At 46.2% G+C, this 514,483-nt stretch overlaps 1 protein-coding gene across 2 annotated transcripts; it reads right to left on the reverse strand.

Annotated features, from left to right (window-relative positions):
• Positions 1-200,750: 200,750 nt before the first annotated feature.
• On the reverse strand, positions 200,751-466,120 carry PHEX (phosphate regulating endopeptidase X-linked). 2 transcript variants are annotated; one of them, XM_088451595.1, is made up of 22 exons: positions 465,868-466,120; positions 438,016-438,081; positions 392,371-392,532; positions 386,993-387,079; positions 384,885-385,111; positions 382,028-382,096; positions 334,693-334,809; positions 332,542-332,625; positions 330,279-330,424; positions 324,256-324,349; positions 322,384-322,512; positions 308,246-308,347; positions 245,934-246,011; positions 243,529-243,632; positions 229,435-229,493; positions 227,650-227,704; positions 217,729-217,796; positions 211,688-211,818; positions 206,660-206,725; positions 205,521-205,625; positions 204,649-204,725; positions 200,751-203,392 (listed from the first exon to the last, which is right to left on the reverse strand). In XM_088451595.1, the coding sequence occupies exons 1-22, from the start codon at positions 465,989-465,991 to the stop codon at positions 203,290-203,292; spliced, it is 2,253 nt and encodes a 750-aa protein (XP_088307721.1). In that variant the 5' UTR covers positions 465,992-466,120; the 3' UTR covers positions 200,751-203,289. The 2 variants fall into 2 exon arrangements, with proteins under 2 accessions (XP_088307721.1, XP_088307723.1); XM_088451597.1 differs by lacking the exons at positions 392,371-392,532; positions 438,016-438,081; positions 465,868-466,120 and adding an exon at positions 388,473-388,594.
• Between the last annotated feature and the right edge of the window lie 48,363 nt (positions 466,121-514,483).

The raw sequence follows: 514,483 nt of genomic DNA on the forward strand, positions 1-514,483 counted from the left end.
TAATGGCGTCCCGTGCGCTGCAGTGAAGTCCCGCAGTACAAATCCAGCAGAGGGTGACTTTCAGAGAACACCTAATGGCATCCCGTGCCCTGTAGTGATGTCCCGGAGGACAAGTGCAGCAGAGGGTGACGTGCTGAGAACACCTAATTGCATCCCATGCCCTGAAGTGATTTCCTCATGACAAGTGCAGCAGAGGGTGACTTGATGAGAACAGCAAATGGCTTCCCATGCCCAGCAGTGATGCTCTACAGGAAAAGTGCAGCAGAGAGTGACTAGCTGGGAACACATAATAGCGTCCCGTGCCCTGTAGTGATGTCTCGGAGGAAAAGTGCAGCAGAGGGTTACTTGCTGGAAACACATAATGGTGTCCCATGCCCTGCCGTGATGTCCCTCAGGACAAGTGCAGCAGAGGGTGACATGCTGAGAACACCTGATGGCATCCCATGCCATGCAGTGATGTCCCACAGGACAAGTTCAGCAGAGGGTGACTTGCTGAGAACACGTAATGGCGTCCCGTGCGCTGCAGTGATGTCCCTCAGGACAAATGAGCAGAGGGTGACTAGCAGAGAACACCTAATGGTGTCCCGTGCCCTGCAGTAATGTCTCTCTGGACAAATGCAGCAGAGGGTGACTTGCGGAGAACACCTAATGGCGTCCCATGCCCTGCAGTGACGTCCCACAGGACAAGTGCAGCAGAGAGTGACTTGCTGAGAACACTTATTGGAGTCCCGTGCCCAGCAGAGTTATTCCACAGGACAAGTGCAGCAGAGGGTGACGTGCTGAGAACACCTAATTGCATCCCATGCCCTGAAGTGATGTCAGGACAATTGCAGCAGAGGGTGACATGCTGAGAACACCTAATGGCATCCCATGCCCTGCAGTGATGTCCAACAGGACAAGTTCAGCAGAGGGTGACTTGCTGAAAACAGCTACTGGCGTCCCATGCCCAGCAGTGTTGCTCCACAGGACAAGTGCAGCAGAGGGTGACTTACTGGGAATACATAATGGCATCCCGTGCCCTGTAGTGATGTCCCGGAGGACAAGTGCAGCAGAGGGTTACTTGCTGGGAACACATAATGGCGTCCCATGCCCTGCAGTGATGTCCAGCAGCACAAGTGCTGCAGACGGTGACGTGCTGAGAACACGTAATGGCAGTCAATGCCCTGCAGTGATGTCACTCAGGAATATTGCAGCAGCGGGTGACTTGCAGAGAACACCTAATGGCGTCCCGTGCCCTGCAGTGATGTGCCTCAGGACAAATGCGGCAGAGGGTGACATGCGGAGAACACCTAATGGCGTCCCATGCCCTGCAGAGATGTCCCACTGGACAAGTGCAGCAGAGAGTTACTTAAAGGGAACACCTAATTGCATCCCGTGCCGTGTAGTGACGTCCTGCAGGACACGTGCTGCAGAGGGTGACGTGCTTAGAACATCTAATGGCAGTCCATGCCCTACAGTGATGTCCCTCAGGAATATTGCAGCAGCGGGTGACTTGCAGAGAACACCTAATGGCCTCCCGTGCCCTGCAGTGATGTCCCACAGGACAAGTGCAGCAGAGGGTGCCTTGGGGAGAACACATAATGGCGTCCCATGCCCTGTAGTGATCTCCCGGAGGACAAGTGCAGCAGAGGGTTACTTGCGGAGAACACCTAATGGCGTCCCGTTCCCTGCAGTGATATCCCACAGAACAAGTGCAGCAGAGGGTGACTTACTGCAAACTCCTAATGGCGTCCCATGCCCTGTAGTGATGTCCCACAGGACAAGTTCAGCAGAGGGTGACATGCTGAGAACACCTAATGGCATCCCATGCCCTGCAGTGATGTCCTGGAGAAAATTGCAGCAGAGGGTGACATGCTGACATCACCTTATGGCATCCCATGCCCTGTAGTGTTGTCCCTCAGGACAAGTGCAGCAGAGGGTGACATGCTGAGAACACCTAATGGCATCCCATGCCATGCAGTGATGTCCCACAGGACAAGTTCAGCAGAGAGTGACTTGCTGAGAACACCTAATGGCGTCCTGTATGCTGCAGTGATGTCCCTTATGACAAGTGCAGCAGGGGGAGACTTGCAGAGAACACTTAATGGTGTCCCGTGCCCTAAAGTGATGTCACTCTTGACAAATGCAGCAGAGGGTGACTTGCGGAGAACATCTAATGGCTTCCCGTGCCCTGCAGTGATATCCCACAGGACAAGTGCAGCAGAGGGTGACTTGCTGCGAACACCTACTGGGTTCCGATGCCCTGTAGTGATGTCCCACAGGACAAGTGCAGCAGAGGGTGAAGTTCTGAGAACACCTAATGGTATCCCATGCCCTGCAGTGATGTCCCTCAGGACAAGTACAGCAGAGGGTGACATGCCGAGAACACCTAATGGCATCCCATGCCCTGCAGTGATGTCCCACATGACAAGTTCAGCAGAGGGTGACTTGCAGAGAACACCTAATGGCGTCCCGTGCCCTGCAGTGATGTCCCACAGGACAAGTGCAGCAGAGGGTGACTTGCTGCGAACACCTAATGGCGTCCCATGCCTTGTAGAGATGTTCCACAGGACAAATGCAGCAGAAGGTGACGTACTGAGAACACCTAATAGCATCCCATGCCATGCAGTCATGTCCCTCAGGACAAGTTCAGCAGAGGGTGACTTGCTGAGAACATCTAATGGCGTCCCGTGCGCTGCAGTGAAGTCCCGCAGTACAAATGCAGCAGAGGGTGACTTTCAGAGAACACCTAATGGCATCCCGTGCCCTGTAGTGATGTCCCGGAGGACAAGTGCAGCAGAGGGTGACGTGCTGAGAACACCTAATTGCATCCCATGCCCTGAAGTGATGTCCTCAGGACAAGTGCAGCAGAGGGTGACTTGATGAGAACAGCAAATGGCTTCCCATGCCCAGCAGTGATGCTCTACAGGAAAAGTGCAGCAGAGAGTGACTTGCTGGGAACACATAATGGCGTCCCGTGCCCTGTAGTGATGTCTCGGAGGACAAGTGCAGCAGAGGGTTACTTGCTGGAAACACATAATGGTGTCCCATGCCCTGCCGTGATGTCCCTCAGGACAAGTGCAGCAGAGGGTGACATGCTGAGAACACCTAATGGCATCCCATGCCATGCAGTGATGTCCCACAGGACAAGTTCAGCAGAGGGTGACTTGATGAGAACAGCAAATGGCTTCCCATGCCCAGCAGTGATGCTCTACAGGAAAAGTGCAGCAGAGAGTGACTTGCTGGGAACACATAATGGCGTCCCGTGCCCTGTAGTGATGTCTCGGAGGACAAGTGCAGCAGAGGGTTACTTGCTGGAAACACATAATGGCGTCCCATGCCCTGCCGTGATGTCTCTCAGGACAAGTGCAGCAGAGGGTGACAAGCTGAGAACACCTAATGGCATCCCATGCCATGCAGTGATGTCCCACAGGACAAGTTCAGCAGAGGGTGACTTGCTGAGAACACGTAATGGCGTCCCGTGCGCTGCAGTGATGTCCCTCAAGACAAATGAGCAGAGGGTGACTTGCAGAGAACACCTAATGGTGTCCCGTGCCCTGCAGTAATGTCACTCTGGACAAATGCAGCAGAGGGTGACTTGCGGAGAACACCTAATGGCGTCCCATGCCCTGCAGTGATGTCCCACAGGACAAGTGCAGCAGAGAGTGACGAGCTGAGAACACTTATTGGAGTCCAGTGCCCAGCAGAGTTATTCCACAAGACAAGTGGAGCAGAAGTTGACTTGCTGGGAACACCTAATGGTATCCCTTGCCCTGCCGTGATGTCCCGCAGGACAAGTGCAGCAGAGGGTGATTTGCTGAGAACTCCTAATGGCGTCCCGTGCCCTGCTGTGATGTCCCAAAGAACAAATGCAGCAGAGGGTGACTTTCAGAGAACACCTAATGGCGTCCCGTGCCCAGCATTGATGATCCACAGGACAAGTTCAGCAGAGGGTGACTTGCTGGGAACACCTAATGGAGTCCCGTGCCCTGTAGTGATGTCCTGGAGGAGAAGTGCAGCAGAGGGTTACTTGCTGAGAACACCTTCTGGTATCCCATGACCTGCAGTGATGTCCCACATGACAAGTGCTGCAGAGGGTGACATGCTGAGAACCTGTTATGGTGTACAGTTCTCTGCAGTGATGTCCCACTGGACAAGTGCACCTGAAGGTGATATGCTGAGTACACCTAATGGATTTTAATGACCAGTAGTGATGTACCACAGGACAAGTTCAGCAGAGGGTGACTTGCTGAGAACACCTCATGGTGTCCAGTGCCCAGCAGTGATGTCACTCTGGACAAATGCAGCAGAGGGTGACTTGCGGAGAACACCTAATGGCGTCCCGTTCCCTGCAGTGATATCCAACAGAACAAGTGCAGCAGAGGGTGACTTACTGCGAACTCCTAATGGCGTCCCATGCCCTGTAGTGATGTCCCACAGGACAAGTTCAGCAGAGGGTGACATGCTGAGAACACCTAATGGCATCCCATGCCCTGCAGTGATGTCCTGGAGAAAATTGCAGCAGAGGGTGACGTGCTGACATCACCTTATGGCATCCAATGCCCTGCAGTGATGTCCCTCAGGACAAGTGCAGCAGAGGGTGACATGCTGAGAACACCTAATGGCATCCCATGCCATGCAGTGATGTCCCACAGGACAAATTCAGCAGAGGGTGACTTGCTGAGAACACGTAATGGCATCCCGTGCGCTGCAGTGATGTCCCTCAGGACAAATGCAGCAGAGGGTGACTTGCAGAGAACACCTAATGGTGTCCCGTGCCCTACAGTAATGTCAATCTGGACAAATGCAGCAGTGGGTGACTTGCAGAGAACACCTAATGGCGTCCCATGCCCTGCAGTGATGTCCCACAGGATAAGTGCATCAGAGTGTGACGACCTGAGAACACCTATTGGAGTCCCGTGCCCAGCAGTGATGTGCATCAGGACAAATGCAGCAGAGGGTGACTTGCAGAGAAAACCTAATGGCGTCCCGTGCCCTGCAGAGTTATTCCACAGGACAAGTGGAGCAGAAGTTGACTTGCTGGGAACACCTAATGGTATCCCTTGCCCTGCCGTGATGTCCTGCAGGACAAGTGCAGCAGAGGGTGACGTGCTGAGAACACCTAATGGCATCCCATGCCCTGCAGTGATGTCCCGCAGGAAAAGTGCAGCAGATGGTGACATGCTGAAAACACCTAACGGCATCCCATGCCCTGCAGTGATATCCAACTTGACAAGTTCAGGAGAGGGTGACTTGCTGAGGACACCTAATGGCATCCCGTGCGCTGCACTTATATCCCACAGGACAAATGATTACTTAAAGTGAACACCTAATGGCGTCCCGTGCCCTGTAGTGATGTCCCTCAGGACAAATGCAGCAGAGCGTGACTTGCGGAGAACACCTAATGGCGTCCCATGCCCTGCAGTAATGTCCAGCTGGGCAAGTGCAGCAGAGGGATACTTAAGGGGAACACCTAATGGCGTCCCGTGCCCTGTAGTGATGTCCCGGAGGACAAATTCAACAGAGGGTGACTTGCTGAGAACACCTAATGGCGTCCCTTGCGGTGCAGTTATGTCCCTCAGGAATATTTCAGTAGATGGTGACTTGCAGAGAACACCTAATGGCATCCTGTGCCCTGCAGTGATGTCCCACAGGAGTAGTGCAGCAGAGGGTGACTTGCTGCGAACACCTAATGGCGTCCCGTTCCCTGTAGTGATATTCCACAGGACAAATACAGCAGAGGGTGACGTGCTGAGAACACCTAATGGCATCCCATGCCCTGCAGTGATGTCCCTCAGGAATATTGCAGCAGAGGGTGACTTGCAGAGAACAACTAATGGCGTCCCCTGCCCTGCTGCGATATCCCACAGGACAAGTTCAGAAGAGGGTCTTGCTGAGAACACCTAATGGCGTCCCGTGTGCTGCAGTGATGTCCCACAGGACAAGTTCAGCAGAGGGTGACTTGCTGAGAACACCTAATGGCGTCCTGTGCGCTGCATTGATGTCACTCAGTCAAATGCAGCAGAGGGAGACTTGCAGAGAACACGTAATGGTGTCCCGTGCCCTGCAGTGATGTCACTCTGGACAAATGCAGCAGAGGGTAACTTGCGGAGAACACCTAATGGCGTCCCGTGCCCTGCAGTGATAAGCCACAGGACAAGTGCAGCAGAGGGTGACTTGCTGCGAACACCTACTGGCGTCCCATGCCCTGTAGTGATGTCCAACAGGACAAGTGCAGCAGAGGGTGACGTTCTGAGAACACCTAATGGCATCCTATGCTCTGCAGTGATGTCCCTCAGGACAAGTTCAGCAGAGGGTGACTTGCTGAGAACACCTAATGGAGTCCCTTGCGCTGCAGTGATGTCCCTCAGGAATATTGCAGCAGAGGGTGACATGCTGAGAACACCTAATGGCGTCCCGTGAACTGCAGTGATGTCCCACTGGACTAGTGCAGCAGAGGGTGACTTGCTGCGAACACCTAATGGCGTCCCATGCCCTGTAGTGATGTTCCACAGGACAAATGCAGCAGAGGGTGACGTGCTGAGAACACCTAATGGCTTCCCATGCCCTGCAGTGATGTCCCACAGGACAAGTTCAGCAGAGGGTGACTTGCTGAGAACACCTAATGGCGTCCTGTGCGCTGCATTGATGTCATTCAGTCAAATGCAGCAGAGGGAGACTTGCAGAGAACACTTAATGGTGTCCCGTGCCCTGCAGTGATGTCACTCTGGACAAATGCAGAAGAGGGTGACTTGCGGAGAACACCTAATGGCGTCCCGTGCCCTGCAGTGATATGCCACAGGACAAGTGCAGCAGAGGGTGACTTGCTGCGAACACCTACTGGCGTCCCATGCCCTGTAGTGATGTCCCACAGGACAAGTGCAGCAGAGGGTGACGTTCTGAGAACACCTAATGGCATCCTATGCCCTGCAGTGATGTCCCTCAGGACAAGTTCAGCAGAGGGTGACTTACTGAGAACACCTAATGGCATCCTGTGCGCTGCATTGATGTCCCTCAGGACAAATGCAGTAGAGGGAGACTTGCAGAGAACACCTAATGGTTTCCCGTGCCCTGCAGTGATGTCACTCTGGACAAATGCAGCAGAGGGTGACTTGCTGCGAACACCTACTGGCGTCCCATGCCCTGTAGTAATTTCCCACAGGACAAGTGCAGCAGAGGGTAACTTGCAGTGAACACCTAATGGCATCCCATTCCCTGCAGTGTATTTCCACAGGACAAGTTCAGCAGAGGGTGACTTGCTGAGAACACCTAATGGTGTCCCGTGCCCTGTAGTGATGTCCCTCAGGACAAATGCAGCAGAGAATGACTTTCAGAGAACACCTAATGGCATCCCATGCCCAGCATTTATGATCCACAGTACAAGTGCAGCAGAGGGTGACTTGCGGTGAACTAAAAATGGCGTCCCATGCACTGTAGTGATCTCCCGGAGGACAAGTGCAGCAGAGGGTTACTTGTTGGGAACACATAATGGCGTCCCATGCCCTGCAGTGATGTCCCGCAGGACAAGTGCTGCAGAGGGTGATGTGCTGAGAACATCTAATGGCAGTCCATGCCCTACAGTGATGTCCCTCATGAATATTGCAGCAGCGGGTTACTTGCAGAGAACACCTAATGGCCTCCCATGCCCTGCAGTGATGTCCCGCAGGACAAGTTCAGCAGAGGGTGACTTGCTGAGAACACCTAATGGCATCCTGTGCCCTGCAGTGATGTCCCTCAAGACAAATGCAGCAGAGGGTGACTTGCGGAGAACACCTAATGGCGTCCCATACCCTTCAGTGATGTCCCACTGGAAAAGTGCAGCAGAGGGTTTCTTAAAAGGAAGACCTAATTGCATATCGTGCCCTGCAGTGTTGTTCCACAGGACAAGTTCAGCTGAGGGTGACTTGCTGAGAACACCTAATGGCGTCCCGTGCCCTGCAGTGATGTCCCAAAGAACAAATGCAGCAGAGGGTGACTTTCACAGAACACCTAATGGCGTCCCGTGCCCAGCAGTGATGATCCACAGGACAAGTGCAGCAGAGGGTGACTTGCAGTGAACACATAATGGAGTCCCATGCCCTGCAGAGATGTCCCGCAGGACAAATGCTGCAGAGGGTGACGTGCTGAGAACACCTAATGGCAGTCCATGCCCTGCAGTGATGTCCCTCAGGAATTTTGCAGCACAGGGTGACATGCTGAGAACACCTAATGGCATCCTGTGCACTGCATTGATGTCCCTCAGGACAAATGCAGCAGAGCGAGACTTGCAGAGAACACCTAATGGTTTCCCGTGCCCTGCAGTGATGTCACTCTGGACAAATGCAGCAGAGAGTGACTTGCGGAGAACATCTAATGGCGTCCCATGCCCTGCAGTGATATCCCACAGGACAAGTGAAGCAGAGGGTGACTTGCTGCGAACACCTACTGGCGTCCCATGCCCTGTAGTGATGTCCCACTGGACAAGTGCAGCAGAGGGTGACATTCTGAGAACACCTGATGGCATCCCATGCCCTGCAGGGATCTCCCTCAGGACAAGTGCAGCAGAGGGTGACATGTTGAGAACACCTAATGGCATCCCATGCCCTGCATTGATGTCCCACAGGACAAGTTCAGCAGAGGGTGACTTGCTGAAAACACCAAATGGCGTCCATTGCGCTGCAGTGATGTCCCTCAGGAATATTGCAGCAGCGGGTGACTTGCAGAGAACACCTAATGGCGTCCCGTGCCCTCCAGTGATGTCCCACAGGACAAGTTCAGCAGAGGGTGACTTGCTGAGAACACCTAATGGCGTCCCGAGCCCAGCAGTGATGTCCATCAGGACGAATGCGGCAGAGGGTGACTTTGCGGAGAACACCTAATGGCGTCCCTTTCCCTATAGTGATGTTCCACAGGATAAATGCCTGCAGAAGGTGACGTGCTGAGAACACCTAATGGCATCCCAAGCCATGCAGTGATGTCCCTCTGGACAAGTTAAGCAGAGGGTGACTTGCAGAGAACATCTAATGGCGTCCCATGCGCTGCAGTGAAGTCCCGCAGTACAAATGCAGCAGAGGGTGACTTTCAGAGAACACCTGATGGCGTCCCATGCCCAGCAGTGATGATCCACAGGATAAGTGCAGCAGAGGGTGACTTGCTGGGAACACCTAATGGTGTCCCGTGCCTTGTAGTGATGTCCCGGAGGACAAGTGCAGCAGAGGGTGATGTGCTGAGAACACCTAATTGCATCCCATGCCCTGAAGTGATGTCAGGACAATTGCAGCAGAGGGTGACTTGCTGAAAACAGCTAATGGCCTTCCATGCCCAGCAGTGATGCTCCACAGGACAAGTGCAGCAGAGGGTGACTTACTGGGAATACATAATGGCACCCCATGCCCTGTAGTGATGTCCCGGAGGACATGTGCAGCAGAGGGTTACTTGCTGGGAACACATAATGGCGTCCCATGCCCTGCAGTGATGTACCGCAGCACAAGTGCTGCAGACGGTGACGTGCTGAGAACACGTAATGGCAGTCAATGCCCTGCAGTGATGTCACTCAGGAATATTGCAGCAGCGGGTGACTTGTAGAGAACACCTAATGGTGTCCCGTGCCCTGCAGTGATGTGCCTCAGGACAAATGCGGCAGAGGGTGACATGCGGAGAACACCTAATGGCGTCCCATGCCCTGCAGAGATGTCCCACTGGACAAGTGCAGCAGAGAGTTACTTAAAGGGAACACCTAATTGCGTCCCGTGCCCTGCAGTGATGTCCCTCAGGACAAGTGCAGCAGAGGGTGCCTTGCGGAGAACACATAATGGCGTCCCATGCCCTGTAGTGATCTTCCGGAGGACAAGTGCAGCAGAGGGTTACTTGCTGGGAACACATAATGGCGTCCCATGCCCTGCAGAGATGTCCCACTGGACAAGTGCAGCAGAGAGTTAATTAAAGGGAACACCTAATGGCATCCCATGCCCTGCAGTGATGTCCCTCAGAACAAATGCAGCACAGGGTGACTTGCGGAGAACACCTAATGGCGTCCCATGCCCTGCAGTGATGTCCCACTGGAAAAGTGCAGCAGAGGGTTACTTAAAGGGAAGACCTATTTGCGTCCCGTGCCCTGCAGTGTTGTTCCACAGGACAAGTTCAGCAGAGGGTGACTTGCTGAGAACACCTAATGGCGTCCCGTGCCCTGCAGTGATGTCCCTAAGAACAAATGCAGCAGAGGGTGACTTTCAGAGAACACCTAATGGCGTCCCATGCCCAGCAGTGATGATCCACAGGACAAGTGCAGCAGAGGGTGACTTGCAGGGAACACCTAATGGAGTCCCGTGTCCTGTATTGATGTCCCGGAGGACAAGTGCAGCAGAGGGTTACTTGCTGGGAACACATAATGGCATCCCATGCCCTGCAGTGATGTCCAACAGGACAAGTGCTGCAGAGGGTGACGTGCTGAGAACACCTAATGGCAGTCCATGCCCCGCAGTGATGTCCCTCAGGAATATTGCAGCACAGGGTGACTTCCAGAGAACAATTAATGGCGTCCCGTGCCCTGCAGTGATGTCCCACAGGACAAGTTCAGCAGAGGGTGACTTGCTGAGAACACCTTATGGCGTCCCGTGTGCTGCAGTGATGTCCCACAGGACAAGTTCAGCAGAGGGTGACTTGCTGAGAACACCTAATGGCATCCTGTGCACTGCATTGATGTCCCTCAGGACAAGTGCAGCAGGGAGAGACTTGCAGAGAACACTTAATGGTGTCCCGTGCCCTAAAGTGATGTAACTCTGGACAAATGCAGCAGAGGGTGACTTGCGGAGAACATCTAATGGCTTCCCGTGCCCTGCAGTGATATCCCACAGGACAAGTGCAGCAGAGGGTGACTTGCTGCGAACACCTACTGGGGTCCGATGCCCTGTAGTGATGTCCCACAGGACAAGTGCAGCAGAGGGTGACGTTCTGAGAACACCTAATGGTATCCCATGCCCTACAGTGATGTCCCTCAGGACAAGTACAGCAGAGGGTGACATGCTGAGAACACCTAATGGCATCCCATGCCCAGCAGTGATGTCCCACAGGACAAGTTCAGCAGAGGGTGACTAGCTGAGAACACCTAATGGCGTCCCTTGCGCTGCAGTGATGTCCCTCAGGAATATTGCAGCAGAAGGTGACTTGCAGAGAACACCTAATGGCGTCCCGTGCCCTGCAGTGATGTCCCACAGGACAAGTGCAGCAGAGGGTGACTTGCTGCGAACACCTAATGGCGTCCCATGCCTTGTAGTGATGTTCCACAGGACAAATGCAGCAGAAGGTGACGTACTGAGATCACCTAATAGCATCCCATGCCATGCAGTTATGTCCTTCAGGACAAGTTCAGCAGAGGGTGACTTGCTGAGAACATCTAATGGCGTCCCATGCGCTGCAGTGAAGTCCCACAGTACAAAAGCAGCAGAGGGTGACTTTCAGAGAACACCTAATGGCATCCCGTGCCCTGTAGTGATGTCCCGGAGGACAAGTGCAGCAGAGAGTAACGTGCTGAGAACACCTAATTGCATCCCATGCCCTGAAGTGATGTCCTCAGGACAAGTGCAGCAAAGGGTGACATGTTGAGAACACCTAATGGCATCCCATGCCCTCCAGTGATGTCCAACAGGACAAGTTCAGCAGAGGGTGCCTTGATGAGAACAGCAAATGGCTTCCCATGCCAAGCAGTGATGCTCCACAGGCCAAGTGCAGCAGAGGGTGACTTGCTGGGAACACATAATGGCGTCCCGTGCCCTGTAGTGATGTCTCGGAGGACAAGTGCAGCAGAGGGTTACTTGCTGGGAACACATAATGGCGTCCCATGCCCTGCAGTGATGTCCCGCAGGACAAGTGAAGCAGAGGGTAATGTGCTGAGAACATCTAATGGCAGTCCATGCCCTGCAGTGATGTCCCTCAGGAATATTGCAGCAGCGGGTGACTTGCAGAGAACACCTAATGGCGTCCCGTGCCCTGAAGTGTTGTCCCACAGGACAAGTTCAGCAGAGGGTGACTTGCTGAGAACACCTAATGGCATCCCGTGCCCTGCAGCGATGTCCCTCAGGACAAATGCGGCAGAGGGAACCTTTTGCGGAGAACACGTAATTGGGTCCCATGCCCTATAGTTATGTTCCACAGGATAAATGCAGCAGAAGGTGACATGCTAAGAACACCTAATGGCATCCCATGCCATGCAGTGATGTCCCTCAGGACAAGTTCAGCAGAGGGTGACTTGCTGAGAACATCTAATGGCGTCCCGTTCGCTGCAGTGAAGACCTGCAGTACAAATGCAGCAGACGGTGACTTTCAGAGAACACCTGATGGCATCCCATGTCCAGCAGTGATGATCCACAGGATAAGTGCAGCAGAGGGTGACTTGCTGGGAACACCTAATGGCGTCCCGTGCCTTGTAGTGATGTTTCGGAGGACAAGTGCAGCAGAGGGTGACGTGCTGAGAACACCTAATTGCATCCCATGCCCTGAAGTGATTTCAGGACAATTGCAGCAGAAGGTGACATGCTGAGAACACCTGATGGCATCCCATGCCCTGCAGTGATGTCCAACAGGACAAGTTCAGCAGAGGATGACTTGCTGAAAACAGCTAATGGCTTCCCATGCCCAGCAGTGATGCTCCACAGGACAAGTGCAGCAGAGGGTGACTTACTGGGAATACATAATGGCGTCCCGTGCCCTATAGTGATGTCCCGTAGGACAAGTGCAGCAGAGGGTTACGTGCTGAGAACACCTAATGGCAGTCAATGCCCTACAGTGATGTCGCTCAGGAATATTGCAGCAGCGGGTGACTTGCAGAGAACACCTAATGGCGTCCCGTGCCCTGCAGGGATGTCCCACAGGACAAGTTCAGCAGAGGGTGACTTGCTGAGAACACCTAATGGCATCCCTTGCCCTGCAGTGATGTCCCACTGGACAAGTGCAGCAGAGAGTTACTTAAAGGGAACACCTAATTGCATCCCGTGCCGTGTAGTGACGTCCTGCAGGACACGTGATGCAGAGGGTGACGTGCTTAGAACATCTAATGGCAGTCAATGCCCTACAGTGATGTCCCTCAGGAATATAGCTGCAGCGGGTGACTTGCAGAGAACACCTAATGGCCTCCCGTGCCCTGCAGTGATGTCCCACAGGACAAGTGCAGCAGAGGGTGCCTTGCGGAGAACACATAATGGCGTCCCATGCCCTGTAGTTATCTCCCGGAGGACAAGTGCAGCAGAGGGTTACTTGCTGGGAACACATAATGGCATCCCATGCCCTGCAGTGATGTCCCGCAGGACACGTGCTGCAGACGGTGACGTGCTGAGAACATCTAATGGCAGTCCATGCCCTACAGTGATGTCCCTCAGGAATACTGCAGCAGCGGGTTACTTGCTGAGAACACCTAATGGCCTCCCGAGCCCTGCAGTGATGTCCCACAGGACAAATGCAGCAGAGGGTGACTTGCGGAGAACACCTAATGGCGTCCCATGCCCTGCAGTGATGTCCCACTGGAAAAGTGCAGCAGAGGGTTACTTAAAGGGAAGACCTAATTGCTTCCCATGCCCTGCAGTGTTGTTCCACAGGACAAGTTCAGCAGACGGTGACTTGCTGAGAACACCTAATGGCGTCCCATGCCCTGCAGTGATGTCCCACTGGAAAAGTGCAGCAGAGGGTTGCTTAAAGGGAAGAACTAATTGCTTCCTGTGCCCTGCAGTGTTGTTCCACAGGACAAGTTCAGCAGAGGGTGACTTTCAGAGAACACTTAATGGCATCCCGTGCCCAGCAGTGATGATCCACAGGACAATTGCAGCAGAGGGTGACTTGCCGGGAACACCTTATGGAGTCCCGTGCCCTGTAGTGATGTCCCGGAGGACAAGTGCAGCAGAGGGTTACTTGCTGGGAACACATAATGGCGTCCCATGCCCTGCAGTGATGTCCCGCAGGACAAATGCTGCAGAGGGTGACGTGCCGAGAACACCTAATGGCAGTCCATGCCCTGCAGTGATGTCCCACAGGACAAGTTCAGCAGAGGGTGACGTGCTGAGAACACCTAATGGTGTACTGTGCACTGCATTGATGTCCCTCTGGACAAATGCAGCAGAGGGAGACTTGCAGAGAACACCTAATGGTGTCCCGTGCCCTGCACTGATGTCACTCTGGACAAATGCAGCAGAGGGTGACTTGCAGAGAACATCTAATGGCATCCCATGCCCTGCAGTGATATCCCACAGGACAAGTGCAGCAGAGGGTGAATTGCTGCGAACACCTACTGGCGTCCCATGCCCTGTAGTGATGTCCCACAGGACAAGTGCAGCAGAGGGAGACATGCTGAGAACAGCTATTGGCATCCCATGCCCTGCAGTGATGTCCCACAGGACAAGTTCAGCAGTCGGTGACTTGCTGAGAACACCTAATGGCGTCTCTTGCGCTGCAGTGATGTCCCTCAGGAATTTTGCAGCAGCGGGTGACTTGCAGAGAACACCTAATGGCGTCCCGTGCCCTGAAGTGATGTCCCACAGGACAAGTTCAGCAGAGGGTGACTTGCTGAGAACACCTAATGGCATCCCGAGCCCTGCAGTGATGTCCCTCAGGACAAATGAGGCAGTGTGTGACTTGCGGAGAACACCTATTGGCGTCCCATGCCCTGCAGTGATGTCCCACAGGACAAGTTCAGCAGTGGGTGACTTGCTGAGAACACCTAATGGCGTCCCTTGTGCTGCAGTGATGTCCCTCAGGAATATTGCAGCAGAGGGTGACTTGCAGAGAACAACTAATGGCGTCCAGTGCCCTCCAGTGATGTCCCACAGGACAGGTTCAGCAGAGGGTGACTTGCTCAGAACACCTAATGGCATCCCGTGTGCTGCAGTGATGTTCCACAGGACAAGTTCAGCAGAGCGTGACTTCCTGAGAACACCTAATGGCGTCCTGTACGCTGAATTGATGTCCCTCATGACAAGTGCAGCAGGGGGAGACTTGCAGAGAACACTTAATGGTGTCCCGTGCCCTAAAGTGTTGTCACTCTGGACAAATGCAGCAGAGGGTGACTTGCGGAGAACATCTAATGGCTTCCCGTGCCCTGCAGTGATATCCCACAGGACAAGTGCAGCAGAGGGTGACTTGCTACGAACACCTACTGGGGTCCGATGCCCTGTAGTGATGTCCCACAGGACAAGTTCAGCAGAGGGTGACATGCTGAGAACACCTGATGGCATCCCATGCCATGCAGTGATGTCCCACAGGACAAGTTCAGCAGAGGGTGACTTGCTGAGAACACGTAATGGTGTCCCGTGCGCTGCAGTGATGTCCCTCAGGACAAATGAGCAGAGGGTGATTAGCAGAGAACACCTAATGGTGTCCCGTGCCCTGCAGTAATGTCACTCTGGACAAATGCAGCAGAGGGTGACTTGCGGAGAAAACCTAATGGCGTCCCATGCCCTGCAGTGATGTCCCACAGGACAAGTGCAGCAGAGAGTGACGAGCTGAGAACACTTAGTGGAGTCCCGTGCCCAGCAGAGTTATTCCACAGGACAAGTGGAGCAGAAGTTGACTTGCTGGGAACACCTAATGGTATCCCTTGCACTGCCGTGATGTCCCGCAGGACAAGTGCAGCAGAGGGTGATTTGCTGAGAACTCCTAATGGCGTCCCGTGCCCTGCAGTGATGTCCCAAAGAACAAATGCAGCAGAGGGTGACTTTCGGAGAACACCTAATGGCGTCCCGTGCCCAGCATTGATGATCCACAATACAAGTGCAGCAGAGGGTGACTTGCTGGGAACACCTAATGGAGTCCCGTGCCCTGTAGTGATGTCCCGGAGGACAAGTGCAGCAGACGGTTACTTGCTGAGAACACCTTCTGGTATCCCATGACCTGCAGTGATGTCCCACATGACAAGTGCTGCAGAGGGTGACATGCTGAGAACCTGTTATGGCGTACAGTTCTCTGCAGTGATGTCCCACTGGACAAGTGCACCTGAAGGTGATGTGCTGAGTACACCTAATGGATTTTAATGCCCAGTAGTGATGTACCACAGGACAAGTGCAGCAGAGGGTGACTTGTGGAGAACACCTCATAGTGTCCCGTGCCCTGCAGTGATGTCACTCTGGACAAATGCAGCAGAGGGTGACTTGCGGAGAACACCTAATGGCGTCCCGTTCCCTGCAGTGATATCCCACAGAACAAGTGCAGCAGAGGGTGACTTACTGCGAACTCCTAATGGCGTCCCATGCCCTGTAGTGATGTCCCACAGGACAAGTTCAGCAGAGGGTGACATGCTGAGAACACCTAATGGCATCCCATGCCCTGCAGTGATGTCCTGGAGAAAATTGCAGCAGAGGGTGACGTGCTGACATCACCTTATGGCATCCCATGCCATGCAGTGATGTCCCTCAGGACAAGTGCAGCAGAGGGTGACATGCTGAGAACACCTAATGGCATCCCATGCCATGCAGTGATGTCCCACAGGACAAGTTCAGCAGAGAGAGACTTGCTGAGAACACCTAATGGCGTCCTGTACGCTGCATTGATGTCCCTTATGACAAGTGCAGCAGGGGGAAACTTGCAGAGAACACTTAATGGTGTCCCGTGCCCTAAAGTGATGTCACTCTTGACAAATGCAGCAGAGGGTGACTTGTGGAGAACATCTAATGGCTTCCCGTGCCCTGCAGTGATATCCCACAGGACAAGTGCAGCAGAGGGTGACTTGCTGCGAACACCTACTGGGGTCCGATGCCCTGTAGTGATGTCCCACAGGACAAGTGCAGCAGAGAGTGAAGTTCTGAGAACACCTAATGGTATCCCATGCCCTGCAGTGATGTCCCTCAGGACAAGTACAGCAGAGGGTGACATGCCGAGAACACCTAATGGCATCCAATGCCCTGCAGTGATGTCCCACACGACAAGTTTAGCAGAGAGTGACTTGCAGAGAACACCTAATGGCGTCCCGTGCCCTGCAGTGATGTCCCCCAGGACAAGTGCAGCAGAGGGTGACTTGCTGCGACACCTAATGGCGTCCCATGCCTTGTAGAGATGTTCCACAGGACAAATGCAGCAGAAGGTGACGTACTGAGAACACCTAATAGAATCCCATGCCATGCAGTGATGTCCCTCAGGACAAGTTCAGCAGAGGGTGACTTGCTGAGAACATCTAATGGCGTCCCGTGTGCTGCAGTGAAGTCCCGCAGTACAAATGCAGCAGAGGGTGACTTTCAGAGAACACCTAATGGCATCCCGTGCCCTGTAGTGATGTCCCGGAGGACAAGTGCAGCAGAGGGTGATGTGCTGAGAACACCTAATTGCATCCCATGCCCTGAAGTGATGTCCTCAGGACAAGTGCAGCAGAGGGTGACTTGATGAGAACAGCAAATGGCTTCCCATGCCCAGCAGTGATGCTCTACAGGAAAAGTGCAGCAGAGAGTGACTTGCTGGGAACACATAATGGCGTCCCATGCCCTGTAGTGATGTCTCGGAGGACAAGTGCAGCAGAGGGTTACTTGCTGGAATCACATAATGGCGTCCCATGCCATGCCGTGATGTCCCTCAGGACAAGTGCAGCAGAGGGTGACATGCTGAGAACACCTAATGGCATCCCATGCCATGCAGTGATGTCCCACAGGACAAGTTCAGCAGAGGGTGACTTGCTGAGAACACGTAATGGCGTCCCGTGCGCTGCAGTGATGTCCCTCAAGACAAATGAGCAGAGGGTGACTTGCAGAGAACACCTAATGGTGTCCCGTGCCCTGCAGTAATGTCACTCTGGATAAATGCAGCAGAGGGTGACTTGCGGAGAACACCTAATGGCGTCCCATGCCCTGCAGTGATGTCCCACAGGACAAGTGCAGCAGAGAGTGACAAGCTGAGAACACTTATTGGAGTCCCGTGCCCAGCAGAGTTATTCCACAGGACAAGTGGAGCAGAAGTTGACTTGCTGGGAACACCTAATGGTATCCCATGCCCTGCAGTGATGTCCCTCAGGACAAGTACAGCAGAGGGTGACATGCCGAGAACACCTAATGGCATCCCATGCCCTGCAGTGATGTCCCACACGACAAGTTCAGCAGAGGGAGACTTGCAGAGAACACCTAATGGCGTCCCGTGCCCAGCAGTGATGTCCCACAGGACAAGTGCAGCAGAGGGTGACTTGCTGCGAACACCTAATGGCGTCCCATGCCTTGTAGAGATGTTCCACAGGACAAATGCAGCAAAAGGTGACGTACTGAGAACACCTAATAGCATCCCATGCCATGCAGTGATGTCCCTCAGGACAAGTTCAGCAGAGGGTGACTTGCTGAGAACATCTAATGGCGTCCCGTGCGCTGCAGTGAAGTCCCGCAGTACAAATGCAGCAAAGGGTGACTTTCAGAGAACACCTAATGGCATCCCGTGCCCTGTAGTGATGTCCCGGAGGACAAGTGCAGCAGAGGGTGACGTGCTGAGAACACCTAATTGCATCCCATGCCCTGAAGTGATGTCCTCAGGACAAGTGCAGCAGAGGGTGACTTGATGAGAACAGCAAATGGCTTCCCATGCCCAGCAGTGATGCTCTACAGGAAAAGTGCAGCAGAGAGTGACTTGCTGGGAACACATAATGGCGTCCCGTGCCCTGTAGTGATGTCTCGGAGGACAAGTGCAGCAGAGGGTTACTTGCTGGAAACACATAATGGCGTCCCATGCCCTGCCGTGATGTCCCTCAGGACAAGTGCAGCAGAGGGTGACATGCTGAGAACACCTAATGGCATCCCATGCCATGCAGTGATGTCCCACAGGACAAGTTCAGCAGAGGGTGACTTGCTGAGAACTCCTAATGGCGTCCCGTGCCCTGCAGTGATGTCCCAAAGAACAAATGCAGCAGAGGGTGACTTTCAGAGAACACCTAATGGCGTCCCGTTCCCAGCATTGATGATCCACAGGCCAAGTGCAGCAGAGGGTGACTTGCTGGGAACACCTAATGGAGTCCCGTGCCCTGTAGTGATGTCCCGGAGGACAAGTGCAGCAGAGGGTTACTTGCTGAGAACACCTTCTGGTATCCCATGACCTGCAGTGATGTCCCACATGACAAGTGCTGCAGAGGGTGACATGCTGAGAACCTGTTATGGCGTACAGTTCTCTGCAGTGATGTCCCACTGGACAAGTGCACCTGAAGGTGATGTGCTGAGTACACCTAATGGATTTTAATGCCCAGTAGTGATGTACCACAGGACAAGTTCAGCAGAGGGTGACTTGCTGAGAACACCTCATGGTGTCCCGTGCCCTGCAGTGATGTCACTCTGCACAAATGCAGCAGAGGGTGACTTGCGGAGAACACCTAATGGCGTCCCGTTCCCTGCAGTGATATCCCACAGAACAAGTGCAGCAGATGGTGACTTACTGCGAACTCCTAATGGCGTCCAATGCCCTGTAGTGATGTCCCACAGGACAAGTTCAGCAGAGGGTGACATGCTGAGAACACCTAATGGCATCCCATGCACTGCAGTGATGTCCTGGGGAAAATTGCAGCAGAGGGTGACGTGCTGACATCACCTTATGGCATCCCATGCCCTGCAGTGATGTCCATCAGGACAAGTGCAGCAGAGGGTGACATGTTGAGAACACCTAATGGCATCCCATGCCATGCAGTGATGTCCCACAGGACAAGTTCAGCAGAGAGTGACTTGCTGCGACACCTAATGGCGTCCCATGCCTTGTAGAGATGTTCCACAGGACAAATGCAGCAGAAGGTGACGTACTGAGAACACCTAATAGAATCCCATGCCATGCAGTGATGTCCCTCAGGACAAGTTCAGCAGAGGGTGACTTGCTGAGAACATCTAATGGCGTCCCGTGTGCTGCAGTGAAGTCCCGCAGTACAAATGCAGCAGAGGGTGACTTTCAGAGAACACCTAATGGCATCCCGTGCCCTGTAGTGATGTCCCGGAGGACAAGTGCAGCAGAGGGTGATGTGCTGAGAACACCTAATTGCATCCCATGCCCTGAAGTGATGTCCTCAGGACAAGTGCAGCAGAGGGTGACTTGATGAGAACAGCAAATGGCTTCCCATGCCCAGCAGTGATGCTCTACAGGAAAAGTGCAGCAGAGAGTGACTTGCTGGGAACACATAATGGCGTCCCATGCCCTGTAGTGATGTCTCGGAGGACAAGTGCAGCAGAGGGTTACTTGCTGGAATCACATAATGGCGTCCCATGCCATGCCGTGATGTCCCTCAGGACAAGTGCAGCAGAGGGTGACATGCTGAGAACACCTAATGGCATCCCATGCCATGCAGTGATGTCCCACAGGACAAGTTCAGCAGAGGGTGACTTGCTGAGAACACGTAATGGCGTCCCGTGCGCTGCAGTGATGTCCCTCAAGACAAATGAGCAGAGGGTGACTTGCAGAGAACACCTAATGGTGTCCCGTGCCCTGCAGTAATGTCACTCTGGACAAATGCAGCAGAGGGTGACTTGCGGAGAACACCTAATGGCGTCCCATGCCCTGCAGTGATGTCCCACAGGACAAGTGCAGCAGAGAGTGACAAGCTGAGAACACTTATTGGAGTCCCGTGCCCAGCAGAGTTATTCCACAGGACAAGTGGAGCAGAAGTTGACTTGCTGGGAACACCTAATGGTATCCCATGCCCTGCAGTGATGTCCCTCAGGACAAGTACAGCAGAGGGTGACATGCCGAGAACACCTAATGGCATCCCATGCCCTGCAGTGATGTCCCACACGACAAGTTCAGCAGAGGGAGACTTGCAGAGAACACCTAATGGCGTCCCGTGCCCAGCAGTGATGTCCCACAGGACAAGTGCAGCAGAGGGTGACTTGCTGCGAACACCTAATGGCGTCCCATGCCTTGTAGAGATGTTCCACAGGACAAATGCAGCAAAAGGTGACGTACTGAGAACACCTAATAGCATCCCATGCCATGCAGTGATGTCCCTCAGGACAAGTTCAGCAGAGGGTGACTTGCTGAGAACATCTAATGGCGTCCCGTGCGCTGCAGTGAAGTCCCGCAGTACAAATGCAGCAAAGGGTGACTTTCAGAGAACACCTAATGGCATCCCGTGCCCTGTAGTGATGTCCCGGAGGACAAGTGCAGCAGAGGGTGATGTGCTGAGAACACCTAATTGCATCCCATGCCCTGAAGTGATGTCCTCAGGACAAGTGCAGCAGAGGGTGACTTGATGAGAACAGCAAATGGCTTACCATGCCCAGCAGTGATGCTCTACAGGAAAAGTGCAGCAGAGAGTGACTTGCTGGGAACACATAATGGCGTCCCGTGCCCTGTAGTGATGTCTTGGAGGACAAGTGCAGCAGAGGGTTACTTGCTGGAAACACATAATGGCGTCCCATGCCCTGCCGTGATGTCCCTCAGGACAAGTGCAGCAGAGGGTGACATGCTGAGAACACCTAATGGCATCCCATGCCATGCAGTGATGTCCCACAGGACAAGTTCAGCAGAGGGTGACTTGCTGAGAACTCCTAATGGCGTCCCGTGCCCTGCAGTGATGTCCCAAAGAACAAATGCAGCAGAGGGTGACTTTCAGAGAACACCTAATGGCGTCCCGTTCCCAGCATTGATGATCCACAGGCCAAGTGCAGCAGAGGGTGACTTGCTGGGAACACCTAATGGAGTCCCGTGCCCTGTAGTGATGTCCCGGAGGACAAGTGCAGCAGACGGTTACTTGCTGAGAACACCTTCTGGTATCCCATGACCTGCAGTGATGTCCCACATGACAAGTGCTGCAGAGGGTGACATGCTGAGAACCTGTTATGGCGTACAGTTCTCTGCAGTGATGTCCCACTGGACAAGTGCACCTGAAGGTGATGTGCTGAGTACACCTAATGGATTTTAATGCCCAGTAGTGATGTACCACAGGACAAGTTCAGCAGAGGGTGACTTGCTGAGAACACCTCATGGTGTCCCGTGCCCTGCAGTGATGTCACTCTGCACAAATGCAGCAGAGGGTGACTTGCGGAGAACACCTAATGGCGTCCCGTTCCCTGCAGTGATATCCCACAGAACAAGTGCAGCAGATGGTGACTTACTGCGAACTCCTAATGGCGTCCAATGCCCTGTAGTGATGTCCCACAGGACAAGTTCAGCAGAGGGTGACATGCTGAGAACACCTAATGGCATCCCATGCACTGCAGTGATGTCCTGGGGAAAATTGCAGCAGAGGGTGACGTGCTGACATCACCTTATGGCATCCCATGCCCTGCAGTGATGTCCATCAGGACAAGTGCAGCAGAGGGTGACATGCTGAGAACACCTAATGGCATCCCATGCCATGCAGTGATGTCCCACAGGACAAGTTCAGCAGAGAGTGACTTGCTGAGAATACCTAATGGCGTCCTGTACGCTGCATTGATGTCCCTTATGACAAGTTCAGCAGAGGGTGACTTGCAGAGAACACCTAATGGCGTCCCGTGCCCTGCAGTGATGTACCACAGGACAAGTGCAGCAGAGGGTGACTTGCTGCGAACACCTAATGGCGTCCCATGCCTTGTAGAGATGTTCCACAGGACAAATGCAGCAGAAGGTGACATACTGAGAACACCTAATAGCATCCCATGCCATGCAGTGATGTCCCTCAGGACAAGTTCAGCAGAGGGTGACTTGCTGAGAACATCTAATGGCGTCCCGTGCGCTGCATTGAAGTCCCGCAGTACAAATGCAGCAGAGGGTGACTTTCAGAGAACACCTAATGGCATCCCGTGCCCTGAAGTGATGTCCTCAGGACAAGTGCAGCAGAGGGTGACTAGATGAGAACAGCAAATGGCTTCCCATGCCCAGCAGTGATGCTCTACAGGAAAAGTGCAGCAGAGAGTGACTTGCTGGGAACACATAATTGCGTCCCGTGCCCTGTAGTGATGTCTCGGAGGACAAGTGCAGCAGAGGGTTACTTGCTGGAAACACATAATGGCTTCCCATGCCCTGCCGTGATGTCCCTCAGGACAAGTGCTGCAGAGGGTGACATGCTGAGAACACCTAATGGCATCCCATGCCATGCAGTGATGTCCCACAGGACAAGTTCAGCAGAGGGTGACTTGCTGAGAACACGTAATGGCGTCCCGTGCGCTGCAGTGATGTCCCTCAAGACAAATGAGCAGAGGGTGACTTGCAGAGAACACCTAATGGTGTCCCGTGCCCTGCAGTAATGTCACTCTGGACAAATGCAGCAGAGGTTGACTTGCGGAGAACACCTAATGGCGTCCCATGCCCTGCAGTGATGTCCCACAGGACAAGTGCAGCAGAGAGTGACGAGCTGAGGACACTTATTGGAGTCCCATACCCAGCAGAGTTATTCCACAGGACAAGTGGAGCAGAAGTTGACTTGCTGGGAACACCTAATGGTATCCCTTGCCCTGCCGTGATGTCCCGCAGGACAAGTGCAGCAGAGGGTGATTTGCTGAGAACTCCTAATGGCGTCCCGTGCCCTGCTGTGATGTCCCAAAGAACAAATGCAGCAGAGGGTGACTTTCAGAGAACACCTAATGGCGTCCCGTGCCCAGCATTGATGATCCACAGGACAAGTTCAGCAGAGGGTGACTTGCTGGGAACACCTAATGGAGTCCCGTGCCCTGTAGTGATGTCCTGGAGGAGAAGTGCAGCAGAGGGTTACTTGCTGAGAACACCTTCTGGTATCCCATGACCTGCAGTGATGTCTCACATGACAAGTGCTGCAGAGGGTGACATGCTGAGAACTTGTAATGGCGTACAGTTCTCTGCAGTGATGTCCCACTGGACAAGTGCACCTGAAGGTGTTATGCTGAGTACACCTAATGGATTTTAATGACCAGTAGTGATGTACCACAGGACAAGTTCAGCAGAGGGTGACTTGCTGAGAACACCTCATGGTGTCCAGTGCCCAGCAGTGATGTCACTCTGGACAAATGCAGCAGAGGGTGACTTGCGGAGAACACCTAATGGCGTCCCGTTCCCTGCAGTGATATCCCACAGAACAAGTGCAGCAGAGGGTGACTTACTGCGAACTCCTAATGGCGTCCCATGCCCTGTAGTGATGTCCCACAGGACAAGTTCAGCAGAGGGTGACATGCTGAGAACACCTAATGGCATCACATGCCCTGCAGTGATGTCCTGGAGAAAATTGCAGCAGAGGGTGACGTGCTGACATCACCTTATGGCATCCCATGCCCTGCAGTGATGTCCCTCAGGACAAGTGCAGCAGAGGGTGACATGCTGAGAACACCTAATGGCATCCCATGCCATGCAGTGATGTCCCACAGGACAAGTTCAGCAGAGGGTGACTTGCTGAGAACACGTAATGGCGTCCCGTGCGCTGCAGTGATGTCCCTCAGGACAAATGCAGCAGAGGGTGACTTGCAGAGAACACCTAATGGTGTCCCGTGCCCTGCAGTAATGTCACTCTGGACAAATGCAGCAGTGGGTGACTTGCGGAGAACACCTAATGGCGTCCCATGCCCTGCAGTGATGTCCCACAGGATAAGTGCATCAGAGTGTGATGACCTGAGAACACCTATAGGAGTCCCGTTCCCAGCAGTGATGTGCCTCAGGGCAAATGCAGCAGAGGGTGACTTGCAGAGAAAACCTAATGGCGTCCCGTGCCCTGCAGAGTTATTCCACAGGACAAGTGGAGCAGAAGTTGACTTGCTGGGAACACCTAATGGTATCCCTTGCCCTGCCGTGATGTCTTGCAGGACAAGTGCAGCAGAGGGTGACGTGCTGAGAACACCTAATGGCATCCCATGCCCTGCAGTGATGTCCCGCAGGAAAAGTGCAGCAGAGGGTGACATGCTGAGAACACCTAATGGCATCCCATGCCCTGCAGTGATATCCAACAGGACAAGTTCAGGAGAGGGTGACTTGCTGAGGACACCTAATGGCATCCCGTGCACTGCACTTATATCCCACAGGACAAATGCTTCCTTAAAGGGAACACCTAATGGCGTCCCGTGCCCTGTAGTGATGTCCCTCAGGACAAATGCAGCAGAGGGTGACTTGCGGAGAACACCTAATTGGGTCCTGTACACTGCATTGATGTCCCTTATGACAAGTGCAGCAGGGGGAGATTTGCAGAGAACACTTAATGGTGTCCCGTGCCCTAAAGTGATGTCACTCTGGACAAATGCAGCAGAGGGATACTTAAGGGGAACACCTAATGGCGTCCCGTGCCCTGTAGTGATGTCTCGGTGGACAAGTGCAGCAGAGGGTGACTTGCTGAGAACACCTAATGGCATCCCATGCCATGCAGTGATGTCCCACAGGACAAGTTCAGCAGAGAGTGACTTGCTGAGAACACCTTATGGCGTCCTGTACACTGCATTGATGTCCCTTATGACAAGTGCAGCAGGGGGAGATTTGCAGAGAACACTTAATGGTGTCCCGTGCCCTAAAGTGATGTCACTCTGGACAAATGCAGCAGAGGGTGACTTGCGGAGAACATCTAATGGCTTCCCGTGCCCTGCAGTGATATCCCACAGGACAAGTGCAGCAGAGGGTGACTTGCTGCGAACACCTACTGGGGTCCGATGCCCTGTAGTGGTGTCCCACAGGACAAGTGCAGCAGAGGGTGAAGTTCTGAGAACACCTAATGGTATCCCATGCCCTGCAGTGATGTCCCTCAGGACAAGTACAGCAGAGGGTGACATGCCGAGAACACCTAATGGCATCCCATGCCCTGCAGTGATGTCCCACACGACAAGTTCAGCAGAGGGTGACTTGCAGAGAACACCTAATGGCGTCCCATGCCCTGCAGTGATGTCCCACAGGACAAGTGCAGCAGAGGGTGACTTGCTGCGAACACCTAATGGCGTCCCATGCCTTGTAGAGATGTTCCACAGGACAAATGCAGCAGAAGGTGACGTACTGAGAACACCTAATAGCATCCCATGCCATCCAGTGATGTCCCTCAGGACAAGTTCAGCAGAGGGTGACTTGCTGAGAACATCTAATGGCGTCCCGTGCGCTGCAGTGAAGTCCCGCAGTACAAATGCAGCAGAGGGTGACTTTCAGAGAACACCTAATGGCATCCCGTGCCCTGTAGTGATGTCCCGGAGGACAAGTGCAGCAGAGGGTGACGTGCTGAGAACACCTAATTGCATCCCATGCCCTGAAGTGATGTCCTCAGGACAAGTGCAGCAGAGGGTGACTTGATGAGAACAGCAAATGGCTTCCCATGCCCAGCAGTGATGCTCTACAGGAAAAGTGCAGCAGAGAGTGACTTGCTGGGAACACATAATGGCGTCCCGTGCCCTGTAGTGATGTCTCGGAGGACAAGTGCAGCAGAGGTTTACTTGCTGGAAACACATATTGGCGTCCCATGCCCTGCCGTGATGTCCCTCAGGACAAGTGCAGCAGAGGGTGACATGCTGAGAACACCTAATGGCATCCCATGCCATGCAGTGATGTTCCACAGGACAAGTTCAGCAGAGGGTGACTTGCTGAGAACACGTAATGGCGTCCCGTGCGCTGCAGTGATGTCCCTCAAGACAAATGAGCAGAGGGTGACTTGCAGAGAACACCTAATGGTGTCCCGTGCCCTGCAGTAATGTCACTCTGGACAAATGCAGCAGAGGGTGACTTGCGGAGAACACCTAATGGCGTCCCAAGCCCTGCAGTTATGTCCCACAGGACAAGTGCAGCAGAGAGTGACGAGCTGAGAACACTTATTGGAGTCCCGTGCCCAGCAGAGTTATTCCACAGGACAAGTGGAGCAGAAGTTGACTTGCTGGGAACACCTAATGGTATCCCTTGCCCTGCCGTGATGTCCCGCAGGACAAGTGCAGCAGAGGGTGATTTGCTGAGAACTCCTAATGGCGTCCCGTGCCCTGCTGTGATGTCCCAAAGAACAAATGCAGCAGAGGGTGACATTCAGAGAACACCTAATGGTGTCCCGTGCCCAGCATTGATGATCCACAGGACAAGTTCAGCAGAGGGTGACTTGCTGGGAACACCTAATGGAGTCCCGTGCCCTGTAGTGATGTCCTGGAGGACAAGTGCAGCAGAGGGTTACTTGCTGAGAACACCTTCTGGTATCCCATGACCTGCAGTGATGTCCCACATGACAAGTGCTGCAGAGGGTGACATGCTGAGAACCTGTTATGGCGTACAGTTCTCTGCAGTGATGTCCCACTGGACAAGTGCACCTGAAGGTGATATGCTGAGTACACCTAATGGATTTTAATGCCCAGTAGTGATGTACCACAGGACAAGTTCAGCAGAGGGTGACTTGCTGAGAACACCTCATGGTGTCCAGTGCCCAGCAGTGATGTCACTCTGGACAAATGCAGCAGAGGGTGACTTGCGGAGAACACCTAATGGCGTCCCGTTCCCTGCAGTGATATCCCACAGAACAAGTGCAGCAGAGGGTGACTTACTTTGAACTCCTAATGGCGTCCCGTGCCCTGTAGTGATGTCCCACAGGACAAGTTCAGCAGAGGGTGACATGCTGAGAACACCTAATGGCATCCCATGCCCTGCAGTGATGTCCTGGAGAAAATTGCAGCAGAGGGTGACGTGCTGACATCACCTTATGGCATCCCATGCCCTGCAGTGATGTCCCTCAGGACAAGTGCAGCAGAGGGTGACATGCTGAGAACACCTAATGGCATCCCATGCCATGCAGTGATGTCCCACAGGACAAGTTCAGCAGAGGGTGACTTGCTGAGAACACGTAATGGCGTCCCGTGCGCTGCAGTGATGTCCCTCAGGACAAATGCAGCAGAGGGTGACTTGCAGAGAACACCTAATGGTGTCCCGTGCCCTGCAGTAATGTCACTCTGGACAAATGCAGCAGTGGGTGACTTGCGGAGAACACCTAATGGCGTCCCATGCCCTGCAGTGATGTCCCACAGGATAAGTGCATCAGAGTGTGACGACCTGAGAACACCTATTGGAGTCCCGTGCCCAGCAGTGATGTGCCTCAGGACAAATGCAGCAGAGGGTGACTTGCAGAGAAAACCTAATGGCGTCCCGTGCCCTGCAGAGTTATTCCACAGGACAAGTGGAGCAGAAGTTGACTTGCTTGGAACACCTAATGGTATCCCTTGCTCTGCCGTGATGTCCTGCAGGACAAGTGCAGCAGAGGGTGACGTGCTGAGAACACCTAATGGCATCCCATGCCCTGCAGTGATGTCCCTCAGGAAAAGTGCAGCAGAGGGTGACATGCTGAGAACACCTAATGGCATCCCATGCCCTGCAGTGATATCCAACAGGACAAGTTCAGGAGAGGGTGACTTGCTGAGGACACCTAATGGCATCCCGTGCGCTGCACTTATATCCCACAGGACAAATGCTTACTTAAAGGGAACACCTAATGGCGTCCCGTGCCCTGTAGTGATGTCCCTCAGGACAAATGCAGCAGAGGGTGACTTGCGGAGATCACCTAATGGCGTCCCATGCCCTGCAGTAATGTCCAACTGGGCAAGTGCAGCAGAGGGATACTTAAGGGGAACACCTAATGGCGTCCCGTGCCCTGTAGTGATGTCTCGGTGGACAAGTGCAGCAGAGGGTTACTTGCTGGGAACACATAATGGCGTCCCATGCCCTGCAGTGATGTCCCGCAGGACAAGTGAAGCAGACGGTGACGTGCTGAGAACATCTAATGGCAGTCCACGCCCTGCAGTGATGTCCCTCAGGAATATTGCAGCAGCGGATGACTTGCAGAGAACACGTAATGGCATCCCGTGCCCTGCAGTGATGTCCCTCAGGACAAATGCGGCAGAGGGTGACTTGCGGAGACCACCTAATGGCGTCCCATGCCCTGCAGTGATATACCACTGGAAAAGTGCAGCAGAGGGTTACTTAAAGGGAAGACCTAATTGCGTCCCGTGCCCTGCAGTGTTGTTCCACAGGACAAGTTCAGCAGAGGGTGACTTGCTTAGAACACCTAATGGCGTCCCGGGCCCTGCAGTGATGTCCCAAAGAACAAATGCAGCAGAGGGTGACTTTCAGAGAACACCTAATGGCATCCCATGCCCTGCAGTGATGTCCCACAGGACAAGTTCAGCAGAGGGTGACTTGCTGAGAACACCTAATGGCGTCCCGTGCCCAGCAGTGATGATCCACAGGACAAGTGCAGCAGAGGGTGACTTGCTGGGAACACCTAATGGAGTCCCGTGCCCTGTAGTGATGTCCCGGAGGACAAGTGCAGCAGAGGGTTACTTCCTGGAAACACATAATGGCGTCCCATGCCCTGCAGTGATGTCCTGCAGGACAAGTGCAGCAGAGGGTGACGTGCTGAGAACACCTAATGGCAGTCCATACCCTGCAGTGATGTCCCTCAGGAATATTGCAGCACAGGGTGACGTGCAGAGAACAACTAATTGCGTCCCTTGCCCTGCAGTGATGTCCCACAGGACAAGTTCAGCAGAGGGTGACTTGCTGAGAACACCTAATGGAGTCCCATGTGCTGCAGTGATGTCCAACAGGACAAATGCAGCAGAGGGAGACTTGCATAGATCACCTAATGGTGTCCCGTGCCCTGCAGTGATGTCACTCTGGACAAATGCAGCAGAGGGTGACTTGCGGAGAAATCTAATGGCGTCCCATGCCCTGCAGTGATATCCCACATGAGAAGTGCAGCAGAGGGTGACTTGCTGAGGACACCTACTTGCGTCCCATGCCCTGTAGTGATGTCCCACAGGACAAGTGCAGCAGAGGGTGACGTTCTGAGAACACCTAATGGCATCCCATGCCCTGCAGTGATGTCCCTCAGGACAAGTGCAGCAGAGGGTGACTTGCTGAGAACACCTAATGGCATCCCTTGCGCTGCAGTGATGTCCCTCAGGAATATTGCAGCAGCGGGTGACTTGCAGAGAACACCTAATGGCGTCCCGTGCCCTGCAGTGATGTCCCACAGGACAAGTTCAGCAGAGGGTGACTTGGTGAGAACACCTAAGGCATCCCGTGCCCTGCAGTGATGTCCCTCAGGACAAATGCGGCAGATGGTGACTTGCGGAAAACACCTAATGGCGTCCCATGCCCTGCAGTGATGTCCCACTGGAAAAGTGCAGCAGAGGGTTAGATAAAGGGAAGACCTAATTGCGTCCTGTGCCCTGCAGTGTTGTTCCACAGGACAAGTTCAGCAGAGGGTGACAAGCTGAGAACACCTAATGGCATCCCTTGCCCTGCAGTGATGTCCCAAAGGACAAATGCAGCAGTGGGTGACTTTCAGAGAATACCTAATGGCGTCCCGTGCCCAGCAGTGATGATCCACAGGACAAGTGCAGCAGAGGGTGACTTGCTGGGAACACCTAATGGCGTCCCGTGCCCTGTAGTGATGTCCCGGAGGACAAGTGCAGCAGAGGGTTACTTGCGGAGAACACCTAATGGCATCCCATGTCCTGCAGTGATATCCCACAGAACAAGTGCAGCAGAGGGTGACTTACTGCGAACTCCTAATGGCGTCCCATGCCCTGTAGTGATGTCCCACAGGACAAGTGCAGCAGAGGGTGACATGCTGAGAACACCTAATGGCATCCCATGCCCTGCAGTGATGTCCCTCAGGACAAGTGCTGCAGAGGGTGACATGCTGAGAACACCTAATGGCATCCCATGCCCTGCAGTGATGTCCAACAGGACTAGTTCAGCAGAGGGTGACTTGCTGAGAACACCTAATGGCATCCTGTGCGCTTCAGTGATGTCCCACAGGACAAGTTCAGCAGAGGGTGACTTCCTGAGAACACCTAATGGCGTCCCGTGCCCTGTAGTGATGTCCCTCAGGACAAGTGCAGCAGAGGGTGACATGCTGAGAACAGCTAATGGCATCCCATGCCATGCAGTGATGTCCCACAGGACAAGTTCAGCAGAGGGTGACTTGCTGAGAACACGTAATGGCGTCCCGTGCGCTGCAGTGATGTCCCTCAGGACAAATGCAGCAGAGGGTGACTTCCAGAGAACACCTAATGGTGTCCCGTGCCCTGCAGTAATGTCACTCTGGACAAATGCAGCAGTGGGTGACTTGCGGAGAACACCTAATGGCGTCCCATGCACTGCAGTGATGTCCCACAGAATAAGTGCAGCAGAGTGTGACGACCTGAGAACACCTATTGGAGTCCCGTGCTCAGCAGTGATGTGCCTCAGGACAAGTTCAGCAGAGGGTGACTTGCTGAGAACACCTAAGGCATCCCGTGCCCTGCAGTGATGTCCCTCAGGACAAATGCGGCAGATGGTGACTTGCGGAGAACACCTAATGGCGTCCCATGCCCTGCAGTGATGTCCCACTGGAAAAGTGCAGCAGAGGGTTAGTTAAAGGGAAGACCTAATTGCGTCCCGAGCACTGCAGTGTTGTTCCACAGGACAATTTCATCAGAGGGTGACTTGCTGAGAACACCTAATGGCGTCCCTAGCCCTGCAGTGATGTCCCAAAGGACAAATGCAGCAGTGGGTGACTTTCAGAGAATACCTAATGGCGTCCCGTGCACAGCAGTGATGATCCACAGGACAAGTGCAGCAGAGGATGACTTGCTGGGAAAACCTAATGGCGTCCCGTGCCCTGTAGTGATGTCCCGGAGGACAAGTGCTGCAGAGGGTTACTTGCGGAGAACACCTAATGGCGTCCCATGCCCTGCAGTGATATCCCACAGAACAAGTGCAGCAGAGGGTGACTTACTGCGAACTCCTAATGGCGTCCCATGCCCTGTAGTGATGTCCCACAGGACAAGTGCAGCAGAGGTTGACATGCTGAGAACACCTAATGGCATCCCATGAACCTGCAGTTATGTCCCTCAGGACAAGTGCAGCAGAGGGTGACATGCTGAGAACACCTAATGGCATCCCATGCCCTGCAGTGATGTCCAACAGGACTAGTTCAGCAGAGGGTGACTTGCTGAGAACACCTAATGGCGTCCCGTGCCCTGTAGTGATGTCCTGGAGAAAATTGCAGTAGAGGGTGACGTGCTGACATCACATTATGGCATCCCATGCCCTACAGTGACGTCCCTCAGGACAAGTGCAGCAGAGGGTGACATGCTGAGAACACATAATGGCATCCCATGCCATGCAGTGATGTCCCACAGGACAAGTGCAGCAGAGGGTGACATGCTGAGAACACATAATGGCATCCCATGCCATGCAGTGATGTCCCTCAGGACAAATGCAGCAGAGGGTGACTTGCAGAGAACACCTAATGGTGTCCCGTGCCCTTCAGTAATGTCACTCTGGACAAATGCAGCAGTGGGTGACTTGCGGAGAACACCTAATGGCGTCCCATGCCCTGCAGTGATGTCCCACAGGATAAGTGCAGCAGAGTGTGATGACCTGAGAACACCTATTGGAGTCCCGTGCCCAGCAGTGATGTGCCTCAGGGCAAATGCAGCAGAGGGTGACTTGCGGAGAAAACCTAATGGCGTCCCGTGCCCTGCAAAGTTATTCCACAGGACAAGAGGAGCAGAAGTTGACTTGCTGGGAACACCTAATGGTATCCCTTGCCCTGCCGTGATGTCCTGCAGGACAAGTGCAGCAGAGGGTCACATGCTGAGAACACCTAAAGGCATTCTATGCCCTACAGTGATGTTCCACAGGACAAGTGCAGCAGAGGGTGACATGCTGAGAAGACATATTGGCTTTTAATGCCATGCAGTGATATCCCACAGGACAAGTTCTGCAGAGGGTGGCTTGCTGAGACAACCTAATGGTGTCCCGTGCACGGCAGTGATGTCACTCTGGACAAATGCAGCAGTGGGTGACTTGCAGAAAACACCTAATGGCGTCCTTTGCCCTGCTGTAATATCCCATAGGACAAGTGCAGCAGAGGGTGACTTTCAGAGATCTTAATGGCATCCCGTGCCCAGCTGTGATGATCCACAGGAGAAGTGCAGCAGAGGGATACTTAAAGTGAACACCTAATGGCGTCCCGTGCCCCGTAGTGATGTCCCAGAGGACAAGTGCAGCAGAGGGTGACTTGCTGGGAACACCTAATGGCGTCCCATGCCCAGCAGTGATGTCCCACAGGACAAGTACTGCAGAGGGTGACATGTTGAGTACACCTAATGGCATCCCATGCCCTGCAATGATGTCCCACAGAACAAGTTCAGCATAGGGTGACTAGCTGAGAACACCTAATGGCGTCCCGTGCCCTGCAGTGATGTCCCACAGGATAAGTGCAGCAGAGTGTGACGACCTGAGAACACCTATTGGAGTCCCGTGCTCAGCAATTATGTGACTCAGGACAAATGCAGCAGAGGGTGACTTGCGGAGAAAACCTAATGGCGTCCCGTGCCCTGCAGAGTTATCCCACAGGACAAGTTCAGCAGACGGTGACTTGCTGAGAACACCTAAGGCATCCCGTGCCCTGCAGTCATGTCCCTCAGGACAAATGCGGCAGATGGTGACTTGCGGAGAACACCTAATGGCGTCCCATGCCCTGCAGTGATGTCCCAATGGAAAAGTGCAGCAGAGGCTTAGTTAAAGGGAAGACCTAATTGCGTCCCGTGCCCTGCAGTGTTGTTCCACAGTACAATTTCAGCAGAGGGAGACTTGCTGAGAACACCTAATGGCATCCCTTGCCCTGCAGTGATGTCCCAAAGGACAAATGCAGCAGTGGGTGACTTTCAGAGAATACCTAATGGCATCCCGTGCCCAGCATTGATGATCCACAGGACAAGTGCAGCAGAGGGTGACTTGCTGGGAACACCTAATGGCGTCCCGTGCCCAGTAGTGATGTCCCGGAGGAAAAGTGCAGCAGAGGGTTACTTGGGGAGAACACCTAATGGCGTCCCATGCCCTGCAGTGATATCCCACAGAACAAGTGCAGCAGAGGGTGACTTACAGCGAACTCCTAATGGCGTCCCATGCCCTGTAGTGATGTCCCACAGGACAAGTGCAGCAGAGTTTGACATGCTGAGAACACCTAATGGCATCCCATGCCCTGCAGTGATGTCCCTCAGGACAAGTGCAGCAGAGGGTGACGTGCTGAGAACACCTAATGGCATCCCATGCCCTGCAGTGATGTCCAACAGGACTAGTTCAGCAGAGGGTGACTTGCTGAGAACACCTAATGGCTTTCTGTGCGCTTCAGTGATGTCCCACAGGACAAGTTCAGTAGAGGGTGACTTCCTGAGAACACCTAATGGCATCCAGTGCCCTGTAGTGATGTCCTGGAGAAAATTGCATCAGAGGGTGACGTGCTGACATCACATTATGGCATCCCATGCCCTGCAGTGATGTCCCTCAGGACAAGTGCAGCAGAGGGTGACATGCTGAGAACACATAATGGCATCCCATGCCATGCAGTGATGTCCCACAGGACAAGTTCAGCAGAGGGTGACTTGCTGAGAACACCTAATGGTGTCCCGTGCCCTTCAGTAATGTCACTCTGGACAAATGCAGCAGTGGGTGACTTGCGGAGAACACCTAATGGCGTCCCATGCCCTGCAGTGATGTCCCACAGCATAAGTGCAGCAGAGTGTGATGACCTGAGAACACCTATTGGAGTCCCATGCCCAGCAGTGATGTGCCTCAGGACAAATGCAGCAGAGGGTGACTTGCGGAAAACACCTAATGGCGTCCTGTGCCCTGCTGTAATATCCCATAGGACAAGTGCAGCAGAGGGTGACTTGCTGCGAACACCTAATGGCGTCCCATGCCCTGTAGTAAAGTCCCACAGGACAAATGCAGCAGAGGGTGACGTGCTGAGAATACATAATGGCATCCCATGCCCTGCAGTGATGTCCCTCAGGACAAGTGCAGCAGAGGGTGACATGCTGAGAACACCTAATGGCATCCCGTGCCCTGCAGTGATATCCAACAGGACAAGTTCAGGAGAGGGTGACTTTCAGAGATCCTAATGGCATCCCGTGCCCAGCTGTGATGATCCACAGGAGAAGTGCAGCAGAGGGATACTTAAAGTGAACACCTAATGGCGTCCTGTGCCCTGTAGTGATGTCCCAGAGGACAAGAGCAGCAGAGTGTGACTTGCTGTGAACACCTAATGGCGTCCCATGCCCTGCAGTGATGTCCCAAAGGACAAGTACTGCAGAGGGTGACATGTTGAGTACACCTAATGGCATCCCATGCCCTGCAGTGATGTCCCACAGGACAAGTTCAACAGAGAGTGACTTACTCAGAACACCTAATGGCGTCCCCTGCCCTGCAGTGATGTCCCTCGGGACAAGAACAGAATAGGGTAACTTGCGGATAATACTTAATGGCGTCCCATGCTCTGCAGTGATGTACCACAGGACAAATGCTGCAGATGGTGACTTGCTGAGAACACCTAATGGCATCCCATGCCCTGCAGTGATGTCCCACAGGACAAGTTCAGAAGAGGGTGACTTTCTGAGAACACCTAATGGCGTCCCGTGCGCTGCAGTGATGTCCCAAAGGATACGTGCAGCAGAGGGTGATGAGCTGAGAACACCTAATGGCGTCCCGCGCGCTGCAGTGATGTCCCTCAGGACAAATGCAGCAGAGGGTGACTTGCGGAGAACACCAAATGGCATCCCAGGCCCTGCAGTGATGTCCCGCTGGACAAGTGCAGCAGAGGTATATTTAAAGGGAACACCTAATGGCATCCAGTGCCCTGTAGTGATGTCCCAGAGGACAAGTGCAGCAGAGGGTAACTTGCTGGGAACACCTAATGGCATCCCATGCCCTGCAGTGATTTACCACAGGACATGTGCTGCAGAGGGTGAGATGCTGAGAACACCTAATGGCCTCCCATGCCCTAAAGTGATGTCCCACAGGGCAAGTGGTGCAGAGGGTGACATGCTGAGAACACCTAATGGCATCCCATGCCCTGCAGTGATGTCCCTCGGGACAAGTACAGAACAGGGTAACTTGCGGAGAACACCTAATGGCGTCCCGTGCCCTGCAGTGATGTTCAACTGGACAAGTGCAGCAGAGGATGACTTGCTGGGAACACCTAATGGCGTCCCGTGCCCTGCAGTGATATCCCACAGGACAAGTTCAGAAGAGGGGGACTTGCTGAGAACACCTAATGGCGTCCCGTGCGCTGCAGTAATGTCCCTCAGGACAAATGCAGCAGAGGGTGACTTGCGGAGAACACCAAATGGCATCCCATGCCCTGCAGTGATGTCCCGCTGGACAAGTGCAGAAGAGGTATATTTAAAGGGAACACCTAATGGCATCCAGTGCCCTGTAGTGATGTCCCAGAGGACAAGTGCAGCAGAGGGTAACTTGCTGGGAACACCTAATGGCATCCCATGCCCTGCAGTGATTTACCACAGGACATGTGCTGCAGAGGGTGAGATGCTGAGAACACCTAATGGCCTCCCATGCCCTAAAGTGATGTCCCACAGGGCAAGTGCTGCAGAGGGTGACATGCTGAGAACACCTAATGGCATCCCATGCCCTGCAATGATGTCCCAGAGGACAAGTTCAGAAGAGGGTGACTTGCTGAGAACACCTAATGGCATCCCGTGCGCTGCAGTGATGTCCCTCTGGACAACATCAGCAGAAGGTGAATTGCGGAGAACACATAATGGCATCCCATGCCCTGCAGTGATATCCCACTGGACAAGTGCAGCAGAGGGTTACTTGCAGAGAACACCTAATGGCATACCGTGCCCTGCAGTGATGTCCCACAGGGCAAGTGCAGCAGAGGGTGACATGCTGAGAACCTTTTATGGCGTACAGTTCTCTGCAGTGATGTCCCACTGGACAAGTGCAGCTGAGGGTGACCTGCTGAGTACACCTGATGGCTTTTAATGCCCTGCAATGATGTTCCTCAGGACAGGTTCAGCAGAGGGTGACTTGCTGAGAACACCTAATGGCGTCCCGTGCCCTGCAGTGATGTCCCGGAGGACAAGTACAGAACAGAGTAACTTGCGGAGAACACCTAATGGTGTCCCGTGCCCTGCAGTGATGTTCAACTGGACAAGTGCAGCAGAGGATGACTTGCTGGGAACACCTAATGGCGTCCCGTGCCCTGTAGTAATGTCCCAGAGGACAAGTGCAGCAGAGGGTGACTTGCTGGGAACACATAATGGCATCCCATGCCCTGCAGTGATGTCCCAAAGGATATGTGCAGCAGAGGGTGATGAGCTGAGAACACCTATTGGCGTCCCGTGCAGAGCAGTGATGTCCCACAGGACAAGTGGAGCAGAAATTGACTTGCTGGGAACACCTAATGGCATCCCATTCCATGCAGTGATGTCCCACAGGACAGGTTCAGCAGAGGGTGACTTGCTGAGAACAAATAATGGCATCCTGTGCGCTGCAGTGATGTCATTCAGGACAAATGTAGCAGAGGTTGACTTGCAGAGCACACCTAATGGTGTCCCGTGCCCTGCAGTGATGTCACTCTGGACAAATGCAGCAAAGGGTAACTTGCGGAGAACATCTAATGGTGTCCGGTGCCCTGCAGTGATATCCCACAGGACAAGTGCAGCAGAGGGTGACTTGCTGCGAACACCTAATGCTAATGGCGTCCCATGCCCTGTATTAATGTCCCACAGGAAATGTGCAGCAGAGGGTGATGTGCTGAGAATACCTAATGGCATTCCATGCCCTTTAGTGATGTCCCTCAGGACAAGTGCAGCAGAGGGTGACATGCTGAGTACACCTAATGGCTTTTAAAGCCCTGCAGTGATATCCCACAGGCCAGGTTCAGCAGAGGGTGACTTGCTGAGAACACCTAATGTCGTCCCATGCCCTGCAGTGATGTTCCTCTGGACATGTACAGAACAGGGTATCTTGCGGAGAACACCTAATGGCGTCCCGTGCCCTGCAGTGATGTTCCACTGGACAAGTGCAGCAGAGGGTGACTTGTTGGGAAGACCTAATTTCATCCCGTGCCCTGTAGTAATGTCCCAGAGGACAAGTGCAGCAAAGGGAGACTTGCTGGGAACACCTAATGGCGTCCCATGCCCTGCAGTGATATCCCACAGGATAAGTGCAGCAGAGGATGACGAGCTGAGAACACCTATTGGCGTCCCGTGCCCAGCAGTGATGTCCCTCAGGACAAATGCAGCAGAGGGTGACATGCTGGAAGCACCTAATGGCATCCAGTGCCCTGCAGTGATGTCCCACAGGACAAGTGGACCAGAAATTGACTTGCTGGGAACACCTAATAGCGTCCCTTGCCCTGCAGTGATGTCCCAACTGGACAAGTGCAGCAGAGGGATACTTAAAGTGAACACCTAATGGCGTCCCATGACCTGTAGTGATGTCCCAGAGGACAAGTGCAGCAGAGGGTGACTTGCTGGGAACACCTAATGGCGTCCCATGCCCTGCAGTTATGTACCACAGGAAAAGTCCTGCAGAGGGTGACATGCTGAGAACACCTAATGGCATCCCATGCCCTGCAGTGATGTTCCTCTGGACATGTACAGAACAGGGTATCTTGCGGAGAACACCTAATGGCGTCCCGTGCCCTGCAGTGATGTTCCACTGGACAAGTGCAGCAGAGGGTGACTTGTTGGGAAGACCTAATTTCATCCCGTGCCCTGTAGTGATGTCCCAGAGGACAAGTGCAGCAGAGGGTGACTTGCTGGGAACACCTAATGGCGTCCCATGCCCTGCAGTTATGTACCACAGGAAAAGTGCTGCAGAGGGTGACATGCTGAGAACACCTAATGGCATCCCATGCCCTAAAGTGATGTCCCACAGGGCAAGTACTGCAGAGGGTGACATGCTGAGAACACCTAATGGCATCCCATGCCTTGCAGTGATGTCCCACAGGACAAGTTCAGCAGAGGGTGACTTGCTGAGAACACCTAATGGCGTCCCGTACACTGCAGTAATGTCCCTCAGGACAAATGCAGCAGAGGGTGACTTGCGGAGAACACCTAATGGTATCCCGTGCCCTGCAGTGATATCCCACTGGACAAGTGCAGCAGAGGGTTACTTGCATAGAACACCTAATGGCGTCCCGTGCCCTGCAGTGATGTCCCACAGGGCAAGTGCAGCAGAGGGTGACATGCTGATAACCTTTTATGGCGTACAGTTCTCTGCAGTGATGTCCCACTGGACAAGTGCAGCTGAGGGTGACCTGCTGAGTACACCTAATGGCTTTTAATGCCCTGCAATGATGTTCCATAGGACAGGTTCAGCAGAGGGTGAATTGCTGAGAACACCTAATGGCGTCCCGTGCCCTGCAGTGATGTCCCTCGAGACAAGTACATAACAGAGTAACTTGCGGAGAAAACCTAATGGCGTCCCATGCCCTGCAGTGATGTTCCACTGGACAAGTGCAGCTGAGGATGAAATGCTGGGAACACCTAATGGCGTCCCTTGCCCTGTAGTTATGTCCCAGAGGACAAGTGCAGCAGAGGGAGACTTGCTGGTAACACCTAATGGCGTCCCATGCCCTGCAGTGATGTCCCACAGGGTAAGTGCAGCAGAGGGTGACGAGCTGAGAACACCTATTGGCGTCCCGTGCAGAGCAGTGGTGTCCCACAGGACAAGTGGAGCAGAAATTGACTTGGTGGATCACCTAATGGAGTAACTTACCCAGCAGTGATGTCCCGCAGGACAAGTGCACTAGAGAGTGACATGCTGAGAACACCTAATGGCAACCCATACCCTGCAGAGATGTCCCACAGGACAAGTGCAGCAGAGGGAGACTTGCTGGTAACACCTAATGGCGTCCCATGCCCTGCAGTGATGTCCCACAGGGTAAGTGCAGCAGAGGGTGACGAGCTGAGAACACCTATTGGCGTCCCGTGCAGAGCAGTGATGTCCCACAGGACAAGTGGAGCAGAAATTGACTTGGTGGATCACCTAATGGAGTAACTTACCCAGCAGTGATATCCCGCAGGACAAGTGCACTAGAGGGTGACTTGCTGAGAACAAATAATGGTGTCCTGTGCGCTGCAGTGATGTCATTCAGGACAAATGCAGCAGAGGGTGACATGCAGAGCACACCTAATGGTGTCCCGTACCCTACAGTGATGTCACTCTGGACAAATGCAGCAAAGGGCAACTTGCGGAGAACATCTAGTGGCGTCCCGTGCCCTGCAGTGATATCCCACAGGACAAGTGCAGCAGAGGGTGACATGCTGCGAACACCTAATGCTAATGGCGTCCCATGCCATGTATTAATGTCCTACAGGAAATGTGCAGCAGAGGGTGACATGCTGAGAACACCTAATGTGATCCCATGCCCTGTAGTGATGTCCCTCAGGACAAGTGCAGCAAAGGGTGACATGCTGAGAACATCTAATGGCATCCCATACCCTGCAGTGATGTCCCACAGGACAAGTTCAGCAGAGGTTGACCTGCTGAGAACACCTAATGGCGTCCTGTGCACTGCAGTGATATCCCTCAGGAATATTGCAGCAGAGGGTGACTTGCAGAGAACACCTAATGGCATCCCGTTTCCTGCAGTGATGATCCACAGGACAAGTGCAGCAGAGGGTGACTTGCTGGGAACACCTAATGGTGTCCCGTGCCCTGTAGTGATGTCCTGTAGGAAAAGTGCAGCAGAAGGTGACGTGCTGAGAACACCTAATGGCGTCCCATGCCCTGCAGTGATGTCCCGCAGGACAAGTGCATCAGAGGGTGACATGCTGAGAACACCTAATGGCATCCCATGCCCTGCAGTGATGTCCCGCATGACAAGTACAGCAGAGGGTGACATGCTGAGAACCTTTTATGGCATACAGTTCTCTGCAGTGATGTACAACTGGACAAGTGCACCTCAGGGTGGTGTGCTGTTTACACCTAATGGATTTTAATGCCCAGCAGTGATGTACCACAGGACAAGTTCAGCAGAGGGTGACTTGCTGAGAACACCTAGTGGTGTCCCGTGCCCTGAATTGATGTCCCTCTTGACAAATGCTGCAGAGGGTGACTTGCAGAGAACACCTAATGGCATCCCATGCCCTGCAGTGATGTCCCACTGGACAGGTGCAGCAGAGAGTTACTTAAAGGGAACACCTAATGGCATCCAATGCCCTGCAGTGATGTTCCACAGGACAAGTGCTGCAGATTGTGACATGCTGAGAACACCTAATGGCATCCCATGCCCTAAAGTGATGTCCCACAGGACAAGTGCAGCAGAGGGTGACATGCTGAGAACACCTAATGGCATCTCATACCCTAAAGTGATCAACCACAGGACAAGTGCAGCAGAGGGTGACATGCTGAGAACACCTAATGGCATCTCATACCCTAAAGTGATCAACCACAGGACAAGTGCAGCAGACGGTGACATGCTGAGATCCTTTTATGGCATACAGTTCTCTGCAGTGATGTCCCACTGGACAAGTGCAGCTGAGGGTGATGTGATGAGTACACCTAATGGCTTTTAAAGCCCTGCAGTGATGTCCCACAGGACAGGTTCAGCAGAGGGTTACTTGCTGAGAACACCTAATGTCGTCCCATGCCCTGCAGTGATGTCCCTCTGGACATGTACAGAACAGGGTATCTTGCGGACAACACCTATTGGCGTCCCATGCCCTGCAGTGATGTTCCACTGGACAAGTGCAGCAGAGGGTGTCTTGCTGGGAACACCTAATGGCATCCCGTGCCCTGTAGTAATGTCCCAGAGGACTAGTGCAGCAAAGGGTGACTTGCTGGTAACACCTAATGGCATCCCATGCCCTGCAGTGATGTCCCACAGGATAAGTGCAGCAGAGGATGATGAGCTGAGAACACCTATTGGCGTCCCGTGCCCAGCAGTGATGTCCCTCAGGAAAAATTCAGCAGAGGGTGACATGCTGGAAGCACCTAATGGCATCCAGTGCCCTGCAGTGATGTCCCACAGGACAAGTGGACCAGAAAATGACTTGCGGAGAACACCTAATGGCGTCCCAAGCCCTGCAGTGATGTCCTACTGGACAAGTGCAGCAGAGGGATAATTAAAGGGAACAGCTAAAGGTGTCCGGTGTCCTGTAGTGATGTCACAGAGGACAAATGCAGCAGAGGGTGACATGCTGAGAACACCTAATGGCATCCCATGCCCTGCAGTGATGTCCCACTGAGGGTGATGTGCTGAGTACACCTAATGGATTTTAATGCCCAGCAGTGATGTACCACAGGACAAGTTCAGCAGAGGGTGACTTGCTGGGAACACCTAATTGCATCCAGTCCCCAGCAGTGATGTCCCACAGGACTAGAGCTGCTGAGCGTGACGTGCTGAGAACACCTAATGTCATCCCATGCCCTGTAGTGATGTCCCTCAGGACAAGTGCAGCAAAGGGTGACATGCTGAGAACATCTAATGGCATCCCATACCCTGCAGTGATGTCCCACAGGACAAGTTCAGCAGAGGGTGACTTGCTGAGAACACCTAATGTCGTCCCATGCCCTGCAGTGATGTCCCTCTGGACATGTACAGAACAGGGTATCTTGCGGAGAACACCTAATGGCGTCCCATTCCCTGCAGTGATGTTCCACTGGACAAGTGCAGCAGAGGGTGTCTTGCTGGGAACACCTAATGGCATCCCGTGCCCTGTAGTAATGTCCCAGAGGACTAGTGCAGCAAAGGGTGACTTGCTGGGAACACCTAATGGCATCCCATGCCCTGCAGTGATGTCCCACAGGATAAGTGCAGCAGAGGATGATGAGCTGAGAACACCTATTGGCGTCCCGTGCCCAGCAGTGATGTCCCTCCAGACAAATTCAGCAGAGGGTGACATGCTGGAAGCACCTAATGGCATCCAGTGCCCTGCAGTGATGTCCCACAGGACAAGTGGACCAGAAATTGACTTGCGGAGAACACCTAATGGCGTCCCAAGCCCTGCAGTGATGTCCTACTGGACAAGTGCAGCAGAGGGATAATTAAAGGGAACAGCTAATGGTGTCCGGTGTCCTGTAGTGATGTCACAGAGGACAAATGCAGCAGAGGGTGACATGCTGAGAACACCTAATGGCATCCCATGCCCTGCAGTGATGTCCCACTGGACAGGTGCAGCAGAGAGTTACTTAAAGGGAACACCTAATGGCATCCAATGCCCTGCAGTGATGTTCCACAGGACAAGTGCTGCAGAGGGTGACATGCTGAGAACACCTAATGGCATCCCATGCCCTAAAGTAATGTCCCACAGGACAAGTGCAGCAGAGGGTGACATGCTGAGAACACCTAATGGCATCTCATACCCTAAAGTGATCAACCACAGGACAAGTGCAGCAGAGGGTGACATGCTGAGATCCTTTTATGGCGTACAGTTCTCTGCAGTGATGTCCCACTGGACTAGTGCAGCTGAGGGTGATGTGATGAGTACACCTAATGGCTTTTAAAGCCCTGCAGTGATGTCCCACAGGACAGGTTCAGCAGAGGGTGACTTGCTGAGAACACCTAATGTCGTCCCATGCCCTGCAGTGATGTCCCTCTGGACATGTACAGAACAGGGTATCTTGCGGACAACACCTATTGGCGTCCCATGCCCTGCAGTGATGTTCCACTGGACAAGTGCAGCAGAGGGTGTCTTGCTGGGAACACCTAATGGCATCCCGTGCCCTGTAGTAATGTCCCAGAGTACTAGTGCAGCAAAGGGTGACTTGCTGGTAACACCTAATGGCATCCCATGCCCTGCAGTGATGTCCCACAGGATAAGTGTAGCAGAGGATGATGAGCTGAGAACACCTATTGGCGTCCCGGGCCCAGCAGTGATGTCCCTCTGGACAAATTCAGCAGAGGGTGACATGCTGGAAGCACCTAATGGCATCCAGTGCCCTGCAGTGATGTCCCACAGGACAAGTGGACCAGAAATTGACTTGCGGAGAACACCTAATGGCGTCCCAAGCCCTGCAGTGATGTCCTACTGGACAAGTGCAGCAGAGGAATAATTAAAGGGAACAGCTAATGGTGTCCGGTGTCCTGTAGTGATGTCACAGAAGACAAATGCAGCAGAGGGTGACATGCTGAGAACACCTAATGGCATCCCATGCCCTGCAGTGATGTCCCACTGAGGGTGATGTGCTGAGTACACCTAATGGATTTTAATGCCCAGCAGTGATGTACCACAGGACAAGTTCAGCAGAGGGTGACTTGCTGGGAACACCTAATTGCATCCAGTCCCCAGCAGTGATGTCCCACAGGACTAGAGCTGCTGAGGGTGACGTGCTGAGAACACCTAATGTCATCCCATGCCCTGTAGTGATGTCCCTCAGGACAAGTGCAGCAAAGGGTGACATGCTGAGAACATCTAATGGCATCCCATACCCTGCAGTAATGTCCCACAGGACAAGTTCAGCAGAGGTTGACCTGCTGAGATCACCTAATGGCGTCCTGTGCACTGCAGTGATATCCCTCAGGAATATTGCAGCAGAGGGTGACTTGCAGAGAACACCTAATGGCATCCCGTTTCCTGCAGTGATGATCCACAGGACAAGTGCAGCAGAGGGTGACTTGATGGGAACACCTAATGGCGTCCTGTGCCCTGTAGTGATGTCCTGTAGGAAAAGTGCAGCAGAAGGTGACGTGCTGAGAACACCTAATGGCGTCCCATGCCCTGCAGTGATGTCCCGCAGGACAAGTGCATCAGAGGGTGACGTGCTGAGAACACCTAATGGCATCCCATGCCCTGCAGTGATGTCCCGCATGACAAGTACAGCAGAGGGTGACATGCTGAGAACCTTTTATGGCATACAGTTCTCTGCATTGATGTACCACTGGACAAGTGCACCTCAGGGTGATGTGCTGTTTACACCTAATGGATTTTAATGCCCAGCAGTGATGTACCACAGGACAATTTCAGCAGAGGGTGACTTGCTGAGAACACCTAGTGGTGTCCCGTGCCCTGAATTGATGTCCCTCTTGACAAATGCTGCAGAGGGTGACTTGCAGAGAACACCTAATGGCATCCCATGCCCTGCAGTTATGTCCCACTGGACAGGTGCAGCAGAGAATTACTTAAAGGGAACACCTAATGGCATCCAATGCCCTGCAGTGATGTTCCACAGGACAAGTGCTGCAGAGGGTGACATGCTGAGAACACCTAATGGCATCCCATGCCCTAAAGTGATGTCCCACAGGACAAGTGCAGCAGAGGGTGACATGCTGAGAACACCTAATGGCATCTCATACCCTAAAGTGATCAACCACAGGACAATTGCAGCAGAGGGTGACATGCTGAGATCCTTTTATGGCATACAGTTCTCTGCAGTGATGTCCCACTGGACAAGTGCAGCTGAGGGTGACGTGATGAGTACACCTAATGGCTTTTAAAGCCCTGCAGTGATGTCCCACAAGACAGGTTCAGCAGAGGGTGACTTGCTGAGAACACCTAATGTCGTCCCATGCCCTGCAGTGATGTCCCTCTGGACATGTACAGAACAGGGTATCTTGCGGAGAACACCTAATGGCGTCCCATTCCCTGCAGTGATGTTCCACTGGACAAGTGCAGCAGAGGGTGTCTTGCTGGGAACACCTAATGGCATCCCGTGCCCTGTAGTAATGTCCCAGAGGACTAGTGCAGCAAAGGGTGACTTGCTGGGAACACCTAATGGCATCCCATGCCCTGCAGTGATGTCCCACAGGATAAGTGCAGCAGAGGATGATGAGCTGAGAACACCTATTGGCATCCCGTGCCCAGCAGTGATGTCCCTCCGGACAAATTCAGCAGAGGGTGACATGCTGGAAGCACCTAATGGCATCCAGTGCCCTGCAGTGATGTCCCACAGGACAAGTGGACCAGAAATTGACTTGCGGAGAACACCTAATGGCGTCCCAAGCCCTGCAGTGATGTCCTACTGGACAAGTGCAGCAGAGGGATAATTAAAGGGAACAGCTAATGGTGTCCGGTGTCCTGTAGTGATGTCACAGAGGACAAATGCAGCAGAGGGTGACATGCTGAGAACACCTAATGGCATCCCATGCCCTGCAGTGATGTCCCACTGAGGGTGATGTGAGTACACCTAATGGATTTTAATGCCCAGCAGTGATGTACCACAGGACAAGTTCAGCAGAGGGTGACTTGCTGGGAACACCTAATTGCATCCAGTCCCCAGCAGTGATGTCCCACAGGACTAGAGCTGCTGAGGGTGACGTGCTGAGAACACCTAATGTCATCCCATGCCCTGTAGTGATGTCCCTCAGGACAAGTTCAGCAGAGGTTGACCTGCTGAGATCACCTAATGGCGTCCTGTGCACTGCAGTGATATCCCTCAGGAATATTGCAGCAGAGGGTGACTTGCAGAGAACACCTAATGGCATCCCGTTTCCTGCAGTGATGATCCACAGGACAAGTGCAGCAGAGGGTGACTTGATGGGAACACCTAATGGCGTCCCGTGCCCTGTAGTGATGTCCTGTAGGAAAAGTGCAGCAGAAGGTGACGTGCTGAGAACACCTAATGGCGTCCCATGCCCTGCAGTGATGTCCCGCAGGACAAGTGCATCAGAGGGTGACGTGCTGAGAACACCTAATGGCATCCCATGCCCTGCAGTGATGTCCCGCATGACAAGTACAGCAGAGGGTGACATGCTGAGAACCTTTTATGGCATACAGTTCTCTGCAGTGATGTACCACTGGACAAGTGCACCTCAGGGTGATGTGCTGTTTACACCTAATGGATTTTAATGCCCAGCAGTGATGTACCACAGGACAAGTTCAGCAGAGGGTGACTTGCTGAGAACACCTAGTGGTGTCCCGTGCCCTGAATTGATGTCCCTCTTGACAAATGCTGCAGAGGGTGACTTGCAGAGAACACCTAATGGCATCCCATGCCCTGCAGTGATGTCCCACTGGACAGGTGCAGCAGAGAGTTACTTAAAGGGAACACCTAATGGCATCCAATGCCCTGCAGTGATGTTCCACAGGACAAGTGCTGCAGAGGGTGACATGCTGAGAACACCTAATGGCATCCCATGCCCTAAAGTGATGTCCCACAGGACAAGTGCAGCAGAGGGTGACATGCTGAGAACATCTAATGGCATCTCATACCCTAAAGTGATCAACCACAGGACAAGTGCAGCAGAGGGTGACATGCTGAGATCCTTTTATGGCATACAGTTCTCTGCAGTGATGTCCCACTGGAAAAGTGCAGCTGAGGGTGACGTGATGAGTACACCTAATGGCTTTTAAAGCCCTGCAGTGATGTCCCACAAGACAGGTTCAGCAGAGGGTGACTTGCTGAGAACACCTAATGTCGTCCCATGCCCTGCAGTGATGTCCCTCTGGACATGTACAGAACAGGGTATCTTGCGGAGAACACCTAATGGTGTCCCATTCCCTGCAGTGATGTTCCACTGGACAAGTGCAGCAGAGGGTGTCTTGCTGGGAGCACCTAATGGCATCCCGTGCCCTGTAGTAATGTCCCAGAGGACTAGTGCAGCAAAGGGTGACTTGCTGGGAACACCTAATGGCATCCCATGCCCTGCAGTGATGTCCCACAGGATAAGTGCAGCAGAGGATGATGAGCTGAGAACACCTATTGGCGTCCCGTGCCCAGCAGTGATGTCCCTCCGGACAAATTCAGCAGAGGGTGACATGCTGTAAGCACCTAATGGCATCCAGTGCCCTGCAGTGATGTCCCACAGGACAAGTGGACCAGAAATTGACTTGCGGAGAACACCTAATGGCGTCCCAAGCCCTGCAGTGATGTCCTACTGGACAAGTGCAGCAGAGGGATAATTAAAGGGAACAGCTAATGGTGTCCGGTGTCCTGTAGTGATGTCACAGAGGACAAATGCAGCAGAGGGTGACATGCTGAGAACACCTAATGGCATCCCATGCCCTGCAGTGATGTCCCACTGGACAGGTGCAGCAGAGAGTTACTTAAAGGGAACACCTAATGGCATCCAATGCCCTGCAGTGATGTTCCACAGGACAAGTGCTGCAGAGGGTGACATGCTGAGAACACCTAATGGCATCCCATGCCCTAAAGTAATGTCCCACAGGACAAGTGCAGCAGAGGGTGACATGCTGAGAACACCTAATGGCATCTCATACCCTAAAGTGATCAACCACAGGACAAGTGCAGCAGAGGGTGACATGCTGAGATCCTTTTATGGCGTACAGTTCTCTGCAGTGATGTCCCACTGGACAAGTGCAGCTGAGGGTGATGTGATGAGTACACCTAATGGCATTTAAAGCCCTGCAGTGATGTCCCACAGGACAGGTTCAGCAGAGGGTGACTTGCTGAGAACACCTAATGTCGTCCCATGCCCTGCAGTGATGTCCCTCTGGACATGTACAGAACAGGGTATCTTGCGGACAACACCTATTGGCGTCCCATGCCCTGCAGTGATGTTCCACTGGACAAGTGCAGCAGAGGGTGTCTTGCTGGGAACACCTAATGGCATCCCGTGCCCTGTAGTAATGTCCCAGAGGACTAGTGCAGCAAAGGGTGACTTGCTGGTAACACCTAATGGCATCCCATGCCCTGCAGTGATGTCCCACAGGATAAGTGTAGCAGAGGATGATGAGCTGAGAACACCTATTGGCGTCCCGGGCCCAGCAGTGATGTCCCTCTGGACAAATTCAGCAGAGGGTGACATGCTGGAAGCACCTAATGGCATCCAGTGCCCTGCAGTGATGTCCCACAGGACAAGTGGACCAGAAATTGACTTGCGGAGAACACCTAATGGCGTCCCAAGCCCTGCAGTGATGTCCTACTGGACAAGTGCAGCAGAGGAATAATTAAAGGGAACAGCTAATGGTGTCCCGTGTCCTGTAGTGATGTCACAGAGGACAAATGCAGCAGAGGGTGACATGCTGAGAACACCTAATGGCATCCCATGCCCTGCAGTGATGTCCCACTGAGGGTGATATGCTGAGTACACCTAATGGATTTTAATGCCCAGCAGTGATGTACCACAGGACAAGTTCAGCAGAGGGTGACTTGCTGGGAACACCTAATTGCATCCAGTCCCCAGCAGTGATGTCCCACAGGACTAGAGCTGCTGAGGGTGACGTGCTGAGAACACCTAATGTCATCCCATGCCCTGTAGTGATGTCCCTCAGGACAAGTGCAGCAAAGGGTGACATGCTGAGAACATCTAATGGCATCCCATACCCTGCAGTAATGTCCCACTGGACAAGTTCAGCAGAGGTTGACCTGCTGAGATCACCTAATGGCGTCCTGTGCACTGCAGTGATATCCCTCAGGAATATTGCAGCAGAGGGTGACTTGCAGAGAACACCTAATGGCATCCCGTTTCCTGCAGTGATGATCCACAGGACAAGTGCAGCAGAGGGTGACTTGATGGGAACACCTAATGGCGTCCTGTGCCCTGTAGTGATGTCCTGTAGGAAAAGTGCAGCAGAAGGTGACGTGCTGAGAACACCTAATGGCGTCCCATGCCCTGCAGTGATGTCCCGCAGGACAAGTGCATCAGAGGGTGACGTGCTGAGAACACCTAATGGCATCCCATGCCCTGCAGTGATGTCCCGCATGACAAGTACAGCAGAGGGTGACATGCTGAGAACCTTTTATGGCATACAGTTCTCTGCATTGATGTACCACTGGACAAGTGCACCTCAGGGTGATGTGCTGTTTACACCTAATGGATTTTAATGCTCAGCAGTGATGTACCACAGGACAATTTCAGCAGAGGGTGACTTGCTGAGAACACCTAGTGGTGTCCCGTGCCCTGAATTGATGTCCCTCTTGACAAATGCTGCAGAGGGTGACTTGCAGAGAACACCTAATGGCATCCCATGCCCTGCAGTTATGTCCCACTGGACAGGTGCAGCAGAGAATTACTTAAAGGGAACACCTAATGGCATCCAATGCCCTGCAGTGATGTTCCACAGGACAAGTGCTGCAGAGGGTGACATGCTGAGAACACCTAATGGCATCCCATGCCCTAAAGTGATGTCCCACAGGACAAGTGCAGCAGAGGGTGACATGCTGAGAACACCTAATGGCATCTCATACCCTAAAGTGATCAACCACAGGACAATTGCAGCAGAGGGTGACATGCTGAGATCCTTTTATGGCATACAGTTCTCTGCAGTGATGTCCCACTGGACAAGTGCAGCTGAGGGTGACGTGATGAGTACACCTAATGGCTTTTAAAGCCCTGCAGTGATGTCCCACAAGACAGGTTCAGCAGAGGGTGACTTGCTGAGAACACCTAATGTCGTCCCATGCCCTGCAGTGATGTCCCTCTGGACATGTACAGAACAGGGTATCTTGCGGAGAACACCTAATGGCGTCCCATTCCCTGCAGTGATGTTCCACTGGACAAGTGCAGCAGAGGGTGTCTTGCTGGGAACACCTAATGGCATCCCGTGCCCTGTAGTAATGTCCCAGAGGACTAGTGCAGCAAAGGGTGACTTGCTGGGAACACCTAATGGCATCCCATGCCCTGCAGTGATGTCCCACAGGATAAGTGCAGCAGAGGATGATGAGCTGAGAACACCTATTGGCGTCCCGTGCCCAGCAGTGATGTCCCTCCGGACAAATTCAGCAGAGGGTGACATGCTGGAAGCACCTAATGGCATCCAGTGCCCTGCAGTGATGTCCCACAGGACAAGTGGACCAGAAATTGACTTGCGGAGAACACCTAATGGCGTCCCAAGCCCTGCAGTGATGTCCTACTGGACAAGTGCAGCAGAGGGATAATTAAAGGGAACAGCTAATGGTGTCCGGTGTCCTGTAGTGATGTCACAGAGGACAAATGCAGCAGAGGGTGACATGCTGAGAACACCTAATGGCATCCCATGCCCTGCAGTGATGTCCCACTGAGGGTGATGTGAGTACACCTAATGGATTTTAATGCCCAGCAGTGATGTACCACAGGACAAGTTCAGCAGAGGGTGACTTGCTGGGAACACCTAATTGCATCCAGTCCCCAGCAGTGATGTCCCACAGGACTAGAGCTGCTGAGGGTGACGTGCTGAGAACACCTAATGTCATCCCATGCCCTGTAGTGATGTCCCTCAGGACAAGTGCAGCAAAGGGTGACATGCTGAGAACATCTAATGGCATCCCATACCCTGCAGTGATGTCCCACAGGACAAGTTCAGCAGAGGTTGACCTGCTGAGATCACCTAATGGCGTCCTGTGCACTGCAGTGATATCCCTCAGGAATATTGCAGCAGAGGGTGACTTGCAGAGAACACCTAATGGCATCCCGTTTCCTGCAGTGATGATCCACAGGACAAGTGCAGCAGAGGGTGACTTGATGGGAACACCTAATGGCGTCCTGTGCCCTGTAGTGATGTCCTGTAGGAAAAGTGCAGCAGAAGGTGACGTGCTGAGAACACCTAATGGCGTCCCATGCCCTGCAGTGATGTCCCGCAGGACAAGTGCATCAGAGGGTGACGTGCTGAGAACACCTAATGGCATCCCATGCCCTGCAGTGATGTCCCGCATGACAAGTACAGCAGAGGGTGACATGCTGAGAACCTTTTATGGCATACAGTTCTCTGCATTGATGTACCACTGGACAAGTGCACCTCAGGGTGATGTGCTGTTTACACCTAATGGATTTTAATGCCCAGCAGTGATGTACCACAGGACAATTTCAGCAGAGGGTGACTTGCTGAGAACACCTAGTGGTGTCCCGTGCCCTGAATTGATGTCCCTCTTGACAAATGCTGCAGAGGGTGACTTGCAGAGAACACCTAATGGCATCCCATGCCCTGCAGTTATGTCCCACTGGACAGGTGCAGCAGAGAATTACTTAAAGGGAACACCTAATGGCATCCAATGCCCTGCAGTGATGTTCCACAGGACAAGTGCTGCAGAGGGTGACATGCTGAGAACACCTAATGGCATCCCATGCCCTAAAGTGATGTCCCACAGGACAAGTGCAGCAGAGGGTGACATGCTGAGAACACCTAATGGCATCTCATACCCTAAAGTGATCAACCACAGGACAATTGCAGCAGAGGGTGACATGCTGAGATCCTTTTATGGCATACAGTTCTCTGCAGTGATGTCCCACTGGACAAGTGCAGCTGAGGGTGACGTGATGAGTACACCTAATGGCTTTTAAAGCCCTGCAGTGATGTCCCACAAGACAGGTTCAGCAGAGGGTGACTTGCTGAGAACACCTAATGTCGTCCCATGCCCTGCAGTGATGTCCCTCTGGACATGTACAGAACAGGGTATCTTGCGGAGAACACCTAATGGCGTCCCATTCCCTGCAGTGATGTTCCACTGGACAAGTGCAGCAGAGGGTGTCTTGCTGGGAACACCTAATGGCATCCCGTGCCCTGTAGTAATGTCCCAGAGGACTAGTGCAGCAAAGGGTGACTTGCTGGGAACACCTAATGGCATCCCATGCCCTGCAGTGATGTCCCACAGGATAAGTGCAGCAGAGGATGATGAGCTGAGAACACCTATTGGCGTCCCGTGCCCAGCAGTGATGTCCCTCCGGACAAATTCAGCAGAGGGTGACATGCTGGAAGCACCTAATGGCATCCAGTGCCCTGCAGTGATGTCCCACAGGACAAGTGGACCAGAAATTGACTTGCGGAGAACACCTAATGGCGTCCCAAGCCCTGCAGTGATGTCCTACTGGACAAGTGCAGCAGAGGGATAATTAAAGGGAACAGCTAATGGTGTCCGGTGTCCTGTAGTGATGTCACAGAGGACAAATGCAGCAGAGGGTGACATGCTGAGAACACCTAATGGCATCCCATGCCCTGCAGTGATGTCCCACTGAGGGTGATGTGAGTACACCTAATGGATTTTAATGCCCAGCAGTGATGTACCACAGGACAAGTTCAGCAGAGGGTGACTTGCTGGGAACACCTAATTGCATCCAGTCCCCAGCAGTGATGTCCCACAGGACTAGAGCTGCTGAGGGTGACGTGCTGAGAACACCTAATGTCATCCCATGCCCTGTAGTGATGTCCCTCAGGACAAGTGCAGCAAAGGGTGACATGCTGAGAACATCTAATGGCATCCCATACCCTGCAGTGATGTCCCACAGGACAAGTTCAGCAGAGGTTGACCTGCTGAGATCACCTAATGGCGTCCTGTGCACTGCAGTGATATCCCTCAGGAATATTGCAGCAGAGGGTGACTTGCAGAGAACACCTAATGGCATCCCGTTTCCTGCAGTGATGATCCACAGGACAAGTGCAGCAGAGGGTGACTTGATGGGAACACCTAATGGCGTCCTGTGCCCTGTAGTGATGTCCTGTAGGAAAAGTGCAGCAGAAGGTGACGTGCTGAGAACACCTAATGGCGTCCCATGCCCTGCAGTGATGTCCCGCAGGACAAGTGCATCAGAGGGTGACGTGCTGAGAACACCTAATGGCATCCCATGCCCTGCAGTGATGTCCCGCATGACAAGTACAGCAGAGGGTGACATGCTGAGAACCTTTTATGGCATACAGTTCTCTGCAGTGATGTACCACTGGACAAGTGCACCTCAGGGTGATGTGCTGTTTACACCTAATGGATTTTAATGCCCAGCAGTGATGTACCACAGGACAAGTTCAGCAGAGGGTGACTTGCTGAGAACACCTAGTGGTGTCCCGTGCCCTGAATTGATGTCCCTCTTGACAAATGCTGCAGAGGGTGACTTGCAGAGAACACCTAATGGCATCCCATGCCCTGCAGTGATGTCCCACTGGACAGGTGCAGCAGAGAGTTACTTAAAGGGAACACCTAATGGCATCCAATGCCCTGCAGTGATGTTCCACAGGACAAGTGCTGCAGAGGGTGACATGCTGAGAACACCTAATGGCATCCCATGCCCTAAAGTGATGTCCCACAGGACAAGTGCAGCAGAGGGTGACATGCTGAGAACACCTAATGGCATCTCATACCCTAAAGTGATCAACCACAGGACAAGTGCAGCAGAGGGTGCCATGCTGAGATCCTTTTATGGCATACAGTTCTCTGCAGTGATGTCCCACTGGAAAAGTGCAGCTGAGGGTGACGTGATGAGTACACCTAATGGCTTTTAAAGCCCTGCAGTGATGTCCCACAAGACAGGTTCAGCAGAGGGTGACTTGCTGAGAACACCTAATGTCGTCCCATGCCCTGCAGTGATGTCCCTCTGGACATGTACAGAACAGGGTATCTTGCGGAGAACACCTAATGGCGTCCCATTCCCTGCAGTGATGTTCCACTGGACAAGTGCAGCAGAGGGTGTCTTGCTGGGAACACCTAATGGCATCCCGTGCCCTGTAGTAATGTCCCAGAGGACTAGTGCAGCAAAGGGTGACTTGCTGGGAACACCTAATGGCATCCCATGCCCTGCAGTGATGTCCCACAGGATAAGTGCAGCAGAGGATGATGAGCTGAGAACACCTATTGGCGTCCCGTGCCCAGCAGTGATGTCCCTCCGGACAAATTCAGCAGAGGGTGACATGCTGGAAGCACCTAATGGCATCCAGTGCCCTGCAGTGATGTCCCACAGGACAAGTGGACCAGAAATTGACTTGCGGAGAACACCTAATGGCGTCCCAAGCCCTGCAGTGATGTCCTACTGGACAAGTGCAGCAGAGGGATAATTAAAGGGAACAGCTAATGGTGTCCGGTGTCCTGTAGTGATGTCACAGAGGACAAATGCAGCAGAGGGTGACATGCTGAGAACACCTAATGGCATCCCATGCCCTGCAGTGATGTCCCACTGAGGGTGATGTGAGTACACCAAATGGATTTTAATGCCCAGCAGTGATGTACCACAGGACAAGTTCAGCAGAGGGTGACTTGCTGGGAACACCTAATTGCATCCAGTCCCCAGCAGTGATGTCCCACAGGACTAGAGCTGCTGAGGGTGACGTGCTGAGAACACCTAATGTCATCCCATGCCCTGTAGTGATGTCCCTCAGGACAAGTGCAGCAAAGGGTGACATGCTGAGAACATCTAATGGCATCCCATACCCTGCAGTGATGTCCCACAGGACAAGTTCAGCAGAGGTTGACCTGCTGAGATCACCTAATGGCGTCCTGTGCACTGCAGTGATATCCCTCAGGAATGTTGCAGCAGAGGGTGACTTGCAGAGAACACCTAATGGCATCCCGTTTCCTGCAGTGATGATCCACAGGACAAGTGCACCAGAGGGTGACTTGATGGGAACACCTAATGGCGTCCCGTGCCCTGTAGTGATGTCCTGTAGGAAAAGTGCATCAGAGGGTGACGTGCTGAGAACACCTAATGGCATCCCATGCCCTGCAGTGATGTCCCGCATGACAAGTACAGCAGAGGGTGACATGCTGAGAACCTTTTATGGCATACAGTTCTCTGCAGTGATGTACCACTGGACAAGTGCACCTCAGGGTGATGTGCTGTTTACACCTAATGGATTTTAATGCCCAGCAGTGATGTACCACAGGACAAGTTCAGCAGAGGGTGACTTGCTGAGAACACCTAGTGGTGTCCCGTGCCCTGAATTGATGTCCCTCTTGACAAATGCTGCAGAGGGTGACTTGCAGAGAACACCTAATGGCATCCCATGCCCTGCAGTGATGTCCCACTGGACAGGTGCAGCAGAGAGTTACTTAAAGGGAACACCTAATGGCATCCAATGCCCTGCAGTGATGTTCCACAGGACAAGTGCTGCAGAGGGTGACATGCTGAGAACACCTAATGGCATCCCATGCCCTAAAGTGATGTCCCACAGGACAAGTGCAGCAGAGGGTGACATGCTGAGAACACCTAATGGCATCTCATACCCTAAAGTGATCAACCACAGGACAAGTGCAGCAGAGGGTGACATGCTGAGATCCTTTTATGGCATACAGTTCTCTGCAGTGATGTCCCACTGGAAAAGTGCAGCTGAGGGTGACGTGATGAGTACACCTAATGGCTTTTACAGCCCTGCAGTGATGTCCCACAAGACAGGTTCAGCAGAGGGTGACTTGCTGAGAACACCTAATGTCGTCCCATGCCCTGCAGTGATGTCCCTCTGGACATGTACAGAACAGGGTATCTTGCGGAGAACACCTAATGGCGTCCCATGCCCTGCAGTGATGTTCCACTGGACAAGTGCAGCAGAGGGTGTCTTGCTGGGAACACCTAATGGCATCCCGTGCCCTGTAGTAATGTCCCAGAGGACTAGTGCAGCAAAGGGTGACTTGCTGGGAACACCTAATGGCATCCCATGCCCTGCAGTGATGTCCCACAGGATAAGTGCAGCAGAGGATGATGAGCTGAGAACACCTATTGGCATCCCGTGCCCAGCAGTGATGTCCCTCCAGACAAATTCAGCAGAGGGTGACATGCTGGAAGCACCTAATGGCATCCAGTGCCCTGCAGTGATGTCCCACAGGACAAGTGGACCAGAAATTGACTTGCGGAGAACACCTAATGGCGTCCCAAGCCCTGCAGTGATGTCCTACTGGACAAGTGCAGCAGAGGGATAATTAAAGGGAACACCTAATGGTGTCCGGTGCCCTGTAGTGATGTCACAGAGGACAAATGCAGCAGAGGGTGACATGCTGAGAACACCTAATGGCATCCCATGCCCTGCAGTGATGTCCCACTGAGGGTGATGTGCTGAGTACACCTAATGGATTTTAATGCCCAGCAGTGATGTACCACAGGACAAGTTCAGCAGAGGGTGACTTGCTGGGAACACCTAATTGCATCCAGTCCCCAGCAGTGATGTCCCACAGGACTAGAGCTGCTGAGGGTGACGTGCTGAGAACACCTAATGTCATCCCATGCCCTGTAGTGATGTCCCTCAGGACAAGTGCAGCAAAGGGTGACATGCTGAGAACATCTTATGGCATCCCATACCCTGCAGTGATGTCCCACAGGACAAGTTCAGCAGAGGTTGACCTGCTGAGATCACCTAATGGCGTCCTGTGCACTGCAGTGATATCCCTCAGGAATATTGCAGCAGAGGGTGACTTGCAGAGAACACCTAATGGCATCCCGTTTCCTGCAGTGATGATCCACAGGACAAGTGCAGCAGAGGGTGACTTGATGGGAACACCTAATGGCGTCCCGTGCCCTGTAGTGATGTCCTGTAGGAAAAGTGCAGCAGAAGGTGACGTGCTGAGAACACCTAATGGCGTCCCATGCCCTGCAGTGATGTCCCGCAGGACAAGTGCATCAGAGGGTGACGTGCTGAGAACACCTAATGGCATCCCATGCCCTGCAGTGATGTCCCGCATGACAAGTACAGCAGAGGGTGACATGCTGAGAACCTTTTATGGCATACAGTTCTCTGCAGTGATGTACCACTGGACAAGTGCACCTCAGGGTGATGTGCTGTTTACACCTAATGGATTTTAATGCCCAGCAGTGATGTACCACAGGACAAGTTCAGCAGAGGGTGACTTGCTGAGAACACCTAGTGGTGTCCCGTGCCCTGAATTGATGTCCCTCTTGACAAATGCTGCAGAGGGTGACTTGCAGAGAACACCTAATGGCATCCCATGCCCTGCAGTGATGTCCCACTGGACAGGTGCAGCAGAGAGTTACTTAAAGGGAACACCTAATGGCATCCAATGCCCTGCAGTGATGTTCCACAGGACAAGTGCTGCAGAGGGTGACATGCTGAGAACACCTAATGGCATCCCATGCCCTAAAGTGATGTCCCACAGGACAAGTGCAGCAGAGGGTGACATGCTGAGAACACCTAATGGCATCTCATACCCTAAAGTGATCAACCACAGGACAAGTGCAGCAGAGGGTGACATGCTGAGATCCTTTTATGGCATACAGTTCTCTGCAATGATGTCCCACTGGAAAAGTGCAGCTGAGGGTGACGTGATGAGTACACCTAATGGCTTTTAAAGCCCTGCAGTGATGTCCCACAAGACAGGTTCAGCAGAGGGTGACTTGCTGAGAACACCTAATGTCGTCCCATGCCCTGCAGTGATGTCCCTCTGGACATGTACAGAACAGGGTATCTTGCGAACACCTAATGGCGTCCCATGCCCTGCAGTGATGTTCCACTGGACAAGTGCAGCAGAGGGTGTCTTGCTGGGAACACCTAATGGCATCCCGTGCCCTGTAGTAATGTCCCAGAGGACTAGTGCAGCAAAGGGTGACTTGCTGGGAACACCTAATGGCATCCCATGCCCTGCAGTGATGTCCCACAGGATAAGTGCAGCAGAGGATGATGAGCTGAGAACACCTATTGGCGTCCCGTGCCCAGCAGTGATGTCCCTCCAGACAAATTCAGCAGAGGGCGACATGCTGGAAGCACCTAATGGCATCCAGTGCCCTGCAGTGATGTCCCACAGGACAAGTGGACCAGAAATTGACTTGCGGAGAACACCTAATGGCGTCCCAAGCCCTGCAGTGATGTCCTACTGGACAAGTGCAGCAGAGGGATAATTAAAGGGAACACCTAATGGTGTCCGGTGCCCTGTAGTGATGTCACAGAGGACAAATGCAGCAGAGGGTGACATGCTGAGAACACCCAATGGCATCCCATGCCCTGCAGTGATGTCCCACTGAGGGTGATGTGCTGAGTACACCTAATGGATTTTAATGCCCAGCAGTGATGTACAACAGGACAAGTTCAGCAGAGGGTGACTTGCTGGGAACACCTAATGGCATCCAGTCCCCAGCAGTGATGTCACACTGGACAAGAGCTGCTGAGGGTGACAGGCTGAGAACACCTAATGGCATCCCATACCCTAAAGTTATGTTCCACAGTACAAGTGCAGCAGAGGGTGACATGCTGAGAACACCTAATAGCATCCCATGCCCTGCAGTGATGTCCTACAGGACAAGTTCAGCAGAGAGTGACTTGCTGAGAACACCTAATGGCGTCCCATGCGGTGCAGTGATGTCCCTCTGGGCAAATGCAGCAGAGGGTGACTTCCGGAGAACACCTAATGGCATCCCATGCCCTGCAGTGATATCCCACTGGACTATTGCAGCAGAGGGTTACTTGCAGGGAATACCTAATGGCGTCCCGTACCCAGTAGTGATGTCCTAGAGTACAAGTGCAGCAGTGGGTGACTTGCTGGGAACACCTTATGGTGTCCCATGCCCTGCAGTGCTGTCCCACAGGACAAGTGCTGCAGAGGATGACATCCTGTGAACACCTAATTGAATCCCATGCCCTACAGTGATGTCCCACAGGATAAGTGCAGCAGAGGGTGACCAGCTGAGAACACCTATTTCCATCCTATGCCCAGCAGTGATGTCCCACAGGACAAATGCAGCAGAGGGTGACATTCAGAAAACACCTAATGGCGTCCGGTCCCCAGCAGTGATGAACCACAAGACAAGTGCAGCAGAGGGTGACTTGCTGAGATCACCTAATGACGTCCCGTGCCCTGAAGTAATGTCCCTCAGGACAAATACTGCAGAGGGTGACTTGCTGGGAATACCTAAAGGCGTCCCATGCCCTGGAGTGATGTACCACAGGACAAGTGCTGCAGAGAGTGACATGCTGTGGACACCAAATGGCATCCCATCCCTGCAGTGATGTCCCACAGGACAAGTTCAGCAGAGGGTGACTTGCTGAGAACAAATAATGGCGTACCGTGCGCTGCAGTGATGTCATTCATGACAAATGCAGCAGAGGGTGACTTGCAGAGAACACCTAATGGCGTCCCATGCCCTGCAGTGCTGTCCCACAGGACAAGTTCAGCAGAGGGTGACTTGCTGAGAACACCTAATGGCCTCCCGTGCGCTGCAGTGATGTCCCTCAGGAATATTGCAGCAGAGCGTGACTTGCTGAGAACACCTAATGGCTTCCCGTGCCCCGCAGTGATGGTCCACAGGACAAGTGCAGCAGAGGGTGATTTGCTGGAAAACACCTAATGGCGTCCCCTGCTCTGTAGTGATGTCCCGGTGGCAAAGTGCAGCACAGGGTGACATGCTGAGAACACCGAATGGCATCCCATTCCCTGCAGTGATGTCCCACATGACAAGTACAGCAGAGGGTGACATGCTGAGAACCTGTTATGGCGTACAGTTCTCTGCAGTGATGTCCCACTAGACAAGTGCACCTGAGGGTGATGTACTGAGTACACCTAATGGATTTTAATGCCCAGCAGTGATGTACCACAGGACAAGTTCAGCAGAGGGTGACTTTCTGAGAACACCTAATTTCGTCCCGTGCCCTGCAGTGATGTCCCTCAGGACAAATGCAGATGAGGGTGAAATGCTGAGAACACCTAATGGCATCCCATGCCCTAAAGTGATGTCCCACAGGAGAAGTGCCGCAGAGGGTGACATGCTGAGGTACTTTTATGGTGTACAGTTCTCTGCAGTGATGTCCCACTGGACAAGTGCAGCTGATGGTGATGTGCTATGTACACCTAATTGCATTTAATGCCCTGCAGTGATGTCCCACAGGACAAGTGCAGCAGAAGTTGACTTGCTGGGAACACCTAATGGCCTCGCATGCCCAGAAGACAAGTGCAAAAGAGGGTGACTTGCTGGGAAAACCAAATGACGTCCCATGCCCTGCAGTAATGTCCAACAGGACAAGTGCAGCAGAGGGTGACATGCTAAGAACACCTAATGGCGTCCCTTGCCCTGCAGTGATGTCTCACAGGACAAGTGCAACAGATGGTTGCTGGAAGCACCTAGTGGAGTGCAGTGCCCTGCAGTGATGTCCCACAGGACAAGTGGAGCAGAATTTGAATTGCTGGCAACAACTAATGGTGTCCCTTGCCCTGCAGTGATGTCCCGCAGGACAAGCACAGCACAGGATGACATGCTGAGAACACCTAATGGCATCCCATGCCCTGCAGTGATGTCCCACAGGACAAGTTCAGCAGAGGGTGACTTTCAGAGAACACCTAATGGCGTCCCGTGCCCAGCAGTGATGATCCACAGGACAAATGCAGCAGAGGGTGACATGCTGAGAACCTGTTATGGCGTAGAGTTCTCTGCAGTGATGTACAACTGGACAAGTGCACCTGAAGGTGACGTGCTGAGTACACCTAATGGATTTTAATGCCCAGTAGTGATGTACCACAGGACAAGTTCAGCAAAGGGTGACTTGAAGAGATCACCTAATGGCTTCACGTGCCCTGCTGTGATGTCCCTCAGGACAAATCCTGCAGAGGGTGACTTGCGGAGAAAACGGCTAATGGCACCCATTGCCCTGCAGTGATCTCCCACTGGACAAGTGCAGCAGAGGGTAACTTAAAGGGAACACCTAATGGCGTCCCGTGCCCTGTTGTAATGTCACAGAGGGCAAGTGCAGCAGAGGGTGACTTGCTGGGAATACCTAATGGCTTCCCATGCCCTGGAGTGATGTCCCACAGGACAAGTGCTGCAGAGGGTGACATGCTGAGAAAACCTAATAGCATCCCATGCCCTAAAGTGATGTCCCACAGGATGTGCAGCAGAGGGTGACATGTTGAGAACACCTAATGGCATCCCATGCCCTGCAGTGATGTCCAGGAGGACAAGTTCAGCAGAGCGTGACTTGCTGAGAACAAATAACGGCATCCCATGCAATGCAGTGATGTCCTTCAGGACAAATGCAGCAGAGGGTGACTTGCAGAGAACACCTAATGTTGTTCCATTCCCAGCAGTGATGTCCCACAGGACAAGAGCTGCTGAGGGTGACATGCTGAGAACACCTAATGGCATCCCATAAGCTAAAGTGATGTCCCAAAGGACAAGTGCAGCAGAGGGTGACATGCTGAGAACACCTAATAGCATCCCATGCCCTGCAGTGATGTCCCACAGGACAAGTTCAGCAGAGAGTGACTTGCTGAGAACACCTAATGGCGTCCCATGCGGTGCAGTGATGTCCCTCAGAGCAAATGCAGTAGAGGGTGACTTCCGGAGAACACCTAATGGCATCCCATGCCCTGCAGTGATGTCCCACTGGACTATTGCAGCAGAGGGTTAATTGCAGGGAACACCTAATGGCGTCCCGTGCCCTGTAGTGATGTCCTAGAGTACAAGTGCAGCAGTGGGTGACTAGCTGGGAACACCTTATGGCGTCCCATGCCCTGCAGTGCTGTCCCACAGGACAAGTGCTGCAGAGGGTGACATCCTGTGAACACCTAATTGAATCCCATGCCCTACAGTGATGTCCCACAGGATAAGTGCAGCAGAGAGTGATGAGCTGAGAACACCTATTTCCGTCCTATGCCCAGCAGTGATGTCCCACAGGACAAATGCAGCAGAGGGTGACATTCAGAAAACACCTAATGGCGTCCCATCCCCAGCAGTGATGAACCACAGGACAAGTGCAGCAGAGGGTGACTTGCTGAGATCACCTAATGACGTCCCGTGCCCTGAACTAATGTCCCTCAGGACAAATGCTGCAGAGGGTGACTTGCTGGGAATACCTAAAGGCGTCCCATGCCCTGGAGTGATGTCCCACAGGACAAGTGCTGCAGAGAGTGACATGCTGAGGACACCAAATGGCATCCCATCCCTGCAGTGATGTCCAACAGGATAAGTTCAGCAGAGGGTGACTTGCTGTGAACAAATAATGGCGTACCGTGCGCTGCAGTGATGTCATTCAGAACAAATGCAGCAGAGGGTGACTTGCTGAGAACAGCTAATGGCGTCCCTTGCCCTGCAGTGCTGTCACAGAGGACAAAATCAGCAGAGACTGACTTGCTGAGAACACCTAATGGCGTCCCGTGCGCTGCAGTGATGTCCCTCAGGAATATTGCAGCAGAGCGTGACTTGCTGAGAACACCTAATGGCTTCCCGTGCCCCGCAGTGATGATCCACAGGACAAGTGCAGCAGAGGGTGACTTGCTGGAAAACACCTAATGGCGTCCCCTGCTCTGTAGTGATGTCCCGGTGGCAAAGTGCAGCACAGGGTGACATGCTGAGAACACCGAATGGCATCCCATTCCCTGCAGTGATGTCCCACATGACAAGTACAGCAGAGGGTGACATGCTGAGAACCTGTTATGGCGTACAGTTCTCTGCAGTGATGTTCCACTAGACAAGTGCACCTGAGGGTGATGTACTGAGTACACCTAATGGATTTTAATGCCCAGCAGTGATGTACCACAGGACAAGTTCAGCAGAGGGTGACTTTCTGAGAACACCTAATTTTGTCCCGTGCCCTGCAGTGATGTCCCTCAGGACAAATGCAGATGAGGGTGAAATGCTGAGAACACCTAATGGCATCCCATGCCCTAAAGTGATGTCCCACAGGAGAAGTGCCGCAGAGGGTGATATGCTGAGATACTTTTATGGTGTACAGTTCTCTGCAGTGATGTCCCACTGGACAAGTGCAGCTGATTGTGATGTGCTATGTACACCTAATTGCATTTAATGCCCTGCAGTGATGTCCCACAGGACAAGTGCAGCAGAAGTTGACTTGCTGGGAACACCTAATTGCCTCGCGTGCCAAGAAGACAAGTGCAAAAGAGGGTGACTTGCTGGGAAAACCAAATGATGTCCCATGCCCTGCAGTGATGTCCAACAGGACAAGTGCAGCAGAGGGTGACATGCTAAGAACACCTAATGGCGTCCCTTGCCCTGCAGTGATGTCTCACAGGACAAGTGCAACAGACGGTTGCTGGAAGCACCTAGTGGCGTGCTGTGCCCTGCAGTGATGTCCCACAGGACAAGTGGACCAGAAATTGACTTTCGGAGAACACCTAATGGCGTCCAGGCCCTGCAGTGATGTCCTACTGGACAAGTGCAGCAGAGGGATAATTAAATGGAACAGCTAATGGTGTCCGGTGCCCTGTAGTGATGTCACAGAGGACAAATGCAGCAGAGGGTGACATGCTGAGAACACCTAATGGCATCCCATGCCCTACAGTGATGTCCCACTGAGGGTGATGTGCTGAGTACACCTAATGGATTTTAATGCCCAACAGTGATGTACCACAGGACAAGTTCAGCAGAGGGTGACTTGCTGGGAACACCTAATGGCATCAAGTCCCCAGCAGTGATGTCCCACAGGACAAGAGCTGCTGAGGGTGACGTGCTGAGAACACCTAATGTCATCCCATGCCCTGTAGTGATGTCCCTCAGGACAAGTGCAGCAAAGGGTGACATGCTGAGAACATCTAATGGCATCCCATACCCTGCAGTGATGTCCCACAGGACAAGTTCAGCAGAGGTTGACCTGCTGAGAACACCTAATGGCATCCTGTGCACTGCAGTGATATCCCTCAGGAATATTGCAGCAGAGGGTGACTTGCAGAGAACACCTAATGGCATCCCGTTTCCTGCAGTGATGATCCACAGGACAAGTGCAGCAGAGGGTGACTTGCTGGGAACACCTAATGGCGTCCCGTGCCCTGTAGTGATGTCCTGTAGGAAAAGTGCAGCAGAAGGTGACGTGCTGAGAACACCTAATGGCGTCCCATGCCCTGCAGTGAAGTCCCGCAGGACAAGTACATCAGAGGGTGACGTGCTGAGAACACCTAATGGCATCCCATGCCCTGCAGTGATGTCCCGCATGACAAGTACAGCAGAGGGTGACATGCTGAGAACCTTTTATGGCATACAGTTCTCTGCAGTGATGTACCACTGGACAAGTGCACCTCAGGGTGATGTGCTGTTTACACCTAATGGATTTTAATGCCCAGCAGTGATGTACCACAGGACAAGTTCAGCAGAGGGTGACTTGCTGAGAACACCTAGTGGTGTCCCGTGCCCTGAATTGATGTCCCTCTTAACAAATGCTGCAGAGGGTGACTTGCAGAGAACACCTAATGGCATCCCGTGCCCTGCAGTGATGTCCCACTGGACAGGTGCAGCAGAGAGTTACTTAAAGGGAACACCTAATGACATCCAATGCCCTGCAGTGATGTTCCACAGGACAAGTGCTGCAGAGGGTGACATGCTGAGAACACCTAATGGCATCCCATGCCCTAAAGTGATGTCCCACAGGACAAGTGCTGCAGAGGGTGACATGCTTAGAACTCCTAATGGCATCTCAAACCCTAAAGTGATCAACCACAGGACAAGTGCAGCAGAGGGTGACATGCTGAGATCCTTTTATGGCGTACAGTTCTCTGCAGTGATGTCCCACTGGACAAGTGCAGCTGAGGGTGACGTGATGAGTACACCTAATGGCTTTTAAAGCCCTGCAGTGATGTCCCACAGGACAGGTTCAGCAGAGGGTGACTTGCTGAGAACACCTAATGTCATCCCATGCCCTGCAGTGATGTCCCTCTGGACATGTGCAGAACAGGGTATCTTGTGGAGAACACCTAATGGCGTCCCATGCCCTGCAGTGATGTTCCACTGGACAAGTGCAGCAGAGGGTGTCTTGCTGGGAACACCTAATGGCATCCCGTGCCCTGTAGTAATGTCCCAGAGGACTAGTGCAGCAAAGGGTGACTTGCTGGGAACACCTAATGGCATCCCATGCCCTGCAGTGATGTCCCACAGGATAAGTGCAGCAGAGGATGATGAGCTGAGAACACCTATTGGCGTCCCGTGCCCAGCAGTGATGTCCCTCCAGACAAATTCAGCAGAGGGTGACATGCTGGAAGCACCTAATGGCATCCAGTGCCCTGCAGTGATGTCCCACAGGACAAGTGGACCAGAAATTGACTTGCGGAGAACACCTAATGGCGTACTAGCCCTGCAGTGATGTCCTACTGGACAAGTGCAGCAGAGGGATAATTAAAGGGAACACCTAATGGTGTCCGGTGCCCTGTAGTGATGTCACAGAGGACAAATGCAGCAGAGGGTGACATGCTGAGAACACCTAATGGCATCCCATGCCCTGCAGTGATGTCCCACTGAGGGTGATGTGCTGAGTACACCTAATGGATTTTAATGCCCAGCAGTGATGTACAACAGGACAAGTTCAGCAGAGGGTGACTTGCTGGGAACACCTAATGGCATCCAGTCCCCAGCAGTGATGTCACACTGGACAAGAGCTGCTGAGGGTGACAGGCTGAGAACACCTAATGGCATCCCATACCCTAAAGTTATGTCCCACAGTACAAGTGCAGCAGAGGGTGACATGCTGAGAACACCTAATAGCATCCCATGCCCTGCAGTGATGTCCTACAGGACAAGTTCAGCAGAGAGTGACTTGCTGAGAACACCTAATGGCGTCCCATGCGGTGCAGTGATGTCCCTCTGGGCAAATGCAGCAGAGGGTGACTTCCGGAGAACACCTAATGGCATCCCATGCCCTGCAGTGATATCCCACTGGACTATTGCAGCAGAGGGTTACTTGCAGGGAATACCTAATGGCGTCCCGTACCCAGTAGTGATGTCCTAGAGTACAAGTGCAGCAGTGGGTGACTTGCTGGGAACACCTTATGGTGTCCCATGCCCTGCAGTGCTGTCCCACAGGACAAGTGCTGCAGAGGATGACATCCTGTGAACACCTAATTGAATCCCATGCCCTACAGTGATGTCCCACAGGATAAGTGCAGCAGAGGGTGACCAGCTGAGAACACCTATTTCCGTCCTATGCCCAGCAGTGATGTCCCACAGGACAAATGCAGCAGAGGGTGATATTCAGAAAACACCTAATGGCGTCCCGTCCCCAGCAGTGATGAACCACAAGACAAGTGCAGCAGAGGGTGACTTGCTGAGATCACCTAATGACGTCCCGTGCCCTGAAGTAATGTCCCTCAGGACAAATACTGCAGAGGGTGACTTGCTGGGAATACCTAAAGGCGTCCCATGCCCTGGAGTGATGTACCACAGGACAAGTGCTGCAGAGAGTGACATGCTGTGGACACCAAATGGCATCCCATCCCTGCAGTGATGTCCCACAGGACAAGTTCAGCAGAGGGTGACTTGCTGAGAACAAATAATGGCGTACCGTGCGCTGCAGTGATGTCATTCAGGACAAATGCAGCAGAGGGTGACTTGCAGAGAACACCTAATGGCGTCCCATGCCCTGCAGTGCTGTCCCACAGGACAAGTTCAGCAGAGGGTGACTTGCTGAGAACACCTAATGGCCTCCCGTGCGCTGCAGTGATGTCCCTCAGGAATATTGCAGCAGAGCGTGACTTGCTGAGAACACCTAATGGCTTCCCGTGCCCCGCAGTGATGGTCCACAGGACAAGTGCAGCAGAGGGTGATTTGCTGGAAAACACCTAATGGCGTCCCCTGCTCTGTAGTGATGTCCCGGTGGCAAAGTGCAGCACAGGGTGACATGCTGAGAACACCGAATGGCATCCCATTCCCTGCAGTGATGTCCCACATGACAAGTACAGCAGAGGGTGACATGCTGAGAACCTGTTATGGCGTACAGTTCTCTGCAGTGATGTCCCACTAGACAAGTGCACCTGAGGGTGATGTACTGAGTACACCTAATGGATTTTAATGCCCAGCAGTGATGTACCACAGGACAAGTTCAGCAGAGGGTGACTTTCTGAGAACACCTAATTTCGTCCCGTGCCCTGCAGTGATGTCCCTCAGGACAAATGCAGATGAGGGTGAAATGCTGAGAACACCTAATGGCATCCCATGCCCTAAAGTGATGTCCCACAGGAGAAGTGCCGCAGAGGGTGACATGCTGAGGTACTTTTATGGTGTACAGTTCTCTGCAGTGATGTCCCACTGGACAAGTGCAGCTGATGGTGATGTGCTATGTACACCTAATTGCATTTAATGCCCTGCAGTGATGTCCCACAGGACAAGTGCAGCAGAAGTTGACTTGCTGGGAACACCTAATGGCCTCGCATGCCCAGAAGACAAGTGCAAAAGAGGGTGACTTGCTGGGAAAACCAAATGACGTCCCATGCCCTGCAGTGATGTCCAACAGGACAAGTGCAGCAGAGGGTGACATGCTAAGAACACCTAATGGCGTCCCTTGCCCTGCAGTGATGTCTCACAGGACAAGTGCAACAGACGGTTGCTGGAAGCACCTAGTGGAGTGCAGTGCCCTGCAGTGATGTCCCACAGGACAAGTGGAGCAGAATTTGAATTGCTGGCAACAACTAATGGCGTCCCTTGCCCTGCAGTGATGTCCCGCAGGACAAGCACAGCACAGGATGACATGCTGAGAACACCTAATGGCATCCCATGCCCTGCAGTGATGTCCCACAGGACAAGTTCAGCAGAGGGTGACTTTCAGAGAACACCTAATGGCGTCCCGTGCCCAGCAGTGATGATCCACAGGACAAATGCAGCAGAGGGTGACATGCTGAGAACCTGTTATGGCGTAGAGTTCTCTGCAGTGATGTACAACTGGACAAGTGCACCTGAAGGTGACGTGCTGAGTACACCTAATGGATTTTAATGCCCAGTAGTGATGTACCACAGGACAAGTTCAGCATAGGGTGACTTGAAGAGATCACCTAATGGCTTCACGTGCCCTGCTGTGATGTCCCTCAGGACAAATCCTGCAGAGGGTGACTTGCGGAGAAAACGGCTAATGGCACCCATTGCCCTGCAGTGATCTCCCACTGGACAAGTGCAGCAGAGGGAAACTTAAAGGGAACACCTAATGGCATCCCGTGCCCTGTTGTAATGTCACAGAGGGCAAGTGCAGCAGAGGGTGACTTGCTGGGAATACCTAATGGCTTCCCATGCCCTGGAGTGATGTCCCACAGGACAAGTGCTGCAGAGGGTGACATGCTGAGAAAACCTAATAGCATCCCATGCCCTAAAGTGATGTCCCACAGGATGTGCAGCAGAGGGTGACATGTTGAGAACACCTAATGGCATCCCATGCCCTGCAGTGATGTCCAGGAGGACAAGTTCAGCAGAACGTGACTTGCTGAGAACAAATAACGGCATCCCATGCGATGCAGTGATGACCTTCAGGACAAATGCAGCAGAGGGTGACTTGCAGAGAACACCTAATGTTGTTCCATTCCCAGCAGTGATGTCCCACAGGACAAGAGCTGCTGAGGGTGACATGCTGAGAACACCTAATGGCATCCCATAAGCTAAAGTGATGTCCCAAAGGACAAGTGCAGCAGAGGGTGACATGCTGAGAACACCTAATAGCATCCCATGCCCTGCAGTGATGTCCCACAGGACAAGTTCAGCAGAGAGTGACTTGCTGAGAACACCTAATGGCGTCCCATGCGGTGCAGTGATGTCCCTCAGGGCAAATGCAGCAGAGGGTGACTTCCGGAGAACACCTAATGGCATCCCATGCCCTGCAGTGATGTCCCACTGGACTATTGCAGCAGAGGGTTAATTGCAGGGAACACCTAATGGCGTCCCGTGCCCTGTAGTGATGTCCTAGAGTACAAGTGCAGCAGTGGGTGACTAGCTGGGAACACCTTATGGCGTCCCATGCCCTGCAGTGCTGTCCCACAGGACAAGTGCTGCAGAGGGTGACATCCTGTGAACACCTAATTGAATCCCATGCCCTAAAGTGATGTCCCACAGGATAAGTGCAGCAGAGAGTGATGAGCTGAGAACACCTATTTCCGTCCTATGCCCAGCAGTGATGTCCCACAGGACAAATGCAGCAGAGGGTGACATTCAGAAAACACCTAATGGCGTCCCGTCCCCAGCAGTGATGAACCACAGGACAAGTGCAGCAGAGGGTGACTTGCTGAGATCACCTAATGACGTCCCGTGCCCTGAACTAATGTCCCTCAGGACAAATGCTGCAGAGGGTGACTTGCTGGGAATACCTAAAGACGTCCCATGCCCTGGAGTGATGTCCCACAGGACAAGTGCTGCAGAGAGTGACATGCTGAGGACACCAAATGGCATCCCATCCCTGCAGTGATGTCCCACAGGATAAGTTCAGCAGAGGGTGACTTGCTGAGAACAAATAATGGCGTACCGTGCGCTGCAGTGATGTCATTCAGGACAAATGCAGCAGAGGGTGACTTGCTGAGAACACCTAATGGCGTCCCTTGCCCTGCAGTGCTGTCACAGAGGACAAGTTCAGCAGAGACTGACTTGCTGAGAACACCTAATGGCGTCCCGTGCGCTGCAGTGATGTCCCTCAGGAATATTGCAGCAGAGCGTGACTTGCTGAGAACACCTAATGGCTTCCCGTGCCCCGCAGTGATGATCCACAGGACAAGTGCAGCAGAGGGTGACTTGCTGGAAAACACCTAATGGCGTCCCCTGCTCTGTAGTGATGTCCCGGTGGCAAAGTGCAGCACAGGGTGACATGCTGAGAACACCGAATGGCATCCCATTCCCTGCAGTGATGTCCCACATGACAAGTACAGCAGAGGGTGACATGCTGAGAACCTGTTATGGCGTACAGTTCTCTGCAGTGATGTTCCACTAGACAAGTGCACCTGAGGGTGATGTACTGAGTACACCTAATGGATTTTAATGCCCAGCAGTGATGTACCACAGGACAAGTTCAGCAGAGGGTGACTTTCTGAGAACACCTAATTTCGTCCCGTGCCCTGCAGTGATGTCCCTCAGGACAAATGCAGATGAGGGTGAAATGCTGAGAACACCTAATGGCATCCCATGCCCTAAAGTGATGTCCCACAGGAGAAGTGCCGCAGAGGGTGACATGCTGAGATACTTTTATGGTGTACAGTTCTCTGCAGTGATGTCCCACTGGACAAGTGCAGCTGATGGTGATGTGCTATGTACACCTAATTGCATTTAATGCCCTGCAGTGATGTCCCACAGGACAAGTGCAGCAGAAGTTGACTTGCTGGGAACACCTAATGGCCTCGCGTGCCCAGAAGACAAGTGCAAAAGAGGGTGACTTGCTGGGAAAAACAAATGATGTCCCATGCCCTGCAGTGATGTCCAACAGGACAAGTGCAGCAGAGGGTGACATGCTAAGAACACCTAATGGCGTCCCTTGCCCTGCAGTGATGTCTCACAGGACAAGTGCAACAGACGGTTGCTGGAAGCACCTAGTGGCGTGCTGTGCCCTGCAGTGATGTCCCACAGGACAAGTGGACCAGAAATTGACTTTCGGAGAACACCTAATGGCGTCCAAGCCCTGCAGTGATGTCCTACTGGACAAGTGCAGCAGAGGGATAATTAAATGGAACAGATAATGGTGTCCGGTGCCCTGTAGTGATGTCACAGAGGACAAATGCAGCAGAGGGTGACATGCTGAGAACACCTAATGGCATCCCATGCCCTGCAGTGATGTCCCACTGAGGGTGATGTGCTGAGTACACCTAATGGATTTTAATGCCCAACAGTGATGTACCACAGGACAAGTTCAGCAGAGGGTGACTTGCTGGGAACACCTAATGGCATCAAGTCCCCAGCAGTGATGTCCCACAGGACAAGAGCTGCTGAGGGTGACGTGCTGAGAACACCTAATGTCATCCCATGCCCTGTAGTGATGTCCCTCAGGACAAGTGCAGCAAAGGGTGACATGCTGAGAACATCTAATGGCATCCCATACCCTGTAGTGATGTCCCACAGGACAAGTTCAGCAGAGGTTGACCTGCTGAGAACACCTAATGGCATCCTGTGCACTGCAGTGATATCCCTCAGGAATATTGCAGCAGAGGGTGACTTGCAGAGAACACCTAATGGCATCCCGTTTCCTGCAGTGATGATCCACAGGACAAGTGCAGCAGAGGGTGACTTGCTGGGAACACCTAATGGCGTCCCGTGCCCTGCAGTGATGTCCCACAGGACAAGTGGAGCAGAAATTGACTTGCTGGCAACAACTAATGGCGTCCCTTGCCCTGCAGTGATGTCCCTCAGGACAAGCGCAGCAGAGGATGACATGCTGAGAACACCTAATGGCATCCCATGCCCTGCAGTGATGTCCCACAGGACAAGTTCAGCAGAGGGTGACATGCTGAGAACCTGTTGTGGCGTAGAGTTCTCAGCAGTGATGTACAACTGGACAAGTGCACCTGAAGGTGACGTGCTGAGTACACCTAAAGGATTTTAATGCCCAGTAGTGATGTACCACAGGACAAGTTCTCCAAAGGGTGACTTGATGAGATCACCTAATGGCTTCACGTGCCCTGCAGTGATGTCCCTCAGGACAAATCCTGCAGAGGGTGACTTGCGGAGAAAACGGCTAATGGCACCCATTGCCCTGCAGTGATCTCCCACTGGACAAGTGCAGCAGAGGGTAACTTAAAGGGAACACCTAATGGCGTCCCGTGCCCTTTAGTAATGTCCCAGAGGGCAAGTGCAGCAGAGGGTGACTTGCTGGGAATACCTAATGGCTTCCCATGCCCTGGAGTGATGTCTCACAGGACAAGTGCTGCAGAGGGTGACATGCTGAGAAAACCTAATAGCATCCCATGCCCTAAAGTGATGTCCCACAGGACGTGCAGCAGAGGGTGACATGTTGAGAACACCTAATGGCATCCCATGCCCTGCAGGGATGTCCCAGAGGACAAGTTCAGCAGAGGTAGACTTGCTGAGAACAAATAATGGCGTCCCATACGATGCAGTGATGTCCTTCAGGACAAATGCAGCAGAGGGTGACTTGCAGAGAACACCTAATGTTGTTCCATTCCCAGCAGTGTTGTCACTCTGGACAAATGCAGCAAAGGGTGACTTGCGGAGAACACCTAATGGCATCCCGTGCCCTGCACTGATATCCCACAGGACAAGTGCAGCAGTTGGTGACTTGCTGCGATCACCTAATGGCGTCCCATGCCCTGTAGTGATGTCCCACAGGACAAGTTCAGCTAAGGGTGAATTGCTGAGAACACCTAATGGCTTCCCGTGCACTGCAGTGATGTCCCTCAGGAATATTGCAGCAGAGGGTGACTTGCAGAGAACAACTAATAGTATCCCGTGCCCTGCAGTGATGTCCCATAGGACAAATGCAGCAGAGGGTGACTTTCAGAGAACACCTAATGGCGTCCCATGCCCAGTAGTGAAGATCCACAGGACAAGTGCTGCAGAGGGTGACTTGCTGGAAACACCTAATGGCATCCCGTACCCTGTAGTGAAGTTCCGGAGGACAAGTGCAGCAGAGGGTGACATGCTGGGAACACCTAATGGCGTCCCATGCCCTGCAGTGATGTCCCACAGGACAAATGCAGCAGAGGGTGACTTTCAGAGAACACCTAATGGTGTCCCATGCCCAGCAGTGATGATCCACAGGACATGTGCAGCAGAGGGTGACTTGCTGGGAACACCTAATGGTGTCCCGTACCCGGTAGTGAAGTTCCGGAAGACAAGTGCAGCAGAAGGTGACTTGCTGGGAACACCTAATGGCGTCCCATGCCCTGCAGTGATGTCCCTCAGGACTAGTGCAGCAGAGGGTGACACACTGAGAACACTTAATTGCATCCCATGCCCTGCAGTGATGTCCCACATGACAAGTGCAGCAGAGGGTAACATGCTGAGAACCTGTTTTGTCGTTCAGTTCTCTACAGTGATGTCCCACTGGACAAGTGCACCTGAAGGTGACATGCTGAGAACACCTAATGGATTTTAATGCCCTGCAGTGATGTCCCACTTGACAAGTTCAGGAAAGGGTCAGGGGCGCCGAGAGGGGGGGAGCGGGTACAATTTACCCGTGCCCGGGCTTCCAGAGTGGCCCGACGGGGGCCCGGCGGAGGCCCGGGTGGAGCGCCGCCCCCCCTCCCTCCTCACTATCTCCCAGCACACAGTGTGTGCTGAGATGCAGTGGGAGATTGCTGTGGCTGCTGCTTCGCAGCCGCGAGCAATCTCCTGTGACTGAGGGGGGGGAGCGATCACACTGATCGCGCCTCACCTCGCTTTGCGCCGGGCTGAGGGGCTCGCAGCGCCCCCCTTCCCGGCGTGCAGCGCTACTTTTTTCAACTTTTTTATTTGAGGAGGCGTGGCCACACCTCCCACGATTAGGCCACGTTCACTCTTTACCGGGGCCCCGCAGCGGTCTCAATGTCACTGCAGAGGGTGACTTGCTGAGAACACCTAATGGCGTCCAGTGCGCTGCAGTGATGTCCCCCAGGAATATTGCAGCAGAGGGTGACTTGCAGAGAACACCTAATGGCGTCCCGTGCTCTGCAGTGATGATCCACAGGACAAATGCAGCAGAGGGTGACTTGCTGGGAACACGTAATGGCGTCCCGTGCCCTGTAGTGATGTCCCAGAGGAAAAGTGCAGCAGAGGGTGACGTTCTGAATACACCTAATGGCATCCCATGCCCTAAAGTGATGTCCCACAGGATGTGCAGCAGAGGGTGACATGTTGAGAACACCTAATGGCATCCCATGCCCTGCAGTGATGTCCAGGAGGACAAGTTCAGCAGAGCGTGACTTGCTGAGAACAAATAACGGCGTCCCATGCGATGCAGTGATGTCCTTCAGGACAAATGCAGCAGAGGGTGACTTGCAGAGAACACCTAATGTTGTTCCATTCCCAGCAGTGATGTCCCACAGGACAAGAGCTGCTGAGGGTGACATGCTGAGAACACCTAATGGCATCCCATACCCTAAAGTGATGTCCCACAGGACAAGTGCAGCAGAGGGTGACATGCTGAGCACACCTAATAGCATCCCATGCCCTGCAGTGATGTCCCACAGGACAAGTTCAGCAGAGAGTGACTTGCTGAGAACACCTAATGGCGTCCCATGCGGTGTAGTGATGTCCCTCAGGGCAAATGCAGCAGAGGGTGACTTCCGGAGAACACCTAATGGCATCCCTTGCCCTGCAGTGATGGCCCACTGGACTATTGCAGCAGAGGGTTAATTGCAGGGAACACCTAATGGCGTCCCGTGCCCTGTAGTGATGTCCTAGAGTGCAAGTGCAGCAGTGGGTGACTTGCTGGGAACACCTTATGGCGTCCCATGCCCTGCAGTGCTGTCCCACAGGACAAGTGCTGCAGAGGGTGACATCCTGTGAACACCTAATTGAATCCCATGCCCTACAGTGATGTCCAACAGCATAAGTGCAGCAGAGGGTGATGAGCTGAGAACACCTATTTCCGTCCTATGCCCAGCAGTGATGTCCCACAGGACAAATGCAGCAGAGGGTGACATGCTGAAAACACCTAATGGCGTCCCGTCCCCAGCAGTGATGAACCACAGGACAAGTGCAGCAGAGGGTGACTTGCTGAGATCACCTAATGACGTCCCATGCCCTGAACTAATGTCCCTCAGGACAAATGCTGCAGAGGGTGACTTGCTGGGAATACCTAAAGGCGTCCCATGCCCTGGACTGATGTCCCACAGGACAAGTGCTGCAGAGAGTGAAATGCTGAGGACACCAAATGGCATCCCATCCCTGCAGTGATGTCCCACAGGATAAGTTCAGCAGAGGGTGACTTGCTGAGAACAAATAATGGCGTACCGTGCGCTGCAGTGATGTCATTCAGGACAAATGCAGCAGAGGGTGACTTGCGGAGAACACCTAATGGCGTCCCTTGCCCTGCAATGCTGTCCCAGAGGACAAGTTCAGCAGAGGGTGACTTGCTGAGAACACCTAATGGCGTCCCGTGCGCTGCAGTGATGTCCCTCAGGAATATTGCAGCAGAGCGTGACTTGCTGAGAACACCTAATGGCTTCCCGTGCCTCGCAGTGATGATCCACAGGACAAGTGCAGCAGAGGGTGACTTGCTGGAAAACACCTAATGCCATCCCCTGCTCTGTAGTGATGTCCTGGTGGCAAAGTGCAGCACAGGGTGACATGCTGAGAACACCGAATGGCATCCCATTCCCTGCAGTGATGTCCCACATGACAAGTACAGCAGAGGGTGACATGCTGAGAACCTGTTATGGCGTACAGTTCTCTGCAGTGATGTCCCACTAGACAAGTGCACCTGAGGGTGATGTACTGAGTACACCTAAAGGATTTTAATGCCCAGCAGTGATGTACCACAGGTCAAGTTCAGCAGAGGGTGACTTTCAGAGAACACCTAATTTCGTCCCGTGCCCTGCAGTGATGTCCCTCAGGACAATTGCAGATGAGTGTGAAATGCTGAGAACACCTAATGGCATCCCATGCCCTAAAGTGATGTCCCACAGGACAAGTGCCGCAGAGGGTGACATGCTGAGATACTTTTATGGTGTACAGTTCTCTGCAGTGATGTCCCACTGGACAAGTGCAGCTGATGGTGACGTGCTATGTACACCTAATTGCATTTAATGCCCTGCAGTGATGTCCCACAGGACAAGTGCAGCAGAAGTTGACTTGCTGGGAACACCTAATGGCCTTGCATGCCCAGAAGACAAGTGCAAAAGAGGATGACTTGCTGGGAAAACCAAATGACGTCCCATGCCCTGCAGTGATGTTCCACAGGACAAGTGCTGCAGTGGGTGACATGCTGAGAACACCTAATGGCATTCCATGCCCTGCAGAGATGTCCAACAGGACAAGTGCAGCAGAGGGTGACATGCTAAGAACACCTAAAGGCGTCCCTTGCCCTGCAGTGAAGTCTCACAGGACAAGTGCAACAGACGGTTGCTGGAAGCACCTAGTGGCGTGCAGTGCCCTGCAGTGATGTCCCACAGGACAAGTGGAGCAGAAATTGACTTGCTGGCAACAACTAATGGCGTCCCTTGCCCTGCAGTGATGTCCCGCAGGACAAGCGCAGCAGAGGATGACATGCTGAGAACACCTAATGGCATCCCATGCCCTGCAGTGATGTCCCACAGGACAAGTTCAGCAGAGGGTGACTTTCAGAGAACACCTAATGGCGTCCCGTGCCCAGCAGTGATGATCCACAGGACAAATGCAGCAGAGGGTGACATGCTGAGAACCTGTTGTGGTGTAGAGTTCTCAGCAGTGATGTACAACTGGACAAGTGCACCTGAAGGTGACGTGCTGAGTACACCTAAAGGATTTTAATGCCCAGTAGTGATGTACAACAGGACAAGTTCAGCAAAGGGTGACTTGATGAGATCACCTAATGGCTTCACGTGCCCTGCAGTGATGTCCCTCAGGACAAATCCTGCAGAGGGTGACTTGCGGAGAAAATGGCTAATGGCACCCATTGCCCTGCAGTGATCTCCCACTGGACAAGTGCAGCAGAGGGTAACTTAAAGGGAACACCTAATGGCGTCCCGTGCCCTTTAGTAATGTCCCAGAGGGCAAGTGCAGCAGAGGGTGACTTGCTGGGAATACCTAATGGCTTCCCATGCCCTGGAGTGATGTCTCACAGGACAAGTGCTGCAGAGGGTGACATGCTGAGAAAACCTAATAGCATCCCATGCCCTAAAGTGATGTCCCACAGGACGTGCAGCAGAGGGTGACATGTTGAGAACACCTAATGGCATCCCATGCCCTGCAGGGATGTCCCAGAGGACAAGTTCAGCAGAGGGAGACTTGCTGAGAACAAATAATGGCATCCCATGCGATGCAGTGATGTCCTTCAGGACAAATGCAGCAGAGGGTGACTTGCAGAGAACACCTAATGTTGTTCCATTCCCAGCAGTGTTGTCACTCTGGACAAATGTAGCAAAGGGTGACTTGCGGAGAACACCTAATGGCATCCCGTGCCCTGCACTGATATCCCACAGGACAAGTGCAGCAGTTGGTGACTTGCTGCGATCACCTAATGGCGTCCCATGCCCTGTAGTGATGTCCCACAGGACAAGTTCAGCTAAGGGTGAATTGCTGAGAACACCTAATGGCTTCCCGTGCACTGCAGTGATGTCCCTCAGGAATATTGCAGGAGAGGGTGACTTGCAGAGAACAACTAATAGTATCCCGTGCCCTGCAGTGATGTCCCATAGGACAAATGCAGCAGAGGGTGACTTTCAGAGAACACCTAATGGCGTCCCATGCCCAGTAGTGAAGATCCACAGGACAAGTGCTGCAGAGGGTGACTTGCTGGAAACACCTAATGGCATCCCGTACCCTGTAGTGAAGTTCCGGAGGACATGTGCAGCAGAGGGTGACATGCTGGGAACACCTAATGGCGTCCCATGCCCTGCAGTGATGTCCCACAGGACAAATGCAGCAGAGGGTGACTTTCAGAGAACACCTAATGGTGTCCCATGCCCAGCAGTGATGATCCACAGGACATGTGCAGCAGAGGGTGACTTGCTGGGAACACCTAATGGTGTCCCGTACCCGGTAGTGAAGTTCCGGAAGACAAGTGCAGCAGAATGTGACTTGCTGGGAACACCTAATGGCGTCCCATGCCCTGCAGTGATGTCCCTCAGGACTAGTGCAGCAGAGGGTGACATGCTAAGAACACCTAATGGCGTCCCTTGCCCTGCAGTGATGTCTCACAGGACAAGTGCAACAGACGGTTGGTGGAAGCACCTAGTGGCGTGCTGTGCCCTGCAGTGATGTCCCACAGGACAAGTGGACCAGAAATTGACTTTCGGAGAACACCTAATGGCGTCCAAGCCCTGCAGTGATGTCCTACTGGACAAGTGCAGCAGAGGGATAATTAAATGGAACAGCTAATGGTGTCCGGTGCCCTGTAGTGATGTCACAGAGGACAAATGCAGCAGAGGGTGACATGCTGAGAACACCTAATGGCATCCCATGCCCTGCAGTGATGTCCCACTGAGGGTGATGTGCTGAGTACACCTAATGGATTTTAATGCCCAACAGTGATGTACCACAGGACAAGTTCAGCAGAGGGTGACTTGCTGGGAACACCTAATGGCATCAAGTCCCCAGCAGTGATGTCCCACAGGACAAGAGCTGCTGAGGGTGACGTGCTGAGAACACCTAATGTCATCCCATGCCCTGTAGTGATGTCCCTCAGGACAAGTGCAGCAAAGGGTGACATGCTGAGAACATCTAATGGCATCCCATACCCTGCAGTGATGTCCCACAGGACAAGTTCAGCAGAGGTTGACCTGCTGAGAACACCTAATGGCATCCTGTGCACTGCAGTGATATCCCTCAGGAATATTGCAGCAGAGGGTGACTTGCAGAGAACACCTAATGGCATCCTGTTTCCTGCAGTGATGATCCACAGGACAAGTGCAGCAGAGGGTGACTTGCTGGGAACACCTAATGGCGTCCCGTGCCCTGCAGTGATGTCCCACAGGACAAGTGGAGCAGAAATTGACTTGCTGGCAACAACTAATGGCGTCCCTTGCCCTGCAGTGATGTCCCGCAGGACAAGCGCAGCAGAGGATGACATGCTGAGAACACCTAATGGCATCCCATGCCCTGCAGTGATGTCCCACAGGACTAGTTCAGCAGAGGGTGACTTTCAGAGAACACCTAATGGCGTCCCGTGCCCAGCAGTGATGATCCACAGGACAAATGCAGCAGAGGGTGACATGCTGAGAACCTGTTGTGGCGTAGAGTTCTCAGCAGTGATGTACAACTGGACAAGTGCACCTGAAGGTGACGTGCTGAGTACACCTAAAGGATTTTAATGCCCAGTAGTGATGTACCACAGGACAAGTTCTGCAAAGGGTGACTTGATGAGATCACCTAATGGCTTCACGTGCCCTGCAGTGATGTCCCTCAGGACAAATCCTGCAGAGGGTGACTTGCGGAGAAAACGGCTAATGGCACCCATTGCCCTGCAGTGATCTCCCACTGGACAAGTGCAGCAGAGGGTAACTTAAAGGGAACACCTAATGGCGTCCCGTGCCCTTTAGTAATGTCCCAGAGGGCAAGTGCAGCAGAGGGTGACTTGCTGGGAATACCTAATGGCTTCCCATGCCCTGGAGTGATGTCTCACAGGACAAGTGCTGCAGAGGGTGACATGCTGAGAAAACCTAATAGCATCCCATGCCCTAAAGTGATGTCCCACAGGACGTGCAGCAGAGGGTGACATGTTGAGAACACCTAATGGCATCCCATGCCCTGCAGGGATGTCCCAGAGGACAAGTTCAGCAGAGGTAGACTTGCTGAGAACAAATAATGGCGTCCCATGCGATGCAGTGATGTCCTTCAGGACAAATGCAGCAGAGGGTGACTTGCAGAGAACACCTAATGTTGTTCCATTCCCAGCAGTGTTGTCACTCTGGACAAATGCAGCAAATGGTGACTTGCGGAGAACACCTAATGGCATCCCGTGCCCTGCACTGATATCCCACAGGACAAGTGCTGCAGTTGGTGACTTGCTGCGATCACCTAATGGCGTCCCATGCCCTGTAGTGATGTCCCACAGGACAAGTTCAGCTAAGGGTGAATTGCTGAGAACACCTAATGGCTTCCCGTGCACTGCAGTGATGTCCCTCAGGAATATTGCAGCAGAGGGTGACTTGCAGAGAACAACTAATAGTATCCCGTGCCCTGCAGTGATGTCCCATAGGACAAATGCAGCAGAGGGTGACTTTCAGAGAACACCTAATGGCGTCCCATGCCCAGTAGTGAAGATCCACAGGACAAGTACTGCAGAGGGTGACTTGCTGGAAACACCTAATGGCATCCCGTACCCTGTAGTGAAGTTCCGGAGGACAAGTGCAGCAGAGGGTGACATGCTGGGAACACCTAATGGTGTCCCATGCCCTGCAGTGATGTCCCACAGGACAAATGCAGCAGAGGGTGACTTTCAGAGAACACCTAATGGTGTCCCATGCCCAGCAGTGATGATCCACAGGACATGTGCAGCAGAGGGTGAGTTGCTGGGAACACCTAATGGTGTCCCGTACCCGGTAGTGAAGTTCCGGAAGACAAGTGCAGCAGAAGGTGACTTGCTGGGAACACCTAATGGCGTCCCATGCCCTGCAGTGATGTCCCTCAGGACTAGTGCAGCAGAGGGTGACACACTGAGAACACTTAATTGCATCCCATGCCCTGCAGTGATGTCCCACATGACAAGTGCAGCAGAGGGTAACATGCTGAGAACCTGTTTTGTCGTTCAGTTCTCTACAGTGATGTCCCACTGGACAAGTGCACCTGAAGGTGACGTGCTGAGAACACCTAATGGATTTTAATGCCCTGCAGTGATGTCCCACTTGACAAGTTCAGGAAAGGGACAGGGGCGCCGAGAGGGGGGGAGCGGGTACAATTTACCCGTGCCCGGGCTTCCAGAGTGGCCCGGCGGGGGCCCGGCGGAGGCCCGGGTGGAGCGCCGCCCCCCCTCCCTCCTCACTATCTCCCAGCACACAGTGTGTGCTGAGATGCAGTGGGAGATTGCTGTGGCTGCTGCTTCGCAGCCGCGAGCAATCTCCTGTGACTGAGGGGGGGGAGCGATCACACTGATCGCGCCTCACCTCGCTTTGCGCCGGGCTGAGGGGCTCGCAGCGCCCCCCTTCCCGGCGTGCAGCGCTACTTTTTTCAACTTTTTTATTTGAGGAGGCGTGGCCACACCTCCCACGATTAGGCCACGTTCACTCTTTACCGGGGCCCCGCAGCGGTCTCAATGTCCCTGCAGAGGGTGACTTGCTGAGAACACCTAATGGCGTCCAGTGCGCTGCAGTGATGTCCCCCAGGAATATTGCAGCAGAGGGTGACTTGCAGAGAACACCTAATGGCGTCCCGTGCTCTGCAGTGATGATCCACAGGACAAATGCAGCAGAGGGTGACTTGCTGGGAACACCTAATGGCGTCCCGTGCCCTGTAGTGATGTCCCAGAGGAAAAGTGCAGCAGAGGGTGACGTTCTGAATACACCTAATGGCATCCCATGCCCTAAAGTGATGTCCCACAGGATGTGCAGCAGAGGGTGACATGTTGAGAACACCTAATGGCATCCCATGCCCTGCAGTGATGTCCAGGAGGACAAGTTCAGCAGAGCGTGACTTGCTGAGAACAAATAACGGCGTGCCATGCGATGCAGTGATGTCCTTCAGGACAAATGCAGCAGAGGGTGACTTGCAGAGAACACCTAATGTTGTTCCATTCCCAGCAGTGATGTCCCACAGGACAAGAGCTGCTGAGGGTGACATGCTGAGAACACCTAATGGCATCCCATACCCTAAAGTGATGTCCCACAGGACAAGTGCAGCAGAGAGTGACATGCTGAGCACACCTAATAGCATCCCATGCCCTGCAGTGATGTCCCACAGGACAAGTTCAGCAGAGAGTGACTTGCTGAGAACACCTAATGGCGTCCCATGCAGTGCAGTGATGTCCGTCAGGGCAAATGCAGCAGAGGGTGACTTCCGGAGAACACCTAATGGCATCCCTTGCCCTGCAGTGATGGCCCACTGGACTATTGCAGCAGAGGGTTAATTGCAGGGAACACCTAATGGCGTCCCGTGCCCTGTAGTGATGTCCTAGAGTGCAAGTGCAGCAGTGGGTGACTTGCTGGGAACACCTTATGGCGTCCCATGCCCTGCAGTGCTGTCCCACAGGACAAGTGCTGCAGAGGGTGACATCCTGTGAACACCTAATTGAATCCCATGCCCTACAGTGATGTCCAACAGCATAAGTGCAGCAGAGGGTGATGAGCTGAGAACACCTATTTCCGTCCTATGCCCAGCAGTGATGTCCCACAGGACAAATGCAGCAGAGGGTGACATGCTGAAAACACCTAATGGCGTCCCGTCCCCAGCAGTGATGAACCACAGGACAAGTGCAGCAGAGGGTGACTTGCTGAGATCACCTAATTTCGTCCCGTGCCCTGCAGTGATGTCCCTCAGGACAATTGCAGATGAGTGTGAAATGCTGAGAACACCTAATGGCATCCCATGCCCTAAAGTGATGTCCCACAGGACAAGTGCCGCAGAGGGTGACATGCTGAGATACTTTTATGGCGTACAGTTCTCTGCAGTGATGTCCCACTGGACAAGTGCAGCTGATGGTGACGTGCTATGTACACCTAATTGCATTTAATGCCCTGCAGTGATGTCCCACAGGACAAGTGCAGCAGAAGTTGACTTGCTGGGAACACCTAATGGCCTTGCATGCCCAGAAGACAAGTGCAAAAGAGGATGACTTGCTGGGAAAACCAAATGACGTCCCATGCCCTGCATTGATGTTCCACAGGACAAGTGCTGCAGTGGGTGACATGCTGAGAACACCTAATGGCATTCCATGCCCTGCAGAGATGTCCAACAGGACAAGTGCAGCAGAGGGTGACATGCTAAGAACACCTAAAGGCATCCCTTGCCCTGCAGTGAAGTCTCACAGGACAAGTGCAACAGACGGTTGCTGGAAGCACCTAGTGGCGTGCAGTGCCCTGCAGTGATGTCCCACAGGACAAGTGGAGCAGAAATTGACTTGCTGGCAACAACTAATGGCGTCCCTTGCCCTGCAGTGATGTCCCGCAGGACAAGCGCAGCAGAGGATGACATGCTGAGAACACCTAATGGCATCCCATGCCCTGCAGTGATGTCCCACAGGACAAGTTCAGCAGAGGGTGACTTTCAGAGAACACCTAATGGCGTCCCGTGCCCAGCAGTGATGATCCACAGGACAAATGCAGCAGAGGGTGACATGCTGAGAACCTGTTGTGGCGTAGAGTTCTCAGCAGTGATGTACAACTGGACAAGTGCACCTGAAGGTGACGTGCTGAGTACACCTAAAGGATTTTAATGCCCAGTAGTGATGTACAACAGGACAAGTTCAGCAAAGGGTGACTTGATGAGATCACCTAATGGCTTCACGTGCCCTGCAGTGATGTCCCTCAGGACAAATCCTGCAGAGGGTGACTTGCGGAGAAAACGGCTAATGGCACCCATTGCCCTGCAGTGATCTCCCACTGGACAAGTGCAGCAGAGGGTAACTTAAAGGGAACACCTAATGGCGTCCCGTGCCCTTTAGTAATGTCCCAGAGGGCAAGTGCAGCAGAGGGTGACTTGCTGGGAATACCTAATGGCTTCCCATGCCCTGGAGTGATGTCTCACAGGACAAGTGCTGCAGAGGGTGACATGCTGAGAAAACCTAATAGCATCCCATGCCCTAAAGTGATGTCCCACAGGACGTGCAGCAGAGGGTGACATGTTGAGAACACCTAATGGCATCCAATGCCCTGCATGGATGTCCCAGAGGACAAGTTCAGCAGAGGGAGACTTGCTGAGAACAAATAATGGCATCCCATGCGATGCAGTGATGTCCTTCAGGACAAATGCAGCAGAGGGTGACTTGCAGAGAACACCTAATGTTGTTCCATTCCCAGCAGTGTTGTCACTCTGGACAAATGCAGCAAAGGGTGACTTGCGGAGAACACCTAATGGCATCCCGTGCCCTGCACTGATATCCCACAGGACAAGTGCAGCAGTTGGTGACTTGCTGCGATCACCTAATGGCGTCCCATGCCCTGTAGTGATGTCCCACAGGACAAGTTCAGCTAAGGGTGAATTGCTGAGAACACCTAATGGCTTCCCGTGCACTGCAGTGATGTCCCTCAGGAATATTGCAGGAGAGGGTGACTTGCAGAGAACAACTAATAGTATCCCGTGCCCTGCAGTGATGTCCCATAGGACAAATGCAGCAGAGGGTGACTTTCAGAGAACACCTAATGGCGTCCCATGCCCAGTAGTGAAGATCCACAGGACAAGTGCTGCAGAGGGTGACTTGCTGGAAACACCTAATGGCATCCCGTACCCTGTAGTGAAGTTCCGGAGGACAAGTGCAGCAGAGGGTGACATGCTGGGAACACCTAATGGCGTCCCATGCCCTGCAGTGATGTCCCACAGGACAAATGCAGCAGAGGGTGACTTTCAGAGAACACCTAATGGTGTCCCATGCCCAGCAGTGATGATCCACAGGACATGTGCAGCAGAGGGTGACTTGCTGGGAACACCTAATGGTGTCCCGTACCCGGTAGTGAAGTTCCCGAAGACAAGTGCAGCAGAATGTGACTTGCTGGGAACACCTAATGGCGTCCCATGCCCTGCAGTGATGTCCCTCAGGACTAGTGCAGCAGAGGGTGACACACTGAGAACACTTAATTGCATCCCATGCCCTGCAGTGATGTCCCACATGACAAGTGCAGCAGAGGGTAACATGCTGAGAACCTGTTTTGTCGTTCAGTTCTCTACAGTGATGTCCCACTGGACAAGTGCACCTGAAGGTGACGTGCTGAGAACACCTAATGGATTTTAATGCCCTGCAGTGATGTCCCACTTGACAAGTTCAGGAAAGGGTCAGGGGCGCCGAGAGGGGGGGAGCGGGTACAATTTACCCGTGCCCGGGCTTCCAGAGTGGCCCGGCGGGGGCCCGGCGGAGGCCCGGGTGGAGCACCGCCCCCCCTCCCTCCTCACTATCTCCCAGCACACAGTGTGTGCTGAGATGCAGTGGGAGATTGCTGTGGCTGCTGCTTCGCAGCCGCGAGCAATCTCCTGTGACTGAGGGGGGGAGCGATCACACTGATCGCGCCTCACCTCGCTTTGCGTCGGGCTGAGGGGCTCACAGCGCCCCCCTTCCCGGCGTGCAGCGCTACTTTTTTCAACTTTTTTATTTGAGGAGGCGTGGCCACACCTCCCGCGATTATGCCACGTTCACTCTTTACCGGGGCCCCACAGTGGTCTCAATGTCCCTGCAGAGGGTGACTTGCTGAGAACACCTAATGGCGTCCCGTGCGCTGCAGTGATGTCCCCCAGGAATATTGCAGCAGAGGGTGACTTGCAGAGAACACCTAATGGCGTCCCGTGCTCTGCAGTGATGATCCACAGGACAAATGCAGCAGAGGGTGACTTGCTGGGAACACCTAATGGCGTCCCGTGCCCTAAAGTGATGTCCCAGAGGAAAAGTGCAGCAGAGGGTGACATTCTGAATACACCTAATGGCATCCCATGCCCTGCAGTGATGTCCCGGAGGAAAAGTGCAGCAGAGGGTGACATTCTGCGAACACCTATTGCCATCCCTTGCCCTGCAGTGATGTCCCGCATGACAAGTACAGCAGAGGGTGACATTCTGAGAACCTTTTATGGCTGATGTCCCACTGGACAAGTGCACCTGAGGGTGATGTGCTGAGTACACCTAATGGATTTTAATGCCCTGCAGTGATGTCCCACTGGACAAGTACAGCAGAGAGTTACATGCAGGGAACACCTAATGGCGACCCGTTCCCTGTAGTGATGTCCTAGAGGACAAGTGCAGCAGAGGGTGACTTGCAGAGAACACCTAATGGAGTCCCATGCCCTGCAGTGATGTCCCACAGGACAAGTGCTGCAGAGGGTGACATGCTGAGAACACCTAATGGCATCAAATGCCCTAAAGTGATGTCCGACTGAACAAGTACAGCAGATGGTGACATGCTGAATACACCTAATGGCTTTTAATGCCCTGCAGTGATGTCCCACAGGACAACTTCAGCAGAGGATGACTTGCTGAGAACACCTAATGGTGTCCCTTGCACTGCAGTGATGTCACTCAGGACAAGAACAGAACAGGGTAACTTGCTGAGAACACCTAATGGCGTCCAGTGCCCTCCAATGATGTCCCACTGGACAAGTGCAGTAGAGGGTGAAATGCTGAGAACACCTAATGGCATCCCATGCCCTGCAGTGATGTCCCACATGACAAATGCAGCAGAGGGTGACTATCAGAGAACAGCTAATGGCGTCCCGTGCCCAGCAGTGATGATCCACAGGACAAGTGCAGCAGATAGTGACTTGCTGGGTACACCTAATGGCGTCCCGTACCATGTAGTGATGTCCCGGAGGACAAGTGCAGCAGAGGGTGACGTGCTGAGAACACCAAATGGCATACCATACCCTGCAGTGATGTCCCACATGACAAGTGCAGCAGAGGGAGACATGCTGAGAACCTTTTATGGCATACCGTTCTCTGCAGTGACATCCCACTGGACAAGTGCACCTGGAGGTGACGTGCTGAGTACACCTAATAGATTTTAATGCCCTGCAGTGAAGTCCCACAGCACAAGTTCAGCAGAGGGTGACTTTCTGAGAACACCTAATGGCGTCCCGTGCCCTGCAGTGATGTCCCTCAGGACAAATGCAGCAGAGGGTTTCTTGCAGGGAACACCTAATGGTGTCCCTTGCCCTGTAGTGAAGTCCTAGAGGACAAGTGCAGCAGAGGGTCACTTGCAGGGAACACCTAATGGCGTCCCGTGCCCTGTAGTGATGTCCCTCAGGAATATTGCAGCAGAGGGTGACTTTCAGAGAACACCTAGTGGCGTCCCAAGGCCTGCAGTGATGATCCACAAGACAAGTGCAGCAGAAGGTGACTTGCTGGGAACACCTAATGGCATCCCGTGCCCTGTAGTGATGTCCCGGTGGAAAAGTGCAGCAGAGGGTGACGTTCTGAGAACACCTAATGGCATCCCATGCCCTGCAGTGATGTACCACAGGTCAAGTTCAGCAGAGGGTGACTTTCTGAGAACACCTAATGGCATCCCGTGCCCTGCAGTGATGTCCCTCAGGACAAATGCAGCAGAGTGTGACATGCTGAGAACACCTAATGGCGTCCCATGCCCTGCAGTGATGTCCCACTGGACAAGTGCAGCAGAGGGTCACTTGCAGAGAACACCTAATGGCGTCCCGTGCCCTGTAGTGATGTTCTGGTGGACAAGTGCAGCAGAGGGTGACTTGCTGGGAACACCCAATGACATCCCATGCCCTGCAGTGATGTCCCACAGAACAAGTGCTGCAGAGGGTGACATGCTGAGGACACCTAATGGCATCCCATGCCCTAAAGTGATGTCCCACAGGACATCTGCACTAGAGGGTGACATGCCGAGAACCTTTTATGGCATACAGTTCTCTGCAGTGATGTCCCACTGGACAAGTGCAGCTGAGGGTGAAGTGCTGAGTACACCTAATGGCTTTTAATGCCCTGCAGTGATGTCCCACATGACAAGTTCAGCAGAGGGTGAATTGCTGCGAACACCTAATGGCGTCCCATGCCCTGTAGTGATGTCCCACAGAACAAGTGCAGCAGAGGGTGACGTGCTGAGAACACCTAATGGCATCCCATGCCCTATAGTGATGTCCCTCAGGACAAGTGCAGCAGAGGGTGACATGCTGAGAACACCTAATGGCATCCCATGCCCTGCAGTGATGTCACACAGGACAAGTTCAGCAGAGGATGACTTCCTGAGAACACCTAATGGCGTCCCGTGCGCTGCAGTGATGCAGGGCACGGGACGCCATAATGAATTTTGCAGCAGAGGGTGACTTGCAGAGAACATCTAATGACATCCCATGCGCTGCAGTGATGTCCCACATGACAAGTGCAGCAGAGGGTGACAGGCTGAGAACCTGTTATGGCGTACAGTTCTTTGCAGTGATGCACACTGGACAAGAGCACCTGAAGATGACGTGCTGAGTACACCTAATGGATTTTAATGCCCAGTATTGATGTACCACAGGCCAAATTCAGCAGAGGGTGACTTTCTGAGAACACCTAATGGCATCCCGTGCTCTGCAGTGATGTCCCTCAGGACAAATGCAGCAGAGAGTGACATGCTGAGAAGACCTAATGGAATCCCATACCCTAAAGTGATGTCCCACAGGACAAGTGCAGAAGAGGGTGACTTGCTGAGATCACCTAAAGGCGTCCTGTACGCTGCAGTGATGTCCTTTTGGACAATTTCAGTAAAGGGTGACTTGCGGAGAACACCTAATGGCGTCCCGTGACCTGTAGTGATGTCCCACAGGACAAGTGCAGCAGAGGGTGACTTGCTGAGAACACCTAAAGGCATCCCATGCCCTGCACTGATGTCCCTCAAGAAATACTGCAGCAGAGGGTGACTTGCAGAAAACATCTAATGGCGTCCCGTGCCCTGCAGTGATGATCCACAGGACAAGTGCAGCAGAGTGTGATGTGCTCAGAATACCTAAAAGATTTTAATGCCCAGCAGTGATGTACCACAGGACAAGTTCAGCAGAGGGTGACTTGCTGAGAACACCTAATGGTGTCCCGTGCCCTGCTTTGATGTCCCTCAGGACAAATGCTGCAGAGGGTGACTTGCAGAGAACACCTAATGGCGTCCCATGCCCTGCAGTGGTGTCCCACTGGACTAGTGCAGCAGAGGGTTACTTGCAGGGAACACCTAATGGCGTCCCATGCCCTGTAGTGATGTCCTAGAGGACAAGTGCAGCAGAGGGTTACTTGCTGGGAACACCTAATGGCGTCCCATGCCCTGCAGTGATATCCCACTGGACTAGTGCAGCAGAGGGTTACTTGCAGGGAACATCTAATGGCGTCCCATGCCCTGCAGTGATGTCCTAGAGGACAAGTTCAGCAGAGGGTGACTTGCTGAGAACACCTAATGGCGTCCCGTGAGCAGCAGTGATGTTCCTCAGGAATATTGCAGCAGAGGGTTAATTGCAGAGAACACCTTATGGCGTCCCTTCCCCTGCAGTGATGATCCACAGGACAAGTGCAGCAGAGGGTGACTTTCTGAGAACACCTAATGGCATCCCGTGCCCTGCAGTGATGTCCCGCATGACAAGTACAGCAGAGGGAGACATGCTGAGAACCTTTTATGGCATACAGTTCTCTGCAGTGATGTCCCACTGGACAAGTGCACCTGAGGTTGATGTGCTGAATACACCTAATGGATTTTAATGCCCAGCAGTGATGTACCATAGGACATATTCAGCAGAGGGTGACTTTCTGAGAAAACCTAATGGCGTCCCATACCCTGCATTGATGTCCCTCAGGACAAATGCAGCAGAGGGAAACTTGCAGAGAAGACCTAATGGCGTCCGTGCCCTGCAGTGTTGTTCCACAGGACAAGTGCAGCAGAGGGTGACTTTCTGGGAACACCTAATGGCATCCCTTGCCCTGTTGTCCCAATGGACAAGTGCAGCAGAGGGTGACTTGTTGGGAACACCTAATGGCATCCCATGCCCTGCAGTGATGTCCCACAGGACAAGTGCAGCAGAGGATGACATGCTAAGAATGCCTAATGTCGTCCCTTTCCCTGCAGTGATGTCTCACAGGACAAATGGAGCAGAAATTGACATGCTGGGAACACCTGCTGAGGTCCCTTGCCCTGCAGTGATGTCCCACAGGACATGTGCAGCAGAGGGAGACATGCTTAGAATACCTAATGGCATCCCATGCCCTGCAGTGATGTCCCACAGGACAAATGCAGCAGAGGGTGACTTTCAGAGAACACCTAATGGCGTCTCTTACCCAGCAGTGATGATCCACTGGACAAGTGCAGCAGAGGGTTACTTGCTGTGAACACCTAATGGCGTCTCATACCCTGTAGTGATGTCCCGGAGGACAAGTGCAGCAGAGGGTGACTTGCTGAGAACACCTAATGGCGTCCCGTGCCCTGCAGTGATGTTCCACAGTAAATGTGCACCAGAGGGTGACTTGGCAGGAACAACTAATGGCGTCCCATGCCCTGAAGTGATGTCCCACAGGACAAGTGCTGCAGAGGGTGACATGCTGAGAAAACCTAATAGCATCCCATGCCCTAAAGTGATGTCCCACAGGATGTGCAGCAGAGGGTGACATAATGAGAACACCTAATGGCATCCCATGCCCTGCAGTGATGTCCAGGAGGACAAGTTCAGCAGAGCTTGACTTGCTGAGAACAAATAACGGTGTCCCATGCGATGCAGTATTGTCCTTCAGGACAAATGCAGCAGAGGGTGACTTGCAGAGAACACCTAATGTTGTTCCATTCCCAGCAGTGATGTCCCACAGGACAAGAGCTGCTGAGGGTGACATGCTGAGAACACCTAATGGCATCCCATAACCTAAAGTGATGTCCCACAGGACAAGTGCAGCAGAGGGTGACATGCTGAGCACACCTAATAGCATCCCATGCCCTGCAGTGATGTCCCACAGGACAAGTTCAGCAGAGAGTGACTTGCAGAGAACACCTAATGGCATCCCATGCGGTGCAGTGATGTCCCTCAGGGCAAATGCAGCAGAGGGTGACTTCCGGAGAACACCTAATGGCATCCCTTGCCCTGCAGTGATGGCCCACTGGACTATTGCAGCAGAGGGTTAATTGCAGGGAACACCTAATGGCGTCCCGTGCCCTGTAGTGATGTCCTAGAGTACAAGTGCAGCAGTGGGTGACTTGCTGGGAACACCTTATGGCGTCCCATGCCCTGCAGTGCTGTCCCACAGGACAAGTGCTGCAGAGGGTGACATCCTGTGAACACCTAATTGAATCCCATGCCCTACAGTGATGTCCCACAGGATAAGTGCAGCAGAGGGTGATGAGCTGAGAACACCTATTTCCGTCCTATGCCCAGCAGTGATGTCCCACAGGACAAATGCAGCAGAGGGTGACATTCTGAAAACACCTAATGGCGTCCCGTCCCCAGCAGTGATGAACCACAGGACAAGTGCAGCAGAGGGTGACTTGCTGAGATCACCTAATGACGTCCCGTGCCCTGAACTAATGTCCCTCATGACAAATGCTGCAGAGGGTGACTTGCTGGGAATACCTAAAGGCGTCCCATGCCCTGGAGTGATGTCCCACAGGACAAGTGCTGCAGAGAGTGACATGCTGAGGACACCAAATGGCATCCCATCCCTGCAGTGATGTCCCACAGGATAAGTTCAGCAGAGGGTGACTTGCTGAGAACAAATAATGGCGTACCGTGCGCTGCAGTGATGTCATTCAGGACAAATGCAGCAGAGGGTGACTTGCGGAGAACACCTAATGGCGTCCCTTGCCCTGCAGTGCTGTCCCAGAGGACAAGTTCAGCAGAGGGTGACTTGCTGAGAACACCTAATGGCGTCCCGTGCACTGCAGTGATGTCCCTCAGGAATATTGCAGCAGAGCGTGACTTGCTGAGAACACCTAATGGCTTCCCGTGCCTCGCAGTGATGATCCACAGGACAAGTGCAGCAGAGGGTGACTTGCTGGAAAACATCTAATGGCATCCCCTGCTCTGTAGTGATGTCCCGGTGGCAAAGTGCAGCACAGGGTGATGTGCTGAGAACACCGAATGGCATCCCATTCCCTGCAGTGATGTCCCACATGACAAGTACAGCAGAGGGTGACATGCTGAGAACCTGTTATGGCGTACAGTTCTCTGCAGTGATGTCCCACTAGACAAGTGCACCTGAGGGTGATGTACTGAGTACACCTAAAGGATTTTAATGCCCAGCAGTGATGTACCACAGGACAAGTTCAGCAGAGGGTGACTTTCTGAGAACACCTAATTTCGTCCCGTGCCCTGCAGTGATGTCCCTCAGGACAATTGCAGATGAGGGTGAAATGCTGAGAACACCTAATGGCATCCCATGCCCTAAAGTGATGTCCCACAGGACAAGTGCCGCAGAGGGTGACATGCTGAGATACTTTTATGGTGTACAGTTCTCTGCAGTGATGTCCCACTGGACAAGTGCAGCTGATGGTGACGTGCTATGTACACCTAATTGCATTTAATGCCCTGCAGTGATGTCCCACAGGACAAGTGCAGCAGAAGTTGACTTGCTGGGAACACCTAATGGCCTTGCATGCCCAGAAGACAAGTGCAAAAGAGGATGACTTCCTGGGAAAACCAAATGACGTCCCATGCCCTGCAGTGATGTTCCACAGGACAAGTGCTGCAGTGGGTGACATGCTGAGAACACCTAATGGCATTCCATGCCCTGCAGAGATGTCCAACAGGACAAGTGCAGCAGAAGGTGACATGCTAAGAACACCTAAAGGCGTCCCTTGCCCTGCAGTGAAGTCTCACAGGACAAGTGCAACAGACGGTTGCTGGAAGCCCCTAGAGGCATGCAGTGCCCTGCAGTGATGTCCCACAGGACAAGTGGAGCAGAAATTGACTTGCTGGCAACAACTAATGGCGTCCCTTGCCCTGCAGTGATGTCCCGCAGGACAAGCACAGCAAAGGATGACATGCTGAGAACACCTAATGGCGTCCCATGCCCTGCAGTGATGTCCCACTGGACAAGTGCAGCAGAGGGTCACTTGCAGGGAACACCTAATGGCGTCCCGTGCCCTGTAGTGATGTCCAGGTGGACAAGTGCAGCAGAGGGTGACTTGCTGGGAACACCCAATGACATCCCATGCCCTGCAGTGATGTCCCACAGAACAAGTGCTGCAGAGGGTGACATGCTGAGGACACCTAATGGCATCCCATGCCCTAAAGTGATGTCCCACAGGACAACTGCACTAGAGGGTGACATGCCGAGAACCTTTTATGGAGTACAGTTCTCTGCAGTGATGTCCGACTGGACAAGTTCAGCAGAGGGTGACTTGCTGCGAACACCTAATGGCGTCCCATGCCCTGTAGTGATGTCCCACAGTACAAGTGCAGCAGAGGGTGACGTGCTGAGAACACCTAATGGCATCCCATGCCCTACAGTGATGTCCCTCAGGACAAGTGCAGCAGAGGGTGACATGCTGAGAACACCTAATGGCATCCCATGCCCTGCAGTGATGTCGCACAGGACAAGTTCAGCAGAGGATGACTTGCTGAGAACACCTAATGGCGTCCCGTGCGCTGCAGTGATGCAGCGCACGGGACGCCATAATGAATTTTGCAGCAGAGGGTGACTTGCAGAGAACATCTAATGACATCCCATGTGCTGCAGTGATGTCCCACATGACAAGTGCAGCAGAGGGTGACAGGCTGAGAACCTGTTATGGCATACAGTTCTTTGCAGTGATGCACACTGGACAAGAGCACCTGAAGATGACGTGCTGAGTACACCTAATGGATTTTAATGCCCAGTATTGATGTACCACAGGACAAATTCAGCAGAGGGTGACTTTCTGAGAACACCTAATGGCATCCCGTGCCCAGCAGTGATGTCCCTCAGGACAAATGCAGCAGAGTGACATGCTGAGAAGACCTAATGGAATCCCATACCCTAAAGTGATGTCCCACAGGACAAGTGCAGAAGAGGGTGACATGCTGAGAACACCTAATGGCATCCCATGCCCTGCAGTGATGTCCCACAGGACAAGTTCAGCACAGGGTGACTTGCTGAGATCACCTAAAGGCGTCCTGTACGCTGCAGTGATGTCCATTTGGACAATTTCAGTAAAGGGTGACTTGCGGAGAACACCTAATGGCGTCCCGTGACCTGTAGTGATGTCCCACAGGACAAGTGCAGCAGAGGGTGACTTGCTGAGAACACCTAAAGGTATCCCATGCCCTGCACTGATGTCCCTCAAGAAATACTGCAGCAGAGGGTGACTTGCAGAAAACACCTAATGGCGTCCCGTGCCCTGCAGTGATGATCCACAGGACAAGTGCAGCAGAGGGTGATGTGCTCAGAATACCTAAAAGATTTTAATGCCCAGCAGTGATGTACCACAGGACAAGTGCAGCAGAGGGTGACATGCTGAGAACACCTAATTGCATCCCATGCCCTGCAGTGATATCCCACAGGACAACTACAACAGAGGGTGACTTGCTGAGAACACCTAATGGCATCCCATGCCCTGCAATGATGTCCCACAGGACAAGTTCAGCAGAGGGTGACTTGCTGAGAACACCTAATGGTGTCCCGTGCCCTGCATTGATGTCCCTCAGGACAAATGCAGCAGAGGGAGTCTTGCAGAGAACACCTAATGGCGTCCCGTACCCTGCAGTGTTGTTCCACAGGACAACTACAACAGAGGGTGACTTGCTGAGAACACTTAATGGCATCCCATGCTCTGTAGTGATGTCTCACAGGACAAGTGGAGCAGAAATTGACATGCTGGGAACACCTAATGGCATCCCTTGCCTTACAGTGATGTCCCACAGGACAAATACAGCAGAGGGTGACTTTCAGATAACACCTAATGGCGTCTCTTGCCAAGCAGTGATGATGCACTGGACAAGTCCAGCAGAGGGTGACTTGCTGAGAACACCTAATGGCATCCCGTGCCCTGCAGTGATGTTCCACAGTAAATGTGCACCAGAGGGTGACTTGCCAGGAAGAACTAATGGCGTCCCATGCCCTGAAGTGATGTCCCACAGGACAAGTGCTGCAGAGGTTGAAATGCCAAGAACACCTAATGGCATCCCATTCCCTAAAGTGATGCCCCACAGGAAAAGTGCAGCATAGGGTTGGAACACCTACTGGCATCCCATGCCCTGCAGTGATGTGCCACAGGACAAGTGCAGCAGAGGGTGACAAGTTGTGAACACCTAATGGCATCCCTTGCCTTGCAGTGATGTCCTGCAGGACAAGTGCAGCAGAGAGTGACATGCTTAGAATACCTAATGGCATCCCATGCCCTGCAGTGATGTCCCACAGGACAAATGCAGCAGAGGGTGACTTTCAGAGAACACCTAATGGCGTCTCTTGCCCAGCAGTGATGATCCACTGGACAAGTGCAGCAGAGGGTGACTTGCTGAGAACACCTAATGCCGTCCGATACCCTGTAGTGATGTCCCGAAGGACAAGTGCAGCAGAGTGTGACTTGCTGAAAACACCTAATTGCATCCCATGCCCTGCAGTGATATCCCACAGGACAACTACAACAGAGGGTGACTTGCTGAGAACACCTAATGGCATCCCATGCCCTGCAATGATGTCCCACAGGACAAGTTCAGCAGAGGGTGACTTGCTGAGAACACCTAATGGTGTCCCGTGCCCTGCATTGATGTCCCTCAGGACAAATGCAGCAGAAGGAGTCTTGCAGAGAACACCTAATGGCGTCCCGAACCCTGCAGTGTTGTTCCACAGGACAACTACAACAGAGGGTGACTTGCTGAGAACACCTAATGGCATCCCATGCTCTGTAGTGATGTCTCACAGGACAAGTGGAGCAGAAATTGACATGCTGGGAACACCTAATGGCATCCCTTGCCTTACAGTGATGTCCCACAGGACAAATGCAGCAGAGGGTGACTTTCAGATAACACCTAATGGTGTCTCTTGCCAAGCAGTGATGATGCACTGGACAAGTGCAGCAGAGGGTGACTTGCTGGGAACTCCTAATGGCGTCCCATACCCTGTAGAGATGTCCCGAAGGACAAGTGCAGCAGAGGGTGACTTGCTGAGAACACCTAATGGCATCCCGTGCCCTGCAGTGATGTTCCACAGTAAATGTGCACCAGAGGGTGACTTGCCAGGAACAACTAATGGCGTCCCATGCCCTGAAGTGATGTCCCACAGGACAAGTGCTGCAGAGGGTGAAATGCCAAGAACACCTAATGGCATCCCATTCCCTAAAGTGATGCCCCACAGGAAAAGTGCAGCATAGGGTTGGAACACCTACTGGCATCCCATGCCCTGCAGTGATGTGCCACAGGACAAGTGCAGCAGAGGGTGACAAGTTGTGAACACCTAATGGCATCCCTTGCCTTGCAGTGATGTCCTGCAGGACAACTGCAGCAGAGAGTGACATGCTTAGAATACCTAATGGCATCCCATGCCCTGCAGTGATGTCCCACAGGACAAATGCAGCAGAGGGTGACTTTCAGAGAACACCTAATGGCGTCTCTTGCCCAGCAGTGATGATCCACAGGACAAGTGCAGCAGAGGGTGACTTGCTGAGAACACCTAATGGCGTCCGATACCCTGTAGTGATGTCCCGGAGGACAAGTGCAGCAGAGTGTGACTTGCTGAGAACACCTAATGGCGTCCCATGCCCTGCAGTGATGTCCCGTAGGACAAGTGCAACAGAGGCTGACGTGCTGAGAACACCTAATGGCATACCATGCCCTGCAGTGATGTCCCACATGACAAGTGCAGCAGAGGGTGACATGCTGAGAACTTTTATGGTGTACTGATCTCTGCAGTGACATCCCACTGGACAAGTGCACCTGGAGGTGACGTTCTGAGTACACCTAATGGATTTTAATGCCCTGCAGTGAAGTCCCACAGCACAAGTTCAGCAGAGGGTGACTTTCTGAGAACACGTAATGGCGTCCCGTACCCTGCAGTGATGTCACTCTGGACAAATGCAGCAGAGGGTTTCTTGCAGGGAACACCTAATGGCGTCCCGTACGCTGCAGTGATGTCCCTCAGGAATATTGCAGAAGAGGGTTACTTTCAGAGAACACCTAATGGCGTTCCGAGTTCTGCAGTGATGATCCACAGGACAAGTGCAGCAGAGGGTGACTTGCTGGGAACACCTAATGGCGTCCCGTGCCCTGTAGTGATGTCCCGGTGGAAAAGTGCAGCAGAGGGTGACATTCTGAGAACACCTAATGGCATCCTGTGCCCTGCAGTGATGTCCCTCAGGAAAAATGCAGCAGAGTGTGACTTGCAGAGAACACCTAATGCCATCCCATGCCCTGCAGTGATGTCCCACTGGACAAGTGCAGCAGAGGGTCACTTGCAGGGAACACCTAATGGCATCCCGTGCCCTGTAGTGATGTCCTGGTGGACAAGTGCAGCAGAGGGTGACTTGCTTGGAACACCTAATGACATCCCATGCCCTGCAGTGATGTCCCACAGGACAAGTGCTGCAGAGGGTGACATGCTGAGGACACCTAATGGCATCCCATGCCCTAAAGTGATGTCCCACAGGACAACTGCAGCAGAGGGTGACATGCCGAGAACCTTTTATGGCGTACAGTTCTCTGCAGTGATGTCCCACATGACAAGTTCAGCAGACGGTGACTTCCTGAGAACACCTAATGGCGTCCCATGCCCTACAGTGATGTCCCTCCGGAAAAGTACAGAACAGGGTTACTTGTGGAGAACACCTAATGGCATCCCTTGCCCTGCAGTGATGTCTCACAGGACAAGTGCAACAGAGGGTGACATGCTGGAAGCACCTAATGGCTTCCCATGCCAAGCAGTGATGTCCCACTGGACAAGTGCAGCAGAGGGTTACTTGCAGGGAACACCTAATGGCGTCCCGTGCTCTGTCGTGATCTCCAAGAGGAGAAGTGCAGCAGAGGGTGACATGCTGGGAACACCTAATGGCATCCCATGCCCTGCTGTGATGTTCCACAGGACAAGTGCTGCAGAGGTTGACGTGCTGAGAACACCTAATGGCATCCCATGCCCTAAAGTGATGTCCCACTGGACAAGTGCTGCAGAGGGTGACATGCTGAGAGCCTTTTATGGCATACAGTTCTCTGCAGTGATGTCCCACTGGACAAGTGCACCTGAGGGTGACGTGCCGAGTAGACCTAATGGCTTTTAATGCCCTGCAGTGATGTCCCACAGGACAAGTTCAGCAGAGGGTGACTTGCAGAGAACACCTAATGGCGTCCCATGCCCTGCAGTGATGTCCCACTGGACTAGTGCAGCAGAGGGTTTCTTGCAGGGAACACCTAATGGCGTCCCATGCCCTGTAGTGATGTCCTAGAGGAAAAGTGCAGCAGAACGTTACTTGCTGAGAACACCTAATGGCGTCCCGTGCCCTGCAGTGATGTCCCGCATGACAAGTACAGCAGAGGGAGACATGCTGATAACCTTTTATGGCGTACAGTTCTCTGCAGTGATGTCCCATTGGACAAGTGCACCTGAGGTTGATGTGCTGAGTAGACCTAATGGCTTTTAATGCCCTGCAGTGATGTCCCACAGGACAAGTTCAGCAGAGGGTGACTTGCAGAGAACACCTAATGGCGTCCCATGCCCTGCAGTGATGTCCCACTGGACTAGTGCAGCAGAGGGTTTCTTGCAGGGAACACCTAATGGCGTCCCATGCCCTGCAGTGATGTCCCGCAGGAAATGTGCAGCAGAGGGTGACATGCTTAGAATACCTAATGGCATCCCATGCCCTGCAGTGATGTCCCACAGGAGAAATGCAGCAGAGGGTGACTTTCAGAGAACACCTATTGGCGTCTCTTACCCAGCAGTGATGATCCACTGGACAAGTGCAGCAGGGGGTGACTAGCTGGGAACACCTAATGGCATCCCATACCCTGTAGTGATGTCCAGGAGGACAGGTGCAGCAGAGGGTGACTTGCTGAGAACCCCTATTGGCATCCCGTGCCCTGCAGTGATGTTCCACAGTAAAAGTGCACCAGAGGGTGACTTGCCGGGAACAACGAATGGCGTCCCATGCCCTGCAGTGATGTCCCACAGGACAAGTGCTGCAGAGGGTGACATGACGAGAACACCTAATGGCATCCCATGCCCTAAAGTGATGCCCCACAGGAAAAGTGCAGCAGAGGGTGGGAACATCTACTTGCATCCCATGCCCTGCAGTGATTTGCCACAGGACAAGTGCAGCAGAGGGTGACATGCTGTGAACACCTAATGGCGTCCCATGCCTTGCAGTGATGTCCTGCAGGACAAGTGCAGCAGAGGGTGACATGCTGAGAACACCTAATGGCATCCCATGCCCTGCAGTGGTATCCCACAGGACAACTACAACAGAGGGTGACCTGATGAGAACACCTAATGGCATCCCATGCCCTGCAGTGATATCCCACAGGACAACAACAACAGAGGGTGACTTGCTGAGAACACCTAATGGCATCCCATGCCCTGCAGTAATGTGCCACAGGACAAGTGCAGCAGAGGGTGGCATGCTGTGAACACGTAATGGCATCCCATGCCCTGCAGTGATGTCTCACAGGACAAGTGCAGCAGAGAGTGACATGCTTAGAATACCTAATGGCATCCCATGCCCTGCAGTGATGTCCCACAGGACAAAGGCAGCAGAGGGTGACTTTCAGAGAACACCTAATGGCGTCTCATGCCCAGCAGTGATGATCCACTGGACAAGTGCAGCAGAGGGTGACTTGCTGAGAACACCTAATGGTGTCCCATACCCTGTAGTGATGTCCCGGAGGACAGGTGCAGCAGAGGGTGACTTGCTGAGAACATCTAATGGCGTCCCATGCCCTGCAGTGATGTCCCGTAGGACAAGTGCAACAGAGGCTGACGTGCTGAGAACAACTAATGACAAGTGCAGCAGAGGCTGACATGCTGAGAACCTTTATGGAGTACATTTCTCTGCAGTGACATCCCACTGGACAAGTGCACCTGGAGGTGACGTTCTGAGTACACCTAATGGATTTTAATGCCCTGCAGTGAAGTCCCACAGCACAAGTTCAGCAGAGGGTGACTTTCTGAGAACACCTAATGGCGTCCCGTGCCCTGCAGTGATGTCCCTCAGGACAAAGGCAGCAGAGGGTTTCTTGCAGGGAACACCTAATAGCGTCCCTTGCCCTGTAATGAAGTCCTAGAGGACAAGTGCAGCAGAGGGTGACTTGCTGGGACACCTAATGGCGTCCCGTGCGCTGCAGTGATGTCCCTCAGGAATTTTGCAGCAGAGGGTGACTTTCAGAGAACACCTAATGGCGTCACGAGGCCTGCAGTGATGATCCACAGGACAAGTGCAGCAGAGGGTGACTTGCTGGGAACACCTAATTGCATCCCGTGCTCTGTAGTGATGTCCCTCTGGACAAATGCAGCAGAGTGTGACGTTCTGAGAACACCTAATGGCGTCCCATGCCCTGCAGTGATGTCCCACTGGACAAGTGCAGCAGAGGGTCACTTGCAGGGAACACCTAATGGCGTCCCGTGCCCTGTAGTGATGTCCTGGTGGGCAAGTGCAGCAGAGGGTGACTTGCTGGGAACACCTAATGACATCCCATGCCCTGCAGTGATGTCCCACACGACAAGTGCTGCAGAGGGTGACATGCTGAGGACACCTAATAGCATCCCATGCCCTGCAGTGATGTCTCACAGGACAACTGCAGCAGAGGGTGACATGCCGAGAACCTTTTATGGCGTACAGTTCTCTGCAGTGATGTCCCACTGGACAAGTGCAGCTGAGGGTGACGTGCTGAGTACATCTAATTGCTTTTAATGCCCTGTAGTGATGTCCCACATGACAAGTTCAGCAGAGGGTGACTTCCTGAGAACACCTAATGGCGTCCCATGCCCAGCAATGATGTCCCTCAGGAAAAGTACAGAACAGGGTAACTTGCGGAGAAAACCTAATGGCATCCCTTGCCCTGCAGTGATGTCTCACAGGAGAAGTGCAACAGAGGGTGACATGCTGGAAGCACCTAATGGAGTCCCATGCCCTGCAGTGATGTCCGACTGGACAAGTGCAGCAGAGGGTTATTTGCAGGGAACACCTAATGGCGTCCCGTGCTCTGTCGTGATGTCCTGGAGGACAAGTGCAGCAGAGGGTGACATGCTGGGAACACCTAATGGCATTCCATGCCCTGCTGTGATGTCCCACTGGACAAGTGCAGCAGAGGGTCATTTGCAGGGAACACCTAAAGGCATCCCGTGCCATGTAGTGATCTCCTGGTGGACAAGTGCAGCAGAGGGTGACTTGCTGGGAACACCTAATGACATCCCATGCCCTGCAGTGATATCCCAAAGGACAACTGCTGCAGAGGGTGACATGCTGAGGACACCTAATGGCATCCAATGCCCTAAAGTGATGTCCCACAGGACAACTGCAGCAGAGGGTGACATGCCGAGAACCTTTTATAGCGTACAGTTCTCTGCAGTGATGTCCCACTGGACAAGTGCAGCTGAGGGTGATGTGCTGAGTACACCTAATGGCTTTTAATGCCCTGCAGTGATGTCCCACATGACAAGTTCAGCAGAGGGTGACTTCCTGAGAACACCTAATGGCATCCCATGCCCTGCAGTGATGTCCCTCCGGAAAAGTACAGAACAGGGTTACTTGCGGAGAACACCTAATGGCATCCCTTGCCCTGCAGTGATGTCTCACAGGACAAGTGCAACAGAGGGTAACATGCTGGAAGCACCTAATGGCATCCCATGCCCTGCAGTGTTGTCCCACTGGACAAGTGCAGCAGAGGGTTACTTGCAGGGAACACCTAATGGCATCCCGTGCTCTGTCGTGATGTCCCAAAGGACAACTGCTGCAGAGGGTGACGTGCTGAGAACACCTAATGGCATCCCATGCCCTAAAGTGATGTCCCACAGGACAAGTGCTGTAGAGGGTGACATGCTGAGAACCTTTCATGGCGTACAGTTCTCTGCAGTGATGTCCCACTGGACAAGTGCACCTGAGGGTGACGTGCTGAGTAGACCTAATGGCTTTCAATGCCCTGCAGTGATGTCCCACAGGACAAGTTCAGCAGAGGGTGACTTGCTGAGAACACCAAATGGCGTCACGTGCACTGCAGTGATGTCCCTTAGGACAAATGCAGCAGAGGGTGACTTGCAGAGAAGACCTAATGGTGTCCCGTGCCCTGCAGTGATGTCACTCTGGACAAGTTCAGCAAAGGGTGACTTGCGGAGAACACCTAATGGCATCCCGTGCCCTGCAGTGATATCACACAGGACAAGTGCAGCAGAGGGTGACTTGCTGCGAACACCTAATGGCATCCCATGCCCTGTAGTGATGTCCCACAGTACAAGTGCAGCAGAGGGTGATGTGCTGAGAACACCTAATGGCATCCCATGCCCTGCAGTGAAGTCCCTCAGGACAAGTGCAGCAGAGGGTGACATGCTGAGAACACCTAATGGCATCCCATGCCCTGCAGTGATGTCCCACAGGACAAGTTCAGCAGAGGGTGACTTGCTGAGAACATCTAATGGCGTCCCGTGCGCTGCAGTGATGCAGTGCACGGGATGCCATTAGGAATATTGCAACACAGGGTGACTTGCAGAGAACACCTAATGACATCCCATGCCCTGCAGTGATGTCCCACATGACAAGTGCAGCAGAGGGTGACATGCTGAGAACCTGTTATGGCGTACAGTTCTTTGCAGTGATGTCCCACTGGACAAGTGCACCTGAAGATGACGTGCTGAGTACACCTAATGGATTTTAATGCCCTGTATTGATGTACCACAGGACAAATTCAGCAGAGGGTGACTTTCTGAGAACACCTAATGGCATCCCGTGCCCTGCAGTGATGACCCTCAGGACAAATGCAGCAGAGAGTGACATGCTGAGAAGACCTAATGGAATACCATGCCCTTAAGTGATGTCCAACAGGAAAAGTGCAGAAGAGGGTGACATGCTGAGAACACCTAATGGCATTCCATGCCCTGCAGTGATGTCCCACAGGACAAGTTCAGCAGAGGGTGACTTGCTGAGAACACCTAATGGCGTCCTGTACGCTGCAGTGATGTCCCTTTGGACAATTTCAGTAAAGTGTGACTTGCGGAGAACACCTAATGGTGTCCCGTGCCCTGTAGTGATGTCCCACAGGACAAGTGCAGCAGAGGATGACTTGCTGAGAACACCTAATGGCATCCCATGCCCTGCACTGATGTCCCTCAGGAATACTGCAGCAGAGGGTGACTTGCAGAAAACACCTAATGGTGTCCCGTGCCCTGCAGTGATGATCCACAGGGCAAGTGCAGCAGAGGGTGACTTGCTGAGAACACCTAATAGTGTCCCGTGCCCTGCTTTGATGTCCCTCTGGACAAATGCTGCAGAGGGTGACTTGCAGAATACACCTAATGGCGTCCCATGCCCTGCAGTGATGTCCCACTGGACTAGTGCAGCAGAGGGTTTCTTGCAGGGAACACCTAATGGCGTCCCATGCCCTGTAGTGATGTCCTAGAGGACAAGTGCAGCAGGGGGTGACTTGCTGGGAACGCCTTATGGTGTCCCGTGCCCTGCTTTGATGTCCCTCAGGACAAATGCTGCAGAGGGTGACTTGCAGAGAACAACTAATGGCGTCCCATGCCCTGCAGTGATGTCCCACTAGACTAGTGCAGCAGAGGGTTTCTTGCAGGCAACACCTAATGGCGTCCCATGCACTGTAGTGATGTCCTAGAGGACAAGTGCAGCAGAGGGTGACATGCTGGGAACACCTAATGGCGTCCCATGCCCTGCAGTGATGTCCCACTGGACTAGTGCAGCAGAGGGTTACTTGCTGAGAACACCTAATGGCGTACCGTGCCCTGCAGTGATGTCCCGCATGACAAGTACAGCAGAGGGAGACATGCTGAGAACCTTTTATGGTGTTCAGTTCTCTGCAGTGATGTCCCACTTGACAAGTGCACCTGAGGTTGAAGTGCTGAATACACCTAATGGATTTTAATCCCCAGCAGTGATGTACCACAGGACATGGTCATCAGAGGGTGACTTTCTGAGAAAACCTAATGGCATCCCGTGCCCTGCATTGATGTCCCTCAGGACAAATGCAGTAGAGGCAAACTTGCAGAGACTAGACCTAATGGCATCCGTGCCCTGCAGTGTTGTTCCACAGGACAAGTGCAGCAGAGAGTGACTTGCTGGGAACACCTAATGGCATCCCTTGCCCTGTTGTCCCAATGGACAAGTGCACCAGAGGGTGACTTGCTGGGAACACCTAATGGCATCCCATGCCCTGCAGTGATGTCCCACAGGACAAGTGCAGCAGAGGGTGACATGCTAAGAATGCCTAGTGGCATCCCTTACCCTGCAGTGATGTCTCACAGGTCAAATGGAGCAGAAATTGACATGCTGGGAACACCTACTGGCGTCCCTTGCCCAGCAGTGATGTCCCGCAGGACATGTGCAGCAGAGGGTGACATGCTTAGAATACCTAATGGCATCCCATGCCCTGCAGTGATGTACCATAGGACAAATGCAGCAGAGGGTGACTTTCAGAGAACACCTAATGGTGTCTTTTACCCAGCAGTGATGATCCACTGGACAAGTGCAGCAGAAGGTGACTTGCTGGGAACACCTAATGGCGTCCCATACCCTGTAGTGATGTCCCTGAGGACATGTGCAGCAGAGGGTGACTTGCTGAGAACACCTAATGGCGTCCCGTGCCCTGCAGTGATGTTCCACAGGACAAGTGCTGCAGAGGGTGACATGCCGAGAACACCTAATGGCATCCCATGCCCTAAAGTGATGCCCCACAGGAAAAGTGCAGCAGAGGGTGGGAACACCTACTGGCATCCCATGCCCTGCAGTGATGTGCCACAGGACAAGTGCAGCAGATGGTAACATGCTGTCAACACCTAATGGCGTCCCTTGCCTTGCAGTGATGTCCTGCAGGACAAGTGCAGCAGAGGGTGACATGCTGAGAACACCTAATGGCATCCCATGCCCTGCAGTGATATCCCACAGGACAACTACAACAAAGGGTGACCTGCTGAGAACACCTAATGGCATCCCATGCCCGGCAATGATGTCCCACAGGACAAGTTCAGCAGTGGTTGACTTGCTGAGAACACCTAATGGCATCCCGCGCCCTGCATTGATGTCCCTCAGGACAAATGCAGCAGAGGGAGACATGCAGAGAACACCTAATGGCGTCCCGTCCCCAGCAGTGTTGTTCCACAGGACAACTACAACAGAGGGTGACTTGCTGAGAACACCTAATGGCATGCCATGCTCTGCAGTGATGTCTCACAGGACAAGTGGAGCAGAAATTGACATGCTGGGAACACCTAATGGCGTCCCTTGCCTTGCAGTGATGTCCCGCAGGACATGTGCAGCAGAGGGTGACATGCTTAGAATACCTAATGGCATCCCATGCCCTGCAGTGATGTCCCACAGGACAAATGCAGCAGAGGGTGACTTTCAGAGAACACCTAATGGCATCTCTTACCCAGCAGTGATGATCCACTGGACAAGTGCAGCAGAGGGTGACTTGCTGGGAACACCTAATGGCGTCCCATACCCTGTAGTGATGTCCCGGAGGACAAGTGCAGCAGAGGGTGACTTGCTGAGAACACCTAATGGCGTCCCTTGCCCTGCAGTGATGTTCCACAGTAAATGTGCACCAGAGGGTGACTTGCCAAGAACAACTAATGGCGTCCCATGCCCTGCAGTGATGTCCCACAGGACAAGTGCTACAGAGGGTGACATGCCGAGAACAACTAATGGCATCCCATGCCCTAAAGTGATGCCCCACAGGAAAAGTGCAGCATAGGGTGGGAACACCTACTGGCATCCCATTCCCTGCAGTGATGTGCCAGAGGACAAGTGCAGCAGAGGGTGACATGCTGTGAACACCTAATGGCGTCCCTTGCCTTGCAGTGATGTCCTGCAGGACATGTGCAGCAGAGGGTGACATGCTGAGAACACCTAATGGCATCCCATGCCCTGCATTGATATCCCACAGGACAACTACAACAGAGGGTGACTTGCAGAGAACACCTAATGGCATGCCCTGCAGTAATGTGCCACAGGACAAGTGCAGCAGATGGTGGCATGCTGTGAACACCTAATGGCATCCCATGCTCTGCAGTGATGTCCCACAAGACAAGTGCAGCAGAGAGTGACATGCTTAGAATACCTAATGGCATCCCATGCCCTGCAGTGATGTCCCACAGGACAAATGCAGCAGAGGGTGACTTTCAGAGAACACCTAATGGCATCTCTTGCCCAGCAGTGATGATCCACTGGACAAGTGCAGCAGAGGGTGACTTGCTGAGAACACCTAATGGCGTCCCATACCCTGTAGTGATGTCCCAGAGGACAAGTGCAGCAGAGGGTGACCTGCTGAGAACACCTAATGGCGTCCCGTGCCCTGCAGTGATGTTCCACAGTAAAAGTGCAGCAGAGGGTGACTTGCAGGAACACCTAATGGCGTCCCATGCCCTGCAGTGATGTCCCACAGGACAAGTGCTGCAGAGAGTGACATGCTGAGAACATCTAATGGCATCCCATTCCCTAAAGTGTTGCCCCACAGGACAAGTGCAGCAGAGGGTGGGAACACCTAATGGCATCCCATGCCCTGCAGTGATGTCCTACAGGAAAAGTGCAGCAGAGGGTGACATGCTGAGAACACCTAATGGCATCCCATGCCCTGCAGTGATGTCCCACAGGACAAATTCAGCAGAGGGTGACTTGCTGAGAACACCTAATGGCATCCCGTACCCTGCAGTGATGTTCCACAGTAAAAGTGCAGCAGAGGGTGACTTGCTGGGAACACTTAATGGCATCCCATGCCCTGCAGTGATGTCCCACGGAACAACTGCTGCAGAGTTTGACATGCTGAGAACACCAAATGGCATCCCATACCCTAAAGTGATGACCCACAGAACAAGTGCAAAAGAGGGTGACATGCTGAGAACCGTTTTATGGTGTACAATTCTCTGCAGTGATGCCCCTCTGGACAAGTGCAGCTGAGGGTGAAGTGCTGAGTACACCTAAAGGCTTTTAATGGCCTGCAGTGATGTCCCACAGGACAAGTTCAGCAGAGGGTGACTTGCTGAGAACACCTAATGGCGTCCCGTGCGCTGCAGTGATGTCCCTCAGGAATATTGCAGCAGAGGGTGACTTGCAGAGAACACCTAATGGCATCCTATGCCCTGCAGTGATGATCCACAGGACAAGTGCAGTAGAGGGTGACTTGCTGAGAACACCTAATGGCATCCCGTGTTCTGCAGTGATGTCCCGCATGACAAGTACAGCAGAGGGAGTCATGCTGAGAACCTTTTATGGCATACAGTTCTCTGCAGTGATGTCCCACTGGACAAGTGCACCTGAGGTTGATGTGCTGAATACACCTAATGGATTTTAATACCCAGTTGTGATGCATCACAGGACATGTTCAGCAGAGGGTGACTTTCTGAGAACACCTAATGGCGTCCCGTGCCCTGCATTGATGTCCCTCAGGACAAATGCAGCAGAGGGAAACTTGCAGAGAACACCTTTTGGCGTCCGTGCCCTGCAGTGTTGTTCTACAGGACAAGTGCAGCAGTGGGTGACTTGCAGGGAACACCTAATGGCATCCCTTGCCCTGTTGTCCCAATGGACAAGAGCAGCAGAGGGTGACTTGCTGGGAACACCTCATGGCATCCCATGCCCTGCAGTGATGTCCCACAGGACAAGTGCAGCAGAGGGTGACATGCTAAGAACGCCTAATGGCATCCCTTACCCTGCAGTGATGTCTCACAGGGCAAATGGAGCAGAAATTGACATGCTGGGAACACCTACTGGCGTCCCTTGCCCTGCAGTGATGTCCCGCAGGAAATGTGCAGCAGAGGGTGACATGCTTAGAATACCTAATGGCATCCCATGCCCTGCAGTGATGTCCCACAGGACATATGCAGCAGAGGGTGACATGCTGAGAACACCTAATGGCATCTCTTGCCCAGCAGTGATGATCCACTGGACAAGTGCAGCAGAGGGTGACTTGCTGAGAACACCTAATGGCATCCCATACCCTGTAGTGATGTCCCGGAGGACAAGTGCAGCAGAGGGTGACTTGCTGAGAACGCCTAATGGCGTCCCGTGCCCTGCAGTGATGTTCCACAATAAAAGTGCAGCAGAGGGTGACTTGCAGGAACACCTAGTGGCGTCCCATGCCCTGCAGTGATGTCCCACAGGACAAGTGCTGCAGAGGGTGACATGCTGAGAACACCTAATGGCATCCCATTCCCTAAACTGTTGCCCCACAGGACAAGTGCAGCAGAGGGTGGGAACACCTAATGGCATCCCATGCCCTGCAGTGATGTCCTACAGGAAAAGTGCAGCAGAGGGTGACATGCTGAGAACACCTAATGGCATCCCATGCCCTGCAGTGATGTCCCACAGGACAAGTTCAGCAGAGGGTGACTTGCTGAGAACACCTAATGGCATCCCGTACCCTGCAGTGATGTTCCACAGTAAAAGTGCATCAGAGGGTGACTTGCTGGGAACACTTAATGGCATCCCATGCCCTGCAGTGATGTCCCACGGAACAAGTGCTGCAGAGTTTGACATGCTGAGAACACCTATTGGCATCCCATACCCTAAAGTGATGACCCACAGAACAAGTGCAAAAGAGGGTGACATGCTGAGAACCATTTTATGGTGTACAATTCTCTGCAGTGATGCCCCTCTGGACAAATGCAGCTGAGGGTGAAGTGCTGAGTACACCTAAAGGCTTTTAATGGCCTGTAGTGATGTCCCACAGGACAAGTTCAGCAGAGGGTGACTTGCTGAGAACACCTAATGGCGTCCCATGTGCTGCAGTGATGCCCCTCAGGAATATTGCAGCAGAGGGTGACTTGCAGAGAACACCTAATGGCATCCCATGCCCTGCAGTGATGATCCACAGGACAAGTGCAGTAGAGGGTGACTTGCTGAGAACACCTAATGGCATCCCGTGTTCTGCAGTGATGTCCCGCATGACAAGTACAGCAGAGGGAGTCATGCTGAGAACCTTTTATGGCATACAGTTCTCTGCAGTGATGTCCCACTGGACAAGTGCACCTGAGGTTGATGTGCTGAATACACCTAATGGATTTTAATACCCAGTAGTGATGTACCACAGGACATGTTCAGCAGAGGGTGACTTTCTGAGAACACCTAATGGCGTCCCGTGCCCTGCATTGATGTCCCTCAGAACAAATGCAGCAGAGGGAAACTTGCAGAGAACACCTATTGGCGTCCGTGCCCTGCAGTGTTGTTCCACAGGACAAGTGCAGCAGTGGGTGACTTGCTGGGAACACCTAATGGCATCCCTTGCCCTGTTGTCCCAATGGACAAGTGCAGCAGAGGGTGACTTGCTGGGAACACCTAATGGCATCCCATGCCCTGCAGTGATGTCCCACAGGACAAGTGCAGCAGAGGGTGACATGCTAAGAACGCCTAATGGCATCCCTTACCCTGCAGTGATGTCTCACAGGGCAAATGGAGCAGAAATTGACATGCTGGGAACACCTACTGGCGTCCCTTGCCCTGCAGTGATGTCCCGCAGGAAATGTGCAGCAGAGGGTGACATGCTTAGAATACCTAATGGCATCCCATGCCCTGCAGTGATGTCCCACAGGACATATGCAGCAGAGGGTGACTTTCAGAGAGCACCTAATGGCGTCTCTTACCCAGCAGTGATGATCCACTGGACAAGTGCAGCAGGGGGTGACTAGCTGGGAACACCTAATGGCATCCCATACCATGGAGTGATGTCCCGGAGGACAAGTGCAGCAGAGGGTGACTTGCTGAGAACACCTAATGGCGTCCCGTGCCCTGCAGTGATGTTCCACAGTAAAAGTGCACAAGAGGGTGACTTACCGGGAACAACTAATGGCGTCCCATGCCCTGCAGTGATGTCCCACAGGACAAGTGCAGCAGAGGGTGACATGCCGAGAACACCTAATGGCATCCCATGCCCTAAAGTGACGACCAACAGGAAAAGTGCAGCAGAGGGTGGGAACATCTACTTGCATCCCATGCCCTGCAGTGATGTGCCACAGGACAAGTGCAGCAGAGGGTGACATGCTGTGAACACCTAATGGCGTACCTTGCCTTGCAGTGATGTCCTGCAGGACAAGTGTAGCAGAGGGTGACATGCTGAGAACACCTAATGGCATCCCATGCCCTGCAGTGATATCCCACAGGACAACTACAACAGAGGGTGACCTGCTGAGAACACCTAATGGCATCCCATGCCCTGCAGTGATATCCCACAGGACAACAACAACAGAGGGTGACTTTCTGAGAACACCTAATGGCATCCCGTGCCCTGCAGTAATGTGCCACAGGACAAGTGCAGCAGAGGGTGGCATGCTGTGAACACATAATGGCATCCCATGCCCTGCAGTGATGTCCCACAGGACAAGTGCAGCAGAGAGTGACATGCTTAGAATACCTAATGGCATCCCATGCCCTGCAGTGATGTCCCACAGGACAAAGGCAGCAGAGGGTGACTTTCAGAGAACACCTAATGGCGTCTCTTGCCCTGCAGTGATGATCACTGGACAAGTGCAGCAGAGGGTGACTTGCTGAGAACACCTAATGGCGTCCCATACCCTGTAGTGATGTCCCGGCGGACAGGTGCAGCAGAGGGTGACTTGCTGAGAACATCTAATGGCGTCCCATGCCCTGCAGTGATGTCCCGTAGGACAAGTGCAACAGAGGCTGACGTGCTGAGAACAACTAATGACATACCATGCCCTGCAGTGATGTCCCACATGACAAGTGCAGCAGAGGCTGACATGCTGAGAACCTTTATGGAGTACATTTCTCTGCAGTGACATCCCACTGGACAAGTGCACCTGGAGGTGACGTTCTGAGTACACCTAATGGATTTTAATGCCCTGCAGTGAAGTCCCACAGCACAAGTTCAGCAGAGGATGAGTTTCTGAGAACACCTAATGGCATCCCGTGCCCTGCAGTGATGTCCCTCAGGACAAAGGCAGCAGAGGGTTTCTTGCAGGGAACACCTAATGGCGTCCCTTGCCCTGTAATGTAGTCCTAGAGGACAAGTGCAGCAGAGGGTGACTTGCTGGGACACCTAATGGCGTCCCGTACGCTGCAGTGATGTCCCTCAGGAATATTGCAGCAGAGGGTGACTTTCAGAGAACACCTAATGGCGTCCCGAGGCCTGCAGTGATGATCCACAGGACAAGTGCAGCAGAGGGTGACTTGCTGGGAACACCTAATGGCGTCCCGTGCCCTGTAGTGATGTCCCGGTGGAAAAGTGCAGCAGAGGGTGACGTTCTGAGAACACCTAATTGCATCCCATGCCCTGTAGTGATGTCCCTCTGGACAAATAAAGCAGAGTGTTACTTGCGGAGAACACCTAATGGCGTCCCATGCCCTGCAGTGATGTCCCACTGGACAAGTGCAGCAGAGGGTCACTTGCAGGGAACACCTAATGGTGTCCCGTGCCCTGTAGTGATGTCCTGGTGGGCAAGTGCAGCAGAGGGTGACTTGCTGGGAACACCTAATGACATCCCATGCCCTGCAGTGATGTCCCACACGACAAGTGCTGCAGAGGGTGACATGCTGAGGACACCTAATAGCATCCCATGCACTAAAGTGATGTCTCACAGGACAACTGCAGCAGAGGGTGACATGCCGAGAACCTTTTATGGCGTACAGTTCTCTGCAGAGATGTCCCACTGGACAAGTGCAGCTGAGGGTGATGTGCTGAGTACACCCAATGGCTTTTAATGCCCTGCAGTGATGTCCCACATGACAAGTTCAGCAGAGGGTGACTTGCTGAGAACACCTAATGGCGTACCATGCCCTGCAATGATGTCCCTCAGGAAAAGTACAGAATAGGGTAACTTGCGGAGAACACCTAATGGCATCCCTTGCCCTGCAGTGATGTCTCACAGGAGAAGTGCAACAGAGGGTGACATGCTGGAAGCACCAAATGGCGTCCCATGCCCTGCAGTGATGTCCCACTGGACAAGTGCAGCAGAGGGTTACTTGCAGGGAACACCTAATGGCGTCCCGTGCTCTGTCGTGATGTCCTGGAGGACAAGTGCAGCAGAGGGTGACATGCTGGGATCACCTAATGGCATCCCATGCCCTGCTGTGATGTCCCACTGGACAAGTGCAGCATAGGGTCACTTGCAGGGAACACCTAATGGTGTCCCGTGCCCTGTAGTGATCTCCGGGTGGACAAGTGCAGCAGAGGGTGACTTTCTGGGAACACCTAATGACATCCCATGCCCTGCAGTGATGTCCCAAAGGACAACTGCTGCAGAGGGTGACATGCTGAGGACACCTAATGGCATCCAATGCCCTAAAGTGATGTCCCACAGGACAACTGCAGCAGAGGGTGACATGCCGAGAACCTTTTATGGCGTACAGTTCTCTGCAGTGATGTCCCACTGGACAAGTGCAGCTGAGGGTGACGTGCTGAGTACACCTAATGGCTTTAAAAGCCCTGCAGTGATGTCCCACATGACAAGTTCAGCAGAGGGTGACTTCCTGAGAACACCTAATGGCGTCCCTTGCCCTGCAGTGATGTCCCTCCGGAAAAGTACAGAACAGGGTTACTTGCGGAGAACACCTAATGGCATCCCTTGCCCTGCAGTGATGTCTCAAAGGACAAGTGCAACAGAGGGTAACATGCTGGAAGCACCTAAAGGCATCCCATGCCCTGCAGTGATGTCCCACTGGACAAGTGCAGCAGAGGGTTACTTGCAGGGAACACCTAATGGCGTCCCGTGCTCTGTCGTGATGCCCCACAGGACAAGTGCTGCAGAAGGTGACTTGCTGAGAACACCTAATGGCGTCACGTGCACTGCAGTGATGTCCCTTAGGACAAATACAGCAGAGGGTGACTTGCAGAGAACACCTAATGGTGTCCCGTGCCCTGCAGTGATGTCACTCTGGACAAGTTCAGCAAAGGGTGACTTGCAGAGAACACCTAATGGCATCCCGTGCCCTGCAGTGATATCACACAGGACAAGTGCAGCAGAGGGTGACTTGCTGCGAACACCTAATGGCGTCCCATGCCCTGTAGTGATGTCCCACAGTACAAGTTCAGCAGAGAGTGACGTGCTGAGAACACCTAATGGCATCCCATGCCCTGCAGTGATGTCCCTCAGGACAAGTGCAGCAGAGGGTGACATGCTGAGAACACCTAATGGCATCCCATGCCCTGCAGTGATGTCCCACAGGACAAGTTCAGCAGAGGGTGACTTGCTGAGAACACCTAATGGCGTCCCGTGCGCTGCAGTGATGCAGTGCACGTGATACCATTAGGAATATTGCAACAGAGGGTGATTTGCAGAGAACACCTAATGGCATCCCATGCCCTGCAGTGATGTCCCACAGGACAAATGCAGCAGAGGGTGACTTTCAGAGAACACCTAATGGCATCTCTTGCCCAGCAGTGATGATCCACTGGACAAGTGCAGCAGAGGGTGACTTGCTGAGAACACCTAATGGCGTCCCATACCCTGTAGTGCTGTCCCGGAGGACAAGTGCAGCAGAGGGTGACTTGCTGAGAACACCTAATGGCGTCCCGTGCCCTGCAGTGATGTTCCACAGTAAAAGTGTAGCAGAGGGTGACTTGCGGGAACACCTAATGGCGTCCCATGCCCTGCAGTGATGTCCCACAGGACAAGTGCTGCAGAGGGTGACACGCTGAAAACACCTAATGGCATCCCATTCCCTAAAGTGTTGCCCCACAGGACAAGTGCAGCAGAGGGTGGGAACACCTAATGGCATCCCATGCACTGCAGTGATGTCCTGCAGGAAAAGTGCAGCAGAGGGTGACATGCTGAGAACACCTAATGGCATCCCATGCCCTGCAGTGATGTCCCACAGGACAAGTTCAGCAGAGGGTGACTTGCTGAGAACACCTAATGGCATCCCGTACCCTGCAGTGATGTTCCACAGTAAAAGTGCAGCAGAGGGTGTCTTGCTGGGAACACCTAATGGCATCCCATACCCTAAAGTGATGAACCCACAGAACAAGTGCAAAAGAGGGTGACATGCTGAGAACCGTTTTATGGTGTACAATTCTCTGCAGTGATGCCCCTCTGGACAAGTGCAGCTGAGGGTGACGTGCTGAGTACACCTAATGGCTTTTAATGGCCTGCAGTGATGTCCCACAGGACAAGTTCAGCAGAGGGTGACTTGCTGAGAACACCTAATGGCGTCCCGTGCGCTGCAGTGATGTCCCTCAGGAATATTGCAGCAGAGGGTGACTTTCAGAGAACACCTAATGGCATCTCTTGCCCAGCAGTGATGATCCACTGGACAAGTGCAGCAGAGGGTGACTTGCTGAGAACACCTAATGGCGTCCCATACCCTGTAGTGCTGTCCCGGAGGACAAGTGCAGCAGAGGGTGACTTGCTGAGAACACCTAATGGCGTCCCGTGCCCTGCAGTGATGTTCCACAGTAAAAGTGTAGCAGAGGGTGACTTGCGGGAACACCTAATGGCGTCCCATGCCCTGCAGTGATGTCCCACAGGACAAGTGCTGCAGAGGGTGACACGCTGAGAACACCTAATGGCATCCCATTCCCTAAAGTGTTGCCCCACAGGACAAGTGCAGCAGAGGGTGACATGCTGAGAACACCTAATGGCATCCCATGCCCTGCAGTGATGTCCCACAGGACAAGTTCAGCAGAGGGTGACTTGCTGAGAACACCTAATGGCATCCCGTACCCTGCAGTGATGTTCCACAGTAAAAGTGCTGCAGAGTTTGACATCCTGAGAACACCTAATGGCATCCCATACCCTAAAGTGATGACCCACAGAACAAGTGCAAAAGAGGGTGACATGCTGAGAACCGTTTTATGGTGTACAATTCTCTGCAGTGATGCCCCTCTGGACAAGTGCAGCTGAGGGTGACGTGCTGAGTACACCTAATGGCTTTTAATGGCCTGCAGTGATGTCCCACAGGACAAGTTCAGCAGAGGGTGACTTGCTGAGAACACCTAATGGCGTCCCGTGCGCTGCAGTGATGTCCCTCAGGAATATTGCAGCAGAGGGTGACTTGCAGAGAACACCTAATGGCATCCCGTGCCCTGCAATGATGATCCACAGGACAAGTGCAGTAGAGGGTGACTTGCTGAGAACACCTAATGGCATCCCGTGTTCTGCAGTGATGTCCCGCATGACAAGTACAGCAGAGGGAGACATGCTGAGAACCTTTTATGGCATACAGTTCTCTGCAGTGATGCCCCTCAGGAAAAGTGCAGCTGAGGGTGACGTCCTGAGTACACCTAATGGCTTTTAATGCCCTGCAGTGATGTCCCACAGGACAAGTTCAGCAGAGGGTGACTTGCTGAGAACACCTAATGGCGTCCCGTGCGATGCAGTGATGTCCCTCAGGAATATTGCAGCAGAGGGTGACTTGCTTAGAACACCTAATGGCATCCCGTGCCTTGCAGTGATGATCCACAGGACAAGTGCAGCAGAGGGTGACTTGCTGAGAACACCTAATGGTGTCCCGTGCCCTGCAGTGATGTCCCGCATGACAAGTACAGCAGAGGGAGACATACTGAGAACCTTTTATGGTGTACAGTTCTCTGCAGTGATGTCCCACTGGACAAGTGCACCTGAGGGTGATGTGCTGTGTACATCTAATGGATTTTAATGCCCAGCAGTGATGTACCACATGACATGTTCAGCAGAGGGTGACTTGCGGAGAAAACCAAATGGCGTCCCGTGCCCTGCAGTGTTGTACCACAGGACAAGTGCAGCAGAGGATGACTTCCTGGGAACACTTAATGGCGTCCCTTGCCCTGTAGTGATGTCCCAAAGGACAAGTGCAGCAGAGGGTGACTTGCTGGGAACACCTAATGGCATCCCATGACCTGCAGTGATGTCCCATAGGACAAGTGCAGTAGAGGGTGACATGCTAAGAACACCTAATGGCATCCCTTGCCCTGCAGTGATATCTCACAGGGCAAGTGCAACAGAGGGTGACATGCTGTAAGAACCTAATGATGTCCCTTGCCCTTCAGTGATGTTCCGCAGGATAAGTGCAGCAGAGGGTGACATGCTGAGAATACCTAATGGCATCCCATTCCCTGCAGTGATGTACCACAGGACAAATGCAGCAGATGGTAAATTCTGAGAACACATATTGGCTTTTAATGTCATGCAGTGATATCCCACAGGACAAGTTCAGCAGAGGGTGGCTTCCTGAGAATACCTAATGGCGTCCCGTGCCCCTCAGTGATGTCCCTGAGGAAAAAAACAGCAGAGGGTGACTTGCGGAGAACACCTAATGGCATCCTGTGCCCTGCAGTGATGTCCCACAGGACAAGTGCAGCAGAGGGTGACTTGCTGGTAACTTCTAGTTGCGTCCCATGACCTGCAGTGGTGTCCCACAGGACAAGTTCAGCAGAGGGTGACGTGCTGAGAACACCTAACGGCGTCCCGTGCCCTGCAGTGATGTCCCACAAGACATGTGCAGCATAAGCATAGGTTGACGTACTGTGAACACCTAATGGCGTCCCATACCCTGCAGTGATGTCCCTCAAGACAAGTGCAGCAGAGGGTGACATGCAAAGAACACCTAATGGCGTCCCGAGCCCTGCAGTGATGTCCCAAATGACAAGTGGAACACCAAATTGACTTGCTGGGAATACCTAATGGTATCCCGTGCCCTGTAGTGATGTCCCAAAGGACAAGTGCAGCAGAGGGTGACTTGCTGGGAACACTTTTTGGCATCCCATGTCCTGCAGTGATGTCCCACAGGACAAGTGCAGCAGAGGGTGACATGCTAAGAACACCTTATGGCGTCCCTTGCCCTGCAGTGATGTCCCACAAGACAAGTGCAATAGATGGCATCATGCTGGAAGCACCTAATGGCATCCAGTGCCCTGCAGTGATGTCCAACAGGACAAGTGGAGCAGAAATTGACTTGCTGGGAACACCTAATGGCATCCCATGCCCTGCAGTGATGTCCCACAGGACAAGTTCAGCAGAGGGTTACGTGCTGAGAACACCAAATGGCTTCCCATGCCCTGCAGTGATGTCCCTCAGTACAAGTGCAGCAGAGGGTGACATGCTAAGAACACCAAATGGCGTCCCTTGCCCTGCAGTGATGTCTCACAGGACAAGTGCAACAGAGGGTGACATGCTGGAAGTACCTAATGACGTCCCTTGCCCTGCAGTGGTGTCCTGCAGGATAAGTGCAGCAGAGGGTGACATGCTGAGAATACCTAATGGCATCCCATGCCCTGCAGTGATGTACCACAGGACAAATGCAGTAGAGGGTGAAATTCTGAGAACACATATTGGCTTTTAATGTCATGCAGTGATATCCCACAGGACAAGTGCAGCAGAGGGTGGCTTCCTGAGAATACCTAATGGCGTCCCGTGCCCCCCAGTGATGTCCCTCAGGACAAATGCAGCAGAGGGAGACTTGCAGAGAACACCTAATGGCGTCCCGTGCCCTGCAGTGATGTCTAACAGGACAAGTGGAGCAGAAATTTACATGCTGGGAACACCTAATGGCGTCCCTTGCCCTGCAGTGAAGTACCGCAGGACATGTGCAGCAGAGGTTGACATGCTTAGAATACCTAATGGCATCCCATGCCCTGCGGTGATGTCCCACAGGACAAGTGCAGCAGAGGGTGACATGCCGAGAACACCTAAAGGCGTCCCGTGCCCTGCAGTGATGTTCCACAGTAAAAGTGCACCAGAGGGTGACTTGCCGGGAACAACTAATGGCGTCCCATGCCCTGCAGTGATGTCCCATAGGACAAGTGCAGCAGAGGGTGACATGCCGAGAACACCTAATGGCATCCCATGCCCTAAAGTGATGACCCACAGGAAAAGTGCAGCAGAGGGTGGGAACATCTACTTGCATCCCATGCCCTGCAGTGATGTGCCACAGGACAAGTGCAGCAGAGGGTGACATGCTGTGAACACCTAATGGCATCCCTTGCCTTGCAGTGATGTCCTGCAGGACAAGTGTAGCAGAGGGTGACATGCTGAGAACACCTAATGGCATCCCCTGCCCTGCAGTGAAATCCCACAGGACAACTACAACAGAGGGTGACCTGCTGAGAACACCTAATGGCATCCCATGCCCTGCAGTGATATCCCACAGGACAACAACAACAGAGGGTGACTTGCTGAGAACACCTAATGGCATCCCGTGCCCTGCAGTAATGTGCCACAGGACAAGTGCAGCAGAGGGTGGCATGCTGTGAACACATAATGGCATCCCATGCCCTGCAGTGATGTCCCACAGGACAAGTGCAGCAGAGAGTGACATGCTTAGAATACCTAATGGCATCCCATGCCCTGCAGTGATGTCCCACAGGACAAAGGCAGCAGAGGGTGACTTTCAGAGAACACCTAATGGCGTCTCTTGCCTCACAGTGATGATCCACTGGACAAGTGCAGCAGAGGGTGACTTGCTGAGAACACCTAATGGCGTCCCATACCCTGTAGTGATGTCCCGGAGGACAGGTGCAGCAGAGGGTGACTTGCTGAGAACATCTAATGGCGTCCCATGCCCTGCAGTGATGTCCCGTAGGACAAGTGCAACAGAGGCTGACGTGCTGAGAACAACTAATGACATACCATGCCCTGCAGTGATGTCCCACATGACAAGTGCAGCAGAGGCTGACATGCTGAGAACCTATATGGAGTACATTTCTCTGCAGTGACATCCCACTGGACAAGTGCACCTGGAGGTGACGTTCTGAGTACACCTAATGGATTTTAATGCCCTGCAGTGAAGTCCCACAGCACAAGTTCAGCAGAGGATGAGTTTCTGAGAACACCTAATGGCATCCCGTGCCCTGCAGTGATGTCCCTCAGGACAAAGGCAGCAGAGGGTTTCTTGCAGGGAACACCTAATGGCATCCCTTGCCCTGTAATGTAGTCCTAGAGGACAAGTGCAGCAGAGGGTGACTTGCTGGGACACCTAATGGCGTCCCGTACGCTGCAGTGATGTCCCTCAGGAATATTGCAGCAGAGGGTGACTTTCAGAGAACACCTAATGGCGTCCCGAGGCCTGCAGTGATGATCCACAGGACAAGTGCAGCAGAGGGTGACTTGCTGGGAACACCTAATGGCGTCCCGTGCCCTGTAGTGATGTCCCAGTGGAAAAGTGCAGCAGAGGGTGATGTTCTGAGAACACCTAATTGCATCCCGTGCCCTGTAGTGATGTCCCTCTGGACAAATGAAGCAGAGTGTTACTTGCGGAGAACACCTAATGGCGTCCCATGCCCTGCAGTGATGTCCCACTGGACAAGTGCAGCAGAGGGTCACTTGCAGGGAACACCTAATGGCGTCCCGTGCCCTGTAGTGATGTCCTGGTGGGCAAGTGCAGCAGAGGGTGACTTGCTGGGAACACCTAATGACATCCCATGCCCTGCAGTGATGTCCCACACGACAAGTGCTGCAGAGGGTGACATGCTGAGGACACTTAATAGCATCCCATGCACTAAAGTGATGTCTCACAGGACAACTGCAGCAGAGGGTGACATGCCGAGAACCTTTTATGGCGTACAGTTCTCTGCAGTGATGTCCCACTGGACAAGTGCAGCTGAGGGTGATGTGCTGAGTACACCCAATGGCTTTTAATGCCGTGCAGTGATGTCCCACATGACAAGTTCAGCAGAGGGTGACTTGCTGAGAACACCTAAAGCCGTACCATGCCCTGCAATGATGTCCCTCAGGAAAAGTACAGAACAGGGTAACTTGCGGAGAACACCTAATGGCATCCCTTGCCCTGCAGTGATGTCTCACAGGAGAAGTGCAACAGAGGGTGACATGCTGGAAGCACCAAATGGTGTCCCATGCCCTGCAGTTATGTCCCACTGGACAAGTGCAGCAGAGGTTTACTTGCAGGGAACACCTAATGGCGTCCCGTGCTCTGTCGTGATGTCCTGGAGGACAAGTGCAGCAGAGGGTGACATGCTGGGAACACCTAATGGCATCCCATGCCCTGCTGTGATGTCCCACTGGACAAGTGCAGCAGAGGGTCACTTGCAGGGAGCACCTAATGGTGTCCCGTGCCCTGTAGTGATCTCCGGGTGGACAAGTGCAGCAGAGGGTGACTTGCTGGGAACACCTAATGACATCCCATGCCCTGCAGTGATGTCCCAAAGGACAACTGCTGCAGAGGGTGACATGCTGAGGACACCTAATGGCATCCAATGCCCTAAAGTGATGTCCCACAGGACAACTGCAGCAGAGGGTGACATGCCGAGAACCTTTTATGGCGTACAGTTCTCTGCAGTGATGTCCCACTGGACAAGTGCAGCTGAGGGTGACGTGCTGAGTACACCTAATGGCTTTTAATGCCCTGCAGTGATGTCCCACATGACAAGTTCAGCAGAGGGTGACTTCCTGAGAACACCTAATGGCGTCCCTTGCCCTGCAGTGATGTCCCTCCGGAAAAGTACAGAACAGGGTTACTTGCGGAGAACACCTAATGGCATCCCTTGCCCTGCAGTGATGTCTCAAAGGACAAGTGCAACAGAGGGTAACATGCTGGAAGCACCTAATGGCATCCCATGCCCTGCAGTGATGTCCCACTGGACAAGTACAGCAGAGGGTTACTTGCAGGGAACACCTAATGGCGTCCCGTGCTCTGTCGTGATGCCCCACAGGACAAGTGCTGCAGAGGGTGACTTGCTGAGAACACCTAATGGCGTCACGTGCACTGCAGTGATGTCCCTTAGGACAAATACAGCAGAGGGTGACTTGCAGAGAACACCTAATGGTGTCCCGTGCCCTGCAGTGATGTCACTCTGGACAAGTTCAGCAAAGGGTGACTTGCGGAGAACACCTAATGGCATCCCGTGCCCTGCAGTGATATCACACAGGACAAGTGCAGCAGAGGGTGACTTGCTGTGAACACCTAATGGCGTCCCATGCCCTGTAGTGATGTCCCACAGTACAAGTGCAGCAGAGAGTGACGTGCTGAGAACACCTAATGGCATCCCATGCCCTGCAGTGATGTCCCTCAGGACAAGTGCAGCAGAGGGTGACATGCTGAGAACACCTAATGGCATCCCATGCCCTGCAGTGATGTCCCTCAGGACAAGTGCAGCAGAGGGTGACTTGCTGAGAACACCTAATGGCGTCCCGTGCGCTGCAGTGATGCAGTGCACGGGATGCCATTAGGAATATTGCAACAGAGGGTGACTTGCAGAGAACACCTAATGGCATCCCATGCCCTGCAGTGATGTCCCACAGGACAAATGCAGCAGAGGGTGACTTTCAGAGAACACCTAATGGCATCTCTTGCCCAGCAGTGATGATCCACTGGACAAGTGCAGCAGAGGGTGACTTGCTGAGAACACCTCATGGCGTCCCATACCCTGTAGTGCTGTCCCGGAGGACAAGTGCAGCAGAGGGTGACTTGCTGAGAACACCTAATGGCGTCCCGTGCCCTGCAGTGATGTTCCACAGTAAAAGTGCAGCAGAGGGTGACTTGCGGGAACACCTAATGTCGTCCCATGTCCTGCAGTGATGTCCCACAGGACAAGTGCTGCAGAGGGTGACACGCTGAGAACACCTAATGGCATCCCATTCCCTAAAGTGTTGCCCCACAGGCCAAGTGCAGCAGAGGGTGGGAACACCTAATGGCATCCCATGCACTGCAGTGATGTCCTGCAGGAAAAGTGCAGCAGAGGGTGACATGCTGAGAACACCTAATGGCATCCCATGCCCTGCAGTGATGTCCCACAGGACAAGTTCAGCAGAGGGTGACTTGCTGAGAACACCTAATGGCATCCCGTACCCTGCAGTGATGCTCCACAGTAAAAGTGCAGCAGAGGGTGTCTTGCTGGGAACACCTAATGGCATCCCATGCCCTGCAGTGATGTCCCACGGAAAAAGTGCTGCAGAGTTTGACATCCTGAGAACACCTAATGACATCCCATACCCTAAAGTGATGACCCACAGAACAAGTGCAAAAGAGGGTGACATGCTGAGAACCGTTTTATGATGTACAATTCTCTGCAGTGATGCCCCTCTGGACAAGTGCAGCTGAGGGTGACGTGCTGAGTACACCTAATGGCTTTTAATGGCCTGCAGTGATGTCCCACAGGACAAGTTCAGCAGAGGGTGACTTGCTGAGAACACCTAATGGCGTCCCGTGCGCTGCAGTGATGTCCCTCAGGAATATTGCAGCAGAGGGTGACTTGCAGAGAACACCTAATGGCATCCCGTGCCCTGCAATGATGATCCACAGGACAAGTGCAGTAGAGGGTGACTTGCTGAGAACACCTAATGGCATCCCGTGTTCTTCAGTGATGTCCCGCATGACAAGTACAGCAGAGGGAGACATGCTGAGAACCTTTTATGGCATACAGTTCTCTGCAGTGATGCCCCTCTGGAAAAGTGCAGCTGAGGGTGATGTCCTGAGTACACCTAATGGCTTTTAATGCCCTGCAGTGATGTCCCACAGGACAAGTTCAGCAGAGGGTGACTTGCTGAGAACACCTAATGGCGTCCCGTGCGCTGCAGTGATGTCCCTCAGGAATATTGCAGCAGAGGGTGACTTGCTTAGAACACCTAATGGCATCCCGTGCCTTGCAGTGATGATCCACAGGACAAGTGCAGCAGAGGGTGACTTGCTGAGAACACCTAATGGCATCCCGTGCCCTGCAGTGATGTCCCGCATGACAAGTACAGCAGAGGGAGACATACTGAGAACCTTTTATGGTGTACAGTTCTCTGCAGTGATGTCCCACTGGACAAGTGCACCTGAGGGTGATGTGCTGTGTACATCTAATGGATTTTAATGCCCAGCAGTGATGTACCACATGACATGTTCAGCAGAGGGTGACTTGCGGAGAAAACCAAATGGCGTCCCGTGCCCTGCAGTGTTGTACCACAGGACAAGTGCAGCAGAGGATGACTTCCTGGGAACACTTAATGGCGTCCCTTGCCCTGTAGTGATGTCCCAAAGGACAAGTGCAGCAGAGGGTGACTTGCTGGGAACACCTAATGGCATCCCATGACCTGCAGTGATGTCCCATAGGACAAGTGCAGTAGAGGGTGACATGCTAAGAACACCTAATGGCATCCCTTGCCCTGCAGTGATATCTCACAGGGCAAGTGCAACAGAGGGTGACATGCTGTAAGAACCTAATGATGTCCCTTGCCCTTCAGTGATGTTCCGCAGGATAAGTGCAGCAGAGGGTGACATGCTGAGAATACCTAATGGCATCCCATTCCCTGCAGTGATGTACCACAGGACAAATGCAGCAGATGGTAAATTCTGAGAACACATATTGGCTTTTAATGTCATGCAGTGATATCCCACAGGACAAGTTCAGCAGAGGGTGGCTTCCTGAGAATACCTAATGGCGTCCCGTGCCCCTCTGTGATGTCCCTGAGGAAAAAAGCAGCAGAGGGTGACTTGCGGAGAACACCTAATGGCATCCTGTGCCCTGCAGTGATGTCCCACAGGACAAGTGCAGCAGAGGGTGACTTGCTGGTAACTTCTAGTTGCGTCCCATGACCTGCAGTGGTGTCCCACAGGACAAGTTCAGCAGAGGGTGACGTGCTGAGCACACCTAATGGCTTCCCATGCCCTGCAGTGATGTCCCTCACTACAAGTGCAGCAGAGGGTGACGTGCGGATAACTCCAAATGGCGTCCCGTGCCCTGCAGTGATGTCCCACAAGACATGTGCAGCATAAGCATAGGTTGACGTACTGTGAACACCTAATGGCGTCCCATACCCTGCAGTGATGTCCCTCAAGACAAGTGCAGCAGAGGGTGACATGCAAAGAACACCTAATGGCGTCCCGAGCCCTGCAGTGATGTCCCAAATGACAAGTGGAACACCAAATTGACTTGCTGGGAATACCTAATGGTATCCCGTGCCCTGTAGTGATGTCCCAAAGGACAAGTGCAGCAGAGGGTGACTTGCTGGGAACACTTTTTGGCATCCCATGTCCTGCAGTGATGTCCCACAGGACAAGTGCAGCAGAGGGTGACATACTAAGAACACCTTATGGCGTCCCTTGCCCTGCAGGGATGTCCCACAAGACAAGTGCAATAGATGGCGTCATGCTGGAAGCACCTAACGGCATCCAGTGCCCTGCAGTGATGTCCAACAGGACAAGTGGAGCAGAAATTGACTTGCTGGGAACACCTAATGGCATCCCATGCCCTGCAGTGATGTCCCACAGGACAAGTTCAGCAGAGGGTGACGTGCTGAGAACACCAAATGGCTTCCCATGCCCTGCAGTGATGTCCCTCAGTACAAGTGCAGCAGAGGGTGACATGCTAAGAACACCAAATGGCGTCCCTTGCCCTGCAGTGATGTCTCACAGGACAAGTGCAACAGAGGGTGACATGCTGGAAGTACCTAATGACGTCCCTTGCCCTGCAGTGATGTCCTGCAGGATAAGTGCAGCAGAGGGTGACATGCTGAGAATACCTAATGGCATCCCATGCCCTGCAGTGATGTACCACAGGACAAATGCAGTAGAGGGTGAAATTCTGAGAACACATATTGGCTTTTAATGTCATGCAGTGATATCCCACAGGACAAGTGCAGCAGAGGGTGGCTTCCTGAGAATACCTAATGGTGTCCCGTGCCCCCCAGTGATGTCCCTCAGGACAAATGCAGCAGAGGGAGACATGCAGAGAACACCTAATGGCGTCCCGTGCCCTGCAGTGATGTCTAACAGGACACGTGGAGCAGAAATTTACATGCTGGGAACACCTAATGGCGTCCCTTGCCCTGCTGTGAAGTCCCGCAGGACATGTGCAGCAGAGGTTGACATGCTTAGAATACCTAATGGCATCCCATGCCCTGCAGTGATGTCCCACAGGACAAGTGCAGCAGAGGGTGACATGCTGAGAACACCTAAAGGCGTCCCGTGCCCTGAAGGAATGTCGCGCATGACAAGTACAGTAGAGGGAGACATGCTGAGAACCTTTTATGGCGTACAGTTCTCTGCAGTGATGTCCGAATGGACAAGTGCACCTGGGGGTGATGTGCTGAGTACAATTAATGGATTTTAATGCCCAGCAGTGATGTCATGCAGGACAAGTGTAGCAGAGGGTGACTTTTTGAGAACACCTAATGGCATCCCGTGCCTGCATTGATGTCCCTCAGGACAAATGCAGCAGAGGGAGACTTGCAGAGAACACCTAATGGCGTCCCGTGCCCGGCAGTGTTTTTCCAAGGGACAAGTGCAGCAGAGGGTGACTTGCTGGGAACACCTAATGGCGTCCCTTGCCCTGTAGTGATGTCCCAAAGGACAAGTGCAGCAGAGGGTGACTTGCTCGGAACACCTAATGGCATCCCATGCCCTGCAGTGATATCCCACAGGACAAGTTCAGCAGAGGGTGGCTTCCTGAGAATACCTAATGGCGTCCCGTGCCCCCCAGTGATGTCCCTGAGGAAAAATGCAGCAGAGGTTGACTTGCGAAGAACACCTAATGGCGTCCCGTGCCCTGCAGTGATGTCCCACAGGACAAGTGCAGCAGAGGGTGACTTGCTGGTAACATCTAGTTGCGTCCCATGACCTGCAGTGGTGTCCCACGGGGCAAGTTCAGCAGAGGGTGACATGCTGAGAACACCTAATGGCTTCCCATGCCCTGCAGTGATGTCCCTCAGTACAAGAGCAGCAGAGGGGGACTTGCGGATAACACCAAATTACGTCCCGTGCCCTGCAGTGATGTCCCACAAGATCTGTGCAACATAGATTGACGTACTGTGAACACCTAATGGCGTCCCATACCCTGCAGTGATATCCCTCAAGACAAGTGCAGCAGAGGGTGACATGCAAGGAACACCTAATGGCGTCCCGTGCCTGCAGTGATGTCCCAAAGGACAAGTGGAACAGAAATTGACTTGCTGGGAATACCTAATGGTGTCCAGTGCCCTGTAGTGATGTCCCAAAGGACAAGTGCAGCAGAGGGTGAATTGCTGGGAACACATATTGGCATTCCATGTCCTGCAGTGATGTCCCACAGGATAAGTGCAGCAGACGGTGACATGCTAAGAACACCTAATGGCGTCCCTTGTCCTGCAGTGATGTCCCACAGGGCTAGTGCAATAGACGGCATCATGCTGGAAGCGCCTAATGGCATCCAGAGCCCTGCAGTGATGTCCAACAGGACAAGTGGAACAGAAATTGACATGCTGGGAACACCTAATGGCGTCCCTTGCCCTGCAGTGATGTCCCACAGGACAAGTGCAGTAGAAGGTGACATGTTGAGAACACCTAATGGCATCCCATGCCCTGCAGTGATGTCCCTCAGTACAAGTGCAGCAGAGGGTAACATGCTAAGAACACCAAATGGCATCCCTTGCCCTGCAGTGATGTCCCACAGGACAAGTGCAATAGACGGCATCATGCTGGAAGCACCTAATGCCATCCAGTGCCCTGCAGTGATGTCCAACAGGACAAGTGGAGCTGAAATTGACTTGGTGGGAACACCTAATGGCATCCCTTGCCCTGCAGTGATGTCATGCAGGACAAGTGTAGCAGAGGGTGACATGCTGAGAACACCTAATGGCATCCCATGCCCTGCAGTGATGTCCCAATGGACATGTGCAGCAGAGGGTGACTTGAGGAGAACACCTAATGGCGTCCCGTGCCCAGCAGTGATGTCCCTGAGACAATTGCAGCAGAGGGTGACTTGCTGTGAACAGCTAATGGTTTCCCATACCCTGCAGTGATGATCCACAGGATAAGTGCAGCAGAGGTTGACTTGCTGAGAACACCTAATGGCGTCCCGTACCCTGCAGTGATGTCCCTCAGGACAAGTGCAGCAGAGGGTGACATGCTGAGAACACCTAATGGCATTCCATGCCCTGCAGTGATGACTCAAAGGACAAGTGCAGCAGAGGGTGACATGCTGAGAACACCTAATGGCATCCCATGCCCAGCAGTGATGTCCCACAGGACAAGTTCAGCAGAGGGTGACTTGCAGAGAACACCTAATGGCATACCTTGCCCTGCAGTGATGTCTCCCAGGACAAGTGCAACAGAGGGTGACATACTGGAAGCACCTGATGGTGTCCAGTGCCCTGCAGTGATGTCCAACAGGACAAGTGGAGCAGAAATTGACTTGCTGGGAACACCTAATGGCATCCCTTGCCCAGCAGTGATGTCACGCAGGACAAGTGCAGCAGAGGGTGACATGCTTAGAATACCTAATGGCATCCCATGCCCTGCAGTGATGTCCCACAGGACAAATGCAGCAGAGGGTGACTTTCAGAGAACACCTAATGGCGTCTCTTGCCCAGCAGTGATGATCCACTGGACAAGTTCAGCAGAGGGTGGCTTCCTGAGATTACCTAATGGCGTCCCGTGCCCCCCAGTGATGTCCCTGAGGAAAAATTCAGCAGAGGGTGACTTGCGAAGAACACCTAATGGCGTCCCGTGCCCTGCAGTGATGTCACACAGGACTAGTGCAGCAGAGGGTGACTTGCTGGTAACATCTAGTTGCGTCCCATGACCTGCAGTGGTCTCCCACAGGACAAGTTCAGCAGAGGGTGACGTGCTGAGAACACCTAATGGCTTCCCATGCCCTGCAGTGTTGTCCCTCAGTACAAGAGCAGCAGAGGGGGACTTGCGGATAACACCAAACGGCGTACTGTGCCCTGCAGTGATGTCCCACAAGATATGTGCAGCATAGGTTGATGTACTGGGAACACCTAATGGCATCCCATACCGTGCAGTGATATCCCACAGGACAAGTGCAGTAGAAGGTGAAATGCTGAGAACACCTAATGGCATCCCATGCCCTGCAGTGATGTCCCACAGGACAAGTTCAGCAGAGGGTGACTTGCTGAGAACACCTAATGGCGTCCCACGCCCTGCAGTGATGTCCCTCAGGACAAATGCAGCAGAGGGTGACTTACGGAGAACACATAATGGCATCCCGAGCCCTGCAGTGATGTCCCGCAGGACAAGTGCAGCAGAGGGTGACATGCTGAGAACACCTAATGGCATCCCATGCCCTGCAGTGATGTCCCAAAGGACATGTGCAGCAGAGGGTGACTTGAGGAGAGCACCAAATGGCGTCCCGTGCCCTGCAGTGATGTCCAAGAGACAATTGCCCCAGAGGGTGACTTGCCGTAAACACCTAATGACGTCCCATGCCCAGCAGTGATGTCCCACAGAATAAGTGCACCACAGTGTGACTTGCTGGGAACACCTAATGGCGTCCCGTACCCTCTCGTGATGTGCCGCAGGACAAGTGCAGCAGAGGGTGACGTGCTGAGAACACCTAATGGCATCCCATGCCCTGCAGTGATGTCCCTCAGGACAAGTTCAGCAGAGGGTGACTTGCTCATAACACCTAATGGCGTCCCGTGCCCTGCAGTGATGTCCCTCAGGACAAAAGCAGCAGAGGGTGACTTGCTTTGAACACCTAATGGCGTCCCATGCCCTGCAGTGATGTCCCACAGGACAAGTGCTGCAGAGTGTGACATGTTGAGAACACCTAATGGCATCCCATGCCCTGAAGTGATATCCCACTGGACAAGTGCAGCAGAGGGTCACATGTTGAGAACACCTAATGGCATCCCATGCCCTGCAGTGATGTCACTGAGGACAAATGCAGCAGAGGGTGACTTGCGGAAAACACCTAATGGCGTCCTGTGCCCTGCAGTGATGTCCCACAGTACAAGTACAGCAGAGGGTGACTTGCTGGGAACATCTAATTTCGTCTCATGCCCTGCAGTGATATCCCACAGGACAAATTCAGCAGAGGCTGATGTGCTGAGAACACGTATTGGCATCCCATGCCCTGCAGTGATGTCCCAAAAGACATGTGCAGCAGAGGGTAACATGCTGGGAACACCTAATGGCATTCCGTGCCCTGTAGTGATGTCCCGGAGGACAAGTGCCGCAGAGGGTGACGTGCTCGGAACACCTAATGGCATCCCATGCCCTGCAGTGATATCCCACAGGACAAGTTCAGCAGAGGGTGGCTTCCTGAGAATACCTAATGGCGTCCCGTGCCCCCCAGTGATGTCCCTGAGGAAAAATGCAGCAGAGGTTGACTTGCGAAGAACACCTAATGGCGTCCCGTGCCCTGCAGTGATGTCCCACAGGACAAGTGCAGCAGAGGGTGACTTGCTGGTAACATCTAGTTGCGTCCCATGACCTGCAGTGGTGTCCCACGGGGCAAGTTCAGCAGAGGGTGACGTGCTGAGAACACCTAATGGCTTCCCATGCCCTGCAGTGATGTCCCTCAGTACAAGAGCAGCAGAGGGGGACTTGCGGATAACACCAAATTACGTCCCGTGCCCTGCAGTGATGTCCCACAAAATCTGTGCAACATAGGTTGACGTACTGTGAACACCTAATGGCGTCCCATACCCTGCAGTGATATCCCTCAAGACAAGTGCAGCAGAGGGTGACATGCAAGGAACACCTAATGGCGTCCCGTGCCTGCAGTGATGTCCCAAAGGACAAGTGGAACAGAAATTGACTTGCTGGGAATACCTAATGGTGTCCAGTGCCCTGTAGTGATGTCCCAAAGGACAAGTGCAGCAGAGGGTGAATTGCTGGGAACACATATTGGCATTCCATGTCCTGCAGTGATGTCCCACAGGATAAGTGCAGCAGACGGTGACATGCTAAGAACACCTAATGGCGTCCCTTGTCCTGCAGTGATGTCCCACAGGGCTAGTGCAATAGACGGCATCATGCTGGAAGCGCCTAATGGCATCCAGAGCCCTGCAGTGATGTCCAACAGGACAAGTGGAACAGAAATTGACATGCTGGGAACACCTAATGGCGTCCCTTGCCCTGCAGTGATGTCCCACAGGACAAGTGCAGTAGAAGGTGACATGTTGAGAACACCTAATGGCATCCCATGCCCTGCAGTGATGTCCCTCAGTACAAGTGCAGCAGAGGGTAACATGCTAAGAACACCAAATGGCATCCCTTGCCCTGCAGTGATGTCCCACAGGACAAGTGCAATAGACGGCATCATGCTGGAAGCACCTAATGCCATCCAGTGCCCTGCAGTGATGTCCAACAGGACAAGTGGAGCTGAAATTGACTTGGTGGGAACACCTAATGGCGTCCCTTGCCCTGCAGTGATGTCATGCAGGACAAGTGTAGCAGAGGGTGACATGCTGAGAACACCTAATGGCATCCCATGCCCTGCAGTGATGTCCCAATGGACATGTGCAGCAGAGGGTGACTTGAGGAGAACACCTAATGGCGTCCCGTGCCCAGCAGTGATGTCCCTGAGACAATTGCAGCAGAGGGTGACTTGCTGTGAACAGCTAATGGTTTCCCATACCCTGCAGTGATGATCCACAGGATAAGTGCAGCAGAGGTTGACTTGCTGAGAACACCTAATGGCGTCCTGTACCCTGCAGTGATGTCCCTCAGGACAAGTGCAGCAGAGGGTGACATGCTGAGAACACCTAATGGCATTCCATGCCCTGCAGTGATGACTCAAAGGACAAGTGCAGCAGAGGGTGACATGCTGAGAACACCTAATGGCATCCCATGCCCAGCAGTGATGTCCCACAGGACAAGTTCAGCAGAGGGTGACTTGCAGAGAACACCTAATGGCATACCTTGCCCTGCAGTGATGTCTCCCAGGACAAGTGCAACAGAGGGTGACATACTGGAAGCACCTGATGGTGTCCAGTGCCCTGCAGTGATGTCCAACAGGACAAGTGGAGCAGAAATTGACTTGCTGGGAACACCTAATGGCATCCCTTGCCCAGCAGTGATGTCACGCAGGACAAGTGCAGCAGAGGGTGACATGCTTAGAATACCTAATGGCATCCCATGCCCTGCAGTGATGTCCCACAGGACAAATGCAGCAGAGGGTGACTTTCAGAGAACACCTAATGGCGTCTCTTGCCCAGCAGTGATGATCCACTGGACAAGTTCAGCAGAGGGTGGCTTCCTGAGATTACCTAATGGCGTCCCGTGCCCCCCAGTGATGTCCCTGAGGAAAAATTCAGCAGAGGGTGACTTGCGAAGAACACCTAATGGCGGTCCGTGCCCTGCAGTGATGTCACACAGGACTAGTGCAGCAGAGGGTGACTTGCTGGTAACATCTAGTTGCGTCCCATGACCTGCAGTGGTCTCCCACAGGACAAGTTCAGCAGAGGGTGACGTGCTGAGAACACCTAATGGCTTCCCATGCCCTGCAGTGTTGTCCCTCAGTACAAGAGCAGCAGAGGGGGACTTGCGGATAACACCAAACGGCGTACTGTGCCCTGCAGTGATGTCCCACAAGATATGTGCAGCATAGGTTGATGTACTGTGAACACCTAATGGCGTCCCATACCGTGCAGTGATATCCCACAGGACAAGTGCAGTAGAAGGTGAAATGCTGAGAACACCTAATGGCATCCCATGCCCTGCAGTGATGTCCCACAGGACAAGTTCAGCAGAGGGTGACTTGCTGAGAACACCTAATGGCGTCCCATGCCCTGCAGTGATGTCCCTCAGGACAAATGCAGCAGAGGGTGACTTACGGAGAACACATAATGGCATCCCGAGCCCTGCAGTGATGTCCCGCAGGACAAGTGCAGCAGAGGGTGACATGCTGAGAACACCTAATGGCATCCCATGCCCTGCAGTGATGTCCCAAAGGACATGTGCAGCAGAGGGTGACTTGAGGAGAGCACCAAATGGCGTCCCGTGCCCTGCAGTGATGTCCAAGAGACAATTGCCCCAGAGGGTGACTTGCCGTGAACACCTAATGACGTCCCATGCCCAGCAGTGATGTCCCACAGAATAAGTGCACCACAGTGTGACTTGCTGGGAACACCTAATGGCGTCCCGTACCCTCTCGTGATGTGCCGCAGGACAAGTGCAGCAGAGGGTGACGTGCTGAGAACACCTAATGGCATCCCATGCCCTGCAGTGATGTCCCTCAGGACAAGTTCAGCAGAGGGTGACTTGCTCATAACACCTAATGGCGTCCCGTGCCCTGCAGTGATGTCCCTCAGGACAAAAGCAGCAGAGGGTGACTTGCTTTGAACACCTAATGGCGTCCCATGCCCTGCAGTGATGTCCCACAGGACAAGTGCTGCAGAGTGTGACATGTTGAGAACACCTAATGGCATCCCATGCCCTGAAGTGATATCCCACTGGACAAGTGCAGCAGAGGGTCACATGTTGAGAACACCTAATGGCATCCCATGCCCTGCAGTGATGTCACTGAGGACAAATGCAGCAGAGGGTGACTTGCGGAAAACACCTAATGGCGTCCTGTGCCCTGCAGTGATGTCCCACAGTACAAGTACAGCAGAGGGTGACTTGCTGGGAACATCTAATTTCGTCTCATGCCCTGCAGTGATATCCCACAGGACAAATTCAGCAGAGGCTGATGTGCTGAGAACACGTATTGGCATCCCATGCCCTGCAGTGATGTCCCAAAAGACATGTGCAGCAGAGGGTAACATGCTGGGAACACCTAATGGCATTCCGTGCCCTGTAGTGATGTCCCGGAGGACAAGTGCCGCAGAGGGTGACGTGCTGAGAACATCTAATGGCATCCCATTCCCTGCAGTGATGTCCCACATGGCAAGTGCAGTAGAAGGTGACATGCTGAGAACCTTTTAAGGCGTATAGTTCTCTGAAGTGATGTCCCACTGGACAAGTGCAGCTGAGGGTGACGTGCTGAGTACACCTAATGGCTTTTAATGCCCTGCAGTGATGTCAAACAGGACAAGTACAGCAGAGTGTGATTTGCTGAGAACACCTAATGGCGTCCGTTGCCCTGCAGTGATGTCCCTCTGGACAAGTACAGCACAGGGTAACTTGTGGAGAACACCTAATGGCATCCCATGCCCTGCAGTGACGTCCCACACGACAAGTGCAACAGATGGTGACATGCTAAGAACACCTAATGGCGTCCCTTGCCCTGCAGTGATGTCCCGCATGACAAGTGCAGCAGAGAGTGACGTGCTGAGTACACCTAATGGAATCCCATGCCCTGCAGTGATGTACCACAGGACAAATGCAGCAGATGGTGAAATTCTGAGAACACATATTGGCTTTTAATGTCATGCAGTGATGTCCCACAGGACAAGTGCAGCAGAGGGTGACTTGCTGGGAACATCTAGTTGCGTCCCATGCCATGCAGTAATGTCCCACAGGACAAGTTCAGCAGAGGGTGACGAGCTGTGAACACCTAATGGCATCCTATGCCCTGCAGTGATGTCCCTCAGTACAAGTGCAGCAGAGGGTGACTTGCGGATAACACCTAATGGTGTCCCATGCCCTGCAGTGGTGTCCCACAAGACATGTGCAGTAGAGGGTGACGTACTGTGAACATCTAATGGTGTCCCATACTCTGCAGTGATGTCCCAAAGGACAAGTGGAACAGAAATTGACTTGCTGGGAACACCTAATTGTGTCCCGTACCCTGTAGTGATGTCCCAAAGGACAAGTGCAGCAGAGGGTGACTTTCTGGGATCACCTAATGGCATCCCATGTCCTGCAGTAATGTCCCACAGGACAAGTGCAGCAGAGGGTGACATGCTGAGAACACCTAATGGCGTCCCGTACCCTGCAGTGATGTCCCTCAGGACAAATTAAGCAGAGGGTGACTTGCAGAGAACACCTAATGGCGTCCCGTGCTCTGCAGTGATGTTCCACATAAAAAGTGCTGCAGAAGGTGACATGTTGAGAACAATTTAAGGCTTACAGTTCTCTGCAGTGATATCCCAATGGACAAGAGCAGCTGAGGGTGACGTGCTGAGTACACCTAATGGCTTTTAATTCCCTGCAGTGATGTCCCACAGGACAAGTACAGCAGAGGGTGGCTTACTGAGAACACCTAATGGCGTCCCTTGCCCTGCAGTGATGTCCCTCAGGACAAGTACAGCACAGGGTAACTTGTGGAGAACAACTGATAGCGTCCCGTGCCCTGGAGTGATGTCCAGCAGGACAAGTACAGCAGAGGGTGACTTGCTGGGAACCTTTTTATGGCCTACAGTTCTCTGCAGTGATGCCCCTGTGGACAAGTGCAGCTGAGGGTGACATGCTGAGTACACCTAATGGCTTTTAGTGCCCTGCAGTGATGTCCCACAGGACAAGTTCAGCAGAGGGTGACTTGCTGAGAACACCTAATGGCGTCCCATGCGCTGCAGTGATGTCCCTCAGGAATATTGCAGCAGAGGGTGACTTGCAGAGAACACCTAATGGCGTCCCATGCCCTGCAGTGATGATCCACAGGACAAGTGCAGCAGAGGGTAACTTGCTGAGAACACCTAATGGCATCCCGTGCCCTGCAGTGAGGTCCCGCATGACAAGTACAGCAGAGGGAGACATGCTGAGAACCTTTTATGGTGTACAGTTCTCTGCAGTGATGTCCCACTGGACAAGTGCACATGAGGGTGATGTGCTGAGTACACGTAATGGATTTTTATGCCCAGCAGTGATGTACCACAGGACATGTTCAGCAGAGGGTGACTTGCGGAGAAAACCTAATGGCGTCCCGTGCCCTGCAGTGTTGTAACACAGGACAAGTGCAGCAGAGGATGACTTCCTGGGAACACCTAATGGCGTCCCTTGCCCTGTAGTGATGTCCCAAAGGACAAGTGCAGCAGAGGGTGACTTGTTGGGAACACCTAATGGCATCCCATGCCCAGCAGTGATGTCCCACAGGACAAATGCAGTAGAGGGTGACATGCTAAGAACACCTAATGGCGTCCCTTGCCCTGCAGTGATGTCTCACAGGACAAGTGCAACAGAAGGTGACATGCTGGAAGCACCTAATGACGTCCCTTGCCCTGCAGTGATGTTCCGCAGGATAAGTGCAGCAGAGCGTGACATGCTGAGAATACCTAATGGCATCCCACTCCCTGCAGTGATGTACCACAGGACAAATGCAGCAGAGGTTGAAATTCTGAGAACACATATTGGCTTTAAATGTCATGCAGTGATATCCCACAGGACAAGTTCAGCAAAGGGTGGCTTCCTGAGAATACCTAATGGCGTCCCGTGCCCCCCAGTGATGTCCCACAGGACAAGTGCAGCAGAGGGTGACTTGCTGGTAACATCTATTTGCGTCCCATGACCTGCAGTGGTGTTCCACAGGACAAGTTCAGCAGAGGGTGACTTGCTGAGAACACCTAATGGCTTCCCATGCCCTGCAGTGTTGTCCCTCAGTACAAGAGCAGCAGAGGGGGACTTGCGGATAACACCAAACGGCGTCCCGTACCCTGCAGTGATGTCCCACAAGATATGTGCAGCATAGGTTGACGTACTGTGAACACCTAATGGTGTCCCATACCCTGCAGTGATGTCCCTCAAGAGAAGTGCAGCAGAGGGTGACATGCAAAGAACACCTAATAGCGTCCCGTGCCCTGCAGTGATGTCCTGCATGACAAGTACAGCAGAGGGAGACAGGCTGAGAACCTTTTATGGCATACAGTTCTCTGCAGTGATGTCCCACAGGACAAGTGCACCTGAGGGTGATGTGCTGAGTACACCTAATAGATTTTAATGCCCAACAGTGATGTACCACAGGACATGTTCAGCAGAGGGTGACTTGCAGAGAAAACCTAATGGCATCCCGTGCCCTGCAGTGTTGTACCACAAGACAAGTGCAGCAGAGGATGACTTCCTGGGAACACTTAATGGCGTCCTGTGCCCTGCACTGATGTCCCAAAGGACAAGTGCAGCAGAGGGTGACTTGCTGGGAAAACACCTAATGGCATCCCGTGCCCTGCCGTGATGTCCCACAGGACAAGTGCAGCAGAGGGTGACATGCTAAGAACACCTAATGGTATCCCTTTCCCTGCAGTGATGTCTCACAGGACAAGTGCAACAGAGGGTGACATGCTGGAAGCACCTAATGACGTCCCTTGCCCTTCAGTGATGTCCCGCAGGATAAGTGCAGCAGAGGGTGACATGCTGAGAATACCTAATGGCATGCCATGCCCTGCAGTGATGTACCACAGGACAAATGCAGTAGAGGGTGAAATTCTGAGAACACATATTGGCTTTTAATGTCATGCAGTGATATCCCACAGAACAAGTTCAGCAGAGGGTGGCTTCCTGAGAATATCTAATGTCATCCCGTGCCCCCAGTGATGTCCCTGAGGAAAAATGCAGCAGAGGGTGATTTGCGGAGAACACCTTATGGCGTCCCGTACCCTGCAGTGATGTCCCACAGGACAAGTGCAGCAGAGGGTGACTTGCTGGGAACATCTGGTTGCGTCCCATGACCTGCAGTGGTGTCCCACAGGAAAAGTTCAGTAGAGGGTGACGTGCTGAGAACACCTAATGGCTTCCCATGCCCTGCAGTGATGTCCCTCAGTACAAGTGCAGCAGAGGGGGATTTGCGGATAACACCTAATGGCGTCCCATGCCCCTGCAGTGATGTCCCACAAGACATGTGCAGCAGAGGGTGACCTACTGTGAACTCCTAATGGCATCCCATACCCTGCAGTGATGTCCCTCAAGACAAGTGCAGCAGAGGGTGACATGCAAAGAACACCAAATGGCGTCCCGTGCCCTGCAGTGATGTCCCACAAGACAAGTGGAACAGAAATTGACTTGCTGGGAACACCTAATGGTATCCTGTGCCCTGTAGTGATGTCCCACAGTACAAGTGCAATAGACGGCGTCATGCTGGAAGCACCTAATGGCATCCAGTGCCCTGCAGTGATGTCCAACAGGACAAGTGCTGCAGAGTGTGACATGCTGAGAACACCTAATGGCATCCCATGCCCTGAAGTGATATCCCACTGGACAAGTGCAGCAGAGGGTCACATGCTGAGAACACCTAATGGCATCCTGTGCCCTGCAGTGATGACCCTCAGGACAAAAGCAGCAAAGGGTGACTTGCGGAGAACACCTAATGGCATCCCGTGCCCTGCAGTGATGTTTCACAGGATAAGAGCAGCAGAGTGTGACTTGCTGGGAACACCTAATGGCGTCCCATACCCTCTCAAGATGTGCCGCAGGACAAGTGCAGCAGAGGGTGACGTGCTGAGAACACCTAATGGCATCCCATGCCCTACAGTGATGACTCAAAGGACAAGTTCAGCAGCGGGTGACTTGCGGAGAACACCTAATGGCATCCCGTGCCCTGAAGTGATGTTTCACAGGATAAGAGCAGCAGAGTGTGACTTGCTGGGAACACCTAATGGCGTCCCATACCCTCTCAAGATGTGCCGCAGGACAAGTGCAGCAGAGGGTGAGGTGCTGAGAACACCTAATGGCATCCCATGCCCTACAGTGATGACTCAAAGGACAAGTTCAGCAGCGGGTGACTTGCGGAGAACACCTAATGGCATCCCGTGCCCTGAAGTGATGTTTCACAGGATAAGAGCAGCAGAGTGTGACTTGCTGGGAACACCTAATGGCGTCCCATACCCTCTCAAGATGTGCCGCAGGACAAGTGCAGCAGAGGGTGAGGTGCTGAGAACACCTAATGGCATCCCATGCCCTGCAGTGATGTCCCTCAGGACAAGTTCAGCAGAGGGTGACTTGCTGATAACACCTAATGGCGTCCCGTGCCCTGCAGTGATGTCCCACAAGACAAGTGCTGCAGAGTGTGACATGCTGAGAACACGTAATGGCATCCCATGCCCTGCAGTGAAGTCCCAAAGGACATGTGCAGCAGAGGGTGACTTGAGGAGAACACCTAATGGCGTCCCGTGCCCTGCAGTGATGTCCCAGAGACAATTACAGCAGAAGGTTACTTGCTGTGAACACCTAATGGCATCCCGTGCCCTGCAGTGATGTCCCACAGGACTAGTGGAGCAGAAATTAACTTGCTGGGAACACCTAATGGCGTCCCTTGCCCTGCAGTGATGACTCAAAGGACAAGTGCAGCAGAGGGTGACATGCTGAGAACACCTAATGGCATCCCATGCCCAGCAGTGATGTCCCACAGTACAAGTACAGCAGAGGGTGACTTGCTGGGAACATCTAATTTTGCCTCATTGCCTGCAGTGATATCCCACAGGACAAGTTCAGCAGAGGGTGACGTGCTGAGAACACGTATTGGCATCCCATGCCCTGCAGTGATGTCCCACAAGACATGTGCAGCAGAGGGTAACATGCTGGGAACACCTAATGGCATCCCATGCCCTACAGTGATGACTCAAAGGACAAGTGCAGCAGAGGGTGACATGCTGAGAACACCTAATGGCATCCCATGCCCTGCAGTGATGTCCCACAGGACAAGTTCAGCAGCGGGTGACTTGCGGAGAACACCGAAAGGCATCCCATGCCCTGCAGTGATGTTTCACAGGATAAGAGCAGCAAAGTGTGACTTGCTGGGAACACCTAATAGCGTCCCGTACCCTCTCGTGATGTGCTGCAGGACAAGTGCAGCAGAGGGTGACGTGCTGAGAACACCTAATGGCATCCCATGCCCTGCAGTGATGTCCCTCAGGACAAGTTCAGCAGAGGGTGACTTGCTGATAACACCTAATGGCGTCCCGAGCCCTGCAGTGATGTCCCTCAGGACAAAAGCAGCAGAGGGTGACTTGCTGGGAACACCTAATGGCGTCCCATGCCCTGCAGTGATGTCCCACAGGACAAGTGCTGCAGAGTGTTACATGCTGAGAACACCTAATGGCATCCCATGCCCTGAAGTGATATCCCACTGGACAAGTGCCGCAGAGGGTCACATGCTGAGAACACCTAATGGCATCCCATGCCCTGCAGTGATGTCACTGAGGACAAATGCAGCAGAGGGTGACTTGCAGAAAACACCTAATGGCGTCCTGTGCCCTGCAGTGATGTCCCACAGTACAAGTACAGCAGAGGGTGACTTGCTGGGAACATCTAATTTTTCCTCATTGCCTGCAGTGATATCCCACAGGACAAGTTCAGCAGAGGGTGACGTGCTGAGAACACGTATTGGCATCCCATGCCCTGCAGTGATGTCCCACAAGACATGTGCAGCAGAGGGTAACATGCTGGGAACACCTAATGGCATCCCATGCCCTACAGTGATGACTCAAAGGACAAGTGCAGCAGAGGGTGACATGCTGAGAACACCTAATGGCATCTCATGCCCAGCAGTGATGTCCCACAGGACAAGATCAGCAGAGTGTGACTTGCTGGGAACACCTAATGGCGTCCCGTGCCCTCTCGTGATGTGCCGCAGGACAAGTGCAGCAGAGGGTGAAGTGCTGAGAACACCTAATGGCATCCCATGCCCTGCAGTGATGTCCCTCAGGACAAGTTCAGCAGAGGGTGACTTGCTGATAACACCTAATGGCGTCCCGTGCCCTGCAGTGATGTCCCTCAGGACAAAAGCAGCAAAGGGTGACTTGCTGGGAACACCTAATGGCGTCCCATGCCCTGCAGTGATGTCCCACAGGACAAGTGCTGCAGAGTGTGACATGCTGAGAACACGTAATGGCATCCCATGCCCTGCAGTGATGTCCCAAAGGACATGTGCAGCAGAGGGGGACTTGAGGAGAACACCTAATGGCGTCCCGTGCCCTGCAGTGATGTCCCAGAGACATTTACAGCAGAAGGTTACTTGCTGTGAACACCTAATGGCATCCCGTGCCCTGCAGTGATGTCCCACAGGACTAGTGGAGCAGAAATTGACTTGCTGGGAACACCTAATGGCGTCCCTTGCCCTGCAGTGATGTCACGCAGGACAAGTGCAGCAGAGGGTGACATGCTTAAAATACCTAATGGCATCCCATGCCCTGCAGTGATGTCCCACAGGACAAATGCAGCAGAGGGTGACTTTCAGAGAACACCTAATGGCGTCTCTTGCCCAGCAGTGATGATCCACTGGACAAGTGCAGCAGAGGGTGACTTGCTGAGAACACCTAATGGCGTCCCATACCCTGTAGTGATGTCCCAGAGGAGATGTGCAGAAGAGGGTGACTTGCTGAGAACACCTAATGGCATCCTGTGCCCTGCAGTGATGTTCCACAGTTAAAGTGCAGCAGAGGGTGACTTGCCGGGAACACCTAATGGCATCCCATGCCCTTCAGTGATGTCCCACAGGACAAGTGCTGCAGAGGGTGACATGCTGAGAACACCTAATGGCATCCCATTCCCTAAAGTGATGCCCCACAGGACAAGTGCAGCAGAGGGTGGGAACACCTAATGGCATCCCATGCCTTGTAGTCATGTCCCACAGAACAAGTGCTGCAGAGTTTGAAATGCTGAGAACACCTAATGGCATCCAATGCCCTAAAGTGATGCCCCACAGGACAAGTGCAGCAGAAGGTGACATGCTGAGAACCTATTTATGGCATACAGTTCGCTGCACTGATGCCCCTGTGGACAAGTGCAGCTGAGGGTGACGTGCGGAGTACACCTAATGGCTTTTAATGCCCTGCAGTGATGTCCCACAGGACAAGTTCAGCAGACGGTGACTTGCTGAGAACACCTAATGGCGTCCCGTGCGCTGCAGTGATGTCCCTCAGGAATATTGCAGCAGAGGGTGACTTGCAGAGAACACCTAATGGCGTCCCGTGCCCTGCAGTGATGATCCACAGGACAAGTGCAGCAGAGGGTGACTAGCTGAGAACACCTAATGGCGTCCCGTGCCCTGCAGTGATGTCCTGCATGACAAGTACAGCAGAGGGAGACATGCTGAGAACCTTTTCTGGCGTACAGTTCTCTGCAGTGATGTCCCACTGGACAAGTGCACCTGAGGGTGATGTGCTGAGTACACCTAATGGATTTTAATGCCCAGCAGTGATGAACCACAGGACATGTTCAGCAGAGGGTGACTTGAGGAGAAAACCTAATGGCTTCCCGTGCCCTGCAGTGTTGTACCACAGGACAAGTGCAGCAGAGTATGACTTCCTGGGAACACTTAATGGCGTCCTTTGCCCTGTAGTGATGTCCCAAAGGACAAGTGCAGCAGAGGGTGACTTGCTGGGAACACCTAATGGCATCCCATGCTCTGCCGTGATGTCCCACTAGACAAGTGCAGCAGAGGGTTACATGCTAAGAACACCTAATGGCATCCCATGCCCTGCAGTGATGTCTCACAGGACAAGTGCAACAGAGGGTGTCATGCTGGAAGCACCTAATGACGTCCCTTGCCCTTCAGGGATGTCCCGCAGGATAAGTGCAGCAGAGGGTGACATGCTGAGAATACCTAATGGCATCCCATGCCCTGCAGTGATGTACCACAGGACAAATGCAGTAGAGGGTGAAATTCTGAGAACACATATTGGCTTTTAATGTCATGCAGTGATATCCCACAGGACAAGTTCAGCAGAGGGTGGCTTCCTGAGAATACCTAATGGCATCCCGTGCCCTCCAGTGATGTCCCTGTGGAAAAATGCAGCAGAGGGTGACTTGCGGAGAACACCTAATGGCGTCCTGTGCCCTGCAGTGATTTCCCTCAAGGCAAGTGCAGCAGAGGGTGACATGGAAAGAACACCTAATGGTATCCCATGCCCTGTAGTGATGTCCCACAGGACAAGTGCAATAGACGGCGTCATGCTGGAAGCACCTAATGGCATCCAGTGCCCTGCGGTGATGTCCAACAGGACAAGTGGAGCATTAATTGACTTGCTGGGAACACCTAATGGCGTCCATTGCCCTGCAGTGATGTCCCACAGGACAAGTGCAGTAGAAGGTGACATGCTGAGAACACCTAATGGCATCCCATGCCCTTCAGTGATGTCCCACAGGACAAGTCCAGCAGAGGGTGACCTGCTGAGAACACCTAATGGCTTCCCATGCCCTGAAGTGATGTCCCTCAGTACAAGTGCAGCAGAGGGTGACATGCTAAGAACACCGAATGGTGTCCCTTGCCCTGCAGTGATGATCCACTGGACAAGTGCAGCAGAGGGTGACTTGCTGAGAACACCTAATGGCGTCCCATACCCTGTAGTGATGTCCCAGAGGAGATGTGCAGAAGAGGGTCACTTGCTGAGAACACCTAATGGCATCCTGTGCCCTGCAGTGATGTTCCACAGTTAAAGTGCAGCAGAGGGTGACTTGCCGGGAACACCTAATGGCATCCCATGCCCTTCAGTGATGTCCCACAGGACAAGTGCTTCAGAGGGTGACATGCTGAGAACACCTAATGGCATCCCATTCCCTAAAGTGATGCCCCACAGGACAAGTGCAGCAGAGGGTGGGAACACCTAATGGCATCCCATGCCTTGTAGTCATGTCCCACAGAACAAGTGCTGCAGAGTTTGAAATGCTGAGAACACCTAATGGCATCCAATGCCCTAAAGTGATGCCCCACAGGACAAGTGCAGCAGAAGGTGACATGCTGAGAACCTTTTTATGGCATACAGTTCGCTGCACTGATGCCCCTGTGGACAAGTGCAGCTGAGGGTGACGTGCGGAGTACACCTAATGGCTTTTAATGCCCTGCAGTGATGTCCCACAGGACAAGTTCAGCAGACGGTGACTTGCTGAGAACACCTAATGGCATCCCGTGCGCTGCAGGGATGTCCCTCAGGAATATTGCAGCAGAGGGTGACTTGCAGAGAACACCTAATGGCGTCCCGTGCCCTGCAGTGATGATCCACAGGACAAGTGCAGCAGAGGGTGACTAGCTGAGAACACCTAATGGCGTCCCGTGCCCTGCAGTGATGTCCTGCATGACAAGTACAGCAGAGGGAGACATGCTGAGAACCTTTTCTGGCGTACAGTTCTCTGCAGTGATGTCCCACTGGACAAGTGCACCTGAGGGTGATGTGCTGAGTACACCTAATGGATTTTAATGCCCAGCAGTGATGAACCACAGGACATGTTCAGCAGAGGGTGACTTGAGGAGAAAACCTAATGGCTTCCCGTGCCCTGCAGTGTTGTACCACAGGACAAGTGCAGCAGAGTATGACTTGCTGGGAACACTTAATGGCGTCCTTTGCCCTGTAGTGATGTCCCAAAGGACAAGTGCAGCAGAGGGTGACTTGCTGGGAACACCTAATGGCATCCCATGCCCTGCCGTGATGTCCCACTAGACAAGTGCAGCAGAGGGTTACATGCTAAGAACACCTAATGGCATCCCATGCCCTGCAGTGATGTCTCACAGGACAAGTGCAACAGAGGGTGTCATGCTGGAAGCACCTAATGACGTCCCTTGCCCTTCAGGGATGTCCCGCAGGATAAGTGCAGCAGAGGGTGACATGCTGAGAATACCTAATGGCATCCCATGCCCTGCAGTGATGTACCACAGGACAAATGCAGTAGAGGGTGAAATTCTGAGAACACATATTGGCTTTTAATGTCATGCAGTGATATCCCACAGGACAAGTTCAGCAGAGGGTGGCTTCCTGAGAATACCTAATGGCATCCCGTGCCCTCCAGTGATGTCCCTGTGGAAAAATGCAGCAGAGGGTGACTTGCGGAGAACACCTAATGGCGTCCTGTGCCCTGCAGTGATGTCCCTCAAGGCAAGTGCAGCAGAGGGTGACATGGAAAGAACACCTAATGGTATCCCATGCCCTGTAGTGAAGTCCCACAGGACAAGTGCAATAGACGGCGTCATGCTGGAAGCACCTAATGGCATCCAGTGCCCTGCGGTGATGTCCAACAGGACAAGTGGAGCATTAATTGACTTGCTGGGAACACCTAATGGCGTCCATTGCCCTGCAGTGATGTCCCACAGGACAAGTGCAGCAGAGGGTGACCTGCTGAGAACACCTAATGGCTTCCCATGCCCTGAAGTGATGTCCCTCAGTACAAGTGCAGCAGAGGGTGACATGCTAAGAACACCGAATGGTGTCCCTTGCCCTGCAGTGATGTCCCACAGGATAAGTGCAATAGACGGCATCAAGCTGGAAGCACCTAATGGCATCCAGTGCCCTGCAGGGATGTCCAGCAGGACAAGTAGAGCAGAAATTGACTTGCTGGGAACACCTAATGGCGTCCCTTGCCCTGCAGTGATGTCCCACAGGACAAGTGCAGTAGAAGGTGAAATGCTGAGAACACCTAATGGCGTCCCATGCCCTGCAGTGATGTCCCTCAGGACAAATGCAGCAGAGGGTGACTTGCGGAGAACACATAATGGCGACCCGAGCCCTGCAGTGATGTCCCGCAGTACAAGTGCAGCAGAGGGTGACATGCTGAGAACACCTAATGGCATCCCATGCCCTGCAGTGATGTCCCAAAGGACATGTGCAGCAGAGGGTGACCTGGGGAGAGCCCCTAATGGCGTCCCGTGCCCTGCAGTGATGTCCCAGAGACAATTGCATCAGAGGGTGACTTGCCATGAACATCTAATGACGTCCCATGCCCTGCAGTGATGTCCCACAGGATAAGTGCAGCAGAGGTCGACGTGCTCAGAACACCTAATAGCGTCCCATACCCTGCAGTGATGTCCCTCAGGACAAGTGCAGCAGAGTGTGACATGCTGAGAACACCTAATGGCATCCCATGCCCTACAGTGAAGACTCAAAGGACAAGTGCAGCAGAGGGTGACATGCTGAGAACACCTAATGGCATCTCATGCCCAGCAGTGATGTCCCACAGGACAAGTTCAGCAGCGGGTGACTTGCGGAGAACACCTAATGACGTCCCGTGCCCTGCAGTGATGTTTCACAGGATAAGAGCTGCAGAGTGTGACTTGCTGGGAACACCTAATGGCGTCCCGTACCCTCTCGTGATGTGCCGCAGGACAAGTGCAGCAGAGAGTGACGTGCTGAGAACACCTAATGGCATCCCATGCCCTGCAGTGATGTCCCTCAGGACAAGTTCAGCAGAGGGTGACTTGCTGAGAACACGTAATGGCATCCCATGCCCTGCAGTGATGTCCCAAAGGACATGTGCAGCAGAGGGTGACTTGAGGAGTACACCTAATGGCGTCCCGTGCCCTGCAGTGATGTCCCAGAGACAATTACAGCAGAAGGTTACTTGCTGTGAACACCTAATGGCATCCCGTGCCCTGCAGTGATGTCCCACAGGACTAGTGGAGCAGAAATTGACTTGCTGGGAACACCTAATGGCGTCCCCTGCCCTGCAGTGATGTCACGCAGGACAAGTGCAGCAGAGGGTGACATGCTTAAAATACCTAATGGCATCCCATGCCCTGCAGTAATGTCCCACAGGACAAATGCAGCAGAGGGTGACTTTCAGAGAACACCTAATGGTGTCTCTTGCCCAGCAGTGATGATCCACTGGACAAGAGCAGCAGAGGGTGACTTGCTGAGAACACCTAATGGCGTCCCATACCCTGTAGTGATGTCCCAGAGGAGATGTGCAGAAGAGGTTGACTTGCTGAGAACACCTAATGGCGTCCTGTGCCCTGCAGTGATGTTCCACAGTAAAAGTGCAGCAGAGGGTGACTTGCCGGGAACACCTAATGGCATCCCATGCCCTGCAGTGATGTCCCACAGGACAAGTGCTGCAGAGGGTGACATGCTGAGAACACCTAATGGCATCCCATTCCCAAAAGTGATGCCCCACAGGACAAGTGCAGCAGAGGGTGGGAACACCTAATGGCATCCCATGCCTTGTAGTCATGTCCCACAGAACAAGTGCTGCAGAGTTTGAAATGCTGAGAACACCTAATGGCATCCAATGCTCTAAAGTGATGCCCCACAGGACAAGTGCAGCAGAGGGTGACATGCTGAGAACCTTTTTATGGCATACAGTTTGCTGCACTGATGCCCCTGTGGACAAGTGCAGCTGAGGGTGACGTGCTGAGTACACCTAATGGCTTTTAATGCCCTGCAGTGATGTCCCACAGGACAAGTTCAGCAGAGGGTGACTTGCTGAGAACACCTAATGGCGTCCCGTGTGCTGCAGTGATGTCCCTCAGGAATATTGCAGCAGAGGGTGACTTGCAGAGAACACCTAATGGTGTCCCGTGCCCTGCAGTGATGATCCACAGGACAAGTGCCGCAGAGGGTGACTAGTTGAGAACACCTAATGGTGTCCCGTGCCCTGCAGTGATGTCCTGCATGACAAGTACAGCAGAGGGAGACATGCTGAGAAACTTTTCTGGCGTACAGTTCTCTGCAGTGATGTCCCACTGGACAAGTGCACCTGAGGGTGATGTGCTGAGTACACCTAATGGATTTTAATGCCCAGCAGTGATGAACCACAGGACATGTTCAGCAGAGGGTGACTTGAGGAGAAAACCTAATGGCTTCCCGTGCCCTGCAGTGTTGTACCACAGGACAAGTGCAGCAGAGTATGACTTCCTGGGAACACTTAATGGCGTCCTTTGCCCTGTAGTGATGTCCCAAAGGATAAGTGCAGCAGAGGGTGACTTGCTGGGAACACCTAATGGCATCCCATGCCCTGCCGTGATGTCCCACAGGACAAGTGCAGCAGAGGGTGACATGCTAAGAATACCTAATGGCATCCCATGCCCTGCAGTGATGTCTCACAGGACAAGTGCAACAGAGGGTGACATGCTGGAAGCACCTAATGACGTCCCGTGATAAGGTGCCAGCCAATCAGCTCCCAACTGTCATTTTTCAAACACAGCCTGTGAGATGACAGTTGGGAGCTGATTGGCTGGCACCTTATCACTTACTTATCACTTTTCACTCTGTCTCCTAACACTGCTTAGTAAATAGACCCCTTAAATGCTGCAACACACGCAATGAAGGTTCCTCTAAGGAAAGCCTTAAAGGCATCCCAAACTAAACAGGGGGCAGAAATAGGACAATTATCCCCATAAAACCCTTCCCAATCAGTTATCAGTTCAGATCCCGCACCCATTTTGGTAAGCCAAAATGGATTTAATTTCCAAAAAGTGACACCACATTCACCCAAGCGGTCCACCTTAACAGACACCGGGGAATGATCTGAAATTCCCTGAGGGAGATATTCAGCATGTGCAACCAACAGGAGCAGAGAGCGGGATAAAAGGGCCAAATCTATATGGGAAAGGGAATGGTGCGTATTAGATTGGCAGGAAAATTGTTTAGTATTAGCATATCTATGCCGTCATGCATCCACCAACCCCATTTCAGCAACAAGTTTAGCAAAGAGGGTCAGCCCATGTTAAATAGGATCAGAGGACGCATACCAGCGGTCTAGGAAGTGATAAAAAAATATTGTTAAAATCACACAAACAAATTCTAGGGGAATCAGGAGCAAGGGCCATAGAAGCAGTCACCTTTTTTAGTACCTCATTACTGAAAGAAGGGGGGAACATAAACAGCAAGGATTATAAGAGGATGGGCATTAATAAGTACGGACATAAAGACATACCTCCCGGGGGATGTAGTTATGAGGTCTCAATCCCGACATCAGAATCCCGGCAAGGGATTCAAGATAGGCGTCTAAATACCGATGCCTATCTTAATCCAGACACTGGAACGCCGAGGATGCCAGCCTGAACAAAGGTAAGTCAGGGGCACCCTTAGCATTAGCCGTGGGTGGTCAGGGTTAGGATTAGGTAGTCTAGCGGGGTTAGGTTTGGGGGGGAGATTAGGGTTAGGCACCCCCTGGGAGAGATTAGGGTTAGGCACCCCCCCCCCGGGAGGGTTAGGTTTAGGGAGCGGTAAGAAAGGGTTAGGGTTAGGCACCCCCGGGGGAGGTTAGGGTTAGACACTAGGGGGGAGGTTAGAGTTAGGCACCACTAAGGGAGGGTTAGAGCTAGGATGGGCAGGGGAGGGTTAGGGCTAGGGGGAGGCAGGGGAGGGTTAGGGTACTTACCTGTCCCAGTCGGGATCTTTATCCTGTCGTGCATTCGCTGTTGGGATTTGCCACCGGTATTTCAATTCAATTCCCCTCCAGGATGAACTGACTAATTTAAAATTGAGGTGTTTATTAACCAGTACAGTAATGCCTTGGATATGAGAAGTATGAGACGAATGGTAGGCCTTACCCACCCATCGCTCCCCCCACCACAGAATTACTTACAGGCATAACAGAAAATAAGGGGGAAAAACCTGGATGGAGGGGCCCAAGGAGGCTCCAGGAAGAAAGGGAAGGGACCATCAGGCACACTGTACACTACATATTGTTGAAAATAACAGAAACCCAACCCACCCTGCATACCTAACCCAACTGTGGTGCACCTATAACCAAAACAAAAAACTAAAAAAAGAACTATTACTTTTGCCCATCCCATACACCCTCTACTACTAGATAGGATGGAAAGGGGAGGAGGTTTTACACAAAAGGCTATACGTAGCAGAGTCTCTTCAATATAAAAGTCCTGCAGACATACAGACCCACATACAAGAGACCCAGGAACACTAAACTATATAACTGCCTAGAAACCATGACAACATATACATTTAAATCACAGTGTAAAAAATCATCATGGGTCTCCAGGAGGACCGGTAGCAGGACGTCTCTCAAGCCAGACGGCAGCTTCTGTAGGAGAATTGAAGAAGTGAGTCCCACCATCCGCAACCACTCGTAGTCAAGCTGGGAATAGCATAGAATATGGTAACTGCATGTCCTGTAGCCTCCGCTTAACCTGTTGAAACTGAGAACAAGACTTTTGAACATTCAGGACAAAGTCTATATGATTTATACTGATTATTGTAGGAGAGCAGAGAACATCTAGCCTACTCCATGCTACACCAGGCCACGCCCCTCGCCATTGTGTTATATTATAATATATATTATTTCTTCCAGTGTGATATAGGTGTAGCATGGCTTGATGTGACAGCTCCTATAACAAGGATCATGCAAAAGTAGGGTCATGGAGGTATGTTTACTAAAGGTTAATTTTAAAATCAATCAACATCAGTGTTGTGTTTCTGGAGATAAACCACGCATTTACTAATATTTCAAAATCCAAATCAAAAAGTATGTAAGTAAATGTGTGCTTTAGCCTCAGAAACAAAGCATTGATTTTGAACGATTATAAATCAATCAAGATCGATTAAAATCGACCTTTAGTAAATATACCCCTAGGAATGTAAGAGCAGACAGATGGCACTATTAGTAAATTTATCTACAGTATATGTAATTGGGTGATATTGCTTGGGTTCCAAAAAGGCTTTCTTGCCAGTGTAATAAATATCTAAACTCAGTAGTAATTTAATGGGACTGTTTGATCTTTTAGGACGCCCACACAGATCAGTGTTGTATGTTGAATGTGACCAAATTGCCCTACCTTACTGCATGCAGAATATATTTTTAAATACTAATCGACATTTGAGCATCCATTGTAATATTTGTATACATAAAAAAGTGAGAAACTGCAATTTAAGTGCATGTACTAATCTTAGCTAAATGTGTTATTATATAATAGCTTTGTTTTTAAGTTGGCTAAAAAAAAATGTATTTTTATTTTTTATTATAGGCCACAAGGACTTAAAATCAGATGGGTGCCAAGCCTAGCTACCATACAGAGCATTGAGAAAGTGAATAGAATAATATATATTGTTAAGAAATGATGCAACTGATTTATTTTATAAAAGACCTATAGCTGAACTGGTGTATTTAGTAATGATATGGATTTTTCTTTATGTTGCCACAAACAAAGGGTTACACTGTCTCCTTGTGTCTGTGCCTGTGTAATCGCTTACACATATATATGTAGCAGTATTGAAAGGCAGTTACAGTACATAAAACACATCTGTGGTCCTCAGACCCATTTCCCACTGTCTTGTCTATTTACAAAATCTTCTTCCTTCCTCACATTTGTTCTTCACCAAGTGATAGATCTAAGGGGGTCATTCAGACCCACTCGCGAGCGGCAGTATGCTCGCAAGTGGGTCGATGTTCCCCACTGCGCATGCGCACGATGGAGGGAGCTCCGTCGTGCGCATGCGCGAGCCCCGGCGAGCGAATGAATTTCCATCGCTCGGGGTCTCGCACCAAAGGGGGCGTGCTGTCGATGTTGATTGACAGCACGCCCCCTTTGGTGGGCATGCCGGGGGCGTGCCTGCCAGACGGAGGCATTCCCATGGGAACGCCTACCGTCTGAAGCCGGCCCCACTGACATCACCTCTGATTCAGGGCCTAAATTCCCTAAAACCTTTCTACATTCACCTTCATGCACTTATATGATAACTTTTATGTTTTGTTTTGTCTTGTTTTTACTCTTTGCACAAAACCTAAGAAATTCACATCAAAATGGTGGAGAACTAAATTCCAACAGTAATAAACAGGACAGGGATTCTTGGTACTTTACGGTTAATCTACATTGAAGCGATGGCTACAGTAGTGTTACTAGAGATTTCACCTTGATTAATACAACTTATAAAATGAGACTTGTCTAAGTAGGTATTGGGCTCTATAAAAGCCACTATTGGTCTTTCAACACTAATTAAGTATTAAATGTTAACTAGTCTAAAACTCACCTCTTACTGTACATCTTATATATAAAATTCATTGGCTTGTTTGTTTGTTGGTTTGTTTGTCTGTCTGGTTATGCATTCAGACACCCCTGCACCAATTGGGATGAAACCAGAGCGAGGTGGTCCAGTTGGATCCAGACCATGTTTTAGGGGAATTAGGGAAAAGGTCGGACCACCCGTTGGTGTATGCTGCACAGAGCTTTGACCTGGGAAGCCTGTTCTGGGCCTTCCACTGGATGGATTTAGATGAAGGGTGGCAATTGGACTGGGAGGCCTAATGGAGTGGTTGTGGTCCAGATTGGATATGTTGTTCTGGTTCAGCCGGAGCATTAAAAATTGTATATGTCTGACTGCAATTTAGAGGAAGAGACATACATAACTACCAGATTGTCCAACACAGTATACTGTATTGTGAATGGGATGTAGGCAGGAAGCTGGCATGGGACTAATGATATGCGTCTCAATACCGACGCCTATCGACGCCTATCATCAGCCCCATGCCGAAATACCGACGCCCGGCATACCGATCGTAGGTAAGCCCGGCATCAGGAGCACTAAGTCACGAGGGGGAGGGTTAGGATTAGGGACTACCTGGGGAGATTTAGGGTTGGGCACCCCACCAGGAGGGTTAGGTTTAGGCTAGGGGAAGGGGGGGTTAGGTCAGGCACCACCGGGGGGAGGTTAGGTTTAGGAACCCTCCCGGGAGGGTTAGGCTTATGGCTTGGGGAGGTGGGGTTAGGTTCAGGCACCCCTGGGGGAGGTTAGGGTTTGGAACAAGGGGGGAGGAGGTTAGTGCTAGGCACCCCTAAGGGAGGGTTAGGGTTAGGGGGGAAAGGGGAGGGTTAGGGGTGTTACCTCAGTCGGGATCTTCAGCTGCCGGCCTTCCGGCGTTGGTATTTCATCCGCCGGGCTTAGTTCCGGTGGTGATTTATACTGATTCCAATGTGACTTACCTTTGTGATGAAAATGATACATGGCACTCTCTGAATACTAGTACTGTAAGTCAATGCTACCTGCACTTCCTAAAAGGCATATTTGTAATAGAGTTACCAAAATACAGTACCACATCTCATAGAAAACATGCTACAGACAGGTACCACTGACTGGCTGTCTGCTGGAAGTGAGGATTTGCAATTAGAAGTGTTATAAATCATTTAACTCAAAAACAAGAGCAGGTTGGTAGTTCTATTTACATATATGTCCTTTGTGGAATCAGAGACTGGGGAAATCTCTTGACAATGCCTCGAATTACAAAAAAGGGGAGTAGTTGTAATTCGCGACCAAAAACCGCTGCTATGTCCTATCTCAGGTTCACCCGAACCTAAATACACAACTTTTCACAACAGGAAAAAGCGCAGTCTCTGTAAACAAATGTGTGAGGCGTCCACCTCTATCTCAAAGGGATTTCTTCATGTCTACTTCACTCCAATATGGGATATTTTCTTTTCCACATATAATGGATAGAACTCACCATATGATATATAATACCATTCACTGAAAGGTTTCTTTTATACTTTCTCTCTCTTCAGATACATCATACTTCTAAGGCTATAAGGACAAACACTCACCGTTTATCCCCCTTGGTTCTTACACGTATAGATTTCTTTTAAGGACCACTTTCCATGTAAAATTGGGACAAGCCAAGCTTTGTATAAAAAAAATCTTTAATTCCATTTGAAACCGTAAAAATATTCGTCCATACAAAATGTATATAGATGAAAATATTAAATTTCCACATAAAATAATCTAAAAACTACAGGTGGCAATGAAATGTCCGCAATGTAGTTTATGAGCACATCTCTGTGTACCCAGGAATCACAAGAGATACTCCTCCAACTAGATGGAATAAAGGTTGGGAAAAACCATATGGGGGCTATCCAAAAAAGAAAATATACATCATGTTGTAAAGGTCACACTCCTTGCTCCACCATCTACGCATTTCAGACCTGTAGTCCTTCCTCAGGATGTAGATCATTGACCCAGGAAGGGCTTTATATACCCCTCCCCTAAATATCTAGATAATCCAATCATTATCCAATTATCCTAAAAAAACTTATTACAAAGCCTCGCATCGCCATCTGTTGTCTCACAAAATAATAAAAACATTTCACAAAAGTAATAAATTTTTCCATTCTGCAATAAGCCAAGAGGAGATTTATATATAAATAATGTTATGATAAATTGGTCATCCTAAAAACCCGGAGAACTGGCCCACCTCCCTCATTAAGCAGGAGTCCTTATTCTTCCTCTTTTTAAACCATCTTTTTGATCTTGTTTATCGGAAGTCCTTATTTGGTATTATATCACATCATGTGATTTTCATACTCCAACAAGGGAACACTCATGAACTGGAAGTGACCTCCGGAAGCTCTCCCCAGGGTCATCAACTATCCCCAGCCGAGAGCCAAACATCCGGTATCCTCATTCACCTCCTCCGACGTGCTGGCCGCGCGACCAGAAATCATCACACGCACACCCTGGACACCGTGCATGGCACATCCTCTGACCACGTCTGGCCACTGGAATGCACAGCCGGAAGTTCAACCCAAGAACCGGCTCCCCGTGGACACACTTTATTAGTTCCATGATTCCTCTATGCCTGTTCAAAATGTCATCATAATAAACTATGTAGGGAACATGACAGATGGTAATCCAAAAGGACAAAATGAAGCACCCCACACAAAGTTCCCATCTCAACATCGTGTCATCACAGAAGGGTGTCTCCTTTTGTGCCCATTCCATATTTTTAATGGATATTTTTCTTTGTAGTGGTCACACTTTTCCTCCATAATACATAAAATCATAGAAAAAGAAGGGAGAGACAGATTAGAAAAATCCCACAGGCATAATAAACATGGTAAATATATTCTCACAGAAACCACTTTGTCTCAAAATCTATGTTAAGGCCTCTAGGGGCCAATGCCTAAAATTTAATGTTTATTGGCATGAAAGTATAAATGCACATTCTTTCCCACTGTAGATTTGCCTGCTCCAGCGTCAGCTAAGGAAAGACCTATGTACTATAAGGTAAGTACACAGGAACATCACAGGTGTGGTTCTCCTTACATCAGTGGTTGCCAACCATAATTGGGGTGTGAGCTACTCTAGAAAAATTAAACCGCGTGAAGAGCTAATGCCATTTTTTTTTAAAAAAATTGGCAAATAACTGAAAATTTAAGATCATTTAAGGAAAATGAAAAAAAAAATTGCCAAACAACAATGCATTTAATTAATACAGTGATATTGACATTTCACTTTTAATTACCAGCTCCAAGGAGGTAACTGCAATAAAGGAGCAAAAGATATAGGCAGGGCTGCTGTGCGATTTTACGGCAGGGCTGGGTGGGAGTCACCCACCCCAAATGCAGTCAACTCCTGTGATGTCCAGACAGTGTCCATAACATATTGTGCCGCCCTACAGCATTCACCTGACGTGCATCCCTGTGGCTCCATCCAAAGGCTTTGTCAGAGGTCACTTCCTCCTAGTAGACTCAGTAGTACTGCAGCTGGGTGAGCTACCCAAATTATGGCCGTGAGCTACGGGTTGGAGACCACTGCCCTACATGATGTGGGGTACTGGTCCTTGTTTAAAAGCATCATAACATTGTTTTAACTCCATTCCCCTGCTATGTACTCCCTTTATGCATCCACACACAGCTGAGTCTTATTTTCCTTTGGTCAAAGCCATGCTGTAGCTCATTATCTGTCAGCTATCTCTACAGCTCTGTCGTTTTCTTCTTCACCTCAGTAACTGATGCAAAACCGGTTCCCTTGAGTACAGATATGACTTTAAGGAAAGGAAAGAAGTCATACGGTGTTAGGTCTGGCAAGTATGGAGGGTGTTCTAGCACTGCAATCTGTTTCTCTGCCAAAAACTGCTTCATATTGCAAGCTGTATTGGCTGGTGCATTGTCCTGATGGAGGATTAAACCATTTTCCCACAACTCTGACCTCTTTCTATTTGATTCTTTCCCGCAAAGTTGCTAGAACATTTTTGTAGCAATGTTTATTTACTGTTGCGCCTTCCGGTATCCAGTCTTCATAAATAACAACCTTGATATCAAAGAAAACAATTAACATGGTTTTGAATTTGGATTTGCTTTGACGTGCTTTCTTCATTCTTGGTGCTAATGGTGTTTTCCGGTGTATGAACTGGTGTTTTGTCTCAAGATCGTACTGGAAGAATCGTGATTCATCACAAGTAATAACTTTAATTAAAAAAATGGTCTTTCATTTAATCTGTTTTTTGTGTACAACCTCATCTATATGTGCATATACTACATGTTTGTAATATTGTGCTTTAACTTTTAACAGTTTGTTATCATAATTATGTGTATAACTTCTTTTACATATATGTGATACAAATCTGTGGTTAACAGTGTGTTTAACCAATAAATAGATTTTCAGTAATATCCATCTAAGTCTTTTTTAGACTGAGGTACATACACCACATATAGGAGTATAGCGCGGTAACAAACCTTGCTCCATACTACATTCTTTTACACTTAAAAAATTGTCCCTAAATCCATTATCACCACATGGATTGTGTTTTATTTGAATTAGGGTTCCCTGTGTTTTGGTTTTGGTTTTGGATCTGTATATCCTCTGGTTTTGGATCTGAATTGATTTTGCCAAAACCGTCCCTTCTGTGTTGTGTTTTTTGTTTGTGGATCTGGATTTTTTCTTTAAAAAATCATAAAAACAGCTAAAATCACATAAAATTAGCCTGTTTTTGTTCCTACAGTATTATTAGCCTCAATAACATTTATTTCCACTAATTTCCAGTCAATTTTGACCACCTCACAGCTCACAATATTGATTTTTTTCATCTAGTTAAGGGCCAAAAGGTTGCATCCAATTAGCTGGCTCAAAACTGAGTGATAAATAGAGTTGAGGACTGTGCAAAGATGATGGTTGGGGTACTTCTTGAGGATTGAAGAATTAATAGTTGATAATTGATACAGTCACTGACTGAATGAGGAATTGATAGTTGATAATTGGTGCAGCCACTGGCTGAAGTAAGAGTTGATAGTTGGCGCAGCCACTGGCTGAAGTAAGAATAGTTGATACTTGATAATTGGTGCAGCCACTGGCTGAAGTAACAATAGTTGATACTTGATAATTGGTGCAGCCACTGGCTGAAGTAAGAATAGTTGATACTTGATAATTGGTGCAGCCACTGGCTGAACTAAGAATAGTTGATACTTGATAATTGTAGCAGCCACTGGCTGAAGTAAGAATAGTTGATACTTGATAATTAGTGCAGCCACTGGCTGCACATAATGGAATGGAAAAAGGTGCAAGATGGAATTGTCCTTGGGCCCTCCCACCAACCCTTATGTTGTATATATGAAACAGGACATTTACAGTTTACCAAATCAATCACTTCAGCAACAGGGACTGCCACTTGTGGCTGAAATGATTGGTTTGTTTGGACCCCCCACAAAACAATCTGCCATTGCACAGTGGACATTGGTGGCAATGACCCCATACACAAACTGGCTTTACAAAATAGGTAATATCAGATATCATCATCATCCCCATCAATGTGTACATCCTCTTCTTCACACAATATTAATTCATCCCTGCTGGAATCCACCATTACAGATGCTTCTGTAGTTTTTTTTACTTAATTGCTGGTAAAGGTCTTCCTCGTGGAAATTGTAACTCATTTTGATGAACATCATCTTTTCCATATTCCAGGGAAGCAATCTCCTACGCCGATCACTGACAAGGTTCCCAAATGCACTGAAAACTCTTTCAGAGTACACACTGGAGGGTAGGCAACTTAAGTACAGCAAAGCCAGTTTGTGTAAGGGACTCCAAATTGCCTCTTTTTCCTGCCAGTAGTGAAATGGACTGTCTGACATGCCTATTTGGATGCTATCCATAAAATAATCATCCACCATTCTCTGAATGGTGACCGTATCAGACAAAGTCACGGTAGACATGTTACTCATTGTAGGCAGTTTTTTCAGACACAACCAGATGTCATTACTTTTTGCTGACTGATCTGCATCACCACCAGCAGTGGGTCTCTAAGGAAAATGTAGTTTTTTCCTGGCAGCTGCAGAAACTGAAGGAGGAAATTATGCCGATTCATGTGCCACCTGAGCTGACAATTTTTTCACCAACAGCTCTTTGCATCTTTTTTGATTTATGTTCATTGGAAAGAAATATACGACTTAAACCTAGGATCAAGTATGGTCGCCAAAATATAGTGATCTTATTTCAAGAGATTGATGACCCTTGGATCCTGGCAAAGCGAATGAAGGGCTTGATCTACCAGTCTGATATACTTAGCGGAATCACACCATTTCAGCTCCTCCTTCAGTTTCTCCAGCTGCTTTTGCAAAAGTCTGATTACGGGAATGACCTGACTCAAGCTGACAGTGTCTGAACTAACTTCACATGTGGAAAGTTCAAAGGGTTTGAGAACCTTGAACAACACGGAAATTATTCTCCACTGTGCTTAACTGAGGTGCATTCCCACTCCTCTCCCTAGGTCAAAGGCCGTAGTTTAGCCTTGGATGGCCTTTTTCTGCTCCTCCATCTGCTGAAGCATATAGAGGGTAGAATTCCACCTAGTTACTACCTCTTGCTTCAGCTGATTGCAGGGCAAAGTCAACAGTTCTTGCTGGTTCTACAATCTTTGACACACAGTTGCTGAATGTTGAAAATGTCCAGAAATCTTTCGGGCCACTGAGAGCATCTCCTGCATGTCCCTGTAATTTTTTTAAAAATGTTGCACCACCAAATTAATTGTGTGAGAAAAGCATGGGATGTGTTAGAATTATCCCACATGTAATGCTCGCACAATATTGCTGGCATTGTCAGAAATCACAAATCCCGAGGAGAGTCCAAGTGGGGTAAGCCATTTTGCAATGATTCCCCTGAGTTTTTCTAAGAGGTTCTTAGCAGTATGCCTCTTAGTGATACTGGTGATACACAGAGTAGCTTGCCTCTCAATGAGCTGGCATTTGTTAGATGCTGCTGCTGTTTACACTGTTGGAGGCAATATGCCTACCCAGTGGGCTGTCACAGTCATGTAATCTTTAGTTTGCTGTCCCACTTGTCCACATATCAGTGGTTAAGTGGACAGTGGGCACAATGGCATTTTGCAGGACATTAATAAGATTTTTTTAATGTCCTTGTACAGATTGGGAATTGCTATTCTAGAGAAGTGGAATCTAGAAAGGACATGGTAGCAGGGACAAAGGATCTCCATTAACTGTCTAAAACCCACTGCATTAATGGCGGATACTGGATGCACATCTAATACCGCATAGCTGTTATGGCATCAGTAATCCGCTGTGCAACTGGGTGTCTACTGTCATACTTGTTCAGCATTGCAAAGGATTGTTTGACAGTCAATTGTTTGGTTAAACTAAAAGTAGTCTTCTTCCTGGTGCCCTTCTGGGATGAAGATCCACTGAAAGCAACAGCATCAGGTGTACACTCAAGGATCCTTCTGAGGAACCACGGATAGGAGAGTAGCCAGTCATTCTTATAAAATTTAATGTAGAGCAACTTCCAATCATGAATGAGGATGTTGATGATGATGCAGGTATTGGTGGTGGAGATTGCAGGCACTTGGATCCAGATAGAAGGGAGCAACTAGATGACACTGGACTGATTGTTGTATGGTTTTTTGTCCCCAAAGTTTCAAAATTTGAAATACCCTTTCCAATTTGATGAATGCGCTGCAAGTGATGTAACAGGGAGGAGGTTCCTAGATGGTTAAGGTCCTTAGCTCTCCTAACTGTCACATGGCAATGGTTACAAATTTCTTGGCAAAGGTTGTCTGGATTTGGGTGGAAATAATTCCACACATGAGAAGTCTATTTATTGCTCCTTTGCCCAGATATGGCAACAATGGGATTTTTCCCACCATGGGCAACAACTGTTGCCTGATTTAGTTTTTACACAAACATCCTCTGCATAAACATCCTCATCATCCTTGTTGTTATCGCCAACTACGTAAATATCCTCGTGGTGCAATTCCACAGAAGCATCCTCAATTTCTACATCAGCATGTTGACTTGTGCTGCCCACATTTGCAGAGGGCACACAAATGGTGGAAGGAGGATCCTCTTCAAGTACAGTATTATAAAGGTCAAGCTCACACATGGCAACCGCGCACACACTTGGACTCTCCTCAGGGATCTGTGACTTTTCAGAGACAATTTAAATTTTTTTTGTACCTCCCCTACAAGCAGAAGGGCTTAAATCATCACAACTAGAACCACCAGTCATGAATATCCTTTCATTGCCACTTTGTGTAGTGATTGGCCAATGCCAATTTTTTGTTTTTCTAAAGCAGACTTAGCTTTAGATTTTTTACTCTTTAACAGGATAAAAGTTGATTTTACATGGCCTAACTTAAGCCCTGGGACATCGGCATTCATAGATGATGTTGACGGCCTTGCATCGTCATCATGAATGCTGCCGGCAGCTACAATACTGGTATGTGGATCCTGCTCTATTGTCATGTGACTGTCCTCCATACTCACTGTGGTCTTACAGCAGTGTCACTAAGCAATTATAGTGCAGCTAAGTTGCAGCTATTGCACACAACCACACAAAATAAAAATATATTTTTAAAACTGAGGGAGAGCACCCCTGAAAGAGGCACCAGCCCCTTGATAAATGACACAGACAGCACCTCTGTGCAGCTATGTTGCTGATAAGTAGGGCTAATGCACACACACAGAATTTTTTTTATTTTTGCACTTGGGAGGGAGAGCAAACCTGAACAAGGCAGCAGCCCCTTGATAAACAACACAGGCAGCACCCCTGCACAGCTACATTGCTGGTGATAAGTGGGGCTAATGTGCATGCACACAAAGAAAAAAAAACATTGATTTAATGATTGGATTAATTTTTTATTGGCACTTGGGGGGGAGAGCACCCCTGAAAGAGGCAGCAGCCCCTTGATAAATAACACAGGCAGCACCCCTGTGCAGCTAAGCTGCTGATAAGTGTGACTAATGTGTACACACACAAAAAAAAGAGAAAAAAAGTTCACACTGGGGGTGAAGAGCACCCCTGATGGACAGAGCACCCCCTGGATAACACAGCAGCACAGCCAGCCAGCCCCTATGGACAACAGCCAGCCCCTATGGACAGGACAACAGCCAGCTCCTATGGACAACAGCCAGCCAGTCCCTATGGACATAACAACAGTCAGCCAGCCCCTATGGACAACAGCCAGTCCCTATGGACATTAAGCAGCCAGCCTCTGACAAGTGACAACAGTAGCCAGCCCCTATACACAGCAACCACAGCCCCCTCCCTCCTCTTCACTCTCCACAGCAGGAATGAAAATGGCGGCGATCGCAGGACCTTTTATACAATCCAAAACCCACGAGAATCCGACAGCGGGATGATGACGTTTTGCCTCGTTTTGAGATCCGAGTCAGGCGAGAAAACCCGAGCCGACTCAGATCTCAGCTCCGATCGCTAAGTTCGGGTGGGTTCGGATCTCTGAGATCCAAACCTGCTCATCTCTAGTATCCATCACTACAGAATGCAGAATAGACATACTTTGTTAAGCCAGGCAAAACAAAGCAGAGCAGTAAAGCAATGTACAATGTTCAGCAGGTATACACCAAGCCTTACTAGTCACAGAGTAGAACTGCACAGAGCTAAAATGGCACCTGCTTTATATACTCTGCAGTTTAGTACAGCCCATTATTTACATTTTTAGGAAATCTTAAAGATGGTCGTCAGGTCTTGGGACATCAAACGATATATCGTTAATGATCTGATGATTTGGAAATCGTTAACAACGAACGATATATTGTTTGATCATTTGTAAATTGCACAGTATGTATGCACTTTATCGTTAGTCCAGGATTTCATGGAAGTTCAAGGGAAATAATTAACGATATTGGATCATTTGCAAATCGTCGAATGTGTACCCAGCTTAAGTTACATATACAGGCCTTAACTCATGTGTAGTTTGCTAAAAAGTAGTGTGATCTGTCCATATTCGGCATTGCATGCAAATCTCAATCAGGCCCTATATGTTCCAAAAATACAATATACAGTTTTCTTAGTTATAATTTAATAGTAATACCCAATCAAACCAATGCAGCACAAAGACATGTAAACCAAGCATCTCATGACTTGGATGGATTACATAACCTACCTTGTATGGTCAGTTTCGGCATTCAATTATCTAGATCTGAATATGAATACATTATCTATGTTGAAGTAATATTACAATAATAATAATAACAGGTAAGTGATCAACATAGCTTGCTAGGTGCATTGCAGCTTTACCTGCTAGTATGTAATATTATTTGATGTCTAGAAACAGGTTGATGAATTCCATTTTATAGGACACATTTTTTGACATTATGTACTGATAACAGGTACTCCCTTAGATCATGAGAAAGGGTCAATATAACCAAATTTTCAATTAGTTCCACTAATGTAGTTCCAGCCCTACATAATGTTGGTAATAATTAATCCTTTGCTCTTTAGTAATGCTGTGACTAATCTCCGTGACTAGAGATTATCATTTTCTTATCTCTCTGTCCTTGTCTTTCTATTTGGTTTCTCATTTTTTCTTGCACTATTTAAATCTTTTTATATACTTATCTAGAAGGGAAGATATATGATCAATTTAATTTTAAGGCAAGGATAAGTATTTAAAAAGGACTATGCAATATTAATTAGCAGACTATAATTCATATTAATGAAAAGGTACAGAAAGTCACACTGTATAACCTCTTTGACTCAACATTGAATTGCAGAAACACTGCCTATGCTAGAGATCATTTACTAATGTCACATAATTTACACCTATATAAAATCACTGGTAAGGCTACATTATAAGAAAGTAGGCACCTTATATTTAAGTGCAGTAATGAAAATTGTCCTTGAAATAGTATTGCAAATTTAACATTTGATGTGATGCTAATACATATCCTTTTTCATTGCAGTTTAATTAATATTGTGCTGATGAATTGTAGAAAGACCACTAAGATAAATATGTGTATGTAATATGTGTCTCAATATCGAAAACTGCATCACCTTAGGGTATATTTTAAGACAGCACTACTGTGTCTGAATATAAAGTATACACATTTGACTTTATTTCACATACTCCTGTCATCATTATGTGTCAAAGATTGTATTTAATGTGACTGATGCTGGCCATATTTGCCGAAATAAGCTATATACAGTGGGCATGTCAGGGTTGTCTCTGGGTACCACACAAATGCTAAAAAGGTGCATAGCAGGTGTACCTGCTTAATGAGCCTATTTATCAACTATATACTTACCATATATATGGGGGAGAATGATGAAATCTTGGAGAAATATAACGTGGAGAGAGATAAAGTACCAACCAATCAGCTTCTGTTATTTTACATGCTTTACTAGAATAATAATAGTTAGAAACTAATTGGTTGCTGTCGGCAACTTCTCCACTTTATCTCTCTTCAAGGTTTATAAATCTGCCCCACGATACAGTAATGGCTGTTTCTATATGATTAAGTCAAATATTAGTGTTGGGGGAACTTAACCATAGGTTAAAGCTGGAGATATTGCATATATCTCCTGCTGTAACTAAATTACCGCCCAGTACAGAAGTCTCATGAATCCAACCCCAAAAGCTAATGAGTCCAACCGCAATTGTGTTAACAATTGTAGACTTTGGGCTACATTTTCACCAGAAAGGGATCATCGGACCAAGTGGGTCTACAGACTCAAAACTCTACCCTCTAAAGCAGATGGGCGTGGTTAATATTGTCTTAAAATTAATGGAGTAACTAGAGGAGCCTGTCAGCCGGTTACTAGGGGGCACGTAAGCCACCACTAACAGTGAGCAGCAGTGAGGGACTAAGGCAGTGGTTCCCAAACTTTCTTGAATCACGGTGCCCTAGAGTATCAGCTTTTTATTCATGGTACACAGAAGTCAAAAGGTTCTTATTGAGAAATTCAGCAAAGAATATTAAATTAAGTATATTGTGCTTCTCTGTCATCTTTAGGTTCATTTATGTGGTGGTGGACAGGGTTGCACTTTGTTCATCTACATGTTTTATAATTGGCAGCTACCAGCACTGCTTTTGCCTATCATATTGACCATTAATCATTGGATTTGGTCCTGGACCACTAACCCTTGGCAAGCCTGCATGTGCCCCGTGAACCCCAGGGAGTAAAGGCACCCAGTTTGAGAACCACTGGACTAAGGTAAAATGGGGTCCATTCATCAACAAGTTTTATCTACACAACAAGTTTTTAAATTCACGTATGAGAATGGTGCTCCAGCCAATCAGCTTCTAACTATCATCTCTTTGAAAAATGAGAGTTGGGAGCTGATTGGTTTGAACACCATTTATCATACACAATGAGTTTTAAAACTCGTTGCTTATAATAAAACTCAATGATAAATGAAGTCCTCAATGCCTAGAATGTCCAGGAGAATCTAATACAGCATATTGAAAGATCTCCCGGGCTACAAGAAAATGCCCACCACCCATAAATCGGGACAGGTGGTTACATATTTAACATAGAGCTACCTCCATCAGTTGTAAGTTTATGAAGAAATTGTATGTGACAGTGAAGGGACTGCTGGTACTCTTTATTTCTCACTTCCTTCCTCTGTAATGGATTGTTTTGGGATATCTAAGTCCATAAAAGCACTGGCAGTTAGGTGAAACTGACACTGCAGCTGGATGATCAAATGTACCCAGGAGCAGCCAAGTTCCTAGGCAACACTAGGAACAGTGACCCTGAACAGCTGATCTCCTGGGAGAAGCAAGAGGAGCATTCTAATGTCCTAAAAATTACTACAGTTTCAGTGTTTAATATACAGTCAGCCAGTGTGCCCCTAATTACCTGTGACAGAGTGTACCCTATTATTCCAATGACCCTGATCCACAGAGTGTACCCCAATCCCACTGGCCTTAATCCAAAACTCAGTGTGCCCCATAAGCTGAAATAAGTCTCTGCATCTGTAAGTATGTTTTATTTTTTCATTCTATCTATGCATTAAGAATAATAATATTTGATCACATTAATAATCTATAGTTTTTAGGATTAGCAGATTATTAAACAATAATAATATTTAATATACAAAATTATATATTAAGGCTAAATATTTATTAATAAGGATTAATTGATTATATGGAAGTTAGAAAATAATATTTTAGATCTTTAATATTGTAAATAAGGCAAATCCACATTTTAGAGACAATTGAAGTTTAAAAAAAAATTATGTTTGTCAACTAACTTTCAAGGGGCATGTGTGTCATTAAAAAAAATTGCTATAGAACTACTGTGTTTAGCTTAAAGGGGCACTGTGTCATTAAAACAAATGCCATAGGAGCAGTGTAAGGCACTGTGATGTGTGTTCAGGGCTAGGCACTGTGTTAAAAAAAATACTGTGTTGTGGGTTCAGGAACTGTGTTTAAAAAATAAAACACTGTTGTGTGTTCAGGCACTGTATTAAAAAAATGTTGTTAGGGTCCAATTACTAGGAGCACTGTGAGGCACTGTGTTGAGTGTTCAGTCACTGTGTTAAAAATATTACAATAACACTTGTGTGTTTAGGCACTGTGTTAAAAATAATGTCATTAGGGTGCCATTACTAGGATCACTATGAGACACTGTGTTCTGTGTTTAGGTACTGTGTTAAAAAATAATGTCATTAGGGTCCAATTATTATGAGCACTGTGAGGCACTGTGTTGAGTGCTCAGTCACTGTGTTAAAAAATATTAAAATAACACTTGCGTGTTTAGGCATTGTGTTAAAAAAATTATGTCATTAGGGTGCCATTACTAAACATGCTGTGAAGCACTGTGTTGTGTGTTCAAGCACTGAGTTAAAACATTTTTAAATAAAACTTATGTGTTCAGGCACTGTGTTAAAAATATAATGTCATTAGAGTGCCATTGCTTTGAGCACTATGAGGCACTGTGATGTGTTTTCAGGCACTGTCTAAAAACAATTAAATCAAACTGTAGTGTGTTTATGCACAGTGTTCAAGATAATGTCATTATGGTGCCATTACTAGGAGCGCTGTGAGGCACTGTGTTGTGTGTTTAGGCACTGTGTTGTTATTTTTTTTTAAATAAAACTGTTGTGTGTTTAGGCACTGTGGTAGTAACTAAGATCATTATGGTGCATTTCTAGAAGTGCTGTGAGGTACTGTGTTGTGTGTTCAGCCACTGTGTTAAAAAATATGTTCAGACACTCTTAAAAATTACAATAAACTACTGTTGTGTGTTCAGGCACTGGGTTAAAAAAATTAAAACAAAACTCTGTGTTGTGTGTTCAGGCACTGGGTTAAAAAAATAATAATAAAACACTGTGTTGTGTGTTCAGGCACTGTGTTAAAGAATAATGTAATTAGAGTGCCATTACTCAGAGTGCTGTGAGTTGATATGGTTCAGTAGATAGAAGAGCAGGATCAGCAACCCATTAGTAGTGCTGTGGCTGCTGCCAGCCATGATAGTACTTCAATGTCTACTAAAGCCGGTGGTCAAGGTGAAAGAAGGTTTAAGAAAGGGCACCTGAAATCTAAACAATATTTTACAATGTTAAAGAATACATCACCTCTAATAACAAAGGAATAATTTACAGCTGAAATATGTAAAATTGTCAACATTGACACCTCTACTGTGAATGGCGGAGGATTATTTTAATGGCAATGTACAAATTAGCATTCACACACTCCCTTTGAGTACTGCGGGGGGGGAGTCCTTTCTACAAACTAACTTTGCTTTACTTAAGCTACCCACCCTCCACTGTTTACTCAGAAAGAGTATTTAGCACAACTGAGAACCTTGTGAGTGATTGGTATAGGAGGCTACTTCCTCAAAATGTGGAAATGTGATATTCATAAAAATTAACTATAAATTCTATGAGGAAGACCTTTGCAGCCAATACAACTAAGTACAGAAACTTCTGTAATGGTAGATTCCAGTGGGGATAAGCAAATATTGTGTGGTGATGATGATATTAACACTGATGAGGAAGAGCATGAAGATGATAATGACATCTTACAACTGTAAAGATGATTAGCAATACAGTTAGACTCCTTAATCCCATTGGTAGCTTGTTTTGTGGGAACCCAAACAAACCAAGCACTTCAGCCACAAAAGTGACAGTCCCTGTCATTGAAGTGCTTAGTTTGTTAAACTGTGCATGTCCTTTTTTAATATACAACATACAATAAGGGTCGGTGGGTGGGCCCAAGGACAATTATATCATGCACAACTTTTTTTTCATTGTACATTACTGTGACAATGGGGCAGGGCCAGTGATGTTACAACAATTCAAATTACTGCATATCCAGCTTTTTAACATGTTATAAGATCTATCATGGCAATGGGCCTTATGCTGTTAGAGTATAGCAACAGCTGCAGGCTGAGTGTTACTGGAGGAACAGTAGGTGGCACTGTGTTTTAAGTTATGTCAGTTTGGTTTCCCTCTGTTATGCAAATGACCCTACTGTATCATGTTCATGTTAATCATCAAATTTATAAAATTTACATGTCCTAGTCGCAATAATATATGTCACAAAATCTTTTCCTGTATGTTAATGCTGGAACAAAGAGAAATATTCTGTATTCTGCAACAGGTTTAACTATCATATGTATGCTTATTATTTGTATCCAATTGTTATTAAAAATATAAAGTATTATTATGCTATTTTGTTTTATCTGATATAATCAAAACATTATTTTTAGATAAATGACCACTATATGAAGTAGGGTTTTTAGAGATAAGCTTATTTTCTCAATTGCCTGGCACACAATTATCTACAATATGTAATCGATTGAATTATTTGTTTATTGAATGTACATACTATACTATATTTGCTATATATTCTTTATGTTGTGTGACAGAAAATTAGAGCAGATCATTTTTACTTGAAGCTGGTTTGCTGACATCTTAGAACCATTTGGAATTGCTTCCATGTACACAGCTATTTTTGTGATTTCATAATTTACATTTACAATCCAATAACATATTACACTAAACCATACTTGCCTACTCTCAGGGAATGACTGGGAGGCTCCTGAATCTCGGGTGGTGCTTCCGGTTACCCAGAAGAGTATTCAAGTCTCCAGGTCCAGAGCTGCTGTCCGCTTCCTCCTGGCACCGCCAACTTCCCGAATGAAGTGGGTGGTCCAGACGGACTATGATGCAATTAACACTGAATCGCATCAACATATCCCCGCCCCCTGATTTATAATGCCAGTAACGCAATCCATTCCCCATGCACTGCCCACCTATACCTTGCCAGGCCGCCTGCTGTGCTGACCTGGCTGCCCTCTCCTGTAAAAGCAGCCAGAATGTCTGGAAGTACTGTATTCACCAAATACTCTCTCATTTATTTTAAATACTGCAATCCTAGTTAACAGCTATTAGATAAATACTGTGGGTTTTTTTACTGCTTGAGTTGGTTTTACTGTACCTTTTCCTCTGTCTGAGGTTACTGTTTACAAAATAATGTACTGTACAAAGCGTTTTTAAGCTACGTCCCCTTCCCTGTGACTAGTAGTAAACATTCCTTCGCAAATACTCAATACCTGGCTCAAAGCCTACAGCTCCTCCTCCCCTCCCCTCCCCTTCCCTTTCAGATTTCCTTACTTTGATACTGATTTTCTTTGCAAATGCACCTTCCCAACTGAGAATCTTCTTAAAAAACAAGTTTATTTAAATTTTAAATCAATGGGCACATTTTACATTTTAGCTGTACACTTGTAGAGCCCAATTATTATGTTACCTCCGAAGGCAACTGATAGCTCCAGGACTTATTTTATATTAAGTATATCTGAGCAAATAGAGTGAGTACTTATGTAATCCCTTTTCTTTTTTATACTTAATATATAAGTATAATAAATATAATTAAGAAAAATCTTTACAGTTGTTATTGTTGTTTTTTAGTTTACATTAGAAAGCATTTGGAAACCATGATGTAAGAATATGAAAAATGCCAAAGGTGGTAAATATTTTTTTTAAAGTCGTAGCAAAAGGAGTTTTTCTAAAATAGAAGCACTGTACAGTATGGTAACATAAGTGTACAGCACACTCATAACAATTAATCTCAGCCTAAACAAGTCTGGGAGCTCTTCTTTTGATTTTGAGCTGGGGGACATTGGCTATGGCTGCAGCAGGACATATTTCCACCTTCAGTTAAGGAGCCATAATACAGGTAGAGAAATGTGTTAAGATTTTAGCTATTAGTCATATCAGTACAAAGAAAGTTGGGTAAGTGCCCAATGTTTTTTTTATTTTTTATTATTAATTATTCATAACGGACATAATTATTATTAGATTATTGATATTAGACATACTTAGTATTGGGTTATTGATATTGGACATACTTATTAATAGGTTATTGATATTGGACATACTTATTAGATTATTGTTACTGGACATATTTAGTAGATTATTGATGATGGAGATACTTATTATTAGATTATTTATAGTGAACATACTTATTATTAGATTATTTTTATTTGACATACTTATTAGATTATTGATATTGGACATAGTATTAGATTATTTATATTTGATATATTTATTACATTATTGATATTGGACATACTTAGTATTAGATTATTGATATTTTACATATTTATTAGATTATTGATATTGGACATACTTATGATAAGGTTATTGATATTGGACATACTTATTAGATTATTGTTATTGGACATACTTATTAGATTATTGATACTGGACATACTTATTATTAGATTATTGATATTGGACATATTTATTATTAGATTATTGATATTGACATACTTAGATTATTGTTATTGGACATACATATTCGATTATTGATACTAGATATACTTATTATTACATTATTGATATTGGACATATTTATTATTAGATGATTGATATTGACATACTTAGATTATTGTTATTGGACATACTTATTAGATTATTGACATTGGACATACTTACATATTTATTAGATTATCGATTTTGGACATATTTATTATTAGGTTATTGATATTGTACATACTTATGAGATTATTGATGTTGAACATATTTATTTGTTAAAGTCTAGGGCAGCACAATAGAATTCTGCTCAGGTAGTGTTAGTTGAATTGTGCAATCTCAAGACATATGCAGTATTGTTTGATATTCACTTGCAATGGTTAGAGCAATGAGCAGATACAAAATACAATTCTATTATCCCCTTTAGTGATATTCTCATAGCACGTATTGCTAGTTGATAGAAAAGTGACAATTTGAAACATAACAGTATTAAACAGGTTGTCCGTGTCTTTGCTTACGTTAACTTCATTAGCAGTGGATCAATTCCTTCTTACCAGTACGTTGTGGGATTGTATTTACTGATTTGCCATAATGAAACAATTGGCCTCTATATAGTGTATGAAATTTGTATTCTCCAGAACGCAAGTTCATGTTGAAAGATTGTATAGCATTAAATGTACTTACATCACGTACTTATTACTACTGGATATATTGAATAGCACATAGAAAATTAGAAGAAATATTAAACATTTAAAAATGTGCTTAGATTAAAGACTAGCAAAATTGCAACAAAATGTAATTCAAATTGAGTGTCACATTAGAAAAGGAGCAAAATCCAGGTTATACAGTCTTTGAGTTCTGCTTTTACTTTCCTATTCTTTGTTATACCAGATATTATATATGGTTAAATTAGTGTGTTGTGGTCTGGTTAATATTGAATTTGGAACACTTAAGGACATATTCCATCAGCTAAATATGAATAATATTGTGGCCAAATGTGGGACAAGGAGAATATTTTGCAGAATATTTTAAAAAAAAAATTCTTAACTGAGAGAATATAATTAACACTTTGAAAGATGATTACAGTAAATCCACAAACAAAAATAAAAGCAATTGAGGTTAAAAAAATTTAATTTGTGCTTGGAAAAGAAAATAATTCTCAGTAATTAATCCAGTAGTTTTTGTTGACATAAATGCATAAAGTGCGTATTTTTCTTAACCCTTTCACTACTTCACTTCTACGCCATTTTTCAGATCTTCATACACCTCATTAAATGGTAATTTAAAAAAATCTATAATTTCTGAATATTCAGTCCACAATATTCAGATCTTGTCCTATGTGTTCCTTCTCCAAAAAAGTTTAAGATATTTTGGGACCTGTTCATCATCGGGGGCCAATACTTTAGTATCCAACTGGCAGCTGGGGATACATTACACCAATGAAATTCATCAGTTCTCCATGCAGGGACGGCTGCTCCAAAAAGCAGCTGTCCCCACGGTTAGTAGCGCAGCTACAGAAGTAGCTGCATTAGTTACCTCTACCCTGTCGGCGTGGCTACGCATGCGTGATCCAAGGTCACACATGAAAAAAGCCCCTGGGGAGGTAGCGAGGAGGCAGTGGAGGGATCCATTCGCATCTCTCTTCGCATCCACAGAACTCCTTCCCATAGGAAGGAGCGGGGATCCGAGAACAAGCGCCATCTGAAGATAGCGCTTATTCTCGCAAGCAAACTCTGAAAACTTTCAGTTTTCAGAGTTTGTTGAATATCAGGTGGTCCTATTCGGACCCCTGATGATGAATGGCTAAATATGCTGATGGTTACCGGGCCATTTATTGTTTGATGAATAGGCCCCTTTGACCTTAAAATCTCCCATGCATTCTCTCCTTTGGTCTCCTATGCACAAGTTTCACTTGAGAGAAACCCACTAAAAAAGGAAGCCTAGAATGTACAGCCCAGAATAGCTTCCATATTTAGGTTTATACATGTGGGTGTCAGGAAAATGGCAAACAACAATATGACAAACCATGTTTTGTAGAATAATTCATAAATGGAATACATTTTATTTATTAGCACAGACTCTTCATTATATTTTAGCAATACCTACTTGCATTTCAGTATGTCTCCAATTGTTAATAAATGTACCGTTTAAGGGGTTGGACATATTTTGATGACATTCATCATTTCGATGGTGTATGCCGAATACTACACATGCAATTTGACCAATAGACTAATACATATTTATTCATGAGGTGTTGTATCATTTTATTATTGTTCTTATACGTTTTCTTTTTTCATATTCTTTATGTATATCACATAAAAGCATTTCAGGGAGATTGTGAAAGCAGCACTTACTGTATGAGTGCGGCAGTAAAGTTGGAATGTACAGCTACATCTGAGCGTGTCATAAAACTGAAAAAGCATGTCACATATTTTGCCCTTTTCTTATTAGTCTAGTGTTTATGTTTTTGAAATTACTTGTTTATGGGATTATAGACCCTCAGGGCTGCCATCAGGGGGGGACTGCTGGTACTCTAGTACCGGGCTCGGAGAGAGAGAGGGCCCGGCTGACAAATGCATCGGGCGGCAGGCAGGGAGAAAGGGCATCAGCGGCAGCGCCGCTGTGGCATTTCATCTATGGACTGGAGCAAGCCGTAAGCCGTGATTGGCACGCAGAACAGCAGCCAATCGGGAATGTCCGCTCCTGATTGGCTGCTGTTCCGTAAGCCAATCAGGAGTAGCAGCTCCTGATCAGGCAATTAGGAGCGGCGGACGCCATTCCGCGAGCTCTGATTGGCTCGCAGCTGGCTCCATAGATCAAATGCTACAGTGCCGTTGGTACTTGTGGCTGGCTCCAGTGACAGTCCATAGTTGAATGCCACAGCGATTATGCTCTTTCGTTCTCTCTGTCTGCCGCCTGGTGCACTCCTTGCAGCTGCCATCCAGGCCCCCTCTCTCTCAGGACAAAAGAATGAAGAAAGCAGGTATTCTGACCCTGCCCTGTGTCCTCCCCTCTCTTGTCCAGCTAGTCTTTGCTGCACTGTACCCCCAGTATAGCCAGCCTTTCCTGCAACCCCCCCCAGTTCAGCCTGCCTTGCCCTGCCCCTTCCCCAGTCCAGCCAGCCTTCCCTATGCCCCCCCAGTCCAGCCAACCTGCCTTGCCCCTCCCCCAGTCCAGCCAGTCTGCCCTGTGCCCCCCTCCTAGCCTAGCCATCCTGTGTTACCTGCCCCAGTCCAGCCAGCCTTCCCTGCACCCCCCCATGTCCAACAAGCCTTCCTGTCTTCTCTGCCCCTCCCCTACTTTCCTTTGCCGGACTTAGTAACTGCATCCTGCTGAAGGCGGAGCCATGATGTGTGACTCATAAAGGCCCATGGGAGGGGCTGCTGCAGCTGGGCATGCACAGCAGCCCTCCAGCCACATTTAACTTCTAGTACAACAGAATCTGATTCTAACCACTGCCCGATTGGAGCTGAGCTTGGATCGCGGTAGCAGACATCCTGCTTTGCATATACCTTTAACATCATGGTTAAAGATTTTCTTACACTTCCCCATTATTTTTCATTTTCTGAATATGTAAAGTTGCTTGGATTTATTATATTGCCTTCATAGATATATATATATATATATATATGTACCCTACAGTCCCTGCAACAAAAATGCATTTTTCACAAATAAAATAGAAATGACATCTGTGTTTTGGTTCTAATCTTCGTCATGTTAGAGTTTTGGTAAAACCACCATCAAGTGTTTTGGTTCAGTTTTGGTTTTAGATTTCTTTAAATATTGATAAAAACAGCTAAAATCATGTAATGTGGACGTATTTTTGTGTCTTTAGTATTATATAGACCAATAACAGTCATTTTCAGTCAATTTTGACCACCTCACAGCACCTGAAATTACAAGACAGGGAGTAGGTGCAATCCAAAACAAGCAAGATCCAGTACTTCTTATATCCAAATTCCGAACTTAGCCAGAAGACATGAGTCACGGCTTTGGTTCTAGTTGAAACCCCAAAGTTTGGGTGCTTTTGGTTTTCAGTATAACTGAACCACTCATCTCTACTTATAGTAGGATGCTTTTGGAATCTGATGTATTTAATTTATTAGAAGATCGCTAGTCTTTACTGTGGGAAGCATTTTGTGGAACATAGTCATAGGATAGCCCAGTAATTACGTATTACGCATGTCCTGATTTTTAGATTGTTGCATCTGGAGCGGTCCTCCTTGTCTGTCATTTGATAACAGAGACCAGAAACTTAGAGGATAACTCAGCCTTAAAGGCAGTAAACATCTCTTACATAATTTTCACCTTGAGGGGCTCAGGGGGCAATTTAGTCTAGATTGAGGCTTAATTCATGGTGGTTTAATGACTCCCTGGGATTTTGAACATAGATGAGTTCTGTGTGACTGATTCAGTGGTAGGAAGAGGGGCTGTCTTTCTAGTGACTGATCCTGAAGGAAGCATAATGTATTACAGGAGGAGATATGCAACCTTAAACTTTCGGAGATATGGTGGTCAAGGGAAAAGAATCCCAATGAGATAGTCCTGATCAAGATGAAAGTAAGACTTGAAGCTTGATGCTGGAATAATTGGAGGATCCTAGTTACTGCATGGGTGGCAGAAAAAAACAAATTAGTTTGAGCAGGTCATAGTGATAGGGACTGGGGTCAAATAGGAAATATAGGTTCGAAGGACTCAATAGCTGTATCAGGACTACGGATCTGTGGATATATCTGTTTAGAATGTTTGCATTTTCAGCAATATATGAGTAGAAAAATGTAATTTGTGATGCTCAGAGAGCAGTGAGGCACAGCACAGAGATATTAAATGGCGATAATATTATGAAGGTGCTGTGCCTCTGGGTGTCTGTGTCAGGTTTCGGCCTAGGACCAGCCATTACTCACTTCAGTGCCGGCTTCCCCTGACCTTTCAAGCAGTCAGACACCAGATGCAGCAGAGAGTGATGCGCTGAGGATTATGCCTGGGGTCTGCATTGACATCCATGTGCTGCTACGTGATTTGGTTTCTGCGGTTACCATCATGGATGCAGCCATGACAGTCTACATCACCTGATTAGCCCTTTTCCCAATGGTAGCATCGGTTGCTGTCAGCTGACACTGTGCTCCAATGGACCGCTACCTTAGGGTATTTAGCCGTGCTCTGGACAACAGAAAGTTGACTATACAACATTCACTCTTCCAGTGAATACTTGCTGTTGCAGCATTCCAGGTCCCATGCTCCTTCCTTCTAGTGATTTATTCCTAGTGTTAATCCAAAGTGTGTGTACTCAGTACATCATCCGAGTACAATCTCCTAAGTATCATCCTCCTGTGCCAGTTCTGCGTCTGGAGTTGCAGTGTGTGTACTCAGTACGTCATCTGGAGCCACAGTGTGTCTACTCAGTATGTTATCCGAGTACAATCTCCTAAAGTGTCATCATCCTGTGCCAGTTCAGTATCTGAATCCACAGTGTTCACTCTGTATGTCATTCGAGTACATTCTCCTAAGTATCATCCTCCCGTGCCAGTTCTGAGTCTGGAGCTGCAGTGTGTGTACTCAGTACGTCATCTGCGTACAATCTCCTAAGTGTCATCCTCCTGTGCCAGTTCTGCATCTGGAGCCACAGTGTGTCTACTCAGTACATCATCCGAGAACAATTTCCTAAAGTGTCATCCTCCTGTGCCAGTTCTATGTCTAGATCCACAGTGTGTGTACTCTGTACATCATTTGAGTACTATCTCCTAGTGCCATTCTCCTGTACCAGCTCTGCATCTGGATCAACAGTGTGTGTACTCAGTACGTCACTCAAGTGCAAACTCCCAGTATTGTACTCCTGTAATTTCCCTGTGATTGTGTCCTTACATTTCCCACTTTTGCCAGATACCTGATCAAAGGGCTATGACCTGCTTGCTGGGTGCAGCTTAAACCCAAATCCCAATTGGAGGGGTCACTGGTGAACACCTCCCAGTAAGTTAAACTTTGCGCCTTTGGTTAGGTCTATCCCACATCTGGTACTTGTGGATGAGGAAGGCAAATATATCCAGACCCCTCACCTCCGGGTCCTTTCCCAGCCTGGGATCCTGACTTCCAATCCCTCAGTCGAGGATCTCCATAGTCCAAATGTGACAGTCTGTTAACCTGCATAGGCTTATACAGTATGTTGCTCTCAGTAAAATAGGAATGGTAGTGAGTGTACAGTAATTAGTCACATGAGATATGCAAATTTGGAGCCTAGACAATGATTTACAAGAGGAAGCTCAAAATGCATAGGGGCATATCCAATTAGGGGCAAGTTTACCAAAAATCTTGCACCTGCTGGGTTTTTCCTGCAGGTGCGAGATTTTTGGTATTTAATTAGGCGCAGAGTTTTTGATTTTTTTGTTTGAGCGCTTCCAAAGCAAGTCTAATTTTTCCTTAAATCCTTATTTTAAGAAAAAATTGTCGGGACTTGCTTTTGGACCCCTGCAGCACCTCCCCCCTAATGACTAATTAAACAATTGGAAGTTTCCTATTAGCTTAACTAGTCCAATAATTACTCACCTCCGCTTCTCCAGCATGCTGAAGTCTTCCCTCCAAGGTCTGCAGAGTGTGTGAGTGATTTCTGTGTGTGTGTGATCCCTGTCATCAGTATGTGTGTGTCAGTGAGCTCCTTTCAGTTGTATGTGACCCCAACCGTCATGTGTATGACCCCTCTGTCATGTGTGTGACCACGTGACTGTAAAGTGTGTCAAGTGTGAGTGACCTTTGTGTGCTGTGCAGTCACTTACCTCTTGCAGCAATCAGTCGCAGTCAGTCCGGGTAGTGTGGAGAAGCAGCAGCCCGTACAGCAGAGACCAGAGCAGCCGCAACTGGGTGGTTTTCTTTTCTCCTCCTCCTACCTAGGGATTTTGCCTGCAAAAAACGCTGCAACCAATTTACTTTAATTGGATACCACGGGTATCGGGAGCGCACATACCCGCGGTAATCCAAAATTAATCACGACGTTGGGCAACACCTTGCGCCAATTAGATATGCCACATAGATGGACCAACACAGACCCTGCCGTGTTGTAGTCACTTGCACAGTGACTAAAATACTGTTGCAGCTAGAAGCTATGAGCTACTCTCCTTTAACACTCTTGGAGGATACTGACAGCACCAAAGTGAGTAAACCTGAACAGTGCACAGTGATCAGCCGTCAGGACTGGAGAGCAGTATATTGTATTGTGCTTAGAAAGCAACTCTGAATTAGGCTCAAAAAGTGCATTCAATGGCCACCCTGGTGGAGGAATGGATGGTATTGTATTTGTCTTCTTTTCCTGTGCCTGGTTGCAACATAGAAGTGAGGAGCCAAGAGTGGAAAAAGGTAGGTGCGATCAGCTGAAAGATAAAGAATCAAAGCATTTGGTTACACTTGTGTTTATTAACTTACAATCAACAAGAACAATTTTTAGTGTTATGAATGAGGACATTTAATTGTATACATAACAATAAAACACCAATCCTCACCGATTCAGATCGTAGTTGCGAAATTGTACATAGACATGAAGCATTGTGGCACCTGTAGTGATGTCTGGGCCATATTAGTGAGTTGGGCCATGGATGTAACTGCCATACTGTAGGTGCAAGAGGTTCAGCTGCTATGGGGCCCAGAGCTGAGGGGGCCAATCTTCCTTGTCAAATACATTTACATATACATACATATACATTTTTCACCATTGAGTGGTACATAGAGGCCCTTCCAAACTTTTGCTATGGGGCCTTCAAATACCTACAGTACTGTAGTTATGCCCCTGAGGTGGGCAAAATAAATTTTCTAAATTTCCTGACAAACATTATTAAAACCTAATAGTCAGGAGTCTCCATCTTGCCACTGTGATAATTTGTGCCATATGACCAGAGCCACAGCTGAACAATTTAGTGCCCTGGGCTTCACAGAGAGTCCCGACTACACCCCCCCCCCCTCCATCCCCTTCTTGCACCCCTGTCTGCTCACCTGGAACAAAAACATAGCACCATGTATATGTAACAATGTTAACAAATTAGTACTATATATTATATAGTACTATTTTGTTAACATTATTATATAATATACAGGTATGTCCTTCCTCGCCTATCCTCCATGTGCTATGAGTCGCCGACTCATGTGCAACTCGGCCGGCGCCGGGAGTCTATATCACCACAAAAACATCTTAATGTGATGTGAATAAGATGCACATACAGACTTTGCTGATTAAAATGATACTTGGCATGTGTGTGGGGCCGAGTCTGTAAAATCATCACAATGGAACATGGTGTGGAAAACAGCCGCTGACACTGTAACGCAGTTGCATATCTATAATGGGTGCAGTGTGTGCGGGGCACACGGGCCTCCGGGTCCAGGGGGGCCCTGCACCGCACACACTGCACCCATATTATTTTTAAACTTACCTGTCCGAGGTCCGACGTCAGGTGTCACTGCTACTCAGAACACTGGAAAAATGGCTGCCGTGGCCATTTTTCGGTGTTCTGCGCATGCACAGTAGACTCCGGGCACTAGAGTGTGCCCGGAGTCTTCTGAACATGCACAGAACACCAGAAAACGGCCACCACAGCCATTTTTCTGGCGTTCTGCGCATGCACAGTAGACTCCGGGCACACTCTAGTGCCTGGAGTCTACTACTACTCCGGTGGTTGGCCAGCCACGTCAGTCGGCTGCCAGCCACCAGTGAGAGAGGAGGGGGCCCCACACAAGGAGTGCACACGGGCCCCCTCCTCTCTGAAAATGCCCCTGCTGTAACGTAGCATTTCGCATACAGATACAGCTGCAGTCACACACAAAAGATACACATACCACAAGACACACACAAGATGTTCGGCATGAGTAAATTCGCACGGGACTAGGTGTGACTAGAAGGGCTGTTTAATGTGACTGCATCATCAACGACAAAGGACACATCTGTATTTAATGATTTTCTCTACCCTCTTACCCATTCACCATGACCTCCACTCTTTATCCAATATATCTGATGGGTTTCTCCCTCCCACCTCTCAGCCTGACCCCTTATATATTTAATGATACCCCCTCACCATCTCCCGCACCCATTATATATTTATTTCTCCCCCAACTCACTGCTTATAAAATATATTTAATTATTTTCTCTCCCCCCCTCACCATCACTTCCACCCCTCATATATTTAATGATCATCTCTCTCCAAGGGTCAAATGTAATAGGGTCCACGTTTTGCAAATTTGTGAGAATAGCACATTTATAAAACTCACCCTTTGTAATATTGTGTGAGAACATGCAAACTCGCATGTTTCTCACACCTCCGAAATTCACAATGGCAAAACCTGCATCCACATGTTTTGTCATTGTGAAGATACAACTTGGGAAATGTAATAGAGTGTAAGTTTTTAACTCACACAATATATTACTGAATTAAAACTCGCTAAATAATACACCTGCTTCAGGTGTATAGCCTTAGCAGGTGTGAGTTACACAGAATCATGCACAGATCACTGAGATGCTTCTGTGTGAAAAAACAAAAAAATATGACATGGGTCCCTCCCTAAAAGCAAAACCAGCATCGGGCTTTTCTGAGCCAGTACTGGTTGTGAAATTACAGGTTAAAAAAACACAGGGTTCCCCTGTATTTTCATCAACCAGCACTGGGCACAGTGAGCCAGTCCTGGTTGTGGAAATCCAGAAGACAAAATGAGTAGGGGTCCCCTCTATTTTCCACAACCAGCACCGGACTCTTTCTAGCGGGGGTGTAAATCCACAGCCGTGGGACCCCCGGCCAAAGCATTCATCACCTGACCGCTAGTCAGCCCAGGCTGGGGATCCCTGGGGAGGTGGGGACCTCCCCAATAAAGGGATTCCCTCTCTCCAGGGCACCCCAGGTCTGAGCTGATAGTCCAGGGCTATCCCCAGCAAACCTCCCCCGCATGCTTTTACTTGGAGAACCACAATTACCAGCATATAGGGCATTAAGGGCCCATTGGTACCTCTAGTTCACCTGCAAAATAAATAATAAAATAAACACAGGACATGGACACTGAAGGTTTTATTTTTTTGTTTCACATGAACTCACTCACTCACACTCACACATACTCATCTACAATCCTTGTAGCCATTCATTTCCTCTTCTCTATGTAGCATCCACATAACCTGTAAAAATCCATTGCCCTGGTCCTCTTCTGTCCATGTAAGCATCCACATTTTCAGGAAAAAAACAAACCATCAAAAACCGCAGCTCACGGACATGTACCATCCTCTAAGGATGGTTCCTCATGAATGAGGGCTCAGTACAGGGGCAAATTTATAATGGGTGCAGGGTGTGCGGGGCACACCGGCACCTGGGTCAAGGGGGGGCCAGCACTGCACACTCTGCACCCATAAAACTTACCTCTCCGGAGTCCCACGTCAGCTCCGGTGTCACCGCCTGTAAAAACGGCTGGAAAATGGCCGCCGCGGCTATTTTCCTGTCGTTTACGCATGCGCAGTACAGGGAAAATGGCTGCCACGGCCATTTTCCCAGTGACCTGTGAATGCGCTATAGACTCTGGGCACACTCTAGTGCCCAGAGTCTATACGTGCAGCCCTGGTCGCCCACCGCTCAGTGCACAGCCGGCCACCGGACGGAGAGGAGGGGGCCCGTGTCCGAGACTGCACATGGGTCCCCTCCTCTCTAGAAACGCCTCTGGCTCAGCCGCTGCATTTCCCATAGAAATGCATTGGCTGAGCATTCATTGGCTGAGAGAGGCAAGCCTCCGCCTCTTTCAACTAATGTGCCATTCCCACCATTGATTTCAAAGGTGGGAACCACTAAGTATCATTTAGCAACCTAGTCTGAGTGTTGGGGGGGGGGGTTATCGCTGCTTGCAAATATTATTAATTGGAAACATTAAAATAAGTATTTAGAAAGTTAAAATAAAGTAAAATTAACTGAGCATTACTGTTTGCAGACAATTGGTCAGCTAGTTAAACATACACATGAGGGTATGTGTGTGAACAAATAAAAAAAACTATTAGCATACAGTATGTGCCAGAATGCTTGGTTCCTGTTGAAGCAACTACATGCAAGGAATCACTCATTTAGTACTCCATGGGTCCATCCAATGAGAATCAATAAGGTCATGTTGCCATTTGTCATCATCATGATGCACAGGGCAGAATCATAACACTAGTGCATTAGCCTCAATGCATAGATATGGATATACCATACAACTTCATGTTATATGATCTTAGCCTTTAGAAAATACAGTAACTACATATAGAAAAAATTAAAGCAGCTATACAAGAATGTATGTTCATATATTATAAACAGATTAAAAAGGGAATTACATATAAAAACATGACATACCTACAGTATGTAGTAATTTGGAAGCACTCCAGGAAAAGTCATTGAATGGACTTGAAAGAATAAGGTCATTTTCACTGACAATGTTAAAATGATGCGGCTAGACAGTTTATGACAGCAAAAGGAAGATGTATATTGCCTTCAGGTTCCCTTGACACTAAAAGAGGAACAGTGTCATCTAGAGGTAGAACCCTAATTCAATTACCACATGAAACAGAAAAACTCTTAATGCAATTGAGGACACTGTTTGGAGACCTTTCTGTGATGCACTACAAGGAGAGATAAAAACTCAAAATCAATACAAAACCAAATAAAATAGATATTGATAGAATATACCTTTGGCCATCAAGGCATTTTCCAACATCATTTTGCTGTTGTTTTTATTTATTTGTAATTAACAAAATGTTTAATTAAAAAATGAGGTTTGCTGATTGTTGAAGATTACATACTATAGTTAATTGTGTACTAAAAAACATATATAAGTTATCATTATAAATAAAAATATGTGTGTACACTTTTATTAAACTGAATTTTGTTTGGGATTATTCTTAACAGTTTTTCTATAGTTCTCACATCTTACACAGTGCTTTCCATAGAATATTTATTCATTTATATCCATCCCTGTCACAGTGTAGTTTATAGTATATATTCCCTATCACACATACAGTGGTGCTTCAAAGTTTGTGAACCCTTCAGAATTTTCTATATTTCTGCTGGAATTTGGCCTAAAACTACCTAAGATTATCACACAAATGCTAAAAGTAGATTAAGAGAACCGAATCAAACAAATGAGAAATAAAATTAGATGTGCTTATTTTTTATGGAGGAAAATGATCCAATATCACATATCTGTGAGTGTCAAAAGTATGTGAACCTTTGCTTTCAGTATCTGGTATGACCCCCTTGTGCAGCAAGCAATAACAGCTTCTAAACTTTTCTGGTAATTGTTGATTAGTTTTGAACATTGGCTTGCAGGACTTTTATCCCATTCCTCCTTACAATACAGCTTCAACTCTGTTATGTTGATGGGTTTCGTCCCATGAACTGCTCGCTTCAGGTCCTTCCACAACATTTCAATTGGATTAAGGTCAGGACTTTGACTTGGCCATTGCAAAACTTTAAATGTATTCTTCTTTAACCATTCTTTGGTTGAATGACTTGTGTGCTTTTAGTTAATGCAGCGGTTCCCAAACTGTGCGCCGCAGCTCCCAGGGGAGCTTGTGCAGGGGTGCCGCAGGTGGATGGTTTGACAACTTAGCTAGTAAGCTGGTTGGGCCACGTGCTGCCTCTCTCAGCAGCCCACGGCCATTTACACACATACCCGGTCCAATGCTGTGCTGCTACTGCTGCTGCTCGGCTGGATCTCACTGACAGTCAGTCAGAGCGGTGCCCCCTTCATACATTTCCTGGACTCCTTTCTTCTCATGCAGGCTGCACCTCACAGCGTGGCTCCTTGCCTCTGCTTAGGTTAGTGATATTCTGTCATACAGAGAGTGTCTGCAGTGTAGAGATAGTGTAGTTATTGTTCATTACAATTTAAAATATGTAATTTAATATTTATTTTACCCCTACTTTTTATTATGTGTTTAATTGTTAAATAATCTGTATATTTAGCATTGGTGTGGGGTTGGTGTATTGCAGACCATAGTAAACGTATTATTACATGGTTATAGATTTTAAATAGAGATAAAGTGCATAAGACTTACATACTTTTAACTTTTTTTCTTTTGCACTTTATCTTCAGTTAAAATATCTAAAACAATGTAATAATATCATTACCATGATCCTCAATACTACCTTCCACCCCACACCAGTGCTAAATATAGTCAGTAACGGGGGGGGCGTAAGAAGAGGTGGTAAGTGCCAAATGCGCTATTTGACACTTGAACCAACATCACAAAGTATGAAAGCAGATAACGTAGAGAAAAATCACTTTTATCTACGTTATCTGCGAACATCGAATTATTTTGACATCGCCTATCATTGGCCTAGGGGTGCCGCGAAAAACCGGTAGTAACACTGAGGGTGCCCTGAAGTGAAAAAGTTTGGGAACCACTGGGTTAGTGCCTTGCTGCATGACCCAACTCTCTTGAGATGCAGCTCATGGGCAGGTGTCCTGACATTTTCCTTTAGAATATTCTGGTATAATTCAGAATTAATTGTCCCATCAATGATGGCAGGTCGTCCTAGGCCAGATGCAGCAAAACAGGTCCAAACATTGATACCACCACCGTGTTTCACAGATGGCATGACGTTTTTATGCTGCAATACAGTGTTCTCCTTTCTCCAAACATAACGCTTCTCATTTAAACCAAAAAGCTCTATTTTGGACTGCTCTGTCCACAAAACATTGCACCAATAGTCTTCTGACTTGTCCACGTGATCTTTAGCAAACGGCAGATGGGCAGCATTGTTCTTTTTAGGGAGCAGTGGCTTTCTCCTTGCAATCCTGCCATGCACACCATTGTTGTTCAGTGTCCTCCTGATGGTGGACTCATGAACATTAACATTAGCTAATGTGAGAAAGGTCTTCAGTTGCTTAGAGGTTACCTTGGGTTCCTTTGTGACCTTGCGAACTATTAGATGCCTTGCTCTTGGCGTGATCAATGTTGGTCGACTACTCCTGGGAAGGGTAATAATGGTCTGGAAATTCCTCCAGTTGTACACAATTTGCCTGACTGTTGATTGGTGGAGTCCAAACTCTTTAAAGATGGTTTTGTAACCTTTTCCAGCCTGATGAGCATCAACAACTCTTCTTCTGAGGTCCTCAGAAATCTCCTTTGTTCGTGGCATGATACACTTCCACAAACATGTGTTGTGAACATCAGACTTTTTGATAGATCCCTGTTCTTTTAAACAGACAGGTTGTTCACTCACACCTGATTGTCATCCCATAGATTGAAGATACCTGACGCTAATTTCACCTTCAAAATATCTGCTAAGCCTAAGGGTTCACATACTTTTGCCACTCACAGATATGTGATATTGGATAATTTTCCTCAAAAAAAATTAGCATGTCTAATTTTTTGTCTCATTTGTTTGATTTGGTTCTATTTATCTACTTTTAGGACTTGTGTGAAAATCTTAGGTAGTTTTAGGCCAAATTTCAGCAGAAATATAGAAAATTCTGAAGGGTTCACAAACTTTCCATGGAATAACATGTCACACTATGGGCCTAATTCAGAGATGGACACTATTGCAGCCGCTGTTGTGATTTATTGTGTAGTCACAGCAGCAGTAAAAAGCAAATGCTAATTTCAGCCTTCTGAGTGGGTTTAAATAGGGAATCTGCTGACATCATGACTAGCAAGCTCACAAGTCATTGTAAATGACTATAAAATGAATCTACCAAGGTGCATCTGTAAATAAGGGCACACAGAGGCATACTGTAGCCCCTAAGGAATAGCTTATCTACATGTTACAAATAATGCTGCTAGGAATCTGGTTATATTCTCCTATACAAAAAGAACCTATCAATGGATGTGTGGGATGCTGGGACAAAATAGATAGCAAAGTTCAAAACAAATACATACAAATAGGGAGAAGCATCTTTGACAAATGTATGGATGAGGCTCATCCTCTATGAACTGATGTAAAGGTGCTTACACACTTGGCGATTTTTTACATGATTTGCCCGATTCCGACGAATCGTGACAACAAATCGTGTAAAACATGTCCAAATCATGAGTTTCCACTCACGATCACGATGCCGATGCGCGTACCCGCAGGTCTCCCATCGAGTCTTCAGATCTGCTATTCTGTAGGGCAGATTTGCCAATCTCAGTCACGATACACTGGAATAGTTAGGTGGCACAATAGAACGTTTGTCACTTTGGACAGTTTTTAACACCAAATCATGCCCACGACTGCCAAGGTGCTGCGGAGACTGCCGAGGTGCTGTGGAGACTGGGGAGAGTTCAAGGGGAAATCGGACACGATGTCGGATCGTGAGCACATCGCCAAGTGTGTAGGCACCTTTAGATATTAGTTGAAACTGTGCTCGGGCAATGACTGCATTTTGTCAGTGTGTGCAGTTATTGGTTGACTAAACCCCATAGTAAATTTGCAAGTAGCCAGGTTCCAGGATGTCAATCACAAATCCCTAAACTACCATCTAGGTTTATTAGGGTTGAAGGAAAGAGGGGGGGAATGGAAATAATATCTGTAGCATATGCAGTATCTTTGCTCTCTCCTCAGGTCCAAAGACTTTCCATTATGTTACATACTGCAGTGACTCAAAGAATACAAGAACCTAAGATTGCTCCATTGTTTCATACTCTACTAGGACAGGAAGAATATTTGAAATGTTATATGATATACATTAGTTTTTAAATGATTTCAACAATGAAGACAAAAAATATTTAAATGTTGAGACTTGTTATGAGCTGCATAAGTTGCTCATGGTCTGAGTCTACACTTGCACCAGCCCCATCCATCTGAAACAGGCTTCCCTACCTTGAGTCAGAATCACATGGAACACTGGATACACACTCACAACAATCCCATGACACTCCCATAAGTTAGGGTGGCTCTGTGTGATCACTTTGTCACCACCCAGTTCACATCCCCAAACACCATATTTCACGGAAAGACAGATCTGGCCAAGCTGCGCCCAACTCAGAATAGGATGGACAAAAATGCATAAATTCACTTCTGCATATGCGCTGTATGCAAAAACTTGTCATTTTCACCTGTGAAGAGAGATCAGCCCAATAATGTAGAGGGTAACTGTAAATATACATGTCTAGACCATAAACCAATGATTTCAAGAATTTTATAGACACCTATAAACCAGAGATTTGGGTAATTCTATATCTAATCCACCATTTTAAAAGTAGAACCAAACTGGAGAGGAGAAGACTACATAGAACAAATGTCAAGAAAAGAAACAGAATAGATTTATAAATTAAAAATCCTCCATCCAGGAGGTTTGAATGTGGAGTTCGCACTGTGCTCCTTCTTGAAAGGAAACCAGATTTTATGACACCTTTTAAGGATTTTTTATTATTTTTAATTCTTCAGATTATTTATTGCCACTTTTTGTCCTCCAATCCAAAAATCACATCCATGAGCAAGAGTGATTTCATTGCATCCCTTTCATACACTGAAAGTCGTTATTTAAGCTGATACTAAATAACAGCTGATTTATTTCTGAACACTGCATACACAAACACATCAATACATCACACACTTCTGCCATACGGCAGCATTTTTTTATAGTTATTATTTTTATATTTTTTATATATATATTTTCTTTTTATTTATTTTCTTTTTTAATATATATATATATATATATATATATATATATATATATACATACACAGTCAGGTCCATAAATATTGGGACATTGACAGAATTTTCATATTTTGGCCTCTATTCACCACCACAATGGCTTTGAAAAAAACAAACAAGATGTGCTTTAACTGCAGACTTTCAGATTTAATTTGAGGGTAATTACATCCAAATCAGGTGAACGGTGTAGGAAATACAATGGTTTCTATATGTGCCTCCCACTTTTTAAGGGGCGAAAAGCTATTTAATGGACAGGTGTGGGCTATTCCCTCGTTATTTCATTATCAATTAAGCAGGTAAAAGGTCTGGAGTTGATTCTAGGTGTGACATTTGCATTTGGAATCAGTTGCTGTCGATTCTCAATATGAGATCCAAAGAGCTGTCACTATCAGTGAAGCAAGCCATCATTAGGCTGAAAAATCAAAACAAACCCATCAGAGAGATAGCAAAAACATTAGGCATGGCCAAATCAACTGTTTGGAACATTCTTAAAAAGAAAGAACGCACCGGAGAGCTCAGCAACACCAAAAGACCCGGAAGACCACGGAAAACAACTGTGGTGGATGACAGAAAAATTATTTCCCTGGTGAAGAAAGACCCCTTCACAACAGTTGGCCAAGAACACTCTCCAGGAGGTAGGTGTATATGTGTCAAAGTCAACAGTCAAGAGAAGACTTCACAAGAGTGAATATAGAGGGTTCACCACAAGATGTAAACCATTGGTGAGCAACAAAAACAGGAAGACCAGATTAGAGTTTGCCAAACAACATCTAAAAAAGCCATTACAGTTCTGGAACAACATCCTATGGACAGATGAGACAAAGATCAACTTGTACCAGAGTGATGGGAAGAGAAGAGTATGGAGAAGGAAAGGAACTGCTTATGATCCAAAACACACCATCTCATCAGTGAAGCATGGTGGTGGTAGTGTCATGGTGTGGGCATGTATGGCTGCCAATGGAACTGGTTCCCTTGTATTTATTGATGATGTGACTGCTGACAAAAGCAGCAGAATGAATTCTGAAGTGTTTCGGGCAATATTATATGCTCATATTCAGTCAAATGCTTCAGAACTTCACAGTGCAGATGGACAATGACCCGAAGCATACTGCAAAAGCAACCAAAGAGTTTTTTAAGGCTAAAAAGTGGAATGTTATGCAATGGCCAAGTCAATCCCCTGACATGAATCCGATTGAGCATGCATTTCACTTGATGAAGACAAAACTGAAGGGAAAATGCCCCAAGAACAAACAGGAACTGAACACATTTGCAGTAGAGGCCTGACAGAGCATCACCAGGGATGAAACCCAGCGTCTGATGATGTCTATTCGTTCTAGACTTCAGGCTGTAATTGCCTGCAAAGGATTTGCAACAAAGTATTAAAAAGTGAGAGTTAGATTTAGGATTGTTTAGTTTGTCCCATTACTTTTGGCCCCTTAAAAAGTGGGAGGCACATATAGAAACCGTTGTAATTCCTACACCGTTCACCTGGTTTGGATGTAAGTACCCTCAAATTAAATCTGAAAGTCTGCAGTTAAAGCACATCTTGTTTGTTTCATTTTCATTTCAAAGCCATTGTGGTGGTGAATAGAGGCCAAAATATGAAAATTCTGTCAATGTCCCAATATTTATGGACCTGACTGTATATATATATATATATATATATATATAAAGTCAGAAATCCACTGCACTCGCCACTCCTAGATTTGGGGTGCAGACCTGCACTCGCCATTCCCAGGACTGGGGTGCAAGTGGCCTGTGACCACATTGCTTAAATAAATAAAAACAGAAAACCCAGCACTCACCATGTTTAAACACTCACAATGATGTATAAATAAGTAAATAAATAATGGGGATTTAGTTCATGGATTGATCAATGCATTTAAGCCCGCAGCCCACATCACGGGACCCCACTTTCTGCAGGTCCTACACTATCCGTCACACTGATGGAAACCTGTTAGCTGCTATCACATAGTTTAGACTGAAAAAATGTTACCTGGTTTAAAGCTCACCTGCCAGCTAATGGCTTTTAAAGGTAAGGCAGTCACCTGACATAGCTTCTATCACACTACCAAAAAGACAGCTGACACAGGTTAATATAAACGAGTTAAACATTGTGAGTGTTTAAACATGGTGAGTGCTGGGTTTTCTGTTTTTATATATATATATATATATATATAATAATCTTTATTTTTAATATAGTTTTTAATATTCTGCAGTTTTAGCAATTTCAATAATTTTTAACCATTTACCGGCAACAATGTTCCTTACCACTACACATAATCCTTTTAATTTATGTACACAATTGTTTTTAACCAAATAAAGTTGACCTTTTAAGTAATTAATTAAGTACCAACTATGCACTTACTCTGGGAACCAATTAAGTCTAACCCCAGGGTATATATAGAAAGTGCTTAGGACTTACAGGCTTCCTTGAAAAAGCCCATACAGGGATAAAACTAGTTGGAGCCTGCATCTATTTACAAGCTCCGAGTCACCGGCAGGTCTGGAAAATTACAGTGCTAAGTGCTAAACAGATCACCCGAGAAGTGTGAACACTCTTTGTATGCCACCTCATCCATCACGCAGAAGATGGATCGCACACTGCACTGCAACTTGTCTATTAAAGACACAAGCGCCAGGGAGAGAACCGAAGCAGCTGCAGAAGAACCAGCTATATTACTAACGGAGGCGAGAAGGCATCAATTAGAGTAAGGTAGGGATAGTCTCCTAAGGCATTGCACTACAGCAGCAGTACTCGCACAACCCCGCAAACGGGAAGCAGTCAGGAAGCCGATGGACGGAATCCCAACCGCCGGCTTCCCAACTGTCTAATCCCGGCAAGGGTTAAATGACAGGCGTCAAGATCCTGACGCCTGCCATTTTACCTATGCCGGGAGACCGATTAGGTTAGGTTAGGGGCTCCTGGGGGGGAGTTATGGTTACGCACCACCCCCGGGAGGGTTAGGTTTAGGCAAGGGGAAGGGGGGGTTAGGCACCCCCTGGGGGAGGTTAGGGTTAGACACCCCCCGGGAGACGTAGGTATAGGCAGCGGGGGAAGGGGGGCTTAGGTTTAGGCACTTAGAGGAGAGTTAGGCACTTGGGGGGAGGTTAGGGTTAGGCACCCCTAAAGGAGGGTTAGGGTTAGGGGGGGTTAGGTTAGTTTATACTTACCTGTAGTGCAGTCGAGATCTTTACCTTTGTCGGGCTTCCACTGTCGAGATTTGAACCGCCGGCCATGCGGTAAATCATACCGATCCCCCACAAACAGAGCTATAACATTATATGTAGATTTCCTATGAATCAAATTGCTTATTTTTTTTTACTTGTTTTTTAACTTGTTTTGGGGGTTTTTGTGCCTCCATTAATTTTTTTTATATATTATTAGAAGTAGGTTTGAAGAGTTTAAGAAAAAAAAAAAATTTCATATTGTATTTTTGGTGACTGCCATTTCACTCATTGCCTAATTTCTCACACACATCTTTTTACATGCATGAAATATACCACATATTTATATATACATTCTTTCAATAATTTTTTCAACCCTTTTGCGACATACTATTATACGTCACACCCTCTAATTCATGTTAAACACACAGCGCTTCCCTATTACCTATATTGTTCACTTCCTATTATTTAAAAGAAGTAAAGAAGCAGCTGAAAACATTAAAGTGCGCTATTATTTCTATTTAAATTTTAAATCTACTGTAGAATAAATGTGCAAATCTTTTTTTTGCAGTGATATTCCCTTGTTAAGGTTATTTGTACTATGCCCCAGAATTGAGTGATGAGAGAAACCATACAATCCTCGTCATTTTACTATTTTGTCTTCTGTTACATTGTAAATCATGAGCACTGTTACCATAACCAGTGAGAAGTGGATGCTGAGATTACATTACAAATTGTACAAAGTGCTAATTGGACATTTCACTTATTCAGTAGTGGATGTATCATGTGCGATTTTATTGTTCTGTGTCAAGAAAGGGATTGATTTCATGTACCTCTGAGGTAGAAGAAAATTAAAAGGCTTTAGGACACCAGATGCATAACATAATGGTAACATCCCTATAGATGAATGATAATATTTCGTAAGAAGATTCCACAGATAAATTGATAAAATTTATACAATGTAATAAATATTGCTTTTGAGATTACTTTATCCCGTGGCTCTGTATGAGGTTCACAGACAGACAAACAAGATAAATGAGTACCCAGTATGTTCTAAAAATGTTCAGGTGAATTTGGTACTTCTATTGGATTCAATAGTTTAATGTTGCATTTGGCATAAGCAGACTACAAGCCAATTTAGCATTCCCATTGGATTCTTACCTACAATGTACCTTTGGTAAAGTGAACATACAATATAAGCCAAGGCATAAACCATAATTTTATATCCATAGATGAAACATTTGGGAATAGCAATATCATTTTATGACAACTGGACAGAAGAAACAGGAGGTTTTCACATATTTATTGTATAATGTTTATGGTGCTTATTCATATAATTTTGATTAACTCTTTACAATTTTACAATAAAGTTTGACTGAATGAAATGACAATAATGATAACAAAAATGACAATTTTAAAATTGTGCAAGTACATAAAAACATACAGTAATGTACAGTAGATGTCAATATTTTTCAGCTGATCACTTAGATACATTTGGGAGTCAGCTTTGTGATTCATGATTAAGTTTTGAACCAATTTTCTTTTCAATTACTTTAATGTTATCCACAGGTTAAGCATATTATTTCAGTGGCGTCACAAAGAAGGTAGCGGAGGGATGCGGGCCGCACCCATGTGTCACCCACCGAGGGGTAACACCAAAGTGCTGACTCCTCCTCAGTAACAGGAGACGGGTACTGCACTGTAGCATTACGTGCAGCACTTGTCTCCTGACACAGTGAGGGAGCCGGCACTGCAAATAGTCTCCGAGGGCAGTCCGCATCGGAATGAGTTAAAACAGGGATTCGGGACGCATATCGACCACGCCCTACTTGTGAGGCCACACCCCTCTCTGTCCATGAGGCCACACCCCCTTTTACCTGCGCGCGGCGCGCACTACTCTTCTCCCCGATGTACGCACCAGGTGTCACAAATGTTAGTGACGCCACTGTATCATTTTATTAAACAGGTACCTTTATAAAATAATAAACAACATTAACATTTTGATTTTAGAAAGGGTGAAAACATAACTTTCAGATAAAAAGATTATATGGACCCACCCAATTTATCATCTAGACACATTCTTTGGGTTATCACCCTTGGATAAAGAAAATTGTAAAAGTAAGTCAATACAACATGGATTAAAGCAAATGAACAAATAAACATTTACATTTTTATCCACATGTCTCAACATAATGGGAAATTACATATCATCAATCTTTGCAATGTAACTGAATATTGTAATGTATTTTTTCAGATAAACATAGATGTGTTCTGATATGCATCATTCATCATTCAATATGTTCTTGTCTACAAAGAGTTTTTAGTTATTGGCTAAGTATATCGATAGACAGTGGCATAAACAGTGATATCCACAGGCTGTAATAAGCAGACAAAACAAAATACTAAAGATGATGACCATTATAAAATAATACATTTCAAAACATTAAAATTTGTATCTTGATTGTTGCTCCCCTTTAAAATGATCGTAATTGAGCCTAACCCTGGAAATTTTAATCTGTTTACAAGTATCCTCAAAAAAAAGATTGATTTTCAGGGGCTAAATTGCACATTTACTAACAAAAGTCAATATTAAAAATCATCTGTTAGTAAATGTGTGATTTAGCCCCTGAAACACAACACTGATGTTGATCAATTTAGAACGATTTTTAATCGATTAAAATGCATTAAATTGACCTTTAGAAAATGTACTCCTTGGAGTATGCAAACTACCTAAATGACATAGCACCCCTTTTCAGTAGTTTTTCACATAGTTTGTATGCAAACTAGGGGTGTGCACCGGCCACTTTTCGTGTTTTGTGTTTTGGTTTTGGATCTGGATCTTTCTTCGTGTTTTGGATCTGGATTGGTTTTGCCAAAACCACCCTTCCGTGTTTTGGGTTCTGGGTTTTGTGTTTTGGATCTGTATTTTTTTTTAAAAAAGCATAAAAACAGCTAAAATCACAGAATTTGTAGGTTTTTCTGCTCCTATGCTATTATTAACCTCAATAACCTTAATTTCCACTCATGTCCAGTCTATTCTGAACACCTCACACCTCACAATAGTGTTTTTATGTCCAAAAGGTTGCACCGAGGTAGCTGGATGACTATGCTAAGCGACACGAGTGGGCGGCACAAACACGTGACCCATCTAGGAGTGACACTGCAGTGGCAGACAGGATGGCAGTTAGAAAAACTAGGCCCCAAACTGTACATAATGCAAAGAAAAAAAAGAGGTGCAAGATGGAATTGTCCTTGGGCCCTCCCACCCACCCTTATGTTGTATAAACAGGACATGCACACTTTAACAAACCAATCATTTCAGCGCCAGGGTCTGCCACACAACTGTGGCTGAAATGATTGGTTCGTTTGGGCCCCCACAAAACAAGCTGGCAATTAATGTGTCCCTGCACAAACTGGCTCTACGGAGGCAAGATGTCATCCTCATCCTCCTCATCCACCGATTCCTCACCCTCTTCAGTGTGTACATCCTCATCCTCACAAAGTATTAACTCGTCCCCACTTGAATCCACCACCACAGGTCCCTCTGTACCTTCTGGAGGCTGGTCTCCCTGGAAGAGCTGATAATTCATTTTGATGAACATCATCTTCTCCACATTCTGTGGAAGCAACCTCCTACGCCTTTCGCTGACAAGGTTCCCGGCTGCACTAAACACTCTTTCGGAGTACACACTGGAGGGGGGGCAACTCAGGTAAAATAGAGCCAGTTTGTACAGGGGCCTCCAATTTGCCTCTTTTTCCTGCCAGTACAGGTATGGACTGTCTGACATGCCTACTTGGATGCTGTCACCGATGTAATCCTCCACCATTCTGTCAATGGTGACAGTATCATATGCAGTGACAGTAGACATGTCAGAAATTGTTGCCAGGTCCTTCAGTCCGGACCAGATGTCCAAACTTGGTCCTGCCTGCCCTGCATCACCGCCAGCGGGTTGCTTAGGATACCTAAGTTTTTTCCTGGCAGCCCCAGTTGCGGGAGAAAATTAAGACGGAGCCGTTGACGTGTCACGTTCCACTTCAGCTGACAGTGTGTTCACCAGCAGGTCTTTGCACCTCTGCAGGCTTGTGTCGGCCGGAAAGAGAGACACCACATAGGCTTTAAACCTAGGATCGAGCACGGTGGCCAAAATGTAGTGGTCTGATTTCAACAGATTGACCACCCTGGAATCCTGGCAAAGCGAATGAAGGGCTTCATCCACAAGTCCCACATGCCGAGCGGAATCGCTCCATCTTAGCTCCTCCTTCACTTTCTCCAGCTGCTTCTGCAAAAGCCTGATGAGGGGAATGACCTGACTCAAGCTCGCAGTGTCTGAACTGACTTCACATGTGGCAAGTTCGAAGGGCTGGAGAACCTTGCACAACACGGAAATCATTCTCCACTGCGCTTGAGTCAGGTGCATACCCCCTCCTTTGCCTATGTCATAGGTGGATGTATAGGCTTGTATGGCCTTTTGCTGCTCCTCCATCCTCTGAAGCATATAGAGGGTTGAGTTCCACCGCGTCACAACCTCTTGCTTCAGGTGATGGCGGGGCAGGTTCAAGAGTGTTTGCTGGCGCTCCAGTCTTCGGCACGCAGTCGCTGAATGGCAAAAGTGGCCAGAAATTTTTCGGGCCACCCAAAGCGTCTCCTGCACGCCCCTGTCGCTTTTCAGAAAATTCTGCACCACCAAGTTTATTGTGTGAGCAAAACATGGGACGTGCTGGAATTTGCCCAGATGTAATGCCCGCACAATATTGGTGGCGTTGTCAGATATCACAAATCCCCAGGAGAGTCTAAGTGGGGTAAGCCACTGGGCGATGATTTCCCTCAGTTTCTCTAAGAGGTTGTCGGCGGTGTGCCTCTTACTGAAACCGGTGATACACAGCGTAGCCTGCCTTGTAACGAGCTGGCGTTTCTGAGATGCTGCTACTGGTGACGCTGCTGCTGTTGCTGCGTAAGGTGATACATCTACCCAGTGGGCTGTCACAGTCATATAGTCCTTAGTCTGCCCTGTTCCACTTGTCCACATGTCCGTGGTTAAGTGGACATTGTGTACAACGGCATTTTTCAGGACACTGAGGACACTTTTTCTGACGTTTCTGTACAGTCTCGGTATCGCCTGCCTAGTGAAGTGGAATCTAGACGGGATTTGGAACCGGGGACACACTACCTCCATCAATTGTCTAAATCCCACTGCACTAATGGCGGATACCGGACGCACGTCTAACACCAACATAGCAGTCAAGGCCTCAGTTATACGTTTTGCTTCAGGATGACTGCTGTCGTACTTCATCCTCCTCGCTAAGGACTGTTGGAGGGTCAATTGTTTAGTAAAAGTAGTGGTGTTCCTACTTCCTCTCTGGGATGATGAACGACTCCCAGCAGCAGCAGCAACAGCAGCAGCGGCAGCAGTAGGCGTAGCAATGCAGGATCCTCCGGAGGAATCCCGGATAGGAGAGTCAGTCATGCCAGTGATATGGCCTGCAGGACTACTTCCGATCCTGACTAAGGAGGAAATTGACGAGGAGGGAGTTGACGGTGTGGTTTGCAGGCGCTTGGATACAACAGGACAACGGGATTTAGGTGTCCCTGGACTGCTTACGGTCTGAGCCAAAGTTTCTGAACTTGACAGTAACTTTTTATGAACGCGCTGCAGGTGCCGTATAAGGGAGGATGTTCCTAGGTGGTTGACGTCCCTACCCCTACTTATTTCACCTTTACATATGGTACATATGGCAAGACAGTTGTTGTCCGGATTTGGATAGAAATATTGCCAGACCAAAGAGGTGGAATGTTTGGTCTTCTGCCCAGGCATGACCGTGATGGGCTTTTTCATCCCACGGACAACAACTGTCTCCCCCGGAGCCTGATTTAAACAAACCACATCACCATCAGAATCCTCCTCGCCAACTTCCTCCTCAGCGCCAGCTACACCAGTATCCTCATCCTGTTGTACTTCAACAGTGACATCTTCAATTTGCATATCAGCAAGTGGACTGTGGGTGCTCCTTTCAGCACTTGCAGGGGGCGTGCAAATGGTGGAAAGAGCCACCTCTTCCCGTCCAGTGCTGGGAAGGTCAGGCATCACAACCACCACCACACTTGGACTCTCCTTGGGGATTTGTGATATCTTCTTAGAAAGCACAGTTCTTCGCTGTGCTTTTGCCAGCTTAACTCTTTTGATTTTTTTAGTGGGAGGAGTGCTTCCATCGTCATGTGAAGCTGAACCACTAGTCATGAACATACTAGGGATCGACCTTAGCCGTTCCTTGCCACTCCGTGTCGTAAATGGCATATTGGCAAGTTTACGTTTCTCTTCAGCTGATTTAAATGTCTTTTTCAAGGTCATTTTCCTGAACTTTGCCATTTGGGATTGTATGTGCCCTCTACTATGACATTGGGCATCGGCCTTGGCAGACGACGTTGATGGCATGTTATCGTCTATGTCATGACTAGTGGCAGCAGCTTCAGCACTAGGAGGAAGTGGTTCTTGATCTTTCTCTATTTTATTTTTATCGGAGAAAGTTTGGTCCTCCATTTATGTTATATCGATTTGATATATACGTGCGGCTAAACACAGAAAATAATTTTTTTTTTTGGTTTGGACTGGAGTGTACTTTGTGGGTTACAGCACCCTTTAACGGTCAAGCCAGCCGGCCCTTTACTTATGACACAGGCGCACTCTTGGCACTACTTTGTTGATGCACGTGCGGCTACTGCGCACACAATTCACAAACACAGAAAATAATTTTTTTTTGGTTTGGACTGGAGTGTACTTTGGGGGTTACAGCACCCTTTAACGGTCAAGCCAGCCGGCCCTTTACTTATGACACAGGCGCACGCTTGGCACTACTTTGTTGATGCACGTGCGGCTACTGCGCACACAATTCACAAACACAGAAAATAATTTTTTTTTGGTTTGGACTGGAGTGTACTTTCGGGGGTTACAGCACCCTTTAACGGTCAAGCCAGCCGGCCCTTTACTTATGACACAGGCGCACGCTTGGCACTACTTTGTTGATGCACGTGCGGCTACTGCGCACACAATTCACAAACACAGAAAATAATTTTTTTTTGGTTTGGACTGGAGTGTACTTTCGGGGGTTACAGCACCCTTTAACGGTCAAGCCAGCCGGCCCTTTACTTATGACACAGGCGCACGCTTGGCACTACTTTGTTGATGCACGTGCGGCTACTGCGCACACAATTCACAAACACAGAAAATAATTTTTTTTTGGTTTGGACTGGAGTGTACTTTCGGGGGTTACAGCACCCTTTAACGGTCAAGCCAGCTGGCCCTTTACTTATGACACAGGCACACGCTTGGCACTACTTTGTTGATGCACGTGCGGCTACTGCGCACACAATTCACAAACACAGAAAATAATTTTTTTTTTGGTTTGGACTGGAGTGTACTTTCGGGGGTTACAGCACCCTTAACGGTCAAGCCAGCCGGCCCTTTACTTATGACACAGGCGCACGCTTGGCACTACTTTGTTGATGCACGTGCGGCTACTGCGCACACAATTCACAAACACAGAAAATAATTTTTTTTTGGTTTGGACTGGAGTGTACTTTCGGAGGTTACAGCACCCTTTAACGGTCAAGCCAGCCGGCCCTTTACTTATGACACAGGCGCACGCTTGGCACTACTTTGTTGATGCACGTGCGGCTACTGCGCACACAATTCACAAACACAGAAAATAATTTTTTTTTAGGTTTGGACTGGAGTGTACTTTCGGGGGTTACAGCACCCTTAACGGTCAAGCCAGCCGGCCCTTTACTTATGACACAGGCGCACGCTTGGCACTACTTTGTTGATGCACGTGCGGCTACTGCGCACACAATTCACAAACACAGAAAATAATTTTTTTTTTGGTTTGGACTGGAGTGTACTTTCGGGGGTTACAGCACCCTTAACGGTCAAGCCAGCCGGCCCTTTACTTATGACACAGGCGCACGCTTGGCACTACTTTGTTGATGCACGTGCGGCTACTGCGCACACAATTCACAAACACAGAAAATAATTTTTTTTTTGGTTTGGACTGGAGTGTACTTTCGGGGGTTACAGCACCCTTAACGGTCAAGCCAGCCGGCCCTTTACTTATGACACAGGCGCACGTTTGGCACTACTTTGTTGATGCACGTGCGGCTACTGCGCACACAATTCACAAACACAGAAAATAATTTTTTTTTTGGTTTGGACTGGAGTGTACTTTCGGGGGTTACAGCACCCTTAACGGTCAAGCCAGCTGGCCCTTTACTTATGACACAGGCGCACGTTTGGCACTACTTTGTTGATGCACGTGCGGCTACTGCGCACACAATTCACAAACACAGAAAATAATTTTTTTTTTGGTTTGGACTGGAGTGTACTTTCGGGGGTTACAGCACCCTTAACGGTCAAGCCAGCCGGCCCTTTACTTATGACACAGGCGCACGCTTGGCACTACTTTGTTGATGCACGTGCGGCTACTGCGCACACAATTCACAAACACAGAAAATAATTTTTTTTTGGTTTGGACTGGAGTGTACTTTCGGGGGTTACAGCACCCTTAACGGTCAAGCCAGCCGGCCCTTTACTTATGACACAGGCGCACGCTTGGCACTACTTTGTTGATGCACGTGCGGCTACTGCGCACACAATTCACAAACACAGAAAATAATTTTTTTTTAGGTTTGGACTGGAGTGTACTTTCAGGGGTTACAGCACCCTTAACGGTCAAGCCAGCCGGCCCTTTACTTATGACACAGGCGCACGCTTGGCACTACTTTGTTGATGCACGTGCGGCTACTGCGCACACAATTCACAAACACAGAAAATAATTTTTTTTTGGTTTGGACTGGAGTGTACTTTCGGGGGTTACAGCACCCTTTAACGGTCAAGCCAGCTGGCCCTTTACTTATGAAACAGGCGCACGCTTGGCACTACTTTGTTGATGCACGTGCGGCTACTGCGCACACAATTCACAAACACAGAAAATAATTTTTTTTTAGGTTTGGACTGGAGTGTACTTTCGGGGGTTACAGCACCCTTAACGGTCAAGCCAGCCGGCCCTTTACTTATGACACAGGCGCACGCTTGGCACTACTTTGTTGATGCACGTGCGGCTACTGCGCACACAATTCACAAACACAGAAAATAATTTTTTTTTTGGTTTGGACTGGAGTGTACTTTCGGGGGTTACAGCACCCTTAACAGTCAAGCCAGCCGGCCCTTTACTTATGACACAGGCGCACTCTTGGCACTACTTTGTTGATGCACGTGCGGCTACTGCGCACACAATTCACAAACACAGAAAATAATTTTTTTTTGGTTTGGACTGGAGTGTACTTTGGGGGTTACAGCACCCTTTAACGGTCAAGCCAGCCGGCCCTTTACTTATGACACAGGCGCACGCTTGGCACTACTTTGTTGATGCACGTGCGGCTACTGCGCACACAATTCACAAACACAGAAAATAATTTTTTTTTGGTTTGGACTGGAGTGTACTTTCGGGGGTTACAGCACCCTTTAACGGTCAAGCCAGCCGGCCCTTTACTTATGACACAGGCGCACGCTTGGCACTACTTTGTTGATGCACGTGCGGCTACTGCGCACACAATTCACAAACACAGAAAATAATTTTTTTTTGGTTTGGACTGGAGTGTACTTTCGGGGGTTACAGCACCCTTTAACGGTCAAGCCAGCCGGCCCTTTACTTATGACACAGGCGCACGCTTGGCACTACTTTGTTGATGCACGTGCGGCTACTGCGCACACAATTCACAAACACAGAAAATAATTTTTTTTTGGTTTGGACTGGAGTGTACTTTCGGGGGTTACAGCACCCTTTAACGGTCAAGCCAGCTGGCCCTTTACTTATGACACAGGCGCACGCTTGGCACTACTTTGTTGATGCACGTGCGGCTACTGCGCACACAATTCACAAACACAGAAAATAATTTTTTTTTTGGTTTGGACTGGAGTGTACTTTCGGGGGTTACAGCACCCTTAACGGTCAAGCCAGCCGGCCCTTTACTTATGACACAGGCGCACGCTTGGCACTACTTTGTTGATGCACGTGCGGCTACTGCGCACACAATTCACAAACACAGAAAATAATTTTTTTTTGGTTTGGACTGGAGTGTACTTTCGGAGGTTACAGCACCCTTTAACGGTCAAGCCAGCTGGCCCTTTACTTATGACACAGGCGCACACTTGGCACTACTTTGTTGATGCACGTGCGGCTACTGCGCACACAATTCACAAACACAGAAAATAATTTTTTTTTAGGTTTGGACTGGAGTGTACTTTCGGGGGTTACAGCACCCTTAACGGTCAAGCCAGCCGGCCCTTTACTTATGACACAGGCGCACGCTTGGCACTACTTTGTTGATGCACGTGCGGCTACTGCGCACACAATTCACAAACACAGAAAATAATTTTTTTTTTGGTTTGGACTGGAGTGTACTTTCGGGCGTTACAGCACCCTTAACGGTCAAGCCAGCCGGCCCTTTACTTATGACACAGGCGCACGCTTGGCACTACTTTGTTGATGCACGTGCGGCTACTGCGCACACAATTCACAAACACAGAAAATAATTTTTTTTTGGGTTTGGACTGGAGTGTACTTTCGGGGGTTACAGCACCCTTAACGGTCAAGCCAGCCGGCCCTTTACTTATGACACAGGCGCACGTTTGGCACTACTTTGTTGATGCACGTGCGGCTACTGCGCACACAATTCACAAACACAGAAAATAATTTTTTTTTTGGTTTGGACTGGAGTGTACTTTCGGGGGTTACAGCACCCTTAACGGTCAAGCCAGCTGGCCCTTTACTTATGACACAGGCGCACGTTTGGCACTACTTTGTTGATGCACGTGCGGCTACTGCGCACACAATTCACAAACACAGAAAATAATTTTTTTTTTGGTTTGGACTGGAGTGTACTTTCGGGGGTTACAGCACCCTTAACGGTCAAGCCAGCCGGCCCTTTACTTATGACACAGGCGCACGCTTGGCACTACTTTGTTGATGCACGTGCGGCTACTGCGCACACAATTCACAAACACAGAAAATAATTTTTTTTTTGGTTTGGACTGGAGTGTACTTTCGGGGGTTACAGCACCCTTAACGGTCAAGCCAGCCGGCCCTTTACTTATGACACAGGCGCACGCTTGGCACTACTTTGTTGATGCACGTGCGGCTACTGCGCACACAATTCACAAACACAGAAAATAATTTTTTTTTAGGTTTGGACTGGAGTGTACTTTCAGGGGTTACAGCACCCTTAACGGTCAAGCCAGCCGGCCCTTTACTTATGACACAGGCGCACGCTTGGCACTACTTTGTTGATGCACGTGCGGCTACTGCGCACACAATTCACAAACACAGAAAATAATTTTTTTTTGGTTTGGACTGGAGTGTACTTTCGGGGGTTACAGCACCCTTTAACGGTCAAGCCAGCTGGCCCTTTACTTATGACACAGGCGCACGCTTGGCACTACTTTGTTGATGCACGTGCGGCTACTGCGCACACAATTCACAAACACAGAAAATAATTTTTTTTTAGGTTTGGACTGGAGTGTACTTTCGGGGGTTACAGCACCCTTAACGGTCAAGCCAGCCGGCCCTTTACTTATGACACAGGCGCACGCTTGGCACTACTTTGTTGATGCACGTGCGGCTACTGCGCACACAATTCACAAACACAGAAAATAATTTTTTTTTAGGTTTGGACTGGAGTGTACTTTCGGGGGTTACAGCACCCTTAACGGTCAAGCCAGCCGGCCCTTTACTTATGACACAGGCGCACGCTTGGCACTACTTTGTTGATGCACGTGCGGCTACTGCGCACACAATTCACAAACACAGAAAATAATTTTTTTTTTGGTTTGGACTGGAGTGTACTTTCGGGGGTTACAGCACCCTTAACGGTCAAGCCAGCCGGCCCTTTACTTATGACACAGGCGCACGCTTGGCACTACTTTGTTGATGCACGTGCGGCTACTGCGCACACAATTCACAAACACAGAAAATAATTTTTTTTTGGGTTTGGACTGGAGTGTACTTTCGGGGGTTACAGCACCCTTAACGGTCAAGCCAGCCGGCCCTTTACTTATGACACAGGCGCACGTTTGGCACTACTTTGTTGATGCACGTGCGGCTACTGCGCACACAATTCACAAACACAGAAAATAATTTTTTTTTTGGTTTGGACTGGAGTGTACTTTCGGGGGTTACAGCACCCTTAACGGTCAAGCCAGCCGGCCCTTTACTTATGACACAGGCGCACGTTTGGCACTACTTTGTTGATGCACGTGCGGCTACTGCGCACACAATTCACAAACACAGAAAATAATTTTTTTTTTGGTTTGGACTGGAGTGTACTTTCGGGGGTTACAGCACCCTTAACGATCAAGCCAGCCGGCCCTTTACTTATGACACAGGCGCACGCTTGGCACTACTTTGTTGATGCACGTGCGGCTACTGCGCACACAATTCACAAACACAGAAAATAATTTTTTTTTTGGTTTGGACTGGAGTGTACTTTCGGGGGTTACAGCACCCTTAACGGTCAAGCCAGCCGGCCCTTTACTTATGACACAGGCGCACGCTTGGCACTACTTTGTTGATGCACGTGCGGCTACTGCGCACACAATTCACAAACACAGAAAATAATTTTTTTTTGGTTTGGACTGGAGTGTACTTTCGGGGGTTACAGCACCCTTTAACGGTCAAGCCAGCCGGCCCTTTACTTATGACACAGGCGCACGCTTGGCACTACTTTGTTGATGCACGTGCGGCTACTGCGCACACAATTCACAAACACAGAAAATATATTATTTTTTTAGCACTTGGGGGGAGCACCCCTGATGGACAGAGCACCCCCTGGACAACACTACAGCACCCCTTTAGGACTGGGACACTGCACAGGACTTTGGAGTGGACACAGCCCCTATGGAGAACTGACTGCACAACACAGTCCAGCCAGCCCCTATGGACTTTGAAGTAGTGGACACAGCCCCTATTAACAACAGCAGCACAGCACAACACAGCCAGCCCCTATGGACTTTGAAGTAGTGGACAACAGCAGCACTACACTACACTACACTACACAGCACTAACTCCCACCCTCCCTCTTCACTGTCCACAGCCGAGTGAGAAAATGGCGCCGACGCGGGTACCTTATATAGGATCCAAAACCCGCGAGACTCGGAAGGCGGGATGATGACGTTTTGCCTCGATGTCAGATCCGAGTCAGGCGGGAAAAGTCGAGCCTGACTCGGATCGGACTCAGATCGGGGGGGCTCGGGGGGGTTCGGATTTCAGAAATCCGAACCCGCTCACCCCTAATGCAAACATTTGTTGCATTTGATTGAGATGTTTATTCTATAGTGATAGTTTTAATATTATTCAGATCTGTATGTAATACAGAACTTCAGTGACAAAATACAATAATATACCCTTCAACAAATTGATATTAATGATCTCAGAATAGTGGGCCTGATTCACTATGGAATGCAACTGCGAATGCAACTGCGATAGTATGCGAATTCATTGTGATCGCAATGCCGCCGCTGCACTACATAAGGACTCCCACTTTATCTTACACACATCTGTAATGTTTAGCAAGACTGCGAAAATATAGGTACAATCAAGTACCATCGCAGCTTCATGCACACTTGCACAAGCCCTGACCTTACTCAGAAATTGCTAACTCCATGCACGGTATCATGCCTCCGGCTGCATAGTGCATCGCAGTGGCTAATTTATACATGCCCCTGCAATGGCATTCAGATGACCACCCCCCCCCCATTACCACCCACATCCCTCTGCGATGGGTCTGAGTAGTCACTGCGATAGCAGTCCCGATCGCAGTGGCTGGTTCGTGAGTGTGCAGTAGGCAACAATCGCCCAATTGCATGTGGATTAGCACAGCGTTCCTTGCTGAATCAGGCCCTGTGTCATAACACAGATGTGCTGCTTGGCCTTTCGTGGTTGAGGAAGGGATTTTTTGTTTTGTTGGGGGGGGGTTATTTCACTTCCACAGCATGTTAGTTGTGTAACTAGTCAGTTAAACTGATAAGTAATTTTTAACTGCAGTGTGTACTCTAGTAAATAGTTTTTTTTATCAGAACAAATAGGACTTTATTTCGATAGCATACAGCAGTACATATATATTTATATTTTAGCTGCATTCTGCAGGTTAAAACCTGTTTCTATCAACCCTTTAACCAAATTGGTACAATCTATAAAAGTTACGCCCAAATTAGTTACCTACTTCTCCCAAGAATAGAAATACCAAATGTGTGCATCCCGCAGGCAAGCAGCCGATGTTTTCAGGATGCGCATCCGTCTGAGTCAAACTGCGCATGCATCCTGATAGTTACCGCTCTAATATGCAGACCGAAATTGCATGCATTTTGTTGGGCATTCCTGGGAGGTAACAGGGGGGGGTGGCTAGCCAGATGCGGCCATGTCGCGGTCAACATCTGCGTCTAAAGAAGTAGTTGCACTGACACAGCCTACCATGTTCAGGCAGAGAATCCGTGCCTCCATAGAGCTGGTGCGATCTTCGTTGGTGCGACAGATAGTGCATCCTAATACACATAGCAACGGATTAGCTCGTTAGCTGGTGGGCATCTCAGTAGGAAAACCATTGGCTGCGGCATTAGCATAAAGACTCAGCCGCAACTGCGTTCATCTCTGAATCAGGCTATGTATCTTATTGCAGCTAAAATGCCAGCCACTGTTAGATCAGGAATAGGATTAAACTGGAACTCAGTGAAATAAAAAGTCTTAATAGCACAATGAAAATATATATATGTTATGTTTTGAAATTTAGTAGACAGAAGTGTTACAATATGAACAAACATGTTTGAGATATACAAGTGAAGGGATGTAATATGTAAGGATGTAAATGTCTGAAGCAAAGGACACAGATTTTACAGTTCTGGAAGGATTTGAACACATGACTTTGTAGTCTCCAGGCTATTCAATGTACACTTCTCTTCTACAACCCAATTAGATGAGTAACAGAAGGCTGGTTTAGCAAAGTTTAAACCCCAAGACTGGGGCATATATAGGAATTAATAGGGGTTGTTATAAAATATGGGAATGGTCTGATGTATCCTATGCAATGTAAAGCTATCCTATGTAATGTAATGGGGGTACAGTTAATCTGTGGTGAATGCTTTATATGCTGTAATCTCCGATTCAGAGGCCTTCTTGTTTCCTGGAAATTCTCAACCTCCCTTCATTAGCTGCTGGCTTTGTTGGTAGATGGAATGCTCCAAATGGGAAAGAATAGCAGTTTATTGGCCATCCTGCTGCAGTTATTTGTTCAGGTCGTACCCTTCAAAACAAGGGTTATCCTAAAATCACCCTACTGGGGCCAGTCACACCTGCAAGGTGGATCTAGCATGGAAACCTGACACTTGTCAGAATCCTGGCACAGGCATGCTGACCGTCTGCATCCAAATGGTAAGTACTGGGGTTAGGGGGAGGGTTAGGAGTTATGGTTAGGCACTAAGGGGAGGGTTAGAGTTAGGTAGCAGGGAGGGAGGGTTAGGAGTAGGGAGTGGGGGAGGGTTAGGATACTGACCGACAGGTGTTGGTATCCTAACCTTGTCGGGATGGTGGCATCGGGATTCTGACCTACCTGTCAGTTTATGTTAGTTTCTGCCCTGGAATTCTATTCCCCTCAGCTGATTACTACACAAATCTACTTTTAAAAAATCATTAGAAATTACACTAAACATTTTTGTGTTACAAGTAATGGGAGCAAAGCAGTTACATATACTGTAAAGATTGTCATGTTTGTGTATTTAATGTAATGTGTATAGCCTTCTCTGTGTGCTACCATATATGCATCATTCTTATAATGTAATTGCCTGACCTAACTGTGTGTGCATTGCAGCTCTTTATAAAATTATGAGAGAGCTTATTTTTTGCTTTACAGCATTATTTCTTACTAAGCACATTCTAAAACCAATCTCCTTAGTACAGTACATGCATTTTAATAGAATGCATGTCTGTGCATTTTTTACACATATTGTTCAACTTTTTAATAAATTGACTAAAAATTTAATGCAGATTCAATTTCTATTTTGCAAGCAACGACTATATTTTTTTGAGCCATCAATAAATATTTTTTCGAACTTTCCCGTATTTTGTTAAAGTCAGTTATTATATGAAGACTTACAGTATATGTACATATGCAAGCTAACCTTATAATAGTTGCTTATGTCTGATCCCTGCTAAAGTTAGTTGGTTAACTGTTTGTTTTGTCCTTTTAAATGCAGTTCACTAACTTGCCACCATATTCAAGGACAGCATACATGTTTGTTCTCTATGTGAATGTTTGTATAGGCAAAGTTTCTTCTGTACTAATCTTGTTCTAAATTCTAATTTGTCAAAATTAAAAATACATTTATTCAAAACTGATTAGTATTCAAGACTGATAGTGTATGTTTCTATATCTGTGTATACATGGTCATTCCTAAAGCAGCATTACACTTAATCACAATTCAAGATAGCAGTAAGAAATTCAACAGGATATTCCTCTTTGGTTTCAAAATATGAAATTATATAAAACAGTTTATAAAGCAGTTCAAACAACAGTCCTTCTATTATATAAAATGTGTCTTTACTTCTACCAAACTCGACATGAATTATTTCCACGATTCATTAATGTGTTTTCTGGACAATTGAAAGCTTTACGAAATTCTTCAAAATTGCTCATTGCACCAATTACCCTGGAGAAAAAAAAATATTTTTGCATAATTAAATTTTTTTGTCTCTGCATATTTCCTAAATTACTCACATTTGCATAGTACATTGTTTTATTTTTCCTATAACGCGCAAACATTACAATATTCAAATGTGTTAAACCTTTAAGATTAAAACCAGCACTAAGCTGGTGATTTTTATATTTTCATTGTCTGTCTAAAAGCACAGACAGAAAATTTAGCAAGCAAAGACCATTATATTTATATAATAGGTTACATCTGTGATTATTTTGATGCACATGCACTCACTTTTTCTCCCTAATAATATTCTAATTTGTTCCACAGTATTTCTATTATAACATATTGTGAAGGAACACAGTAATGAGATATACATTATTTAAGTAACAGGTAATTGAAAAGACATTTGGGATAGACGCCTTAAGGAAAGATACACAAATCCCAAAAAAGTTGGGATTAACACCTCAAACTGTTCGCCCCATGACGTGATATCCAAGCCAGATGTGACAGTCTCTGCTCAATACCAAATTAAATTATCATAAACAACATGAAACAAACTTGGAATTGTTGCAGATTAATACTTTTAAAAATGTCACTTTAAACTATTGCACCATGAGTAATAAAACACCTTTACACAGGATTTGTATGTGGTTTGTCTGCCATGCAGCCATGCTGAGAGTTGCAAGAAGATGGAATCATTGATAAAACGTTTGCAAATGCTACTCATATTAAAAGGAAGAAAACTTAGTGAAATTAAAAAAGTTTAGCTATATATTATAATACATACAACAAATACAATGTTCCATTAATTTTATTCTCTGTGCTTTATTCAATGCCTTTTTTATTCTTTGTACTTTTTATTCTCTGTGTTTTATTTGCTATACCCGCTAGGAGGTTATCTTGCTGTGGCTTTGGTAAGGAGATGCTTCTATACTGTTAATTTTCCATTGAGGTGAGCTTCATTTTAGCCTAATACTAGCAATGCTAAAGTAATGTACAGTATAGGGTTTCTGAGCAATTATTATTAATACATTTTTGATAATTCAAAGAAAAATAAATAAAAGTATTGAAAATAATTTTAAAATCTACAATGACAATTTGTGCAACTAAAAAAATTGTTGCGGATGTCTGAAAATATAAAGAATATATTTGTACAGATGATATCTATAATGTCGTCAAAATTGTTCAAGCACTTACCAAAGATAATTTAACAAAAGTAAATATTATACACATATTTGTGGATGTGAGTACAGTACATCTCTTACCGGAACATTGGTGGGGTATGTACTCCATTTATGATGGACTCTCTTGCAGCTTCAGGACGAAAGGTGTTGCACCTCACCTAAAAAATAAATAAATAATGCTTATTATAAAATTAATATTTTTGTAAAAATATTTATTACTCTTTAGTGTGGATACATAATGGGATATTACATGTTCTTGTTCTTAACTATTTCATTTTTAGAGTGGGAGGTCTATAATCTGGGCTGAAAAGTGAAAATTCCATGGCAAACATCCAGATGACTAGCAAGTTCATTGGGATTCACCCATAGTTTCATTTTGAAAAGACATAAAACATCTTGAAATTAGTTCAAACATCTTACATGAACATGAATGCAGCAGTTATTGTAGCAGATTAGAATATAGTTGATAGCAAAACAATTGATTGACAAAAATGTGGATTAATAACATATTAAGCAATGTTGTAGGCACTTTCCTAGGCCCAGGGGTAGAATGCTATGGTGCCAAAAAATAGTGCACGTAGCCCAGTGCCTAACTTCCAGGCCCTCCAACTGCACTTGCACTACTCAAGTGAGGCCCCTGTATTTTTCACAGATGAGCGGGGGGCATCAGGGGAAAGGGGGTGATTGGGTTATGGGAGGTGACTATTACCATGCCTCCCTCAATCCCAGGCCCCAAAGTGGACGAATCCCTGCTATAGGGCTTAAAAGCATAGAATTCAGGATCTCTGGTAGCATATAATCATCATTTAGGAAGAACTCAACTTGGGTCAAGTGCAGAACAAATATAAAATACACTCAAATGTAAAAGTAAGATGAGAAATAAAATGGAATGCATAGCACTTTCAGTAGATGTTTGAATGTCGTAATGAGTGGTTACATTTTCTGGTACTTACGTGGGCATAGCTTAAGAAAAATAGTTGGTTATTGGCAAGATCTATGCCAGGAAGAAGCAGTTCCTCTTTTCCACCTCTGTTATCCTGAATCCATTTTCTGTATGCCTGATAAGTAGAAGAAAACCTGTATTTATCAATATAAATTATTTATGATGTACAGGTATGAGTGACAACTCCACTCAGGCACATCTCACTGACAAGTGAGCAGATACATTATCATATTGTTCCAAGATGTCAGGCAAGGCAAGATATTCAATTGGTAGTTGCTATCCCAGCCCTTCTTCGTGCCTCATGCCATGTTCTTTCCTACCTTGTTTTAATGTCAGCAGGTTGTTCATTGGGGCAACACCATTAATAAAGGCTATTAAATAAATGTCCTATTCCAAAACCACTTCCAGCACCTTCATTTTTGTAAGTAGTGTCTGGAACTGTCTCCACCAGGACAGAATTGCTAATACAATAAAAAGGTGCTGGAAGGACTCATTAAAACTATGAGCTCCAAATATTCTACCACTGATTAGCCAAGCTGCATGGTTTCACATGCAATCAAAGATGTTTCATTACTGTTGTACAAACCAGCTGTGATTTCATTGGATGGCAGCATTCTCATTTCATTGACATAGATTCTTCCTTTCTAGTGACACCATAACCTGTTCCTGTAATGTGTAGAGACACCAATAACCTCCACAAAAATGGAAAGACGTAAAAGAGGAATATACAGTATGTGTGCTGAGAAGGTAAATATTTGGGTATATCCGCAAATCACAATGGAGATTGATATGATGGATACTAGCAGGGTATGGTGGGCTTAACAAGTTGGACATATTGATGTATATGATGGGTATTAGACTGCTATGGGCATGTGAATGGTATGATGTTTATTGGGCTGTGTATGTGCAACTGAAGACTGCAATGGACAAGAGGGTGGTGAGCTGAACTAATATTCTATATCAAGGTCAACGTACAGGGGCGGGAGAACCAGTGATGTGCTTCAGCCTACTGTACATGTTACTGGACTTATTTCTCATTATCTATTTTTGTATACATGATATAAAATGTAAACATGACACACAGAAATAAATCTTTCAGTTTAATGTTGAGCCAATATACTGTAGCACTTTAGAGTGGATTTCCCATACCCGAAAGGATTCTCTCATTCCTCCATTATCCGCAATGTTTTCTGCCAAAGTCTTTGTTCCTTTTACCTAAAATAGAATTAATGTATACATTTAAAATACATTGGTTAGTACAGGTTGAGTCTCCCATATCCAAATATTCCGAAATACGGAATATTCCGAAATACGGAATTTTTTTGGCATGACTGAGAAAATGAAACCTTTGTTTTTTGATGGTTCAATGTACACAAACTTTGTCTAAGGCACAAATTATTATGAATATTGTATAAAATTACATTCAGGCTGTGTGTATAAGGTGTATATGAAACATAAATGAATTTCATATATTTGTGGTTCAAACAAAGTTTGTGTACTTTTATTGAATATATTGTATAAAATTACCTGCAGACTGTGTGTATAAGTTGTATATAACACATAAATGCATTCTGTGTGTATATTTGGGTCCTATTTCCAAGATATCTCATTATGGTATGCAATTATTCCAAAATACGGAATATTCCGTTATCCAAAATACCCCTGGTCCCAAGCATTTTGGATATGGGAGACTCAACCTGTATAAACTTTAGTATGTACCAATTTGAATGGTGAACATGAAAGGAAATGTATAAAGCACTGAGGACTTGCAAGATATTATCTGCGTTATTATTCATTTGCAGGTGCAATTTCTCACAAATTCACAAGTGTAATAATATGCATTCCTCTTGTGCGCTAAGGTGCGATGGACTGAGCTAATCCTGCGACGCCCACTTTACACATGTGAGAAATGCTCAACAGCACTGGTGGATCCGATTTCTCCACCATCAACGCACCAATGGTCGCAACATCGACTCCCTGAGCAGTCCCTGTCTGGCGTATAGTCTGCCTTGTAAGTTTCTCAAAATATGGCCACTGTGGCTATAGTGGTGCGAAAGTGAACGAAGCTCCATTCAGAAACATGCCCATGACACTCCCATAACATGCCCATACCAATTTTTTTAGCAAGCACTTTAGGTCATCTCCCAGTGTCCACCCTGAAACACCCATGAAACGCAGGCGCCATCACATCACTCAACTGCACAAACATCGGCACTGTGTACCTCCTACTCAGGGACTATATTATATTATGCTCCATATAAAATGTTAAATTTGGTACCAGATAATGCTAAGTAAATAGATTGCACATCAGGTATGGCTACGACATGGGCACCAGAAAGGACTGTCTATTAGACCTGGCAACTGATATGGCTGTGTAACTCAGACTTAGCATGACATATTGTCCTCCATATTAGTCTGGGCATCTGATGTGGCTCTGAAATTTAGATGTGGCACCATATATAGCTATGTATATTAGATTTAGCACTAGATATGCCCATGCATAACGTGAGGGGCACCATATGTAATTCTGCACATAATGCTTGGTACCAGATATGGCCATGGATGTTGGCACCAGTTATGATTATGCTAATTAGACTTGGCATTTATTTAGGTCAAGGAGAATGAGCATAAAGTAGTGGCATTTGGATTTGGCAGCAAGGAGGTCATTGTTGACATTAGTGAGGGTAGTTGCTGTGGAGTGGAGAGGACGAAAGCCAGAATGAAATGGGTCAAGCAGGAAAGAAAGGTGGTAAGGAGGATGTAGACAATCCGCTCAAAGAGTTGGGAGGCAAAGGGGAGGAGAGAGATGGTGCGATAATTAGAAATATTGTCAGGATAAAGGGAGAGTTTTTAAGCATGGGAGACAAGGGCATTTAAAAAGGGTAGGTGCGCAGTAAGGTCTGTGTGAGAATTTAGTTGTACTACTAAGCTGCCACACAAAGTGGGATCTGCAACCCACTAATAAAATAGAAATATAAAAAAACACAGTGTAGCGCTGGTAGACAACAGAATAACAAGGGCATGCTTGAATGCAAAGGGGGCAGTGCCTGCTGAGAGGGAAAGATAGAAGAAATGTGCAAGATAGGAACAGGCAATGGGAGAGATGGAGGTGGGAGGGGATATAATCAAAGGGGAGAACCTGATAAGGGCCATGACTACATCTCCAGATACTGTGCAGAATGAAGTCAGAGTTGGTAAAATTCATGTGGAAGATGGGGAGAGGCAGGCTGGGATGAGGAGGGTCTGTTGGGATTTACTGTCCTGACATATGGATTCAATTTTAGATGTGAAGTGAGTCTCCAAGTCAAGGGCAGAATATGAGGAGAAGAGGCTAGGGGGTGCAGTGTAGGGAGTTGAAAGTGGCGAAAAAGATGATGAGGGTTGGGGGACTGGGAGGAGATAAGACTGTTTAGAAAGAATGAAAGAGCAGCACTGTAGGGTAAGCGCATACATTTAGAAATGGAGTAATTCTGCATTGGAGCATGATTTACTCCACTGTCGCTCTGTGATTCACAAACACTTTTGCAGGTATCTGGTGCATTTGGAATGCCAAGGTTGAGTTGTGGATCTGCAAAGGTGAGTAGTGATTGCCAGAGCACAAGTAAAGTAAGGGAGACATTGTAAAACAGCTAGGTCAGGGCAGGAGACAGAGACAATGGGGGAGGGAAGGGACGACAATGACATGGAGTCAATTTATTTATTGGTGATGGTACAGTAGTTTTGCAAGGCCAAAGTGGAGAGGGAGTGAGGAATAAGTTAAAAGAAAGATGATGGTCAGATAGAGGGAATACGGAATCAGTAAAGTCAGAAATATTACAACTGTGAGTGAAAACAGGATCAATTGAGTGTCCACTTACATGGGAGGGTGAGAACGTTCATTGAGACCAATTGATGATGTAGGGGTAAGGAGTTTAGAGGCAGTGGGGTCAGTGGGTGCATCAATAGGGATATGGAAGTCACCTAAGATTAAGGAAGGGAGTGTAGGTCTGAATTGGAGTAGCCAGGAAGCAGAATTGTTAAGGAATTTGGAGATGACCAGAGGGGTGATAGATGACAGCTATTCAAAGGTGAACGGGTTGAAAGAGATGAGTAGCAAAAACCTCAAAGGAAGAAAATTAAAGGGATGGTTCTGGAGCTATGAGTTGGAAGGAGCAGCAGGGGGGATAGAAGGACCAAATTTCAGCTATTTTTGCGAAGAAGCAGAAGAACACTCTTAAGAGTGCACCAGTAAGACTATATTTGTTCTTCTGCTTCTTTGCATAAATAGCTGAAATTGTGTCTTTCACAAATGTTATCTGGTAGCACCACCAACCCAAGTAAAAGTCTTACTTTAATTTGTTCTAGTTAAGACTGGTATGTTGGTTCCTATAATTTATATATCATTATTATGTACAAATGGTTCTGATTGACTAGTGCGGACTCTACAAAAAACCTTTTCTATGGATAGAAGGACCCCTATGTCACCACCATGCCAACCTCAGGGCAAGGGGTATGAGAAAACGTGAGTTCACCAGGGCAGAATACAGTGGGAGAACAGGTGTCTGGGGGGAAATCCAGGATTCAGTGATGGCTAGGAGATTCATTGAGTTGGAGATTAAACAGTCATTGGTGGGGACTAGTTTGTTAAATTGATTTAGTAACTTAATTTAGTTTTTCATTTGTTTTAAAAAACTTCGGAAGTCTCCTATTAATACATATGTACAGTATGTCCCAAATATTGACCCTCCAGTTAGTGCCGCAGATAATACAAATATATAGATTGCTATGTCTAATGACTGTAAGGAGTAAATCTACTTGCACCTCAGACTTTGATATTACATGATGCATACTGTATATACTGTATTTGTAACATTGTTGGTTAGTAGATTTGATTCCTAGAAATTTAACATTGTAGTATATGTACATTTCTTTTGCTATAACTTTATTGTTAGTGTTCTTTTAGTTAATAGTAGCTGGCCACATTCTATTTCCCAGTATTATTTAATGACAATAACTGCAGATATATATGGAGGCATACATTTAGCTGGTCATACTTTCCAACCAATATTTCATTGTTTCTAATTAGATTTTTAATGGGTTGCATTATCATTTTGACCTGTAGTAAGCTACTGTACATCTGATCAATTTGGTTGAAATTGGCCAACCAGATCTATTATGTTATGAACAAAATCTCAGATGCTGTAGTATTATGTAAGGTCATACGATATTCACTTTCTTTACCGTTTTATTATCTCTTGAAAATCAGTCTGAACTAACCAACTATTTATCATTTTGTGGCATGTGTTGCACACAATAATTTAGACAACTATGGCCCTCATTCAGAGCCGTTCGCTATTTGCGGTCATTCGTTCAAAAACAAGGGGTGGCTATTCAAATGATCCGTTCGCAAATTGCAGTCTGTTCACACCTCTAAGTCTGAACGAGCGAGCAAAACATATGCTCGTTTATTTGTTAAAAACGCCCCCTGGCCGCTCGCACCATACGTCATGTCCGCTATTTATTAGATTAATCGAGTACATCGAGCAGCGTATGAACTGCTCGCTATTCTTGTGGTTGGTGTTTGCTACCACAAATTTGCGAGCAGTTCTGGCTATAAAATAACCCAGTGACGTGGTCAATGACGCTGCTGTATTAATTATGCACACCCATAATACGCCCGTTTTGACCTTTAAGCACGCCTGCGTTCGGATCTCCACTCCCCATTTTCAAGCACCTTCCCCTGTTACCACCCACATACGCCTCATTCTGTCACTCAAAATAGCAGGCACTCGCTATATAGCGTACAAACGATTTTTGGCCGCACTGACTGGTTCGCGCATGCGTACTAAAAACCGTACGCATGCGCAGATGTGCAAACATCGCTCGGAACGAGCGTACTGCCGCTAACGAGCGGCTCTGAATGAGGGCCAATGTTTTTACATGCTTAATTATAAATAAACCATTGATTATAATTATTTGGGGTAACATCCAGTCTGTACAAACCTGACCGATTACACAAAATGCAGCAGACTCATTAAAACACAAAGGTATTAATTATTTCCTTAACATGGAAAAAATGCACTTTACACTTATTCAATACACTAAAATGAACCACAATTTCATCTACAGTAGGTGGCTTTACAGGTTGCTTGCACTTTACATTCTGATGAGATAATTGTTGTTTTCTCAAAGGCTTACATGCAGGCCAGCTTGCTTCCAGAAATAACTGTTGTACTGATCCACAACACATTTAGTTCTTTCTTTGAAATTTTCCTCTGATTCCGTTGTCCACCATGGTTGTAAATTTCCATCTTTGTCATACTTACGACCTACATGAAAACATACAAGCTAACTTTATACCCTATAGATTTATGTCAAGATGTATGTCATGTCTATGTTTGCCATTACAGACGAATACGTTTGTTTGCATTCTACCAATCAATTTACTGATGCCAACATTGCTAACATTGAAGAAATACAGTAGGGGTAATTTAAGGAATAATTAACCATTTTATGTGTTGTGGTTTATCTAATTCACCATATTTGTTAATTAAATGTCCCTTAAGTAGGCAAAAGTGAGAAACGTAGATTATGGATAGTAGACAATATACAGGCCTAAGAACAGTTATGTCATTGAAACAATATAAATATTTTTATTAAAATACAGTTTTGTTTGGAAATAATTGTTATTTGTGTCCATAGAATAAAGTCTAAAGTGAACTTGTATGCTATCGTTGAACACAGATAGAAAAATAACCATCCCAAACCGATGTCTCAGGGCCTTATTCACTACCGATCGCAACTGCAATCGGCCGATTGTTGTGTACTGGGCATGTGCATGCATCACAGTGCACGTGCGCAAACTAGACATTGCGATCTGGACTGCGATTGCAGTGAGTACACAGACCCATTGCAGAGTGATTCACAGAAAGTGCCGTTTGTGCGTGGTAACAGGGGGTGGTCGGGTGAAAGCAGGCGTGCCAGTGCATTTCAATGGCGTTACCCTATGCAGCCTGAGGTGTCATAGCGTGCGTGGTTGTCAGAAATTTCTGTAAGGTCAGTGCTTGTGCAAGTGCGCGTGAGGCTGTAATGGTACTCGATTGTAACGATGTTTTCGCATTACGGATGTGTGCAATGTAAAGTGGGCATCCTTATGTTGTGCTGAGTTTGCATTGCGATCGCAATGGATTAGCATACTATCGCAGTTGAACTGTGGGCCTGATTCAGACCCGCTCGCAAGCGCTTGAGCGCTCGCAAGTGGGTCGATGGTGGGCTCTGCGCACGGGCAGCGGCCGCACTGCGAGTGTGCAAGCCTCAGAGCGAGTGAGAAATTCTCTCGCTCCGTGGCTCACTACAAAAGGGGTGGCTATCCATTTTGTAGGCGTGGCGGGGGGGTGGCTTCACAAACGGAGGCGTTCCCAAGCGAACGCCTGCCATTTGTGGGCTACCCCACTGACATCACCAGTGATGTCAGTGGGAGAGCTTCCGCCTCTATTAGAGCCAAAAGCTCTCTGGGGCTTGCGGCTACGAGACCCTACCACAAGGGTCTCATCGCAAGCCCCGATGGTCGAGATGGTCTTGACCATTGCGACCATCATCCTGGCCGCTCGCAATAGCTGTGGGTGGTCACCCACAGCTAAGCGAGTGGCCAGGTGGCCGCACAAAAAAGAAAAAAAAACGCCCTGATTCAGAGCGAGCGCTCTTTCAGAGTGTCCGTCTCTGAATCAGGCCCTGTCTGCGTACGTAATATTGCGATCCGTAATTAATCAGGCCCTCAGACTTTACCAGTCATAGCTAGAATCATTTTCTAGGCTTTGTATTCAAGTGTTGATTGTGTTTTCACTTTTAATATATTTTTAATTTATTTGCAATTTTTATTAAATATACAGTATTTTTTTTCTTTTTATGGCTTTCTTCTGTGTTTTACACTAAAACATTTCTGTTGTCTAGGCAGATAACTTCTCTGTGCATACAACTGTAATGTATTCCCAAAGCTGAGCAAGCTGTGTCATATCCAAGGGCTATGGAAACTCTGCCTTAATGATAAAAAGCCACAAATAGAACTCATTGTATGGAAGTTGTATGTAAAAACAAATACACTACAGTTGTTGAAAGGCCTTTTTCTAAGTCGGATAAAAAAAATTGAGTTTGTGGTAAATCTAAAATATATTTAGGACAATACAGTATTTGTACTTGAGGTAATGACTTAAATGGCACAGATATCGAAGAAATTTCCATCATTATGACTGACACAGCGGTTCCCAAAGTGTGCACAGTGGCTCCCAGGGGTGCCGCGACACTGATGCAGGGGTGCCGCAGCGTTGATGTAGGGTTGCCGCAGGTGGCTGCTTTTACAGTAAGTAAGCTCAGCTGGTCGGGCCACGCGCTGCCTCTCTAAGCAGCCCTCGGACATTTAGACAGCACAGCCGGCCCCATGGCTGCAGGCTCTCACTGACTGGCACAGTCAGAACCGTGTAGCCCCGCCCCTTCCTACTCTTCTCTGACTCTCATCTCCTGCTGCAGGCTGCACCTCACAGCGTGACTCCTGGATTCTCCTGTACCTAGGTTAGTGACAGTCAGTGACACAGTGGGCTCGATTCAATTGGCCGCAAATTAAATAGCGCACAGTTAGGTCGGGGAATGCCCGTTTTCCCGCCCCTCGCGCCTTACACAGGGTGTTTAGTCGCGAGAACGGGCATTCTCCAACTAAACTTCCCGGCACGATGCTGTTATCTGGGCGCTAAGGGCAGAACACAGCATCGCGCCTGTACTTTTGTCTGATTTCTGCTCACACCGCTGTAGGAGTGCGAGAAGAAATCCTTAACAGCGCCCTGAATTGAATAGCTCCAGGAGCTCCCTCCCGATGCTATTTAATTTGCGGGCAATTGAATCGAGCCCAGTGTGTCTGAAGTTTTGCGGTAGTGTAGTTATCAATTAAAATGTAATATATCATTTAATATTTATTTGACCCCGATTTTTTATCATTGTTTTTGATTAGCAAATAAACTCAGATCCGAGTTGGCTCGGGTTTTCCCGCCTGACTCGGATCTGAAAACGAGGCAAAACGTCATCATCCCACTGTCGGATTCTCATGGGTTTTGGATTATATAATGGTCCCGTGATTGTCGCCATTTTTTCATTGCAGCTGTCGAGAGTGAAGAGGGAGGGAGCTGGGATCTGTGCTGTTGCTGTTGCACGCTGACACTTTGCATAGGGGCTGGCTACTGTTGTCCATATAGGGGCTGGCTGTTGTCCTGTCCATAAGGGTTGGCTGTTGTCCTGTCATGTCCATAAGGGCTGGCTGTTGTCCTGTCCTGTCCATAAGGACTGTCTGGCTGTTGTCTATAGAGGGGCAGGCTGTCTGTTGTCCTGTCCATAGGGGCTTGTTGGCTGGCTGCTGTCCTGTCCATAGGGGCTGGCTGGCTGTAGTGCTGTGTTGTACAGGAGGTGCTCTGTCCTTTAGGGGTGCTCTTCACCCACCCCCAGTGTGAAATGTGTATTAGCCACACTTGTCATCAGTGCAGGGGTGCTGTGCTGCTGTCTGTTAAGGGGCTGCTGCCTCTTTCAGGGTTTCACCCCAGTGTTCAAAAAAAATAATTTTTTTTTTCTGTGTGCGTGTTAGCTACACCTGTCATCAGAGTAGGTGTGCAGGGGTGCTGTGCTGCTGTCTGTCAATGAGCTTCTGTCTCTTTCAGGGGTTCGCCCCCAGTGTTCAAATAAAAAAAAGAAACAATTTTTTGTGTGTGTGTGTGTTAGCCACACCACCAGTAAAAAATAAAAACTATTTTTTTGTGTGTGCACGTTAGCCACATTTATCAGCAACGTAGGTGCGCAGGGGTGCTGTGCTGCCTGTGTCGTTTATCAAGAGGCTACTGCCTCATTCAGGTGCTCTCCCTCCCAAGTGCCAAAAAAAATTTATTAATCAATCAATTAATCAATGTGTTTTTTTTTCTGTGTGTATGTGTGTGCGTTAGCCATGGCATCTGAAACGCCTCTGCTGAGATTTGTATAAACATTTTCAAAGGTGAAAATAGAGGATATGGTTTAAAAAATAAAATAAAGTAGCTAAAACTGTGTTCTCTGATTATAGTGTCCCTACTGCCTCCCTATGTTCGCTCTACCTGACTTTCAGTGAGTCAGAGGGGCAACTCCATGCAACCGTATTCCAGAGTGCAGCTGCTTCTCCTGTAGCCCAGGTCAGAAGATTTGTGGTGATGATATGGACTAAAAATGGAGCTCACATCCACTAAAGTGGACAATGAATCCCTAATCTAACAGGGAGCGCAGCTGTAATTTGTACACAACACAGGATAGGATGTCGATATAGGCTTGGGTGATGGTATAATCTGGGGTGATGTATACATCATCTTCTTCACGCAATATTAATTTGTCCCCACTGGAATCCACCAGTGCTTCTGTAATTTTTGCATGTAGTTGACGGTAAAAGGTCTTTCTCATAGAATTTGTATGTCAGTTTGATGGGCATCATCTTTTCCACATTTTGAGGAAGTAGTCTCAGGCCGATCACTGACAAAGTTCCCAGCTGTGCTGAAAACTCTTTCTGAGGAAGGTGGGCTCAAGTAAAGCAAAGGCTATTTTTTGTGTAAGGGCAACAAAGGGGTATATTTATTTACTAAAGTTTCTAAATATGAAAAGTGTTCATGTTGCCCATAGCAAGTGCAACCTGTCTATCATTTTCTAGAATGCAATAGAGAAATGATAACTACAATCTGATTGGTTGCTATGGGCAACATGAACACTTTTAATTTTTAGAGACTTTAGTAAAACTAAAATTACCCCCAAATTGCCTCTTTTTCCTGCCAGTAGTTATTTACATGTATCTCTTTCTCTTCAGACCTGTGTCCATTGGGAAGAAAAAACAATGTCTTCATCCCTTCTGGGATGAAAATCCACTCCCATGGCGCTCAAGAATTCCTAAGAAAGACACAACGTAAAACTTAAACCTTAAACGGAAATTTTGCATTTAATGCTCTATTCCACTTGTTCACAAATCTAAGTAATATGGTTAAGTGGACTGAGGGAACAATGGCAGTTTGAAGGCCACTGACTAACTCTGTTTTTTTAATGTTCCTGTACAGGTTGGGAAATGTATTTACTTCCGATAATCCAAAGGATTATTTACATCAATTGTTTTTGGAAGCACTCTTCCTGGTCCCCTTCTGGTATGAAAATCCACTCCTAGGCACAGAAGCAGGCGCAGGATTCTCAAGAAAGACACAACATAAGGCCTAAATCGGGGGTACCCAACCTTGGTCCTCGAGAGCTACTCTAGTTCATGTTTTCCAGACCACCTAGCTGGTGCACAAGTGTATTCAATACTCACCAATACATTTGTAAAGATCCACAGGTGGAGTTAATTATTACAGTTATCATTCTGTGAGACCTGGAAAACATGCACTGTTGGTAGCTCTCATGGTTGGCTACCCCTGCCTTAAATCATAGATCTTACGCTTGAGGCCACTAACTAACTCTGTTTTTTTTAATGTACCTGTACAGGTTGGGAAATGCTTTTTCATGTGGAAAGCACTACTAGAAGTCTTCCTGGTCCCCTTCTGGGATGAGAAAATCCATTCCCTGCAGCAGCCATGCTCAAGGATTATTCTGTGGCAAGGACTGATGCGAATGTATAACTTTTTTGTAAATGCCTCCTCCCCTCCCCTTCTCTCTCATAAATTTTCTTTGGAATCAAAAAATGAAATTAAATTTACTACCAATCAACCCTTCCTGTCCCTGCCCTGCCTTCAACTACATACATACTTCAACTCCCTCAGGCCTCTCTTGAATAATAAAAGTGTTTCCTGATGTGCCATGTTTGAAGTTGAACTGCCATGTGTTTGTGCTGCCCACTGCTGCCGCTTAGCTTAGTCAGCCAGCTAGCTTGGTGCAAATTTTGGGCCTTAACTGGATGAAAACAATATAGTGAGCTGTGAGGTGGTCAATATTGACTGGAAACGAGTGGAAATAAATGGTATTGAGGTTAGTAATACTGTAGTAACAAAAAAAGTCCAATTTTATGTGATTTTAGTGGTTTTATGATTTAAAAAAAAAAAAATGAAGATCCAAAACCAAAACCGAAAAACAAAACACGGAGGTGAGGTTTTGGCAATACCAATCCAGTTCCAAAACCAGGGGAGATCCAGATCCAAAACCAAAACACAGGGGTCAGTGCACATCTCTACTATTTACAAGGATATTAAATAAAAAAAAAACATGTTTACCATTACTGTCGAATCCATGTGTGAACTCATGGCCAACAATTACTCCTATTGCTCCATAGCTCAGGGATCTGTCAAAGAAAAACACATCCTATTAATATCAAACATTATCCAACAACCCCTCTGTTCTGCACCTCTCGTTTATTTTCTTATCAGAAACCAGCTAGGATTCAGAATTTAATTATTCATTTTAACAATGTTGCCTGGGAATATCACAGATCAAAGATGAAATGGGATCATCGGGCTGCCAGTTCTAATCATTTCCCCCTGGGAAAGTTGGCAAATGTTTGACACTGATGCATGCAAATTCCGTTTTCATTATATTTTCAAGTTGGCGGTCAGTTTCATCTTACCTCCAGAGGAAACAGAAATCTTCAAAAATCTGTTTAATATCTAACCATCTTGATGATTTTCATACTAGTCATTTTACAGTACATGAAACCATCATTTAAAGTATATTCTAAAATATGTAAAAAAAATAAAATAAATCACTAAATTGCTTTATTTTAATTCTTTAAGCATCATAAGTTACTGGGGGGAGTTAATACTGTGCCAAGTTGATTACTTTTTTATTTTGTATATTGAGAATTAATTAATTGTAGGCTTTCTTTGGAAACATAGTATGGTCTAATGAGAAGAAACTTAATATTATTAACTCATGGTTTCACAGTGCGTTGGTTTTCCAGGGAACCATTTTTAACATTTCTTAACCTAAATACTGTTAGTGAATATAAATATTTTTTCCCAGACGGTTGGTTTCTTTAGTAATACATTTAAATAACTTTTTGTTTGTTTTATGGACATAAGCTAACGGAGAATATAATAGATATAAAATATAAAATACTTTCCTTAATTTTCACCAAAGTTTCTGCAAAACTCTGATACATAATAATTAAATTAATATGATGAAATATTTTATGTAATGTCACTGGTGCATTTGCATGTTGTCCCAATAAAAAAGTACTTCACATGCTGACTTGAATATCTTATTCTGCACTGAAGAGTCCCATGACTGATGAAACAGTCTGTCTATATTGTAGCTGGATGTTGAGTATCAGCACAAACTTGTGTCAAGTTGCTGAATTGAGTGATATATTTAGATTCACACCTCCAGATTCTTTTATCCACTTGTTTTCATTATTCAGGTAATTGCTCTCATTGCCCATGAAATATGTCTGAGTTATTAGAATTTAGGTTGTGGCATTTAAGACAATGGGGTCTATGTACTAAGCAGTGATAAGAGACAGAGTGAAAAGTGATAAGGAAGTGATAAGGTGCCAGCCAATCAGCTCTCAACTGTCATCTCATAGGCTGTGTTTGAAAAATGACAGTTGTGAGCTGACTGGCTGGCACCTTATCACTTTCTTATAACTTTTCACTCTGTCTCTTATCACTGCTTAGTACATAGACCCCAATATACTGTAACTCATGCATGGGCTTAAGGTATATAGTCAAATCCACAACTACACTAAATAGATGAATGCAGCCATAAGATGTTCTCTACACAGTGATATAGATATGAGTGGGGTTTACTCTCCTATGTGTGTCTATGAATCAGTGTTGCAAAGCACTCAGTAAAATTTTGAAATAGCTAGCTAAGCAAACAAAATAAGTAATGCTGTCATGAATGTGTCATAGTTGAAGACCAGTACAGAATAATACTATAGGTAACAACCTATTATATGGTAGGTATGTTTCAAACAAAACACCAACTGCTTTTCTTTATGTAGTTGATAATGTGATGCCACAGAAAGGTTACTGACACAATTTCATGTGTTTTTTTCTACTTTGTTAGAAATATAAACATTGCCTAATGAAATATAAAATTGTTAAAATCAAGATTGGGGTGAAGTCCATGGTGACATCTTCACAAGCAGCTCCTCCTGGTCAGCAGGACTGGGATTGTGTTTTTGGTCTACTCATCATTCCTTAATTTCTACAAAAGTGGGTGAAAATTTAAATTTGCCCTTACTTTTGTTAAAAATTAAGGGCCAGGGTAATTCATTATTCCTGGTTACAATTCTGCCCTGATAATTTCCACAGTCCCCATACTTTAGTATGGGGACGTAGAAATTATTTAATTCATCAAGTTCCGAAAAAGCTATTTTTTCGGAAGTTGTGAGTGATACTGTACACCATCCTGAGATGGCATACAGTGGGCCTGAATCAGCAAGGATCACAGTTGCTTATACGCATGCAATCGCCTGATTGTTTCGCACTCTGCATGTGTACGCATCACAGTGTGCATACACAAATCTGATGCTATGATCGGGACTGCTATCACAGAGGGTACGCAGGCCCATGGTAGAGTGATTGAAAGGAAGTGCCGTTTGTGGGTGGTGATGGGGGGATGGTCAGGCAAATGCAGGCATTCCAGTGCGTTTCAACGGTGTTGCATGGGTGTGCATAAATTAGCCACTGCAATACCATACGCAGCCTGAGGCCTCATAGCGTGTGCTGAAGTAAGCAATTCGTGAGTGAGGTCTGCCCTGCCTTATTTGTGCGTAAGGGTCCGATGTTACTCAGTGTTACCGATTATTTTGATATGTTGCCCAAGTATATGGATGTGAGTAAGGGGAAGTGGGCGTCCTTATGTTAGGCTGCGATCATTTGCATATCACCGCTGATATTAGCAACTGTGTTGCGTGCGTATAAGCAGAATAGCGATCCATGCTGAATCAGGCCCAATATCCAATACCATGCACAAGTTGCCATTCACACAGCAGCTTGTGCAACAGAGGGATCTTTTCAGATCCCTCTAGCTGTGTTTACTTACCTTCGGCACCTCTGGCTGTCACTATTTACCTCAGAGCACCAGAACCCGAAGGGCCACTTGTGCTGCAGGCAGGGGCGCCGGAGGGAGCTTACGAGGTGGCAGCGGCAGAGGGGGAGATTATTTTTACTTTAATTACAAGTGACGGGAGTAACACTGGAGAAGGAGCAGCAGCTGCGACCACAGGGAGGTGGAAGTTACATGTACTGGGATGATACCGGGACCGTGGTTGGGATGAAACAGAGCAACAGCAGCTGTGGGGGGGGGGTCAGGACTGACACAGGCGGCTGGAGGATTGTTTTTGCAATGGCCACGGGGGGGGAGTTGCTGACACCGGCGGCCGACAGAGGTGGGTTTTAGGGGCCGGGACGAACACCAGTGGGATGTGTGTGCGGTGGCCATGGAGGAGAGAGAGTTACTGACACCAACGGCCGGTGGAGGTTGCTAAAGGGGGCCGGGAAGCTTTGTGGGGGGGCAGCGGCAGCCGGTATGGGCTCCTGCGGCAGCAGTGAGGGGGATATACAGTGGCGGCGGGGGTTCTACAATTCTGAGGGGGGTTTCTGCGGTAGAGGACAGCGGCAGATTAGAGAGGGGGAGAAGAGGGCAGCAGACGCGCAGGGAGTATATCCTTATGGATTATACTCTATGTATAGGAACCATATATTACTTTCCCAAACAGGAAAAAATCCCCAGTCAGGGGTCTCTGGAGTAAAATACAAAATCACAATTTAATTCAGCTTATTTGCTCAATTGTGCACTGATGCATCAGATGCGATACATATTATGCACAAGAAAAAAATTGTGTCATGTATCCAATGGAATTATTGCAATTTGTATTCAAAATAAAATCCTCACTTGCCGCAAGTGGTATTACAAGTATACGGCATCCCACTGAGGTACTCTCAATAAACTCTCAATAATACACCAGACGTACATTTCCAGGGATTCAGTATGATTGACAGCGGCATCCCGGCAGCAGTGAAAATCCAGATCGTCCTAAGGTAGGTATTTCCTACCCTATTCTACTCCCTAACCCTAACCCTCCCTTAGGGGTGCCTAACCCTAACCTCCCTCCCAAGTGCCTAACCCTAACCTCCCCCTCTAAGTGCCTATACCTAACCACCCCTTCCCTGCCACCTAAACCTAAGTCCCCCGGGGGGGTGCCGAACCCTAACCTACCCCCGGGGGGGCCTAACCCTAACCCTCCCTTCCCCTAGCCTAACCCTAAACTCCCGAGGGGGTGCCTAACCCTAAGTCCCCCGCCGGGAACCCTAAACCTAACCCCCCCCCCTGTGCGGCTGTCCGCACCCGGCGCCCGGCTTGCCTTTGATTGGTAGGCCGGGTGTCGGGCTCCTGGTGTAGGTAAAATGACAGGTGTCGGGATTTTGTTGCCTGTCATTTAACACCTTGCCGGGATTAGACAGTCGGGAAGCCAACGGTCGGGATTCTGTCCATCGGCTTCCCGACTGCTTCCCATTTCCAGCTGGGGTGCTAGGAAATAGATGTCCTAATGTTGAAACAAATTGAGAATGATTATATGAATGCTTTGAGGTGAACTGCCGTATACTTGTCATACCACTTACGGCAAGTGAGGATTTTATTTTGAATACAAAGTGCAATAATTCCATTGGATACATGAGGCTAATTTTTTCTTATGCATAATGTGTATCGCATCTGATGCATCAGTGCACAGTTGAGCAAATAAGCTGAATTAAATTGTGATTTTGTGTTTACTCCAGACTGGGGATTTTTTCCTGTTTGGGAAAGTAATATATGGTTCCTATACATAGACTCTGTATTTTTTATAATTCTATCTATATTGTTATCAGTATGATATATATATTCCTTTAGGTAGTGTATTTATTGGTATTTATGTCTATGTAAATTTATGTACTTTTTCTGACAATAAGTGTGGGTAATTAAACCTATTAATTTTTTATGTGTGTTTGAATTAAAGTCCTGACTGGGGTATTTAAGCGCAGTATATTGCCTTTTCTGTACTGTTGTCAAGAGGTAGCAAAAACCTCTTTTTTACTGCTGCATAAATACCGTATATACTCGAGTATAAGCCGAGTTTTTCAGCACAAAAAATGTGCTGAAAAAGTACCCCCTCGGCTTATACTCGAGTGAAGTGTAGCGCTGACCGGACGGAGTTCGGTCAGCGCTACACACTGCCAAACACACAGCCGCTGGAGCCGGCAGCTGTGTGTTTGCTGTAATCAGCAGCCGCTGAGAGTCTGTCAGACTCTCAGCGGCTGCTGCTGCTCCCACTGCAGGAGCCATCTTCCGGCTCCCGCAGTGGGAGATGGGAAACACATTGTCATGACGACGTCTCTCCCATGCAAAGCGGCCGGAGGAGCAGACAGCGGCGGGACCAGGAGCGGGAGTTTCAGGTAAGTGTTTATTTTTTTCTATTCTTATCACGTCTCTCTCTACTAGGGGACTACAGGGGGCACTACCAGGGGGCGATTACTACAGGGGGCATTATCAGGGGGCGATTACTACAGGGGGCACTAAAAGGGGGGATTACCACTGGGGGAACTACCAGGGGGGGATTACTACAGGGGGCACTACCAGGGGGGGATTACTACAGGGGGGGATTACTACAGGGGGCACTAAAAGGGGGGATTACCACTGGGGGAACTACCAGGGGAGGATTACTTCAGGGGGCACTACCAGTGGGGGATTACTACAGGGGGCACTAAAAGGGGGGATTACCACTGGGGATACTACCAGGGGGAGATTACTACTGGAGGCACTGAAAGGGGGGATTACCACTGGGTGCACTACCAGGAGGGATTACTACTGGGGGCACAACCAGGGGGAATTACTACTGGGGGCACTACCAGCTGCTGCCATTTCCCACCCTAGGCTTATACTTGAGTCAATAAGTTTTCTCAGTTTTTTGGGGTAAAAGTAGGTACCTCGGCTTATATTCGGGTCGGTTTATACTCGAGTATATACGGTACTTGTTTCCCCGATCTGGGTAAGCGCTGTTTTTTCTTATTTTCCCTTAGAAATATAACAATATTTCCAAACATTCAGTGATACAGTATGTTGAAAATTGTGAAAATGGGTCTATTTGTAGATATCAGCCCCAATTATGAAAATTCAACCTTGGTGTGGTGATCAGGTTAAATTATGATTGTAGTCCGTTACTGTTCACCTCCAAAAATCAGCAATGGTGATCATGCATAAACATTTCACTGCTGAGGGATTAATCACCCTTATGCTGAGGCCATTTTAGGACATTAGCGCTAGTCACATTCCAACTTAAATATCAATTATTTTTTTCACACAAATGATACCTTTTGTTTCAGAAGACTTTGTATATTCAGAAAATATTATTAGTCTTTTTTTACTCATTCTAACACATCCTTTTTTTTTTACCTAAATTGCACATAAAAAAGTTTTTTTTTTATAGAAATTTCAATAAAGGGAACCACGCAGCATCGCAGAGGAGCTGAATGTTTACTTAGGTGCCCAGGTGACATTTTATCAATAAATTTAAATGATAACTGATTTTGCTATTGCTGTAATAAGTGCCTAGCAAAAGTGAGCACTATTGCCTAAGATTCATAAATAAACCGCGTAATTTTAGGTCACTAAACTGGCCTCATTATTATTATTTTCTTTTTTTCTGGCTATGAAAATACTAAATTAGTAATAGTATATAATAATTAAAACATTTTTTCATTTCCTTAAAATCTTAATCACCATTTAGGATTACCAGCGCATCACTCTACTTTCCCAAGTCCAATGTCCAATGACACTGATTTGAAAGTCCTAGGTTCAGGATTTTTCAAATCTTTGTGTTTTCGAAAAGGTTGAAGAATTGTGTTTTCGCAAGAAATTTAATAGATGTAATGCAAAACTTTAAGCAAAATAGAACTGTATGTGATTAATTTTACCACCATACATCTTGATTTTACCAACTGCTGGTAGCAATGAGCAGGGGACGTTCCTGAGAACTGGGGGCTTGGCAAAAATCTGGGAGGCATGACCATGTCCCCTACTTCCCAAAAATAGTATGTCACTTAATCCCAGGCTCCAGGGGCTCAGCCAATCAGGTAAATGGGATTGGGGCTGAGCTTCGCAGCAAAGGCTTGTGATAAATGTCCTCCTCAGCAGCTGACTCAGGCCCCTACCGGACCCCTCCAACAATTATGGAGTAGGGTAAACAGTACCCTCTCTCCCCATCCCTATTGGCACCCCTGGCAGTGAGTGTAACAAGCATACTGCACAATGCAGAAAGATTTGTCTGTGCAGAGAGTGGTAAGGTGGGAGTACAAGGAGAAGGAATGAGTTGAGTATGGGTGGTACCAGAATGCTGATTTATATTAATTTTGGTCATCATCTCAGAAGGTCTATAGATTTAGTGCTATATGCTCTAATGCAAAGTTTATTGGAGACATGTAAAAAAAAATTGGTAGCAATAGTTCTAAAAAGTATATAGCAATTCAGATATCATATCGATATTGTTTGCCATGTGTTCACATGTATATCTTAGAAACATGTCTGATCCTTGTCAATTACTTCTAAGTGATTGTGAAATCATTATAAAGGTTTCCAAAAAAAACTTGAGCAAGCTTGGCATGAATTCTAGCAGTTACAGGTAGGTCATAAATACCTATATATCACCAGATGGCATTTTCCACCAACAGATTTACCTGTATATACCATGAAATCCAGCTCACCAGTGCACACTCTAAGCATTTACACATTTTCAAAGTATTTTTATCACTAGTAACAACAAGTATTGCTTGGTATTACATGTCCATGCTGGTATAATTAGGGCTGTAATATCAAGTCTACATTAACCTTCAATGTATTTTGCTAACTCTAAAATAAATGCCGAGGTACTTTATGGAAAGATTGACTATTTCTCATACAGTGGGGATAAACACTGACATTTAACTTTCCTAAAGCTGTCAAATACATCAATGTATGCTTTAGTGGCATTTTCTGCTATGAATGTGTAACACTCACTGACCTAAGCTGCTTAAAGCAAAAGGTTATTACTGCTAATTTTAAATAAGGTCACAACTAAAGAGAGCAACAACCATTTCAGGTGCTTAGTGGAGTCCTTGTGCTTAATTGGGGAGCTGGAAAATGTAACAATTGACAGCCTGCCTTCATTAAGCCTTTTACACCAAAAGTGTTATCTATGCAAAACATTAAAATAAAGGATATTATAATCTATCTGTGGTTTATTAGAGGTGCAGAGCAGAGCTGCAGATATTTTCAGTAACTATTAGACAAATAATAATAAACCATACATTTTATATGGGCGAGTTAAACATAGCAGGATATTTTAGAGTTTAATTCTTCTTGTTTGAACTATAATAATAAACAGTGTACTAAAATCAGCCGACATCCTATTTCTTTTCCACACATTTAAGTTTTTGCCTCATATACTTTGGAATTCACAGCACATGCAGCAGCTAGACTTGTTAAAGCTCACGTTGCATCTAAAATGTGAATCTGCATAATGACATTATAAAATATAGTCTAGCAAATACTATTTACATAACATATGTTCCAGAGGACGATAAAATAATTGTATTAGTAAATTTACCAAAAGATAGTGAACTACTTAGTTGCTCAAAAAAAACTGTTGTAACCCATAGCAACCATTGCCACCAATCTGACTATAATTCCTCGTAGTGTTTTCAAAATGAAAAGCATATATTTAATTGCTTTGGGTTACAGAAATGTATTCTGTACATAATTTGATATTTCCACAATTAGACATAGCAGACGTAACCAATGGCACCCTTAACCAAACTCCATAAGTTTTTCAAATATTCTGTAATCTTGCGAGTTACAGATGTGTCCACATACATCTAGCCTCCTTGCGCGTTAAACAGCCCTTCTAGTCGCGTTATGCTGTGGCGTGACCTGGTGCCGCCGAGCATCTTTTCGTGCAATTTTTTACCATTGAATGTGTCTTATTCGTTGACTGCGGCTGTATCTGCATTAAAAATGCTACAGTGTCACAGCCGCTGACACCGTAACAAAGTATTTTGCATGCAAATACAGCCACAGTAGCACACAGAATATAGGCATGCCGCATGTCATTTTAACCAGCAGAAGCTGCCTGTGTGTTCTATTTGCATTGATGTGTGAATAAGATGCATTCGAAGGAAAAAATTCACATGAAAAGACACTCAGTGCTACAGAGTCACACGCTGCTCACGCGTTATGGGTAACGCGACTTGTAGTGCACGGAGGATGGATGCATTTGGACACATCTGTATGTTACAGCATAGACTACAGTGCCACTACTTTACACAATTCATCTCCACCTAAATTACATTTATATCAATTGATTATTCAAGCCTCCCAGCTATCCCAATTTTGTCGGGACAGTGTCAATTTGTGGATCTCGAAACTAGTGGAGTTTCATCCAAGAGTGGGTTGAGTATAGGCGGGGGGCTTATTTTGTCCAGATTTTGCATGTCTAATTGTCTGGAGGTATTTACTTATCCACTCAGTTACTTTTTCTTCATTGATATAATATCATATTGAGATAAAAAAAAGCCTAGATTAAATTCTCCCATTTATTTGTTATGTCCATTTTTTCAGCCCGATTTTATGAGCATAGGCTACCTTTTAAAGGGTGCAAGTGTTACTTGATGTTATAATTACATACACTGAGGGGCTTATTTATCAAATAGCTGTGAAAGAAAATATTTTTTTATTTCCACTTGTTGCAGTAATAGAATATCTACTATTGCCACACTTTGCCAATAGAGGTCTCACCACTGTACATTTAACAAAGGAAAAAATGCTTTATTTCAATACCTTGCTACAGCCATCTTTAGATGCGCTGCGTTCCTTATTCAAGAAGCTAGGGCCAGGGCGCTCCTTAAATGACAAGCCACATCTCAAGCAAAAACACCTGTTTCTGCCAGAATTAGGGCTTTATCGATTAGACTGCTAAATTTGTATACACTCAATACTGTATATTATTGTATGCTTTAAATCACTGTGGTATTGTTGTACACAAGGGAGAGGTAATTAATTGTACATAGCTGTTACATGTACTATTTCCCTAAATACTTAAATGAGTGTTATGGTTTTCAGCGATTTCAAATAATCACGTCAGTTATAGATGATGTCAACATTAAGCTTATTTGTTTACATACCTTGGGTATTCAGTTCCCCAAAAGAAAGGCTTTTGAAGTTCTCCAGCTGGGAATCCTAAATTCACAAAAATACAGAAACATGAATAACTGATATAATTTGTTCACTCATAAAACATATAATACTGGGTTAATATAAAAATAGATACTAACTTTCAAAGATCAATATACCATTTCCTCTAGAGCAAATACTATATCTTTCAACTTCTAATAATATCATTGTATCATGCTGTCTCCCACTGACACTAAAATGCATCACTGTTCTCCATCTTTAAAAGATATGGCATGCAGCATTTTAACAGAAAAGCACAGAAAACAAAAGCAAATTGGACATGTGCAACACATCCAATAAATCAACAGAAATAAAAGTGCGGAAAAATGTAAGAAAAAGCTTCAGCTTTCAATGCCACCCACTGTGACTAACCTGATTTAAATGTTCTTAGCTCTCTCACGGTCAATGTACCAGGAGAATATAAAAAAAGCATAATATAGTTCAGAAAATAAAAAAATAGTGAAAAGTGTGTGTTATAAACATAATGTAGAGAAGAAATAAGGAAAAATTGAATACATTCTAAATGTCTTAATTGTTTTTCTCTATGACAATCTACAAATATATATATATATATATATATATATATCAGCATTTTACTCCTGGCAATGTAAATTTTCATACAGGAATGTTTGAAAAAATGTTGAAAGCAAAACATTGGTAAAGTAAACAATACAATAGAATAAGAAAGGAAAATATAGGAGACTTCGTCTGTGGGTAAGAATATTCAAATGACTGAATTATCCCCCAAGATTAGTATAATCAACATGATCCACTGATCTGATTGGTCACTGATTGCTTATTCCCACTCATTCAAAACTGAAGACATCCTGGAGGAGCAGATGTCGTAGACATCATTACAAAAAATTCGATGGAGGTAATTAGGTTTAAAACTCGCATGGAGTTCTACCTAATTACCGGAGGAATTCATTTTTCCTCCTCTCCATAAGTATCTATTCCGAAAAGCTGTTATTTTTGCGATGACAGCTTTTCGGAAAATAGCTACTCTAACTTACCGCAGCTGTAATCAGTGCTGCGCTGTTACATCCGTAAAAGCAGCACATGCGCAGCACTGCGTACAGCTGCGGTAATTTTGTGTGTGTCCCAACCCCCCCTCCACCCCTCTGCTCACCTCCCTGTCTCCCACTTACCTGGCCGCTGCAGCCACCTCCGTCTCTGGCTGCTGCTCTGACACTGTGTTCTCCCAGCAGAACACAGTAAAGTTTAGAAAAAAAAACTTTATTTTTTTATTTTCTAAACTTTACTGTGTTCTGCCGGGAGAACACAGTGTCAGTGCAGCAGCCGGAGCCAGAGGAGGAACCAGGGAGCGATGGAGCGAGCCAAGGAGAACCTGCCCAGCTGACAGCAGGTAAGTGTAACCTGCTATACACCACCTCAGAGTGGCGTATAGTAACACCATCAAATTCCGAAAATAAATCATTTTCGGAATTTGCTGAATAGCATCATTTCCATATCCCCATACTAATGTATGGGGAGTGTGGAAATTAACGCAGGGAGACTTAACCAGGAGAGATCAGTGATATTTCCTGTGTTAAGTTTCTTCATGAATACTAAAATAATGGTAATTAAGGAAAATGTCCTTAAAAACGTTATTTTAGTGTTGATGAATAGGCCTAGTCACATATATTTTGATAGTTACATACAGTATCTTTACCTGATTCAGTTAACAAACACTAAAAGTTTATTTTGTTAAATCAAAATCAGTATGTGGTACTTACTAATTTGGTTTGTAGTTGCACTGTAAAAGGCATTAACAGTGGTAGGGGGAGTATACCACCTGTATATAAAAACAAAATGAAAATATATATTTACCAAAAATTATAATATTGTACTATACATTGTTTATTCACTGATTATGATATAGAGTAGAAATTACTTTAACATAAACATTTGTATAATTGTTATAATAGATACAATAGGTACTAAAGGATGTAATGTGTAAGGGTCCCTGTAACATACTGGGAAAATACAGGTATACTTATTTATATTTTTATTTATTTATATAGCGCCTGTATATTCTGCTGTATGTACTTTACAATTGGTCACAATTGTAAAGCTAAAACGCATACCAAGATCTCTTTGACTCTTGTTTTGAAGTTTGTCATGTTTGCAGGAAAGTGCTTCTTTAACTGCTAACAAATTGGCAGTCTTGCTTTGCAGAAATTGTTAGGGCCAGTGATGTTTTGGCAAATTAAATCTATTGAAATTTTGGGTTATTGTGTTGTCTTTAAAGGAAACTATTACAAACATGTCAGTTTTGATCTATAGTACAAATGTAAGCACACTGTAATAAATACTTATAATTAATGTATGTGTTTTAAAACCTCTTGCTGTATAACTTATTATTTGCATTTGTACAGGGCAGCACAGACGGTGTAATGGTTAGCGTTACTGCCTCACAGCAATGAGGTCATGGGTTCAATTCCCACCATGGCCCTAATTGTGTGGAGTTTGTATATTCTCCCTGTGCTTGCATGGGTTTCCTCCGGGTACTCCGGTTTCCTCCCACACTCCAAAAATATACTGGTAGGTTAATCCCCACAAAAATTAACATGTGTGTGCATGTGATAGGGAATATAGATTGTAAGCTCCACTGGGGCAGGATGTGAATGGCCAAATATTCTCTCTGTAAAGCGCTGCGGAAAATGTGTGTGCTATATAAATAACTGTTAATAAATAAAATAATAAAAAGAGGTTTGGTTTCAATTGTAAAATTATTTCACTACATTTTAATGTTATCCATTTCCAAAAAACCCCTACTCTGAGACATCACTGTCAGAGGTCTGCTGGTATTCTAAATAATTTCAAGTCAAAAACAAAAATCCTAACACTTTTTTGGAATATAGCAGTGATATGGCATTTCTGTAACTAATGGTGGGTACACACTACACGATATGCTCCCTGAGCGATATCGTCTAGTGTGTCCCCGGCAGGCTGTGCTCAATGTCGTTCATGACATTGAGCACAGCCGCTGAACGATATCATTAACAATATCGTTCAGCGCCGGGCTCTCTCCCCCATTCCCTGACATGCAGCAACCTGACGAGATCGTCAGGTTGGCCTGCATGTCAGCCCGATGAACGATGATGACGAACGACCCGCGGGAACGCGCGTAGTCGTCATCGTTCATCTTTTTGGGGTTAAAAATGGACGATAAAGTGGACGACTGAACGATAACGATATCGTTATCGTTCAGTCGTCCACTTTATAGCCCAGTGTGTACGCACCTTATGAATTAGTGCATTTATATCAAATCTTATTACATTATATGGGTTTACTAAGAGAGTTACATAATCACCATATATTTCTTAGGGCATGTATATATCATTGATGCATGATTTGTTCCTTTCGGCAGTTACAAATTTATACATAGGTATACTTAAACATGTATTGCTTTAATCCATTATGTTTTCCATAAGGATTTTACACTGAAATTAGCATGACCCAAATAGACATATTAGCTCTTCTTTGATAACAGGGCAACTATATTTTAAATAACAAGGTCATATGAAAAAATAGGCATATGAAGTACAGTATGTCTTTTTCCTTTATCAAAATACATTAAATCCTTGTTTTCTTATGCTGGGTACACAAGGTACGATATCTATGAACGATATGAACAATAACGATATCGTTCAATGATACATCATTCATTTTTATGCAGTGAACGACCAACGATGCACGTTCCCGCATGACCGATAACAATATCTATGATCGTCCATACATACTGGCCAATCTGGACGATATCATCAACTTTGCCTGTTCAGAGATGTAGCAGGATGACTTCACTGAAAGATATCTTTGAAAGAGATCTTTTCATTGGTGGTACAGAACGTTCCGTGTGTGCCCAGCATAACACACGGTGATTTGCTGGAAACTATTTTTACTAAAGTCACTTTCGCTTTTAGGTTTTAGATCTTAACATAATCATATTATTTCATAATTATCCTGACATGACTATAATCATAACATACTGTACAGTAATATGTTAAATATGGAGAATACGATGACCATATAATAAATATGACTCAAACAGTCTCACTCAGATCAGCTGTTTTTTTTAAATGTATGTAATCCATTCCCATTTAGCAATCTACATATTGTTACTTATATTTATGTCTCAAGGAATTTATCTATGTTTGCAAAGGTCGTCATGTAATGACTTAATTGTAATTGGTATTACCTGGGTGGGGGATGTTGTTCAGTGATGCCTAGTTTATTGTAGGATACTGCTTGTGTTTACTCAAATCCAGTGCTAAATTTCTTCTTTGATTAGTGGGGCATTTGTGCTCAGCTGTAGCATGTCTCAATCAGACTTTCTTTAAGTTTAGAATCAGTCTCTAGAGTCAGCCGTGTTTTTTAAGCACTAAGGGGCATATTCAATCAGATACGTACTTTTCGCATGCCGGACTTCTCGCCGACATCGCTGGTTTTCCATGCGAAAAAGTTACGCAAGTCCCAGCTTATCCCCGAATTCAATTACAAATCGGCAAAAATGGCCACCAGCAAAACGCAAACAGGCGAAAAGTGCTGTCAGACTTGGGGAAATCAGCCTGACACCCCCAAAAGATGCATTAGCATTGGGGATCATTGTAGATGTCCCCGAATAGCTCTGCTGAAGCTATTTGGGGTACTTAAATGCTCTCATTAGCTGCTAAATAGCGTCTTTGCACAAGTGGTGAAGAATAGCATTTAGCAGGTTTTTTTTGTGAAAATAACTAGTCCCAGCAAATTTGGGGTACATGAAAATGGGTGCAAGTATGGTTAAAAATTGCAAAAGTGAGGTTTTAAATAACGTAAAAAATGCACCTTCAGCAAGCACCTGCAATAAAAAAAAACTCCCCCATACTTGCAGACCCCCCCAAAGTCTATTTCACTAGTTTTTAAGTTTGTACCCCAACTTTGTACTTTTTCACCCCCTTTTTCAAAGTAAATTTTTGGGGTGTTCTTTTAATTTATTTAGGATTTTTTGGGCGCAGTTTACCTTTGGGGACCTGTTCTTAGGGTGCAGGGTGGTTTCCCCACCTTTGCACCCCAAAACCGCAATTCTGCACTTTTTTTCGACAGCTATTCATAGGCAAAACTTTTCCGCTGGGTAAGTCGCCACAACTGAATATGGGGATAAGTTTCTGCAGGCAAAATTACGTCACCGGCGATACTATTATGCAGAAATCGGCTTTTCGACACTAATTGAATACGGCCTTTAAGTGTGTTATAACACAAAGTGTAATTTATGCAACAGTTAAAAAAACAGTTAAACAAAACGTAGAATAACATCAGCAACCAGGTAAAATCAAAAAAGCTATAATATTACAAATGTATTGTCTGAACATGCCTAGAACTAAGAGAGGCTCAAACAAAACCCTTAGAGCTATGTGTGCAAATGCTAGGAGCTTAGGAGATAAAATCTCAGAGCTAATAGCAATAGTGAATAGGGATGATCTGGATATTGTAGCTATTACGGAGTCATGGTGCATGGAAAAACATGACTGGGACATAGCTATACTGGGATATACTTTATTTAGAAAAGACAGAATGGGAAAAATTATAGGAGGGGTAGCAATGTTATGTGAAAACAACATAAAAATTAATACAATAAATATTGCAGAAAAAATTGAGGCCCTTTGGGTGACCATAGACACGGGGGGGAAGAAGGACATTATTCGCACTGGGGTGATTTACAGACCACCAGGCCAGAGGGAGGAACTGGACAGGAACCTTTTGCAAGACATCACTAAAATGACTTTAAGAGGGGAAGTAATAATCATGGGAGACTTTAATCTACCAGATGTAAATTGGGAGGGCTCTTTTGCAAGTACCACTAGAAGTGGGGCATTCCTAAATGTCTTGCAGGGAGCATCCCTCAAGCAACTGGTGAGGGAGCCCACTCACAAAGATGCTATACTAGACATCATACTCACAAATGGTAATAGGATATCAGATGTAAGTGTTGGAGAGAACCTAGGATCCAGTGACCATCAAGAAGTATGGTTTAGTATAAAGACAGGGCCCGACTCAAGTCACACAAAAACAAAGGTGGTAAATTTTAGAAAGGCTGAATTTGCAGAGATGGGGAGATGTATAAGCAATTCATTGGCAGATTGGAGGAACTTGGAAGGAGTGAAAAATTAAAAAGTGCAATACTGAAAGCAACAGATCTTTGTATCAAAAGGGTTAGGAAAGGCACATGGAAAAGGAAGCCAGTATGGTTCACAAAAGAAGTATCAGCTAGTGTGAAAGGAAAAATGAGGGCATTTAGGAAATATAAGCAGACTCAGAATAATGAAGACAAAGAGGTGTATCTCGCCAGAAGGAAGAGGCAAAGAAGGTGTTCAGATGTGCAAAGGCACAGGTTGAAGATAAAATGGCCCAGTCAGTAAGTACAGGGGCCAAAACTTTTTTTAATTATATAAATGAAAGAAGAAAATCAAATGGTGGAAAAAGAATGAAGATAGACAGTGAGAGTCTTGTGGAGAGAGACAAGGTCATAGCAGATCATCTAAATGGTTATTTTTACTCGGTATTTACTACAGAAGGAGAGGGAAAGGGGCCACAGTTAAATTGCAAGGATATACATGAGGTAGATAGATACATCTATACTTACAGAGGAAAAGGTCCTAACAGAAATGACAAAACTGAAAGTGGACAAATCAATGGGGCCAGAAGGGATACATCCAAGGATACTAAAAGAGCTTAATGGGTTGCTGGTAACACCATTAACCAAATTATTCAACCAGTCTCTAGCTACAGGAGTAATTCCAGAGGACTGGAAAAGAGCAAAATGTAATCGCACTGCACAAAAGTGGAAGCAAGGAAAAGGCAAGTAACTACTGTCCAGTGAGCCTTACATCAGTAGTAGGGAAAGTAATGAAATTACTATTAAAAGAAAGACTCGTGGAACATCTCAAACCCAACAATTTTCAGGATCCCAAACAGCATGGGTTTACTAGGGGGAGATCATGCCAAACAAATCTTATTGATTTTTTTGTGACAGGGTCACTAAAGTACTAGATCAAGGGGTGGCCCTAGATGTAGCTTATCTAGACATTAGTAAGGCAGACTGATAAGGAAAACTTGAAAACTTGGGACTGGATTCTAAGATGGTTAAATGGATAAGAGCTTGGTTGCAGAATAGGAAACAGAGTTGTAGTAAATGGAGTGCAGTCTCGGGAGGGAATTGAGACAAGTGGTGTATCCCAAGATTCTGTACTTGGACCAGTGCTTTTTAATATATTTGTTGGTGACATTGCAAATGGTATTAAAGGGAAAGTATGCCTTTTTGCAGATGATACAAAAATATGCAACAGGGTAGACACACTTGGAGGAGTAAGACAAATGATGGAGGATCTAGGTAGACTAGAGGAATGGTCAAGAACATGGCAACTACAGTTTAATGCAAAAAAATGCTAAATCATGCAGTTGGGTCTCAAAAACCCAAAAGCTAAATATAGTATTAAGGGTACTCTAATAAGAAACTACAGAGGAGGAAAGGGATCTAGGAATCACTATTTCAGGTGACTTACAGGCAGGTAAGCATTGTAACAAAGCAATGAGAAAGGCAAGTCAGATGTTTGGTTACATAGGGAGAAGAATCAGCAGCAGGAAGAAGAAGTAATAATGCCCCTGTATAGGTCATTGGTACGTCCTCATCTACAATACTATATTCAGTTCATTGAGGCCACATCTCCAGAAGGATATATTAGAAACTGTTAAAAGAAGGGTAACTAAAATGGCGCATGGCCTACATCACAAAACTTACCAGGAAAGACTAAAAGATTTGAATATGTATAGCCTGGAGCAAAGAAGGGAAAGGGGGGACATGATAGAAACTTTCAAATATATCATGAGTTTTAACAAAGTGCAGGAGGGAGACATTCTTCAAAAGAAGAGAAGTGTTAGAACACAAGGAGATGTACTGAAACCGGATGGAGGTAGAAACTAGATTCAAAGGAAATTTGAGGAAAAATTAGCACAGAAGGGGTAGTAGATAAGTGGAATAGCCTCCCATCAGAGGTGGTAGAGGCTAAGACAGTAGAGCAATTTAAACATGCTTGGGATAAGCATAAGAATATCCTTACAAAGAACCGATGGTCATATAGGGTTGAGGTTACCAAAAGGTAAAAAAGGGCAGACTAGATGGGCCAAGTGGTTCTTCTCTGCTGTCAATTTCTCTGTTTCTATCTATCTGGATCTGATAATATTGCAATGAATGTCCATTACATTATGATGACAGAAGATGTGAGGAATCATAAGGTGAAAGGTTATTTACTGCATGTTTGTCAACATTGTGGCTGCCCCTTCTGGGAGGGGCAGACAGGTCGGCATAGCGGGGGGCGTGGTGCGGCCAGTGATATTATCAGGCATTAGGGGCGGAGTGGGGACATGATCATGTGAATGCACCATTTTGCCCCCCCCGTACACAATGCCAAGATTAGTGGCATTTTTAACAGAGGGCGGGGTCATAAAGATGCGATTCCGCGCAAGTTATGTCATCTGCTCCCCTGCTGTGGGGGTTTGTGTAGTGATTGCAGGGAGGTCAGGGGAGGGGGGTTGGCACCTGGCTGGGAGACTTGCCTGCTTTTCTGGGGGATAGGGAGCGGCACCCAATTGTCGGGAGGCTCCCGGCTGAATCAGAGTAAGCAAGTATGATGTACTGTAGAAAATAGATTGTGATGTAAACAAACATACTGTATGTATATTGTGAAATACAGATAGAGCAGGGAATATTTCATCTCAACGTCTGATAAAACCCAGGCTTAAAATCAACTGTACAGTTCAATTTCTAATTCTTGTAGTGCCTCAGAGAAACAGATATTAATTAATGAAGCCAAAGCAATTACAGGATTTATGTAACACAATTAATCTGATTAAACATGAGTAGCAAATGAGTTGTAGATATTCCTGATTGAATTAAAAATAAAGCTGGTTATACTGTATGAGCTGTGGAATGTAAAAATCCTCTGTGGGACACTTATGACGACTTTTGCATAGGTAAAAAAAAATTACAAAAAAAACTGTTGTAACACTGCAAGCAATTATATATTTGCATTTATTTACTGAACTGAATTAGAAATAAAAATAGAATCTGATTGATTTCTATGGGCTACAGCATAATTTTTTACACCAGTTTTCATCAATGTGTCCCCTTGTCCCTATTGATGGTTGTTGGCTTCTCTATGGGCACACAGTTTATAGGGCACCTCCGTTAACAAGAGGCATCTGCAAGGACACTTTAAATTCTCTGTGAAATTTCCACAGGTTGCACCTCTGAGAGGAGTTTCACTAGGGTAGGACTCTACTATAGATTACAGCACCTCAGAATGTAATGTAAGCAAAAAGCCCTAGAAAATAAATTATGGGACTTCCGGTGGGGATAAAGACAGGCAAGGCACAGATACCATCGCTAGTTCCTTGCTCCCCACCCAGATGCCAGAAGCCAGCCTTACAGCTCAGAGACCTGTAGGCTACACACAGCAGCTCTCCACGTATTGCTGTGGCTACAGACACTGCCACATTGCAACAGTGATTTGTCCTTCTGGAAGCTACAGGGTAAGTCTGCTTACCTACACCCAATCAATGTCTTGGGCAGACTCGCTCACGGCCTGAGTGAGGGAGACTGCTGCAGGGAGGCTGACATAGTATCCAGAACATCTGCTACCCACTGAGGCAGATACAATGGTTTTATACTGAAAATAAACCATTACACAGCTGTTATCCTGAAATACCTTTTTTTAATTTCCTGCATTCTCTCTCCATAACCTTGGAAAAATATGTAGCCAAGGCCCCAGGGGCTCACAGGTGGCTTGCACAAAAGATAAAACAGCTTTGTCAGAAACATCTTCTTCCCCATCTTCGTCACCCTGTGAGGATCCTTTGGACGTCCTTAATGATCCAAAAACATTTAGCTCTTTGTCAGTGCAGAGAGCAAAAGAAATATCGGATATAATAGCTCCAATGTTAGACAGTCTATTTTGACTCTCCCAAATAAGCTCAGAACTTTATACAATCACTTGGCTCTGCTTCTCCTCGCTCTATCCAAGATGACGGTGACGGACTGTCTGGGACATGACTGATAAGTATAAGTGTTGTTCTTGCATATTTTAGGCCCTCTACACATTATATTCAGTCACATACTGTGGTTTTTGCTTTTGATTCCCTGTAATATGGAGGCGCTAGGTCTCATAGGTTATCTTTCCTGTACACACTGCTCGTTTATAAATTTGTTATTTTAGACTTTTTTTATACAACCCTTTTGGCTGTATCTCTCACTGTTGGTATTTGTATATTTATGTACAACCCTGTTGGTTGTTATATTGGGTTCAGAAAAATGAGAATTTTGATAGGTTGCTCTTACATGATGTTCATCACAGTTGCATTTACATTGGGGATTGTTTATTTAAATGTTTATTGGGTATTTTTTGGTGCATAATTCTCCCCTGTCCTGCTTGCTGGGATAAGGCAGGGGTAATTACTAGGTCTGTTATCGGGTAACTGATCACCAGGACTAGGATTCAGTGGCAAACGCAGGATTTCTAGAGGGGGTTTCCAAATGCTGGATTTTAGAGTGAGTGTGGCCAGTCCATGAAGACGGTAGAATTAGCACTTATCCAGCTTTAATATGCATCATACAAAGTGTATTGTGTGTCATAATTCTAACACACAGGTTCTCAAACTCGGTCCTCAGGACCCCAAACAGTGCATGTTTTGCAGGTCTCCTCACATAATTACTAGTGAAACTGTTAGCAGCACCTGTGGATCTTTTAAAATGTGTCAGTGACTAATGAATACACCTGTGCACCTGCTGGGTGACCTGCAAAAAGTGAACTGTGTCGGGTCCTGAGGACAGAGTTTGAGAACCACTGTTCTAGCATATAGAGGACCAGCAATCACAGTAAGCCATAAAATGTGGCAGTAGGGCCACCCTGCCTGAGCAGAATGTTTTTATTTTAGATGTGGGCACCATTCCAGAGTATTAAAGCAAGTCTAGGAGTCTGGGGGAGCAGCAGAATAACCTAGCACTGCCCTGGCCATATATGTACATATTAGGCTCTATAGCAGCACATTCCTAACAGTGAATGTTTTCCAGATCTCTTAGTTCAGGGGTTCTCAAACTCAGTTCTCAGGACCCCACACAGGTCATGTTTTCCAGGTCACCCAGCAGGTGCACAGGTGTGTTCATTACTCAATGACACATTTTAAAAGATCCACAGGTGGAGCTAATTTCACTTGTGATTCTGTCAGGAGACCCTGCAAAACATGCACCGTTTGGGGTCCCAAGGACCGAGTTTGAGAACCTGTGTCCTAGTTGGTGCACAGGTTGTATTTATTACTGACTGATACATGTTAAAAGATCCAAAGGTGGTGCTAATTATTTCATTTGTGATACTGTGAAGAACATGCAGCACTAGTAACAATCTATTATATTACTATTTCTATTGTGGTCATGGTGTGGGCTGGGGAGGGGGGTTTCCAGGCAGACGGAAACCCCCCCCTGTGTTTGCCTGTGGGATTGGTTGAAGTCTGATCTGCAAACTATAGATACACGGGCAAAACGCTCCCTGAAGTTTCTTTCCTGGAATGTAGAAGGGTTAAACACCCGAGTTAAAAGAAAGCCAGTACTACACCATTTAAAACGCTACTGTCCTGATGTAGCTTTCTTGCAAGAATCACACTGACAGCAGGGGGATCCCAACACTTTAAAGGATACTTGGGTTAAAGAATACAGAAGTGTATCTTTTATCACAAAAAAAAAGAGGAGTAGTTATTTTCTTTAGTAAACATCTTATTATGTTTTAGATGAAAAGGCTAATCCTGATAGGAGATACCTTTTTTGAAGGTAAAATTAGAGGGTGAAAGGTTTACATTTATTTATTTATTTATTTATTACCAGTTATTTATAGAGCATAGCGCACACATATTCTGCAGCGCTTTTACAGAGAATATCTTACTATTCACATCAGTCCCTGCTCCAGTGGAGCTTACAATCTATATTCCCTACCACGTGCTCACACACATACAGACTAGGGTCAATTTTGTGGGGATTAACCAACCAATATATTTTTTGGAGTGTGGGAGGAAACCGGAGCACCCGCAGGAAACCCATGCAAGCACAGGGAGAATATACAAACTCCACACAGTTACGGCTATAGTGGGAATTGAACCCACAACCTCAGTGCTGTGAGGCAGTAACGCTAACCATTATACCGTCTGTGCTACCCAATTTGCATGTTTTAATGCGCTCACTGGCTTCAATGCATCTTTCTTTTCAGAAGTTTATACTGGCCTCCAAGTTAAGATGGAAGGTTCCTTGATATTAGACATGCTCTGAATATACAGTAGTTATGGAACCTAGAATAGATACTTCAGGCTTTATCACTACTTTTAGAGTCCCTTTAGTTAGTGGATCCCTGGAGATATTCACATCCTATATCTACGGAATATACTTTTTTCCCATCCATATAATACATCTCTCCTCATTTAATTGGTGGTTTCCTGATTATCTGGCCTCCACAGAGGATTTCAGATTGCAGCTGGTTGGGTATTTTCAAGATTACTTATACCCCTTTTACACCAGAGCAAAAACCTGGGTTTTTGCTGGGTCTACCCGGGTCGCAGCTCAGTGTAAAAGGGTTCCTGAAAAATAACCCAGGTCAAGTGACCCAGCAACCCAGGTAGCTACCAGTGTTGGACCCAGGATGGACCTGGGTAATGGTGCAGTGTAAACGGTTCAACCCGGGTTATCTGACCAGGGTCATGCCTAAAATGAGCTGATTGGTGGTTGTGGGGCATTCACCTCCCACTTTTTATGACCTCACAGGTTTAGCAGGGCAGTACTGAGTTCAGTGTGAACAGGGCTGACCTGGGAGTAACCCAGATCGAAGCTGCAGTGTAAATGGGTCTGACCTGGGTCTGACCAGGGTTGGAACAATGTCCAAAAACCCAGGTCGGACCTGGGTTTTTGGTGGAAAAGAGGTATTAGATGACAATATTGTCCATATGTTTTGGCAGGCTTCCGAACCAGTTTTGAGAGATCATGTCATAGCGTACAGTATGTGTCTCATAAGAAGAAGGCACTCCAACAAAAGTTTAGACAAGCTAGTGAGGCAGCTGTTTTATTTATTATTATTTATTACCAGTTATTTATATAGCGCACACATATTCCGCAGCGCTTTACAGAGAATAGTTGGCCTTTCACATCAGTCCCTGCCCCAGTGGAGCTTACAATCTATGTTCCCTATCACATGCTCACACACATACACACTAGGGTTAATTTTTTTAGGTTTTGGAGCCAATTAACCTACCAGTATATTTTTGGAGTGTGGGAGGAAACCGGAGTACCCGGAGGAAACCCACGCAAGCACAGGGAGAATATACAAACTCCACACAGTTAGGGCCGTGGTGGGAATCGAACCCACGACCTCAGTGCTGTGAGGCAGTAACGCTAACCATTACACCGTCTGTGCTGCCCAGCTGTTGCAGCTTATACCAGATTGTTAAGTGACCTCTCGGATTTGAATACCCATGAATATAAGGAGGCCAAAGCTCTATTTGATGTCCTATGCATGGAGCAGGCTCAATTAAATCTCCAATTTCAAACCAATAAATACTTCTGATGGGGCAATCGCCTGGGCCACCTACTGGCAAATTTAGTGAGGTCATATAGATCCCCTAAATCAATTTCTTCTATCCGCCTCACATCAGATATATCTACTAGGGTTCATCACTAATGGATTATCCTGATACAGTTCTTGAGGCAGGCTGTCCTGTATCCACTTAACAATTCTGACAGAGAGGTTCTACATTTCCCTACAATGGAACAGGATATTGCTTTGGCTATTAAAACATTGCCACCTGGCAAAACGCCAAGGCCGGATGAATTGTCAACAACATTCTATTAATTCAGGTAAACCAGCGCCTCCAACTTTTAACACAGCCCGTATTATTGTACTTCCTAAGCCTGGTAAGTACTCTGGGCCTGATTCAGCAAGGATCACAGTTGCTTATACACATGCAATTGGCTGATTGCTGCATACTGTGCATGCGTATGCATCGCAGTGCACGTGCGCGAACTAGCCATTGTATATGGAACTGCGATTGCAGAGGCTATGCAGATACATGGCAGAGTGATTGACAGGATGCGCTATTTGTAGGTGGTGACGGGGGGTGGTGGTCGGGCGAATGCAGGTGTGCCAGTGTGTTTCAAAGCCGTTGCATGAGCATGCATAAATTAGCCACTGCTAACCCATACGCAGCTTGATCTGCCATAGCGTACTTGGAAGTTAGCAATTTCTGAGTAAGGTCTGAGCTTGTGCAAGTGTGGATCTGGGTTAGATGGTACCCATTCCAATGGTTTTGCTATTTGGCTGAGTATTACGAATGTGAGAGAAGGGGAAGTGGGTGTCCTTATGTTACGCTGTGATGGCAATGCAAATGCAAACATTTACATCTCACGACTGATATTAGCAACTGCGCTGCATGCATATAAGCAGAATAGAGATCCATGCTGAATCAGGCCCTGTTTCTCATACCATCCAATTTCATTGATGAATCAGGATTTAAACATATTTTCTAAATGAATGGCAATATGCCTTCAGTCATTACAAAATGCTAGACCATGCGCAAATGCACTTTGTTAGAGAGTGCCACTTGGTCCATAACATTTACGCTTTAAATACCCGCTGTGTTCATTTACATGGGGGAACAAAACAAGGCTGCCCATTGTCACCACTTCTGTTCATTTAGCCTTAGACATCTTACTGCGTCATTCTGAAGAAAAGTCAGGTTGGTGTGGCATTTCCTTGGCACTGTCAGAGATTAAATTTTCAGCTTTTGCTGAGGATTTGCTGCTATACTTTACCAATCCCGGAATTGCTATACCACTCATAATAACTAAGCTTAAAGAGATAGCTGGTTCTAACTATTCTAAACAGAAGTTATTGGCTTCTTTAGGGAGGCCATTGCAAGGCGGGAAGACTCCTTCCCATTTCAATGGGCATCCCAACACTTTAAGTATTTAGGCATTAAAATAGTCTCACACCCTTCTAGATATTATGCATTGAATTATACTCCACTCCTGCCAAAGACATTCTCTGACTAGATACGCTCATATACCTTTGTCTTATATTGGACCCAGAACTCAGTGTTAGCTGAGCTCTATATTCATCCATGTGGCTTGGAATCGAGGTAATAACACTTTTGTCAATGGTTAATTAACTATTTCACAAGGTAGCCAAGCAATTATCACATAATAAAAGAGCATTTCCCAAAATCAGCCTAATATTATGCCCCAGTAGGGTATCTTAAAATCTGGTCTTCCACTCACATAAAGTCGAGCTGTAATAGGAAACTCCCTCTAGGGAGCCTTCTGTCTCAGTTATATTTATACTCACCATAAAACCTTTATATTATCATTATTAATTTAACAATAACTTTTGCAGTTTATTTGCTTAATGCAATCATTCAATAAATAACCAATACATTTATTTTGTTTCCAAGGGCTGTTCTGGTCAGAAAGCAGCTTCATCTTCTTCTAAAGTACATAGATCCAAGTGATCCTTTGGGCACCAAGCATTTCCTAACAGGTGCTAGGCATTACTAAGCCACTTCTAAAACTTTGCCAATCATTGCCAGTCTAATATTAAATTATTGTCGGTAATATATTCTATTTTAATTGTACAAATACAACATAAATAAAGATCATGAAAGTGTAAAGATACAACTATGCTTACAATATCTCCTGTAAACAAAACCAGTAGCATTCACAATATAACATTTTAATAGAACAGTTAAAAATGAAATTACCTATCACTTACTCTTTTTTAGGAGCTTCTTTCCTCAGCCAGTAGAAGTCAGATTGTGATAGAAACTGCTGTGTCTGCAGTATGTTTCCAAAAAAATCTGATTCTGAAAATTTTAACTGCATGAGAAATATATATATGTAAGCAAAACAAGTAATACTGTACATTGTCTGTATTGGCAATTCTAAGAAACTGACGAAGGAAAATTAATATTTGAACACATATCAGAAGTAACCTTCAAATGTATCAAAAGAATATCTAAGCTCTGTACTGAACACCAAAATTTAAGAGCAAGAAAATCAAAGATATTATCCATATGATTAATCTCTGTATCAATGTACTTCCGGATAGGCTTTTATTTTACTGATGTTCGATGACTATTTCATTACCCCCCTCCCTACCTTTTTCTTTGCTGTACTTGTTTTTCAAAAACCTCAATAAAAAATTGGTTAAAAAAAATTATAAATCAGGAGATACAGTAGAGATAACTAATAGATAATAATTAAAATGTAGGGATCGGTGTTTCCAGAAAAAAATAGAAGATTTAATGGAAACAAATCTGGATGTTTGGGGGGTGTATTTATTAAATGTAAATACTATGAAATTAATGGCAGGGCATGTTAAATGGAAATGTGGCTATTTTTATATGTGAATAATAATTATTTAATGTCAGGCTGGTTGCCGGGAATGAGGTCTCATTATTATATGTGGGAATCTGTTGATTTAATGCTGTGGCTGGTTAACTGAAGGGAGACCTAGGGGGTTCACTTATTGCTAGGTGTTTCATATTTCATGTACCTATTTTTTTTCCAAACAGGGCCCCAACAGTCCAGGATTCAGACAATCAGCAACTAAACTTAAGACAGGACCAGTGACAGGTAGTGAAAGTTGGAAACTGTCCTGATTTTGGTTGTGCATTCTATATTTTGGTTGACTGTTAAGGACTTTGTCCTAACTGCAAGGACAGTTGCGAGATATGTCCTACTTAATACCGCTTTGCTAATTAAGTGTGAGCTGCGTGTACCTCACAGTAGTGCAAGTAGCATTGGCAGCCTATTTGTAGATGAGAAGGGATTGAAGAGTCATTTGATATTGCTAAAATGATAGCCACACCACTTGTATGATAGTCATGTCCACCCTGGGGGCGTTAAGTGAAAACCCTACTCTATAAATCCTGTATTTACCCCAGATGGGACAATATCAATTAATTTTGCAGTGTTATGTAGTTGGCTTAAGACTAGGGATACTTAAAGACAAATTCCTCTGTAAAAACAAGCAAAATTTTGTATTAATCTGTAACAGTGAGCTAGCAGTCTCCATGATAAGTCATTCAACTCACAAGAATTCAGTACATCACGATACCCCAAGATTTATTTCTATGTACAAGCTGCAATACATTGTATTTATGCCAATAAAAGAAAAGGTCTCCCCTGTGGTTTGTCGCATACTAATTATTTACATGGTCTATTTGCAAGAGTTCTCCCTTTATTAAGTGTCATTTATCTCCAAATGTACATTGCTTAGCTCATTTGTTGTAGCTGGTTTATTGGATCATTGCTGAGCTAGCAGTTTGTATATTTCTAAGCTTTACTGCTGATGATAATTGGGGTGGGGGGATTTGAGCAATAATAGTTCTAGTGATTAGAGAGTGTGACATCCTTTTATCTTTGACATACGTGGAGAAGAAATGAAGAACAACTGACAGACGTCATCACGTTGCAATCAGTAAACAGAGAGTGATGCCAGCCCTGAACTTGTATAGGTGCTGTTACTTTTAAGGTGAGCCATAAGACTCCCAGGATCAGCCATGGATGCTGCTATGCAGATACCGGGGGAGGTAAGTATCCTGCTGTATTTAATATAATTATCCATTTTTTTAATACAAAGTTTAAAAATTAATTACTCTCACTTAATGGTTGTTCGTATAGTCACTCTGTTTAAATGGTGTAAATGTTGATTCCTACCCAGGAGTAGGGTGGCCAGTGGTAATACTGTTAATGTAATGCCTGCAGAATCAGCTTTTTTAACTCATGTCAGGACACTGTCCTAAAGATGCTAGAGGAGATTACTTTTACTTTATAGCAGAGAAACAACAAAAACATTTTTCGGATCTGATCGTTTCAATGTTGGTGTTTAGTGGCACTTAAGCCTATAGAGGTTGTGACTTGGATAATTAATAATTGCTTTAAAATGATTATTGTATTTGTTCTTATTGGTTAATGACAAAAAAAAAATCATAATTCAATTACTATTACTATTTGGTTTACATTTAGATATCTTTATATCACCAAATACAATCTACTGTGCTTTGCAATGCAAAGTTTTACATACTGCAGGAGGTTTGGACTCTTGTCAAACAACAGAAATTATAAGTTATTCAACTGAAGTTCCATTGTGTATAACTGACTTTAAGGACTTACTGATTTAATCTCTTCACTTATGTACGTTTCATTCATTATAAATTCAGGATATCCCACTTTTGCCATTACAGATTGTGCCTGAAAAATAATACAATTCAGATTAATTACAAAAATGTTTTCAATGGCTTGGTATACCATACACTTATTTGTTATAATAATTAAGATGACACGGTAAAAGCAGAGCAGCCAAATGCATCAACTGAAATGGGATCAAATGATAGAGCTGCTTTGATGGAACTCAATGGATGGATCAGGATGTTCCATTGACTTTAACCGATGGAGAATTTGCATATTTATATTTGTTTTTGTTATACTAGGTATTCACAGATCCTTTTTAGTTGCTCATGATGTCCAACTTATTAAATCATCTTGAAGGTGCAGGTACCTGAGCCAACATATACAGAACACTCAATTGATGTGAATAAAATGCAACTGTAATATCGTAACAAATTATTAAAGTCCCTTTACTGGGAAGGGGCTATGCTCCGATATATGCAAATTATAGCAGTTATTCTACGTACTGTATGATTGTGCTGCTCTCCCACAAATCTTCTATTTTGTCCATTTACATGCCCACTCCATGTGTTGATATCATCCTCACAAATACAGTTTTAGAAGGTGTAATAGATTTCATAGTGTAGTACAGAGTAATACAGATAGGACAGGGGTGTATCTATAATGGGTGCAGGGTATGCGAGGAACACGGGCCCCGCACCGCACACCCTGCACCCATAACATTACTTACCTCTCCGGAGTCCCACGTTGGCGCGGGGGTCCGGCACTGTAAAACGACTGGAAAATGGCCGCGGCAGCCATTTTCCCGTCGTTTGCACATGCGCAGTAAAGGGAAAATGGCCACCGCGGCCATTTTCCCAGTGACCTGTGCATACATTATAGACTCTGGGCACACTCTATAACTCCGGCGCTGGCCGAGCACAACTCAGTGCGCTGCCGGCTGCCAGGTGGAGAGGAGGGGGCCCGTGTCGGAGACTGCACACGGGCCCCCTCCTCTCTAGAAACGCCCCTGAGATAGGACATACATGGAATAATTTCAACAGAATAAAGAGTGCATGGATTCAATAAAAGTCAAACTTAATTGTAGGGCATACAGACAAGGTTTGCATAATGACATATAGGAATATTACAGGAATGAGAATAAAAATGAATGGAGACTGTTTAGTCCAACTCGCAAGGCAGGCAGAAAAATATGGCAAAAATCATAAAAGACAGGCCTGACAAACACGAGCAATAGAGTTCTGCAGAACAAAATGAATGGATACATTTAAAACAAATCACATGGCAAACAGAAAATTTTTATAATATGACATGACACTGGACAATGGGGTAGGTAACCTAGCTCATGAGAGATTACAATCTGGAAGGAAGGGTTAGAAACAATTGACAGTGGGTTTAGCAATTCATGTGTGAAAATGAGGAGATGGAAGTGAAGCAGTCAGCAGAGATCCCTACAGATTGTTACGATTCCAGGACAGAATCGACTGCGTTTATGTAGAGCCGACTGGTGACAGCCTTGAGGGCTGGAATGTACTTTAGTAGTTGTGGCCGAGGATAACGGATATGATGCAGCCCTTAGGCTGTCGATGCAGCCTTGAGGGGCTGATTTGCTTGGACTAGTTGTGGCCAAAGGCAAGATCTGTGAAGCTGCCCGTGGGCTGTTGGAGCAGCCTTGACGGCTGCTTGTGGCCTTTACTGTCGTGGCCAAGGGACTGGAGATGTGATGCAGCCTTTTGGCTGTTGGAGCAGCCTAGAGGGCTGGCTGTGGCCTTTATACTTGTGGCCTAGGGACTAGACATGTGATGCAGCCTTTGGGCTGTTGTAGCAGCCTTGAGGGCTGCTTGTGGCCTTTATTGTCGTGGCCAAGGGACTAGAGATGTGATGCAACCTTTGGGCTGTTGTAGCAGCATTGGGGGCTGATAGTGCAGTCTTTGGGCTGATGAATCTAAGGTGAGGTATGCACAAGAATGTAGAGTAGCTACCAGTGCCGTCGGGATGACACTGGCGATGGTGTGCTAAGTAGCGTACCTGGAACGCAGAGTTGTTACCACTGTCGCCGGGATGACACTGGCGACAATGTGCTAAATTGCGCACCTGGAACGCAGAGTTGCTACCAGTGCCGCCCGGATGATACTGGCAACAATGTGCGAAATTGCACACCTGGAACGCAGAGTTGCTACCAGTGCCGCCGGGATGACACTGGCGACGATGTGCTAAATTGCGCACCTGGAACGCAGAGTTGCTACCAGTGCCGCCTGGATGACACTGGCAATGGTGTGCTAAATTGCGCACCCGGAACGCAGAGTTGCGACAAGTGCCACCGGAATGACACTGGTGATGATGTGCTGGATTGTGCACCAGTGACACTAAGTTGCGACCAGTGCTGCCGGGTTGACACAAGCCGCCGGATGGCGACAGATGCTTCTGAGGTAGGAAGCGCACCATTCTGCCCGGATGGCACAAGCAGCATGAGTGGACGAGATGCAGGTGGAGCCACCTGGATGGAACAAACGGCAATAACAAACACAGCAAGACTGGTTCAAGAACTCGACTGACAAGCAGGAGACTGGAAAAACCGGAAGTATGAGAACTCTATCACCGGCATGGAGTGAAGGGCTGGCTGGAATTTAACAGACCAGGGACCAACCAGAGCAAGCCTCCCTTAATGACAGACTAGTGTGCTCCTGGGCTGTGCTCAGACTGGAGAATAAATTAGTGTGCACCTCATTCTGCACACAGACAGGCAGTAATTAGTGCAGTGCTACAGTAGCAACTAGCCTGAGAGAATCTACACCAGCATGGACGTGACTGCGGCTTGTGACAGTACCTCTTTCTTGGAGCAAGGCCGGAACAAGACAACATAATTAAATGAAGTAAAAAATAATGCCCACCGAGCCTGTCTGGCGGTCAATCTTTTGGTGGTCTCAATATAAGAAAGATTTTTGTGATCAGTGAGCACCGTGACGACATGAAAATCATTTGTAGTGTATCCAGCACACTTATTGGCCTCTTAAATCATGCTGAACCAGCATAAATATCCCTGCAAATACAGTACCAATGGCGAATGCAGTAGATATCTCCTGAGTTCAAATATGTGATGTACTGTATACTGCAGTCCCGATATGCAGTCACTATGTCAATATTCATAATGTCTACATTTATAAGGTTGACGTGGTTAAAATGTCAACATCTGTAAAATGCCAACACACTGAAAATGACAACAGGTGACATGTCGACATAGTAAAAATGTAATCAATAGACATGTTAGGGTTAGAGTTAGGGTTAAAATTGCTTGTTGACATTTTGTCCGTGTCTATAGGCTGCATGTCTTCCTTGTGCTTCTCAACATGTTGGGGTATGTGTAACAGACTGCAAACTTCAAGCATCGGGGATACTCGTGTGAGACTGCCCGATGTTTCAAAGTAGCAGTCATTTAAAAGGCAAAACCAGGTTGATTTTGCCTGTTAAATGATTGCTCATTAAAAACATCGGCCAGTCTCACACTGGAGTCGCTGATGCTTGAAGTTTGCAGTCTGTTACATCTGTCCCATTGTCTATAAACATGTTGACCATGTCAACATTATACTGTCGATATTATGAATGTGGAGATGGTGGCCGTTGACAAGATATATGGAATCCCACAGTCCCTAATATTCATAAGGGGGACTGTGATCTGAAGCAATTTACCAAGTTTGGCCCCGTTAGCTAATGCCGTCTTATGATCATTAAGCCATTGTAGCCTATAGGCTGCATTTTTCTTTATCGCTTAAGAGACATCTTCAGATCCCTTCCCGTCAGCCTGGAGTGTGCGCATACCCAGTACAAGTACCTCCTTCAATACGGTGATAAGCAAGTGGTGAAGGAGGTTTTAATTGTAATGGGGGAAGTTGGCACTGGGACAACCTTTTATGGGATGCACTGTACCAGCATGTTGTTAATGATAAATTGCCCAATTAAAAATAATAGGCAGAACCTGATTAGTTGCTATGAGCAAAATCTCCACGTGTCTTCTTTAGAAGATTTGATACATTTCCCCCTTATCTGTTATCGCTGCAAAGAGCAGCAATAACAGATGTTACTTAATGGGGCAAACTTATGGAGATCTATTAATAGGTCCCTTGGTCTTTCCATTTGTTTGACATATAATTCAATCTGAAAATATTACTAGTAGACAATACTGTACCGCCAGACAAATATAAGGATCACCTCACATAAATAGCTACATATTTTTTTCGGAAATATAGTACGTTTTTAATAATCTATTATAATAAACAGGAGTAAAAAAAAAACTGCAGCCAGTATTGCATTTGTAAAATTTAGGAGCAAGAAAAACAGAGTAGGACTTATCTTAATGGATGATACCTTGGCTAGGATGGTTGTTCCTAAAAGCCATATGTCCATTAAACAGTGATTGTTACCATTATTACTGAACAGTGTCATTACAGTCACAAAGGGAGTTTGTAGAGTATCTGAATGATCACTGCTGTAATCAGGGGATCGGTATGAATGACCGCCGGACGTATACCCGGCGGTTCAGATCCTGACAGCAAAAGAACGGCAGGCATCCAAATCCCGATCGGTAAATAGACCATCCAATCCTAACCTTCTCCCCCCCCTCCGCCTAACCCTCCCTTAGGGGTGCCTAACCCTAACCTCCCCCCCTAGTACCTAAACCTAATCCCCCGTTCCCGCACCTAAACCTAAGTCTCCCGTGGGGGTGCCTAACCCTAACCACCCCCCGGGGGTACCTAACCCTAATTCCCCCCCTAACCTAACCCTCCCCCCCCACGACTGTCCACGCCCACCACCTTCGTTTGGTAGGTCGGGCGTTGGGCTCCCGGCGTAGCTAAAATGACAGGCATCTGGATTTTGACACCTGTCGTTAGACCCCTGCCGGGATTAAACAGTCGGGAAGCCGGAGGTCGGCATTTCAACCGTCGGCATCCTAACTACATCCCGTGATCAATACTTTTCTGTCATGCTTAAATGCACAGTGCTGAACCATTAATTCATTATTGCTGTTTAATGAGTATAGTGCTTCAAGTCACACCTCAAACACTGTCCTAAACAATCATTTATACTGTACATGGGATGAGCTGTAATAAACGCCAGTATGCATGTGATAGGGGGCGAAATGTATCGCATAGCTTATGTGATACTTGACACATCCTCCCCATAAACACTTAATGAAGTTTAGCTTGTTCATTATAACTATTCATTAAACCGTACCCTTCTAGCACATAACCCTGTTACTAGGCCGCTCACCCCACTCCCCTACCTCAGTCATCTCTACCTCGCCTACTTCCTGCTCCCATCCACATGCTCATGCCTAATATCACTGTCTGTCACTCCTCTCCCCTAGATTGTAAGCTTCTAGGAGCAGGGTCCATCTGTACTGTCCTACTGTTGCCATATGTACGGCGCTGCGGACCACTTGTAGCACCTTATAAATGAAATGTAATAATAATAATATAAGGAATGTAATTTACATATACTGTATTTAAAAATAAGCTTAAGTTAGAGTAGGCCACAATTTTGTAGCCTGTGTGTAAGTCAAAGTTGCAGGATAACCTGTAACACATAACACAGTGAATAGATGCAGTTGTATGAAAATAAGCTGTGAGCACATCTGGATGCAGCAAGACTAAAAAAGAAATCAATAAGTGCCCCCCCAACATATATTATTAATCAGCGTCAGTTGGTTGTTTGGTAACTGCTAATACAGTGTGAACAGTGTGGGGTCCCATGGAAATAGCAGCTACCAGCACTGGGCTATGCATGCTGGTATGGCCACACCATAAGAGACTCCATTATTATCATGGGCATAACCAGGGCTGCAACTAGGGGGGGGGTTGGAGGTGCACGTGCACCGGGTGCGCCGCTGTACCCGGTGTCAGTGACCTCCAGCCCGGAGCTGCAAAGAGGCTCCAAGCCGGACGTCCGCTGGTAATATTTATCACCAGCGGGCACCCGGCTTCTTCTCTGCAGTGACGCGGTGTAGCCGGAGCCGGAGGCTGGAGTTCTCTCCCGAATTCAAGCTTCCGGCTCTACCCACGGGCACTATGGGAGAGACGTCATGACGTTTCCCCCAATGCAATACCGTAAATATCTGAATCAGGACCTCAGTTCAATAATGGTAGATCACTCACTCTTTGTGCCTCCCCTTGCTGATCACCTAGCCACGGAGAAGTGGATGTGCAATACCGTAGAATGACTATGCTTGCAGGAGGCGCCTGAAGGAAAAAGATGCCTCCAGCCAGCATCCGAGTACTGCATCCGATGACAGGGCACCATATTGGGTAAGTTAGTGGAGAAAGGTGGGTAGTAGGCCCATGATGTGATGTATGTTGTTGGTCATTAATGGCAGTGGAATCTATCAGCGGGGGCACACGGGATGCATGCACATGCCACCATATATCTCTCACTGTGCTTGTCATAGACTGACATTTTAGCAGCATTAAATAGTAGATATTACTATTTGCACTGCAAAGAATAAAGTTTCCCTCTGATTATTTAAAGGGAAAAGGCATGCCTGTATTTAATTATATTTTATATGGTATATGCAATTTTTTACATTTATTAATAACACTGTCGACACTCTTATCTTTATGCATATGACACTTCATTACCTTATTAACTTGTATATATCAGCATTTACCAGTCACACTATTAAGCCTTGCCCTCACCTCTACACTATTCCTATGCTTTCTCTATGCCAGAGGTTCCCAAATGCGGTCCTCAAGTCTCCCCAACAGTTCAGGTTTTAGAGATATCCATGGTTAAGCACAGGTGGTTATATCGAATTGACTTTTGTACTAATTAAATCACCTGTGCTCAACCATGGATATCTCTAAAACCTGAACAGTTGGGGAGCCTTGAGGACCGTGATTGGGAACCTCTGTTCTATGCTATCACGGGGCATAAGGATACATACTAGAGATGTGCACTGACCCCCGTGTTTTGGTCTTGGATCTGGATGGGTTTTGCCAAAACCTTACCTCTGAGTTTTGTTTTTCGGTTTTGGTTTTGGATCTTGATTTTTTCTTAAAAATCATAAAAACAGCTAAAATCACATGAAATGGGCCTTTTCTTGTTCCTACAGTATTATTAACCTCAATAACATTTATTTCCACTTGTTTCCAGTCAATTTTGACCACCTTACAGCTCACAATATACATTTTTTTTTCATCAAGTTAAGGGCCAAAAGGTTGCATCCAGCTAGCTGGCTCAAAACTGAGTGATAAATAGAGTTGAGGACTGTGCAAAGATGATGTTTGGGGTACCCATTGAGGATTGAAGAATTGATAATTGGTGCAGCCCCTGGCTGAAGAATTGATAATTTGTGGTGCAGCCCCTGGCTGAAGAATTAATAATTGGTGCAGCCACTGGCTGAAGAATTGATAATTGGTGCAGCCCTTGGCTGAAGAATTGATAATTGGTGCAGCCCCTGGCTGAATTGATAATTGGTGCAGCCCCTGGCTGACTGAAGAATTGATAATTGGTGTTGCAGCCCCTGGCTGAATTAATAATTGGTGCAGCCCCTGGCTGAAAAATGTATAATTGGTGGTGCAGCCACTGGCTGAAGAATTGATAAAAATCATAAAAACAGCTAAAATCACATAAAATGGCCCTTTTTTTGTTCCCACAGTATTATTAACCTCAATACCATTTATTTCCACTTGTTACCAGTCAATTCTGACCACCTTACAGCTCACAATATACTTTTTTTTTCATCAAGTTAAGGGCCAAAAGGTTGCATCCAGCTAGCTGGCTCAAAACTTAGTGATAAATAGAGTTGAGGACGGTTGGAGTACCTGTTGAGGATTGAAGAATTGATAATTGGAGCGGCCCCTGGCTGAAGAATTAATAATCGGTGCAGCCACTGGCTGAAGAATTGATAATTGGAGCAGCCCCTGGCTGAAGAATTAATAATTGGTGCAAGTAGTGTAGTGTAGTCTTGGATGGCCTTTTTCTGCTCCTCCATTCACTGAAGCATATAGAGGGCAGAATTCCACCTAATTACTACCTCTTGCTTCAGCTGATGGCAGGGCAAATTCAACAGTTCTTGCTGGTGCTGCAATCTTCGACACGCAGTTGCTGAATGTCGAAAATGTCCAGAAATCTTTCGTGCCACCGATAGCATCTCCTGCACACCCCTATCATTGTAAAAAAAATGTTGCACCACCAGATTAATTGTGTGAGCAAAACATGGGATGTGATCGAATTCGCCCACATGTAATGCTCGCACAATATTGCAGGCATTGTCAGAAATCATAAATCCAGAGGAGAGCCCAAGTGGGGTAAGCCATTTTGCAATGATTTCCCTGAGTTTCTCTAAGAGGTTCTCAGCGGTATGCCTCTTAGTGAAACTGGTGATGCACAGAGTAGCCCACCTCTGAATGAGCTGGCATTTGTTAGATGATGCTGCTGCTGTTTACACAGTCGGAGGCAATACACCTACCCAGTGGGCTGTCACAGTCATGTAATCTTTAGTTTGCCCTGTCCCACTTGTCCACATATCGGCAATTCGGAGGACATTAATAAGATATTTTTTTAATTCCCTTGTACAGATTGGGAATTGCTATTCTAGAGAAGTGGAATCTAGAAGGCACATTGTAGCGGGGACACAAGACCTCCATTAACTGGGTAAAACCCACTGCATTAATGGCGGACACTGGACGCACATCTAGTACCAGCATAGCTGTTATGGCGTCAGTAATCCGCTGTGCAGCTGGGTGTTTGCTGTCATACTTGTTTGCCAATGCAAGGTACTGTGTGATAGTCAATTGTTTTGTTGAACTTCCTCAACTACTAAAAGTAGTCTTCTTCCTGGTCCCCTTCTGGGATGAAGATCCACTTATAGCAACAGCAGCAGCAAGCGTAACACTCAAGGATCCTTCTGAGGAACAACGGATAGGAGAGGAGTCAGTTCTTGGATGCAGGGCTACTTCCGAACATGATTGAGGATGTCAATAATGATGCAGGTGTTGGTGGTGGATATTGCAGGCACTTGGATCCAGATAGAAGGGAGCAGCTTGGTGACACTGGACTGATTGTTGTTGGGTTGTCAAAGGTTGTTCGGATTTGGGTGGAAATAATTCCACACATGATAAGTGGACTTTTTGGTCCTTTGCCCAGGCATGGCAACAATGGGATTTTTTCCCACAATGGGTAACAACTGTTGCCTGATTTACATTTTTTACACAAACATCCTCACCATCAACATCCTCCTCATCATCAACATCCTCATCATCCTTGTTGTTATTGCCAACTACAAAACTACATAAATATCCTAAATCCTCCTTGTGCAATTCCACAGAACCATCCTCGATTTCTACGTCAGAAGGCACACAAATGGTGGACGGAGGATCCTCTTCAAGTACAGTATTAGAAAGGTCTGGCTCACACATGGCAACCACGGACACACTTGGATTCTCCTGTGGGATTTCTGATTTTTCCGAGCACACAGTTGGTTCCGGTGTCTTACTCATCTTAACAATTGTAACTTTTTTTTGTACCTCTCCTACAAGCAGAGGGGCTTAAATTATCACTAGAACCATCAGTCATAAATACAGGCCAATGCCTTGTCCTTTCCTTGCCACTTCGTGTAGTGAATGGCAAATTGCCAATTTTTTGTTTCTCTAAAGCTGACTTAGCTTTAAATTTTTTTTGCTTTAACAGGGTAAAAGATGACTTTTTAAGCCTGACTTTTTGGCCTGACTTAAGCCCTGGTACATCGGCCTTCATAGATGTCATTGACGGCCTTGCATCGTCATCATGACTGCTGCCGGCAGTTACAAGACTGGTATGTGGATCCTGCTCTCCGGTCATGTGACTGTCCTCCATACTCACTACGCACACAACCACACACCAAAAAAATTGTTGGTTTTATTTTTATTATTTTGGGCAGTAGCCCCTCGACAGACAGGAGCAGAGCACCCCTGTGCGCAGCTACGCCAATGACAGTGACAGCCAGGTGTGGCTGACACGCACAAAAAAATATTGTTTATTTATTATTTTGGGCAGCAGCCCCTCGACAGACAGCAGCACAGCACCCCTGCGCAGCTACGCCGATGACAGTGACAGCCAGGTGTGGCTGACACCGTGACACGCACACAAAAAAAATATTTTTTTTAGTTTTGGCCAGCAGCCCCTCGACAGACAGCAGCACAGCACCCCTGCGCACCTACGCTACGCCAATGACAGGTGTGGCTAGCACGCCACACAAAAAAAATTGTGTTTTTTTGTTTTTTTTAACACTGGGGTGAACCTGAAAAGAGGCAGCAGCCCCCTTAACAGACAGCAGCACAGCATCCCTGCACTGATGACAAGTGTGGCTAACACTAATTGTATTTTTTTTTTTACACTGAGGGTGGGTGAAGAGCACCCCTGAAGGACAGAGCACCCCCTGGACAACACAGCACTACAGCCAGTCAGCCCCTATGGACAGGACAAGTACAACAACCAGCCAGCCAGCCCCTAAGGACAGGACAACAACAGCCAGCCAGCCCCTATGGACAGGACAACGACAGCCAGCCAGCCCCTATGGACACGACAACAGCCAGCCAGCCCCTATGGACACGACAACAGCCAGCCAGCCAGCCCCTCTATAGAAGACAACAGCCAGCCAGCCCTTATGGACAACAGTAGCCAGCCTCTAACACAACACAACAGCACAGCAGCACAGCACCCCTGCACTGATGACAAGTGTGGCTAACACTAATTGTATTTTTTTTTTTTCACTGGGGGTGGGTGAAGAGCACCCCTGAAGGACAGAGCACCCCCTGGACAACACAGCACTACAGCCAGTCAGCCCCTATGGACAGGACAAGTACAACAGCCAGCCAGCCAGCCCCTATGGACAGGACAACAACAGCCAGCCAGCCCCTATGGACAGGACAACGACAGCCAGCCAGCCCCTATGGACACGACAACAGCCAGCCAGCCCCTCTATAGAAGACAACAGCCAGCCAGCCCTTATAGACAACAGTAGCCAGCCTCTAACACAACACAACAGCACAGCTTCCAGCTACATCCCTCTTCACTCTACACAGCCGGAATGAAAAATGGCGGCGAATCGCGGGACCTTTATAGAATCCAAAACCCGCGAGAATGTGACAGCGGGATGATGACGTTTTGCCTCGTTTTCAGATCCGAGTCAGGTTGTAAAACCCGAGCCGACTCGTATCTGCCTCGGATCCTCGTAATTCGGGTGGGTTCAGTTCTCAGGGAACCGAACCCGGTCATCTCTAGTACATACATGGTACTCCGGACATAAACCTGACATATCTGCTACTCATGTGCAGTGGCGTAACTAGGGTATTTGGAGCCCAGGGCAAATTTGAAAAGGGAGCCCCCCCCACCAACATCCCGATATGTGTGCGTGCCGAAGGCGCGCTCGGGAAAAAAATGGGCGTGGTCACTTAAAAATGGGGCGTGTCAACATGACACACCCCTTTATTTTCACACTGAACATTCCTATCCTTAACCCCAGTAGTACCCCTTATACAGTACCCTCAGTATGCAGTTGTGGTCCCTCTTATGCAGGCCCATAGTAGTGCCCCTTATACAGTATCCCCAGTAGTGGTCCCCCTTATACAGCCCCCAATTAGTTCCCCTTACTCAGTGCCCCCAGTAGTGGCCCCCCCAAATGCAGTGCCCTATGTAGTGTTCCCCCTTATGCAGTGCCCCAGTAGCAGTCCCCACAATGCAGTGCACCCAGTAGTGGTATCCCCTTATGCAGTGCACTTTATATAGTGCCCCCAGCAGTAGTCCCCACCAATGCAGTATTCCCAGTAGTGGTCCCCCTTATGCAGGCACCCAGTAGTGATCCCCCCTATCTAGTGCCCCCTGTAGTGGTCCCCGCAGTGCCCCTAGCAGTAAGCCCCTTATATAGTGCCCCCAGCAGTAGTCCCCCCCCTCCCATGCAGTGCCCCCAGTAGTGGTCCCCCTGATGCAGGCCCCCAGTAGTTACCCCCCCTATCCAGTGGTCCCTATAGTGGTCCTTCCTGTTATTGCCCCCAGTTGTGGTCCCCCCAGTGCAGTGCCCCTAGTAGTAGGCCCCTTTTATAATGCCCCCAGTAGTAGTCCCCCCCCCAAGTAGTGGTCCCCAGTTGAGGTTCCCCCTCCCGATTAAGTGCCCCCTGTAATAGCCCCCCCAGTAGAGGTCCTCCCAATAATGGTGCCCCCAGTAATAGCCCCCCCAGTAGAGGTCCTCCCAATAATGGTGCCCCCAGTAGTAGCCACCACCCCCGTTGTGCCCCCACCCCAGTAGAGGTCCCCCCAGTGGTAGCCACCACCCTCCCCCGTTGTGCCCCCAGTAGTGCTGACAGATTTTTTTAAAAAAATATATAAAAACATACTTACCTGAATCCACGCTGCTGCTCCGGACCGCGACACCTCTCCCACGGCCGCCAGCCAGTCGACCCGGGCTGGCGCGCTCAGCATAATGGGAGAGACGTCATGATGTCATGACGTCTGTCCCATTATCCACTGCAGGAGCCGGACGGAAGTCCGGCTCTTGCAGTGGGTGCTGCAGCAGTCAATGAGAGTCTATCTGACTCTCACTGGCTGCTGTTTAACACACGCATCGCCGCCAGCGCTGGCAGCGATGCGTGTGTTATGCACAGCCTGAGCCCGCCTCCTGGCGCTATTGGGCAAGCGCTCAGGGGGAGGGAACGGGCTCAGGTGTGCAGCACAGGACCGGCGCTGGAAGCCTAGCGTCGGTCCTGTGTAAATGTGTAGCGCTGACCGCACTCACTGGGTTGCTAGCTTCATTAATATATACACATTACTGTAAAAATGATTATTAGGGGATTCCTTTATTGTGACATTGCAAACCTGAGATAACGTTAAATTTTTTCTCTTCTTTTTCATTATTCATTATTTTCCATTACTCTAATCAACATCCTGATCACACTTTCTCATCCCTGTGGGCTTCCTGATATGTTTCTATTCCCTTTGCTTTATTTCCACAGTTCACATATTTATTTGTAATATTGCAGAAAGATTTCGACAACATGCCTCTATCAAAAAATCATACAAAATCGACTCATTTCTATTCTGGCAATGGCACAAACTATGCTAGTACTGTAGCTGTAGCTCATGAGTTGAATGTTTATGCAGCTCAGCAAATCCTTCAATTCCTAAATCATACAGTGTCTATATAAATATATATGTATATATATATATATATATATATAAAACAGTGTATCCAAAAAATATATAAATATATATATATAAAAGTCATGGGTTAGCAGTATGTAAAGGTAATGGTGGGTGACATCACTGCACTGTGGCCTCTTGGAAATGCCCAGACCTGCATCAGTTGTAATATGACATCTTGTGAGTCAGTTTGAACTAGGGATGTGCAGGCTCGGTTCTACTCAGTTCAGTTCGGTTTTTTTTCCCGAATCTTATTGGGTTTCAGCTGTCACGAGTTTTGGATAGCCAATAAGATTCGGTAAAAAAAAACGAACGGAACCGAGTAGAACCGAGCCTGCACATCCCTAGTTTGAACACTGGCTAGACTGCTCATAGCAAGGCAACGTAATTGAATGGGGCATGATAGACCATCGCGACCATCGGGCTTGCGACGAGACCCTTGTGGTAGGGTCTCGTGGCCGCAAGCCCCAGTGGACTTCCTGCTCTAATAGAGCAGGAAGTCCACCTATTGACATTACGAGTGATGTCAGTAGGGCCGCCCACAAACGGTGGGCATTCCTTCGGGCCTACAAAACTGGGCGAGCTGTCGATCAACATCGACAGCCGCCCCTTTTGTAGTGAGTCCTGGAGCGAGAGAATTTCTCTCTCGCTCCAGAGCTCGCGCATGTGCACGCCGGAGCCGGCTCCGGCGTGCGCATGCACAGTGGGGGACCATTGACCCGCTTGTGAGCGCTCGCGAGCGGGTCTGAATCAGGCCCTATGTGCAATCCGAACCGCTCCGAACATAGGGGATCCGAGTCCACCCGAACGCTGTTTGGGTGTTCCTTGCTTGACTCGGATCCCACTTCGAGGGCGAATAGCAGCCTCCTGACGTCGGATCCTCGCGAGAGAATCCGACGTCAGGGCCCACCCCCCACAGAAACAAACACACAGCTGCCAGCGGCAGCTGTGTGTTTGTTATAGCAGCCAATGAGAGTGCCAATGAGATGTCATGACGTCTCTCCCATAGTGCAGAGAGGAGCGGACGGCTGCGGTCACGGCAGGAGCGGGGATTCAGATGATTTTTTTTTCTTTGTGTGTAAGGGAGCGCTACTGGGGGCACACTGCACAACTACTTGGGGCACAGCTACTGGGGGCACAACTACTAGGGGCACTTCTAATGGGGGCATACTACTGGGGACACTACTACTGGAGGCATACTACTGGGGGCATACTACTAGGGGCACTACTAATGGGGGTATACTACTGGGAGCACTACTGATAAGGGCATACTACTAGGGACACAACTACTGGGGGCACTACAAATGGAGCACTTCTAATGGGGGCATACTACTGGGGGCATACTACTAGGGACATACTACTGGGGGCATACCACTATGGGCACTACTAATGGCATACTACTGGGGGCATACTACTAAGAGCATACTACTAGGGGCCCTACTAATGGGGGCATACTACTGGGGGCACTACTAATAGTGGCATACTACTAGGGACACAACTACTGGGGGCACTACAAATGGGGCACTTCTAATGGGGGCATACTACTGGGGGCATACTACTAAGGACATACTACTGGGGGCATACCACTATGGGCACTACTAAAGGCATACTACTGGGAGATATGAGAAAGATTTCTGGACTGCACAACCTGACTATATATATGATGGGAGGTGCTACCTGATGAGACTAATTGCAGGCACAGAAACAGACAAATCTCAGGTGCACAACTCCAAATTATTAATAATATATATAACTGCAATAAAATTCTGGACTAGCACCCTTCCTTATTGGTTTAAAAGCATGGAGTATGGTAATGTATATGCACACTCTATTAGGCACAATTCTAGATAAGTCCTACAAGTTATATACTGTAGTGCAACTTTGGTTCATTTTTGGGGTGTGGGTCCCCCTGGATTGCGTTGGTTAATCTGTCTCAGGGCACCACGTTATAACTAGGGGTGAGCGGGTTCGGATTTCTGAAATCCGAACCCCCCCGAGCCCCCCCGATCCGAGTCAGATTCGAGTCAGGCTAGACTTTTCCCGCCTGACTCGGATCTGAAATCGAGGCAAAACGTCATCATCCCGCCTTCCGGGTCTCGCAGGTTTTGGATCCTATATAAGGTACCCGCGTCGGCGCCATTTTCTCACTCGGCTGTGGACAGTGAACAGGGAGGGTGGGAGTTAGAGCTGGCTGGGCTGTGTAGTGTAGTGCAGAGTAGTGTTGTGCTGTGCTGTGCTGTGCTGTGCTGCGCTGTGCTGCTGTTGTCCACTACTTCAAAGTCCATAGGGGCTGGCTGTGTTGTGCTGTGCTGCTGTTGTTAATAGGGGCTGTGTCCACTACTTCAAAGTCCATAGGGGCTGGCTGGTCTGTGTTGTGCAGTCAGTTCTCCATAGGCGCTGTGTCCACTCCAATGTCCTGTGCAGTGTCCCAGTCCTAAAGGGGTGCTGTAGTGTTGTCCAGGGGGTGTTCTGTCCATCAGGGGTGCTCCCCCCAAGTGCTAAAAAAATTGTATTTTTTCTGTGTTTGTGAATTGTGTGCGCAGTAGCCGCACATGCATCAAAAAAGTAGTGCCAAGCGTGCGCCTGTGTCATAAGTAAAGGGCCGGCTGGCTTGACCGTTAAAGGGTGCTGTAACCCCCAAAGTACACTCCAGTCCAAACCAAAAAAAAAAATATTTTCTGTGTTTGTGAATTGTGTGCGCAGTAGCCGCACGTGCATCAACAAAGTAGTGCCAAGCGTGCGCCTGTGTCATAAGTAAAGGGCCGGCTGGCTTGACCGTCAAAGGGTGCTGTAACCCCCAAAGTACACTCCAAACCAAATAACAAAATATTTTTTCTGTGTTTGTGAATTGTGTGCACAGTAGCCGCACGTGCATCGACAAAGTAGTGCCAAGCGTGCGCCTGTGTCATAAGTAAAGGGCCGGCTGGCTTGACCGTTAAAGGGTGCTGTAACCCCCAAAGTACACTCCAGTCCAAACCAAAAAAATATATATTTTCTGTGTTTGTGAATTGTGTGCGCAGTAGCCGCACGTGCATCAACAAAGTAGTGCCAAGCGTGCGCCTGTGTCATAAGTAAAGGGCCGGCTGGCTTGACCGTTAAAGGGTGCTGTAACCCCCAAAGTACACTCCAGTCCAAACCAAAAAAATATATATTTTCTGTGTTTGTGAATTGTGTGCGCAGTAGCCGCACGTGCATCAACAAAGTAGTGCCAAGCGTGCGCCTGTGTCATAAGTAAAGGGCCGGCTGGCTTGACCGTTAAAGGGTGCTGTAACCCCCAAAGTACACTCCAAACAAAATAAAAAAATATTTTCTGTGTTTGTGAATTGTGTGCACTGTGGCTGCACGTGCATCAACAAAGGAGCAGCGCCAAGCATGCGCCTGTGTCCCATAAGTAAAGAGCCGGCTGGCTCATTTCTTAAAGGGTGGTGTAACCCACAAAGTGCACTACTCTCCAGCAAAAATAAAAAAATATTTTCTGTGTTTGTGTGCGCCTTAGCCGCACGTATATATCACTATAACATAAATGGAGGACCAAACTTTCTCCGATAAAAATAAAATAGGGAAAGATCAAGAACCACATCCTCCTAGTGCTGAAGCTGCTGCCACTAGTCATGACATAGACGATAACATGCCATCAACGTCGTCTGCCAAGGCCGATGCCCAATGTCATAGTAGAGGGCACATACAATCCCAAATGACAAAGTTCAGGAAAATTACCTTGAAAAAAACATTTAAATCATCTGAAGAGAAACGTAAACTTGCCAATATGCCATTTACGACACGGAGTGGCAAGGAACGGCTAAGGTCTTTCCCTATGTTCATGACTAGTGGTTCAGCTTCACATGCCGATGGAAGCCCTCCTCCTGCTAAAAAAATAAAACGAGTTAAGCTGGCAAAAGCACAGCGAAGAACTGTGCGTTCTAAGAAGATATCACAAATCCCCAAGGAGAGTCCAAGTGTGGTGGCGGTTGAGATGCCTGACCTTCCCAGCACTGGACGGGAAGAGGTGGCTCTTTCCACCATTTGCACGCCCCCTGCAAGTGCTGAAAGGAGCACCCACAGTCCACTTGCTGATATGCAAATTGAAGATGTCACTGTTGAAGTACAACAAGATGAGGATACTAGTGTAGCTGGCACTGAGGAGGAAGTTGGCGAGGAGGATTCTGATGGTGATGTGGTTTGTTAAAATCAGGCTCCGGGGGAGACAGTTGTTGTCTGTGGGATGAAAAAGCCCATCACAGTCATGCCTGAGCAGAAGACCAAACATTCCACCTCTTTGGTCTGGCAATATTTCTATCCAAATCCGGACAACAACTGTCTTGCCATATGTACCATATGTAAAGGTGAAAGAAGTAGGGGTAGGGATGTTAACCACCTAGGAACATCCTCCCTTATACGGCACCTGCAGCGCATTCATAAAAAGTTACTGTCAAGTTCAGAAACTTTGGCTAAGACCGTAAACAGTCCAGGGACACCTAAATCCCTTTTTCCTGTTTTATCCAAGGAATCGGTGGATGAGGAGGATGAGGATGACATCTTGCCTCCGTAGAGCCAGTTTGTGCAGGGACACATTAATTGCCAGCTTGTTTTGTGGGGGCCCAAACAAACCAATCATTTCAGCCACAGTCATGTGGCAGACCCTGGCGCTGAAATGATTGGTTTGTTAAAGTGTGCATGTCCTATTTATACAACATAAGGGTGGGTGGGAGGGCCCAAGGACAATTCCATCTTGCACCTCTTTTTTTTCTTTGCAGTATGTACTGTTTGGGGCCTAGTTTTTCAAACTGCCATCCTGTCTGCCACTGCAGTGTCACTCCTAGATGGGCCATGTGTTTGTGCCGCCCACTCGTGTCGCTTAGCATAGTCATCCAGCTACCTTGGTGCAATCTTTTGGCCATAAAAACAATATTGTGAGGTGTGAGGTGTTCAGAATAGACTGGAAATGAGTGGAAATGAAGGTTATTGAGGTTAATAATTGCATAGGAGCAGAAAAACCCACAAATTCTGTGATTTAAGCTGTTTTTATGCTTTTTTTCAAAAAAATACAGATCCAAAACACAAAACCCAGAACCCAAAACACGGAAGGGTGGTTTTGGCAAAACCAATCCAGATCCAAAACACGAAGAAAGATCCAGATCCAAAACCAAAACACAAAACATGAAAAGTGGCCGGTACACACCCCTAGTTATAACACATTTTCCTTTAAAACACATTTTAACCCTTCACTGTGTGTGTTTAATATATATGTACTTCACTTTTTTATTTTCATTCTTTATATGCAGCTGCTCGTAACTATCTCTTTACACTGCACTTTTCTTACTATGGTGGTGCCCTGGGGCGGCTTGGCTGGGCCAGTTTTGGGGGGTCCTGCGCTCTGGATTTGAACCCTAGTATGTTAGGGACCTACCCGAAAGAGGTTACCTGGATATGGTGGGTGGGCCCATAACCTTGGCCATGATTATGCTAAAAACCTCTATTGATTGCAACATTTTATTGCATTTATATATATTACTAATAATTTGGAGTTGTGCACCTGAGATTTGTCTGTTTCTGTGCATACTACTGGGGGCACTACTAATGGGGGCATACTACTGGGGGCATACTACTAGGAGCATACTACTAGGGGCCCTACTAATGGAAGCATACTACTAGGGACACACCTACTGCGGGCATACTACTGGGGGCACTACTACTGAGGGCACTGCATAGGGGGCACTACTACTGAGGGCATTGTGTAAGGGATACCACTGCTCTGGGCACTGTGTAAGGGACACTATTGCTGTGGCCATTGTATAAGGGGCACTACTACTGTGGACACTGTATAAGGGGCATTACTACTGTGGGCTTTGTGTATAAGGGTCACTAATGTGGACATTGTGTAAAAGGGGCACTACTGTGGGCATTGTGTAAAAGGGGCACTACTGTGTGTCGTAACATAAATAAGAGACACTACTTTATGGTGTAATGTGAATCAGGGGCACTATGGCACTGATTCAGAGCCGGACGCTCTGACAGAGCGCTCGCTCTGAATTAGGGCCATCCCTCCTCCTTTTTGGAGCGGCCTCCTGGCCGCTCGCATAGCTGTGGGTGACCACCCACAGCTATAGCGAGCGGCCAAAATGATGGTCGAGATGGTCAAGACCATCGCAACCATCGGGCTTGCGACGAGACCCTGTGGTAGGGTCTCGATGTCACAAATCCTGGAGTGCTTTTGGCTCTATCAGAGCCAAAAGCACTCCCACTGACATCACTAGTGATGTCAGTGGGGCCAGCCCCAGATGGTAGGTGTCCCCATGGGAACGCCTCCCTCTGGGCAGCCACACCCCCGGCACGCCCACCAAAGGGGGCGTGCTGTCACTCACCATCGACAGAACGCCCCCTTTGGTGCGAGACCCATAACAACGGCTTGGCTTGGACGTCATTATTCAGGTCTCGCGCATGCGCACGACGGAGCCGCCTCCGTCGTGCGCATGCGCACTTGGGCAACATCGACCCACTTGCGAGCGCTCGCGAGCGGGTCTGAATCAGGCCCTCTGTGCGGTGTAATGTGAATAAGATTGTGCACTGTGACTCCTTGGGCCGTAGTCCAGTGTATAAACAAGTACTGTGATTCTGCTGGCCGTACCCCACTGGGTGGGTGGGAGGGCCCATGGATAATTCCATCTTGCACTACCTTTCATTTCTGCCACTGCTGTGTGGCGATGTTTCATAGATGTGCTTTAAACTGTGGTGTCTGTGCCACTGCGCCGCTGCTCTGTCGCTTAGTAACTAGTCAGCTCACTGCAACCTTTGGCCACTAATGGTGAAAACAAGACTATAAGCTGTGAGGTGGTCTAAATTGACGGTAAATGACTGGAAATTAATGTTATTGAGGTTAATAATACTCTAGGAAGAAAAAAAAGCCCACTTTATGTGATTTTAGGTTTTTTGACAATTTTTGTAAAACATCCAAATCCAAATCCAAAGCCAGTCACTGCAGTTTGGCAAATCCAAATCCAAAGCTGGACAACGAATTAGAACCAAATCTAAATCCAAATCCGGCAAAAATGGTCGGGCGCACACCCCCAGTTTACATTATTACAAGGTGAGCCCACACTGGGTGTCTCCTTGCTATAGTGTAAGCCCCCCAAATGGTTCGGCCCAGTGCTGGTTACTGGAAAATTGGGGGGAGCCCACAATGGTTTTTACCCTGATTTTTCATTTACTGGGGGGAGGGACATACACAATATATATTAAATGAACCCTTTATTTACACTTTTAAACACCAACACCTGCACAGATGCTGATCTGTGCAGTGCTTCAGTCAAACACGCTACTCACAGACAGGTCTATTTATTTTGTGCATTGAGCAGCGATTTTGGTGTGATTTTGGGCATGATTCAGATATGTACGTATACCTGATGGTGATCTGAAGCAGCAAACACGACTTGACAAACACGATTCTTAGTAAATTTGTGATTTCCATTTGAGTCCATATAAATGATACAATGTTTGATCCAATGGTGTATTGTGCCGATTTGGTGTTTTAAGTCATGTTTCACCTGCGAGTTGCAGTCGAATTAGCCTTTTATAAGTCTCCAATTTTCAAAATCACACCCAAATTGCAGAAAACCACCAAATTGACCAAAAATGAATCTTAGTAAATTTATACTTAAGGGCCTGATTCAGATTTGTAAGCAAACCTGATGGTTTGCCTACAACTCCAATGTTTGAACATCTGCGCATGCGCAGGATCTGTACTGTACATATGCACATGTCCTTCTACAAGCTTGCCCGTAGTGCCTGGACGCCACAGCCTGATCGCCAGGCTGCAGTCTTTTGGGGGCGGAGCATTGTCAGGCAGCTTTGGCCCCATTTTCTGGATGTGCTGACGCCAGTGGCTGCATCCTGAAGGTTACTCAGACTGATGGTCACGCACAGTGATTGAATGCTGTGTCTTCAGACGCAGTAGCTAATCACAGAAACTGGCAGGAGGCGTCTATTTGCACAAGATGCCTCATGCAGCCATTGGTGTTACTAGGGTGGTGCGAGCTGTACCAGGTGACACCCTCTATGTTGGTGTCACCACCTCGAGTGGTGAACATCAGTGATGGATTACGCGAGCATGCACGCATCATTATTTCTACACCCACCTGTGTCTGGAGAGGTTGGGGGCTTTCAACAGCTCCCGGTGCACTGGGCAAGCCCCAAGCATGACGACAAAGAGGGCGTGATGCAAGCTCACGTCCCCAAAATGGGACAAAAGAGGGGACGTAACCTTGCGGGCACGAGGCCATGCGCCTTCGTCGGGCGCAAAGGGTCAAGGGGTGCCGCACCGGGTTTCAACCCCTCATTGTGACACCTGTGCCTGCAGCATTAGCATATTAGTAAACAGCTTATGTGTACAAAGTTGCAGCGACTGTGCAATAGCGTGCAACTCTGAATCAAGCCCTAAGTTTGCTGAATATTGACAGAAAACAGATTATTATTTTTTAAATGCTATATACTTGTTCAGTGGCGTCACAAGTGAGGTGCGGGGGGTGCAGACTCTCCCTCAGTGACAGGAGCCGGGTGCTACACTGTAGTATTTAGTGCAGCACTCAGCTCCTGACACTGTGAGGGCACCGGCACTGCACACAGAGCACTCTGCACTTCCTGCACCCCCCTGGCCTCCCCCAGTAAAAACCACGGGAGTCAGGATTACGGGGGTTTGGCCCGTGAGGCCACGCCCCCTTCCTGAGTGGCCATGCACCCTATCCGTGAGGCCACACCCCCTGCCGCGAACACAGCATCCCTCCCCGCACCAGGTGACACTGCGGGGAGGGACGCCACTGTACTTTTTTAGTTTTTTGAAAGGGTATTTTTAAATCATTCCAATTCTGACCATAATTTATTTATGCATAATTTGCCTATATTTATTTAATTATCATCCCAAATACATAATGAAACTATCACTTTTGGGAATGTGTATCCCCCATGTTTTTTATTGTGTTATATTTTGTAATGGTATACGTTGTCCTGTGTCTAGTGGTGAAAAACAAATCCCTTTTACAAGGAGTGCTGATAACCAATTCTGCCGTCGCAGTGATTGTCCATCTGACTTTGAACCAGAACGAAAGATGAGCTCTTTCAATTTTCTCTGCCGAGTAACATCTGGGTGCATTGTGACAAGTAATAAATAAATAGTATGAAGCAGCCCACTATGGCCAAGTGCAGTGCCCAGCAACATCGACAACAATTACTGATAATTTCCCAGTCTAGAGACCACGAGCACTCACAAAGCATAAGAAAGGCAATAAACCAAAAATGTTTGCCTGTATAATAGAGCAATCAACAAAACACGTACAAGGAACATAGGGGGTCATTCAGACCCGGTCGTTAGCGCCGATGCGCTCGGACCGGGTCGATGGCCCCCCCCACGGCACCGTCGTGCGCATGCATGAGACCCGCTATGACCGACAGCGCCGGTCGCAGCGGGTCTCGATCCAAAGGGGGCGAGCTGTCGATGTTGATTGACAGCTCGCCCCGTTTGGAAGGCGGGCCGGGCGGGTGGCAGCCCAAACGGAGGGAACGCCTACCGTTTGGGGGAGGCACCACTGACATCACTAGTGATGTCAGTGGAGAGCTTCCGGCTCAGACAGAGCCAGAAGCTCTCCAGGGCTTACGACAAGGGAGACCCTACCCTAGGGTCTCGTCGTCAGAGACCATCGCGACCATCACCGAAGCGGTCGTTAGAGCTGTGGGTGTTAACCCACAGCCTAACGACCGCAACAGAGGCGGGCGGTCAGGATGCAAGCGGCCACCCAGTTTCTGAGCGACCGCTTGCATCCTCCGACCGCCTCTGAATGAGGCCCATAGACCCTGGTTAACCTGTCTTACACTCTATCCTGATTGTATTATTTTACTGGTTCTACTTATTTGACTTTATAAGTGCAATTTACTGTTCTTTAATCTAATTAAAAAGACTGTACTTGATCTAAGTACCTTTATTGTTTCTTTATCAAGCTAACAATTACAGTTCTAGGTGCGGGAAATCAGAATTTGTCAAAAATACTTGACAAGAATTGGAGAACTGTCACATTGTCATAATCTCTTTTTTTTAGCATTTTTAAAATAAATAAGACTCCTGTAGAGATGAGTGAAAGGTTCAATACAGATTTCTTCATTTCACATCACACAGCAGATGAAACTGAGAAACATCTGCAGTATGTGAAAATACTCATAGAGGGGTAAAACTATAATTCAGAACTGATAGGCATCGCTGGTGGTTTTGAGTTCCAAAACACAGCATTTACTAAGCATCGGTTTTAACTGTCATTTTAAAATCGCGTTGATAGCCATTGGGTGTATAAGCTCCTGTCATGCTGCAAACCCTCTGAAAAACTGAAGACAATCCACTGTCATTCCGCCGCTAACATTATTTTACACAATAGGAATCTATGCTGGTAAAAATTTAAAAACAAAGTAGTGTGGGATTCACCTCCAAACCAGGCTTGCCGAGATCGGTGCTGCAGGGGGCATGGTGGCAGCAATGGTAAGTGGTGTGGGGGTCTGGTGGCGCAATCGCGTCATCACGGCCCCAACCCCGCTATACAACGCTAAGATTTCTGGCGCTGCAAAGCAGAGGTCGGGACTATGATGATGGAATTTTAGCTTGAATCTCGTCATCCGACCCCTCCGGGTAAGTGTGGGGTTTACGGAGGGAAGTGGGAGGGGTGCGAGGGGTGGTGGCCAGACTGGAAGAGTTGCCCTCTCTTGTGGGTGCCACTTTTTTCGGGAAACTCATTGCAGGAGAGTTGGCAAGTATGCCCCAAACTGACAACCTGCCCTAGGCCTCTAAGCCCAGTCTGGAGAAGTGCAGAAATTAGGGGGTAAAGGGCATGGAATCTCCCACATTGGCAGGCTTGCTGGGACCAACAGGCCACCTGTCCACCTGTAAGGAGCAATATCATTATAACTAATTAATTTTTACATCCGTACCACCACCCAGGGGTATGGAAATAAAATCCAGGGATTTCTGCAGTGCTTTCTCCAAAAACCGCAGAAGAACCACTAAAACTAAATAGCAAACCCACTGCTTAAAAAATATACCCCACAGTGTGGCATGGCATTCCAAGAAGTGGCATAGCACAAGCAGAATTTTGTAGTATCCATGTGAGACAGCCTGTTCCACTGCAGCACACAATTTGCACAAAATTTTACTTGTCTAAAGAATACTGCAAACTTCCCAATTATATATTGTCAGTTATTATTAGTCCATCTAGTCATGTAATGTAAGATAATTTGGCTTCTCCATCATTTACTGCTATATTTATCAATACTAGATAAGTAATGATAAATAAGAGAAAAGGCATTGTCTGGAGAAAAGTATCACATTGGGCCTGATTCACTACGGATCGCTATTGCAGCTGCGATTACGCACGCAGTCCTGCTGGGAAAATATGCTAATGTCTGCAATCGCTATGCCGTCGTAGCACAATATAAGGACACCCACTTCCCCTTACACATATCCAGTGGCGGCTCCAGAGGTGAGATGCAGCACAGTCCAAACTTCAAATAGGGAAACCACACCAACTGCCAGCAAGTCCTGGCCGGGGATGTTTGGCAGCGTTTAGGATGGCAGCTGTTGTGGCTCCCTGTATGAAGTTTGGACTGTGCTGCTGCCCCACAAACAGCCGCCGCAACAGAAGACCACGCCAGCCCCCAGTAGGGTAAGGTTAGGGACAGCTGTTGCCGCATAGTGCCAAGCGGAATTTTTCACCTTCCCCGAGCTTTGCTCCCCATATTTTCCTATAAAGGCTATAAACATTATAAAATGAACCATTTACATTATAGTGACGTTTTTTATAGTATATGCTGCTATTGAGTTTTATTTACCTTTAAGATTTATTTAACTTTTTTGATTTTTTTTTATGTTTATATTATATTTTCATACAATTTTTACCCCTCATTTAGCCACTCTTATTACTTGTAACAACTTACCTCCCACAGCGCTCAGTAACACACATCCGTAATACTATGCATCTCTGCGAAAACATTGGTACGATCAAGTAACATCGGAGCCTCACCCACACTTGCACAAGGTCAGACCTTACTCAGAAATTGTTAACCTCGTTGCTCGCCGTGAGAGCTCCCAACGCAGTTCAAAAAATGCACTGGCACGCCTGCATTCCACCGACCAACCCCCCCCCCCCCATCACACCCCCAAATGCTCATTTCCTGTCAATCACTCTGCGATGGGTCTGCGTAGTAACTGCGATTGCGTCACGATTGCAGTGGAGCCTTTGCGCACACGCACTGCAATGCATGCGCAGTACGCAACAATCGCCCGTCTGCGAGTGTAATCGCAGTTGCGATCCGTAATACTGTAAATCAGGCCCATTGTCTTTCCACAATTACTGTATATGGCACAGTCATTTCCCAAACCATAAATACTTCATGTATTCAGTTATTTAGGGTGTTTCTTTTGGTTGACAACAAAATGTTTAAGGTTTTCAATGCGTTCAATACTAGATGTGGCTGACTTGCATAATAATGCTTTGTTTTCAATGTCTTTGAGAAGATGTGTGGTACCGTGCTAAAAGATGATACAAGTAAATTCAAGCATAAGCTTAAAAAATGAATAATGCATTTGTTACCACGTCTGCAATGTATAAACAAAATAGATTAATAAACAACTTTCTTTAATTGTTTGAGATAGCCTGTGTTATTCACATTGACATTTCAGTCCAGACTCATAATTTTAATACAATTACACTTGACTAAAAAATACCATTGAATTAAATTTTAATGGCAATTCCGTTATCCATTTAATTATGAAGATTAATTCCGCTTGCCTTTCTTTGCAAGTAAGTTCCTGATTTTTTTCACTTTGTTTTTTTATTATTCAAAATAAATCATTTGGGCACATTGATTTATTACAGTTTGCTCAGCATTGAAATTGTATGCTGTATAAAAATAAAAGCTGCAGAAATGGATTAATGTAGCTAAAACTATAATCTAGGGCTGGTTGTTTATAGCAGGGGAACCCTACACTGTGTGTCCTCCAGCTATAGCATCCGCTGCCCCATATGGTTCAACCTAGTGCTGGTTATTGCAAAATTAGGGGACCCCATGCTGCCCCTCCTATTTTACAATACCAGCCAAGGTTCAGAGGTTCGGGGCTGATTATAATTTTGGTGGTGGAGCCCAAGGAGTTTTTTTTTTCATTTTTAATATTACATTTTTAAAAAATGTTTACACAACAAAGTCTGCACCGATCATATCCGTGCAGTGCTTTAAATCCGACGCAGATTGACATCAGGTTTGTGTCAGAATAGAGGCTTCAATTCCAATGGGTATCAACGGTGCCTGAAAAACTGATGCATAGTAAATACTGTATTTTAAGACTGCCGTCGATGTCCTGTGGTTTGGAATTGAAGCCCATACTTAGTAACACTTAGTAAATTTACCCCGTAATCCCAAATGTGACTCAGTAGGAATCATTTATGCTTAGTGCATTTAAATTCAAATGCTGAGCAGTAACAGCCCAGGAAATATAGTTGAGGTGGTATGTATGTAATCCCAATGGTTTACGTACAACTCCGATGTTTAATGTTCGGTGCATGTACAGGATCTGTACTGCGCATGTGCTGATAACTGTTGGACCCATTTTCAAGGGGTACCGAGGCCAGCTTCTGCGTATTCCGACGTTGGTTTCTTGGTCCCGGCAGAGGGAAAACATCGGCCATTCTGCCTAACATAAGGGTCACTCAGATGGACAATAGTTTCACAGATAACCAGATTCTGCATCCACGAACGCAGCTACGGATCACAGAAGCTTGCAGGAAGTATCTATTTATTCAAGACGCTTCCTGCACCATTAGCATACGTACACACAGCAGCTGCAACCAAATACGCAGTTGTTGTGTGTACAACTCTGAATCAGGCCCTAAATTTGGATATTCATTGACTTAGGTACACTCTGACCACACCACCCCTATCCATACACTTGGTTTCATGGCTATAATCATTATCAGTGCGCACTTGCACCAACACTATACATGGTGCAAGATAGTGTATGTCTGAAGTAAGACATAATTCAACGCAGCTCACTAGTCTGATTACACGCCTCACTGAACCTAAACTATGTGCAAACACTCCATTGCCACCCATTCAGCCACAAGTGGTGTTGTGATTGAGATGCATGTGACTCTGGATCATCCATATATGTGTATGCTCAGCCATGGGACATGTACAGTGCTAAAAATCACAAAATCCATCTGCAAAATGGGCTTGCATGCAACTCTGCATCACCACCATTATGATAATAAGGTCATCATTGACTCTACTCCCAGCTGAATATGGCTGTTGATCGTATATATGTGTATGCTACGAATCAAGTACAGTGCTAAAAATCACAAGATACATCTGCAAAATGGACTTGTGTGCAACGTTGCATCATCCCATTATGCCCAAAAAGTCATCATTGTCTCTACTCCCAGCTTGTCTACTTATATTCTGTTCCTTCCATTGTCCTGTTACCTCCTTCTCCGGGACATTTCATTTCCTTACCCAGAATGTTACCAAAACCAGGGTCCACTGACTTACTGTAACCACACCACCCCTATCCATACACTTGGTTTCATGGCTATAATTATTATTGCACCAACAGTATATATTGCACAAGATAGTGTATGTCTGAAATAAGACATAATTCAACACAGCTCACTAGTCTGATTACACGCCCTTAAACTATGTGCAAACACTCCCTTGCCACCCATTCAGCCACAAGTGGTGTTGTGAATGAGATGCATGTGACTCTGGATCATCCATATATGTGTCTGCAAAATGGACTTGCGTGCAACGTTGCATCATCCCATTATGCCCAAAAAGTCATCATTGACTCTACTCCCACCTTGTCTACTTATGTTCTGTTCCTTCCGTTGTCCTGTTACCTCCTTCTCCGGGCCAATGTCAAAACATTTTGTTTTCTTACCCAGAATGTTACCAAAACCAGGGTCCACTGACTTACTGTATCATCCCCAGCCTCGCCTACTGTAACTGATAAAGCTGATATAAATGTGTCTGTATTTAAAAGGTTGTTTTTCCTTGTATCTACTGTATGCAATAAGAATAATTATATTTGATCGTTCATTATTAATCTATATATCTAAGAACCAGTAGCTATAAAGCAATAGCTATGTCTATTATACATAATATATTTTAAGGCTAAATATATATTATTAATAAGTAACAGTAAATTATATAAAAGAATTAATAGTTACAAATAAATTGATTGTAGGATTATTGATAAGGATAAACTAAATTACCACTTATGTAAAAGTGAATTAAAATAAAATTCTGAGTTATAAAAATGGACACTCATGAACAGGTGTGATGTCTAAAGAGGAAGTAAATGAGATTATTAGTGTATTCGCAGGTTTCAGTTCTGCCATCTGTGATGAGAAAGTTACAACCAAAAGAGAATTTGCAAGCGATGGACTCCAAATCACTTCTGTTTCTAGTGGTTTGAGACTTACGCCAAATGGACCAATTGGCAAAGACAAGTATTGACGGATATGGACTCTAAGGGGTATATTCAATTAAGTGCAAGAACAGCAAAAATCCCACACCTGCACGGTTATTCCTGCAGGTGTGGGATTTTTGCAATATTCAGTTAGGAGTGGGGTTTTGATTTTTTGAGCGCCGGGAGGTTTTTTTTTGCTCACCTCCAAAAAATTGCAGAGAAATGCTCTGGGACCCCAGCGGCACCCCTCCTAATGACTAATTAAGCAATTGGAAATGTCCAATTAGTTTAATTAGTCAGTAAATACTCACCCTCCAAAGCGGTGTCTTCTCCCTCCAGTGTCAGGACCCAGGCCCCTGCAGCAGCGGCATGTGTAAGTATATTGTGTCAGTGTATGTAGTATGTGAGAGTGTGTGGTAGTATGTGTGTGTGTGAGTAAGTGATTGGGTGTGAGGCAGCTGTAGGGAGAACTACATCTCCCAACAGTCCCCTCCCCAGTGCAAACATGGAGGGGAGATGACGGGAGCCATAAAGACCACCACCGGAGACCAGGGGGTGGTGACGGGAGAGTGGTTGCCAAAACACAGGCATGACTGTCTATTTGAACACTGTTGCATGGGCATGCATAAATTAGCCACTGCAATTGCCTACGCAGCTTGAGTACTCACTGCGTGCGACAAGACTTGCAAATTCTGAGACAGGTCAGAGCTGCTGTAATTGTGTGTGAGGGGCCGGTGTTCACCAATGTTACCGATGTATACGCAGGACTGCGAGGTATTATGGATGTGAGAAAGCAGTAGTGGGCGTCTCTATGCTGGCTGCGGTGGCAGACATTAGCATATTTTTGCAGATTCATTGTGTGCGATTACGCAGTTGCGATCTGTGCTGAATTAGACCCATAGTTAATTTTTCACAAGCAAAAATTCCAATCGTTAATATATATGAAGGTTTGGTGAAACATGGTTATGGAGTTGTTTGGGCATGTAAAAACAATTTTTTTTACAACATTAAAGAATGAACACAGAGAAAAGGGATTTGCCCTCCAGCACACTGCAGCAAAATCAACAAAAAATACTTAAATCCTACATGATAATAGAGATTCAGAGGTATTAGTTACATACATTTGCAAATATATGAATAAGCGCCTGGCCATAGTCAATGCTCCTCTATACTGGCATCCCTAACATTAAGGGGTTCACGTCCGAGAAGCAAGGTACCCCAAAAAAATTCCAGCCACGGACCATCCCCAGAGCATCACACGAAAAGGGGAAAAAAGGTGATTGTGAGGTGTAAAGGATAGATGTGTAAGGATAAATCAATAAGTGTTGAAATGCAGAGTACAGGGGGAGGATGGCGGGCAGAGTCCTTTTACTAATAGGGGCATGGCACCCAACAAGGGAGGGGGGTAGAGTGACTGGGGGGGTGAGATCCACCACCTCTCTAGGACCACTTTATGCACTTGTCATAACTGATAAGTGACTGTTATATTCCCAAGCAGTGACTTTATACAAAAGCTGAGTGACATCAAGATTTATGACGTTAGCCAGTCACATGATCAGCCTAGACAGCCTTCTAACATTTCACCACTGCATGTAAGGATCCCATTACTTTCTGATCAGTTTCATATACCAATTTCAGCACATAACATATTAAAAACAAATCTTGTATTTTTTCAATTTGGCTCGACTGGTATTACATATAAACCAGTATTTCAAGTTCTTGTGGTGAAGTTCTTAAAATGTTCTATTTTTGATATTTATTACCAGATATTGTGTATACACACTTTTAGTAGGAATATGTGCATTTACACTATCCTGAGCTTTTTTATATATTGCAGGTATTATTTAGAACAGGGATGGGGAACCTCAGGCCCGGGGGCCGCATAAGGCCCCCGGAAACACTTGGTCTAGGCCTCGGAGCTTTTTTCTGCTAGCCTCATCTGGCTAGTAGGGAGCCTAGAATTGTCCCCTGCAGCCAGAATCTATGCAGCAGTGCCGCCTGGAGCGTCCTTAGGATGCTCCGGGCATTGCTGTAATCACCGTCGATTGTGGGCCTGCCCCTGTGTGACATCACACGGAGGGGGCATGGCCTGCACCAGGCCCACGAATAATGTTATATATATATCAAAAAGGCCCTCAGCAGAAAAAAGGTTCCCCACCCCTGATTTAGAATATACATGATAAATCAGTGTAGTTCAGAAGCATACATAATCTTGCATTATGTATGCTTCTCAACAACACTGATTTATCATAATCACATAATGTAACATCACGTAATAACATAATGTTTCTTTTCACTTTATCTTTCATTCTAATATGTTTCTGAAACCTTAAAGGTGCGTATCCACTTGCCCACTGAGGAACGTTTGAACGATTACAGCATCGTAATCGTTCAGTCGTTTCTCATCCTGTAGGTGCCCATACTGAACGATATGTTCTTCAGTGCAGGCACCCTCCCTCATCCCCAAACATGCCCAATCTGTCGTTATCAGCAGATTGACCGTCATGTTCAGGTGATGATTTATGTAGTTTTTGACATTTTCATGCCGGATTCATATCGTTCAATCGCTCATTTTAATCGGCTTTACTTTAGATCTGTGAATATTACTACTATTTATTTTTCAGAGAGCAACAGATCAATCTGGTTATTTCTGGACCCAATTTACAAACTGTGTGTTTCAGACTTTAAGCCAAAACAGATGAATGTTTTTAACTATCACTTGCAATGATGATACAATTCTGGGTTATTTACAATATAAATTCAGTAATACTTAAACTCTTATCTACATCTAATTCATGTTGTCATTGGCGATAGTACTGAGCAGCCTGGGGTAATTTTGGCTACTCATACCCATGACTAAAGCAGAGGAGAGGTTACAGATTACTGGTAATTCCCTGTCACTGAATGAGAAAACAATGACTATGGAACAATGCAATGCTTCGATGAGTATAAAAATCACAGCATCCCTTAATCTGTTTAACTAATCTTAATGAGGCTTGGAATCTAGAAATGTATTTAAAAACAAACATTTCATTCCAGTGTTTCATTGTTATCACTCTAATTTAGCTGAAACTTCGTGCAGTAATTGTGTTTATAACAGCTGGTGTTGAATACTGTACACCACAGTAAACTGCATATTCCAAGCACTTTATGAAGCCAAAAAAAAAAAAAATAGATTCTTTATTAGAGATGTGGATAAATAACAAATAAATGGGAAAACACAATTGTTTTAAATATTAATAGAGAAATAGGATCATACATATATATATACACATATATATATATATATATATATATATATATATATATATATATATATATATTAGGGGTGTGCACCGGCCACTTTTCGTGTTTTGTGTTTTGGTTTTGGATCTGGATCTTTCTTCGTGTTTTGGATCTGGATTGGTTTTGCCAAAACCACCCTTCCGTGTTTTGGGTTCTGGGTTTTGTGTTTTGGATCTGTATTTTTTTTTAAAAAAGCATAAAAACAGCTAAAATCACAGAATTTGTAGGTTTTTCTGCTCCTATGCTATTATTAACCTCAATAACCTTAATTTCCACTCATTTCCAGTCTATTCTGAACACCTCACACCTCACAATAGTGTTTTTATGTCCAAAACGTTGCACCGAGGTAGCTGGATGACTATGCTAAGCGACACGAGTGGGCGGCACAAACACGTGACCCATCTAGGCGTGAAACTGCAGTGGCAGACAGGATGGCAGTTTGAAAAACTAGGCCCCAAACTGTACATAATGCAAAGAAAAAAAAGAGGTGCAAGATGGAATTGTCCTTGGGCCCTCCCACCCACCCTTATGTTGTATAAACAGGACATGCACACTTTAACAAACCAATCATTTCAGCGCCAGGGTCTGCCACACAACTGTGGCTGAAATGATTGGTTCGTTTGGGCCCCCACAAAACAAGCTGGCAATTAATGTGTCCCTGCACAAACTGGCTCTATGGAGGCAAGATGTCATCCTCATCCTCCTCATCCACCGATTCCTCACCCTCTTCAGTGTGTACATCCTCATCCTCACAAAGTATTAACTCGTCCCCACTTGAATCCACCACCACAGGTCCCTCTGTACCTTCTGGAGGCTGGTCTCCCTGGAAGAGCTGATAATTCATTTTGATGAACATCATCTTCTCCACATTCTGTGGAAGCAACCTCCTACGCCTTTCGCTGACAAGGTTCCCGGCTGCACTAAACACTCTTTCGGAGTACACACTGGAGGGGGGGCAACTCAGGTAAAATAGAGCCAGTTTGTACAGGGGCCTCCAAATTGCCTCTTTTTCCTGCCAGTACAGGTATGGACTGTCTGCCATGCCTACTTGGATGCTGTCACCGATGTAATCCTCCACCATTCTGTCAATGGTGACAGTATCATATGCAGTGACAGTAGACATGTCAGAAATTGTTGCCAGGTCCTTCAGTCCGGACCAGATGTCCAAACTTGGTCCTGCCTGCCCTGCATCACCGCCAGCGGGTTGCTTAGGATACCTAAGTTTTTTCCTGGCAGCCCCAGTTGCGGGAGAAAATGAAGAAGGAGCCGTTGACGTGTCACGTTCCGCTTCAGCTGACAGTGTGTTCACCAGCAGGTCTTTGCACCTCTGCAGGCTTGTGTCGGCCGGAAAGAGAGACACCACATAGGCTTTAAACCTAGGATCGAGCACGGTGGCCAAAACGTAGTGGTCTGATTTCAACAGATTGACCACCCTGGAATCCTGGCAAAGCGAATGAAGGGCTTCATCCACAAGTCCCACATGCCGAGCGGAATCGCTCCGTCTTAGCTCCTCCTTCACTTTCTCCAGCTGCTTCTGCAAAAGCCTGATGAGGGGAATGACCTGACTCAAGCTGGCAGTGTCTGAACTGACTTCACGTGTGGCAAGTTCGAAGGGCTGGAGAACCTTGCACAACACGGAAATCATTCTCCACTGCGCTTGAGTCAGGTGCATACCCCCTCCTTTGCCTATGTCATAGGTGGATGTATAGGCTTGTATGGCCTTTTGCTGCTCCTCCATCCTCTGAAGCATATAGAGGGTTGAGTTCCACCGCGTCACAACCTCTTGCTTCAGGTGATGGCGGGGCAGGTTCAAGAGTGTTTGCTGGCGCTCCAGTCTTCGGCACGCAGTCGCTGAATGGCGAAAGTGGCCAGAAATTTTTCGGGCCACCCAAAGCGTCTCCTGCACGCCCCTGTCGCTTTTCAGAAAATTCTGCACCACCAAGTTTATTGTGTGAGCAAAACATGGGACGTGCTGGAATTTGCCCAGATGTAATGCCCGCACAATATTGGTGGCGTTGTCAGATATCACAAATCCCCAGGAGAGTCTAAGTGGGGTAAGCCACTGGGCGATGATTTCCCTCAGTTTCTCTAAGAGGTTGTCGGCGGTGTGCCTCTTACTGAAACCGGTGATACACAGCGTAGCCTGCCTTGTAACGAGCTGGCATTTCTGAGATGCTGCTACTGGTGACGCTGCTGCTGTTGCTGCGTAAGGTGATACATCTACCCAGTGGGCTGTCACAGTCATATAGTCCTTAGTCTGCCCTGTTCCACTTGTCCACATGTCCGTGGTTAAGTGGACATTGTGTACAACGGCATTTTTCAGGACACTGAGGACACTTTTTCTGACGTTTCTGTACAGTCTCGGTATCGCCTGCCTAGTGAAGTGGAATCTAGACGGGATTTGGAACCGGGGACACACTACCTCCATCAATTGTCTAAATCCCACTGCACTAATGGCGGATACCGGACGCACGTCTAACACCAACATAGCAGTCAAGGCCTCAGTTATACGTTTTGCTTCAGGATGACTGCTGTCGTACTTCATCCTCCTCGCTAAGGACTGTTGGAGGGTCAATTGTTTAGTAAAAGTAGTGGTGTTCCTACTTCCTCTCTGGGATGATGAACGACTCCCAGCAGCAACAGCAGCAGCGGCAGCAGTAGGCGTAGCAATGCAGGATCCTCCAGAGGAATCCCGGATAGGAGAGTCAGTCATGCCAGTGACATGGCCTGCAGGACTACTTCCGATCCTGACTAAGGAGGAAATTGACGAGGAGGGAGTTGACGGTGTGGTTTGCAGGCGCTTGGATACAACAGGACAACGGGATTTAGGTGTCCCTGGACTGCTTACGGTCTTAGCCAAAGTTTCTGAACTTGACAGTAACTTTTTATGAACGCGCTGCAGGTGCCGTATAAGGGAGGATGTTCCTAGGTGGTTGACGTCCCTACCCCTACTTATTTCACCTTTACATATGGTACATATGGCAAGACAGTTGTTGTCCGGATTTGGATAGAAATATTGCCAGACCAAAGAGGTGGAATGTTTGGTCTTCTGCCCAGGCATGACCGTGATGGGCTTTTTCATCCCACGGACAACAACTGTCTCCCCCGGAGCCTGATTTAAACAAACCACATCACCATCAGAATCCTCCTCGCCAACTTCCTCCTCAGCGCCAGCTACACCAGTATCCTCATCCTGTTGTACTTCAACAGTGACATCTTCAATTTGCATATCAGCAAGTGGACTGTGGGTGCTCCTTTCAGCACTTGCAGGGGGCGTGCAAATGGTGGAAAGAGCCACCTCTTCCCGTCCAGTGCTGGGAAGGTCAGGCATCGCAACCACCACCACACTTGGATTCTCCTTGGGGATTTGTGATATCTTCTTAGAAAGCACAGTTCTTCGCTGTGCTTTTGCCAGCTTAACTCTTTTGATTTTTTTAGTGGGAGGAGGGCTTCCATCGTCATGTGAAGCTGAACCACTAGTCATGAACATACTAGGGATCGACCTTAGCCGTTCCTTGCCACTCCGTGTCGTAAATGGCATATTGGCAAGTTTACGTTTCTCTTCAGCTGATTTAAATGTCTTTTTCAAGGTCATTTTCCTGAACTTTGCCATTTGGGATTGTATGTGCCCTCTACTATGACATTGGGCATCGGCCTTGGCAGACGACGTTGATGGCATGTTATCGTCTATGTCATGACTAGTGGCAGCAGCTTCAGCACTAGGAGGAAGTGGTTCTTGATCTTTCTCAATTTTATTTTTATCGGAGAAAGTTTGGTCCTCCATTTATGTTATATCGATTTGATATATACGTGCGGCTAAACACAGAAAATAATTTTTTTTTTGGTTTGGACTGGAGTGTACTTTGTGGGTTACAGCACCCTTTAACGGTCAAGCCAGCCGGCCCTTTACTTATGACACAGGCGCACGCTTGGCACTACTTTGTTGATGCACGTGCGGCTACTGCGCACACAATTCACAAACACAGAAAATAATTTTTTTTTTGTTTGGACTGGAGTGTACTTTCGGGGGTTACAGCACCCTTTAACGGTCAAGCCAGCCGGCCCTTTACTTATGACACAGGCACACGCTTGGCACTACTTTGTTGATGCACGTGCGGCTACTGCGCACACAATTCACAAACACAGAAAATAATTTTTTTTTGGTTTGGACTGGAGTGTACTTTCGGGGGTTACAGCACCCTTTAACGGTCAAGCCAGCCGGCCCTTTACTTATGACACAGGCGCACGCTTGGCACTACTTTGTTGATGCACGTGCGGCTACTGCGCACACAATTCACAAACACAGAAAATAATTTTTTTTTGGTTTGGACTGGAGTGTACTTTCGGGGGTTACAGCACCCTTTAACGGTCAAGCCAGCCGGCCCTTTACTTATGACACAGGCGCACGCTTGGCACTACTTTGTTGATGCACGTGCGGCTACTGCGCACACAATTCACAAACACAGAAAATAATTTTTTTTTGGTTTGGACTGGAGTGTACTTTCGGGGGTTACAGCACCCTTTAACGGTCAAGCCAGCCGGCCCTTTACTTATGACACAGGCGCACGCTTGGCACTACTTTGTTGATGCACGTGCGGCTACTGCGCACACAATTCACAAACACAGAAAATAATTTTTTTTTGGTTTGGACTGGAGTGTACTTTCGGGGGTTACAGCACCCTTTAACGGTCAAGCCAGCCGGCCCTTTACTTATGACACAGGCGCACGCTTGGCACTACTTTGTTGATGCACGTGCGGCTACTGCGCACACAATTCACAAACACAGAAAATAATTTTTTTTTGGTTTGGACTGGAGTGTACTTTCGGGGGTTACAGCACCCTTTAACGGTCAAGCCAGCCGGCCCTTTACTTATGACACAGGCGCACGCTTGGCACTACTTTGTTGATGCACGTGCGGCTACTGCGCACACAATTCACAAACACAGAAAATAATTTTTTTTTGGTTTGGACTGGAGTGTACTTTCGGGGGTTACAGCACCCTTTAACGGTCAAGCCAGCCGGCCCTTTACTTATGACACAGGCGCACGCTTGGCACTACTTTGTTGATGCACGTGCGGCTACTGCGCACACAATTCACAAACACAGAAAACAATTTTTTTTTGGTTTGGACTGGAGTGTACTTTCGGGGGTTACAGCACCCTTTAACGGTCAAGCCAGCCGGCCCTTTACTTATGACACAGGCGCACGCTTGGCACTACTTTGTTGATGCACGTGCGGCTACTGTGCACACAATTCACAAACACAGAAAATAATTTTTTTTTGGTTTGGACTGGAGTGTACTTTCGGGGGTTACAGCACCCTTAACGGTCAAGCCAGCCGGCCCTTTACTTATGACACAGGCGCACGCTTGGCACTACTTTGTTGATGCACGTGTGGCTACTGCGCACACAATTCACAAACACAGAAAATAATTTTTTTTTGGTTTGGACTGGAGTGTACTTTCGGGGGTTACAGCACCCTTTAATGGTCAAGCCAGCCGGCCCTTTACTTATGACACAGGCGCACGCTTGGCACTACTTTGTTGATGCACGTGCGGCTACTGCGCACACAATTCACAAACACAGAAAATAATTTTTTTTTGGTTTGGACTGGAGTGTACTTTCGGGGGTTACAGCACCCTTTAACGGTCAAGCCAGCCGGCCCTTTACTTATGACACAGGCGCACGCTTGGCACTACTTTGTTGATGCACGTGCGGCTACTGCGCACACAATTCACAAACACAGAAAATAATTTTTTTTTGGTTTGGACTGGAGTGTACTTTCGGGGGTTACAGCACCCTTTAACGGTCAAGCCAGCCGGCCCTTTACTTATGACACAGGCGCACGCTTGGCACTACTTTGTTGATGCACGTGCGGCTACTGCGCACACAATTCACAAACACAGAAAATAATTTTTTTTTGGTTTGGACTGGAGTGTACTTTCGGGGGTTACAGCACCCTTTAACGGTCAAGCCAGCCGGCCCTTTACTTATGACACAGGCGCACGCTTGGCACTACTTTGTTGATGCACGTGCGGCTACTGCGCACACAATTCACAAACACAGAAAATAATTTTTTTTTGGTTTGGACTGGAGTGTACTTTCGGGGGTTACAGCACCCTTTAACGGTCAAGCCAGCCGGCCCTTTACTTATGACACAGGCGCACGCTTGGCACTACTTTGTTGATGCACGTGCGGCTACTGCGCACACAATTCACAAACACAGAAAATAATTTTTTTTTGGTTTGGACTGGAGTGTACTTTCGGGGGTTACAGCACCCTTAACGGTCAAGCCAGCCGGCCCTTTACTTATGACACAGGCGCACGCTTGGCACTACTTTGTTGATGCACGTGCGGCTACTGCGCACACAATTCACAAACACAGAAAATAATTTTTTTTTGGTTTGGACTGGAGTGTACTTTCGGGGGTTACAGCACCCTTTAACGGTCAAGCCAGCCGGCCCTTTACTTATGACACAGGCGCACGCTTGGCACTACTTTGTTGATGCACGTGCGGCTACTGCGCACACAATTCACAAACACAGAAAATAATTTTTTTTTGGTTTGGACTGGAGTGTACTTTCGGGGGTTACAGCACCCTTTAACGGTCAAGCCAGCCGGCCCTTTACTTATGACACAGGCGCACGCTTGGCACTACTTTGTTGATGCACGTGCGGCTACTGCGCACACAATTCACAAACACAGAAAATAATTTTTTTTTGGTTTGGACTGGAGTGTACTTTCGGGGGTTACAGCACCCTTTAACGGTCAAGCCAGCCGGCCCTTTACTTATGACACAGGCGCACGCTTGGCACTACTTTGTTGATGCACGTGCGGCTACTGCGCACACAATTCACAAACACAGAAAATATATTATTTTTTTAGCACTTGGGGGGAGCACCCCTGATGGACAGAGCACCCCCTGGACAACACTACAGCACTCCTTTAGGACTGGGACACTGCACAGGACTTTGGAGTGGACACAGCCCCTATGGAGAACTGACTGCACAACACAGTCCAGCCAGCCCCTATGGACTTTGAAGTAGTGGACACAGCCCCTATTAACAACAGCAGCACAGCACAACACAGCCAGCCCCTATGGACTTTGAAGTAGTGGACAACAGCAGCACTACACTACACTACACTACACTACACAGCCCTAACTCCCACCCTCCCTCTTCACTGTCCACAGCCGAGTGAGAAAATGGCGCCGACGCGGGTACCTTATATAGGATCCAAAACCTGCGAGACTCGGAAGGCGGGATGATGAAGTTTTGCCTCGATTTCAGATCCGAGTCAGGCGGGAAAAGTCGAGCCTGACTCTGATCGGACTCGGATCGGGGGGGCTCGGGGGGGTTCGGATTTCAGAAATCCGAACGCGCTCACCCCTAATATATATATATATATATATATATATATATTTAGTAAAGCGTAGAAACAGAGTTTAAACAACAGTTTAATCTCCATGAATATGTACATTTAACAACCCAAACCAGTATATTTACCATGGGAAATTAAACACATTACGATTAAACTACATGGCACACTTTAGTTATTGGCCATGATTAATCTATGCCATTTATTTATGTAAGAGTCAGCTATATAGACTCTAGTAAAACAGTGCCACCAGTGATAAATAAAAAATGGTGCTGCTGCCACAGACATAGCTGCATCTTACCTTATCTTCATAAATGCCGAAAATCATAAAGGTTGAAACATTGAAGCAGACCTGTGTGCCTGTATTTTACTTCGGATTACGCTCTGAGTGCTGCACCTTTGGATTTATGTTTTGCTATACAGCATAGTGGAGGCACCGAGCAAAGCAACCATGGTTATGTGAGTGCCGGATCTTGTTTTGACTATATATATTTGTACACTATCATTTTTACTTGCTTCCCTTATCTTCAACCTTTGCCAACCTATGGCTCTCCATTTGTTATTGAAATTATGAGTCCCCAGCGGGTTTGGGTACAGCAACCAATAATTATTCAATGTGCTAGAGACATTATAAGGTATTGCTACTTGATCAAGAACTTCAGACAATCTCCAAGCAGGATATGCACCACACCTCGCACAGCCTCCCTATGCGCCCCATAGCAGTTGGGCGGCTGAATCTGATTTGGGAGCAAAGCAAAGAAAGCAAGTAACTTTGCATGTGGAGAACCCGTGTTGTTCTACAAGCTTTAGGTTTACACTGCTTTTTACCCCTCACTAAGTGAAATCTCTCTGCACATTTTAAATTTATCATACTGTACCTGCAATGCAACATGGTTGTCAGGACTGGGGACTCTGGATTTCCCGGGAGAGACCTAGCTCACTGATAGCTCGGGAGGTTTTGAGTAAGGAAGGATGTATATAACTCTTCCTCATAGGTGTAAGATGAAATAGATATTATGCAGCTGACAGTACTGGGAGAAAGGTGCACTGGGAATAGACACTGGGATTTAAATTGGATTGTAGCACAAACTGGGACTGGATTGGAACCGGACTATAGAACAAACTGGAGCCGGATTGGAACCGGTATGTGTCACAAACTGGGGCTGGATTGGGACCGGACTGTTGCATAAACTGGAGCCAGATTGGGACCGGACTGTAGCAGACACTGGAGCCGTATTGAGACGGGACTGTAGTACAACTGGAGCCGGATTGGGACCAGACTGTAGCAGACACTGGAGCCAGATTGGACCGGACTATAACACAACTGGAGCCGGATTGGGACTGGTACGTAGCACACACTGGAGCCAAATGGGACCAGAGTATAGCCCAAACTGGAGCAGGAGTGGGACCAGACTATAGCACAAACTGGAGCCGAAGTGGGACCAGACTATAGCACACACTGGAACTGGATTGGGAACCACTGCTGGAATCAACAAGTGAGCTGTAGACAGCTAGCCAGGGAGCTGGACCCTTGAACATCTAACAGCGACGAAGCTCAGATACAAAATTCTGTCAGCGGAGGGTATTTATACCCTGTGTCACACTGTGATTGGCCGGTGTGGTCAGGTTGACATTAGCCTGGCTGCCATTAGGGTTTAGCGGACAGCTGACCGGGACCAACATTGCGGCGCCTGGCGTCCAGAGCCGGTTGGAACACTGCTGCAGCTCTGGGCCCCTGAGTCCATCACCACGCTGGTAGCCCACCAACAAAGCATTCTCCTGAGAGCATCCAGGCCAGGACCCCCGCTAGGACAGAGCAGCACGGTGTCGGCGCCGAGGGTGAGGACTATTCCTTACAATGGTTTTCCAATGTGCACAGTTAATGTCCCGATACATGTACAATGGATCAGGGCAATTCCCTGATACCCAAATGCCGGGACCGCAGCATCAGTGAAATCCAAGATATTAGATTTCCCTGATATGCAAACCCCCAACTAAAATATGATTGTGATCGGCAAATTGAGGATTTTTTAACAAAGAATTTCACAGATTCCCCGATGAATTGGCGAACATCGTTTGCCGCCAGTCAGAAATGCCGATTCTGGTCACATAGGATAATCTAGGAAATGGCAGGAAGATGAATGGGCCTCTTTTTTTGCTTTACTTCCAAATCAGAATCAGCTCCTGTATTTTCGTGCACAAAATAAATATAAAATATGATATGCAAAGCCTGTTAATAATTAAGAGCTATTACTCTATGCAATGTAAATAAATAGTATATTTCAGACAAATATGTCAAGTAGGCAAAAGCAAGATATTTATTGTATATTTTAGTATTTTAGTATTTATATTTCAGCTGATCATGTTACATATACATTTGTCCACATATGTAAAACAGCTGGGAGCAGGGGCGTAACAAAGTATTTGAAGACCCCATAGCAAAAGTTTCCAAGGGCCCCTATGTACCACCCAATGGTAAAAAAAACTGTATAACATATGTAACTTTGACAAGAAAGATGGGGTCCCCTGAGCTCTGGGCCCCACAGCAGCTGCACCCCTTGCACCTATGGTAGTTATGCCCATGCTGGGAGCATGCATCATCAATTACAGCAGGGGTTCCCAAAGCCCACCATTACAGTCCATATGTTAAGGATATTCATGCTTGAGCACATGTGACTTAATAAGTATGGTACCTCAGTCAATATAATTTAACCATCTGGGCTGAAGTATGTGTATCCTTAAAACCTGGACTGTAGTGGCTGAATTTGGGAACCTCTGAATTACACCAATGACACATCATTCATAGTGCCAGGCAGCACACACACAACCCTCCAATTACTCATAGACAGTTGAGTATCATTAAAGACTCGGGCAGCGGCCGTGCTGTCCTGTATTATGGCACCGGTCACCACAACGCCCTCGCTGCACCTCTGGTTAGCTGTTGTTATCTTACCAATCATTGCTGTGGTCTATAAAAGCTAACTATGGGCCTGATTCAGACCCACTCGCAAGCGGCTGTCCGCTCGCAAGTGGGTCGATGGTGTGCACTGCGCATGCGCACGACGGAGGGAGCTCCGTTGTGCGCATGCGCCAGACGCGACGAGCGAAGGAATTTCCTTCGCTCGTTGTGTCTGATCAAAGGGGGCGTGCTGTCGATGTTGATTGACAGCACGCCCCCTTTGGTGGGCATGCCTGGGGCGTGCCTCCCAGACGGGACCGTTCCCAAGGGAACGCCTACCGTCAGAAGCCGGCCCACTGACATCACTAGTGATGTCAGTGGGAGTGATTTTGGCTCTGATAGAGCCAAAATCACTCCGGGCCTTGCGGTTGAGAAACTCAACCGCAGGCTCCGGCTCGCAGTGGCGATGGTCGCGATGGTCAAGACCATCGCGGCCATCAACCTGCACGCACGTATAGGCTGTGGGTGGTGACCCACAGCTATATGAGCGTCCTGGAGGACGCTCTATAATTATGGAGGACGGCCCTCATTCAGAGCGTGCGCTCTGCTCAGAGCGTCCGGCTCTGAATGAGGGCCTATATGCTATAAATTGGCCAAACAGGTGTTCTAAACAGGTCAAATCAGTTTTCAATTACATTCTGGTCATATAGGCACTGTTATTGGTCAAGTGGTTGCTGCATTATATTTTGGTCAAATTGGCACTGTATACTGTATATCTTAGTTGGTTGCCGCTTTATGGGTAAATGTTGAAAGTGGAGTGTAATACTACGCAGACTCCATGCTTAAAGTACTCCAGAGAGGCTTCATTCCCTGATCCAAAATAGCCACTGAAGTCAGTACTGCGCATTTGTGGGGCCATCTTGGTTCTGTGAGAAAGTGAGACATCCTGTACCACTACCCGTAACTTGTATACAGTCACCAGCTAGCGTTATGTATCACACCCCGCTCCTTCCAAACCAGTGTATCAGAATGAGTACGGCTGTACACCACTTATACTTCAATAAATCATTGTACTGGTTAAGCAACTGGGCTGTCTGTAATGATAAGGCTTCCGCTGGTGTGCACATAACTCTGCCATACCACCTCATCTGTAAACACATATTTCCAACAGTATAATGATGGCTGAATTATATTTTGATGAAATAGCTGCTGTATGTTGGTCAAATGTAGTATGTTAGTTAAGATAAATGGAGTTTGGAATGATAATAATTATTTATTTCTCCTAATAGGACTCCAGGCGCATTACATATTTGTCAGACACAGACATCTTGGGCGTATGCCGTTGCTATTCTAAGTCATTCATATCAGTCCCTGCCCCATTGGAGCTAACAGTGTGACAAGGAGGTATATCAAACCTTCTGAAGAGGAAGGTAGAGGTGTTGATCATACCAGATCATCAGATTCTAGATATAATTTTATAGACTGTTGCTATGGGCAACACCTCCACTTGTCCTCTTTAAATGATTTGATAAATCTCCCCCTAAATACCCTAACATTTATATATACACAAGGAACCAATTAACCAACCAGTATATGTTTGAATGCGGGAGAAAACTGTTCTACACAGAGAAATCCCACGCAAGCACAATATACAAACTCCACACAGATAGTGGGAATTGAACCCAAGACCCCAGTGTTGTGAGGCAGCAATGCTAATCACTGTGCCAGCGTCCTACCCTGAAATGCAGGGGCATATCTATAATGGGCGCAGGATGTGTGGTGCACACGGACCCCTGGGTCCAAGGGGGTCCACACCGCACACCCTGAGCCCATTTATTCAGATCACTGTCAAAATGGCGCAGCAACCATTTGTGCGGTGACGTGTGCATGTGCAGTAGACTCTGGCACAGCACTAGAGTCTACTAGTGCCTGGAGTCTACTGCTGCCAGGGTTGGACTGGCCCATAGGGGTGCAGGGGTAATCCCAGGTGGGCCCCACTGCCTGTGGTCCCACCTCCCCTCCTCTAGGTGTCAGGTTTTAGACCTCAAATTATAAGTTGTTACTTTGTTAGACAGTCAGTTACCTGGTAGAGCAGGAGCACTGATCAACATGGGGGCTTGGTTCCCTTAAATAGAAACGACACCAAGATTTGCCTAATGGTTAGCCAAGCATCTGTGGTGGCTGGCCACACTCCTTCTGGTGGATGACCACACTCCTTAAGCATAGGCCCTTACCATTGTTTCCCCTGGTGGGCCCCTCATTACTTAGTCTGACATTGACTGCTGCGCTTAGTGTGCTGCCGGCCATCGGGCAGAGAGGAGGGTGCACCAGACGGAGACTGCACATGGGCCCCCTCTTCTCTTATTACGCTCCTGCTGAAATGGATGTAGCCTAAAACATTCTAGGTGTATGTCACACTTTTGAGCGAGTGTACCATTGACTTAAATTAAACATGTTAATAACTGAGCATAGATTTAATGGCCACAGGAATTCTTTTCCCAGTAACCACTAATCTATAGTATGGAGCAATAAAGCAAACATCATCAAATAAGCTCAACCAGTAATGAAATAGTGCTTGCGCCAAGCAACACAAGGGAACAATTACACATTATGGCAATAGAAAGAGAGTAGTGTCGGTTTTGAATGGGATGGATTTCAACATACAGTACTAAGAAATGCTTATTACATAAAGAGTCTAAATAGTTTGAGTGCAAATATTTCAATTTTGCAGTGCTTGCATTAGGGGCCTTAAATGTACCCGAAACCAATGATAAGGTAATATTGTATTTCATTACCATCTAATGTTAGTGTAATGTAAAATCTTGGGATCCACATAGGCAAGAACATTTTACTATACATAATTTATGGATTTAATAAAACATGTAAAATTCAGGATAAGAAATCCATTTAGTAATCACTCAGATGTGCACCTTCCATATTCTGTTAATACAGATGAAAATTACATGGAAACAGAACCAAAAGCATTATATGATCTTTTAGACTTTATTGACATTGCGCGAATTGTAAAAGCCATTATACTGTAGATCATTAATGTTCATCCATTTCAACGGTCCTTAATGATGTGCTATGTAATGGATATAACAAGTTAGTAAATTGCGGTTTAATTTATATCTAGTGGTAGCAGCCAGTACAAGGAAAATAATGTATGATGACAGTCTTTTAAGATAAATTGAGTTTCTTTTACTTTATATGTATAACTTGTATTGGAGATGATGGGACAAATGTAATTGGGTGAGAGTTTAGAAAATGTGAGAGTTTAGCAGTAAACTCTCACACTTTTTAAACTCGCCCAATGTAATAGAGTCCGAGAACATCACTCGCATGCTTCAGACCAGTGGTTCTCAAACTTGGTCCTCAGGGCCCCACACAGGTCACGTTTTCCTGGTCACCCAGCTGGTGCACAGGTGTATTCATTACTCACTGACACATTTGAAAAGATCCACTGATGGAGCTAATCATTTCATTTTTGATTCTATGAGGAGACATGAAAAACATGCACAGTTTGGGGACCTGAGGACCGAGTTTGAGAACCTGTGCTTTAGGGCTCTATTTACTACAATCTGCATATTGACTGCAGATTGTAGTGTGATATTAACGACTGAATTCGCATTGCGAATTCAGGCAATATCACAGGGATTTACTACAAATCCCTTGCAGGGACAGAGGGCCTGATTCAGAGCCGGACGCTCTAACCAGAGAGCTCGCTCTGAATCAGGGCCCTCCTCCCTCAACTTGGAGCGGCCTCATGGACACTCGCATAGCACAGCTATAGCGAGCGTCCATGATGATGGTCGCGATGGTCAAGACCATCACGACCATCGGGCTTGCGACGAAACCCTGTGGTAGGGTCTCGGTGACCGCAAGCCCTGGGGTGATTTTGGCTCTATCAGAGCCAAAATCACTCCCACTGACATCACTACTGATGTCAGTGGGGTCGGACTCAGACGGTAGGCGTTCCCATGGGAACGCCTCCGTCTGGCAGCCACGCCCCCGGCACGCCCACCAAAGGGGGTGTGCTGTCACTCACCATCGACAGCACGCCCCCTTTGGTGCGAGACCCATAACGACGGCTGGGCCGTCGTTATCCGGGTCTCGCGCATGCGCACGACGGAGCTCCCTCCGTTGTGCGCATGCGCAATTCGGCCCCATCGACCCGCTTGTGAGCGTCCTGCCCTCGCGAGCGGGTCTGACTGACCCCCAGAGGCCCTGATTCAGAGCCAGTCGCTCTGACAGAGCGCTCGCTCTGAATCAGGGCCGGTCTTTTTTTTCCTTTTTTTTTTGACCAACCACAGCTATAGCGAGCGGCCAAGAAGATGGTTGCGATGGTCAAGATCATCGTGTCCATCGGGCTTGCGACGAGACCATTGTGGTAGGGTCTCGTTGCCGCAAGCCCCAGAGAGATTTCGGCTTGTGATGTCAGTGGGGCCGGCCCCAAACGGTAGGCGTTCACATGGGAACGCCTCCGTTTGGGCAGCCACCCCCCGGCCCGCCCACCAAAGGGGGCGTGCTGTCACTCAACATCGACAGCACGCCCCCTTTGGCGCGAGACCCAGAGCGACGCATTGCCCGTCGCTATCCGGGTCTCGCGCATGCGCACGATGGAGCCGGCTCCATCGTGCGTATGCGCTCTGGGCCACCATCGACCTGGTTGCGAGCGCTCAGCGCTCGCGACCGGGTCTGAATCAGGCCCAGAGCTTGCGAAAAAGCTCTGTCCCTGCGAATCCCATCCGCACACTAGTCACGGTATTTTCGGAAAAAATACTGTGACAAAGTGCCGTCGCTGCTACCGCCTGGCGCTAAGCCCCGCACCCGGCGCTAAGCCCCCCCTGCGCGATCGCGTACCCCCCGCGACCCCCCCTCCCTCAATCACACTTACCTGCATGATCCGGGCTCCGGTGATGTCTTCCATGTCCTCCGGTCAGGTGATATCTCATACTGCACTGGGACCCGATCACCTGATGACCGGGCCGAAGTGCACTATGGGAGACCAGCTGACCGGAGGGAGGAAATCACCCGGAGCCCCGATCACCGGTCCCTGGAGTCAGGTAAGTTATTTTTTTTTTTTTTTACTATTTTTTTTTTTTTTACAGTAAATCAGCTTGCGGTCTGTTTAGACCACACAGCTGATTACTGGGACCGACTCCCGGCTCTGCTCTCCCTGTTAGAGCGGAGCAGGAGTCCGGTAACCGGGGGAGACCCTGGATAAAGCCACCCTCCAGGTGGCGTTATTATCACAGGGCCTCCCTAGGTATTTTTTTCACATTTTATTTTTAGTAACTTTGGCCAAATCACATTTCCCATTACAATTAAGGGAAATGCGATCTGCTTACTAAAAATAAGTGATACTTAGGGGTTGGAGTAGAATTTTACGAATTCTACTCCAATTGCCCTGTAATAACTATAGGTGATACTAAAATAATGTGAAAAGGGTGTGAAAACACCCTTTTTCACTTTATTTTAGTCAAATTAATGTTAATAAATTGAGCCCATAGACTCAAAAAACTGTCACGATTTAAATTCTCATCCAGATGTTTTTCCATTTTGAAGATAAAACTAGACTAGAGAGGTTACTGCTAAACTTTCAAATTTTCTAAACTCTCACCCTATTACATTTAGCCCATCATCTCCTATACAAGTTATACATATATAGTAAAAGAAACTGACTATCTTAAAAGACTATCATACATTATTTTCCTTGTACTGGCTGCTACCACTAGATATAAATTAAACCGCAATTTACTAACTTGTTATATCCATTACATAGCACATCATTAAGGACCGTTGAAATGGATGAACATTAATGATCTATAATGGCTTTTACAATTCGAGCAATGTCAATAAAGTCTAAAAGATGGTTTCTCAGTGCTAGAAAATTAGCAGCAATTACTGATCTAGGACTGCCAACTATTATATTAAAAAAATGGTTATCGCGTCCTCTGTACAAAAATATACTGGAAGTGATATATCTTTTCAGAGAGCTTAACTAATATTTTAATGTTATACATACTGTATGTGAACTTGGACAATTTTAAGAAACCTGAGCAGGCTGAGTAGAATTTAATGACTAAGGGGCCGATGCAAAGTTTAAAATATATTTACACTGAAACTCGCAGAAGTAAAATGTGTTCACTAAAATAAATACAATTGGGTGCATTTGCAAAGTTACAAACATTGGGCCTGATTCAGCAAGGATCGCTGATGAGATTGCGTACACAGATGGCCGATTGTTGCTTACTGCAAATGCATCACAGTGCACGTGCGCAAATGCCTCACTGCGATCAGAACTGCCATCGCAGTGACTACGCAGACCCATCGCAGAGAGATTGACAGGAAGTACTATTTAGGGGTGGTGGTGGGGGAGTGGTCGGAGAAACACACGCGTGCCAGTGCATTTGAATGCCGTTACAGGGGCATGCATAAATTAGCCACTATGATGGCATATGCAGCTTAAGTGCTCACTGCGTACAGGGGAAAGTTAGCCATTTATAAGTGAGGTCTGACCTGCTGTAAATGTGCGTGTGGCTCAGATGTACTTCGATGTTACCGATGTTTTGGCTGGATTGCAAGGTAATACGGATGTGCGAGGGAGAAAGTGGACGTCTGCATGTTGTCCGTGTGAATGCTTTGTAATTGCACATAATAGCATACTTTCACAACAGACCTGCGTACATGATCGAATCAGCGATCCTTGCAGAATCAGGCCCATTATACGATGTGTGCAGGTCTGCACTATAGCCTATGCACCAGGTTTACATCACACATACATCAAATATATTTATACATTTTTTGATTACTGTATAACTGTATAACACACTGTATCCGTGTTGGAAATTAGAAACTGAACTGCCACATGTTAGTGCCGCCCAGGCTGTCTCACTTAACTTAGTCAACCAGCTAGCTGGATGCAACCTTTTGGCCTTAACTAGATGAAGCAAATAATATTGTGAGGTGGTCAAAATTGATTGGAAATTACTGGAAATAAATGTTATTGAGGTTAATTATACTGTAGGAAGAAAAACAGGCCCATTTTATGTGATTTTAGCTGTTTTTATTATTTTTTAAGAAAAAATCCAGATCCAAAACCAAAACACGAAAACAAAACACGGAGGTGAGGTTTTGGCAAAACCAATCCAGATCCAAAACCAGGGGAGATCCAGATCCAAAACAAAAATACGAGGGTCGGCGCACATCTCTACTTGGAATGCACACACCTATGCAGCACGAACGTGCATTCCCAGTAAAGGACTACTTTTTGTATTTTTGGATATTAGCTCTATAAGGGGTCTATTTACTAAGCAGTATTAGAAGACAGGGTGATAACTGATAAGGTGCCAGCCAATCAGCTCCTGTCATCTCACAGGATGTGTTTGAAAAATGACAGTTGGGAGCTGTTTGGCTGGCACCTTATCACTTTCTTATAACTTTTTACTCTGTCTCCTAACACTGCTTAGTAAATAGACCCCTTAGTCCGTGAGTTGCACCTCGTTATAGGGTAACATATAAATGTATTGAATATTAATTGTACACACATTCTAAATAAATAAGTGGGTTGGGTGGGTGGGTTTAAATCCCCCAAATGATATGGTATTAGCAGATATATATGAATCTCTCCATTTTTTCACAAAGACCATCAATGGTCAATAGCCAACCCTAATAACTGCCTGATCTGCAGAGGAAAGAGGCTGAGTACTGTCAGTGTGTCTGTCTGACTTGTGAGCAGTGGCGGCTCCAGAGGTTGGGCTGCTGCGCAGTCCAAAATTCAAATAGGGGAGCCACACCAACTACCAGTGAGTCCTGGACGGTGATGTTTAGCAGTGTTTGAAAGGACAGTTGGTGTGGTTCCCCTATTTGAATTTTGGACTGCGCTGCAGCCCCTGGAGCCGCCACTGCTTGTGATCCGGTCTCACAACACAGTATGGGCCTGATTCTAAGTCGCATGCAATACTGCACGCAGCAGAGCCTACTGGCGGTTGCCTGTCTGTGAGTTTGTGCAAATGCCACTACAAAATCCTTTGCTTGTCTGCATCCGTGCGGCCAAATGTGCAAGGATTAGGACGCCCACTTTTAGCACTCGTGCATAGTGTAATACCGATTGGTACAACATTATACGCCATTATTGGTTGAACCATCTAAAATTACACCAGCTCTATGGAAAGCACAGTTTCTCCATCTGACCGTGGCCTCCTATGCTTGTGGCTGTGCATTTGAATGCAGCTGCTTGCAGTGACACGCCAGCAACACTCCTATAACACGCCAACTGTACTAAACATTTCTGCATTCATTTCTAGACACCTCCCAGTCATCGCACAGGAGCATCCACCACTTTTTTGCCACCTATCGGATACTGTCTGAATCGTTCGAAACACCTATTTGTGTACACTCTGTAATGCATTGCCTATGGGGGTTTTCAGAAATGTGTGTGCAGTTGCAAATAATCGCTCAACTAGGTAAGCATGGCATGCAAACTGCATATGACTCAGGATCAGGCCCTATGTGTCTGTCTGTAATGGGAGCCTGTCAGTGCTCTCAGTGTGCCTTTCTGAGCTGCAAGTCTGTCTACCAGCACTGTCACTATCTCTGTCTGTAATGTGAGTGCATCTCACAGCACTGTCAGTGTGAATGTCTGTCCTGTCAGTATGTGTCCCAGTCCTGTCTGTGTGTCTTCCTGTTCTATCAGTGTGACTCCCTGGCCTATGAGCCTGCAGTACTCGTACTGTCAGTGTGCCCTCAAATGTATCTTGCTGCAGTAACACTGCAGTACTGGATGTACATGAAACACACACTGGACCTCATTCAGAGTTTCTCGTTAGTGCACGCTCGCTCGTTGGGAGCGATAATTGCACATCTGCGCAAGCGTATAATTCGCAGTGCGCGTGCGGAAGTCATTCATTGCAATCTGCTTTTGCTAGCTCGCAAGCCACTGTTAGGTCGCTCCTTTGAGTGACAGATAATGCCATTTGTGGTTGGTAACAGGGGAAGGTGCTTGTGAACGGGGGTGTGGATGTGCGAACGCAGGCGTGTCTGACCGTCAGAACGGCGTTTAATGGGTGTGCATAATTAGCAATGTAGCATCATTGCACAGGTGACTTGGTTGTATTTTAGCCTGAACTGCTCGCAGTGCTTGGGGTAGGTTAGGTCTACCCCAAGCGCTGCGAGCAGCTCTGGTGGCCCTTGATGTTCACAATTAATCAGACTCTTCCCGGAGATGACGTGTGCTGCGAGTGACAGGTGGGAGGTTTTATAGTCTAGCGTACGCTAACTGCCGTCGCTCACTAAGACATAGAGGGCGTCCTTACAGCGCAAAGAGCGATCGCTTGATTTGCATACCCGGCCCCTTTTTGCAAGCGAGCGATCGCATCTTGTGAGAGAATCTGAATGAGGTACACTGTCTGGTGAATGCAGTTAATTTAACTGCAAGTATAAAAAAAATGTATAGTGTATAAATAAAAATGTTTTACCTTTTATAAATTTACTATTACCCTCAAACTTGGTAGATAAAACTATGTGAATAATCAACTGCGGGGCCTATTCATCAGTACTAAAAAATATATGGAGATAATTAGTTTTAGAACTTGCATGGAGTTCTACCTAAGTACAGGAGGAATTCATCATTCCTCCTCTCCATAAGTATCTATTGTGAAAAGCTGTCATTTTTGCAATGACAGCTTTTCGGAAAACAGATACTCTTCCCTACATGAATCCTCTGCCGTCTTCCATCTCCATCAGCTCTGCAGTCTGCAATGCCAGGGATCTGTCCCCAGGCGGTGTGTCCAGCTCTTCCCCAATGCACGCTCCATCCACGATATGTCCCCGCACCCCCTCCCCCTTCCCAGTCAAGTCTGCCCAGCTGGGAGCTGCAGCCGTGGAACTCCGACCCCCCACCCGGCTGGTACTTATGTGTTGCATTACATAACACTGAGATGCAGCTGGTGCAGACACAGCATCTCCCCGCTGGCAGTGGCTCCATGCTGTGTAATAGGAGAAGTTTAAAGCTGTGCACCGGGGGATAGATGCTGTCGGCTGGAGCTGGGCAGAGGGGGCTGCAAAACTTTTTTTCAAAAATGCTTTTCTAAGTTCTGCCCGCCGCTGCATACTGTCGCAGACGGGAAGTGTCTCCCCTCTGTGCGTTCCCCGGTGGCACTTGGAAGTGCTTCTTTATTTGACAGTTTATAGTAAATAAACAGTTAATTGAAAAGGCACTTACAAGTGCCACCGGAGAACACACGGAAGAGACACTGCAGGGAGAACACACAGTGCATCCGGAGCGGGAACACAGAGCGACGGAGGGAACCAGAAGAGGACCTGCCCAGCTGAAACCAGTTAAGTATATCCCACTGCTACAGCCTTATGTGGGCTGTACGCCATCTGAGAATGGCATTCAGTAACACCATCAAATTACGAAAATACCTAATTTTTGGAATTTGATGAATAGCCTAATAAGGAAATAAACACAGACAGACTTAACCAGGAGATATCAGTGATGTCTCCTGCATTAAGTATATTAATAAATACAAGAGAAATGTAATTTAAGGAAAAAGGGCCTTAAAACTGATAGTTTAGTGTTGATGAATGGCCTCTGTACTTGCTAAATCTGTAAATCAATTTAACTATAAAACGTGCCTGTTTAGGCTAATTGCAGCAGTTTTCCTTTTCCAGGATCCAGGAAGGGAAGTACCAGTGGTAGATACAAGGGTTCAGAGCCAATAATCATGTCATAAAAACAAATCACATTGCCTCAGGTAAGTAATAATAATATTAGTAATTTCCCTAATATACCCTGAATCTAGTATTACAATCGCTAATGCCAATATTATATTCCGCAGTTATTATAAATAACTAAAAGAAAGTATTAAAGATGACTCCTTAAATCAGTATCTTTAGCCATTGTGTACCAGACAATTAGTTTCCTTGGCAGTTGCAAATTAACCTAGGGCTAAATTAACTGCAGTTAATACATTCATCAAGGTTACTTCAGGTAGAAAATAAGTGGGAAAGGCAGAAACATACTATTATGTGACCATCTAAAGAAATAAGGATTGCAGTAATACCTGTCTTTCATACGTGGCCTGGACCAGGCTGTTTCCTCCAAAAGGTGAGGTGAAAGCATTGTCTCAGGTGGCTCACTCCATGGGGCAGCTGAGACAAGGTTCCCATCCCACCACTTGGGCCCCCAACCTGTGACTGCCCACCAACTCCAGTGTTCCGTTTACCTGCTGCTCTGCAGTAAATGATTGCAGAAGAAACGCTGTGTGATTCAAGTCCTATGAGTTCCATATTGTAGTGCAGTTTTTGACAGTGTGAGAAGAGTAGGGACAGGACAGGAAGTGGGAGTATTCCTTCACTCTTTCCCTGTACTTGAGCCTACAGTGAGCAGCCATTTACTGCAGAAACTAGGGGGCTGTAATACAAGTACTGACTCTGATCACAGAAAATGTCATGTTATTGCATTGATGCATGTATAATACAAAATACCAACGGGAAATATGCTGTTAAATATAATTTAAATCTATGTTGGCATCAGCCATTGTAGAAATAAAAACTAAGCCTAGACAACATACGGAAATTCTATTCATAAAACTTCGATTATTCTAAGACAATCTAAAACAGCTTAATGAAGTAATATTTGCAAAGTAGAAAAACAAATGAAAGCTGGACTATACAGTGAATACCAAGCAGACTATTAGTGTCCTCAGCCTGTATTTACCTTCTATTCCACTATGAGAAGTAGCAGGAGCTCCACCCAGTGTATTTTATGAGAAATATAGAGCTGAGAATATGCAGATTAATGTGGACTTGCTGTCAATAGGGAACATTTGCTTTACGACATTATATTCAAAATGTATTAATTTAATTTGATATATAACTGGTTGGTAATATCTTATCAAATCCTAATTGCACTACATTCTTACTGTCAAATTTATCTAGGACAAAAGTATTATAACTGATATATGTTTTTCAAATCCAGTAACATAAATTCCCAATTTTGGCAAAGCACTGTAAATGAGAATTTATTTTCATCTTCAAACCAATCTCATTCTGCCACTATTTTCCCTCTAATATATCCTATTTTTACATGATCTAATTTGTCTGTTTGCATTGTGTCTGTGTGCACTAATCTAGTGAAACAGGTAGGTCCTATAATTCCAGCACTGCAAAGTGTGGCCCAGGAGTCTAGAGCTTGATCGCCGGCCCCTTATCCATATTTAAATATGGGCCCTGTAATCTGATTGGTTGCTATGGGCAACACCTCCACTTCTGTTAACCCGTACTTTAGTAAATATACACCTACGAATACAAACAGTAACAGATGCTGGAACACATAATGACTGCTGTCATCAAATATAGCTCAATGTCCAGAAAATACAACGCATGTTGTTTAATACAGGGGCGGAACGTATTCTTGGGACCCAGGACATCTTCTCGTCAATTAGCCCAAGCGTTTGAAATGAAAATGAGTAATTAGTCAAAGGCTGGTCAGATAAGGCTCAGTAAACACAACCCGAAAAAGGATACCTCATCACAATTTTCAATTGAAGTATCCTTATTGCTGAATAAATCTTCAGAGTCACTTATGGCCTTCCTGGATTTCAGGAACTTCATCACAGCCAGGAAAGGTAAAGCGCTTGGAATTCCTACAGTGCATCTGTGATGTTCCCTCTGTTTAATCGAAGTAGATGGAAATAAAATTCCTAATGCTATATACCAGTCATCACCGTACATGTTGGTGCTCTTCACAGGGAGCCAAAATGCTTCTTCATGCTGAAAGTACAATTAATTTGAGTCTTCTCTGGTTTCCTTTACACAAACACATCCTTTATTGGAGTAAACGCCAAATGCTGTTTTGGGGACCTTTCTGCCATCAGCAGTACATGTCAGCAATAGTGCTTCTCTATCTCAAGTCAACTCCATGCCACTCCCTTATCAATCCTTCAGTGATGTTTCAGCAAAACAGCTGCAGAGACTCGACCTGTTCCCAGAGAATGGGATTACCCCACTGATTTGTCACCCAGGAAAATGCCTCCTTGAGGAAGAGTCTTCCCTTTGTCACTTCCTGAGACTCAAGCAGTAACTGAGTATATACTGTATGTAAGAAATTCGAACGAGGGTCCATCAGAGAATCAAAGTCCCCTGCAGGAACTGGGCTCTTTTTCATTAAGATGCCATCCCAATAAAGGGTCAATGGAGCTAATACAGACCCGCTCGCACCCAGCGTATGCAAATCCAGCGCACACCCAGCAAGGCATGTCTTGGCAGGTGATCGCTTTGTGTATGCAGACGCCCACCAGCCATTCATAGATGCCCACTTGTGCACGGCATCTCTTAGAAGTGCATGTAACCACTGGTACATCGAGCACCATCGGATGCGATTGCAGCGCTTGAGGTTGACTATACCCTGCCGCAAGCACTGCGATCACTTCAGTGTGAAATAGAACCAGGTGACGTGTACAATGACACTGCCTGCGTTCTCACCTCCACTCCCCCGTTTCTAGTGGCCTGCCCCTGTCACCACCCACAAACGTCTTGACCTGTCACTCATTCAGCTGGGCTGTCTATGCTGGGCGAGCAAACACTTCCCAATCTGTCGCAGTGGTTCGTATTCTTGGGACACATTAACATTGTGTCCGGTCTACGGATGGACCCTGAGAAGCACTCTGCCATTGCAAATTGGACTTGTCCTTCTGGATTGAAAGTGTTTATCCGATTTTTACAGGCAGTTCATAAAGAATTATTCATGGAATTCAGGAAATCAAAAAATACTAGGGGTGAGCGGGTTCGGATTTCTGAAATCCGAACCCCCCTGAGCCCCCCCGATCCGAGGCAGATCCGAGTCAGGCTCGACTTTTCCCGCCTGACTCGGATCTGAAATCGAGGCAAAACGTCATCATCCCGTCTTCCGGGTCTCGCGGGTTTTGGATCCTATATAAGGTACACGAGTCGGCGCCATTTTCTCACTCGGCTGTGGACAGTGAAGAGGGAGGGTGGGAATTAGGGCTGGCTGGGCTGTGTAGTGTAGTGTAGTGCAGAGTAGTGTTGTGCTGTGCTGTGCTGTGCTGTGCTGCGCTGTGCTGCTGTTGTCCACTACTTCAAAGTCCATAGGGGCTGGCTGTGTTGTGCTGTGCTGCTGTTGTTAATAGGGGCTGTGTCCACTACTTCAAAGTCCATAGGGGCTGGCTGGACTGTGTTGTGCAGTCAGTTCTCCATAGGGGCTGTGTCCACTCCAAAGTCCTGTGCAGTGTCCCAGTCCTAAAGGGGCGCTGTAGTGTTGTCCAGGGGGTGCTCTGTCCATCAGGGGTGCTCCCCCCAAGTGCTAAAAAAATAATATTTTTTCTGTGTTTGTGAATTGTGTGCGCAGTAGCCGCACGTGCATCAACAAAGTAGTGCCAAGCGTGCGCCTGTGTCATAAGTAAAGGGCCGGCTGGCTTGACCGTTAAAGGGTGCTGTAACTCCCAAAGTACACTCCAGTCCAAACCCCAAAAAAAATATTTTCTGTGTTTGTGAATTGTGTGCACAGTAGCCGCACGGGCATCAACAAAGTAGTGCCAAGCGTGCGCCTGTGTCATAAGTAAAGGGCCGGCTGGCTTGACCGTTAAAGGGTGCTGTAACCACCAAAGTACACTCCAGTCCAAACCAAAAAAAATAATATTTTCTGTGTTTGTGAATTGTGTGCGCAGTAGCCGCACGTGCATCAACAAAGTAGTGCCAAGCGTGCGCCTGTGTCATAAGTAAAGGGCCGGATGGCTTGACCGTTAAAGGGTGCTGTAACCCCCAAAGTACACTCCAAACCATATAACAAAATAATTTTTCTGTGTTTGTGAATTGTGTGCGCAGTAGCCGCACGTGCATCAACAAAGTAGTGCCAAGCGTGCTCCTGTGTCATAAGTAAAGGGCCGGCTGGCTAGACCGTTAAAGGGTGCTGTAACCCCCAAAGTACACTCCAGTCCAAACCAAAAAAAAAAATATTTTCTGTGTTTGTGAATTGTGTGCGCAGTAGCCGCACGTGCATCAACAAAGTAGTGCCAAGCGTGCGCCTGTGTCATAAGTAAAGGGCCGGCTGGCTTGACCATTAAAGGGTGCTGTAACCCCCAAAGTACACTCCAGTCCAAACCAAAAAAAAAATATTTTCTGTGTTTGTGAATTGTGTGCGCAGTAGCCGCACGTGCATCAACAAAGTAGTGCCAAGCGTGCGCCTGTGTCATAAGTAAAGGGCCGGCTGGCTTGACCGTTAAAGGGTGCTGTAACCCCCAAAGTACACTCCAGTCCAAACCAAAAAAAAAATATTTTCTGTGTTTGTGAATTGTGTGCGCAGTAGCCGCACGTGCATCAACAAAGTAGTGCCAAGCGTGCGCCTGTGTCATAAGTAAAGGGCCGGCTGGCTTGACCATTAAAGGGTGTTGTAACCCGCAAAGTACACTCCAAACCAAATAACAAAATATTTTCTGTGTTTGTGAATTGTGTGCACTGTGGCTGCACGTGCATCAACAAAGGAGCAGCGCCAAGCGTGCGCCTGTGTCCCATAAGTAAAGAGCCGGCTGGCTCATTTCTTAAAGGGTGGTGTAACCCACATAGTGCACTACTCTCCAGCAAAAATAAAAAATATTTTCTGTGTTTGTGTGCACCTTAGCCGCACGTATATATCAATATAACATAAATGGAGGACCAAACTTTCTCCAATAAAAATAAAATAGGGAAAGATCAAGAACCACTTCCTCCTAGTGCTGTTGCTGCTGCTGGGAGTTGTTCATCATCCCAGAGAGGAAGTAGGAACACCACTACTTTTACTAAACAATTGATCCTCCAACAGTCCCTAGCGATGAGGATGAAGTACGACAGCAGTCATCCTGAAGCAAAACGTATAACTGAGGCCTTGACTGCTATGTTGGTGTTAGACGTGCGTCCGGTATCCGCCATTAGTGCAGTGGGATTTAGACAATTGATGGAGGTAGTGTGTCCCCGGTTCCAAATCTCGTCTAGATTCCACCTGCATCCTAAAGTTAGCGACAAGCGTGCGTCTGTCTGTTAAAGGGTGGTGTAACCCTCAAAGTGCGCTCCACAAACAATAAAAATATATATATATTTTTTTCTCTTTGTGAAATGTGTGGGCTGTAGCCGCACCTGCATCCTTAAAGCAGCAGCGACAAGTGTGCGTCTGTCTGTTAAAGGGTGGTGTAACCCTCAAAGTGCGCTCCACAAACAATAAAAAAATTCTTCTTTTTTTTCTGTCTTTGTGAAATGTGTGGGCTGTAGCCGCACCTGCATCCTTAGCCCCACTTTGCACTATTTTGCCCCCAAATTCAAAGTAATTTTTTGGCATTTTTTTTTAGGAATTTTTTGAAGCAGTTGTCCATTGGGGGCTGTTCCAAGGGGTCTGAGTGGTTTCCCCACCTTTGCACCCCCAAACAAAAATTGTGCACTTCTTTTTTCCACCTATTCAGAGGCGAATCTTTTTTGCCTACTACATTGCATTGAGTTACCGTGTACGCAAAAAGCGGATGGAATTGTGCCCCTGATTCAGAGCCGCACGCTATTTGCGCTCGCTCGGTCAGAAAAAGGGGCCGGCTATTTAAATTGAGCGCTCGCTCTTTGCGGTCTCTTGACGCCTCTATGTCTGAGCGAGCGAACGAAACATGCGCTCGCTATTTTGTAAAGACGCCCCCTGGCCGCTCGCATCCTACGTCATCTCCGCTATTTATTTGATTAATCGAGTACATCGAAAGGCATCTGAACTGCTCGCAGTGCTTGTGGTAGGTTTATCCCGCAGTCACCCACAGCTTTACGAGTGGGCTGGAGAAAAAAAAACACGCCCTAATTCAGAGCGAGCGCTTGCTAGCAGCGAGCGGCTCTGAATCAGGCCCAAAGACTGCTTGATGAAGACAAAACTGTAGGGAAAATGCCCCAAGAACAAGCAGGAACTGAAGACATTTGCAGTAGAGGCCTGGCAGAGCATCACCAGGGATGAAACCCAGCGTCTGGTGATGTCTATGCGTTCCAGACTTCAGGCTGTAATTGCCTGCAAAGGATTTGCAACAAAGTATTAAAAAGTGAAAGTTAGAATTAGGATTGTTTAGTTTGTCCCATTACTTTTAGCCCCTTAAAAAGTGGGAGGCACATATAGAAACCGTTGTAATTCCTACACCGTTCACCTGATTTGGATGTAATTACCCTCAAATTAAATCTGAAAGTCTGCAGTTAAAGCACATCTTGTTTATTTCATTTCAAAGCCATTGTGGTGGTGAATAGAGGCCAAAATATGAAAATTCTGTCAATGTCCCAATATTTATGGACCTGACTGTAATAGCTTATATCTGATTGGTTGCTATAAGCAACATCTCCACATCTGCATTTTAGTAAATAAACCCCTTTGTATGACCAGATTTCCAAATCAAGGAGGCAGTAAAAAACCCTTTTGAAGAGTTTCCATTGGGAGCCCCACCCTATAAATGCATACACCTCTCATTGCCCTCTCCCTCATTATGGAGTCTATTTACTAAGACTTTGATGGAAAGAAACTGAACGGAGATGAGGTACCTACCAATCAGCTCATAACTGCCATGTTACAGGCTGTGTTTGAAAAGTGAGCGTTAGGAGCTTATTGGCTGGTACCTTATCTCCGTTCACTTTATCTCCATCCAAGGCTTAGTAAATAGACCCCTAAGTCTCTCCCTGGGACAGATGTATGAAAGTCTGGGAAGTGATAAAGTGGAGAGTGATAAACGACCAGCCACTCAGCTCCCAACTCTCATTTTTCAAAAACAGGCCCATATTCAATTAGTTTCGCACCCGCAATAATTTTTCGTGTACCCGCGATTCGCTCTATTCAATCCTAAAAGAGGTGTTGGCAGAATTGGGGAAATCCGCCTGACACCCCCTAAAAGATGCACTAACATTGGGGATCAATGTACATGCCCCCGAATAGCCCTAAAAAAGCTTGCAGACCCTCCCAACGTCTATTTTGCTAGTTTATAAGTTTCTCCCCCCACTTTGCACTTTTTCGCCCCATTTTCAAACTGCTTTTTTGGGGTGATCCCCAATTTTTTAAAGGGTTTTTTGACAGTTATCCTTTTGGGGCTGTCCCAAGGGTGCTGAGTGGTTTCCCCAACTTTGCACCCCAAAATAGCGATTTTGCACTTTTTTTCTCCACATATTCATAGGCGAATCTTTTTGGCCTACTGCATTGTACTGCTTTTTCGCGTACGCGAAAAGCGTTTGCAATAAATATACGGAGATAAGTTTCCGACAGGCGAAGTCGCAATCGGCAATACTTTTTACCGCATTCCCACTTTTCGCACAGCCACAGCCTGTAACATGACAGTTGCGAGCTGAGTGGCTGGTCGCTTATCACTCTCCACTTTATCACTTTCCAGCGTTCATACATCTGCCCCACTGTCCCTTATTTTCTCTCTCACTGTCCCCTCCATATGACTCTCATTGTTCCCTCATTTTACATCTCCGTAGCCCTCAAAGCTCTCTCTGCTCCCTCATTGTCCTCTTATATTTTTAGTCAGTGTGACAGGCTTCTGCTGCTTTGCTGTTCCATTACACACTCCATCTCTTATGATGCTCAGACCGGAAGTGAAGTGAACACACTTCCTCTGAGCATGGGTTGTGAACGATGGCTACATGACTCCTCAGATTTCAATCTCATCATGCCTTCCCCTGCATAAAGGAGTGTTGCTGCAGTTATTCCGAAGTGCTAGTCCACCCCAAATGTCTTCTCATCCTTCTCCTCATAAGACACCATTAAATTGCTGCACACAATCTAGGCTCTTGTATCTGCAATTTGCAGCACTTGGTTACCATAGTGAGCAAGAAACTACCTCCCAACTTCCTGCAAATCATGACGAGTATGGACAATTTGCAAGGTATAATGGTATGTGTGCATTCAATGTGCTATGCAATCCATACATATTTCTATATACTGTAGGACATAGTTGGTAGGCAGGGATGTAGAAACTAACATTTTCATGGGTGGGGGGGGGGCAAGGACTACTATACGGACTGGAGCCCCATTTTCTCGCATTTGGTATCTCATTTTACCACAGTTGTAACAGTGACTGTAGATATACAAAGACTCCAAATCCTATGTTGATTTTCGTCAGTGTTTGTGGGGTTGGGCAACCTCAGTTTCATTGATTATTTTACTATAAAATATATTTATACATTAGTAAATAAATATTATTATTACTATTAACTACCAATTAGTATAATAGCTGTTAGAAAAATAGATAAATTCAATTGTTCATCTTAAAAATTTAAATTTTTCATAGTCATTAGCCTAGTTTTTATTCAGATTTCAGTGACAGCCTAAACTCGTTTGGTTGGGAGTATTATTAAATCTGTAGTCACTGCCTCACTGGTTATGGTATGTGCTATAATATCTGGTATGTGCTACGATTTGGCGACAATGAGACTGCTGCTGATGTTTTAAACCGTTCGCAGGCCGCAATCATTCGCTCTCTCTGTTCCACAACGTACAAGAACAGTCAATGGAAAGTGCAGCTTCCCGGTCTTGTGTGTCTGCTTATGCTTACTGCAAATTGTGATAGCAAAATGAGTGGGGCGTCTAAGAAAGAAACAAAAAGCATTTGCAAGAAGGAAACGTATGCAGAACAAAGAAAACTTCATCTTTGGTAAGCAAAAATGACAACAGTTGGCGAGTTCATATAAAGCTATTATCGCTTCATCACCATTTTCAATTCACTCATCCCCATTTGCTTTTGTGTAGAAGTTCATTGGGGAGGGGGCAAAACACAGTCTTTGCCCACACAACAGAAATCATGAAGGGGCAACTGCCCCCTACGCCCCCCCCGCCCGGTTCCTACGCCCCTGTTGGTAAGTGGTTGAAGTCTGTTTCTTATTTAAAAACAAACAAACAGATGCATCATGCAAAGCCTTCTCTATAAAGCATTCCATAAATAATTATAAGGCAAAAATACATAAAATCAACATTACCACCATTCTGTGCTTACCAGAAAAACTTCTGAAGTAGACTTGTGTCTAGTTTGCCTGTATGGTAAAGGTAACTATTATTACATAGCTGGTATTTCACAAAGAAATATGACAGTACCTTTTCCTTGGCTTTGCTTTTGGTTTCTTTGTCCATCCAGTCATTCTCATTCTCCAAAACATCAATGAATGCCCAGCGTATGCCTTCAGTAATTTCCTCCATCTAGTCAACAAAACAAACAGGTGAGTATGTCATATTGATATAATATAATATGTACTGTATCCTGCTTTATTGTATGTTACAGCAGGTACATCCAAATGCTAAACATGGTTGCTTAATATATAAAAGCAAATAATGTTTCTAGACATACTAAGCAGATGTAGATCTAATGTAACGACTAGAGATGTGCGTCACCAACCCCGTGTTTTGGTTTTGGATTCATCTTCGTGTTTTGGTTTTAGTTTTGCAAAATCATCCTCACATGTTTTGGTTTTGGATCTGTTGTCTTTAAAAAAGTAAATAAAAAAAAACAGCTAAAATTACGTCATTTTGACCTATAACATAAGCATGCAATCCAAAACCCGAGTTCAGTTTTAAAATCAGAGTTCCTAACCACGTAAAGATCTGAACCGGAACTCGGTTAAACTTGGAACCCCTAAATTCGTTTTTTGTCGGTTCTCTGAGAAATGCACCCACACATCTCTGGTAATGACGCCATGTGATGGCACTTTTATGGGTATATACTGAACAGTACTTTCAGGCAGCAATAATAACAGTTAATTTGTAGTATATAAGGAGATGTAGTATACTGACGTATTGTGTACAATGTGGTCACTGTACAGATGGAGGAGCAGGGGCGGATTGGGCCACCGGGACGCCGGGCCGGTTCCCACTGAGCCGGCCCTGTTGTCCCCTGAGTGGCCGTCTATCACCCCTCCGCCGGGCCGGCTGCCGCGATCGGAGCTCACCTCCGATCGGGTAGCATTAGCTGACAGCACAGCGTTACCAGGAAGGCAGACAGGGGAGCTGCAGAAGCAGCTCCTCCCATAAGCCTTTGCGGAGCTCGTCAGTCACCACTGGCGGCTCCGCCTTTAGGTCCTCCTCCAGCTCCATCAGACAAGCAGCAGCTACTGCCATCATTTTCCCCACCCAGGACCAGGAGCTAGCAGGCGCGGCCAGACTAGTGTGACAGAGTTAGTAAAGTGCAAACCATAGTGCTCCCTGTATAATATATCAGCCTGCCTTGCAGTGGCAAGAAAAAAATTATATTTACAGTATATATATTTATATATACATATATATGTGTAGATATGTAAGTGTGTGTGTATATATATATATATATATATAGCTATATATACATAACTATAGCTATATACATATAGATATGGCTATATATATATAGAGAGAGAGAGCTGTATACATATATATATATATATATATATACATACGCATATATAGCGATATATATATATATATATATATACACACACACATTTTTATATACAGTATATATATATATATATATATACATATATAGTGGTGGCCAAAATTGCGGACACTTTTGAAATTTTAATATTTTTCAACTTCGATTGCTTATAAAAACTGTTACACTTCATGCAGTGCAATGATTCATATATCAAATGAAAGGAAATTTAATGCTGAAATCAACACAATTTATTTATTTATTAACAGTTTCTCATATAGCGCAGCATATTCCGTTGCACTTTACAATTGGAACATTAATAGAACAAAACTGGGTAATATAACAGACAGATATATAGGTAGGAAGGTTAACAGAGGTCAAATATTTGCATTACAAGGGAAGTTATGCAGTGAAAACAACACCTAGGGTGAAAATCCCTGTGTACTTATGATGTTACTGTCCTATCAGTATTTCGTTGGGTATCCTTTATTTTTCCAGACAGCAGCACAGCGACGTGGCATTGAGCCCACCAATGTTTGTAACTCTTTCTTCTTTATTATGTGGTGCCATGAGACAATTACAGCCTCATTTAATTGTCTTTTATTGGACAGACGCCTCAGATGTACCAGTTTTTTCAAACGGAACCATAAATGTTCTATGGGGTTCAGGTCCCGGCTGTCTCCTGGCCATCCCAGCACCTGTGTGTCATTCTCCGTGAACCACTGTTTGCATATATGTGCAGTGTGGCAGGGAGCTAAATCCTGCTGGGAAAAAGATAGGGCATTATCTGGAAAAAGATCCCTGATAGAAGGTAGAAGTTTTGATTGTAGGATGGTGTCAATGTATTTTCTACTGTTCAGTGTGCCATCTATGACATAAAGGCGGCCTACAGCATCTGCTATTGTACATGCCCAGATCATAACACTTGTAGGATTCTTTGTTGTTGCTTGAATGCAGTTTGGATGTACCTCTTCCCCGATGCAACGTCTCACATATTTTCTCCCATCACTGCCCAATATCGATATTTTAGTTTCGTCACTCCATATCACTTGTTTCCACTGACCTTCTGTCCATGCAATGTGTTCTTTTGCCCACTGTATTCGTTTCTGGAACTGCTTTTTATTCAGCAATGGTTTTGTTCGGGAAATCCTACCTTTTAGGCCAACCTCCGTTAGTCTTCTCCGTACCGTTCTTGCACTGACACAAAATATCAGTTGAACTCAGGGCCTGATTCAGAGCCGCTTGTAAGCGGCCGCTCGTTCGCTCAAAACGATGTTCGCTCAACTGCGCATGCGTATGGGTTGTGATACGCATGCGCGAACCAGTCATTGCGGTCGGAAATTGTGTGCTCGCAAAATAGCGAATGCCTGCTAATTTGAGTGACAGAATGAGGCGTTTGTGGGTGGTAACAGGGGAAGGTGCTTGAAAATGGTGAGTGGAGATCCGAACGCAGGCGTGCCAAACGGTCAAAACGGGCGTTTAAAGGGTGTGCATAATTAACAAAGCAGCGTCATCGACCACGTCACTTGGTTGTCTTTTAGCTAGGGGTGTGCACCGGCCACTTTTCGTGTTTTGTGTTTTGGTTTTGGATCTGGATCTTTCTTCGTGTTTTGGATCTGGATTGGTTTTGCCAAAACCACCCTTCCGTGTTTTGGGTTCTGGGTTTTGTGTTTTGGATCTGTATTTTTTTTTTAAAAGAATAAAAACAGCTAAAATCACAGAATGTGTTGGTTTTTCTGCTCCTATGCTATCATTAACCTCAATAACCTTAATTTCCACTCATTTCCAGTCTATTCTGAACACCTCACATCTCACAATAGTGTTTTTATGTCCAAAAGGCTATGCTAAGCGACACGAGTGGGCGGCACAAACACGTGGCCCATCTAGGAGTGGCACTGCAGTGGCAGACAGGATGGCAGTTTGAAAAACTAGGCCCCAAACAGTACATAATGCAAAGAAAAAAAAGAGGTGCAAGATGGAATTGTCCTTGGGCCCTCCCACGAACCCTTATGTTGTATAAATAGGACATGCACACTTTAACAAACCAATCATTTCAGCGCCAGGGTCTGCCACACGACTGTGGCTGAAATGATTGGTTTGTTTGGGCCCCCACAAAACAAGCTGGCAATTAATCTGTCCCTGCACAAACTGGCTCTACGGAGGCAAGATGTCGTCCTCATCCTCCTCATCCACCGATTCCTCACCCTCTTCAGTGTTGTGTACATCCTCATCCTCACAGACTATTAACTCGTCCCCGCTGGAATCCACCACCACAGGTCCCTCTGTACGTTCTGGAGGCTGGTCTCCCTGGAAGAGTTGGTAATTCATTTTTATGAACATCATCTTCTCCACATTTTGTGGAAGCAGCCTCCTACGCCTTTCGCTGACAAGGTTCCCAGCTGCACTAAACACTCTTTTGGAGTACACACTGGAGGGGGGGCAACTGAGGTAAAATAGAGCCAGTTTTTATAGGGGCATCCAAATTGCCTCTTTTTCCTGCCAGTACAGGTACGGACTGTCTGACCTGCCTACTTGGATGCTGTCACCGATGTAATCCTCCACCATTCTGTCAATGGTGACAGTATCATATGCAGCGACAGTAGACATGTCAGAAATTGTTGCCAGGTCCTTCAGTCTGGACCAGATGTCCAAACTTGGTCCTGCCTGCCCTGCATCACCACCAGTGGGTTGCTTAGGATACCTAAGTTTTTTCCTGGCAGCCCCAGTTGCGGGAGAAAATGAAGAAGGAGCTGTTGACGTGTCACGTTCCGCTTCAGCTGACAGTGTTTTCACCAGCAGGTCTTTGCACCTCTTCAGGCTTGTGTCGGCCGGAAAGAGAGACACCACATAGGCTTTAAACCTAGGATCGAGCACGGTGGCCAAAATGTAGTGGTCTGATTTCAACAGATTGACAACCCTGGAATCGTGGCAAAGCGAATGAAGGGCTTCATCCACAAGTCCCACATGCTGAGCGGAATCGCTCCGTCTTAGCTCCTCCTTCACTTTCTCCAGCTGCTTCTGCAAAAGCCTGATGAGGGGAATGGCCTGACTCAAGCTTGCAGTGTCTGAACTGACTTCACGTGTGGCAAGTTCGAAGGGTTGGAGAACCTTGCACAACACGGAAATCATTCTCCACTGCGCTTGAGTAAGGTGCATACCCCCTCCTTTGCCTATGTCATAGGTGGATGTATAGGCTTGAATGGCCTTTTGCTGCTCCTCCATCCTCTGAAGCATATAGAGGGTTGAGTTCCACCGCGTCACAACCTCTTGCTTCAGGTGATGGCGGGGCAGGTTCAAGAGTGTTTGCTGGCGCTCCAGTCTTCGGCATGCAGTCGCTGAATGGCGAAAGTGGCCAGAAATTTTTTGGGCCACCCAAAGCGTCTCCTGCATGCCCCTGTCGTTTTTCAGAAAATTCTGCACCACCAAGTTTATTGTGTTAGCAAAACATGGGACGTGCTGGAATTTGCCCAGATGTAATGCCCGCACAATATTGGTGGCGTTGTCAGATATCACAAATCCCCAGGAGAGTCTAAGTGGGGTAAGCCACTGGGCGATGATTTCCCTCAGTTTCTCTAAGAGGTTGTCGGCGGTGTGCCTCTTACTGAAACCGGTGATACACAGCGTAACCTGCCTTGGAACGAGCTGGCGTTTCTGAGATGCTGCTACTGGTGACGCTGCTGTTGTTGCTGCGTAAGGTGGGCTGTCACAGTCATATAGTCCTTAGCCTGCCCTGTTCCACTTGTCCACATGTCCGTGGTTAAGTGGACATTGGGTACAACTGCATTTTTCAGGACACTGAGGACACTTTTTCTGACGTTTCTGTACAGTCTCGGTATCGCCTGCCTAGTGAAGTGGAATCTAGACGGGATTTGGAACCGGGGACACACTACCTCCATCAATTGTCTAAATCCCACTGCACTAATGGCGGATACCGGACGCACTTCTAACACCAACATAGCAGTCAAGGCCTCAGCTATACGTTTTGCTTCAGGATGACTGCTGTCGTACTTCATCCTCCTCGCTAAGGACTGTTGGAGGGTCAATTGTTTAGTAAAAGTAGTGGTGTTCCTACGTCCTCTCTGGGATGATGAACGACTCCCAGCAGCAGCACAGCAGCAGCGGCAGCAGTAGGCGTAGCAATGCAGGATCCTCCGGAGGAATCCCGGATAGGAGAGTCAGTCATGCCAGAGACATGGCCTGCAGGACTACTTCCGATCCTGACTAAGGAGGAAATTGACGAGGAGGGAGTTGACGGTGTGGTTTGCAGGCGCTTGGATACAACAGGACAACGGGATTTAGGTGTCCCTGGACTGCTTACGGTCTTAGCCAAAGTTTCTGAACTTGACAGTAACTTTTTATGAACGCGCTGCAGGTGCCGTATAAGGGAGGATGTTCCTAGGTGGTTAACGTCCCTACCCCTACTTATTTCACCTTTACATATGGTACATATGGCAAGACAGTTGTTGTCCGGATTTGGATAGAAATATTGCCAGACCAAAGAGGTGGAATGTTTGGTCTTCTGCCCAGGCATGACCGTGATGGGCTTTTTCATCCCACGGACATCAACTGTCTCCCCCGGAGCCTGATTTAAACAAACCACATCACCATCAGAATCCTCCTCGCCAACTTCCTCCTCAGCGCCAGCTACACCAGTATCCTCATCCTGTTGTACTTCAACAGTGACATCTTCAATTTGCATATCAGCAAGTGGACTGTGGGGGCTCCTTTCAGCACTTGCAGGGGGCGTGCAAATGGTGGAAAGAGCCACCTCTTCCCGTCCAGTGCAGGGAAGGTCAGGTATCGCAACCACCACCACACTTGGACTCTCCTTGGGGATTTGTGATATCTTCTTAGAACGCACAGTTCTTCGCTGTGCTTTTGCCAGCTTAACTCATTTGAATTTTTAAGCGGGAGGAGGGCTTCCATCGTCATGTGAAGCTGAACCACTAGTCATGAACATAGGGAAAGACCTTAGCCGTTCCTTGCCACTCCGTGTCATAAATGGCATATTGGCAAGTTTACGTTTTTCTTCAGATGATTTAAATGTTTTTTTAAGGTCATTTTCCTGAACTTTGTCATTTGGGATTGTATGTGCCCTCTACTATGACATTGGGCATCGGCCTTGGCAGACGACGTTGATGGCATGTTATCATCTATGTCATGACTAGTGGCAGCAGCTTCAGCACTAGGAGGATGTGGTTCTTGATCTTTCCCTATTTTATTTTTATAGGAGAAAGTTTGGTCCTCCATTTATGTTATATTGATTTGATATATATGTGCGGCTAAGGTGCACACAAACAGAAAATATTTTTTTATTTTTGCTGGAGAGTAGTGCACTTTGTGGGTTACACCACCCTTTAAGAAATGAGCCAGCCAACTCTTTACTTATGGGACACAGGCGCACGCTTGGCGCTGCTCCTTTGTTGATGCACGCGCAGCTACAGTGCACACAATTCACAAACACAGAAAATATTTTTTATTTTGTTTGGAGTGTACTTTGGGGGTTACAGCACCCTTTAACGGACAAGCCAGCCGGCCCTTTACTTATGGGACACAGGCGCACGCTTGGCGCTGCTCCTTTGTTGATGCACGTGCAGCCACAGTGCACACAATTCACAAACACAGAAAATATATATTTTTTTTGTTTGGAGTGTACTTTGGGGGTTACAGCACCCTTTAATGGTCAAGCCAGCCAGCCAGCCCTTTACTTATGACACAGGCGCACGCTTGGCGCTGCTCCTTTGTTGATGCACGTGCAGCCACAGTGCACACAATTCACAAACACAGAAAATATTTTTTAATTTTGTTTGGAGTGTACTTTGGGGGTTACAGCACCCTTTAACGGTCAAGCCAGCCGGCCCTTTACTTATGACACAGGCGCATGCTTGGCACTACTTTGTTGATGCACGTGCGGCTACAGTGCACACAATTCACAAACACAGAAAATATTATTTTTTTTTGTTTGGAGTGTACTTTGGGGGTTACAGCACCCTTTAATGGACAAGCCAGCCGGCCCTTTACTAATGGGACACAGGCGCACACTTGGCGCTGCTCCTTTGTTGATGCACGTGCAGCCACAGTGCACACAATTCACAAACACAGAAAATATATATTTTTTTTGTTTGGAGTGTACTTTGGGGGTTACAGCACCCTTTAATGGTCAAGCCAGCCAGCCAGCCCTTTACTTATGACACAGGCGCACGATTGGCGCTGCTCCTTTGTTGATGCACGTGCAGCCACAGTGCACACAATTCACAAACACAGAAAATATTTTTTTATTTTGTTTGGAGTGTACTTTGGGGGTTACAGCACCCTTTAACGGTCAAGCCAGCTGGCCCTTTACTTATGACACAGGCGCACGCTTGGCACTACTTTGTTGATGCACGTGCGGCTACAGTGCACACAATTCACAAACACAGAAAATATATATTTTTTTTGTTTGGAGTGAACTTTGGGGGTTACAGCACCCTTTAACAGACAAGCCAGCCGGCCCTTTACTAATGGGACACAGGCACACGCTTGGCGCTGCTCCTTTGTTGATGCACGTACAGCCACAGTGCACACAATTCACAAACACAGAAAATATATATTTTTTTTGTTTGGAGTGTACTTTGGGGGTTACAGCACCCTTTAATGGTCAAGCCAGCCAGCCAGCCCTTTACTTATGACACAGGCGCACGCTTGGCGCTGCTCCTTTGTTGATGCACGTGCAGCCACAGTGCACACAATTCACAAACACAGAAAATATTTTTTAATTTTGTTTAGAGTGTACTTTGGGGGTTACAGCACCCTTTAACGGTCAAGCCAGCCGGCCCTTTACTTATGACACAGGCGCATGCTTGGCACTACTTTGTTGATGCACGTGCGGCTACAGTGCACACAATTCACAAACACAGAAAATATTATTTTTTTTTGTTTGGAGTGTACTTTGGGGGTTACAGCACCCTTTAACGGACAAGCCAGCCGGCCCTTTACTAATGGGACACAGGCGCACACTTGGCGCTGCTCCTTTGTTGATGCACGTGCAGCCACAGTGCACACAATTCACAAACACAGAAAATATTTTTTTATTTGTTTGGAGTGTACTTTGGGGGTTACAGCACCCTTTAACGGTCAAGCCAGCCGGCCCTTTACTTATGACACAGGCGCACGCTTGGCACTACTTTGTTGATGCACGTGCGGCTACAGTGCACTCAATTCACAAACACAGAAAATATTATTTTTTTTTGTTTGGAGTGTACTTTGGGGGTTACAGCACCCTTTAACGGACAAGCCAGCTGGCCCTTTACTAATGGGACACAGGCGCACGCTTGGCGCTGCTCCTTTGTTGATGCACGTGCAGCCACAGTGCACACAATTCACAAACACAGAAAATATTTTTTATTTTGTTTGGAGTGCACTTTTGTTTTACAGCACCCTTTAACGGTCAAGCCAGACGGCCCTTTACTTATGACACAGGCGCACGCTTGGCACTACTTTGTTGATGCACGTGCGGCTACAGTGCACACAATTCACAAACACAGAAAATATAATTTTTTTTTGTTTGGAGTGTATTTTGGGGGTTAGAGTACCCTTTAGCGGACAAGCCAGCTGGCCCTTTACTAATGGGACACAGGCGCACGCTTGGCGCTGCTCCTTTGTTGATGCACGTGCAGCCACAGTGCACACAATTCACAAACACAGAAAATATTTTTTTATTTTGTTTGGAGTGTACTTTGCGGGTTATAGCACCCTTTAACGGACAAGCCAGCCGGCCCTTTACTATTGGGACATAGGCGCACGCTTAGCGCTGCTCCTTTGTTGATGCACATGCAGCCACAGTGTACACAATTCACAAACACAGAAAATATGTTTTATTTTGTTTGTAGTGCACTTTGTGGGTTACAGCACCCTTTAACAGTCAAGCCAGACGGCCCTTTACTTATGACACAGGCGCACGCTTGGCACTACTTTGTTGATGCACGTGCTGCTACAGTGCACACAATTCACAAACACAGAAAATATTATTTTTTTGTTTGGAGTGTACTTTGGGGGTTAGAGCACCCTTTATCGAACAAGCCAGCCGGCCTTTTACTAATGGGACACAGGCGCACGCTTGGCGCTGCTCCTTTGTTGATGCACGTGCAACCACAGTGCACACAATTCACAAACACAGAAAATATATATTTTTTTATTTTGTTTGGAGTGTACTTTGGGGGTTACAGCACCCTTTAACGGACAAGCCAGCTGGCCCTTTACTAATGGGATACAGGCGCACGCTTGGCGCTGCACCTTTGTTGATGCACGTGCAGCCACAGTGCACACAATTCACAAACACAGAAAATATTTTTTATTTTGTTTGGAATGCACTTTGGGGGTTACAGCACCCTTTAGTGGTCAAGCTAGCCGGCCCATTACTTATGACACAGGCGCACGCTTGGCACTACTTTGTTGATGCACGTGCGGCTACTGTGCACACAATTCACAAACACAGAAAAAATATTTTATTTTTTGCACTTGGGGGGAGCACCCCTGATGGACAGAGCACCCCCTGGACAACACTACAGCACCCCTTTAGGACTGGGACACTGCACAGGACTTTGGAGTGGACACAGCCCCTATGGACAACTGACTGCACAACACAGTCCAGCCAGCCCCTATGGACTTTGGAGGAGTGGACACAGCCCCTATAGACAACAGTACACAGCGCAGCACAGCACAACACTACACTGCACTACACTACACAGCCCAGCCAGCCCTAACTCCCACCCTCCCTCTTCACTGTCCACAGCCGAGTGAGAAAATGGCGCAGACGAGGGTACCTTATATAGGATCCAAAACCCGCAAGACCCGGAAGGCGGGATGATGACGTTTTGCCTCGATTTCAGATCCGAGTCAGGCGGGAAAAGTCGAGCCTGACTCGGATCGGCCTCGGACCGAGGGGGGGCTCGGGGGGGTTCGGATTTTAGAAATCCAAACCCGCTCACCCCTACTTTTAGCCTGAACTGCTCGCATGATTGCGGTAGGAATCAGACTTCAGACTACTTTGCTTTTAAGGTGAGAGGAAGGGGGAGATACACGGTATTCTGTCCCAGTCTGCATCTCTGTGTGACCATGTATGTGTGTAAGAACCTCCTGTGTATATGTCACCCAGTGCATGTTTGACTGTGTGCATGTCTATGTTATAAAAATAATGTATGCAAACATAAAGCCAAATACTATAGAAGAATTTTAGGGTTAAGCCTCAGACGGTAAGACAGGAAAAGTGATGATGGTAGGCAAGTAGCATCTGCCAGGTATAGTTAGTTAAGAGAAGGAAGTGTTGTCCTTACTGAAGAGCCACAGCGACCTATTAAACATTTGTTGCTGAGCAATAGCTCACAATATCATATGCCACAAACAATTGCTCATGAGCAATTACCAGCAAATCATTTTGAATATGTTACATTCATTTTTTAGAATTATGCTGGAAAAATAAGGGTACATCATTGCTGTTTGTATGGCATGGCGAAATAAAAATGATCTCAGTGTCAGCATATTAAAGCCTGTTGGCTCTGCTTTAAATAAACAACTTACACAACATTGACATTCGCATGCAATTGGCATTAACACAAGCAATACTGTTTTCATTCTATAATGAAAACTGACTTTCTGTGCAATCTCAAAAGGGCTCTGAAATGCAGCCAGAGGTAAGAGTTTAGAGAAGAACATAATTTGGATTACCCAGGAAAAGCTGTGCGAAAAACCAAGAATAAATTGTACATGAGTATCTCATCTATCACTATGCTTAAATGGGATTGCTGGAGATGATTTTAAAGTAACCTACAAGGTGGCACACAGCTGAAAACCAAACAAAAATGAGTCTGTAAACTAAATTAACTCCGATGTAAAACTTCTAACATTGTATGACCTGGGTGGTGATTAAAATGTTTAATATAATGACTAAATATAATGTTATTTATTTATATATGACTGGAACATTTCAATCTAGTAACATGTACAGTACATGTTACACATTTTACAGCATATGGGTAGAATAAAACATGTTCAGCGTGTTTCTGCTCCAGTGTGTGTTTACAAAACATTCAGTGGCATAACTTCATCCCAGGTGCCCGGAGGCAAGATAAATGTTGGTGCCTGCAGTAAGCCCCCTGTAGTAAGCCCCCAGTAGTAAGCTCCCAGTAGTAAGCCCCCTGTAGTAAGCCCCCAGTAGTAAACTCCCTGTAGTGCCCCCTGTAGTAAGCCCCCTGTAGTAAGCCCCCAGTAATGCCCCCTGTAGTAAGCCCCCTGTAGAATGCCCCCGTAATGCCCCCTGTAGTAAGCCCCCAGTAATGCCCCCTGTAGTAAGCCCCCGTAATGCCCCCTGTAGTAAGCCCCCGTAATGCCCCCTGTAGTAAGCCCCCTGTAATGCCCCCTCTTGTAAGCCCCCGTAATGCCCCCTGTAATAAGCCCCCTGTAATGCCCCCTGTAGTAAGCCCCCATAATGCCCCCTGTAGTGCTCCCTTGTAATGCCCCCTGTAGTAAGCCCCCTGTAGTGAGCCCCCAGTAATGCCCCCTGTAGTGAGCCCCCAGTAATAATCCCCCTATAATGCCCCCTGTAGTGAGCCCCCAACAATGCCCCCTGTAGTGAGACACCAATTTTGCCCCCTGTAGTGAGCCCCCCCGCGAGTGCACACACATACAAAAAAAAACCAAACAATACTTACCTGAAACGGTTATGACTAGAATAGAGGGCTGCAGAGGACCTGTGACGTCACACCCACGTGACCCGGCAGGAAAGGGGGAGGGGCGCGGATGCTAATGGGGGACCAAAAGTGTCCCCTCGCGGGCTCGCTTCGGGCACATGACTCGCTACGCTCGCCACAAATATTTATTCCCCCTCTATGCCCTAGTGGATGGTAACACAGGAGCGGTCCAGCCTCCTGCAGCGGTCACGTGGTTGATACGTCACAGAGGTCCTTTAGCCACATAGGATCTAGCATCAACCTACCTGAAACCCCGCTCCAGTGCTGCTGCCTTCCATCCCCGGCGCCCGCTCCTCTGAACTATGGGAGTGACGTCATGACGTCACTCCCATAGTGCATTGCGGGACCCGGAAGCGGAGCTCAGGAGTGAGCTCCGTTCCTCCAGCTACCGCCGGGGGGAAAGAAGGAGCCGGGCGCCCGCTGGTAACACACTCAGCGGATGCCCGGCAAATAGGGGGTGCGACCGCACCCCCCGTATTGACGCCGCTGGAGGCGGAGCGCCGATCAGCGGCGCTCCATCTCTATAGCAGTGCCCGGAACAGCCTGGGGGACAATTGAGCCAGGTGCCCCCTTAAGGGCTGGAGCCCGGCGGCAAATGATTCCATTGGCTCTGGGAGTTCCGCCACTGAAAACATTTACTTATCGCAGTCAGGAGTGGATTGTGAACTGAAAGTGGCCCTGTAAAAAAAAATCTGGCTTCATATAGGTGGGACCAATTCAAATATAGGTGGACCCAAAAAATGTATGCATGACTAGCAAACCATTAGTTCTTGCCACAATGCAACACAGAGAACATCCCCATGACTTCCACACAATAAAGAGCATCAACGGCACTGCCATACAGTGCAGAAAGCATCTACATGACCACTAAACAGTACCCACATGATCACCAGCTGTATAGACAGTATCCCAGTGACCCTATGTGGTACAGAATGCATCCCAGTGACTGCCATATTGTACATTGAACATCCCTGTGACCCCTATGCAGTAAAAAAGGCATTTCAGTAGCCACCATATAGTACAGACAGCATCCCAGTGACCGCAATACAGTACAGAGAGCATCCAACTGAGCACCATACAGTACAGAGAGCATCCCAATGGCCATCATACAGTACGTTGAGTATCACAGTGAATATCTCCCATGCCTATTAATGCTGTTAACCATAATATGTTTTACTCAAAGTCAGTGAACCACTACTACATTGCAAAGGCTAGATGACTAGTTATGCAGTAAAGCAGACACAAAATAAAAAAAAAACATGTTAATTGTTGGAGTTGATTATATATATTTTGATCATCAGTATTCTTAGTGCTTAGAGTGTGCACCTGCATTTTCTTTTTTTTCTGCATTAGTCCCGAAAACAATCCAGACACTTCATCTTGCTTCATTAAAAATAGACATATATGCCTGCCTTCTATGCACTTGTCTAAAAGAAAAAGCACAATCTGAAAGTGTGTACTTATCATTCAATTATGTGATGTTCAAAATAATGTATTATGTATACCAAAAATAAGTAGTCTTCTCCCTTACTATTGTAATTAACTCAGGTGGGTTTCCGCAGCTTCACTGTCCCACAGAGCAGGGTGTCAGTTTGGTTTAACCATTGAGCCCTGGAGCTTACCTCGCTCTCTGTGCAGGTTTGTCCTTACAGTCTAGCCGCCTCCCCACAGCCACACCAAGACAGGTAGTCCACAGGATGTTAGGTTTGTTTTGCTGCGATAAGCCTGCATTTTCGGGGGGTTTACCGAATTTTTGCGTTTAGTACATCCCGCCCTTTGGGCTCTCATTTCAAAATTGTGTAAACAAAAATAATGAATTTGCTGATATTCCGAATAGAATAAAACTTTTCCTATACTGTAAGTATCCTCTGTGATGGCGATAGCATAAGTATTATTTTGGCAAAATACCACCGCAATCCTTTTTTAAGTAGATTTCTCCATGCTTTTCATGGGGAAGATTTTGTTGAAAAAAACAGGCTTTACCATGGCAGTAGCCCATGATAGATAGGGGATACTGAAGACTAAATAATAAAAAAAAATGATGTAACATAAGCTTATTTTATGCTTCATATGAACCCAGATATGTCTAATTTAATATTTTTGGACTGTACCATCAGTTTCTTGTTTTCTTGAAAGTAAGCATCCACAAACATCTTCCCAACAGCATAAGGAAGTGCATTTTCTATATAATTTACACATCGGTCCCAACGAGCTGCCAGAGAACTTGTGCCCAGGAGAACCTGTGTAATACAGATGAGATATTTAAGATTAGGATGACTGAATATATGTATTGTATTGCTCTGTATTGTTATGTTACTGTAAAAACCTGAAGACACGTTAAGTGGAAAGATTTGCTGGAGGTATTGTATAAATTAATGTGAACATAAACTGACAGATGTTTATTTGATAAATGTTTATAGGCATATATACAATTTGCGTTGCTTTAGAGCATTAGCTATTCTTTAAAGGAATATGGCAAAAACATTACTAACGCTCTTTAAAAATATTATGCGGACAACAAATCATCTACAAATGGAAATGAAATAAAAATACAAGATGCTGTTTTGATCTGCGTGTTGTAGTAAGAAACAGGGCCCTGTCTGAACCATATAATACTGTAGATGACTTTATCAACCAATTCAAAATCATATTTATGAAAACATATCTGTTGCCACTTTATACTCCTTCATGCATGAACAAGGTGACAAAATTGACATTTATTAGGCACAGTCATGTTTTTTAGCTCAAGAAAATTTGGAATTAAAATATAACACTCATATTAATAATAGTTTAACTTCTTTAAAAAAAATGTCTTGGCCTCCTAAATGAGGAGATATTCATGATATAATTTCTAAAAAGCAAAAATTATATTTCCAGGGACATATAAATAGCCATTGCAACTGAGGCAGTCGACACAGCAAAATGCAAACCCCCAACCCCCGCCCCTGGTGCCACCACCTAAGTATACTGAAAGGGTAGGACTGCATGGGGGTAATAGGAATATGGCTTGCAGGCATCACATAACTCACTGGTGTTCTCCTCTCCTGTAGACCTACTAGAAGTACTTAAGTTGAAACTCACATTGCTTGGCATGTTTGGCCAAATATGCGCTAAGAACCTCAATTACATTCCATGTTATTTGTAGAGTTTGTTACTGTATATCTGTTTTGACTATCAGTGGGACTGATTTAGTGGAGTATGCAGTGGGCAAAATTGCGCTGATGCCCAGTGGTTGGGGATCTGCGCATGCCCTGGACCTGTACTCCACATGAGCATATGGGTCTGTGATCCCGCACACAGTCTTGTAGCAGACTGTCAGTGATTGACAGTCTGCTGACGTTTCTGGTTGGGGAGGGGGCGGCGATGTCCTCCTGATGCATTGCCATACTAGTGCTATCGCAGCTGCTTCCATGTTAGCAGCTGCGATAGCTACTCCTTCCTATGCTGAATTAGGCCCTGTGTTCCAACATTTTTTTTTCCCCTGCAACTCACAATGCTTGCAAGAATTGGATCTGTGCCCGCAGGCTTACTGTTGTGACCGCTCTATATAGATGAGGTTTTCTTTTATTTTTTATGCGCTTAATCTGAATATAGAAACCTGAGTAGCCCGTGGGTTTGTATGTAGCCAATGAATGCACCTGTTCTTAAGCACAGAGCTACAGAACAGAAATATAATGCAAATAGGAGGATATGGGAAATACTACAGGAGCTTGCTCAGATGAGCGTCTTCTCCAATTTTCCTTATGTCACATTCTGTATGGAATACAGTACAAGAAACGCTGAATATCATGCAGGCACTGGAATTATTGGTTCTAGTGCCGCTATAACACTGTAAACTTAGACTGATTGAATGAAACCTAAAGAAGAATAGACTTCTAGCAAAATTGTTTTATTATTTAAAATGTTACATTTATCAGAATAAATAACTTGTCACTGTTCTAGTTTTCTGGTAAATAGATGCAGTGCATCAAATATGTTCTTACCTGTGCATATTCCAGCTGTCTATATCGAAACCTTCTACTAAGATTTGGAATTCTTGAGGACACAAATCTCCATATTAGGTAGTTGGCAACAGTCCTGTGGCAAAAATAAAGATTGTAACCTCAACGGTGCACATCTGTAACAATACATGTATTCCCAATAGTGATTATTGATATAATTGTTGACATAAAGAATGACATGATTACGGGTGGAGAGGCCATTGGTCACATGGGGAGTTTTCCCAGGAAGCTGGATTTTTATGTGCTTTTCATTCTGCTTTTGTTTTAAATTATGGTGGATACAGTATGATGTCAGGAATCAGGAGCCTAACTTTTAGTTTACTTACTTTAGATAGCTTTTGGCCAATGTATTTTTATTCCATCTAGTAGGACCAGTCCATGTGCTGATCTTAAGCTCTCTGCTGTATGACCATTGAAACCACATAGAACCTACTCAGAGGAGTAAGGAACTTTACTCCGGAACAGGAAGTGCAGTGCAAGTACAACACAGCTGCATACACAATGTAATGTGTGGGATTAATGATTTAGGGGCCTATTTATCGTTACTAAAAAAATCAATGGAGGTAATTAGGTTTAGAACTGGCATGGAGCTCTACCTAATTATCGGAGGAATTCATCATTCCACATCTCCATAAGCATCTATTCTGAAAAGCTGGACTTCACTTTTTTATTTTCATTCTTTATATGCAGCTGTGGCTGCTCTTAACTATCTCTTTACACTGCACTTTTCATACTATGGCGGTGCCCTGGGGCAGCTTAGCTCGGCCAGTTTGGGGGGGTCCTGTGCTCTGGATTTGAACCCTAGTATGTTAGGGACCTACCCTAAAGAGGTTACCTGAATATGGTGGGTGTTTATGTTAAAAACCTCTATTGATTGCAAAATTTTATTGCATTTATATATTATCAATAATTTGGAGTTGTGCACCTGAGATTTTTCTGTTTCTGCAACTGGCAGGCTTCCCAGAGCAATTTCCACCCCTCTGTGAAGTTTTCATCCAAATCCATCCAGTGGAAGGCCCAGAACAGGCTCCCCGGGTCAAAGTTCTGACCAGCATACACCAATGGAAGGTCTGACTGGGACCTCAAATGCCCTATTATGTCTTCTGGGATCCAAAGTTAACAGTCTGTAAAGTTTTCATCCAAATCCATCCAGTGGAAGGCTCAGACAGGCTCCCCGGATCACAGTTCTGCCAGCGTACACTAACAGGAGGTCCAACCAGGACCCTAACCCCCGTAAAGCCTGACCAGCATTCAACTGGACCACCTTGCATTGGTTTCATCCCAAATAGTGCAGGGGTGTCCGAATGCATAACGGGACAGACAAACAGACCAATGAATTTTATATATAAGATGTGCACTATTGATTTAATATTGTGGCTGCTTGGATCAGGGAGATCTACAGTGTGCACCTTTGACATTTTTCATACAGGGCCCCAATTTTCCAGGATCCAGCACACAGCAACTAAATTTGACATCAGTAGTAGCGGATAATGAAATCTTCATGAACAGACAGGAAAGAGATGGTCTACCAGATGTTCCTTTATTTCAGGGAATGTCCTTTGCTATCAGGACTTTATGCCGACTGCAGGATATATGTCTTGCTTCTTGCTGTTCTGCTTTTATGGTGGAGCAATACGCACATGACTTTGGAGAGTGGCCCATCAATATCTAAACAGTATCATGCCCCATACAAACTAGTCATGCCCAATCCAGCAGTCTGGGAGTACCTACAAGCTCTCCTGATGATTTGAGCACGTCCTGACAAATTGCTCACACCTACAATAGGAGGACGCTTTCAGGCTATTTTCCAGGGCCAAGTTAAATTCCCAATCTGCCTATGGAAGTAATGTACGTCATAGCTTCCATCTCTGGGTAAATGTGAAATGTTATGTAACACAGACAGCCTTAATGAGCCTTACTTATGATGACTTGTAAATATAAATGAGACTAAACTAAACATTGTTTTAGAAGAAACATGGAGACTGATTAAGGCATTGATACTAAAGTAATTATTATTTTCATTCTTTCTGTTATGTACATTTTAAATCAGACGTGCAATGCTCCAAAAATGTTGTATGTTATTTCATTTATTTATTAAGATTTATTTACAAACTGTAGCACCAGCATATTCCATTGTGCTGTACAATTATCAAAATTGTAGATGAATTAATATAGCACACCTTCTGCAGCACTGATATTAGAAAATTACATTTGAAGATTGTAATTTATATATTGAATCAATTGCATCCATAGTGATATAATCAAGGCATGGATTACTCCCCAAAATAATACCAGGTAATTCCTGCCCTATTGTATTCACTTGAACCACGCATTTGCCCTCACTTGAAAGTAAGTAATCATGCGTGCTTGTGAAAAGGGGTCGTGGCCTCAACGGACAGGAGTTTGGTTTCGTAGCATGGGGCATGGCCTCGTCACAAACCCCCCCCCCCCCCCCCCCCCCGTCTCTCGGTATCCCAGTGCACCGGAAGGCGGAGCTACTTGGCCAGGGTGCAGCTGCTCGGCCAGGGTTTCAGTCCGGACCGGGCCATCAGCCCTTCTGGCATTTGCCAGTCCGGCCCTGTTCGGTGTGAAAGGGGATTACAGTGCACTTTATTGTAGGCATAGCTTTTGCTCCAAATATAGCGCAGGTGTAAGTTCTCACTGATAGTGTTGGCTGGAAGAAAACCATACCTGCTCACAGAATGCTGCATTTGGTGAATATATTCATTCTTTCTGTGTACTATATGTCTAATTTACTTCCAAATCTGCATCAGCCCCAAGGTGGGGAAATTGGTTTCTTTATGTTTAACATCTGATTGTTTTCTTATGTAATATATGAATGTAAACACAGTTTTCACTTTTAAGTTGTAAAATGCTATGTATTATAGTATAATGACCCTCTCCCTCATAAATCAGCTGTACGATACACATTTTTGGTCATTCTGAACGGCTAAATAAATCAAATGTAAAACAAAACTATGTCAGATATGGATGCCATTAATTTCAATTAATTTTACACAACCCGGAGGGGCAGAATCGCCATATTTTTACTGTTTCTACTGCTATACTGACTTTATAAAATATCGGTCTGGCATCTCTTTAAGTGACACTGACCATGAAAAGGTGCACAGCTATAAATAGAAATCATTTATTTCAGAAATTGCTCTGCAAATACTGTGCTTAACTGTGAAAACATGTTTATGAAAGCAGCGTGAGCTGACATAAAGGTTGCAGAGGAAGAAGCAGCAGACTTTCTGATTTTTCTTATTGTGTCTCATCCCCTGGATGGCTGGAGCAACATACATTGTTAAGGAAATAATTCAACTCTTCACAGGAATTTCTCTAATCCTAAATGAAATGTCTTGCGTTGCTGTGAAACACGTCAGTTTGACATCTGATGAGATTGTGGATTTCTGTTAATCTCCAGCTACTGTTAAGTGTCCTATATCCACCTCTTAGAACTGTCACAAGCAACAAATCATAAATTGTTCAAGGGAAACAGAATTGTGTTTAACAATAAGATGAAGTTTTATTTCATTTATACACTGTGGGGCTCATTTTTTCCCCTGCGCATATGCACCATAAATGCATACGCATTCGACTCTATATAATTTCTGCATTTCATTGCTTTGTGCCTCCGTATGCCTTTTGCATTTCATTGCTTTGTGCCTCCGTATGCCTTTTGCATTTCATTGCTTTGTGCCTCCTTATGCCTTTTGCATTTCATTGCTTTGTGCCTCCTTATGCCTAGGCAGAAAGAGTGAAGGAAGGTTGGCTATGCTCCTCCAAACATTGTAACCACTAGTTCTTATGGTAAAATGCCTGCTTCTGCATGGAAGTAGTTTGACATCTCTGCACCCTTGCTGTGACTTACTGTTCTGTAGATTTTTGTAGACACTGTGAGCATAGGTATTTAACTTAAGTATACTGTTACACTGCTTGCATTGGTCTTTATATGATATAAAATAAAATTGTAATTTTATCATATGGTTAACAAATCTACATTTAATTTATAGTTGTACACTATATTAATGGATGTCCATATTTTTAGCATTTACATCATATATACTAGCTCTTGTGTCCAGAGTTGCCTAGCTAATGCTGGGTACACAATGGCCGATACTGTATATATCGGTCGTTCAACTGAACAGCCAATGTCTCGAGTGTACGTCGGCCAGTGTGTACAGACGAAAAGTCTGTGAACAATGTCGTTTACAGACATATTGCATCGGCTGTGCAGCACAGCCTATGCCTAATATATCTGCAGATATATTGGTAGATCGTGCTGTGTGTACGGGCGACCAGCCGACCTCCGGGACACTTGTTGCAGAGGCAGCCGGTGACTGACAGCTCAACTGAGCGGGTAAATGTAAATGTCTGCTCAACAAATCAGGCTGACGATAGCCAAGTGTGTATGCACTTAGCAATTGTCAGATAGAACAACGGATCGGCCGGGCGACCGATCCGTCATCCTGGTATGTACACAGCTTAAGGCTAGATACACATTATGCAATATATTGGACAATATGTAGTTTTGAGGCAAATTGGAACAACATAACATTCACATTGCATAGTGTGGGCGCTCAAATGCGCATTCACATGCATTGTTCATCGCATTTTCACATCTGATGTGCTGTAGGTCAGATGGGAAGATGTCGTGCACATTGTGCAGTGTGTATGCTCAACTGGAAGACCACAAGATATATTGGTCCGATCTTTCCTCTGCAGGCATCACCTGAACTGCCAGTGATCTACACGATGATTGCATACTGTGTACTGGAGAAAAGATTAATTGGATACAATGCTTCAATATGATATATATTGTGCCGTCATTCAGAAGACGGCATAGTTTCTACACTCTATATCAGGGGTAGCCAACCTCGGTCCTCGTCAGCTACCAACAGTTCACGTTTTCCAGACCACCTAGCAGGTGCACAGGTGCCGTCATTACTAACTAACAAATTTGAAAAGATCCACAGGTGAAGCTAATTATATCACTTGTGATTCTATGAGGAGACCTGCAAAACATGCATCATTGGTAGCTCTTGAGGACCAGGGTTGACTGCCACTGCTCTATATCGTTTGTTCTGGAATGGAGGCAAATTGGAACAACCAACTTTTGTAACGTGTACCTAGCCTAAAGCTCAGTGTTGTTGTCCCAAATTCCGCTACCTTGCTCTGTCTCTTCTGTGCACTATAAGTGGGGGAAATGTACAGGTATTCCTGGGCCTCCATGCCAATGCTCCGACCCCACATCATTAAATCATCCGGGTACTGTCTCATCCATCCAGTGTAAGTGGAGGAGGATTTCAGGTAATTGGGTCCAGAGGGCCTCCATCCCACTGCTCCACTGCTGCACCATTAAACAAACTAGGGACTAACACTTCCATGCAGTGTACTGTAAGTGTGGGATATTAATTGGGTATTCTGATCCAGACAGTGTATGTAAACTTTAAAATAGGGTTGTGTTCCTAGTTGACCAACTTCTTTAAACCTTTTGGTTTTTTTTACACTTAAAGTGACAGCCGCATGCTGCATATAGTAGATCCAGCGAGCATGCGCACTCCTACACGATTACGTTTTTTGTTCCCCTAGGTAAATATAGTATATATTAGAGATGAGTGTTTAGGTTATGAATCGGTTGCGCTCGCATCTGAAAACATCAAAAAACATATTGGTTATACGACTTTTGGATAGCCAATAAGATAATGTTTTCAGATCTGAACTTGCTCTAAGTTGGCGAAAAGAACAGAGTCAAAAGCAAATCGCTCATCTCTAGTAAATATACACACATAGATACACGTCTTTTCGCAGGAAGCTACTTTTTCCTGTCTTAAGTCTGACTTGAGACTCACTGGGACTAGGGGGCGGAAATCGGAGCTCAAATGGATGTTAAATCGCGTGAAGGTGGGGGTGAATGTGACTGCGATGGAAGTGCAACAAAAGTATAATAAGGGCATGGGTTGGATATGGGTTTGAATATGGTGGCTCACATCTACTATTACCTTTTGTCCTCTGACTCTAGAATCCTGAACAGATCTTTAAAATATTGTGGTACACGGACAATCACATTTTCTGATGAATCAATATCCTTAAGATGAGGATAAATTTTGAAGTCGATGACTTTCTTCAGGTAGTTTAACCAATCAAACTGAAAACACATAAGATACAAATAGTTAAAAGAATAATATTTTTCTATACTAACAAAAATATACTTACCGGTAAATCAATATAATATACATCAGTCCCTGCAAACCTGTGGCTCTATTGTCAAACTGCAAGTCTCAGCATACCCCCAAAGGTCAGAAATATTTTCTTTCTGAACCTGAAATAAAGGCCATGACCATCTACATACAGGAGAATCTGTTCAAGGCTTCATCACGAAGTCCAGGTCCCAGGCCGATGCAGGAATTTTTTAATGGATAAATAGACAGGTTCCCTAAGAGCCTGCATTAAATACGCAGCCGGAATGGGTATGAAATACCGCCGGCTGCATGGCCGGCAGTTCGATTCCCGTCAGCGGCAGCCCGACAAGAGCAGAGTTAGAAGCAGCGGAAATCCCGATCGTGGATAGGTAAGTATCTACTAACCTAACCCTCCTTAGGGGTGCCTAACCCTAAGTCCCCCCCGGGAGTGCCTAACCCTAATCCCCCCTCTAAGTGCCTAACCCTAACCACCCCCTTCCCCGCTGCCTAAACCTAAGTCCCCCGGGGGGTGCCTAACCCTAAGTCCCCCTCAGGGGTGCCTAACCCTAACCCTCCCTCCCCCTAGCCTAACCCTAACCCTCCCGGGGGGTGCCTAACCCTAAGTCCCCCCCGGGAGCCCTAAACCTAACCCTCCCCCCCCGCGGCTGTCCGCTAGCGGCGCCCGGCATTACTACGATCGGGATTCCGGGCGCCAGTCTCCCGGCGTCGGGGGAAATGCATTTCACCCTTGCCGGGATATGACAGTCGGGAAGCCGGCTGCCGGTATTTAGGCAGTCGGCTTCCCGATTGCTTCCCACGCAGCCTCAATAAAAACACAATAAATAATCAATACCCTCTCCCACCAATCTCAGACTTCTTTGAGAGGCTCAGTTAGGCCATGGTCTTCACCAGCAGCGGCTCTTTCCCTCTTGGATGAGGGGGCTGCCGCTGCTTGTGCTGCCACTGCCTGCACTGCAGGGGAAGAGGAGGAGGCAATAATCCCAGTTGACCGGGTGCCTGCAAAATGGATCTGGCAGGCGTCAGTGCCTGCACAATGGATCTGGAAGGCACCGGTTCCAGCGCACATGCAGCGGATGGGCCGCATATGAGCAAAACCGCTACTAGGGACAGCATTGGTTGCAGCCCCTAGAAGCCAGGTAGGGTTGCCCGAAAGGTAGACGAGTGGCTTTTCTCTGGAAGCTCATACTGGCAGTCCCAGGGAGAGAAAACACCTCCCCATGGGATTGCCTGTCCTGTATGTGATTGGTAGATAGTGCTTCCAATGGGAAGCCACTGCCAGTCACAACGTAGCCAGTGCAGTCACAAACTGCAACTGGCTCACTGAGGTGGCGGATTTTACTGAGGTGGCTGCAGCCCTGCAGACCTTAGGCAAAATCAGACACTTGTCTTCACCAAACTAGGCACTCAAGGAACCTGTAACCTATGTCCAGGTGGTGGATACATATAAAATGGCCTGTATAAAAACACATCAGTCATTTTAGGTAAATATTAGCTATATTATATACTGTTTGAAACATAATAATATGCAACAGTGCTTTACATGCTCTTTAACATCTAATAATGTACATATTATGGCCTTATAGGTGGGATGTATCATGCATTCCGCAACTTACCGCATGCATAGCGGCATTTATTAATTCCATTTGCATGTACAATTGCGATTAAAAATGCAAAGGACAGCTCTGCCGATAAGAGCTGTCCTTTGCATTGTAAGGACTTCCAGGTTTATGACATGTGAGTCCTATTATGCATGCACGGCTGTCGGTCAGCGCGAGTCACGGGGGACACTGGGAGGGATCCTATCAGATTCCCCTGGGGGATTTATGTGAAAGACGACCATAGGCAACACCATCTATAGATGGTGTTGCCTATCAGTTACATATGGGGAATGCGGTCAAAGCTCCGAAAATGGTAGTGTTTGTTGGTTTGACCACATTTCAGTGTTAGTACATTCTGTTCTATGTCTTTAGCCAAGATAATCATAAGTTATAAAATGAGGTCTACATTTAAAAAAAAGGACAGTACAACTCTGAGTATTTAGTAATAAGGTAACATACTGTACCTGTGGAATCATAGTGCTCAGCTCTGAGATATTCATCTTGTTATATAAGGATTCACTTGTCCTGTTTTCATGGGGTATGGTAATCTAGAAAAAGATTGATGACATTGATCAACACAAGTATAGATGTTTACTAAAATACACAGAATTTTATTATGTGCATTGAAAAATAAACCAAATACAGTACTATCATATAAAAAAAATTAAAATAATTGGTCAATATTGTCAATTTAAATTGTCCAAACAACAACCTGGCACTTACACATACTGTATATATAAACAAAAGGGCAGTCTTTGACCAATTTTTTTGTCCCGATGCCTGACAAATGCTGGCTGCCGTTGATGTAGAAAGGAATAAAATTAAAAGAAGGACTCCAAGCACTTGCTAATAAGCAAAAATATCTTTGTACCAGCATTTTGTATCCCAACACCAAGCATAAGTGCAAATGCAAATAATGAGCTGATACACCTCCCAACTACAGAGGTCATAGGGAACATGCAAACAGCGAGCCCGTACATAGCCCACCTCCCAATCTACAGAGGTCATAGGGAACATGCAAATAGAGCGCCCGTACATAGCCCATCTCCCAATCTACAGAGGTCATAGGGAACAAATAGCGAGCCCGTACATAGCCCACCTCCCAATCTACAGAGGTCATAGGGAACATGCAAACAGCGAGCCCGTACATAGCCCACCTCCCAATCTACAGAGGTCATAGGGAACATGCAAACAGCGAGCCCGTACATAGCCCACCTCCCAATCTACAGAGGTCATAGGGAACATGCAAATAGCAAGCCTGTACATAGCCCACCTCCCAATCTACAGAGGTCATAGGGAACATGCAAATAGCGAGCCCGTACATAGCCCACCTCCCAATCTGAGAGGTCATAGGGAACATGCAAATAGAGAGCCCGTACATAGCCCACCTCCCAATCTACAGAGGTCATAGGGAACATGCAAACAGCGAGCCTGTACATAGCCCACCTCCCAATCTACAGAGGTCATAGGGAACATGCAAATAGAGAGCCCGTACATAGCCCACCTCCCAATCTACAGAGGTCATAGGGAACATGCAAATAGTGAGCCCGTACATAGCCCAACCTCCCAATCTACAGAGGTCATAGGGAACAGGCAAATAGCGAGCCCGTAATGAGCTGATACACCTCCCAACAACAGAGGTCATAGGGAACATGCAAATAGTGAGCCCATACATAGCCCACCTCCCAATCTACAGATGTCATAGGAAACAGGGCAATCAGTTCTCATATTGGTGGGAAGAGTATGCATATCATTACACATGTTGATGCTGATGTAGAGTTGGAAGTAAATCGGACGTATATTACTTAAAAGAAGCATTTACATTTTCTTATTATCTACCAACTTGACTACTGCAACCTCCTCCATTTTGGCATTCCCATCACTTATCTAGCCCCTGCTTTAATCTATCGTAAATGCCACAAGACTGATTTTCCTCCCTTGCCACTCCATATATGCCACACCAGTTTGCAAGCCCCTACACTAGCACCCTGTGTCCCACAGAATCAGCATTTAAAATACTCACCCTTACCTATAAATCCCTCAACAACAACACCCCTTCATACATCTCACATCTCATCAAATCTCATATCAAAATACTCTTAGATCTACCTCTGACTTACACCTTGCCTCATCTCTGGAATTCCCTACATGCCGGAACAGACTCCCCACCAGCCTTCATATCATTAAACACTCCCCGAAACCCCATCTCTTTATTAGAGCTTACTGTAATCACTACTATTCACACTAATGCACCATCATCATTATCCCAATCTCCACTCTGAGCCACAGTCTGTTATCTGAATTCATCTGTGCACTCTACCAATTACTCTCCAGCTGTTGTGATACTACAAGCATGCCTTCCAGTAGATCAGCTGGTGAAGCATGCTGGGACTTGTAGTTTCACAACAGCTGAAGAGCCACAGGTTTGCCAGGCCTGAATTTCTCCCAGGTGCAGAGACCGCCCCACCATTTGCTATGTCTGCATTTATTTTGTGTGCTTTGTATGTCCCTGTTTTATGGGGGTTTTCACTAACCAGTGTTGCAAATAAGTATGGCACTGAAAAATAATAACAACAAAGTTTATTTTTTAAAAAGTACATATTGTGATTACTTACCAGAGCCAATTTAGTTTCCAGATTAATCAATGATTTCATATCAGATTCTGCTCTTGTCTTATTGGCCCCAAGTAAAACTGACATATCAACCATGAAGTGAAACAGAGCTTCTTTATGCTGGAGAAAGGAGGAAGAAGAATACTTTATCATTGTGACCAGAATTTCAAAGTTAGCACTAGAAAGTTTTTAGTAAACTAACAGACTCTTCGCATTTTGTAAATACTGGTACACTGCAGTTTCCTTCATTGATAGCTCAGGATTATTAAACAGCTCACTCAAGATTACAATGGAAATAAAGATACTGAAAATATTATATTTAATTATTACTGTATATGGATTTATGATAAATAAATATCTAATAATAAAATATAAATATGCAGACAAATGCTCTATGTAGTTTCACACTTTTAGTTTGAAATTTATTTCTGTCTCTTTTTTTCATTTAATCTGGTTCATTTAGTTAATTTTTTGTGGAATTTATTGAACTCTTATAATGCATAGAGATCTTTTGTGCTACAATTGCCTATCAATGTTACTGGAAAAGTTTTTTGATCACATGATTGAAGTATTGTCCTAAAAATTTAATTCGACAGTCCGAGATCATCTCAATGCAGCATAATGTATATCTCATTTCCATGTGTGTATCTGGTTTGTCTCTGCCATTATTCCGACTGTTAACCCTTGTTGAGTGATACCTAACAAACTACAATAACCATGATCACTTCTTTTAAAAAACATCAAAAAACAGTAACATCCAGGCAACAATAGAAACATGATTAACACAATCAGACTCGGCCTCTCTTTAGTCCGTTCACCCTGTAGTCACCACGTTATCCATACCTCAAAGCCTGGAAGCGGATAATGAGCTGTAGTTGACCTCTTACTTTTCCGGAGCTGCTTCAAAATTCTCCCACCTGTTCCTTCACTTACGTTCCCATCTTTTGAAGTACTTACTGCAGAGCTGGAGCAGGGCTCTATGCCGCTCTGTGCCAGCCCTGCCCCCCAAACCTGTCACATCATGACATCACATCTAGATCAGGGCCACCAGCACTAGGAAGTAGAGCACGGCCCAGAGCATCCTTAGGATGCTCCCACAGCTCTACAGGCTGCAGGGTGCGTGTGCAGAGTGTGTATATCTGCAGCATGTACCACTGATTGCAGGGTTCTGTTCCACGTACCCTGCAATACAAATTAAGGTTTTGTGGACCAGCAACGGTGCCACCCCCAAGGCTCTGCACCCTGGGTAACATCACTGCACGCGCATGCCTAGTCACAGCCATGACATACAATCTAGCTTTTCAACCACTTTTCACTGTGTGTTGCTGTGATCTGCTGTCTCTTGGACCATCCCAATAATTCCTGGAACATTTCTCAGCCTGGATCCCTAATTCCTCTGACGTCCCCACCATGATCATGCAGGATTTAAAAATCTCTAGTGATCATATTATCTTTGTGCCTCAAACTGATCTCTAACCTCCTTTCTAGGTGATCCCCAATGGATGAACTCCTCTGCTCATTCTCATCTTATTTTCTCCTGACTTTGGTCAGTTTTTTTATGTAATACACTTTTCCCTCTCTGAACCCATCACTTGACCACCTGCAATCTCTCCTTCAGCACTTTGGCACCCACTATATTATAAATAAATAAACTAATTCTGACCCAAACTCAATCAGGTTGGCATTTTTTTTTTTCGCATGGCCCTCCAAGCTTCTTTAGAGACATGCTGACACTCACCTCACATACTTCCTTTCCTCACACAACTTCATGCACCTTATTTAGTCATGCTTTTAGTTTCAACACTCCACAGTGATTACATTGACCATTGTGATCAATGATTTGAGCAGAGTTAATCTTCAGGTCATTGCTAGGTCTTCAGAAAGGTCTTCCTATACTGGTTGTTATCCTAATTATTGAACAATCTATAATGTCCAGTGCCTTCTGTGATTATTATTTGCAGAATAAAATCCTGCAAGAAGAAGAAATAGTTTCCAGAAAGTAAGGAGGTAACGCAGAGTTGGAAGTAAGTCAGCACCAAACAATAGCATATTTTTACCCATAAGCAGATCTGTATGCCTATCGAGATACATCCACCTTGGCATGGGTTCCATATGCCCGTGGTTTACTACTAGTCATCATCATTAGAGCACTTGCAAATTGCCTTATACTACATGCAAAAGCCACATGCTTGCTGACATGCTGATCTGCATCTCTTGCATTTGACAGAACATACCCTCACTTAACTTTGCCTATATAAGAATGCAGTAATATAAAATAGTGGTTGCTCTGATCAATTTAATAGTCTTTCACAAGTGCTTGAAAAGGCGTTAAATCTAGACTGGAAAAAAACGTTGTTGACCCCAGCAATAAGATTTGAATCCTACATGATATATTTGGGAAAGACTATTAAGTTGATCTGAGCAACCACTATTTTATAGAGGCATAGATCGGACCAGCATTTGGAGGGTGTAATGGTTCCTATAGTGCTAGTTGAGGATTGTGGGTTACCTCCAGGTGAGTTGGCTGTCACCTTGGATATATTAATGTATGTGCCATTATCATGTGGCATAATAGTATGCAATTATATGACCCAAGTTGGTGCTACTATCATGTAACGTTAGGGACACCGGTACAGAGAAGCCTTGATGCAACCCAGTGCTTAAACATATCTTTGCAAACATATACAAAAAAGATCTCTAGTTTTCTATTATCATGTAATATTCAAATCTTATTGCTGATATTTGCAGTGTGCTGGGGAAACATTTATTTCTAGCCTAGATATAACCCCCTCCATTTTCAAGAACCTGTGAAAGACTATTACGTTGATCTGAGCAGCCACTATTTTATATTACTGTTCTGAAAGGCATGGATAAGACCAGTATTGGGAGCATGTGATGGTTCCTGTAGTGCTAGTTGGAGGTTTTTGGGTTACCTCCAGGTCAGTTGGCTCTCAAGTTAGATATATATTAATGTATGTGCTATTATCATGTGGACTAACAGTATGTAATTATATGACCTAAAGTGGGTGCTATTATCATGTAGCGTTGGGTGCTATTATCATGTAGCGTTGGGTGCTATTATCATGTAGTGTTGGGTGCTATTATCATGTAGCGTTGGATGCTATTATCATGTAGCGTTAGAGACACCGGTGCAGAGACGCCTTAACGCGGCCCGGTGCTTAAACATATCTTTGTGAATACATGTAACAAAGATCTATGGATTTCTATTATCATGTAGTATTTAAATATTATTGCTGGTCTTTTGCAGTGTGCTGAGAGGACATTTTTTTCTATATAAGAGTGCACCCAAAGAGTCTACAACACTGCATAGTCATATGTGCATGCACTCAATTTCTGAGCATCTGCAGAACAAATTCATGCAAGATATGATATACAAACCAACATACTAAGGGGCTGATTCTAAGTCAGACAGATCTTGCATACAGCCCTTGTGTAGTTGAGAATTTCTGCATCTTTGCATATGTCCATCCTATTCTTCTGTCAGACAGACCTTGGCTGGATCTGTCTTTCTGTGAAATTGGGTGATTTGGGGGTGGCAATATGATTGCACAGAAACCCCCCCGAGTTGTTGGAGTGCCAAGGCAGTTTCATGGGAGTGTCATGGGTGTTTTTTCAAAATCTTCATCCAAGTCTGAGTTCTGGGCATGGGGGAAGGGAATCCTGTTTCTGATGGATCTCCTGTATCTAGCATGGGAATGCTTCAAGTGCCGATACTAATGATAACAGTTGCAGCGTTTGTTGTAAAATCTATGGGTGGCGCAGGTTCCCGATTCAGGAACCCCCACATTAGCCCTATGGATTCTCGCATCAACATAAGGCAGTAAATTTGGCTTCTGCAGCTACAACTACAGACACTTTGTGTGTGACTCAGAATTAGCCTCTATGAGTCCAGCTTTGCATCAATCCTTACGTCTCTGAGCATTCTCAGTACATATATAAAGAAATAGCATCATTCTATGAAATTGTTGCATCAGTGACAAACTAAACAAAGAAAATATAAATTTATAAATATGAAACTGAAATAACAATGTTAACACTATAAAGAGATTATTATTAATTGACATCAAATTCAAAGCCATTATTTTTTGTGCTTTGTTTTTGTAACCGGTGCAACAATTGAAGGGATTTGCAGAGCCACGACCATGAGAATGCTCATCAGTTATTCCTGTTCTCCACCATTATTTTGCCCACTTTATTAATTTTATAAGGATCCATCTTGCTCACATTCAGCGCTCTGTTATTGAGTATTCTCTACACAATATCTAGTGCTGTTCCTGTTGGCTTTCCTTAACTTTGCCAACCTCTGGCATCCTTGAGCGTGGCTTATATTTGGATATTCTGAATTCTGGATGTCTGACCTCTGCTTTGTCTGTGACTGCCCTGTCTCCTGAAGCCTCCATGAGTCTCCACTTGCACCATAGCACTTTAGTGAACCTTAAGCCTGTGACCAGTTTAAAACAAGAAGTTAATTTGATATAGCCGCGTCCGGCTATTTAGAAAAGCAGTAAAACACCAAATTTGTGAAAAAGTGTTTTGGTTCTCCCTCAACAGTTCTTAATTGCTAGAGCAACTAAGATATTGTATATCCGGCCCCCTGTAAAGTGAAATGCCGCTTCAAACTTGTGTATATCTGCACTTTGCATGAGTGTTCCACAAAGTGTTACTTTGTGTGTATAGTGCAGAGAAGCACAGTAGTGTGCATCCAATAATTTGTGGACCAGAAGGAGGTCGTTTATAAATGTCAGGCACTGTATATTGAAACAAGTGGTGGCTAGTTAAAACAGTCAGCATGTGGTGAAGCTGTCAAGGAAAAACTCACTTTTCAGTTGCCAATCCACTTGGTGATGCAAAGACCCGCGTGGATGCTGAGGGCAAAGCAATGATCTTGCGAATGGCCACCCAGCGCCATTTTAGAGAAAAACACACTTAAGTACATATGGTGATGCTGTTATTAGCATCATGCAATCGCATATTTCACCATACCCCATACACACATTAAATACACACAGTTGCGCTGTTAACATGAAGCACATTAGCGAATGCATAATATCCTGCATGCGAACGCTATTTATTAGCTTCATGTGTACGCATCTGCCCCAAGTTAACTAGCGCCTTTTCCCAAACCCCTCATACTTACACACTGCACACTCACATAAAAGGTTCCATAGCTTCAAGACTATTTTGATATCTAAGGTTTAGTACATGATAAGCAAACCGTGTTTGGTGTTGTACTGATCTACTCTGTCTCAACAGCTTTCCGGTATTATCGGTGAGAAGATCGCAACATGCATTCTCAACTTATGGACTGTAGAGAGTTAAAATACTAAAATGTACTTTGTAATGTTAGCAGCTTAGATTTGCATGCGGCGGGAAAAAGGAGACAAAAGGCTGTCGGAGGCTGACCTGTGTCCATTTGAATCAACCTGTTAAATGTCCTGTAACAGAAGCACCGTGACTGGGAACCATGGTCTGAAGGCATTTATTTACTGTATGACTGCGTACGCAAATAGCGTCAATTCTAGAAGGTATAGGCAGGAGCGTATAGAGGTTTAAATCCAGTATCGTTAGTTGGGGGCTCGCAGGTTAATCTCGCAACCAGTCTGTAACACTTGGTATCGAACTCTCAGCAAAAGGGTGGAGGCGCCTGGCAGGAGAACGCATTGTGTGTTCGGAATCTGTTACTACCATTGTTGCTAAGAGTGCGCTACTGGCTACTGTGACTTTAGAAGCACTGATTAAGAATCCAGGGACGGGGGAGGAAAAAGTTTGTTTTCCTTCGTCAATAGGTTGTTTTTCCGTTTTATTTTGTGGGTTAAAAAGGAAGTGTCGCATTTTTGCATACGCAGCTAAGTGTAAGAGTCATAATACGGTTGTGTAATAGTCGCATTATTGTGTATGCGACTAGTCGCACAATAGCGTATATGTATTTCCGGTCTTGCTGCCACATGTTTTAAACAAAGCCATTGAGATTACATTATCAATTGTTGCCAATAACTGGGTTAACGTGTATTTTTCTGGGCAGGAAAAAAGTGTGTAACTGTGAGTATTTGTTTAGGGTGTAACACGGAACCTAAATGTTAAGGGTATTGTAGGACCCTTAAGTGCTAGGCGTAACAAATGGCCTAGTGACTCGGTAGCAGCTTACCGTTTACTTTACACAAGGCAGGTGTATGGGTTGTATTTTTGTTAGGGTTCGGCTCCCAGTGTGATTATAGCGTTCAGTAATCGGTTAGGCTTATTTGAGCACTATAATTGAACCGCATTGTTTTGGGCTAAACTGTGATTGTGAACTGGTGAGAGGGTGGATGAAATCAACTGGAAAACAAAGGGTATTTATTGCCCCCTAGCAGTTGAAACGTAGTCAAAAAGGGATTTCTGCGTGGGAGCAGCTTCTTCCATAGGTGAGTGGAGGCGTCTAGAGGTCTTCCATAGGGTTCGTGGATACCCCCTTTTTCCAAGACGTCCGAAGGTAAGTGAAAGTATCTTGACTGTCTTTCACCAGTTTAAATCTTTATTGAAAAACGTAGGATTTGTCCCAGGATGGGAGCCACGCAAACAGTAGAGATGTTAGACAATGATGTGCTGCTAATGGAAGCGCCACTTGGATCGGCACGTTGTATTATGCATACTAAGTATGGTGCTTATGCAATTATGTACTGTGATATATGGTTTAAGATGATGATAAAGAGTGTAAGGCCGTTTCCCAGAATTGGTAGTTTTGATAAGGATGTATTGAACAATGTCCGAGATCACATCAGTCTGGTGCGTTCTCGAGTGAAAAAGGTAAAATACTGTATAACGAATGTTTAAAATTATGGCAGCATGAAGGGGATGCGTGGCTTAAAGGTGTGCAAGCGACGTAACCTAGCGTTGCGAATGCATTACCAGAAAGTACACCCGCAGCACTAAATTGCAATACGTGTGAGCCGCGAAATGGCACACACGTGCAGCAAGGTAGCGTTATGGAAGGTATTGCCAGTGGTTCACGCGCACCACCGCCGCCCTATGTTGATGGTGGTGCAGGTACAGTTGTTGAAAAAAAACAAAAATGTAACAAGTAATTTGTACCCTCTCTTAAGTAACCATAATGAAAATGTTTATGATGTGGATGATGAGCCTATTGTTATATCTGCCATTTTCCATGCTGTACACATGTTAGATGCTCCACCACGACAATCACAAGTGGTGCCGCCATCTCCATCAGGGATAGTACAGGAAGTGTTAACATCTACTGCACCCTTAGAGGAAGTTGTTAACCCTATACGTTGCAGTAACAGACTAAACCCCCAGCCAAGTAATAAGGTCAAAAGTAGCAGTGCGGCCGGTCTGCATCCCATCCGGACAATAACTGTTCCGAATGGGAATGCGGATGCGAATGGAGTAGTGCCCACAAGGGAAGTAGTAATGCATTGTCCTTGTCATTGTCCAGAGCAAAATTCCATAATGAATGATTTCCCCAATCCCAAAAAGGAATTAGCCAAATGTCAAAGATTTCTGAAAATTTGGGTAGTTCTCACGAGCCAACAAACAAAGATTGGCGAGTGGTGTTAAGGGCCTGTCTACCACGCAATATCGACGTGACAAAATTTATCACGGATTGTGTATTGGATGGAGATGTTCCCTTAACAGATGAAATTAATCAAGGTAACATTTCCCACAATGTAACTCAATTGGGTGTATATTTTCCAGTAGTAGTTAACTGGAACAAAATCTTAACCACAAAACTAAAAGAGTGAATCTGCAGAAGATTATTGTGACCGGGCTCTGCAGGCTATCACCCAGTACACTGGGTTAGAAGATATTAAAGATTGCACTCACCACAGGGGAATGATTGTCACTGTACTCATGGATGGTCTTAAAGAGAACCTAAAGACCCAGATCCAGACCTCACAGCCTGGCTGGAGGGGAGTCACAATAGATACCCTCATAGAATCCGCAATTGAACATGACAAGAACATCTCTAAAAAGAGAGAGACCCATAGCGAGAAACTAATGGCTGTCAGCAATCAAGCTCTAGAAGGAATGATGGTAACATCACAGCCAGCCGACACACCTGCACCCACACATGAACAGTTACACATCCTCACTAATCCCACACAACTGCAAATGCAGCCCTACCCCACTTATCACCCACAGCCACAATTCCCATACTATCCACAAATCCCATATCTCCCACAATATCCTCTCCCTCAATATCCTTACTCATACCCACCACCTTTCTCTCCTACTCAACCCACACAACAATCCTTTCATCCACCCAACCCACGAAAGTGTTTTAATTGCAACCAGCCAGGACATCTAAGTAAGAACTGTACGGCAAAAAGGGTAGGATCCCCTAACCAGGGAGTACCTGGATATCCCCATAAAGGATATACACAGAGACCAGCTCCAATTGTGGCCGTTAATGCTTTATTGGAGAGTGGGAGTCAATGCTAGGGGTCAGGTCATACCTGTAGTCTACCGATAGTCAGGTTAACGGGAAGTACTAGGGAAGAACCGGTAATGATGGCTGATGTAGCTGGTACTAAATATCCTTTTCTTGTAGACACAGGGGCAACCAGATCAGTGATAAAATCTCCCATTAATTTACAGGTAACCAACGAGACAGTACCAGCAATGGGCGTAACGGGTAAAGTACAACATTATCCTTTAACCAAATCCACAGAGGTTACTATCGGGCCGTTGCATACCAGGCATTCTTTCCTCCTGGCAACAGCTCCTACTAACCTACTGGGAAGGGATTTGTTATGTAAGATGGGATGTGTCATATATTGTACCCCTGATGGTGTATTTTTAGATATCCCAGAGAGAGTTGCGCATGAGGTGAGGGATATGTTGGACACTCCCCAAAGGATAATGTATCACTCTACCAGTTTAAGTGGAAATCCATCTAAGGTAGAGCAAATGTTATCCCAAATTCCAGATTCACTTTGGACCAAGGATGGACAGGACACTGGAATAATGGCAAATGTAAAACCCCGTAATGGTAAATTTAAAAGGTGGTAGGCAAGCTCCAAAAATTCCCTAGTACCCATTAAAACAGGAGGTAGAATTAGGGTTATATCCCATAATTGAGCGATTGTTACAACAGGGAATTTTAGTTCGTACAGCTAGTGTAGCCAACAGTCCCATCTTTCCGGTAAAGAAGAGTGGTGGGAGGGGTTATAGGCTGGTACAAGACCTTAGAGGTGTTAATAAGGTGGTAGAGAGCCAATTTCCCGTAGTGCCAAATCCAGCTGTCATTCTCATGCAGATCCCACCAAATGCAACCCATTTCACTGTCATTGACCTCTGTTCTGCTTTCTTCTCTGTGCCTCTTCATCCTGACTGTCAGTACCTATTCGCTTTCACATACAGGGGTGTACAATACACATGGACACGATTGCCCCAAGGTTTCATAGACAGCCCCAGTATCTTTTCCCAGTCCTTACACGACTGTTTACAATCTTTTCAACCTGCCAATGGGTCTGTTCTAATACAATATGTAGACGATTTATTGCTATGTTCTGATTCGTTTATGTCATGTTTAAATGATACTAAACTTTTGTTGCTTCATCTCTCGCAAACGGGACACAAGGTTGCTAAGGACAAACTTCAAACGTGCCAATCCAGAGTAAAATACTTGGGACACTGCCTAACCCAGGGGTTACGACATCTAACTACTGATCGAATCCAGGCCATACAGAACATGACACTGCCGCAGAACCAACAGCAAATTCATACCTTCTTGGGAATGTGCGGATACTGTAGAATGTGGATCCCAGGTTTTTCTATTTTGGCCTTGCCATTACAGGACTTGGGCCCTCATTCAGAGGCGGTCGGAGGATGCAAGCAGTCGCTCAGAAACTAGGCGGCCGCTTGCATCCTGACTGCCCGCCTCTGTTTCGGTCGTTAGGCTGTGGGTTTACACCCACAGCTCTAACGACCGCTCGGGTGATGGTCGCGATGGTCAGAGACCATCGGGGCTTACGACGAGACCCTAGGGTAGGGTCTCATTTGTCGTAAGCCCTGTAGAGCTTCTGGCTCTGTCAGAGCTGGAAGCTCTCGACTGACATCACTAGTGATGTCAGTGGGGCCTCCCCCAAACGGTAGGAATTCCCATGGGAACGCCTCCGTTTGGGCTGCCACCCCCCCGGCCCGCCTTCCAAACAGGGCGAGCTGTCAATCAACATCGACAGCTCGCCCCCTTTGGAAAGAGACCCGCTACGACCGGCGCTGTCGGTCGTAGCGGGTCTCACGCATGCGCACGAGGGAGCCGGCTCCCTCGTGCGCATGCGCACTGGCCAAACATTGAGGCGGCCGTGAGGCCGACTCTGAATAAGGTCCTTAGTCTCTTCCTCAAAGCCCGATCGTTTCATACACACAGAGGAATCAGAGCAGGCTTTCCTTAATCTTGAGGATAGTCTGACAAAAGCACCTGCATTGGGAATACCTGATTATGAAAAACCTTTTGATTTGTATTGTACGGAAGCCGATGGTTGCGCAGCAGGTGTCCTCACACAAAAACATGGTGATGCCAGTGGGCCCATAGCATACTACAGTGTACTGTGGCAAGATCACTCCCAACGTGTTTAAGAAGTGTAGCAGCGACCGCTCTATTGGTCACCAAGAGTGAGGATGTAGTACTAGGCCATGATATGATTGTCTATACTCCCCATGCTGTATCTGCTCTGCTGAACTCTACCCAAATCAGACACGTCTCTTCAGCTAGGTTTACCAAATGGGAAATAGCTCTAATAGCCCCTGCAAACATCACTGTTAAATGATGCAGTACGTTAAATCCAGCAACATATTTAACATATGTGCAACATGATGCACAAAGGGTGGAGGGAGACGAGTTGCTGTGGGGAAGTGAGTTCAGCAGACATAGTGATGCACATGATTGTATGGAATATCTGAACCAGACCTTTACTGCACGACCTGACATACGTGCTACACCTTTAGAGAATGTCGATGTGACATTTTACATGGACGGGAGTTGTCATAGACAAACAGACACAGGTGAATTGAGTTCAGCAGACATAGTGATGCACATGATTGTATGGAATATCTGAACCAGACCTTTACTGCACGACCTGACATACATGCTACACCTTTAGAGAATGTGGATGTGACATTTTACATGGACGGGAGTTGTCATAGACAGACACAGGTGAATTATGTACAGGTTATACTGTTGTAAATGACACAGACATCATAGAAGCTGAACCCCTTGGTCCTCCTCACTCAGCCCAGGTGGCGGAGTTAGTAGCACTAAAAAAAAGCGTGTGAATTGGCAGACAAATCTGCTAACATTTACACTGACTCTAGGTATGCATTCGGAGTGGTACACGATTTCGGAGCTCTATGGCATCTGAGACATTTTATGACAGCAGCAGGCACACCAGTTGCACACCAGAGCAGATGAAGCTGCAAAATAGGCAGCAGGGTTAAAAATTAATATACCAACGGAACAAATTATGGGCCTGATTCAGACCCACTCGCGAGCGGCTGTCCGCTCGCAAGTGGGTCGATGTTATGGACTGAGCATGCACACGACGGAGGGAGCTCCGTCGTGCGCATGCGCCAGACGCGACGAGCAAAGGAAAGTCCTTCGCTCATTGTGTCCGATCAAAGGGGGCGTGCTGTCAATGTTGATTGACAGCACGCCCCCTTTGGTGGGTGTGCCAGGGGCGTGCCTCCCTGACGGGGGCGTTCCCACGGGAACGCCTCCCGTCAAAAGCCGGCCCACTGACATCACTAGTGATGCCAGTGGGAGTGATTTTGGCTCTGATAGAGCCAAAATCACTCCGGAGCTTGCGGTTGAAAACCTCAACCGCAGGCTCCGGCTCGCAATTTCGATGGTCGCGATGGTCACGACCATCGCGGCCATCACAATGCACGCTCATATAGCCTGTGGGTGGTGACCCACAGCTATACGAGCGTCCAGGAGGACGCTCCATTTTCATGGAGCCCGGCCCTCATTCAGAGCGTGCGCTCTGCTCAGAGCATACGGCTCTGAATGAGGGCCTATGACTTTTCAAACAATTGATATGCTGAAACTAACTGAGATGCAAAATTTGTGTTCTATCCAGGAAAAGTCAGTCTGGAAGTCCAAATGATGTGGGCAAGAGTCCTCTGGACTCTAGAGGGACGGACAAGGTCAGCCAGTAGCTCCCAAGGAATACTACCCCAGCCTGGCTTAGGCAGCGCACGGTCTGACTCATTTGGGAAAACAAGGTATGTGCAAATTGGTGAGAGCATACTGGTGTGCACTGGGGTTTTCTTCTGAAGCGGAAAATAGAGCAATGTCCTGTCTGACCTGCTTGAGGAAAAACATTGGGAAAATGATCCCTACTGAAACATCCCACATTCCACCGACCGACGGACCTTTCCAGGTAATACAAATTGATTTCATCCAATTACCAGCTTGCAGGAATCTCAAGTATGTATTAGTGTGCACTGTCGTGTTTTCCAATTGGGCTGAGGCATACCCAGCGGCCACTAATACTGCTGCGTTTACTGCCAAGAAAATTGTACAGGAGTTTGTATGCAGATATGGTATCCCTAAAATTATCGAGAGTGACAGGGGTACTCATTTCACAGGTGATGTTTTTCAAACTATGTGTAAACTGATGGGTATTAATAGTCAACTTCACACCCCCTACCGACCGCAAGCCAGTGCCAAGGTAGAGAGGATGAACGGGACTATTAAAAATAAAGTAAGCAAAATGATGGCAGAGACTGGACTAGGAATGCCAGAAGCATTACCGTTGGTGCTACATAGCATAAGGACCACTCCTAGACCCCCTCTAAATTTGTCTCCCTTTGAAATACTGTTTGGTAGACAACCTCATTTGATTATAAGTCCACAGGAAGACTTGAAGGGTAACAACAAGGTAACTGTAAGGTATCTTATATCAATGAGTAAACAGTTAAAACAGCAACAGCAGAAACTGAAAGTGTTGTCACATGATATGCCTGAAACTAACTGTCATGTTGTTGAACCTGGAGAATATGTTATGATCAGAAATTTCTTACGTTCAGGTTGTTTGACTGATCGTTGGGAGGGTCCATATCAGGTGTTGCTGACGAGTACCACATCTTTGAAGGTGGCCGAGAGAGATACCTGGGTCCACTCCACTCATTGAAAAAAGGTCAACCAAGCGGTGGAGAAACAAGGCGGAGACAAGGCTGATAACATGGACCTGTCGATCGCGAGCTTGTTTCAGGAGGATTAAAAGGTTGTAGTGAGATACCTGAGCTAAAGAAATTTGCAGTTCCTTGCTGCGGCGATGGACTGGTCTGCTGTGTTCATTTTCATATTCTCTTCCAGAGTTTCCATCATCCTGGTTTGTTATGGGATATCTGGTTTCTGTGACGGGGGACTGATAGAGGATGGGAGCTGATGGCAGTGCTAATGGAGTGGAGTCAAGAGGAGGAGTGCTTTGCCAATCAGGGGAGTGTCAGACCAATCTTAGTACTGTAATTGTTAAGAGATCTGCTATTCCGGATACTCGGGGATGGTGTGGAGGTTTATCATCTGAAGATTCCTGTATTTGTGAGCTTTGTGGGTCCCTAGTTGATGAGAAATGTATCCAACGGTGACAGCCTAAATATAACCCGTACTGGGGTGGGTATCCTTTAGAGGACTATCATAGTATGGTAGGCAAAGTTTTAAATCAGACTGATTGTTGGGTGTGCTCACATCTGCCACAGGGACAGCATAATGTAGGGTTGGTGCCATTTCCACTGAATATTATGGAAATTTTAGAATTACAAAAAGGGAAAAAGTTGGATGGAAAATTCCTCTCATCCAAACCACCTCATTTCAAACTCCATCAATTCTAAGTAGATAGATCACTTTCGTGTTTAAACATAACCAACCCCAATAAACCAGGGAGTTGGGAAGTGACGGGGAATAACCAGACTATGGCCTTCTCACTGAGAGCTGATAATGAGCCTATGAATTATCATCTGTTACGCTCAATTAGATCTAATGGGAGACACTTTAGGTATCGGTATACACTAAGGGCCTGATTCAGAGCCGGACGCTCTGACCAGAGCGCTCGCTCTGAATCAGGGCCCTCCTCCTTGAAAATGGAGCGGCCTCCTGGCCGCTCGCATAGCTGTGGGTGACCACCCACAGCATATGCGAGCGGCCTAAAAGATGGTCATGACGGACTTGCGACGGAGACCCTGCGGTAGGGTCTCCCTGCCACAAGCCCTGGAGTGATTTTGGCTCTATCAGAGCCAAAATCACTCCCACTGACATCACTAGTGATGTCAGTGGGGCCGGCTTCAGATGGTAGGCGTTCCCATGGGGATGCCTCCGTCTGGCTGCCACGCCCCCGGCACGCCCACCAAAGGGGGCGTGCTGTCAATCAACAGCACGCCCTCTTTGGTGCGAGACCCGGAGCGATGGAAAGCCCATCGCTCTCCGGGTCTCGCGCATGCGCACGACGGAGCTCCCTCCGTCCTGCGCATGCGCAGTGGGGAACATCGACCCGCTTGCGAGCGTACTGCCACTCGCAAGCGGGTCTGAATGACCCCCTAAGTTCCACCAAAGAAATGATTGGTAGGGTACCAGACGGATATTGTGCTAAGATAATACAACCAGAAACTTGCATGTACCAGATGGGAGAACCTGAGATAGGATTATTTGCAAGGGAAATGTGTTGGAAGTGTGTGGCTTTCAAATTTTAGTAGCATTGATCCCACCAGGATCGCTCGGGGTACACTAAATTTTAGATATATCCAAGATCTTGCTAAATTGATAGATAATATCACCGAGATGTATGATGACCCCATCAGGTATACAGGTAGGGAATTGCAAGCATACAAGAAAGAACTGGTGCAACACAGACTAGTGTTAAATTACTTAACAGCTGTCACTGGAGGGAATTGCGTAACTTTGGCCACCCAATTTGGAGTGAAGTGTTGCACTTATGTCACGAATGATACCAGCGACCCCAAGGAGGTGATAGACCAGAAGATGAATGAAATTCTGCAGCTAAAATGGGAATTTCGAAAGAACCATAATGCTTCAGTGGCTAAAGTAGAGGAGAAGGTAGATGAATGGGTTTCATGGTTGAACCCAGTGAAATGGTTCTCAGGTCTAGGAGAGTGGGTCCAGGAAATGATCGCAAGCATAGGTAAACTCCTGATCCTCATACTGGTTGTCATCATAGTAATTGGCATATGTGTCAGGTGTGTTCCTACTGTGTTGAAGTGTGGAAAATGTAAAGATAAGGTAAACCGGAAGAACAAAATTATGATGGTGGTTAGTAATGACAATATGAATACTGAGGTAAATGTAGAACTGCATTACAACCCTGAACTAGGAAATACCATCATATAATGTATTATATTTAGACATGCACAAAATGTTTTATTAAAATGTTATTTTAAAACACCTCAAATAATGTAAGTCCATATTCCCCTTCAAGACTTCCTTTATAGGATAGGTGCATCCCCACACCTTTCCCATGATCTTCCAAGATCAGCGGTGTGCGTATAATGGTAGTTTTATGTCCCCTCCTAGAGACACATTATTGATGGATTAAGAAGCACCGTGTGCCATCCCATCCTATAACATTAAAATGATATGTCCTAATGTAAGCCTAAATTAAATATAAGATCAGTGGCCCTGATTCAGAGCCGGACGCTCTGACAGAGCGCTCGCTCTGAATCAGGGCCATCCCTCTTACTTTTTGGAGCGGCTTCCTGGCCAATCGCATAGCGAGCGGCCAAAATGATGGTCGTGATGGTCAAGACCATCGCGACCATCGGGCTTGTGACGAGACCCTTGCAGTAGGGTCTCGGTGCCGCAAGCCCTGGAGTGCTTTTGGCTCTATCAGAGCCAAAAGCACTCCCACTGACATCACTAGTGATGTCAGTGGGGCCAGCCCCAGATGGTAGGCGTTCCCATGAGAATTCCTCCATCTGGGCAGCCACACCCCCGGCATGCCCACCAAAGGGGGGTGTGCTGTCAATCACCATCGACAGCATGCCCCCTTTGGTGTGAGACCCATAACGATAGCTTGGCCGTCGTTATTCGGGTCTCGCGCATGCGTACGACGGAGCCACCTCCGTCATGCGCATGCGCACTTGGGCAACATCGACCCGCTTGCGAGCACTCAGCGCTCGCGAGCGGGTCTGAATCAGGCCCAGTGTATGATAGCATGTTGGTTACTATCAAAAGGTGGACTGTCGAAGCGGGATAATTGGCTGAGACAGAATCAGTTTAAAAATTATATTGGAACGGCGCCGTCTTGCGAATGGCCACAAGAAACCATCTTAAAAATGAGATCTGCACGACGCCATTTTGCGAATGGCCGCCCAGTGCCATTTTAGAGAAACTCACACTTAAGTACATATGGCGATGCTATTATTAGCATCATGCGATCGCATATTTGCGCTGTTAACATGGCGCACATTAGCGAATGCATAATATCCTGCATGAGAACCCCTCATACTTACACACTGCACACTCACATAAAAGGTTCCATAGCTTCAAAGTGTAATATCCAAGGTTTATTCATTTCTTACTAATGTTGTGAAATAAAGACTACTTTGATATCTAAGGTTTAGTACATGATAAGAAAACTATGTTTGGTGTTGTACTGATTTACTCTGTCTCAACAGCTTTCCGGTATCATCGGTGAGAAGATCGCAACATGCATTCTCAACTTATGGACTGTAGAGAGTTAAAACACTATAATGTACTTTGTAATGTTAGCAGCTTAGATTTGCATGCGGCGGGAAAAAGGAGACAAAAGGCTGTCGGAGGCTGACCTGTGTCTATTTGAATCAACCTGTTAAATGTCCTGTAACAGAAGCACCGTGACTGGGAACCAATGGAATCATGCCAAAGTTGCCTATTGTATTGCTTATCCCTGTAAGGGTATAAATGTGCGTACAGACTCCAATCTGGAGTCTTCTTGCTGATGCTGTTGATGGAGGTTTCTTGTAGATGCCGGTAACTGGTCCCAGTGCGCGTGCGTATGTGTAACTGTACCTTGGGTCTGTATGATTCTTTGTGCTAAATTATCTTTAGATCACAGCGTTTAACCTACTGTTTTTATGTTGAATAATAACCTTTGTGCATTGGAAACACATTTCAAGGTCTGAAGGCATTTATTTACTGTATAACTGCGTACGCAAATAGCGTCATTTCTATAAGGTATAGGCAGGATTTAGAAGGTATAGTCAGGAATGTATAGAGGTTTAAATCCAGTATCGTTAGATCTGAGACTGGATGGATCATGTCTCCAGGCCGGGGGAGCGACTTGCCTTGAAGTTCACTCTGAGGTTGCGGTCTTACCAGCTGCCGCACCGGGACATCCCGTATGTGAGGAGTCGGAGGGCTGGAACTTTTCCAGACTGTGCCTCCATAGCAGGCAGCTTCACCGTACGATGCTTTGGCTTTGTGACCACAAGTATAGATAGCTGCGGCAGTCACAGAGTATATAGGGGAAAAAACTGAGCTTTGATGGTTCACTGGAGAAACACCCCAACACACCAAAAAAGCTGGGCGCTAATCAAAAACAATCCTACTGTATTCACACACAGCAGCACACACCAGTAGGTTGTGTATACCTACATAAAAAACAAATTTTCCTAGGAAAATCTGCAATAACCACTGAAAATGACCAAATAGTGGTGCGCTAATATTAGAAATAATTAAACACACTAAATTGCATTGACAGGGCAGAATTTATACTGAGACGCCAATATTTTGCTCATTATGCTTTATATCAATAACAAATATCAAATGACAATATACATAAAACAAATAAACACACATAAAATATGCATAGAAAATAGACCACAATTCAGATCCTCATATATCTATACTTGGACCCAGCATCTAGTCCATAGTGCCACAATTAAGTATTAGTTTTTAAATCACTTAGTTCTCACCAGACTTGTAAATATAAGGAAGTCCTTTTAATAGTCCCACGGACCAATTTTCTCCAGTTTTAGTAATAACAGGGGATATTCGCAGTGATGGTCCTTTGTTATAAATAACTTTTAGTGTTCAAAAACTGGATCAGCCCGCACATATATTTTAGAAGGCTCCGGTTTGAAGATACATAGAGGCTCCAATAAAGTCAACCTGTGACCGCCTCTCTTCAGCCGCTTGCACACTCCGATTGCTGGAGATCTGTCTCCGTTGGATTTCCAAGTGACCGGCTTCAATGGTTTACAGAGGCACTAATTAAGTCAGCCTGTGACCGCCTCTCTCTTACCACCCGTGTGCTCCTAGTCCTGGAGGTCCGTCTCAGTTTGTATACACACGGCTCACTGTATCCATGTAGCAAAACTTCCAATCAAAGTAAGATGATGTCTGGCAAGAAGTAGTAAAACAAAAGTAGGTATCACTGACGCGTTTCGATTCCGCCTATGGAAGCTTTATCAAAGAATATGGTCATTTTCACTGGAGAAACAAGCAATGTTGAGGCGGATGATAGTAGCTGTCTCTAACACGTTTCTTCCATTTAGGATTTTTTCAGAGGTGTGTGGTTATGAGATAAGGTTGTCTCCCTCTTTATATATACGTCTTAAGGGAATAGATTATTCACATATGTAAGTAATTAAAATCAATCAAAAACTAATCAAAGAGTGTGCATGGTGCAGAGTAAATAGTGACACTCATTTAAAATTACTAATACATGATATGTTATCTATATGGCATATGTTCAGGAAGCCGGCGGACGGAATGCCGACCGCCGGCTTCCAGACATTGTTATCCCGACTAGGGACGAATGACAGGCGTCTAAATTTAATCCTTATTAACATGAATACTAACACCAAAATGAACAATGAAGTTTACAAAAATTGTAATATCTCGCTGTGTTCGTATATATAATAAAGGTAATGGTATTACTTTAACAAGTAAACAGGCTCACATTATTTGGATAGACACTTATTGGATTTTATTTTCGGTCTGTTTATGAAGCCACCTTTTGAATACTATCCAAAATATTCACCTTTTGTGTTTGCGTCAGTACTAGATATTGATAATTACATAGGAGCACTAGTTTGATACAAATAATATATAATATAAAATATATGATAAAGCTTAAATAAATCAACATAAAATAACAATACAAATGAAACAAAACAACTTTGTTTGGAACAAGTCTCTCTTTTTCTAGATAAACCTCTCTTAATCCAACATTTTAATCTAATCTTTTTAACTCAACTCAACTAATTTTATCCTCATGGGGAAGCATATCTATATAAGATGAAAAATATATCTATCATTATTATTAATATATTTTGATTTTGTATCAATGTTTTTCTTTACTACAATTTATACCATCTACGTATTATCTCTGTCATTCTATTATTATTTATAATCGATGTCTTCCCTAAATGTTAATTACAATACTAGTAGTATTTTTATTTTTTGCCATTTTTAACTTTTAGAAAAAAACTAAATCTTTCTTGCTATGTATTAAGCAGAACATATGTATACATATACAATAGGTGCATTTATATAAATAACATATCATGTATTAGTAATTTTAAAAGAGTATCACTATTTACTCTGCACCATCCATACTCTTTGATTAGTTTTTGATTAATTTTAATTACTTACTTATGTGAATAATCTACTCCCTCAAGACGTATATATAAAGAGGGAGACAACCTTATCTCATAACCACACTCCTAAACGGAAGAAACGTGTTAGAGACAGCTACTATCATCCGCCTCAACATTGTTTGTTTCTCCAGTGAACCATCAAAGCTCCGTTTTTTTCCCCCTGTATACTCTGTGACTGCCGCAGTTTTCTAAACTTGTGGCCATAAAGCCAAAGCATCGTACGGCGAAGCCGCCCGCTACGGAGGCACAGCCCTCTCGACTCCACACACACACGGGATGTCCCGGTGCGGCAGCTGGTAAGACCGCAACCTCAGAGTGAACTTCTGGGCAGGTCGCTCCTCCGGCACGGAGACGCGATCCATCCAGTCTCAGATCACTGCTTTGCCCTCAGCATCCACGCGGGTCTGTGCACCACCAAATGGATTGGCAACTGAAAAGTGAGTTTTTCCTTGACAGCTTCACCACATGCTGACTGTTTTAACTAGCCACCACTTGTTACAATATACAGTGCCTGACATTTAGAAACGACCCCCTTCTGGTCCACAAATTATTGGATGCACATTACAGTGCTTCTCTGCACTATACACACAAAGTAACACTTTGTGGAACACTCATGCAAAGTGCAGATATACACAAGTTTGAAGCGGCATTTCACTTTACAGGGATTATCAATTACAGCGGATTTTAAATTACCAATACATATGGATACAAAATAAAATCTACGGGGGTCGGATTTACAATATTTTAGTTGCTCTAGCAATTAAGAACTGTTGAGGGAGAACCAAAACATTTTCTCACAAATTTTGTGTTTTACTGCTTTTCTAAATAGCCGGATGCGGCTATATCAAATTCATTTCTTGTTTTCATTTTATTATGTTTTATGAGCTTACATTTGCTCTGTTTGAAATGTGTTATGTCTATATGAAGAAAGACACATTGCTGATAAAAGTGACATTGTGTTACATTGTATATAGAAAGCTCTGAATATCAGCATCTGATTTGTGATTACCATTTGCTCATTGGTTTAAAGAAAGCATTATCGTATCTTATCATGTGTAACCATCATTATCCTTATCACTGCTATTATTAAAAGATTTTGTTTTTATTATTATTTTTTATCTATGGCATTTGTTTTAAATATCTAGATTATTACCATTTCTATTGGGCAATCTTTAAGCGCGGTAAATTCTTCCTTTCTTTGCATGTCACTGGTTAGCAACCATTATTACTGCAGCTAAAAGGAATTGCCAGAAATAAGAGTTTTTACTATTTGTATTCCATTTTGAAGCGTCGAGGCTACATATATTCTTATCTGTGACCAGCTTAGGCTGTTCCCTATGACTTGGCTTCTCCAGATTACATGTAAAGCCAGCCACTTGAATCCACCCACTACTGTATGAACAATAAAATCCCTGTTCTAAGTTCCATTTACTCTCTCAGTATTTGTTTATCTGTGTCCACCACTTCTCTGCTTCATCTCAACAGTTGGGGGACTACAAGACTCGGGCCTAGGCCCTCTGCCTCTGTGTTTCTTTATACCTACATTTTCTGTTGAAAATGAATAAATTCCTTTGGATTTCAAGATCATCTCTATTTGTAGGGCACACAAATGTAGCTATACTCTCCCAATTTTTTTACTGAGTTCTGGCACACACTTCTGAATCGTATTCTGCAATTTCATCTCCAAAATCCTCTTTCCATGTCAAACTATTATACATTGTATTAAACATACTCAAGCCCATAGCTTCAGTGTCATCTTTGAATTAGAACTGCCCTTTACTCCACACATCCAGTGTTTCCATAAATATATAGCTCATACAGGGAACAGGGGTTAAGTATAACCGTATGCAAAGAGATGGGATGGGAGGGGGCAGACTGGGGGTGGCTTAGGTGACATGATGCCAGGTCAATTTACTGATTTTATATATATATATATATATATATATATATCTCCATAACATTAGAACCCCTGACTGGTGAAGACTGGTCAGAGTGCCCATGCTGAGCCCTACCCACCACTAAAATCGCCTACAATGGGCATGAGCGCATCAGAAGTGGACCATGGAGCAATAGAAGAGGGTGGCATGGTCTGATGAATCATGTTTTCTTTAACATCATGTGGATGATCAGGTGCATGTTCGTTGTTTACCTAGGGAAGAGATGACATCAGGATGCACTAAGGGAAGAAGGCAAGCCAATGGAGGCAGTGTGTAATTCTCTGGGCAATGTTCTGCTGGGAAACCTTGGGTCCTAGCATTCATGTGGATATTACTTTGAAACCTACCAAAGTACCTGAATATTGTTGCAGACCCAATACACCCCATCATGGCAACTTAATCCCTAATGGCAGTGGCCTCTTTCAACAGGATAATGCGCCCACTGCCTAATGCCACACTGAAAACATTGTTCAGGAATGGTTAGAGGAACATGAAAATGATGTTCACTTGGACTCCAAATACCACAGATCTCAATCTGATTGAGCATCTGTGGGATGTGCTGAAAAAACAGTTTGAGTCATAGAAGCCCCACCTTGCAACTTACATGACTTATAGGATCTGCTGCTAACATCTTGGTGCCAGATACCACAGGACACTTTCAGAAGTCTTGTGGAGTTCATGTTTTGATTGGTCAGAACTGTTTTGGCAGCATGAGGGGGCCTACACAATATTAAGCAGGTGGTTTTAATGTTATGGCTGATTGGTGTGGACTGGGCACTGGGGTAAGTATGGGAGTGAGAGAGGGGGGTGGTACAAAGCAACGGGTGGGGAGTCAGAACTGCAACTGGGGGCTTCTAGCCACAACAGAGTGGGGCGGTGGGTACAGCAAAGAGGGGGTGGGGGTGGCTAAAGGGTAGGTGGGGCCAAGCAGGGGGCAGAGATTGAGGTGACCCAGCTCTATTATATTAAAATAGAACATTGCATCAATGCAGGTGCCTTCCAATACAAAACATCCCATTGGAGGTCAGTGAAACATACAGTAGGAAGCTGCGTCACGCCATGCAAATTACCCTCAGCAACCTATATTATATATATATATATATACAGCGGGTAAAATAAGTATTGAATATATCAACATTTGTATCAGTAAATATATTTGTAATGGGGCTATTGTAATGAAATGTTCACCGAATGTCAGCAACAACCCATGCAATCCACAAATGCAAAGAGATCAAACCATAGATGTCTATAAATTAAGTTACAGATGTGTCCTCATACACCTTTCCTTTTTTGCTTCATGGCTAAGACGAACCACGACAAGTAGCAATTAGATAGATACCAATTTTATGCCAGTACCGTATGCTGAAAAACAGCCCCACACCATGATATTCCCACCTCCAAACTTCAATGTTGGTATGGTGTTTTTGGGGTGATGTGCAGTGCCATTTCTCCTCCAAACATGGTGTGTGTTATGGCATCCAAAAAGAAGCATTTTGGTCTCATCTGACCAGACTATATTCTCCCAGTATTTTACAGGCTTGTCCAAATGTTATGCAGCAATCTTTATGTATATATATATATATATATATATATATATATATATATATACACACACACACACAAACATACCAGTAAGTATATAAATATACTCAAACATACCAGTAAAGTGAACAACTTGTCAGAATAATGAATAATGTATAATACTCTTCCATCTTTTTTTTTTTTTTTTTAAGAAACGCCATTTATCAGCTACAAAGGAGTATTCAAATGACTCATGCTAGGCTACAATGAACAAATGCAATCAAATAGAATGACTTGTGATTTTATACAATCATGGGGTTTGAAAGTTAATGTTGATTACAATGACTGGAGGTGCAGAAAATGTCAGCTAACATTAATCATTAACTCTAATAAATTAACTACATTTCAGACAGAATGTGCTATATGCAGATAGGCGAGTTTTGTACAACATAAAAATATTTAATGATCCAGGACTATATAACACTAGTGTTCTAGACGCATTATTCACCAGGTCACGAGCATTCAAAATGCATAAAAAAATGAGACTGCATACTCTCTTCCACACTGTTACAGCTCCAAAACTCATAATGACTTTCAAACTGATTACAATATGTAAGACTTTATGCCCTATTGATATAATTATACTTGTCATTAGATTCTCACTTCACACTACATATACCTATTAATACTATTGCATTGCACTGAATGCATCAAGATCATTTGAAAGTCTATAGCCGGGTACACACTAGACAATATATCGTCCGATCCGGCGGATCGAATGACATATCGTTCACATCAGGCAATGTGTACCTGCTATGGCGCTGATGATACATGCTCCCACGTGCCGTCAGCGACATCATCTGTCGTAGCTGCATGCAGGTCCAACAGGCAATATCGTCAGTCGCTGTCGTGCCTTCGCTCCCGGTATCAGCAAGTGTGTATGCACCTGCCAATGCTGGCACCCCCGCCGGGACACGCCACACGATAGATTGGCTAGGTAGTGGTACACATCATTTATTGTGTACTCAGTCTCAGTGATCTGTCCAGTAGTTATAGGAGCATGTAGGCCCTTATAGTGACAAGCAGGAATTAGGGAAATAATGTAGTTCATGCAGCATTTTCCATGAGATTTTCTATTATTTGCTATTGTTTTAGCCTCTCCAGCAACATATGAAAGTCTGGCTCTGCAGGAGAAAATATTAATGCTTAGTCTGGTGGGAAGAGCTCTCCTCTTCTTGCCCTTGCCCACCATTGCCCCCCTCCCCCACCTGACCCCCATGTGTGCTGATAGCCAGGGCACTGGATAGCATTACAGGATCATACAGCCTTGTTGGACATGGCTGTTCTCAATTGTGTTTATTATACATGCGGACGTCATCAGTGATAAGCTGCTGATAATGTTAGGTTAAACCAAATGTAGCTAGGGGGCGTATTATCCAGACTCTGTCATAGAAGAAGTTTTTTTTTTCCTCCTCCATGTTGAAAGCATCATGTGTTTGTTCATGTTTATCAAGAATACAGTACTTTCTGCTGCTCTTATATAGAGTATCTGCTACAGTGGCGGAACTAGCGGCCAGTGGCTTGCACCGGGGACCGCTGTAGTGCAGGGGCCCATAGACCCTGCAGCCAACAGCGCCACTGCACTCGCCGACAGTGTCCCCTGGGCCCCACAGTGTAGTGCAGACCACAGTGAGTGCGGTCTGCACTACACAACAAACACAGCTGCCAGCCCCGAGTAGTACACTCGAACTACCCGGCGGCGGTGTGTTTGTTTTGGCAGCCAATGAGTGTCAGACAGACTCTCATTGGCTGCTGTGTCCACAGAGGGAGCCGGGCTGGACCTCACTCATGAGCTCCGCCTTACGGCTCCCACTCCCATGGGTATACAGAGACCCATACTACCCATACAGAGGGGTAGTATGGGTCTCTGTATACTAAGGGCTAGTATGGGTGGAGCTGTGTATACTGAGTGGTAGTATGGGCGTGTGTGTATTTTGAGGGGTAGTATGGGTGGGGCTGTGTATACTGAGGGGTAGTATAGGGGGTCTGTATATACTGACTGAGGGCAGGGCCACAACTAGGGGGGGTGCTAAGGGGGCACGTGAACCGGGTGCCGGACTTGAGGGGGTGCCGGGGAGAGGCTGCCAGGAGGTTAGGTTGCTGCTCTTGTGGGTTTGGAGCCACATCCCTTCCTTGAGAGGCACAGAGACACCGTCAGTCTAATGTGGTGCCGGTCGCAAAGACAATCAGTGCTCGCGGACCGGCAGCCAATCAGCAGAGGCTGCCAGTTCGTGAGCTCCAATTGGTTCACGAGCAGCGCCACATTACAATGACGGCAGCACTGATAGTTTCCCAGCATGTGGAAGCCCCGTCCCGCACTTCCCGAGCTCACCCACTGCACGGCCCTGGCATGTAAGAGAAAGGAGATGGGCCTTACTGTGGCTTTATGTAAAAGAGGCCTTACTGTGCAAGGAGCCTTTCTGTGGCATAATGTGTAAGGGGCCTTACTGTGGCATAATGTAAAAGGGGCCTTACTGTGGCATAATGTGTAAGGGGCCTTACTGTGGCATAATGTAAAAGGGGCAAATGAAACTCCGCCTGCTGAGCATAGTGCCACCTGGGAAGGGGTGCTGCCAGGGCCGGCCCCAGGTTTACTAGCACCCTGTGCGAGAATTTGTGGAACTACCCTCGTACCCACTAACAAAAAACACACATTGGCCCCCAGGGTGAATGCTATAGGAAATATTTTATAGAAAGGGAGGGTGAGAGCAAAAATAGATGGCACTCTGGAACAGTTGCAATAAACAAGGTGTGTTTATTGTGCATGTCAGTAACATTTCGGGAACAATTAGCCCTTTCCCAAGCAGTTACATCTCAAGAAGCTTTGCTGACTTGCACAATAAACACACCTTGTTTAGTGCAACTGTTACAGAGTGCCGTCTATTTTTGTTCTCTCTATATTACATTGGGCTTTGCACCCGGACCTATTTCATAGCGCAAAAGAATGTAAGTAACGTTATGTAGTCCAAAAAATTGTTTAGTAATAACACTAGTTGCGGGACCCCTCTTTACCCTCAAGGGCAGCATATGGATCATCCAAAACATAAAGAACAGGGGGTGCAGATCGTGCATTATTTTTAAAACAATTAAAGATTTACTTTTACGTACATCAGATATAATAAAGATGGCATATTAGGGAAATAGGCCTGTATGAAGTCAGCACCAAAGGCTCCATTTCCTAAACCGAGTATCTCGTGGCAACCTCCTTTTGGAGACGCAGACGTAGTGATGTCATCGACCAGGGACAGATCTTGGAGTGCGCTTAAAGGCTCTGTAAAGCTGGGACTCAGTTTAGGAAATGGAGAATTGGTGCTGACTTCATACAAGCCAAGTTTCCCTTATATGCCAGCTTTTATTATCTCTGATATACCTGCAATTGATAAAGTAAATCATTGATCATCTTAAAAATACTACACTAAGGAACTCATATGTCCCTACATCAGATGTCACGTGGCATTTTTACTCCAACTGCGTACACTCGCCCCCCAAAGTTCAATATTCCCCCATGATACCATTAATATACAACCCAGGACTTAAATACACCCCCATACCACATAATACTGCACCCCCAGATGACATTAATACACCCCCATACCACATATTACACTCCCAGATAACATTAATACACACCAATATCACCATAGATTACTTCCCTCAGATGACATTAATATGGGATGTAATGAATATGCCGGCGGACAGGATGCTGGCCGTCGATATACCGACGCCGGAATCCCTCCGCCTGGCAAAATGTTGATGCCGCTATCCTAAATGGGATCAGGATACTGGCATTAGCATCCCTACCGCCGGAATCCTGAATGTAGGATCTGGGTAAGTATTCGCGTTAGCCCGGGGAAGGAGGGGAAATTAGGGTTAGGCACCCCCCAAGAGGGTTACGGTTAGGCTAGGGGGAGGGGTAGTTAGGCACCACCAGGGGGAGGTTAGGGTTAGGCACCCCTAAGGGTGGGTTAGGGGAGGGAGAGGGGAGAGTTAGGGTACTTTCCTTCAACTGTCGGGATTCTGCACCGTTGGACTTGAAGCGTCGGGATTTCATACCCAACCCCATTAATACACCTCTATACCACAATATATTACACCCCTCAGATGACATTAATACACCCCCATACTACAATATATTACACACCTCAGATGATATTAATACGCCTCCATACCACATAATATTACACCCCTCAGATGACATTAATATGCCTCCATGCCACATAATATTACACCCCTCAGATGACATTAATACACCCCCAACTCTCAGATAACATTAATAAAATACCCTCACATAATACACCCTGCACACCTCAAATAACATTAATAAACCCCACTCCACAATAATACACCCAGGGCTGGCCCAAGCCTAAATTTTTTGGTAAGCGAATATAGATTTTGGCGCCCTTTATATGTATGATAATTGTGCGATTTAAACTTATCTTAAATATTGGTCCCGAACTTCAGACACACCTGATATTAATAATTGTATAGTTTGTAATAATCTAGTTCTACCTAAAACTATAGTAACCAGGCTAACCTCAGATGATGGTTGATATCGTCATACTGTGTGTACACACCTTTAGGCTGTAACAAAAAAAAAGATAAAAATCCATGAGAGGGACAGTGTGAGCCATAGGAGTGGCCAAATCAACAGTGTGGCACATTCTAAGAGATGAACAAAGCACTGGTCATCTTGCAACACAAAAAGGGCTGGACGTCCATGGAAGACAGCAATGGTGGATGAGCGCAGTATCCTTTACATGGTAAGTGATCGTGCGGAGTGAAAAAAATTGTGGGTCCCAGGGACCCCTCACTTTAAGAAATTAAAGGTCCTAACCCACTGCTTATATGTCCATCACATATTAAGGGGGGGTGAGGGCAGACAGCAGTTGCGACAGTGTTTGGGGGCAAGGAGGGGGTTAGGGACAGGCAGAACTGGGGGTAGGAAGGTGGTAAGAGTAGATAGCTGCTAGGGCAGTACTGGGGGGCAAGGAGGGTGTTAGGGGCAGTGCTGGGGGCTAGGGAGGGAGGGCAGCACTGGGGGTAGGGAGGGGGCAAGTGTAGATAGCAGTTGGGTGCACACAATGTGCACTGTGACAGCATGCCCACCTCCCTTACAAAATGTGTCAGCATCGATCCTTTACACACACAGAATGTGATAGCATCCTAACCCAATACACACACATCCCCTTACACATACACACTTTGACAGATACACACACACGCACAATGAGTGACAGCATTCCCTCCCCCTACATACAAAGTGTGACACCATATCCCCTTACACATACACAATGCGACAGATACATGTCCCCTTACACACACACAATGAGTGACAGTATGCCCTCCCCCTACATACACACAGTATTCTGGAAGGGTACTGTCTAAATACCCTTCACGGAGAGGACACTGACGTCATCAGACAGTGTCCAGCATCATTCTCTGCCATCCAAGTGGGCATAGAGGGGGAATATAACCATGTGGAGAGTGTAGCGAGCCCACGAGGGGACATCTTTCTTGATTTATTGGGGACAACTTGTTTAGCTGTCTTTCATGGGCATGAACTGCACTTCCACCCTCACTTGCGTCACTTCCAGGTCCCCAGCAAGAAGAGGAAATAATCTCTACCATTCTGGAAGTAGTATGACAGTATGGCCCTACCCCTACAACGTTTATTGCAGTGATAAGCGATGCTGGCAGGTGCATTAAGGGCGGCTGAGCTTGCCACTTTGCCAGATCAGTGTGAAGAAGACATTAACACTTGCTTACATGTATGTGTGCAAAAAATAATAATAAATAATAATTTTATATACATATATATATATATATTTATACACACACACAGTGTATATATAATGTATACCTCAGATTTTTGTTTGTTAAAGCCCAAAAATGGGGCATGGACTCACTACAGCTATATCTATATATACTGTAGATATATCTATTATATATCCTCACCAAAAAGAATTTGAACCTTGGCTATCATATAGCCATATTTATCTAATTATATGGCTTAAACATGCTAATGGTGTTTATCTATAAATCCACACCATTAGCATGTTTAAGCCCTATAATTAGATAAATATAGCTATATGAGCCTAGGGTCAAGATATTTTTGGTGAGGATGTATATCAATAAAACCCACAACATTAGTATGTTTAAGCCCAGCCTCAGGCCAGCACCTCTTCACTTGATATGTCTGTATTTTACTGTGACAAACACTGTCAGTCTGACACAGACAGTGTTATATGATCTTACCAGCAGGCAGCCCTTGGACATGAGAGATGTGGCTAACCTTCCTGTGCCATCGATGGTAATTACTGGGAACCATCTTTTGTAGCCATCGATTGGCTCCCAATCAGTGTCACTGTCATTACATATGCTATTTCTCTATCCTGCCTGCTGCTCGCTACTGGGTTACAGCTCGGGGCACATGGTACAATGACGTCACCAGTGAACACGGTCAGCTGACTTGAGGCAGCAATCTAAGTTACCACTCTGTGTCACGTCCCGTATGTATAGTCCCACCCCCATCTCCCTGCTACTTGGAGCCGCTGCCCCTGTGCTGCGGTGTGCGGGGACTGATGGAAGGGGAAAGCGAGTCTCCCCGGCCCGCAGTGTACATGTGCGCCCAGTGCTGGCTCCCGCTGGGGGAGTCATAGCTCAGCATGGTCGGAGCCGCGGCGCCCTTAACTATGTGGCGCCAAACGCAGCCGCGTACCATGTGTAATTATAGAACCGTCCCTGAATACACCCCAAGCCCTCAGAATAACAATAATATACTCCCATCCCTCAGATAGCATTAATATATCTCACTAACAATACATGTAACTTTTTTAAACCACAATCCCACCCACATAGAGCATGAATACACCATTCCCCCTCCCCAGATACTTACTGGTCCAATCCTGAAAGGGGATCTATCCAGTCTGGTGACTGCTGCTGGTGGTCTGACACTGTGTGTGCAGCTCCAATATAGGACAGACAGGAGGAAGGGGCAATGTAAGACAGGATGAAGACAGAAGGGGCGGGGTCTTGGGGAGGGGAGGGAGTAGTGACTCCAGTCCTCACAGCAACTCATTGGTGGCTGGTCCTGGGGGAAGGACCAGCCACCACGAAGGCAGTGGGGACAGCCCCTTTTATGGCAAAGGGTGACAGTTCTGTGATATGATCCGTCGCTGAAGCTGCAGGTAACAGAACGGGGGAGGGATTAAGGCATCATTCGATAATTTAGACAAACCTTGCTGATACAAGTACAGATTTGGTAGTATGCAAACAATGGCATAAAAACTACGTATTTGCTTGTGTCAATTGTTCGTATGTAAGAATTTGCAAAGTATCTTGATCCAGAAATGTGTATTAAATGGAGACCCCTACGGTACCAAGAAGTAAAAACAGTGGATGTAAAACCTCTAATGAAGCCTACATTACGATTTAAGGGGAGAAAAGGAGAATATTAGGGATAGCCTAGGTTTTTTATTCGCCCAAATGAATTTGCTAATTGCTGTATTTAATACTTTTAAATCTGTATCTGAAAATAACAGAGGCAGCATTTGTAACGGATACAGCAACCATGGGAAAGATATCATCTTAATTAGGTAAATGTTTCCATGCTGCAAAATCTTTCAATGTCCGGCGGATCAGGCCAGGAAAATATACTCTGTACAAATCAAATGGATTGACCGGAATATTAATTCCCAAGTATTTCAGGGTATAGTTGGCCCATTTAAAGGGGAACGATTCCCTCCAATTCCTTCTTGCAGCTTTGTGCAATTGCAGAACTTCCGTTTTTGTATTATTCACCAAAAATCCCGAGATATTATGGAAATCCTGCAATATTTTATGGAAGCTGGGAAAAGCGGCCTGAGGATTTGCAAAATATAATAAAAGATCATCCCCATATTCTGATACTTTAATTTCTAATGTGCTGATTTTTACACCCTGCCATTCTACACATTTATTCATGTTCATAACCTATTCTGCTTTTTTACTTGGACAGCACAAACTGAGAACCCACACAGAGCCGGATTAAGGGGGGGCAAAGGGGGCAAGTAACCCCGGGCCCCCATCTCACAAAGGGCCCCCCTGGACCTGTAGAAAACTTTGTGGTCTGGTCCAGCACTGCAGCTGCTGTGTGTTAAGCAGTACTCCCCTATGCAATGTATGCAGTGAGCAGTGCGAGGGCTGCGCAGTGCTCTGCAGTAAGGAAGCCTCTTTCTCCTCTGAGCCCTCCTGGCTGCGACTCCGCCCCTTTGCCTTCATTAAGCCACGCCCCTTTTCCCCACTCTACCCTGTGTTTTGCATTGCCCTTCCCTAGTCTCCACTCACCACCCAGTCCTTCTCTTCACTCTCCCCTGAGTCCCCTGTCTGTGTAAGGGCAGCCTGTCTCTCCCCTCCTCCGGAGCTCTGCAGTGGCAGTCTGCTGAGGCCAGGACACAATGATCTTCCTGCTGAGGTAAGTACAGTGAATGAGAAGGTGTAGGGGTATGTTAATGCAGTCTGGGGGTGGGATGCATTAATGTTATCTGTGGGTGTAGTGTTAATGGAATGTGGGTGTATTAATATTATGGGGGGTATATTACTGCCATCTGGGTGGTGGGGTGGGTATGCAGTAATATTATGGGGGGTATATTACTGCCATCATCAGGGCCGGATTTACCACTTTGTAACCCAGGCACCTGCCTAGGGCCCGGCCGGTCCCACAGGGCCCGCGGACTGGTCGTCTGAAATCCGGCCCTGATCATTTGGCAGACTCAGTGGGGGACAAATCGGCGGTGTCAGTGCATTGCACCGCTGCCCGCCGTTCCCATGGCAATGATGGGGCCCACACAGCAGCATTGACTGCAGTGCTAATAGCAGTGCGTCGGTCATAACAAAGAAGGAGGAGGTGTCTGGTCCGCCTCCTCTCCACCCCTATCGTCTCATCTCCTCCCCTCCCCTTACCTCATCCTCTGAGACTGCTGTCACGAGGGCTCCGACGTCACAATCTAGTGACCGGCCCCGGCATAGGGGAGAGGAGCGCTACAACAAGGAGTTACAGTAGATGATGTGAGGCAGCAGGCAGGTCCTCCGTCACTCTCCGGGCTCCTGCTGCTGTGTTGCAGAGAGCTGCCTGAAGCGAGGTCATTTGTATTTATTGTACTAATTATATATATATATATATTTATATATATATATATATTATTTTCTCTCTCTCTCCCCCTCCTAACATACCCTTTGCCTGTCACTGACTGCTGCTCCTTGTAACCCTCTTCCCGTTACACTCTCTCTATCCCCATCTCCCACTGCCCATCATCCTTTCCCGCTCTCTGTCACCCTGTCCCTTTCTCGCAATCTCCGTCAGCCTCTTTGTCTCCGTTACCCTCTCCCTGCCACCCACTGCTTCTCCTTGTCACCCTCTCCCCATCACCCATTGCCCTTCACCCTCTGACTCTCTTTGACACCCTGCCTATTTCATTCACTCTCCATCATCCTCTGCTACTCCTTGTCACCCTCACCCTTTCACCCTCTACTTCTCCCTGTTACCCTCTCCCTGTCACCAACTGCTTCTCAATATCACCCTCTGCTTGTCACCCTCTGCCTCTCTGTTACCCTACCCCCATCCCCCTCTCCCCGTCACCCTCTACCTCTCCCCATCACCCACTGCCTCCCCGTCACCCTCTGCCTCCACCTGTCACCCACCGCCGTGGGGTATATTGTGAAATATATATATATATAATTATCCTTCATTTATATGGTGCCACAAGGTTTCCACAGAGCCTAACAAAGTACATGAATTGTTTTTCGGGAGGGTGGGCCCCAAACCTGTACCTTGCCTAGGGCCCCATGATGTCTAAATCCGGCACTGCATCTGGGTGATGAGGTGGGGGTGTAGCAATACTGGGCCTGATTCAGAGGTGGATGGATCTGCAGAAGAAGCTGTGACAAAGTCGCAGCCACTACAGCGTCTTGTTGCTAATGCCGCTGTCGGTAAGCATCTTATTGAGACACCCACTAGCCACAAAACTAATTCGCCGATGTGAACATGAAGACGCACCATCAATGGAATATCAACTGCACCATCAGACCTCATGGTTGTTTAGAATGTCTGCGGCGGTGCCAGTGAAACTGCGTCTTTTGACGCAGCACTGACACCAACACGCCCATCACCATTTAAGTCCTCGCTCAGGAACACCTATGGAAATTGCATAGATCTCCATGCAATTCCAATATGCGTCCCCAGGCGGTAATCATAGCTGCGCCCACTGAATCAGGTTCCCTATGTGGGGTGAGAGCAGGGCCGCCTCCAGCATTAGCAGCGCCCTGTGCAGTATGGGACACAGACACCCTAAACCTCAAGGGAGAGTGGCCTAATTACCATAGGTCATGCTACCAAAATGACGTTATTTGGGGGCGTGTACGTATGGCACGCCTCCCATTTAACGTCAGGCTGGGGGCGAGCTCAGCACAATGTCAGTAGCTGGGCTGCCCCCAGCTCTCTCCCCGCACTGAATGGATGCTGCTGCAGCGATGGAGGTGCCCGACCACCTGCAGGACACTTCGTCCTGCGGGTGGAACAGCAGGGCACTGCCTGAAAAGCGGGACTGTTCCGCTGAAATCGGGAGTGGCTGGGAGGGGTGTTCCCTCTATGGGGTGACGCCTCTGTTTGACTGCACTGGTCGAACATGCCTTGAGCCGGCCATGGGTGAGGGATATAGTAATACCATCTGGAAGCAGATAAGGCAGAACATGCACCCACACACACACATTACATTTTAACAAAATGCATATTTTATATATATATATATATATATATATATAATACCTACCTCTGTAATAGCGCCCCCCCCCCTGTCTGAAGTGCCCCAGGCCCCCCATAGCCTTAATTCGGCCCTGAATCCACGGACTCTGAGCTGCATTGGAGAAGTTCAGAAGAAGTGTATGTGTCCCAGCTGCTGGTAATAACAGGGGAACTGAGCGGATATATCTTTACTTTGCAACATGTACTCTACGAAATGAAGTGTACCACACATCTAAATGCATAATAGAGCGATATATTACTTTCTAAATTATATTTAATTATTTTAGTATCATTGTCTTCTTTTATGCTTACTTTAAGTTTTAGTAGTAATTATCCTTAGTGAGCTGTAATGGATTGCTTTATTTAGAAAAAATACATATTTTTGCTGTACAGAGGAGCAAAATAAGAAATTCTTAGTAAATAAAACATAACTTAATAGTTACCATATAAATGTGTTTTTGAGATACATAAAAGTGTTGTGAAACATTGATGAAACATTGATGTTTTCATACATTTACCTTTAGTTTTACAGTATCCTAATTTTTTTAATTTTTAATCCTGTCAAATTAAAAATACAGAATCATGGCTGCACGTTGGATTCAGAAATTAAAGTTTAAAGTTAAACTAATTACTATAGATAACAATGTCATCAATGGCATTGTGTCACTATGTAATTGCTGTGCAGTGTTGTCTTTAAGGCACAAGAAAATAATATCACAATTTGGTGCCAAGTACTGTAGATCAGAAATGGTTGATGTGACTTGTAAGATACAGCGACCTTGCATTGTGTTTTGATGGCATATAAAACTGGATCAATAACTGGTATCATTACAATCAGTGTTGACGGAGGCTCTTCTGTTCTTTTGCTTGAAGATTCAGAAACAGTGGAATTGCCCTTAATATGACAAGGAAATGCTTACTTTAAAAATGATGGAAATAATCCCCTAATTAACCTTTAAATAACTAGTATTATTAAGACACTGCTGGAAAAAATTGCAGCAATACAAGATAAACCAGATAAATAAATAAAAGTCTGCGCATAGTATTTGGTTTAAAGTACAATTACAATGCTTTATTAAAATATATTCAATGTTATCTCTATTATGTGTTGGTTTTAAGTGTTGAAATCTAGTTATTTACAATATGATATATACAGCTTAAGCAGGAGGCACTATAGTATAGTTAGTCCAGGGCATAGTCCAGGAGATAGAGTATAAGGCTACTGGTGAGTCGTTTAAATTACTAGTAGATGTCACCTCAAAGCAACGTTGCACAATGTCTGACTCTGGGTGAGAAGGAAAGATTTTAGCTGGAGTCCCTTAACGTACGTAGCCCACGTATCACTATAATATATAAATAGTAATTACAAATAATGGAATCTAGTAGAGTTGTAAAGTATCTGAAGTACATTTGTCCAGTTTCTGTAACGTAAGGGTTGCCATGAAAATGATTTTAAGAGAATCTATATAACACAGATGTTCTCAATCCACAGCCCATGGGCTGCATGAGGTCTGCAATGTCATGTTTTGTGGCCAGGGGAAGCAAGACAGATATGGGGGAGTCTGAAAATAATACTACCTGACTTTTTGTATATGGTCTGTCTCACATAGCACTGAGTCATACTGTGAATGAATGTGTGGGGTTTGGGGACAGAGAGGTTAGATGGTCTGGCAAAGAGAATGAAGGACTGTTACTACTGTGGAGCTTAGTCTCGCTGTTGAGACATGGTCAAGTCTCATCTTGTGTGGCTGTTTTTCTTTTGCTGTCTGAGAGTCATTTCATGTTCATGAAACTTAAACAAGCGGAAAGTACTGTCAGATTTGGGGAAATCAGCCTGACACCCCCCCAAAAGATGCTCTGACATAGGGGTTAGCTATGGTACCCCCAGATTTGGCTTGCTGAAGGTATATGGTGTTTTTAAATGGGCTCAATAGCTGCTAAATAGTGTTTTTGTATAAGTGGTGCAGAATAGTATTCAGGAGTATTTTTTGCAGAAAATAACTTATCTCAGCAAATTTGGGGTACTTGAAAATGGGGGTCAGCATATTTTAAAGTTGCTACAGTTAAGTTGAAAAAAACTTAAAAAATTCACCTGCCGCAAGCACCTGCAATGTAAAAAACACATGGGGCATGCTTGGGGACCCCCTCCAGAGTCAAGTTCGCTAGTTTTTATCTTTGTCCCCCAACATTTTTTTTTTCGCCCCCAAATTCAAAGTGATTTTTTGAGGTGTCCTTAAGTGTTTTTTTTTATTTTTGACGCAATTTACCTTTGGGGGACTGTCTGAAGGCTGCATGGGAGTTCCCGCTACATTGCACCCCAAAACCCCAATTCTGCACTTTTTTCCGCCTGCTGTTCATAGGCGAAACTTTTACATTGCATTGACTTTCCACCTAGGCGAAAAGTCTTCCAAATTGAATACGGAGGAAAGTCAAAACAGGCGAAAATGACGTCATCGGTGAAATGTTTCCGCCAAAAACACGCGAAAATGGCTTTTCGCCTCAAATTGAATACGGGCCTCTGTCGGAAACTGGGTAACTCTACAGTGTGCAGACAGCAGCGACGCAAGGCAGGCAGCAAGACAGAGAATGAACCTTGGAAGTGGGCAGAGCACCAGGAGGTCATGTGAGAGGAGCGTGTGTTGAGCTCCTTCAATCAGGGCTCAGCACACGTCCCTTCTTGAGCTAGATCACCCATGTCAAGTGCCCAGGTTGCCTCTGCCCAGCGCCGCCCTGCCCATTATAAACTGCTTAAACCAGCTTCATACAGACCTAGATACATTTCTTAAAAGTCTAAGACAAAGCAGTCTGAAATGTATCAAACCATCTAAAGAGGACAAGTTTCCAATAGCAACCAATCAGATTCTAGCTATTACTTATCAAGTACTGTACGTTCTATAAAATGACAGCTAGAAACTGACTGGTTGCTTTGGGCAACATCTCCATCAGACCTCATAAAAGGTTTGATACATCCCCTTTAAAAACATGTCATAACAATTCACCTATGGGTAGAGTTGGACACACAATACGCAGATACACAGTCATGCACTGCAAAAGGGCACCAAACATGGCAACATATATGGCTGATCTTAGAGTTTTGCATATTGAAGACTTGAAACCACTTGTACTTGGAGTGGGACTTGCAGGCCAGGCATGCATAAACCAAGTACAGTAAGGGCTAGGGGAGGAAACACAGGAGACGATGGTAGGTGATTGCCTCTAGACGTCTGCCATGAAGGGGGCCCACTGACATCCTCCATTGCTCCAGGTTTGCTTTATGCACCCTAGAGCAGGAATAAGCTGGGAGCCCAGGGGGCATGGGTCGTGGTCCTCCCTCTCCCAGGGCACCCGCCTTGAAGTCTGGTCTCTAGGAATAAATCTCCAGCAGGAAAATTGCACCAATGTACAGTACATAAAAAGGGCAGGACAGAGTCTGGGTGCAAGGCTCCTCCCACCTTTGTTGGCTCTTCGCCCTTACACACATGAGCCTCTGCTGTTGCTGTGGAGCAGCAAAAAGTAAGACCGGAAGAATCTTATCAGCAACAGGTAGTAATTAGGCCTTAAATTGGCCAACACATAAAAACATAAAAAAGGAATAGCACATCAAGTAGCCAATAACATGGGGTAACCATAGGTTTGCGTACCGGAATCAAGATGTTAAATAAGCATTGTGTGTGTACCACTGGCTAACCGGATAGTGCCAAAATGGTGTCTCACAAGCGGGAGTTTTGGTGAAGAGCTGACAGGCTCGAAACGCGTTAAGCTGCAGGATTACTTTTACTACAAGGGACCTAAGGACCTGTGGACCAGAACTCCCGCTTGTGAGACACCATTTTGGCATTATCCGGTTTGCCTGCGGTGCACATACAATGCTTATTTAACATCTTGATTCCGGTACGTAAGCCTATGGTTACCCCATGTTATTGGCTACTTGATGTGCTATTCTTTTTTATGTTTTTATGTGTTGGCCAATTTAGGGCCTAAGTACATAATACATTTGTTCTAATTTGTTACAATATTACACTATATTGTGCCTTCTGTTTTTCCCTTACATACTTGAAACTTCATTTGAAATACAGTCTGCAAGAGAAGTAAAGTTTTTTTTTTCTTTTTCTCTGTTTATTATGTGTAAGATTTAGCGCCACATTTATTTTACATGATTATTTACTATAAGGGTATAAGGTACCCACGTTTTTCCACCTAGGGCTGCTTTATTGGTTGTGCTAAGGGAGTAGTATTGTTGCATTTTACATAGCAACAGGTAGTTTTTGTATGCAGGGGTGTTCGTAGTTAATTGGGGAAGAGTGTGTCTCTGTGCTTCTTTTGGGGTACTGGTAGTCAATAAAGGGGGAGAAATAGTGGGTGTCTGGGTGCTGCTAAGGTTTTAGTAGTGAATACAGGTGGATAATGTGTGTGTCTGGGTGCTACTGTAGTGTTGGCAGTGAATGCGAGGGGGAGAGTGTGTGTTTGGGTGCTGCTGGGGTGTTGGAATGAATGCGGGGAAAGAAGACTGGGTTATGCTGGAGTGTTGAAAGTGAAGGAAGGGGGAGGAGAGTGTGTGACTGGGTGCTGCTGTAGTGAATGTGGTTTAGGGGGAGTGAAGGTGAGTGCTGCTGGGACTGTGGTGTTGGTAGTGAAAGTGAGTGTGGAAGAAGAACAACTATCTTGTCTCCCCAGTTGCTGTCTCCTACCACTCTGCTATGCCCATGTCCTATCCCCAAGCAGGAATGTTATATGTAGGAGACTTAAGGGGCGATTAAATTAGCTGTTCAATAACAATGTTCCTTTCCAGAACATTAAGACCAGCAACCAAAGCCGTAAGTAAACATTTTGATGCCCTGGGCCAAAGAGAGCATTAGTCCTGAAAAAGGGGTGTTGTCTCATAGAGAAGGGGAGTGGCCTTGTAGCACGCCCCCATTTTCATCACTCTGGGGCCGTGGCCAGCAATCCTGGAGATGCTGGGCTGCCCCAGGCTCTCCCCACCCTAATCCCAATATACAGCCTGTATCCCCCCTGTACCCCATACACAGCCTGCATCTCCCCCCTGTACTCCCATATACAGCCTAGAACAGGAAACACTGATATCACTCCTCCTCCATCCACACCTTCATCCACAGCATTACTGTATTCCCCTAATCCAGTGTTGGCTAACTTTGACACTCCAGCTGTTATGGAACTACATAACCCAGCATGCACTGCTACAGTTTTGCTATCAGGGCATGCTAAAACTGTGGCAGGGCATGCTGGGATATATAGTTCCACAACAGCTGGAGTGTCAAGGTTAGCCAACACTGCCCTAATCCCTATACACAGCCTGTATCCCCCCTGTACCCCAAATACAGCCTGCATCCCCCCTGTACCCCATATACAGCCTGCATCTCCCCCATGAACTCCCATATACACCCTAGAACAGGAAACACTTATATCACTCCTCCTTCATCCACATCTTCATCCACAGCATTACTGTATTCCCCTAATCCCTATATACAGCCTGCATCTCCCCTGTTTCCCATATACAGCCTGCATCCACCCTGAACTCCCACATGCAGCCTGCATCTCCCCTGTATCCCATACACAGCCTGTATATTCTCCAGTACACCCATATACAGACTGTATCTCCCCTGTACTCCAATATAGTATATATTGTATATATCAGTCGATAATCCACTGTTAACTTCTCACCGTGGTGTGGAATATGTGACTTTTTTTAACATCTCAAAAGAGCAAGCTATAGCTCAGAATAACACACTTAGCCTACACCACAGCCCACAATTCTCCCTTCTCTGAAACACTCTCTCACTGGCCGGCGGTTCGATTCCCGGCAGCGGCAGCCCGACAGCGCTGGAAATCCCGATCGTCCTCAGGTAAGTATATACTAACCTAACCCCCCTAACTCTAACCCTCCTTAGGGGTGCCTAACCCTAACCTCCCCCCCAAGTGCCTAACCCTAATCCTCCCTGTAAGTGCCTAACCCTAACCCCCCCCTTCCCCGCTGCCTAAACCTAAGTCCCCAAGGGGGTGCCTAACCCTAAGTTCCCCCCGGGGGTGCCTAACCCTACCTCCCCATAGCCTAACCCTCCTGGGGGGGGTGCCTAACCCTAAGTCCCCCTCCAGCTAAACCTAACCCTCCCCCCCCGTGGCTGTCCGCTCGCGGTGCCCGGCATCCCTTCGATCGGGATGCTGGGCGCCTTTCTCCCGGCGTCGGGAAAATGACAGGCATCCAATCTATGAGCTCATTGTGACTGAATGAAGCTGCCCTGCGCCCAATGGCTCCTCGCTTGGCATTGTGACATCATGACAGAAGCTAGGAGGCGGACCTCGGGAGTGCAGAGAAGGAGCTGGGCACACCACAAATAATATTCATTGGAATGGGTGTCTGACAAATAGAGATTAGTGTTGCTGGTTCCACACCTTGGGTATACCATACTCTGGGCCTGATTGAGAGACGGATATTAATTAGGGGTGAGCGGGTTCGGATTTCTGAAATCCGAACCCTCCCGAGCCCCCCCGATTCGAGGCCGATCCGAGTCCGGCTCGACTTTTCCCGCCTGACTCGGATCTGAAATCGAGGCAAAACGTCATCATCCCGCCTTCCGGGTCTCGCGGGTTTTGGATCCTATATAAGGTACCCGTGTCGGCGCCATTTTCTCACTCGGCTGTGGACAGTGAAGAGGGAGGGTGGGAGTTAGGGCTGGCTGGGCTGTGTAGTGTAGTGTAGTGTAGTGCAGTGCAGTGTAGTGTAGTGTTGTGCTGCGCTGTGCTGCTGTTGTCCATAGGGGCTGTGTCCACTCCTTCAAAGTCCATAGGGGCTGGCTGGACTGTGTTGTGCAGTCAGTTGTCCATAGGGGCTGTGTCCACTCCAGTGTCCCAGTCCTAAAGGGGTGCTGTAGTGTTGTCCAGGGGGTGCTCTGTCCATCATGGGTGCTCCCCCCCAAGTGCAAAAAAAAAAAATATTTTTTCTGTGTTTGTGAATTGTGTGCACTGTGGCTGCACGTGCATCAACAAAGGAGCAGTGCCAAGCGTGCGCCTGTGTTCCATAGGTAAAGGGCCGGCTGGCTTGACCGCTAAAGAGTGCTGTAACCCTCAAAGGGCACTCCAAACAAAATAAAAAAAAATATTTTTTTGTGTTTGTGAATTGTGTGCGCAGTAGCCGCACGTGCATCAACAAAGTAGTGCCAAGCATGCGCCTGTGTCCCATAAATAAAGGGCCGGCTAGCTTATTTCTTAAAGGGTGGTGTAACCCACGAAGTGCACTAGTCTCCAACAAAAATAACAAATTATTTTCTGTGTTTGTGTGCGCCTTAGCCGCACGTATATATCAATATAACATAAATGGAGGACTAAACTTTCTCCGATAAAAATAAAATAGGGAAAGATCAAGAACCACTTCCTCCTAGTGCTGAATCTGCTGCCACTAGTCATGATATAGACGATAACATGCCATCAACGTCGTCTGCCAAGGCCGATGCCAAATGTCATAGTAGAGGGCACATACAATCCCAAATGACAAAGTTCAGGAAAATGACCTTGAAAAAAACATTTAAATCATCTGAAGAGAAACGTAAACTTGCCAATATGCCATTTACGACACGGAGTGGCAAGGAATGGCTAAGGTCTTTCCCTATGTTCATGACTAGTGGTTCAGCTTCACATGACGATGGAAGCCCTCCTCCCACTAAAACAATCAAACGAGTTAAGCTGCCAAAAGCACAGCAAAGAACTGTGCATTCTAAGAAGATATCACAGCTCCCCAAGGAGAGTCCAAGTGGGGTGGTGGTTGCGATGCCTGACCTTCCCAGCACTGGACGGGAAGAGGTGGCTCTTTCCACCATTTGCAAGCTCCCTGCAAGTGCTGAAAGGAGCACCCACAGTCACTGTTGAAGTACAACAGGATGAGGATACTGGTGTAGCTGGCGCTGAGGAGGAAGTTGGCGAGGAGGATTCTGATGGTGATGTGGTTTGTTTAAATCAGGCTCCGAGGGAGACAGTTGTTGTCCGTGGGATGAAAAAGCCCATCACGGTCATACCTGGGCAGAGGACCAAACATTCCACATCTTTGGTCTGGCAATATTTCTATCCAAATCCGGACAACAACTGTCTTGCCATATGTACCATATGTAAAGGTGAAATAAGTAGGGGTAGGGACGTTAACCACCTAGGAACATCCTCCCTTATACGGCACATGCAGCGCGTTCATAAAAAGTTACTGTCAAGTTCAGAAACTTTGGCTAAGACCGTAAGCAGTCCAGGGACACCTAAATCCCGTTGTCCTGTTGTATCCAAGCGCCTGCAAACCACACCGTCAACTCCCTCCTCGTCAATTTCCTCCTTAGTCAGGATTGGAAGTAGTCCTGCAGGCCATGTCACTGGCATGACTGACTCTCCTATCCGGGATTCCTCCGGAGGATCCTGCATTGCTACGCCTACTGCAGCCGCTGCTGCTGTTGCTGCTGCTGGGAGTCGTTCATCATCCCAGAGAGGAAGTAGGAACACCACTACTTTTACTAAACAATTAACCCTCCAACAGTCCTTAGCGAGGAGGATGAAGTACGACAGCAGTCATCCTGAAGCAAAACGTATAACTGAGGCCTTGACTGCTATGTTGGTGTTAGACGTGCGTCCGGTATCCGCCATTAGTGCAGTGGGATTTAGACAATTGATGGAGGTAGTGTGTCCCCAGTTCCAAATCCCGTCTAGATTCCACTTCACTAGGCAGGCGATACCGAGACTGTACAGAAACATCAGAAAAAGTGTCCTCCGTGTCCTGAAAAATGCCGTTGTACCCAATGTCCACTTAACCACGGACATGTGGACAAGTGGAACAGGGCAGACTAAGGACTATATGACTGTGACAGCCCACTGGGTAGATGTATCACCTTACGCAGCAACAGCAGCAGCGTCACCAGTAGCAGCATCTCAGAAACGCCAGCTCGTTCCAAGGCAGGCTACGCTGTTTCAGTAAGAGGCACACCGCCGACAACCTCTTAGAGAAACTGAGGGAAATCATCGCCCAGTGGCTTACCCCACTTAGACTCTCCTGGGGATTTGTGATATCTGACAACGCCACCAATATTGTGCGGGCATTACATCTGGGCAAATTACAGCACGTCCCATGTTTTGCTCACACAATAAACTTGGTGGTGCAGAATTTTCTGAAAAGCGACAGGGGCGTGCAGGAGACGCTTTGGGTGGCCCAAAAAATTTCTGCCCACTTTCGCCATTCAGCGACTGCATGCCGAAGACTGGAGCGCCAGCAAGCACTCTTGAACCTGCCCCACCATCACCTGAAGCAAGAGGTTGTGACGCGGTGGAACTCAACCCTCTATATGCTTCAGAGGATGGAGGAGCAGCAAAAGGCCATTAAAGCCTATACATCCACCTATGACATAGGCAAAGGAAGGGGTATGCACCTGACTCAAGCGCAGTGGAGAATGATTTCCGTGTTGTGCAAGGTTCACCAGCCCTTCGAACTTGCCACACGTGAAGTCAGTTCAGACACTGCCAGCTTGAGTCAGGTCATTCCCCTCATCAGGCTTTTGCAGAAGCAGCTGGAGAAAGTGAAGGAGGAGCTAAGACGGAGCGATTCCGCTTGGCATGTGGGACTTGTGGATGAAGCCCTTCATTCGCTTTGCCAGGATTCCAGGGTTGTCAATCTGTTGAAATCAGACCACTACATTTTGGCCACCGTGCTCGATCCTAGGTTTAAAGCCTATGTGGTGTCTCTCTTTCCGGCCAACACAAGCCTGCAGAGGTGCAAAGACCTGCTGGTGAAAACACTGTCAGCTGAAGCGGAACGTGACACGTCAACAACTCCTTCTTCATTTTCTCCCGCAACTGGGGCTGCCAGGAAAAAACTTAGGTATCCTAAGCAACCCGCTGGCGGTGATGCAGGGCAGGCAGGACCAAGTTTGGACATCTGGTCCGGACTGAAGGACCTGGTAACAATTTCTGACATGTCTACTGTCACTGCATATGATACTGTCACCATTGACAGAATGGTGGAGGATTACATCGGTGACAGCATCCAAGTAGGCATGTCAGACAGTCCGTACCTGTACTGGCAGGAAAAAGAGGCAATTTGGAGGCCCCTGTACAAACTGGCTCTATTTTACCTGAGTTGCCCCCCTCCAGTGTGTACTCCGAAAGAGTGTTTAGTGCAGCCGGGAACCTTGTCAGCGAAAGGCGTAGGAGGTTGCTTCCACAAAATATGGAGAAGATGATGTTCATAAAAATGAATTATCAACTCTTCCAGGGAGACCAGCCTCCAGAACGTACAGAGAGACCTGTGGTGGTGGATTCCAGCGGGGACGAGTTAATACTCTGTGAGGATGAGGATGTACACAACACTGAAGAGGGTGAGGAATCGGTGGATGAGGAGGATGAGGACGACATCTTGCCTCCGTAGAGCCAGTTTGTGCAGGGACAGATTAATTGCCAGCTTGTTTTGTGAGGGCCCAAACGAACCAATCATTTCAGCCACAGTCGTGTGGCAGACCCTGGCGCTGAAATGATTGGTTTATTAAAGTGTCCATCTTGCACCTCTTTTTTTTCTTTGCATTTGCATTATGTACAGTTTGGGGCCTAGTTTTTCAAACTGCCATCCTGTCTGCCACTGCAGTGCCACTCCTAGATGGGCCACGTGTTTGTGCCGCCCACTCGTATCGCTTAGCATAGTCATCCAGCTACCTCAGTGCAACCTTTTGGACATAAAAACACTATTGTGAGGTGTGAGGTGTTCAGAATAGACTGTAAATGAGTGGAAATTAAGGTGGTTATTGAGGTTAATAATAGCATAGGAGCAGAAAAACCCACAAATTCTGTGATTTTAGCTGTTTTTATGCTTTTTTAAAAAAAAAATACAGATCCAAAACACAAAACCCAGAACCCAAAACACGGAAGGGTGGTTTTGGCAAAACCAATCCAGATCCAAAACACGAAGAAAGATCCAGATCCAAAACCAAAACACAAAACACGAAAAGTGGCCGGTGCACACCCCTAATATTAATGCAAACGTAATTGCATTCTCTCACGGTTCGCAGTTGCTAAAATGTACTAAAGCCTTCCAATGCACAGTCGAGCACATGGTTGCCCACTGCTGCCTTTTTGTATCTTTCCGATGACGTCCAACAGCATAAACATCGGTACCATTGACACACAGCAGGCAGTCACGCAGCATGTAAGGCAATTCTTACCAACCACAAACACTGCAGCTCTCCTGACACACAGAGATGTGTTATGCTGTGTTGGAGAACGCAATGGCTAATTTATGCATGCCCATGAAATGGTATTCAAATGTCAGACACGTCTCCATTTTTCTAACCACCCTTCCCGTTACCACCCTGAAATGCTGACTACCTGTCTCTCACCTTGCAAGTGGTTCCTGTGTATGAAAGTAATCACAATGCATTCAAGCAAGCGCTATAGCAAACAATTGCGCTTGTTCTACAAAAATATCGGCATTGCATCATCTCTGAACCAGGCCCTCTGTGTAGTGGCACTGGCCACACCGCTCTCATTACAGCCCTGCCATCAACATCCCCAGTGTTTCCTCGAACCTCATAGAGTTGCGCCGCTAAAAGTGTAAGGTTGAGCTACTGCTATAGGTGTAAATGTCTGCAGCTGAACATCGCGGGATGTTTTATGGGAACATAGGGCCTGATTCAGAGTTGGGAATAGAGTGAGATATCTCTCTCAACTGTGAACCTGAACAAACCATATTGCAATGCAAGGGGTGTAAATACATACATTTTTTTACATATGGGCTAAATACTGGCTGCTTTTGCATGTAGGCCACAAATACTGCACAGCTTTATTATTACTCTACAATTTAGATGTCAGTTTTTAAATCTGCCCCACCTGCAGTGCAGCATGGTTTCACCAAGATGATCAGTTTAGAGAGATATCTCACTCTATTCCCAAGTCTGAATCAGGCCCATAGTCTGCAATCAAATTGCCCTCTTCGTGTGGTCGCTTTATCCTTGTATGTATCATACAAGAAATGTAAACATCAAAATAATATTGTGTCATAATTTAAATGTAAGATGTCCACTGTACATTTTTATAATCTAAGACATGTGGTCCATCAATTATGTCAACTAGAAGGCCAACATCCTTCAGAAGCAATAGAAATTAACTTTTATCACAAAAAATTTATAATCTATCCTTATGTGCATTATGCATTTCTGTGTACATTTATACTGTTAATTGTATGCATTGTTATATTCCGCTATAGTCTTGTACAAAAATATAAAATTTTTAAAAATTCAGTAATAAAATTGTGTAGCTGAAACTAAAAGTTGTCATAAACCCCAACAAGCATAACTGCAGGCCTCTTCTAGTAGCCTCACAGAGAATGAGGGTCACAGTGCTTGAGAAACATACTTAAAATAAAAGTGATTAAAAATTGTTGATATTTGAATAAAAATTGTTCCTTTTCATGAGATCAAATCAAATTTACTATTGAAGAACTGTTCCATATTTCAGCTTGCCCAGGCAGTGTGTATAAGAAATGATATAACTTTTTCTACTTTTGTATTCCTACTTTTTATTTAACAAAACTGTTTTGCATTATATAACTCTGTGTGTCTTTTTGTAATCTTTTTAATGCATAAAGAATTGTGACAATTTTTGTCATATTAAAATCAGTTTTATAATGGTCTGTCTTTGTGTTATCAAATAATTCCTATGCTAGATATCTTAGTTATTGTAAACACTACAAAACTGAAATACAGGGGATTCTTTTGTTTACAATAACTTGTTAATTTTGTTTTTTAGTGGGATATACAGTAAGTCGGGTACAGTACAAGGAAATAACTGTTAACTTGTTAACTTTGTAATCATATGTTAGTGGTGGCAGTATTGGAGTGGAAGGTAAAACTGAAGGGAGGTGTTAATTATATTAGACAGGCCCTGTGACTTTATTTAAATTAACCCTTTGTCATACACATCACACATGTCTTGACAATGGCTGTCAGCAGAACACAATTGCATGCCTGATGTACATCTGGTACAAATGCTATTTTTCTTTTTACATGGCCACATCTTGACATTAATCTGATTTAACATATAAATGCAAGAAAGCGTTTTTTAACACTCTATGTAACTTCAGTGCTTAAATGCATCCAACTCTAAGGGGTATATTTACTAAAGTGCGGGTTTTTAGAAGTGGAGATGTTGCCCATAGCAACCAATCTGATTCTAGCTAATATCTTCTGAAAGGTTATAGATAAATGTTAAGTAATTTCCACTTGTAAAAACCCGTACTTTAGTAAATATACCCCTAAATGTCCTCCTTTATGTTCAAAACAGTTTAATGTGTGAAACTAAATTTTAGAATATTTCACTAATTCAACTGGCATAGTCATCAAGTCTGGGGCACATATCTATTTCAGGAGGACTCAAATTGAACATTGATCAATATAATAATACTTACTCTTTGTGCAGCAGTGCTGTTATCAAAGTAGTCCTCATAAGATGGTAATGACAGGGATGCTTGGTCAAACTATGAACAAGAGAATTTTTTTAAAATTCTTTAATCATTTCTCTAATAACATACTACTAGACTGATAAAATGCATATCACTGGAAAATGTGGTAATCAATAATAATAACAACTAAAAAATGCGCTTACATAAAATTTGCAAATAATACAGGGGTTGATGTAGAGATCAATGCAAGTTGACTGTAACTATACGCACCGCATTGCTTGCACAGAAAAAAATACAGATATTCACCCATTTGTACACATCTATACAACTGCACTGCACCTACCAATATTCCTGATTGCCTTATGCCTGGTGCAAAAGATCAGTCTAACAACAGGCACTCTGTATAGAATTCTGTATAGCTTGCAATTCCATTGACACACCCTCGCTAAACTTTGCCTACGCGCGAACACCCAGTCCCCACCCAGTTTTACTCTTTCCACATCAAGTGAAAATTATTGAAACATTGACTTGCATTCACCACTGTATCAGTCCCACATTGTTCATACATGTATCTTCTTGTGCTGCTTCTCTTATGGCTTTAGGGCCAGTTACCCAGGCAAATTTGTGCAGCAGCACCATCCCCTGGGCTCTCTCTTTCTCTCAATCGGACTCTCGGGTGCAGCTGTTAGGAAAGACTGGTTCTTCAGACCATATTCTACTGGCCCCTGTGAGTGTAAATACCTTCCTGTTACACCAGTGCTGGTGATATTCCCAGCTACCACAGTGTTCTGTACTTGTGAACAGAATCTTTAGAGAAGAGGGGGCCTGTGTGCACACGGGCCCCCTCCTCTCTAAAGATGCCCCTGCTCAAGGCCATTCATTGCATAGTATAACTTATAATATTTAAAGTAAAACAAAACAATACAGGATAAAGGTGGAGATGTATCAAGTCTTGGAGGGAGATAAAGTTTCTTAAAGCAACCAATCAGCTTATGTCATAACAAAGAACTGTGCTAGATAAATGGCAGTTATAAGCTGATTGGTTGCTATAATAATATTTACAATTGTTTTTATATATATTATATTTACATTTTATACATATTATTTTTCTCATACTTTTTATGATTTATTAATCGTTCATTATTTTTTTTTTTATATTCACTCATTTTTTAATATCAACCTTTTGCTCTCCCCTTCCCCTCCTTTATTCACTGTTCTCCCATTCATACTGTACTTTACTCCCATTTATTCACCTTTATTCACTGTTCTCCAATTCATACTTTACTTTCCCATTCTTTTGACATAAACTAATATGGAGTCCAGTACAGGAACAAAAAACATGTGTTTGCCTCCTTTTTCCCGCAACTTCCGGGACAGGGTATCCGGTTTTAACCCTTTTTTCTTAATAAAGTTTACCCTATAAATAGTCCATAGAGACACCATCCCCCATCGTTGATAAAGGAGAGCCGGAGGAAGTGCCCAGTGAACAATGCAGCAACTACCGCTACCAGTCCACTAAGCATCCCCCGGCATCATACGTCATGAAGCGGCACCAGCCCCGCATGTCACGTGGTCGCGGCTCAGACGGGAGTCCGTAGCTGAAGTCAACGCCAAGGTAGATAGGGTAGGTTAGGTGGTACTAGGATTGTACAACAGCGGACCCATATTGGGATAGTTACAGAACTGGCACACCTCCAATTAGTCTATTAAGACTATAAACATTATCTCCATTACCTTTTATGCCATTCCTTTTCTTTACCCCCTCCCTTCTGCTCCCTCCTCCCTTTTTATTTTTATTTATATTATTTTTTATTTTATACTTATATTTACCTATATTGTTTAGTTACTATATTTATATTTTTTCTACACAATTCCACACCAGCGCTCATATACCCATATCATTCATTCATATATATATTTGCCTCCGGTTTCTTTTGTTAGTACAAGTGCCACCGCTGTGGGATATTATTGTTGCTCTCATCTACAGTGTGACAGTTTTTAGACACCGAACTGTCTTTGAGTTTTATTTTTGTCCAACCAAAAAAAAGTGCCACTGCAAACTCACAAAGAGGATCAGTCAGATGCCAATGTAAAATGCCCAGTGATCAAAAACTATCCTCTGTGTTTAAAATCTAATAATATTACCAAATATAAATATCCTCCCACGCTGCAGAGGTTTCTCTTATAACCGCGGGGGGGGGGAGGAGGTGATGTCAGCTGCCTTTCCAGGGGGCCAGGGGAGGCACCCGATTTTCGGGAGGCTCCTGGCCGAATCGGGCTGGTAGGCAAATATGATGTTTTAAAAATTGTTTACATTCCTTCCCAGACCATAGGAATTTACTTTGATTGGGAACTGTTCCAGTTCTCTGTATACAGAGGCTAGAGGTCCCGCCAGTTCTTCTCAATGCGGTTTGTCTTTATGCATATCTGCTGGACTTCATCAGGAAGGTAACCAGCATAATGCCCAGTAAGGATATATATGCTCCATTCCATTAGTAAAGGAGGAGGGGAATGTAACCCTAAATGCATCCACCTCCAATCACAACGTGGGACTTCCTGTATAATCCCGCCATTGCCCACTACCAGGATAACGTCATCAGACTCCCAGATCCAAGTCCAATGATAATTCTCGGATCCTGTGCATGCACGCGGAATTAAAGACAGTCACATTGTCGTCAGTCACCACTCATCACCGAACACCACCGTGGCCCTCAGAAAAATTTGTTCCAAACCATAACCACATATTTCAGTAATAGTATACCAGTGGCCATATATTTATTCTGACCCGTCTACAAGAAATAATTGCAGTTTGTCAAGCAAATATGAAAATAAATAAATATTTTATAGATAATAAAATCCTTACCGTTAATATAAAGTTTTTGGACATCTTGTCATCTGTTGCCACGAAGACACGCAGAAAAACTGAAGCACTGTACTGTCCCCGTAGCTCTGAGAGAGTCTGAAGAAAATTAAACTTTTTCTCTGACCACTTTCCTTCACTCCCAATGTTAGATTCTAGCACCGGCCAGCGAAGGGACGAATGTTTCAAAAGTTTTATGAGTGGCTTCACATCGACAGCCTCTATTTCAGCTACAACATACACAGAAGTAAAGATTGAGCAAAATCGGCAGTATGTATAGATAATGTCTAATATCAGAAATTTTACCTGCACAAATTGTCAAACATCAAAGGCCACATCATGCAAATAATATAACTTGTACAGAAGAAATACAGTATTATGCTACATGGAGGGCAATAGATGAAGTTCTATCAGTAGGCGGGAGTGCTAGAACAAACTGACTTTATCACGGAAACCAGGGGGGAATTTTAGCCTCTGTCCGTCCCTGCTTGAAAGTGATAAAAGTAATTGCATAATTGTTTATTCCATTATTTATTCCAGACTTTGCATTTGATTTACGATTTAACAGAATATTTTAAATAATAAAACAAATGAAATAGTATGGACAAATATGATGGGACCCTTAACCTAAGAGGCACAACCTTTAGAAGCAATCGCAACAATCAAGTGATTTCTGTACCTCTCAATGAGACATCTGCACCTGTCAGCAGTTAGTTTGGCCTACTCTGAGAAACCTGCTATAGCTGTCTCAGGTATGATGGACGCCTTCTACAGGCTTCATGTGTCAGCTCTTCCAATTGATGTTCAATGGGATTCAGATCAGGGCTCATAGAAGACCACTTCAGAATAGTCCAATGTTTTTTTATTATCCATTCTTGGCTGCTTTTAACTGTGTGATTTGGGTGATTATCCTGTTAGAAGACCCATAACCCATAATGCATCAGAACAATATTTTGCGCAAGGGATCGCATAGTGTGTACCCGTCTTCAGGGTACCAACATACTTATCCAGGTCTGTATTGTTGCAGGATGAAGCCTACATATTATTTTACCTACATGGGATAAAATAATTAAATATTTTGCACACACTGGGCCTCTTCTGTAAAGGGCAAAACAGTGGGAAGCGCAACACAAAATATTATTTGATGGTGCAGTGTGCCTCAAATTTTGCAATTGTGTCTAGATTTCCACCAAGGCACTTGAGTTTGTGGACCATTTGCAGAGGAGATGTTTGTTTGTATGCTCTCTTTATGTATAACTCTGACAATCCAGAGTATGGAGTAGGTGGATCAGATAAATATGTGAGGACAGAGCCGTAAGTAGACTTTTTGGTGCCCTGTGCCAGAAAGAGCATTGGCGCCCCCCTCATTTTTCAAAGGGACATAATACACCCAAAAAAGGGCCATGGCTTCATGGGGAAGGGCCAGGGAAGAGATAGGAGAGGCCAGGAGATGCTGGGGATGAAATAAGAGGAAGCTACAAGCAAGAATGATAATAAACAGAAATTTAACAGTCCCAAACAGAGCCCCCTGACCTGTGGTGCGATGGCACCGCCCGCACTACCCTAGCTACGGCTCTGTGTGAGGAGGACACATTTTAAGGGCATAACTTGTTGTGCAGAGAGGAATTGGTTATTTAAATTTTTTGGACCAGCTCTAATCTGGCGTTCGCACGCCGTTTCAGGGGCATGCATACATTATCCACTGCGAAGCCATACGCAGTGTGTGGTCTCATAGCGTGCGTGGCTGTTTGTAATTTCTGATTAAGGTCAGGGCTTGTGCAAGTGTGCGTATGGTTTCGATGGTACTTGGTTGTACTGATGGTTTAGCTATTCTACTAAGTATTACTGATGAGCGTATGGTAAAGTACTCATCCTTATGTGGTGCTGAGTATGCATTGCGATCGCAGTGGTTTGGTTTGCTATCGCAGTTGAACTGTGTGTGTATGCAGTATTGTGATCCGTAGTGAATCAGGCACTTGGTGTGCTAGTGTGCACTTTCATAAATCAGGTCCATATTATTGAAATACTAGCAGTTGCCTATTATAAACAATACATAGTTAGGAAATAATATGCTTTTTAATAGCATGCTAAATCCTGGAAATATCACTTACTTTCATTCATACAGGAGATGTAAAGTATTTTTGCCTTTTGTGCAGACTCTGAATCTCGTCTCTTGCTTAAAGGTTTCTCCAAAAGTGCTAGAAAAGAAACAATGACAGTCTGGTCTATCTGCTGCGCTCAATAACAATATCACAGAGCAGGTCTCTATGAGCAGTGTGATGTCAATACTACAAGACATGACAAATGAAATACACAACAATCAATATGTCCCCTGTTGGTTGTAATAGGTGAGGCAGTTGAATAAAACTGTATCTCACTTCTGATGCTTTGTACAAATCAGGATTCAGATACAGTATAATAATTAATAAGTAATCCTAAGCAAAATATTTATGGTATGTTATGCCAATACTCATTTAAACTTTAAAATATAAGAACGTCTATATACAGTACAGTGTAATTGAGAAGTTAGAGTATGTTTTGTATCTTTGTTTATCTGCTGTTTGCTATGGGGGTGTTTGTATTGTCTTTTGTACTTATTACAGTAGCAGTATATTTGTAACTAGCATTTATTCTCTACTAGGAGTATATTTCACAGGACTTTCACTCTTTCACAATGTGACTGTTAGATATTGTTGCATTCCTTTTCCCTTCTTTTAATTATGAATTTAATAAAACATATTTGAATATACAATCAATTACGTAGATATTAAATACTTTGTGGAACATTACTAAATTTTAAGCATCCTGTTGTGCGAATAAATATGAAAATTTATTAGCAAACAAAGCAAAAAGGAAAACTGGTATAGCAGAATATTCAATAAATGCAACTAATACGATTAAGTTTAATTAAGTAATAATGCAAATCGCAAATCTACAAGCAGATAGTGTGATTGCTAAGGTGAAGGGGCATATCTATAATGGGCACATTCATATAGTCTTATAATTACCCGTCCGAAGTGCTGCTCTGCTCGGCGGCCATTTTCCCGGTGACTCGCACATGTGCAGTACTCCTGTCCCTGTGAAAATGGCGCCCGCGCATGTGCAACGGGTTCTGGCACTAAGCCAGAATCTACTGCCAGTGCTTCACTGTGGGACTGCCGGAGAGAGGAGGGGGCCAGCACTGAGTCTGCACACGGGCCCCCTCCACCCTTAAAACGCCCCTGCTAAGGTGCTTGCTGCATATGTTTGCACACAGGCATAGTCTATAAAACAGTATTTTGGAGATTTTAATACTGCAGGTAGGACTATTTAGTTTCCTAAAAAGCACATGTAGGGGGAGGTGTATCAAACCTTCAAGAGAGATAAAGCCCATTGCAACCAACTGCCTAGTATCATTTATATAGCATAGTGATAAAAATGACAGAAGCTGATGATTGGTTGTTATGAGTAACCTCTTTATTTCTCAAAAGATTGATAAATCTCCCCCCGTATGCATGTAAAACGTGAGCATGGCCACAGATGATGTGCAATATACAAATTGCCATAGTTTCGCTGCCTGGTCTGAAAGTGGCAATAAGTTGGTTTACTTACATGATTCTGATACATAGTTTTATGGTGGGCCTCCCAACTCCTGTCCATACTTTATTGGGCTGTCAAATTTATAGAAGTGTGTCCTGCTCACTATGGGTCTGATTCAGAGTAGTAGCCGATGGTTTTGCATACGACTCCGATGTTAGAAGATGTTACATTTGCAGGACCTGTACTGTGCATCCACCAATGCCCTGACTGCACATTCCTGGTTATAAACTGTCTCACATATTAGCAGTTTTCATGAATAAATCCAAACACTTGTGAAATAGCCCAAAGTGCTCCAGTAAGGATACGTGCCAGTTCTTTCTGTGTTTTATATTTCCATGCCAAAAAAAATGTTTTCTTCAACAGGATAAACACCAGAAAATATGTGTATATTTTGTGCAATAAGTTATATCATATTTGTTAAAAGATAAATCTGTCCCTTATGGCTTCAATAAATATTGTACTTAATGTTCTTGGATGAGTATAGTAACAAAGGCTCATTTTGTTGGTTGAAGTAACAAGTTATGCTCCAATGTTTATACTTGGGATTCTAATCTAAGTTTATATAGATTTGACAACACATATTTATTTTTTAAAGTACAGAGAACACCTATTTAACCAAAATATAGACTAGTGCCACACACTTTGCAGACCAAGGAGCTACCTTTGGCTTATGGCATTATACAACTGAAGATAATATATCACTAAGACAAGAACAGAGAAGATTTGGCCAATGAATCATGTCAGATCAAGAATGAAGTTAAAAGAATTGTGTTTCCAATTGTAAATGGAGGACCAAGAAAGAAGCTAAGAAGATTTTATTTTACATTTAATAAAGTGGTAAACAAGTCTTTTATTCAAATAAACAATTTGTATAGGATTGATTGACAACTCCCTCAAAATGTACTTTGTATGCAATTTTGGTTATTAGCAATACAATGCATCAAACTATCAAATTGATACACCATATGAAACTATCATTTCATTGATAATGTGTACTTCATTACATCAGACCCCAATGTCCCAAGGGCAATCTTAAAACACGTATCCACTTGCCGATTAAACAGAGCGATTGAACGATTACGACATCATAATCATTCAATCGCTCATTAATCGTGCATAAATCAGGCAGTTTAATGATGGAAACGACCAGCGATGCCCGCTCCAGCTGGTAATTGCCGACATCAATCATCGCCTGAACATGCTGGTCAATCTGTCAATAACGACAGATTGGGCATGTTCAGGGATGAGGGAGGGTGCCTGCACTGAACGACATATCGTTCAGTGTGGGCACCTACAGGATGAGGAACGACTGAACGATTACGATGTCGTAATCGTTCAAACGTTCCTCAGTCGGCAATTGGATATGCAGCACTTTTTTGTCTTAGCCTAGTGGATAATGCAGATGAGGACCAAAAATAGAAAGAAATGTCTTTTTCCCCCATAATCAGACTGATCATGTGAACATGTGATAATGTGGGGTTTTATTGCTACTGTTTAGAGCCTTGAGATAAATGTGTGTTTTGTGTGAAATATGTATATAGCTTTTATCTTTTTTCCTGTGCCTACACAAATCTCATTACCAACACAATAACAGTTGATGTGATTATACTCTCGATATCAGGGTACTGAGATTAATTATTTTGCCTGTACATACTTTGGGATTTTGTTTTGCCCAAACGGATTCAGAAAAATCAGAGCTGTGACTTCAAAAACATTTGGATACTTAGAATTGTGAGTCACTTAGGAAAAATATATATTTTCTTTATTGTGGATTACAGCCAGTAATATTCACCCATATATTCCCCTACTTATTGTGAAATGTCAGTGAAAGAGTCCTCTTTCTTCCTTTTTTATAAATATTTCAAAGGTGGAAACAACATGACAGGGGGGCCTATTCATCAAACGATAAATGGCTCGGTAACCATGTGGAAATGCTAGTTACTGCATATGTAGGTTACCGGGCTATTCATCGTCCGGTAGGACCACCTGATATTCAGCAAACTCCAAAAACTGCACGTTTTTGGAGTTTGCTTCCGAGAACAAGCGCCTATGGGAAGGAGTTCCTTGGATGCGAAGAGGGATCCCGCCACCGCCCCCTCACTACCTCCCCAGCAGCTGTGCGCATGCATAGCCGGGCCGTAGAGGAGGAGGTAAGTAACTCAGCTAATTCTGATGAGAAGCTTTGTTTTGGATATGTTGAACTGTAGGTAGCACTGAGACATCTCATATCATCTCAGTGGAGAGAGATAAGTTGAAGAGATGAATTAGAGATGAGCAAGAGATGAGTGCAGGGATTCCATTATTGAAGATAATGACCTGAGGTTAGATTAGGATATTAGACAAGTGAAGTTTACTGGGTAAGTAAAAGGGTAGTGTTGTAAAATGATAGGATGACTTTATAGCGCTCTCAGTAGATGCTGTGACATGGCATGACCCTCACATATTTTACTGAAAGCAAAATTCCTCCTGTAGGGGAGGAACAGAAGTTGTACCTCCCCTGAGTCCCCTCACCTGCCCTCAGCCTCAGTGCACCGCTCATTGTGCTCTGTGAGGCTGCGTGGCCTCCATGACATCACAGCCATAACGCTAATTATTGATCACGGCTCGAAACGCATTTGGCGATGCCTGGGCCAAAAATGTAATAGGTGCTGCTGCCGGTGGTCAGGTTACCAGAGCCCATCATGCCCCTTTATACTGTATGACAGGGATCCTCATGACCATTATATGCCAGAGCCTCTTATGTCCCTTTATATACCATCACTGGCCCTGCCTCTGTGCAAGGAGATATATATACAAAATGTATCCAAACAGGCGGCACTCCACGGCTTAAATAATGATAAGCAAGTTTTCCCTCATTATTTAACCTGTGGAGTGCTGCATGTTTGGATAAGTTATCTATGGTGTCACCGTGTGTCAGGCTCTCTGGAAGTTTTATATATATATATATATATATACTAGCAGATGTATCCGGTTTCACCCAGGTAGGACCTTAGATGTTTACTGTTTCCATTTCCACCTAGTAACACATTTGACATTCTCCTCCCCCACCTATATAGTAACACATTTTCCTCTCTCACCTCTATAGTAACACATTCCCCTCCCTCACCTATGTAGTAACACATTTTCCTCTCTCACCTCTGTATTAACACAGAGTGTCCCTAACACTACACTCCATACTGTATATTTACCCCCTAACCCTGAACCCACTACAATATGCTTACCCCTTAACCCTGCACCCAATACTGTGTCATTATCCCCATAATCCTGCACCAAATACTGTGTCCATATCCCTCAACACTTAACCCAATACTAAACCCTAGTGTGCACTAGCCACAAGCAGAATGTAAAGAACTTGGCTGCACAAAGTCGTGACCACATTGTCAGATAACACTCGATTCTTTGTAAATTTGAGAATTTGATTTTACAAAACTCTCCCGAGTCCCGGAGAAGCTCAGAGAATTTGGTCTTGAGCAAACTCAAGCAAACTTTATTCTTAGTAAATTTACCCCTTATTGTAGCTCCCATCACTATCAATTTTGTGTAAGGTTATTACTGAGGTAGGTGTCTAAAATCTGCAATTGCTTGGGGAGAACATTGTCTGCTGATAAGATACAACCCACTTGAAAAGAACAAGAATGATAATGATACAATTCAGGTTGAATTCATGTTTATATTTAGTGTAGGACTTACCAGAGGGGGACTTTGGCATAAATTGACCAGCAAAATATGTACTGCAATATGTGGACCTCACATTCTTGGTTATTAATACAGAGTAAAGCTTTAAGTACTGTAGCTAGAATTACATCAATAATACATTTGGCAAGTGAGTGTCTTTTCCTGTTCAGATAGTGTGGCCAAACCTGTGCTACAACAAGTTCATAGTCTCTAATTCAAATGAGCAAAGACATACCTTTAATTTTAAGATCAACGTTATTCCTCAGCCATGGGTAGATTCCATAGTTTGACTGGTCATCAGGAATGGGATTGTTTTCTATCCAGCCACCACAGGCATACTGGAAAAAGTTATCACAAGGATGAACAGAAAGATTCATTTTGTTTCGAATAAGAGCAGCTGCAGAAGAACACAAAGGAAACGTTTGGAATAAGTATTTGACTCACATACATGGTAGCGCCATATTAGTGGTAGATATGTTATAGACCTATTTCAATTCTGAAAATTAAATTAGGGATTTAACAGTATAACATTTTAAGGGAGATACCAAACTTCCAAGGCACATAAGGGCCGGGAATGCATAGCATGATAAGTTATTTGTATAAACTACAGTGTTTTGCCCAAGCACCAATACATACAGTATTATTATTATTATTATTATTATTACATTTTATTTATAGGGCACCACAAGTGGTCCGCAGCGCCGTACATACAGTAAAGGGTACACAGAACAATACATTACAATACACTAACCAAAATATAAACAGAACACAAGTAACAATTAGCAACACAATTCTCCATATACAGTACAGCTCTGAAGGTGAAGGCTGTCATAGAAGTGCTAGAGAAGAAGGCTGTGAGACAGTGGGGAGGAGGACCCTGCTCCTAGGAGCATACAATCTAGGGGAGAGGGGAGATGTACAAATGACAAAGGAGGCATGAGTGTGTAGAGGGGGACCTGAGTGCAGAAGTAAGCAAGGTAGAGATGGCTGAGGTGGGAGGGACAGAGACCTGGTAACATGGTTACGTGGTGGTAGGGTATGCTTTGATGAACAGTACTGATTAATCTCTGCTAACTGCATTCAGGGGTGACTTTATGGATGTTCCTGTTATCCAGAATACCAACCCCCTGATGCTGGTAAAGATTGTAGACCTTCTCAGATATGTAGGTGCTCTGAGCACTGCAGGAGGCTGTAAGGAGAGGAGAAGGTGGGAGAAGCTCAGGAAGCTGGTCAATCATTTGCTAAGTGTCTGCTCTATGTCATCAGGAGGTGTGCAACATACAGCTGCAGAATGACAGGATAGCTGCCTGATCCGCACTGCAAGGTAGGTGGGTAGTGATGGTGTGTCCTCCAGTCCTATCAGTTGCCAGTGCACAAGCTAGGTTGCCCTTATGATGTAGAGTGGCAGTCTTCGGACACAGCCCTCAGATCTGAGACGCCGGCACAGGCATTTTTTTTACACTAGAGATAATTTTGCGCAGTCACTGCGTGCAAAGACAGACCAGCTATGCTATTTACATCTATCTCTGAATTTGGCCCTTTGTTTAAATTAAAAAAACGTGGATTACACCTGCAAATATGGCTTAAATAATTGCACACCTAAATGTGGTGTAACTATCAGGGTGCAAGGAACTGAAAGAAACAACTATTTGCTATCATTGACAGGAAGGTTCCACTATACACCACTAGTGAGATGACTTAGTATATAATTATATTTATATTTGTAAATGGCACATACAGTATATCAGAATAACCCATTTATCAGGCAGACATTTGTATTGTCCAGTTTGTATACTTACTATTTGGCTGAATGAATCTGGAAGCAGATTATTCATTTGTTGTCAAATGTTTCTATTTTCATCAACTAATTAACTGACTGGAGGTTAATTCAATGAAAAAATATTTTGAATATACAAGACCAAACATATGTCTTATGATGTAATTGGTGGTATTGGCAAGTCTGCATTAATTCTTATGTACGTGAAGCCATCATAACTTCTATTGTGCCATCTGCAGGGTAATAGTACCTGTCTTCTAACAAACATCTTCTGATAAAAGTAGAACACTGACCTCACCAGGGACAGAAACAGAGCAGCTTCTATTTGTTTTTTTCCAGGATATAAAATTGATGTTACATTACAGCGAGCTGCAAAGAGAGCAGCTATATCATGAGAGTTCTCGATCAATGAAGGTGATCAATATCCCCATGCAGGTGGGTCACAACAGCAATAACAATGACAGTGTTCAAGATGCCAAATTCTGGATGTAGTCAATGGCTCACATCAGAATAACAGCTTTCCCAGTGAATCTATTTTACTGAATGGAACTAGCTAGATTCCCATTTATTCCTGTAGATAATCGGTTTGCACAATGAATATATAAGTAAAAGAAACATTAAGTAAAAGCAATCTTAGCAAATTGATTCTATAAAAGGTCCGTAGGCTACGTACACATATTAATACACAAGCTTACACGCTATAGGGAAATACTGTATGGATTTGAATCATGATGTTACACACGGCATACAGATCCAGCCAGATTGCAAGTGTAGAAAGCGCCTAGTGGACTGTATGATCCAGTCATGCAGCAATGTATGAAATGTCACTGTATTTTATCTTGGGGGAGGGAGGGGAGGGTAGACAGCCCTCCTAATTTGGAGGGACACCTCAGACATACCTATTATCACATTTTACTCATAAATATAACTTCATTGAGACAGACCCAATTACCAGCTACCCACAGGGTTGCCTACCTTTAATATTCTCTTCCCGGGAGAAACCCGGGTAAGAGAAGCAGCAGGGGGCAGACGGGGGCGGGGCTTGACGATTTGCGTCATTAAGCCCCGCCCCCTCGCTGTAAAATTGTCGCGATTGGGCACAATTTACATAGGGGGCGGGGCCAAATGCTGTGATTCATGCAGAATCACAGCTTAAGCCCCGCCCCCTTCACGGAGACCCGCGATTGCCGCGGGTATTCTCCTAATTCTGCCCACTTCACTAGGAAGTGGGCAGAATGCGGGAGAAATGCCTACTCTTCCGGGGGTGCGGGGGGTTACCCGAAAAATCGGGAGCCTCCCGCGAAAACCGGGAGGGTAGGCATGTATGGCTACCCATTGGTGTAATTCACTACCATAAAGGATCATGGCCCCACCTAAACTGATGCTACGGTACGGCGAGGGTTAAATTACAGGCGTCTAAATCGAAGGGATGCCAGGCGCAGACAGCCGCGGGGGGGGAGGGTTAGGTTTAGGGCTGCTGGGGGGACTTAGAGTTAGGTTAGGCACCCCCCCCCCCCCGAGATTTTAGGGTTAGGCTAGGAGGAAGGAGGGTTATTAGGATTAGGCACCCCCGGGGGACTTAGGTTTAGGCGGTGGGGAAGGGGGGGTTAGGTTTAGGCACTTAGAGGGGGATTAGGGTTAGGCACCCCTAAGGGAGGGTTAGGGGAGGGAATTAGGTTAGTCTATACTTACCTTAGGGACGATCGGGATATTCACCCATGTCGGGCAGCCACTGTCTGGAATCATACTGATTCCGATGCTACAATGCCATTATTGTACCATCATAAATGTTGACAGGTATACGTGTGACAATTTAGTTTATTTTTATCTATTTATTACCAGTAATTTATATAGCGCACACATATTCCGCAGCGCTTTACAGAGCATATTTGGCAACTCACATCAGTCCCTGCCCCAGTGGAGCTGACAATCTATGTTCCCTACCACATGTACATACACACACATACACACTAGGGTTATTTTTTGTTGGGAGACAATTAACCTACCAGTATATTTTTGGAGTGTGGGAGGAAACCTAAGTACCCGGAGGAAACCCACGCAAGCACAGGGAGAATATACAAACTCCACACAGTTAGGGCCATAGTAGGGAATCGAACCCACGACCTCAGTGCTGTGAGACAGTAATGCTAACCATCTTACCCTATGAAAAAATAAAAAGTGAAAACAGAGAATGAATGTGATTAAGAGTACTCTTCACCCAGAAAGAAAAAAACACAAGAAGATGTTGAGTAACCAGATGCCATCACAAGTCCACAAGCTATTTGCAAACATATGTCAGATGATCAATTCATATAGAGGTTATGAGCCATGGTTTGGATTTTTAATCAGCATTTTACTGTTTTGGAAATTAGCAATACTTTGATCATTAATAGTGTTCTTACCAAACATTTTAGCTGTACCAAAAATAGCATTGTTTCCACTACACAAATATGGACTTTTAAATGACTCTGTAGCCCCAACAAAAATGTACTTACTTCCGGCGTATAGTAGCACCAATGTACTAATGTATGGGGAGTGTGGAAATTAACGCAGGCGGACTTAACCAGGAGATATCAGTGACATCTCTTGTGTTAAGTGTATTCATGAATACTAAAATAACACACAAACAATTATTATGTTGTAAATTCAAATGTGAGCAGTAAATTTGTTTATAAATTAATTAAATGAAAAAATCAGTTGCTATAGAAGAAAATTCTATATTGTAATACAATGTTCACCTGATCAATTATTGAAAAGAAGGTGACAAAAGTATCTTTTTCCACACATCACACAATTTCTCCCGTTTAGATGGTACACACTGGAAATACTGGACCTGATTCAGACCCGCTCGCTAGGGTGCGTTCGCTCGTAGCTGGCCGATTTTCGCATTCTGTGCATGCAAACGCATCGCAGTGCGCGTGCGCGAACCACTGCGAAAGATCGGGAAGTGTTTGCTCACTGCGCACAGACAGCCCCGCTGAATGAGTGACAGGTGAAGCCGTTTGTGGGTGGTGACAGAGGCTGGCTGGTAGAAACGGGGGAGTGGAGGTGCGAACGCAGGCGTGCCTGAGTGTCTCAACGCCGTTTCAGAGGCGTGCATACTTAACAGGCAGCATCATTGTACATGTCACCTAGTTGTTTTTCACACTGAATTGATCGCAGTACTTGCGGCAGGGTATAGTTAACCTCAAGCGCTGCAATCGCATCCGATGGTCCTCGATGTACTGATGATTTCATACACTTCCTGGAGATGACGTGCGCAAGTGGGCGTCTTATAACAGGCTGGTGGGCGTCTGCATACACATTGCGATTGCACGCCAAGCCTTGCTGGGTGTGTGCCGGATTTGCTGGGTGTGTGCCGGATTTGCATACGCTGGGTGCGAGCGAACGCATCTAGCGAGCAGGTCTGAATGAGCTCCACAATTCCACGTACAAACAGTACATGTGAATTTATGTCCTGCATAGATATGGGGTTTAAAACAAAACTGCAGTAAGGCTCAAATTTAAATGTAACTTTAACGGTTAACATTAAATTACAAGGTAAAATGTTCTGAAATAAATATATGTAGTGTTTCTATAAGTGGAAGTATAATTGCAGGTCAGATGCCAAATCAAGCAAACAGGAAAGAGTGTGGAACTGATCTGAGATGTCAAGAGTTAAACATCCCAGAAACCTAACACTTGAGGAGTGTAAAATTTAATATTTTATTAGCTCTAAAGTTGAGAGCAAATATATACTTTGTACATAGTAAAAGTGGCCTCTTACTGAAAGTGTCACATTTATACTAATAATAGAAATGTGTTAATGTAACACCGTTCCAGCTAAGAGTGGAATGCAAATTGTTCCAAAAGGCAAAGATTCAGGCTCTTAACTCACATCTCTTAGTTAAAAGTAATTATATTCATTATACTGTAAGGGTACATAGTCATACACACAGGCTTTAGTTGTTAAAATATGGCAAATGTGCTTTAACTCTGAGGCCCAAACATTATAGACTCCGATTTGCTGGACCAGGCGCAGTTCTGGCCATATAGCCACTAGATTTAAAGTGGCAATTAGCTTTAGGGCAAAAACAACATTGTTTTGCCTTAAAACTAATAGCCACTTGACTAGGGTCTATTTATGAACCTTTATAAATGTGGGTATACACCTGAAAGATATATCTCCAGATCGAGTGATCTGCAGATATATCTTTAGATGATGGTCTAATACACATTGAACGGCCATCATCCAGCAACCACGGCTCCCGCTGGCAGGGAGGAAGGTCAGGGCCGCCATCCTCCACGCAGCTCCCGCTGTGTGTGTATGATCGGTCTCCAGATGGCCCATACACACTTGCCGATGGACAGATATGTCTGCAGCCATATCTGTCCATCGGCTGTGCAGCACAGTCAATGCGATATGTCGGTGAACGACGGCCAGCAGATATATTGGCTAATCAATTGATTGTGTACCCAGCATAAATTAGCACTAAAAAGTGTAAGTTCTTATCGCCGCATATCAACATGATAAGCATTGTCTTTTGTTTACCTAATTATTCAAATTCTATTGCCAGGATAGTGGCTCTAACAAAAGCCTGTCCCAGCGAACATCGAAATGTAAAATTATTTTATGCTATCACTTTACTGCTGGCTTCGAACCCGGCTTACCTAATGAACATGCACAGTCACTGGTCTGCACGTGTATGAGTATAAGCTGTCTGGGAAACATAATTTCCTCTATGTCCAGAAAATTGTGAAAGGGTGCCTATAACTCGGACTAATAAAGAGCTAACATTTTCAGAGCTACGATAAATTGGCAATTTCACAATCTCCATGGAAAGCAATGGAGACTGTCTATGCAAAAGAAATAGATAGGGCCGGCTCGAGGCATGTTCGACCAGTGCGGTCAAACAGGGGCGCCACCCCATAGAGGGCACACCCCTCCCAGCCATTCCCGATTTCAGTGGGACAGTGAAGTTTTTCGGGCACTGCCTCACTGTTCCACCCACGGGATGAAGTGTCCCGCGGACGGTCAGGAGGCTGGGCGCCTCCATTGCCGCAGCAGTGCGGCGGTGCCGGCCCCGGAGAAGAGCAATGGATGCCGCGCGCACTGACATAGTGCTGGACTTGCCCCCAGCCATATATTAACGGGAGTGTTGACATACGGGCACGCCCCCAAATAACGTCATTTAGGGGGCATGGCCTATAGGCCACGTGCACGGTAAAGAGGCATTGTGTCCCAAGCCCGCACAGGGTACGGCTCACCCTGGAGCCGGCCCTGAAAATAGAGGTATACATAGCAGAGCAGCATTAAATGGATGCGGTGCGCATGTGCGTGGCATCCAAAACAGTGGTTAAAGTGGTCTGGAACGGGGCAGAACTGGGTTTCGTCATCTCTAATGGTAGGCGGAACTAGTTCCGCCTCCGCCACAGAGGCCCCACAGACAGAGGGCCACCTCCCCCACCAATCCATGTTCCTCCTCCGCCCACGACCCATCCATTCCTGTCCCTTTGTTGGCCTGCATCCCAGGGGCTCCTTTTGTGGCATGGCGTATGTGACATCATGCCATCACCGCCGCTGCATAGTGCAGTGAGGAGCCGTGAAGAGGAACAGGGGCCAGTGCAGGCACAAAGGTGAGCTGCTGCTAGACGGATATGCAGGGGGGGGGTATAAGCTGCTGGTGGGAGAGGAGACACTTGGGCAGGGAGCTGCTGGTGGGCGACACAGAGGCAGAAAGCTGATGGTGGGGTACGCAGGAGCAGGGACATTCTGGAAGGACATAAGCTGGAGAGACACAGGGGATGGTGTTGGAGTGAAGACACCAGAATGGCGCTGGTGAGATGCAGTGGGGGGGTGCTGATGCTTGTGAAACACAGCAAGATGGTGCTGAAGAGGTGGTGGGGGAATAGAGTTAGAGAGATGCAGGGTTGATGAAGCTGGTGAGATGCATGTGGGGTGAAGATGGTTAGATGCAAGGGGAATGAAATTGGTGAGATGCAGGGGGATGAAGCTGGTGAGATGCAGGGGGGATAGTGCTGATGAGTAGCAGGAAGAGGGCTGGGGGGATGACGCTGAAGGGATGTTGTCTCTCCAGGATGTTTGATCAGGGAAGTTCATATTTTGCCCTACCCAAAAACATATTACTATGTACCATCTGGTTGTACCTCTTGTATAAAGATGAAAAATTATTCCTGCCCAAACAGGTGGCTACTGAACCATGTAATCTCCTATATGCATACTGAATACTGCTCAAGACACTGTCTGCCTAGGGAGGCTCAATTTCTTCAGAGGTTCCTTATTGCAGAGAAAACAGTATATAGGTAAAAAAAGACTCAAACGAAGACGATACATAGGGGTTGCAGAAAAACATGGAGCAACCAAGTGACAGACTTGTTTGTGGGGACCCCATAGAAAAAACTCAGAGGCACGGCAGAAAAATAATTAAGAGTTACACTGATGATATACAGTATAACATTTTTTTTCTTTTTAAGTGGCCCAACAGTGTAGTCTCAGCTGATGGCATGACTGCTAAAAAAGCATCTAAAATGTATTTCACACTGTTCTAGCCCCTGGGCCCCCTGGCCATTCACTTTAATGTTTCCTTTACACAAAAGTGTGTGTCTGTGTGTGTATAAATAACAGTTTTCACAGTTGTTCCGGCCTCGCAGAGGGACTCCACCTAGCGTGGGGTGGGGTGGGGAGGGTAGGGGGAGTAGGAGGCGGGGCAGATGCGTTCCACCACCTCTCCAGGGCCAGTTTAAGCCTTGCATCCAAACACTGGGTAAAGGGACTGGGGGAGCCCAGCAGCTTGGGAAGCTCATATGCTACGGTTAACTCCTGAAATGAATGTAGGTAAGTATTCTAACTCTTCCAGTAACCCTAACCCATTTCTCCCGCAGCCTAACCCTAACCCTTGCCCTAGTGCCTAACTCTAATCCTCTCCCTAAACCTAACCTTAAGCCTCACCCTAACCCCAATACTCACTGTTAGGAGCCCAGCTGTTGGAATTCCGGCACTGAGATTTCAACCGCCAGCATTGTGTGCGCCGGGATGCCGACTACATCCCATATTATATGTACTGTATTGGAGTAAAGCAGATGGGGATCCACGGTTCAATATGTTGACATGCACCAATGTTATCATGTGAAATGTCAACATTCTCAGAATGCCAATGGTTTGGTGCTGCTGGGAGGGATAGGGTTAGGCTGTGGTGGGGGAATTGTAGTTAGAATTAGGCACAAGGGGGATGGATATAGAATAGGGTTAGGGAAAAAATAGTCACTGGAACCCCACTCTGTCAGACGTCTGTGTTGGAACTGCTGGTGACATGACCATCGGGAAGCGGAAGACAACGCTGGAGACACTGCTGCCACCTGGACCAGGTAAGTGACTACTAGGCCACCAAAGACATTGGATCAAAATTTATCATGTCAACATGTCATACATGTAGGCATGATGAATGTCGACATGGTCAAAGTTGACATGCTAAGCATGTCAACATTTCAATCATGTTGACATTTTCATGTTGACCATATGCATATCATTACAAAAACTTGTCGACCTAACAAACCACACCCAAGCAAATGCATATACTGCTGTTCACTCCTGGAATAAAGCAGACACATATACTACTGTTCTCTCCTGGAATAAAGCAGGTACATATACTACTGTTCTCTCCTGGAATAAAGCAGGCACATATACTACTGTACTCTCCTGGAATAAAGCAGGTACATATATTACTGTTCTCTCCTGGAATAAAGCAGGCACATATACTACTGTACTCTCCTGGAATAAAGAAGGTACATATATTACTATTCTCTCCTGGAATAAAGCAGGTACATATACTTCTGTTCTCTCCTGGAATAAAACAGGCACATGTACTACTGTACTCTCCTGGAATAAAGCAGGCGCATACACTACTGTTCTTTCCTGGAATAAAGCCGTCACATATACTACAGTTGTCTCCCGTAATACAGCAAACACATATACTACTGTTCTCTCCTGTAATAAAGCAGGTACATAATGTACTGTTCTCTCCTGGAATAAACCTGGCAAATATACTACTTTCTCTCCTGGAATAAAGCAGGCATATATACTACTGTTATCTCCTGGAATAAAGCAGCCACATATACTACTGTTATCTCCTGGAATAAACCAGGTACATACACTACTGTTCTCTCCTGGAATAAAGCAGGTACATACACTACTGTTATCTCCTGGAATAAACCAGGTACATACACTACTGTTCTCTCCTGGAATAAAGTAGGCAAATATACTACTGTTATCTCCTGGAATAAACCAGATACATACACTACTGTTCTCTCCTGGAACAAAACAGGCATATATACTACTGTTATCTCCTGGAATAAAGCAGGCAAATATACTACTGTTCTCTCCTGGAATAAATCAGGCATATATACTACTGTTATCTCCTTGAATAAAGCAGGCACATAAACTACTGTTCTCTCCTGGATTAAACCAGGCACATATACTTCTGTTCTCTCCTGGAATAAAGCAGGCGCATACACTACTGTTCTTTCCTGGAATAAAGCCGTCACATATACTACAGTTGTCTCCCGGAATACAGCAAACACATATACTCTCTCCTGTAATAAAGCAGGTACATACTGTACTGTTCTCTCCTGGAATAAGCAGGCTCATGTACTACTGTTCACTCCAGGAAAAAAACAGGCAAATATACTACTTTCTCTCCTTGAATAAAGCAGGCATATATACTACTGTTATCTCCTGGAATAAACCAGGTACATACACTACTGTTCTCTCTTGGAATAAAGCAGGTACAAACACTACTGTTATCTCCTGGAATAAAACAGGTACATACACTACTGTTCTCTCCTGGAATAAACCAGGCAAATATACTACTGTTATCTCCTGGAATAAACCAGGTACATACACTACTGATCTCTCCTGGAATAAAGCAGGCATATATACTACTGTTATCTCCTGCAATAAACCAGGTACATACACTACTGTTCTCTCCTGGAATAAACCAGGTACATACACTACTGTTCTCTCCTGGAATAAACCAGGTACATACATTACTGTTCTCTCCTGGAATAAACCAGGCAAATATACTACTGTTCTCTCCTGGAACAAAGCAGGCACATAAACTACTGTTCTCTCCTGGACTAAACCAGGTACATACACTACTGTTCTCTCCTGGAATAAATCAAGCACATGTACTACTGTTCTCTCCTGGAATAAACCAGGCAAATATACTACTTTTCTCTCCTGGAATAAAGCAGGCATATATACTACTGTTATCTCCTCGAAAAAAACAGGCAAATATACTACTTTTCTCTCCTGGAACAAAGCAGGCACATAAATTACTGTTCTCTCCTGGATTAAACCAGGTACATACACTACTGTTCTCTCCTGGAATAAATCAAGCACATACTGTATACTACTGTTCTCTCCTGGAATAAAGCAGGCACATAAACTACTGTTATCTCCAGGAGTGAAACAGAAACATTTACTACTGTTCTGTCTTGGAATAAAGCAGGCACATATACTACTGTTCTCTCCTGGAATAAACCAGGCATATATACTACTGTTCTCTCCTGGAACAAAACAGGCATATATACTACTGTTCTCTCCTGGAATAAAGCAGGCAAATATACTACTGTTCTCTCCTGGAATAAAACAGGCATAAATACTACTGTTATCTCCTGGAATAAAGCAGGCAAATATACTACTTTTCTCTCCTGGAATAAAACAGGCATATATACTACTGTTCTCTCATGGAATAAACCAGGCACATATACTACTGTTCTCTCCTGGAACAAAACAGGCACATATACTACTGTTATCTCCTGGAATAAAGCAGGCACATAAACTACTGTTCTCTCCTGGATTAAACCAGGTACATATATTACTGTTCTCTCCTGGAATAAATCAAGCACATACTGTATACTACTGTTCTCTCCTGGAATAAAGCAGGCACATGTACTACTGTTCTCTCCTGGAATAAAACAGGAATATATACTACTGTTATCTCTTGGAATAAAGCAGCCACATATACTACTGTTATCTCCAGGAGTGAAACAGAAACATTTACTACTGTTCTGTCTTGGAATAAACCAGGCATATATACTACAGTTATCTCCTGGAATAAAGCAGGAACATAAAGTACTGTTCTCTCCTGGATTACACCAGGTACATACACTACTGTTCTCTCCTGGAATAAATCAAGCACATACTGTATACTACTGTTCTCTCCTGGAATAAAGCGGGCACATGTACTACTGTTCTCTCCTGGAATAAATCAAGCACATACTGTATACTACTGTTCTCTCCAGGAATAAAGCAGGCACATGTACTACTGTTCTCTCCTGGAATAAATCAAGCACATACTGTATACTACTGTTCTCTCCTGGAATAAAGCAGGCACATGTACTACTGTTCTCTCCTGGAATAAACCAGGAATATATACTACTGTTATCTCCTGGAATAAAAGCAGCCACATATACTACTGTTATCTCCAGGAGTGAAACAGAAACATTTACTACTGTTCTCTCCTGGAATAAATCAATCACATACTGTATACTACTGTTCTCTCCTGGAATAAAGCAGGCACATGTACTATTGTTCTCTCCTGGAATAAATCAAGCACATACTGTATATTACTGTTCTCTCCTGGAATAAAACAGGCACGTGTACTACTGTTCTCTCCTGGAATAAACCAGGAATATATACTAGTTATCTCCTGGAATAAAGCAGCCACATATACTACTGTTATCTCCAGGAGTGAAACAGAAACATTTACTACTGTTCTGTCTTGGAATAAAGCAGGCACATATACTACTGTTCTCTCCTGGAATAAACCAGGCACATATACTACTGTTCTCTCCTGGAATAAACCAGGCATATATACTACTGTTATCTCCTGGAATAAAGCAGGTACATACACTACTGTTCTCTCCTAGATTAAACCAGGTACATACACTACTGTTCTCTCCTGGAATAAAGCAAGCAAATACTGTATACTACTGTTCTCTCCTGGAATAAAGCAGGCACATAAACTACTGTTCTCTCCTGGATTAAACCAGGTACATATATCACTGTTCTCTCCTGGAATAAATCAAGCACATACTGTATACTACTGTTGTCTCCTGTAATAAAGCAGGTACATACTGTACTGTTCTCTCCTGGAATAAGCCGGCACATGTACTACTGTTCACTCCTGGAATAAACCAGGCAAATATACTACTTTCTCTCCTGGAATAAAGCAGGCATATATACTACTGTTATCTCCTGGAATAAAGCAGCCACATATACTACTGTTATCTCCTGGAATAAACCAGGTACATACACTACTGTTCTCTCCTGGAATAAACCAGGCAAATATACTACTGTTCTCTCCTGGAACAAAGCAGGCACATAAACTACTGTTCTCTCCTGGATTAAACCAGGTACATACACTACTGTTCTCTCTTGGAATAAATTAAGCACATACTGTATACTACTGTTCTCTCCGGGAATAAAGCAGGTACATATACTTCTGTTCTTTCCTGGAATAAAGCCGTCACATATACTACAGTTGTCTCCGGGAAAACAGCAAACACATATACTACTGTTGTCTCCTGTAATAAAGCAGGTACATACTGTACTGTTCTCTCCTGGAATAAGCAGGCACATGTACTACTGTTCACTCCTGGAATAAACCTGGCAAATATACTACTTTCTCTCCTGGAATAAAGCAGGCATATATACTACTGTTATCTACTGGAATAAAGCAGCCACATATACTACTGTTATCTCCAGGAATAAACCAGGTACATACACTACTGTTCTCTCCTGGAATAAACCAGACAAATATACTACTGTTCTCTCCTGGAACAAAGCAGGCACATAAACTACTGTTCTCTCCTGGATTAAACCAGATACATACACTACTGTTCTATACTGGAATAAACCAGGCAAATATACTACTGTTCTCTCCTGGAATAAAGCAGGCACATAAACTACTGTTCTCTCCTGGAATAAACCAGGAATATATACTACTGTTATCTCCTGGAATAAAGCAGCCACATATACTACTGTTATCTCCAGGAGTGAAACAGAAACATTAACTACTGTTCTGTTTTGGAATAAAGCAGGCGCATATACTACTGTTCTCTCCTGGAATAAACCAGGCATATATACTACTTTCTCTCCTGGAATAAAGCAGGCATATATACTACTGTTATCTCGTGGAATAAAGCAGCCACATATACTACTGTTATCTCCTGGAATAAACCAGGTACATACACTACTGTTCTCTCCTGGAATAAACCAGGCAAATATACTACTGTTCTCTCCTGGAACAAAGCAGGCACATAAACTACTGTTCTCTCCTGGATTAAACCAGGTGCATACACTACTGTTCTCTCCTGGAATAAATTAAGCACATACTGTATACTACTGTTCTCTCCTGGAATAAAGCAGGTACATATACTTCTGTTCTTTCCTGGAATAAAGCAGTCACATATACTACAGTTGTCTCCCGGAAAACAGCAAACACATATACTACTGTTGTCTCCTGTAATAAAGCAGGTACATACTGTACTGTTCTCTCCTGGAATAAGCAGGCACATGTACTACTGTTCACTCCTGGAATAAACCAGGCAAATATACTACTTTCTCTCCTGGAATAAAGCAGGCATATATACTACTGTTATCTACTAGAATAAAGCAGCCACATATACTACTGTTATCTCCTGGAATAAACCAGGTACACACACTACTGTTCTCTCCTGGAATAAAGCAGGTACATACACTACTGTTATCTCCTGGAATAAACCAGGTACATACACTACTGTTCTCTCCTGGAATAAACCAGGCAAGTATACTACTGTTCTCTCCTGGAACAAAGCAGGCACATAAACTACTGTTCTCTCCAGGATTAAACCAGATACATACACTACTGTTCTCTACTGGAATAAACCAGGCAAATATACTACTGTTCTCTCCTGGAATAAAGCAGGCACATAAACTAATGTTTTCTCTTGGAATAAACCAGGAATATATACTACTGTTATCTCCTGGAATAAAGCAGCCACATATACTACTGTTATCTCCAGGAGTGAAACAGAAACATTTACTACTGTTCTGTCTTGGAATAAAGCAGGCACATATACTACTGTTCTCTCCTGGAATAAACCAGGCATATATACTACTGTTCTCTCCTGGAACAAAACAGGCATATAAACTACTGTTATCTCCTGGAATAAAGCAGGCAAATATACTACTGTTCTCTCCTGGAATAAAACAGGCATATATACTACTGTTATCTCCTGGAATAAAGCAGGCAAATATACTACTGTTCTCTCCTGGAATAAAACAGGCATATATACTACTGTTATCTCCTGGAATAAAGCAGGCAAATATACTACTGTTCTCTCCTGGAATAAAGCAGGCATATATACTACTGTTATCTCCTGGAAAAAAACAGGTACATACACTACTGTTCTCTCCTGGAATAAATCAGGTACATACACTACTGTTCTCTTCTGGAATAAACCAGGTACATACACTACTGTTCTCTCCTGGAATAAACCAGGCAAATATACTACTGTTCTCTCCTGGAACAAAGCAGGCACATAAATTACTGTTCTCTCCTGGATTAAACCAGGTACATACACTACTGTTCTCTCCTGGAATAAATCGAGCACATGTACTACTGTTCTCTCCTGGAATAAAGCAGGCATATATACTACTGTTATCTCCTGGAAAAAAACAGGCAAATATACTACTTTTCTCTCCTGGAATAAAACAGGCATATATATACTACTGTTATCTCCTGGAATAAACCAGGTACATACACTACTGTTCTCTCCTGGAATAAACCAGGCAAATATACTACTGTTCTCTCCTGGAACAAAGCAGGCACATAAACTACTGTTCTCTCCTGGATTAAACCAGGTACATACACTACTGTTCTCTCCTGGAATAAATCAAGCACATACTGTATACTACTGTTCTCTCCTGGAACAAAGCAGGCACATAAACTACTGTTCTCTCCTGGAATAAACCAGGAATATATACTACTGTTCTCTCCTGGAATAAAGCAGCCACATATACTACTGTTATCTCCAGGAGTGAAACAGAAACATTAACTACTGTTCTGTCTAGGAATAAAGCATGCACATATACTACTGTTCTCTCCTGGAATAAACCAGGCATATATACTACTGTTCTCTCCTGGAACAAAACAGGCATATATACTACTGTTATCTCCTGGAATAAAGCAGGTAAATATACTACTGTTCTCTCCTGGAGTAAAACAGGCATATATACTACTGTTATCTCCTGGAATAAAGCAGGCAAATATACTACTGTTCTCTCCTGGAATAAAACAGGCATATATACTACTGTTCTCTCATGGAATAAACCAGGCACATATACTACTGTTCTCTCCTGAAACAAAACAGGCACATATACTACTGTTATCTCCTGGAATAAAGCAGGCACATAAACTACTGTTCTCTCCTGGATTAAACCAGGTACATATATTACTGTTCTCTCCTGGAATAAATCAAGCACATACTGTATACTACTGTTCTCTCCTGGCATAAAGCAGGCACATGTACTACTGTTCTCTCCTGGAATAAACCAGGAATATATACTACTGTTATCTCCTGGAATAAAGCAGCCACATATACTACTGTTATCTCCAGGAGTGAAACAGAAACATTTACTACTGTTCTGTCTTGGAATAAAGCAGGCACATATACTACTGTTCTCTCCTGGAATAAACCAGGCATATATACTACTGTTATCTCCTGGAATAAAGCAGGCACATAAAGTACTGTTCTCTCCTGGATTAAACCAGGTACATACTCTACTGTTCTCTCCTGGAATAAATCAATCACATACTGTATACTACTGTTCTCTCCTGGAATAAAGCAGGCACATGTACTATTGTTCTCTCCTGGAATAAATCAAGCACATACTGTATATTACTGTTCTCTCCTGGAATAAAACAGGCACGTGTACTACTGTTCTCTCCTGGAATAAACCAGGAATATATACTAGTTATCTCCTGGAATAAAGCAGCCACATATACTACTGTTATCTCCAGGAGTGAAACAGAAACATTTACTACTGTTCTGTCTTGGAATAAAGCAGGCACATATACTACTGTTCTCTCCTGGAATAAACCAGGCACATATACTACTGTTCTCTCTTGGAATAAACCAGGCATATATACTACTGTTATCTCCTGGAATAAAGCAGGCACATAAATTACTGTTCTCTCCTAGATTAAACCAGGTACATACACTACTGTTCTCTCCTGGAATAAATCAAGCACATACTGTATACTACTGTTCTCTCCTGGAATAAAGCAGGCACATAAACTACTGTTCTCTCCTGGAATAAACCAGGAATATATACTACTGTTATCTCCTGGAATAAAGCAGCCACATATACTACTGTTATCTTCAGAAGTGAAACAGAAACATTTACTACTATTCTGTCTTGGAATAAAGCAGGCACATATACTACTGTTCTTTCCTGGCATAAACCAGGAATAATAATAATAATAATAATAATAATTTTATTTATATAGCGCTTTTCTCCCATAGGACTCAAAGTCTGTTATCTCCTGGAATAAACCAGGAATGTATATTACTGTTATCTCCTGGAATAAAGCAGGCACATATACTACTGTTATCTCCAGGAGTGAAACAGAAACATTTACTACAGTTCTCCAGGCTTGCCTACCCTCCCGATTTGGTTGGGAGCCTTCCGAATATCGGGTGCCACTCCCGACCCCTCGGAAGGCAGGCAAGCCTCCCAGCTGCCGCCTGCCCCCCCGACTACAGCTAGAAACCCCCACAGTGGGGGGGCACGATGACGCAATTCGTGCTAAATCGCGTCATCCTGGCTCCGCCCTCTGCTTCACAATGCCTTTTTTCCAGCATTGTGAAGAGGGGGCGTGGCCACGATGATGCAATCACGCGGTCCATGTCTACACGCCCCATGTAGAGTCAGTGCCCGGCCACATCCCCCACTGTGTGCAGGCATTCAGCTCCCTTCTGGAAGGAGGGAGCTGAATGTTGGCAACTATGCTGTTCTCTCTTGGAATAAAGCAGGCACATATACTACTGTTCTCTCCTGGAATAAAGCAGGCACATATACTACTGTTATCTCCAGAAGTGAAACAGATACATTTACTACTGTTCTCTCTTGGGGAATAAACCAGGAACGTATATTACTGTTATCTACTGGAATAAACCAGGAAGGTATATTACTGTTATCTCCTGGAATAAATCAGGCACATATACTACTGTTATCTCCAGAAGTGAAACAGAAACATATACTATTGTTCTTTCCTGGAATAAAAGCAGGTACATATACTACTGTTCTTTCCTGGAATAAAAGCAGGCACATATACTACTGTTCTTTCCTGGAATAAAAGCAGGCACATATATTACTGTTCTTTCCTGGAATAAAGCAGGCACCAAGGCCAGAATAAAGGCCACATGGGCCTGAGGCTATACATGTTCAAGGGCTTATACAAGTGGCTTCCAAACTGGGTGCCATGGCACCCTGGGGTGCCTCTGGACATTTGCAGGGGTGCCACAGGTTGGTAGTCCACTTATAAACAAACTTATTTTTAGTCAGTGTGATAGGCAAATCAAGTTCTAATGGCTGCCAGTCAAAAAAAGATGTGGTCAAAAAGATGCACAGCCCTTTTAACCACCGCATAACTGAACCTTAGGGTGACAGTAGGGATGGCATTTGCCCATCATTATGGCTGATGTCGAATGTTTTTGACATCGATGGGGGAGAACCAGATGGTTTCCCTCCATCGATGTAAAAGCAAATCCTAATGTTTTGGTATTTTTATCCAGTGTGGGGACACAGAGCATAGCTTTTCCCCCCGGCACACGTTAAGCCCCGCCCCCATGTTCTGATGGGCCTACAGCGCCAGTCAGTCAAAAGAGAGGGCAGGGGCTGGCTGGCAACTTTCAGCCTGGGAGGCAAACACAGGCAAGTGGCCCTGGCTTATCTACCATCACATTGTGAAGCATGCAGGTGCTTGGACCCGATAGGGTAATGCCTGAACACACCATCACAGGAAAACCCTGCCCCCACCCTCCCGCTGACATTATTAGACAAATGATCGGGGGGAGGGAAGGGGCACGGCAATGCAGCACACTCTACTTATATATACTCACACATGGGTAATATTGGGGGCAATAAATTATAATTATCAGCATTAGGAACCGGTAATAAAAATGCCGCTTTGGGGCCCATATTAATTAATATATATATATATATATATATATATATATGTATATATATATATATATATTAGGGATGTGCAGGCTCGGATAGGTTCGAGTTTGCATGTGGAGTTCGGATTTTTCCCTCCAAAAAAACGGAACTCAGAAAGAGGCAAAACGTCATCTTGCACGGACGAACATCATCATTCCTGGACTTTTGTCCAGGAATGATGATGTTCGTCCGTGCAAGATGACGTTTTGCCTCTTTCTGAGTTCCGTTTTTTTGGAGGGAAACATCCGAACTCCACGTGCAAACTCGAACCTATCCGAGCCTGCACATCCCTAATATATATATATATATACAAACATTATATATATCCCTCACACAGTTCCCCCCCACCAGGGGTGTATCTAGAGGTCTGAGTACCCCTGGCAAAGTAAAGGACTGCCCCCCTCCATATTTTCAGAAGAATTACATCCTCTACTTATATTGTTAAAAACTTAAAAGATATTAATTTAAAATAAAAAAGTACCCACCTTCAATGACTAGTTTCTGCCTAGGGGGAGGACACAATGACGTCAGAAGCTCCCCTACCTGCAAGCATCGCTCCCAGTCACCACAAGCAGTACACCTAGCTGCTCAGTCTCTGTCTCACTGTCAGTATGTGTTACTCAAAAGTTGTGATCCTTGTGGACAGCATCAGAGACAGTAACAGCACCTGCCAAGATCACGGCGGTGCCAGAAGTGCAACTTTTGAGTAATTTACACTAAGGGCTCCCCATCCCATACTGTGCTCCCCTTCCCCCCTCCACATCCCACACTGTGCTCCCCCTCTAAATTCTGCTCCCACACTGTGCTCCCCTTCCTGTATCCCAACCTGTGTGCTCCCTTGTTTCCCCTCCACATATATTCTGTGCTTCCCTTCCCCCTCCACATTGATCTCACATTTTGTGCTCCACGGGACTAGATGCTCCCCCAGCATTAGTTACTTTAAGTAACTAACTAAAGGAGCGTATCAACTAAACGATTCGCTCCATGAGCAATATCGTTTAGTGTGTCTCCGGCAGGGGTGTGCTCAATGTCGTTAACAGCATTGAACACCCACTGAATGATATTGTACAATATCGTTCAGTGCCGATCCTGCAACAACCTCACAATAACGTAAGGTTGGCAGCAGGTTCGGGGGATGAGCGACAACGTCAACGACCAGCGGGAGTGCGCATCGCTGGTCGTTGACGGCATATCCACTGCACAATATTGTGGAGGATGAATGACAACAATATCGTTATCGTTCAAATTGTCCAACTTATCGTGTAGTGGAAAGGTGCTCCCGGGCAGTCTTGTTCTCTGAGTGCTGCTGGCTCCTCTGACTCTGTCAGTATCATTGACAACCCACTGCCAGACAACATCACGTGGCAGCACGGTCATTGCCAAGATGCTGAAGTGCGGGATGCTGGCCTGGTATTCCAAAAGTGGAAGTGTCACACACAGTCAGTGTGTGTGGTCCAGGCTGACCGGCACTGCCATAAGCGCTCCATACTCAATAAGCACCCTGGCTGCCGGGAAGTGCCAGCAGCTCCCCGTCCACAGACCACAGTAATGATCGGCAGCCCTTTTAGATACTCCCCTGCCCTCCACACACAAAGCTCTCGCCGCTCACTCAAATCTTTCCCCTCATATAGCTCACCCCTCCTCACACAGATCCCACCCTGTCATAGCTCTCCCTTCCTCACACTGACCTCCCGAACACACAGCTCTCTCCACTCACCTATACAGCTCTCTACCCACTCTCTCAGCTCCCCCACTCACACACGCACACATAGCCTCCACCTCTCAGTCCCCCCTTGCCCACACACACACAGCTCTCCCCAATCACTGAGATCACCTTCACACACAGCGCTGCACCCGTAGAGATCCCCTCACTCAGATCCCCCACATCACAAAGATCTTTCCATGTTTAGCTGGGCATACACGTCCAGATAAAATGTCTGTCAGACCGACAGACATTTTATCTGGGAGCCTGCCAGCCGCAGATGTCGCCAGTATACACTGTGAGATTTCTCTCACAGTGTATCAGCCCGACATCTGCGCTCCGCCCCCGGGGGAGGAGACATTTCCCTGTTCCGAACACAGGAAATGTCGGTCTGTTGGCTGCGGCTGGGCATAAACTGCCCGATGCGGCGGACAGGTTACCCCCTAAATATCGCATCAGACAGGCATGCTGGACAATCCGGCATGCTTGACCGAGCAATATTTAACCCACAGTCGGCCGCAGACACGCTACAATTATCGGGGCGATCGCCACGATAATTGTAGTGTGTATGGCCAGCTTCACTCAGATCCACACACACATACACAAACACACACACTCCACCGCTCAGAACCACCCACCCCACACACAGCTCTCCCCGATCAGAGATCACCTCCACACACACACAGCGCTGCACCCCTAGAGATCCCCTCACTCAGATCCCCTACATCACATTGAGATTTTTCCACTTACTCAGATCCCCTCACACAAACACACCCCCCAATCACTCAGGACCCCCACACAGTTCTCCACCCCTCCCCCTCCCTCACAGAGAACTTCACCCACACATAGATCCCCCCTTCCCTAACACAGGACACACGGGGGGGGATCACCTGTTGAGCTTGCATTTCGTTGAGAGATCAGTGTCTTCATACAGGGGGTGTGGTGTGGGCGTGGCGGGAGCAGCGAGTTCCGCTCCGCCCACACCACGCCCCCTTCTCAGAAAGCACTGATCTCTCAAAGTTTCAGGCTCAGCAGGTGGTCCCTTAATGCCCCGTCTGCACTCCCTTTTCCAGCAGATTTAAGCAGGCTATTAGGATATGTGCTGACACTTATGTGGTCACTGGTCAGCACATGCAGTACCTCCGGAGGACCACCCTGTAGTTTGCCCAGTGTCTCCATGTCTGCTGGCCCCTGCTCATTCTAGCTGCACTGACACTGACAGCCGGGAGGCAGGCACATAAACCTCCCCGGCTGTCACTAGTATATGCGTGCAGCGGCGGCCCTAGTGCTGCACGATTGTACCGGCCCAGGGGGCAGATGGCACGCTGCCCCCCGGCCCAGCCCGCCACTGAGAGAGGGATAACCATCGTTTGGTAAAACCATCAATGGTCATCCAGTGAATAGTTTGTAACCATCGATTGTTACTTGCTTTTTACCATCAATGGTAACCATCGATGGTTACACCACCCTTGGCCATCCCTAGGTGACAGGTAAACAGTTTACTTAATTTAATTTTTGCTGAATTTCTCAATAAGGAACTTTTGGCCCAGGGGTGCCATGGACAAATTGCTGATACTCCAGCTGCTGTGGAACTACAGATCCCAGGATACCCTGCAACAGTCTTAGCATGCTGTTATATCAAAACAGTTGTATTGCATGCTGGGATGTGTAGTTCTACAGCTGCTGGAGGGTCAAAGGGTCAAAGGTTGAAGACCCCTGCTCTAGGGTGCCATGATTCGAGAAACTGGTCTATACTGAGTATGGGGAAAACTGTAGCCAGTGCTGTGTGGATGTGACCAGAGCCAATTGCATGTGTACATCCCCTACGCTATCAGCCCCACTGTCTCTCTAAATACATAAATATAGAAAAAATGCATAATTTTGTGAGAAAGCTAGAACAATTTTAATACTTATAAGTTATTGCTGACTGTGTGACACACTAGGCAGCTGGTCATCATCATACTCATGATGGGCCTATTTTTATGTGGATGCCTGGAGCTGCAGCTCCATCCACCCCATTGTTAATCTGGCCCTGACCATTTTGTATAGAGCTTTCAGTTATCAACTTTATTTGCTATATATCATATCACAATGTTAGGTATTCTTACTTTAACCTAATGAAAATATGCGATAGATAGATAGATAGATAGATAGATAGATAGATAGATAGATAGATAGATAGATGAGCGGTTCGGATTCTGTGGAATCCGAACCGCTCCGAACATTGGGGATCTGAGTCCACCTGAACGCTGTTCGGGTGTTCCCCGCCTGACTCGGATCCCCGTTCAAGGCTGAGCCACAGCTCCCTGATGTCGGATTCTCGCGAGAGAATCCGATGTCACGGCTCCTCTAGTGTAGGGCAGACCGCTGTGATATCGGTCTGCCCTACACAGATCAAACACACAGCCGCCAGCGGCAGCTGTGTATTTGTAATAGAAGCCAATGAGAGTCAGGCTGCTGTACGGAGGGAGCCAGTTGGAGCTCACTCATGAGCTCTGTCTTCCGGCTCCCTCCTCAGCGCGTGACAGCAGAGCAGAGTGGACAGCGGAGGGAGCGGGGATTCAGGTAAGTTTTCTTTTTTTTTTTTCTTAATGCGTGTGTGTAAGGGGTCATTAATGGGGGGTATACTACTACTTGGGGCCTGCTAGTGGGGGCATATTACTACTGGGGACCTGCTAAGTGGGGGCCTGCTAATGGGGGGTATACTACTACTGGGGGCCTGCTAAGTGGGGGCACTACTACTACTGGGGGCCTGTTAGTGTGGGGCATATTACTACTGGGGGCCTGCTAGTGGGGGGCATATTACTACTGGGGACCTGCTAGTGGGGGGCATATTACTACTGGGGTCCTGATAAGGGGGGCATACTACTACTGGGGGCCTGCTAAGGGGGGGCATACTACTACTGGGGGCCTGCTAAGGGGAGGGGGGGCATACTACTACTGGGGGCCTGCTAAGGGGGGGCATAATACTACTGGGGGCCTGCTAAGGTGGGCCCGCTAAGGGGGGGCACTACTACTACTGGGGGCCTGCTAATGGGGGGCATACTACTGGGGGCATACTACTAAGGGGACTGCATAGGGGGCACCACTACTGGAGCCATTGTGTAAGGGACACCACTGCTGGGGGCATTGTATAAGTGGCACTACTACTGTGTGCATTGTATAAGGAGCATTACTAAGTGGGGGCCTGCTAATGGGGGGTATACTACTACTGGGGGCCTGCTAAGTGGGGGCACTACTACTACTGGGGGCCTGTTAGTGGGGGGCATATTACTACTGGGGGCCTGCTAGTGGGGGGCATATTACTATTGGGGACCTGCTAGTGGGGGGCATATTACTACTGGGGTCCTGATAAGGGGGGCATACTACTACTGGGGGCCTGCTAAGGGGGGGCATACTACTACTGGGGGCCTGCTAAGGGGAGGGGGGCATACTACTACTGGGGGCCTGCTAAGGGGGGGCATAATACTACTGGGGGCCTGCTAAGGGGGGCCCGCTAAGGGGGGGGCACTACTACTACTGGGGGCCTGCTAATGGGGGGCATACTACTGGGGGGCATACTACTAAGGGGACTGCATAGGGGGCACCACTACTGGGGCCATTGTGTAAGGGACACCACTGCTGGGGGCATTGTATAAGTGGCACTACTACTGTGTGCATTGTATAAGGAGCATTACTACTGTGGGCTTTGTGTATAAGGGTCACTACTGTGGGCATTGTGTAAAAGGGTCACTACTGTGGGCATTGTGTAAAAAGGGCACTACTGTGGGCATTGTGTAAAAGGGCAATGCTGTGTCGTAACATAAAAAAGAGACACTACTTATGGTGTAATGTTAATCAGGGGCACTATGGGCCTGATTCAGACACGCTCGCGAGCGCTGTGCGCTCGCAAGCGGGTCGATGTTGCCCAAGTGCGCATGCGCACGACGGAGGCGACTCCGTCATGCGCATGCGTGAGACCCGAATAACGACGGCCGAGCCGTCGTTATGGGTCTCGCACCAAAGGGGGCGTGCTGTCGATGGTGATTGGCAGCACGCCCCCTTTGGTGGGCGTGCCGGGGGCGTGGCTGCCCAGACGGAGGCGTTCCAATGAGAACGCCTATCGTCTGGGGCCAGCCCCACTGACATCACTAGTGATGTCAGTGGGAGTGCTTTTGGCTCTGATAGAGCCAAAAGCACTCCAGGGCTTGCGGCAGACGAGACCCTACCTTAGGGTCTCGTCGCAAGCCCAATGGTCGTGATGGTCTTGACAGTGGGTGGTTACCCACAGCTATGCGAGCGGCCTGGAGGCCGCTCCAAAAAGTAAGAGAGATGGCTCTGATTCAGAGCGAGCGCTCTGTCAGAGCGTCCGGCTCTGAATCAGGGTCTATGTGCGGTGTAATGTGAATAAGATTGTGCACTGTGACTCCTTGGGCCGTAGCCCACTGTGTATACAAGTACTGTGATTCTGCTGGCTGTACCCCACTGGGTGGGTGCACTACTTTTCATTTCTGCCACTGCTGTGTGGCAATGTTTCATAGCTGTGCTTTAAATTGTGGTGTCTGTGCCGCTGCGTCGCTGCTTTGTCGCTTAGTAACCAGTCAGCTCACTGCAACCTTTGCCAATAATGTTGAAAACAATATTATAAGGGGTGGTCTAAATTGACTATAAATGACTGGAAATTAATGTTATTGAGGTTAATGATACTCTAAGAAGAAAAAAAGTACCAATTTATGTGATATTAGCTTTTTTGTCAATTTTTGTAAAAAAAATCCAAATCCAAAGCCAAGCACCGCAGTTTGGCAAATCCAAATCCAAAGCCGGATGACGAATCAGAACCAAATCTAAATCCGGCAAAAATGGTCCGGCGCACATCCCTAATAGATAGATAGATAGATAGATAGATAGATAGATAGATAGATAGATAGATAGAATTGGTGAAATGCAAGTAAGATGTGATTTCTCACCTCAATAGACTGATCATGTGACTTGCTATAGAACTGTAAAGTTGCATACACACGTAAAGATTTTCTGTCCAGCCATCCAACTAGTTGATTGGTTGGAATGAAAATCTGGTAACATATGGGAGTAAATGATGATAAGCAATTTGCTCCGAAATGCCAGAAAACAGATGAAAATGGTCGTTAGACAAGTTTGTTAAATGTTTGATCTAGACAATTTGTTCAAACAACAGTTTTTGTCCATTTTCTGGCGTTTGGACGCAAATTGCTGATTGTCATTTGCTTTCATACCTTACCAGATTTTCATTTCAACCAATCAACTAGTTGGATGGTTGGACAGAAAATCTTTACGTGTGTATGCATCCTTAGTTATTAACTATATCTGTTAATACGCCTGCTGACTGTTGTGTAATCTTATTTTAATCTAAATATGATAGAATATAAATTGATAGCAATGGCAAAATGCATGTGTGATTTTTTCACCTCAGTATGCTGATAATGTGACTTGGGGCCTGATTCAGAGCTGAACGCTCTGACCAGAGCGCTCGCTCTGAATCAGGGCCCTCCTACCTTTTTTTGGAGCGTCCTCATGGACGCTCGCATAGCTGTGGGTTACCACCCACAGCTATAGCGAGCGTCCATGATGATGGCCGCGATGGTCCTGATCATCGCGACCATCGGGCTTGCGACAGAGACCCTGCGGTAGGGTCTCGCTGCCGCAAGCCCTGGAGTAATTTTGGCTCTATCAGAGCCAAAATCACTCCCACTGACATCACTAGTGATGTCAGAGGGGCCGGCTTGAGACGGTAGGCGTTCCCATGGGAACGCCTCCGTCTGGCAGGCACGCCCCCGGCACGCCCACCAAAGGGGGCCTACTGTCAATCGACATCGACAGCACGCCCCCTTTGGTGCGAGATCCGGAGCGATGGAGAGCCCGTCGCTCGCCGGGTCTCGCGCATGCGCACGACGGAGCTCCCTCCGTCGTGCGCATGCGTAGTGGGGGAACATCGACCCACTTGCGAGCGTACTGCCGCTCACGAGCGGGTCTGAATGACCCCCTTGGTTACATCATTACAGCCTTTGTGATGTCACTCAGCTTTGGTAGCAAGGTCACCATTTTGTAGAGAACAGTCAGTTATCAACTGTATCTGCTGATATGACATGTCACTATGTGAGGTATGCTTATTTTATCCTAAATTTTATATATGTAAATAATAAGATTTATTATCATTAATAATAATAATAATAGATAGATAGATAGATAGATAGATAGATAGATAGATAGCGTAGGCAGTGAAATCAAACAGCAATGCATTAGCACGCCCAGTATTTCTTAGAGAGCGATCACATAGTGTATGCAGAAACCCACCGGCCTGTCTTAAGACGCCCACTTGTGCACGTCATGTCCAGGAAGCGTATGCAACCATCGGTACATGACGCTACAGGCAGCGCTGCTGCAGTGATGCTGGCTGCACACCCCCAGCTATGGCCCTGGTCACATGTACTACCCTTGTCTAGGGTGTATCTATAATGGGTGAGGGGGGGCCCACACTGCACACTCTGTACCCATTTATTCAATGCTTACCTCTCCGGAGTCCCGCGTCTGTACAAATCGCCTGCAAAATGGAGCGGTGGGCATTTTCATGATGATGTTTTACGCATGCGCTGTGAGGAAATCATCGTGAAAATGGCTTTTGCGCCATTTCCCTTGTGACTTGCAAATGCAGAGTAGACTCTGACACAGCGCTAGTCTACTATTGCCCAGAGTCTACTGCTGCGCTCAGTGAGACCACCGGATAGAGAGGAGGGAGCTGCATACCCCCATGACCCTTGCCAAGCTGGATGCATCTTTGAATATGGCCAGCTCCACAAGCTAAGAAACATTGTGCCTTTTTTGGGGCACATTTTGTGCTTGTGCTAAATGCATATTCCAACCTAACAATTCACAATATGTATATTTCTGATTTGCCTGCAGCACTCAGTGTTAACTCTCTACAACTTCATGGAATTACATACAGTACTTGTGTACTGTCCGGGAATCTCCAGTAGAACCCCGAATTTAAGAAAGTCTTCCCAGTCTCCCTGGAGAGAAGGCCACCCCTCTGGATCCCGCTTCTCATTCTTATGATTTGGGTATGGCCATGATTATGTGAAGAAATGTATCATCATGCTGGTGACATTATCAGCATGGAACGTGCACTTGCCCTTCAGCTGCAGCAATAGATATGGCTCCTGACAGACATACTTATCTGTATTCAAGACAGACTCTGCCTCATTTGTATTCAAGGCTGCCAACAGCTCTGCCGACCAGGTACTGGGAGGGGGCGTGGCCAAATAGGGAGGTGTGGCCAGACCCCTTCCTTCCCCCAAAAAATAAGAAATTATTCTGCGTGCCCCGCACAGGGGGCACCGGTGTCTGGGGGTGGAGGCGCAATCGTTCCCCCTCTTGCATATAACGCAGCAGTCTCTCTCCCTAGCCCGGCACACAGCGTGATAGCAGCGTTTGTGCTGGGCTGGGGAGAGTGGCTGCTGCAGCAGCAGTCAGCACTCTCTCCCTGTTGCCCAAACTTAACAACGATGGTGGCAGCGGCTGGGGCAGGGTGGATGGCAGGCTGCATGACCCAGGCCCCGCCAGGTACTTTCAACAGGCCCGGGTAAATAGTATCCTCCCCCCTCCCCTCAGCGCCCCTGTTTGTATGAATACATCTTTACTGTACTTGACCCAAGCTATCCCTTCCCTTTCCAGCCAGCTTATCTAAACATGTGTCAGATGTACTGTATATGGGTCTGCATGTGTGCACAAGCATGAGGCCTCTCTAAGGGCCTCATTTATCAACGAGTTTATAACTCAAAACTAGTGATAAATATCACTGTGTATGATAAATGGTGCTCCAGCCAATCAGCTCCCAACTGTCATTTTTCTAACAGTTGACAGTTGGGAGCTTATTTATCACTAGTTTTGAGTTATAAACTCGTTGATAAATGAGGCCCTAAATAAGTATTGTATGTATAGTTCAACTTTGTGTACTTCATGCTGTTGGATAAGGAGCACTCTGCGCTGCCTCTATCCATAATGCAGGTAGAACCAGCGGCCTCTAGGTACTGCAGCAGCTCTGTCACAAAGCCTGACCGCCGACATGCACTACTGAGCATGCGCTGCTTTTCCCCCTTTCTAATGTTTTCTGTCCATGATAGGAGGACATGCGCTAAGATTCTCCCCAGCCCTACAGGTGTCCCAAACACCCTGTACCACCACCACTTCTATAGTGGAGCACAGCGCCACACACAACTAGGGTGTGTGCTCCGATCCCACCTGGTGCACAGTAATGCCCAGCATATCCATTTGCACCAGGCTGCAACTAATACCCAGATATATTGTACCTGATTAGACCCTGTGTCTACAGCCATCTCTATTTCTGCATGGTTAATAAACCTAAGAACTGGTTAAGCTGTTTCACATGTGCCCTAACCACCACCAGCAACGTTTCTGCACACTTCAACCCAGCACGCACCATCTAGCCAACTACTGTATTTTAAAATAAATGGCATACAGCTTCAGCTAACTATCGCTTATTCACCAACAAAATGGCGTGAGTGAAAGAGCAAATAGAATCATAGATGAGAGAACTAGAGCAATGCAGAATGATGGAGGTCTTGACAGAAGATTTGGGGCAGAAGCAGTACAAACAGCTGTTTACCTCAGAAATGAATCACCTAGGGGTACATTTACTAAAGTGAGAGTTTTTAGAAATGAGTTTTAGAAGAGATGTTGCCCATAGCAACCAATCTTATTCTAGCTATTATCTTCTAGAAGGTGCTAGTTAAATGTCAAGTAGAATCTGCTTAGTTGCTATGGGCAACATCACTTGTAAAACTCACTTCTAAAAACTCTCATTTTAGTAAATTTACCCCCTACAGTACAGTGACAGTCAAAGACAAGACCCCACTGGAGGCATGGACTGGTAAGAGACCAAGGGCCAAATGTAATGGGGTGAGAGTTTATAAAATGTGAGAGCCTCGCAGTAACCTCTCACACTGTTACATTGGTTCAGTTGTTTTTTTTAAATGGGAAAACATCTGGATGAGATTTTAAATCGTGAGAGTTTCTTGAGTCTGAGAAACATGCAAGTTTGTATGTACTCTCACTCTATTATATTGGCCGAGTTTAAAAAGTGGGAGTTTACTGCTAAACTGTCATCCTATTACATTTGGACCCAAGTATCAGTCTTTTATATGTATTTGGATGTAGGGAAAATGCTCACATTCCCAAACCCAGCTATATTGTACCTGCACGCACCATCAATACTCCAAGGGCTCAGAGTACTGTTAAGAGCCCCAACTCTGCTAATAGGTTACTGAGCCAGTGTCCTCACCCTAGTCACTCAGCATCGGCCCCATTGTATCTACATGACACATATCATTGTGAGCTCCTTTATGTAGTAAGTATGCAGGAAGGAAGGGGAGGTACAGGGAGAGGAAAGGTGGGCACTTCCACTTCGTCCTCTGTATTTCTTCTGCTACCAATTTCAAAGATCTCCTGCCTGCTAACCAATGGGCAGAAATACCTGTTGCCTGGCTTTAAATTGACACAAGCTAGCTTTATACCACACCTACCACTATATGGAGGCTAATATTGGCATTGCTAGAGTGTGTGAATGACCTGGAGCTGAAATGAATAATAGCCAAACATTAATGCACAATAGAATTGCCTCCTGCATTGCATTGAGTAGAAGGGTGACAAATCACATTATTGATACCATATGAGAACATACCTTAGAACAATGGTGTGTGTAGTTTATGAATTATATCATCAATAGTAAAACAATCTGTGTTACACTCTGACCTATCCAACATAATGATAACATCAGAGCTTTCATTTAGCAATTTCAGTTCCAGTAATATTCCCAGGATTCAGGCAACAACACTCTTACATAGCCAGACAATTCAGTTCCAGTAATATTCCCAGGATTCAGGCAACAACACTCTTACATAGCCAGACAATTACAGCAAATATAAAACCCATAAAAACAAATTAACCCTACTCAATTTTAAGTGTATTATTTCTACTAACACTATTTTTTTCTGAATACACCAATACTCTTATATTTCTAACCCCCTTCTGGCCATGTGATGTAGAGCTCAGGATACTACACAATCCTGTAACATAAGGTATATTGAGGTGGTGTAGTTATGTACCATCTGTACCATTGCAAGGAAACCAACAGAAAGTTGCAAATATTTGGAGCCTTATTTATCAAGGAGTTTTATCATACGCAACGATTGTACCTCATTATTTTACCTGAAATATTTGCATATATTATGGTATCCACTGACAGTAACAGAAAGATAGCAGCTATGTATTGCTTCATTGCATCAGGTCTGATTCTGGTCTCCTTCTTCCCATACAGTTAAGATTACTGTGAACTCATGTGGGATGTTGTACACTCAGCACCTCAGCACACAGAGTTTACCAGGAAACTGATCACAGGACTAGAAAAAATAGTTTTTATGAGGGGCTGTAGAAGATATTGGAGATTTCTTCTGCGATCCCAAATTTTTTTTATTGCAAAAGCAGCCCCTATAGAACCCTATATGTGTATTTTTGAATACATTTGGAAAATTTTTAATTTCTTATTTCAGCGATGAGCTGCAATAAAAAAATATAGAATTATCAGGTCTAGAACCCAATAATGAATAAATATTTCTGTTAACCAATTACAGAGCACAGTTGTAAAGGAAATATTTGCATAATGTTATTTAATAATATTCCATTAATAGCATATGCACATGACATATCTGTGAACTGTATCATCCACATATATCGTGTGTCGACAGTGCAGCACAGCAAATGCTATATATCTTGCAGATTTATTGTGCATGCCTGCCAGTGAATATGGGCGACCCACCAAACGACCCGTTATACTGGCTGCAGGAACTGCCGACGCTGACATCTCAACTGCGGAGGCAAATTTAAATGCCTGCCCAGTTGTGATGACTGACCAGACATACTGAGTGGCTGATTGGTAAGTGTGTACTGTATGCTTACAGAGTTTGCTCGGTATGCCTGACAGGCGGCCAATGCTGGGTCACTCAGAAGTGTATCCAGCATTAGTCTCCATTTTCACACATAACTACTTCTAAGTTTTAATTTCCTGTCCTAATATCAATAAGCCTCTCCTATTCAGTCCAATAGTTTATTGGGTAATGCCATTTACATGGCAGCCCTTTGTGTAATTGGCTGTCCTACTGGGTTTTCAGAGCATGATACACATTTATACTTTAGCAGTATATTCATCTCTGTCTGATACACTTCAGCAAGTCTTAGCAGCACAAATTGTAATTTCATGTCATTTTATAAACTCAATTATTATAATCTCTATTTAGGTTTCATCTTAACATTGAGGCAGAGTTATGTGCTGAAAAATACAAAACCCTGGAAGATTCAATGACCTCATGAATTTCATATCTTTGATATTTGGATTGCTTCAAAATTAGCATTTCTTTGGAAAAGAAGATGAATCAGCCACAGTGATACTAAATGAAATACAGCTTCTTCTGGCAAGCCTCAGATAGACTGTATTACAACTGTGTACAATGCAACCTTCATTTTATTCATATTGTTACACTGATGTTCAGACATATGCAAATCAAATCATAAGGTTATGAAGAAGCACGATTTGCACATCTGCATTTCCAATGGGTCTGTGACAAATTCAATTAAAATGAAAAAGTGAATATTTAAGCAGCTCAAGAGCACACTAAAGAAATTCCATTGCAGAGCAAATGACTCTCTTCTGCAGCGCACAGAATGGGTAAACTGGAAATATTTATACAGAACAACATCTGTTTCTAGTGCAGACGTATTTATTTATTACTTTACCTTCCTCTACTCCACCTAGGCATTATTTCTCCCTGCCACGAACAAGACAAATGCCCACATTCAGCTATGTATTATATTTTCTTATGTTTGGAGACAAGGGAGAGAGGATTTGGAATCTGTTTCCATCCTGCATAGACTTTTAGCTATTCTAAGCTGTTTGTTCTTTTATCAAACTGCCTTTTAAAGGCAAGTCAAACCATTCTTTGCCATTTAACATAAATCAAATGCTGTTCATTACTGAGTTGCATAATGCACATGAACTGCCAGTATTTATAATTAACCCTGAAATTGCCCTCATGTCTCCTCTCCCACGTCTGCAGCATTTGGTCATGTTCAGTAGAAGGTGCTTTTCTGTCTTACATCATTCTTAGCCAGAAGATTGTGAGTTACTTTATGTGTGTTGCTATATTCAATGTCAATATAATTAATACTGCAGAATCTATTGTATCCCACTTCTGGTTCTGCCTTGTGGATATTGCCCATTAGGATTTGCCCACTGATCAGTCCCCTATGTGATGATATTACACGTGCTAGGGCGGGTTGGCACTGTTGTCTTACTGCCAGCTTACTAGCGAGACCTGACAGAATCTCAGAGTGAGCATTCAAGGGTTTATTCTGAGTTGTGAGCAAAGCAAAAAGAGCAGTGGTGTAACTACTGCCCCCGCAGCCCCCACGGTGGCTTGGGGGTGCCGGGGGCCGTAGCTTTGCCACTGTAACTGTGGGCGCTGGCCTCTGAAGTGATCGGAGGCTAAAGAAGTCTCCGACCACTTCAGAGGCCAGCGTTCCCAGCAATGCAGTGCGCGGGTGGCTGCGTCTGCTGGATCTATATAGATCCAGTCGGCACTACAGGTGGAGAGACAGCCGGATGACAGCCATGCGGAGTCAGGTAAGTACGGGCGGGAGATAGGTTTGGGGGGGCATGACTACCGGAGAGGGCACAACAGCATGATGCACTACTTGAAGGGGCATGACTACAGGGGGCACTACTTGAAGGGGCACAAGTACAGGGGGCACTACTTAAATGGGCACAACTACATCGGTACTACTGGAAGGAGCACAACTACAGGGGGCACTACTCAAAGGGGCACTACTCGAAGAGGCACAACTACAGGGGGCACTACTTGAAGGGGCACAACTACAGGGGGCACTACTTGAAGGAGACACAACTACAGGGGTACTCATTGAAGGGGCACAAGTACAGGGGGCACAACTACAGGGGCACTACTTGAATGGGCACAACTAAGGGGGCACTGCATATGGGCACAACTACAGGGGGCACTACTACAGGGGGCATTGCATAAGCGGCACAAGTAGAGGGGTCCCTGCATAATGGGCACTACTACAGGGGGCATTGCATAAGGGGCACTAGTACAGGGGGCATTGCATACGGGGCACAACTACAGGGGGCACTATATAAGGGGCAATAACTTTATACACGCAGTTTACAGGTTATAGACTATGGTCCTGATTCAGAGCCGCTCGTAAGCGGCCGCTCGTTCGTTCCGAGCGATGTTTGCACAACTGTGCTTGCATACGGATCGTAATACGCATGCGCGAACCAGTCAGTGCGGCCAAAAATCGTTTGTTCGCTAAATAGCGAATGCCTGCTATTTTGAGTGACAGGAGGAGGCGTATGTGGGTGGTAATGGGGGAAGGTGCTTGAAAATGGGGAGTGGAGATCCGAACGCAGGCGTGCTTAAAGGTCAAAACGGGCGTTTTATGGGTGTGCATAATTAATACAGCAGTGTCATTGACCACGTCACTGGGTTATTTTATAGTCAGAACTGCTCGCATGATTGCGGTAGGAAAAACCAACCACAAGAATAGCGAGCAGTTCATACGCTGGTCGATGTACTCGATTAATCTAATAAATAGCGGACATGACGTAGGATGCGAGCGGCCAGGGGGCGTAGTTTTCCAAAAAACGACCGCATGTTTGGTTCGCTCGTTCAGACCTAGAGGCGTGAACAGACCGCAAAGAGCGAACAGTTCATTTGAATAGCCACCACTTTTTTCTGAACGAGCGAGCGCAAATAGCGTCCGGCTCTGAATCATGCCCTATGTTCCCAATAATCTGGTTCTACATGGATATAAAAACTGTGCAACCTGTCTTGAGCTGAGGTGACAGACTGGCAGGAGCGGAGAGGAGGGTTGGTGAAGTAGATCTGTCAGGGATGGGATGTAATGAGCATTACTGTGTGGCATAATGTGTAATGGGCATTACTGTGTGCACAATGCGCTATTAGAGGCATTACTGTGTGGCATTATGTGTTATAAGGGGCATAATGTGTAAGGGGCATTACGGTGTGGCATATCATATTGTATGTGGCATTACGGTGTGGCATAATGTGAAATAAGGACATTACGGCGTGGCATAACTTGTTATAAGGACATTACTGTGTGTCATTATGTGTTATACATGGTATTATTGTGCTGCATGTGTAAAGGGCATTGCTGTGTGGCATAATGTGTTGTAAGGGGCATTACGGTGTGGCATAATGTGTTATAAGTGGCATTACTTAGTGTGTCATAATGTGTAAGGCACATTACTGTATCATGTAACCACACACCTTAAACGTCGTCGTTGGGTGTGTTTGTTTTTCCTTTGGGGGGGGCGCCTGAAACTTTTTTGGCATGGGGGAGCAAAATTTATAGTTACGCCAAAAAAGAGCACGTAATGTTGCAACTTTGTAAGTCCATGTTGCACTGCAGGTGGAGCAGATGTAAGATGTGCAGAGAGATTTAGATATGAAAGGGTTGTGTCTAAACCCAGATCTAATATGCAGTTTAAAAATACCAGTACTTGTGGGCTACATGCAACAGCAGCTAGTATTTAACCTGGATGCAAAAACAATAAATGCATTTGCACCTCTTCCATTGCAACATGTTTTTTTCCAAATACAAAGTTACTAGTATTGCACCAAACTCAGAATCAGCCCTTCTGTGTCTGAGGTTAAGCTGCCAGTGTGAAACGGTAAGGTGTTATTGCTAGAGAGTTCTGGTACATGAATTTGCATTGCACATGCTCCATAGATGGGCACCAGGGCTGTAACTAGGGCACAGGGCACCGCAGGGAAGGGGGCACTGTTTGGGCCTGTTAATTTTTCTGTTTATAATCATTCTAACATAGCTTGCACTTCTTTTATCCTCCTGGCCGCCTCTATTTCCTTCCTGGCAGACTCCCCCTCCATCTGGCCACCTCCCCAAGAACCTTCAGCCACATCCTCTTTAAGTTAACACACTCATTTCAAAATACTGTCATACCCGGGACTCAAACCACTCACCTCTCACATGGCAGTCAGTCACCTTACACATGGAGCTACTGCCTCACAATTTCTGATGGCAGCCCTGAACAGGGCCACTGATTTCCGACCCAGGTGTTACCAGCACACCTCGAGTACCCTTGCCGGTGAGTTCAGCTGCCGGGGCATAGTACATACACGGCTCTCTTCCTGCTGCTGATATTTGCTGCATATACACTACAAGTAGCACTCCCCTACATCTAGAGCTTCTGAGTTATACTGTATAATAATTGTGTATCATCACTGCAGCCATTGAATTCACACTGTATTTGGCAGCGACACCTGGATAACAGTGATACAAAGGGATCGGTACCCCCCACCCTATCATCGTACTGGACAAATTAGCTTTGTCATGGCCTTTCCCCATGAGGCCACACCCTTTTTCTGGCACTTATGTCCTTTTTGAAAAATGGGATGGGGGTTGCCAATGCTCTTTCTGGCTCAGAGCACCAAAAGTCTAGTTATAGCTCTGATGGGCACACACAAGTGTGTGAGATGAGCTGTTGTACTGTATGCATCTGTCACAGGCGGAACTGGACTGTAAAGTGGTGTTCACATATAGACAAAGTTCTGTGAGTGCATCACGTAAATATGAGCTGGAAGCTAAAATACTCCTTTTTGGAGGCACCTCTTTGTACAGTATATTGATCACTGATGCTAATGACTAGTAGTGAACCAGGCAAAGACGCAGATGTGGTCACATCTCAAGTTGTGTGCAACTCTGCATATGGGTGAATATATGCATTTTTACCCTGCACTCTTTCTTCTGAGTATAGTACACCCGAATTGCTGCAAACTCTGCATTAGATCCCAGGTGTCCATGACGGAGTTCAGATGGAATCCACATGCATTCTAGTTGTTTGCAGGGTACTCTGATTACATCCACTTCTATATTCTTCTTCAATTGAGAGAGTCAATATCTTCATTACTATTATTATAGAGAAACTTAATAACACTCATTTCTTTGTATTACAACTACTGTAATGGCACTAGCAAGACAAGCTGCTACCTCGTCTTTTTCGTACTGTGGGCCTGATTCAGACCCACTCACGAGCGCTATACGCTCGCAAGCGGGTCGATGGTGGCCCAGTGCACAGGCGCACGACGGAGCCGGCTCCGTCGTGCGCATGCGCGAGACCCGGATAGCGACGGGCAAGCCGTCGCTCCGGGTCTCGTGCCAAAGAGGGCGTGCTGTCGATGTTGAGTGACAACACGCCCCCTTTGGTGGGCGGGTCGGGGGAGTGGCTGCCCAGACAGAGGCGTTCCCATGGGAACGTCTGGGGCCGGCCCCACTGACATCACAAGTGATGTCAGTGGGAGTGCTTTAGGCTCTATTAGAGCCGAAAGCACTCTAGGGCTTGCGGCAACGAGACCCCACCACAAGGGTCTCGTCGCAAGCCCGATGGTCTTGACCATCGCGACCATCTTCCTGGCCGCTCGCTATAGCTGTGGGTGGACAGCCAGTCTGCGCATGTCTATAACACTCACCCGGTGGGGACTCGGCAATGCCTGGAATGCTTTGCTGAAGCCGGAAAGGCTGGACCTCATTGCCGGCAATGGGGACTGTATCAATAGTATCGCCATCTATAGATGACCTAAGCAGAACAGTGGACAACCTAAGCTTACCACTGTTTGTGAAATACTGTAAGGAGAACATAACCACTTTAGCGAGTGCGACAGGGGTTATGTCTCATTGTTAAATGGGGCCCTAAGTCTCCATATTTAACATAGAGAAAAGTGCACAGAAATTACAGATTTCTCCACCTTTTCTTTTCTCTGGATGGTTTTATGTCTGCTAGCACAGGAGAAAAGTAACGAATAGCCAGTTTTCTTTCTGCTTTCTTCACAAAGCAGCAGTTTTACAAATCCTTCAGGACCTGTTCTGCACATGCATTTGCAGGCTACTACAGATATATGTCATCATATGTTGGAGCCATACTTGCCTACTTTTGAAAAAGCATTTCAGGGAGATTGTGAAAGCAACACCTATGAGCGCGGTGGTAAAGTGGGCGTGTACTACCACGTCTGAGAGGCGTGTCATAACACTGACTTAAATCCAAATGTAAATGAGCCCCAAAGCAATTAGTAAGATCTACTAGTTGATGAAACCACACTGATACTTATCAGAAAAAATGCATGTAGTCAAAAGGATCATTGTGCCTTATAACCAATGCAGGGAAATTCTACTAATTATCCTAGTTGAATGTATTAATCTCTGGGGGGGGGGGTTTATATATAACAGCTTTATAATGGGGGTTTGGTGCAATCAGGGAGATAGCTAACTCTTCAGGGAGATTGCTACTATTTCAGGGAGTCTCCCTGACAATGAGGGAGAGTTGGCAAGTATGGGTAGAGCATGTGTCACAGCTGACATCACTAGGAGGTGGGACTATGACCCACATAGAGAGCCAAAGGTAAACTTCCTGGAACTGTGTTGAAACACTAGGATAATATGGTATATACAGGGCCTGATTCAGCAAGGATCGCAATTGCAAAGCTGCACGCAGGCAATAGATATGATATATGCACACAGGCTATAGATATGATGTATGCACGCAGGCTATAGATATGATGTATGCACGCTGGCAGCTTTGCAATTGCGATCCTTGCAGATATAGTAATGCACAGGAGACATCACGCCCCCTGCTGCATTACTTATCCGAGCTGCGCTGTCCAATGCAGCATTGGATACTCTGATTAACATCAGCCTGCTAAGGTGACCCATGGGGGTCACGCAAGCCGGCCGCCGCAGATAAGAGGAAGAAGCCAGGCAATCTCCGTCAGCCGATGGAAATCCTGGTCCCTTCCCCCAAACGGCAGCGACACGCCTCCGTTACAGGAAACAGAGGCCATCGCGCCCCCTCCCCGCCCACAAACGGCAGCAGACTGTCAATCAATGACTGTCTGATGGCAGTCTGCGTACAGGATGGCAGACATGTTCTGCACATGCGCAGAATGGGTCAGGCACCTGCACTGATTCCCAATAATCGGGAATCTGCATTCAGCAGTGGACTAGTATAGTGCACAACTCTTACTCTCACTGCTCCTCTGCTCATGGGTGAGGCATAACTGCCAGTGAGCAGTGTGGTGGAGTGGACATAGGAGATAAAGAGCCAGGGCAATGCATGCAAAGGATTTGGGTGCCAGGACATCTCATGGTGAAAACAAGATATACATTTTATTAAATAAAAGCAATATGTAAACATATTAATTGAAACTCCTCTTCTCCAGCACAGAAAGTATAATGGTTGTGTTGTAGATAATTTTATAATTCGCAACTCCTCCTGCGCTATAATTGTAGCAGTAACATAAGGCACTCTAACTTCCTCCAGTACAATATTTTGTTACAGAGACATAACATTGCAGAAATAGCCAACAGTACATATCAGACATTCTGAATCCAGTTGTGCCACAGCATCACCGGTTGCACTTTCTCACGCACACAAACACACACACAAGAGCAGAAAGTAGACTGCCTCACGTAGTTTCTGCACAATTCCCCCTCAAACAGGGACTCTCTCTGAGTGCGCCATCCCCTCCTTACCAGGGACCCATCCCAGCCACCATACTGTTGCTTCCATTAAATCACATTACCATCACTATGGGGGCACATCTCAGGGGGCTCTACCAATACGAGGACTCTATCCTTATGGGACTTCTAAGTATGTCACATGACCTCAAGCCACTCACCAATTTCGGTCCTGTAACAGGATTACCTGGCATTGTTCTTCTGGTGTACCCCTGAAGGTGTGGATCCCTCTACTGGTGGCCTCTAGGTGCAGCTTAGAGTTTGCTACCCTGGTGCATCTATACTCCATATGGCATACTTGCCTACTTTTGAAAATGTATTTCAGGGAGATTGTGAAAGCAGCACCTATGAGTGTGGCGGTAAAGTGGGCATGTACTGCTACATCTGAGGGGTGTGTCATAAAATTTACTTACATCCAAATGTAAATGAGCCCCAAAGCAGTTAGTAATCTCTATTTGTTGATGAAAACACACTGATACTTTTCAGAAAATGCCTGTAGCCATAGGGATCATTGTGCCTTATAACCAATGCAGGGATATGATACTGATGATCCCACTTGAATGTAAATATCTCTGTTTATTTTTATATATAACATTTTCATAATGGCGGTAAGTTAGAATTAGGGAGATTACTAGGCTCTTCAGGGAGACAGGGAGATTGCTACTGTTTCAGGGTGTCTCCCTGACAATGAGAGAGAGTTGGCAAGTATGCCATATGACCTTCTTCTATAAATGTGACTATACAGACACATAGGCTGCTCGGAATGGGACAGGGTGAGAACCTTTCTACTGGACTCTACCCTTTTCTTCACAGGTGATTTCACTTTGATCTTCCACTGTGGCTGGCAGAACCACCCACTTGTCCTCTGCAGAAGTCTTCAACATATTGCATGTCTCAATTCAGGCAGGCACTCAGCTTACAGGAAAGCTCTCTGCCCTTACTTATAGGAACTTCCTTTTTGAAAAAACATAATGGGGTGCTTTACAAGGGGAAACACTTTGCTCATGAAGTGCTTCCCCCTCCTCTCAACATCCCACTCCTGTCTGCGCCAACAGGGTTTTCTTGCGTGGGGCCCCTTATTTGTAGAGGAACTGTTCCCTTTATAAGATATATTGTGACCTTCTGGCAATGCTATGCACAACATCAGGAGCCGATACCTCCTCCATGTCTGTGTCCTGGGACCTGCTAATATCGTGTCCTCCTCCATAATGTGGGAAGCCAGTAGATCCCACATGATTCCAAAAAGAGCTAGATCACTGCACTAGCTGTCCAGCCTGCATTTCTCCCTGTCCTTCCAGTAACTTACAGCTGATGTCACTAGGAGATAGGGCTTAAACCTGACAATGTTGGGTGTTACCAAAGGTGAAATGTAGAAGTCCCACTGTGGTACATCTGGTAAGTGAAAAGGCGAGAGACGACGGGATATACTAACGGCAAAAAGTGGACAAAACACAGAAAATGCTGTTTTCTGAGTTTTGCCCACATTTCAATTTGTTCCAAGCTCCAGAATGCATCGGAAAATGCTGTTTTCTGAGTTTTGCCCACATTTCAAATTGTTCCAAGCTCCGGAATGCGATGCATTGAATTTGAATTTTAAAAAAAAATCTAAGAAATCACATGTACATAAGTAGTCATACATAAGTATTTGCCATGAAGCTCAAAATTGAGCTCAGGTGCATCCTGTTTCCACTGATCATCCTTGAGATGTTCCTACAGCTTAATTGGAGTCTACCTGTAGTAAATTCAGCTGTTTGGACATGATTTTGAAAGGCATACACCTGTCTATATAAGGTCCCATACTTGACAGTGCATGTCAGAGCACAAACCAAGCATGAAGTCCAATGAATTATCTCTAGACCTCCGAGACAGGATTGTCTTGAGGCACAAATCTGGGGAAGGGTACAGAAAAATATCTGCTGCTCTGAAGGTCTCAATGAGCATAGTGGCCTCCATCATCTGTAAATGGAAGAAGTTCGGAACCACCAGGACTCGTCCTAGAGTTGGCCGGCCCGTCTAAACTGAGTGATCGTGGGAGAAGGGCCCTAGTCAGGGAGGTGACCAAGAACCCGATGGTCACTCTGTAAGAGCTACAGCATTCCTCTGTGGATTGAGGAGAACCTTCCAGAAGGACAACCATCTCTGCAGCAATCCACCAATTAGGCCTGTATGGTAGAGTGGCCAGACGGAAGCCACTCCTTAGTAAAACAAAGGCTTGAACTCTTTGGTGTCAATGCCAGGCATTATGTTTGGAGGAAACCAGGCACCGCTCATAACCAGGCCAATACCATCCCTACAGTGAAGCATGGCGGTGGCAGCATCATGCTGTGGGGATGTTTTTCAGCTGCAGGTACTGGGAGACTAGACAGGATAGAGGGAAAGATGAATGCAGCAATGTACAGAGACAACCTGAATGAAAACCTGCTCCAGAGCGCTCTTGACCTCATACTGGGGCGACGGTTCATCTTTCAGCAGGACAACGACCCTAAGCATACAGCCAAGATATCAAAGGAGTGGCTTCAGGACAACTCTGTGAATGAACATCTCTGGAGAGATCTGAAAATGGTGGTGCACTGATGCTTTTCATCCAACCTGATGGAGCTTGCGAGGTGCTGCAAAGAGAAATGGGTGAAACTGCCCAGAGATAGGTGTGCCAAGCTTGTAGCATCATATTCAAAAATACTTGAGGCTGTAATTGCTGCCAAAGGTGCATCAACAAAGTATTGAGCAAAGGCTGTGATAATTGCTCTGCAGTATGGCTGTGACAACAGTACTACAGAATATTATATATGCCCATTTTTGATCAAGGTCAAAGTTTCTGCCAGAGGATGTATAGGGAGCAAAAATAAGCACCATAGTCACTGGAAGCTCCGGTGTTCAATGGCAACAGTGACTTTTATAATACAATAAACTTATACTGATATTTTGGTGTTTAGGATAATTTATTAACTCAACACATAAAATGATTTAAAGACACCGGATGTTCTCCATTGTATTTGTATCGGTTACAGCTGACAGTGGGCCTGATTCACTATGGATCGCAACAGCGATCGCATCTGCGATTACACACACACAGTCGCTATGCCGTTGCTGCACTACATAAGGACACCCACCTTACCTTACACACATCCATAATGTTTAGCAAGACTGCGTAACCATCGGTAACTTCGAGCACCATCGCAGCCTCACACACACTTGCACAAGCTCTGACCTTATTCAGAAATTGCTAACTTCATCACAAGCTGTGAGTACTCAGGCTGCGTATGGCATCGCATTGAATAATTTATGCACGCCCCTGTAACAGCGTTTGAATGCACTGGCGCGCACCCTCCACCCATCACGTCCCTCAAATGGCACTTCCTGTCAATCACTCTGCAATGGGTCTGCGTAGTCGCTGTGATAGCAGTCCCAATCGCAGTAACCGGTTCACGCATGCGCACTGCAATGCATATGGATGCGCAGAACGCAGTTGCGATCGGTAGTGAATCAGGCCCAGTGACTGTTGTGAAAGCTGTTTTTACAGCCAAACTTATTGTGGAATTTATTCCAGATCATGAGAGCAGTAAAATAAAAATAAATGCGCTCACTTCAGCAGCACATATACTAAAAAAAAAACATTCCTCTGAATTTATTCATTTTCCATAGAGATTTTGAGTGGCGGGAGCTTAAAGGAACATTTTGTTCCCTGGTAGGAATGCCGTATGTCCAGAGTGCTATTATCTGCACTCATGTGTGACACCGCTGTACGGAATGATGGAATCTTTTGATGACCTCCACAACTTCTGTATAGTAATGTGCAGATTGTGTGTGATAGAAGATACTGAATGTTGTGGCCGGCTTTTATGGATCACCTCATGATTCCTATAAGTGCTTTTCTGTATATTTGTAGGATGCAATTTTCCAATTCTTCTGGGATTTTTAAAATAGTATTATAAAATCATATTTTTTTAGTCATTGCCAGGAGCCCGACACTTCCCGATCCTGTAGTAGCTGCACCTCCTGCAGAGTAGTGGCTGCTTATTCCAGTTCTACTTGGGTTAATTTGTTAATAATTAATCCGCATTCCAAAACAAATGTTGAAAATATTAGTACAGCAATTATCTGACCCAAAATTCCTGGTGCTACTTTATTTGCACATATTATTTGCCATCCTGCTGACAGATACCATCATGCAGAACCTGAAAATCACATCATCACCTTCCCATCCCACCCACTACTCTGGGTGGTCTACTCTCCCAGGAGTCTGGGGAAACTCACTGTAATTAGACAATCTGTCCCGGAGAGTAGGCAAGTATGCCCTAATTTCATCAAGATGGCTGCCTGTGTAGGATTTGTATAGTAAAAGGAGAATTACTATCACTAGCTGTAGCAGCACATTGTATGGAAAGAATATTTAATGTCCTTGTCTTCTAAAATGAGTAACAACTATGTCAACTGTACTAAAGTTGGGCCGTGAGTTTGAGTCCAACCTGGGAATTAGTATGTTCTCCCCATGTTTGTGTGAGGTTCTACAGGTGCTCTGGTTTTCTTCCATAGTACACAAACATTCTGCTAGGTTCAGTAAATAGAACTGTGTGGGTCCCCACTGCCTCTACAGAGACCCCTCTCTCCACAGTGCCCTGCCGGTGTAGGCATGCCTAGTGCTGAAGCCTTATTATGCATTAATATCTTCAAGTCTATTCATATCCCTTCTTATCACCATCACTTTCTTCCATTATAGTCATTACCCCATATCGTTATAATAACAACCACATAATGCTACCTGTGTATAGTATGCCCCACAGTGGTCACCTCGACTCCAATACATAATATACCCAAGATTGTAGTATGCAACTGTCTAACCCCCTCACCTCATGTTATCTCCAAACCCACATGGGCTCTGTTTGTCCCATGTTCTTAATTAACTTTATGGTGTTCCCTGCCACTGATGGCTCCACTGAGCATCTCATCACTGTGACTACTGCTGTACTACTGTAATTACCTCAACGTCAGGGGAGGGACACAGACAGAGGATCCACTAGCAGACATGAACTCAGTCACATCAGTGAAGCAGAGAGCATCTCTCCCAGCAACATTGCTACAGTGTTTATTTTGGCACTGATGCCAATATGAGTTGGGTGTAGGGAAGCTGGGACCTAGAGGCAAGCCCCAAAAAGCCTCTGGGTCCCATAGTAATGACACCCTCCGCACCCATTATAGTTAAAATCTTTGTTCCTGATTCAGTAAGGATCGCTATTGCAATTGCCATTACGCACATAGGCCCTCATTCAGAGTTGATCGCAAGAAGCGATCGCTCACTCTGAATGAGGGTGGGCACTTCTTGTTTTGAAGTGCTGCCTCCAGGTCACAAGCTAAGCTGTGGGTTACCACCCACAGCTTAGCTTGCGATCAGAGTGCTGGTCGTGATGGTCATCACCATCGCGACCATCGGGGCTTACGACCAGACCCTAAGGTTGGGTCTGGGCACTCGTAAGCCCCAGGGAACTTCCTGCTCTGTTTCATCAATGATGTCAGTGGGGCCGCCCCCAAACGGCAAACGTTCCGACTGGAATGCCTCTGTTTGGCCGGGCACGCCCCCGGCCCGCCCAGCAAACGGGGCAAGCTGTCACTCAACATCGACAACTCGCCCCATCTGCTACGAGACCCCTAGCGACGGAGCGCCCATCGCTAGCTAGGTCTCGTGCATGCTTTGTGGGTACCATCGACCCGGTTGCGAGCACATCGGCGCTTGCGACCGGGTTTGAATGAGATCATAGTCTCACTGGGAATATATGCTAATGTCTGCGATCGCAATACCACACGCAGCCTAACATAAGGACGCCCGTCGCCCACTTTACTTTACACGCATCCATAATGTTTAGCAAGACTGCGAAACCATCGGTAATATCAAGTACAATCGGAGCTTCATGCACACTTACACAAGGTCTGATCTTACTCTGAAATTGCTAACCTCATCGCACACAGTGAAAGCCCAAGCTGCGTATGACATTACAGTGGCTAATTTACGCACGCCCCTGCAACGGCGTTCAAATGCACTGGCGCGTCTGGGGTCTTCGTGCACTGCGATGCAAACGCATGCGCAGAACACAATAATCGGCTGATTGCGTGCATAATCGCAGTTGCGATCGATAATGAATCAGGCCCTTAGTTCAGTAGATCCTGACAAAAATGGACCCCAACATGTGTGTGAATGAGATTTTAGAATGTAAGCTTTAATGGGGCAGTGAATGATTACTTATTCTCTTTACAGCACTGCATAATAAATAAATGGTAATAAATAAATAATACAAAAGGCTCTGCTTACTGTGCTGGTATCTTTCATTAAAAAAGAGAAACAGCTAAAAGCAATGCTTTATCTCATCATTAAAATGTTCATCAGCAGCATACAGGAAATGAAGTAGTTATAATAATACCATAGCAGTTACATGCCTGCCACATTTGTTGAAGGGATTATACATCGTTATATGTTGCTGTTCAATCTTACCAGCTTCAATGCATTCTGGAGTTAAACAAAATTTCTCCTTGTGGAAGTGAATAAGTCCTTGAGTTACTGTTAGAAATAAAAAGAGACAGATTTGCATTAGTTATCACCATCATGATATTTAGCAGAGAGCTGCGTTCTGTGCAATACACATACCTGCTTTGTTCTTGGAACTGTAAGGGAAAGAACATTTCCTATTATGGTAATTACCATGGAGACCATAATCTGGTACCCCATTATTGCAGACAGATGTTTTTCATGTTCTCCTCACTCGTATGTGAGAGAGATCAAGTTACTTTTGACTTTTTAATATAAACATAGTTTTTAGCATATTTGAACTTTAAAGGAAACGTGATACTGTGTTATGTTTTATCATACAGTTTGTAAGAAAAAAAAGATGCTGATACATTAGCTAGAATAACAGCATCCCACACCTTATCCAATGTATGTGTATATGAACTAGGGGTGTGCACCGGCCACTTTTCGTGTTTTGTGTTTTGGTTTTGGATCTGGATCTTTCTTCGTGTTTTGGATCTGGATTGGTTTTGCCAAAACCACCCTTCCGTGTTTTGGGTTCTGGGTTTTGTGTTTTGGATCTGTATTTTTTTGAAAAAAAGCATAAAAACAGCTAAAATCACAGAATTTGTAGGTTTTTCTGCTCCTATGCTATTATTAACCTCAATAACCTTAATTTCCACTCATTTCCAGTCTATTCTGAACACCTCACACCTCACAATAGTGTTTTTATGTCCAAAAGGTTGCACCGAGGTAGCTGGATGACTATGCTAAGCGACACGAGTGGGCGGCACAAACACGTGACCCATCTAGGAGTGACACTGCAGTGGCAGGCAGGATGGCAGTTAGAAAAACTAGGCCCCAAACTGTACATAATGCAAAGAAAAAAAGAGGTGCAAGATGGAATTGTCCTTGGGCCCTCCCACCCACCCTTATGTTGTATAAACAGGACATGCACACTTTAACAAATCAATCATTTCAGCGCCAGGGTCTGCCACACAACTGTGGCTGAAATGATTGGTTCGTTTGGGCCCCCACAAAACAAGCTGGCAATTAATGTGTCCCTGCACAAACTGGCTCTACGGAGGCAAGATGTCATCCTCATCCTCCTCATCCACCGATTCCTCACCCTCTTCAGTGTGTACATCCTCATCCTCACAAAGTATTAACTCGTCCCCACTTGAATCCACCACCACAGGTCCCTCTGTACCTTCTGGAGGCTGGTCTCCCTGGAAGAGCTGATAATTCATTTTGATGAACATCATCTTCTCCACATTCTGTGGAAGCAACCTCCTACGCCTTTCGCTGACAAGGTTCCCGGCTGCACTAAACACTCTTTCGGAGTACACACTGGAGGGGGGGCAACTCAGGTAAAATAGAGCCAGTTTGTACAGGGGCCTCCAAATTGCCTCTTTTTCCTGCCAGTACAGGTATGGACTGTCTGACATGCCTACTTGGATGCTGTCACCGATGTAATCCTCCACCATTCTGTCAATGGTGACAGTATCATATGCAGTGACAGTAGACATGTCAGAAATTGTTGCCAGGTCCTTCAGTCCGGACCAGATGTCCAAACTTGGTCCTGCCTGCCCTGCATCACCGCCAGCGGGTTGCTTAGGATACCTAAGTTTTTTCCTGGCAGCCCCAGTTGCGGGAGAAAATGAAGAAGGAGCCGTTGACGTGTCACGTTCCGCTTCAGCTGACAGTGTGTTCACCAGCAGGTCTTTGCACCTCTGCAGGCTTGTGTCGGCCGGAAAGAGAGACACCACATAGGCTTTAAACCTAGGATCGAGCACGGTGGCCAAAATGTAGTGGTCTGATTTCAACAGATTGACCACCCTGGAATCCTGGCAAAGCGAATGAAGGGCTTCATCCACAAGTCCCACATGCCGAGCGGAATCGCTCCGTCTTAGCTCCTCCTTCACTTTCTCCAGCTGCTTCTGCAAAAGCCTGATGAGGGGAATGACCTGACTCAAGCTGGCAGTGTCTGAACTGACTTCACGTGTGGCAAGTTCGAAGGGCTGGAGAACCTTGCACAACACGGAAATCATTCTCCACTGCGCTTGAGTCAGGTGCATACCCCCTCCTTTGCCTATGTCATAGGTGGATGTATAGGCTTGTATGGCCTTTTGCTGCTCCTCCATCCTCTGAAGCATATAGAGGGTTGAGTTCCACCGCGTCACAACCTCTTGCTTCAGGTGATGGCGGGGCAGGTTCAAGAGTGTTTGCTGGCGCTCCAGTCTTCGGCACGCAGTCGCTGAATGGCGAAAGTGGCCAGAAATTTTTCGGGCCACCCAAAGCGTCTCCTGCACGCCCCTGTCGCTTTTCAGAAAATTCTGCACCACCAAGTTTATTGTGTGAGCAAAACATGGGACGTGCTGGAATTTGCCCAGATGTAATGCCCGCACAATATTGGTGGCGTTGTCAGATATCACAAATCCCCAGGAGAGTCTAAGTGGGGTAAGCCACTGGGCGATGATTTCCCTCAGTTTCTCTAAGAGGTTGTCGGCGGTGTGCCTCTTACTGAAACCGGTGATACACAGCGTAGCCTGCCTTGTAACGAGCTGGCGTTTCTGAGATGCTGCTACTGGTGACGCTGCTGCTGTTGCTGCGTAAGGTGATACATCTACCCAGTGGGCTGTCACAGTCATATAGTCCTTAGTCTGCCCTGTTCCACTTGTCCACATGTCCGTGGTTAAGTGGACATTGTGTACAACGGCATTTTTCAGGACACTGAGGACACTTTTTCTGACGTTTCTGTACAGTCTCGGTATCGCCTGCCTAGTGAAGTGGAATCTAGACGGGATTTGGAACCGGGGACACACTACCTCCATCAATTGTCTAAATCCCACTGCACTAATGGCGGATACCGGACGCACGTCTAACACCAACATAGCAGTCAAGGCCTCAGTTATACGTTTTGCTTCAGGATGACTGCTGTCGTACTTCATCCTCCTCGCTAAGGACTGTTGGAGGGTCAATTGTTTAGTAAAAGTAGTGGTGTTCCTACTTCCTCTCTGGGATGATGAACGACTCCCAGCAGCAGCAGCAACAGCAGCAGCGGCAGCAGTAGGCGTAGCAATGCAGGATCCTCCGGAGGAATCCCGGATAGGAGAGTCAGTCATGCCAGTGATATGGCCTGCAGGACTACTTCCGATCCTGACTAAGGAGGAAATTGACGAGGAGGGAGTTGACGGTGTGGTTTGCAGGCGCTTGGATACAACAGGACAACGGGATTTAGGTGTCCCTGGACTGCTTACGGTCTGAGCCAAAGTTTCTGAACTTGACAGTAACTTTTTATGAACGCGCTGCAGGTGCCGTATAAGGGAGGATGTTCCTAGGTGGTTGACGTCCCTACCCCTACTTATTTCACCTTTACATATGGTACATATGGCAAGACAGTTGTTGTCCGGATTTGGATAGAAATATTGCCAGACCAAAGAGGTGGAATGTTTGGTCTTCTGCCCAGGCATGACCGTGATGGGCTTTTTCATCCCACGGACAACAACTGTCTCCCCCGGAGCCTGATTTAAACAAACCACATCACCATCAGAATCCTCCTCGCCAACTTCCTCCTCAGCGCCAGCTACACCAGTATCCTCATCCTGTTGTACTTCAACAGTGACATCTTCAATTTGCATATCAGCAAGTGGACTGTGGGTGCTCCTTTCAGCACTTGCAGGGGGCGTGCAAATGGTGGAAAGAGCCACCTCTTCCCGTCCAGTGCTGGGAAGGTCAGGCATCGCAACCACCACCACACTTGGACTCTCTTTGGGGATTTGTGATATCTTCTTAGAAAGCACAGTTCTTCGCTGTGCTTTTGCCAGCTTAACTCTTTTGATTTTTTTAGTGGGAGGAGTGCTTCCATCGTCATGTGAAGCCGAACCACTAGTCATGAACATACTAGGGATCGACCTTAGCCGTTCCTTGCCACTCCGTGTCGTAAATGGCATATTGGCAAGTTTACGTTTCTCTTCAGCTGATTTAAATGTCTTTTTCAAGGTCATTTTCCTGAACTTTGCCATTTGGGATTGTATGTGCCCTCTACTATGACATTGGGCATCGGCCTTGGCAGACGACGTTGATGGCATGTTATCGTCTATGTCATGACTAGTGGCAGCAGCTTCAGCACTAGGAGGAAGTGGTTCTTGATCTTTCTCTATTTTATTTTTATCGGAGAAAGTTTGGTCCTCCATTTATGTTATATCGATTTGATATATACGTGCGGCTAAACACAGAAAATAAATTTTTTTTTGGTTCGGACTGGAGTGTACTTTGTGGGTTACAGCACCCTTTAACGGTCAAGCCAGCCGGCCCTTTACTTATGACACAGGCGCACTCTTGGCACTACTTTGTTGATGCACGTGCGGCTACTGCGCACACAATTCACAAACACAGAAAATAATTTTTTTTTGGTTTGGACTGGAGTGTACTTTGGGGGTTACAGCACCCTTTAACGGTCAAGCCAGCCGGCCCTTTACTTATGACACAGGCGCACGCTTGGCACTACTTTGTTGATGCACGTGCGGCTACTGCGCACACAATTCACAAACACAGAAAATAATTTTTTTTTGGTTTGGACTGGAGTGTACTTTCGGGGGTTACAGCACCCTTTAACGGTCAAGCCAGCCGGCCCTTTACTTATGACACAGGCGCACGCTTGGCACTACTTTGTTGATGCACGTGCGGCTACTGCGCACACAATTCACAAACACAGAAAATAATTTTTTTTTAGGTTTGGACTGGAGTGTACTTTCGGGGGTTACAGCACCCTTAACGGTCAAGCCAGCCGGCCCTTTACTTATGACACAGGCGCACGCTTGGCACTACTTTGTTGATGCACGTGCGGCTACTGCGCACACAATTCACAAACACAGAAAATAATTTTTTTTTTGGTTTGGACTGGAGTGTACTTTCGGGGGTTACAGCACCCTTAACGGTCAAGCCAGCCGGCCCTTTACTTATGACACAGGCGCACGCTTGGCACTACTTTGTTGATGCACGTGGGGCTACTGCGCACACAATTCACAAACACAGAAAATAATTTTTTTTTTGGTTTGGACTGGAGTGTACTTTCGGGAGTTACAGCACCCTTAACGGTCAAGCCAGCCGGCCCTTTACTTATGACACAGGCGCACGCTTGGCACTACTTTGTTGATGCACGTGCGGCTACTGCGCACACAATTCACAAACACAGAAAATAATTTTTTTTTGGTTTGGACTGGAGTGTACTTTCAGGGGTTACAGCACCCTTTAACGGTCAAGCCAGCCGGCCCTTTACTTATGACACAGGCGCACGCTTGGCACTACTTTGTTGATGCACGTGCGGCTACTGCGCACACAATTCACAAACACAGAAAATAATTTTTTTTTGGTTTGGACTGGAGTGTACTTTCGGGGGTTACAGCACCCTTTAACGGTCAAGCCAGCCGGCCCTTTACTTATGACACAGGCGCACTCTTGGCACTACTTTGTTGATGCACGTGCGGCTACTGCGCACACAATTCACAAACACAGAAAATAATTTTTTTTTTGGTTTGGACTGGAGTGTACTTTCGGGGGTTACAGCACCCTTAACGGTCAAGCCAGCCGGCCCTTTACTTATGACACAGGCGCACGCTTGGCACTACTTTGTTGATGCACGTGCGGCTACTGCGCACACAATTCACAAACACAGAAAATAATTTTTTTTTGGTTTGGACTGGAGTGTACTTTCGGGGGTTACAGCACCCTTTAACGGTCAAGCCAGCCGGCCCTTTACTTATGACACAGGCGCACGCTTGGCACTACTTTGTTGATGCACGTGCGGCTACTGCGCACACAATTCACAAACACAGAAAATAATTTTTTTTTAGGTTTGGACTGGAGTGTACTTTCGGGGGTTACAGCACCCTTAACGGTCAAGCCAGCCGGCCCTTTACTTATGACACAGGCGCACGCTTGGCACTACTTTGTTGATGCACGTGCGGCTACTGCGCACACAATTCACAAACACAGAAAATAATTTTTTTTTTGGTTTGGACTGGAGTGTACTTTCGGGGGTTACAGCACCCTTAACGGTCAAGCCAGCCGGCCCTTTACTTATGACACAGGCGCACGCTTGGCACTACTTTGTTGATGCACGTGCGGCTACTGCGCACACAATTCACAAACACAGAAAATATATTATTTTTTTAGCACTTGGGGGGAGCACCCCTGATGGACAGAGCACCCCCTGGACAACACTACAGCACCCCTTTAGGACTGGGACACTGCACAGGACTTTGGAACTGACTGCACAACACAGTCCAGCCAGCCCCTATGGACTTTGAAGTAGTGGACACAGCCCCTATTAACAACAGCAGCACAGCACAACACAGCCAGCCCCTATGGACTTTGAAGTAGTGGACAACAGCAGCACTACACTACACTACACTACACAGCACTAACTCCCACCCTCCCTCTTCACTGTCCACAGCCGAGTGAGAAAATGGCGCCGACGCGGGTACCTTATATAGGATCCAAAACCCGCGAGACTCGGAAGGCGGGATGATGACGTTTTGCCTCGATGTCAGATCCGAGTCAGGCGGGAAAAGTCGAGCCTGACTCGGATCGGACTCGGATCGGGGGGGGCTCGGGGGGGTTCGGATTTCAGAAATCCGAACCCGCTCACCCCTAATATGAACTAATGAGCAGTTCCCTGCATAACTGATTTGGCTGAACGACTTCAATCTCCATATAATGAGAAAATATAAATACAAGTAAAATACAATGTATTTAAGAATTATGAACTAAAATAATAGGTATACTTAATATACTAATATTATTTGTTTGCTGGACTAGTTTTTAAGCAGCCTATCAACAAGTTTTATCAACGAGTTTAATCATACGCAACAAGTGATAAAACCTGTTGCGTATGATACTATAAATAGTGCTCAAGCCAATCAGCTGCCGACTGTCATTTTTCAAACAGATGACAGTTATGAGCTGATTGGCTGGATCACCATTGTCATATGCAATGAGCTTTATCACTGGTTGTGTATGATAAAACTTGTTGATAAATTAGGTCCTAACTTTCATAATTAATTAATAAAAGGTTACATTTACTAATGAGTTTTACCCATTTTAAATTCATTGGGAATGTTAATTTTAGCTGCAGCTATTTAACATTATTATAGCACTGTTGTAATGCAGCACTATTTAGTTTTCATATGTACATAAAAATGACAGGGTTCTGATATTTAACAATGAGCGGTATTTGTAATGTTACCACTCGTTGTCTTGTTTTCAGTTCTCCAGGGTCCAGCATGTGTAAAACAGCACTGGTCCGGTCAAGCTATTCTAGCATATGGGTCTAAACCCATTGCATTGCACCCAGTGAGGTCATCTGTGCCACCAGCAGCTGCATCCTAATATCATGATCCTCGGTGTCCAGACAGATACACTGCGCATGCGCCAAATTCAGGATACAAAAGAGTTGGCTTGATTCATCAACACAGCTAGGAGATCAGAAACAGTGCTGCCAGGGTGATTTTCACTACCGCTCGCCAACGAGCACCTCATTGATAAATTCAAGTGAAAAAAATGGCACGGCGAGCGGTAACGGTAAATATAAAAGGACAAACTCGTTAGTAAATGAACCCCAGAGAGAGAGTTTTCATACGCTTGTGAAAGCTGATGTCAGAAGTGAGGTTAATCTCTGCATTTCCCCCACTGCAATGTAGGAGGATTCTGAGTTCCTGTCACAACAGTATTTGGCTTACACAACAATGGAGATAGAAAGGCAGATACTGAAGTTATATAGCATTGTGCAGCTCTGTGTGACGTTTTTCAGCTGCTAGAGCAGCAGCACTATTAACCCTTGAAATATATTTTTACTTATTGAATTTAAAAAAACAATATGGGCAAACAGTACTTTTTAGTGACAAATGAAAAGTCATTTACGAAGCAGGAAAAATTGCAGACACTGTAGTGTACTTTCTATTTTACTACATTTGTGTAACTGTAAACTTAGGGGTAAATTTACTAAGAATCGTGTTGGTCCGAATTAGCACGTTCGGGGGTATTTAGTCATTTTTTCAAACATGGGAATTTACTATGGCAAGGACGGGAGTATATCCTGTATCTTTAGAGGTAATCACGGCCGATATCACAGTTAAAATGTACCTGAAAATACAAATAGAAATGAATACACCATCGTCTCAACACATCAGTACTTTCCTTAGACAGGAATACAACATGGGAATTTACCAAAAATCGTGATTATAATCACGGGTGTAATAAAACCAAACATGGTATAAAAATAGAATTTACAAATAGACCCCCTCCTTAGCTGCATGTCTAGCAGAAACATACACAGATCAGTGTGAACTGTGTATGTTTCTGCCTTTTGTATGTTAAATAGGTGGTTAATTTTTGAAAAAAATTTGACGTGGGGTACCCCCTACCAAAAGCATAATCAGCCCCGGGCTCCTGAGCCAGTTCTGGTTCTGAAAATATGGGGGGAAAAAATGAGTAGGGTTCCCCCGTATTTTAGGAACCAGCACTGAGACCATCCTGGTTTTAAAAATAGAGGGGAGAAAAGCATGGGGTTCCCCCAATTTTTAAAACCAGCACCGGACACATTTCTAGCCGGGGTGTAATGCCAATGCCAGGGGACCCTTTCACCAGGTCTCCCCGGCCAAAGCATTAACACCCCAAGCTAGTCAGCAAAAGCTGGGGATCTCAGGGGCACCCCAGGCTTACACTGAAGCCCGGGGCTCTTCCCTGCACCCCTGGACGGAGGGTGCAGGGGTAATAGTGGGGAAATAATAATGTAAACTATTGTTTTTAACAGTGGAACTACAGGTGCCAGTGTGTCTGCCTTTTGGTAATTGTGGAACTACAAGTGCCAGCAAGCGGTCGGCACCCGGACCCCCACTGTAAAAAAATTGTTTTAAAAACACAATACACACACACCGTAGATTGTACAATTTTATTCTACACCTAACACACTCAAACATACTTACTTGCTGCCAGATGTTCACGTCCCCTTCTCCAGGTAGAAATCCCATCGTTTACCTGAGGCTGTGACCCACGTGCTTGTCACTCAGCAGCACGTGGGTCACAGCCAATCAGCGTCTGCTAAATGTACTGTAAATCAGCCTCTGATTGGCTGGCGGACCATGAGAATTACAAAAGCCTCATGTCTTCTGTCATTCCACGTTGTATAGGTGTACTGTATGTTATCAGACATACACCTATACATGTCCGAGCTGGTACGGGATAATCGTTCTTTTGTGTTGCCAAGACCCATGGACACTACTGGAGAAGTGGACAGAATCTACAATCTACGGTGTGTGTGTATTGTGTTTTTTTTACTATTTTTTTTACAGCGGGGGCATAAGTGCCATTTACATGATCATTTCCCCACTATTAACCATCCAACCACCGGCCAGGGGTGCAGGGAAAAGCCCCCGGCATCAGTGTAAGCCTGGGGTGCCCGGCAATAGGGAGACCCCTTTATTGGGGGGGCCTCACCTCCCCTGAGATCCCCACGGCTTGCACTGACTAGCTTGGAGTGTTAGTGCTTTGGCCAGGGAGACCCGGTGAAAGGGTCCCCTAGCTGTGGCATTATACCCCGGTTAGAAATTTGTCTGGTGCTGGTTTTAAAAATAGGGGGAAGCTCATGCTTTTTTCACCTTATTTTTAAAACCAAGACTGGCTCAGGGAGCCCAGTACTGGTTGCTAAAATACGGGGGGAACCCCACTAATTATTTTTCCCCATATTTTCGGAACCAGGACTGGCTCAGGAGCCTGGGGCTGGTTATGCTTTGGGAGAGCCCACGTAATTTTTTTTAATAACATTAACCATTTAAACAATTTTATACAACACTGCTGCTTGTTCGGGAGTGAAACACAGGCAGGAAACTCGGGAATTAAACAAGGGTAGGAACAATCAAATACTCCATCGGAAAACACAATCCTGACAAACATGGGAGCTTGGTAAATACCCAATTTTACTTTTAAACAAAATCTCCCGATTTTGATCGTTCCTACCCGTGTTTATAAATGGATCAACACGGATCCAACACGATTCGTAGTAAATTTACCCCATGATAGGCATAAAAATTAGCAAATCAGTAATGCATCGAAGAAGTGTCAGGAGACTGGACTTCTGCGTAATGCCTATGCTGTTGCATAGTGCATTATTTCAGATTTTTCCATCATCTAGTGTAAGGAGGTAACCCCATATAATGTAAATTAGGCACGCACTTTACAATGTGTTGGGCTAGATATGTTTACTATTATTTGCAGTGTGCATGTTATGCATGTCCTAAATTGGGTTGGGTACGTGATCCCGGCACTGATAATGCCAGTGGTCAGAATCCTGGCGGTGGAATTCCCAATGCATGCAGGTAAGTATTCTAACCATTCCCCTAATCCTGCTCCTAACCCACCCCTTCCGCAGCCTAACCGTAACTTTCCCATTCGCAGCCTAACCCTAACCATCCCCCCCCCCGCAGCCTAACACGCTCCCCCCTAGTGCCTTACCCTAAGCGTCCCCATAACCCTAATAGTCACTGTCAGGATCGCAGACACCTGAATTCTGGAGATGGGATTCTGAATGCTGTCGGGATTCCGGTGCCGGGATTCTGACCGATGGCATTGTGTGCTCCGGGATGCCAACTACCAATTTACAAAAATGCACAAGAAATCACTAAAAGCCATGTTTTAGAGGAAATTATTAAGAAACAGACCCACAGCTCAGAAATTCATTTCACAAGGGGTCTTCACAAACAGACAAGCTAAACAGACAAACACACGGGTGATTGAAAAAAAGATGCATCTTGACTTAATAAATCAAACTTAAGCACCATTGGTAACGAATGATAGCCATGTTTATAAAACGAAGACTATTCCCTAAAACAATATGAATTTTAGTTGAAATAAACATTGTAAAATGATTGTAATTATATACACAAAGCATTACAATATATTTGAAATTACAGAAGTAGAAATCTGCAGGATATTTTCATACAAACTGTAGAAGGAAAGTTAATATTTGTGGACCAGATGCAGTAAACCTGATCCTACCTTAGAGACTACTAAACTGGGGAGTGATTATTTAGTGTTGTGTATATTTTTGTAATCAAATAAAGTTCTGGGGTACATAGGTGGTCATTGATGACAATAATCTGGGTATTCATGACTGCCTTGGGGGTGATATGACATGGAAGAATTATGAATTTCTACCTTTCATTAAAGTATGAGTAACAAATCTGTCTCTCAAGTCACTGCAATTCAGGCGCTCAGCGCCCTTTGCCATGATCCCTATGTGCCCTTAAGCAAACCTTCCTATTTGGGTACATGATAGCCACTTGTAATTAGAAGCCTAATATTCTACAGTAGTGTACAGTACATTTTAAACACATGTATTAGACATCACTTGCTTGACTATTTAATCCTACTACTCTAACTGGATTCCTGTTTCAGAGTAACAGGTTCTGTGCCTAGCTTGTTTGTGCTGTATTTTGTTATTTATTGTTACTGTGGACCCACCTGGCTTGTTCTAGGTACATTTGTCTGCCAGTGTTTTTGACCACAGTTTACCATTTACCATGGTAAGTATCACTCCTACTGAAGAAGCAGTATTAGGGATTGCGGAGATAGCTGCATTTGGGAGTGGTAGGGGGCACTGTTATGGTCTGTCACTTTTCTTGTTTATTATCATTCTCACTTGTAGCTTCCTCTTCTTTAATCCCCAGCATCTCCTAGCCTCTCCTATCTCTTCCCTGGCCCTTCCCCATGAAGCCATGGCTCTTTTTCAGGGGCACTATCTTATGTCCCTATTTAAAAAATGAGGAGGGGGGGCACCAATGCTCTCTCTGGCACAGGGCACCAAAAAGTCTAGTTATGGCTCTGGGTGCAAGTTAGGACATTAGGCAGTGGGACACGCTGTGGGTTGGAACTCCTTAACCAATTGTTGCTTGGTGTCAGGTTCTTCCAACAATCTCATTGGCAGCAAGTGCATGCAGCACTAGGTTTTGCTATAGACCTCAACTTTAAAATTCGATAAGGAAAAGATCAGTTGTTCATTAAGAGCTGGTAGTGTTGTTGCACTTCTCACCCACTCATGCTCAACGAGGGTAATTTATGCTACTAATACAGTAAATAGTGTTTCTGTCAGGTTGCGACCTGGTATCGGCTATTACTCACCACAGCGCCGGCTTCCCCTGATCTCCCGGGCAGTCAGACGTCAGATGCAGCGGCGAGTGAAGCACTGAGGATTACTCCTCGTGTCCGCCATGACTTTCTTCGGTTGTGCTGTGAATTGGTTCCTGCGGTTGCCGTCATGGACACAGCCATGACAGTCTGTATCTCCTGACTACCTTTGTCCTGTGGTAGCGTCGCTAGCTACCAGCTGACATGGTCCTCCACTGGACTGCTACCATTGGGTATTTAACCGGGCTACGTGTAACAGGAATTTGCCTGTACGCATTCGCTACTCCAGTGTTGGTTCACTGTGGTTTCATTCCAGGCTCCACATTGGTCCAAGCTGAGTCTATTCGCAGTATCCTCCAGTGTGTCTTCCATTGTTACCCACATCCCGAGTTCCAAGTGTGTTCATCTCCTCTAGAGTTTATTTTCTCTTTTGTTCCAATCCCTCCCTGCTTTCGGCTACTATATACACCACTCTGTACCGGAGACCAGCGTTTTGGACTAGAGCTCTATCTGCATCTGGATCCCTAGTACACTTACTAACCTGCACTTTTCACATATATCTGCGTCTGGATCCCCAGTGCATCCATTACTAATATATGCATCCATATCCCCAGTGCACTTATTACTGATATCTGCGTCCGGATCCCCAGTGCACCCATTATTAATATCTGTGTCTGGATCCCCAGTGCACCTATTACTGATATCTGCATCTGGATCCCCAGTGCACCCATTACTGATACCTGTGTCTGGATCCCCAGTGCACCTATTACTGATATCTGCGTCTGGATCTCCAGTGCAGCTATTACTGATATCTGCATCCAGATCCCCAGTGCACCCATTACTGATACCTGTGTCTGGATCCCCAGTGCACCTATTACTGATATCTGCATCTGGATCTCCAGTGCACCTATTATTGATATCTGCATCTGGATCTCCAGTGCACATATTACTGATATCTGCACCCGGATTCCCAGTGCACCCATTATTGATATCTGTGTCCGGATCCCCAGTGCACCTATTACTGATACCTGCATCCGGATCCCCAGTGCACCTATTACTGATATCTGCATCTGGATCCCCAGTGCACCTATTACTGATATCTGCATCTGGATCCCCAGTGCACTTATTACTGATATCTGCACCCGGATTCCCAGTGCACCCATTATTGATATCTGTGTCCGGATCCCCAGTGCACCTATTACTGATACCTGCATCCTGATCCCCAGTGCACCTATTACTGATATCTGCATCTGGATCCCCAGTACACCTATTACTGATATCTGCACCCGGATTCCCAGTGCACCCATTATTGATATCTTTGTCCGGATCCCCAGTGCACCTATTACTGATACCTGCATCCGGATCCCCAGTGCACCTATTACTGATATCTGCATCTGGATCCCCAGTGCACCTACTACTGATATCTGCATCTGGATCTCTCATGCACTTGCTCACTTCCTGTGCCTGTGACTCTCCCTGAGTATCAGAGATACTATACTCTCCCAGCACCTCTCCTGTGTCTTCCTGTGTTTTTGTTTCTTTCCCACTAGTACCGGATACGTAACCAAAGGGCCGGGTGCAGCTAAGCCCAAATCCCAACTGGAGGGGTCACTATCCAATACCTCCCGGTAAGGTAGACTCCGCACCTTTGGCCAGGTCTCGTCAACATCCAGTGCTAGTGGATGAGGAAGACATATATACAAGCCCCTTGTCTCTTGCTATCTCCTTTCCCCAAGGCCCAGACTCCCAGCCCTCCAGCTGGGGATCACGAGAACGTAAGCGTGACAGTTTCTTTATCATTCATTGCAGGGTTGTAACAGGAGCACCAATAGAGGAGAAGTGGGTACAGATTATCTGGGACTGGCCTCTGTGACCATGGCACCATGCAATGCTACAATCATGGAACCCAATATGTACATTGCATGCACACATCATAGTATTGAATACAATGAGGGGGCATCGCTGAACCCCCTCCAGCGGTCACACCACCCCATAAACCTCTCCTGCCCAAAGTCTCAGTGGACATAAGTAGTAGTGGGGAAACAAATGCACCAGGAGCCACCATTCTGCCACTGGATATACCACCTCGTGATTAAAGCCAATGTAGAAACTAGTACATGCATCTTTACTCCACACTTCTTCCAGGTCTAATTTGTTTTCTGACATACAGTACATTGCATATATGTACTTTTAAAGTAGAAGACAAGGTCAGGCTCTCAACCAAAACTATAAAACTACACCGTCCCTCTCATAATCATAAGGAAAATGTTTCCAGACTCTTTCCGATTGATCTCACTCTAGAACTTTCCATTGTTTTTTTTTCTTGCTGAAATCAGTATTACTGTCAATATTTTCTACAAAAAAAAACTACCCAACCCCCCTTCAGTTCTAGAGGACAAATAGGATACATTGTTGAAAAGATTCTAGAACATCCCATAGCCAACTCCCCTATCTTATGCACTGGAAAAGATGTGGTCTAAAGGAAAGGTCTTATGTCCTCTTCAAAAATCTTATAATGATAGGTAGAAATCTTTTAACAGAGAGAACATAATAATCCCCGTTTTAGAGGTCCCTCAGACCTTCCTCAAGTGCGTAGTGCTGTTAGGACTTAGATTCTGAGCCTCTGTGATTCTTCAGTATTGGTGCAGTAACAGTCTCCCATCTGATGTATTACTGTGTGCTAAACTACAGCAATGTAGTGTGTCCCTACAGCAATGAAACATTCAGTAATGAGTGCACCTGTGCTGTGGCTTTATAATGATTGGGCCTCGGGTGCCTGCCACTCCATTTTGTACTGCACTGGCAGCAACTTACTTTAATGCTCAGTTCTGAGTATTACTGTACAGCTGAGCAGATACAGATAAGGCAGCAGCACTTAGGACCTCATTCAGAGTCGGTCGTTGCGGCCGCACGGTCGTACGCCACCGATGTTCGCTAAACTGCGCATGTGTAAAATTCGCAATGCGCGTGCGCAAACTAGCTGTTACGATCGGAAATATCTCTCTCCTTCAACTTGGCCAGGTCGTTAGTTTGAGTGACAGGATGAAGCGTTTGTGGGTGGCAACAGGGGAAGGTGCTTGTGAACGGGGGAATGGAGATCCGATTGCAGGCATTCCTGACTATGCAAACGGCGTTTTATGGGAGTGCATATTTAACAAAGTAGTATCATAGCACACGTGACATGGGAGGTTTTTACACTGACTTGATCGTAGAGCTTAAGAGAGGGTATGGTCACCCTTAAGCTCTACGACCAGTTCCGATGGTTCCCGATGGTCTCGATTAATCCTTATATGCCCGGAGATGACGTGTAATGCGAACGAGAAGGGGGCTTATTTTTTTGTCTTACGGCCGCATCCTCCCCTTGGTCGGCCAGCTAACGATCCGATCTTAAGGACGCAACTTGCGAGTGCATCATTTGCATATCCGGCCCCTTTTCCCTTACGACCGTGCGGCCGCAATGACCTCTGAATGAGGTCCTTAGTGCTTTTACTGAGCACTGAAGGCTCACTGCATATCTATCCTATTCACATCAGCCCTTCCTCCTCTTTGGTGGACTGAGGAGAAGGGTATATGTGACAACTCAAATGCAGACAGTACCCATGGCCAGTAAAGAAGTCCCTGAATTTGATTTTAGGACTATGACACATCTCTAGTCTCATGATAGGCTGGGATCACTGCAGCACCATGTTCCCAATCTATAAGTGACTGGTATTGTGTGGTCAGCAGCAAGGATGGGCACTAGCTTCTCTGTCTGTCATTTCTATTGTGTAAGGTAAGAAACGTGTGGGGGTGGGGGATTGTGTGGGGTGAAGGATGATTAATCCTTAGGGGTGGTGATGAATTACCAAACTGGAAATGATGAATAACAAAGGTGTTGGGTTATGAAGGGAGTGATGGGTATGGGGCATTGAAGAAGGAGATAATGAAAGTGGTGATGAATAATATGAGTGGGTGGGGATGCTGAATGATGGGTGGGAGCTATGAAGGGCTTTGAATTATAACAAGCATAATGGTTGGGGGTGTGAAGATGGATGAGGGCACCTGAGCAGGTCATGACTCCAGTCACCATGGTACCTTGCTACACCTGTGGTTGCTGGTTGTGATGCATGCATGTTAGGAAGATTATTTATTTGCTTACATTTTATTCTTGATACTTTGCATCACCGTACTCTTTGCCCGTGGATGAATACCCTATGCAACCTTTCATCACTGTGTATACTGTATATACTGTACGCTGTTACATGATCATTTTGTGATCATTTACTCTTGGACGATTGACAAGGGGCATTTATTGGCTTGTTTCCTTTGAGTTTGCTAGTATGGTTCCTTTTTCCACCCTCTCTCTCTTTAGATTGGTGGCTTGGTTTGGATTTTGTGCACATTATTCTTTATACAGTACTTGATATTGAGTATTTTACCTTGCTAATAAAACAAATATACATGTTGTAGTATGAGAGCACTGAGGGCCTGATTCAGAGCCGCTCGTAAGCGGCCGCTCGTTCGCTCCGAGCGATGTTCGCACAACTGCGCATGCGTATGGTTTGTAATATGCATGCGCGAACCAGTCATTGAGGTCGGAAATTGTGTGCTCGCAAAATAGCGAGTGCCAGCTAATTTGAGTGACAGAATGAGGCGTTTGTGTGTTGTAACAGGGGAAGGTGCTTGAAAACGGGGAGTGGAGATCCGAACGCAGGTGTGCCAAAAGGTCAAAACGGGCGTTTTAAGGGTGTGCATAATTAACAAAGCAGCGTCATCGACCACGTCACTTGGTTGTTTCTTAGCCTGAACTGTTCGCATGATTGCGGTAGGAAAATCCAACCACAAGCACTACGAGCAGTTCAGACGCTTTTCGATGTACTCGATTAATCAAATAAATAGCGGAGATGATGTAGGATGCGAGCGGCCAGGGGGCGTCTTTACAAAATAGCGAGCGCATATTTCGTTCACTCGCTCAGACATAGAGGCGTCAACAGACCGCAAAGAGCGACCGCTCAATTTAAATAGCCGGCCCCTTTTTCTGAACGACCATTCACAAATAGCGTCCGGCTCTGAATCAGGTCCTGAAGGGGATAGAATTGGACATATTCACAAATGTGGCAAATGTCCATTGCTAAAACAGACCAAGAACAAGCATAACAAACATTGTATTATTTTCACTGTGCAGGAAAACATGCAATTATAGACCTTTCTATTGCCCAAACAAGACAAAAACACCACGTGTATAAGATTACAGCAGTACATGCTTGCTGCCTGGAAGTTTATTGAATAAACAAAATTGGCAGATGGGAGCGCAATGATTTGCTTAATGTTTTTCCTGATGTATGAGAGGTCCAAAGATGGTTTAAGGGGAATATGGAGAACTGTTTCCCCAAATAATATACTTGGAAGAAGCCCATCTCAAATGCAGAAGAAAGGAGCATGGGTGTATCTATAATGGGTGCAGGGTGTGCGGTGTACATCCTGCACCCATACATTTTACTTACGTCTCTAGCGTTGGTGTCGCAGAAATCATTGTAAAATGGGGCTACTGCTATTCTTCCTGATGATCTGTGCATGCACAATAGAGAAGTCACTGGGAACAGGGCAGCCGATTCAGACCCGTTCGCTGGGATGCGATCGCTCGTAGCTGGCCGATTTTAGCAATCTGTTCATGAGTATACATCGCGATGTGCGTGCGCCTGCACGAACCACTGCGAAAGATCAGGAAGCGCTCCCTCACCCAGCATAGACAGCCCAGTTGAATGAGTGACAGTATAGGCCGTTTGTGGGTGGTAACAGGGGCAGGCCACTAGAAACGGGGGAGTGGAGGTACGAACGCAGGCGTGCCTGAATATTTCAACGCCGTTTTCAGAGGTGTGCATAATTAACAGACAGCGTCAAAGTACACGTCACCTGGTTGTATTTTACACTGAAGTGATTGCACTATCCTCAAGCGCTGCAAGCACATCCGATGGTGCTCGATGTACCAATGTTTTCATGCACTTCCAGGAGATGACGTGCGCAAGTGGGCGTCTTATGAATGGCTCGTGGGTGTCTACATACACAGAGTGATTGCATGCCAAGACATAGTGGGCGTGCTAATGCCTTGCCGTACGATCGCCTGCCTTGCTGGGCGTGCATTGGATTTGCATACGCTGGAAGCGAGCGAATGCATCTAGCGAGTGGGTCTGAATCAGCTCCAGGGTGCGTGTGCCATGTTCCTGGAGACCTGCAAATGCCAGAGTCTGCTTGGCACATGCATTGGTGAGAGGGTGGGCGCCCACACTGAGACTGCATGTGGACCCCTCCTCTCTTACACTGCCCCTGGAAAGGAGGTAAGTTTGCTTGCATGTGTATTGTAGGATGAAGTAAAGTAATAAAATAATGGTTTGAGTCTTGGTTTTATCATTTTCTTATCAGATTTCTTTTCTTTTGTGATGTATTTCACTGGAATAATCTCATAATAGGTGTTTTTCAGTAGTATTGTTTTGGTAGTATAATTGAATAACTATTTTTTATAAGCATTGTACAGGGAAAAACATGGGGTACTATATTATTTATTACTACTTTATATTTATTTGCATTCACTGTAGCCCTAGAAATAGCTAAAAAATAAAATGAATGTTATTATTATTTTAGCCAACTATTGGCGGAAAATAAATGTGGATTAAAGTTATTTATTACTATTTATTTATGAGCTGGAAATGTTTATTGAAATACATGCAGAGGTCTGGTGACCCCTGATGTGCACTCTACATCCCCCCGCGCGGGGGCATGGTCTACCACAAAAGGGAGCATGGTCTCACGGGGACTCCCAATAGCGTCACTCCGGGGGCGTGCCCAGCATCCCCAGACATGCTGGGCTGTCCCCGAAGACTGTACCTGCACTGCTGGCTCCTCCTCTGTGATAGGAGCCGAGTGCTGCAGGAGAATGTCACACTGCAGCATCCGGCTCCTGACTCTGAGGAGGGGACAGCATTTGGTGGCACCCCCATATTGACGCCACTGCATACATGAAGTGAGTGTGAAGAAAAACCCTATAGTCTGGGCTCTCATTATAATGCACCCTTATTAACTGCAGAAGAACTTGGCAGACAGTGGGAGGTGATGATGCAAATTGTATCATTGTTGCCCCAACACGACTGTACAATGCCATGATACACAACATTGTGGGAGTAGGGCCATGATGACGCGATTCAGTACAAATAGTGTCATCAATTCACTGGACCGCCGCCTTCACTGGCAGACTTATACATATTGGTGAGCCCTTCCAGGACAAGGACAGAATTATTATGGAACTACAACAGATGATTGCGCCTAATCCTGGTTCCCCAACAGACTGATGACTTTCAATTAAATTATGTTGAGCACCCTGTTTATTAGCTCTATAGCTACACCCCCACCACCTCCTTCACTCTTCTTTGAATGGAGTGACCTCTTCAGAGACTAGTCAGTGCCATGGCTCACCTTCTGCTTGGTGGCATGCTGGATACTGTAAGTTCTGCCACCTGCACTTAAATTATTGTAGCCACCTCATCAGTTTGGAGATTGCAGTTAATGCAGCCATGATAGCAGCCTGAGACACGGGGGAGCTAGAACTGATGTCACAGGGGATCTCTGGACCGTGTCCAGTTCATAGTAGAGCAGATGACTGTTTGGTATCCCAGTGCGCCACAAAGGCCCAGAGCCTCAAAAATAGGGCAAGGCGCATTTTTACATTTTTAGGACAGCACCCTGCTAAAACATCCTAGCTGCAGGAGAACATTGCTGTTTGGCAGGGGAGGGTGGTGGCAGACACACTGGTAATGGGTGATCCTTGGGTATACGTATCAAGCCTTGGGGAAAGATAAAGTACCAACTAATCAGCTCCTGTCATGTTACAGGCTGTGTTTGAAAAATGACAGTCAGGAGCTGATTGGTTTTTACTTTTTTCTCTCCACTGTATTACTCTCCAAGGCTTGATACATCCCCCCAATGTGTTTAGTTTTACCTATGTTCAGAACTCAAGGTTTCTACTCCGATACACTGAAAAGCTGTTATATATGCAAAGTAAGAACATGTCCTGTGCTACCATTAGGCAAACTTAGGCAATTGCCTAATAACGTTATTTGACAAGTGTTTTCCATTCCCCTGCTGCACCCTACACGGAGCACTGGCTGCTGACATTGAGGTGAAACTGCTGACGGCTATTTACATGATACAGTATGAAGATGCCAGTGCCTGTTCCTCCATGTCTCTGATTTGCTGGGAGTGTGATGCTGTGCTGTGATATTACAACCCAGTACAACACTGTATGGAGCAGTGTGGCACCATTATCAGAGTGTAAGGAGAGACTTACTTGGATGCCGCCTGAACTGAAGCCAACCATGAGCAAGTATATACATAAGGGAACCTGTACAAAACTTATAGATAATAGTTTGGGATCTAGAGTTGGATGAGGAGCGCTCCTAAACTGCCTCCATACTCAGTGCAAATAATTAACTAAGCTAACAGTCTCTAGGACCTGCCGGAGCTCAGCAGGAGACCTGACCTCCGACATATTTACATGTTTTTCCTCCCTGGTGTTCCTATTGAATGGACGCACCTCTGAGGCTCCAACAAATATACCAGCCTTGAGAAGTCCACACAGTACAGCAAGTACACTGTATCACCACCACTACATTAGAGAGGCATAGAGCTACTATCTACTGGTGTTTTTACCACTCTGACAGCCGATGCACTACAATGCCCAGCAATACCCTAATGTTCCAGGCTGCATCAATACTACTATGTGTACACCTGTTATATCCCTGTGTTTTATGCTACTTCCTGGTTCAGAAAACCTAGGAACAGGTTAAGCAGTTCCACATGTGGACTAACCGCCACCAGCACCAATCAACTGTGCAAAACATTTAACACCTTATGCACTCTGCCCCAGCAGGGGCAGAACTATGGGGAGCTCCGTCGTGTGCATGCGCGAGACCCGGCGAGCAACGAGAAATACGTTGCTCGGGGTCTCGCACCAAGGGGGGCGTGCTGTCGATGGTGACTGACAGCACGCCCCCTTTGGTGGGCGTGCCGGGGGCGTGGCGGCCAGACGGAGGCGTTCCCATGGGAACGCATACCATCTGCGTCCGGCCCCACTGACATCAGTAATGATGTCAGTGGGAGTGACTTTGGCTCTGATAGAGCCAAAATCACTCCTGGGCTTGCGGAAGCGAGACCCTACCGCAGGGTCTCGTCGCAAGCCCGATGGTCACGATGGTCCTTGACCATCGCGACCATCATCATGGACGCTCGCATAAGCTGTGGGTGGTAACCCACAGCTATGCGAGAGTCCATGAGGACGCTCCAAAAACAGGTAGGAGGGCCCTGATTCAGAGCGAGCGCTCTGGTCAGAGCGTCCAGCTCTGAATCAGGCTCTAAGTGTGGTAAAATTGCCATTAACATACCTATTTCACTTTACGCTTCTAAATAATATGGTGTCAATCCAATTAGGTGCGAGTTGTGAGTTTGTTTCCTGAAACTCGCAGACTTCGCACAAATGCGCGCACCCGAGAATTCTCTAATCCAATTAAAAATGCCTATTCATGGTACTCACAGCGGGGATTTGCGAATGGTCAGCCAAATGCGATGTGAGAGAAGTGCATGAAAAAGTGGGGTGACCTTCCACGATCCCAAAAACCTAACAATTTTGTTTGCAGAATCATACAGAAGGCAGTCAATGGACATAAAAAAAAAGTACTGGAAGTATTTAAATGGTGTAAAATGGCTAATTTGTGCATTTTTTTAAACAAAGTAAAAAAATATAATAAAAAGCAAACTTTTTTAATTTACTTTTATATGACAAAAATGAAGAATGCAAAAATAACCTAGGAAAAAAAAGATGCTTTTGGGATACTTTGCAGTAACTTTTAAATGTAAACAAATATAAAAAGCAATTATGTTTTTTTTTTATAAATACTCTAATTAAATTTGGGGTGCATATAGCAACGAAGTAGTTGATTTTGAGGTAATACAAGGCCATTTTGTTTTCCAAACCCCAAAAAATGACATGTAATTATTGGACTAATTAAGCTAATTGGAAACTTCCAATTACCTATATAGTCATTAGGGGGGTATCCAAGGAGTTCTGCACAGTGTCCCGACATTTTAAAATAAAGATTTTCCCTGCCATCTCTTACCCTCAGGGAGGTACGAATGGAAATATGCGAATTTAGTATGTTTGGTTCAATGCGATTTGCTAATTGGATTGCAAAATGAATTTGCCATGTGAATTAGCATAGAAAACAGTAACTCGCAACTTTCATCACGCATCTCACACCTAATTGGATTGACCCCTATATATTTATTGGATGGTTCACATAGTTTACAGATGGAGCAGACCAGTGGCGGCTCCAGAGGTGGGGCTGAGCACAGTCCAAAAATTCAAATAGGGGAGCCGCACCATCTGCTATTTCAAATGCTGCCAAACATAGATGGCTGGGACTCACTGGCAGTTGCTGTGTCTCCCCTATTAAATTTTGGACTGTGCTGCAGCCCCACCTCTGAAGCCGCCACTGGAGCAGACTGTATTGTACCAATTTCTTCACCTGGCTCAAGCAGCAAATTGTTACTATACATTTTTCGATACAATGAATACATTATAGCTGTGACAATGCTGAAACAACTGAGCTGCGCTGCGCAATGGTTATTAAAACTAGCCTCATGCAGTTATCAGTTACACAACACTGTCACAGCAAAGAAACATGATACTTGATAAAATAAATATAACTTAATAAAATTATATCAGTATTTAACAACCAGCTGTGAAATTGCCAAATAGACAAAATTACACCTATACCCAATACAGATAAACATAGTGTTTGTTATGCTGTAATTAGTGTCATGAGAAGATGAAGGGATGAGGTCACAGCAACAATGTGACACAAGATGAACAGTGGAGGAAAGAGAATAAACACATTTTAGCAGTGTAATGCAATTGTGGTTGGTAATGTGCCTCTCTTGTCTTCTGTGTGAACTTCAGGCTGGCACCGATTCTGCAGAGCCATGCATAAAGCTCTTGTCATGTGTGCCGCGTTTGATGTGATTTCTGAAGAGCACTTCCTGTCACAAAGCCCCATTATCTGCTACATTACTTCAGATAGGGTCAGTCACGCCTCAGGAGACTGAAAAAATATTTTGACAGGCATAGAAAGTGCCACAATGAGGGTCATTTATCAAAGACTCCTGCATGCAAAGCAAGGCCTAAAACCTGATGCACAAACAGTACTGTACATTAGACTTACCACAACGTACCTGCTTTCTTACCACATCTAGAGCCTAAGCTCTATAAAATATATATGTTTAGTTTCTTAAACATTGACTTGCATGGTAAAAAACCATAATGCATTGATGACTAAACTTCATGTGCTGATTTACAGCTTATTAATAGCTGTAACATACATAAGGTCAGCAGCATGCCCATTGATTTACTGTAGTTATAACATAGCTGGATGAGCATTAAAGTGTGAAAAGCTCTGTACAGTATGTTTTAGATCAGCCACCAGGATTTCATACCCAACTCTAGGGATGTAGTTAATTTACCTGCGGCCGGGATACCGGCAGCCGGAACCCCAATGTCAGAGGCCCGACCCGGTACTAAAGATAGGCGTCAAAATCCCAAACGAAGGTAAGCGGGGCCCTGTAAGGTGTTAGCCATGGGTGGGGTGAGGGTTAGGTTAAGGGACCCCAGGGGGAGATTAGGGTTAGCCCCTCCCCAGGGAGGGTTAGGCTATGGAGAGGGGAATTTAGGAACACACGGCACCCCCCCCGGGGAGGGTTAGGTTTAGGGTGCGGGAAGGGGGGGTTAATGTTAGGCACCCCAGGGGGGAGGTTAGGGTTAGGCACCACTAATGCTGCCCCTGTCAGCATCTTCCTTGTTCGGGCTTCCGGCATGGGGATATGAACCGGCTGCTGATTTCACACCCAACCCGCTATAAGCCAGCAATTAATATTTCTTGTCATATTTTCCCTTATGATTATTAATTAGGGACAACTCAAATAAAAAAACAACAGAAATAGCATCAATACAGTTATGTGCAAAAAAGTGATAATTGCTATGTGCTCCATTATTCTATACCCCTAACAGCACGTGAACATGTCAGTGGTGGCAGAACTACTGCCCTCCTGTGGTGAGGGTGACCTGGGTCATCTGTCATGGTTGCCCCTATCTGCTCCCCTAAACATGTGTGAGAGGTGGCTAATGTGCAGTGCAGCCCTGATTTCAGTTCCAGAAGAGCTGCATGGGGATCGTCAGGCCCCCACTAAACTTTGTTATGGGTGGAGATTGATTGTATGCCAGTGGAAGCCATATTGTTGGTTAAATCCATGGGTTACTACTCACTGAAGGATTATGAAACACTTTTAATAAATATTTAATATTTTCAAACTACACACTACCGTACATTTTAACGAGACAAAATATAAAGATGGAACCTGTTCCAGCAATAAGTAAAACAGAGGATTACATGGCACTATTCCTACCCACTCCACTGTGTGTACCAATGTTAGTCTAGTATGGTGAGAGGCGATCAGCGTGGTTTGCGAGTCATGTGATAGTCACTCAATCTTGCATAGTTTGTATAACTTAAACGCTGTCTGCAGTGGAGATACATTGGGAATCTTACAGTATTAGTAACAACAGAAAATGCACATTACTCAGAGATGATCTTACACCCATTAGAGCATATTGTCTACTCTCCAGAAATGTCTAGGAGACTCACAAACTCTATGGACCCCACCCTCTTCCCCATGTGAAGTTTGCAGTTTGGGGTTCTTGAGGAAAGTGTGTCATGGTGGCCCGGCCCCCTGCTGCGGAATGCTGGGAACTGTGGCACAGTAAAGGGGGTGGCAGGGACCATGTGACATAAGTTGCAGTAAGATATCCCACCCCCCCTTTCCCTACTTCTTCCATCTAGACCTCCCCTCGGAGATCTCCTGTAGAGAAGCAGTAAAAAGGAAGCATGCATTAGTCACAATACACTACACAACACATTCAAATAATTATGCCGTTTAAATTGTCCTTTTAGCAAAAATTATTCACTTTATCTTTACTGTCCCCAGATAAACTCTAATAAGTTAGATATGATCATTCCCTTATTTCTGTTTGCTGGTGAAGAAAACATGTTTCATTAGTGGGAAAAAGCCACTTCTCACTGTCTGCTGCCCTTAGGGTAAAGTCTACTGTGCCTGATGCTAAATCCAGCCCTGTCCTCACTTATTGTTAGCTCACAAGCTGAATATACAGTACAGTCTTGCCTTTATACTATATTGGCTACAATATTTGTTTTCTATACATAAAACTGATGGGGGCAAATTTACTAAAGGTCGATTTGAATCGTTTTAAAATTGATCTAAATCGATCAACATCGCTGGGCTTGCCAAATGCAAAATCCGCATATTTACTATCACTAGGCTTTCAACTTCAATTACAGTAGAAACCCTATGGATGATAAATATACAAATTTTGCGTTCGGAAAGCCCATCGATGTTGATCGATTGAGATCGATTTTAAATCGATCTAAATCGACCTTTAGTAAATTTACCCCGTGATGTAATATTTTAGAGCATGTGAATTCATTCTGTCAGTTAAATCTTTTAGTGTATAATGGGCCTAATTCAGAGATGGAAGCAAATCTGACTCAATTGCAATTCCGAAGCCAGCTGACTTGTGAATATATGATAATAACTCATCTTGTGCACTAAGACGCCCACCTCTGGCTCACGCACAAAAGCCGGAACGTCGGTCGTACATCGAATTTCTGAGTAAGCCTCTCCTAAGACGTGGGGGCCTCTGCAGCTGCAAACGAATTTGCAGAGCCTCACTAGAGCACGCCCATAAAATGGTCCCCACATGTATGCGTTTTTCTAACTACCCCGTTACCTCCACCAGTCGTTGACTACCTACCTGTCACTCACTTTGCAGAGAAATTGTCTATGCAACTGCCGTCGCTAATCCTTCGCCATCTCTGAATCAGGTCCAATGTGCAGTGGAGAGCTTTCAGTCACAACATAACTAGATGTTCTGATAAGGATTAAACCTAAACCTTACGCAGCAGAAGCAGTCCAGACGGTATTTTATCATTTCCTAGAAGGAACGATGGTTCTACTGCATGTTTCATTATATTATAAAGGATTGAAAAGCTCCTTTTCCAGGCATTAGAGCTTTTGTTTGGCTTTGCTAATCTCAGGATGGTGATGGTTGATCAAAAAAATATTCAATCATTTGGTTACTGTTTACCGAGTGGAAATGCTGGCATGTGCTTGCTGGGAACATGGGAATACCACCCTGATTATAGTAGGATCTTGCTACACATCCATGGAAAGAGCATATTTGTGCTTATGAAGATTGTGTTTAATAGTGTATTTTGAGTATTAATTTGTTTTTTATCTGACACTCAGAAGGATAAATACATTAATTTTACATTGATTTAGCAAAGTACATGAGTTGAGACTTCTAAATCCAGGGATATAAATATTAACATAAGAAGAGTATTTTAAATAAATGTTAGAATTTGTACATTAGGTGGGGTGTATTACTGAGATGGTACTGTACATCCATTCTTTTCCCCAAATGGCCCATCACATTTCCTATTTATGTATATACAGTATTATAAACAGCATCTACCACATACAGCAAATGCCAAACGCATGCATCAGTTAAATGTACATAGTGATCATTGTAAACTAAATATACAAAATCTTCAGCCATATCTTTGTCATGGTGATGCCAGTAAACCTTCATTGTTAGCGCACCTGCCAAGTGCCGCCTGTACAGCAAGTACTGTATGTCTCTTGTACTTCTTCATTTCTACAAGAGCACTCATGTGCCATATTTCATGTTTGGGCAGCATGCAGAATAATTTACACATAAGTTCATTGATCCATACAAATAGGGACAAATATACTGGTGGAATTAATTATGATGAAAAGTTATAAAAAATTGATCTTTCTATGTGCGATGTGACATAACTGTTGTCAGACATTGTATGTGCATACAGTATCGCTTACTGTGAAAAGATTTAAAAAACCTTTCACTGCTAAAGTGAATTCAAATTGTCTCCATACTGGTGAAGTTTGCTGGTAACAATAATTCTTATACTGTACATTCAAGCTTTAGCAACACATGCCTGGCTAATGTTATCATTATCATTTAACCAATGGTTATCTCAGTCTAACTTGTTAACTAACATTGTCCTGTGTTTAGGTTATAATATAAGATGCCTCAGGTTGCAGTCATTCTCTCCCCCATCTACCTGTCTGCTACACTTCACATCACTGGGAGCACTGTCCAATCCCCAGCTATCCTATCCTCTCCTATCATAGCAGATGTTGCCAGCACTTTAGTCCCAGATGGGTCATTTAAGTTTGTAACAACTGACAGACTATTCAGCCAAATATTCACATGTATGAACTTCTTTATCCACGTATGTAGCAGGTAAACCACTGCTGTGCCTTGTACACATCATTGTATGCTCATGTTAAGAGAGTTGTTGCTTTTTTTATTTTTTGTCTGTTTTATTGACTGATACCCTGCTTGTAATATATGATTGTGCATTTGTCTTATTCTGTTACCAATTATTACAGTTCTCTATGTTTTCGCTGTTAAAATCATATTAAACAAAAAAATACTATTAGTATTAAATTATAGTTACTTACCCAGTATGAGCAGGAGAGCAAGAACCCCTGTGATGCAAATGAAGATAACTAGGGCTATTTTAATTGTTCTATTGGCAAAACTTTTCTTGTCTGTCTTTGAATTCCCCATGTCTTCTCCTTCCATAGAGAGCTTGTGAGGGGAGAGAAAAGTTTGGAGACGAATGTACTTTCTCCCTGTAATGTTCCTCCAGAGTTTTTAATCAGAAACCCATGTTCTAAATGAGCTCTCTGCTCTTATGCTTTCAGCATACAGTACACATCTTTTACAAGTTTTCAGTCATCAGACCCCATCTCCTCCTCTACAGAGGGGTGGGGAGAATGGAAAAGGGCTTTCCCTATCCCTCCTCTTGTGAGGATAAAACTACACACAGATCACCGGCTGGGACTTGCCAAAATGAATGGTGACCAGTTCATATTTATCATAACACCTGTGATCTGCAAAGTATGTTACAGTTACAGTGCTTGGCTGCATTGTGAGAACTACACATCATCCATAATAGTTGTATAATATGTAGTGAGATGTGAGTGTATTATTTGTGACATATGTCTCCAACATTGTGTTCAATGAGAGTTCATAAACTTCAGATCTAGTACAGTTAATCTTATTCTTATCTCTAGTTGTTAAGCTTCCAGAGTTGAGCTTGCCAAAACATGACATGATATATAATCATGCTGCAGGCCTGCCTTTCTTTTGCACTTTCCCAAAAAATACATTGGGACACATGAAACTAACCTAGCAAAAGCTAATAAAATAAAAAGTTTACAAAAATGTAACGTTTATTCGATGCAAAATCATTTGTGTTTACGCCATTTGTTTTCTTCAAAGTTGAGAACAGTAAAGTTGACCCAGGGCAGCCATGCAATCAGCCTTATCACTGCACTGTATTTGCTGAGCCTGGAAAGTGACAGTTATCCATGGACGTAGCCTTTTTGAGACCTGGGGGAATGTTGGCAGTTTTGCCAGTTGGGGGAGGATAGTTAATTAAAAATAAAAGATTTGCTTTGTGTTTTTCTGTAATGCTTCAATGATTTCTCAGAGCAGTATATAGAGGCACAGAACTTTGTATGGCTGCATATTGTATCACAGCACAGTCTATGATGGTCAAAACTGAAAAAGCAGCTTTGACTTTTATGGGACAAGCAGAACATTGTGTTATCCTCCCTTGGGTCCATTTAGCCCATATAAGTCATCTCAGATGCCTGTGTTAGTTACGCATTTCCATGCCCAAAAGTGTACATCCCCGGAAATGTGTGTATTTCAGCACCACTCTGTGCTTTTCCGTCTTAGCTAATACTTGGCTAATGTCTTCCATTTGAGTCTAAATAATGTTTAGAGTAAAAATATTGGCTGGTAATTTAAATCCCACCTAAACACTGAGGTTCTTTCAATGTGGGGAGCCCACATATACTCTATACACAGAAACCACATAAAGTCCTGTAGTGTTGTGTAATTGAGACCAAATGTTTTCCTTTCTCAACACTAGACAGACAAAGTTATAATTAAAGTACTAAATATAATGGTTTCAGTAAACTAAATTACTATGTTCTTCCCTATTCCTAACCTTAACTTCTCAACCTGAATGTTTTTTTTCCCAAGCAAATAGTTATATACTATGTCTGTCAAGGTTACAAACAGTAAGGTCATGATCCTAAGGGATGACAATCTGAGAATGGAGAGAAACACAAACATATGTAGCATCTAAAAAATAAAGTGCCATAGACCACCAATGGTGTGTATGATTTAACTGTATTGCAGAGCCATTACCCTGTTTGTAATATTTGTGTTACTGCAAACCATAAACATATTCCACAGAAGTAGCCAATGCTGAAAGCCCAAAAAGAGAGCAGCAGGGGCTTCAAAATGCATCACTACCCCCAGCACCTCTCTTTCCCCCATGCCTCTTTTAATTTATTGTTGGCTGTTTAATCTGTAATATAATTCTTTTACATAGACTGGCCAACCAAAGCAGTGCAGGATGTGGTAACCCATCAACAGATTATGTTTAAGTCCTCAACAGATGCCCTCATTCCTGCCTAGAGCACAGGACACCCTCAGGCTTCAGGCATCATGCAGCATGACCATACTTTTCAGTTGTTCACCTCGAGGCATCAGAGTGATTTATTATTGGATGATGATATTTTCTTTTCCACTAACTATGTCTGGCCAATCATAACCCCCATCTGTTGAGTAGTGATAAATCAGCTGCCTGTGCAAAACTATTACGATTAAAGATTGCAAACAAACTTTGGTGCAATACATACATTTTTGGTTTTATATATTTGTATAGAATTGCAACCTCAATTTCTACTAACTCTCTTTTTTTACAAGAACAACATTAAAATGTATATTTAAAGATATAATAAAATAGTGTATTATCGCTAGTGTGGTAAGGACTCTGCATTTACATTGGCTGCATTGTGCTGGCAAATATAGTCTAAGTATTGGGTTCCAGGGACTGGAAATTTGAAGGTGCTCAAAGCACTTGTCTAAGGCACTGATGGGCAACAGATGACCCTGAGGCCATATGCGGCCATCCAAGCCTTCGCTAGCAGCCTCCAGCTCCTTCCTACTTTGCTGTCATAATTGTTTGTTATAACTTGTAATCATACATGCCTACCCTCCCAGAATTTGCGGGAGGCTCCCAATTTTTCGGGTAACCTCCAGACCTCCGGAAGGGTACGCACTTCTCCTGCATTCTGCCCACTTCCTAGTGAAGTAGGCAGAATGGGGAGACTATTAGCGGCTATTGGCGGGTCTGGGCCTTGGGGGCGGGGCCTAATTACATGATTCTGAAAATTGAGTCATTTAGCCACTTCCCTAATTAAAATTTGCATCGTCGCAACTAATTTTCACGAGGGGGCCAGCTTAATGATGCAAATTTGACTGGCCCCACCCCCAACTCCACCCACCTGCTTCTCCTCCCCAGGCTCCTCCCGGGGAGGAGAAATACGAAGCCGGCATGTATGCTTGTAATGCGTGTTACAGTGATTACATTAATTCATTTAACTGGATGGCTTGGCCACTGCCACAGATCAATTTTCTACAGTGCATTGATATTAAGCCCACCCAGTAAAATCCACCACCTCAAAGAGCCAGTTGCAGTCCATGACTGCACTGGCTACACTGTGACTGGCAGCGATTTCCCATCGGAAGTGCTACCTGCCAAACACACCAAGGGCATGTCCCAGAGTGTGGTGTTTTCTCCCCCTGGGACTGCCAGGGGGAGAAATTAACAGAGCGATTAACAGAGCGAGTGCTTCCAGTGGGAAGCCGCTCCTCTGCCTATGGGGCTGTCCTACCCAGCTTCTAGGGGCTGCAGATAATGCAGTACCTAGAAGCCGGGGTTTTGCGCATGTGCTGACCCACCACCGCTTGTGCGCATGCGCCAGTCCCAGGGCCTTCCAGATCCATTGCACAGGCGCTGGGACCCAGTCAGACTAGTGCAGTGCATGCAGCATGGGTAGTTGCATCCCTCCTAATTCAAGAGGGTTACTGCTGCTAAGGACACTTGCAAGGGAGTTTGGACTTAGGTGCACTTATGTGAAAGACTGGAAGCATGATTATAAAGAATAGTCAGCTAGCCACAGTTTAGTAGAACTAAGCCAAGGGAGTAAGCAGGAACAAAGTCAGGTAAAGATGGAGTGAAAATCAGGTTACTGGTGCAAGGCACAGAACAGCAGGCAAAGGGGTCTGGTAGCTATTTCTTGTAGCCATTTCCTCCAGAGAGAGGCTTATATAGGCAAGTTCTGAACTCACCAGTGATATGATCGCACGGTTTAAAGACCGAAAGTGCCACATGCTGCTCCTAGAGGACAGATTGCTGGCACAGTTATGCAGCGAACATGGTCATCAGTGCCAGAAAGGGGCACATTGGCTTTTTGGTCACTGCATGGTACAACAAAGAAGGATACACTAAGAATGTTAGGTATGGTCAATGGTAGGTTAGCCTTCAATGGTCACCATTGAAGCTGCCATAAGTGATTATCATCAATGGCACAAAACTATCGATGGTGAACACATTGAAGGCCACCTCAGCTGGGCACATGGCGGGCCGATGGCCTATCAGGGGCATGACTTAGAGTGCCACCGGAAGCACAGCTAAGCTCCATGCCCCTGATGCAGATAGGGCAAAAAAAAATGATTGTCTCCTAGGCTGCCATCGAAGACTGAGAACCATCGGATCTCCACCATCAATGGTAAAACCATCGACCATCAGTGGCAAACCCTAGAACATTTTCAGCTGTCTGACAGCACAGATATCAGCGGCAGCGGCCACGGTAAGCACAGGCTGAGGTTTTGTGTTATGTGAGGCAAGTAGAACAATAATTTGGCAGCTCTTTTGAAAGGGCAAGAAGTTTGCACAAGGAGACAGGGCATTTTAGGCATATGGCTGTGCCTTACTCTTCCTCTACAATTCTCCCGGGCTGTATATCTCCTTCTCTATCTGCCTTTCTGGCACCAAAATTTCCAATTTTAGCATGCTCTGATGTAACTTCCTGGTTCATTGCAGTTCAGGTATAAAAAGCTGGATTACATTTCCACCTACTGACGGTTATTCCACCCATCAGTGTCGGACTGGAGCATGAAGGGCCCACCAGGGAAATGCAGTGGAAGGGGCCCATGGTTAAGGGGTGTGGCCAGCCACCACAAATGCTTGGTTAACCAATAAGCAAATCTTGGTGTAGTATCTGTAGAAAGGAAAGAATCACCCATGATCGGTGGTACTACTCCACCAGGTAACTGACCATCTAATAGAATAACAATGTATGATTTGAGGTCTGGAACCTGTCACCTAGAGGAGTGGGTGGGTCCTCAGGCAGTGGAGCCCACCGGGGATTTCCCCTGTACCCCTGTGGGCCAGTCCAACCCTGCCACCCATCTTGTCAGTCAACGTTGGGGTCCCCACTCAGCTGGCAGTTAGTCCAGGCAGGTCTTACATTGGTACATAATCTGTTTACTCCCATATTTAAATTTGGTCAACAAGGGAATAAACACAAAGATCCTGATAATACTGTCGCTAAACTTAAATGTACTTGTCCACTATTTTGAAATGTGGATTTGTACAAGCACGTTTAATGTCAGATGAAATGTGTTTATGTTGATAAGAATCTAGAGAAGTCCCCCAGAAATCTTGCATTTGCCTCTCAACTGCCTGCTTGTGCATGTGTGTTTGTAACTAAATTATTGCAAGCTTGCTATCTTCCTTTCAGGCCTGCTACACAATACATCCTTTGGTAAAGTTCCACCCTTATACAACCACCCCTTAACGATGGGTCAATTAGACATTATTATAGGTTTCACCTTGTCACAGCTTCTGGCCAGGGAGTTTCTTGCTCATCCCAGTGGTAGGACTTTTATACGCACCACACTAAGGGGTATATTTACTAAAGTGAGAGTTTTTAGAAATGTAGATGTTGCCTATAGCAACCAATCAGATTCTACTTAACATTTAACTAGCACCTTCTAGAAGATAATAGCTAGAATCTGATTGGTTGCTATGGGCAACATCTCCACTTCTAAAAACTCTCACTTTAGTAAATATACCCTTAAGTGTTTTTGGCCTGTCCTAAAGTCTCCGTGTTATATTTACTAAAGTGCGGGTTTATAGAAGTGGAGTTGTTGCCCATAGCAACCAATCAGATTCTACTTATCATTTATCTAGCACCTTCTAGCTTAGCGAGCGGCCAGGAGGCAGCAAAAAAAATTTAAAAATGCCCTGATTCAGAGCGAGCGCTCTTAAAGAGTGTCCGGCTCTGAATCAGGCCCTGTGGCCAGAGTATCAGGTCTCCTGCTTATACTTCAGAGTTTCCGCTGCTACTGTATTCCTGTGTTACCAACCTCAGCTTGTTTCCACATTTTGTACAGTTGCTTGTGACCTTCATCTTGGCTTGTCTGACCACCCCTCTGTAAACTGATTCTGTATGTCGCCTGTATTCCCACACAGTCACCTCTGGGGGGGGCAATGAGGGGGCATGACATGCAGATCCCTTTCAGTGAAGTCCATCCCACCTTGCTTTGGTTCTTGGTGAATACTGGTGGGTCCATTAGACTAGATTCTGCCAGAGCTAGCACCAGTCTGACTGCATCCTATATCTCCAAATTGCAACACACCTGGTGGTGCTGGGCTCGCACCTGCGTTTAGATAGACCCTATTTTCACCTATGGCAGGAGCAGGATACACTGAGGCAGCAGTGCTGCTTGAACAATTTCCATGAAACAATTTTTCAAAAGTAGGCAAATATGATTTTGCTATAGCAAATACAATGCCAAAATAGCACTGACAATTATGCAAAGGTGTCACTTAAGCCGCGTATCCAATTGCCGATATTAATGCGCGATTGAACGATAACTATATCGTTATCTTTCAATCACTCATTAATCGTGTATGAATCAGGCACTAAAATGTCGGAAACGACCAGTGATGCGTGCTCCCGCTGGTCGTTTCCAACATCAATCGTCGCCTGAAAATGCCGGTCAATCTGCCGATAACGACAGATTGGCCATGTTTGGGGATGAGGGAGGGTGCCTACACTGAATGACATATCGGTCAGTGTAGGCACTACAGGGGATCAGAAATGACTGTACGATTACGATGTTGTAATCGTACTGTCGTTCCAAGATCTAGTAGTGGATACGCACCTTTACAGTTTCATAAGTTTCTGCAAAAACTTAATAAAAGCAGAATTTTGAGTCATGTATAATTCTGAATAGTATGTAACCAATTCTGAAGTTATCTGGAGTCCTTATTAACATGATTCCTCGTAAGATTTCTGGTCTTCACGGTTTAAATTTGTGGCCACTCAACTTCAGAAACCTTCAGGACTATTAAGTTATTATTGCACATTGCTTCCTATCCTATGGCTTAGTGTTGCCAAACAGACGGCTTTTTATATAATACTGTCTTCCATAACAAGACTTTGCCCGTGCTGCTCCCCACCTCTGGAACTCTCTCCCTCTCCCCATCAGACTCTCCACCTCTCTACAATCCTTCAAACGGGCTCTCAAGACCCACTACTTCATCAATGCTTTCCAGCTCTCATCCTAACTTGCTACTACATGCTGCCTCCTCCCTGTCTTCCCCATCTGTATTATGCCCATCTGTCTGCCCCTCCCCTTGAGAATGTAAGCTCTTGCGAGCAGGGCCCTCTACCCTCTTGTGTTTCTCCTTATTTTATGTTCATCTACTTCTTACTCACCGCTAGGACACCTAACACTTGGTGCCTATGCTTTGTTGCTTAATTGGGTATTATGGCCACCTATGTATCAATGTATATTATCCATGTCCTTGTCCTTCATTGTATTGTATTTTACTGTAAGTCACTTTTTGGTTATGTACCTTGTAAGGCGCTGCGGAACACTTGTGGCGCCATATAAATAAACGATAATAATAATAACATGGAGTCATGTTTTTCATATTTAGATCATAATATTTGTGTACAAATCAATGTGAGCATAATTAGTCTATAGATCGTTATATTACACAGGGCCTGATTCTCTACGGATCGCAACTGTGATTGCGGCTGCCATTACGCACGTAGTCTGGCTGCAAAGATATCCGAATCCATTGCGATCGCTATGCCATCGCAGCACTACAAAGGGACGCCCACCTTTGTAGTCTAGCAAGACTGCGAAACCATTGGTAACATCGAGTACCATCGCAGCCTCACACACACTTGCACAAGCTCTGACCTTTCTCAGGAATTGCTAACCTCATCGCACACAGTGTGTACTCAGGCTGTGTATATGGCATTGTAGGGGATAATTTATGCACATCTCTGCAACAGCATTCAAACGCACTGGCACACCTACGTTTCTCCGACTACCCCCTATCACCACCCACAAACAGCACTTCCTGTCAATCACTCTGCGATGGATCTGCGTTGCCTCTGCGATCGCAGTCCCAATCGCAGTGATTGGTTCATTCACTCGCACTGCGATGCATGCACAGAACGCAACAATCGTCCTATTGCGTGCACAGTTGCGATCCATAGTGAATCAGGCACACAGTCAGTACACTGACTCTTTAATGCAAATTTCCAACAGCCAATCATGTGGCAGGAAATCAATGCAAAATCAGATTGGGCAATAAATAGTATCAAAGTAACTTTCACTGTGGAGTGATTGTTGGTGCCTGATATGGAGGTTTGAGTATTTTAAAAACTGCTCAACTCCTCTGGATTTTCATGTACTACAGGTTCTGCAGTTTACAGAAAATGCTGGGCAAAATAAAAACCATCCAGTGAACGACAGTTCTGTAGTTAGTTTACAATAATCTGGTTCTTCTAGGTTTACGTCCATTTGAGGAAAGTCATTATAGCATAAAGAGAGAAGTGTCTGGTTAGGCAAGAAAGTTTCTCTGTGCACTGGTAGTGGTCTATGGGCTAGTGGCCAGTAATTATTTACCAGAAAGCATTAAAATGAAACAATGAGTGCTAAACAGAATATTGCCATAGAGATGGATATCTCCATTTAAAACCCAGATAGGAATATTATATCAGCTACTAAATTATTCAGTAGATATTCAGATTAAGAAATGTAATACACATTAGCGAACAGTTGTCTCAATGACAACCCTGTGGACCCAGGTTCTTCCATAAGTACAAGTTGCAATAGTAATAATATGGTGTATCACTTAAGCTGCATACACACACAACGATTTTTTTAATGATTATCGTTAAACGATATCGTTTAACGATAATTGATGGCAAAAATCATTCACTTTCTGAGTCAAACGATGAACGATTATCGTTCATGCACGTTCACGTTTGTAGTTTGTCGTTTGTAGTTTGTCGTTCAGTCAGACTTGTCAACTCAACGATTTTCATTAAGGGAATATGCAAAAATCGTTTGTAGTTCATAAAAATCGTTCATGACATTTAGTAAATGAACAACTTTAGTAAACGATTTTAGTACATTTTTTCAAGGGAAAAAATCGTTTACTCAAATCGTTCATTAAAAAAATCGTTGTGTGTGTATGCAGCTTAACAAATAAGTAGCTGTCCAAAGTGGGTTAAATGTGTTCAGTAAGAAAATATTTCTAATAATCCCTCATGTAGCTGGAGTACCTTTGCTGTATTAAATAATAAGAACAGCTGAGGGGGGGCAGCTATATATTAATGGCCATGGTTTTGGAATAAGATGTTGAATAAGCAGAGATGGGTGTGATGTTCGGGTGTACACAGAGTTTTGGGTATATAATTGTATATTTTATTGTATTATATTGTATGTGCACATGTAGGTTTATTTTATAGTTGTACAGTACAGTTCATATTTATCTCCATATATACATGTATATCCATAAAGTGTGGCTAAGTGTGTAACCTAACACATGTCTAAGATGTACTTGGGAGTGGCTGTAAAGAGGCCTTACAGACAGGCAAAACAGTATACAGTAATTTCCCAAATTGTCTTTATCTAGGGGTGCAGTGGTGACAAACCCAGGAAGAGAAATGGATTTGACCTCGGTCTAAGCTAGGAGTTTATTATTCAATAGGCTTGTAATTCCTGTGAGCGGGGCGATCAATGCTGGAGAATCTGATCATTCTAATAGACAGATGTGCTGGGTTATATTACTGATAGGCATCTCTAAGATTATATCATATAGAACTTGCCAACTCTCTGGAATGTCTGTGAGAGTCCTGAATTTAGGGAATCTAAATCCTAACAGAGTTGGCTCGTCTCCTACTGCCGCCCACTTCCTGACTGACGTGGGTGGCCCAGAAATTGGATGATGCAATTCACAATGAATCAAGGGCCTGATTCAGCAAAGAACACATGGATGCAGACGCACGAACCTGGCAACTACGAGAATATGCTAATGATTACATATGCATGGCAATTGCAGCACAAAGATGCAGACGCCCCCAACACTACATAATGCCGCCCCCTTTACCCTCCACTAACGTCCGTACTGATGCGCAAGGCTGAGAAAACATCGGGAACATCGAGTAACATCGGATCCACACGCAGAAAAAAGGTAGACCTGACCCTGCCGCAGGAGTTGAGAGACTCCAGGGGGACACCAGGCTGCATCCAGCATCTGTGTATAATCATGCACGCCCCTGTAACGGGGTGCGAAGCACTGGAATGCATGCGATCGACCAACCACTCCCCGTATCCACCCACAAACACCACTTCCTGTCAATCACTTTTCCCTGAGTCTGAGTATTCACTACGCAGTGAGCGGTTCACACACGCACACTGCGACTCAGATGCATGCACAGACCACGAACATCGGCTGATTGTGTGTGTATGCATCCCTGCATACCTTGCTGAATAAGGCCCCAAGTCATCTATCACCACTCCCACTGTAAAATGCTGCAATGCCCCCAGGACTCTTCAGGATGGGGTTTCAAAGAAGTTGCCAAGTATGTTTTATTGGATGTTTATTTGAATCCAGAGCCGTAACTAGACTTTTTGGTGCCCTGTGCCAGAAAGAGCATTGGCGCCCCCCCTATATTTTAAATAGGGACATAAGGCACCCAAAAAAGGGGAATGGCCTCATGGGGAAGGGCCAGGGAAGAGATAGGGGAGGCCAGGAGATGCTGGGGTAAAATAAGAGGAAACTACAAGTGAGAATGATAATAAACAGAAAATTGACAGGAACAAACAGCACCCCCTGCCCTGCGGTGCCCTGTGCCATGGCACTGGTTGCACTACCCTAGCTACGGCCCTGTTTGAATCTTCTATTGCCATCCCTGACAATACACCAGACTGTTTGTTATATCAGACAACTCTATGGGCAGGATACATTAAACATCGCATTCGGGATGTGATGCATCCCACCGCCCTTCGCATGCATGCTGACGTTATTTAGCTCTCTCGGTAAGAGCTGTCGTTTGTGAATGTGGGACTTCCAGGTGTATGACACAGAAGCCCATCTGAAAATGTGCATGTGCCACAGGGGGTGGGGGGGGGGATTCAATTGGATCCCTCTCATAGCACTCTCCCGATAGAATCCCATAGAATTCTATAGGGTAACGCCATCAGGAGATAGCGTTACCTACCGCAACCAAGTCCCGGAGTGCATCGCATTTTCAGGGTTTGAAAGCATTTCTCCTTTTGCTGCATCCCGCCATATGAGTGAAATTTTGGAGGGGCAGAATAAACAAGTCCAAGTGATGTGTGGCTGAAAACAAATGTCTGGCAGGAAAGCAAAGTCCAATTAATGAGGCTGGGAACAAGTGTCAGGCAGAAAAAACAATGGCCCTCATTCAGAGCCGCTCGTAAGCGGCCGCTCGTTCGCTCCGAGCGATGTTTTCCCAACTGCGCATGAGTATGGATCGTTATACGCATGCGCGAACCAGTCAGTGCGGTCGAAATTCATGTGCTCGCAAAATAGCGAATGCCTGATAATTTGAGTGACAGGAGTAGGCGTATGTGGGTGGTAACGGGGGAAGGTGCTTGAAAACGGGGAGTGGAGATCCGATCGCAGGCGTGCTTAAAGGTCAAAACGGGCATTTTATGGGTGTGCATAATTAAAACAGCAGCGTCATTGACCACGTCACTGGGTTATTTTATAGCCAGAACTGCTCGCAAAATTGTGGTAGCAAAAACCAACCCCTAGAATAGCGAGCAGTTCATACCCGGGTCGATGTACTCGATTAATCTAATAAATAGCGGACATGACGTAGGATGCGAGCGGCCAGGAGGCGTATTTTTTAAAAAAACGACCGCAAGTTTTGTTCGCTCGTTCAGACCTAGAGGCGTGAACAAACCGCAAACAGCGAACGGTTGATTTGAATAGCCACCCCTATTTTCAGGACGAGCGAGCGCTAATTGCGTCTGGCTCTGAATCAGGGCCAATGTCCAATTAATGAGGCTGGGAACAGGTGTCAGGCAGAGAAAACTAAATCCAATGGAGGTGTGACTGAGGAACAGAGGTCTGAAGTACTGGAGTGGGTTCTGAGTCCGGAGAGCTGGGGGGTTCACAAACCATGGGGAGAGTAACGAGGTATAGCAGGGTAGATGCGGGTATCTGGGAACAGCCTATAATGGAGACAGAGCAGGAAACGGAGCACTGCTGGGACTGTAATTATCACACTGAGCCAAGGAGCACAGAGAACTGTGCACTGGCAACTAGAGGGCGTGCTGAACACCCTTAAGTACCATGGTAAAGTGCAAGATAGGCTGCTGAGTGTACACACAAGATGCTCCAACCTGATTGGCCCATTCAGGTCACATGCCCAAATGCCCAAAACAAAGATGGCGGCGCCCACCAATCCCCAGTGTGGCAGTGCTGCCAGTCTCACCTGTCACCACATGCCCTGCACCCTTTGGACATCCACACGCACCTCGCGTCAACCTCCACACACCAGCACCCCACCAGAAGGACCGTGCCAAAGCACCCGCACAGGCAGAGACCGCGACCTGCCAGGTACAACAACTCTGGTCATGACAATAATATGTCAGTCATGTCTGTCTGTTTGTTCCAATTTGTCGCAAAAACTACTGAAACGATTCTCATGAAAACTGCATCATTTGTAATGGAAACTCCTAGAAATCACCTGAACTTTGTTTTATTTCAATCCGACAAGGTAAAGCTGAGCAATAACAAAAACAAAATGTATTGACATAATCAATGCAAAAGATGGGCGTGGTACCATACGCGTGGCCAGTAAAGGGTGAGGGTAGTAGCGGCGTCACTGACCTTCGTGACACTCAGTGTGGCTGCAAAGCAATCCGCGTGCGCAAGGGGGCATGGCCTTGTCCTGTGAAACCACGCCCCTTCGCATGTGCCCAGGGGCGGATTGGGCATTATTTTCTGTGGGAAAATCCTGGTGGGCCGATTGGTTGTGGGGCCTCTTGCCAATTGAGGCCCCGTCTCCTGATTCGCGTCACCCGGTCGGCTCCTGTGTGTTTTACACAGGCAGCCCAGCTGCCTGGCCGCGCCTAAGCCTCTCTTGCGAGAGACAGGCCAGCGACCTATTAAAGCCCCACCTAGTATACAGTCGGCGTCACACGCTGCGGCGCCATTGAGGAGTGAGAAAGTGGAGTGGCAGTGACGGCTGGTGTGGCCCGCGGTGGAGGTAAGTTGCGGCTGGGCTGGGGGGCCGGTTGGGGCATATAGGAAATACAAATATTTTGGGATTTTCATTTTTATATATTTATTATTTATTAACAGTTTTATTATATAGCGCAGCATATTCCATTGCGCTTTACAATTGATTTCCAATAATAGTGCTGTGAATAGTGAGTATCCCTAAGGACTACAGAGACTTGAACTTTGTTTGGAGGTATGCAATGGTCCTTATTTGGAGTTAAGTCCGGGCCTTTTTCCTGTTAAGTTGATACTATTGCATATTTCCGCATACATTTCATTCTGGACTCTGTTTTAAATTGTATTATTTTAAATCGTATTATTGGAAATCCCAGAATATTTGTATATACCTTTTTATTTGGATAAAAACTGTTACTTGTTGAGAAATTTCCATGTATGACACATGATGAAGTATTTACAGGCATAAAAGAAACCTTTATGTGTGGATCCCAACAACGTGCTACAGTATGTGAGTTGGGTATGCCCCACATTGTTTAACTTGCTTGATGTGATTTTCATGTGGTAAAGCATTTTAAAGAAACCATTATATGTATTCTCTATGCACTCTTGATGTGAGTCTATGGTACGTCTAATTTTAAGAAGATATTGGTAGTGAGGCCCTTTTCTTCTTACCTGGTGGACATCTCTGATTATAGAAGTACTATCCCCACCATCATCTCTTTTCACACACAAGGGGGACATATACGTTTGATCCATCAGTACTTCACATTTGTGTTGTTGACCATAGGATCTCCTGCATGGATAGTGAATACCAACTCAAGACACTGCCTGTCCAGGGAGGATCAATTTCTTCAAAGGTTCCCATTGCAGAGAAATCATATAGTTAAGAAAATGATCATTCACATGCTTGGTGTACTAATTCACTGGAGAGAGGGACTGTGGACATGCCCATCAGCTCCTGGAGCGGTGGGTATGCCCCCAGCATGAATAAAACGGGGAGAGTGGCTTGCGGGCATGGCATTTCACATAAAGCCACACCCTTTGCCATGAGACCATGCCCACTTTTCCGGGCGCGTGTCTTCGCAGGTTTTTCCAGGGCCACTTTAAATTCCCAATTCGCCCCTGCATGTGACCGCATCTCACGCGCCCCTTTCTCGGCACACAAGGCTTATCCAGCGCTCTGGCTTGGTGACACCATCCGACGAGGTGACACCAAAATAGCAGCTCTGCTATTTTGGTGTCACCTCCTTGAATGGTCTCACCCAGCGTGGCCCGCACCCCCCTAATGACGCCAGTGGTGGGGAGAGGTGCTTTGGGCCTGCATTCACTTGAATAGGATAGGCTACATAGCAGTCTGTGCACAGGGCATGCAGTGAGTGATGGGTGAAGGCACTGCTGCCACCAGTCTGTACAGTGCATCTGGTCACATGGGCCACTCCCACGACTGGGCTCCTATGCAAAGCAATATAACTAAAGCATCTCAGCCGACGTGATTCTGCTACATGCAGCATGTAGCGATACATTGCGCCGTCATAAGGAGGATTGTGTAGTCTGTACAGCGATGCAATGTATCGTTACATCGCATCGTCGCATTGCTAGGTCACACCCAGCTTAAAGGTGCCCATCCACTTAAAGACATGAAAACAACTGCACGATTACGACATTGTAATCGTGCAGTCGTTTGTCAGTCTGTGATGTGCCTATACTGAACAAGCAGTAGTTCAGTGTAGGTACATCAATCATCTGCAAACATGCTCAACCTGACGTTATCGACAGGTTTTCCAGCATGTTTGCCTGATGATAGATGTCTAAACAACCAGTTGTTTTAGACATTTTTGCAAACGATTTGCAAATGATTCATGAACGAATTAACGATATCGTTTTCATTCAATCGCTCAACTTAATCGTCTAGTGGATGGGCACCTTCAGACTTCAAATTACTACAGTATATAACTGATTTATAAAGATAATGATGTGTCAATTTAAAGCTCATTTTCAGGGGCATATTGTGTTGCTACAAGTTGATGTTAGAATATAAAATGTTTTTCAAGAGATTAGGCAATCCGACCTAGAGCAACTCTAAACAAACTATCAATCAAGTAAAACAGTTGTAAAAACAGATGACTTATTTTATTACTCTTTGGTGGTGGTCATTTTAAAATACAGTATCACAAAAATAAATTGCATAGCAACTTCTGTTATAACTAGCTCTTTAACTAAATATTGCATAGGTCAGCACAGTGGTTAGCACTGCTCCTTCGCAGAGCTGGGGTCATGAACTCAATTCCAACCTAAGCTTTTCTCTGTGGAGCTAATATGTATTCCCCATGGTACCCAGTGTTCCAGTTTTCACCTACAATCCAAACACATACTCTTTGGTTAATTGGTTCCTATTGAACTGTAGTGTGTGTCTGTGCGGTATACAATAAACATTGTCATCTCTACCAGGCCAGGGAGTTGTGAATGCTAAAACTTTCTCTGTAAACTTTGTAATACTGTATGTACAGTAGGCATTATATAAATGTTGATAATTACGATAATTTAAGAGGTGATTATAACATTTGTAAATTGGTATTTAAGAGGCAGGTTAGTTGGGAAAGTTAAGTTAGAAGAGAATAATCTAAGGTCTGTACATAATATTATGTCTTACATTTGTGTTACATTTGTATTGTATTGTACTGTTGGTGGTTTGTGTACTTCATGAATCGGAATCGGATTTTATTGGCCAAGTATAAAAATCCAAGGAATTCATTTTGGCAGCTACTCCTCCCATAACATAAAAAAACAACAACCATAACACACCCTTAAAAACTGCAGTCATATAATTGTAATAATTCAATACATCACAGATGCCATGGACCTATTATTCCCTAGGCTAACCCTAGATTGTTCATAAAAAAAACTGCCTGTGGGAAAAAGTTGTTTGAGTGCCTAGCAGTTTTAACCCGGCACGATGTATAATGCCTGCCTGCTGGAAGGCGATGAAATAAATCATAGCTGGGATGCGTTTCATCCTCCACAATATTTTTTACTCGCCTTCCAATCCTAGTTAGATTAATGCCCTGATTACTCTGTCCAGTCTGTTCTTCTCTTGTTTAGTTATCGATCCAAACCACACAGTGATCAAAGGCCCTGATTCAGAGCCGGACGCTCTGACCAGAGCGCTCGCTCTGAATCAGGGCCCACCTCCATTAACAAGGAGCGTCCTCCTCGACGCTCGTATAGCTGTGGGTCACCACCCACAGCATATACGAGCGTGCAGAATGATGGTCGCGATGGTCTTGACCATTGCGACCATCGGAACTGCGAGTAAAAGCCTGCGGTTGGGTTTTTCAACCGCAAGGCCAGGAGTGATGTTGGCTCTATCAGAGCCAAAATCACTCCCACTGACATCACTAGTGATGTCAGTGGGGCCGGCTTCAGACGGTAGGCGTTCCCTTGGGAACGCCTCCGTCTGGCAGGCACGCCCCCGGCACGCCCACCAAAGGGGGCGTGCTGTCAGTCACCATCGACAGCACGCCCCCTTTGATGAGACACTCCGAGCGAAGGAAAGTCCTTCGCTCGTCGGGTCTCGCGCATGCGCACGATGGAGCTCCCTCCGTCGTACGCATGCGCAGTGGGGACCATCGACCCACTTGCGAGCGACAGCCGCTCGCGAGTGGGTCTGAATGACCCCCAATGTACAAAGGACAGACTGGATTATCGTATAGAACTATACTGTATAGAAAAGAATTAGCAATTCCTTTGGCAAGTTATACTTCCTGAGCTGCCTCAAGAAATACAACCTTTCCTGCGACTTCTTGGCATCAATGGCATCTGTTGGACACCCACTTCCGTGGATATCACAGAACCCAGAAACCTAAAGTTTTCCACCACAGACACCACATTATCTAAAATAGTGATCGGGGGCACCACAGGAGAATGCCTTCTAAAATCCACTATCATTTCCACCATCTGGACTCTAGGTTATTTCGACTACACCAGTGAAGCAAATGTCCAGTCTGTTTTCTATAAGCAGACTCCTCACCATCCTTGATGAGGCCGATATGAATTGTAATTAATATTGTTGTGCGTATATGAAGCACATGCAGATGTGTCCTCATACAGCTTAGCTGGAGTCGTGCCAAACAGCCCCACTCAATGTGCCAAGTCCCAAGCAACTCTACTAGCGCTGATCGTCTTTTTCATCTAAAAATGTGTCCTAGTCGCAAGTGATGCAACTAGGAAGCACCAGAAGACTGTGCTGATTAATTTGATATGTGACACTTGTATATCTGTGTGCGACTTACTCCCTGGATCTGTATATGAACTATGATGCAGAGACTGTGGTTTATTTCCACACCTGGTTCCATTGTGCTTGGTATGCAGACTCAGTCACACACACATATACAAGTGTTGCACATCAACTTAATCAGCACAGTCTCTTGGTGCACCCTAATTGTATCACATTGTGAATAAGATGCGTTTTCTGGCAAAAAATACACAAAAGAGCTAGCATTAGCGCACTGGACCTGGTGGCTTACAAGCGCCAGACGTCTCATGGCACATGATGAATTGAGGCTAGATGTACAATATGAAGACACATCTGTAGGTTACTTTACCAGGGTGCATCAATGGGAGGGGATTCTGTGGGGTGGGGGAAGGATTGTGAAATGTGATTTTTATTCTTTCCTACTGTTGTGTGGATCAGGGATGTTTTGAAAATGACAGTGTTCAGCTGGTTGGTAATAAATATATTACTTATGATTGTAGGGAATACCATGTTCTCCTTTGTGTTGATTTTAGTGGGGAAAAACTGTTAAATGTGAAATAAACAGAGAGGGTTATGCAGTTGTATATGCACTGACAGTAGTTACCTACAGGGGCTAGCTGGCAACTTTTAGCCTGGGGGGCAAATGCATGCAGGCGGCCCTGGCAGAGGAGTAGCGTGTAGCCAGGGTGCCCGAAGAATGTGCGTGCTACGGCACCCCCCCTCAACTGTTCCAAGGAGGAGGCGGGTCCATATGGGATTAATGTAAAGTAAAAATAAAGATTAGGGGCAGCCCCGTCGTGGTGCCCATATGCAGTGCCCCCTTGTGCTCCAGGAGAGGACCCCCTTATGCAGGCCTCCAGTAGTGCCCCCAGTAGTGACCACCCCTATGCAGTGCCCCTTATACAGTGCCCCCAGTAGTGGTCCCCCCTGTGCAGTGCCCCTTGTGCCCCCAGTAGTAAGCCCCTTATATAGTGCCCCCCAGTAGTGGTACCCCCTATGCAGTGCCCCTTATAAAGTGCCCCCAGTAGCAGTCCACCCCCCATGCAGTGCCCCCAATAGTGGTAACCCTTATGCAGTGCCCCTTAAATAGTAGCCCCAGTTGTAGTTTCCCCCTATGCAGTACCCCCACTATTGCCCTTTTTATAGAGCCCCCAGCAGTGGTCCCTCGATGCAGTGCCCCCAGTCGTAGTCCCCTCGCCCCTATGTAGTGCCCCTAGTAGTAGTCCCCTCCCCCTATGCAGTGCCACTATTAGTTGTCCCCTCCCCTTGTAGTGCCCCTAGTAGTAGTCCCCCCCTTGTAGTGCCCCCAGTAGTAGTCCCCCAGTTGTAGTCCCCCCCTTGAAGTGCCCCCCAAAACAATCCCCAGTAGTGGTCTCCACCTTGCAGTGCCGCCAGTAGTGGTCCCCCCTTGTAGTACTCCCCCCTGTAGTTGCCCCCCCTTGTAGGGCCCCCAGTAGTGATCTCCCCCTTGTAGTGCACCCAGTAGTGGTCTCCCTCTTAAAGTGCCCCCAGTAGTAGTCCCTCCCTCTAGTAGTGCTCTCAGTAGTGGTTCCTCATTTGTATTGCCCCCATTAGTAGTAGTCCCCCCCAGGTAGTGCCCAAGTTGTAGTAGTCACCCCTTGCATTGCCCCCAGTAGTAGTAGTCCCCCCATTGCAGTGCCTCCAGTAGTGGTTCTCCCCATGTGGTGCCTCCAGTAGTAGTAATCCCCCCCTTGTAGAGCCCGCAGTAGTAGTAGTCCCCCCCCTTGTATTGCCCCCAGTAGTAGTAGTCCCCCCCTTGTATTGCCCCCAGTAGTAGTAGTCTCCCCCTTGCAGTGCCTCCAGTAGTGGTTCCCCCCTTGTAGTGCCCACAGTAGTAGTAGTTCCCCCCCTTGTAGTGTCCGCCCCTCCCACAGTAGACACACGTAATAGAAAAAAAAAAACACTTACCTGAATCCCTTCTCCCGCCTGCCGCCATCCGCTCCTCCGTCTGTCCTTCCCGGGCCGGGCTGCTCTGCATTATGGGAGAGACGTCATGACATCATGATGCCTCTCCCATTGCCCACTGCGGGAGCCGGAAGATGGAGCGGCTCCTGCAGTGGGCGCAGCAGCAGCTAATGAGAGTCTGACAGACTCTCATTGGCTGCTGATCAAAACAAACACAGAGCTGCCGGTGCCGGCGGCTGTGTGTTTGTCACTTGTGTAGCGCTGACCGAACTCCGTCCGGTCAGCGCTACACACGCGGTGCGGTCTGTGTCACAGTGACACAGACTGCCCGCGGCCCGCATGACGCTGCCGTCCGGGGGGCACATGGCACCCTGCCCCCCGGCCCAGCCCGCCACTGGTTACCTACTAGATCATGTGGGGAGAGGAGGTTACTAGAGGAGGAAACACAATTGCAATAAGGATAACAAGTTAATACCATTAATATTATTCCATCCTCCACCTTACAGGAACTCTGCTCATGGATGTGCCACGGTACAACAATAGATACACAAGGACAAACCACCATCAGCAGCAGCACATTCCCATCTATCTTTAACAGAGGGCCTGATTCAGCAAGGAACGCAACTGTGAATGCAATAGCGATTATGCACGCAGTCTCACTGTGATAGTATGCTAATCCATTGAGATCGCAATGCCCTCACAGCACAACATAAGGACGCCCACTTTACCTTACACACATCCGTAATGTTTAGCAGGACTGGAAAACATCGGTACAATAGAGTACCATCGCAGCCTCTCACACACTTGCACAAGCCCTGGCCTTACTCAGAAATTGCTAACAACCACACACGCTATGAGACCTCAGGCTGCATAAAGCATTGCACTGGATAATTCATACACACCCCTGCAACGGCGTTCAAACGCACTGAGACGCCTGCATTTGGATGACTACCCCTCCGTTACCACCCACAAGCAGCACTTCCTGTCAATCACTCTGTGATGTGTCTGTGTAGCCTCTGCGATCACAATTGCTAGTTCACGCACGCACACTGCAATGCATATGCATGTGCAGTACGCATCAATCGGCCGAATGCGTGTGTATTAGCAACTGCGTTCCTTGCTGAATCAGGCCCAAAGACTCTACATAAATAAAAGTATGTGGACACCACTTATAATTAGTGTGTTTGGGCATTTTAGTCACAACCATTGCAAACAGCTGCATAAAGTCAGGTATGCAGCCATATAATCTTCATGATCAGATAGCAGTAGAAAGAGTCATAAAGAAGAGCTCAAAGTATATCAATCCGGCCCAGTCATAGGATGCCCTCCACCTTTTCAACAAGTGAGTTCATCAAATTTCCAGCCTTCTAGAAATGTCAGTCAACCGAAAGTGCTGTCTGTGTGATGTGGAAAAGCCTAGGAATGGCAACAACTCAGCTGTGAAGTGTAGGCTACACAAAGTCACAGATTAAAACCGGAAAGTGCTGAAGTGTGTAACATGTAAAAATCATGTGATCACAGTTGCAATACTCTCTAATATGTTTCAAACTGCCTCTGGAAGCATAAGGACTTGTCATTCAGAGCTTCATGGATTTGGTTTCCATGGCAGCGCAGCCATACACACGCCCCTCAGATCACCATTCATAAAGCCAAACATTGGCTGGAGTGGTTTGTAGTATATTTATTACTTACATAGATTTATTTTTTTAGAAAGTGTAGATATATTTTCCATGTTATATGAGCTAATCATATATGCATGTGTTACAGAGCTATGTGATTACAGAAATAGTCAGTCATTAGATATAAGCCAACCATTGGCTTCCTAAATATAAATATATATGCAGTTATATAAACATTGGATTCAAACTTTCTTTTTCAGTGATGATAGGGATAGTAGCAATACATCGCAACCAACCAATCAGAATCCTGGGCTTGCACTCATATAAATTGATGGCATGAATAAGGTAGGTATCCTCAGAATTCTTCTCTTCTAAGGCAAGACAAGGGGAAATACAGAGTGGATGATAAGATAAATCTCCTGATTGACTGTCCGGCTATTAACTGCAGTTATGGACCTATCTACCAACTACAGTAGTAGGAATGTCTAATTTTAAGTAATTGCATGCATTGCTGGGTCTCTTCATAGCAAGACACAGTCAGGTCATATGTATTTTTTCATTTCCCTCAATTCTCAATAGACTACGTATGATCAAGAAGAAAGTATGCCTAATCAATAGATTATTATTAATTGTATATGGATGGAAAATGATTATTACCCTGGTACCACAACTCAAGGGGTGGGCTCAATGATCTGGATAGGGTTAGGCTAGTTAGGTATAGAAAAAGGGAGCACATGTTCATCTAGTCCCCCGTACCTAGAGGACTGGACCTAATGCTAAATAGTAAGGGCCTACTAGAGAAGGGGAGGCCGCACACATTCGTTTTTTAAACATGCTGCAATAGCTCAAGCTATCTATAGATGCGTGGGTTTTACCTCCAGGGCTTGGATTTCCACCCTCTCAATCCCTGGGGGGATGCAATCGGGAAGCCGGTAGACATTATACTGACAGCCGGCTTCCCGACTGTCATATCCCGGCGAGGGTGAAATGACTGGCATCTAGATGTAGACGCCGCTCATTTCGCCGATGCCGGGAGACCGGCGCCCGGCATCCTGATCGAAGGGATGCCGGGTGCCGCTAGCGGATAGCCGCGGGGGGGAGGGTTAGGTTTAGGGCTCCCGGGGGGGGCTTAGGGTTGGGCACCCCCCCGGGAGGTTAGGGTTAGGCTAGGGGGAGGGAGGGTTAGGGTTAGGCACCCCCAGGGGGAGGTTAGGGTTAGGCACCCCCCCCGGGGGACTTAGGTCTAGGCAGCGGGGAAGGGGGGGTAGGTTTAGGCACTTAGAGAGGGGATTAGGGTTAGGCACTTGGGGGGGAGGCTAGGGTTAGGGGGGTAGGTTAGTTTAGTTAATACTTACCTAGGGACGATCGGGATTTCCAGCGCTGTCGGGCTGCCACTGCCGGGATCTGTTCCAGTGTCGGGCTGCCGCTGCCGGGAATCGAACCGCCGGACATGCGGCCGGCGGTATTTCATACCGATTCCATCCCTGGGTACTGTATATGGTGATTTGGAGGGCAAGACTGCTGGAAATTCGCTGTGACTTAGATACATTTTCTGAGTAGCCCCAAATGACTGTTATTTCTATGGCTCTACATGCAGATAAACACATGGAAATAATTCAGCGTTACGTGAGCCAGGAATGAAATATTTATGATATCTAACAAATTAATAAATACAAATTAGTAATGAAAATAAATATAATATGAAAATGTAGCTATTCAACACTCCCCCCTGGTCTTTTCACAAGCCCCAGGCTGACTAAGATGTTGTTTGATGTAACAACTCCCCCTCCCCCCAACAAATTAAAACTTAAAAACCCAGACCCCCTGTGGCGAATAGGCCCTCACAAATTATGATATTGTATCATGTATGATGATCTGTCATTTTATATTCTGTATGAACATGGTGTGTCAATTGCTATTCGGTGTGCAGATCAGGAAGGACTGGGATTAGCAAAAGGTACATTGTAAATCAAGTGGATGGCTCTCAGATAACCAAAAAATAAATCACAGCGTGAGGTCATGTTTGGAGAACTAGCTCTCTTCCTTTTATGACCCCTGAAGTCAGAGTATCTGACCCCTGAAGTCAGATTGTAAACCACAAACCAGACCTCTTTAAAACAAGGTACACTACTTCACATCTAAAGATTCTTGTATGCCTCTGAGTTGTGCTATAGAGGCTGAGATATGGATTGTGATGTTTACTTTGATCCTGGAAGGGGGAAGTTGAAGAGTGAGTTATGTAGTCACATATCTTTAAAGCAGGGATCCTGTTGGTTTGTCCAGGTAACCCTGTATTGGATCACAGTGACCCTTTATTGATCTCCCAACCCTGCTGACCTGGTAGGGAGAACCTGTTTAAGTATGAACAACGAATGAAAGATGTATAAAAAGAAATGCCATCCAGCATTCAATGTTCACTTATTGGGGAGCAGATGGAAGTGCTGTGAGTGCACCAGGATATTCTTGTGGGTGAAGTCCCCCACCCCATCAGCAGTGCTAAGAACTTTATTGTAAGTTGTTTTAGGAACTCTGGGGGTCATTCAGACCTGTTCGTGAGCTCGCTCGCAAACGGGTTGATGTTGACCCACTGCGCATGTGCACGACGGAGGGAGCTCCGTCGTGCACATGCGCGAGACCCACCAAAGGGGGCGTGCTGTCGATGTTGATTGACAGCATGTCCCCTTTGGTGGGCGTGCCGGGGGCATGACTGCCAGATGGAGGCGTTCCCAGGAACGCCTGCCGTTTGGGGGCGGCCCCACTGACATCACTCATGTTAGAGCCGGAAGCTCACTGGGGCTTGCGGCAGACAAGACCCTACCACAAGGGTCTCATCGCAAGCCCCGATGGTCGGGACCATCGCGACCATCACCTGGCCTCTCGCTAAAGCTGTGGGTGGTCCCCCACAGCTTAGCAAGCGGTCAGAAGGCCGGCTCAAAAAAAAAAATTGGCCACCCTGATTCAGAGCGAGCGCTCTGAAAGAGCGTCCGGCTCTGAATCAGGGCCACAGTCCTGCCATTTCCATCTCAAAAATATTTACAGGATCAGATCCTTTCTCACCCTGTAGGCTACTAAGGCATCTATTTACTAAGCTTTGGATGGAGTTAAAGTACCAGCCAACCAGCTCCAAACTGTCATTTTTGAAAACACAGCCTGTGACATGGTAGTTAAGAGCTGTTTTGCTGGTACTTTATCTCCATCCAAGGCTTAGTAAATAGACCCCTAAGACCCTCAATGGCCATCTCCAGATTGGACTACTGCACAGGTTCTCAAACTCAGTCCTCAGGACCCCAAACAGTGCATGTTTTCCAGGTCTCTTCACAGAATCATTTAGCTCCACCTGTGGATCCTTTAATATGTGTCAGTGAGTAATAAAGAATACACCTATGCACCTGCCAGGAGACTTGGAAAACATGAACTGTGTGGGGTCCTGAGGACTGAGTTTGAGAATCACTGGACTACTGTAACCTCCCCCTATCTGACCCCACTGTCTCCCACCTCTCTCCATTCTAATCTGTCCTCAATTCTGCTGCTTGACTCATCTATCTCTCCAAAAGTTCTATATAAAACCTCCCCTCTCCTACAAGCCCTCCATTGGCTTCCACTCCCCTTCAGAACCCAATTGAAGCTTCTCACCCTCACTTATACTCCTTTTACACTGGAGCTAAAACCCCGCTTTTTGAAGGGTTAACCTGGGCAGCTCCCTGGTGTAAAAGGGGTGAGGGTTGGATCGCCGTGTCGAGTGACCCGGCAATCTAACCCAGGTAACTAGCAGGGTTTAACGCGGGCTTAGCCCATGAAACCCTGCTGTGAGAGCAGCGCACTCCGGGTCACGATGACCTGGAGTGCGCTGCTAGCCGGCCGATTGGTCCGGCTTCAGTGACGCTTGGAGATGACGTCATCTCCAAGCGACCACTTTCACTCCGGGAAAGCCGGACCCGACTCCAGTGTGAGCGGCACCGACCCGGGAATACCCCGAGTCGGCACCGGCAAAATTTCGGGTCTGATTCGGATAGGAGCTTTGTTCCAACTCCGGGTCAGACCCGGAATTTAGGTGGAAAAGGGGTATTGCAAAGCCCTCAACCAATCCTCTCCCATTTACTTCTCTGGCCTCATCTCCCTTCATACACCTGCCCGCCCACCCACTTTGCTTCACAAATTCACACCACCTCTCCTGCCAACTGATTACAGATAATCCTCACTTAACGACCGAGTTCCGTACCTACAACTAGGTTGTTCGGTTGCTAAGCGAGGACGTATGGTGTGGCTGGGAAGCAGCAGGACCCGGGCAGAGGGTGACGCGCGCCTGTGTGTGCACCACCTCCCTAGAGAGCGTGCCGCATCCCCTCTTGAGGCAGGGTCTGTCCTTTTATGTTTTTTTTGTATCCTGCGACTATTTTGGAACCACAGTTAGCTGGTCGGACCACGAGTCGTAAGTCCAATCAGTCACTAAACAGGTAAGTCATTAAGTGGGGAGCATCTGTATTTCCTCCCTTTCCCATCTCCAAGATTTTGCTTTTGCTGCTCCCCACCTCTGGAATTCTTTCCCTCGCTCTATCAGACTTTCTACCTCTATACTAATTTTCATGTGCTATCAAGACCCACTTCTTCATCAAAGTCTTCCAGCTCTCATCCTAACCCACTCCTCCATGCCGCTTCCTCATTGTCTGCCCCATCTGTGTCACCCCTGTCTCTCTACCCCTCCCCTTTAGAATGTAAGCTCTCACAAGCAGGGCCCTCTTCCCTCATGTGCTTCTCCTACCCTTACTTATACTATAATTTATTCCTAACTCCCCACAACGGCGCCTAATCCTTGATTTCTGCCATCCTGCAACTTATAAGTGTTATGATCGCTAATGCAGCAATCTTTATAAACCCTGTCCTAGTACTGCATAGTTGTGTACTGTTATGTACTGTTAATAACTGTTTTCTTGTGTTGATTTGCTTATGTACTTTGTAAGTTGCTGCAGAACCCCTGTGGCGCTACAGTATATAAATAATAATAATAATAATAATAATAATAAAAGCTAATAAGTGTATTGCGGGATTGATGTCTAGGAGTTTGGATCTTCACAGTCAGTAAAGCTGGGTACACACCTATACAATCCAATAGGGCCGATGAGTGTGCATGCAGGATCTTTGCATGAGCGTCAGCTGATAAACGGCTTATAACGCTCCTGCAACAGTCGGGAACGGGAGGTCACATCTTATGTGCTGTTCAATATTTTTCTGCTTGGCCTCCCGATCCCATAGAAGCCCATAAACACTGAGCTATGTCTAGCACAGTGTGTACCGGGCTGCAGGCAGCTGGCAGGGGGTGACGCTGGCACACACTGCTTGGCTGATCGGGAGTGTTTAACCCAAACAGCCATGGATCGAAGACATGTGTACCCAGCTAAAGAGTAATTTAAGGACACATAGAATGGTGGACATGCAGCATATATGTTTTTACTGAAATGCTTTTTCAAGTGCCCCCATCCAAGTAATTTATAGGAATGTGGTCTGACATAGGAATGTGCACATTGGGCCTCACCTTATTACAGGTTTTCCTTTAATGGTTTAAGTACAATCTGTAGGATGGGTATCAGTTAGCTATGTACAGTTGAAGTGCCTAGATATGCACTAAGCACAGATACAGCTGAGAGAGCATCATCATAATCATTATCTTAGAGCATTGTTACACCAGCCCTGCAGCACCCACAAGAGATATGCTCTATATAAAGCATCCATATCTAATTGTGATAGAAATCCATGAACACACAGTTGGCATAGGGTCTGATTCAGATATATACTTAAACCCGATGGTGTACGTACTAGTCCGATAGGGCATCTGCGCAAGCACAGGACCTGTTATGTGCATGTGCAGAGCGGCTCCTGTGATCACCTTTGCAGTGCACCCTGATTTGACAGGCTGCGACCATTGGGAGCACCGCTTTGCTGCGTTCCTCGAAACTGAGGCGTGTTGCCCCCAGGGTCTACATCAGAGTATACAGAGTAAGCTTCAGCTTATGGTTGTGATGATGATTTTAAGCAGCGCCTATGGTCACAGATGCATGCAGGAGGTGTCTATTTCCTACAGACACCTCCTGCTGCATTTGCATTTTAGTTGGATGGTATTGCACAGCCACTTCCTGGCAGGGGCGACGTGAAGAGGGGGGGGCAGGTATTAATTACCCGGGTCCGCCTCCCCCCTCCCTCTTACCTGTCAGCAGCCCAGCACACACTGCTGTGTGATGTGCTGCAGTGGGTGACTGCAGCACCGGTTTTCTCTGGCTGTGGGGAGGAATGATCAAACAGATCGTGCCCCCTCCATTTGCGCCAGGCTGATGGGCTCACAGCACCCCCCTCCCCACTTTACGGCATTGCAAAAAGTTTTTCTTTTTGTAAGGGGACGTGGCCACACCTCCCGCAATTAGGTAATGCCCTTTTCCCCAGGTTGTCTCTCTATGCCCCTGCTTCCTGGCAGCTGTGCAATACCATCCACATCTCAGGCCTATAGTGGTTAACATTACTGCCTCACAGCCAGGGACATAGCATGGGCGGAGCAACTGAAGCATGAGCTACGTGCGCAGGTAGAGGTGGTGGCACAGTCCTGGCAAAGTCAGCAAGTGGGACTAACCTGAGCAGCGCTGGTCAGCACTGCTATCACTATTTTAAGATCCAAGGCGGCAGGCAGCAGCTGTAATTACTGCATAGGATGGGCGGAATTCCAGCAGGGGAGGAACATGGGCAGTACAGGGGAGGAGACTGATGAGTGGCAGGGAAAGGACAAACCTCTAAACCAGTTACTGGCTGAAGAACCTCCTCCTTGCATGTTGTGACAGTACTTCCTGCAGCTGCATGGAGTGTGCTCTCCTTCCTGGTAGCACCTAGCAGCTCTGTAGCAGGATGTGGGAGAAGATCATTTGGGCACTGGGAAGTACAGAAAGGATGCCACTGATACAGCTGCCTGGATTACACTATTAGGGGCCTATGCACTAAGCCTTGGAGAGAGATAAAGAGGATGCAGATAAAGTACTAGCCAATAAGCTCCTGTAAAGTGACAGTTAGGAGCTGATTGGTTGGTACTTGACCTCCTACCCCTATTCTTTCACATATACCTCCCATCTTCCTCTATACCTCCAATCTCCCCCTATACTGTACCTTTTGTCTCCTCCTATTCTTTTCCCTTTTGTTCCCATCTCCCCTTATTCTTCCCTCTATTACTGCCATCTCCCTGTATTCTTCCCCTAAACGTCCCATCGACTATTTTTCCCCCTATGGCTCCAGTTTCCCCCTATACTTTCACCTATTCTAGCCCTCCCCCATTTCTGCCATCTCCCTCTATTTTTCTCATATACCCCTATTCTTCCCCTATACCTCCCATTTCCCACTATTCTTCCTGTTATTCCTTTTCTTCCCCTATTCCTTCCATCTCCTCCTATTCTTACCCTATGCCTCCCATCTCCCCCTATTTTTTTCCTATGTCTCCCATCTTCCCCATATGCTTTCCCCTACAGTGTACCTGCTGTATCCTCCTATTCTTCCCCTATACCTCCCATCTCCCTCTATTCTTCCCCTATACCTCCCATCTGCCCAAATTCTTCCCCTATACCTCCCATCTCCCCAAATTCTTCCCCTATACCTCCCATCTCCCACTATTCTTCCTGTTATTCATCTTCTTCCCCTATTCCTTCCATCTCCTCCTATTCTTCCCCTATACCTCCCATCTCCCTATATTCTTCCCCTATACCATTCCATCTCCCTCTATACCTCCCATCTCCCTATATTATTCCCTTATACCTCCCATCTCCCCATATTCTTCCCCTATACCATTCCATCTCCCTATATTCTTCCCCTATACCTCCCATCTCCCCATATTCTTCCCCTATACCATTCCATCTCCCTAAATTCTTCCCCTATACCATTCCATCTCCCTCTATTCTTCCCCTATACTGCCCATTTCCCCCTATCCTTTAACATGCAGCCAGCCCCAGAAAACATATCGCGGCAATAGGGATTTTTTTTCTGGGGAATGTACCAATCTAAGTTGCCAGGACACTGACTAGACTGACCCATTAAATGTAACTGGCAAATGCCATCTGAAGATGGTGTTAGACAGCTATGCTTTGCGGATCATGATACATACCGTCACCATAGATTTCTAGGCGGATGTGAAGCCTGGCAACAGAAAGCAGGAGACATTTCTGATATCTGAATTGGTTGATAAGTAGGCCCCATAAAACCTCTATATAGGTCTCATTCAAAATGTGTTAAATCTACTGTATATCTGATTAAAACAATGAATAATTCCTGCATGTATTATTCAGCTAAATATTTATGACTATTTTTTTTCACTTCAGCTTGCCCTCACATGTCGGCCGTACCACCTTTGGAGACATTTTTTAGTTGGAGGAGGGGTTACTGTATTATGTGCTAGCACCGGGCACCAATTTTCCATTCTACACCCCTGCTCACAGCACTGAGGTCCTGGCATCTATTTTCACCAAGGTTGGGTTTGGGGGCAGAGGCTCCCCTGCAAAACGGCCGTCAGACCCGTCCCTGGGGTTCCTTTGTGCACATAAATTACCCCGCCCGGCAAAGCAGTCCCACACTGGTATTTGTACAGGTACTTCTGTCGTTAATCTTATGCTCAGCACTCTTAGTAGGGACACCCAGAGAGGTCTCCTTGCGCTGCTCCTGCAACAGGGTTCAATCACAGGGTGCACTCTCTCAACAGATGCTGCATTCTCTAATTTTCTCTGTGCTTTTGAAGCCGTGGCTCTCATCCCCTGTCCAAAGCCTGTGGCAAACAGGGGGCAGTAGATCACAGCATATGTAATGTGCCCCTGAACAGTGAGTACTTTTCTTTTTCTTTATATGTATACTATTTTATGCTCATGGGAGCACCTCATGTTTCAATCATTGATTACAAATACTATTCGTATTGTCTCAAGGATTTGTTGACTGCTCCGGTCTCCTTTCCCCTCCCCAATTCCCTGATTTTTGCAGAGAATACAGATCACAAACTCCACTGTTGCATATGATTTGGGGGCACACAGGAGCAAATTATGTACTAGGGGGCACGTTGTGGCATATAATGTGATATAGGGGCACGTTGTGGCATACAATGTGAATTGGGGGTATTGTGCAGAGTACAATGTGACTTGGGGGCATGTTGTAGCATGTAATGTGATTTGGGGGCACTAACATTTCTGTTTCAGCTGGTGACAGGAGTTTTATAGTATCTAAAATGTATTTTACAATATCAAAGTTCCTAAATCTTCCACAAGTGTGTGCATATGTGGTATTCATGTTTGTCATTGATCATTTCTGAGTTCCACCACTTCTCTAGGACCACTTTAAGTCATGTTTATTCCAGCTCTGTACCTACAGTACCATGAAAGGACGAGGGGCCCCAAAAGTAAGAGAGTACCCGACCACAAGATTTATGTTGCTGGTCCAGCCAGGAAGAGCCACAGTGGTGTTTAGTCCAGGATTGATTTGATCTATGGGTGGTCCACACATTGTTTGCAGCCCTATTCCCTTGGGAATCATCCTCACCTCATGCTGTGAATCTTGTACAGTATATGGAGGATCTCATTCAATGCACGTTGACACTTTTCTTTCATTAGCGCAACTTTTTGTCTTGGCAATTGCTCTCTTATAGCAGAAGTTCCCACTCAGTCCTCAAGGAACACTAACAGTCCAGGTTTTAAGGATATCCATGCTTGACCACAGGTGACTTAATTAGTCAATTTAACTACCTGTACACAACCATGAATCTCTCTAAAACGTGAACTGTTAGGGTGCCTTTAGGACTGCATTGGGAACCTTTGTCTTACAGTATTACTCCCTGATAAGGGGTGTTTTTTCCCCTTTCTTTTTGTGCACACAGGCCATTGCCAGTTTGTTTAATCCCAATATATCAGAAGCAAATATTCTATTTTTCATATAATAACTATCAGGTTATAAGTAACATAAATATATGAACTTCGCAAAGTGTTAACCAGAATTATATACCTTTTAAATCATTTGGATAATTTTCTTTCATAAAGATAACGATGCACACAAAGTGTTATAAGTAAAATGTTTTATATTCATCAAATCAATCTTCATAATATCAATATTTGTTAAAATACAATATAGACGATACAAAGATGAGATAGAGAGAGAGAGAGAGAGAGAGAGAGAGAGAGAGAGAGAGAGAGAGAGAGAGAGAGAGATAAAATGTGTGAGAGAAAATGGCTGCTGTGTGAGATTATGTGTGGGGGTTGTTAAGGCTCATATCCTATTGTTCAAACCGCATGGTCTCTGAACACAAACTCCATTTTGAAAACTCACATTGAAGACTCCCATAATGCCATGTTCTGTAATACCAATATTCTCCCACAAAACAACTGTGTGATATCTTTGGACCAAAACTGTACATTATATTGTATACCAGTATCTAATATTTTCAACTTCCATGATATAACACTGATACTAGCCTATGATTACATCCACTATACTATACAAGCTTTTCAGATACTATAACGTTGTATAATACATATAAGCTGATTCCTCTGTAATAGCTAAAATACCAGTATACAACTCATAGTACACAATTCTATCATAATACTATAAAGCATCCACCAACCACATGGACCAACTTCAATTTCCATTAGAGACATGGTTCAATGGGGGAAGGGGGAGAGCACATGGAATTTCCTTTGTTCACACCACATGGAGGTAGCCATCTTTAACAAACTGCAGACTATCTTTCACAAGGTAATTATTACTTATACCAAATCTATATGAACTATAAAATCCCCAAACTATGACAGTACATAACTTCACAATACTATCACAATATGGCTAGCAATCCGCAACTACCATGGAACCACAACCACTAGCTGATATCAAACAAATATATATCTACAGATTGCAATATTTTACCCAATTTCCAACTTAGGGCCTGATTCAGACCCACTCGCGAGCGGCTGTCCGCTCGCAAGTGGGTCGATGGTGTGCACTGCGCATGCGCACGACGGAGGGAGCTCCGTCGTGCGCATGCGCCAGACGCGACGAGCAAAGGACTTTCCTTCGCTCGTTGTGTCTGATCAAAGGGGGCGTGCTGTCGATGTTGATTGACAGCACGCCCCCTTTGGTGGGTGTGCCTCCCAGACGGGGGCGTTCCAAAAGGAACGCCTACCGTCAGAAGCCGGCCCACTGACATCACTAGTGATGTCAGTGGGAGTGATTTTGGCTCTGATAGAGCCAAAATCACTCCGGGCCTTGCGGTTGAGAAACTCAACCGCAGGCTCCGGCTCTCAGTGGCGATGGTCGCGATGGTCAAGACCATCGCGACCATCACCTTGCACGCTCGTATAGGCTGTAGGTGGTGACCCACAGCTATACGAGCGTCCAGGAGGACGCTCCATAATTATGGAGGCCTGCCCTCATTCAGAGCGTGCGCTCTGCTCAGAGCGTCCGGCTCTGAATGAGGGCCTTAATCTTAACTACACAATGTTACAGTCAGACCACAAGAATACAACACACACTAAACCTATTTTTCTCAGACTATGTTATTGTTCAAGCACATGGGAAGGAAGGGGGAAAGAAGAAACTTAATATATATATATATCACAGCCAGCCATATATATATATAACTGAACCCAAATCACTGCAAACTTTTACATATCGTCTACTACAGATTAACACAAACTAAGGCATAACCAAAGCATTACAGCTTGATAACCTGACCGTTAACAAAGATTCCACTATGAACCACAATATTAATCACTACAAACTATACTAACTACTTAATACATAATCCATATCCCTAAAAACACATGATTTCTACATCTTGCCTGTAAGCCATGTGTGGTAGAGAGACAGTATACTTAGCTCCAAGGTAGATAAACAGCCAGTTTCTCCATGTCTCCAAGAGATGGAGGTTGCATCTTCCTACTCTGGTTGCCACAGTCAGAGTGACCATGTCCTTCAGTTAGTATAATTGAGATCTGGGATCTCTATGTGAACCCAACTCCGCCTTGAACACACCTGCTAGGTATGTTCAAAAAGGGGGTGTTTCAATCCTGTCCCAACAGTGAGTCAGCTGTGTGTTTTGATTTTCCAAGCCTCCCACCTGCAAGGTGTAGTACCCCAAACAAAGGCCTCCCAAACCTTATTGTGTTATCTAGAGCCTTCAGGCAGGAAACTGTGGCTCTTAGCTAGGGATAAACAAATGCTAATCAGCTTATATTGTGAGCTGGTTTCTCTGTTGATATCTCTAAGGTCTGGAAAAATTATCACATCTCATTTATATATTTTGGTTTTAGCTGTATAAGGAATTATTATTATTATTGATTTTAATATACACACTGTAACATTTCCCCCTTTTGTGAGTTCAATGACATCTAACAGTTGAACTGACATAAGCTTGTATATTATCACTATTTTAGTGTATGTGTTATGTGTATGTTCGTAGATCGGTGGTGAGAAGAGAGAGAATTCAGAGAATCATAACAATGTAATTTTCGCAGCTCAAAATAAAAGGTAATGAAAGGGCGGAGAAGTAGTGGTCCTCTCCTGCTTCGCATATGTAGATGGAAAAAACCTTGTTTGAGTGTATGTAAGGATAAAAAATCTTTCATATTTGAACCAAACCCTTTCCTAATTTTTATTAACATTTGGAATCAAAAGCCTATAGTTGTCATCTTCGCCACATGGGATGAGGGCACACTTCTGGCGTGTTGTCATCTTGGACATCTGCTTTGGATGATCCATATCCTGGTCCTTCCGATCTGTTCCATCTGATCATCTTAGGGTTTGTGTAGTCATCTGCCAGGAATATCGTCTGTCTGCAGCTGGGCCTTGTCAGCATCTAAATAAGAAATTGAGAGATATCAGTACTTTTGAATGTCTCCATCTTTCCTACCAAATCTGATGTCTTGTCTTCCATCCGATCTGTCTGCAGTCTTCAGATATCCTGTTGTTGACTTGATTTGCCTACATGGATGAAAAACAGATTCTCCGTGCATTAGCAGTCCCTCCCACCCACTGTGATAATTTAGAATTTTGTCTGCTCCATATTGGAGTTTTCAAAAATCACATATCATTAACATTGACGAGTGTTACAGACTCAACTTTACATCGTTTTCTCCACTAGGTGGCATTCAAGATCCTACAATGCCTTTGTTTTTCTCATTTTCTATGAAAATCTCCAAAAAAATATCCCTAATCTGGGAAATTCTAAATTTCCAACCTTCAAATACCCATATAACACCCCCCCTTTTCTCCTGACAATAATCTGTGTATTAATTGTTGAGGAGAATCAGGGAAGTCTTGGGCCATTTGACCTACTTTAACCTGCATTCCAATGTTCCAAGAAAATGGAAAGAAATGTTAGTTTACATAATACAGACATGTCAATATGTAACTAATTCCTATCTATTCCAAACATACAAACTGTTAATAGATATACCCAATTCATTTAGTAACAGAAAATCATCCTGTGGAACCTGTTTAAATATAAGACCATTTTAAAACAACCTTAAATGTAATTTTTTTCATTAAAACCCTTTGTAATACCAGGCATTACCACCTCTGCTGGGAAATGGATGTGTATTTCCCCTTCTACTACTTCTCCTCCTAGGACCTGTAAGTGTCTCTACTGGTCGCTAGAGGTAAAACATCAAAATTACAACAGGTGTTTTGGAAAAAAACACTTACATTCTGCTGAGTTATTGTCACTGCAACAATTTAAAACTATGATCATATGCATATTTTTATGATCTATGGCAATCCCCCTGTTCTGGTGAATGAAACCTCCACCATTGGGTTATCCATAATACCTACACCACAATTTAACTAGATTTTACAGGGATTTATGAACACAACAATATTACGTTTGTGCCTGTTACTAACTATCACTTGGGATCTATAAACACTATTCCTTATGACCTATTGCCACTTACAACAGTTCCGATGGCATTTACCACATACGTCACTTCATGAGAAATACACAGTATTTTCAGCTATTAATATTTCCAAGATACTACAAAAAAGACCTTGTCCACCCATCTTCCAATTCCTATGAATTTGGTCAGGGGTTGTAATACTTACTTATTAACACTAGGGGATTTTTGAATCCTTTACTCCGATATACATAATTTATACCATTATATTTTACCTGTATACACCTGGGATTTAAAATGAGCAGGATTTTATACCACCTGTCTATTTTTAACCCATATTATACCATATACAGTCTTCAGAACAATTGCATATACCATAAACATTGCTATAAGCATAAAAGTTAAATCCATCATCACCTGTCATCAGTATCATAAGGACGTCTACTTATTTACTGCATTAACGACAAATCTAGATTTCCTTATTTCTGCTTTTCATATGATATCCCTACTTCTAAGGAACATCCCATGACCAACGTTCTGAGTATTACGCATATCACATTGTCTCTTAATATCTATAATGTTATGTATATCGCCAGAGCCGGATTTAGACCTCATGGGGCCCTAGGCAAGACACCGGTTTATGGGCCCCCTACCTCAAACAATCCATAGCACTATAAATTCATTCCTGATTCATGTCCCCATAGATTAACATTCTTGGGGCGGAATTCAATTCTCTCCAGCCCCTATTGCGCCCAATGGAGCTATTCTATTCTTGCTCCTGTGGGGCGCGATCTGCTGCCAAGCGCTACACTTCAGCCAGCAGCCCCTGGGGGATGAGAGCTGAAATGTGCGAAAAGTGGCATGTTTGGGCGCCCAAACATCACTTTTCGCGATCGCGCCCAGCACTTTGGTCGGGTTTAGCTGCTTTACGCGGCTAAACCTGACCTCTATGGGCGCGATCAGCGTGAAATTCTGGCACAATTGAATAGCAGCCCGCGATCTCCTGTCACTTTAGACAGGAGATGCGGGCCGCAAAATCAATTGAATTCCGCCCTTGGAGTGCTGCCTGTTCCTTTACATGGGGTATCTTTACTCCACTGTTTGGAACCTGCATTACTATCAATACTAATTTAATTACGGTCCTCCGTGGTGCCAAACGCTTCACAAGTATATATATATTTATTTATACACTCCTTTCATAAATAGCTTCAGTGACAGCCCAGGCTCCCTTATGAGTCACCCTAACCTCTGTTCTGAACTTGAAGGAGGCCTAACCCCTTCACTACTGACCTCACAGCTCCACAGCCCCCTTATAGAATCACATACTGCCCTCTTCACTTCCTGGCTCACAGCACAGCACCCCTCTACCCACCCTTCTCACTTCGCAGCACAGTCCCTTCTCCCCTCACAGCACAGTGCCATCTCTCCCCTCTCAACATAGACCCCTCTCCCCTCACAGCATAAACCCCTGTCCCCTCACTGCTCATCACCTTTCTGCCCTTCCCACCAGTACCAGCAAAATTACCTGCCGGGGATTGGTGCAGCAAAATTACCTCCACTCCTTCTGTATTTACAGTAATGTGCTCCGCCTTGTATTCCCAGCAGTGTGCCCCCCCATCTGTGTATCCAGCAATGTAAACCCTGTGTTCCCAGCAGTGTGCTCCTCCTGTGTTCCCAGCAGTGTGCCCCCCCTGTGTTCCCAGCAGTGTGCCCCCTCTGTGTTCCCAGCAGTGTGCCCCCCTCTGTGTTCCCAGCAAAGTGTCCCCTTCTGTGTTCCCAGCAGTGTGTTCTCCCTGTGCTCCCAGCAGTGCTTACCTTCTGTGTCCTAGCAGTGTGCCCTCCCCCCTCCTGCTTCTGTATTTGCAGTAATGTGCCTCCCCCCCACCCCATGTATTTAACTTACCTTCTTCAGTTCTCTGTCTGCTCCTCTGTCTCGGCAGTCTGGCTGCTCCTCCTCTACTCTGCAGTATCCAGCCGCGCGGGTCTCTTCCACTGACAGCGCGGCATTAGTTAGCATTGTCACGACGTAATGACATCACGTCCGCGACTTTACTTCAGGGCAGAGATCATTAGAGGAATCTGGGACGCAGAGGACAGGGAATCCGGGTGCGCTACTTTGATGTTTTCCTTTGCGGCGGACTCTCCGACACCACATTACTTTGCGGTTGTGGCAGATTATCAAAGGCTGGGGCGGCACCAACTACACTGCCCTCCCTACAGCACTGAGAGGAGAGCAGGGGCGGGGAGAGGAGAGGAGGGCTCCCCACCCCTCTATTCCCGGCAGAACCGCCTCTTTTTCCTTAAAGCCCGGCCCGGAGTGTGTGTGCATGTGTCCTCGCTTCCCTGCCGCTGCCAGCAGCAGCAGGTCACACATAGCGCAGCAGGTTCTCTCCAGGGCCGGATTCGGGGAGGCCCGGCAACGGGCCCCTTGGGACCCACCGGGCCCTAGGCGGCCGCCTAGTTTGCCTAGCGGTAAATCCGGCCCTGTATATCGCTGTCTAAAAATCATATTTCCTGCAGACATATATACCTATCACATGACCTGTTTACCTAAAGGAAAACAATTATTTAGACATCCTAACATCTGTGGCATCTTAAATTATCCATTTTTACCTTTATTACAGACTTCGCCGACCTGCGATTTAGTCTTTTTAAACCATATTCTGCTTACCAATATATATAGAATGATTATTACAGGATTCATTGCAAACCTGCTATATGATCCAATTAATCATACCCTGCTTAGCAATACACCACCTGATTCTAAGCTTCACACCGGTGTTACCTATATATATCTGTCACAGAACTAAATAAATGGGTTAAACACAAATACCTCCCTTTGAGAGTTCCTTAATCTATTTACAGAAATCCATATCTATCTGAGTTATGACTAGTATACAGGGTCATACTGGACCATAGGGGCACAGGAAACCTCCGCTGGTCCCCACTGTTCCAATCTGACACTGCTAGTGTATTACTTTTTCCTGTCTGTAATGGTGGAAATGAAGTCCTCAATCCTTACTAGATTGGAGAATTTATCTTACAGATCTGAGATCAGCCAGCGAGAGTAGCTAATTCACGCCATTCACAGATTCTCAGTGCGCGCTTCTCTGCTCAAAATTCTTACCACCTCGCCAAAATCCAGTACCCGTTCAGACAACTATTAAAGACATGCTTCTGTAGGAAGTAATGGTTAGAATTAAAACAACAGAATGCCATACATCATAGGCAATAATTGCTTTACCGTTATTATGGGACACGTCAAAAATATCTATGACATCTCAGATATTCATATCTCTCTGAACCTTGCTAACCTTTCCATACAGTTTTCTTACGTATCCTGTCCTATGCCACCAGACCCCAGACACCGGGTCGTCATCGCTTATGCTCTATGCATGTATAGCGACCAAAGCTTCATGTGAGCTAAACATGCAAGCTTTCACAGGGCCCATAACCGCCCTAATATTCCTTGACAAAACACATCAAGTCCCTGATTATCTAAAACAATGTATTATGCATATTACGCAAACCTTTAACTCATACTCAGTTATAACTGCAAGATTATATGTGGTTTTACATGCAATCTAATACACAGATAATACAGTATAACACACCACATGTTATAACTTACTCAGAAGTGAATTTCATAACCTAAAATAAATCTATAAACTATTGTATTTCAAGGATTTTTCAGAAGTGCATACAAACTGCACACAGATGACTGAATTCATGTGTATTGCACACATATCTCAAAACTCCTGTATTGCAGCCATGTGTGTGTTCAGTAATGCCATATTACACAGATCCCTGTTTTCCAAAATTCTGTGTAAACCTCCCCCCTATTGTTCAAAATTAGACATTGAGAACAACAGAGGATAATAAATGCAAATCATAATTCACATTGGTGCTGAATTCTAGCTCCTGTATAAATCATGATTATTCTACCAAACATCATAAAATTTGCCAATTGTAATGTATGTTTGTGACATTATCAAAACACACAACATTGGAACAATCCTGCAATACATTGCAGTGCAATAGGTAAAATAATTTTACCATCACCAAGATGAATTTCCAATTTACATTCATTTGCTTCAAATATATGAAACATTCATATTTTATCAAAAATTATTATTCATATTTGTGTTTGCAGCGATTAATTATGAATTCTTCAGTACTATAAAACATCAAAACTGGGTAGAATAATAACTATGATCACAAGACTAGTAATTCCCAACTTCCATTGAATCAAGCACATGATTCAATGGGGAAACGTGGAGCACATGGAATTTCCTTTGTTCACACCACATGGAGGTAGCCATCTTTAACAAACTGCAGACTATCTTTCACAAGGTAATTATTACTTATACCAAATCTATTTGAACTATAAAATCCCCACACTATGACAGTACATAACTTCACAATACTATCACAATATGGCTAGCAATCCGCAACTCCCATGGAACCACAACCACTAGCGGATATCAAACAAATATATATCTACAGATTGCAATATTTTACCCAATTTCCATCTTACTCTTAACTACACAATGTTACAGTCAGACCACAAGAATACAACACACACTAAACCTATTTTTCTCAGACTATGTTATTGTTCAAGCACATGGGAAGGAAGGGGGAAAGAAGAAACTTAATATATATATATATCACAGCCAGCCATATATATAAAACTGAACCCAAATCACTGCAAACTTTTACATATCGTCTACTACAGATTAACACAAACTAAGGCATAACAGCTTGATAACCTGACCGTTAACAAAGATTCCACTATGAACCACAATATTAATCACTACAAACTATACTAACTACTTAATACATAATCCATATCCCTAAAAACACATGATTTCTACATCTTGCCTGTAAGCCATGTGTGGTAGGAGAGACAGTATACTTAGCCTCAAGGTAGATAAACAGCCAGTTTCTCCATGTCTCCAAGAGATGGAGGTTGCATCTTCCTACTCTGGTTGCCACAGTCAGAGTGACCATGTCCTTCAGTTAGTATAATTGAGATCTGGGATCTCTTTGTGAACCCAACTCCGCCTTGAACACACCTGCTAGGTATGTTCAAAAAGGGGGTGTTTCAATCCTGTCCCAACAGTGAGTCAGCTGTGTGTTTTGATTTTCCAAGCCTCCCACCTGCAAGGTGTAGTACCCCAAACAAAGGCCTCCCAAACCTTATTGTGTTATCTAGAGCCTTCAGGCAGGAAACTGTGGCTCTTAGCTAGGGATAAACAAATGCTTATCAGCTTATATTGTGAGCTGGTTTCTCTGTTGATATCTCTAAGCTCTGGGAAAATTATCACATCTCATTTATATATTTTGGTTTTAGCTGTATAAGGAATTATTATTATTGATTTTAATATACACACTGTAACACTCCCTATGACGAGGGGGCTAGGATGGGGGTTGGAGGGGGTGTGGAGATGCGGACAAAGCACAGTTAGGGTTTGTTGAAGCAAAATGCTCCCAAGATGGCTGCCTAAAAGATGCAAATGCACCTGTGTAGAGGGATGAAACTTGGTGCAACTTGTGAGCTGATGATGATGGGCACTTTAAGATTCACCAAATGCATTTAAGACACATCGAATTATGCAAATATAGTAAAGTTCATGTGGCAGAGATAGTAAACCAATGTGTATGAGTTGTGTACTGTTCTTGTGAAGCCACACCTACTGCTGGGTTCATGACGCATCTGCTCCTGCTACTTACATGATGAGGGAGCCACATTTGTTAGTTGATGTAAAGTTGGTTGCATCTGCTCACAGCCAATTCTGAAGAGGTAGCAAAATGTGTTTATTTTCTTCCTCTGGTTACATTTTACCTTCATGTGTGATGGGCGGATCATTGACAGAAGTCCACAACCAGGACATTACAAATTACTTCTTAGTGTCTACCATTACTTGTTCATATGGATCCATTTCATTGCTCTTACTAAAACTGGTAATGGACCGTCTATATAATAAGGGAGAAATTGTCCGTGTGTGTCTGTTTGTCCTTTATGCACGGCCAGAGTTTTGTACCTAACTCCACCAAATTTGGCATGGTGGTGTAGTTTGACCAGGATTAGGGTTTTGGTGATGTCTGAAATTTTAAGCAAGTTCGCTCAGGATGTCTTCCAGCGCCTAAAACTGTACTGATCTGAAGGCACAGGCTGATATGTACCAGTAAGTCAGAGAACCAACTGTCACACTGCACCTGCACTGACAGTTACTAATTTCCTCCAAGCACATTTTCATATGCCATGCTCTCCAATGTTGGTCTGTAATGTAAAAAATGAAGGCTTAACATGAAACAATGTTTCCTAGGTACATCACTTAAGCTATGAAAAACTGAGTCCAAGTGTGGTGCAGGTGTGTACTGTGCTCTTTATAATAGAAAACTTGTCATGGCAGAATCAAACAATCAAGACACTTATAAAAATTAATGAGTATTTAACTGATAACTAACATAATAAATATAAGTAAAATATTACATGCAAATCAATTATGTAAAACCCACTAGTATTTGTATATTATGCAGTGTACAAACAATTCTGGCTCTTGACAAATAAATATAAAGGTATATACAGTAGCGCATGCAGGGGGGGGTTCTGAGTACCTAGAAACCCCCCCTGCCAGGACAATCCATCCCCGCAGCGCACAAATATTACTTGTTTTTTAACGTGAGACAGAGAGTTTTGTCTCTGTCTCATCAGGCAGGTGAGATCTGTGAGCTCCAAATGGGCAGCTTCCGCGTAGCTATGGAGATGGCTGAGCAGTACAGGGGAGCTGCTGCGGCTGCAGCTCCTCCCTGACAGCTCCCATATGCCTTTGAGTGCTAGTGATGTCACTCACTGCACTCCTCATCTGCTCAAGTCCGGACAGCATGTATGTAATTTAGCACTGCCACAGACAACATCACAGGTACCTGCAAATTCTTTTTATACCATGGGTGTGGGAGGAGATGGTCTGTAGTCCAAGTGTGTGTAATATCCAATGCTAGGTGTCAGTGTGTAATCTGCTCTGAGTGTCTGTGTGTAATCTGCAGTGTAAGTGTCTGTGTGTGTAATGTGCAGTGTAAGTGCCTGTGGGCTCTATTTATTAACATTATTTTTACTAAAATAAAGTGAAAAAGGGTGTTTTCACTCCCTTTTCACATTATTTTAGTTTCACTTGTAGTTACTATAGGGCAATTGGAGTAGAATTAGTAAAATTCTACTCCAACCCCTAATTATCACTTATTTTTAGTAAAGCAGATCGCATTTCCCATAATTGTAATGGGAAATGTGATCCGACCATAGTTACTAAAAATAAATTGTAAAAAAATACCTGGAGGTGGCGTTATTCCAGGTGGCGTTATCCAGGGTCTCCCCCGGTTACCGGGCTCCCACTCTGCTCTAACGGGGAGAGCAGAGGCGTTAGCCGGTACCAGTAATCAGCTATGTGGTCTAAATAGACCGCAAGCTGATTGCTGTAAAAAAAAAAAAAAAAAATGAAACATTTTTTTTTTACTTACCTGAATCCAGGGATCGGTGATCGGGCCTCCGGTGATGGCTCCTCTCCGGTCAGCTGGTCTCCCACAGTGCACTGCTGCCCGGTCACTCAGGTGATCGGGCCCCAGTGCAGTATGGGAGATCACCTGATCGGGAAGCCCGGAGAAGATCACCGGAGGCCAGGAGGATGTAGGTAAGTGTAATGAAGGGAGGGGGGTCGCGGGGGTCCGCGATCGCGCGGGGCGGGGCTTAGCGATGAGGGGCGGGGCTTAGCGACGGTGGGGGGTAGCAGCGACGGTGGGTCGGCGCATGCGCGGGCTCTTAGTCGCGGTATTTTTTCAGAAAATACTGCGACTAGAGTGCGGATGGGATCCGCAGGGACAGAGCTTTATCGCAAGCTCTGTCCCTGCAAGGGATTTATAGTAAATCCCTGTGATATTGCCTTAATTCGCAATGCGAATTCACTCGGTAATATCACACTACAATCCGCATTCAATATGCGGATTGTAGTAAATAGAGCCCTGTGTGTTAATCTGTCTGTGCAATGTGCAGCGTGTCTGCAATCTGCTCTGAGTGTCTGTGTGTGGAAGGGGAGGAGGGAGGCATACTTACACAAAACATTGTAAAAATGTAACTATCCATGTGTGAGAGGAATGTGGGTGGAGTGCCGCCCGATGAAGTGTATGTGTATGCAGACTGTGGATGGCACCCGGCGCTTTTCCTATACTGATCTCATGAGTGCCTGATTTGGGATATATATATATTATAAACATACATACATATGCAGAAACCCCCCCCCTTACAAATCCTGCGTTTGCCCCTGATATATATATATCTCTACTGACAAATCTGGAGGCTGCAGAGATGCTTTAAAGCAGCATATAGGTATATTGTCGATCAATAGCAGCGATCCAGTATGATAATGAGACTAATTACTAGTAAATTCCAGCATCGCTCAGGTGCTCCTTCAGTGTATTGAAGATCATGTATTCCTTAAATGTGCAGTCCTGTTTACAGATCCTCTGGAGTCCAGGTTATTGTACACGTCACTGAACAGAAGGTAGACAGCAGATACTGTACTGATTTGGCTGCAGCAATGTCCAAAAACTGATTGTCCAGTCCCGTATTGCTGTTGTAAGGATCGGATGAAATGTTGCTGGCACAACCACAGAGATGCAGGTGGACAGAAATGGCAGGTAAACCCCAGTGTCTGACCGGTTTCACTTTTATATTGAAGCTTTAATCGAACAATGTTTCCGCTACGGGCTCCTGCCTTTACCCACTTTTTAGACTTTCTCCTATTTACCCAATTTGTTCACACCTGTGCACCAAGGTGTGTTAATGATCATTAAACATCTCACTGAAATAGGTATTAGCTTATGCAAGAGTATATAAAAGTCATCCACAAAAATCTTTTGTGTTGTCAGTATTGTACAATATTAAGTTCAAATACATAAATTATTCCAATAAATTATTAACATACATGTACTAAATGTCTTGATTGTCTATAAAATACAATATTTATAATATGCTTTAATAAAATGAAATAAATGTATATAGCACCCTGTCCCAGGTGGGAATCAATCCCTAGCTTTTAGCCTTACTGGCAATGTCTATACCACTGCTCCACTGGAGTCATCTATTAAATTTCAGTCTATGACTAATCTTTCAACAAGTAAATTACAATAATGTTGCTTTAAACAACCTTAAGTGTATAAACCCAGACCTGAGTGTGTTTGAAGCGTTACATCACTCCAGCCTGTTGGCGTTGCACATGGTGATGCAATGCGTGCGGATGCTCGATATGGTATTCCAAGCCATGATGCTCCTGATGAACACCACAATGTTGTTATTGTTGAAATGGCGAACTTGTTGACATCTGCAGAATGTCGACATGTTCACGAGGCAGCGGTATGGGTGCAGGAGAGGTTAGATTTAGGCACTACGGCCAGGTTTACGGTTATGCAGCAGGAGGGGAGGTTAGCATTAGGTTGTGGGATAACAATACTAAGTGTTGGAACAGCTGCAGGAACAGTGGAAGTCACCATCAGCTGACCTGTCAGACCCGGAAGTCACTCTTGGCGCTGCCGGCTCCTACCAAAACATGTAAGTCATCGCTAGACTACCAGGAACATTTTGTTGACATTCTAATCATGTCTACATTTCATCATTGTCCACATGAATGTCGGCGTGATCAAGTTCGACATGGCAAGCATGTCAACATTCTAATGTCAACATGATGAATATCCCCACAATATATAAAACCCATTTGATAGATGGGGCTACATTAGAGTATTGCATATCGGTCCAACCAGATTATAGAGGTCCTCCATGGGCAGTATGATCCAGTCACACAGCCTAGGTCCAGTGGGATGTGTAAGTGTAGAAAGAGAAAATATATAAAGTTATGTATGGACTGTGTAGAGCAGTGATTCCCAACCTCGGTCCTCAAGGCACACTAATACCCCTTTTCCACCGAAATTCCGGGTCTGACCCGGAGTTGGAACAAAGTTCCTATCCGGATCAGACCCGGAATTTTGCCGGCGCCGACTCGGGATATTCCCGAGTCAGCGCCGCTCACACCGCAGTCGGGTCTGCATAGACCCGGCTTTTGCGTAGTGAAAGTGGTCGCTTGGAGATGACGTTATCTCCAAGCGTCACTGAAGCCGGACCAATCGGCCGGCTAGCAGCGCACTCCAGGTCATCGTGACCCGGAGTGCGCTGTTCTCGCAGCAGGGTTTCACGGGCTACGCCCGTGTTAAACCCTGCTAGTTACCTGGGTTGGATTGCCGGGCCACTCGACCCGGCGATCCAACTCTCTCCCCTTTTACACCAGGGAGCTGCCCGGGTTAACCCTTCAAAAACCCGGGTTTTAGCTCCGGTGTAAAAGGGGTATTACAGTCCTGGTTTTAGTGATATTCATGATTGTGCACAGATGGTTAAATCAAATAAACTGAGGTACTAATTAAGTCACTTGTGCTCAAGTATGGCTATCCCTAAAACCTGGACTGTTAGTGTGCCTTGAGGACCATGGTTGGGAACTCCTGGTGTAGAGTGCGGGGAAATTAGTAGAATATCCTACGGAGGTTATGTGGGTGGTTCTGGAATTGATAAGATTGCCTGAAGAGGTAAGTTTTTAGGAAATGCTTAAAGGTTTGGAGACTAGAAGAAAGTCTACTGCGTGTCAGGGACATTGCTTCCAGATTAAGTTTGGAATTTGGTAGTGAGTACTGCAATCGAACACAGGCAATATTTACATGCTACAGCACTCTGCTGTTCCGTCGTGCGACCTGCCACTTTGTGGCTAAGCTGTTTTTTCTACTAGATGTCACAATAACAGCACTTACAGTTGACCAGGGCATCTTTAGAAGGGCAAGAACTGGCTTGTGGTAAATGTCCCATGACAGTGCTGTGATGACCGTCGCTGAGCTCTTTAGTACAACCCATTCTACTGGTAATGATTGACTATGGAAATTGCATGGACGTACTGTATTGCATGATTTTATACACCTTTTAGCGATGGTTGTGGTTGAATGGTCAAATATCCCACAATGTTTAATACCTTTGTGTCAACAGTGTTTGAAGATTGCACTTTAACTTTTATATACTAGTTTATTATACTGTTACAGTTCAATCTTCTGCACTGGTGCTTGTTCATTTTACATAGACTCAAAAGTTTGGAGTTTTACAGTTCTATGAATATAAAGTTCTGATACAGCATGAGTGGAATTAATGCTGATCATTGATCCCACACAATCCCAAAGGCTTCATGTATATTAGCATTGATTGCTCCTGCTGTTCATTTTTTGAGTTAGAGTTAATTTTGTTAACCACAATAAAGAAGTCAATACTTTAGATCAGGATATTTATTGGAAGATATTCTGAGCAGCAGCATTTCATACCTTTATTTTCATAAATGGCATTTTAATGTGTTTATACATGTATTTCTAGGTTAGTTATAAGCGTACATTTGCAGTGATTGAGAAGTGTACTTACCTTTTAAATCTGGTCATTATTATATACAGTATGCTTATAGTAATGGATCTCTAACACCCATACATCTGTATTCCAGAGGTGGCGTCATTTAGATTGATATTTTATATACTTGGCTGGTGTGTTATGATAATTATAATGTCCATAGGAGCCAGCTTTTTTAAATGGGGGTGCTCACATTACAGCCCCCCTCCCCCCAGCAGAGATATGTTTAATGGCTCCTGTAGCACAAATAATGTGGCTTCCCCTACTCTGGTTGCATCAGTTTAAATTTGGCGCCTGTCACAATTCGGCAGCCAATGAGAAGCAGACGCGACGAGCCAAACACAGCTCGTCACGTCGGAAGCCATTGAGTGGAACCTTCAGTTCTGAAGTCAAGCCAAGAAGATGACAAATGAAGGAGGAAAATCGGCGTCGGATGAAGGAGGAAGATCAGCAGTGGATGAAGGAAGATCGGTTGCGGATGCCCATTGGCAGAAAAAAGAAGATGGGAAGGAAATAGCGAAACAAAGCTACATACTGCAGCCTCTCCCAGCTCATGGGTAGGCGGCTTTGGCGACCAGTAATGTACTCCCCCTCCCTAGACCACTATTTATCGGGCACTAGGAACGTGGGTACATACAGGTCTCAGGCCTGTGGGGCATGTTAGGCGGGCAGAGGGCCCATGCCAAAAGTATAAGTGACTCTGGGCAATAGGCCCAGGTCACTTTACATGCCCTATGGTAGGCAGGCAAAAGCCTGAGTCCCTGGTGAGTGGCTGGACATTACGCCCAGTCCACTCTTTAGTGTCAGATAGGTAAGGGGGGGTCTCTACTGTGTGGCATAAAGCACATTAATCACATTATGCCACACAGTAGCCCTTACCTATCTGCACTTTTATGTGAATAAGGAGCTATACTGTGTGGCATACTGTGTATAAAGGGAGCTACTACCATGTGACATACTGTGTATAATGGACACTACTCCCGTGTGACATACTGTGTATAATGGGCACTACTACTGTGCTGTTGCTCGGAGGGCTTGCATAGGAACCCCAGAGCTAATCCTGTGCTGAGCTTGCACGCCGCATATTTTTTATATCTGTCCGTGAAAGGGGCATGGCCACGCCTTCCTGATTTGGCCACGCCCCCAGTGTGTCTTTTTTTTATTTTTAAAATATAGCAACCCTAGGAACGCAGGTTAAAAACACACCCTACCACCTGAGATGTTTCTGTAAATTAGGAAATAAACATATAAACTACCAAGTGGGTGGTGTTCTGCCTCACCACTGCCACCTCCCCTCCCTAGGTCTACATCAGTGCTTTATACTGGTGAGGTGCGCAGACAAGAAGAGGGATCGCCCTAAACAAAGTAAAATAACAAGAGTGCTTCTTAAGATTCCAGTCCTCGTTGAAGTTGCAGATAAGTAGGACATGTTTTGTCTTTAAGCTTTAAACACATGTTAGAATCAGTCTTTATATAGTAACAATCTGTGAGACTGCATGTTGAAGCCTCTTCCGCCTTCTGTTCATATGTTCTGTTCTTCCGTCGCTGCAGCCATAATTAGTATCTTGATTTACGCCACTCCATGCTGGGTGCAGAAGATCATGACATTCCTTCTCAACCCACACACTGCAATTGATCATGGAAGTCTGCTGATACACCCAACACACTGTCATGAGACAGAAGAGGTCAGTGCAATCGCATGGTCGCCGCCCAGAAAAGCCCATTTCACAGATAAAGTGATTAGTCGAAGGATGGATCGATCCATACGTACTAGCGATCACAGTCTGTGTAGGGATACCTGATATGCTGATTTCTTTGGCACATGCGCAGTATGTAGAAATCTGCAAGATCTGTGTGCTTTGCAACTTGTGGGCCTGTTAGGCTCATGTGTGTTACCTTTGTAACAGTTCATATATACCAAGTGTTAGGGGTATACTTACTAAAGTGCAGGTTTTTAGAAGTGGAGATGTTGCTCATAGCAACCAATCAGATTCTACTTATCATGTGGGCAGCACAGACGGTGTAATGGTTAGCGTTACTGCCTCACAACAATGAGGTCATGGGTTCAATTCCCACCATGGCCCTAACTGTGTGGAGTTTGTATATTCTCCCTGTGCTTGCGTGGGTTTCCTCCGGGTACTCCGGTTTCCTCCCACACACCAAAATATACTTGCAGGTTAATTGGCTCCCTACAAAATTGACCATAGTGTGTATGTGTGTGAGCATGTGGTAGGGAATATAGACTGTAAGCTCCACTGGGGCAGGGACAGATGTGAATGGGCAAATATTCTCTGTGTAAAGCGCTGCGGAATATGTGTGCGCTATATAAATAACTGGTAATATTAATAATAATGTATCTAGCGCCTTCTAGAAGATAGCTAGAATCTGATTGGTTGCTATGGGCAGTTCTATAAACCCGTACTTTAGTAAATATACCCCTTAGGCCTGTATTCAATTAGCTGTGACAA

The sequence above is a fragment of the Taudactylus pleione genome, unplaced genomic scaffold (genome assembly GCF_031769625.1).
Source record: "Taudactylus pleione unplaced genomic scaffold, aTauple2 ptg000026l, whole genome shotgun sequence".
NCBI classification, from domain to species: domain Eukaryota; kingdom Metazoa; phylum Chordata; class Amphibia; order Anura; family Myobatrachidae; genus Taudactylus; species Taudactylus pleione.

Excerpts from the sequence above, each read along its gene's own strand:
- PHEX (XM_088451595.1), bottom strand. The coding sequence starts at position 465,991 with ATGGAAGGAGAAGACATGGGGAATTCAAAGACAGACAAGAAAAGTTTT. Across the intron at positions 330,425-332,541 it reads TGAGCACTATGATTCCACAG|TTTGATTGGTTAAACTACCT; the intron begins GTACAGTATGTT and ends ATGTGTTTTCAG. Across the intron at positions 205,626-206,659 it reads GAATGAGAGAATCCTTTCGG|GCATACAGAAAATGGATTCA; the intron begins GTATGGGAAATC and ends TCTACTTATCAG.